Raw genomic sequence first — 431,251 nt, 5'->3', positions numbered from 1 at the left:
TACCTAATACCCTGCTGTAACCCCTTTCTATTGAAACTAGCTAGAGTGAATTCTGTTGTCTGCAACTAAGAACACAGTAATTATCAAAACAATCAATACAGTAACTATCAGAATAATCCTTATTACTATAGTATAAAGATTTCTTTTTTTTTTTTTTTTGAGACAGAATCTTGCTCTGTCACCCAGGCTGGAGTGCAGTGGTGTGATCTTAGCTCACTGCAATCTCTGCTTCCTGGGTTCAAGCAATTCTCCTTCCTCAGCCTCCCGAGTAGCCGGGACTACAGGGGCACACCACCATGCCCGGCTAATTTTTTGTATTTTAGTACAGACGGGGTTTCACCATGTTGCCCAGGCTGGTTGTGGACTCCTGACCTCGTGATCCGCCCACCTCGGCCTCCCAAAGTGTTGAGATGACAGGTGTGAGCCACTGCACTGGTCAAGATTTCTTTATTAGTCATATTCAGGTTACTAAGGGATAAATAAAAATATGTATAAAAACCTTTCCCTTGGCCAGGCGCAGTGGCTCATGCTTGTAATCTCAGCACTTTGGGTGGCTGAGGTGGGCGGATCACGAGGTCAGGAGTTCAAGACTAGCCCGACCAATATGGTGAAACCCTGTCTCTACTAAAAATACAAAAATTAGCCGGGCGTGGTGGTGCGTGCCTGTAGTCCCAGCTACTCTGGAGGCTGAGGCAGGAAAATAGCTTGAACCCGGGAGTCGGAGGTTGCAGTGAGCTAAGATCACACCACTGCACTCCAGCCTGGGTGATAGAGTGAGACTCCGACTCAAAAACAAAACCAAAAACAGAACCAAAAACAAAAAAACTTTGCCCTTGCCTTCAAAATATATTTATCCTAAAATATACCGAATGAGTTGAAACCTGTTTTGTTTTTGTTTTTGTTTTTTAAAAAAAGCTTAATTTTCTTTGGCAGCAGAAAGCCTTTTCTAAGGAACTAGCAGAATGAGCTAATTAAACTTGAAGCTTTACGGAAAAGAATCCTCACTTGGGTCTTTATTGAGGATGACAGGCAAGCCTACCTGGCAGTGTTCTCTAGAAATTATAATGGGAGAGTTGAAAGGTGAGCCAGAAAGCCAGTTTGTGTGTATAAGTACTTGGCTCGGTAGGTTGTATATAGGCACTAATGTACTTACTTATAGGATGGTACCCAGGGGAGTGCTCAATTACAATGAGAAGAATGCCTTGAAAGAAGTAATTAACAAGAGCATTGGGATATCTCTCCAGACAGATTTTGAATTAATGAAAAATTACTGTGTGATGGGTACAGCCCTGGGTGAAGTGTGGTTTCAGTTTTACCAGTGTTCTTATCTGTTTTCATTGTCATTAGTAGTTTTAAAAATATAACATCAAATTCTTTCTCCTTAGAAAGACTGCTCTTTTTTTTGAGACAGGGTCTCACCCTGTCTCCCAGGTTGGAGTGCAATGTTGCAATCTCAGCTCACTGCAACCTCCACCTCCCAGGTTCAAGCGATTCTCCCACCTCAGCCTCCTCAGTAGCTGGAACCACAGGCGTGCAACACCACACCCGGCTAATGTTTTGTATTCTTAGTAGAGATGGGGTTTCACCATGTTGCCCAGGCTTGTCTTGAACTCCTGGCCTCAAGCAATCCACCTGTCTTGGCCTCCCGAAGTGTTGGGATTACAGGTGTCAGCTATGGCACCCAGCCATGGACTGCCGTTACGGTGTGTTTTTTGAGCGACTGTGGCCCCATTGGCCACTCTCTTGTCATTTTTATTCAATGCCTAGTTTCCCATTTTCTCCCTTATATCTTTCTGGCAAAATGTAATAACCTGTTCAAAGCAGATCAGAGAACTTCTCACAATGCTAACAGGCAGAACGGTCAAGTGCTTAAGGTACTTATTGTCTGTCTTCCTCCATAAAAAAGGACAGAAAATGCTGGACCTCTGGCTTAGTCTGTCAGTTGGTATACTAGTTTCCTATGGCTGCTATAACAAAATGCCACAAATTTAGTGGCTTAAAACAACACAAATGTATATCTTATAGTTCCGGAGGTCAGAAGTCCAACATCAGTTTCACTGAGATTTAGCCAAGTGTTTGCAGAAATGGCTCATTCTGGAGGCTTCAGAAGGGAATACATTTCCTTACCTTTCTCAGTTTTGCAGGCTGCCTGCAGTCCTTGCCTCACAGCCCCTGCCTCACATCACTCCAAGCTCCTGTTTCCGTGAGCACATCTCCTACTCATCACTCTGACCCTCCTGCCCCCTCTTATAAGGACCCTTGTGATTACATTGGCCCCACCTGGATAATCCAGGGTTGTCTCTCCATCTCAAGATCCTTCATATAAATCACATTTTCAAAGTCCCTTTGTCATATAAGGTGATATTCACAGATTCTGGGGATTAGGGATTACTCAGCCTACTACAGGTTTCAGGAAAGCAAGTTCTAGCTTTGTCAATCAATGAGGACTCAGAGGTTACATAGAGAAATGATGAGGAGATCAATAAAACCAACAGGCATTTGAGATACAAGGCAAATATCTGGTTATCTTGCTGTCCTCTCAGCACAGGTGCCTTTTGCTGCAGACTCTAGACTTCTACCTTTATTGTGACTGTCTTTACTTCCTCTCTGTCTGACTGATGATTCTAGTATTTCTAGCAGTCAAACTGAGTCAGCCAGAGCCCATCCTGTAGAGGGCGCCCCTTTTCTGCCTGGCTCTTTTACGAGGACATCTCATGGCTGCTGTCTAACCTACAGATGGCAGCTTTTTCATCAGTCACTAATCCTTGGTCCACTCAGCTTCAGCCAGGAAAGCTGGGCCACAAGACACAAAATGTGTACAGGAACCACGGGCCTTTGTCTCTGAAAGGCGCTGGGAAGTTGCAACAATTCAGAGATTGTTAGACTCTTCTCCAAAACACTGTCAGTGACCACAGAGTTTGGGCAAAATTTTTTGCTTCCTGATTTTTGAAACTGGGATGCTTGTAGGTGCTTGTTAAAAATGGATTTTGGTTAATATTTACAAAATATAGTATTCCTAAGAAATCAAATTAGAAGGTCCAAAAATAGAGTGCTTTGGAAAGCAAAGGCTTGTCATGATGGCCTGTAGTCTAATCATAGACTCTAATTACAGGAAAAGATACACATGCAACAAAGGAAGTCTTCTAGGTCAAAGGTCTTTATGGTACTTCAGATTATATAAAGCAACACACTGGAATTCCCAAGCTCTGAGTCATCCATGAAAAAAATATTTCATATGGCTTCCAGGACACTGAGTTGAATTCAGACACCATTTTATAAACGTCTACTCTCTTTGATAGAGGAGATCTAGGAAAGGAGAGAAGTAATCTGGAGCATAGCACAGAATTAAACTGACTTTTCTTTAATGGAGTCATAGAGCCTGTTACACTGTGGATTCTTGGATCGTGTCAGATAATCATAGATTGAGCCACTGGATTAGTCATAGCATGAATTTCATAATCACCATATAATTGACACAGACCTTTAAACAGTCCTTTTTCTCCTGGAAGCCAGTTTTTTGCTGGAATTAAATGAACTGACCCTTTCTGCAGAAAATGGAACCAACTTTTCACTTCGCTCACCTTGGCAGTAATTAGGAGCTTTCTAGGAGTTAGCACTCCTCCTCGCCAAGCTGTCCAAGTGGAAACAATCAGATTATCCTTAAGAATGCAAAGGTTGGGCCGGGCGTGGTGGCTCACACCTGTAATCCCAGCACTTTGGGAGGCTGAGGAGGGTGGATCACGAGGTCAGGAGATAGAAACCATCCTGGCCAACATGGTGAAACCCCGTCTCTACTAAAGTACAAAAAAAAAAAAAAAAAAATTAGCCGGGTGTGGTGGTGCGTGCCTGTAGTCCCAGTTACTCAGGAGGCTGAGGCAGGAGAATCGCTTGGAGGCAGGAGAATCACTTGAACCCAGGAGGCGGAGGTTGCAGTGAGCCGAAATTGTGCCACTGCACTCCAGCCAGGCGACAGAGCGAGACTCCTTCTCAAAGAAAAAGAATGCAAAGATTCTCTCTCCAAGTGGGAGACCAGAGCAAAGGTAAAGGGGAAAATATTTAATGTTCAGGCTGTGAAGAAAACTAATTAACTGATTGTACTATGTGTATTTCCACTTCATAAACACCAACAATTAATTAAGCCATTATACAGCTCAGGCACATCTAACTCTAGCTTGGACTCTGGAACCAGAAGGACCGCTCAAATCCCAGCTTGGCCACTTACTAACAGTGTGATTTTTGGCAGATGGGACCGACAGGGGTGCATGTTCCATGGGAATGTTGTGACAATAGCAGATGAAATTCACATGGCAAATTATGTGAGTGGGAACCCTCACTAAGCCTTACCTACTTTTTGTTAATCACTGTTTACTCTCACCATTCCAAATCTCTAAGCCCTATCCAGAGTCATGTCACAATCAGAAGCCACCTCAAACCACCAGGCTACCCCTCCCTTCTTTGAAACTCAGTTTTGGAATCTTTTTTGTACTTATTTGGGCTTTCCAACCTTCCAGGAACACTTTTTTGTTTTTTTTGGGGGTGGGGGATGGAGTCTCTCTTTGTCGCCCAGGCTGGAGTGCAGTGGCGCGATCTCAGCTCACTGCAAGCTCCACCTCCCAGGTTCACGCCATTCTCCTGCCTCAGCCTCCCAAGTAGCTGGGACTACAGGTGCCCACCACTACGCCCGGCTAATTTTTTGTATTTTTTAGTAGAGACAGGGTTTCACTGTGTTGGCCAGGATGGTCTCGATCTCCTGACCTCATGATCCACCCACCTCGGCCTCCCAGAGTGCTGGGATTACAGGCATGAGCCACCGCACCCGGCCACCTTTCAGGAACATTTTCTAACACTTAAACTTAAGTCTGGAGTTTGGCTTTTGATGATATCTTCTCCTCCCCTATGTTCTAAGCAACTTTCTTTTATTCAAGAGTTTCCTTCATTCTTTCTCTCCAATTTTTCATTCCTGGTCTTCTCTTTCCCCAATTTTCTCTCTCCAAGGCCAGAGATTGAAGAGGAAATTCCCATCAAGTTTAGAAAATGTGAAATGTGTTCAGGCTCGGGGAAGGAGAAAGAGAAGAAATCATACCTTTATGATTCCTTTCTTTTCCCCCAACACATATAAGTTCAGCCCCTGGTAAATAATTCCCTTCCCTTTCCTGGTCTGTAGTTTCTCAACCTTCTTGGAATCTCCTTTGAAAATATAAATATTTCCTTCCATCCCTCACCCCAATTTTATTCAAAACTTCAAAATAAATGTGATATGACTAAAAACATATTAAAACAATGGTCATCTTAGAATATGCCTATCCAGACTACACAAGCACCCTGAGAAATGTGAAATCTCTCCCTTGGCCCCCTCTCCACTCCCAGGCAGTTGCCAATCACCGCCTGGGTTTAATGATCTTCAACAGAATGTGCTCTAAATTGTCGAGTTTCCTGGCCAGAGCTGGCTCTTTGGGTGTAAGCTCCCAAAACTGGTGACCATTTCTATCTAATTCTGTTTGTGTTTCATCCAGAATAGCAGCTTGTCATATAAGCACTTAAGTCTGATTCCTGATACAGATTTCTTGGCAAATATTGGGTATGGTTAAGAGACCTTGTTCTGGAGTCATGCCACACACAGGACAGCTACCTTTCATGGCCTCTGCGGCAATCACATTAGGACCAGGTTGACGTGGTTCTGGCCATTTGACAGGGGTAGATGTGATGTATGTCACTTACAAGCCTGTTCCCAAAGTGTCCCACACTATCTTCCACACTAGTTGGGCAATCACATAGAAAAGATCTAGGAGAGAACTTCAAGAAGGCTCTGGAGGGGGGTTATGGAGCTACAAGATAGAAAGTGCGTGGATCCCTGAGTCACAGCTAGAAGGAGATTGCCCGAGAGGGCTGCCCAACTCACATTCACTGTGAGGTGAGGGAGAAATGAATCCTTATTGCATTAAGCCACACAGATTTGGGGATTCTTTGCTACAGTAGCTAGTGTTAATTAACCTAATACATTTTAAAAGTTCTTAGAATATAATAAGCCTAAGAAAAAGTTAGTTTTTATTAGCTTATTATTTGTTCCATCCACTAACATTTATTGTGTATTGCAGGTAATGCTGCATATGTTTCCCACAACACTTTAGAAGGTGGGTACCCAGGCCTTGCTCTCTCTCACCAGAGGGCCTTTATCTATGTTTTCTCTGGCTTACCTATTCCTTCCTCCCCTCTCCACATAGTCAACCACTACTCATCATTAAGACCAAAGCTCAGGTATGCTCCTACTCATCAAAACCCTCCCTAACTCTCTAGACTAGATCAGTGTTCCCTATTACATGATCTCATAAATCCCTAAACATCTCCTGCAGGGTACTTAAGACAGTTTGTCATTACATGACTATGTAATTCTTTTTTTTTGACACGTAGTCTTGCTCTGTTGCCAGACTGGAGTGCAGTGGCAAAATCTCAGCTCACAGCAACCTCCGGCTCCCTGGTTCAAGCTATTCTTCTGCCTCAGCCTCCTGAGTAGCTGGGATTACAGGCATGCACCACCATGCCCAGCTAATTTTTGTATTTTTATTAGTAGAGACAAGGTTCCACCATGTTGGCCAGGATGATCTCAATCTCCTGACCTCGTGATCTGCCCACCTAGGCCTCCCAAAGTGCTGGGATTACAGGTGTGAGCCACCATGCCCAGCCGACTGTGTAATTATTTGGTAAGCATCTCCCTTCCTCAACACAGAGTAAGCACCAAGACAGCAGGGGCCATCCTAGTTGATTCACTGTGATATTCCCTGTGCTTAGCCTGACGCCAGACACACAAGATGAGCTCAAAAAGTATTTGAGTATATGGTGTATCTGGGCAGGATAGGTTTCACAGGTTTTCTGCTTCTTGGTGAGGTCAACCGTCAGTGTTGGATCTGGTCTTTATCTTTGCAAGTTTAGAAACTTAATTTTTCATGGAAGGCCAGCACCTGGAACAGGATTCCTAATAACTACACTTAGAGGATGTCTACTTCCTGACTGTGAGGTCCCTGGGAAAGTAAATTAGTGAGTATTCAGAAGCCCATTTGATGACAAAAGAAAGAGCTTGGTTTTGAGAGGAATTCACTTCTTTTAGGCTGGAAAATTAACCTTGTTTTCTTTTAGTGCATATTTCTTCTACATACAGCTTTCTTTTCACCATTAGAGACCACTGAAATCATCCTTAGTAAGGTCATGGCATATAATAGGAGCTCAATAAGCATCTGAATACATATCTGTGGGTCTTATTTGTTGAATGACTGACACGTGGCCTTATGCTTTGGCTCTCCATTTCTAGACCCCAATTAGTGATTGCCTTTTGTTACAGCATCAGTTGTCCTTGAATCTCTACCATGGAAGTTTGAAAAGAACTAGTGAATATGAGCCAGACCTACAAGATTATAAATTCCTTGAAGTTAAGAATCATTATCAAGGCCAGGAGCGGTGGCTCACGCCTGTAATCCCAGCACTTTGGGAGGCTGAGGCGGGTGGATCACCTGAGGTCAGGAGTTCAAGACCATTTAGTAACTCCATTTTACAGACGAGGAAATGAAACCCAGCAATGATAAAAGACCAGGTGAAAGGTCACCCAGCTAGTAAGTGGCAGAGGCAAGAGGTGAACTGAAGCCTGTCTCACTACGGAGCCCGTATTCTCATGCGCTGTGTGTAGTGCATTCCAGACTGCATTCATCTTGGTATCCCTACAACACCTAAAAAATCAGCATTATATTATGCCTCCCAAACATGTCTATATAGTCAATTGTTGGTTGCAAGCAGCAGAAAACCACTCCGATTATCGTAAGCAGAAAAGAGACTAAGAGGCCACTTTGAATTAAATAGTTTCAAGTTTCTATGAGGCTTCAAAATATGTAAGAAGCAACAAACATTATTAGAAGGTGAAGAATGACGATAGGGATAAGCTGTACAGTATGGGGACTATGATTGATAATAATGTACTGTATATTTGAAATTTGCCATCAAACACACACACACAGAGAGAGAAAGAGAGAGAGAGAGAGAGAGAGAGAGAGAGAGAGAGAGAGAACTATATGGGCCAAAAACCAATAGAGACAGGGGCCCAAGGAGCAGAATACAAGATAATCATCTTTGAGCAGGAAAAAACCTACCAGCATGCCTTGGCCAGATCCTTCCAATGCACATGGATTCTTTTTTTTTTTTTTTTGAGATGGAGTCTTGCCCTGTCACCCAGGCTGGGGTGCAGTGGCGCAATCTCAGCTCACTGTAGCCTCTGCCTCCTGGGTTCCAGAGATTCTCCTGCCTCAGCCTCCTGGGTAGCTGGGATTACAGGCTCATGCCACCATGCCCAGTTAATTTTTGTATTTTTAGTAGAGACAGGGTTTCACCTTGTTGGCCGGGATGGTCTCGAACTCCTGACCTCAGGTGATCTGCCAGCCTCGGCCTCCCAGAGTGCTGGGATTACAGGCGTGAGCCACCACACCCAGCCAATGCACATGGATTCTAGCTTTCCATTCATCTTTGCCTCACACCACACTTTTATTCACAATATAAAGTCTAGGGTGAGAGCATCTGATTGGCCAGCCTGTCATTGGCCTCTGTGCTAACTAAAAGCGTGCTGGGGAAGAGGTTAGTCTCTAGACCTTCCTACTTCCCTAGAGGGAGGGGTAGCTTGCTGTGACTGACAGAGTGGGAATTTCCCCCAAATAGAGGGAGGGCATGGATGCTAGGCTGCCACAAACATTGACAAATGTCCATCACAACAGGGATGCATTAACTCAGGCCTACAACAATCCCTGAAACACAATTTATGTCACGTTCTAGTCCCCTTACTGATATTAGAGAAACCCCAGAAGCACGATTCCAAGTCATCATTTAGCATAGTTTATGCACATGATTCATTTTCATTTTTATTTTAGAAGGTGGCATTTTCTGACCCCCCCCTTGAAGATGCACCCTCTGAGGAGCCTGCAGCCTCCTGCACCTGATGAAAGTGGCCCACTCATGAAAACGCCCAGGCTCCCAGTTGGGGAGAACCATCTCCACCTGAGGGGGGTCCAGATCCAGTGAGAAGAATTGCTTTTTGATTGTTTTTAGATAAAGTGTCTTCAAATAGTGCAGCACTTGCACTTCCTGCCTCGATGGAATTTCAGCGCACCTGGCCTTCCTGCTGCTCACCTGCCCCATCTGTGTTTATCTTCTGCCTAAATCTTGTGAAGGCCAAATGGGTAACGTGAATGCAGCTGGGCCAGCTGTGGCTGGGGGCAGCAACAGCTCCATGTTTTGAGGCCAGATGGAGGCTGCTGTGGTCTAGGGGATGGAGGGGAGCCAGTGGCTGCTGTAGGCCTCCCTGTGCAGTGTGTGGAGCTGCAAGTAGAAGCAGGGCCCAACTGGGGGCGCCACTGGATGAAGCACACCACCCCATCCAAAAGCCTGCTCCTAATGTCCTCAATGAGCTCTCTTTGTTTCTGTTTCTTCTATATATATACCTATCAAATGTGTGTGTGTTTGTGTGTGTATGAAACAGAAAGAAACAAAGATTTCTTTACTCTTTTATCAAAGATATTCACTTGTCAGAGACACTAGAGCAGTGATTCTCAATCCAGGCTGCATATAAACATCAGCTGGGAAGCTTTTATAAATTAAAGCAACTATAAAATAGTTGCAGAGAGCCATGGAGACCTGTAGTGTAGGTGTCTTACAGGCATTTTCAAGTTTTTCTGAGGCTTCAAAATATTTTATATATATTTTATATAGTTTGAGGCCTCGTAAAAACTTGAAAATGCCTGTAAGACACCTAGACTATACGGGCCTCCATGGCTCCGTGCAAAACATGACCAAGCTCAAAAAGACAAGCAAGGTCAGAAGACACCACAGATTTGGCAACAGCCCGTGATCCTTGGGTTCATCTCTAGTCAGAGTGGCTCCTTAAAGTGACACTGGCACTTTTGTGAAACGCTTTCCTGCAGGTTCCTGAGCACACTAATGGAAGCTCTCTCTGAGAATTATGCACGAGAGTGTCATTGTAGAACTCTTTTTAACACATCCACCACAGGTATAATGAAACACAGGCTACATACTGATAAAATGGAAGGACCAAATGAAACAAGCCTATTCATATGCACTTGTGTGTCTCTTTGCATCTGTGGTTTTCAGACTTTGGTGTGCATCAGAATCTCCTACAGGACTTGTTAAACACAGATTGCTGGGCCACACGCTGAGTTTCAGATTCAGTAGGTCTGAGATGAGGCCCCAGGAGTTGCAGCAAGTACTCAGGTCATGCTACTGTGTCACCTGAGGCCCATTTGTGACAGTCTGTCTGTTCTGTGTAATAAAAAAGTTCACATTTGCCTTTTCTCTATGTCTGATATGAGGCTGGCCTGTCTTACATTGGACATCTCTGGGGAGATACCAGGAAAAGGACAGACAAAGCGGAACTGCCTGAAATGATATTCATTAATCTGGATTCTGAGTAGCTAAACTGAAACTTGATTGTGCTCTTACCCCCAGCTCCTCCTGGGCCTGGAACAAAGACAGGCTACATGTGAGGCAGCAGGCATTGGAAGGAGGAGGACTGGGTTAGGGTTAGTTTTAGGGCAAGTGAGTTACCTCCATCCTCACCACCCAGCTATGTAGTAATGAATTAGCCTCTTCTAGATGGTCTGCAGTCTATTACATTGTTATAAAAGTTTGGCTTATATAAGTGTCTAAAAATGTTTTATCATAAAAAATGTTAAACACCTGGAAACTTAGAAAGAATAGTGCAATGAATACCTATATGTACCCAGGAACAAAATTCAATTATTAAAATTTTACCTGTTTGTTTCCTTTTGAGACAAAGTCACATTTTCACCCAGGCTGAACTGCAGTGGCACAATCTCGGCTCACTGCAACCTCTGCCTCCTGGGTTAAAGCAATTCTCATGCCTCAAACCTCCCGAGTAGCTGGGATTACAGGTGTGCGCCATCATGCCGGGCTAATTTTTGTATTTTTTTTTTTTAGTGCAAACAGGGTTTCTCCATGTTGGCCAGGCTGTTCTCGAACTCATGGCCTCAAGTGATCCACCCACCTCAGCCTCCCAAATTGCTGGGATTACAGGCGGGAGCCATCACCCCCAGCCAGTTTGTTTCATTTACATATCATCTATAAGTTTTGCTGACATCATCTCCAAAAAAGCAAGGACGTCTTCTACACAATCACAATGTCATTATCACCTAAATGTTAACAGTATTCCCCAATGTTGTCTTATACCATTTCTTCCTTTTATCCCCAAAATGTCTTTTATGGCTATTGTTTCTTTGAGTCATATACAGAACTTAAGCAATGTCAGGGCTAGGATGAGATGAGTTAAAAAGGCCCCAGAAAACTCAGTAATCAAGAGTAATAATATTGTAATGCAATATTTCAAAAAGTCAAATGAGCTACCTATGCCTGTAGGCCAGCTGCATGTTTTTGCAGGAAAAGTTTTACGGGGCTGGGATTAGCATGAGATGAATGAGGCAGGGTTGTACAAATGTAGGCTCTTTAAACTTCTGATATTTTGTTCACCATGGGTTTTTATATTAATTTTGATTTTGAAAATATTGCATTAAAATTGTATTGCTCTTGATCAATGAGTTTTTGGGCATTCTCTTAAATTTTGCACTTAAGTGCCTCACTCACCTCACCTTAGTAGTGCCAGCCTGACTCTTAATGCTCCGTTCATCTCCACTTCATTCACAACTTTGACTTTTTCGATTCTTTTATTCAGTATTTATGGAGCACACAGCCAGCCGGACAAAATGCTCTGCAGATTAAATTAGAACCCCTGATATAAGAAGGAAATGTTCTAATATCGAACATGACCATATAATGCACAGAAGAAGCAACAAATGACACAGAACAAGAACAGGGAAAGAAGACAGGGACATTTCCCTCATCCATGCCTGGCTCAGGCTCAGGATCTTACTGATCCCCTGCTGATGAAAGACTGGAAATTAAGAACAGAAAAAAGCCCACCCATGACTCCTCTTAGCTCCTACTTCCTCATTTTTCTGCTCCCTTCATGGCCAAACTTCTCTAAAGAATACAACTTAGACTTGTTTCCAGAGACCACACCAGTTGTCTTCCGGTCTGCCCCAGACTCTGAGCTTGCAGACTTCTCTCCTCATGGTGTCACAAAACTTCTTCGTTGATCTCCTGTATTCCCCCCAAAATGGAACCTAAAGCCTTAATAAGATTCAAGTTAAACATTTTGGGGATGATTACCTTAGAAGTGACATGGTGTGCCTCGTGTTGCATCACCTGGAGAGGTATGTGGTGTGTGATTGTCCTGGATTTGTACAGTTTTAATTCCATCAGTTCTGAGTCTATGTGGCTTGGATTCTGAGAAGGAACATTCTATTGACTGTACTATCAAGGCAGAGGGAACTGAAGACTCAGATGAGAACATCATCATACTGTGGAATTTCTAATAGGTAAGAACATTTTGTTTTGTTTCGTTTTGTTTGTTTTTGTTTTTGAGACGGAGTCTCGCTCCGTTGCCAGGCTGGAGTGCAGTGGCACGATCTCGGCTCACTGCAACCTCTGTCTCCTGGGTTCAAGCAATTCCCCTGCCTCAGCCTCCCCAGTAGCTGGGACTACAGGCACGGCCACCATGCTCAGCTAATTTTTGTATTTTTAGTAGAGAAGAGGTTTCACCATGTTGGCCAGGATGGTCTCCATCTCTTGACCTCGTGATCCACCCACCTCGGCCTCCCAAAGTGTTGGGATCACAGGCGTGAGCCACGGCGCCCGGCTGGTAAGAACATTTCTTATTCATTTTATGGAACAATGTGGACGTCTTCCACAAAATTAGTTTACATGTTGAAAACCCTCACGAATTGAACGTCATTTATAAAAGTTATTTATTAAAATGTTTATAATGTAGTTTCCTTATTAAAATAAACTTTTTATTTTGAAATAATTTTAGATTAACAGAAAAGTTGCATGATAGTAAAGAGTCCCATATATTCATTCAGTTGTGAAGCTGGAGTGCAGTGGCCCGATCGTGGCTCATTGCAACCTTGAACTCCTGGGCTCAAGCCATGCTCCCACCTCAGCCTAGTGAGTAGCTGGGACTACAGGCAAGCGCCACATGCCCAGCCGATTTTTAAACTTTTCTGTAGAGATGAGATCTCACTATGTTGCCCTGGCTGCTCTCAAACTCCTGGCCTCAAGCGATCCTCCTGTCTTGGCCTCCCAAAATGCTAGGATTACAGGCATGAGCCACCACACTCAGCCCCATATACTGTTTTCTTTCTTTTACTTTTCTTTTCTTTTCTTTCTTTTTTTTTTTTTTTTTTGAGGAGGAGTCTCACTCTGTTGCCCAGGATGGTGCAATGGCGCAATCTCTGCTCACTGCAACTTCTGCCTCCTGGGTTCAAGTGATTCTCCTGCCTCAGCCTCCTGAGTAGCTGGGATTACAGGCACGTACCACTGCACACAGCTAATTTTTGTATTTTAGCAGAGATGGGGTTTTACCATGTTCCCCAGGCTGGTTTTGAACTCCTGACCTCAAGCAATCCATCCACCTTGGCCTCCCAAAGTGCTGGGATTACAGGCATGAGCCACCATGCCCAGCCTTTTTTTGTTTTCTTTTTTTTCTTTTTTCTGAGACAGAGTCTTGCTGTGTTCCTCAGGCTGGAGTCTGGTGGCACAATCTCTGCTCACTGCAACCTCTGCCTTCCAGGTTCAAGTGATCCTCCTGCCTCAGCCTCCGAGTAGCTGGGATTACAGGCGTGTACCACCATGCCCAGCTAATTTTTGAATTTTTAGTAGAAACGGGGCTTCACCATGTTGGCCAGGCTGGTCTCGAACTCCTGATCTCAAATGATCTGCCCACCTCAGCCTCCCAAAGTGCTGAGATTACAGGCATGAGCCACCATGCCTGACCCCCTTATACTTTGAACCCAGTTTGCCCTAATGTTAAAAATCTTATATAGCTATGACACATTTATCAAAATTAAGACATTAACATTGGTACAATGATATTAACTAAACTATAGATTGTATTCTTTTCCAGGATACCACATATCATTTAGTAACTTTCTCTCTTTCTTAAGGTTGTTGTGATTTTTCAAATTGTGGTAAAATATACATAACATAAAATTTACCATATTAACCATTTTTAAATGTGTGGTTCAGTGACATTAAGTACACTCACATTGTTGTGTAACCATCACCACCATCCATCTCCAGAACGTTTTTATCGTTCCAAACTGAAACTCTGAAACATTAGACAAGTTTCTTTTTAAGTATTAATTTTCAAACCTCCAGTACATTAAATTGAAATAATTTAGCCTGGGCCTGGCTTGGTGGCTCATGCCTATAATTCCAGCACTTTGGGAGGCTGAGATGGGTGGATCACTTCAGGCCAGGAGTTCGAGACTAGCCTGGCCAACATAGTAAAACCCCGTCACTACTAAAATACAAAACTTAGGTGGATGTGGTGGCACATGCCTGTAATCCCAGCTACTTGAGAGGCTGAGGCAGGAGAATTGCTTGAACCTGGGAGGCAGAGGTTGCAGTGAGCTAAGATCATGCCATTACAATCCAGCCTGGGTGACAGAGCAAGACTCTGTCTCAAAAACAAAAAAAAAAAGAAGAAGAAGAAGAAAGAAAAGAAATAATTTAGTTGAACATTCTTGGAGAAAGACTGCTCTCAGGTTATATCAGCTCCTGCTTTTTTCTGCCCTTATTCACATGCCCAGCTTGTATTACCTGCCTCAGTAGAACCTGGTCAAGCAAAAACAAATGCTGTCAGAGTGCCAGATCTATTTCCCTTTCTCCATGTAGCATTACCTTGATTTTGCTTTAGAGATTGCCCCTTACTTTTTGCTTGAAGCTTTAGGGGAATTGTCAGGCATGATGTCTTGTTCTCTGTGTGCCATGGTATGGCGGGTAACTCGAACTCTAGCTGGGTGTGTGAATAAGGGCAGAAAGGAGTCAGAGCTGAAACATCCTGATAATGACATCCTGAAGAACCAACCTTTAACTTCTGTGACTTCCTTCCCCAGAGCTACCCTGGTTCTCGTCCCTATTATTACAGCATTTTTTTAAAAAGACTCTTTCTCGCTCTGTATCTTTCCAATAAGTTCCACTCCCTACCCCCCTTAAGTTAGTCAGAGTCAGGCACAACCAAGAACCCTATTTGATATAGGAAATTATTTTAACACAAAGACCCTTGGAGTCAAATCAATTCCAGAAAAGCATTTAATAATTTATTCTACTCTGTCAACACCAAACTATTGCACAGTGAGAAAAGGCTGTGGTGGAATGATGTCTGGAAGCAGCCTCTCCACCTGAGGAGGGGTCTCTGAGCTCTGAGATTGATGACATAGGTTCTAGAAAAATACATAAAATTAAAAATAGAGAGAGATTCTGCCACATACATGCTCTCAGGCACTTTAGGAACCATATAAGCTGTTTCCTGCCCTTTTCTGGGTACCTTAGTAGAGGGCTGGGTGCGGTGGCTCACGCCTATAATCCCAGCACTTTAGGAGGCCGAGGCGGGCAGATCACGAGGTCAGGAGATTGAGACCATCCTGGCTAACACGGTGAAACCCCGTCTCTCCTAAAAATACAAAAAATTAGCTGGGCGTGGTGGCGGATGCCTGTAGTCCCAGCTACTCGGGAGGCTGAGGCAGGAGAATGGCATGAACCCGGGAGGTGGAATGTGCAGTGAGCCAAGATTGTGCCACTGCACTCCAGCCTGGGCGACAGAGTGAGACTCCGTCTCAAAAAAAAAAAAAAAAAAAAGTAGAGAGAGACTCTGCCACATACATGCTGTCAGGCATTTTAGGAGCCATGTAAGCTGTTTCCTGCCCTTTTCCGGGTACCTTTTGAAAGCCAACATTAGGATAGAAGCATAGAGGCTGTGCCACTAGAAAGATTCTGGTGAGAATCGTGGCTGCTTGTTGCACACGTAACCTAGGTAAGTTACCTGATCCCTGAACCTCAGTTTCCTCATCAGCAAAATGAAAGATGATGTCTCATAAAGCTGTGAGAGTGGAAGAGATCACGTTTGCTGAGCACCTGGAGTGTTGTAGGCATTCACCCTGGTTGTGCCTATTTTTCTCAGACCATTCTTTGCTACTGAAACGACTTCTGCAAAGAAGTTGGGGTGGCTTAGATATTGAACTGGCTTGTTTGGCAGGTTATGTTTGGTGCCTATGCATGAGAAACTGATTGGCCATTCATAGGACACTGAGCAGTTTGGAGACTCAGGACCTCCTGCATCCTCTGTGCTTGAATGTTTGCATGGTCAACAGTTCAGAAGTATGCACATCCTGCTGAGAGCTCCATAGCTCTGTAAGAAGGAAGGATTGGGTCTCTACACCAAATGCAAAGCCTGGCCTGGCACGGTGGCTATGCCTGTAATCCCAGCACTTTGGGAGGCCATGACAGCAGGGTCGCTTAAAGCCAGGAGTTACAGACTAGCCTGGGCAACATAGTGAGACCCCCCCCCCATTTCTACAAAAATAAAAATAAAAATTAGCTGAGTGTGGTGGTACATGCCTGTAGTCCCAGTTACTCTGGAGGCTGAGGTGGGAGAATAGCTTGAGCCTGGGAGGCCAAGGTTGCAGTGAGCCGTCATTGCACCACTGCCCTCTAGCCTGGGTGACAGAGCAAGACCCTGTCTCAAAAGCAAAACAAACACAAACAAACAAAAAACAAATGCAAAACCCCAGGAGCTCTCCCAAGACACTATCGGTCAGTTCTGTAAACAATCACTGGAGGTGCAGAGGAGCTGCCCATCTTCAAGGAGTTCTGTAGCCTCTGACATGGCTGTATGGGGTCAGTTCCCTGAATATAGGTTGCTTTTTCATATTTCTGCAAAGTAGGCCCCTTCTGCCTGGATACCCTTCCCATCTATAATGGCTTATTGAGTGCAGGGCCAGCATTGGAATTGTGCAATGTACAACCTGCACGACTGTAAATAGCAGCCTTGGGTAAGAGAATGGGCTACACAGTCAGGAAAAGCTGCATCTATTTCTCATTTCTGCTATTCATTCTTAGTGAAGAGGTGAGCAGGTTGACTTTATTTATTTATTTATTTATTATTAGTATTTTTTTGAGACAGTGTGTCACTCTGTCACCCAGGCTGGAGTGCAGTGATGCGAGCTTGGCTTAGTGCAACCTCTGCCTCCTGGGTTCAAGTGACTCTCCTTCTTCAGCCTCCTGAGTATCTGGGACTACAGGCATGTGCCACCATGCCCAGCTAATTTTTGTATTTTTAGTAGAGATGGGGTTTCACCATTTTGGTCAGGATGGTCTTGAATGCCTGACCTCAAGCGATACACCTGCCTTGGCCTCCCAAAGTGCTGGGATTACAGGCCTGAGTCACGTGCCCAGCCTATTTATTTATTTATTTGAGACAGGGTCTCGCTCTGTCACCCAGACTAGAGTGTAATGGCATGATCACAGCTCACTGCAGCCTCAACCTCCCGGGCTCAAGCCATCCTCCCACCTCAGCCTCCCAAGTAGCTAGGTCCACAAGTGCATGCTACCATATCCAGCTATTTTTTTTTCTTTTTGTAGAGACAGAGGACTCACTATGTTGCCCAAGCTGGCCTCAAACCCCTAAACTCAAGTGATCCTCCTGCCTCGGCTTCCCAAATCCTGGGATTATAGGTGTGAGCAGCCATGCCCCACCAAGGCGACCTTGCTAAATCTCACTTTCTTCATTTGTGAAGTTGGAATAATTACAGTAGTGACCTCTTAGAGTTGTGAGGATTAAAATAAAACAATATATATAGGGAGATTTTAGCACAGTGCTTGGCATGTAGAAGACGCTTTAAAAAAGCTGTAATAATGATTATTCTTTCTGGCAAACTTTTACTCTACTTTAAAGCCTTTTCCAATTCTTTCCAAAGCTGAGTCAAATGCCTCTTCTATGTGCTCCCATTCCCCACTAGCGCTGCTGCCAGTACCGCTGGGTTCCTTCCAGAACTGTGACCTCTTGACAGCAGGGATTGTGTCTTTTATACTAGGGTCACCAGTACCAATAACAATGCTGGGAACATAGTAGGAACCCAATAAATGCTAGTTAAAGGAATGAACGCATGAATGAATGTCTACATGTTATCTTTGATGGGACCAAAGGGAAGCTTGCTCTTCTTATTTTCTGTTAGAAGCCGATAATGGGAGAAAGAGGCAGAGAAATGGGAACGGAGAGTACGGACTGGACACTTAGCAAACGCAAGTCACTCTTTCCTGTGGTCATTTTTTGGGTGGAAAGAAAACTGAGTGAAACCTTGTTCTAAGCTGGGTCTGAGAAGATAAACAAGCCAAGAGTTCTACCTAGACAATGGCCTGATTCTCCCTGACGGGGGAAGGTGGGAGCCAGACAAACATCCCCTTCCAATTTCCTTCCGTCTGTGCTCAGCTCCTACAAAGTATCACAGCCCACCCCCCTCACCCCCTGCCAAAGCCTTTCCTTCATAGAAGGTGTCTTCAAATCCAAGCCAGGCTCTTATCCGGTGAGATCTTTGAAGGCTGGAAGGAGCTGCAATGAGTCTGAATCACTCCCAACCACAATGGCCTTAGAATGACAGACGGTTTCTGTTTCCAGGGCGTGTTCTAAATTGGATTCTTTTGGTGGCTCAATTTGCTTCCACAAGGCCCCTGCCAACCAGGAGCTGAGATGAGCAGTTTGCATAGATCAAATTATTGAACTTCAAAACACCCATGAAAAATTGTGAAAACAAAACAACAGCAGAAGTACAAAGTACGAAGAGATGTGGTTTCCCAGGAGCACGTGTGAAAAATGACTTTGCAGTCCAGATGCCTGCAGGCCCAGCATGAGTCAGCTGAAGGATGTGGAGGCCAAAAAACCTCAGACAAGTCTGGACCAAGCAGAGCTTCCAGAAAAAGAAAGGTGACGGCCAACTCCACTCCACACTGGCCGGACCACCCTGGAGGAGGGCTGGCTCCCTCTAGATGCCATCATGTGACAGGAAAGGGTGTGTTCTGAGTGGAGTTACCAAGATTGGGAGGGGTTGGGAGAGGACTCAAAAGTTGGACAAGAGGAGAGGAGATGTGTACCCTGCGGAAGAAAGTGGTTAGTGTCAGGGTGGTCTTCTGCCTGCAGCTTCTGCTTGTTAGTCCTTCCCCTCCTGTCATCCTGGAGAAGGCCTATTCATCCCTTAGGCCTCAGCGCCTGCCACCTGTTCTGAGAAGCCTTCCCTCACCTCTGTAAGCAGAACCAGCCACACCTGCATTTGGACCTCCTTCTCCTGCACTGGGAGTCAGGTCCCTTCATTACAGCACACCTCCTGTGGAAGAATGTTTTGAGTGTATGGCTAGGCAGGGACCTCGTCCTACTTATCTTTGCATGCCTACTGCCTGGTACAGTGATCACTCTTCAAATGTCTGATGAATTAAATTGTTGGCATGAAAACTGGCACCAAACATTTTGACCATGAGGAAGAGAGATTGTATTTTTTCTAGGTGGCCCAAAAAGACGGAACTGGAAGAGAGGGTGGTGATTACAAGAAAGTGGATTTCAGCTCAAAATCAGGAAGTACTTTATAATAGTAATGACAGCAATTTTATTGTGTGTTTTAGTCACCTATTGCTGCATAATAAATTGCTCCAAAATTTGAGGCCTAAAACAACAATAAGTGTTTATGATCTCACACACTGTATATGGGTTAGGAATTCAGGAGCAGCTTAGAAGAGTGGTTCTAGCTTAGGATCTGTCATGAGTTTGTAGTCAAGATACTAACTGGGGCTGTAGTCATCTGAAGGCTTAATTGGGGCTGGAGGATTGGCTGCAAGATGGCTGGATTGGCTGGGCATGGTGGCTAATCCCTGTAATCCCAGCAATTTGGGACTCTGAGGTGGGAGGATCACTTGAGCCCAGGAGTTTGAGACCAGCCTGGACATCATAGGGAGACTCTGTCTCTACAAAAAACACAAAAATCAGCTGGGTGTGGTGGCACATCCTGTAGTCCCAGCTACTCAGGAGGCTGAGGTGGGAGGATCACTTGAGCGAGATTGTGACATAAGATTGCCATGGTAAAATGGAGCAGATCTGGACCCGAGCCAAATAAATGTGGCATAAATAAAGGTGTCATAAAGACAGGGCGGGGCGCACGCTTATAAGGGGCATGAGCATCTCAGGGCTGCCAGAATGGCTCCCAATCAGTGCACGGCACTAGCATGTGTCATGTCCTGGCTGCGTTTCTGGGGCCCGTGGCCCCTCCTTACGTGGCAGCTATTGTGTCTCCTAGTGGCAATTATTGTGTCTACTAGTCAAGGAGGCTCCACATCTGGTGTTGGTCAAGGACCCGCTCCAGCTGACCTCTAACCCCTGGGGTCACCTGAGCCCTGGTCTTCCCGCTCCTCCCATCTCCCATGGGAATCTCCTCATGCACCTGCTCCCCCAGCAGCCCCAGGGGACTTTGATTACCTGGGGCCCTCTGCTTCCTCACAGGTGTCAGCCCTGCCCCAGGAATCAAATGAAAATTTGGTTCCATTCCTGGATACGGATTCAGGTGGAGAGCTGCCCCTGGGGCCAGAGCAGTTCTTGGCTGCACATCAGGATTTAAATGACAAGCGGACTCCACAAGAAAGGCTCCCAGAGGTGGTTCCACTGCTGGACAGGGATCAGAACCAGACCCTAGTTCAGCTTCCTCGCCTCAAAAGTAAGTTTCAAACTGCAGATCTAGATCGGGCTGCAGGTCATCAGGCAGATGAAATACTTGTTCCGCTAGACAGTAAGGTTTCAAAACCAACCAAATTTGTTGTTTTTCCAAAGAACTTGAAGAAAGATCTAGCTGAGCGTTGGAGCCTTGCTAAGATTGTCGGGATTCCACACCAATTATACAAACCTCAGCGTCAGAAACAGACTTTGCAGATGAATATTTGAGTATGGACACACTGTATTCCGGCAGCCTGCCTCCAGAACTCCGGGTGAATGCAGATGAGCCTCCAGGGCCTCCTGAGCAAGTTGGACTTTCTCAATTCCATCTAGAGCCTGAAACTCAAAATCCAGAGACCCTTGAAGACATCCAGTCCTCTTCACTCCAGGAAGAAACCCCAGCACAGCTTCCACTGCTCCCTCAGGAGGTAGAACCTTCAACCCAGCAGGAGGCCCCAGCTCTGCCTCCAGAGTCCTCTATGGAGAGTCTAGCTCAAACTCCACTGAATCATGAAGTGACAGTTCAACCTCCAGGTTGCTCATTACAACTTTCCCAACGTTACAGTCAAACCTGCAGATGTGGAAGTTACCATGACTTCAGAGCCCAAAAATGAGACAGAATCTTCCCAAGCCCAGCAGGAGGCCCCAATTCAGCCTCCAGAGGAGGTGGCACCTTCTGCAACCCAACAGGAGGCCCCAACTGAGCCTCCAGGTCCTCCTATGGAGCCTGAACTTTCCCCCAGTGAACAGGAGCAGCCAGCTCAGCCTTCTGAGTCTTCTGGAGAGGTTGAATCTTCTCCAGCCCAGCACGAGACCCCAGCTCAGCCTCCAGAAGAGATGGAACCATCTGCATTCCAAGAGGAGGCCCCAACTGAGCCTCCACGTCCTCCTATAGAGCCTGAACTTTCCCCCAGTGAGCAGGAGCAGCTAGCTCAGCCTTCTGAGTCTTCTGGGGAGGTTGAATCTTCTCCAACCCAGCAGGAGACCCCAGCTCAGCCCCCAGAACATCATGAAGTCCCAGTTTCACCTTCAGGTTACCATGAAACTCAGCATTCAGATTTTCCCAATGTCTCTGTTAAGCCTCCAGACGTGCAGCTCACTATAGCAACAGAGCCTAGTGCAGAGGTGGAAACTTCTCCAGTCCACCAGGAGGCTACAGCTCAGCTCTCAGGTCCAGGTAATGTAGAACCTCCCGCCATCCAGCACGGGTGCCCACCTCTGCCTCCAGAGTCATCAGAAGAGGCTGGACATTTACAAATTCAACAGGAAACTTCAGTTCAATCTCCAGAACCTATTAATAAAGAGAACACCACTCCAACCCAGCAGGAGGCTGCAGCTGAGCATCCACAGACCGCTGAGGAGGGTGAGTCTTCTCCAATCCAGCAGGAGGCCCCAGCTCAGCCCTTAATGTCCCCTGAGCAGTTTCAACATTTGAAAGACCAGCAAGACATTATAATTCAGCAGCTAAATAGACCTGAAAATTATGAACCTCCTCCAGTCCATAAAGAGCCTACAACTCAGCCTCCAACTCAGCTCTCCTCAGACTTTGTAAGTTCAATGGATGATGAAGCAATAGGTTCACCTCCAGATGTGTCATATCTAGATCTAGATAGGGAGCTTACCAAACCTACAGCAGTCACTATGTGGGTAGAACCTTCTCCAGTCCAGCAGGACAACCCTTCTATTCCCACTGAGCAGGCTGACTTTTCTTTAACCCAGCCTGATCTCCCTTCCCCACCTCTGCATTCTCCTGAGAAGATTGAATCTCCAGTCCACCAAGAGGCCACAGCTCAGACTCCAGATCCCCCTAAGGAGGCAGAACCTTCTCCAGTCCAGCAAGAGTTCCCAGCTGAGCCACCAGAGCCCCCTAAGGAGGTTGAACCATCTGCAACCCAGCAGGAAGCCTCAGGTCATCCTTGGAAGTCCACTGAAGCGGTCAGTCCTCCACCACAGTGGGAGACACCAGCTCAGCCATCAGAGCCACCTGAGAAGGTTGACCCATCTCCAGTCTACAGCAGGCCCCAACTTGGCTTTTAGAGCCACCTAAAGAGGTAGAATCCTCTCCAGTCCAGCAGGCAGTCCCTGCTCAGTCTTCAGACCCCACTATGGTGATAGAACCCTCTCTGACCCAGCAGATGGCCCCATCTTTGCCTCCAGGGTTCCCTCAGGAGGTAGAACCATCTGTAACTCAGCAGGAGGTTCCAGCTCAGATTCCAGAGCCCCCTGTGGAGGCAGAACCTTCTCTGACCCAGCAGGAGGCCACAGTTCAGGCTGCAGAGTCCCCTAGGGAGGTAGAATCTTCAAGGCAGCAAATGGTCCCAGTTCAGCTTCCAGAGCCACCTAAGGAAGTTGCAGCTCAACCTCCAGCTCATTATGAGGTGACAGTCCCAACACTAGGCCAGGATCCAGCTCAGAATTCAACATTGCCCAGTGTCACTGTTCAACCTTTGGACCTGGGACTTACCATCATTCCAGAATCAACGACAGAGGTTGAACTTTCTCCAACCATGCAGGAGACCCCAACTCAGCCTCCTAAGAAAGCTCTACAACAACTTGTACTATATCAAGAGGTAAAAATTCCAACACCAGGTCAGGATCAAGCTCAGCATCCAATGTCACCCAGCATTACAGTTCAACCTTTGGACCTGGGACTTACCATCACTCCAGAACCCACTATGGAGGTTGAACATTCTACACCCCTGAAGAGAACTATAGTTCCTCCAAAGCACCTTAAGGTGATACTTCCACATCCAGACCAGTTTCAGACTCAGCATTCACACCTGACTGAAGCCACAGTTCAACCTTTGGATCTGGAGCTTACCATCACTCCAGAATCCACAACAGAGGTTGAATCTTCTACAGCCCTGACGACTACAGCTCCTCCTCCAGAACACCCTGAGGTGTTCACCTTCAGACAAGGGTCAGGCTCAGCTTTCACACCTGACCGAAGCCACAGTTCAACCTCTGGACCTGGAGCTTAGCATAACTACAGAGCCTACTACAGAGGTTAAACCATCTCCAACCACGGAGGAAACCTCAGCTCAGCCTCTAGACCCGGGGCTTGCCATAACTCCAGAACCTACTACAGAGATTGGACATTCCACAGCCCTGGAGAAGACTAGAGCTCCTCATCCAGACCAGGTTCAGACTCTGCATCGAAGCCTGACTGAAGTCACAGGTCCACCTACAAAGTTAGAATCTTCGCAGGATTCATTGGTGCAGTCTGAAACTGCACCAGAGGAACAGAAGGCCTCCACAGGCACCAACATATGTGAGCTCTGCACCTGCGGAGATGAGACTCTGTCATGTGTTGGTCTCAGCCCAAAGCAGAGGCTCCGCCAAGTGCCTGTGCCAGAGCCCTACACCTACAATGGCATCTTCACCACCTTGTAAGAATCACCTTTCCTCAATCATCCTCTGTGTCTTGCCTGACATGGCAGCCTTTTCCTGGAGGCCTTCCAGGGCCTTCTTTATCTCCCCAAGCCATACTGACAACTGACTTTCTGCTTTCACCTTTGCTTGTCAATTCTCCCTTCTCCTCATTCTCCTTTAATGTTAGACCCATTCTCCAGTCTTTTACTTTTTCTCCAGTCTTTTACTCTTACTCGTTTTCTTATCCATTCTTATTTACCCCATCACATCATTGCTTAACCGCTGCTCTGCTCCTATTTTCGCTTCACCCTCTTTTTTTTTTTTTTTTTTTGAGACAGAGTTTTGCTCTTGTTGCACAGGCTGGAGTGCAATGGCACGGTCTTGGCTCACCGCAACCTCCATCTCCCAGGTTCAAGTGATTCTCCTGCCTCAGCCTCCTGAGTTGCTGGGATTACAGGCATGTGCCACCACACCTGGCAACACACAAAAAACATTCTTTGTATTTTTAGTAGAGACGGGGTTTCTCCATGTTGATCTCCTGACCTCAGGTGATCCACCCACCTTAGCCTCCCAAAGTGCTAGGATTACAGGCGTGAGCCACCGCGCCTGGCCCGCTTCACCTTCTTTACAGCAGCCTGTCACTCTCCCGATCTCAGTGATGATGCTCTAAGTGGTTAAGAATTGATTCTGGAGCCAGGCTGCCTGGGTTTGAACCCAGGTCTGTTTATTAGCTTGGTGATCCAGAGCAAGTTATTCTGCTCTGTGACTCAATTTCCTCCTTTTAAACTGGGGATTATGCTAGTTACCATTTCATAGGATTGTTGTGAAATTTGGGTGAGTGAATATATGAAACACTTCATCAGTGCCTAGCATATGTAGGAGTGTTGGCTGTTAACATGATTACTCTGTCCTTTAGTTATGTCCAGAACTCCTCTTTGTCCCTGGCTTTTTATATGTAGCACTCATTTTGTGACAAACCCAGGACAAAGTATGCTATTGTCCGCAGAACATGAAGATGATAGGAGGGAAGAAAGAGAATAGGCATAAAAAGGGCGGTGTATATAATTAATTCCTGAAAGATAATGCATACCATCGTTGCTAGAATTTACCAGAATCTGTGGTCCTTGAGGTGTGGAGATCAGGGAAAGCTACATGGATAAGCTAAAAGTTTACTTGGGTCTTAAAGAGTACACAATGAGGTATGGAAAGCCATTGAAAGTTTCCAAGCAAGAGAGATTAAATGATTAAAACAGGAAGATTATTTTATTTTATTTTGTTTTTTTTGCTTTATGTTCAAGTATAGACATGCAAAGGATTATTTTAGAATCCATATGTAGAGTGCCCAAAAGGAAAAGCTTATTTCAGGGAGACAAAATAGAAAGGTCTAGCAAAATGTAGGAGTAAAGTGTGAAGGGGCTAAATCAGATCAGTTGTAATAAGAGTGGAAAGAAAAAGCCTAGGATGTTTCAACAGAGGGCAAAGCTTTGGTGTTACCTGGCATAGGGTTTCTTTCTACTTATTTATCGATAAAGATAAGCTTATGCCCATTTTTCTGTTGAATTATTTACCATTTTTGTGTTGATTTGTAGGAGTTTGTTTAGACACATAAGTGCTTTTGGATAAAATACTTACATTCAACGTAATTAACTGGCATCGTCTGTCCAAGAGATGGGATGGATAGGAAGTTAAGCTTCCGGGAGATGCCTCATCATTTGTGCCAGCGGCCCTGCATTATTTCTTGATGAATTGTGCAAACTGGGAAGCTGATAGCTCTGGAAATGAGAAAGCAGGTGTTATTTTCTGTTTCCGAATATCCCCGACAAGGTTGCCATGATTCTTTTATTTATCCTGTTCATTCTTTTCCTGCCTATTCAAGGATATAAACTGTCTTTCTTCACAGAAATTTCCAAGGAAACTATATTTCATACATTGATGGAAATGTATGGAAAGCATACAGTTGGACCGAGAAACTGTGAGTATATTCTCTCCAAATATGACAAAAAACTAACTGCATTATAAGATCCTTCTTGGTCCAGAATTTTGAGGTCTATACCTCTGAGAAAAGATATTTCCCCTCCATACCCGAAATCAACCTCTGTGGATTGCAATCCTATGGTTATTTTAAAATTAAATTTGGGAAGCTCTCTCTAAGAGGCAATTTAAATTTATTTTTTATCATACAAATAATACATGGTTATATTCTTTTTTTTCTCTTTTTTTTTCAGAGACAGGATCTTACTTTGTCCCCTGGGCTGGAGTGCAGTGGCATAATCACATCTCACTGCAGCCTTCACCTCCCAGGCACAAGTGATCCTCCCACCTCAGCCTCCCAAGTAGCTGGGACCACACACAAGTGCATGCCACCACATCCACCTAATTTTGTATTTTTTGTAGAGACGGGTTCTTCCTATGCTGCTTAGGCTGGTCTTGAGCTCCTGGGCTCAAGTGATCCTCCCACCTTGGCCTCCTAAAGTGCTCATATTATAGGCATGAGCCACCACCCCCAGCCCATGATTCTATTTTTAATGTATAAAAATGCAATAACAGGTATAACAAAAACCCTCCTTCTGCCCTACTTTCTCGTCCCTGAGGTAATGCTACTGTGTGTTTAGTATACATGCTTCCAGACTTTTCCCCATTTACCTACATACATATTTACATAAAGCAAAATAGATTTGTTGTGTGGTTTTTAAAATCTTTTTTCTTTTCATAAAGGGTAACATCTTGCAACTTGATTCTTTCACTTCATGGTATCACTTATATGATATTCTTTCACTTCATAATTTCTTTCCTTCCTGGGACTTAGAGGGTCACCCCATTCATTTAAACTCCTGCATAATCCATAGTATGGATGCATCAGAGTTTATTTAATAATTTCCCCATTGATGAATGTTGAGCTTATGCTTAGTGGGCAAGTATTCCTATAGCATAGATATCTAGAAATGGAAGAGTTGGGGTGAAGACTATGTAGATATAAAATTTTAATTGTCCTCAAAAATGTTGTGCCAACTGACTGTATTGTCAGCAGAATGTGACAGCATTCATTTCCCCACACCTTTTCACTGTTGGGTATTCACCAAATTTTTGTTGAAGTTATGGATGAATAAAAGGGATTCCATCCAAATTTGAATTTTTCTGATCACTCATGAATTTAATTAAATATCTTTATATGTTTATTGAACATTTGTGTTTCTCCTCTGAGTTTTCTGTCCTTTGTTCATTTTCCTGTTGAATTGTTTTATCGTTGTCTTCCTGATTTATAGAAGGAATTAGTTGAGACACATAAATGATTTTGGAAAAATGCTTACATTCAAAGTAACATTTTTCACAACAGTTTCTGTCACATCATTAGTTTGACTTATATAGACAAGACATACATGAGTTCTAAATTAAAAATCAAACACATACTAGGTGCGGTGGCTCACAGCTGTAACCCCAGCACCTCGGGAGGTCGAGGCAGGCGGATCACCTGAGGTCAGGAGTTTGAGACCAGCCTGGCCAATATGGCGAAACCCCATCTCTACTGAAAATACAAAAATTAGCCAGGCATGGTGGTGGGTGCCTATAATCCCATCTATTTGGGAAGCTGAGGCAGGAGAATTGCTTTATTTATTTTTTGAGATGGAATTTTGTTCTTGTTGCCCAGGCTGGAGTTCAATGGTGCGATCTTGGCTCACTGCAAGTTCCACCTCCCGGGTTCAAGGGATTCTCCTGCCTCAGCCTCCTGGGTAGCTGGAATTACAGGTGCCCGCCACCATGCCCAGCTAATTTTTCTATTTTTAGTAGAGACAGAGTTTCGCCATGTTGGACAGGCTGGTCTCAAACTCATGACTTCAGGTGATTCATGTGCCTTGGCTTTCCAGAATGATGGGATTACAGGCATGAGCCACCACGCCAGGCCAGGACTACATTTTAAAAGCAAGAAAGTCATTACAAAAGTCAGAGTAGTGGTTACCTACTAGGGTTAGAGAGAGGAATATGGTTGGAAAGGGGCACACTGGGGCTTCTGGGATGCTAGCAATAATCTTTTGTAACAATGTTTACATGGGTATCTGCTTTATAATTATTAAACTGAATATTTGGCCAGGTGAGGTGGCTCATGTCTGCAATCCCAACACTTCGGGAGGCAGAGACAGGAGGATCACTTGAGCCAGGAGTCTGAGACCAGTGTGGGTAACAGAATGAGACCCTGTCTCAGAAATTAAATTAAATTAAGTTAAATTAAATTAAAGATAAACAACATTTATGTTATGTGCACTTTACGCACATTGTAGTTCTCAAATTTTTTTGATGGGGGACAAAAGTCGAATGGCTTCACTTGCAGCCCTGACATGGTCCCATGTGGGGCTTTTGTAATAAGGTTTGGGAAAAGAGAGGAGGAAATGGAGGTTCTGCTGATCTTGGTGCCACCCAGAGTTGGATTCTGAAAGGTATATTATGATCTAGAGAGGAGTCATTAAAGATACAATTTGGTGGGAAGAGTGGAGCAGTGTGCTTGTGTGTGTGTGCTTGCACGTGTGTGTGTGCTTGTGTGTGTGTACTTGTGTGTGTGTGCTTGCATGTGTGTGTGTGCTTGCTTGTGTGTGTGCGTGTGTGTGTGTGCTTGCAAGTGTGTGTGCGTGCTTGCCTGTGTGTGTGTGCTTGTGTGTGTGTGCTTGCATGTGTGTGTGTGCTTGCATATGTGTGTGCTTGCACGTGTGTGTGTGTGCTTGCCTGTGTGTGTGGTGGTGGTGGTGGAGAGGGATGGACACGAAAAGGAAAATGGAAGAAAAGGTTTGAACGAAAGCAGAGCAGATCCCACCATCTTGAAATGACCATGACCCAGCTTTCCTCCACATGCAGGAGATAGTCCTGTGTAGCAAATAGTTGTAGTTTGCATTTTAACCTAGAAATAACTTTTTCATTTTCCAGAATTCTCAGTGAAAATTATTTGACTGAATTACCTAAGGATTCATTTGAAGGCCTGCTATCCCTCCAGTATTTGTAAGTTAGTTAATCATATTTTTGAGTTTTTAGTCATATTATCTTTAAAATGAATAAGAGGTTCAAATTAGATAATCTCTAAGATTTCTTCCAGCAATAAAATTCTGCAATTCTGTAAGTTTGTATAGGGTCTCAGCCCATCTCTAGCATTCGCTATGTCCTATGCATTTTCAGTTTTTAAATTGTATAGACAAAATACTGACAGAAAAAATTTCACATGGTAAGAAGATCTGAGCAGTGACTGACACCCATATGAACCTTGTTTTCTAAGGGTTTACATACCATCTTCTTCTATTCAATCTACAGCCAATAGATCAAATCTAACCTAAGGTCTATTTTTTAATAGCCCATTAAGTTAAGAATGGTTTTTGCATTTTTAAAGGACTGTGAAAGAAAAAAGAAAGAGAAATATGTGAGAGAGATCATATGTGGCCCACAAAGCCTTAAAATATTTACTGTCTGACCTTCACAAAAAAAGATTTGAAACAGTTGGTTTAGTAGGATGAAAGGAATTAAAGTTAACGTCAGATTGTTGCCTAAAGGAGAAGAAAATATAGACCACCTACATTCATTTGAACATCATTAATCCAGAATTTTTTGGTAATTTAATCGGAATTAAATTAACATTTAAATATTTGAAATCAGCTGAATTATAGAAATAATATTATCAAGAATATTAAGCTACCAAGAGAATAGACTAGTATTAAGGATTTCATTTCAGGAATTGTTATATTAAAACAGATGTTTAAAATGATGGTTAAGTGGTAGAGCTAGAAATGTTTACAGTAAGAAGCATATCAGAAATGCCCCTAACTCTTCACTAATTACACAGTAACTATCTCCCCAGCCCTGTTACCAAGAAAGGGATACCTGCATAGTATTTCTGTCTGTTTAGAGACAAGAAGATACTATGTTCAATTGCTATGAAAGCTTGATTCTTATCCTCTGTCCGCAGAGGTGTGTATGTCATTAATCCTTATTAGTGATGCTCTTTTGCAGACAGATTCTTTCAAATGTGAAAGGCTTAAGGAAAGTGGGTGTAAAGACCCTCAAGTGGATGCCAAAGTGCTGCAGAGGCCATGAAGTAATAAAACTACATTTGCTTTAAAATAATCATTTTCCTTCTACTCACTCCCCCAGCTATTTATTTATTTATTTATTTATTTATTTATTTATTTATTTTTGAGATGGAGTCTCGCTCTGTCACTCAGGCTGGAGTGCTGTGGTGCGATTTCGGCTCACCCCAAGCTCTGCCTCCCTGGTTCACTCCATTCTCCTGCCTCAGCCTCCCAAGTAGCTGGAACTACAGGCACACGCCGCCACGCCCAGCTAATTTATTGTATTTTTAGTAGAGACGGGGTTTCGCCTTGTTAGCCAGGATGGTCTCGATATCCTGATCTTGTAATCCACCCGCCTCAGCCTCCCAAAGTGCTGGAATTACAGGCATGAGCCACCGTGCCCGGCCAGCTATTCATTTGTTTTACAAATATTTGAATTTACTATTTCCATGTGTCAGTTTTAAACATGGTGGGCAATGCAGATGAGCAAGACCTAGTCCATGCTTTCAAGGAGTTTATGCTCAGAAAAAATGGGATGAAAAATAACTACATTAATAAGAAGAAATGGATGTGGGCACTAGGAGGGATAAATTGTTTCTGAAGCATAGAAGAGGGGAAAATGACTTCAGTTTGGACCCAGGAAGCTGTTACTAGAACAATCCCATTTGAATAGGACTTTGAAGGGCCATTGTGTAGCATCGGACAGACATCTTGGGGACAATATTCTAAACTTGCAAAAGGGAAATGGGAGAAGGGCAAAACACAGGAAAGTATTCGAGGAATGCCATGAGTACCTGTAGATTACAAGGAGGGAGAGTAGGAAATTGGAGCCAGATCTTCTAGGGCTTTGAATGCCAAGCTGCGGAGCCATCATGGGGAACCATGTTATCACAGCAGTGCTGTAAGATGGATCTGCATCACAATCATTGAGAGGGCACGTTAGAACTCAGTTCTGGACTCCGCCCTCATAGTTATTGGATTCAGTTGGTCTAGAGTGGGACCAAGAATTTGCATCCTCAATAATTTCCCAGGAGGTGCTGGTCTTTGCAAGCCACTTCTGGAGAGTTTATATGATGACTGTGTGGAGGATAGTTTAGGAAGGGAGAGACTAGAGATGGAGACATCAGCCAGACAACGTTACACCATCCAGGTAAAGAGGGAGGGAAAAGCCCCATCTCTGTATAACTGAAGAAATTGCTTTCATGAAATATTAAAGCAATATAAAACCAAAAATGAATTTCTATTAATATGATAGAAATTAATTGTATTAATATGATTTGAATATTAGTTCAAAGTTATGTATTAAGTAAAGGGGTAACTTCCTTTCAAATGCTGTTGAAAGGATGTCTTTTACTTCTTCTGATACTGAACTGGCTTAGGAAAACAAACCTCAACTAGGAAGGTGTATAAATGTGAGGCTATTCGTTTTAATATTAGTAACTATATATACAGATAAAAGCTTTGAGCTCATACTCTAGGATTTGATGAGACTACAAAAGGGCATCTAATCAAGTCTACTGCTCTCAGGAGAAATTAATTCCAAAGTCTATTAAGTTGTATATTTTATTTATTAAAAGTATGAAGGCGAGACTCTAGGAGAGGTACAGGCAGGGTTAGGGGCTCTGGAAAGTTCAACTACAGGTCCAAATGTTTAGAGTCGAGATGAAAAATGTGTATTCAATATTATTCTAAACTCTTGCTATTATTCATACTAGTCAACACTGATAACTTATCAAGGCAATATTTTCCTTTTATTTTTCCTGGAGATTCATCCTGCAATAAAATACGGTATATTGAAAGACAAACATTTGAATCACTACCATTTTTGCAGTATACGTAAGTTACAAATATAACTTTATTACATTTGGAATTTTTATAAAACTTAATTATAAACCTCTTTGCTATTCATTTTGAAATATGATTAAAATTTGACCAGTAGAAAGGTACTAAAATTATATAGCAAGTCCTTTTTGTCTCTAGCAAAGATTAGTGTGAGAATTATTACACAGATCATAGTGAATCATCAGAGAGCAGTGGTTCTCAACTGGTGTGATTTTGTACTCAGGTGACATTTGGTAATGTCCAGAGACAGTTTTGCTTGACAAAACTGTGGTTGTGCTCCTGGCATCTGGTGGGCAGAGGCCAGAGATGCTGCTAAACATCCTGCAGAGTGTAAGACAAACCCCCACGGCAAAGAGTTATATAGTCCAAAATGTCGATGGTACTGAAGTTGTGAAATCCTGTTCTAGAGAAATGAAGATCACTTAACACAGGTATTTACTGAGCGTTCACTGTTTTGTAGCTAATGCACCACATGTGCAATATTAAAGTATAAATCATAAGCCAGTATCTTCCACAGTGAGATTGCCTTAGTGCACAGAGAAAGGATTGAGGTGATGTTCCATCCTATGTAAATTAGACTCACAGCAAATGATAAATGTTCTGAAATAATTTTTTTTTCCTTTGGCTTATGTCTTTTTTTGTAGAAATCTGGGCTGCAATTTAATTACAGAACTGAGCCTTGGAACATTTCAGGCCTGGCACGGAATGCAGTTTTTACACAACTTGTAAGTGAAATAGAAGATGAATACGTGTAAACAACTATTTTGTATAAAAACTCATACAATTATTGGTTAGCTGGGTATAAGCCCATTATGAACTCTGAAAAGTGTGTCTTAAGATCCATTCGTTTTTCTCAAATGGGGAAACTAAGGTACAAAGCAGCCAAGAGACTTACACAGCTTATATATGACCTGCTCTGCTTGTCCTAGTTCTGACCTATGGCATGGGCAAGAAAAGGCATCAAACAAGTGACCCTCAAATTAGCCTTGTTGCTGGGCAGGTGGCTCAGGCCTGTAATCCCAGAACTTTAGGAGCTGAGGGGGGCGGATCACCTGAGGTCAGGAGTTCAACACCAGCTTGGCCAACATAGTGAATCCCCATCCCTACTGAAAATACAAAAAAAATTAGCTGGGCGTAGTGATGCAGTTTTTTGCTCCCTGGAGGACTTTGTGTTAAGCTTTCTTCCTTGCAGCTAAATGTTGCAGACATTTAAGCAGTTTGAAACTCTGCATATGGGCAGGAATCAAAGTTAAATCCAAAGTGTAGGGCTGGGCGTAGTGGCTCATGCCTATAATCCCAGCACCTTGGGAGGATCACTTGAGGTCAGGAGTTTGAGACCAGCCTGGCCAACATGCCGAAACCCCGTCTCTACTAACGATACAAAAATTAGCAGGTCGTGGTGGCAGGCGCCTGTGATCCCAGCTATCGGGAGGCTGAGGGTCGAGAATGGCTTGAACTCCAGAGGTGGAAGTTGCAGTGAGCCGAGATTGTGCCACTGCACTCCAACCTCCCCTCCAGGCTGGTCTCGAACTCCTGTGACCTCAGGTGATCTGCCCACCTTAGCCTCCCAAAGTGCTGGGGTTACAGGCGTGAGCCACCATGCCTGGCCAAAATGGTGTTTATGTTAAGCTATTGTGCAAAAAAAAATTTTGTAAAGAAAATACGTCGCTCTATTTTAATTCCATATACTTTCCTGACTACTCTTCTACCGTAAGTGCAAAAATTCTATGATTTCTCTGTATAACATACCCAGCAAATCAGAGTGGGTATATTCAATGGCCTGAAGGGGACTTTAGACTCAAGGTGAAGATTCTCCTCTACATCTGACTTTAGAAAATACTTTCCACCTTTCCTGTGGTTCAGAAATCTAGTTTCACACAGTTCATTTTGAGGTAGAGGGAGGTGTTCAGGATGTGTCTGGATTAGAGCAGCAGTTTCTGCAGATGCTCCTCTCTGTCTTCATTAATTTGCTGATGCTTAACTTAGGGAAGACACACTGAGGGTCTGTTTTTCTTTTGCCCTCACACCGGAGAACAGGCTCATTAGGTCCCTCCACCAAGAGGTTTGGGTAGCATCAATACAAATGTCTTAAACTCACCACCTTTACTAAGCACTTTAAAACAGTGGGAGTCCCACATAAGAATCTGGCGGCCGGGAGCGGTGGCTCATGCCTGTAATTCCAGCACTTCTGAAGGCTGAGGTGGGTGGATCACCTGAAGTCAGGAGTTCGAGACCAGCCTGCCCAACATGGTGAAACCCCGTCTCTACTAAAAATACAAAAATTAGCTGGGTGTGGTGGTGGGCGTGTGTAGTCCCAGCTACTTGTGAGGCTGAGGCAGAATGGCATGAACCTGGGAGGTGGAGCATGCAGTGAGCCAAGATCGGGCTGCTGCACTCCAGCCTGGGGGACAGAGTGAGACTCTGCCTCAAAAAAAAAAGAAAAAAGAAAAAAAAGAAACTTCCCTGAATATTCCAGCCCTCCTGAGCCTAGTCCCTTTGTGAGATTTGTCCCCATTTCTTGGACACCATATAAGAGACTTCAGAGGCTGAAGTGGGAGGATTGCTTGAGCCTGGGAGGTTGAGGATGCAGCGAGCTGTGGTCATACCACTGCACTCTAGCCTGGGCAACAGAGCGAGACCTTGTCTCAAAAACAGCCACCACCAAAAACTATCTTGGGATTTGAATAGGATTACCTTAAATTTGTAGATTAATTTGAGAATTGACATCTGTACGACATTCTAGAACATGGTATTTCATGTCATGTATTCATTTCTTGTTAATGTCTTTCAGAAGAGTTTTAGGGTTTCCATCATATAGATCTTACACGTCTTTTGTTAGATAACAGATCTTTGTATTTTTGTTCCTAAATACTTCAGACATTTGTATTGCCATTGTAAATGGGATCTTTCTTCCATTTTCTAGTTAGTTATTGGTGGTACATCTGAAAAGCATTTGAGGTTTGTGTGCTGCTCTCTTGATTTTGTTTCTAGCCACCGTACTGAATTCTCATATTACTTCCAGTAAAATCTTAGTTGATTCTCTTAGGCTTCTTTGGCTAACATTTATTATTTTATATGCAAATAATGACAGTTTTGTCTCTTCCTTTTCAATACTTACACTCTTTCCTTCCTTTCCTTTCTTTGTTTTTTCTTTCTCAGGGCCTTGTTGTCACCCAGACTGGAGAGCAATGGTGTGATCTAGCTCACTGTAACCTCAAACTCCTGGGCTTAAGGGATCCTCCTGCCTCAGCTTCCAGAGTGGCTGGGACTACAGGCAGGCAGTGAATTTTAAAACTTTCGTTGTAGAGACAAGATCTCGCTATGTTGCCCAGGCTGGTTTTCCTGCCACTTTAGAGCAGGTTTCCTTTTTTTCATACTTTTTTTTTTTTTTTTTTAGTATTTATTGATCATTCTTGGGTGTTTCTCGGAGAGGGGGATTTGTCAGGGTAATAGGACAACAGTGGAGGGAAGGTCAGCAGATAAACATGTGAACAAAGGTCTCGGTTTTCCTAGACAGAGGACCCTGTGGCCTTCCACAGTGTTTGTGTCCCTGGGTACTTGAGATTAGGGAGTGGTGATGACTCTTTTAACGAGCATGCTGCCTTCAAGCATCTGTTTAACAAAGCACATCTTGCACTTTTTCATACTTTTGGGAGTGGAGTTTTTTATTAGGAATTGTCCATTGAATGTTAGCTAAAACAGTCAATAAAATGCATTAAGTGCCAGCTGCATGCAAGACCCTAAGTTAGATACAATCAGCCCTCTTCATCAGCAGGTCCACATCTTCAGATTCAACTAGATGAGGCTGAATATTTGAAGAAAGAAAAAATAAAAATACAAATAGAAAGTACAGTATAACAACTGTTGCCATTATACAATATCTATACATTTTGTTAGTGATGACTTCAAGTACATGGGACCAGGCACGGTGACTCACACTTGTAATCCCAACACTTTGGGAGGCCAACCTGGGCAGCATAGTGAGACCTTGTCTTTAATAAAAATAAAAATAAAAAAATTAGCCAGGTGTGGTGGTATGCACCTGTAGTCCCAGCTACTCAAGAGGCTGAGGTGGGCAGATCACTGGAGCCCAGGAAGTTGAGGCTGCAGTGAGCTGTGATTGTGACACTGTTCTCCAGCCTGAGTGACAGAGGGTGATCCTGTCTCTAAGTAAGTAAATAAATAAAGTATATGGGGGCGGGGGTGTTGGTTATATGCAAACACTGCACCATTATATTTAAGGGATTGAGCATCCACAGATTCTGGTATGGTGTGGGGGCGATATCCTAGAACCAGTCCTCTGCAAGGTAGCAAGGATGACTGAACTGTGGAAGAATCAAAGTACTGTTAAACAGCATATAATGCCTGTCTTCAAAAAAGTTATCTCATCAGGTAGATGAGACTTAAAATGAATAAAAGGAATGAATACACATTGGAGATAGTGGTTGTTGTGATAGATAACCTTAATTGTGTTTTCTTCCAAAACAGGTGAATTCACAGAAAAGGCATCAGAGGAAGATAAAAGACCCATCAGTATCAGGAGCCTGAGCCCAAGTTAAGGCATCTGGATGGCCTGGAGCCATGTTTTAAATATTTTATTATTAACTCTCGGCCTTAGCGCCATTTTCTTGGAAACCTGCACCATGAGAGCCAAGTGGAGGAAGAAGCGAATGCGCAGGCTGAAGCGCAAAAGAAGAAAGATGAGGTAGAGGTCCAAGTAAACCGCTAGCTTGTTGCACTGTGGAGGCCACAGGAGCAGAAACATGGAATGCCAGATGCTGGGGATGCTGGTACAAGTTGTGGGACTGCATGCTACTGTCTAGAGCTTGTCTCAATGGATCTAGAACTTCATCGCCCTCTGATCGCCGATCACCTCTGAGACCCACCTTGCTCATAAACAAAATGCCCATGTTGGTCCTCTGCCCTGGACCTGTGACATTCTGGACTATTTCTGTGTTTATTTGTGGCCGAGTGTAACAACCATATAATAAATCACCTCTTCCGCTGTTTTAGCTGAAGAAAAAAAAAATTTTATAATTAAATATTGATTTTTACTGGTTAAATCAATGAAAACATTCTTTACTTTGTGGTTGTGTTCCTCAAAATGAGGATTTTTAACAATAATAAAAATAAAGCTTGTTAGATCATTTTTAATGGTAATAAATTGGTTCCTGAAGATTTGACTAAAGAGAAAACTAAGCCAATCTAAGCAGAGTCCAAATTTTTGTAAAAATACAGAAATTAGCTGGGTGTGGTGGCAGGTGCCCGTAATCCCAGCTACTCAGGAGGCTGAAGCAGGAGAATCACTTGACCCAGGAGGTGGAGGTTGCCATGAGTTGGAATCGTGCCACTGCGCTCCAGCCTGAGAGGAGAGGCTGTCCAAAAAAAAAAAAAAAAAAATATATATATATATATATATATATATATATACACACACACACACACACACACACACTATAGATATATATATATACACATATATATATATACGCTTTTCTAGTATTAATAAAATTATTTTATAAAAGAAGTCCATTACTAACACACACTTGCATGCAAAGCACAAGACACATCTAAGGGCCGGGCGTAGTGGCTCATGCCTGTAATCCCAGCACTTTGGGAGGCCGAGGCGGGCAGATCACTTGAGGTCAGGAGTTCAAGACCAGACTGGCCAACACAGTGAAACCCCATCTCTACTAAAAATACAAAAATTAGCCAGGCGTACTGGTGGGCACCTGTACTCCCAGTTGCTCAGGAGGCTGAGGCAGGAGAATCGCTTGAGCCCAGGAGGTGGAGGTTGCAGTGAGCCAAGATCCCACCATTGCACGCCAACCTAGGCGACAGCAAGGCTCCGTCTCAAAAAAAACAAAAATAGGACTAAAATTAAGTTGCCAAGAATTTACATGCAGTCCTTTCTACATATAAGACATAAATACCTGACACTTCATTCATTCCCTTCATTCTCCAGCCAGCCTCCCCCGGACAAGTCTGGCAACGATTCTGACCACTGGGCACAAGAAATTACCTCTTTTCAGTTTATGTTAGGACAACCTACATGGGTTTACATTTGGCTTAATATAATACTACCCTACTTCTCCAATAAGTATTTAAGCATTTATTTAAAAAACAGAAACTTTTCAATTTAACCACTTCTACTACCCTAGTCTCTCTGAAAAAGACATGACATGCCTAACTTCAAGGAAAAAAGGGTCCTTTTTCCTCACAAAGATTTCCTTATAAACTTTGTTTTTTAAATGCTTTTAAAACCAGATTCTAATTTAATTAATATAGATTTGCAAAACTATGAAGAAAAAGCCTTGCCGGTTGTTGCTTCGCTTAATTTCACGATTTAGGAAATTGCAACTACGTATTTAATACAAAGCAGCCTTGGGGAGCGCGGGGGGTGGGGGGCGCGTGGTGGGGTGGTGATTGTGTTTAACAAAATGCATCTCAGCACCAGCCTAGAGAAACTTTTCTGTGTGAAAACAGAAGAGGGGTTACCATGGAGAAATTCATTACGGATTTCGGGAGGGCTTTTTCCTCAGAAATAGAGAGAAAAGTGAAAGTCATTGTGTAAGAAATCTGATACTGATGCTGTGTGACTCAGAAGTTGTCCAAAAGTTCATCTTCGGCAATTATGTCTAGATGATCAACTACACATCTTCTGCAACAGGTGACACGAAACTGCATTTCCCAAGCAAGACAAAGTGATCAAATGAGTTAAGACGCACTTTCCTGCGGTCGTGTACTTGTATTTTTGATTTAACCAAAACAATTTTGAATCGGATGAATTACCAAATTTGGTTGGGTCTTGTTCGGCTTTCTGTGCTTTTTAATCAGCCATTTACCAGCAACTGTTGCACGGGCCCATCAGCACTAGAAGAATAAAAACAAACACACAGGACCAGGTAAGGTTCCCCTACTAACCCAAATGATCCGTTTCCTTAACACAATTTAAAAACCACAGCCAGGGGTGTGAAAACAGGCAAGTTTTTCCGTGTGTCTGTGTGCCACAATCCATCCAAATCCTTAATTCTCTTTTAAGGAACAGATATACAATAAAAATCCGAAAGAAACCTCATTAGAAATGCAAAGAGGTTTGCAAAACAAGAGGCTTCTTTCATTCCAGAAAACCACACCAAAACAAGGGGAGAAAAATGAATGCAATGGATATGTTTGCCAAAGTTTCAATCCTGCCCGGTGCAGACACTGCACTGGCACAAATTTTTTGAAGAGGAAAAAGGGGTTGGTTGGTGGGGGAGAGACAGTGAGCGAGTGTGGCCTGCAAACTGCAACAATGCAATCTCCATTTTGAACAATGCACCTCTTTCCTCTTGTAAATCTAGTATTTTTGCCACCTGATGTGTCCTCGTATTTCCCGTTTCAGGGGTCGGCGGGGTTGGGAGGAGATCGGAGCAGGATGCACAGCACAGGATTGAGCAAGGGGGGAGGACAGAGGAGATAGGGAAGGAATCTGCAGCAACTGGGCTGGGTGGGTACTTGGAGTGCTACTGTAGGCAGATCCCCTGAGGTCAGGAGTTCGAGACCAGCCTGGATAACATGGTGAAACCCCGTCTCTATTAAAAATACAAAAATTAGCTGGGCGTGGTGGCACTTGCCTGTAATCCCAGCTATTCCAGAGGCTGAGGCTGGAGAATCGCTTAAACCAGGGAGACGGAGGTTGCAGTGAGCCAAGATCACGCCACTGCACTCCAGCCTGGGCGACAAGAGTGAAACTCCGTCTAAAAACAAACAAACAAACAAAAAATCAAGATGGTTACCTTCTTTTCTTTTTTTTTTTTTTGAGACGGAGTCTCGCTCTTTCACCAGGCTGGAGTGCAGTGGCGCCATCTCGGCTCACTGCAACCTCTGCCTCCCAGGTTCAAGTGATTCTCCTGCCTCAGCCTCCCAAGTAGCTGGGACTACAGGCACGTGCCACCACACCCGGCTAATTTTTGTATTTTAACTAGAGACTGGGTTTCACCATGTTGGCCAGGATGGTCTTGATCTCTTAACCTCGTGATCCTCCCGCCTCAGCCTCCCAAAGTGCTGGGATTACAGGCCTGAGCCACCATGCCCGGGCAAGGCCGCTACTTTCTATCAACTCTGTATCATAATTCATTTAATGCAAAAGAGGCAAATCACTATAGAAATGTAATAATCTTAATATTTTTACAAAGATATTGGCAGAGGTTGAAGGGCTCTAAAAAAAAAGGAAAATAAAGAGTTGCTAGGGTTTTTTTCCCCATGATTACAATTACAGTACAGTAATGTATGGCAAGTTTAGAACAATAAGTCTTATTACTCCTGGTACTCTCTCAATATTGATTAGTTAATTCATCCTAAATTTCCTTTTTTTTTTTTTTTTTTTCTGAGACAGAGTCTCGCTCTGTCGCCCAGGCTGGAGTGCAGTGGCGCGATCTCGGCTCACTGCAACCTCTGCCTGCCGGTTTCAAACAATGCTCCTTCCTCAGCCTCCCGAGTAGCTGGGACTACAGGCATGCGCCACGATGCCCGGCTAATTTTTTGTATTTTTTTAAGTAGAGACGGGGTTTTACCACGCAGGCTGTTCTCAAACTCCTGACCTCGTGATCCGCCCACCTTGGGCTCCCAAAGTGCTGGGATTACAGGCGTGAGCCACTGCGCCTGGCCCTAAATTTCCTTTTCAAAAATACCATAATCTACCTCACATCTGTAAAAGAGCTAACAGACATATCTGGAAGCTAAAGTGATCTAAAAACAATTATAGTGATTTTTAACAGTTTAAACAAAATGAGTAAATATCATAATAACCTGGGTATAAAATTTTGTATAAAAAATAATTGGAGTTAAAATTTAACCATTTATACACTTAAATGGATGCAATTTATTACATGTAAGTTATATCTCATTGATATTAATTAAAAATACTTTGAATGTTAAAAATAAAATCAGAAAAGAGTCAGAACTAGTATCAAAGAGACCAATGATAAAAATCATGACTTTAGAATCAAGACAGGTTTGTGTGTTTTGGCTCTGCCACTTACTATGTGGCCTTAGGCAAATTACTTAACTTCTGTAACTCTTAGTTTTTGAGGGTAACAATAGTAGTAGCGATAGAAATAATAGTAGCTAATTATTTATGAAGCACTTATTTTATGAAAGACACTGTACTAAAGTGCTTTACCTGAATTATTTCATTTAATCCTCTCAACAGTTTATGGAGTATGTACTATTATCACTCATACTGTTTTGTAAATAAATATAAACCAAAGCCCATGGAAGTTAAATAAATCAAGGTCATAAAGCCAGTACACAGAAGAGTAAAGCTTAGAATTCAGGTGGTCTGATTTCAGTAGCATGGCTATATACTGCCTTCCAATATGCTATGAGAATTAAATGATATGTACGTAAAGTGTTTATAACATTATCTGACATATACATGCTCAATTAAATGTTACTGTTATGTTAATTACTATTACACAAATTATCCATCACATCCCTCTTAAATACAGCAATGTTTCTAATTTAGCACTTGCATGGCCTGTTTTGAATAATCCACCAACTTTTTTTTAACTAGATAATATTTACAAGAGAGTTATATTTGTCAAGAAATTTCATTTGTCTCCTAGTCAAAACTCTTAATAACCAAATTTAACACACCTAATTTATGGCTTATTTTATAAATTTGTTGTGACAGGATCTTCCATCAATTTTACCATTAGAAGGAATACCTACATTCAATATACAGTAAACACCATTTAATACACAATAAACACCAATTTATTTCTAGCCATTTAAGGATATTATCTATATAATTCTCTAATGATTTCAGTGATGTTACCTTACTTGTCTGGTAAATCATTATCAAATAAATGACTGCAGTCCATAACTTGTCTTCCTGTACCAATTTGGTCTCTGGACTGAAGACTTACTATTAAATGATAGAAATATTACTAAGATTCATACAACTAGAAAGAATTATTATAATCAAAAATTTCTATCTTTAGAAGACATCTGGCTTAGCTTATTTTAATACTTTAGAATGACCTCTTTGGTTTCTACTAAAATTTATAATTTCTTTTCCCATAGATTTTTCCCTTTAGGAGTAGTATTAGAATTCTAAAGTTTTCTACACTTCATCATGTTCATGGAAGAAGCCTAATTCCTTCTTTACCATAGTAACAGGGCATAGCAGAGTCACTACTGTACTTAAGAAGAGGCATAACATATTAAGAATATATTCATGTACAAAGGAGTTTGAAAAGTCCACATTAAGTTTAATACTTGATAATCTCACCATCTAAAAAATACACTGGGCCGGGCATGGTGGCTCACGCCTGTAATCCCAGCACTTTGGGAGGCCAAGGTGGGTGGATAACAAGGTCAGGAGATCGAGACCATCCTGGCCAACATGGTGAAACCCCATCTCTGCTAAAATACAAAAAGTAGCCAGGCATGGTAGCCTGTGCCTGTAGTCCAAGCTACTGGGGAGGCTGAGGCAGGGGAATCACCTGAACCTGGGAGGCAGAGGTTGCAGTGAGCTGCAATTGCACCACTGCACTCCGGCCTGGTGAAAGAGCGAGACTCCGTCTCAAAAAAAGAAAAAAAATACACTGTATTCTAGAGCAAGAGGGCCATCCTGGTATTCCAGCAAGAGAGCAATCCTTGGATTCCATGAGTTTTAACAGGACACCATTATCCAGTGTAGTATATAAAACCACCACAAAAAATGAAGAAGCAAGAGATGTGAATTCTAGAGCAAGCTCTAGTAACCAGTTTAGCACTGTAAACTTGAACAAAACACTTAATAAGCAAGGTTTAGATAATCCCCATCTGAATAATGAGAAAGTTAGCTTAATTGATATCACTGAAGTCCTTCTTTGCTGCTCCAGTATTGTTTAATTCTAATTCTAGTAACTCTCCCAAAAGACAGAAAGAAGTACAGTCAAACTTGACTATAATCCAACTTCTTAAATAATAGGTTAGCACAAAAAGTATTATTACATCTAATGACCCTTCATTCAAAGAAGGGTCTCAAAATTCTGAAATCTTCCAGTTCTGTGAACATTTTGAAAGATCAGTTCAACATAGAGCTCCTTTACATTAAGTCCCATTTAGAGGACAGAACACTACAAACACCTACTCAGCAAATGTAAACAAAACATTATTATGAAAACTGTGCTAGACAACTATATCCATCAGTTTTTAAATAGATAAAATAAGTGAAATGCTTATCAAAATACAATCACAGTAGAAACAATGTATTTTCTCGTTAGCTTTGTTTAGAATAATAGTAAGATTCAAAACTAAAGAATTTCATGGGCTTCAATTTACATCTCCAGAATGCTGTGTTAATAGCAGAGCTATTAACTGGTTAAATGAATTACATACCCACCATGGACTACCACACAACATTAAAAATGCTATAGATTTTGCAAGCCTTAATGCAAAGTAGGAAAAAAAAAGGAACAATGCTATAGAAATGTATTTATGGGCCAAAAAAACAAAGATGTTTATGATAAATTTAAACCAGTTTTTAAAAATTCAGTATAATCTCATTTTTTAAAAAAATACATAGAAAAAGTACACATCCAAGTGATAACGATGCCAATACAGTAGATTTCCCGTGCTCAAATGATCCTCCCACCTCAGCCTCCCAATGTAGCTGGGACATCACAGTTTTAAACAAGGAAAAAAGTTTGTACTCCTTGAATCAATTATCTCAACTTGGGAGATTTTTTTTTCATACAGCAATGATTCTAAAAAAGAAAAAAGCAAAGTGTACAAAAATGTTTGCAAGTTTCAATGTTATAATAGCAAAAAAAATTTTTAATTATTAAGTTGTGATATATCTATATACTTCATCCTTTAAAAATCATTAAATATGGCTGGACATGGTGGCTTACACCTGTAATCCCAGCACTTTGGGAGGCTGAGGTGGGCAAATCACCTGAGTTCGGGAGTTGGAGACCAGCCTGACCAACATGGAGAAACCTTGTCTCTACTAAAAATACAAAAAAAAATTAGCCAGGCGTCGGGGCGCATGCCTCTAATCCCATCTACTTGAGAGGCTGAGGCAGGAGAATCTCTGGAACCTGGGAGGTGGAGGTTGCAGTGAGCCAAGATCGCACCATTGTACTCCAGCCTGGGCAACAAGAGTGAAACTCCGTCTCAAAAAAAAAAAAAAAAAAAAAAAAAAAAATATATATATATATATATATATATATATATATCATTAATTACAAAGATTATAAATACTAAAAACGATTATGGTAAGTGAAAGAAAGCAAAGTAGAAATTTAATCTTCACTGGAATTAAAGACATAAATATATACATTTTATATACATATTTATGTATATAAAGACACTAGAGGGGAATATAGTTTTTAAAGTTAGTCCTCTAGTGTTCTTTTCTCCATTTTCCAAAAAGTATATATACCTACTTACAATTATTTGTTAGAGGGCTAATTCTGAAAGAACTGGAACTCATTCTGTTTTTGAATGACAGAACTAAAGAATCATAATGTTTGAGTCCAGCCTCCCTCTCTCTTATTAATGGTCCTATTATGAACAGCAGATTCACACAAGAGCTTTAAATAAATACATATATATACACATATACACATATTTAAGAGTAAAACATTTGTTTTCTATGTAGTATACTCCAGTAGGTATATTTCTTTTTTCTTTTTTTTCTTTTTTTTTTCTGAGATGGAGTTTCACTCTTGTTGCCCAGGCTGGAGTGCAATGGCATGATCTCGGCTCACCGCCACCTCCGCCTCCCAGGTTCAAGTGATTCTTCTGCCTCAGCATCCTGTGTAGCTGGGATTACAGGCATGTGCCACCACGCCCAGTTAATTTTGTATTTTCAGTAGAGATGGGGTTTCTCCATGTTGGTCAAGCTGGTCTTGAACTCCCGACCTCAGGTGATCTACCCACTTTGGCCTCCCAAAGTGCTGGGATTACAGGTGTCAGCCACCGTACCTGACCTCCAGTAGGTATATTTCTAATGTCTAACAAAGTCTGCTATTTATATAAATGCAAATTCACATCTAGTAAAACTATTTTGTTACTACTAGACAGTAGTTGGCAAGCATTATGTAACATAATAAATCAAATACAGAAGGAACACTTATATGTGAAAGTACTGTTATGACTGAATTGATTTTTGAGATTTTTTTTGTTTTTGCTTCCTTCTCAATCTAAGGATGACAGGAATTATCAGTAATGCTGTAGTGTAGATAAGGGATCCCCAACTCCCAGGCCATGGATGGATGGGGTATTGGTCCAGGGTCTGTTAGGAACCAGGCCGCACAGCAGGAGTGAGTAGTGGGTGAGTAAGCATTACCGCCTGAGCTCCGCCTCCTGTCAGATCAGTGGTGACATTAGATTCTCATAGGAGCACAAACCCTACTGTGAACCACACACACAAGGGATCTAGGTTGCCTGCTCCTTATGAGAATCTAATGCCTGATGATCTGTCACTGTCTCCCATCACCCACAGATGGGACCATCTAGTTGCAGGAAAACAAGCTCAGGGCTCCCACTGATTCTACCTTATGGTGAGTTGTATAATTAGTTCATTATATATTACAATGTAATAATAATAAAGTGCACAATAAATGTAATGCATTTGAATCATCCTGAAACCAACTCCACCCCAGCCTGGTCTATGGAAAAACTGTCTTCCGTGAAACCGGTGCCTGGTGCCAAAAAGGTCGGGGAGTGCTGGTGTAGATACTTCCCTAAGATAACCAGAGTAGGGCTTTGCTATGTGGCTACCCTGGTAGTTCTCCATGAACCCAATTCACTGCCTTGTGAAATGAAGTCCTTCAAGTACCTTCGGTAATTAAAACCTCTATGATGGGTTCATAACAAAATAGTCTTATTCTAAGTTCTGCTTCATCATGAAGTGTGACAGTCTTATTGGATTTTTCTTTTTTCTTTTCTTTTTTTTTTTTTTTTTTTTTGAGACAGGGGCTTGCTCTTGTCACCCAGCTGGAGTGCAATGGTGTGATCTCGGCTCACTGCAACCTCCGCCTCCTGGGTTCAAGCGATTCTCCTGCCTCAGCCTCCAGAGTAGCTGGGATTACAGGTACTCATCACTATTCCCAGCAAATTTTTTGTATTTTTAGTAGAGATGGGGTTTCACTATGCTTGCCAGGCTGGTCTCGAACTCCTGACCTCAGGTGATCCACCTGCCTCAGCCTCCCAAAGTGCTGGGATTACAGGCATGAGCCACTGTGCCCGGCAACATTTTTCTTCTTTAATTTAAGAAGCCTCCAAGATGAACAGTGTCCTTCCATACTATGCATCTTGATCAAATCTCTATCAATTCTTAAGAAAGGTCTCAGCAAATTTTATGTGAAGCCTTTCCCTCCAGGTCAATTCAAGACACCTAAATACCATATAAGGCTACTAAGTGCCTCATGAGTAAGGTAACAATTTCTCCCTTTTTCCAGTGTTACACTAACATTGCTCATTCTGTTTTTTTCAATTGGCATAGATTTTAAAGCTGTAAAGCATTAAACATTAAAACAAGTTCAATAGAATGTTGTCTTCTTACTAAAAAAACTAGTTTGAGAATTATTTTCAGTAAACTTTAATAACATCTATAAAGTCTGAACTCAGTGCTCTACTATGTTAGGATACTTTGAAAAAATTATTTCCTAAAGGATCAACAGTTCTTCATGACACTTTTTTTTTACATTAAAGTTTTAAAAATTAAGTTAACCTGGATCCTGGATTCACTGTAACATTTTACCTGATTCATTTAATTCAGGCCAACACTATGAAGCTACAGTTAACATACTTTGATTTAAATGGTATTTAGACTTTAGGTCAGTTTGAATGAAACCAAAATTCATGTAACTTTAAATTCACACTTACTTACCGTCTTCTAACTGTCCTTTGGCCCAGGTTTGCATAAATCCAACCTCTGATCTATTTGAAATCAACAAAGAAAGAAATGAAAACATTAGCTGGTATCAGAGATTCTCATGTCTATAGAGTGACAATAAATTTCCACAATCCATTAGAAATCAAACCTATCATTTAAAGAATTCAGATTTCAAAAACTACGAAACACTGGTGTACTTCATTGCCAACATGCAGTCACTTTCTCTCCAAAACTTTTAGACCACTTTAGTCTGTCTTAATAGTTGTTGGTCTTAAGGAATTTATCCGTGAGCCTTGGTTTTCTCATATATGGCAATATGTGAATCCTCATATTTTTTAAGGATTAAATCAGATAATTATGCAAAACTCACAGCATAGTGCCTGGCACATGAATGGTCAACAAATGTTAGCTGTCATTATTATTTTTTAACTAACCATTTCAAATGACATGCACACAAAAAAGTATTAATAAGAAGCCAAGAATAAACTGTAGAATCTGGGTTTGCATCAGTTCTGCCACTAATTCATTCAGGAGCAACTCATTTATTCTCTCAGATGCCTCATCTGTAAAAGAGATATAACACTGGCCTGACCCTGAAAGTTACAGTAAGGAACAATGTCACCCAAAGCATGCTGGTTTTACTTTGATTACAGTACTTACAGCTGAATAATTTTACAACCGTATGCCATCTGTCTACTTATTTGTGAATTGATAAAAGGAGGAGACCATATCGTAGTCTTTGTATTTTCCACTCCAACCCAGTAGAACATTGCATCAGGTAGGTGCTCAATAAATATTTGATAAATTCAATATTACTGCACATGAAAAAAGTCAAATAAATTAATACAATGAAACAGTCACAAGAAACACAAAGAAAAATCCATGCCCCTAAACTACAGTCCCTGGTTATCCAACCAAAAATACAGACACTTTTCTCTTTGCAAAATAAATGGGTGCTGCTAAGTTGGCTACACAGTGGATTCTGCAGAGCAACTCCTCTCCTATTCAGTCCTTCCCATGCGGCATGCTCCCTTTGCCAGCAGGCCTTTGCCCTTCCTTCTCAGAGGACAGGGTTCATGCCTCTTTCTCCTTTATACAGCCAGGGTTTAGAACAGTAGCACATTAAGTCTTCAATAAACATTGGCTAAATTGAACTAGGGATAATGTCAGACGTTTGACCTATAATTTTTCAGTTTGCTGAGTAAGAAAACAGTTCATTTTTATGTGCAACTTGTTTTTTCCAATCCCACTGTCCTTTCTCTCCTGTTGGTTACCCCGTCAGCCCAGAAATACAAGAACTTCTCAGATGCCTTTAAATACCTTGGACTAAGAACTTCTAGCTCAGTTTTCTGCCTTTTTCTTTTTCACAAGGTCAATATATACCTATGCTGTGGTATCATACTACATTAAAAGAGACAATCTCTTAATATATTTAACATTCAATGCTAAATTTACTCCTTTTCTGTTTATTAATTTCTTTAGCTCTTATGTGAGTTTGTTTAGCATATGCATCTGGGCTAAAATCCCATTACAAAGACTAACAGTATTTTTTACATTATATACACAAGAATTCTATAGAAACAAACACACACACAGAAAACCTGTTGAAAAAGGAATTCCCATTTATGTTCCAATGGAAAGACCCACCCAAAAGACCGTCACCTGGTTATGCTAAGTCACCTTATAAATCCATTATGAAAACCACTTCTAATGTCTTGATCTTGGTCTAATCTTCTAAACGCCCAGGTTGATGATAAACTGAGCTACAGTTAAGTAGTTCATAGAGCCGTCATACACTCAAAATAATGTTTAATCTTTCTTTAACTTTTAATTTTGTCACAGCAGTTTTATATATTATACCATTCTTATCCCTTCGTAATTGCTCTTTAACTGCCACCTTAAAGACCCCAATCACCTAAATAAAAACATGTTGTCCACAAATCCACCACAACCAGAAAAGGGTACTAAGAAATTTTAAAAGGTATGTAAATCCTGACACCTTTTTTTTTTGCCATTCTAGATATCAATCATTTCTTAATACTTTTAAATTAACTGGAAATGAAGCATCAGCTCTCATTTAGCTGTAAGTTTCACATATTTAAAACGTTTCATTTTTTTTAAGTCTACAAAATAAATTTAGACCAGGAATTTTTACCAATGTTTCAGACATACACAAGAAGTTATGTTTGAACCCCTACCAACATACTCAAATATATATATCCTTCATATATATTTGAGAATACATATATACTACATGTATATATGTATATGCACACATACATATACACACACACATATGTATATGCACACATACATACACACACACACACACACACACATATATATATAAAATTTGAAAAGCAGTAGTATCTACTCACAACCAGTGTCTTTGAGGTGGTTGATGGCACTGGAAAAAGATGAACACAACGGAGAAATCCAGCACCTTGTTTCTTATGGATCTTCTTGTGATTCCATACACTGATTGTAACTGAATCAGACTTTTCAATATACCTAAAAATGAAAACGGCTACATGAGTATGTTGGTAGTTATAAGGCAGTGGGCGTAAAATTTTTCTTTTGTTCTTTTTATACCCTAAAGTTAAAATTTGCTTCAGAGCCTGGCTAGATTATGCAAAATACATGACTTAATCCACAGGATTGAATATAAATTTTTTAAAAATCTTGAAAGTAAAATTTTTAAAAACAATTTTAGTATATTTTTATCACATCTGCCACTCTCAAGCTGGGCTATAATTCTAGTTAGTAAAAAGGCTATTTTAGTAGCTAGTGTCTAATAACACTAAGGGAGTTTATTAAATAACTTCTTTCCAAGAAAAAGAATCTTCAAAACTTTTATCACGGCCGGGCACAATGGCTCACGCCTGTAATCCCAGCACTTTGGGAGGCTGAGGCGGGCGGATCACAAGGTCACGAGATCAAGACCATCCTGGCTAACACGGTGAAATCCCGTCTCTACTAAAAAAAAAAAAAAAAAAAAAAAATTAGCCGGGCATGGAGGCGGGCACCTGTTGTCTCAGCTACTCAGAAGGCTGAGGCAGGAGAATGGCGTGAACCCGAGAGGCGGAGCTTGCAGTGAACCGAGATCACGCCACTGTACTCCAGCCTGGGAGACAGAGCAAGACTCCGTCTCAAAAAAAAAAAAAAAAAATTTTACCACAGTCACATTTTAAATACATTTCAATGACATGACCTACTTTTCAACGGATAGTGTCAAGGCTGACAGACCAAAAATCTGACCTGTTATATTTTAAAATGCTGTAGAACAAAAGCTGTTTGTAACGCTTTTCCCCTGCTTCTTTCCTGTATGCAGGCCTTGAGCGAGCAGGACTCTTGCAGATTTCACTTCACCTCCTGCAGACAAGCAGTGCAGGGAAAAGCATTACTGTACTTGTCTGTGGATATACCTGCAAGTACGTAAAGGCTCTACCACAGCCAATTGTTAACATGGCATCAACCCATGCAAAAAGATAATATAATAACATAATCATGTCAGCAGAATCCTAGCTCTATTTCAATGACATTAAGAGGTCAAAGTTTTAGTCTAAAGTATTGCTAATTCAATAAATTAGCAATATCAGAAAAATTCACCTAGTATAGAGAAAAGACTAAACCACTTAAGTAACGACTAAAGCTTTCAAATAAGGAACATGGAAGGTACACTTGAGCCCCGGGATCCAGCTGTGCCTAAAAAATGGCCACCCCTAAGCTTTTCATTATGCAAATCAGTACATTCCCTTTTTAAAAATTAAGCCGATTTGAACTTGGTCTCTGTTGCTTGCAAATGAAAAGATATGAACTGAAATATTGTTCAGTACGCATGTACCAATTTCCAAATACACGTACCCGATCCATCTTGGTATATATCTACTGGCATGTAATTCCAGAGCCAGAATCCAGTATTAAGTAGCTGAATTACCCAAACCAAACATTTTTTTAAAAGTCCATTAAACCAGTTGTCCAACTAGTAAGCCTGGTTTACAGGTATGCTGAAATACATATATTGATTACCTCAGTCCTCAGGGCAATGCACCACTGGCTTAAGCAACTTCACCTGTTTAGTCCAGTGTGCCATAATATTTTTTATGTGTACCATGATATGAAAAGGTTGGGAAGCTCTACATTAAACCGTAATGAGAAATTGCTAATTATGGACCTTCTGGAAGACAGCCTAACTCTGAATTACTCAAAATTATGAAATATATTGTATTACTTAAGTGTACATGTCACAAACATTCTGTCCAAATATTCCTGGGCCAGAAATTAATCAGAAATATTACCTTTTCTTATACACAGAGAAGTACATGCTCTCACTTTAATGAAACCTCATGTAATATAACATAATGGCCACATAAAAGAAAAAGTAAAGACTTTTATAATTGAAAGTTAAACAGAGGGCTCTATCAGCTTCTATTAAAACTTTGACTTCACTAACAAATACATGATTTATAAACAAGTTTCAGGATGTTTTGTTGAGAGGGGTAGATGGTAACCTCTATGGGTGATATAATGTTACCATATAGACAAAAGTATAATATACATACTCAGGATTTGGGGCTAAAATTTAATTATTAGACTTTTGTTTGTACACTTAGCCAATTAAAGGCAAGGATTTTGCAAAACGACCTCAGACACAAGCAAGAGAGAAGCCTCTGGTAGCCAATTAATATTAACTGTAAGATAAAACATAACGAGCACATGCAAAGATGCTCAACATCATTAGTCATGAGGGAAATGCACTTCCAAACCATGACGAGGTACAACTTCATACACACTAGGGGGGCTACAATTTTTTTAAAGGAAAATAACAAGCGACAGACGAATAAAGAAACTTCCAGTGGAAAACAACAGTCATGACAGACCAAAATCAGGATGCCATCAGCAATACTCTGAACCTACACTGTCCAAAATGGTATCCACCAACCACATGGGACCTTTGAGTACTTCAAATGTGGCTAGTCCACATTGAGGCAAGCTGCAAAAGAAACCACTGATTTTTCTTAACATAAAATGAGAAAACCACTGATTTTTCAAAGACATAGTAAATATGTATATATACATAAATAAGTAGCTCAATATTTTTATACTACCATGTTGAAAATATTTTTGATATATTGAATTAAATAACATATATTATGCTTAATTTTCAGCATAATAAATTATGCTTATTATGCATAATATAACTATATTGTATTACGGGTCTTGCTATGTTGCCCAGTGTGGTCACAGACTCCTGGCCTCAAGTTATCCTCCCATCTCAGCCTCCCGAGTAGCTGGATTACAGGTGCAAGCCACCATGCCCAGTTTATTATGCTTAATGTCATCTGTTTCTTTTTACTTATCTTAATGTGGATACTAGGAAATTTAAAATTACAGATGAACTCCCATTTGTGGCTTACATTATATTTCTACTCAACAGTACAAATCTAAACCTAGAAGATAATGGAGCAATGTATTCAACATTTGGAGATAAAGTGCTATTTCATCTAGAAGCCTGTACTCAAACCATACCAACAGATAAGAAACCAAAATATATTTTCTGATAAGATCTCAACTTTCTCCCCATCTTTGTATTATTTCTCAAAATGACAACAGAAGATAGGGTTCACCAAATCAAGAGAGTCACTAAATCTAGAAGAGACAAAGGAAATTGCCAACATAACAATAAAGGCAAGTCCCAGGACAACTGCACAGCAGGTCTTAGAGAACCATCACACCAGACTGAAGAAAGAGAACACAGACCCCCAGGAGGGGTATCTCCAAGAAGAAACAAAGCCAATGGAATACTGACAGAATTGAATATATGGAGAAAAGATCTTTAGTTCTGTAGGAGAGTTTGAGGATTATGACATGTAATTTCTCATTTCTAGCTAGGAGATAAATAGAAAACTAAACAAAAGGGAAAAGTAGCTACTAACTTCAGAAAAAACAAAAGCTGTCAAGAAAGAAAATATAATTCTTGTACCCATGTGACCCAACTATGGATATTTACATAATCATAATAATGTAAACATGGAACAATGGTTTAATCAAAAAGGTTCCTATAATTATATTGGAAGATTAAAGAAAGGAAGGGGCTTGTGAGTGTCATGGGAATGGGGATGACGAATACCAATTTTAAAAGCTGAACCACTGGGCTGGGCATCATACCCCATGCCTGTAATCCAAATACTTTGGGAGGCAAAGGAGGGAGAATCACTTGGGCCCAGGAATTCAAAACCAGACTGGGCAATATAGGAAGACCCCATCTCTACAGAAAATTACCAAAAAAAAAAAAAAAATTAGTTTGGCATGGTGGCATGCACCTGTAGTTACAGCTACTCAGGAGGGTGAGGTGGGAGGATCCGTTGAGTCCAGGAGTTTGAGGCTGCAGTGAGCTATGATTATGCCACTGCACTCCAGCCTGAGCAACAGAGTGAGACTGTCTCTAATTTTAAAAGAATTTTTAATAAAAAATAAAGCTGAATTATCTTCTATGTAGGAAATTCGAAAATATCTAAAACTAGGCTGGGCGCAGTGGCTCACATCTGTAATCCTAGCACTTTCGGAGGCCGAGTCAGGCAGATCACTTGAGGTCAGGGGTTCGAGACGAGCCTAGCCAACATGGTGAAATTCTGTCTCTACTAAAAGTACAAAAATTAGCTGGGCATGGTGGTGGGCACCTGCATTCCCAGCTACTCGGGAGGCTGAGGCAGGAGAATTGCTTGAACCCAAGAGGCAGAGATTGCAGTGAGCCAAGATGGTGCCACTACACTCCAGCCTGGGTGACAGTGCAAGACTCTGTCTCAAAAAAAAAAAAAAAAATTACATAAAACTGAAAAAAGAAAACTGTGATGGTATAAAATAAGGAACATATCTAGAAACAGATGAAAATACCAGAATAAACAGCCAAAGTTATTAGAGCAGTTGCCTTGAGGATGGGAATCAGGAATGAGAAAGGACCAGGGACCTTGCTGTTTTCCATAAAACCTTTATAGTATCATTTGCCTTTTTTAAATGGTGCATATACTCCTATGATTAAAATAAAATTTAAAAGAAAGAAACCCTCTACATAAAGGCAAAAAGAATGCCTATTCAGTGTAATCAAAATTCTGATTTCTGGTTTTATAATTGGTCTAAAGTGGTGAATTAATACCTTTATTTAATTGAAAAAAGTTGGGGGGACTGCTCTACTGTGAGCCAGTTTCATTTTGTTCTTCATAGAATTTTAGGGATACCTCATCTTTCAAAACCTGTCTATAAACCAAAGCACATTCCCACTGGGCTTTTCTTTACACCTTTTGTGAAGACCAAATTATAGCATAGATGAAACTCAGATCATTTCCCACGATTCTTTTCAAAGACTATATCAAGTAATATTAATTATATGTTTCATTTCAAACTAATCGTTTAAACCTACAGGTCATAATGCTGATTCCACTTTGGATCGAGCATATTCTTCACAGTATCTATAGAATGGCATTGCCCAGATCCATCAACCACCACCTTAGCAAATGGATCAGGAAGTCCTGTGAAAAAGATTTTTGAAATTAATAATTTGACATGTGAGATAGATTATACAAACATTCCATTTGCTACAAAAGATTATTCCATTATTTTTAAAAAAGTTTAACAGCTATAAATGAATATTCCATTTTTTTAAAAAAGACTAAAAGTTACTTCTATATAAAACACCAAAACTATACTTGTCTCGTTTCTGCCTCAAAATGTTCCCAGTTTAAACTACCAAAATCTAGAGACTAATTCATAAGGTGGAAGTTTTTGTAAGTTGTTACCAGCCCTCTGACCCCAGGAAGGTGAATTCTTGTAACCATTCATGGCTTTTTCTTTCCAAATGTCTCCCTCAGTAGCTCATTTAAAGGAGAGCTTATTAGAGGTTTTTATACAGGAACACAGGCTACAGAGAAATCAAATTAGAAAATGGGTTTTGCTGAATAACTACCAAGAAAAATGAGACCGAAACAAAAGATGTAACACTCTGGCTTAAAAGAGCTTACTATCTAAGTGGAAAGATTAAAAAATACTATACGCAAAACAAAAACAAAAACCAGAAACAAAAATACCTGAGAATAAACAAGTGCTTAGTGATACTGATTATAATGTAAACGCATATCACTATGTTAGGTACTATTCTAAATACTTTACATTCATCCTTAATCCTTACAATAACCCTCTAAGGTAGATATTATTATTTTCCCTATTTTACTGATGAGGAAACTAAGGCACAAGGGGGTCAATTAAGTAGCCCAAGGTCACACAGTAGTAAGTGGCAGAGCCAGGGTCTAAAGTATAGATGCTAAACCCATCTGGCTCTCGACTTCATGATCTTAACCACTATGCTGGATTTTACCTCTCATTTACTACATGGTTCAACAGTGAGTACAAGTAAGAGCTCAGAAAATCAGGAGAACAACTTGAATCTGAACAGTAAAGAAAGGGCTTTAGGGGAGAGGGGAACTCATCTGGGCTTTAAAGCAGGGGTCTCCAACCCCTGGACCATGGGCCGGTACAAGTTTGTGGCCTGTTACAACCGGGCCACACAGCAGGAGGTGAGCAGCAGGAGAGCAAGCATTATGGCCTGAGCTCCACCTTCTGTCAGATCAGCAGCAGCATTAGATGCTCATAGGAGCTGGAACCCTATTGTGAACTGCGCGTGCAAGGGATCTAGGTTGTGCGCTCCTTACAAGAATCTAATGCCTGATGATCTGAGATGGAACAGTTTCATCCCAACACATCCCCTGCTCCCCACATCCTTGGAAAAACTGTCTTGCACAAAACCAGTCCCTGTGCCAAAAAGGTTGGGGACTGCTGCTTTAAATACATACAGGAAAAGGAGGACTTTCCTAGCAATGGAAGAGCGCCAACGAGGGTATGACAATGTAGTATTTAAAAGACTTTGAAGAGTCTAACCAAAGAGTTTGTGCTAAGGTGTAAAAGTAAATACTGTTGGAAATATGCATGAGCCAGTAAGAGGAGCTTAGAAGTCAGACAATAGGGCTTGGACTGATTGAGGTAGATAACAGGGAGCCATTTCAGGTTCTTGAGCATGGCTGTAATTACAGTCATATTTTCCTATCAGTGGTATTCAGGGCCCACTAGGAGAAAGAAAGATTAGAGGCGACCATATATGAAGCTGTTGTAATCATCCAACAGTAGGATGAAAAGACCCTGAACGAGGAAAGTCATATGGAAAGGGAAAGGAAATGAAAATTAAGAGAGCTATTCTGAAAGATCTAATACAAATCAATAAGAAACTTGTATCAAAGATGACAATACAGTTTTCGGCCCAAAGCCATAATGAAAATGATTTTTTTGACAAAAATTTAAAAGGTGGAACTAAAAATGTTAGACAAAAATGACACTTCACATGTTAGACATATTGGAATACAGTAGATTTCCTGTGGACAGCTGAAAATAGTACAACAAAACAGTGTTAAGTGTTGGTGACTGGAGAAATTTTGCATGTTGGTATCAATGCTAATTTTTTTAAGATACTAATTTGCCAAGGTTCAAGGACAGACAAATCACCTATCAGTTCCCCAATTCTATGATTCTGTGATCTATCACCTTCAAATAATAAAGGAAGACCAAAACTTAAGGGTTATGTTTCAAACAAACTTGGTAAGTTAGGGTATTAAATCTATTTGACTATATTGTTCTTGAAGCTGAGTGTTATGCATAGTATTTCAATAACACCTAACCATTTATAAATGTGTTCAATGGAAGAATGTTTTTACCTCCACCCTCAATTCATGAAGTATTTCCTCCTGGGAAGTATTTACTCCATCTTGTTACTTCCGCTCTACTACTTAAACATATAAATTTATGTTTATAAGCAAAAACAAAAAATCACATTTCTATACTTTCCCTTTGGGTGTTATTAAACTAGTTGAAGAATTAAATCTCTCTGCTGGTTTCTTGCTTTTTTAAAAAATTAAAATAAAAAGAATTAAAAATTAGTCAGGCACAGTGGCTCATGCCTGTAATCCCAGCACTTTGGGAGGCTGAGGCGAAAGGATCACTTGAGCCCAGGAGTTTGAGACCAGCCTGGGCAACACAGTAAGACCCCACCTCTACAAAAAAAATTTAAAAGTTAGCCAAGGGTGGTGGCATACGTCTGTAGTCTCAGCTACTCAGGAGGCTGAGGTGGGAGGATCGCTTGAGCCTGGGAGGCTGAGGCTGCAGTAAGCCACGATCATGCCACTGCACTACATCCTGGTTGACAAAGCAAGACCGTATCTCAGGGGGGAAAAAAAATTAAGGATTAAGAAAAACATCTGACAAAGGACTAATATCCAGAATCTACAAAGTATGCAAACAAATCAGCAAGAAAAAAAAAACAAACAATTCCATCAAAAAGTGGGTTAAAGACATGAATAGACAATTCTCAAAAGAAGATATACCAACCAAGATAGGCCAACAAGCTTATGGAAAAATGCTCAACATCACTAAGTATCAGGGAAATGCAAATCAGAACTACAATGCGATGCCACCTCACTCCTGCAAGAATGGCCATAATCAAAAAATAAAAAACAAACAAACAGATGTTGGCATGGATGCAGTGAAAAGGGAACACTTTTACACTGCTGGTGGTAATGTAAACTAGTACAACCACTACGGAAAACAGTGTGGAGATTCCTTAAAGAACTAAAAGTAGATCTACCATTTGATCCAGCAATCCCACTACTGGGTACCTACCCAGAGGAAAAGAAGTCATTATACAAAAAAGATTCTTGCACACGCATGTTTATAGCAGCACAATTTGCAATTGCAAAAATATGGAACCAGCCCAAATACTTATCAGTCAATGAGTGGATAAAGAAAATGTGGTATGTATACACACACACACAAACATACACACACACATATATACACATATATATACACCATGGAATACTATTCAGCCATAAAAAGAAATAATAGCATTCACAGCAACCTGGATAAAATCGGAGACTATTATTCTAAGTGAAGTAACTCAAGAATGAAAAACCTAACATTGTATGTTCTCAGTCACATGGGGGAGCTAAGCTATGAGGATGCAAAGGCATAAGAATGATACACTGGACTATAGGGACTGTGGGAAAGGGTAGGGGTAGTGAGGGATAAAAGACTACACACTGGGTACTGTGTACACTGCTTGGGTGATGGGTCCACCAAAATCTCAGAAATCACCACTAAAGTACTTATTCACGTAATCAAACACCATCTGTTCCCTCAAAATCTACTGAAATAAAAAAATAAAAGAAAACCTTTTTCCATACAAAATGTGGCTTCCAGATCCTTAATTAAGTAGGAAAGTCACAGCCTTTTATGTTTCCTTTCTGTTAAATAACACAATAAACAAAAATACAAGTTCAATATCTTAATTTAAAAAATAGGTTTCAACTTAACCTGATCATATTATTCTACAAAAATTTAATTGAGAACCAAGTTACTCTAATGTGGCCAAAAGCTATCAGGTTTCCTGAAGTTAGTGAGACATCTAGTGGTAAATACAAAGTGGCTAGAGAACTTTGCATTTAAAAAATTTCTTGGCTGGGTGTGGTGGCTCACGCCTGTAATCCCAGCATTTTGGGAGGCCGAGGCTGGCGGATCACGAGATCAGGAGATAGAGGCCATCCTGGCTAACACGGTGAAACCCCATCTCTACTGAAAATACAAAAAATTAGCCGGGCGTGGCGCCATGCACCTGTAGTACCAGCAACTCGGGAGGCTGAGGCAGGAGAATCGCTAGAACCCAGGAGGCACAGGTTGCAGTGAGCTGAGATCGCCCCATTGCACTCCAGCCAAGAGCGAAACTCCATCTCAAATAAATAAATAAATGTCATTATGGTGTATAGGCATACATAAAAACCTGTGTAATAGAATAAAGCTATCATTTTTAAGGCCTTGAATTAATAAAATATGTAGTGAAACAAGATTAAGACGCTAGCATATCTAAAGGGAAATTTTTAAAGTTAAACTTCCTTACATTATAGACAAGGTTAACCTCCTTATTGCCAAGGGCTTTGAAATTAATAATATGAGAAGCAGCATACAAAAACATTAAATTTATAAAAAGGTCTGAAATAAATGTTCTGGAGGAGTAATCTTATTCTACTTCTCTATACCTAAGAATTTAAAATATTAGAAATTACACTAAACTGCTTTTTGCAGCCTTTGGTTTTCAAAAACAATAATGGTCTAAAAATTACCCTAAAGTTTTTACTGTAAAGAATATTTTTCTATCCAAACCATTGTAAGAAAAGCCTGTATCTGACAGTCATATAGGTATAATATAGAAATTATACACTTTATAATCAATTTGTTCTAGAAATATTAGTTGAAGTTGATGGTGTTACTATACACCCCATTTTAATGATCATATGTTAATGTGTCACAAAGAACAGAAGTAGCTTGATGGATGAAATTGGATTCTAACCCCCAATTGCCTGAGGAATCTAAAATTTGGGATCAAATTATTAAATTAGCCCCACCTTCTTAGCACTGACAAATACCAAACAGTTCACTGATTGTGGTTTTAAGAATAATATGTGGTGGCCAGGCGTGGTGGCTCACGCCTGTAATCCCAGCACTTTGGGAGGCCGAGGTGGGCGGATCACTAGATCGGGAGATGGAGATCACCCTGGCCAACATGGTGAAACCCCATCTCTACTAAAAATACAAAAAAAGCCGGGCATGGTGGCAGGCACCTGTAATCCCATCTACTTGGGAGGCTGAGGCAGGAGAATCGCTTGAACCCGGGAGGCGGAGGTTGCAGTGAGCCAAGATCGTGCCACTGCACTCCAGCCTGGGCAAAAAGAGTGAAACTGTGTCTCAAAAAAAAAAAAAAAAAAAGAATAATATGTGGAAAAGTCTAATATCAATTGTGGGCACTGATCTCATGGTTCAAATATTTCCTCTTCTTCAGAAAGAGAGAGTGTGTATGAGTGTGTGAGAGAGTGTGTGTGTGTGTGTGTGTCACCATGCAAGAAATGTTTATACCTTTCAGTAAAAGGGCAATTCCACAATAAGGTTATTACCAAGTAACTAAAGTTTATACAGCATCTTGAAATCAAAGATACTCTATAAATGTAAAATACTAACATGGTATTAACTTAAAGCAAAGAACAATAATTTTAAAACATCTTATAGCCCAAGTGTATTGTAAACCAAATATAAATTCACTGTGAGATCTGTCTTTTTTTAAGTGATTTTTTTTCCTCTATTAGGGAACCCAGGTCTAAACGAATTGTTAAACACTTAGTCTAAAGGTATGCCAAACATTTCTTAAGGTTTTTACAAAGAATCAACTTTTTTTAAAAAAACAAAATGAGGCCTAGGTTAAATATTTTATTTGGCTTCTCAAGATGGACTGAGAAGTTGGGCACCAGCTCCAGACCAATTCCTGGACGCACATCAAACACAGCCCTGTCATTTATCCTGTCAGTCAAAACAATCTTTTCCATCTAACCTTTAATGTTTATGTCCTAAAAAGCTGCTAATTAAATCCAGCTCTTGAGATCTATTTGCTAAAATATATCCCATCTAATTTGTAAATGATGAACAAAAATGAAAAAAAAAAAGTTCACTTTCCTGGCAAAACAGAAGACTCCACTGTAACCAAAGGAGGAAGGACAATGTTTTTAACATTTGTCAAATTTTAAGAGAAAACTATTCAGAGACAAATAGTTGTAAGAAACTCAGAGTACCTCAAACTGTTTTTACTATTAAGTGGACACAGGGTATTTAAAAAATCCTCAGAAAAACCTGAAACAAAATCACTCTATAAATGTAGTTCAATATTCCCTCTTCCCCTAAAATATAAGCATAATCTTTCCTCTTAACAAACTTTACTTATAAATTTTTATAATGTATCATAGGCAGTACGGAAACCACAGATAAACACTTTAAGATCTACTGAGTCATACTTAAAACCTCAACTCATTTTATCTGCAGAAAATCAAAATCCCTATTTTTTCCCTCATTTTCTCTATGTAGCCTTGAGGGAAGTAAATGGAAACAGCTTATTTCTGATGCTTTCTGCACACCTGGGATCGCATGTTCTTTCGATGATCACTGATTCCAGATAGCAACAGATAAACTCTAAAGCAACAAAGATCCCCTAAAAAGGTTTCCACTGACTTCTCCCAATATAAGGACATTGAATGGGGGGAAGTTGGGGGGAAATACAAGTATCCTCCAATCCAGGTTTTCCATTAAGAACCACTCAGTTAATGATTCCCTGCATTTTTCCTTAGGGAAAGCAAAACTTGTCATGAAGGTCATGTATTATTTAAATCGCAGCCAACAGACATTCAAGCTAAATTCTCAAATACCAAATTCACTGCAAGTTTTCATCTAGCTGTACTGGGATCTGACACACATGCATTCAACTACAAAATTAGCCCAAATAAATCTCAAAGTCTAGTGTGGGCAAACATAATTACAGTTTATTCGTACACGTGCACGCACACACAAATCCTCTACGGAAAATTATCTTTCTCACCACTCATCCGAATATAAACGTGGACAATTTATCAGGGGTAAATGGTGAAGGTAGGATAACGTCGTGATTTCAATTCCTTTTCAAACCAAATACAAGTTTTCCTAAAATGGGGGTGACATGTCCATGTAAGAATACCAAAAATGGCACTGTAAGCAAAAATGTACCTGTAATGTTAAAGATTTCATGCGCCTGGAATCATAAACACTTTGTAAGTGTAGTCTTCTATCTAGCAACCCCTCCGGACATTATTTTCCATTTAGAAAAAGGAAGGGGGAGGGTGGGGAGAGTAAGAGAAAGTTTGCTCTAAAGTTTGTATGAGCACATAGTTAGAAAAGTACCCCCTCCCCACCCCCGCCAAAAAGTGTGTTTTTAAAGCAGGTCTGGAGTTAGAAGTGACACAAGTTCTGCGGCCTACAAGGTACAACCCCAAACATGCCACCCTACAATCAGACACTTCCAAAACACAGTGTACAATGAGCCCGAGCCGTCGGATCAGACAGGCACACGGGAAAAGTCAACCTCAGTCTCCTCTCCTCAGAGAGACGTGAGTTTAAGGTGTGCGGCCCCGGCAGCGGTAGCCGGAGGCGGAGAGTAAGGATTTTGCACGCGGGCATAAGTAGGTGTGCAAGGTAACAACCCGGGAACACACACGCACACACTTCCGTTAAGCGCTCCATCTTTAAGGAGTAAACACTCCTTAAAGTTGCGCGCAGTCAGCAACCGGATTCAATAATCCTCGCCACGAGAGCTCTTCATCCCCTTCACGATCCCACCTGGGCGGTAGCCCAGGGGCTCCTCCCCGAGCCCCGAGAGGCAGCATCGGGCTCCTTGACCAAGACTTTCGGACCTGAAATCCGCCTGCGATGCGAACCGATGTAACCTCCCCTCCACAAAAGACCACCCCCCCTCCCCAAGTCATCCTCGGCTTTTTAAAGAATGTCCAAACCGGAGCGAGTGGTTTTCCAATTACTCTCCCTGAACTAGGCCTTCCCATTCCTCCAACCCCCAACTCACCATTGATCGCGATCCTGGCCCTTCCCAAGTCAACAGGCACCCCCCGCCAGCTCGCCCACCCGGCGGCTGCCCAGCCCGGCCCGGCGCTCCCCCTCACCTGTCAGGTGCAGCTTGACGGGCCCGTTCCTCCGGCTTCCGGGGTTGGACATGTCCCCAGCGGCGGAGGCGGCGGGCAGGACGGGGACAGGGGCGACGGCGAGGCGCGGCGGAGTCACCACAGCGTCAGGGGCTGAGGCCCGAGCTTTTGGCGCTGCAACCGCCACGGCCGGAGGGTCCCGGACGTGCCGAGCGTAGTCGTCCTGAGCCGCGGAGGACGCGGGACGCCGAGCTCCCCGCTCCTCCCACTTCTCTTTCCTTGGTCTGGGCTGCACAACTAGGCGGCAGCCGGCCGCCCGCGCCTCCGCAGCATCCTCGCGGCCTCTGCGGCCTTTCCCTCCTCTCGTCTGGGCTAGGCCCAGTAGTCGACGGCGCTGGTCGGCTGAGGCAGGCGGTGCTCCGGCGGCGCCGGAGCAGGACTCTCGGCTTCTCCTCCTCCACCCGCCCTTTTGTCTGAGGGACCCGGGATTTTGCTTTTCCCTTATAGAAATGGTGGAGTCAGTGAAGAAATTAGCAGGGATGGATGTGGAGCTGACAGCTGAAGAAAGAAACCTCCTATCTGTTACATATAAGAATGTGATTGGAGCTAGAAGAGCCTCCTGGAGAATAATCAGCAGCCTTGAACAGAAAGAAGGAACAAGGGAGGAGAAGACAAGCTAAAAATGATTCGGAAATACCGGCAAATGGTGAGACTGTTGTACAACAGTCCCCCCTTATCCGCAGTTTGAGTTACCAGTGGTACAGTACAATAAGATATTTTTAGAGAAAAGAGACTACGTTCATGTAACTTCTATTAGAGTATGTTATAATTGTTCTGGTATTAATCTTTTTCTGTGCCTAGTTTATAAATTAAACTTTACCATGAGTATGTATGTACAGAACAAAACATAGTATATATAAAGTTTGGTGTTGTCCATGGTTTCAGCGTATCCACTGGGGGGGGTCTCAGAATGGATCCCTCTCAGATAAAAGGGAACTATCGTATTTTCAAGAAAAATGATGATGATGTGTTTTGGGTTAAATTTGTCCCATTCTTCTTTTTATTGAAAGACTAAGGTTTTTTTTTTTTTTTTTCTAATCCAATATCGTTGTTTTTAATCTCTGGGTTTTATACAACAGAAATTATCTGGGGGAAGGAAGCTCTTGTTACCTGAATATGTCCTAATTTTTGTCTCTTATTTTTATGGTTTTAGAAAATGTCTCTGAAAAGGGAGGCTTGTTTCTGTTGAGTGTCTGGCTTAGTTCTCAGGCTTATGTCTGTCAGTAATTTGGCCATAGTTGTTGGCATTCGAGGTCACAGCCTAGTGCTCACATGACTGTATATGTAGTACACATTTTATATCTTGGTAGAGTTGTGTCTTTTGCTCACGTGGATTAGGCTATAGAATATTCCACGGCAGAGGCGAATAACTTTTTCTCCTGGAAGCTGCAGTAGTGGGCAAAAAAGTGAGACCCTGTCCCTAAAAATAAAGTTGTAAAGCTTGGCCGGGTGCAGTGGCTCACGCCTGTAATCCCAGCACTTTGGGAGGCCAAGGCGGGTGGATCACAAGGTCAGGAGATCGAGACCATCCTGGCTAACACGGTGAAACCCCGTCTCCACTAAAAAAAAAAAAAAAAAAAAAAAAAAAAAAATTCTCCAGGCGTGGTGGTGGGCGCCTGTAGTCCCAGCTACTCCGGAGGCTGAGGCAGGAGAATGGCGTGAGCCCGGGAGGCGGAGCTTGCAGTGAGCCGAGATTGCGCCACTGCACTCCAGCCTGGGCAACACAGCGAGACTCCGTCTCAAAATAAATAAATAAATAAAAAAGTTGTAGGCTGGGATTGATGTTACCATTACTATGAAATATGTTGGGTCAAAGAATTTCGATGACCAATAGACAAGTTTTGTGTCCCAGAGGAATGAGGAAGTAAGAAAGTTCAAAGTGCTGAAGAAAGAAGTCCATGAGCTACACTGTGGGACTTGGGCTAGCTAGGAAATGGAAGCAGGAAGCAAAGAGAGCAACTGATAAATTGGGAGAAGATGTGAAAAGTTCAAGTCTGGATGTCTTAGGTGAGATATATGCATAAGAAAGAAAGAAAGAGGAGAGAGAGAGAGAGAGGGAGAGAGAGAGAGAGAAAAGAAGGAAAAGAAAGAGAAAGAAAGAGAAGAAAGGGAAAGAAAGAAAGAGAGGAAAGAAAGAGAAAGAAAGGAAAGAAAGAAAGAAAGAAAGAAAGAAAGAAAGAAAGAAAGAAAGAAAGAAAGAAAGAAAGGGAGAGAGTGTAGATGTCTTGATGAGTCCCTAAGTAGAAACACGAAGAGAAAAGGAACTAAAAGAGGAAGCCACGGCCAAGAGTGGAGCATTACAATGTTAAGACTTCTAGTATGGAGCAGCACAGTTAGGGGTATGGACAAGTGCAAGTCTTGGAGTAGAAAGCAAAGAACTCTGTTGAATGGAACGTGGCCACACCATACCTTGGTGTGATCTCAGGTTTTGGATAGGTTGGCTGTAGATAGTCATTGAATGTGGGAGAACAGCCTAGAGAGCTATTAATGACAGAAACTGACAAATAGAATGTAGAATATTAGCTTGTGAGGAGGAAGGGTTTGGAGTAACAGGAAAGTAGTCATTGAGTATGTGAGGAGCTAGGAGAACATGGAAATCTTTCTTCTCCTACAGCAGTCTCTATCTGAAAAACCATCAGGGAGATAGTTTATTCAGAAAATAGTTTTGCTTAGCTAAGATAAGGATGCAATTTCGGAAGAAAGAATGAAAGAATGTTTTACAGTGGAAAGCAGGTTCCAGGGCCATGAGAGGAACCTCGAAAGGTTCAACAGTAGTGCCATGAGTTCATAGAAAATAGGAAGCAAGCGGCCAGGCACAGTGGGTCACGCCTGTAAATCTCAGCACTATGGGAGGCCGAGGCAGGCGGATCACGGGGACAGGAGATAGTGACCATCCTGGCTAACATGGTGAAACTCTGTCTCTACTAAAAAAAAAAAAAAAAAAATTAGCCGGGCATGGTGGTGGTGCCTATAGTCCCAGCTACTCGGGAAGCTGAGGCAGGAGAATGGCGTGAACCCGGGAGGCGGAGGTTGCAGTGAGCTGAGATTGCGCCATTGCACTCCAGCCTGAGGGACAAAGCAAAACTCCATCTCAAAATAATAATAATAATAACATAAAATAAAATAAAAATAAGGCCAGCACAGTGGCTCACCCCTGTAATCCCAGCACTCTGGGAGGCCAAGGCGGGTGGATCACTTGAGGTCAGGAGTTCAAGACCAGCCTGGCCAACACTGGGAAACCTGGTCTCTACTAAAAATGTAAAAAATTAGCCAGGCATGATGGCACATGCCCATAATCCCAGCTACTCAGGAGGCTGAGGCAGGAGAATCACTTGAACCTGGGAGACGGAGGTTGCAGTGAGCCGAGATTGTGCCACTGCACTCCAGCCTGGGTGATAGAGCGAGACTGTCTCAAAAACAAAACAAAACAAAATAGTATTTGAGAGAGAAGCAAGGGACAGATAGATATAACTATTTTAGAGGTTTCCTCAAGCCTAACAAGATGGTGGCTTCCTGCTTAGCAGGTGGTCTTCCAGGAACCCAAAGCCCCGGACCCAATAGTGGGTTCAACAGAACTATCCAGCAGCTGCTTCACCAGAGTGTGTGAGGTGGAAGAGAAGAGAGAAGGACAGAAGCAGCCCATGGCACTGATGAGAACACTCCATTCTCCTCAACCCCCAGGAAAAAAAAACACTTGAGAGACAAGGCCTGATAGAAAACAAATTTTTGAGAACAATGTCCCCAGATAGCGCAGAAAGCTGCCAAAGGAGTTCCTCGTGCTCTCCTATGAAGCAGTGTGTCTCCGCTATAGACTGAATGTTTGTGTTCTCCCAAAATTCATGTACTGAAATCCTAACTCCCAATATGACAGTCCTGGGAGGTGATTGGGTCATGAAGATAGAGCCTTCATGAATGAGATTAGTGACCTTATAAAAGGGACTGTAATCCTAGCACTTTGGGAGGCTGAGTTGGGTGGATCACCAGAGGTCAGGAGTTCAAGACCAGCCTAGCCTAGCCAACATGGTGAAACCCCGTCTGTACTAATAAATACAAAAATTAGCTGGGTATGGTGGCAGGCACCTATAATCCCAGCTACTCAAGAGGCTGAGGCAGGAAGAATTGCTTGAACCTGGGAGGCAGAGGTTGCAGTGAGCCCAGGTCACACCACTTCACCCCAGCCTGGGTGATAGAGCAAGACTCTGTCTCAAAAAAAAAAAAAAAAAAAAAAAAACGGCGGGGGAACTCCTGAGAGCTCCCTCACTAGACACCAAATCTGCCAGCACCTTGATTTTGGACTTCCCAGCCTCCAGAACTATGAGAAATAAATTTGCTTTCTTTTCTTTTTTCATTTTTTTCCTTTCTTTTTCTTTTCTTTTCTTTTCTCTTTTCCCCCCTGTCTCTCTCTCTCTCTCTCTTGCTCTCTCTCTTCCTCCCTCCTCTCTCTCTCTCTCTCTCTCTTTCTTTTAGATGGCCTTGCTCTGTCACCCAGGCTGGGGTGCAGTGGCATGATCACAGCTCACTGCAGCCTTGACCTCCTGGGCCCATGCAGTCCTCCAGCCTTAGCCTCCAGAGTATCTGGGACTGCAGGCACATGCCATCACACTCAGCTAATATAAAATGTTTTTGTGGAGACGGGATCTCATTTAGTTGTCCAGGCTGGTCTCAAACTCCTGGGCTCAAGTGATCCTCCTGCTTTGGCCTCCCAAAGTGCTGGGATTGCAGGAGTGAGTCGCCATACCCAGCTGAGAAATAAATTTCTGTTTTTTGTAAGCCACCCAGTCTATGGGAGTCTGTTATAGTAGCCCGAATGGACTAAGATAGCCCCAAGGAAAGTCTTTCTGGCTTGGTCCATAGGCAGATGATTTCCTCGCCCCCACAGTGCAGACCCCAGTGAGAGGTCCTTCATCCACTGGCATTTCAGCTTTAGTTATTCTCCTTTGGAGATTTTGTGTTTTGTTTGAAGGAAGGACACTATATTCTACAGTGTCCTGGAAGAGATATGCTGACACAAAGTGCAAGCCAAAAGCAAAGCAATCAAAAGTGATAGCCTTCTTTCCTTTCCTATGTTTCTGATTCTAGTGCTCTGGCTCCAGTCTGGGGACATCATGTGGCAGGCAGATAAAACCAACACTCACAGAGGCCTCATTGCAATACATACTGTCTGAGAGGACAATATTTAACCAAAAAACCTCAAGAGGCTGAAACCCTTCACTCCAAACTCTGAATCTTGGCTCAAAAGGCAAATATCAAATTAACTCTGGGTTAGAAGATAAAAGCTCCATGATGCAGAAAGTGAGGGCCTATAGCTTCTTTTTACTTATTTATTTATTTATTTATTTATTTATTTATTTATTTTTGAGACAGAATCTCGCTCTGTCACCCAGGATGGAGTGCAGTTGCGTGATCTCGGCTCACTGCAACCTCCACTTCCCAGGTTCAAGCGATTCTCCTGCCCCAGCCTCCCAAGTAGCTGGGACTACAGGTGCCCGCCACCATGCCCAGCTAATTTTATTATTTTTAGTAGAGACAGGGTTTCACCATATTGGCCTGGATGGTCTCGAACTCCTTACCTTGTGATCCGCCCGCCTCGGCCTCCCAAAGTGCCGGGATTACAGACATGAGCCACCACGCCTAGCCTTATTTATTTATTTTTGAGACAGAGTCTTGATGTATCACCCAGGCTGGAGTACAGTGGCAAGATCATGGCTCACTGCAACCTCCGCCTCCCAGGCTCAAGTGGTTCTCCTGCCTCAGCCTCCAAATAGCTGGGATTACAGGTGTGTGCTACTACGCCCAGCTAATTTTTATATTTTTAGTAGAGACGAGGTTTCACCATGTTAACTAGGCTGATCTCGAACTCCTGACCTCAGGTGATCTGTCCACCTCAGACTCCATAAGTGCTGAGATTACAGGCGTGAGCCACCACACCCGGCCACCCATAGCTTCTTAGTGGTCACTTGGCACAAACAAGGAAGCCTTGTCACTGCTTAGACAACTCAAGGCCACTTAAGGACAACCACCAAAATCAAAAAGAAAGGGTACCTCATGACTTTAGGGCTAGCTGTGTCCCATCAAAGTGGAAGGCCAGGTCCTGGCCTTAGCATAGGACCTTATCGGAGAGTAACGAGGGGAGAGGCTTCAGAGTGAAAAAACCAGCCAGGCATGGTGGCTCACACCTGTAATCCCAGCACTTTGGGAGGCCGAGGTGGGTGGATCACTTGAGGTCAGGAGTTCAAGACCAGCCTGGACAACATGGTGAAACCCTGTCTCTACTAAAAATACAAAAATTAGCCGAGCATGGGGGTGCACACCTACAATCCCAGCTACTTGGGAGGCTGAGGCACGAGAATCACTTGAACTCTGGAGGCAGAAGTTGCAGTGAGCCAAGATCACACCACTGCACTCCAGCCTGAGTAACAGAGCGAGACTCTGTCTTAAAAAAAAAAAAAAAACAACAACAAACAAAAGTGAGAAAACTGGGCCTGGTTCCAGCTCTGCCATGACTGGCTGATCAACCCCGGACAAACCACCACACCTGTCCCGGCCTCTGCTTCCTTATGCATCAACAGGAAGGTAATAATACCCATCACGCAGGGCAGTGGTGAGGCTCAGAAAGCATATTAGTAGACCACGTGGAAGAATTCTGCTTACCCCTGTTTTGAAGGAGCGATTAATCATGTATAGAAATTAGGTGTGAGTCTCAGGATGTTAGAGGCCAAGGTGGGTGATATTAAGATGTAATTCCATCATTGCTGCTGTGATAATCATCATCCTTGTATTCTTCCGATTTCCTCACCTCCTACTTTATTTAATGGTTTCAGCAAACCTGTGAGGAAGGTAAGGAAGGGCAAATAATAATGATGTCCATTTTAGAGAGGAAAGAAAGGCAAGAAGAGTTTAAATATACTGTCAAACGCTGCCTGGCTGGTTTGCATGACAGGGTTTTCTCTTCAACCTAGTTCAGGAGCTGAACGTCCCCATCTTCAGAATAGGTGCTAGTCAAGACCAGAGTCCTTCTATGGATGAACTGTAAGACAAAAAAAAAAAAAAAGAGAGAGAGAGAGACATGTATATTAGGAGACTAACAGACATTAAATAATGGGCATGAGGGTTCTTTCTGGGGGTGATGACAATATCCTAAAATTAGATTATGGTGATGGTTTTACAACTCTGTAAATATAGTAAAAAACATATATTTGTACACCTTAAGTGAATTTCATAGAATGTAAATTATATGTCAGTCAGGCACAGTGGCTCACGCCTGTAATCCCAGCACTTTGGGAGCCTGAGGTAGGCAGACTGCCTGAGCTCAGGAGTTTGAGACCAGCCTGGGCAACATGGCAAAACCCCATCTCTACTAAAAATGCAAAAATTAGCTGGGTGTGGTGGCTCACACCTGTAATCCCAGCTACTCAGGAGGCTGAGGATCACTTGAACCCGGGAGGCAGAGGTTGCAGTGAGCCAAGATTCATGCCACTTCACTTCAGCTTTGGTGACAATGTGAGAACCTGGCTCCAAAATAAAATAAATAAATAAATAAATAAATAATATTCCCAACAAAGCTGTTAAAGGACATACCATTTTTTTTAATGGGCAAGATGAAACTACTGTGGCTATGGATGCATATTTGAGTGATAAAACTCTAAAGAAATGCAAGGAAGTGTTTGGCGTGAATGTCAAGACTCCTTTCAGGCACAGGGAGGGTTTTGTGATTAGAATGGGGCACAGGAAGGCGCTTCTGGGGTGGGCAGCAGGTGCTATTTCTTGACCTGAATGATAGTTACAAGGGTATTTACCTTATAATAACTCATTAAGCACCACTTGTTTTGTGTAGTTTTCTGTATCTGTTTTCTTATATAATAAAATGGTTGTTAAAAATAGGGGAAATCAAGTATGAAATAACACCTGTGTCAGACATACTGTAGAGTGGCCCCCATTAGCCCCACTTCCTGGCATTCATGTCCTTCTGTAATCCCCTCCCCTTCAGTGTGGGTGGTAACGTGACTTGCTTCTAATCAATAGAAGGCAAAGGCAATGGGATGTACGTGATTACGTGTTTATGTGGTTATGCTATGTAAGATTTTGTGTCAGCCGGGTGCAGTGGCTCATGCCTGTAATCCCAGCACTTTGGGAGGCTGAGGCGGGAGAATCACGAAGTCAGGAGTTCGAGACCAGCTTGGCCAACATGGTGAAACCCCATCTCTACTAAAAATACAAAAAAAAAATTAGCCGGGCGTAGTGGCAGACATCTGTAATCCCAGCTACTCGGGAGGCTGAGGCAGGAGAATTGCTTGAAACTGGAAGGCGGCGGATGCAGTGAGCCCAGATCACACCACTGCACTCCAGCCTGGGCATCAAGAGTGAGACTCCGTCTCAAAAAAAAAAAAAAGATTTTGCGTCATCTGGCTAGGAGACCCTCTCCCTTATTGTCTTTGAGGAAACAAGCAGCTGTGTTGCAAAGGCCTATGGGGTAAGGAACTGAGGGCGGTCTCCAGCCAACAACCAGAAAGAAACTGAGGCCCTCAGTCCGGCAACTCAAGAACTGAAGGCTGCCAATGACCATGTAATTTGGAGGCAGATCCTTCCCCATTGGAGCCTCAGATGACCCTGTGTCCCCAGCTGACATGTTGATTGCAGCTTGTAAAACTCTGATGTAGGAGACTCAGCTAAGCTATGCTCTGACTCCTGACTCACAGAAACTGTGAAATAATATCTATGTGTTATTTTAAACCATTAAATTTGTGGCAATATTCTTACATAGCAACTGATAAGTAGCAAATTATGTTTAGAGATCCTCTGAGACTGCCCTCAGGTTCAGTGATTCACTAGAAGGACTCACAGAACTCAGCAAAGTGTTGCACTCATAGTTACAGTTTATTACAGTGAAAGGATACAGATTAAAATCAGCAATGAAGAAAGGCACATAAGGTAAGGTCCAAGAGAACTTCCAATTATCCTCTCCTGGCAGAGTCTTCAGGATAATGCTTAATTCTCCCAGCAATGATGTGTGGCTACAATGATGTGTGCACAGAGTATTACCAACCAGAGTAGCTCACCCATGCCTAGGTGTCCAGGGCTTTTACTAGGGATTGATCACATTGGCATGCTTCACTGCCCACATGGCTAACTTAGTCTCCTCAGCTTGACCTTGCAAGGTCAAGCTGATACTGCATGGCCCAAGGCCCACAGGTAAACAAAAACACTCTTATCAGGCAAGATATTCTAATGGCTTAGAGGTTATCTCCCAGGAGCCAGGCAGGGGCCTATTCTTTATTTGGAATGTCCAGGGTTCAAACATCCCAAGTTCATCCTGTATCACACAAAAGGATTAACTTCAAAAGTGGTATTCTTGGCCAGGTGTGGTGGCTCACACCTGTAATCCCAGCACCTTGGGAGGCTGAGGTGGGAGGACTGCTTGAGACCAGGAATTCGACACCAGCCTGGGCAACCTAGTGAGATCCCATCTCTATCGTAATTTTTCTAAAAAGTGGTATTCTTAAGTCAAGTTACTACCCTGATTGATGACAGGGAGAGAGACCAGGAAACCACTGTGTTGTAATCCCTTAGGAAACCTTACACCTTTACTTGCTTTATTATCAGGTAATTTCCAGGATGTAAGCCATACAGCCAGAAGGCAGGGTACAAAGGAGAGGAGGCAGAGATGGTACACTCATACAGAAGCTTCTCCTGATTGTCCACTGAATAGAAGGCAAGCTTTCCCTCCTCAAGGTTCAGCCAGATGCCCACCACCCCAGGTCTGTCTGAGCCAAGGACAGTTTCCTTGACCATGTGCCATGCAGAGAGCTGGCTAGTCCCCTTCCATTCCACACAACAAGAGTCCATAGTCCTTCCCAGGACCTGGTCGCGGCTCATCTCCCAGGAAGCCACCCCAACTGCCCAGTGGCTGCAATTCCTAGTGTCCACTTCCCAGTAATGCTTTCCAGAAGACAGGGCCTGGGAACATAAGACCTGGCTGGTAGAAAACCTCTCACAGCTCCAGCGATAGGGTTGTGGGCGGTGAGACACAGTCACTGTACGGGAATCCTTGGACACCTCCAGGCTGCAGGAAAGGCTCTTCAAGTTAAAGGTTGGATGGATGGCCCCTTTGGAAAAAAAAAAAGAACAATAAGAACATGGCCGGTCATCTTTTGATGGTCCATGCTAAGAAGTCTTCAAATAGCAACTTTGTATCTTTTGGTGTGATGTTTCACTCACACTAGCATTAAAATTGCTACATCACCCAACAGGAAGAAATGATAAATGTTTCAGATGATAGATATGCTAACTACCTTGATCGGATCACTATGCACCATATGTATTGAAACATCACTATGTATCCCATAAATATGTACACTTATTATATTTATTTATTTTTAAAATTTATTTAGAAAAGAAGCAGGATTTTGCCATGCTTCCTAGGCTGGTGTCGAACTCCTGAGCTCCAGCAATCCTGCCATCTCAGCCTCCCAAAGTGCTGCAATTACAGGCATGAGCCACTGCACCCAGACTATACAATTATTATATGTCAATTTTAAAAATCAGGCCAGCTCCTTCAGCCAGGTGCACTGGCTTACCCCTGTAATCCCAGCACTTTGGGAGGCTGAGGCAGGTGGAACACTTGAGGCCAGGAGGTCAAGACCAGCCTGGCCATCATGGCCAACTCCTGTCTCTATTAAACATACCAAAATTAGCTGGGCGTAGGCAAGGTGCGGTGGCTCACGCCCGTCTTATGGTGATTTATGACCACAGCTGTTTATACCTTCCCAGTTAAACTGAAACTTCCTGATTGAGGACCATGTCTTACTCACTTTGTATATTTCATTTGGTTTCCTATTGAGTGAATAAATTGCTAACACTTATACAGCATGACTACTCTAGGTGTTTTACTCATACTCACTCACTTAACCCTCATGGCAATCCCGCAAGAGAAGTACTATATTATCTCCATTTTACAGATGAGGAAACCCAGGCTCTAGGAAGCTTAAGTGACTTGCCCAAGATCACACAGCTAGTTAGTGGAGCTGCTGGGAGTCAAACCCAAGCAGTCTGGCTCTGGGATCCATGCTCTTAAGGACTATCCCAGACTGAGATGGCAGAAATACCTCAGCAGGTTTAGGAAGAGGCAGTTGGCTATAGTTGGTGGCCACAGCACAGATGCAGAAATACCTCAGCAGGTTTGGGAACAGGCAGTTGGCTGTAGTTGGTGGCCACAGCAGAGATGCTCAAAGGTTGGCGGGACTCTGAGTGCTCTTGGGTCTAGAGTCTCAACCTGCTTTGCCTTTGCAATCAGCTCCCCCCGTGGAGGGACCTGGAACAAATCCATGTGCAGTAAGCCAAGGAGTGGCCCTAGCAGTAGGGAGATGGATGTAGGATATTCTCGAAGCCCGCTCTGCGGCAAGCCAAACCCATGTTTAAAGTGGACCACATACTTACACTGAGCAAACCGAGAAGCTCTCCTGAGTGCAGGGTGGCTCTGGTCAGGCAATGGGCATGAGGAGGAAGACGGGGCTTCCAGGAGTTCTCCTAAGTAACAAAAAAATTAACAGAGGAAAGTCCCATCAGAAAAAGGCAAACTGAAGGTCTCCAAACATCATGGTCAAGGCACATGGCTGGCTTGTCTTCTTATCATCTACACATTTTTCAGTGTCAGGACTGGATCAGGCAGAGGCAGTGTGCCTGCAGCCCAGGTATGTGCACCTCCATGTTCTCACTGTGGACTTTTCACTCTTTCTTCACTAAGCTCTCAGCTCCTTGCTAGCAAAGATCTTGTTCATCTATATGTTCTAAGCACCAAGCCCCATGCCAGTCCCATAGATAGAAGGTGTTTTATGCACACTCATGAAATAAAATCAACTAATACAGTTCCAGGGGATTGCAGCACCCTAACACCTAGAATATCCAGGACCCCCAAGTCAATGTTTTAAACTGTTGTTACATAAACTGGGTAACATGAGTTGGGGTGAGATTCATCACCATTGCTGACACCTCCTAATTCCCTCTCGATGTGCTAAAGTTTAATTATTAACTTAAAGCAGTCATGTGTGCTAGAGTGCAATGACCACGTCAGGCAGATGATAAGTAAGGGAAGTCCTAGAGTGCAGACTTTGAAGGCAAAATCTTGTCCTACTTGTATCTTGAAGTGACAGCAGCTGCAGTGAATCTAAGACTCCACCTGAGAAGAGATGAAAGACCTTGTCTAGGGTGTGCCTGTGGTAACTTAGGTCATGAGAGCAAGAGAGCTGCCTGTAAAGAGGCCAGTCTCAAAATTCAACTCGGAACTGAAGCAATCCCTGTGTCCAGAGACAGAAAAATGGATAAAGAAATGTGATATATACATACAATGGAATATTATTTAGCCTTAAAAAGTAACGAATACTGCCTGGGCGCAGTGGTTCACACCTGTAATCCCAGCACTTTGGGAGGCCAAGACAGGCAGATCACAAGGTCAGGAGTTCAAGACCAGCCTGGCCAATATGGTGAAACCCCATCTCTACTAAAAATACAAAAATTAGCTGCGTGTGGTGACACATGGCTGTAATCCCAGCTACTTGGGAAGCTGAGGCAGGAGAATCACTTGAACCTGGGAGGCGGAGTTTGCAGTCAGCCGAGATCGCACCACTGACTCCAGCCTGGGAAACAGAGTGAGACTCCATCTCAAAAAAAAAAAAAAAAAAAAGTAATGAATTCTGCCTGGGCGTGGTGGCTCACGCCTGTAATCCCAATACTTTGGGAGGCTGAGGCGGGCGGATCACCTGAGGTCAGGAGTTCGAGACCTGCCTGGCCAACATGGCGAAACCCCATCTCTACTAAAAAATACACACACACACACACACACACAAAACTAGTCAGGGGTGGTAGCACATGCCTGTAATCCCAGCTACTACTAGGGAGGCAGAGGTGGGAGAATTGCTTGAACCCGGGAGGCAGAGGTTGCGGTGAGCCAAGATCGCACCACTGCACTCCAGCCTGGGTGACAGAGCAAGACTCCGTCTCAAAAAAAAAAAAAGTAACAAATTCTGATATATGCTACAACATAGGTGAGCTTGGAGGACATTATGCTAAGTGAAATAAACCTCTCACACACTAATACTGTATGATTCCACTCACATGAGGTATCTAGAATAGTCAAATTCATAGAACAGAAAGTGGAATAGTGGTTGCCAGGTAGGAGGGGGTTGAAGGAATGTGGAATTGTTGCTTAATGGGTATAGAGTTTCAATTCTGCAACATGAAACCAGGCATGGTGGCCCATGCTTATAGTCCCAGCTAGTTAGGAGGCTGAGGCAGCAGGCTCACTTGAGGCCAGGAGGAGTTCCAGACCAGCCTGGGCAACATAATGAGACCCTGTCTCTACAAAACAATTCTTTTTTTTTTTTTGAGACTGAGTCTCGCTCTGTCGCCCAGGCTGGAGTGCGATGGCGCAATCTCAGCTCACTGCAAGCTCCACCTCCCGGGTTCACGCCATTCTCCTGCCTCAGCCTCCTGAGTAGCTGGGACTACAGGCGCCCACCACCACACCCAGCTAATTTTTTTGTATTTTTAGTAGAGACGGGGTTTCACCGTGTTAGCCAGGATGATCTCGATCTCCTGACCTAGTGATCCACCCGCCTCGGCCTCCCAAAGTGCTATGATTACAGGCGTAAGCCACTGTCCCGGCCAAAACAATTCTTTAAATAGCTGAGCATGGTGGTGTGGGCCTATAGTCCTGGCTACTGGGGAGGCTGAAGCAGGAGGATTGAGGTTACAGTGAGCCATAGTTGTGCCACAGTACTCTAGCCTGGGCAACAAAGTAAGACCTGATCCTAAAAAATTAAAATTAAAGTTACAGTCCAGGCGTGGTGGCTCACACCTGTAATCCCAGCACTTTGGGAGGCCGAGACGGGTGGATCACCTGAGGCCAGGAGTTTGAGACCAGCCTGGCCAACATGGTGAAACCCTCGTCTCTACTAAAAATATAAAAAAAATTAGCCAGGTGTGGTGGTGGATGCTTGTAATGCCAGCTACTTGGGAGGCTGAGGCAGGAGAATCGCTTGAACCCAGGAGCCAGAGGTCGCAGTGAGCCGAGATCATGCCATTGCACTCCAGCCTGGGCAACAAGAGTGAAACTCTGTCTCAAAAAAAAAAATAAAATAAAATAAAGTTACAAAAAAGAAAATGATCTGGAGATTGGTTATATGATAATGTAAACATACTTAACAGTACTGAGCTCTGAGCTGCTACTTTTTTTGTTGTTGTTGCCGAGGCTGGAGTGCAGTGGCCTGATTTCGGCTCACTGCAACTTCTGCTTCCCAGGCTCAAGTGATCCTCCCACCTCAGCCTCCCAAGTAGCTGGGACTGGGACTACAGGTGTGTGCCACCATAGCAGGCTAGTTTTTGTATTTTTGGTAGAGAAGTGGGTCTCACTATGTTACCCAGGCTGCTCTTGAACTCCTGGACTCAACTGATCTGCCCACCTCAACCTCCCAAAGTGCTGGGATTACAGGCATGAGCCACTGCACCTGCCTGAGCTGCCTACTTAAAAATAGTTAAGATAGTAAATTTTATGTTGTATGTATTTTCACTACAATTTAGAAAAACACAAAATTCAGATGAATATCACTGTTCTCCTATTTTGCTGATACGATTATTACTTATTGTTAATAGGTTTTTAAAAAATGTTTGGCTGGGCACCGTGGCTCACGCCTGTAATCCAACAACTTTGGGAGGTTGAGGCAGGAGGATCGCTTGAGCCCAAGAGTGGGAGACCAGCCTGGGCAACATGGCAAAACCTCATCTCTACAAAAAGTACAAAAAATTAGCTGAGTGTGGTGGCACATGCCTGTAGTCCCAGCTACTTGGGAGTCTTAGGAAGGAAGATCACCTGAGCCTGAGAGATCGAGGCTGCAGTGATTGTGCCACTGCACTCCAGCCTGGGCAACAGAGAACCTGTGTCAAAATAAAAAAATTAATTAATTAATTAATTCAGCAGAATGCAGATTATAAACAAAAGAAAAAGAAAGGAAAAAAATTTTTTAAAAAGCATTTGCAAAACCTACTGAAGTTATTTACTTTTTTTTTTTAAATTAACACTCCCTAATACTTTTTTTATCTCTATTGATGAGAGAAATAATCTACACTTAACCATGGAAATTTTTTCCAAAGAATCATGGTTCTCCAGTTAAGAGCAACATTTTAAGCAGAGCAATATCATTAAACATGAAAATGCTATGAGATATGTCTCTAAAGTGGCACTACACAAATCTTACTTAAAATTCACTAGGGGCTCGGTATGGTGGCTCATGCCTGTAATCCCAGCACTTTGGGAGCCAAAGCACAAGGATTGCTGGAAGCTAGGAGATCAACACCAGCCTGGGCAATAAAGTGACATCCCTGTCTCTATTTAAAAAATAAATAAGGCCAAGTGCTGTGGCTCATGCCTGTAATCCCAGCACTTTGGGATGCCAAGGCAGGCAAAGGCAGGCAGATCACCTGAGGTCAGGAGTTCAAGACCAGCCCGGCCAACATGGCGAAACCCCATCTCTACTAAAAATACAAAAAGTATCCAGATGTGGTGTCGGGAGCCTATAATCCCAGCTACTCAGGAGGCTGAGGCAGGAGAATTGCTTGAACCCGGGAGGCGGAGGTTGTGGTGAGCCGAGATCGCGCCACTGCACTCCAGCCTGGGCAACAGAGTGAGACTCTGTCTCAAAATTAATAATAATAATAATAATAATAATAATAATAAACAAATAAAACAAAATGCACTAGGATACATGCTGAGATATACTTGAAGTGAGTCAAAGATTTAAATGTAAAACATGAAACCAAAGATTTAAATGTAAACTGTGTAAGTACAAACACACACATATACCTGAGAAAATTCCTTTCTAAACTTCAGGGGGTTGAGTTTTCTAACTAAAACTTAAAATCTACAATGCATAAAAGAAAAAATGAACAAAATTTACTACATGAAAATAGAAGCAAGACCTCTTCTCCACAAAAAAAATAAACAAAAAATTAACTGAGTGTGGTAGCGCCACCTTGCAGTCCCACCTACTCAAGCAGCTAAGGTGAACTAATTGCTGGAGCCCAGGAGTTCCAGGCCAGCCTAGGAAACATAGCAAAACTCTGTCTCTACCCAAAAATACAAGAATTAGCCAGGTGCGGTGACACGCACCTGCAGTCCCAGCTACTCAGGAGGCTAAGGAGGGAGGATCACTTGAGCCTGGGAGGTCAAGGCTGGGGTGAGCCATGATCGCACCACTGCACTCCACCCTGGGAAACAAAGTAAGACCTTGTCTCAAAAAATAAAAAAGAAACATTTAGAGACCAGGAATTGCCACAGCACTCTAGTCAACCAGTCTAGGCAACAGAACAAGACTCTGTCTATTGTCTCTAAAAAAAAAAAAAAAAATTGAGGCCAGACATGGTGGTTCACACCTGTAATCCCAGCAATTTGGCAGGCAGAGACAGAAGGATTGCTTGAGCCTAAGAGTTTGAGACCAGCCTGGGCAAAACAGTGAGATTTCATCTCTATAAAAAATTATGTAAAGGCCGAGCGCAGTGGCTTACTCCTGTGTAATCCCAGCAGATTGGGAAGCCAAGGCAGGTGGATCACCTGAGGTCAAGAGTTTGAGACCAGCCTGACCAACATGGGGAAACCCTGTCTCTGCTAAAAATACAAAAATTAGCCAGGTGTGGTGGCACAGGCTTGTAATCCCAGCTACTTGGGAGGCTGAGGCAGGAGAATCACTTGAACCCAGGAGACAGATATTACAGTGAGCCAGATCACACCTTTGTACTCCAGCCTGGGCAACAAGAACGAAACTGCTTCTCAAAAAAAAAAAAAAATTACATAAATTTAAAAATGTCTATATGGCATTATAAAACCCATAAAAGATAAATAAAAAGACAAATGACATATTAAGGAACAAAATTTGCAATTCATATAACAGACAAAAGTTTAATCTCTTTAATTTACAAAGAGCTCCTAAATGTCAATTTTTAAAAGACCAATAACACAAGATATGAAAGACAATTCATGGAGAAACACAAATTAAAAGTGTAGTATAGGCCGGGCACGGTGGCTCACCCCTGTAATCCCAGCACTTTGGGAGACCGAGGCAAGCAGATCACCTGAGGTCAGGAGTCTGAGACCAGCCTGACCAACATGGTGAAACCCCATCTCTAAAAGTACAAAAATTAGTGAGGCCTGGTGGCAGGTGCCTGTAATCCCAACTACTCAGGAGGCTGAGGCAGGAGAATCACTTGAACCTGGGAGACGGAGATTGCAGTGTGCCGAGATCGGGCCACTGCACTCCAACCTGGACAACAAGAGCGAGACTCAGTCTCAAAAAAAAAAAAAAAGAAAGAGAAAGAGAAAAAAAACGCGCAGTATACTCTCACGTCAATGTATTTTCTTGAGTCAGAGTTTCATTCTTGTTGCCCAGGCTGGAGGACAATGGCACGGTCTTGGCTCACTACAACCTCTGCCTCCCGGGTTCAAGCAATTCACCTGCCTCAACCTCCCACGTAACTGGGATTACGGGCACCCACCACCAAGACTGGCTAATTTCACATCAATATTTTGACCCATGAGATTGGTTTAAAAAAAAAGACAAATGTTTGACAACATACTCAGTTGGCAGGTTGGGGACACACACTTCTTCTGTGGGAGTGAAGACTGGTATAACCCAACTGGAGGGTGATTTGGCAATGTATATCAAAATGACAAATGAATTTACCCTATGACCCAGCAACCTTCACTGGCAATTTGAGCTACAAATATATCTACACCCATATGAAACAATGTACATACACAGTTATTGATTTTAGCATTATTTGTCATTGTAAACAATTGGAAACAATCACGTATTCATCTGCAGAGGATGGAGTAAATAAATGTTGGCATACCCAGATATTGGAATACTGAGCAACTGTAAGAGAAAATGCCCTAGGTACTAACAAAAGCAAGGAAAAATGTCCTAACTACTGTACTATAAAATAAAGATGTATAAAGTAAAAGACAAAAGCAAAATGCAGGACAATGTATATAATGTGCTATCTTTTGTGTATTAAAAAAAGATTGGGAGAAATAAAAATATAAATTCATATTCGCTGACATTTGCATAAATAAATTCTGAACAGACACTCAAAAAAACGGTAATAAAAGTGGTGCACTGAGAAGAGAGAATGGGGCAATTGGCAAGGATGGAAGAGAGACTGGGCAGTATGCCCTTTTTATACTGTTTTTGTTTGTTTGTTTGTTTGTTTTGAGATGGTGTTTCGCTCATCACCCACACTGGAGTGCAGTGGCTCACTGCAACCTCTGCCTCCCGGGTTCAAGCAATTTTCCTGCCTAAGCCTCTGGAGTAGCTGGCACTACTGGAGTGTGCCACCACGCCCGGCTAATTTTTTGTATTTTTAGTAGAGACGGGGTTTCACCATGTTGGCCAGGCTGCTCTCGAACTCCTGACCTCAGGTGATCCACCCTCCTTGGCCTCACAAAGTGCTGGGATTACAGGCATGAGCCACCGCGCCCAGCCCTGTTTTGATTTTTGAATATGAAATTTTAAATTTAACCCCCCAAAATTTAAAAATTGATCTTAAATTTGTATAAATAAAATCACTAAGGAACCCAACCTAAGTTTAGAAGCACACAGAATACAAAGGTGCTTCTTTCTCAGATAATTTTTGGAACAATAAACTGCTCTCTAATTGTTTTCCTAAAGAAACTTTTTCCAAGGAATCATGCTTCTCCACTTACATAAGAAATGATTCTTTTTTTTTTTTTTTTTTTTTGAGACAGAGTTTCACTCTTGTTGCCCAGGCTGGAGTGCAATGGTGCAACCTCTGCTTCCCAGGTTCAAGTGATTCTTGTGCCTCTGCCTCCTGAGTAGCTGGGATTATAGGCACCCACCACCATGCCCAGTTAATTTTTGTGTTTTTAATAGAGACAGGGTTTCGCCAGGTTGACCAGGCTGGTCTTGAACTCTTGACCTCAGGTGATCCACACGCCTCGGCCTCCCAAAGTGCTGGGATTACAGGCATAAGCCACTGCACTGGCCAGAAATGATTTTTTAAGTAGCATAAGATTGTTTAAATATGAAAATATAAAGGATATAAAAGCTATCAGAAGAGGAAAAGCTACAGAAGAAATGCCTCTAAAGCATATGAAGATAGCAGTGGCCAGAGCAGGAGGAAGAACCCTGGGAGACCAGACAGAGCTAACGTCTAATGTCTGACAGGAAGGTGTTAGTTATTTTTCAATAACTCTGGAAGAACAACAGAGAAACTACAGGATCAGGACAGAAAGGTTCTTTTCTATATGGTACTGTTTAATATTAACATTAACACACTCCCCAGAGATTATATTTTAATAGACTGTATCAAGAACTAGTTACAAAGTGGCATGCTGGTTTTGTTTGTAGACAAGATCTCCCTCTGTTGCCCAGGATGCAATGCAGTGGCATGATCACTCAGCCTTGAACCCGTGGCTCAAGTGATCCTCTAGCCTCAGCCTACAGAGTAGCTGGGACTACAGGTGTGCACCACCACATCTGGTTACTTTTTATTTTTTGTAGAGACAGGATCTCTCTCTGTAGTCCAGGCTGGTCTTGAACTCCTGGCCTCAAGAGATCCTCTCACCTCAGCCTCCCAAAGCACTGGGATTACAGGCGTGAGCCACTGCACTTGGCCTATATGCTTTGTTAAGAAAGACATTTACAGCCAGGTGCAGTGGCTCACGCCTGTAATCCCAACACTTTGGGAGGCTGAGGTGAGCCTTGCAGTCAGGAGTTTGAGACCAGTCTGTCCAACATGGTGAAACTCTGTCTCTACTTAAAAAAAAAAAAAAAAAAAAGAAAGAAAGAAAAGAAAAAAAAAACCAACGCAAAAATTAGCCAGGCGTGGTGGCGCACGCCTGTAATTCTGGCCAAGATCGCACCACTGCACTCCAGCCTGGGTGACGGAGTGAGACTCTGTCTCAAAATAAAACAAAAACAAAACAAAATTATTAAAAAAAAAAAAAAGAAGAAGACATTTACTAGTTAAAAATTTAAGGCCAGGCACGGTGGCTCACGCCTGTAATCCCAACACTTTGGGAGGCCAAGGCGGGCAGATCACAAGGTCAGGAGATTGAGACCATCCTCGTTAACATGGTGAAACCCCGTCTCTATCAAAAACACAAAAAATTAGCCAGCATGGTGGCGGGCACCTGTAGTCCCAGCTACTGGGGAGGCTGAGGCAGGAGAATGGCATGAACCCAGGAGGCAGAGCTTGCAGTGAGCCCAGATGGTGCCACTGCACTCCAGCCTGGGCGACAGAGTGAGACTCCATCACAAAAAAAAAAAAAAAAAAAAAAAAAAAAATTAAAAGTGGCCTATTTCAGAATCTCTGCAGTAAGATAACACACTTGATCAGTAAGGACCTGTGTGCATGGATCTTCAAAAATGAGTTTCTATCTATTAAGGACTTGTGATACATCACACCTTCAGTCATTGCCAAAAACATATTCAGCCACAAAATCACTTCAGCCCACCCCTACCTGATTCACGACACCACAGTGGTAATACAGCTGGACTCTGGGATCCTATCCCCAGAGAACAAAGCCATAGAGCACTCTGCTACTCCCCCCAACTTCCATATTTAATCCTCCTCCAATAAATAAGATCAGCTCACCCTGCATTTGTGCTTCAGGAGCCTCTTTCCAGGTGACGCTTTCTTGTAATTTTTCCTGAATTTCTTCTAGGTCATGGAGAATATCTCTGATTTTCCCTGCAGCTGTGTCGGAAGTCACCAGCTTTGGAGAAGCCATGGAAAGATCCACCCCAGAAGAAAAAGCCTATTGATAAACCATTTAAAACTGAATAAATGGAAGTCCCCTATGCAGTCTATCAACTATTATATTCAAGTTTTTCTATTCATCTATAATTTTCTATTTAATTCCCAGCAAGTTTTTAAAAACAAAATTAGGCCCTCAAAAAATATGCCTTGAAAAAAATCTGGAATAATTTGCTGTACATAGTACAGCAAAAATATCAAAGAGTGGTTATTTCTGGGTGATGGAGTTATGGAGCACTTTAATTTGCTTTATTTAATGCTATGTGCTTTCTAATATTTTGCACAATAAACATGGATTTCTTAGGTAATACCAAAAAAGTTTAACATTTCTAGGCGCATCTTATAGGGGCTTTATAAAATAAATACTACAGATAGTTACTGAGATAAACCATGGAGGTCAGAATAACCTTTTCGGCTAGGTGTGGTGGCTCACACCTGTAATCCCAGCACTTTGGAAGGCTGAGGAGGGTAGAACACCTGAAGTCAGGAATCCGAGACCAGCCTGGCCAACATGGTGAAACCCTGTCTGTACTAAAAATACAAAAATTAGCCAGGCATGATGGCAAGTGCCTGTAATCCCAACTACATGGGAGGCTGAGGCAGGACAATCACTTGAACCCGGGAGGTAGAGGTTGTACTGAGCTGAGAAGATCATGCCACTGCACTACAACCTGGGCGACAGAGCAAGACTCCATTTCACAAAAAAAAAAAAAGGAACCTTTTCCCACCTCTATCATTATATCATTTCACTTCGCAAGAGCTCCCTCTCAAATTGCCTGCATCCAGGTCCTGCTTTCTAGGGCCTTCAACACATGCTCCCTGATTTTCTTTAGCCTCAGGTCCTGTTCTTCCCCAATACAGCCCTTTATCTGCTCACCAACTTCAACCCCTTTCCTTCCCACCTTTGCATAATCCACTCCCCATTCTTTCCACCAATCAAAATACGGTAGTATTACACTTATTGAGTGTTTTCTACATGCTAGATATTGCCTTTCTCTCATTTGCATAACAACCTCACAAAGTAGGTTTATCAACCTGTAAAAAATCTCCGTTTTACAAAAGAAGATGAAATTCATGAAGGTTAACTAAATTGCCACAGTTAATTATAACATCCCACATTTTAACATTGCTCAAGCACTTTCTTATACCTCTTTTAATCCTCACAATAAACCAATGATGTGGCAGGCCCTGTATCATTATTTCTATATTACAGATAGGAACCTGAGACGCAGATAGATGAAATGACTTGCCCAAGGTCATAATACTAGTGAGTGACAATGTCAATTCTGAAAGTCAGACTCTCAGCGTTTCTATCCCAACACATCGCATCCCTAAAGATGGATTTATCCATACATTCAGTGGGTATTTGTTGAACCCCTACTGTAAGTGGGTACTTGGGTACTGTGCTAGCGCCTGGGGACACAATGGTGGACAAAAGAACAAAAGCATCAGCCAGGCAATGTGGCGCACGCCTGTAATCCCAGCACTTTGGGAGGCCGAGGCAGGTGGATCACAAGGTCAGGAGTTTGAGGCCAGACTGGCCAGTATGGTGAAACCCCGTCTCTACTAAAAATACAAAAATTAGCCAGGAGTGGTGGCGGACACCTGTAGTCCCAGCTACTCGGCAGGCTGAGGCAGGAGAATCACTTGAACCTAGGAGGCGGAGGTTGCAATGAGCTGAGATCACGCCACTGCACTCCAGCAAGACTCTGTCTCAAAAAAAAAAAAAGCATCAAAAGTCCCTATCCTCCTGAAGTTGAGAGTCCAGTGAAGGAAAAGGGAGGGGGGCAGACATTAATATAGAGTATGGCACAAGACATTACAAAGGTGCAATGGTGATAACCACTACAAATGAAAGGTACATGGAGTCCTCAGAGCCTCTAATGGGGAGATTTGATTTGTTCAAGGAAATCATTGAAGGCTTCTTTCTGAAGAAATGACGTTCTAGCTAGGATCTGAAGGATGAGCAAGTATTACCTAAGTGATGGAGGGAAAGGAGAGCATTCCATGAAGGGTGCCCTGTAGTGGGAAGACGTGAGACACACTAGAGCGACTGTGCGGCCAGTGTAGCTAGAGCGCACAGAGCCAGGCAGCATGAGCAGAGATGAGATTTGAGAGGCAGACAGAGATGGGATCCTACAGGGCTTTGCTGGTCCTGTGAGGATTTGGGTCTTACTCCTGAGCAAACTGATGTAATTTGAATGTTTTAAGCAGATGAGTTACATTTTCAGATTGATGTTTGTGGTAGTCACTGTGATGACCATGAGGAAAACAGACTAGAAGAGGGAGAGTGGAGCATTTGGAAGACTATGACAGCAATCCAGACATGAAATTATCAGAGGCTTGGATTAGAGCAAGTCTCAAAGGAGCTCAAGAATAAGTAAATAGATTTGAGAGGTAATTAGGCAGGTCTTAAAGCTACAATATGCTGCATATTAGGGTAAGGGAGAAGAAGGTAACATGATTTCCAGGTCTCTGGCTTCTGTACTTGGAAAGATAATGGGGCAAGCATTGAGATGAGAAATCCCAGAAGAGGAGCAGTTTAGGACGCATTAAGTGTGATGCTTTGAGATACCCAAGAAGAAAAGATGAGAAGGAAGACATAGCAGCCTAGTGCTCAGAGAAGGCTCCAGCCTGGAGCTATTATTTGTGCATAGAGGTGGTCATTAAAGCCATGGATGCAGGGAAGACTACCTGCAGGGGAAACAAAGGGACCTACAACTCAGCCTTGAGGAACTCCAGCATTTAATTCCTAAGCAGAGGAGAGAGAGCCTGTAAACAGACTGAGAAGGATCAGCCAGAGAGAGGTGGGGGAAAGCCAAAAGATTCCTGTCCCAAAAGCTAAGAATGAAGGTGTGGTCCACAGTGTCAAAGGCTGCTGAAAGGTCAATGAAGACAGGCACCAGAACGCTTATAGAGACAGGCACCAGAACGTTATACACAGAGGTCACTGGTGATCTTAGAGACAGCTTGTTAGGTGGAGTGATCCTAGCCCATCTGAAGCTTCCCAACCTTACCTCAAGCATTCCAAATGTCCAATCATCCATGTCTGGTAGTAAAGAGAACAATAAAAGATTGAGACTTATTGTATCCTTCAGGTTCAAATATGTTCATGTTGTTCCAGTTGAAAGCAATCCCTAGCCCTATTCCCTTCCACATCCTTTCCTCTCCCAGTGGAGCCTACCTTGCCCAGGATGCTCAGTTCGTTGTCTGGTCCAGATTCTGATAGGGGCCTCTGATTCTGCAGGCTTCTGACAATGTCTACAAGATGTTCCACCAGCTCTGTCAGCTCCTGAGCAACTTCTGTGATGCTCTTCTCTACTGCCACCTTCAAAATAGCAAAGTTCAGGTCCTGGGTTCTATAAAACTGGACCCAGGAACCACCACTAGACAGAGGGAATCATAAATACTGTGGTAATGGCATAAAAACAGACATACAGACCGATGGAATACAATAGAGTACCCAGAAATAAACTCTCACATATATAGTTAAATGATTTTTGACGAAGGTGCCAAGACCATTCAATGGAGAAAGGACAGTTTTTTCAACAAATTGTACTGTGAAAACTGGATATCTATATGCAAAAGAATATGGCTGGACCCTTACCTAACATCATATACAAAAACTAACTCAAAATGGATCAAAGACCTAAATGTAAGACCTAAAATAATACAGCTGTTAGAAGAAAACATAGGGCAAAATTTATGACATTGGATTTGGCAATGATTTATTGTATATGTCACTAAAAGCACAGGCAACAAAAGAAAAAAGGAGACAAATTGGACTACATGAAATGTTTAAACATTTGTGCATCAAAAGACACGAACAATAGAGTAAAAAGGCAATCCACAAAAATGGAAGAAAATATTTGCAAGTCATACATCTGATAAGGCATTAATACTGAGAATATACAGAGAATTTCTAAAACTCAACAATAAAAACATATCACTGCCGCTTGTTTGGTTGGTAAAACAAACAAGCAAAAACCCACAAACAACTGAATTTTGAAATGGGCAAAGAACTTGAATAGCTATTTCTCCAAAGAAGATATACAAATCACCAATAAGCACATGAATAGACACTCAAGATCACTAATCACTAGGGAAATGCAAATCAAAACATACAGTGAGATACCACCTCACACTCATTAGGTTGGCTACTATCAAAAAAAAAAAAACCAAAATAACAAATGTTGATGGTGTGGGAAGATTGGAACCCTCTGCACTGTTGGTGGGAATGATATAGCCACTATGGAAGACAGAATGGTGGCTGCTCAAAATATTAAAAATAGGCCAGGCGCAATAGCTCATGGCTGTAATCCCAGCACTTTGGGAGGCCGAGGCGGGTGGATCACCTGAGGTCAAGAGTTCGAGATCATCCTGGCCAACCTGGTGAAACCCCATCTCTACTAAAAATACAAAAATTCACCAGGTGTGGTTGCAGGCACCTATAATCCCAGCTACTTGGGAGGCTGAAGCAAGAAAATCTCTTGAACCCAGGAGATGGAGGTTGCAGTGAGCCAAGATCATGCCACTGCATTCAAGCCTGGGCGACAGGGCCAGACTCCATCTCAAAAAAAAAAAAAAAAAATATATATATATATATATATATATATATATATATGTACATATATGTAATTAGAATTACCATATGATTTAGCAATTCCACTTCCGGATATATAAGAATTGAAAACAGGATCTCAAAGAGATTCATAAACTCATGCCCATAGCAGTATTATTCCCACTAGCTAAAACATGGAAGCAACCCAAGTATCTGCAGACAAATGAATGAATAAGCAAAAAGTGGCATATACATACAATAGAATACTACTCAGCCTTAAAAAGGAAGGGAACTCTGACACATGCTACAACATAAATAACCCTTGAAGACATTATGCTAAGTGAAATAAGCCAGTCACAAAAAGACAGATACTGTATGATTCAACTTATATGAGGTATTTAGAGTAGTCAAAATCAGAGACAGAAATTAGAATGATGGTTGCCAGAGGCTGGGGGAAGAGGAAATGGAGAATTTTAATGTCCTCCTAGAATTCCACTTTTGCGAGTTGAAAAGAGTTATGGTACCCTGAAGAACCAGTCATGTTAATTTAAAATTTTTTAAAGTTATGGAAATGATGGTAGTGATGGTTTCAAAACATTGTGAATGTATTTCATATCACCAAACTGTATACTTAAAAATGGTTTAGGGCCAGAGAGAAGTGGGGGAAAGCCAGAAGACTTAAGGGTGGAGAGGGCAGAGCAAGATAGCCAAATAGAAGGCTCCATTGATCATCCCTCCCACAAGAACACCAAATTTAACAACTACACAAAAAAGCACCTTCATAAGAACCAAAAATCAGGGGTACTTACAGTACCTGGTTTTAACTTTATATTACTGAAACAGGCACTGAAGAGGGTAGGAGAAACAGTCTTGAATTGCCAATGCAACCCATATCCCATGTGTCAGGGGCCACATGCACAGAGAATCTGTGCACTCAGGAAAGGGAGAGCATGGTGATAAAGAGAATAGAAAGACTTTGCCTTGTCGCTTCACAAAGCAAAACTGGGCTGAATTCAGCTGACGCCTACCCACAGAGGGAGCATTTAGATCAGTCCTAGCCAGAGAGGAATCAAATCACCCACCCCAGTTATTGGAACCTGAGTTCTGGCAAGCCTCTCCACTGTGGGCTGAAGTGCTCTGGGGCTCTAAATAAACTTGAAAGGCAGTCTAGGCCACAAGGACTGCAACTCCTAGGCAAGTCCTAGTGCTGAGATGGGTCTCTGGACCGGCCCCGAGCCTGGGTGAATGTGCCACCATGAAGGGAAGGACACAAGCCTGGCTGGCTTTGCCATCTGCTGATTATAGAGCCCTAGGTCCTTGAGTCAATATAGGTGGTAGCCAGATAGTGGTTAACAAGGGGCTTGGGTAAGGCACAGTGCTGTGTTGGCTTTAGGTCTGACCCTGTGCAGTTCTAGTGGTCATGGCCACAAGGTGCTTCTGTCACCCCACCTCCAGCTCCAGGCAGCTCAGCACACAGACAGACTGTTTTGGAGAACGTATGAGAAGAGAACAAGAATCTCTGCCTGGTAATCCAGATAATTCTTCTGGATCTTATACAAGACCACCAAGGTGGTACCTCTAGTAGTCTGCAAGAGTCACAGCTTTACTGGGCTTGGGGTGCCCCCTAATGCAGATACGGCTTAGATCACAACGCCCAAGTCCTTTCAAATTCCTGGAAAGCCTTCCCAAGAAGGACAGGTACAAACAAGCCCAGACTGTGAAGACTACAATAAATAACTAACTCTTCAATGCCCAGGCACTGACAAACATCCACGAGCATCAAGACCATTCAGGAAAACATGACCCCACCAAACTAACTAAATAAGTCACCAAGAGCCAATTCAGGAGAAACAGAAATATGTGACCTTTCAGACAGAGAATTCAAAATAGCTGATTTAAGAAAACTCGGAGACATTCAAGATAACAGAGAAGGAATTCAGAATTCTATCAGGTAAATTTAACAAAATGATTGAAATAATTAAAAATCGGTTAAGAGTCATCACCACGCTCTCCCTCTCCCTCTCCCTCTCCCTCCACGGTCTCCCTCTGATGCTGAGCCAAAGCTGGACGGTACTGCTGCCATCTCGGCTCACTGCAACCTCCCTGCCTGATTCTCCTGCCTCAGCCTGTCGAGTGCCTGCGATTGCAGGCGCGCGCCGCCACGCCTGACTGGTTTTCGTTTTTTTTTGGTGGAGACGGGGTTTCGCTGTGTTGGCCGGGCTGGTCTCCAGCTCCTAACCGCGAGTGATCCGCCAGCCTCGGCCTCCCGAGGTGCCGGGATTGCAGATGGAGTCTCGTTCACTCAGTGCTCAATGGTGCCCAGGCTGGAGTGCAGTGGCGTGATCTCGGCTCGCTACAACCACCTCCCAGCCGCCTGCCTTGGCCTCCCAAAGAGCCGAGATTGCAGCCTCTGCCCGGCCGCCACCCCGTCTGGGAAGTGAGGAGCTTCTCTGCTTGGCCACCCATCGTCTGGGATATGAGGAGCCCCTCTGCCTGGCTGCCCAGTCTGGAAAGTGAGGAGCGTCTCTGCCCGGCCGCCATCCCATCTAGGAAGCGAGGAGCGCCTCTTCCCCGCCACCATCCCATCTAGGAAGTGAGGAGCGTCTCTGCCCGGCCGCCCATCGTCTGAGATGTGGGGAGCACCTCTGCCCCACCGCCCTGTCTGGGATGTGAGGAGCGCCTCTGCTGGGCCGCAACCCTGTCTGGGAGGTGAGGAGCGTCTCTGCCCGGCCGCTCCGTCTGAGAAGTGAGGAAACCCTCTGCCTGGCAACCGCCCCGTCTGAGAAGTGAGGAGCCCCTCCGTCCGGCAACCACCCCGTCTGGGAAGTGAGGAGCGTCTCCGCCCGGCAGCCACCCCGTCCGGGAGGGAGGTGGGGGGGGTCAGCCCCCCGCCCGGCCAGCCGCCCCGTCCGGGAGGTGAGGGGCTCCTCTGCCCGGCCGCCCCTACTGGGAAGTGAGGAGCCCCTCTGCCCGGCCGCCCCTACTGGGAAGTGAGGAGCCCCTCTGCCCGGCCAGCCGCCCCGTCCGGGAGGGAGGTGGGGGGCTCAGCCCCCCGCCCGGCCGGCCGCCCCGTCCGGGAGGTGAGGGGCGCCTCTGCCCGGCCGCCCCTACTGGGAAGTGAGGACCCCTCTGCCCGGCCAGCCGCCCCGTCCGGGAGGGAGGTGGGGGGGTCAGCCCCCCGCCCGGCCAGCCGCCCCATCCGGGAGGTGAGGGGCTCCTCTGCCCAGCCGCCCCTACTGGGAAGTGAGGAGCCCCTCTGCCCGGCCAGTCGCCCCGTCCAGGAGGGAGGTGGGGGAGTCAGCCCCCCGCCTGGCCAGCCGCCCAGTCCGGGAGGGAGGTGGGGGGTCAGCCCCCCGCCCGGCCAGCCGCCCCGTCCGGGAGGGAGGTGGGAGGATCAGCCCCCCGCCTGGCCAGCCGCCCCGTCCGGGAGGTGAGGGGCGCCTCTGCCCGGCCGCCCCTACTGGGAAGTGAGGAGCCCCTCTGCCCGGCCAGCCGCCCCGCCCGGGAGGGAGGTGGGGGGGTCAGCCCCCCCGCCTGGCCAGCCGCCCCATCCGGGAGGGAGGTGGGGGGGTCAGCCCCCCGCCCGGCCAGCCGCCCCGTCCGGGAGGGGGGAGGGGGGTCAGCCCCCTGCCCGGCCAGCCGCCCCGTCCGGGAGGGAGGTGGGGGGGGTCAGCCCCCCGCCCGGCCAGCCGCCCCGTCCGGGAGGGAGGTGGGGGGGATCAGCCCCCCGCCTGGCCAGCCGCCCCGTCCGGGAGGTGAGGGGCGCCTCTGCCCGGCCGCCCCTACTGGGAAGTGAGGAGCCCCTCTGCCGGGCCAGCCGCCCCGTCCGGGAGGGAGGCGGGGGGGGGGGGTCGGCCAGCTGCCCCGTCCGGGAGGGAGGTGGGGGGGGTCAGCCCCCCTTCCGGCCGGCCGCCCCGTCCGGGAGGTGAGGGGCGCCTCTGCCCGGCCGCCCCTACTGGGAAGTGAGGACCCCTCTGCCCGGCCAGCCGCCCCGTCCGGGAGGGAGGTGGGGGGGACAGCCCCCCGCCCGGCCAGCCGCCCTATCCAGGAGGTGAGGGGCGCCTCTGCCCGGCCGCCCCTACTGGGAAGTGAGGAGCCCCTCTGCCTGGCCAGCCGCCCCGTCCGGGAGGGTGGGGGGGGGGGTCAGCCCCCCGCCCGGCCAGCCGCCCCATCCGGGAGGTGAGGGGCGCTTCTGCCCGGCCGCCCCTACTGGGAAGTGAGGAGCCCCTCTGCCCGGCCACGACCCCGTCTGGGAGGTGTGCCCAGCAGCTCATTGGGGATGGGCCATGATGACAATGGCGGTTTTGTGGAATAGAAAGGCGGGAAGGGTGGGGAAAAAATTGAGAAATCGGATGGTTGCCGGGTCTGTGTGGATAGAAGTAGACATGGGAGACTTTTCATTTTGTTCTGTACTAAGAAAAATTCTTCTGCCTTGGGATCCTGTAGATCTGTGACCTTATCCCCAACCCTGTGCTCTCTGAAACATGTGCTGTGTCCACTCAGGGTTAAATGGATTAAGGGCGGTGCAAGATGTGCTTTGTTAAACAGATGCTTGAAGGCAGCATGCTCGTTAAGAGTCATCACCACTCCCTAATCTTAAGTACCCAGGGACACAAACACTGCGGAAGGCCGCAGGGTCCTCTGCCTAGGAAAACCAGAGACCTTTGTTCACTTGTTTATCTGCTGACCTTCCCTCCACTATTGTCCTATGACCCTGCCAAATCCCCCTCTGCGAGAAACACCCAAGAATGATCAATAAAAAAAAAATAAAAAATAAAAAATAAATAAAAAAAAGAAATAATTAAAAATCAAGCAGAAATTCTGGAATCGAAGAATGCATCTGACATACTGAAGAATGCATCAGAGTCTCTCAATAGCAAAATCGATCAAGTATTAGAAAGAATTAGTGAGCCTGAATTCAGCCTATTTGAAAATACACAGTAAGAAGAGACAAAAGAAAAAAGAGAATGAAGCATGCCTACAAGATCTAGAAAATGGCCTCAAAGGGGCAAATCTAAGAATTATTGGCCTTAAGAGGAGGTAGAGAAAGAAATAGTGGTAGAAAGTTTATTCAAAGAAATAATAGCATGGAACTTCCCAAATCTACAGAAAGACATCAATATCTACATACAAGAAGGTTATAAAACACCAAGCAGATTTAACCCAAAGAAGACTATGTGAAGGCATTTATAATAAAACTCCCAAAGGTTAAGGTTAAAGAAAGGATCCTAAAGCAGCAAGAGAAAAGAAATAAATAATATACAAGGGAGTTCCAATACATCTGGCAGCAGACTTTTCAGTGGAAACCTTATAGGCCAGGAGAAAGTGCCATGACATATGTAAAGTGCTGAAGGAAAAAACTTTTACCCTAGAAAACTATAATTTGTGAAAATAGCTTTGAAACATGAAGGAGAAATAGACTCTCCCAGACAAACAAAAGCTAAGGGATTTTATCAACACCAGACCTGTCCTACAAGAAATGCTAAAGGGAATACTTCAATCAAAAAGAAAAGAAGGCCAGGCGCAGTGGCTCATACTTGTAATCCCAGCACTTTGGGAGGCCACGGCGGGTGGATCACCTGAGGTCAGGAGTTCGAGACTAGCCTGGCCAACATGGTGAAACCCCGTCTCTGCTAAAAATACAAAAATTAGCCGGGCGTGGTGGTGGGCGCCTGTAATCCCAGCTACTCCAGAGGCTGCGGCAGGAGAATCGCTTGAACCCAGGAGGTGGCCTGTAATCCCAGCACTTTGGGAGGCTGAGGTGGGCAGATCACTTGAGGTCAGGAGTTCAAGACCAGCCTGGACAACATGATGAAACCCTGTCACTACTAAAAATACAAAAATTAGCTGGGCATGGTGGCGCATGCCTGTAGTCCCAGCTACTCGGGAGGCTGAGACAGGAGAATTTCTTGAACCCAAGAGGTGGAAGTTGCAGTGAGCCGAGATCACGTCACTGCACTCCAACCTGGGCAACAGAGTAAAACTCTGTCTCAAAACAAAACAAAACAAAACAAAAACCTCACTAGTAATAGTAAGGTCACAGAAAACCAATAAAAAATAACTACAACAACTTTCAAACATATAGATAGTATAAGATATACACAGAAATAACAAAAAATTAAATAGCAGGGGATGAATTTGAAGTGTAGAGTTTTTATTAGTTTTCTTTTTGCTTGTTAGGTAGTTCATGCAAGCAGTGTCAAGTTGTTATCAGCTTAAAACAATAGGTTATAAGATACTACTTGCAAGCTCATGGTAACCTCAAATCAAAAATCATATAATGGATACACAAAAAATAAAAAGCAAGAAACTAAATCATAGCACCAGAGAAAATCATCTTCATTTAAAGGAAGACAGAAAAGAAGGAAAGAAGGAAGAGAAGACCACAAAACAAAACAACCAAAGAACAAATAACAAAATGGCAAGAATTACTTATCAATAACATTGAATGTAAATGAACAAAAATCTTCAATCAAAAGACACAGAGTGGTTGACTGGATAAAAAAACAAGACCCAATGATCTATTCCCTACAAGAAACACACTTCATCTATAGGCACATATAGACTGAAAATAAAGGGATGGAAAAATATATCCCATGCCAATGGAAACCAAAAAAGAGCAGGATTAGCTATACATATATCAGACAAATAGATTTCAAAACAAAATCTATAATAAAAGACAAAGTTTATAATGATGGAGTCAATTCAGTAAGAAGATATAACAACTGTAAATATATATGCACCAACACTAAAGCACCCAGACATGTAAAGCAAGTATTATTAGAGCTAAAGAGAAGACAGACTCCAATACAATAACAGCTGGAGACTTCAACAACCCACTTTTGGCATTGAACAAATTATTCAGACAGAAAAGTAACAAGGAAATATTGGACTTAATCTGTACTGTAGATCAAATGGACCTAATGGATATTTATGGAACATTTACATCCACGCTACAGAATACACATGGATCTTTTCCTCAGCACATGATCATTCTCAAGGATAGGTCACAAAACCTAAGACCTAACATATGTCAGGTCACAAAAACAAGTCTTAAAACATTCAAAAAAAATTGAAATAGGCTGGGCGTGGTGGTTCATGCCTGTAATCCCAGCACTTTGGGAGGCCGAGGCGGGTGGATCACGAGGTCAGGAGTTCAAGACCATCCTGGCCAACATGGTGAAACCCCGTCTCTACTAAAAATACAAAAATTAGCCAGGTGTGGTGGCGTGTGCCTGTAATCCCAGCTGCTGGGAAGACTGAGGCAGGAGAATCACTTGAACCAGGGAGGCGGAGGTTGCAGTGAGCAGAGATCACGCCACCGCACTCCAGTCTGGCAACAGAGCGAGACGCCATCTCAAAAAAACAAACAAAAAAAATTTTTTTAGTATTTATTTTTTTTTACATGTGACTTTTTGTATTTATCATCTCTCAACTTTGTAGAGATGAACAGGCAGAAGAGTCAGAATTGAAGCTTGGAGCCCAAACTTGGGATTCCAAAATGGGGTAGAAGCCATATACGTTAGGAGCTTGGCAGCAGCCAAAATGGACTATTCTGTGGCCAACGAAGTCATCTGCAGGGACCTTGATGTTGGGGTACAGGATGAGCTGGAAAGAGGGTACCCGATGACCCATGTACACCAGGCCAATCAGGTGAGCAGTGTTGGGCAATCTGGGTAGTGTGTCTGCATTTCTCAGGCCGACACTGGTGGTGACTCCACCCTCCGGTATTGGCGGTTGTGGAGTTTCTTGTTTTTGCTGAATATGCTTTTATTTGGCTTTCTTGAGTTTTGCTCTGTGGTTCTTGAACCAGACCTGGAGTATTGTTGGGTGTATGTCTATTTTCGAGGCCATTTATTTCTGAGGGCAGGGGTTTGGGTATGGGTTCTCATTGAACAAGATGTTCAGATCTTCCAGTTGCTTCTCAGTGAACACAGTTCATTTCCTGTGTGAATGCATCTGGTCCTTGCCTTTAGGAAGATCCTCTGAGCCTGGCATCTTCTAATCCAGATGTGTGCCTGGGCTCAGGTGCAGGCATAAGTAGCAATATTTTTTTAAGGGGAAACAGGATGTTGCTCTGTTGCCCAGGCTGGAGTGCAGTGACATGAAAACAGCTCACTGCAGCCTCAACCTCCTGGATTCAAGTGTTCTTCGTACCTCAGTCTCGCAAGTAGCTGGGACCACAGCCATGTGTCATCACACCCAGCTTCTTTTTTCTTTTTTTTTTCATTGGGTCTCATAGCTTCTTTTTTCTTTTTTTTTTAATTGGATCTCACCATGCTGCCCAGGCTGGTCTTGAACTCCTGGGCTCAAGCAATCCTCCTGCTTCTGCCTCCCAAAGTGCTAGGATTGTAAGTGTGAGCCATGACAATCTGCCTGAAAAATTTCTTAAAATAAATTATAATGGGCCTGGCACAGTGGCTCATGCCTGTAATCCCAGCACTTTGGGAGGCCGAGGCAGGCAGATCACCTGAGGTCAAGAGTTTGAGACCAGCCTAGCTAACATGGTGAAACCCCATCTCTACAAAAATATAAAAATTAGCCTGGGTGGTGATGGGCACCTGTAACCCCAGCTACTCGGGAGGCTGAGGTAGGAGAATCACTTGAACCCGGGAGATGGAGGTTGCAGTGAGCCAAGATCGTGCCACTGCACTCCAGCCTGTGTGACAGAACAAGACTCTGTCTCAAAAAAAAATAATAATAATAATAATAATAAAAAGGAATAACATAGCTAGGAATAAATTTAATCAAAGAGGTGAAAGACTTATACACTTAAAACTACAAAAAAAAAAATCACTGAAGGAATTATAGACCCAAATAAAAATAAATAAAAAGACATTCTGTGTTTTAGGGAAAGAAGACTTAATATTGTTAAGATGTCAATACTACCCAAAGTGATCTACAGATTCAACATAATCCCTATCAAAATTCCAACAGCCTACTTTGTAGAAATGGAAAAGCCAATTTTCAAATTCAGATGGAATTGCGAGGGGTTCTGAATAACAAAAACAATCTTGGGGAAAAAAAACAAAAAACAAAGTCAAAGAACTCACACTTCTCTATTTATAAATTTACTACAAAGTTATAGTAATCAAAATAGTGTGGTACCAGCATAAGTACAGACATATAGACCAATGGAATAAAATGGAATGTACAGAAATAAAACTATACATTTATTTTGAGACAGAGTCTCACTCCATTACCCAGGCTGGAGTGCAGTGGTACAATCACGGCTCACTGCAACCTCAAACTCCCAGCTCAGGTGATTTCTCCTACCTCAGCCTCCCAAGTACCTGGGACTACAGGCACATGCCACCATGCCCAGCTAATTTTTTGTATTTTTCTAGAGATGGGGTTTCATCTCTAGATGAAACTTTGGCCTCCCAAAGTGCTGGGATTACAGGTGTGAACCACATGCCTGGCCCAGCCAAATGATTGTTGACAAGGATGCCAAGTCTAATCAATGGAGAATAGACTCTTCAACAAATGGTACCAAGACAATTGGATTTCCACATACAAAAGAATGAAGTTGGACCCCTAATTCACACCATATACAAAAATTAACTTAAAATTGACCAATTACCTAAACGTAAGCTAAAACCATAAAACTCTTAGAAGAGGCTGGCACAGTGGCTCATGCCTGTAATCCCAACACTTTGGGAGGCCAAGGTAGGCAGATCACTTGAGGTCAGCAGTTCAAGACCAGCCTGGCCCACAGTGAAACCCCGTCTCTACTAAAAATACAAAAATTATCCAGGTGTGGTGGCAGGCGCCTGTAATCCCAAATACTTTGGAGGCTGAGGCAGGAGAATTGCTTGAACCCGGGAGGTGGAGGCTGCAGTGAGCTGAGATCGTGTCACTGCACTCCATCCCTGGGAAAGGAGCGAGACCTCGTTTCAAAAAAAAAAAAACTCTTAGAAGAAAACATAGGGGTAAATCTTCATGAACTGAGATTTGGCAATGGATTTGTAAATATGACAACAGAAGCACAAGCAACAAAAGAAAACAACAGATAAAAATTAAATTTAAAACTTTTGCACATCAAAGGATACCATCAAGAAAGTGACAACGCTTAGAATGGGAGAATATATATTTTATAATATATCTGTGAGTCATATCTAATTTGATATCCAGAATATAGAAGGAATCTCTAAAACTCAACAACAAAAAGATAAACAACCCAATTTTAAAATGGTCAAAGGACTTGAATAGACATTTCTGCAATGAAGATCTATAAATGACCAACAAGCACAAGAAAAGATGGGCAACATCATTAGTCATTAAGGAAATCCAGATCAAAATCACAGTGAGGCTGGGTGCGGTGGCTCACGCCTGTAATCCCAACACTTCCGGAGGCCGAGGTGGGCAGATCACAAGGTCAAGAGATCGAGACCATCCTGGCCAACATGGTGAAAACCCGTCTCTACTAAAAATACAAAAATTACCTGGGTGTGGTGGTGCATGCCTGTAGTCCCAGCTACTTGGGAGGCTGAGGCAGGAGAATCACTTGAACCCAGGGGGCAGAGGTTGCAGTGAGCCAAGATCATGCCACTACACTCCAGCCTGGCAACAGAGCAAGACTCCATCTCAAAACAAAACAAACAAAAAAAATGTGGCACATCCACCCAATGGAATATCATTCAGCCCCATAAAAGGAATAAAGTTCTGACACATGCTACAACATGAATGAACTTTGAAAACACTATGCTAAGTGAAAGAAACCAGGCACAAAGGGACAAACATTGAACGATTCCAGTTATATGAAATATCTAGAACAGGCAAACTCAGATACAGAAAGTAGCTTAGATGTGAGCAGGGGCTAGAGGGAGGAGAAATGAGGAGTTACTGCTTAATGAGTACAAAGTTTCTGTTTATGATGATGAAACAGTTTTGGAAACAGAAGTGATAGTTGCACAACAGGAAATGTAACTAATTTGTCACTGAATTGTACACTTAAAAATGGTTAAAATAGGCGGGGCGCGGTGGCTCACACCTGTAATCCCAGCACTTTAGGAAGCCGAGGCGGGCAGATCACGAGGTCAGAAGATCGAGACCATCCTGGCTAACAACGGTGAAACCCCGTCCCTATTTTTTAAAAAAAGAAAAAAACATACAAAAAATTAGCCAGGCGTGGTGGCGGGCGCCTGTAGTCCCAGTTACTCGGGAGGCTGAGGCAGGAGAATGGCGTGAACCCGGGAGGCGGAGCTTGCAGTGAGACAAGATGGCGCCACTGCACTCCAGCCTGGGCCACAAAGCAAAACTCCGTCTCAAAAAAATAAAAGGTTAAAATGAGGCCAGGCGCTGTGGCTCATGACTGTAATCCCAGCACTTTGGGAGGCCGAGGCGGACGGATCATCTGTGGTCAAGAGTTTGAGACTAGCCTGGCTAACATGTCGAAACCCCGTCTCTACTAAAAATACCAAAATTAGCCGGGCGTGATGGCGCACGCCTGTAATCCCAGCTACTCTCGAGCCTGAAGCAAGAGAATCACTCGACCCTGGGGGGCGGAGGTTGCAGTGAGCCGAGATCACGCACGCCATTGCACTCCATCCAGCCTGGGCGACAGAGCGAGACTCCGTCTCAAAGAAATAAAGAAAAAGGTTAAAATGGCCAGTTTTAATGTTATATAGATCTTACCACAATTTTACAAGTTTCAGAGAAAGAGACCGAAGATCGATTGGGAAGAAGTTGAAATATGCCAAGCTGTGTAACAGCTAAGTTGACAAGCTTTCGGAAGATGGGGAATTTGTTTTTTTCTACTTCTTCATACTTTTATGAACTTTCCAAAGTGCCTCCGAAGAGCGGAACTCGACTTTTAGACTGAGAAAAGGAACGTAAAAGTAGAACGGCTGAGGAAAGGGGTTCGAGCCACATGGGAAAGGGTCAGGCGGCGGGCAGCCCGGGGGAGCCAGGGGAGCTGCGGGCCCGGCCTCCCTACCCGCTGCAGTTCCGGGCGGCGCCGGGGCCTCGCGGCCGCGCTGGAGAGGGAACTGGAGCCCGGGCAGGGGCAGTGGGCAGGGTCGGAGCCCGCCTGTATCTCGCGTGCGGCGCGGCGGTACTTGTCGGCCAGGTCCTGCAGTAGCGTGTTCTTCCGCAGGTGCGGCTGCTGCGCGGCGCCCTGGCGGCAAGTGGGGCAGGCCCAGCGGCGGGCGTCGCGGGCGCCCCACAGGGCCTCCAGGCAGTGGCGGCAGAAGCTGTGGCCGCAGGGCAGCGTGGCGGGCCAGTCCAGCAGCCCCTGGCAGATGATGCAGCCGAGGTCGTCCTCGGCCAGCCACACGGGAACGGCGGAGCCCAGGCCCAGGCCCGCCATGGCCAACAGGCGGCCGGGGCGCGGACGTCGGGGTTGAGCCGGGCGAGTCTCCTCAGGCTCCTCCCTCGCCCTTCCTCTTCCCCTTGCCCTCCTCCTTTTCTCGGCCGCCTTTTCTCCTCCTTCCTTGGCGCCACCCCGTCTCCTTCCTCCGATCCTGCTGAAAACAGACTTAGAGCCTCCAGTGCCCAGCTGGAAAGACAGAGCTGACCTTCAGTGGCGGCCTCTTGCCCTGGGAAACCAACATGCCGCGAGCTGCTAGAAACCCGCGGAGGTCTCCAAGATTCCCTTTAGCTGGATGTCCCTCCATTAAGATGCAGCACCGTTGGATGTCTTCGTCCGTTGGCTTAAAAAAAAATAAACAACAAAAAAGATGCAACACCGACAACTCTTGGGAGGAGAGGACTCCATTCAGCAGCTTATTTATGAGAATGAGCCCACGAAGTGTCATCCAGCTCCTCTAACAAGTAGCAGGGGATTAAAGATCACCGATGCACAGCCACAGGGAGCGTCCTCAAAAATGCTGATGTTCGGCCCCGCTCGCAGGGAGTCTGATTTCATTGTCTTGGGTGGAGCACGGGTATTTTGTAAAACCTCCCCCAGGTGATTCTGACGCGCATTCAAGGTTGAGTGAGCGAACCCTTGGCTTTTTAACTCGCAGGTATAATGCAGAGTTGTGCGCTGTGTCCTTACCGCCTTCTGCGGGATGTAAGCGCGTTTCCCAACAGACACTCGGACAAAATTCTAGAAAGTGTTTTCCTGAGAAGGCTCACTCACTCACTCACTTCGCATCCCAGTCCTAAACGCATTGCAACCAGAAAATGTTAGAGCTAAAAGAGCACCACGTCCTCCCAGATGACCCAAAGAGGTTAAAAAAAAAAAAAAGAGAAAAAAGAAAAACTTGCAGGCTCTCATGGTAACAATGAAGCGTCAGAGACTAAAACCCACAACTCCCCAATCTGTTGAAATGAACTAACAACGTCTCATGCTTTACTTTATCCTTTCTGGCCTGGGCTCAAAGTAGGTATCAGATAATACAAGTTTGTAGCCGACCTTTGGATCACTTGAAGTCAGGAGTTCAAGACCAGCCTGGCCAACATGGTGAACCCTCATCTCTACTGAAAATACAAAAAGAAAAGAAAAGAAAAGCCAGGCGCCCTGGCGCATGCCTGTAATCCCAGCTACTTGGGAGGCTGAGGCAGGAGAATCTCTTGAACCCGGGAGGCGGAGGTTTCAGTGAGCCAAGACTGCGCCACTGCACTCCAGCCTGGGCGACATAGGGAGACTCCGTCTCAAAAAAAAAAAAAAAAAAAAAAAGAAAAAAAAGAAAGAAAAGAAAGAAAAAAAAGCGTTTGTGGTTATTTCTAATACTGGAAGTGTCATGGAGTAGGCAGCGCTGCTCATCAACGTTTCCAGTGCTTTCCCTTTCTGGGCACATGGTAGGACTGGCACTTCCCTGACCCACTTGAAACACACAGAGGTAATATGTTACTTCCCACCAGCTTTAAAGGCGACTGAGCCGGCCATTGTATCCCTTTCTGCCAGCTGCCCCAATTATGGAGATGAAACCATCATCCGGTGACCTGGGTCACTGAGTGGCTAAGATGAGCAGACTCCCTGCCAACGCACCCTAGGATACGTAGTAAGAGGGAGAAGAAAACTAGGATGTATTCAGCTTACTGAGATTTAGTGGGTGTGTGCTGCTACAGCATAACCTAGCCTATCCTGACTGATGTATTACCTGGATCTTGTTCTAGAATCTCCGCATCGGAGTAAAATCGTAGTTTCTAAGAGCCTCTTTTTTTCTGTAAAACGGGCATGATACTAAACACTTAAACATGCTCAGATCTTCCAACTTAAAAAATGAAATCACTGGCGGGGCGTGGTGGCTTATGCCTGTAATCTCAGCACTTTGGGAGGCTGAGGCAGGTGGATTGCCTGAACTCAGGAGTTCGAGACCTGCCTGAGCAACATGGTGAAACCTTGCCTCTACAAAAAAAATACAAAAACTACCTAGACATGGTAGCGCAGGCCTGTGATCCCAGCTACTCAGGAGACTGAGGTGGGAGGATTGCTTGAGCCAGGGAGGTGGAGGCTGTAATGAGCCATGAGATCTCAGGAGGTCAAGACTGTGGTTAGCTGTGATCACACCACTTCACTCCAGCCTGGGGAAGGAGCTAGACCTAGTCTCAAAAAAATTAAAAATTAAAAAATAAAATAAAATCACCTTTGACCTGAGCCTCCCTGGAACCAGCTCTCCTCTTCTCCATTTCACAGCCAAGTTTCTGGAAAGAGTGAGTTAACCAGTAGTTTTCAAACTTTTTTCTTGGACACGCCCTAAAAGTTTTATGCAAAATCATGCAGTGGTTATAAGAAAGGGGGAAGTGGGGGCCGGGCGCAGTGGCTCACGCCTGTAATCCCAGCACTTTGGGAGGCTGAGGCGGGCGGATCATGAGGTCAGGAGATTGAGACCATTCTGGCTAACACGGTGAAACCCCGTCTCTACTAAAAAATACAAAAAAAATTAGCCGGGCGTGACGGCGGGAGCCTGTAGTCCCAGCTACTCAGGAGGCTGAGGGAGGAGAATGACCTGAACCCAGGAGGCGGAGCTTGCAGTGAGCTGAGTTCGCACCACTGCACTCCAGCCTGGGCGACAGAGCAAGACTCTGTCTCAAAAGAAAAAAAAAAAAGAAAGAAAGAAAGGGGGAAGGGGGAGAGTGGTCAGCTCTGGTAGTAAAAATATATTAGCAAATTCTTCATTTATATCAGATTTTTTTTTTTTTTGAGATGGAGTCTCACTTTGTTGCCCAGGCTGGAGTGGAGTGGAGTGGCACAATCTCGTCTCACTGCAACCTCCACCTCCCGGGTTCAAACCATTCTCCTGCCTCAGCCTCCGGAGTAGCTGAGATTACAGGCGCTCGCCACCATGCCCGGCTAATTTTGTATTTTTAGTAGAGATGGGGTTTCCCCATGTTGACAGGGTTTCTCCATGTTGGCCAGGCTTGTCTCGAACTCCTGACCTCAGGTGATCCGCCCACCTCATCCTCCCAAGTGCTAGGATTACAGAGGTGAGCCACCGCGCTCAGCCTACATCAGACATTTTGTCATTCTTGGCCGAGTGCGGTGGCTCATGCCTGTAATCCCAGGACTTTGGGAGGCCGAGGCAGGCGGATCATGAGGTCAGGAGTTCGAAAAATACAAAAAAAAATTAGCTGGGCGTAGTTGCAGGCACCTGTAATCCCAGCTACTCAGGAGGCTGAGGCAAGAGAATCATTTGAACCCGGGAGGTGAAGGTTGCCATGAGCCAAGATGGCACCATTGCACTCCAGCCTCGGCAACAGGGCAAGACTCCGTCTCAAAAAAAAAAAAAAAGAAATTTTGTCATTCTTTTATCTTTCTGAACTTGTATTTCCATTCCATTTCCTCCACAGAATTACATTCCAAAGCAATATATTTCATGCATGAAAGTCTTTTATCACTTTGTAATACTTCTCTACAACAAAAGTATGTATGTGTATTAAATTTTTAATTCTTCTTAACTTCCTGTGACAAAAAGGCTCTTGGTAAATTTTTTCCCCTGGATTTAATTATCAATATAATTACTATTAGCAGTCAAACAAAAGAAAAGTATGCTGCAATTTATAACTTTTATATAAATAAAATAACTTTTAAAGACAGTAAACATTTTATTGGAATGATAGCTATTAATAAGACAGATGGGCTCATTTCTTTCAAAAATGCATTTATGCCCAGGCACGGTGGCTCACATCTGTAATCCCAGCACTTTGAGAGGCCAAGGTGAGCGGAACACTTGAGGTCAGGAGTTTGAAACCAGCCTGGCCAACCTGGTGAAACCCTGCCTCTACCAAAAAATACAAAAATTAGCTGGGCATGGTGGCCTGAGGTCCCAGCTACTCCAGAGGCCGAGGCAGGAGAATTGCTTGAACTTAGGAGACGGAGGTTGTAGTGAGCTGAAATGGCACCACTGCACTCCAGTCTGGGCAACAGAGCAAGACTCTGTCAAAAAAAGAAGCATTTATCTATGAATGAACATTACTTAATGATAGACAAACTTTTGCAATAAATTCTATTTCTTTTATGTTTTTATGTGTGCCGAGAAATCTTGTTCACATGTATAAATAGATGACAAAATTGTCACTCATTTTGTTGAATACTTTTTGAGATATATGCAAAAAAGTCATATAGTGATAATCTCTCAATTAACAACTTGATTTGATTTTTCTTTAATTTTTGTTGAAAGCAAGAATTTGAGGTCGGGCGCGGTGGCTCACACCTGTAATCCCAGCACTTTGGGAGGCCGAGGCGTGTGGATCACGAGGTCAAGAGATCAAGACCATCCTGGCAAACACGGTGAAACCGCGTCTCTACTAAAAATACAAAAAAAAAAAAAAAATTAGCCAGGCACGGTGGCGGGCGCCTGTAGTCTCAGCTACTCGGGAGGCTGAGGCAGGAGAATGGTGTGAACCCTGGGAGGCAGAGCCTGCAGTGAGCCAAGATCGCGCCACTGCACTCCAGCCTGGGCGACAGCGAGACTCCATCTCAAAAACAAAAAAAAGAATTTGAAACACTTGTGTTACAAAAGTCGTTAGAAGTATTCACTTTAAAAATAAATAAATAAATACATAAAAATAAATAAAAAAATAAAATAAAATAAAAAAATAATAAAATAAAACTTAAAAATTAAATAAATAAATAAATAAAATAAAAATAAATTAAAAAAGATCAAATAAAAAAAGAAGTATTCACTTTCTCATTTTCTGGGTGTTATTGTAACGTGGCTGACTCCATCTTGCTGCTAGCCTCACAGGCTGGCTGTCTTCGCTCATTCCTGGGGTAGGCCAAGCTAACCGTGGAAGGAATTTAGTTTATAGTTTAAATTAGAAGCCAGGATGATAATAGTCCCTCCCTAAAACTAATCCTTTCCTTATTCAGGGGGCTGAAACCACCTTTGTAAAACCATTGAAAGGCCACAAAATTAAGTTTATGGGAGGGGCCTGAATTCTGCTGAGATGTTGACACAATTTCTATAATCCCTTACCTTCAGGAGTTATGTAGCCAGAAGTCACAAGATTTGTGGCTTCTTCAATTGCTCCTATAGATAACATCACTATTGTAGAATCTAAGATTGGTGGAGATGTTTTCCAGACTTACGCCACCAGGACTGGTGACTTGTGACTCAGTTGGCCATGTGGCCTCAACCAGAGGTGGACTCAGTTCATGAGGACGATTTTCCACACCCGTAATGACTGCATCCCCAACCAATCAGCAGCATCCATCCCCTAGTCCCCTGCCCACCAAACTGAAAAACCATAACCTCCAGCCTTTGGGGAGACTGATTTGACTGATAATTCCACTTCTCCCACATGGCCAACCTCACCTTAATGTTAATTAAACTCTTTCTTTACTGTTTTGCCTGTGCAGTGGGCAGGAAGAACCCGTTGGGTGATTACAGTATGCCAAAAAGACTTTGCCAAGGTTTAGCAAATGACTATCAATTAAAAGCAATTACACTTTAACTTAGAGACAGCTTGTTTACTGATATACTCAGAAAGGACTGGGAAAATTAGAATATTGTTTATTTTAATACACCATTGTCAATCTAATATTTTTTGGAAAGGTGCTTTTATGTTATGTATTTGAAATATATATACACACATACATATATGTATACATATATATATACATTTTTGGGTTTTTTTGTTTGTTTGTTTTGTTTTTTGAGACAGGGTCTTTGTTGCCCAGGCTGGAATGCAGTGGTGTGATCTCTGCTCACTGCAGCCTGGAGCTCCCAGGCTCAAGCCATCGCTTCAGTCCCACAAATAGCTGGGACTACAAGCACATGCCACCATGCCCTGTTATTGTATTTTTTATAGAGGCCAGGTTTTACCGTGTTGCCCAGGCTGATCTCAAACTCTCAGACTCAAGCAATTCTCCCATCTCAGCCTCCCAAAGTGCTGGGATTACAGCATGAGTCACCACGTCCAGCCCTGAAATTTTTCTATTCAAGTACATGTGTTAACACCCATCCCTGTGACACTAGGTTCTAATGCTAAATTAGATTTAAAAAATCAGAGCCAGGAGCAATGCCTCATGCTTGTAATCCCAGCATTTTGAGAGGCCGAGGAGGACGGATCACCTGAGGCCAGGAGTTCAAGACCAGCCTGGCCAACATGGTGAAACCTCATCTCTACTAAAAATACAAAAATTAGCCCGGTGCGGTGGCACACACCTGTAATCCCAGCTACTTGGGAGGCTGAGGAGGAGAATGGCTTGAACCTAGGAGGTGGAGGTTGCAGTGAGCCGAGATTGCACCACTGTACTCGAGCCTGGGCAACAGAGCAAGACTCCATCTAAAAAAAAAAAAAAAAGATAAGAAATGATGAGGTGCTTGAGTTTGTGTGCTGGATGAAATAAGGCACACTGCCATTAACATGTTTTTGTTTGTTTGTTTTGAGACAGAGTCTCCCTCTGTTGCCCAGGCTGGAGTGCACTGGCGCAATCTTGCCTCACTGCAAACTCCGCCTCTTGGGTTTAGGCGGTTCTCATGCCTCAGCCTTCCAAAGTGCTGGGATTACAGGCATGAACCACCACGCTCGGCCTAACATGTCCTATCAGTTTCTTTTCTTTGTTTTTACTAAATTCTTTTTTTTTTTTTTTTTTTTTTTTGAGATGAAGTCTCACTCTTGTCCTCCAGGCTGGAGTGCAATGGCACGATCTCGGCTCACTGCAACATTTGCCTCCCGGGTTCAAGCGATTCTCCTGCCTCAGCCTCCCAAGTAGCTGGGATTACAGGTGCATACCACCACGCCCAGCTAATTTTTTGTGTTTTAAGTAGAGACGGGGTTTCACCATGTTGGCCAGGCTGGTCTCAAATTCCTGACCTCAGGTGATCCGCCTGCCTCAGCCTCCCAAAGTGCTAGGATTACAGGCGTGAGCCACCGAGCCCAGCCTGTTTTTGCTAAATTCTTTCAGGGACAAAGCACTTTTTGTCAAGGGACGGAAGAGATCATTAAATTTCCATTATTCTTACTTCCACTCCACTTCATAATAAATGATTCAAATGCCCAAACATAAGCCAAAACACTGCTTAAAAACTTTTTTGGTAGAGAAGATCTTGAACGCTATGCTGTCCAGGCTGGTCTCAAACTCCTGGCCTCAAGTGATCCTCCCTTCTTGGCCTCCAAAGTGCTGGGATTATAGACATGAGCCATCACATCTGGCCTCACCCCATTTTTTTCTCACCCCATTATTAATGCCAAACTTTGTCAGCAACAAAAGTCAGCAAAAAACGAAGAAAGTCATGAACCCTAACCTTAATACCTTGATTAAAGAAGCCTTCACTGACACTCTTACAGAATGAAAAACTATGGACTGGAAGAAAATATTTACAAATCCAAGTCTGTATTCCTAGTATCCAGAATATATGAAGAACTCTCAAAATTCAACAGTAGAAAAAGCAAACCACCCAATTTTTTTTTTCTTGAGACAGAGTCTCACTCTGTCACCCAGGCTGGAGTGTGCAGTGGTGCGATCTCGGCTCACTGCAACCTCCACCTCCCGGGTTCACGCCATTCTCCTGCTTCAGCCTCCCGAGTAGCTGGGACTACAACCACACCCGGCTAATTTGTTGTATTTTTAGTAGAGACAGGGTTTCACCGTGTTAGCCAGGATGGTCTCGATCTCCTGACGTCGTGATCTGCCCACCTCAGCCTCCCAAAGTGCTGGGATTACAGGTGTGAGCCACTGTGCCCAGCCCAAACCACCCAATATTTTAAAAAGGCAAGCAGGGCACTGTGTCACATGCCTGTAGTTCCAGCTACTCAGGAGGCTGAGGCAGAAGGATCTCTTGAGGTGAGGGGTCTGTGGATGTAGTATGCCATGGTCATATCTGTGAATAGCCACTGTGCTCCAACCTGGGCAACATAGCAAGACCAGATCTCAAAAAAAAAAAAAAAAAAAAAAGCTAGGGAATCAAATGGTCACTTCATCAAAGAAGATATAAGATTGGCCAATAAGTACATAATAGGACTTCGACATTGTCAACCGCTAGGGAAATGCGTATTAGAACCATAATAAAATACCACTCCATACCTATCAGAACAGTTAAAATAAAAAATACTGACAACACCAACTGTTGGTGATAGAGTAACTGGAACTCTCATACATCACTAGTGAAATGTCAAGTAGTACAGCCACCGGGAAAGTTTGTTATAAAATTAAGCATATATCTAACCAAATGTTGATGGCTATTGTGATACCCTGGTTCTTGTCTTCTTAGTTTAAAAGAATTTAGGCCGGACACGGTGGCTCATGCCTGTAATCCCAGCACTTTGGGAGGCCCAGGCAGGCAGATCACGAATTCTGGAGATTGAGACCATCCTGGGTAACGTGGTGAAACCCCACCTCTACTAAAAATACAAAAAAGTAGCCGGGCGTGGTAGCAGGCGCCTGTGTCCCAGCTACTCGGGAGGCTGAGGCAGGAGAATGGCATGAACCCAAGAGGCGGAGCTTGCAGTGAGCCGAGATCGTGCCACTGCACTCCAGCCTGGGCAACAGAGCGAGACTCCATCTCAAAAAAAACAAAAATGTAAACAAGAGACACACAGCAAAAGAAGTGCAGCATAGGCCAGGCGCGGTGGCTCATGCCTGTAATCCCAGCACTTTGGGAGGCCGAAGTGGGTGGATCATGAGGTCAAGAATTCAAGACCATCCTGGCCAACATGGTGAAACCTCATATCTACTAAAAATACCAAAAATTAGCTGGATGTGATGGTGCATGCCTGTAATCCCAGCTACTTGGGAGGCAGAGGCAGGAGAATTGCTTGAACCAGGGAGTCAGAGGTTTCAGTGAGCCAAGATCACTCTACTGCACTCCAGCCTGGCGACACAGAGAGACTCCATCTCGGGAAAAAAAAAAAAGTGCAGCATAGAGTTATTTATTGTAAAGGAGAAAGAGGATTTTGAAAATTAAGTGCAGAATGGGCAGCACACTCAGAGAGAGGATTCAGGGTAGGCTGCTCATTTAAGGATGAGACAGCAAAAACTGGCACTAAGGAGACTCCCTTTATGGGAGTCTTATGTGATTATTCATAAGGAAGTGGAAAGAGGAGTTACTAGTAAGCATGTTCTGGGTGGTCTTCTGGGTGCACATGCACAGTAGTTTACATGCTTGTTCATACACCACATGTCTCATTACCATCTTAAATTTCCACCCAGGGGTGTATTTTTTACTATTAAAATAAGCAAAGGGTCAGTTTGAGACCAGGTAAAATCAAAGTGTGCATGCTGTCAGGGCCGGGCGCGGTGGCTCACGCATGTAATCCCAGCATTTTGGGAGGCTGAGGTGGGTGGATCACCTGAGGTCGGGAGTTTGAGAGCAGCCTGGCCAACATAATGAAATCCCATCTCTACAGAAAAATACAAAAATTAGCTGGGCATGGTGGCATGTGCCTGTGGTCCCAGCTACTCAGGAGGCTGAGGCAGAAGAATTGCTTGAACCTGGGAGGCAGAGGTTGTAGTGAGCCGGGATGACACCACTGCACTCCAGCCTGGGTGACAGAGCAAGACTCCATCTCAGAAAAAGGAAAGGACAGGAGAGGAGAGGGGAGAGGAGGGGAGGGGAGGTGAACCGCAAAGTTTGCATGCTGTCTACATGGGAAATTCCCTACTGCAGATAGCTTTGCTTGAATTAGCTCAGTTGCATTGTGAATGCTGAGGCTTATTGTGTTGACTGAATGGTCAGCATGATTGCTGTGTCCTGAGACCCTGGTTACTTCCTTGACTACCTACCCTGCATCAGTATGAACCAGAAGCCCCATACCTGGGGACTGTTGTATGTATGAATAATTTGTTCCTTTTTATTGCTAAGCAGCATTCCACTGGATAAACAAGGTATGGTATAGCCATATAGTGGAATACTTCTTAGCAATAAGGAAAGACATATTGACACATGCAGTGACTTTGATGAATCTCAAAGGTATCATGTGCTGTGAAAGAATCCAGTCTTTAAAAATTACAGGCCTGGCGTGGTGGCTCATGCCTGTAATCCCAGCACTTTGGGAGGCCGAGGCAGGTGGATCACGAGGTTGGGAGATCGAGACCCTCCTGGCTAACATGATGAAACCCTGTCTCTACTAAAAATACAAAAAATTAGCCAGGCATAGTGGCGGGCGCCTGTAGTCCCAGCTACTCGGGAGGCTGAGGCAGGAGAATGGCGTGAACCCGGGAGGCGGAGCTTGCAGCGAGCCGAGATTGCGCCACTGCACTCCAGCCTGGGCGACAGAGCAAGACTCTGTCTCAAAAAAAAAAAAATAAAATAAAATAAATAAAATAAAATAAAATAAAATAAAATAAAAATTACATATTAAATGATTCCATTTATATGGCATTTTTGAAAGTACAATCTATAATGATGAACGGATCAATGGTTGCCACGGGGCAGGGGAAGGGTGTGGCTACAAGGGAGTTTTGGGGTGTGACATAACTGTTCTTTGCTGAAGCAGAGTCTCACTCTGTCACCCAGGCTGGAGTGCAGTGGTGAGACCATAGCTCACTGCAGTCTTGAAATCTCAGGCTTAAGTGGGAGTTCAGCCTTGAGTAGCTGGGACTACAGGCACATGCCACCATGCCTGGCTTTTTTTTTTTTCTTTTTCTTTTTCTTTTTTTGAGACGGAGTCTCACTCTGTCGCCAGGCTGGAGTGCAGTGGCGCAATCTTGGTTCACTGCAACCTCCGCCTGCCGGGTTCAAGCGATTCTCCTGCCTCAGCTTCCTGAGTAGCTGGGACTACAGGCACGTGCCACCACAGTCAGCTAATTTTTGTATTTTTAGTAGAGACGGGGTTTCACCATGTTGGCCAGGATGGTCTTGATCTCCTGACCTCATGATCTGCCTGCCTCGGCCTCCCAAAGTGCTAGGATTATAGGCGTGAGCCACCGTGCCCGGCCAATAAATTTCTTTCTATAGCCATATATATATATATGTATATCATTGGTTCTGTTTCTCTGGAGAACGCTAATACAAGTGAAGTGTGATTCAAATTTTCTTTTCTTTTTCTTTTTTTTTTTTTTGGAGACGGAGTCTCACTCTGTCACCCAGGCTGGAGTGCATAACCCCCCAGGCCCAAGCAAGCCTCCCACCTCTGCCTCCTGAGTAGCTGGGACTACAGGCATGCATTACAGTGCCCATGCCTAGCTATTTTCTTTTTTTAGACGGAGTTTCCCTCTTGTCGCCCAGGCTGCAGTGCAATGGCTGTTCACAGGCATGATCCCTCTACTGACCAGCACGGAAGTGCTTCATTTCTGATCTGGGCCAGTTCACCCCTCCTTAGGCAAACTGGTGATTCCTCACTCCTGGGAGGTCACCATGTTGATGCCAAATTTAGTGTGGACACCCAATTAGCATTGTGCACTAAAGCCCAGAACTCCTGGGCTCAAATGATCTTCCCACCTCACCCTCCCCAGTAGCTAGGACTACAGGCACGTGCACACCTGATATCTCTGAGCCTTTACACATGCTTCTTTCTCTGCCTCCTCCCACCCCAACCCAACTATCTTCTACTCTTTCTTCAGGATTCAGCATAGGTATCATCTCTTTTAGAGAACTTTATCTGTCAGGACTGATTCAAGTAATAGAAACTTCCTTGCACTAACAAGCCAAAAAGGGAAAAAGGGATTTAATATAAGAGTATAGAAGCATACTCTTCCTTGAGGAAGGAATCATCCAAAACCAAGCACTCCATTTCATTAGGACTTTATCTCTTGTGTCTGTTCTTTCCCACCCTTAGAATCCCAGTTGGCCTCTTCAAGTAGCTTTGTTACTGCCTATCTATACTTCTCGTTCTTCTCCTCTAGACCATAAGTTCCTTGAAGGCAAGACTGTACCTTTATTAATTTCCTCATCCCCAGAACTTAGCAGAGTACACCCAACAGAGTTCACAGGTGGTCAAAGAGGCAGACAAGTAAACTGGCCCTTAATGCACAACCCAGCAAGTGTCCTTGAAAATGCACATTTTCAAGGTGCTTCCAGAGCCAGAGGAGATAGAGAGGACTCACCTCCCTATCTGGGCAGTCGAGAAGCTTCAGGAAGGACACAGGCTTACGCATTGCTTATCCTTTGATTGGGGGATCCAAAGGAAAGTCCCATACAATGCATAGATTTTTTTTTTTTTTGAGATAGGGTCTCACTCTGTCACCCAGGCTAAGTAAAGTGGTGCAATGAGGGGTCACTGTAGCCATGACCTCCCTGGCTCAAGTGATCCTCTCACATCAGTGTCCGGAGTAGCTGGGACTACAGGCATTCATTACCATGTCCAGCTAATTTTTTTTTCTTTGTAGAGATGGGGTCTCACTATGTTGCCCAGGCTCTTCTCGAACTCCTGGTCTCAATCCTCCTGCCTCAGCTTCCCAAAGGGCTGGGATTATGGGCATGAGCCATCACACCCAGCCACGGAGAATCAGAGAGTCTCTTAAGAGACCTCCCAGCTCCTTGGGTCTCCATTGAAGCAAAGAGAGAACATCCAGTGTATTTCTGCGTGGTGCTTGAAGACAGAGGAAAGGAACAACGAGTCACAGAGCAGGGGACTTGGTGCTCTGTTTCTCTAACATTTCAGCCATCTGAGATTTCATTCAGTTCCTCTTTTTCTTTCTGATACGGAGTCTCGCTCTGTCACCCAGGCTGGAATGCAATGGCGCAATCTCACTGCGCCCGGCCATTGACTACTTTATCTTTCACTCTTCATTTTTGAAGAGTCTGGGTCAGATGTTTAGCAGAATGCCCCTAATGTGGATTTGTCTGATTATTTCCTCATGGTTAGATTCAGATTAAACTTTTTTTTTTTTTTTACAAGATGCCACTTGCATGATGCTGTGGGTGCCTTTTCATTGCAATGCCTCCATTTCAGATGTGAGAAAGTTCTGGGCCTGTAGGGCATTTCAAGCCTAGGTGTGTATGGGGGAGGAGGGGATAGATGTTCATCTATGCACCAGATCCTCAGATCCCCGAGGTGGGTTGCGGGGAAGGCCCAGGGAGCTGATGGATAAAGCCACAGCTTCAGTCCTGGCAGAGTTCACTGCCAGGAATGGCTGCTGACTGCGGGGCACTGATGGTGGGCAGCCAGGGCCGAGGTGCAAACTTCTTCCCACAAGGAGTTCCAGGTGTTCAGTGGCAGCCAGTTCCTCAGTTAATGGGTCACCTGCTGCTGCGGCCACTCTCTGTTGATGCAGCTGCAAGGGAAATGAAGAGGGCTGAGGGAGGTGGCCATGCCAATGCTGTCCTGTGGAGGAGAGGGACAGCAAAGGGACAGGCGTACAAAGACAGAGGGAGCCATGGCCGGGCACAGTGGCTCATGCCTGTAATCCCAGCACTTTGGGAGGCCGAGGCAGGTGGATCACTTGAGCTCAGGAGTTCGAGACCAGCCTGAGCAACATGGTGAAACTCTGTCTCTACCAAAAATACAAAACAAATTAGCTAGATGTGGTGTCACGAGCCTGTAGTCCCAGCTACTTGGGAGGCTGAGGTGAGAGGATTGCCTGAGCCCAGGAAGAAGAGGTTGCAGTGAGCTGAGATCGCACCACTGCACTCCAGCCTGGGTGACAGTGCAAGACCCCACCTCAAAAAAAGAAAATTAAAAAAAAAAACACAAAGACAGAGGGAGCCAGAATAAAAAACAGAATGAAAGAGTGAGAGCCAGGGCGTCAGAGGGAATGCACACACCAGCAAAGGAGAGAAAAGTGGAGGGACAGAGACAGAGAGAAACCAAGAGATTCATAAATGGCAGCCCACAGAGAAAAGAAAGCACCAGCTGATATGCCTCACTCACAATTTGCAAGTCCCTTTCTGAGGTTCTCTGGCTTTGGCCTTTATGGGACAGTCAAGAGAGTCTGTGTTTATATCAGTCAGACTCAAAGGGCACAAGTGTTTCCCCCAAGGGGCTGTGCGGGGGTCACCTGCTCAGTCTGTACTTTTCCAAACACAGAAATTCTCCTTTGTGCCCCAGAAGCCAGGTCCTGGGCCAGCAGTTTCCTGCCGGAGCTCGGCATGTCTCCCCTTTTTTCACAGGGCTGTCAGCATTGAGGAAGCCCTACTGGTAAAGAGGAGGAACAGGAGAGAGGCAGACAGAAGGGAGGACTCAAAGAAAAGAAGCCACTAGAAATAGCCTTCCCTCTGGAGTGGGGAGGAATCCAAAAATCCCAGGAGCTGCCCAGCGGGTGTGACCTTAGCTAATAATAACAGGCCAGCGTTTTCTCACGAGAAAAAGGATCAGCATAGAGCACGGTGGAGGGAAAGAGAAGCTGCTTAGCCCCCACACCGCAAGGGGTACAGACAGCACCCAGGGGTTCTGCCAGGGCCAAACTCCTCTAAAAGCTCCTGGGGAAGGGCTCGGTTAGGGGAACCCAGAGTGGACAGAGGAGACCTTTTGGCAATAATGGCATGTCTGTGCTTTTCTTTTGCAGGAAGAGAAGACAATGAAAAGAGCATAGTCAGGAATCAGGAATCTTTTGTGGTATCAAAGCTGAACCTAAGTGAAGAAGCAATTTTCTGTCCTCTGCCCTTGTCCAAAAGAACACCCCTCAGTTCCTGCTTCTTACTAAGCCGGTTGAGGGGCGTCAAGGGGCTGGACAGGACACCCCGCAAACTTTCCAGCCATTCCTGCTGTTCCTTCTCACTGGGGCAAGTGAGGACAAATCTCCGCTCTGGGGTGACAATGGTGAGTCCGGCTTTCCAGCGATTTCCTCGGATGCCCTTGGGCAGGTCTTCGTAGGCTTCATATCCCTGCTCCTTGTTCCCAAGAAAAACCTGGCCCTGCTCGAAGGCATCCTGAAAATGGAGAGTACAGGGTCATCAGAGGGTGCCCCCAGGGCAGAGGGGCCCTGCAGCCCTGACAGCCTCCAAGCTTTATTTTGGGAAAGGGGTATGAGGTCCCTGCTGGGATTTCTGCTAAGTGGGACCCAGAATTTGAAAGATCAAAACCCTAAAATAAATCATACACATCATCTATTGAAAAGATACCGAGGGTGGGCCTGGTAGTTCATGCCTGTAATCCTAGCACTTTGGGAAGCCAAGGCAGAGGATTGCCTGAGGCCAGGAATATGAGACCAACCGGGACAACATAGTGAGACCCCTTCTCTACAAAAAAAAATTATTAATTATTATTATGAATTGTTTTTGGAGACAGGGCCTCACTCTGTCACCCAGGCTGGAAGTGCAGTGGCACAATCATGGCTCATCCCAGCCTCAACCTCCCAGGCTCAGGCAATCCTCCCACCTCAGCCTCCCAAGCAGCTAGGACTACAGGCATGCACCACCACACCTGACTAATTTTTAAGTTTCTTTTTTTTTCTTTCTTTTTTTTTTTTTGAGACGGAGTCTCACTCTGCACCCAGGCTGGAGTGCAATGGCATGCACCCTCTGCACCCTCTGCCTCCCGGTTTCAAGCGATTCTCCTGCCTCAGCCTCCTGAGTAGCTGGGCTTACAGGCACGCACCACCACGTCCGGCTAATTTTTGTATTTTTAGTAGAGACAGGGTTTCACCATGTTGGTTAGGCTAGTCTCGAACTCCTGAGCTCGTGATCTGCCCCGCCTCAGCCTTCCAAAATGCTGGGTTTACAGATGTGAGCCACCGTGCCTGGCCTTAAGTTTCTTGTAGAGATGGGATCTCACTATGTTGCACAGGCTGGTCTCGAACTTCTGGGCTCAAGCGATCCTCCTGTCTCAGCCTCCCAAAGTGCTGGGATTACAGACAAAAGGCAGCACATCCAGCCCTAAATTTTTTTTTTTTAATTAGCTGGGCATGGTGATGCATGCCTGTATTCTGAGCTACTTAGGAGGCTGAGGCAGGAAGATAACTTGGGCCCAGAAGTTCAAGGTTGCAATGAGCTGTGATTGTGCCACTGCATTCCAGCCTGGGTGACAGAGAGAGACTCTGTCTCTAAAAAAAAAAAAATAAGTGATACCTAACATTTACGGAGCACTTATTAAAATCAGCATCAGGAATTACAATGCTTTATATATAGTAACTTAAATAACCATCATGGCAACCTCTGGGGAAGGCATTCTTATTAAGCCTGTTTTTCAGAGGAGGAAACCGAGGCACAGAGCACTAAGTACACGGCTCAAGGCAACACTACTACAAGTGGCAGGGCTGAGACCAGAGCCCAGACGGTGGGGTTCTAGAGTCCACCACACTCCTAACTACTACACATCACGGCCTCTTGGTTAGAAGTGAGCCCTGGAGACTAGAGGAAGAGATACACCATATTTAACTACCATGGGCAGCATTTTGGATACTCATAATAGACTTCCTGAAAGCGAGGAGAAGCTTCATGCCATAGGAGATTACTCAAGAGAAACAAAAACAAGGGGTAGAGGTTTTCCTCTCAAGGTTTCTCTAGCTCTGGGGCTCTGGGAGATGTGTTTATCTGTAGCTTTCACATAGTTCCAGACAAGCACCACCCAGCAATGTTTGAGGAAGCCCTGGGGAGGGAGCAGGAGTGGCTCTTACCAGTGGGTTCTTGTAATAGAGCAGCCTCCGCTCATGGCAATCCAGGGCGAACCACCTTTTCTTGAAAGGTTCTTTCTGCTGCAAAAGAGGGAACTTCTTACCACAGATGACCAGGTCAGTTTCTGAGGATAGAGGTCAGGGGCCAGCCCAGCCCAAACCAAAGGAGCTGGCCAGTCCCACTGGTTCTCCAGCCCAGCCTCCTCAGTCAGACATCCTAGTGCTTCTCCCTGGGGCCTGGATAGGAGCCCTCAGGCTCTGAAGGTTCTGCCCATTCCCCTTCCAACCCCACCATACCCTTTGCCAGCTTCACCCTGCTGCCTCAACTTGGAAGAGGCACCTTCCTCTTTTTCAGGCTGTAGACAAAGAAGCCGGAAAGGAAGTTGGAAAAAATCAGAAGTGGCTACTGCTTGGCAAGGCTGAAAGTGCTGGCCTTGGCCAAATTCTAACCTAGGTCAGGGAGAGAAAGCCCAGCAACAAGAACCAGGCGGAGGGGCTGCGCCTCTCTGAAAACAACCCTTTGACTGCTTTTTCCACCTGCCCAAGGCTTGCTTTCATGATTGCCTAACACAGGAATATCCAATCTCTTGCCTTCCCTGGGCCACATTGGAAGAATTGTCTTGGGCCACACATAAAATACACTAACACTAATGATAGCTGATGAGCCAAAAAAAAAAAATCGCAAAAATATCTCATAATGTTTTAAGAAAGTTCACGAATTTGGCTGGGCATGGTGGCTCATGCCTGTAATCCCAGCACTTTGGGAGGCTGAGGTGGGCAGATCGCTTGAGGTCAGGAGTTCGAGACCAGCCTGGCCAACATGGTGAAACCCCATCTCTACTAAAATTACAAAAATTAGCCGGGCATGGTGGTGGGCACCTGTAATCCCAGCTACTCAGGAGTCTGAGGCAGGAGAATCGCTTGAATCTGGGAGGCGGAGGTTGCAGTGAGCCGAGATCACACCACTGTACTCTGGCCTGGGTGACAGAGCAAGACTCTGTCTCAAAAAAATTTAAAAAAGAAAGTTTATGAATTTCTGTTGGGCATCATTCCAAGCCGTCCTGGGTTGCATGTGGCCCATGGGCTGTGGGTTGGACAAGCTTGGCCTAACACCTTTCACTGTCCTCTTAACAATCATCCCATAAACACATGAAACCTTCTATATACATTAAACCATATTAAGTTCCCCAGGGAGTGATAGAAGGTACCTTTGGCCCAGTCTTTTCCATGAAGCCTTGTTTGAGGTAGTTCCTGGTGAGGAATGGCACGAGCTGGGGAAGAGAGACAGACACTGACCCCCAACTCACACCCCAAGGCTCCAGGTTCCCGCCGAGCTTGGCTCCCGACAAAGGGGAAGTTTGAAATGGGGAAGGATGTACGCTCATGGCTCACAGTATTATATTTGGAAAGTGCAATGGTCATAATATTAATATTTCAACAAAGCCAGTCGACAGCACCCCAGATGTTTGCAGAGCTTAGTGGCACGGCCGAGTTTTGGTTTAAGGATTCCTTCAGTAACCCCAGGGTGTGGACATAGGCAAGGCTCTGCAGAGACCCTCTTGGTGTCAGGCAACATGTTCTGAGGGTCCACTTTGCATCAGGCTCCAGGTGCAATTCTCAATCACCCTGCGAGGTGGGTATCACCAGCCTCATTACACATCTGAAGAAACCAGGCCACAGAGAAGGGGCTGGGGATTTTCCCAAAGTCACATCACTGGTAGCACAAAGAGCTGAGATTCAGGCCCAGGGCCAATGACACTAGACTGTACTCCTACCACTACACTAGGTGCTAAAGTATAAATATGCCAGGGCCCTCTGAGCAGGACCTTGGGAAAGGCCTGGTCAGGATTCTGACACCAAGCAACAAGAAAATAATGGCCAGAGGCTGGGTGCAGTGGCTCACACCTGTAATCCCAGCACTTTGGGAGGTCAAGGCAGGCAGATCACTTGAGGCCAGGAGTTTGAGACTAGCCTGGCCAACATGGCGAAACCCCACCTTTACCAAAAATATAAAAATTAGCTGGGCATGGTGGCACGCGCTTGTAATCCCAGCTACTCAGGAGGCTGAGGCAAGAGAATCCCTTGAACTTGGGAGGCAGAGGTTGCAGTGAGCTGAGATAGTGCCACTGCACTCCAGTCTGGGTGACAGAGGGAGACTCCATCTCAAAACAAAACAAAACAAAAAAGAAAAGAAAATGATGCCAGAGTGGACAGAGAAAGTTCTGAAGCAGAAGTCGGGAGACCTGGTTCTAATTCCAGTTCTGGCCTCCATCAGCTGCATTACCTTTGTTAAGACCTTCTGTCTCTCGAGGCCTTATGTCTCCCCTGTGTGATAAACAGCCTGGATCATGTGATCCCCAGCATCCCTTCCAGCCTGGCAGCCTACGCCCAGAGATGTTTCCAGGGGTTGATGATGGCCTCCTATGCTCCTAGGCATCAACCTGGAAAGTCTAGAGCTTCAAATGACAGTCCAGGCTTCAAAGAACAGAGAGGCTTCTCCAGAGCTCCAGGGCCCAGGGCAGAGGCACAGGGGAAGTGAGGTCTGGGGAACAGCTATGGGAAGTTTAAAAGGGGGAAATTTGTGAGCCAAAAATGAAAATATTAGGCCAGGCGCAGTGGCTCACGCCTGTAATCCCAGCACTTTGGGAGGCCGAGGCGTGTGGATCACGAGGTCAGGAGATCGAGACCATCCTGGCTAACACGGTGAAACCCCGTCTCCACTAAAAATACAAAAAAGTAGCCGGGTGCAGTGGCGAGCGCCTGTAGTCCCAGCTACTCGGGAGGCTGAGGCAGGAGAATGGCGTGAACCTGGGAGGCGGAGCTTGCAGTGAGCCAAGATGGCGCCACTGCACTCTGGCCTGGGCGAAAGAGCGAGACTCTGTCTCAAAAAAAAAAAAAAAAAAAGAAAAGAAAAGAAAATATTGGTCAGATGCAGTGGCTCACACCTGTAATCCCAGCACTTTGGGAGGCCGAGGTAGGAGGATTGCTTGAGGCCAGAAGTTCGAGACCAGCCTGGGCAACATAAGTGAGACATCATCTCTATAAAAAATTAAAAAAAAATTTTTAATGTAAGAAACAAGATATAAACTGTACTACTCCCCTTCTCTTAAAATACATTCACTAGGCTTTAATTGTTCCATTTGGAGAAAACAGATGGAGTCCCGAACTGCTCAATATTCGGAATTTGAGCCAGCACAGAGCAAGCAGAGGCCTAGGGAAACCATTGGGAAAAAAAGGAAAGTCACATGGCTGGAGCACTGCTTCCTGTACTTCTGATGCCTTGGCTCGCTGGAGTCTCACAATAGCCCTAGAAAGTAGGTACTATCACCTAGGCAAGTCACCTCACCTCTCTGAGCCTCGATGCACTCATCTGTCACCATGGCGACAAAACCTACTTTCTCTGAAGTCCAAGAGACCATATGCATTTATTACAGGACCACAGACCCCACTGGGATGCCCTGGGTTTCCAACATGTGGACCCCTAAAGCTTGAGCCAGGCCTGGTGATTGCTCAGAACCTCACACCATACACAGACATTAAATGGGAGGAAAGACACGGGATGGATATCAGGTACCGACAGTGGATGAGAGAGGCAGGGGAACATTGAGGATGTTGACCAAAGAGCAATTTCCTTTACACATGTCAGCAAAGATGGGCAGCTTGCCCAGATTAAATAAGGCTGAGCATCTGCACTTTGTCCTCCCTCCTCATAGTCAGCAGTCAGCAGTCTCCACTCCCCGCCCATGGGAGCCAGCATTAACCAGTTCTGGGTGCAAACTCAGCAGACTGACTCAAGGGCTCTGACTCGGGCCTTGCTGGAATTGCTCCCAGAGAGCTGCCATCTCAGCACATCCCTGGGCCTGGAGGGGACCCTATTCCAGACAACTGGCTCCCTACAAACCTTGGAATTAAGGAGCATTTAGGCTTTCAAGGAAACTCTAATGGTTGAGATTAAGAAAATCCCAGCATTAAAATGGTTTTCCAGCCCCATCACTTATAAAATCCTCTTGGAGGGGAGCCTCTTGAAGAGGACCAGAGCATAGAATCTCAGAGGCGGAAGGGACCCTGAAGATGACCTGGACTAACCGCCATCTTACCCATATGGAAATAGAAGCTCAGAGGGGTGCCAGGACCTGCAGGGGTCACACAGCAAGTGAGCAATAGAGCATCCCTGAGAGCCCAGGCTTCCTGGCTCGAGACAGCATCCTCTGCCCTACACCATGCGGGTCTCCCTGGCCCAGCCTGAGATAGGGAGATGAAGGCCCCAGAAGTCTGGAGACAATCAAAATGAAGTTCTCGGCTCCCCATGATGTTGGCCATGAAGGGCATACCTGCTCCTGTTACAACTGTAATGGAGAGGATCCCAGGCTTTCCCAAGCCCAGAGCATCACAGGGCAAAGAGGGGATTTTAGAAAGGGAAGCACACCTTTGGTTATTCACCTGCCCTTCCTGGGACTGTATAACTCATCAGTGAAATGGAAATAATCACCCCTGCCTGGCTGCCATTTCACAAGACAAAATGGGCTCAAAGCACTCTGTAAGCAGTATGTTAGGGATCATTTGTACATTTTAGAGGGAGAAGGGTTCAGAAAGAGATGACCAATTGCTGAGCCCCTTGACACTCTTCTGAAGGGGAGACACTGACCAGCTTTTGGGAGGCCGCCTTGTCGTATGTGAGGCTGTAACCCCCGCAGGCTCCCCTGGAGAATGCCTTGGGCTTCCCTCTGAGCAGCCCAGCCCTCAACCTCGAGGTCTTGCCTGCAAACAAAACTAGTCTGGCTTCTTCTTCTTTTTTTTTTTTTTTTTTTTTGAGACGGAGTCTCACTCTGTCACCCAGGCTGGAGTGCAGCGGCGCCATCTGGGCTCACTGCAAGCTCCGCCTCCCGGGTTAACACCATTCTCCTGCCTCAGCCTCCCAAGTAGCTGGGACTACAGGCGCCTGCCACCACACCTGGCTAATTTTTTTGTATTTTTAGTAGAGACGGGGTTTCACCGTGCTAGCCAGGATGGTCTCGATCTCCTGACCTTGTGATCCGCCCGCCTCAGCCTCCCAAAGTGCTGGGATTACAGGCGTGAGCCACCGCGCCCAGCCCTAGTCTGGCTTCTGAGTGTCTTCGAGGTCAACAGACAGGGAAAGAAGGAGATGGCCAAGAGGAGATTCAGAAATTGGGGTCCGCATTTAGCTCACCTCAGACTCTGGGAGTTCAGGAAAGGCCATTTTTAGGTACTGCAGACGGGCTGCACGGAGGGCATTGAACCAGTCCACTATCTCCTGCGGAGAGAAGTGCACAGGACACACACACAGCAGTGAGATGGGGTGGGTGGGAAGCTACCTCTGGTGGCGGGAAGCTAGCTGGGCATTGGGTGTGGGGCACATATATTCAGCACCTGCACACACCCCACAGCTCGGCTCAGGGGCATCCAGGGAGGATTGTGTCAGAGCCTCGTGGGCTAACCCGGGCAAGCAGGAAGCCTCTGACAGGGATAACCCCAGAGCCCTGGAAAAGGATTGAGTGAACTGCATGGGAGTTCTGCAATGGCCTCGGACAGTGCTTTTCACCTTCTAATGCGTGCAAAATCACCTGAGGCTCTTGTTAAAATGCAGAGGCATATCCAGTAGGTTTGGAATGGGGCCCAAGACTCTGCATTCCTAACACGCTCTCAGGTGATATGATGCTGCTAGTCAGTGGAATGCACTCTAAGGAGCAAGGCTCTAGGAAATCATTGTCCTCAGATGTCAAAGATTGGCATTTGGGTGGGGAGCAGTTATGCCTGGGGATGCTCCTCTAATGAGGATGCTCATGGCAACTTAGGCCAAAGCTGGCTTGGCCCCTTCTGCTGTCACTCTGAGAGAACATGTCCCTCAGCAGCCTGGGCCACCTTCATCTCCCACATAGACAACCATGTATCTAGCTGGCCTTGATCAGCTGCTCTCTGACTGGCCCTCTCATGGCAGCCTGAGTGATTTTCCTTTATTTATTTTTTTTTAGATGGAGTCTCATGCTGTCGCCGAGGCTAGAGTGTGCAGTGGTGCGATCTTGGCTCACTGCAACCTCCGCCTTCTGGGTTCACACCATTCTCCTGCCTCAGCCTCCCGAGTAGCTGGGACTACAGGCGCCCACCACCACACGGCTAATTTTTTTTTTTTTTGTATTTTTAGTAGTGACAGGGTTTCACCACGTTAGCCAGGATGGTCTCGTGATCTGCCCGCCTCGGCCTCCCAAAGTGCTGGGATTACAGGCGTGAGCCACAGCGCCCAGCCTGTAGCCAGAGTGATTTTCTAATTACAAATCTAATCAGTCTGGCTTGGAGTCCTGTCTACTACCCTCAGAAAAAAAAGTCTTAAGTTCTTTACTATGATTTTGCTGTCTGAGCTCCTTCCATGCAAAACTATTTGCAATTCTCCCAACACCTACTGTTCCTTCCTCTCGGGACATTCTGCTTAGCCCGCTCCATCCCACACACACCTTTTACGCAAAACATTCCACTTATCCCGCAGGTTAGTTTTGATGTTGTAATAGATAGATTTTTGGTGCTTGCTCAGCCCAAGCCCTGCTTCTGTGAGAACTACCCCGCCTATCTTCACCCAACCCCAGTTGCAGCCCCATTTACTGCTGTGATCCTGCCCCTGCTTAACCACAGCAACTGGACCAGGCCTGGAGCAACACAGAGGCTGGACTGGGCTTATCAGATTCCTTCTCCCAGGAATTTGGAATTGGGAGGCTAAAGGCTTGTTCAAATAGTGGTAGTTTGTGACTTTGATATAATGTGGTGATTGAGAAAGTCATCTGAATATGGTTTAAAAGGAATGAAACCATTTCTCTTTCTCTCTCATAGGCGAAGCACACAGGCCTAGTATTCCAGGGATCTGTGCTCTCTTGTCCTGGGGTTCATTAAGGACCCTCTGGCCAGGTGCAGTGGCTCACGCCTGTAATCCCAACACTCTGGGAGGCCGAGGCGGGTGGATCACCTGAGGTCAGGAATTTGAGACCAGCCTGACCAACATGGTGAAACCCCATCTCTACTAAAAATACAAAATTAGCCGGGTATGGTGGTACATGCCTGTAATCTCAGCTACTCAAGAGGCTGAGGCTGGAGAATTGCTTTAACCTGGGAGGTGGAGGTTGCAGTGAGCCGAGATTGCACCACTGCACTCCAGTCTGGGTGACAGAGCGAGACTCTGTCTCAAAAAAAAACCTTAGGTCTCAGACACTAAGGGAATGGGGCCAGTCCAGAAAAGACACACCTAGGCCTTCACCTTGGAAGGTCTCTCCAGTCATAATCTGGTGATCCTGGTGCCAAATCCAACCTGCATACATGTCTGTTTGCTCCTAAAGTTTTGTTTGTTTCAATCCTCCATGCAGGTTTTCCTGTTTGCCACAGCCCCCTCCCCATCCCTTATGCCTGTCCATTTAGCTTTTAAATCACCCCCTGACTCCTGCAGGCAGGAATCTGGAGCCCTCATTTATGCCCATCTAACAGACAGGCTGGGGCATCAAGCAAAAGAGAAGAATGGCCAGACCCAGGTTGTCAGATGCACCATACTGGGCAGATAGGAGGGAGCTGGGTATCCTAAGTGCCAGAGACCTTGGGTGCCTCAGTAAAAGTCCTTATGGCAGTGATTGGCATGGAGAGGGGGCTAGGGCCATGGTGCTAGGGGCCCCTTAGGAAGGTCTAGTCCCTGCATCTGGTTCCTGGCTCCTGCTGCCAAGTGTCCTTCCTACAGCAGAGGCACATGGCAGGTAAAGTGGGTGCAGGGCTGTGACCCTGAGCAAGTTACTAACATGTCCGTGACTCAATAATGTGGGGCTTGTTTTCAGGATTAAGAAATGATGGACAGCAATCACCAAAAGCAGTGCCCAGGGGAGTTAATAGATGGTCACAAAATGTCAGCACCCACCTTCATCCACCCCCACTCAGCATCTCTGTCCCCTGCCTAGTTATGTGACCCTGCTCAGGACCTGACCCAGCTTATTCTGTTATATTGGCTTATTCATCTCTGACTGGGCAGATTTCCTGGACTATTAAATAGTGCTTCTCAGCCGGGCGCAGTAGCTCACCCCTGTAATCCCAGCACTTTGGGAGGCCAAGGTGGGCAGATCACTTGAGGTCAGGAATTCAAGACCAGCCTGGCCAACATAGTGAAACTCTGTGTCTACTAAAAATACAAAAAAATTAGCTGGGTGTGATCTCAGCCACTCGGGAGGCTGAGGCAAGAGGATCGCTTGAACCCTGAAGGTGGAGGTTGCAGTGAGCCGAGATCACGCCACTGCACTCCAGTCTGGGCAATAGAGCAAGATTCCATCTCCAAAGGAAAAAAAATAGTGCTTCTCAAACTTTAATGTGCACAAGACTCACCTGGGATCCCGTTACAATGCAGTTTTTTTGTTTTTTTTGTTTTTTTGAGGTGGAGTCTTACTCTGTCACCCAGGCTGGAGTGCAGTGGCGCCATCTCGGCTCACTGCAAGCTCTGCCTCCTGGGTTCACGCCATTCTCCTGCCTCCGCCTCCTGAGTAGCTGGGACTACAGGCACCTGCCACCATGCCCGGCCAATTTTTTTTGTATTTTTAGTAGAGACGGGGTTTCACCGTGTTAGACAGCATGGTCTCGATCTCCTGACCTCGTGATCCGCCTGCCTCGGCCTCCCAAAGTGCTGGGATTACAGGCGTGAGCCACCGCGCCCGGCCTCTTCTTTTTTTTTTTTTTTTTTAATGCAGTTTCTAATTTGGTAGCTCCAGGGTGGGCCTCAGACTCTATTTTTCTTTCTTTCTTTCTGGTTTGTTTTGTTTTGTTTTGTTTTTTGAGACAGGGTCCTGCTCTGTCACCCAGGCTTGGAGTGCAGTGGCATGATCATGGCTCACTGCAGCCTCGACCTCCCAGGCTCAAGCGATCCTCTCACCTCAGCCTCCCAAGTAGTTGGGACTACAGGTGCATGCCACCATGCTTAGCTAATTTTGGAGGTATTTTTGGGTAAAGATGGGGGTCTTACTATGCTACCAGGCTGGTCTCGAACTCCTGGGTTCAAGTGATCCACCTGCCTTGGCTTCCCAAAGTTCTGGGATTACAGGCAGGAGCTACCATGCTCAGCCTTGAGCTCCTGGGTGATGCCAATGCTGTTGGGCCAGGACCACATGTTGAGAAGCAGGGTCCCGGGGTGCACTGCTGCCTGACTGTCCATCAGTTCCTCCCCCGTATTCAGAACCTCTGGCCCTACCTGGCTTTGCATCCCTGGGCATAGTCCCTTCTGTAACTGGACTTTCATTGGTGGCTGTGCACTGTCCAGATATAGCCATGGTACTTGCCAGGTTCCTCTCCCTGATCTCACCCTGCCCTCCTCATATCTTTATCTCAGACTGGGAGGCAATGATAGATTAAGGCAAATGGTAGCAGAAAATCTCAAGAGGCAGCTGAGCACAGCACCAGTGAGCAGGGGAGGTGGTGAGCTGCACCTGCCAAGTCCTGGGGTGCGAGCTGGAGGCGGAGGTGGCAACTCCAGGCATCTCACCTTCCCACTTTCATGATACACAAACAGGTTCCTGGTGTGGCCATCTCTCCTGTAGGTGATCTGCAGCCCATGGGGGTGCCCTATCTTCTCTGTCTGGAAGGTGGCATTCAAGTCCTTAATGCTGATGACAGCTTTGGGGCTTTTACCCTGAAAGAGAGAAAGAGAAAGAAAGACGCTGACAGTCCACAGGGTGACTTCTGGTCAACCTTCACCAAGGCCTTCATGCAAACAAGCATCAATCTGTAAATATATGGGTTTTAAATGTTCTTGCTCTCATATCGAAATTCAGATACTGGCCGGACGCAGTGGCTTACGCCTGTAATCCCAGCACTTTGGGAGGCTGAGGTGGGTGGATCACCTATGGTCAGGAGTTTGAAACCAGCCTGGCCAACTTGGTAAAACCCCGTCTCTACTAAAAATACAAAAATTAGCTGGGCGTGGTGGTAGACACCTGTAATCCCAACAACTCGGAAGACTGAGGCAGGAGAGTGGTTTGAACCTGGGAGGTGGAGGTTGCAGTGAGCTGAGATCGTGCCACTGCACTCTAGCCACCACACCTGGCTAATTTTTGTATTTTTAAGTAGAGACAGAGTTTCGCTATGTTGGCCAGGCTGCTCATGAACTCCTGACCTCAGGTGATCCACCTGCCTTGGCCTACCAAAGTGCTGGGATTATAGGCATGAGCCACTGAGCCCAGCCTATCGTTCCCTTCTTTGTGTCCATGTGTACTCAATGTTTAGCTTCCATTTATATGTTAGAACATTTGGTTTTCTGTTCCTTTGTTAGTTACTTAAGATAATGTTCTCCAGATCAATCCACGTTGCTGAGAGAACATGATCTCATTCTTTTCTTTGTTTTTATTTTTGTTTTGTTTTGCTCTTGCTGCCCAGCTGGAGTGCAACGGCGTGATCTCGGCTCACTGCAAACTCCGCCTCCCAGGTTCAAGCGATTCTCCTGCCTCAGCCTCTCGAGTAGCTGGGATTACAGACGTGTGCCACCACACCCAGCTAATTTTTTGTATTTTTAGTAGAAACGGGGTTTCACCATGTTAGCCGGGCTGGTCTCAAACTCCTGACCTCAGGTGATCTGCCCGCCTCGGCCTCCCAAAGTGCTGGGATTACAGGCATGAGCCACCGCCCCCGGCCAATCTGGTTCTTATTTATTTATTTATTTATTTATTTATTTATTTATTTATTTATTTATTTTTGAGATAGAGTCTTGCTCTGTTGTCCAGGCTGAAGTGCAATGGCGTGATCTGAGGTCACTGCAACCTCTGCCTCCCAGATTCTAACCATTCTCCTGCCTCAGCCTCCTGAGTAGCTGGGATTACAGACACGTGCCGCCATGCCTGGCTAATTTTTGTATTTTTAGTAGAGATGGGGTTTGACCATGTTGGTCAGGCTGTTCTTGAACTCCTGACCTCGTGATCCACCTGCCTCGGCCTCCCAAAGTTCTGGGATTACAAGCATGAGCCACTGTGCCCAGCCAATCTCATTCTTTTTTATGGCTGTGTAGTATTCTATGATGTTTATGTACCACATTTCCATTATCCAGTCCACCATTGATGGGCATCTGGGCCGATTCCATGTTTTTGCTATTGTAAATAGTGCTGCGATGAAAATACATGTACATGTGTCTTTACAGTAGAATTCTTTCTTTTTTCTTTTCTTTCTTTCCTTTTTTTTTTTCAGACTGAGTTTCACTCTTGTTGCCCAGGCTGGAGTACAATGGAGTGATCTCAGCTCACTGCAACCTCCACCTCCTGGGTTCAAGCGATTCTTCTGCCTCAGCCTCCCAAGTTGCTGGGATTACAGGGATACGCCACCACGCCTGGCTAATTTTGTATTTTTAGTAGAGACAGGGTTTCTCCATGTTGGTCAGGCTGATCTCGAACTCCCGACCTCAGGTGATCCGCCGGCCTCTGCCTTCCAAAGTGCTGGGATTACAGGCGTGAGCCACTGCATCCGGCCTATAGTAGAATTATTTCTATTGCTTTGGGTATATACCCAGTAATGGGATTGCTGGGTCAAATGTTAGTTCTGTTTTAAGTTCTTTGAGAAATCTCCAAACTGCTTTCTACCGTGGCTGAACTAATTTACATTCCTGCCACAAGTGTGTAAACATTCCCTTTTCTCCACAACCTCACCAGTATCTGTTACTTTTTTACTTTTTGATAACAGTCATTCTGACTGGTATAGATGGTATCTCATTGTGGTTTTGACTTACATTTCTCTGATTAGTGATGTTGAGCATTTTTTCATTTGCTTGTTGGCCACGTGTATGTCTTCTTTGAGAAGTGTCTGTACACATCTTTTGCCCATTTTAATGAGGTTCTTTTTGCTTTCAACATTATATTTTTGAGGTCTACCCATGCTGAGATACACCAGTCTAGTTTGCTCTTGTAAATGACTATACCAAAAGTTATCAATCTATTTTCTGTTAATAGATTGTTCCGATATATATATTGAGATTGTTCCTGATTTTTTGCTATCATAAGTAATGTTGCAGTCAGTTTGTGCATCTGGTACACATATGTGAGTGCATCTGTAGGTCACAGCGTATGCTTAGAAATGGAATTGCTGGATCACAGTTATATACATCTTCACTTACTAGAGACTGCCAAATTATTCTGCTGAATGGCTCAACAGTGATTGTACCAATATTTACTTCCATCAATGAAATAGAATAGTTCCCCTTTCCCCATATACTCACCAACACTTGACACTACCAGATTACAAAATTTTTGCCAATATGATGGGTATGGAATTGTATCTCATTGTTAATTTTCACTTAATCAACATTTATTGAGGTGTAGTTTAGAAACAATAAAGTGTACCCGTATTAAGTTTGGGCCGGGCACTGTGGCTCACACCTGTTATCCCAGCACTTTGGGAGGCCGAGGCAGGTGGATCACGAGGTTGAGAGATCGAGACCATCCTGGCCAACATGGTGAAATCCTGTCTCTACTAAAAATACAAAAATTAGCTGGGAGTGGTGGTACACACCTGTAGTCCCAGCTACTAGTGAGGGTGAGGAAGGAGAATCGCTTGACCCCAGGAGGCGGAGGCTGCAGTGAGCCAAGATCGCACCACTGCACTCCAGCCTGGTGACAGAGCAAGACTCCATCTCGAAAAAAAAAAAATAGTTTGATTTTTGACAAATGTATATACCCATGTAACCACAACAATCAAGATATAAAACATTACTTATCATCCTAAATGTCACCCCAAAAGACTTCACTCATCCCCCTTCGCAGAATCTCTACCCCATTCCAACACCAGATAACCACTTATTTGTCTTCTATCAGTACAGTTTTGCCTGTTCTAAAATTTCATATAAATGAGATCATATAATACTCTTATACAAGGTGACTTAGAAAAGTTCATGGAAAACACATAGTATGAAAAAGCTATGCATGGATTTCAAATTGTTTTGCACCAAAATAAACTCATACTAACTTGTTATAACATGTCTGAGTGGGATTTTGTTTGAGGCACTAAGAAGGATACGACATCAACTTGAAAACAGCCCCTCTCAGAGCAACATGAATTCTGCTAAAATTGAAGCAAGAACAAACATCAACATTTATGGTGAAGCTTGGATGGAAGAATGGTGAAATCACTGGTGCTTTCAGAAAAGTTTACGGGGACAAATCCCCAACAAAATTAGCAGTTTACAAATGGATAACTTGTTAAGGAGGGACAAGATGATGTTGAAGATGGCGCCTGCAGCAGCAGACCATCTACATCAATTTACAATGAAAAAAATCATCTTGTTCATGCCCTAATTGAAGAGAAGCAATAATTAACAGCACAAACAATAGCTAACACCACAGATACCTCAATTGGTGCAGCTCACACAAATCTGACTGAAAAATTAAAGCTGGGCAAACTTTCCACTCAATGGGTACCAATGCCATTGCACCCAGATCAGTTGCAGACAAGAGCAGAGCTTTCAATGGAAATTTTAAACAAGTGAGATCAAGATCCTGAGGCAGTTCTTTGAAGAACTGTAACAGGAGATGAAACATGGCTTTACCAGTATGATCCTGAAGACAAAGCATAATCAAAGCAATGGCTACCGAGAGGTTGAAGTGGTCCTGTCATAGCAAAAGCAGACCAGTCAAGAACAAAGGCCATGGTAAAGTTTTCTGGGAGATGCTCAAGGTATTTTGCTTGTTGACTTTCTAGAGGGCCAAAGAACAATAACATCTGCTCATTATGAGAGTGTTTTGAGAAAGTTAGCCAAAGCTTCAGCAGAAAAACATCTGAGAAAACTTCACCAGAGAGTCCTTCTCCCCCAGGACAATGCTTCAACTACATTTCTCTCATCAAACAAGGGCAATTTTGTGAGAGTTTCAATGGGAAGTGATTATGCATCATCTTACAGTCCAAATTCGGCTCCTTCTAACTTCTTTTTGTTTTCTAATCTTAAAAAATCTGTAAAGGAGGCCGGGCATGGTGGCTCACGCCTGTAATCCCAGCACTTTCAGAGACCAAGGCGGGCGAATCACTTGAGGTCAGGAGTTCGAGACCAGCCTGGCCAACATGGTGAAACCCCGTCTCTACTAAAAATACAAAAATTAGCCCAGCATGGTGGCCAACGCCTGTAATCCCAGCTCCTGGGGAGGCTGAGGCAGGACAATCACTTGAACCTGGGAGGCGAAGGTTGCAGTGAGCCGAGATCGTGCCACTGTACTCCAGCCTGGGCGATGAAGCGAGACTCCATCTCGAAAAAAAAAAAATCTGTAAAGGGTACCCATCTTTCTTCAGTTAATAGTGTAAAAAAAAAGGCCAGGCGTGGTGACTTATGTCTGTTATCCTAGCACTTTGGGAGACTGAGGCTGGTAGATCGGTTGAGTTCAGGAGTTCAAGACCAACCTGGGCAACATGATGAAATCCTGTCGTTGCCAAAAAATACAAAAATTAGCCAGGCATGGTGGTGTGTGCCTGAAGTCTCAGCTACTCGGGAGGCTGAGGTGGAAGGAGCGCTTGAGCCTGGGAGGTTGTGGCTGCAGTGAGCTAGAATTGCACCACTGTACTCCAGCCTTGGTGAAAGAGCAAGACCCTGTCTCAGAAAACAGCATAAAAAAACAAAATGTAAAAAAGACTGCATTGGCATGGTTAAATTCCCAGGACCCTCAATTGCTAGGGGATGGACTAAATGGCTGGTGTCATCACTTATAAAAGTGTCTTGACCTTGATGGAGCTTATGTTGAGAAATAAAGTTTATATCTTTAATTTTAATCTCATTTGTCCAATACCTTTTTTTTTTTTTTTTTTGGAAATGGAATTTTGCTCTTTCGCCCAGGCTGGAGTGCAGTGGCGCCATCTCGGCTCACTGCAAGCTCCGCCTCCCAGGTTCGGGCCATTCTCCTGCCTCAGCCTCCTGAGTATCTGCGACTACAGGCGCCTGCCACCACGCCCAGCTAAGTTTTTGTATTTTTAGTAGAGACGGGATTTCACCGTGTTAGCCAAGATGGTCTCAATCTCCTGACCTCGTGATCTGCCTGCCTCGGCCTCCCAAAGTGCTGGGATTTCAGGTGTGAGCCTCCGAGCCTGGCCTCCAAGAACTTTTTGAAGTGCTTTGTATAGAGCTTGGGGCTTTTTTTTTTTTTTTTCAGTTTCACTTTCTTTATACTTCATTTCCTTTTTTGTATTACCCAAAAGTTTTACCTAAAAATTAGTTACCTTTATGATTTTAAAATATCCACTTTGGGAAATAAATAAAAAAGAACATAGGGAGCCCATTCTATTTTTGGACTATTCTAGACTGAACTGGCGTAGGACTGAAAAACAGATCAACTTTTTTCAACCAATGATGAGGCCCTGTCCGAGAGACCAACTCGCAGCAGCTGCTGGGGTTTGGTGACCTTTCCTAACTGCAGTAGCGCTTTCTCTTCCGGCCTTTTGTACCATTTCAGCAAAAATGTTGAAAAAGCCACATTTTTCAGTGCTTTACATTGAAGACTGGGAAAAAATTCTTCCTCTAACTTGGAGGGTAAAGATTCTTCATCCCTTAACACTTTTTACTTGGTCCCAGACTGTGGCCACATTGGACAGACCTTTTATATTATTATTTATACAAATTTATGGGGTACATGTGAAATTTCGCTACATGTATATAATGTGTAGTGATCAAGCCAGGATATTTAGGGTGTTGGTCACCAGAGTATTTTTGTTAAGCATAGTTACCCCACTCTGGTATCAAATATTGAATTTATTCCTTGCATCTTACAATGTTTGTACCCTTTAACCCACTTCTCTTCATCCTCCCTTCTCCTCCCCATAGACAGACCTTTTAGCATTGCTCTGGTCTGCCTAGAAAAGCAACAGGGGGAATATATAATAATTCTACATATAGGAAATAGAGTAAGGTGAAGGCTAAAGTGCTCAGAGCTTATCCTTCTCTTACTTTGTTGGCCACAATTTCACATTCTCTTTGCTGAAAACTTCTTATCTTTCTGTCCTTTAAATACTGGAATGCCCCAGGGCTCAATGGGGTAGATGGTCTCCAAAGATGGCGCTCACCCAGTCTTTCCCTCCCAGTGTATACGTGACCCTCTATCCATGAAGAGGTTGAATCTATTTCCCCTCCCCTTGAATCAGGGCTTGTTGCATGACTTGCTTTGACCAACAGAATGCAGCTCCTGGTTAGCCTTCCAGAGGTCTGGTAGCATTTGCTTTTGTTTAGGGAAGTCAGCAGCCAAGCCACAAGAAAGCTTAAGCTAGACTCCTGAATGAGAAAGACAGAGCCCCCATATAGAGTACACCAAGGCACCAGACATGAGTGAAAGCTTCTTTGGGTCTCTGGCCAGCTAAGGGCAGCAGAGTAGCCCAGCTGATGCCACATGGAGTACACCAGAACAGCCGAGGCCTCCTCAAATTCCTGACCCATAGGATTGTGAGAAATAGTAAATTGATATTTTAAGCCATTAAGTTTTAGGATGGTTTGTTACTCAGCAACACATAACCAAAATACTCAGTCCTTGAACACCTTTTTCCTGCTTAGGTGATCCTAGCCAGTCCCATTACTAAACCAGTCTACATGCTGACGACTCCAGTTCCAAACTCTCTCCAAGCCTCCAAATCAGACATCCAACTTCTGCCACTTGGGTTTAGAATTCAGGAAACATACATCCAACTTCTTTCCCCATGTCTCTACTGGATGACTCATAGGCATCTCAAAATAAAAAGGACTTTTGAGCATCCCCTTAGGGGTCTAAGTCTTTGCCACCTTAGTAAATAGCAAATCTATTCTTGTAGTTTTATAGAGCAAAAATCTGGGAATCATCCTTGATTCCTCTTACTCTCACACCCCACATCCAATCCTTCAATAAATTCTATTGCCTCTACTTCCAAAATATATCCAGAATCTGACCACTTCTAACCATCCTGGTCGGATCCACCATTCTTCTTCACTTGGGTTATTGCAACAGCTTCCTGACTAATTTCTCTGCCTCTGCTCTGGCCTCCTTCCTCCCTACTCACCCTAGCAGCAGCCAGCGTGCTGCTTTTTAAAAGCTTAAGTCAGGCTGGGCGCAGTGGCTCATGCCTATAATCCCAGCATTTTGGGAGGCTGAGGTGGGCAGATCACATGAGGTTAGGAGTTCTAAATCAGCCTGGTCAACATGGTGAAACCCTGTCTCTACTAAAAATACAAAAATTAGCCGGGTGTGGTGGTGCACGCCTGTAGTCCCAGCTACTGGGGAGGCTGAGGCAGGGGAATCACTTGAACCCGGGAGGTGGAGGTTGCAGTGAGCCGAGATCACACCATTGCACTTCAACCTGAGCAATAGAGTGAAATCCCATCTCAAAAAATAAATAAATAGGCCGGGCGCGGTGGCTCACGCCTGTAATCCCAGCACTTTGGGAGGGTGAGGTGGGTGGATCACGAGGTCGGAAATTCAAGACCAGCCTGGCCAAGATGGTGGAACCCTGTCTACTAAAAATACAAAAACTAGCCAGGCATGGTGGTGCGCGCCTGTAATCCCAGCTACTCGAGAGACTGAGGCAAAGAATTGCTTGAACCTGGGAGGCAGAGGTTGCAGTGAGCCGAGATCACGCCACTGCACTCCAGCCTAGGTGACAGAGTGAGCCTCCATCTCAAATCAATCAATCAATCAAAAACTTAAGTCAAATAATATCACTTCTCAGCTCAAAATCCTCCAATTTCTTCCCATCTCACTCAGTAAAATCCAAAAGCTCAAATTTTTGCAAATCCTACATGTATAAGTGACTTGTATCTAGAATATATACAGAACTATTACAACTTAATAATAAAAAGACAAATAACCTAATTAAAATATGGGGAAAGTATCTGTGTTAGCCAAGATGGTCTCCATCTCCTGAACTCCTGATCTGCCCACCTCGGCCTCCCAAAGTGCTGGGATTACAGGCGTGAGCCACCGCGCCCGGCCAATATGGGAAAGGATCTGAATAGACATTTCTACAAATAAGATATACAAATGGCCAATAAGCACATTAAAAAGATGCTCAACATCATTTGCCATGTGGGAAACGCCAATCAAAACCACAATGAGATACGACTTCATACCCATGAAGACGGCTATTATAAAAAAGACAGATATGGGCCTGGCGTAGTGGCTCACATCTATAATCCTAGTACTTTGGGAGGCTGAGGCAGAGGATTGCTTGAAGCCAGGAGTTTGAGAACAGCGTAGACAACAAAGCAAAACCCTATCTCTACAAAAATAAATAAGTAAATAAAAATTAGCTGGGTGGAGTGGTATGCATCTGCAATCCCAGTGCTTTGAGAGACCGGAGCAGGAGGAGTGCTTGAGGCCAGTAATTTAAGGTTGCAGTGAGCTATGATTGCACCACTGCACTCCAGCCTGGCCAACAGAGGAAGACTCTGTCTCTAAAAAAATAAATAAGATAAAATAGTAAAATAAAATAAAAATAACCAGATTAGGCAAATCCATAGAGACAGAAAGTAAGTTGTTGGTTGCCTAGGGCTAGTGGTGGGGTGGGGTGGGGGATTACAGCTAAGGGATAAGGTGTTTAAAGTTTTTAACTGAATTGTGGTGATAGTTGTGCTACTCTGTGAATACACTAAAAGCCAATTGACTGCATACTTTTAATGGGTGAATTATATGGTATGTGAATTGTATCTCAATAAACTGTTACCAAAAGAAATCCCAAGTCTTGCTATGACCTACAAGGCCCTCCACCATGTGACTTCATCTCCCTCCACACTTTTCCTTGCTCACTCTGCACAAGTCGCTCTGCCCTCCTTGATGCCCTACACCCACCAAACACACTTCTAGCTCAGGGCCAGGGTTGCAGCTTATGGTTAAGTCGTTTGTGCACTGCATAAAAAGCTCCTAGCTGACTGGTAACTGCAAACCAGGCTTCTGATTTTCGAGACTGGGGCCCAGGGGCTGCACCCTCTTAAAGGGATCATCTTTCTCAAATCGGTACAAAGGTGTATGTGTTTGACCATACCTGTGCTCAGGGCTTCTGCACATACTGTTCCTCCCCTTTCTTCTATTCTTCCCCCCACATAGCCATGTAACTCAGTGCTCACATTTGTTCAGTTATCTGCTCAAATGTCACCAGAGAGGCCTTCCCTGATCACTCTGCAGCAGCACTCCCTGACTCCCTAACACACTCTCATTGTTGTCTATCTTCTCACTCTCCGCTATTTTACTTCTTTTTTTCTTGAGACGGAGTTTCACTCTTGTTGCCCAGGCTGGAGTGCAATGGCACGATCTCAGCTCACCACAACCTCCACCTCCCAGGTTCAAGTGATACTCCTGCCTCAGTCTCCCGAGTAGCTGGGATTACAGGCATGCACCACCACGCCCAGCTAATTTTATATTTTTTTAGTAGAGATGGGGTTTCTCCATGTTGGTCAGGCTGGTCTCAAACTCCCGACCTCAAGTGATCCACCTGCCTTGGCCTCCCAAAGTGCTGGGATTACAGGCATGAGCCACCATGCCCGGTTTTTGTTTTTGTTTTTGTTTTGTTTTGTTTTTTGAGACAGGGTCTCACTCTGTCACCCATGCTAGAGTACAGTGGCACAATCTCGGCTCAATGCAGCCTCGACCTCCCATGCTCAAGCAGTTCTCCCACCTCAGACTCCCTAGTAGCTGGGACTACAGGCATGTGCCACCATACAAAGGTGTATGTGCTTGACCCAGCTAATTTTTGTATTTTTTGTAGAGATGGGGCTTCACCATGTTGCCCAGGCTGATCTCAAACTTCTGAACTCAAGCAATCCCCCTGCCTCAATCTCTTACTAAAGTGCTGGGATTATAGGTGTGAGCTACTGTGCGCAGCCACTTCTATTTTACTTTATAAAACTATTGCCTCCTGGTATATTATATATTGATGTTTTGATTACGGAGCTCTTTCCTTTCACTAGACTGAAAGCTCCCTGAGAACAAGAGTTTTGTTTAGTTCCCTGCTGTATCCTCAGTGCCTGGAATAATGTCTAGCACACAGTAGGTACTCAATAAATGTTTCTTAAGTGAATGAATAAATGAAGCAAAACCAAGTGGTCATCAAAGGCTTAAACATGGACCTATCTAAGCTGATTCTAGGTGGACAGAAAGTATGATTTTTGGTGGACTGGATTTACTGTATAGCCAAGGAAAAGTAGCCAAATGTTGTGCCTAACTCTCAGGGGCTGAGATTATCTACAAGAAAAGGGCACCACTGATTAGAATGTAGACCTTAGTCGGGTGAGAGTGCTCAGGAAGGGACCTGCTCTCATTGGTCTGGCATCTTACCTGTTCCTTTGTGAAGTACTTCAGGAGGCCTTCTCTTGCCAGAAGTACAAACTTCCTTCTCAGAAACTGTGAGTTGTCCCTTCCTCGCTTCCACAGGAATCCTTCTCGGTTACCTTAAGCAGCAAGGATGACAAAGCGTGAACACACGTGACCTTAAGATCACAAGCAGCTCAGGAACCTCTGAGGTTCTCAAGGGTGGAATAAGCCTTCCATCTGCTGCCAAAGTATCTCCACTCAGACTTCCCTATTTCAGCTGCAGAACACAAGGATCCCATCTGTGGCCAACTTTGTGATGTCTTTTCACTTCAGGGGCACTTCCCACTGCCTAAAACCTTTCTTCCTTGACTTTCTGTGTATCAGGCTGTCTCATAAGAAGACCCTTAAGAAGGCAAAGTCCTGAGAAACTGGACTGATTCTGAAAGACACTTAAATACATACTAAATACATATGGTCCTGCCCAACTTCATGCTGACATCAACCTAATGAAACTTTAGAAGTAAGGCAGGGCGCAGTGGCTCACGCCTGTAATCCCAGCACTTTGGGAGGCCGAGGCGGGCAGATCACAAGGTCGGGAGTTCAAGACCAGCCTGACCAACATGGTGAAACCCCGTCTCTACTAAAAATACAAAAATTAGCTGGGCATGGTGGCGCGTGCCTGTAATCCCAGCTACTCAGGAGGCTGAGACAGGAGAATCACTTGAACCCGGGAGGGGGAGGTTGCAGCGAGCCGAGATTGTGCCACTGCACTCCAGCCTGGGTGACACAGTGAGACTCCCTCCGGGCATCTGCTGGTTTGAAGAATAATTTATGGGCTGGGTGCAATGGCTCACACCTGTAATCTTGACACCTTGGGAAGCCAAGGCAGACAGATCACTTGAAGTCAGGAGTTTGAGATCAGCCTGGCCAACATGGCAAAACCCTGACTCTCCTAAAAATATAAACATTAGCCAGGTGTGGTTGTGCATGCCTGTAATCCCAGCTACTCGGGAGACTGAGGCATGAGAATCACTTGAACCTGGGATGTGGAAGTTGCAGTGAGCCGAGTTCACGCCATTGCACTCCAGCCTGGGTAACAGAGTGAGACCCTGACTCAATAAATAAATACATAAATAAATAGAATAATTTGTGGTCCTGGTAGCCAGGATAGCTGAGCACTGCCTCTGGCCCTCTAAGAATGATTTTTTATACTTTACTGTCTGGGTCAGAGTCAGCTTGGACTCAGGACCGTGGGGGTGAAACTGCCACAGGTCCAGGGCCACAGAAGAGGTTGTACCCTGCACAATGGTCGAAAGGGAGGCTGAATTTAAGCCCATCCTCCTCACCAAGTCTTGAGCTGCACCAGGAATAAAGCTCACCAGGAGCAGGGATATCTTTTCCTAATTGGTCTGTCCAGTGGAGGAGTCTTTCTGCAATTTACATTAAGTGTTTGATGCTGGGCGCGGTGGCTCATGCCTGTAGTCCCAGAACTTTGGGAGGCTAAGGTGGGCAGATCATGAGGTCAGGAGTTCGAGACCAGCCTGGCCAACATGGTAAAACCCCGTCTTTACTAAAAATACAAAAATTAGCCAAGCATGATGCTGTAATCCCAGCTACTCAGGAGGCTGAGGCAGGAGAATCGCTGGAACCCAGGAGGCAGAGGCTGCACTGAGCTGAGATCATGCTACTGCACTCCACCCTGGGCAACAAGAGCAAGACTCTGTCTCAAAAAAAAAAAAAAGAAGAAGAAGAAAAAGAAAAAGAGTCTGGCTGGGCACAGTGGCTCATGCCTGTAATCTCAGCACTTTGGGAGGCCAAAGCGAAAGGATCACTTGAGTTCAGGAGTTCAAGACCAGCCTGGGCAACATGGTGAAACCCCATCTCTACAAAAAATAAAAATAAAAAAATAAAAGCCACTAAAATTAGCCAGGTATGGTGGCATGTGCCTGTAGTCCCAGCTAGTTGGGAGGCTGAGGTGGGAGGATCATGTGAGCCCGGGAGATTGAAGCTGCAGTGAGCTGTGATAGTGCCACTGCACTCCAGGCTGGACAACAGAGTAAGACCCTGTCTCAAAAAAAAAAAAAAAAAAAAGAGTCTGTACACACTTGTGACCCTGCAAAGACCTGAGACAAAGACCATAGAAGCTCTGAGCTTCTCTGCTGCTCAGAGCATAAAGCCCCACCAGCTGATGTGTTGTTATTTCAAAGTCAGAAGAACCCACACCTTGGCCTCTGCGGCCACAGTGAGAACAGCAGGCATCTCTTGGATGGATCTTGCTCCTAATATTTAGGCACTTGGTTTTTCTAGAGCTCATTAAAACATAGATTTCAAAAGGTGATGGAAATAACTTTACCTGGGAGCGAGATGGTTTCCCCATCAGCCATAAATTCCCGTCTCTCATACTTAGCTCGAATCCATTGTTCCTTTAAGACCCTAAAAAGAGAGAGCCTGAGGTCAGCTGCGTTTGATGCATTCTCTTTTTTTTTTTTTTTTGAGACAGGGTCTCCCTCTGTTGCCCAGGCTGGAGTGCAGTGGTGTGATCACGTGATCACGGCTCACTGCAGCCTAGACCTCCTAGGCCCAGGCGATCCTCCCATCTCAGCCTCTTAAGTAGCTGGGATCACAGGCAGGCACCACCACACCTGGCTAATTTTTAAATTTTTGTAGAGATGGGGGTCTCCCTATGTTGCCTAAGCTGGTCTTGAACTCCAGGGCTCAAGCGATCCTCCTGCCTCAGCCTCCCAAAGTGCTGGGATTACCACCATGCCTGGACTGATGCATTCTTTTCCAAGACCCTGCAGTTGAGGGTGGGAACATCACAGCAGTGCCTCACTGCCTGCTCCAGCTACCTAGGATTCCTCAGCCTCAGTACTGTTAACATTCGGGGTTGGATAATTCCTTGTTCTGTTGTCTTATGGGTTGTCCCATGCTCCACAGAATGTTTAGCAGCATTTCTGGCCTCTACCCATTAGATGCCAGTAGCACCCCCTCCCCAGTTGTGGCACCCAAAAATGTCTTCAGGCATTGCCAAATGTCCTCTGGGGGAAATATTTCTCCCAGTGGGCTATATGAGAACCACCGAGTTGTTCCAATCCCAGTATCAGCTCTCTAGGTCAATGAGACAGATACTGGCTCCTCTGGACCATCTACACCACCTGCTCCCACTGTGTGTTCATGAGCTTAGGCAGGAGAGTCCAGGAGCCTCTTCCTGTACCTGCCCATGAAGTCTGGGCAGGCTACACTGGACAAAGCAGTCGTCTTAGGATCTGACCACCTGGGACCTGGTCTCACTCTATCATTTATCCACTGTGTGACCATGAGCAAGTTACCCAACTCCTCTGAATTTGGGGAATAGACCTCTATTGTTATACTCACTTAGCCCTCAGGGTTGTTGAGAGGTTTAAATGTATATAAAGGGCCTAGCACCTACTCAGCACATAGTAGGTGTTTAATGTGATCTCAATCAGAGATTGTCATCCGTGAGTCCTGCAGAAAAACCATGCAGCCGAGAGTGGAGTTATTTTAATTGTTTGGTTCCTGCTCACCTTTTCCAGGGAAGTGTTCCAAGGTATATATGACCTTACCCCATAGCCACAGGAATGACCTAGAGCTGGGCATCTGGCCCAACCTGGTCATTCAGAGCTCTTTGCTGCTCTGGGCTGTGTGGACTGAGAGGGTCAAAAGTGAAGGAGAGATTGATGGAGCTTTCTCCAGAGTCACGCTGGAAGGTATAGCCTGGCACCTGCTTGTGGCCTTGCTGCCAGCTGTGTGAAGGAAGCCTGTCTGAGAGAAAGAGGAAAGAGAGCCAGAGAGAGTATGAGAGACCTGATGGTGTGTGAGCTCCTGGCTTGGTCCTTCCTGAGGCCAGCTCCACCACTGTCCTTCAGGTAGTCTGATCCCCAGAACCCATAAAATCCTCTTTTTTTAATGCTGGTTTAAACTGGGCTTCTGGCCAGGCGCAGTGGCTCACACTTGTAATCCTAGCACTTTGGGAGGCCAAGGCAGGCAGATCACTTGAGGTCAGGAGTTCAAGACCAGCCTGGCCAACATAGCAAAACCCCGGCTCTACCAAAAATACAAAAATTAGCTGGGCATGGTGGCACGTGCCTGTAATCCCAGCTACTTGGGAAGCTGAAACAGGAGAATCGCTTGAACCCAGGAGGTGGAGGTTGCAGTCAGCTGAGATTGTGCCACTGCACTCCAGCCTGGGTGAAAGAGCAAGACTCTGTCACAAAAATAAATAAATAAATAAATAAATAAATAAATAAATAAATAAGGTTTCTGTCGCTTACAATCAAGAGTCCAGGCTGGGCATGGTAACTCATGCCTGTAATCCCAGCACTTTGGGAGGCCAACACAGGCAGATGGCTTGAGCTCAGCTCAGGAGTTTGAGACCAGCCTGGGCAACATGATGAAACCTCATCTCTACAAAAATAAAAACAAACAAAAATACAAAAATTAACCAGGCATGGTGGCATGCACCTGTAGTTCCAGCTACTTGGGAGGCTGAGGTGGGAGGATCACTTGAGCCGAGGAGGTTGGGGCTGCAGTGAGCCATGATTGTGCCACTGAACTCTAGCCTGGGCAACAGAGTGAAACCTTGTCTCTATATTTAAAAAAGAAAGAAAGAAAAAAGAGAGAGAGAGTCATTCCTAGTGCACAGCCCACAGATCACTGAGGAGAATCACCTGGCCCACCATGAGGGTGGAAACCCTGGGACACAAGATCAGAGCAGGGAGAAGGAATGGAGACCAAGGGCCACCCATGTTGGTCCTGAAGGTGGCCATTAGTACTCAGACAAAAAGGGTTAAAGTGCAGGGCTGCTGCTGGAGTCATGGTGGGTAATGTCTGTTTAGTGCCGGCAGGAAGCCTAGCACAGCGCACGTGTTCACTGAGCACTTGGAGCAAAGGACAGAGTGGCAGCAGCGAGCCAGGATGAGACAGGCCCTCTCGAGTCAGCACACCCCACAGCTGGCCATGGACAGGTAGCATTCTGAAGCAGACACAGTGAAATGGATTCAAACCCGTGTGTCGGGTGGCATGTGAAAGGTTCTACATAAGTTATCTCATGTAATCTCTACAAGTATGCTATGATGCAGGCATCATTGCCTACATTTCAGAGATGAGGATGTTGACAATCAGAGAGATTTGCTGACTTGCCCACGTCCTCCCAGCTAGGTCACAGTAGAGCTAGGAAACAAAACTGAGGTCTTCCAAGTAGAAAGCTGTGCTTCCCCAGCCACTCCAGAGTACATTACTAGCTCTTAATTGTCTAAGCACTGAGAAATTACAAGACCACTAGGTATGGTTATATAGTCTGTGTACTGCCCAAAAGCACCTTGCTGAGGCTCGGCAGCTGAAATGCAGCTGCTTTCTGTTTGCCAGACATACCCGCTATGAGGCTGGGTCAGCCTAAAGGGATTCCTTCTCCCCATTTACACAAGATACTGTCTAGCAGCCCTGGTGGGGAGTCTAAGTCCCTGGGAAGGAGTCGTAGGCTCAGGCAGTCAGATCTGCAGAGGTCCAGGGCCACTAGGTACCAGTGCCACACTAACCCTCACCTCCAGGGGACCTGAACCCTCCTGCTGCTTCAAAGCCCCCCTCTTATATAAAATTATCCCAATTCCATGAAACAGTCACCCTGGCCCTGGTGTCAGACAGGCTAGACCAGTATTGCCTCCACAAACCTCAGGTTTTTTCATCTATAGCATAGGGATAGTAGCAGTACTTGTAGGGTTGTTGAAAGAATTAAATAAATACATGCACATAAGCATTTTGCACAGGGCGTAGTACTTAAGCAAAGCTCAATAATATTAGTAGCAATTTTTTTTTTGAGACAAAGTCTCACTCTGTTGCCCAAGCTGGAGTGCAGTGGTGCAATCTCTGCAACCTCCACCTCTCGGGTTCAAGCGATTCTCCTCCCTCAGCCTCTCGAGTAGCTGGGACTACAGGCATGTACCACCATGCCCAGCTAATTTTTTAATTTTTAGTAGAGACGGGGTTTCACTATGTTGGCCGGGCTGGTCTTGAACTCCTGGCCTCGAGTGATCCGCCCGCCTCGGCCTCCCAAATTGCTAGGATTACAGGTGTGAGCCGCCACATCCGGCCTTTTTTTTTTTTTTTTTTTTTTTGAGACAGTCTCCTTCTGTTGCCCAGGCTGGAGTGCAGTGGCGTGATCTTGGCTCAATGCACCCTCTGCCTCCGGGTTCAAACAATTCTCATGCCTTAGCCTCCTGAGTAGCTGGGACTACAGGCATGAGCCACCGCATCCAGCCAGTAGCTACTTTTTTTTTTTTTCTAATGCTAGGTCTCACTCTGTCACTCATACTAGAGTGCAGTGACACATGTGATCCTAGCTCACTGCAATCTGGGCTCAAGCAATCCACCCACTTCAGTCTTCCTAGTAGCTCAGACTACAGGCACGTGCTACTATGCCCTGGCTAAGTTCATTTTATTTTATTTTTTGTAGAGACAGGGTCTTGCTATGTTGCTCAGGCTGACATTGAACTCCTATCTTCAAGCGATCCTCCCACCTCAGCCTCCCAAAGTGCTAGGATTACAGGCACTGGCCATTGTGCCTGGCTGTTATTCTTATTTTTATGGTTAGTATTTAGGGATCTGCAGCTCAGGCAAGTTGTTTAGAGCCAGCCCGAGCTTAGGTGGCAGAGCCCTAGACATATTTCTATCTTTTATTTTTTTTTTTTTTTGAGCCGGAGTCTCGCTGTGTTGCCCAGGCTGGAGTGCAGTGGCGCCATCTTGGCTCACTGCAAGCTCTGCCTCCCGGGTTCACACCCTTCTCCTGCCTCAGCCTTCCAAGTAGCTGGGACTCCAGTGCCCGCCACCACGCCCGGCTAAATTTTTTTTGTATTTTTAGTAGAGACAGGCTTTCACCGTGTTAGCCAGAATGGTCTCGATCCCCTGACCTCGTGATCTGCCCGCTTCGGCTTCCCAAAGTGCTGGGATTACAGGCCTGAGCCACCGTGCCTGGCCAGCTCTAGACATATTTCTCTAAAGGAAGTAGCTGAAACACACTTGGTCTAGTAAGATACTAGTGTTTACCCCCTCTTATCAAGTTAGCCACCATCTGTAAGCTACAAGAATGTCACAGGCAGAGATCATAGAGAAAAATCATAGAGATCATACAGAAAAATCCTCCATTTAAGAGCTGTGGAAACTGAGGCCCAGAGAAAGGAAGAGACACGCCCAAGCAACAGAGGCAGAAAGAGGCTTATACCAGTCTTCCCATGTGCTCTCTGTGATGGTATCCAGTGCTTTCCTGGATCCACCTGCGCACCAGGCCCATAGAAGAGACCACCACAGATGAAGACACCAAAGATGGAGAGGGGGAGGAGGTGGAACCAGGACAGACCCCTCACCCAGTCCCTAAGGAATCACCCACTCACAGGCAGTCGTTGGCCTGGGGGATGTAGTAGAAAGCTGGGACTCTGGCTTCGAACTTGGCCTTCACACGGAGGTTTCCATTGTGGATCATAAACTGCAAGACAACAGCAACCTGAGGTAATATTAGAACTTGAAAAAACGTGAAATGAAACTATGAGGCCACTGACTTAGGCTGAGTCAGAAGAAACTGCCTCCAAGAAGGAGATGTCCCACCGGGCTTGGTCATCCATACTGCTGGGAAGCCCCAGCCTGTAACAATCATGGGCAGATATAACCATGCCTCATATGGGCACAGGACTCCACAGTGCTCACACATCAGCTCACTGGGTCCTCTCAGCCATTTTCATATCACTGTACTCATTTTACAGATGAGTCAACTGAGGCTCAGACGGGTTAGGTTACTTGTTCAAGGAAACACAGCTATAAGTGGAGAACTGGGATTTGAACCCAGACCTGACTCCAAAGCTCATATTCTTCCTATCATGCCTTCCACAGATGGCCAGGACCCCTAGCAGCCCTGAAAGTCTGCAGGAGATAAATGTACCTGGAGGATGGAAGAAGTGGGTGCTCGCCTCATGGAGTGCATAGGTCAGGATGATTAGTAGGGCCCTTTGGCACCCAAGAGACCCAGAGGCTGATGCACCAAAAGTGGCCCTGGCAGCAGTGGCATAGCTAGGGTGAGGGCAGAAGTGGGAAGAAACACCAGGTTTTCAATTCACATCGCTTGGGCATCTCCTTTGCAGGAGAGGAGCATTGCTCCTCTTCTCCTCTGCAGGGGCCGCTAGGCTGTGTCGCCAGCTTTGGATCCCAACAGAGCAGGATTCAGATCCTGACTGCCATTTATTTGATGAGTGACCCTTGGAATCTCACCCGTAAAAATGAAGAAAATGGCCAGGCACAGTGGCTCACACCTGTAATCCCAGCACTGTGGGAGGCCAAGGCTGGGGATCACTTGAGGTCAGCAGTTTGAGACCAGCCTGACCAACATGGTGAAACCTTGTCTCTACTAAAAAAATACAAAAATTAGCCAGGACACAGAAAGGTGAGGCAGGATAATTGCTTGAACCCGGGAGGCAGAGGTTGCAGTGAGCCGAGATTTTGCCACTGCCCTCAAGCCTAGGCAATAGAGCAAGACTCTCTCTCAAATAAATAAATAAATTAGCCAGGTATGGTGGTGCACGCCTGTAATCCTAGCTACTCAGGAGGCTGAGGCACAAGAATTGCTTGAACCCAGGAGGAGGAGGTTGCAGTGAGCCAAGATCACACCACTACACTCCAACCTGGGCAACAGAGTGAGTGAGACTCCGTCTCAAAAAAAAAAAAGAAAGAAAGAAAAGAAAAGAAAAGAAAAGAGAAGAAGAAGAAGAAGAAGGAAGAAGGAAGAAGAAGAAGAGGAGGAGGAGGAAGAAGAAGAAGGAAATATAACAGAGGATTGGGCGCTGTAGCTCACACCTGTAATCCCAGCACTTTGGGAGGCTAAGGCAGGTGGATCACCTCAGGTCAGGTGTTCAAGACCAGCCTGGCCAACATGGCGAAACCCCATCTCTACTAAAAATACAAAAAATTAGCCGGGCATGGTGGCGGGCGCCTGTAATCCCAGCTACTCAGGAGACTGAGGCAGGAGAATCGCTTGAATCCAGGAGGTGGAGGTTGCAGTGAGCCGAGATCGTGCCACTCACTGCACTCCAGGCTGGGTGACAGAGTGAGACTGCATCTCAAAAAAAAAAAAAAAAAAAATGCTGGGCACGGTGGCTCACGCCTGTAATCCCAGCACTTTGGGAGGCCGAGGCGGGTGGATCACCTAAGGTCAGGAGTTTGAGACCAGCCTGACCAACAGGGTGAAACCCTGTCTCTAGTAAAAATTCTACTAAAAATACAAAATTAGCCGAGCATGGTGGTGCATGCCTGTAATCCTAGTTACTCAGAAGGCTGAGGCACAAGAATCGCTTGAACCCCAGAGGCAGAGGTTGCAGTGAGCCAAGATCGCATCATTGCACTCCAGCCTGGGCAACAAGAGTGAAACTCCGTCTCAAAAAAAAAAAAAACAAAAAAAACAAAAAAGAAAATATAACATGGGAGTTATAAGGTGCAAATAAAATCCTTCAGGTTTATGTGCTGGTTTACTGGTTTCCAGCCTTTCTCCCACACTAGAATGTAAGCTCTGTATGGCCAGGGACCTTATCTTGTTCATTGTTCTCTCCCAAGACCCAGCACTTAGTAAGGTCACACTAAAGCCTCCAGTCCGGTGCTGTCTAGCACAGTACCTGGCACAGAGTAGGCATTCAGTAAATGTCAGCCTGCTTCCCCAATAGTCCTGGAAACCCTCAGCCAACCCGCACAGTGCAGAACTGCCTGCTCTCTGGAGGTTTTCTGACCAAAATGGAATTACCATGCAGGCTGAGGGTATCCTCCACCCCCAGAGGGCAGGAGAGCAAAGTGGTCCTCTTTCTGCCTAGGGGGAAAGGAGGACTTTAGACCACAAATCAGGTTATTTCCCTTCCCCCAGTCCAAGACTTCACTAATGATAACAGCAACTTTTTTTTTTTTTTTGAGGTAGGGTCTCACTCTCACCCTGGCTGGAGTGCAGTGGTGCGATCTCAGCTCATTGCAGCCACACTCTCACAGGCTCAGGTGATCTTCCCACCCCAGCCCCCGAAGTATCTGGGACGACAGGCGCATGCCATCACACCCAGCTAATTTTTGTATTTTTTGTAAAGACGGGGTTTCACCATGTTGCCCAGGCTGCTCTTGAACTTCTGGGCTCAAGCAATCCACCAGCCTCAGCCCCCCAAAGTGCTGGGATTATAGGTGTGAGCCACCACACCCGTACAACAGCAACTGTTAACTGACAGCTTTCTTTGTGTCTGGACTGAGCCTACAATCATCTTCACAACAGTGCTGTGACATTGGTGGTAGTGGCCAGGCACAGTGGCCCACGCCTGTAATCCCAGCACTTTGGGAGGCCGAGGAGGGTGGATTACCCAAGGTCAGGAGTTCGAGACCAGACTGACCAACATGGCAAAACCCCGTCTCTGCTAAAAATTAATACAAAAATTAGCGGGGCATGGTGGTGGGTGCCTGTAATCCCAGCTACTCAGGAGGCTGAGGCAGGAGAATTGCTTGAACCCAAGAGGCAGAGGTTGCAGTGAGCCGAGATTGGCCGTTGCACTCCAGCCTGGGCGACAAGAGTGAAACTCCGTCTCAAAAAAAAAAAAAAAAAAAAAAAAGGAAGAAAGAAAAAAAGAGAAATGGTGGTGGTATCCCTTGAATACAGATGTGGAAACTGAGGGTCCACAGCTAGGTCAAAGTACCTAGCTCAGGGCCTCCCAGCTTATAGGTAAGCAAATGATGGCCAGGAGCGGTTCAGGATGGTTCAGGCCTGTAATCCCAGCACTTTGGGAGGCTGAGGTGGTGGATCGCCTGAGGTCAGGAGTTCGAGACCAGCGTGACCAACATGGTGAAACCCCGTCTCTACTAAGTACAAAAAAATTAGCCGGGTGTGGTGGCAGGCGCCTGTAATCCCAGCTGCTTGAGAAGCTGAGGCAGGAGAATTACTTGAACCCGGGAGGCAGCGGTTGCAGTGAGCCAAGATTGCTCCACTGCACTCCAGCCTGGACAACACAGCGAGACTCCGTCTCAAAAAAAAAAAAAAAAAAGTAAGCAAATGATAGAGCCAGAATTTGAACTCTCGGCCTCTGTCTAAGCTGCCATCTTATAAGCTGTGTTTCCTCTAGCTAGACTTGCCCCTCTCTGGTTCTCAGTTTCCCCCTCTGTAGAATGGGAGCCCCCTGCCCGCTGCCTCTACTCCAGTCCCGCAGTTCCATGGCTCTCCACGGGCATGCCTTTCTACCTCCACAATACTGTCGTCCCAGAAGTCAAGTCGCACAGATTTAACTCTGCTGATGTCAGGGAAGTTACGGTGGACGCCGCAGCAGTTGAGACAGATGAAGATCCCCAGCTTGTAAGAGGCCCAGTCGGGATCTGCAGGGGATGAGGCAGGAGAGGAGCTGAGCGGAAAGCGCGGTGAAGAAACCAGGGCTGGGCTCGGGGCACTGGGGCAGGTGGGGCGCCCCTTCTCCCACCTAAGGCGAACTAAGCGGCCAGCCTGGCACCTTCTGGTTAGCCCACCGGCCGCTGCGCGGCGACCGGGGTGAAGATCCTGGAGGCAGTTCAGGGCCCGGGGAGAGAGTCTGAGGCTGCGCGACGTGGAAGTGAAGGGACTCAGAAGGAACCGAGAGGAGGGCGCGGGGGGCGCACCGCGGGGCTCGGCGCGGAGCTGCAGGTGGGGAGGCTGAGTTAGGGGGCCCTCGGCGTCCCCGAGGTGGGGCGCTGGGGAGGCCTTCGGGGGGCGTCTGGGAGCGGGCAGGGGGCACAGGACTGTCGGCGGCCTGGGCCCGACGTTTAGCCCTGGCTGGGATGTCTGAGTCCGAGGGCGTGGGGCGCGCCTGGGTGCGCAGACATCGAGAGCCCGGACTCGGGCGGTCGGGTGCCTGGCCAGGGAAGAGAGCGGGACTGGAAGGGCTCTAGGCTGCCGGCTCTCGTGTCCGGGTCCAAGCACGTGGGAAGATGCGCATCTGGTCCCGCGAGGGGAGCAGAGCCTGGGCTCGTAGGGGCCGGGGCAGGGTGTGGTGGAGACGGCCCTCGGGGCTCGGGTGAGAGGTTCACGGTGTGGGTGGGAGGGGTCGGGGCCCGCAGGTGCCACGTCTGGGTCCAGGGGGCCGAGGGCGGGACCCGGTGGGGCCGAGGGGAGGAGTCGGGTGGGCCTGGGGTCCGGCCGGGGGTCTCGCGCTGCCCGCGCCGCCGCGCCCTTACCTGCCGCCCCGCAGTCGGCGCAGTGCGCGTTGCCTGTGTCCGGCGCCCGCAGCAGCTCCAGCAGCCGCTTCTTGTTGCGCTCGCGATCGCCCATGGCCGGCCCGGCGGGCTCAGCGGGGCTCAGCCCATGGCCCGTGCGCTCCGCCCGGCAGGTGGAGAGGGACCCGGCCGCGGCGCCTCAGCCAGGCCTGGGCAGCCGCCAGCCCCGCCCCGCACCGTCAGGACTGTCCGCCCCTCCCTCGGCAGGTCCAGTCCGGCCCCGAGCTCCGCCGACGCGCGGGGAGGGACAGGAGCACGCAAATTGGAGTTTAACACACTGGCCTGAGATCAAATCGTGGCCTGTCACTTGGTAGCTACGAGACTGTGGACAACCTATTCAACCTCTGTGGGTCTCAGTTTCCGCGTCTATGAAAGAGGAACAAGGGCATATGTCTGCATCTCAGCGCTTCTTGGAAAATTAACCAGAATCTAACTTCTGTTAAAGCGTTCTGTTAATGTAAGATCTTACATCTATTTGGAGACGTATTTATATGCAAATGCCACCTCCTCAGGAAGCCCTCTGTGATACCCTGCCTGGAGTAATCTTTCCAGCCTCTGGGTCTCCAAGAATACTCTTGTAGTATCTGTCTATTTGTTTTGGACCTGAGCACTTTCTATCTACCTTGCATCACGGTTATTTATATACTTGTGTTAATTCCACTCTCTGACCGCAGACACATACACATGTCCACACCAGGGAGTTTGACGTCAGCAGTTTTATGTCTGTATTCCATATTGCTCCTATAAATGATACCTGCACATTTTTAGAAGTCCAACTAATAGTTGCATGATTTTGTTCACCAGAAAAGTGTGGTTTCACCAAGGTGGACACAGCCAGGCACTTTAACCTGTGAAGTTCCATCACCGCGAGGTGAAGGCAGGGTATAGGTGGTCTTAAATGTGGGCATTTCATTTCCTCTTTCCCTCTCTCCCATCTTTGTTACTGCTTGACATCATCTTCGTTACTCCTTGACATCATCTGCAATGACTCATGGGCCTCCTGGTGAAATATATACTGTACATACTTGCCATCTTCTATGTAGGTTAATACCTTAATGCACACAGATGCATTAAGCCATATGCATATGATAGACAGGTGTTAACCTTCAGGATAAAATCAGGTTTCCATCCTGGTGAATTGCAGCTGATGTTCTAGCTGACCTGCCCACACTCCCATTCAACATACATGCGGGCGCAAGCACACACGTGCACACACACGCACAGCAATATGGTGTAATGGAATGAATTCAGGAATCCAGAAATTCAGGCTTTAAATGTTGACTCCTTCATTTCCACATTTCCCAACTGTTTGTCTCTGGGCAAGTTCCTTCACTTCTCTGAGCCTCCAAACCCTCAACTGTTAAATGGAGAGCGTAAGATCCACTAATAGGGTCATTGAAATGGCACAAAGAAACCCTCCAAACATGGTGGCCTCCTTGCTTCCCCTGCCCCTATGGTCAGCTTGTGGAATTGTCGCTTGGAATGCTGTGTGTGATTCCCGTCATCCCTGGGGTGGAGGAGGTCAAGCTGCCAGGACTGAGCAGGAAGGGAGGGTGGAGAGTATTACCAAGAATAGCCAGCCATGAGGGGGTCTTGCCTGTGAGGGGGTGAGGCCTAGCCCAGGAGCAGCCACAGAGGAACCAGTGAGAGAGTCAGCTGGGGTCAGGGGGCATGGGGCTGTTTATTAAACCGGCTGAAAGATGATTCATTTCCGTTGCTTTAGATGAAAAAAGGGACAGAAATAAATCTCCCAGGAGAAAGATGGGAAAGTCAACTTAAGGTATGAAGGCAAAGGAAAGAGGGAGAGAGGGAGAAGAGGAGACAAGCTAAGGACATTTCTCCTCTGCCCAACACTGGGACAAAATTGTGATGCTGGGGGTGCTTCCTCGGCACCCGAGCCTTCACCAGTCTGTGCTCCTTTGCTTCTCTGACACCTTAGGTCTCACTGCCACCTCCCTGTAGGTCCCACAAAAGCCAACCCAGTTCTAAGTAGGCTCTGGTTGAATCTCAGAAACTTTAAAAAAAGCCGGGCGCAGTGGCTCACGCCTGTAATCCCAGCACTTTGGGAGGCCGAGGGGGGCGGATCACGAGGTCAGGAGATCGAGACCATCCTGGATAACACGGTGAAACCCCGTCTCTACTAAAAATACAAAAAAATGGCTGGGTGTGGTGGTGGGCGCCTGTAGTCCCAGTTACTTGGGAGGCTGAGGCAGGAGAATGGCATGAACCCAGGAGGCGGAGTTTGCAGTAAGCCGAGATCGCACCACTGCACTCCAGCCTGGGCGACAGAGTGAGACTCTGTCTCAAAAAAAAAAAAAAAAAATTAAAAAAAAAAAGAAAAAGAAAAAGAAAAAAAATAGCCAATCCAAGAGAACATACAGTATCTCATTCATAGTGAGGAGCCAGAGATTGAGAGATTCCTTTAGTTTCCCCTCTTCCCTTCCTTATTTCTGGAGGTTCCCATCAAACAGCCTTAATGTGGCATTTCAGGCATCCTCAGAGCAAAACAATGTACTCTGGTATTTTGTTTATAATGCTTTCTTTTCTTTTCCCTTCTTTTTTCTTTTCTTTGTTTCTTTCTTTTTTTTTTTTTTTTTTTTTTTTTGGTGGTGGTGGTTGTAGGACAATGCTAATGAACAATTACTGAGTGTTTTTTTTACAAGAGCGTCACACATTTGATCATATTTTAGCTTCATGACACCCTCAGAGGGCAGCATCACATCAGGCCACTTTACAGAAGAGAAAGCTGAGCCTCAGAGGATTTAAGTTACCCAAGGTCATGGAGCCAAATAAGAAGCGGAACAGGGCCTAAATCCAGATCTCCTACTGTGGCTCAGTCAGTCCCAGGTGATTTCATGAAACCTCCCTTTAGTGCATTCTGGACTTTTTTTTTTCTTTTTTTACTTAAATTGTGGTTCGGTTAATAAGGTTGCTCCAAAAAAAAAACAAAAAAAAAAAAAAAAAAGAAAAATATATATAAATTAAAAAATTGTGATAAAATCTAAACACAAAATTTGCCATTTTAACCATTTTTTTCTTTAGAGACAAGGGGGTCACTTTGTCACTCAGGCTTGAGTGCAGTGGTACAATCAGAGCTCACTGCAGCCTTGAATGCCTGGGCTCAAGTGATCCTCCTGCTTCAGCCTCCTGAGTAGCTGGGACTATGGGAACGTACTACCAAACCTGGCTAATTTTTTTATTTTTCTATTTTCACAGAGACAGAGGCTTGCTTTGTTGCCCAAGCTGGACTCCAACTTCTGGCTTCAAACAATCCTCCAGCCTCAGTCTCCCAAAGCTTTGTGATTACAGGCATGAGCCACCATGCCCCACCCATCTTAATCATTTCTAAGTGTACAATACTATGTCATCGATTGCATTCAATTATATTCACAATGTTGTGCAATTATCCCCACTATTTTAACAAATATTTAATTGACAAAGAAAGATTGTATATATTCAATGTGTACATGATTTGACATATGTGCACATTGTGTAATGATTCCCACAATCGCATTAATGAACACATCCATCCCCATCCATACTGCACCTTAGATCCCCAGAATTCTTCTTATAATTGAAAGTCTGTACCCTATATTTCCTCCACTATTTATTTCCAAAACTTTTGCATCAACCTAAACAGAAACTGTAGCCCCGGTCTGGGCAACACGGTGAAACCCTGTCTCTACAAAAATTACCAAAATTAGCTGGCTATGGTGGCACATGCCTGTAGTCCCAGCTACTCAGTAGGCTGAGGTGGAACGATCGCTTGGGTCCAGCAGGCAGCGGTTGCAGTGAGCCACAATCACGCCACTGCCCTCCAGCCTGGGCAACAAAGCAAGACTCTGTCTCAAAAATAAAACAAAACTCTGTAGCCCACTCCTGGATACTGGACATTATGAAAATTGAGCTCAGCTTCTGTGCTCAGGACCCAGAAGCTACTTCTAAGTGAAGAGGACCATGCCAAAGGCTGTCATGACCAAGGTGGACACTGAGCACTGTGACCCAGAGTTTGAGGGACAGGATGGGTCAAAGCAGCCTCTCTAAAGGGCTCAGTCAATACAGCAGATGCTGGAGTGAGGGAGCAATTTGGGCTGTGGGACAGAATGTCCTTTGTAAATAAAGCTCCCAGGGTCCCACCAAGAAGAAACATCTAGCCCTGTTCTCAGGTCACTGTGTTTGTCCAGCCAAGCCAAGCTGCAGCAGGGCTGGAAGAAAGCCCTCAACCACATTCCCAGTAACAGCCTCAAGGTCCCCACTCAAGATCTTCAGGGCATAGAACACAATTCCTTTGAAAATTAAATAATTGGCTGGGCACAGTGGTTCACACCTGTAATCCCAGCACTTTGGGAAGCCGAGGCGGGCAGATCACCTGAGGTTAGGAGTTCAATACCAGCATGGCCAACATGGTGAAACCCCGTCTCTACTAAAAATACAAATATCAGCTAGGCGTGGTGGTGGGTGCCTGTAATCCCAGCTACTCGGGAGGCTGAGGCAGGAGAATTGCTTGAACCCAGGAGCTGGAGGTGGCAGTGAACCAAGATTGTGCCACTGCACTCCAGCCTAGGTGACAGGATGAGACTCCATCTCAAAAAACAAAAACAAACAAAAAAATTAAATAATTATGTTTATTAGCTTTAGAATTAAAAAAAGCTATATTACAGGAAATTTGAAAAATACAGTAACTAAAGAAAAAACCACCACCCACAATTATGGCCACCATTTATTCTGGGATTGCAGTGCACCAGACCCCTTACATGCATTATTCCATTTAATCTTAGCCATAACCCTGAGGTACAGACTATGTTTATGCCCATTTTACAGATGAGACTACTGTGGCTCAGAGAGAGGGTAAGTACATTTGTCCAAGGTTACACAACTGAGATGTTGTATACTGAATCATGCATACTGAAGCTGGGATTTGAATTCAAGTCTGCCTTGGACTCTTTTCACCAATATATTAGGTTGAACCACATGAAACTGACTTACAAAAATGGCAATAGCAATGCCATAAAGTTCAACCTAACATTATGCTTCTTTTTTTTTTTTTTGAGACAGCCTCTGTCCGTCTCGCAGGCTGGAGTGCAGTGGTACGATCTTGGTTCACCGCAGCCTCTGCCTCCTAGGTTCAAGCAATTCTTGTTCCTCAGCCTCCCAAGTAGCTGGGATTATAGGCATGTGCCACCACGCCCAGCTAATTTTTGTATTTTTAGTAGAGATGAGGTTTTACCATGTTGGTCAGGCTGGTCTCGAATTCCTGGCCTCAAGTGGTCTGCCTGCCTCAGCCTCCCAAAGTGCTGGGATTACAGGCATAAGTTTGAGGCAGGCAGATCACCTGAGGCCAGGAGTTTGAGATCAGCCTGGCCAACATGGCGAACCCTGGTCTCCACTAAAAAAAAAAAAAATACAAAGAAAATTAGCTGGGCATGGTGGCGTGTGCCTGTAATCCCAGCTACTCGGGAGGCTGAGGCAGGAGAATCGCTTGAACCCAGGAGACAGAGGTTGCAGTGAGCCGAGATCACACCACTGCACTCCAGCCTGGGCAACAGAGTGAGACTTTGTCTCAAAAAACAAAACAGACTAAAACAAAAAACTGTATTTTCAAGCATTATATTCTACTACTCTACTGTAATTGCTTGCTGGTTTACTGGTCTGTCACACTTCTATGCTTCATGAGGACAGGGTCAGTTGTGTTCTCTGTTGTATCCCTAGCACCTGCATGCCACATAGCAGGGTTTCAACAAATGTTTGCTAAATAAACAAAGAAATGAGGATCGGTAAAAAATAATAATCAATAAAGTGAGAGGACTTGGGATCACAAAGTGTTTTCCTTTTTGAAGGAAACAAATAATTCCTTTTGAAGGCAAGTGAAACAGCTGATAAGGAGCCATGCAGAGTAAATAATGTGATTGAGTTGACCAACATATTTGTGTGTTTAATATCACCTTGTCTTCAGCAACTGGAACCACTCAGATCTCAAAGGGACTCCCCACTGCAGTACTGCCTCAGGGTTTGCTCATTCGTTCATTATTTATGGGGCACCTACTATGTGCCAGATACTGTTATGGGTACTGAGATATGGCCACATAGCTGGGGAAATAGCTGCCTTTGTGGAGCTTACCTTCAAGTTAGGGAGACAGGAAATGAACAGAGAAACAAATATACAATATAGTGCAAGAGTGATACGTGCTATAAAGAAAAAGAAACAAGTGAGGGGATAGAGAGGAATGAAAGTTGCTATTTCAATAGAGAGGTCAAGGAAGTCCTCTCTGAGCAGGTAACATTTAAGCTCAGATCTAACATTTAAGATCTGCAGGAAGGGGTCAAGCCAACCAGCAGCAATTTGAGAGAGGAGTGTCCTAGGGGAAGAGAACAACCTGGGCAAAGGCCCTGGGATGTGCTTGGTGTGTGATCTGTCCACATCCTTTGAACACAGAGCTATCCAACTCCATGCCATTGTATCTCGCTCATGCTGCCCCTTCTCCTACCCCAGCTCTCTCCTCTACAACATCATCCAGCCCAGCCTCCATTGGTTGGTGGAGCAAACTCCTGCCTCCATGCCTAAATTCAAGTCTTACTTTTGACCAGGTGCAGTGGCTCACGCCTGTAATCCCAACACTTTGGGAGGCCGAAGTGGGCTGATCACCTGAGGTCAGAAATTCGAGACCAGCCTGGCCAACATTGCAAGACCCTGTCTCTACCAAGAATAGAAAAATTAGCTGGGCATGGTGGCATGTGTCTGTAGTCCCAGCTACTTGGGAGGTTGAGGCATGAGAATCGCTTGAACATGGGAGGTGGATGTTGCAGTGGGCTGAGATTACTTCACTGCACTCCAGTCCGGGAGACAAAGCGAGACTCCTCAAAGAAATCTGACTTCTTCCAGCTCACCCTCATCCCCCTGAACTATGTTCCCAAAATGTTCATATTTCCATTACAATAGTCATCACGTTGGACTATGGTTGTTTTTTTTTAACTTGTTTTGTCCCAGTCAGCGTGATTTGGTTAAGAGCAGATTGTCATATTGATCTTTGTATCCTTGGTGCCTAGCAAATGCTGGGCCTGAAAAATTTTGGTTGATCCAGTTTTATGAAATGTCCAGAACAGACAAATCCATAGAGACAGAAAGCAGATTAGCGGTTGCCAGGAGCTGGAGGGAGTGGGCTTGGGGGCAGAGGGACTGGGAAGAGACAGCTTAATGGGTAAGGTTTCCTTTTAGGGTGTTAAAAATGTTCTGGAACCAGGGCTGGGCGTGGTGGCTCACGCCTGTAATCCCAACACTTTGGGAGGCCGAGGCAGGCAGATTGCTTGAGCTCAGGAGTTTGAGACCAGCCTGGCCAATGTGGTGAAACCCCGTCTCTACTAAAAACACAAAAATTAGCAAGGCATGGTAGCGCACGCCTGTAATCCCAGCTACTCGGGTGGCTGAAGCAGGAGAATCGCTTGTACCCAGGAGGTGGAGGCTAGGAGCCGAGATCGTGCCACTGTACTCCAGCTTGGGCGACTGAGTGAGACCCTGTCTCAAAAAAAAAAAAAAAAAAAGTCTGGAACTAGATAATGGTGATAGGTGCACAACATTGTGAATGTACTAAATGTCACTGAATTGAACCCTAAAATTATGAATTTTTTGTTATGTGGATTTTGCAACAATGTTTTAAAATGGTGGTGAACTGAGTGGAATTGAGACCCCCATTACACAGGTAGTCCAGGAGTTTGTAGGAGTTTGCATTCTGAATAAAATGCAATGATCCAATAGAGATCCAGAGAGATGAAGTATCCATTTGTGAAAACTGAAGAGCCAGAAAAGAGGTCCTAAATAGACCCAAGATAATTGTTTGCATTTTACATCATTACCTGCAACACTAAATGAGAAGTTAGTTATAGAGGTTTAGGCACAACTATAATTGAAGGGGTTAGAGTGACACCTGTTGTAAACTGGATTGGAACACTGGGGTGCTCCTTTATGGAACTTGAGTTTTAAAACTGGGTTTAAAAATCCAAAAGTTTGGCTGGGCATGGTGGCTCATACCTGTAATCTCAGCACTTTGGGAGACCAGGGAGGGAGGACCTCTTGATCCCAGGAGTTCCAGACCAGCCTGGTCAACATGGCAAAACTCTGTTTCTATTAAAAATAAATAAGTAAATAAAAATAAAAACCCAAAATCCAAAAGTTCTATTTTCTTTAGTTATACCTAAAATAAATCATATAAGGGATTGTCTTACCAAGCATCTGGGTATTTTCCTCTTAGACAATCACACCTTTTCTTTTTTTTTTTTTTTTTTTTTAGACAAAGTCTCGCTCTGGGGTCAAGGCTGGAGTGCAATGGCGTGATCTCAGCTCACTGCAACCACCGCCTCCCGGGTTCAAGCAATTCTCCTGCCTCAGCCTCCCAAGTAGCTGGAATTGCAGGAGTGCACCACCATGCCTGGCTTATTTTTGTATTTTTAGTAGAGACAGGGTTTCACCATGTTGGCCAGGCTGGTCTCGAACTCCTGACCTCAGGTGATGCGCACACCTCAGCCTCCCGAAGTACTGGGATTACGGGCATAAACCACCGCACCTGGCCAATCACACCTCATTTTAATATATAGAATCAATTTGCCAATTAACAATATCTCTTGGCCGGGCGCCGTGGCTCATGCTTGTAATCCCAGCACTTTGGGAGGCCGAGGCGGGCGGATCACAAGGTCAGGAGTTCAAGACCAGCCTGGCCAATATTGTAAAACCCCTTCTCTACTAAAAATACAAAAATTAGCCAGGGCACTGTGGCAGGTGCCTGTAGTCCCAGCTACTCGGGAGGCTGAGGCAGGAGAATCGTTTGAACCTGGGAGGCAGAGGTTGCAGTGAGCTGAGATGGCATCACTGCACTCCAGCCTGGGTGACAAGAGCGAGACTCTGTGTCAAAAAAAAAAAAACCTCTCATTGTATAAGACTTTCTATTTTACATCATTTTATTTCAGTAACAACCTTGTAAGAGGGGTACTTTGAATTTTGTCTTGCAAAAGAGAAAACTATTCTTATAGAAATAAACTGAGATACATAGGAAATATGTAGCAATATTGGAGCATGAGCCAAGTTTTCTGATTCTGGGTCTCAAATTGTGAGTGCTGTGTTTTATTTTGATCATTTGCCTAATCATTTTAGTTGTGTATAATACTGAAAAAATAATAATAAAATGTAACATAAAAGCAGGAAAAAAATCCAAAACTTTACCGAGACGAAGATTAGTAGGACAATTATCTTTCCTTTACAAAATATCCCTGAGAGTTGGGGGTGGAGCACTCAGAGAAATACATCACGTGCTCGCTACCCTGAATGATCTATTCAAGGATCAGCAGCCCTTTTCTCGGGAGTCTGTATATAAGGTGATGAATGACTTTGAGGACTAAATAAAGTAGACTATGTCACTAAATAAACATTCAAACCTTATATGATACAAATCTAATTCAAAATAATTTGAAGACTTCAACTTTTTTATTTTTTATTTTATTTTATTTTTATTTTTTTGAGATAGGGTCTTGCTCCGTTGCCCAGGCTGGAGTGCAGTGACGCAGTCTCAGCTCACTACAGCCTCCATCTCCCGGGCTCAAGCAATCCTCCCACCTCAGCCTCCTGAGTAGCTGGGACTACAGGCGAGCACCACCATGCCTGGCTAATTTTTGTATTTTTAGTAGAGACGGGGTTTCGCCATGTTGGCCAGGTTGGTCTCAAACCCTGGCCTCAAATGATCCGCCTGCCTCGGCCTCCCAAAGTGCTGGGATTACAGGCATTACCCTCTGCACCAAGCCCCAGACAACTTTTCTATTTTTTATGTTTGGAAACAGGGTCTCACTCTGTCGCCCAGGCTGGAGTGCAGTGGCATAGTCATGGCTCACTATAACCTCAAATCCTGGGCTTGGCCGGGCGCGGTGGCTCACGCCTGTAATCCCGGCACTTTGGGAGGCCGAGGCGCGCAGATCGCAAGGTCAGGAGATCGAGACCATCCTGGCTAATACGGTGAAACCCCGTCTCTACTAAATACAAAAAAAATTATCCGGGCGTGGTAGCTGGTGCCTGTAGTCCCAGCTACTCGGGAGGCTGAGGCAGGAGAATGGCGTGAACCCGGGAGGCGGAGCTTGCAGTGAGCCGAGTTCGCGCCACTGCACTCCAGCCTGGGCTACAAAGCGAGACTCCGTCTCAAAAAAAAAAAAAAAAAAAATCCTGGGCTTAAGTATCTTCTCACCTCAGCCTCCCTAGTAGGTAGGACTACAGGCATGTGCTACCACACCTGGCTTTCTTTTTTTTTTTTTTTTTTTTTTGAGACGGAGTCTCGCTCTTATCGCCCAGGCTGGAGTACAGTGGCACAATCTCGTTTCACTGAAAGCTCTGCCTCCCCGCTCCACGCCATTCTCCTGCCTCAGCCTCCTGAGTAGCTGGGACTACAGGCGCCTGCCACCACGCCTGGCTAATTTGTTGTATTTTTAATAGAGACGAGGTTTCACCGTGTTAGCCAGGATGGTCTCGATCTCCTGACCTCGCGATCCGCCCGCCTTGGCCTCCCAAAGTGCTGGGATTACAGGTGTGAGCCACCGTGCCCAGCCCACACCTGGCTATTTTTAGATTTTTCCATAGAGACGATGTCTCACAATGTTGCCCAGGCTGGTCTCAAACTCCTGGTCTCAAGCAATTTTCCCACCTCAGCCTCCCAAAGTGTAAGGATTACAGGCGTGAGCCAACATGCCCATCCAAGAATTAAACTTTTAAGTAATATTTTGCTGAAGTATAACAAATACAGAAAAGTGCACAAATCACAAGTATGCAGCTTAATGAATTTTACAAAGTGCACACACGTGTTTAACTAGCATATAGAGCTTTTTTAAAAAAGAGGATAATCAGCATCCCAAAACATTCCCATTCTCTCTTTAGTGACTAGTCCCAAAGGTAATCTCATGTTTATCATGATAGATTAGTTTAGTCTGTTTTTTTTCCCGGAGACAGTCTCACTTTTTTGCCTGGGCTGGAGTGCAGTGGCACGATCTCAATCTCGGCTCACTGCAACCTCCACCTCCTGGGTTCAAGCAATTCTTGTGCCTCAGCCTCCCGAGTAGCTGGGACTACAGGCTCCTGCCACCACACCTGGCTAATTTTTTGTATTTTTAGTAGAGTCCAGGTTTCACCATGTTGCCCAGGCTGATCTTGAACTCCTGAGCTCAGGCAATCTGCCTGCCTTGGCCTCCCAAAGTGCTAGGATTACAGGCGTGAGCCACCGCACCCGGCTTGTTTTTGTACTTTATATATAGCTGTGTGGCTTCTTTCATTCAACATCATATTTGTGGGATTTACCCATGTTACTGGGTGAAACGTTTATTCAATATATACACAATAATCTGCCATTGAGGTTTTGGCTAATACAAATAGTGCTGCTATGAGCATTCTTGTAATCAGGTTTAACCATGTGAAATTGCCATTTTTGCAAATAGACAACTGGCAAATACTGGCAATTTTATACATATAGCTCCATTAGTTGCATGTCCTTTAGTGCACATTTGTTTGCATTCTGTTGGATATACACCCGGGGTTGGACTGCAGGACCATAGGATATACAAATCTTCAGCTTTAGTAGATATTGCCAGCTTTTCAAAGTGATTCAACCAACCCACACTTCCATCAGCAATGTATGAGATTTCCAGTAGGTATTCTCATGGGTGTGTAGTGGTATTGCAATGTGGTGTTTTTTGTTTTTTGGTTTTCTTTGAGACGGAGTCTCTCTCTTATCGCCCAGGCTGGAATGCAGTGGTGCAATCTCGGCTCACTGCAACCTCTGCCTCCAGGTTCAGGCCATTCTCCTGCCTCAGCCTCCCAAGTAGCTGTGATTACAGGCGCCCACCACCACGCCCGGCTAATTTTTGTATTTTCAGTAGAGATGGGGTTTCACCATGTTGGCCAAGCTGGTCTCGAACTTCTGACCTCAGGTGATCTGCCTGCCTTGGCCTCCCAAAGTGCTGGGATTACAGGCGTGAGCCACAGTGCCCAGCCTCCTGTTTCCTTTTAAATGTGAACATTGTTTCTCAATCTTCTTGGGAATCGGAATCCTCTAACCACATCTAATGGTGGTGCTCCCAAGGAGTTCTCTCCTTATCTCACTGTGCTTTTCTCACGCCTACCCCCTCTCCCTGGCTCCTCGTATCTGTTCTCATGAGTAAAGTACCATCTCTACAGGCTGACGGCCTCCAAACATACACCCCAGCTCAGTGCTCCTCCTTAGCTTCAGATGTGCATCTCTATCTATTGGACATCACCCTCTAATGTCCTGCAGGCTTCAAAACAGATTTTAGTTTGTTTTTGTTTTTTTCAATAAACCTTTTGCACTCCTAACTTAAAAAAAAAAGAAGGAAATAGAAAATATCAGGTTGTATCACATGCAAAAATACAATGGTTGTTTTTGTTTTTCATTTAGTCAGGGTCTCACTCTGCCACCCAGGCTTGAGTACAGTGGTGCAATCTCTGCTCACTACGACCTCCACCTCCCAGGCTCAAGGGATTCTCCCACCTCAGCCTCCCAAGTAGCTGGAACTACAGGCGCATACCACTATGCCCAGCTAATTTTTTTTGGTATTTTTGGTAAAGATGGGGTCTTGCCATGTTGCCCAGGCTGGTCGTAAACTCCTGGGCTCAATGAATCTGCCTGCCTTGCTCTCCCAAAGTGCTGGTATTACAAGTGTTGAACCACCACACCTGGCCTTTTTTTTTTTTTAATGAAACTTTTGTATCACACATGTATCCTGGATCAGTCAAAAGTTTTAAAAACACAGAAACTAGATAACAGGCTAGACATAATGATGGAAGGAGTAGAAAGAGCCAGAGACACCTGCATCTGGGTGACAAAAACAGGGAAGTGAGAAGGAGCTAGTTTTTGGGGGAAGACGGTGACTTTCATTTTGGAGGCATCAATTCTGGTTTACAGTAAATCAGGCAATACTTATCTCTTTCCTTTGTATTTCTGGCTCTGGTCAAAGCATATTTCTGAATAAATGCTTTCAGGAAGGAGGGTGATTCCCCTATAGGTCATTCATAATCATTTCTCAGGAAGAGGGGGGATGCTTTACTGGGCAAAACCACATTGATTGAACTCTTATCTTATGCTGGGTTCTTTGCATCCAGTTTCTCATGCATCCTCCAAGCAGCCCTGTGAGGTAGGTACCATTAACTCCGTTTTACAAATGAGGAAGGTGAGGTTCAGAGAGGATAAGAAACTGACTATGGTGATGCAGTTACTAAGTGATAAACTGTGTCTTGCTAGCGAACCAGACCATCTCTGAAAGCAACACCAGGAATCCTTATGGCCTCTTGTATTAGTTTCTTAGGGCTGCTGTAACAAATGACCACAAACTGGTCATTTATTCTCTCCAGTTCAGGAGGCTGGAAGCCCAAAATCAAGGTGTTATCCGGGCTTGTTCCTTCAAAGGGCTCTAAGGGGACTCTGGCCCATGCCTCTCTCCTAGTTTCTAGTGACTATTGGCAACCCTTGGCCTTTCTGGGTTTGTAGAAAGCATCATTCCAATCTCCGCTTCCATCTTCACATGGCATTCACAGAGTCATCTTCTCATAAGAACAGCAGCCATGTTGGATTAGTCCCTGCCCCAGTCCAGCGTGTCCTCATTTTATTTTATTTATTTACTTATTTTTTTGAGACAGAGTCTCGCTCTGTCGCCCAGGCTGGAGTGCAGTGGTGCCATCTCAGCTCGCTGCAAGCTCTGCCTCCCGGGTTCACGCCATTCTCCTACCTCAGCCTCCTGAGTAGCTGGGACTACAGGCGCCCGCCACCACGCCCGGCTAATTTTTTGTATTTTTTAGTAGAGACGGGGTTTCACCGTGTTATCCAGGATGGTCTCGATCTCCTGACCTCGTAATCCCCCCTCCTCGGCCTCCCAAAGCGCTGGGATTACAGGCGTGAGCCACCGTGCCGGCCTTCCTGTCCTCATTTTAATTAGTTACATCTACAATGACCTTATTTGGAAATAATAAGGTACTGGGGGTTAGGACTTCAACAAATCTGTTTTGAGGGATGCAATTCAATCATAACATCTCAGTAAACTGAATAAGCCCTACAGTTGAGGAAATTATTTCCTCCTGATTTGGAGGATTTTGCAGAAAAAAGTTGATGTTATTTCTTGTTAGATTCCTAAGTTCCCCAGAAACTGCCAAGGTTTCTAGACTTCCTATGAGCAATTTTTTTTCTTTTTTTGAGACAAGGTCTGGCTCTGTCCCCCACGCTGGAGTGTGGTGACACGATCTCCACTCACTGCAACCTCTACCTCCCGGGCTCAGGTGATTCTCCCACCTCAGCCTCCTGAGTAGCTGGGATAACAGGCGTGCTCCACCACACCCGGCTAATTTTTTCGTAGAGACGGGGTTTCGCCATGTTGCCCAGGGTGGTCTGGAACTCAAGAGCTCAAGCGATCCGCCCGTCTCGGCCTCCCAAAGTGCTGGAATTACACTTTGGGAGCCACTGCTCCCGACCAGCACATTTTATTAATACTTATGATTCCCCTACATCCCCACTGCCTTCCAGACACAAACAATCAACCCATTGCTGCCTCATAAAAACGCAAACTCATCACCTTTCCCTCCCTCCTGAATTCCCCGTTTTTCACAAAACTGGCTCCCCATCTTCCAGAAATAATTCTTTTCTTTCCACTCTCCTTACATCTCCTAGGTTCAATTCCTTACGGTTGGCCAGGCGCAGTGGCCCACGCCTGTAATCCCAGCACTTTGGGAGGCCGAGTCGGGCGGATCACCTGAGGTCAGGAGTTCGAGACCAGCCTGGCCAACATGGTGACACCTGTCTCTACTAAAAATACAAAAATTAGCCGGGCGTAGTGGCGCTCGCCTGTAATCTCAGCTACTCGGGAGGCTGAGGCACGAGAATCACTTGAAATCGGGAGGCGGAGTTTGCAGTGAGTCCAGATCGCACCACTGCACTCCAACCTGGGCGACAGAGCAAGACTGTTAAAAAAAAAATTCCTTACGCTTGCCTCTCACCTGGGAAGATACACTCTCTTCGCGACTTCTCATTGCTCCCAGGCTCTTCACCTGCAATCCAGCCTCACATTCGCTATACAGTATATGGCCAATTTTCTAGGAACACTCTCCAGTCTGACTGCAAATCATAAACCTCGGGGACTTCAGGCTTCCTATCTGGTGGAGTATTCAACTGCTCCACCCATTATTCAAGGACCAACTAAATTCGGCGCTACATTCATCTCCCTTTATCCCTTCTAAGAGGAATACCGCTCCAGCGCCAACGCAATCTCCTCCTCCCTCGCCTTTACCTAATCCCTTGCCTGCCCTGTTTCCCCGCTGAGCTCCTCAAACACTTCGCATCTCTCCCCGTTATTCCAGTCTACCTGGTGAAAAGGTTATTTGAGGACCTTGTCTACGCTGCCCCTACCTGATCCCGCTCCCGGCGCCACAGGCTGGGCCCCAACAGGAGCTCCTCAATCTAAGTGTCTAGGAGAAACCCAGGGAGTCTCCACGAAGGAGGCACTTTACCCACTACAGACTAAAACTGGCCTCGGAATCGCCTTCCTGGAGATTCGGCCCAGCGGCTCTCAGGAGTCGGTAGGGGCAAGAACGTTTCCCCGGTGCAGTGGAAGAAGACTGCGGGCCAGCCAGGGACTCGGGATCCGGGGACAGGGCCTCGGCAGGCGCCCGCCTGGAAGCCCGCAGCCCAGACGCGGACGACCCACTGCTCAGCGGGACACACCTCGGGCCTTGCCCCGGAACGCCGCTTGGACAACAACCTTTCCGCCGAGTGCAGGCCGAGCGCTTTTGGGCGCAGCACGCAGGAACCGGAAGTCAATGGAGGAAGACTGGACCTACTGATTCAACTTGGAGATGAGCGGGTCTGTCCTCTTCACGGCGGGAGGTAGGGTGCTTGGAACACTGGGGTGATTTCCCGTCTGTCATTAGCCTCTGACCCTAGAGGCTAATGGAATACGGCGGGAGGTAGGGTGCTTGGAACACTGGGGTGATTTCCCGTCTGTCATTAGCCTCTGACCCTAGAGGCTAATGGAATACGGCTGGAGGTATTCTGGAGGAACCTGGAGTGTTTCCTTCCTCATGTCCCTCATGTCCTAGAGTGTTTCCTTCCTCATGTCCCTTGTTCAGGCCCCTCTCTTGGGGCCCCAGCCTAGCTGACGGGGCAGTTTTCGGAACATTTGTGCTTCCCCGGCCTCAGGGTCCACGGGTGGCTCCTCAGAGTGGGCGGATGGTTCACATTCTCACAGCCGCTTGCTTACCTCTGGCCACATTACTTTCCTGTGGCTGCGATGTTAGAGTGACTTCCCACTGGTTTTACAAAGTTATGCATTGTATGGTGTTTCTCATACTTGCAAAAACGTCATGTAGAAGTCTTGAAAAGTGTACGGAAGAAAGTAAAACTGCCCTTAAATCTATCACTTAGCTGAAACATTTCTTATAAACGTACAAAATTTAATTTTATTTAGTTCCACCAGATGAGATACTAAAATGTGAAAATGGAAGTGAAGACAAAACCCTTTTTTTTTTTTTTTTGAGACGGAGTTTCGCTCTTGTTGCCGAGACTGGAGTGCAATGGTGCGATCTCGGCTCACCGCAACCTCCGCCTTCCGGGCTCAAGCGATTCTCCTGCCTCAGCCTCCCGAGTAGCTGGGATTACAGGCATGTGCCACCACGCCCGGCTAATTTTGTATTATTAGTAGAGACAGGGTTTCTCCATGTTGGTCAGGCTGGTCTCGAACTCCCGACCTCAGGTGATCCGCCCACCTCGGCCTCCCAAAGTGCTGGGATTATAAGCGTGAGTCACCGCGCCCGGCCTAAGACAAACCTTAACAGGAAATATTAGTTACAAAAAGATTCCTCTAAATTAAAAATATCAGAAACTTTAAGCAGTTGGAATAATTATTTCAACTACTTGCTTCCTGATGGGTATAAAATACAATTTTCTAGGTAGTAAAACTTCGGACTGATCCATAAATATCGGGAGACATCTCTCGTGACTTGAAAACAACAAAAGCTCTATTTAAAACTCTATATAATATAGTTTAAAAACTAATCCTCTTTTAAAGATGATTCTCGGGCCGGGCACAGTGGCTCACGCCTGTAATCCCAGCACTTTGGGAGGCTGAGGTGGGCGGATCACGAGGTCAGGAGATGGAGACCATCCTGGCTAACACTGTGAAACCCCGTCTCTACTAAATATACAAAAAATTAGCCGGGCGTGGTGGCAGGCGCCTGTAGTCCCAGCCACCTGGGAGGCTGAGGCAGGAGAATGGCGTGAACCTGGGAGGCGGAGCTTGCAGTGAGCCGAGATCGGCCACTGCACTCCAGCCTGGGCAACAGAGCAAGACTCCGTCTCAAAAAAAAAAAAAAAAGATGATTCTCCAAGACAATTTAATATTGTCCTCTATTAGTTCTTAAATTCCAGGAAAGTATTTGTGACTTTGCAAAGGATCTAGTCAAGCTTGCAACTAACCCCAAAGGAAGTAGGACATCCAACTTATATTTTGCTAAATTTTCCTTTTAGAGAGGTGGAGATGCTTTCTGACCCCGTCGAGGTCATCCCTGTACTGGGCCTTACATAATTTCTGCTGTCGGAAAAAATCCACTACACCTAAGAAAATTACTCCCAATGTTACTTTTTGTGATGAAAATGCAAAGGAGCCCGAAAATGCACTTGACAAGCTCTTCTCTTCAGAACAGCAGGCTTCCATCTTGCATGTGTTGAATACAGCATCTACTAAAGAACTTGAAGCTTTCCGATTGCTTCGTGGAAGAAGGTCCATCAATATCGTAGAGCACAGAGAAAACTTTGGGCCATTTCAGAATTTAGAGAGTTTAATGAATGTGCCCTTGTTTAAGTATAAAAGTACAGTTCAAGTTTGTAACTCCATACTTTGTCCAAAGACTGGACGGGAAAAAAGAAAGTCACCGGAAAACCGGTTCCTGAGAAAGCTCCTCAAACCAGACATAGAAAGAGAAAGACTTAAGGTATATTCTTCATGTCTGCTATACTGCCTAATATTTGAGAACCTACTCTAGAAAGCACTCTTCTGGGCATTGGGTTGGGAAGTGGCTAAGACAGGGTTCTTCAGGTTTAGTTGGCAAGTATATGATCACTACCAAATAATGAGATGTACAGATAGTAAATTGGCAGTTGAGAGGAGAGAAAACAATGGGCTGTGACTGTTGTGGAAAGTTTACTGGAAGAACTCAATTTAGGTCTTAAAAGAGAGATCCTTTGGATGGGAGAGGAGGGCATTGTAGGTAGAAAGAACAGTTGATGCTGAGAAGCAGGTCTAGGCAAGGCTTATTTAAGAGGAGTGTCGTTGGAGATACCAGGCTGTGTCTAAGGGTGATGTTAGGATTAATGAGAAATTAAGGAGCAAAGATAGGTTATGGCCAGTGAGTGACTTTAGAACATTATACCAGTCTTTCCGGCAGAATTTAAAATTATTTTCTGTACCTTTTCTCCTTTAAAAAGCATTTTATCTTGAATCATGCAAGTCTATAGGTAAGATTAAAAAAAAAAAAAAAAAGCGGCTGGCTCACACCTGTAATCCCAGCACTTTGGGAGGCCAAAGCGGGCGGATCACAAGGTCAAGAGATCCAGACAATCCTGGCCAATGTGGTGAAAGCCCATCTCTACTAAAAATACAAAATTTAGCTGGGCATGGTGGCGTGGGCCTGTAGTCCCAGCTACTCGGGAGGCTGAGGCAGGAGAATCTCTTGAACCTGGGAGGCAGAGGTTGCAGTGAGCTGACATCACGCCAGTGCACTCCAGCCTGGCTACAGAGCAAGACTCTGTCTCAAAAAAAAAAAAAAAACACCATTCTAAAAGCAATTCTTTTTCTATTGTCTTAAAAAAATAAATACTAGAAATATTTGACACAGCCAATTTTTTTTTTTTTTTTTTTTTTGAGACAGAGTCTTGTGCTGTCGCCAGGCTGGAGTACAGTGGCATGATCTCACAACAACCTCCACCTCCCAGGTTCAAGCGATTCTCCTGCCTCAGCCTCCTGAGTAGCTGAAACTACAGGCACATGCCACCACGCCCAGCTAATTTTTGTATTTTTAGTAGAGATGAGGTTTTACCATGTTGGCGCCAGGATGGTCTTGATCTGTTGACCTCGTGATCCACCTGCCTCGGGCTCCCGAAGTGCTGAGATTACAGGTGTGAGACACTGCGCCCGGCCACAGCACTCAAGTATTAAACTTTAGAGGAACTCATGTCCTGTGTAACATTGCTTGATAATCATTATCTCATAAAAATCATAAGCACCATTTTTTTTCTGGACCAGTGGGTCCGTTTTTTGAGGAATATGGGTACTTTTGAAAACCTGATGAAAGCTGTGGACCCTCTTCCCATAGAAAAAGATATAGCACATATACACAGAATACTACACAGTTTCAGAGGACTGGCAGATTCTGTTAAGTCCACTCATGGACTCCAAGTAGAACTGCTGCAATTGATCTGGAACATATTTTAACCAAATTCTTCAGGGAGGATTCTCATCCAGATTCATGGCCAAAACTATTTATACCCAGATTAGAGTGGAGTTGCATCTTATTTAGGGGGCTGGATTTTAAGTCAGTTTTTATGGAGATATAAGTCATGCAGTAAAATCCTTTAAGAAAAAATCGATTGCCGACGAAGTATTGTGTGTAGTCTGGTTCAGTAATGCTTGTGCACAGTAAAGCTTGAGAGTCACTTAGCTAAAGAAAACCAAAAGGAAGTCTGTATTTTGGGCATCTATACTATTTTGTCTTTAAGATATTTATCCAGTCCTTAGCAATGAAAGGGAGATGGGTATACAACTAATTGTTCCTGTTTATTTGCCTCTGTATCTATAGAACATATTAGTTTGTTAATATAACTAAGTGAGCCATGTTGGGGAAAGGTGATAGCATTGTACTTCATCGTCAGCCCAGACTTGATAGGAAGCAAAATCTAAATATTCAATTACTTATTATATATCTCCTCTTAGAAGCCCTATAGGCAACCCAAACTTAATGCATTAAAAACAAACCAAAACAAAACAAAAAAATTTCTTCCCACCTTCCCTAGGTCATGTGACTCCTATCTTCGTCATCATTAATGATGCCATTCAGTCACTGATATAAAACTGGAATTATTCTAGACTCCTCGTTAAACCTATGTATTAATTCTGCTCCCACTATCTGTTTCTTTTCCTTCTGTCATTGTCTTCAATTCTTAACACTTTCTCATGTTGTAACAGGTACCTAACACAGATCCCTACCTTTAGTTCCCTCCAGCCCATCTTTTACACCATCAGTGATTTTTCTGAAATGTAAATCTTATGTTATTCCTTAAAATTCTGTTTTTTTAGTGGCCCCTGTAGCACTCAGGATAAAGCAAGTTACTTACCTTTATAGACATCTGCCTTGTCCTCTGCCCTTTTCCTATTCAGTCTTTATTCTACTGCCAGAGTGTGAGATGTCAAACAGCCTATCTTTCCAGACATCTGGGTGAAATAACTTCCCATTTACTGTCTCATTCTCCTAGTCCTCCAGTAAACCTTCCCTGACCACTTCTCTCTACAATAGTTTTATGGTGGCATTTCTTATAATGTACAGTTACGTTTGTTGTTTCCTAGTATCTAGTGCAGACCTTGGCTACACTTGAGTTTGAATGCCTACTTTGGGCAAGGTGCTGAGAATGAGTATAGGTCCTTTATCTATAAACTGACTGCTGCTGGTTACCTTTTAATAATAATTACTCCTTGGTGGCTCACACCTGTAATCCCAGCACTTTGGGAGGCAGAGGCAGGTGGATCACTTGAGGTCAGGAGCTCAAGACCAGCCTGGCCAACATGGTGAAACCCTGTCTCTACTAAACATACAAAAATTAGCTGGGTGTGGTGGCAGGTACCTGTAATCCCAGCTACTCAGGAAGCTGAGGCAGAAGGATTGCTTGAATCTGGGAGGTGGATGTTGCAGTGAGCTGATTGCGCCACTGCACTCTAGCCTGGGTGACAGAACGAGACTCCATCTCAAACAAAATAATAATTACTCCTGCATTTCTTTAATAATTCTCAGTTCATAAACTATAAATAAGTTTATATTACATAAACTAGTTAGGCATTCTGAATTTGTAGATTATGTTTGCATCTAAAATATTTACACTTCTGGCCAGGCACGGTGGCTCATGCCTGTAATCCTAGCTCTTTGGGAGGTCAAGGCAGGTGGATCATGAGATCAGGAGATCGAGACTATCCTGGCTAACACAGTAAAACCCCATCTCTACTAAAAAAAAAAATAAAAAAATTAGCCGGGCGTGGTGGCGGGCGCCTGTAGTCCCAGCTAGTCGGGAGGCTGAGGCAGGAGAATGGCATGAACCCAGAAGGTGGAGCTTGTAGTGAGTTGAGATCGCGCCACTGCACTCCAGCCTGGGAGACAGAGCGAGACTCCGTCTCAAAAAAAGAAAAAACTAAAATGTTTATACTTCTAATTAAATCAGTCTTTTCTTTTAGGCAGTTAATAGTATCATATCTATCGTTTTTGGTACTCGAAGAATTGCCTGGGCTCACCTTGATCGTAAGTTGACAGTGCTGGACTGGCAGCAAAGTGACCGTTGGAGTTTAATGAGAGGAATATACTCATCATCAGTCTATTTAGAAGAGGTAAGGCAGTTGCACCTCCAGATTCCTACCTGCTAGAGCTCCTTGTGTAGTTTAATCTTCTGGTCCCAAAAGGAATGTAATAAAATAGTAAAGATGGGTTTTCTTCTGGTACTTGTTACTCACTTATTCCTATTATGTTTTCCATCACCTTTGATTTTTAAAAATTCAACCTTTAGTTAGTTCAAGAAATGCCTTATGCATCGAAGGCAGATACTGAGAAAATCAATGGTATTTCATTCTAAATGTTATAGAACATTATCACTCTTTTATTTATAAAGCTTATTTTTCAAAATGCCATCACATTGTCTCATTTGAGTTTTCAAAACCTTGCGAAATGGTCAGGAATTATCACCTTAATGGTCAGGAATTACCACCTTGATTATACATATGAAATCTGTGGTTCAGTCAAGCATCTGATGTGATTAGTCAGTTGCAGAGGTGATTGATTCTTGCTAGTTATTCTAACCGTATGCTCTATCCCAGAAAATGTTTGAAGGTTTAGTAAAACAGTTTTAAGTTGTCTAACCTTAAAGCCAATACATATTTTAGAAATTATGAAGTCCACTGTACAGATCAAGAAACTGGTACTTAGGAGGACTAAACAGCTTAGCTTAGCTGTTGTTGTGACATAACCATGACCAGAACCAGACTGCTCATAAAATGGCTTTTTCAGTTATTTCAAAATTGTCAATATAGTATAAATTAACTAATTATAATATTTTTAAATAGAAGTGGGACAGAGAGGGGACCAAACATAAAATGTAATGAATTATTTCTGTTCCTTTATTTTGTCTTTTTTTAAAAAGATTTCCTCGATCATTTCAAAGATGCCTAAAGCAGATTTCTATGTTCTGGAAAAAACAGGACTTTCCATTCAGAACTCATCTCTGTTTCCAATACTGTTACATTTTCATATCATGGAAGCCATGCTGTATGCCTTATTAAATAAAACTTTTGCCCAGGATGGGCAGCATCAGGTGCTGAGCATGAATCGAAATGCAGTGGGGAAGCATTTTGAACTGATGATTGGTGACTCCCGGACTAGTGGAAAAGAGCTAGTGAAGCAGTTTCTCTTCGATTCTATACTGAAGGCGGATCCTCGGGTGTTCTTCCCATCAGATAAAATAGTTCACTACAGACAGATGTTTTTATCTACTGAACTACAAAGAGTAGAAGAGCTTTATGATTCATTATTACAAGCTATTGCCTTCTATGAATTAGCAGTGTTTGACTCTCAGCCTTAGAATTCTGAGGTTAACGTGCTAAAGTATAATTATTAGCTCTAACGTAACACCAACTGTTGTGAACATCCATGTTATTGGAAAAGAACACATTTTCAGTGTATTTTAGATGTTTAAATTCTGACTTTTGGCTATTAAATGGTTTACACAATAAGCCAAGACCAAATCAATAAACATTTTATGAGATTCTGTGCCTCTCAGGTTAATGTGTTAAACAGTAACATGGGGCTTGGTGCAGTGGCTTATGCCGATAATCCCAGCACTGTGGGAGGCTGAGGCAGGAGGACTGCTTGTGCCCAGGAGCTCAAGAGCAGCCTGGGCAACATAGCAAGACCACATAATTTTTAAACATTTTTCATTAAAAAAAAGAAACAGTAAGATGCCAAATTGACAAAACAAGAAACAAAGTTATCTCCCTTTAAAAGCAAATACTATCTATACTAAACATTTGCATTATTATCATATTGTTAAAATAGGGAATAATGGTTTTCCTAGGTGGTACTTATTATAAGAATAAAGCTGGCCACGCATGGTGGCTCACGCCTGTAATCCCAGCACTTTGGGAGGCTGAGGCGGGTGGATCACCTGAAGTCAGGAGTTTTGAGACTGGCCTGACCAAAGTGGAGAAACCCTGTCTCTACTAAAAAAAAAATACAGAATTAGCCGGGTGTGGTGGCGCATGCCTGTAGCCCCAGCTACTCAGGAGGCTGAGACAGGAGAATCGCTTGAACTGGGTGGCAGTGAGCCGAGATCGTGCCATTGCACTCCAGCCAGGGCAACAAGAGCAAAACTCCGTCTCAAAAAGAAAGAATAAAGCTAAAGATAACTGATAATACAGCTTATAGAATCGTCCTCTCTTAGAGGACGATTGTGTGTGTAGAATGTGGTTTGCTACACTGCCTCCAAAAGCTGATTTTCTTTTTTTGAGACAGGGTCTCACTCTGTCACACAGGCTAGAGTGCAATGGCACAATCACAGTTCACTGCAGCACCTCCTGGCCTCAAGCAATCCTCCTGCCTCTATCTCTTGAATAGCTAGGACTACAGGCACATGCCACCATACCCGGCTAATTTATTTTTTGTAGAGACAGGGTCTTACCTTGTTGCCCAGGCTGGGCTCAAATTCCTGGCCTCAAGCAATCCTCCTGCCTCAGCCTCCCAAAGTGCTGGGATTACTGGTGTGAGCCACCATACCCAGCCCCAAAAGATGACTTTCATCAGCTCAACTCTTATTACCCAAAAACAAACAAACAAGCTTTGTCTAATAGGCTCTTTTTTTTTTTCTTTTCTTTTTTTTTGGAGACCTAGTCTGGCTCTGTTGCCCAGGCTGGAGTACAGTGGCATGATCTCGGCTCACTACAACCTCTGCCTCCTGGGTTCAAGCAATTCTCCTGTCTCAGCCTCCCAAGTAGCTGGGACTACAGACAGGCATGCACCACCATGCCCGGCTAATTTTTGTATTTTTAGTAGAGACGGGATTTCATTATATTGGCCAGGCTAGTCTCGAACTCCTGACCTTGTGATCCTCCTGCCTCGGCCTCCCAAAGTGTTGGGATTACAGGCATGAGCCACCGTGCCCAGCAGGCTCATTTTTTAACTTTGCAATATTTTAACTTGACAGACCATCGTTTGATGTCCATTTTACCACTGTCTACATTAGTTGAGGTCCTCAATATATCTTCTTTATGAACCTAAGTCTCTTTGATGTCAAAGTATTAAATATCATTGGTGCATGCCTGCCAGCTACTTGGAAGGCTGAGGTGGGAGGATCACTTGAGCCCAGGATTTGAAGCCAGACTGGGCAATGTAGCAAGTCCCCATGTCTTAAAAAAAAAAAGTATTAAATATTTTCTGTAACATAAACATTTTCTATAATCTAAAAGTGAAATATATTTGTTGAAAAAACTTCAAATAATCTGAAACATAAAGCAAGAAATTGAAGCCCTCCCTTCTCTAGCACCTCCAACTCCCTAGAGTTGGTATACACTCTAGACCTGTTGCCACACACAAATAAAGTTTCTACATTTACATATGTCATTGTGTACCTAAACATCTCCACTTTGGAAATATAGATACCTCAAACTATGCATGTCTAAAAAGGAAATCATTCTCTTTCCATCCAAACCATCTCCTTTGCCACTGTTTTCTATTTTAATAGTTTCTCCAACTACCTAGTTGTTCATAACGGAAACATGGCATTATCACAAAAGTGAATCTAAATCTTACAGGAATTTACTATCATCTTTAAGAATGAAAAGGGCTGGGCGCAGTGGCTCACGCTTGTCATCTCAGTACTTTGGGAGGCCAAGGCGGGTGGATCACCTGAGGTCAGAAGTTCAAGACCAACCTGGCCAACATGGACAAGCCCTGTCTCTACTAAAAATACAAAATTAGCTGAGCGTGGTGGCACATGTCTGTAATCTCAGCTATTCAGGAGGCTGAGGCAGGAGAATCGCTTAAACCTGTGAGGTGAAAGTTGCAGTGAGCCGAGATCATGCCACTGCACTCCTGCCTGGACAACAAGAGCGAAACTCAATCTCAAACAAACAAACATAAATGAAAAGGCTGGGTGCAGTGGCTCACACCCGTAATCCCAATGCTTTGGGAGGCCAAGGAAGGAGGATCACTTGAGCTCAGGAGTTTGAGGCTATGGTGAACTATGATTGTGCCATTGCACTCCAACCTGGGCAACAAGAGTGAGATCAAGAGTGAGACCTCTTAAAAAAAAAAAAAAGATAAAGATTTTTTCCCTGAATTATTATAAACCTAAAAATAAATAAAATATTAAATGTGTCCATATTAGGGAGGAAAATACTCCCATTATTTTCTTTTTTTTTTTAAGAGGAGAAAAAAAGAACAGTATTTTAAAAATATTTTTTAAAATACTTCAGGCTGGGCACAGTGGCTTATGCCTGTAATCCCAGCACTTTGGGAGGCCAAGGCAGGCAGATCACCTGAGGTCGGGAGTTGGAGACCAGCCTGACCAACATGGAGAAACCCTGTCTCTACTAAAAATACAAAATTAGCTGGGCATGGTGGCGGGTGCCTGTAATCCCAGCTACTTGGGAGGCTGAGGCAGGAGAATCGCTTGAACCTGGGAGGCGAAGGTTGTGGTAAGCCGAGAGCACATCATTACACTCCAGCCTGGACAATCAGAGTGAAACTCTGTCTCAAAAAAAAAAAAAAAAAAAAACTTCAGAAGATCTTATTCTCTCTTCTGTACAGGGATGAAATCTTTAAGTTATATCCTATATTCAAACCCATACAATATACATATTTATCAAGATGATTACATCTGAACTCTTTTTTAAACATTTCATAAAGCCTTTAGCTTTAACCTTTAATTAGATCAATATACTAATTAATACAAGAAAAAGTAAATTGAACAAATAAGAGGTAAAAATATCTATCTTCATACACATTTGTAAACAGGTATGCATCTATACTGTTCAAAACTGTACAATATAGGCCAGGTGAGGTGGCTCACGCCTGTGATCCCAGCACTTTGGGAGGCCGAGGCAGATGGATCACTTGAGGTCAGGAGTTAAGAGACCAGCCTAACCAACATGGTAAAACCCTGTCTCTTCTAAAAATACAAAAATTAGCTGGGCAAGGTGGCACATGCCTGTAATCCCAGCTATTCAGGAGGCTGAGGCAGGATAATCGCTTGAACCCGGGAGGCAAAAGTTGCACTGAGCCGATACCAGGCCACTGCACTCCAGCCTGGGTGACAGAGCAAGATTCCGTCTCAAAAAAAAAAAAAAAAAGCACACAAAAAAAACTGTACAATATGAGGATCCTTAACTTTTAGGTTAAAAATATAATTCACCAGATAATGTTTTTGTTTTTGTAAAGCCAGTCAAATTTAGCAGTGGGAGATTGTATACCAACTTTAGTGACACTAATGTTAGCAGCCAAGATAATGTATCTGAATATTAAGCTAATATATAATATAAACACTTGAAATAGGGAGTTCATCTTAATGAACTCTACCTTCCAGAAACAGTTCACTCACATACAAAAAATACTCCAACAAAGCTAAATCAGATAATACAAAAAATTCAGAAAAAAAATTACAATCATATATAAAATTTGTAACTCAAATATTTTAAATATTTACCCGCCAATAAAAAAATATACAAATTGTTTGTTTAAAATGTACATCGAGAAATATACTTTTCCATGAAGATCCACATAATATAAAAATGTATCTTAAGGACCACATGATAATCTATACAAAGCATTGTTAGTATGGAACATTAAGGGAAGTCAGCTGCCAAAGTATTCACAGTCTCTTTTGGAATGTCAAGATGAATTCCTTCAAAATAGTGCAGGAATCTGTCAAAATTACAAAGAAAAATACAATTTAATATTAACATTTTCATCTTATGAAAATATGTATTAATCTTGAAAAAGCTATCTAAAATGTTGTTTTTAATAAAGCCTTTACCTTCTTTTACTTTTTCCTTGTTCTTTTAGCTTCTCAGTCTTACAGATGTTTCGAAGGGTTGGCAGGTATTCAATTATACTAGCTTGTCTATTACCCACATAGAGAAGAGATCGACTCGAAAATACACTTTTAATGACTGATATCCTCTTCCAAGCATTGCTGTAAAAGTAATGCATTGTTTTTAATTTTTAATGCCCAAGAAAAATGCAGTAATCCCAATCACAACCAGTTTAGTTTCCTTGCCTCTGGTCTAGACCAGATGACATTTCCAGATTAATTTCCTGTCAACACATCAATCACTCCCATACTGAAAAAATCTCAATAACTATACAGCAAGACCAAACTCCTTCCTGGGTCATTCAAGCATTACCTAAATCCACCCCAATCACTCATTATTTCTCTTCCCAGCGATCAAGCTGGTCTCTTTAGCTATCTCATTAGAAGCTACATTATTAATGTTAAGGGCTTACCATGATCAATAGTACAGCATTTTTAAATTAAGAAAAAACTCTATTGATTTCCCCTTTACGATTTATTACCAAAAAATAAAAAGTAAAGGAAGTAAGACTTACTCTAAATTAGCTGCTGACTGACTAAAGTATACATTATTGCGCTTTTGTGAAACATAAAAAGTAAGATCGTTGGTTGGATCTCTTCCTAATTTCTTGCAAGAATTCAAGGTTTCCAATGCTTTTGAAATAGCAGAAGAACATTTAGTAAAGCTGAGAGCTTCTGCAGCTGCCTTTAATTCTCCAGAGCTTTGAGAAGTCCATCCATCATTACTCTCAAGACTAAACTCATCACAAAGTCCACTTGTAACCTTTCCATTTGTCCAACTAAAGTCATTTCTACCGTATTTGTTTTGTTCCCTTACATCAGTTAAAAGTGCATCTAAGAAGGACATGTTATCCATGAACTCAGAGAGAGAATTTAAACAATGAGAAACAAGGGCAGAACATTTTTTTCCTGCAGTTGTTTTAGGAGGACAAGGAATAGATTTCTTTGTCTCTGGATTGTTTCCTTTGTCTCTGGCTTTGCTTTCTTCGTCTCCGGTTTTGCTTTCTTCTGCATTTGAGGAAGATGATACAGAGGACAGGCTAATAGATTGATCAGGAAAGTCCAAGTCAGTGTCAAATAGATCACTATCATCTAATATTACCAATGTTTTCTTTTGTTTCTTTTTCTGGGACTTTTTCAATGGCTGTTCTCTTTCAGAGTGTTTCCTAGCAAGACAATTCATACTTTTTGTTGCTGCACTGGCATCCACAGTTACTGATGGGCCACAAAAGTTTTTAGTTTCTGGAATGGTATCAACTGGTAATGGTAGAATAAACTCAAGATTACTATATAAAAAATCTACATTCCGCATTTGGAATTCTGTAAGAAGCTGGATGAATTTATGCCATTCTTCCTTCATTGTGATTTTGTGCTGAAAAACAATTTTGAGTAAAGAAATGTTACAGCAGTACATAGTTTGAATACTTTTCTACCTGTATGAATATAGTGTTATCCCTATTCTAAATTCAAAGTACTGAGTCACTACCCCTCATAATTTTATTTATCTATATTTAATATATCAAAATAGTACTATGTCTAAAAATTAAATTTAGACGATTAATTTGGAGAATTAAATTCTCTATGTATTTAGTATATACTCCAATATTATTAGAAGCTCATTTATTTAAAACCACTTTTCTGAAATAGTCTATCTGAAAAATTTTCTAAATGCTATTCTAAATCCTATAATATGCATTCAGAGCAATGCCTATGCACCATTTGTCAAAGTGGTAGGATGTGTTAAAATCAGAGACCTAAGGCTTATACAAATTATAGGCACATTTAAGTTAAACTTAAGATTCAAAAGATAGGAGGCTAATGTTGGGAATATGAAAAGGAATATAAATTCAACATTGCAAAACAGACATTGAAAATACCTTTAAAAATGAAAATAAGTCTTCAGATGGGGAAAAAATGTTCTTAAGGCCAAACAAGGTCTCAGCACAGCCACTGTCACATTTTGGAAGGTCTACACGTTTCTTTTTAGTATTTTTAGGGTAAATTTTGTTATCAAGGCCATGTTCAGAGCAAACTAGTTGTACATTTCTGCTATTTCCACCTACAAAATAAAAGAAAATCTTAGCTCTATATATGTATTAAACAAATTGTATCAAACAATTATTTAAAGCCTGAGATCCTTTGACATCTTCTGGACAAATACCCCCATTTAGTTCTCTACATATGTGTTTAATTCATTAAGAGTACAATATAAGCATTATTCTTTTTTTTTTTTTTTTTTTAAAGACAGAGTATCACTCTATCACCCAGGCTGAATTGCAGTGGTGCAATTTCAGCTCACTGAAACCTCCACCTCCTGGGTTCAAGCGATTTTCCTGCCTCAGCCTCCCGAGTAGCCGGGATTACAGGCACGCGCTACCACACCCGGCTACTTTTTGTATTTTTAGTAGAGACAGGGTTTCACCATGTTGGCCAGGCTGATCTCGAACTCTTGACCTCGAGTGATCCACCCCCCTCGACCTCCCAAAGTGCTGGGATTACATGCGTGAGCCACTGCGCCTGGCCATAAGCATTATTTCTACCAAGAGATAAATTAAGTGAGGTGATGGTGGGGGACTTTCAAAGCCATCCAACAGAAAAAGTGCAAGGACTGTGAGCAGGCAAGTCACAGAAGAAAAATAAATACCTAATATTAATTTCAGGCCAGGTGAGGTGGCTCACGCCTGTAATCCCAGCACTTTGGGAGGCTGAGGCAGGTGGATCACTTGAGTTCAGGAGTTCGAGACCATCCTGGGCAAGTTCGAGACCATCCTGGGCAACATGGTGAAACCTTGTCTCTATTCAAAATACAAAAATTAGCCAGGCGTGGTGACGCATGCCTGTAGCCCCCGCTATTAGGGAGGCTGAAGCAGGAGAATAGCTTGAACCTGGGAGGCGGAGGTTGCAGTGAGCCGAGATCACGCCACTGCACTCCAGCCTCGGCAACAGAGCGAGACTCCAACTCAAAGGGGGAAGAAAAAAGAAACAGTAATTTCAGCCGGGTGCAGTGGCTCACACCTGTAATCCCAGCACTTTGGGAGGCCGAGGCGGGTGGATCACCTGAGGTCAGGAGTTCGAGACCAGCCTGGCCAATATGGCAAAACCCCATCTCTACTAAAAATATAAAAAATTAGCTGGGCATAGTGGTGCGTGCCTGTAATCCCAGCTACTTGGGAGGCTGAGGCAGGAGAATCACTTGAACCCGGGAGGCAGAGGCTGCAGTGAACTAAGATCACGCCACTGTACTCTGGCCTGGGCGACTGAGTGAGGCTCCGTCTCAAATAATAATAATAATTTCAAAGACCTAATAAAAAGATATGCAATTTCACCACTAAGCATGGAAATGTAATTTTAAAATAAGATACTGTACATGTTTCACTTTTTAAATTGGCAAAATTAAAAGAATTATAATGTAGTTCTGTCAGCAGTACACATAAAAAAACCATCATATACTATTCATGGGAGCATAAGTTGGTACAATTATCATCAGAGGGCAGTCTGACAACAACTATCAAAATGTAAAGTATATACACCGTTTGTGACCCAGCAGTCATACTTCTAGAATTCTCTCCATCAATATTACAGACATTTTCAAGGATATATGTATAAAGATATTCACTGTATTTTAATGACAAATTGAAGATAATGTAAATGTCTGTAAGTAACGGTTAAATTACGGTACATCCATTCTATTCTATAGAAAAGCATGCAGCTGTGAAAGACAGTGGGATAGGATCGTATGTGCTAACAATAAACTTAAAAATAACAACATATATAATACTGGTTAATTTTGCTAAATAAGTATGTATCTTTATGTTACATGCATAAAGGTCTAACTGTGGCTACTTTCAAGAAGTAGGGGAATATTGTTTTATGTATCTGTTTTTTTTTTAAGGGCAGGGATGAAATGTATATAAAAAAAGATTTTTAAGAAGAGAAACTGGCCCCAGCCAAGTGCTGTGGCTCATGCCTGTAATCCCAGCACTTTGGGAGGCTGAGGCAGGCGGATCACAAGGTCAGGAGATCGGGACCATCCTGGCTAACTCAGTGAAACCCTGTCTCTACTAAAAATGCAAAAAATTAGCTGGGTGTGGTGGTACACGCCTGTAGACCCAATTACTTGGGAGGCTGAGGCAGGAGAATCCCTTGAACCCAGGAGGCAGAGGTTGCAGCAAACCGAGATCGTGCCACTGCACTCCAGCCTGGGTGACAGAGCCAGATTCCATCTCAAAAAAAAAAAAAAAAAAAAAGAAAAGAAGAGAAATTATGCTGTACTTATTTTGTTATTTTGTGTCTTCTAAAGTTTCTTGCTGTAACAATTTATATCTAGTGGTATATCAAAAAGTTATTAACTAATTTGTTACACCAGGATATTTTCCATGTGTTATGTATTATATTTACTTTTGAGAAATGGTTAAAGCTATGGGCTTACACTGAATAGAATATATAGGCATATCTACTTTGAAAAAGAATAATATGAAGCTGGGTGAGGTGGCTCATGCCTATAATCCCAGCACTTTGGGAGCCCAAGAGGGGCGGATCACTTGAGCCCAGGAGTTCAATACCAGGCTGGGCAACATAGTGAGATCCCCGTCTCTACAAAAAATTAAAAAAGTTAGCTGTGGTGGTGCACGCCTGTGGTTCCAGCTACTCAGGAGGCTCAGGGCGGAAGACGGCTCGAGTCCAGGAGATTAAGCTGGAGTGAGCCATGCTGCACTGCCACTGCACTCCAGCCTGGGCAACAGAATGAGACACTGTCTCAAAAAAAAAAAAAAAAAAAAAGAAAGAAAAGAAAAGAAAAAAGAAAAAGAATACGTTAAAATGTTAAACTCATTAGAAGAAAAAACTGATAAGGATAAATATTACATAATTTCACCTTGGTTTCCTTGAAATATTTGTGTATTTACCAGAATAGGATCTGTAACTACAAAACCGTGACTATGGAGCATGGAAACCAAACTAAAACTTCTTCAGGCAAGGAACCATGTCTTAACCATGTAAACACAAGACCTGGCATGGAGAAGGTACTCACTTGAATTAGGTAACAATGATGACTGAAAAAAAATAAGAAATAAAAGCATTTCTGAAATAATAAAGTATTTAGGAAAGACAGAATTTAAAGACTCCTGAAGCTAAAAGTGATTGTACGTTATAGTTACATAAGAATACTATATACCTATATATATATATACTCATATAGAAAAATTAATGTTTTTAGTAAGTGAAAAAGTTGTTAAATAATAATTATAGTATCATTTGTTTATAAGTACTATGTTATAAGTACTTATATATGTTAATACATGTATAAGTAACAGTTTGAAAATTTAAGAGTCAAATTTCTGGGGAGGAAGCTGAACACAGTGGCCTTCTCAGGAGGCTAGGACAGGAGTATCGCTTGAGCCCAGGAGTTCAGGGCTGTGCATTATGATCCTGCCCATGAAGAGTCACTATACTCCAGCCTGGGCAATATAGCGAGACCCTACCTCAAAAAAAAAAAAAAAAGAAAGAAAAGAAAAACTTTTGAAGAGGAAAGGGGGAACAGGGTGGGAGGTTTTTTGTGTTTGTTTTTTAATTTGTGTGTGTGTTTTTTAATTTTTTTTTTTTTTTTTGAGACAGAGTCTCACTCTGTCGCCCAGGTTGGAATGCAGTGGTGCGATCTTGGCTCACTGCAGCCTCCGCCTCCTGGGTTCAAGCAATTCTCCTGCCTCAGCCTCCCGAGTAGCTACAGGCATGTGCCGCCACACCCGGCTAATGTCTGTATTTTTAGTAGAGATGGGGTTTCACCATGTTGGCCAGGAAGGTCTTGATCTCCTGACCTCATGATCTAACCGCCTCGGCCTTCCAAAGTGCTGGGATTACAGGCGTGAGCCACTGCACCCAGCCTGTGTGTGTTTTTTTAAAATTAAACAATGAGATCATCTTAAAAGCTCAACTACAAAAGAATAAGTAACTTATAGATTAGTTCAGATCTCTCCTTTTTTAGGTGAAAAAACAGGCTCAAAAAGGTAAAGTGAATTTTGGAGCTTATATATTAATTGTAAAGAGTAGCATAGCCAGGAAAAAAATCCAACTTTCTAGATCCAGTTTAATTCTATTTACTCACATTGACTGCAAAAATTTTTTTTTAGTCAGAGTCTCACTCTGTCACCCAGGCTGGAGTGCAGTGGCGTGATCTTGGCTCACTGCAGCCTCGATCTCCCAGATTCTAGTGATCCTCATATCTCTGCCTCCCAAGTAGCTAGGACCACAGACACGCACCACCATGCCCAGCCAATTTTTTGTAGAGATGGGGTTTCGCCATGTTGCCCAGGCTGGTCTCAAACTCCTGAGCTCAAGGAATCCATGCCCCTTGGCCTCCCAAAGTGCTGAGATTACAGTTGTGAGACACTGTGCCAGGCCAAAATGTTTTATGAACAAAGTTGACATGTGCATATTTATTTTGAAGATTAATATAACAAGTTGCTTAAAATTTTTATAATCTTTCAACTATTCTAGCATAGCACAGAGTTTTTTTAATTAAAAAAAATTTTTTTTTGGGCCAAGTACGGTGGCTCACGCCTCTAATCCCAGTACTTTGGGAGGCCGAGGCAAGTGGATCATGAGGTCAGGAGTTCGAGACCAGCCTAGCCAACATAATGAAACCCCATCTCTACTAAAAAGACAAAAAAAATTAGCTGGGCGTGATGGTGGGGGCCTGTAATCCCAGCTACTCGGGAGGCTGAGGCAGGAGAATTGCTTGAACCTGGGAGACAGAGGTTGCAATGAGCCGAGATCGCACCACTGCACTCTAGCCCAGGCAACAGTGCGAGACTCCATCTCAAAAAATATAAATAAATAATTTTTTCTTTTTTTAGAGATAGGGTATTGCTCTATTGTCTGGGCCGGAGTGCAGTGGCATAATCATAGCTCACTGCAGCCTCAAACTCTTCGGGGATCATGTGATCCTCCTACCTCAGCCTCCCGGGTAGCCAGTATTACAGGCACATGCCACCCTGCGCAGCTAATTTTTGCAAATTTTTTTTGTAGAGACAGGGGTCTCGCTTTCTTGCGCAGGCTGGTTTTGAACTCCTGGCTTCAAGTGATCCTCCCACCTTGGCCTCCCATAAATTTTCTTGTAGAGACAGGGGTCTCACTATGTTCAGCAGACTGATCTGGACCTCCTGGCCTCAAGAGATCCTCCCACCTCACTCCCCCAAAGTGCTGGGATTACAGGCATGAGCCACTGCACCCAGCCATAGCACAGATTTTTAAATAGGGTCCCATAATAGAAATTTCTTTAATAACAAATCAACTTACGATAAAGGGTTAATGGTCGTTCTTCTAAAACTCCACCTCCACTTCTAATCCAGAATTGTAAGTAAAGGATACTTTTTCTGATATCACAAGTATTTGCAGTTAACAAGGTTACAAAGTCTTTTACATCAGTTCTAAAATTCTCAGTTAAGCAAATCATTTGTAGGTAGCTGGCAACATTTAGCTTCAAAACAGAGAGAGAAATGTGGTTAACTGCTGAGTTCAAATAGATACAGCAATAATACATACAAATAGTATCTAAAAGTGAGACAAATTTTGCTAAAATTCACATTATCTTAAATGCTCTTCTTGAGGATGAAACTGCTTTAAAAATATAAGGGAATATACCATTAAATTAAAAGCATTTACATGTATTTCTTTTATTAACTGTATATTGTGCAAGACAGCAAGGAAACTTTTATAGGAGATTCTCCAACCTGAACACTGAAGGCAGTTTTATAAACCTTGATAAAACCCCTTAGGATTAAGTAACAGTATAGCTTGATAGAATATCTTACAACAAAATTATAAATATGAATACTATAACACTGAAAAATACACAATTTTTTAAAAACCAGGTTAGAAATTGCACTAATTAGTGCATAAAGCTAATTAATTTTTTTTTTTTTGGTAGAGATCAGGGTCTCACTATATTGCCCAGGCTGGTCTCAAACTCCTGGCATCAAGCAGTCTTCCTGCCTTAGCCTTCCAAAGTGCTAGGATTATAGGCATGACCCACTGTGCCTGGCCAAGAAATTGAGAGAGGCTGAGGCAAGGGGATCACCTGAGGTCAGGAGTTTGAGACCAGCCTGCCCAACATGGTGATACCCCATCTCTAATCCCAGCTACTCGGGAGGCTGAAGCAGGAGAATCGCTTGAACCTGGGAGGTGGAGGTTACAGTGAACCAAGATCACACCATTGCACTCCAGCCTCGGCGATGGAGCAAGACTCTGTCTCGAAAATAAATAAATAAATAAATAAATAAATAAATAAATAAATAAAATAATTCAATTTATCAAAGATTTTCCCACAAAGAAAACTCATAAATTCACTGATGAAGTATATCAAATACCAAAAAATAAAGAATATCAACCCTATACAAACTCTTAGAAAAAAGAGAAGGAAACATTTCTCAACTCTTTTTGAGGGCAGCTTAACCTTAATACTTAAAGCTAACAAAGACAATTCTTAAAAAAAAAAAAGAAAAAAGTTACAAAGTAGTATTCCTCAAGAAAATAAACATATAAATCCTTAATAAATTAATCACAAATCTAATCCATCAATATATAAAGTGGATAATACATCATGACCAAGGGGGGTTTATCATTAGAAAATCAGTCAGTATAATTCACCATAGAGATAGATAAAAGTAGAAAAATATGATTTCAACACATGCAAAAGAAGCTGTTGATAAAATCCAACACCTACTCTTGATAAAAATTCTAAGAAAATTGGAATAGCCTGGGGGCCAAGGCTCACGCATGTAATCCCAGCACTTTGAGAGGGCGAGGCGGGAGTTCAAGACCAGCCTGACCAACATGGCAAAACCCCATCTCTACTAAAAATACAAAAAATTAGCCAGGCATGGTGGCACTTGCCTATAATCCCAGCTACTCGGGAGGCTGAGACAGGAGAATCACTCAAACCCGGGAGGTGGAGGTTGCAGTGAGCCGAAATTGCCCCACTGCACTCCAGCCTGGGCGACAAGAGCGAACTCCATCTCAACCAAAAAAAAAAAAAAAAAAAAAAAAGAAAGTTGGAATAAAAGAAATTTCCTTAATCTGATAAAAAGAAGGTATGAAAAGCCTATAGCTAACTTTGTATTCAACAGTAAAATAGTAAACACTTTCCATCTAAGATCAAGTACAAGCTAAGGATATCCATTGTTACCACTTCTACTTAACATATTGAAGGTCCTACCCAATGAAATAAGGCAACAAAAAGAAATAAAAGGCAGAAAAAACAAAGGAAAGAAAACTATCTCTGTTCGCAGATAACATGATTGAGTACACAGAAAAACCTAAGAAACTGACAGTTGTGGTGGCTCATGCTTGTAATCCCAGCACTTTGGGAGGCCAAGGTTGGGGGATCACCTGAAGCTAGGAGTTTGAAGTTACAGTGAGTTATGATCACACCACTGCCCTCCAACCTAGGTGACAGAGAGACCCTGTTTCTAATAAAAATTTAAAAAATAGAAAAAAAGCAAAGAAAAACCTAAGAAACCAACAAAATAACTACTATAACTAATAAGAGAATTTAGCAACGACAAAGGAAAAGAACATCTAGAATCTACAGCAGTACTGTCCATTAGAAATATAAGGCAAAGGCAGCTGGGCACGGTGGCTCACGCCTGTAATCCCAGCACTCTGGGAGGCAAAGGCGGGTGGATCACAAGGTCAGGAGATCCAGACCATCCTGGCTAACACAGTGAAACCCCGTCTCTACTAAAAATACAAAAAATTAGCCAGGCGTGGTGGTGGGCGCCTGTAGTCCCAGCTACTCGGGAGGCTGAGGCAGGAGAATGGCGTGAACCCAGGAGGCGGAGCTTGCAGTGAGCCGAGATTGCACCACTGCACTCCAGCCTGGGCGACACAGCAAGACTCTGTCTCAAAAAAAAAAAAAAAAGAAAAAGAAATATAAGGAAAGGGGCAGGTGCGGTGGCTCACGTCTGTAATCCCAGCATTTTGGGAGGCCGAGGCGGGCAGATCACTTGAGGTCAGGAGTTCGAGACAAGCCTGGCCAACATGGTGAAACCCCATATCTACTAAAAATACAAAAATTAGCAGGGCATGGTGGCACGTGCCTGTAGTCCCAGCTACTCGGGAGGCTGAGGCAAGAGAATTGCTTGAAACCGGGAGGCAGAGGTTGCAGTGAGCTGAGATCGTGCCACTGCACTCCAGCCCAGGTGACAGAGCAAGACTACATCTCAAAAAAAAAAAAAAAAAAAAAAGAAAAGAAAAGAAATATAATGCAAGTAAAACACTGTAAGCTATATACATACTACGACTTAGATGAACCTTGAGGATGTTATGCTAAGTGAAATAAGCCAGTCACAGCCTGGCGCGATGGCTCATGCCTGTAATCCCAGCACTTTGGGAGGCTGAGGCAGGAGAATTGCTTGAAACCAAAGGCAGAGGTTGCATGACTAAGATCGTGCCACTGCACTCCAGCCTGGCAACAGAGGGAGACTCCATCTCAAAAAAAAAAAAGCCGGTCACAACAAGCCAAATCAGTATGATTCCATTTATATCTAGCATAGTCAAATTCATATAAACAAAGTAGAATGGTAGTTGCCAGCAACTACTGGACAGGAGGAAACAGGGAGTTTCATTTAACAAGCGTAGAATTTCAGTTTTGCAAGAGCAATGTGAATATACTTAACACTATTCAACTGTACACTGTTACGTGTTCTTTACCAAAAGCAAATTTTTTAATACAAAAATTTTAAAAACCAAGCCATATATGTAATTTAAATTGTCTAGGAGTCACATTAAAAAATTAAAGAAACAAGTAAAATTAATTTTAGGGCCAGATGCGGGGGCTCACACCTCTAATCCCAGCACTTTGGGAGGCCGAGACGGGCGGATCACGAGGTCAGGAGATCGAAACCATTCTGGCTAACATGGTGAAACCCCATCTCTACTAAAAAATACAAAAAATATTAGCCGGGCATGGTGGCAGGCGCCTGTAGTCCCAGCTACTCGGGAGGCTGAGGCAGGAGAATAGCATGAACCTGGGAGGTGGAGCTTGCAGTGAGCCAGTGATTGCGCCAGTGCACTCCAGCCTGGGCAACAGAGCGAGACTCCATCTCAAAAAATAATAATAATTAATTTTACTACATTTCTTTTACAACAATATATCCAAATATTGCAAAATGTAACCAATATAAAAATTAGTGAGATGTGTTACATTCCTATTTTTTGCACTGAGTCCTCAAAATCTGGTGTTAGCCAGGCACTGTGGCTCACGCATGTAATACCAGCACTTCGGGAGGCTGAGGCAGGAGTATTACTTGAGCTCAGGAATTCAGGACCAGTCTGGGCAATATAGTGAGACCTCATCTCTACAAAAAAATTTTTTTAATTAGCTGGGCGTGGTGGCACATGCCTATGGTCCTAGCTACTCAGGAGGCTGAGAGGGGAGGACTGCTTGAGCCCAGGAGGTAGAGGTTGCAGTGAGCTGAGACTGAGCCACTACACTCCAGCCTAGGAGATAGAGTGAGACCGTATCTCAAAAAAAAAAAAAAAAAATCTGGTGTTTATATTACACTTTAGCACAAAGTAGAGATGGGGTCTAGCCACATTTTAAAAATAGATAATAAGCCGTATTTAGATATAATTCATATACTATACAATTCACCCACTTAACATGTAAAATTCAATGGTTTTAGTATATTTATAGAGTTTTGCACCCATTACCACTATCTAATTACAGAGCATTTTCATCATCCCCAAAAGAAACCCCAGACCAATCAGCAGTCACTCCCTATTTCTACCTAGCTCCTCTAGCCTTAGGCAGCTATGAATCCACTTTCTGTCTCTATAAATGTGCCTATTCTGGACATTTCATACAATTATTATCATACAAAATGTGATCTTTTATTAACTGTAGACTAGCCACATTTTAAAAGCTCAATAGCTTCATTTGGGTAGTGGAGACCATATTAGCATATAGCTGAAAGCCAACAGTGAAGGTGAAATGAAATAATATACTTGGTTAATCCAAAAGACTGCAGAAAAGGAAGAATGAAGAATTGTCTAGACAAATTGTTTTTTTTTTCTTTTTCTTCCAGAGTCTCACTCTGTTGCCCAAGCTGGAGTGCTGTGGCACAATCTTGGCTTCCTGCAACCTCTGCCTCCCAGGCTCAAGCAATCCTCTTGCCTTAGCCTCCCAAGTAGCTGGGACTACAGGCACATGCCACTGCACCCAGTTAATTTTTTTTCTTTTTACATCCAGCTAATTTTTGTGCTTTTTGTAGAGACAGGATTTCGCCAATGTTGCCCAGGCTGGTCTTGAACTTCTGGGCTCAAGGGATCCACCCACCTTGGCCTCCAAAAGTGCTAGGATTATAGGCATAAGCCACAGCCCCCAGCCTGTTTAGACAATTTTTTTTTTTTTCAGATGGAGTTTCGCTCTTGTTGCCCAGGCTGGAGTGCAATGGCGCGATCTTGGCTCACCACAACCTCTGCCTCCCAGGTTCGAGCAATTCTCCTGCCTCAGCCTCCCGAGTAGCTGGGATTACAGGCATGCACCACCACGCCCAGCTAATTTTGTATTTTTAGTAGACACGGGGTTTCTCAATGTTGAGGCTCATCTCAAACTCCTGACCTCAGGTGATCCGCCCACCTCAGCCTCCCAAAGTGCTGGGATTACAGGCGTGAGCCACTGCGCCCGGCCTAGACAAATTTTTAAAAATATTCAATTATGTGTTATTTAAAAGAAACAATTATTTTTTTGGGGGGGGGACAGGGTCTTGCTCTGTCACCAAGCTGGAGTGCAGTGGTATGATCTTGGCTCACTGCAACCTCTGCCTCCCATACTCAAGTGATCCTCCCACCTCAATCTCCCAAGTAGCTGGGACTACAGGTGTGCGCTACCACATCCAGCTAATTTTTTTAATTTTTTGTAGAGACAGGGTTTCACCACATTTCCCAGGCTGGTCTCAAACTCCTGGACTCAAGTGATCCGCCTGCCTCTGCCTCCCAAAGTGCTGGGATTACAGGTGTGAGCCACTGCCTCCAGCTAAGAAACACAATTTAAAAGTAAGAACAGGGTCGGGCGCGGTGGCTCACGCCTGTAATCCCAGCTCTTTAAGAGGCCAAGGTGGGTGGATTACTTGAGGTCAAGAGTTCAAAGCCAGCCTGGCCAACATGGCGAAATCCCGTCTCTACTAAAAATACAAAAAAAATAAGCCAGGCGTGGTGGTGTGCGTCTCCAATCCCAATTACTAGGGAGGCTGAGGTGGGAGAATTGCTTGAACCCAGGAGTTGGAGGTTGTAGTGAACCAAGATCGTGCCACCGTACTCCAGCCTGGGCAACAGGACAATTGTGCCACTACACTCCAGCTTGGGTAACAGAGTGAGACCTCACCTAAAAAAATAAAATAACCCATACAGTAAAATTGACCTGACCACAATTATCTCACTGCAGCCTGGAACTGTTGGCCTCAAGCAATCCTCTAACCTCAGCCTCCCAAAGTGCTGGGATTACAAGTATGAGCCACCATGCCCAGCAACTCAATGTTAATTTTAAAAACTTTTTTTTTTTAGAAGAATGAAAAAAAAGAAAAAGGAAAAAATAAGAAAAAAAGACATATACACAAAAACACTATCTTTTTAAAGGTTAAAAAAGTGCCTTGTTCATCATCGTAAGAAAAAAAAAAGGTGGCTATTTCTGGTGGAAAAGGGGATTCTTACTAGAAAGGGTCCATGAGAACTTTAGGAGGTAATGGAAATGCTCTATATTCTGATCTGCATAATGATGACACTGATTTTTACATATGTTATATGTACAAAATATATTCATTAAGTTATTCATGTAAGGGCATTTTAACTCCATTTAAATTTTACCTCAGAAAAGCACTTTTACTAGGCAAAAAACCTAGTGAACATTGAAGCCTAGTAAAAATTATTTTAAATTTAAGAAAACACATTTTTAAAGCAAAAAAAAGAGAAATAATCAGAAGTTTCCTAAAACTTAAAAATTTTAACATATTCCTTAGAAACCACATTTAAATTATAGCTCTTTTTTCTTTTTTTTTTTTTTTGAGATGTAGTTTCACTCTTGTTGCCCAGGCTGGAGTGCAATAGCACGATCTAGGCTCACCACAACCTCCATCTCCCAAATTCAAGCGATTCTCCTGCCACAGCCTCCCAAGTAGCTGGGATTACAGGCATGCGCCACCACGCCCAGCTAATTTTGTATTTTTAATAGAGATGGGGTTTTACCATGTTGGTCAGGCTGGTCTCAAACTCCCGACCTCAGGTGACCCACCCTACCTGGCCTCCCAAAGTGCTGGGATTACAGGCGTGAGCCACTACGCCCGGCCAGGTATTTATTTTTTTTGAGACAGAATCTTGCTCTGTCACCCAGGCTGGAATGCAGTGGTACAATCACAGCTCACTGCAGCCATGGCCTCGACCTCCTGGGCTCAAGCAATTGTCCCACCTCAGCCTCCTGAGTAGGTAGGACTACAGGCATGTGCCACCACACCTGGCTAATTTTTTGTATTTTTGTGTAGAGACAGGGTTTTGCCATGTTGCCCAAGCTAGTCTCGAACTCCAGAGCTCAAGCAATCTGCCCTCCTCAGCCTCCCAAAGTGCTGGGATTACAGGCATGAGCAACTGTGCCTGGCCTTATTGATTGATTGATTGACCAGGCTAGAGTACAGTGGCACAATTTCAGCTCACTGTAACCTCCACCTCCTGGGCTCAAGTGATCTTCCTGCCTCAGCCTCCCAAGTAGCTGGGAGTACAGGCGTGATACCACACCTGGCTAAATTATAGCTGTATTGGACCGGGCGCAGTGGCTCACGCCTGTAATCCCAGCACTTTGGGAGGCCGAGGCGGGCAGATCACAAGGTCAGGAAATCAAGACCATCCTGGCTAAAATGGTGAAACTCCGTCTCTACTAAAAATACAAAAAATTAGCCGGGCGTGGTGGCAGGCGCCTGTAGTCCCAGCTACTTCGGAGGCTGAGGCAGGAGAATGGCGTGAACCCGGGAAGCGGAGCTTGCAGTGAGCCAAGATCGCGCCACTGCACTCCAGCCTGGGCGACAGAGCAAGACTCCGTCTCAAAAAAAAAAAAAAATTATAGCTGTATTTAATAATAAACTACTTTTACATGATGGTGATATGTAATTTGTGGCTATCAAAATTTAAAACTTACCAGGGAAGGAGTACTGAACTTGATTTCTTCAAAGCAGCCATCAAACATTAAACTAAATGTTGGGTCTACACACACACACACACACAAAAAAAAAAAATTCTTAAACACTAAGACCAATAAATAACTTTTTCAAGTTATACTTTTCTATGAAAATATTCAGCACCCGCCTCCCCACCACTGCCTAGTGCTGTGGTGCAGTCATAGCTCACTGCAGCCTCAAACTCCTGGGCTCAAGTGATCCTCTGCCTCAGCTTCCCAAGCAGCTAGGATTATAAGCTCAAGCTGCCATGCCCAGATAATTTTTAAGTTTTTTTGTAGAGATGGGGGTCTCACTATAGTGCCCAGGCTGATCTCAAAACTCCCAGGTTCAAGTGCCCACCTTAGCCTCCCAAAGTGCTGGAATTAAAGGCATGAGCCACCACACCTGGCCAACTATGATCTTCTAATAAAACTACCAGCTGGGCACAGTGCCTCATGCCTATGATCCCAGCACTTTGGGAGGCCGAGGCAGGTGGATCACATGAGGTCAGGAGTTCGAGACCAGCCTGACCAATATGGTGAAACCCTGTCTCTACTAAAAATACAAAAATTAGCTGGGCGTGGTGGTGTGTGCCTGTAGTCCCAGCTACTCAGGAGGCTGAGACAGGAGAATCACTTGAACTCAGGAGGCAGAGGTTGCAGTGAGCCAAGATGGTACCATTGCACTCCAGCCTGGGCAACAGAGTGAGACTCTGTCTCCAAAAAAAAAAAAAAAAAAAAAAAAAAAAAACACCACCTAACTTCTGATTAATAAGATTTTTCTCAATATTTTAAGAGTACAATCACTACCAAATGGGCATTAATTTGTAAGTAGAGACTAGCCTCATGAATATTTATAATTGGAAAAATATTAGAAAATTATTATAGTATTTCCAATTTTTTGAAAAAGAAATTGAATGAGTTTTTAAAATGAAACATTCTGTGATAATTCTTTAGAAGATGGATCAATTCTATTAGGCTGATGATAGCTAAATATACAATAATTCATAAGAAAGTGTTATCAGGGGCAAAAGAGTGGCTAAGTTCAGGATTAAGGAACAGCAGAAAGGTTGGGTTCCATAAAAAATCCTGACCACTAAATCAGATTTAGTGATCTGATTATAGGTATGATAAGGACACCAGGAGAAGAATCTAGTATTTTCCCTACCAAAATACCATTACTAGATTTCTTATTTGCATTCTAGAGATTGTTCTCCAATTCCTAAATATCTAATACCCAACATAGTAACCCAAAGTAGTATCAATTTTAAAAAAGTAATTGCTATTTGTGAGTTAATTATAATTACTCCAGTCTGCAGATGAACTACAGATTTGAGTAACTGTTTAACTGAAGTAAAATCATTGTTACCTACCACTTGTAGTAAGGATTACAGGTCGTTTAGTTGTTGCCATGAATGTTTTGATTGCATTCAAAAACCCAGCATCTTCATCAAAAATTACATCAACCTACAGTTTATTAGAATATTAATATATTAATACACTTACTAATATCAGTTATGTATACATAGTAAATATTCTATGTCTGTTAGAGACAAAATTTATGAATTTATGAAGTGTGAATTCAGCTCATGTTGAAAGTTTATGTCATACACTATAATGAATTTTAAAATTATCAACTATCAAATGTTAAAAACAAACGCAGCCACCTATAACTAGACAGATATGGATCAGAATAATTTATACAATCATTTAACAATAATTAGCAGCCGTGAATTACATTAATCATCTTCCTGAAAAATTATTCTAGAGTGGACAGTTTAATTTGCTTTAATTTCAAATAGATACACGTATTCCTGACCTCCTTAGCTATTTTACAATTCTTTATAAGAAAACATACAGTATTCTTTAAAGTAAGTCTTTATCATGAGCTCTCACAAATGTATACTTCTATAAGCCTACCTCCTCAAAAAGAATAAGAGATGTTGCATTTTTTCTGCTGGGTTCTTCAGCTCCAACGTCTTTGACATTTGAATTAGTTGCATTTGTAGATTTAGTCTGAGTAATTTGTTTCTGTTCAAAAGAATTTTTTATTCCTGCATAAATACAATATTAATATTTTAGGTAAAATCAACTTTTGCTAAGACATTGGATATGTCCACAGAATAAGCTCAAACTGAAATCCATTATCAAAACTGAAACAGGACGGGCGCGGTGGCTCATGCCTGTAATCCCAGCACTTTGGGAGGCCGAGGCAAGTGGATCACCTGAGGTCAGGGTTTCGAGACCAACATGGCGAAATCCCAACTCTACTAAAAATACAAAAATTAGCTGGGTGTGGTGGCACACACCTGTAATCTCAGCTACACGGGAGGCTGAGGCAGGAGCATCACTTGAACCCAGGAGGCGGAGGTTGCAGTGAGCCAAGATTGCGCCACTGCATTCCAGCCTGGATGAAAGAGTGAGACTGTCTCAAACAAACAAAAACTGAAACAAGCTGGGCGTGGTGGCTCATATCTGTAATCCCAGCACTTTGGGATGCTAAGGTGGGTGGATCACTTGAGGTCAGGAGTTCAAAACCAGTCTGAACAATATGGCAAAACCCCGTCTCTACTAAAAATACAAAAATTAGCTGGGAGTGGTGGTGTGCACCAGTAATCCCAGCTACTCGGGAGGCTGAGGCAGAAGAATTGCTTGAACCCAGGAGGAAGAGGTTGCAGTGAGCCAAAATTGTGCCACTGCACTCCAGCTTGGCCTGGCAATAGAGCAAGACTCTGTCTCAAAAAAAAAAAAAAAAAAAAAAAAAAAAGGAAACAAAATATTAACACTTCTACATGTAGAACCTTCAGTGTAGCTGAGATTTAATAAATAGCAACAGGAACTCGTAAAATGTGCTCACATTTTTAGGTATAAGGGTCATTATTATTAAAAAATATAAAATTTGTCAATTTAATGTCTTACCTTTATTATTTTCCAGAAGCATTCCTATTTCTTCATTATTTTTAGGTTTGGGAGATACTTTAAAATAATTTGCCAAGGTTTTGGGAGGAAGTGCTCGCTTTGGTCCACTACTTTTTGGTGATGGTGGAGGAACTTTTCTTGGTGATGTAACAACTTTCTTAGGGGAGCTTATTTTTTCTGCCCAAAAACAAATTGCACTTAAAGATAAATATTCTAAAAATCATACAGGTAGCAAGACAGTTAGCCACATTCTGTATTTCTACTCTTAACAGTTAAAAATCAAAGACACAGAAATTTTCTTTCATTCTTAAAAATACTATGTACATCCAAATATTACTATATTTATTTATTCTACCAGTACAGAAGGTTAAGCCAGTCATTTATTTATTTTATTTTATTTTATTTTATTTTTTTGAGACAGGGTCTCGCTCCGTCGCCCAGGCTGGAGTGCAGTGGCATGATCTCGGCTCACTACAAGCTCCACCTCCTGGGTTCACGCCATTCTCCTGCCTCAGCCTCCCGAGTAGCTGGGACTACAGGCACTCGCCACCACGCCCAGCTAATTTTTTGTATATTTAGTAGAGACGGGGTTTCACCGTGTTAGCCAGGATGGTCTCGATCTCCTGACCTCGTGATCTACCCGCCTCGGCCTCCCAAAGTGCTCGGATTACAGGCATGAGCCACCGCACACGGCCAAGCCAGTCATTTAGAAAAGACACTCTACTCCAAAGAAACACACATTTTTTTTTTTTTTTGAGTCAGGGTCTCACTTTGTCACCCAGGCTGGAGTGAAGTGGTATGATCTCAGCTCACTGCAGTTTCCACCTCCCAGGCTCAAGTGATCCTCCTGCCCAGCCCCCCAAGTAGCTGGGACTACAGGAGCACACCACCACGCCTGGCTAATCGTTTGTATTTTTAGTAGAGATGGGTTTTGCCATGTTGTCCAGGCTGGTCTCAAACTCCTGAGCTCAAGCGATCCGCCTGCCTCAGCCTCCTAAAGTGCTAGGATTACAAGCGTGGGCCCCTGTACCCAGCCAGAAATACACATTCTTACAACAAATACTGTTCACAGTACCTCTGTTCATTTTTTTCTACACCTGCTTAAAGAAAGAAGAGGGTGGAGGGAAAATAACAGTATACACTGAGCACATTACAGAACTTTGTTGTTCAACTTTAATTTAGACCTGCAGTAAATTAATATTGCAAGCCAATAAAATGTATTTTTAGAGATGCTTTGGAAGATAGATACGAAGTTAAAAAATAAATAGTTCACCTCTATTCTCCAAAAGCCCCATGGCATTTTTCCACATAATACATCCTCTCTTCCCCTCTAGGTACCTGGATTTAGTCCTTACAAATCCTAATTACTGTATGGCCTCAGAACAGGATCTTCCTCACATACCATCTCATGATCACAGTTCCATATCTGTGTCCTATTCTTTTTTTCTACCCTCTATCTCCATAGATCTTATCATAGCCCTTGTATATTAGAGGTGTTCAATAAGCTTACTGAAAATCTCGAGGTTAAAAAAGCTGTCACAGACATGACCATCATTTCAAAAATATAGAACATTTCAACACCACAGGTAAGAGATGCAATATCTTAAAATATAAAAATATTTGGCAGGGCACAGTGGCTCACGCCTGTAATCTCAGCACTTTGGGGGGCCAAGGCAGGCAGATCACAAGGTCAGAAGTTTGAGACCAGCCTGGCCAACATGGTGAAACCGTGTCTCTACTAAAAATACAAAAATTAGCTGGGGATGGTGGCAGGTGCCTGTAATCCCAGCTACTCGGGAGGCTGAGGCAGGAGAATCACTTGAACCTGGGAGGTGGAGGTTGCAGTGAGCTGAGATCGCTCCACTGCACTGCTGCCTGGGCGACAGACCAAGACTCCATCTCAAATAAATAAATAAATAAATAAATAAATAAATAAATAAATAGTTGAACAGATATCAATTTATAAAAAACACCATTTTTTCCTCTTTTTTTTTTTTTTTTTGTTTCTTTTGAGATGGAGTCTCACTCTGTCACCAGGCTGGAGTGCAGTGACACAATCTCAGCTCACTGCAACCTCTGCCTTCCGGGTTCAAGTAATTCTCCTGCCTCAGCCTCCCGAGTAGCTGGGATTACAAGCACACGCCACCATGCCCAGCTAATTTTTGTATTTTTAGTAGAGACGGGATTTCAACATATTGGCCAGGATGGTCTCAATCTCCTGACCTCGTGATCCGCCCACCTCAGCCTCCCAAAGTGCTGGGATTACAGGCATGAGCCACCGTGCCTGGCCTTTGTCCTTATTTTTCTTATTTTGATATAGACCAAGGACTGCTTGATCATGTATGAATACCAGTCCAAAGACTGGTTTTATTTATTTATTTTTTCTGAGACGGAGTCTCACACTGTCGCCCAGGCTGGAGTGCAGTGGCACAATCTCAGCTCACTGTAACCTCCACCTCCCAAGTTCAAGCAATTCTCCTGCCTCAGTCTCCCAAGTAGCTGGGATTACAGGTGTGCACCACCACACCTGGCTAATTTTTCTATTTTTAGTAGAGATGGCATTTCACCATGTTGGCCAGGCTGGTCTTGAACTCCTGACCTTGTGATCCACCTGCCTCAGCCTCCCATAGTGCTGGGATTACAGGCATGACCCACTGTACCCGGCCCAAAGACTGGTTTTAAAAATACATGCTTAGCCAAGTGCAGTGGCACATACCTGCAATCCCAGCACTCTGGGAGGCTAAAGCAGGAGGATCATCTGAGCCCAGGAGTTCAAGTTTGCAATGAGCTATGATTGCATCACTGCAATCCAACCTTGGCAACAGAGGAAGACCCCGTCTTTTCAAAAAAAAAAAAAAAAAGGCAATTTTTATTTTAAGATACTCTGTGAGTAGCTGGCTAAACTATATCAATATATTCTTTCTAAAAAAATTGGCCAGGCACAGTGGCTCACGCCTGTAATCCCAGCACTTCAAGAATCCAAGGCAGATGGATCACCTGAGGTTAGGAGTTCGAGACCAGCCTAGCCAACATGGTGAAACCGTGTCTCTACTAAAAACACAAATATTAGCCAGGCATGGTGGCGCACACCTGTAGTCTCAGCTACTCAGGAGGCTGAGGCATGAGAATCACTTGAACCTGGGAGACGGAGGTTGCAGTGAGCCAAGATCACACCACTGCACTCCAGCCTCGTGACAGAGCAAGACTCCGTCTCAAAAAAAAAAAAAAAAGAAAAAGAAATTTCACACCAAAAGAACTACCTTCTTGCAGAAACAGCTAACTGTAGGTCTGGGACATCCTGACATGCCAGAAAGCAAGTAAAATATCAACTATTGCTGGGGTAATGTCAAAAGGACACAAACCAATTAAAATAGTTCCTTGCTAGTCAAAGATGGAAAAATATGAGCACCAAAAGAAAATAAGATGGGATTCTGCTTCTAGTCAAGGTATAGAACTGGCACTGGATTTATCCTCCCATCATAAATAAGAACAAGAAAACTGGACATAATATATGAAATAACACTTTTCAAGACTTTTGTCATGATGCAACAATGGACAGTAATCTCTGAGATATAAAAACAAATAAGGTGAACACTAGGATTGCCCAGCCTATTGCCCTGAGAAAATTTCCATAGTGAGGGGAAAGTCAATCCATGTTTTCTGAGTTGAGACTGCACTAGAAACCTGAGGAGGTTGGCTGGGTGCAGTAGCTCATGCCTGTAATCCCAGCACTCTGGGAGACCGAGGCGGGCAGATCACAAGGTCAGGAATTTGAGACCAGCCTGGCCAACATAGTGAAACCCTGTCTCTACTAAAAATACAAAAAAATTAGCTGTGCGTGATGGCGAGCGCCTGTAATCCCAGCTACTTAAGAGGCTGAGGCAGGAAGATCACTTGAACCTGGGAGGCAGAGCTTGCAGTGCACCAAGATCGCACCACTGCACTCTAGCCCAGGCAACAGTGTGAGACTCCGTCTCAAAAAAAGAAAAAAAAAAAGAAAAAAGAAAAAAAAAAAGAAAAAGAAACCTGAGGAGGCCAAGCAGACAGAGATGTGGGGAAGAATACAGAAGAAACAGCTGGGCAAAGCTCTGGAAATTTGCAGAGTCCCTCTCAAGTCTAAAATTGAGTACTCATCAGTGAAAGATCAGAGGAAACAATCTCTGAGGCTCACAGAGAGCTGTGAATGATTCGTCTTCCCATCAGGTAGACTGGCAAACATAACTAATGGAATATTGAAGCACTCAGAAAGGTTTTGCCTAAGGAGTGGGGCAAAATTAGCCCTAGACTAAATGCTGCTACTTTTTTGCCTACTACAGTTTAAAAGACCTGAAAAAGCTGGGCGTGGTGACGGCTCACACTTGTAATCCTAGCACTACGGGAGGCCAAGGCAGGAAGACTGCTGGAGGCCAGGAGTTTGAGACTAGCCTGACAACACAGCAAGACCCCCTCTACAAAAAAAAATTTCTTTTAATTAGCTGAGTGCGGTGGTCTGTAGTCCTAGCTACTCAAAAGGCTAAGGTTGGGGGATTGCCCAAGCCCACTTCGAGGTGGCAGGGAACCATAATCGTGCCACTCCACTCCAGCCTTGGCAACAGATTGAGACTGTCTCAAAAACAAACACATACACAAGACCTGAAGATAAACTTTTCCCAACTAACTTAACCACATCACAGAAGAAAGTTAACGAACAGTTATAGGTACAAAAAGTGCAGGATTGATAAATTTAGAAAAAAAAGAACAGTCAGGAATACATAAATATCCAGCACCCAAGAAGGCAAACTCTACAAAGTCTGACATGCAATCAGAATTATCAGGCATCCAAAGAATCAGAAAAATACAATCCATAATGAAAGAGGGAATAATCAATCAATTGAAAAAACAACTCAGAAATGACACAGATGGGCCAGGCGTGGTGGCTGATGCCTGTAATCTCAGCACTTTGGGAGGCCATGGGGGGTGGATCACCTGAGGTCAGGAGTTTGAGACCAGCCTGGCCAATATGGTCAAACCCTGTCTCTATTAAAAATACAAAAACATTAGCTGGGCGTGGTGGCGGTTGCCTATAATCCCAGCTACTCGGGAGGCTGAGGCAGGAGAATTGCTTGAACCTGGGAGGTGGAGGTTGCAGCGAGCCAAGATTGTGCCACTGCACTCCAGCCTGGGCGACAAGTGCGAGACTCCGTTTCAAAAAAACAAAAATTACACAGATGATAGAATTAATAACCAAGACCATTAAAACAGTTGTTATAACTGTATTCCATATGTTCAAAAACCTACAGGAAAGACTGGGCACATGGTAAGTAGAAACACAGAAGATATAAAAAGGACCCAAATCAAACTTCTAGAAATGAAAACTATACTTATAGCAGTGACAGCATACTAGATACTACAGAAAAGATGTGTAAACTTGAATAGTAATAACAACTAACCAAACTGAAACAAAAAGAGGAAAAAGACTGAAAAATTGAACAAAGCATCAGTGTGCCAGGAGACAATTTCAAGTGGTCTAAAATACCTATAATAATAACTGGAGTTGCCAAAGGAAAAGGGGAGGACAGAAAAAATATTTTAAGAAATACTGGTTGAAATTTTATCAACTTTGATCTTCCCAACTATAAACTCATATATGCAAGAAACTCAACAAATCCCAAGCACAAGAAACATGAAGAGAAGTACACCAAGGCACATCATAATCAAATTACTTAAAACCAGTGAGAAAATCTCCAAAGCAACAAAGAAATAATAAACACAAAGAGGTGAAACATATTATATATATAAAAATCCATGAGTTCATAATAATACTTAAAAAATTAAACTACACAAAAACTCACTGGTCAACTGTCAAGGTTGCTAGGACACCATCACTCTAAGTACTAATAAATAAAGGAATGAATGAAGCATTTCTGGTGCCTATAAACTGTATTCCAAAGCATCCAAAGAGTTGATGAGGAATAGTGCTTCCTTTTAAAATTCTAATAAATGCAAAAAAGAGAATTATAAAATTATCATTTTGTAATCTACAAGGGATAATCTGCTATGATGTCATAGGAAGTACACAGGCCACCTGTATATGTATGCCAGACCCAGAACAGAACCTGAATCTAATAAGGCCCATAGATCTAACTGCCAGTTTACAAGAAATATAGGGAAGAGGACTATACTAACTGACACCATGAGGATATAATCAGCAGACAAATCCAGAATGTGAAGAATTTCATGACAAATGACTCAGATTCTTCAACAAATTAATGACATGAAAAGAAAGGTGAGTGAATTGTTAGCGAGATTAAAAGAAAGTTAAGAGAACTGAATCAAATGTAAGATATGAACCTTGTTTGGATCCAGATTTGAACAAATCATTTGAAACAACAGAAAATTGACATTAGACTGTGTATGAGATTATATGAAGAAATATAGTTAATAGATCTTTTTTTTTGGAGATGGGATCTCACTCTGTCACCCAGGCTGGAGTGCAGTGGCCCAATCACAGCTCACTGCAGCCTCAACCTTCTAGGCTCAAGTGAACCTCCCACATCAACTTCCAGAGTAGCTGGGACTACAGGCATACACCACCACACCTAGCTACTTTTTTTTTTTATTATTTGTAGAGACAAGGTCTCGCTATGCTGCTTAGGCTGGTTGTTAACTCTGTTGGGTCTGATTACGATATTATAGTTATGCTTTTTTAAAAGTCCTTATCAGATAGAGATAAATATTGAAGAAGGTATGGGTGAAATGATATGATGGTCTTCAGATTTGTTTTAAAATAATCTGGCAGGGGTGGGCAGGAAACGTGTACGTGTAGAAGATAAAAAATAAATGGCAAAATGCTGATAATTAACATTACTTTCTTAGATTTTATTTTTTTCAAAACATTATGGCTTAAGGAAAATAGTTTACTTACTTGGTGACTTGCCTATGTAGTAGCTATTAAAAAAACAGGGTTTTTGTGAGTTTACACCTTGTTTGTCTACTTGATGGGACTGAGTAGCTTCCTTCAACTGAGATAGAATTTGTCTACCACTGCGCTGGGAAGAGGCATTCACTTCAAATATCTAAAAGAAGAATATAAGAAAAAACGAAGGGAGAATGGTTTATGTTTCCTTTTAATCCAAGGGTAATTATTACATTAACATTCTCTCATCATAGCTGTTACTAACCTTAAATCCAAGCTCCTGGGCACAAGCATACACTGCAGCAGTTTTTCCCACTCCTGTTGGCCCTGTTATAAGGACAGTATTGCAAAGACGACTCTCTTCTTCATCATCTGAACTGCCTTTAAAGTCTATGCCACCCGAGAAATCTGAAAAATTATTCAAATGCATATAAAATGACAATTGCTGAGGAAGCAATTCTACCTTATGAAACCCAGTGATCAAATCCCACAAACTTCTTGCAATAGATGCTGAAAAATTACTTTATACAGGCCGGACGCAGTGGCACATGCCTGTAATCCCAGCACTTTGGGAAGCTGAGGCGGGCAGATCACAAGGTCAGGAGTTCGAGACCAGCCTGGCCAAACCCCATCTCTACTAAAAATACAAAAATTAGCCAGGTGTGGTGACACATGCCTGTAGTCCCAGGTACTCGGTAGGCTGAGATGGGAGAATCACTTGAACCCAGGAGGTGGAGGTTGCAGTTAGCCGAGATCACACCATTGCACTCCAGCCTGGGTGACAGAGTGAAAAAAAAAAAAAAAAAGTAGAAAATCAAATATAAAATACCAATTAAGAAATTTTATAGGCCAGGTGCAGTGGCTCATGCCACTGCTTAATCCCAGCACTTTGGGAGGCCAAGGTGGGTGGATCACGAGGTCAGGAGTTCAAGACCAGCCTGGCCAAGATGGTGAAACCCCATCTCTACTAAAAATACAAAAATTAGTCGGGCGTGGCGGCAGGCGCCTGTAATCCCAGCTACTCAGGAGGCTGAGGCATGAGAATCACTTGACCCGGGAGGCGGAGGTAGCAGTGAGCCGAGATTGCGCCACTGCACTCCACTATGGGAAACAGAGCAAGACTCTGTCTCCAAAAAAAAAAAAAAATTAAAAAAAAAAGAAATTTTATAGAAAGTTTTAGTTAATGTAACTCTAAAAATGTTCAGTGAAATGGTAAAAAAAAAAAAAAAGACACACAAAATACCTTCATGTTTCTCATCTCTTTTTCCCTTCAGATTCTGCCTTTCTTCCAATTCAGCTCTTCTTTTCCAGTCTTTCAACCAACTGCCACAAGAAAACATAATAAAAATAATTCACAGAATATAGCTATGCCTTAGACTTTATGTTAAAATGATTATCGGGGGAAGTTATGGCATATTGTTAGTTTCTCTGCCACTGGCCATTCAACTGATGAAGGCTTTCTTGTTATTTTTACTAGTACAGCTTTATATGGCATATTGTTAGTTTCTAAACACTCCACAGTGCTTGTGAATCAACTAAAGAGTAAAATAGTTTTACATGGACATGAACATTTTTAAATGAAGTAGTTTCTGCCAAAATATACAAGACTATATGTGTAAGAATATTCACTGTAGCATTGTTCATATTAGCCTCTAACAGGAAAAACATAAAAATACACCATTGGGAAAAATACATTATAGTACACTCACTTAGAAACTGGTATACAGCAATTAAAAAGAACTGAGGTGGCAGGGCAGGCACAGTGGCTCAGGCCTGTAATCCCAGCACTTTGGAAGGCGGAGGCAGGTGAATTGCTTCAGCCCAGGAATTTGCAACCAGCCTGGGCAACACAGCGAAACCTGTCTCTACAAAAAACATTAGCCAGGCATGTTGGTGCACACCTGTAGTCCCAGCGACTTGGGAGGCTCAGGTGGGAGGATGGCTTGAGCCTGAGAGGCGAAGGTTGCAGTGAGCCAAGATTCAACCACTGCACTCCAGCCTGGGCAACAGAGCAAGACCCTGTTTCAAAATAAAAAAAAAGAACTGCGGTATGTTGTGTAATTCCATGAAAGATGCCTAATATACAATGTACAACAGAAAGATTAAGTTCTAGTCTAGAGCTAGAATGCCTGAGTTTAAATCCCAGTTCCATCACTTTCTAGCTGTGTGACTTTGGACAAATAACTCAGCCTCTCTAGGCCTTGGTTTCTTCATCTATGAGATGAGGACAACAGTATTTATGCTCATAGTATTTTTCTTTTTTTGAGACAGTCTTGCTTTGTCACTGGAGTGTAGGGGTGCGATCATAGCTCACTGCAGCCTCGAATCCTTGGACTCATGTGACCCTCCCACCTCAGGCTCCTGAGTGGCTCAGAATCCAAGTGGGCGCCATCATTCCCAGCTATTTTTTTTATTTTTTGTAGAGATGGGGTCTCCCTATTTCACCCAGGCTGCTCTCAAACTCCTGGCCACAAGCAGTCCTTCTGCCTCAGCTTACGAAAGCACTGGGATTACAGGCTTGAGCCACTGTACCCACTGCTCACAGTACCATTCTAAGGATAAAATGAATTAAGAACAGTACAAGTAAAAAAAAAAAAAAGAAAGAAGGAACAATACAAGTACTTAGAACAGTAGTACCAAGTTCACGCTATTAACTGTAATTATGGGTCCGTAAATCCTTATATGAAATCCTTTGGACCAGATTGTTTTAGAATTAATTTTTCAGATACTTAAAAGGTTATTTGGTACATATACTGCATATTACATAATACCCCTAATGGGGTCTAGGCAGTACACCCATAATCATTTAAGTTGGTTTGGTTTGTTTTTTTGCTTTGTTTTGGGACAGAGTCTTACTCTGTTGCCCAGGCTGGAGTGCACTGGCACGACCTCGGCTCGCTGCAATCCTCACCTCCCGGGTTCAGGCGATTCTCATGCCTCAGCCTCTCCAGTAGCCAGGATTACAGGCGTGCATCACCACACCCAGCTAATTTTTGTATTTTTAGTAGAGATGGGGTTTCACCATGTTGGCCAGGCTGGTCTCGAACTCCCAGCCTCAAGTGATCTGCCCGCCTCAGCTTCCCAAAGTGCTGGGATTACAGGTGTGAGCCACTGCACTGGGCCATCACTTAATATTTTTATTAAAAAATATATGAATTCTGGCCAAGTGCAGTGGCTCACACCTGTAATCCCAGCACTTTAGGAGGCCAAGGCGGGTGGACCACCTGAGGTCAGGAGTTTGAGACCAGCCTGGCCAACATGGCGAAACTGTCTCTACCAAAAATACAAAAATTAGCCTGGCATGGCGGTGCACCCCTGTAGTCCCAGCTACTCAGGAGGCTGAGGCAGGAGAATCTGTTGAACCTGGGAGGCAGCGACTGTAGTGAGCCAAGATCGTGCCATTACACTCCAGCCTAGGCAACAGAGTGAGACTCTGTCTTGAAAAAAAAAAAAAAAAAAAAAAAAAAAAATTTGTAAATTCTACTAAGTGTAAAGGTGTAACAAATTTCATGTAATAAAGTCAATAAACTTTCATTATTCAGAATTTTTTGGATGTGAGAATTGAAGATGAAGGACTGGGGACCTGAATTAGTAGTAATGTGATCCCATTTGTTAGAAAGGAAGGAACTAACATATGCATAAAAATATTTTTCTGGAAGCTTTTACAAAAAATTTTCAATGATTATCTCTGAGAAGTAGAAATGTAAGAAAAGAGGGCTACTTTTCACTTAAACTTCTACCAGTTTTTTGAAGATTTTATCATGAGATATATTACTTTGTAACTACAATTTCGAAACAAAAACAGTAAAACTAAGTTTGTAAACTATTTCTCAATTCCTTACACATTTTACCAACCTATGTAACTTTTTTATAGCTAACTCATTTCCTATAAGTTCACTGGCAGTCTGAGGTTGATACTTTTCTGTCCAAAGCATGTCTTCAGTTCCAGAATCTAAAGCAAAAAAAAAAAAAATTAAGGTATTCATTCCTTGACATAAACATATATGAATTATTAGTCATTTACATTATTGTTACAATGTCACAGTAGGTATTTGCAGAAATATTTATATTTACAAAATGCCAGAGGTACTTTTAAAACAACATTACATTTAAAATTCTTCACACCAAACCCTTCCCCCTAAAAAAAAATAACCACCATAATCTTATTAAAATATTAAAGTGTTAGCCAGGCGCGGTGGTTCACGCCTGTAATCCCAGCACTTTGGGAGGCTGAGGTGGGCGGATCACGAGGTCAGGAGATCGATACCATCCTGGCTAACACGGTGAAACCCCGTCTCTACTAAAAGTACAAAAAATTAGCCGGGCGTGGTGGCGGGGGCCTGTAGTCCCAGCTACTCGGGAGGCTGAGGCAGGAGAATGGTGTGAACCCGGGAGGCGGAGCTTGCAATGAGCGGAGATCGCGCCACTGCACTCTAGCCTGGGCGACAGAGCGAGACTCCGTCTCAAAAAAAAAAAAAAAAATTAAAGTGCACACTTAAACATTGGTTTTTTTTTTTTTAGGATTACCATCTGGCCCAGCAATCACATTACTGGGTATATACCCAAAGGAAAATAAACTGTTCTACCAAAAAGACACATGTACTCACATGTTTATATTTAGAACAGCAAAGAGACTGAACCTGGGAGACGGAGGTTGCAGTGAGCCAGGATTGTGCCACTGCACTCCAGCCTGAGCAACAGAGTGACAGTCCATCTCAAAAAAAAAAAAAGCAAAAATGGAATCAACCTAAGTGCCCAAAAATGGTGGATTGGATAAAGAATTTGTAGGACATATATACACCATGGGATAGTATGCAGCCATAAAAAAGAAAAAAATCATATCCTTTGCAGCAACATGGTTGCAGCTGGAGGCTATTATCCTAAGTGAATAAATGCAGAAACAGAAAACCAAATAATGCATGTTCTCCTTTATAAGCTGAACCTAAACACTGGGTACACATGGACATAAAGATGGGAACAAAAGACACTGGAGGCCACATGTGGTGGCTCACACTTATAATCCCAGCACTTTGGAAGGCCAAGGCAGGTAGATCACTTGAACCCAAGAGATCGGGATTGGCCTGGGCAACATAGTGTGACCCTGTCTCTTAACAACAACAAAAAAGACACTGGGGACTACAAAAGGGAGGAGGGAAGAAGTGAGGACAAGGGTTGAAAAACTATCTATTGGGCAGTATGTTCACTATTTGGGTGACAGGTTCAATTGAAGTCCAAATCTCAGCATCATGGAATGTATCCATGTAACAAACCTGCATATGTGCCCCTTGAGTTGAAAATTAAAAATAAATAGTTTTTTTCTTTTTTTAAGAGATGAGGTCTTGCTATGCTGCCCAGGCTGGACTGCAGTGGCTATTCACAAGCACAAACACAGCTCCCTGCATTCCTGAACTTCCAGACTCAAGCTCCCACCTCAGCCTCCTGAGTAGGTGGGACTACAGATGTGAGCCACCACAAACAGCAATATTTAAATTTTTAATAACCACTGAAGAAACATGAATGATGAGAAATAATTTGTGGCATAAAACCAATAATCGGGATGGGTGCAGTGGCTCATGCCTGTAATCCCAGCACTTTGGGAGGCCGAGGCGGGCAGATCACTTGAGATCAGGAGTTCGAGACCAGCCTGGCCAACATGGTGAAACCCCATCTCTACTAAAAATACAAAAAGTAGGCCGGGCTCGGTGGTTCACATCTGTAATCCCAGCACTTTGGGAGGCCGAGGTGGGAGGATCACTTGAGGTCAGGAGTTCGAGACCAGCCTGGCCAACACGGTGAAACCCCGTCACTACTAAAAATATAAAAATTAGCCAGGCGTGGTGGCACACGCCTGTAGTCCCAGCTACTAAAGAGGCTGAGGCAGGAGAATAGCTTGAACCTGGGAGGTGGAGGTTGCAGTGAGCCGAGATTGTGCCACTACACTCCAACCTGGGTGACAGAGCGAGACTTTGTCTCAAAAAAAAAAAAAAAAAAGCCGGACGCGGTGGCTCACGCCTGTAATCCCAGCATTTTCGGAGGCTGAGGAGGGTGGATCACAAGGTCAGGAGATCAAGACCATCCTGGCTAACACGGTGAAACCCCATCTCTACTAAAAATACAAAAAATTAGCCAGGCGTGGCAGCATGTACCTGTAGTCCCAGCTACTCAGGAAGCTGAGGCAGGAGGATGGTACGAACCCAGGAGGCGGAGCTTGCAGTGAGCCGAGATCGCGCCACTGCACTCCAGCATGGGCAACAGAGTGAGACTCTGTCTCAAAAAAAAAAAAAATACATAAAGTAGCCGAGCATGGTGGTGGGCTCCTGTAATCCCAGCTACTCAGGAGGCTGAGGCAGAAGAATCGCTTGAACTCAGGAGGTGGAGGCTGCAGTGAGTCCAGATCATGCTACCACAGTCCAGCCTGGGCATTTTGACTATGACCAGAGGTTAGATGTGGAATTTTCTTTTTTTCTTGAGACAGGGTCTTGCTCTGTTACCCAGCCTGGAGTAGTGGTGCAATCATGGCTCACTGCAGCCTTAACCTCAAGTGATCCTCTCACATCAGCCTCCTGTGGAGCTGAGACTACAGGCATGTGCCACCATGCCTAGCCAATTTTTTTTTCTTTTTTTTTTGGTAAAGGTGTGGTCTCCCTGTGTTGCTCAGCCTGGCCTCAAACTCCTAGGCTCAAGCAATGCTCCCACCTCGGCCTCTCAAAGTGCTGGGATTATAGGGATGAGCCATGGTGCCTGGCCCCAGGTATGGAATTTTCCACTTAGGGCACCATGTCAGCACTCAAAATGTTTTGGATTTTGGAGCATTTCAAATTTCAGATTTTTGGATTAGGGATATTCATCCTGTATAAAGCTATATAAATGAATAAATCAATAGCATACTTTGGAAAAGCTATATATACTGAATGGGGCTGGGCACGGTGGCTCATGCCTGTAATCCCAGCACTTTGGGAGGCCAAGGCGGGTGGATAACCTGAGGTTGGGAGTTCAAAACCAGCCTGACCAACATGGAGAAACCCAGTCTCTACTAAAAATACAGAATTAGCCGGGCGTGGTGGCACATGCCTATAATCCCAGTTACTCGGGAGGCTGAGGCAGGAGAATCGCTTGAATCCGGGAGGCAGAGGTTGCAACAATGAGCCAAGATCATGCCATGGCACTGCAGCCTAAGCAAAAAGAGCAAAACTGTCTCAAAAAAAGTAAATAAATAAACTGAATGAGAACATGTCAGAGATATGTAAAACATGGTGTAAAATAGTATGTATGGGATAAGACCATATTTTTTTTTCAACTTTGTTACCTTTTTTTTTGCCCCCTAGACGGAGTCTTGCTCTGTCTCCTGGGCTGGAGTGCAGTGGCGAGATCTTGGCTCACTGCAGCCTCCGCCTCCCAGGTTCAAGCGATTCTCCTGCCTCGGCCTCCCAAGTAGCTGGGATTACAGGCACGCACCACCACACCTGGTTAATTTTTGTATTTTTAGTAGAGACAGGGTTTTGCCATGTTGGCAGGCTGGTCTCAAACTCCTGACTGCAGGTGATCCACCCACCTCGGCCTCCCAAAGTGCTGGGATTACAGTTATGAGCCACTATGCCCGGACACTGTGTTACTTTTTTTTTTACTTTTTAATTTTAAAATTGTCATCCCTTCACTTGAGGTCAGTTTGAGGCCAGCCTGGCCAACATGGCGAAACCCCATCTCTACTAAAAATACCAAAAAAAAAAAAAAAATTGTCATCTTTGCACAAGGGGCCATGCTAATTTTCTCTGTATCATTCCAATTTTAGTATATGTGCTGCCAAAGCGAGCACAATACCAGATTTTTTTTAAAGCACATATATTGGCCGGGTGCAGTGGCTCATGCCTGTAATCCCAGCACTTTGGGAGGCCAAAGTGGGCAGATCATTTGAGGTCAGGAGTTCAAGACCTGCCCGGACCACACAGTGAAACCCTGTCTCTACTGAAAATACAAAATTTAGCTGGGCGTGGTGGCGTGCGCCTGTAGTCCCAGCTACTGAGGAGGCTGAGGCAGGAGAATCACTTGAACCCGGGAGGCAGAGGTTGCAGTGAGCTGAGATCAGGCAAGCGACGGAGAGAGATGCTGTCTCAAAAAATAAAAAATAAAAAAATAAAAGCACATGTATTTATGGAAGCACAGAAAAATCAAAGACTGAACACCTATCTGTTAATATGGTCATTTGTAAGCCCATAATCCGTGAGGTTCTATTTATTTCAAACACATATTTATTGTTTGAAAGTTGCAATGAGCAAAAGAAAAAAAAAAGAGAGAGAAGGAGAAAGAATGAAAAGTTAAAAAACAAAAAGAGTTCTAGGACTAGAAGGAAAAACTCGAATTTACCAGGAATGGAAGATGTTAATATTTCTGGTGCAGACTGTCATCATCTATTAGAATATCAAAATCTGCACTTTGGGAGGCCAAGGGCGGGGAGGGGGGTGGGGGGTGGATCACCTGAGGTCAGGAGTTTGAGACCAGCCTGGCCAACATGGTAAAACTCTGTCTCTACTAAAAATATAAAAATTACCTGGGCGTGGCCAGGCACGGTGGCTCACACCTGTAATCCCAGCACTTTGGGAGGCCGAGGTGGGTGAATAATGCGGTCAGGAGTTCGAGACCAGCCTGGCCAATTCCGTCTCTACTAAAAATACAAAAAGTTAGCTGGGCATGATGGTGGGCTCCAGCCCGGGCGACCGTGCAAGACTCCATCTCAAAAAAAAAAAAAAATTATCTGGGCGTGCAGGTGGGTGCCTGTAATCCCAGCTACCCGGGAGGCTGAAGCAGGAGAATCACCTGAACCCAGGAGGTGGAGGGACGTTGCAGTGAGCGAAGATCGTGCCATTGCACTCCAGCCTGGGTGACAAGAGAGAAACTGTGTCTCAAAAAAGAAAAAGAAAATCTAAAATTAAAATACAATTGAATTAAAATTTTTTAAAAAGCATATCAAAATCTTCTACTGCTTTGGTTTCCACTTTGCATGTCCTCAAAGCAATCTATTTCTTTTGGGATGTTTTAGAAAATATACCTTTGGAAGAATCTAGCTTTATCCCAGAAGAGTTGTTTCTTTTGCTAAGTTCTTCTGACTTCCTATTGGTCTTCTCCAGATTTTTTGAATACTCATTTGGTTTCTTTCTTTTTGACTTAGAATTTTCTGCTTCTACGAGTTTCCTTTTGGTTTCTTTATGGCTGACATCAGCCTCCAGTTCTGCTTTGGGAATTAAAGAAGTGCATGTGCTTACTAATCAACAAAAACCAGTAATATTAATATCACTTCCAAGTATCCAATAGTCTTGTAACTTTAAAATGCAAAGGCAATCCAGGTGCAGTGGCTCAGGCCTCTAATCCCAGAACTTTGGGAGGTTGAGGTGAGCGGATTGCTTGAGTCTACGCGTTTAAGACCAGCCTCGGTAACATGGGGAAACTCCATCTCTACTAAAGATACAAAAATCAGCCAGGGGTGGTGGCATGCACCTGTAGTCCCAGCTACTTGGGAGGCTGAGGTGGGAGGATCACATGAACCCGGGAGATCGAGGCTGCAGGGAGCCATGAAAACACCACTGTACTCTAGCCTGGGCGACAAAGTGAGACCCTGTCTCTTAAAAAATAAATAAATAGGCCAGGCGCGGTGGCTCACACCTGTAATCCCAGCACTTTGGGAGGCCAAGGTGGGTGGATCACCTGAGGTCAGGAGTTCAAGACCAGCCTGGCCAACATGTTGAAACCCCATCTCTACTAAAAATACAAAAATTAGCCAGGCATGGTGGCGTGTGCCTGTAATCTCAGCTACCTAGGAGGCAGAAGCAGGAGAATCGGTGGAACCTAGAAGGCTGAGGCTGCAGTGAGCCGAGATCACACCACTGCCTGGGCGGCAGAGCAAGACGCCGTCTCAAAAAATAAAAATAAATAAACAAACAAACAAACTGTATTCTAGCCTGGGCAACAAAGTGAGACCGTGTCTCTTAAAAAATAAATAAATAGGCCAGGTATGGTGGCTCATGCCTATAATCCCAGCAATTTGGGAGGCTGAGGCGAGTGAATCACTTGAGGTCAGGAGGTCGAGACCAGCCTGACCAACATGGTGAAACCCCATCTCTACTAAAAAATACAAAAATTAGAAAGGCATGGTGGCAGGTGCCTGCAATCTCAGCTACTAGGCAGGCTGAGACACCAGAATCACTCAAATCTGGGAGGCAGAGGTTGCACTGAGCTGAGATCGCGCCACTGCACTTCAGCCTGGGTGTCAGAGCAAGACTCTGTCTCAAAAAATAAATAAAATAAAATAAAATAAAAAGGCAAGAATCAAATATAACATACTGAAAGCAAGCTGGAGATTTTAATACTTAGACTGTCTTTTATACAAGCTATATAAGCTAAAATTATCTAAGGCATTCCTTAAGTACATAATATTTTAACATAATTAAAGCTATCTTTGAGTTGGCATTTTTGGAAACTGGCGGGGATTAATGTTGCACATTGCATTGTACAAGATACTTTTACTTCAGCTGAACAATTCTCCCTGCCAAGTGTAAGCAATGTTGTCTGTGGTGAACACTTCCAAGTGTCATTGGTTAAGTCTTAGTGTTTTTCAAAACTGACACGTTAGGCTGGGCGTGGTGACTCATGCCTGTAATCCCAGCACTTTGGGAAGCTAAGGCGAAAGGATCACTTGAGCCCAGGAGTTCAAGACCAGCCTGGGCAACATGGCAAGACCTGGTCTCTACCAAAAATACAAAAACTAGCCAGTCTCATAACCCAGTCTCAAGAGAATAAGTAAAAATTAAAAAATAAAATAAGCTAGGTGCAGTGGCGCAAGCCTGTGGTCCCAGCTACTCAGGAGGCTGAGACACAGGAATCACTTGAGCCCGGGAGGCGAAGGTTGCAGTGAGGCAAAGTTGCACCACTGCATTCCAGCCTGGGTGACAGAGCAACACTCTAAAAAAAAAGAAAAAATAGGCCAAGCGCAGTGGCTCATGCCTGTAATCCCAGCATTTTGGGGGGCTGAGGTAGATGGATCACCTGAGATCAAGAGTTCAAGACGAGCCTGGCCAACATGGTGAAACCCCATCTCTACTAAAAATACAAAAATTAGCAGGGCGTCATGGTGGGTGCCTGTAATCCCAGCTACTCAGGAGGCTGAGGCAGGAGAATCACTTGAACCCAGGAAGCAGAGGTTGCAGTGAGCCAGGTTTGTGCCACTGCACTCCAGCCAGGGCGACAAGAGCAAAACTCCGTCTCAGAAATAAAAATAAAATAATAAATAATATAAAAACCCAAAACTGGTATGTTAACATAAATGATAATAATTATCACTAACCTTGTTTACTATGACACTCGGAAGAAAGTACTTGGTGCTCAATTTGTTTTTTTAGGAGTAAGGGAAAATATTTTTTCAATGAAAATTCAGGATTTGACCACCTAATTTCCTCAAGCAAAAGATTTCTTACTTCTTCAGTAAATTCCTTCCTTGTCCTCATGAACTGCAATAAAGAATAAAATGCACAATAACAGACCAACATCATCTATTCATGTTAATTACAATACTACCAACCACTTTCTGTCCATCATAAATCAGTATCAACGTAAGATTAGCTTTAGGCCGGGCGTGGTGGCTCACGCCTATATTCCCAGCACTTTGGGAGGCCAAGAGACAGGTGGATCATCTGAAGTTAGGAGTTTGAGACCAGCCTAGCCAACATGGCAAAACCCCGTGTCTACTAAAAATACAAAAATTTGCTGGGCATGGTGGCGTGTGCCTGTAATTCCAGCTACTAGGGGGAGCTGAGGCAGGAGGATCGCTTGAACCCGGGAGGCAGAGGTTGCAGTGAGCCGAGATCGTGCCACTGTACTCCAGCCTGGGCAACAGGGTGAGACTCCAACTCAAAAAAAAAAAAAAAATAGCTTTAGTCACTAAATATAAAGCTTATGAAGAATTAATTTATTTTTCTCCCTTTGAACTAATTATATCTATTAGATTATATGACCTACTTATAAAGTATCTAAATGTGCTATGTAATCTAACATTCTTTGAGAACTGGCAATCATTAATTCTTAAAATGTTTTTAAAGCTCTATGGGTATTTAAAAGAAATGTGTACTACAATTAGGATTTATTTTTAAATATTAGGCTGGGTACAGTGGCTTACGCCTGTAACCCCAGCACTTTGTGAGGCCGAGGCGGGGGAATCACCTGAAGTAGGGAGTTCAAGACCAGCCTGACCAACATGGAGAAATTCCGTCTCTACTAAAAATACAAAAATTAGCCGGGCATGGTGGTGTGTGCCTGTAGTCCCAGCTACTCGGGAGGCTGAGGCAGAATTGCTTGAACTCGGGAAGCAGAGGTTGCAGTGAGCCAAGATTGCACCACTGCACTCCAGCCTGGGCAACAGAGGGAGACTCTGTCTCAAAAAAAAAAAAAATTAAACTCTAGGACAACACTCGAGGCTATAAGAGTAGATATCCAAAAATGTTTTTCCTCTGCAAGATGTAAGGGAAACACTCTACAATGGATGAACTATTTAATACTTACCACAGCAGCAGAGTTACCGCTTTTCAACTTTGAATTCAATGTTGAAAATTCACCAAGAGCAATACCACATTTTGAGAGATCTATTACTTTAGTGTTCAGTTCTTTAAATTTAGTTAAGAGAGGACAAGAGGGTGGTTTCAAATGCCACAAACAACACCCTAAAGAAAAATAGACAAATATCTTAATAAACCTTATTTATACACTATCCATTTACTGAATGTCAAATACGTAAACATGAAAAGTTGACAACTACATAATTAACACAAACATACCAAAAACCACATGACTATAAAGGGAACAAAATCCTACCCTCCAACAAATAGAATTAATAAAAATCACCTAGACTTCCCTTCCAGTTGTTTAAAACAAACAAATATTAACAAACTTTCCTTTCTTTTCAAATCAACCTTGATACTCAGGTTAAAACTTTTAGGAGGGCCAGGCGTGGTGGCTCACGCCTGTAATTCCAGCACTTTGGGAGGCCAAGGCAGGTGGATCACTTGAGGTCAGGAGTTCGAGACCAGCAATCCCAGCTACTCAGGAGGCTGAGGCAAGAGAATTGCTTGAACCCAGGAGACAGAGGTTGCAGTGAGCTGAGATCTCATCACTGCACTCCAGCCTGGGCAACAAAGCAAGACTCTGTCAAAACAAACAAACAAACAAACAAAAACCTTTTAAGAGGCAGTTAGCAACCTGGTCTAAAGTCTAAACTTTCAAGTTAGACCTGGATTCAAACCCAACCTCTGCCACTTACTAACCTTGTGAGCACTGGCGAGATCCTAAATCTTAGTTTCTTCATCCTTACATTCAAAGTGAGGGTGATAATTATAATACTCAACCTCTTAGAGTTGTTATCAGGATTAAACTAGATATGTATATGAATTGCTCAGCAGAATTCCAGACAATAGTAAGCGTTCAATAATTCTGAAGGTTGTAAGAGAGAGAGGTTCCCTCTGTGCTTGCCTCTCTGCTCATCTACAAATAGATATGCTAAGTTTTATGGCAGCACTCCTGTGAAAATGAGTTTATCAAAATGAGTCAAGAAAAGCATAACTAATTTCTACAGTTGAACATACTATTGGAAAATGCTATATAAAGCTGTACTAGTAAAAATAACAAGAAAGCCTTCATCAACTGAATGGCCAGTGGCAGAGATGGGAAATAAGAAAAAGTAGAATAAATTACTGAAAAGACTAGCTGGGAAATTCCCACGTACAGAAGAAAGGCTAAACTTTTTTTTTTTTTTCTTTTTTTGAGACAGGGTCTCGCTCTGTCACCTAGGCTGGAATGCAGTGGCATGATCATGGCTCACTGCAGCCTTGACCTCCTAGGCTCAAGTGATCCTCCCACCTCAGCCTCCCGAGTAGCTGGGACTACAGGCATACACCGTCATGCCCAGCAAATTTTAATTAATTAATTAATTAAGTTAGTTAGCTAGTTTAGAGACAGGATCTTGCTGTGTTGCCCAGGCTGGTCTCGAACTCCTGGGCTCAAGCTCTTCTCCTGCATTGTCCTCTCAAAGTTCTGGGATTACAGGCATGAGACACCACACCCAGCCTACACCATTTTATACAAGAAACTTGAGCATCCATGAGTGCTAGTATCCACAAGGGGGTCCTGGAATCAAACCCCATGGATAGTGAGAGAAATTGTCCTTAAAATTCCCACTAAAGTCACCATAAGAATGATAATTAAACTTCAGCCTCATCTTTAAGAAACTTACATAGTTTAATGTTCCTGCTAACAGCTGAAGAGTAAATATTCAATAATAAAAAACAAACTTACCATCATCCTTTTGTTGCACATGTACGACTCTCTGGAAACTGGTACTCACTGCATTGTACACATCCAGCGCAGCAGCTTTCTTTGCAATTTGCCGTTTCAACAAATCTGGCAAACCACTCATTAGGAAGTCACGCTTTGCTTTACATTGAACATCACAATCCTGAGATTTTTCAGATGTATCTTGACTTTTAAGAAAATGATTTGAAAAAGAAAAGCTAAGGTTATAAACATTTAAAGGAATAAACTATCTGGAAAATAAACATTTTTAGGGCTGGGCATGGTGGCTCATGCCTGTAATATAAGTACTTTGAGAGGCAGAGGTGGGCGGATCACTTAAGGCAAGGATTTCCAGACCAGCCTGGTCAACGTGGTGAAACCCCATCTCTACTAAAAATACAAAAATTAGCCAGGTGTGGTGGCAAATGCCTGTAATCCAAGCTACTTGGGTGGCTGAGGCACGAGAATCACTTGAGCCTGGAAAGCAGAGGTTGCAGTGAGTCAGGATCGCGCCACTGTACTCTATCTAGCCTTCCAGTCTGGGCAACAGAGTGAGACTGTCTCAAAAAATAACAAAAAACAAAACAAAACAAAACAAAACAAAAACCAGAAAAGAGAAGAAACACCTTTAAATTTAATTTTTAAAAATTAAATAAATTGGCAGGGCATGGTGGCTCACGCCTGTAATCCCAGCACTTTGGGAGGCCGAGGAGGGTGGATCACCTGAGGTCAGGAGTTTGAGACCAGCCTGGCCAACATGACGAAACGCCATCTCTACTAAAAATACAAAAATTAGCCGGGCATGGTGGCGGGTGCCTGTAATCCCACCTACTCAGGATGCTGAGGCAGGAGAATGGCTTAAACCCAGGGGGCAGAGGTTACAGGGAGCCGAGATCATGCCACTTCACTCCAGCCTGGGTGAAAGAGGGAGACTCCATCTCAAAAAAAAAAAAAAAAAAAATTTAAATTAATTTAATAAAATGTATTAAATAAATTCAATAAATTAGTATTTTAGGTAATAAATTTACCTAAATATAAAATATATATTAGGTAATTAATATAAAATGCTTAAATATTAGCTTTATCTATAAAATATAATTATATAATTTATATATAATTATATAAAAATTTTGTTTTAGATTTTATATAAGATATTGACAAATATTAATTTTTAAAATTTATTTAATACATTTAGGTAATAAAATTACCTAAAATATTAGCTGATCAAATTCTTTTTTGCTCATCACAAAAATGAAAGTCTACCCATGTTAAGAAATTAAATAAAAATAAATATGTATAGAAAAAAGTGACTTAAAGGACATCCACCAAAATGTTAACAGGGGCTATCTTTGGGTGGTAGGTGAGTTTTTTCCCTCTTGTCTTTTGTTTTCTTGCTAAACAATCAGAAAAAAAAAAAATCACTGTCATATTTCAAAAAGTTAATACAAGAACTTCTGATGTAATATTGTTCCCAATGTAACAGGAGGAAGAGTAGGGTCCTTATTATTGTCTCAGTTTTGCCCAGTTTATCTTCAGATTGCAAATCATAGGGAGGCTGACTACAGTGGCAGGAGTGGGACAGAGGCAAAAGGGTGGGGAGAATGGGAGGTTGGAGTAGTGGAAGATGGTGTGTCACAGCTTATATGTCCTTCCTAGCCTGCCTGTAGAAAGAACAAGACTCACAATATTCTGTGCAATTAGATATTTGGGCTGGTAATTCAAAAGAGACTACAAAAACTTTTTCTGTATTTCTGTTTTCTTTTCCTCTTTGAGTGAAATGAAGGGAAAATAAGCTATGAAGCCAGATAGATACTAAATGAGATATCTCTTTTCTTTTTTAGAAAAGAAGAAGTGTATTTTTTTTAACTGTTAATTGGCGGGAAGGAGGAAGATGGGTAAAGTTGTAGTTAAATTAGTATGTCTCTATAGCAGAAGGTAGGTGTTAAGGAGAGGGGTACAAGGTACTAATAAAAAATATACATATTATATATAATGTATCATATATTACATATATATTACATGCATATACATATATTACACACATATAAATAGTTTTAAATGTTTGTGTGTACACATATACATACATATATAGCTGGTATGGTTTGGATGTGTGTCCCCTCCAAATTTCATATTGAAATACAGGCCAGGCGCAGTGGCTCATGCCTGTAATCCCAGCACTTTGGGAGGCTGAGATGGACAGATCACCTGAGGTCAGGAGTTCAAGACCAGCCAGGCCAACATGGCGAAACCCCATCTCTACTAAAAATACAAAAATTAGCTGGCTGTGGTGGCAGGCGCCTGTAATCCCAGCTACTCGGGAGGCTGAGGCAGGGAGAATTGCTTTAACCTAGGAGGCGGAAGTTGCAGTGAGTCGAGATCATGCCATTGCACTCCAGCCTGGTCAAGAGAGGGAGATTCTGTCTCAAAAAAAAAAAAAAAGAAAGAAATATAACCTCCAATGTTGGAGGCAGGCCTAGGTGTTTGGGGTCATGGGGGCAGATCCCTCATGAACGGATTGGTGCTGTCCTCACAGTAATGAGTAACTTCTCCATCTATTAGTTCACCCGAGAGATGGTTGTTTAAAAGAGGCTGGTACCTCCTCCTCTCTCTTGCCACTTCTCTCGCCATGTGACAGGCCTGCTCTCCCTTCACCTTCTGCCATGAGTTGAAGATTACTGAGGCCTCACTAACAGCCAAGCCGATGCTGTACAACCATGCTTGTACAATCTACAGAGCTGTGAGCCAAATAAACCTCTTTTTCTCTATAAATTACCGAGTCTTAGGTATTCGTTTATGGGAATGCAAAACAGACAAACACAGTATCCTAACTTTATCTACTGAAAAGGCCTAGAAGCACTGCCACATCAGGAGCAATGAATTTAATGCTAGACCTTCGTCTCTAAATACCATCCTCCACGAAAAGGAACCAGGGGTCCACAGAGAAATGGCTAACTGCAGAGCTGAGACAAGGCAAGTAAAATAGAAGCCTAGAATATCTTCCTGTTCCAGAAATTAAGAAATGCTCCATAAATTATGAGGACATGTCAAAGGGACATAGAAACCAAGCTGAAGAGCTCACACTGGCCAAATTAAAAACAATTTGAGCATCAAAATAACTAATATGAATGGATTACAATCCACTGAATATAATAAAAATGAAGAAATAAGTGAATAAATAGATAAACTGAGGAGACAAAAAAGCTCTTATAGCAGCCAACTAACAAAGAAAGAATGACTGCAATAGAGAATTGCCATTTGGAAACCATCATCATGTGGTTAATTCCATTGGAATTCGTCAATATTAAGGCCCATAATTGCAGGTTTGATGAGAAACAAGATTTTGGCATTTGGCCAGGTGGGTGGCTCACATTTGTAACCCCAGCCAGGAGTTCAAGACCAGCCTGGGCAAAATAGTAAGATCTAGTCTCTATTTTTAAAAAAGCAAAAGAGGCCAGGCAAGATAGCTCATGCCTGTAATCCCAGCACTTTAGAAGGCTGAGGCGAGCAGATAACTTGAGACCAGGAGTTTGAGACAGCCTGGCCAACACGGCAAAACCCCGTCTCTACTAAGAGTACAAAAATTAGCCAGGTGTGGTGGTGCATACCTGTAATCCCAGCTACTTGGGAGGCTAAGGCACGATAATCACTTGAACCCGGGAGGCGGAGGATGCAGTGAGCCAAGATAGTGCCATTGCACTCCAAAGCAGTCCTCCTGTCTTGACCCTTGACCTCCTGCTCTCAAGCAATCTGCCCAACTCGGCCTCCCAGAGTGTTGGGATTACAGGTGTGAGCCACTATGCCTGGCCTACCCTTAGGATTTTTTTTTTTTTTTTTTGAGACAGAGTCTTGCTCTGTTGCCCAGGCTGGAGTGCAGTGGCGGGATCTCGGCTCACTGTAAGCTCCACCTCCCAGGTTCACGCCATTCTCCTGCCTCAGCCTCCCAAGTAGCTGGGACTACAGGCGCCCGCCACCACGCCTGGCTAATTTTTTGTATTTTTAGTAGAGATGGGGTTTCACCATGTTAGCCAGGATGGTCTTGATCTGCTGACCTCGTGATCCACACGCCTTGGCCTCCCAAAGTGCTGGGATTATAGATGTGAGCCACCGCACCCAGCTCAGAATTTTTAAATATATATTTTTAGAGACCGGCACGGTGGCTCACGCCTATAATCCCAGCACTTTGGGAGGCCGAGGCAGGTGGATTACCTGAGGTCAGGAGTTCAAGACCAGCCTGGCCAACATGGTGAAACCCCATCTCTACTAAAAATACAAAAAAAAATTAGCGGGGTGTGGTGGCACACCCCTGTAATCCCAGCTACTCGGGATGCTGAGGCAGGAGAATTGCTTGAGCCTGGGAGGCAGAGGTTGCAGTGAGTCGAGATCGTGCCACTGCACTCCAGCCTGGCTGACAGAGCAAGACTCTATCTCAAAAAAAAAAAAAAAAAAAAAAAAAAAAAAAAATATATATATATATATATATATATATATATATATATAAAAATATATAAATATAAATAATAATTTCTTTAAAATAATGATTTTTTAATATATGATTTGCAAATAAGGATAGTTTTACTTCTCCCCTTCCAAACCTTTATGTCCTTTTATATATTCTTCTTTCCTAATTGAACTATCCAGGACCTCTAGTAAGAGATGTCTTAGAGCTTGGAGGATATTACGTTAAGTGAAATAAGCTGAACACAGAAAGATAAATACCCCATGTTCTCACTCTTATGTGGAGACTAAAAAAGTTAACCTTAGCCTGGGTAACACAGCAACAACTTGTCTCTACCAAAAAAACAATTAGCTGGACATGGTGGTGCACATCTGTGGTTCCAGCTATTTGAGGGGCTGAGATGGCAGGATCACTTGAACCCAGGAGGTTGAGGCTGCAGTGAGCTGTGAGCACACCACTGCACTCCAGCCTGGGCAACAGAGCAAGTTGCTGCCTTTAAAAAAAAAAAAAAAAGAAGTCTCATAGAAGTAGAGAGTAGAATAGTGGTTAATAGAGGTGGGAGAGGGGAGGGGAGAGGGAGACATAGCCAGAGGTTGGTTAACAGATATAAAAGTATAGCTAGATAGGAGGAATAACTTCTAGTGTTCTACAGTACTATATGGTCACCATAATAAACAAAAATTTATTATATATTTTCAAATTTTGAAGAAGAGCAAAAAAAAAATTTTTTTTTAGCGACCGCATCTTGCTCTGTTACCCAAGCTGGAGTGCAGTGGCATGATTACAGCTCACTGCAGCCATGACCTCCCAGGCTCATGTGATCCTCCTGTCTCAGACTCCCAAGTAGCTGGGCCTATAGGCATACACCACCATGCCTGGCTAGTTGTTTACTTTTTTAAAGAGATGGAGTCCCACAGTGGTGCCCAGGCTGGTATTTTTCTGTTCTTATACCAATACAACACACTTCTATTACTGTAGGTTTGTTCAATGTCTTGAAATCAGGTAGTGTAGAGGCCTTCAAATTTTTCTTCTTTTTCAAGATTATCTTGTCTATTCTAGGTTCTTTGTGTCTTTTAAATGTTAGGTTTGTCAAACCCATAAACTGGACGTCATCAAACTTCTGTACTTCAAAAGACACAACAAATAAAAAGGCAAGGTAATATATTTGCAAAACATGTATCTGACAGAGGACATGTAGTCAGAATATATAAAGAATCCTCACAACTCAACAAGAAGAAAGACAAGTCAGTAAGAAAAGGGGCAAAAGATTTCCCTAAGGAAGACATACAAAAGGCCAATAATCACAAGATGTTCACCATCAGTAGACATGAGAAAAATGAAAATTAAAACTATGAGATATGACTACATAGCCATTCAAATATATAAAATTAAAAAGAGAAATGAAGATGTATATCCACACAAAGACTTATACATGAATGTTCATAGCAGCTTTATTCCCAATAGCTTCAAATTGCAAACAGCTGGGTGCAGCGGTGCACGTTTGAGTCCCAGCTGCTCAGGAGACTGAGGAAGGAAGATTGCTTGAGCCCAGGAGTTCAAGGCCAGGCTGAGAAACACAGCAAGACTCCATCTCTTATAGTGGAGGGAAAAGACAAAAGGAAACAATCCAGATGTCCATTAATAGGTGTATGGAGAGACAAAAAGTGGTATATCCATACAATGAATACTACTGAGCAAAAATATAGCCAGGCACGGTGGCTCACACCTGTAATCCTAGCACTTTGGGAGGCCGAGGCAGGCAGATCACTGGAGGTCAGGAATTCGAAATCAGTCTGGCCAACATGGTGAAACCCTGCCTCTACAAAAAATACAAAAATTAGCCGAGCATGGTGGCGTAGGCCTGTCGTCCCAGCTACTCAGGAGGCTGATGCACAAGAATCACTTGAACCCGGAAGGCGGAGACTGCAGTGAGCCAAGATCATGCCACTGTACTCCAGTCTGGGCGACAGAGCGAGACTCTGTCTCAAAACAAAAAAAGAAAAGAAAAAGAAAACTAATGATATATTTGACAACATGAATAAATCTCAAAATCATCATGCCACCTACAAGAAGCCAGACACAAAAGAGCATATACTATATGATTTCATTAATATAAAATTCTAGAAAATATAAATTAGTATAAAGAAAAGAGACTAGCGTTTGCCTGGGTTGGGGCCACTTAGAGAACAGACTACAAAAGAGCATGACAAGTCTGAGGCAGGCAATGGAAATAACTTGGTATCTTGATTATGGTGGTTTCACTGGGTGTACAACTGACAAAGCTCACCAAAATACACACTTTGAATTGATAGAATTGACCTTGCCTTGTGGCTCACGCCTGTAATCCCAACACTTTGGGAGGCCAAGGTGGGTAGATCACCTGAGTCCAAGAGTTTGAGACCAGCCTGGGCAACATGGCAAAACCCTGTCTCTACCAAAGAAAAAAAAATACAAAAAATTAGTGGGGCATGGTGGCACATGCCTGTAGTCCCAGCTACTTGGGAGGCTGAGGTGGGAGGGACGATCACCTGACCCTTGGAGGTCACGGCTACAGTAAGCTGTAATTGCGCCACTATACTCCAGTCTGGGGATGACAGAGTGAGACTCCGTCTCAAAAAAAAAAAAGCCTGATAATGCCAAGTGTTATCAAAGATAGGCAGCTACCAGAACGCTTATACATTGCTGGTGGGAGTGTAAAACCGAACAACAACTTGGGACAACAGTTTGCCAGGTTCTTATAATGTTAAACATGTACCTCCCTAATGACAGAGCAATTCCACTTCTAGGTATTTATTTACCCAAGAAAAATGAGAACACTTGTCCATACATGTGTATAAGAATGTTCATAGCAGTCAGGCGGAGCGCGGTGGCTCGCGCTTGTAATCCCAGCACTTTGGGAGGCCGAGGTGGGTGGATCATGAGGTCAGGAGATCGAGACCATCCTGGCTAACATGGTGAAACCCCATCTCTACTAAAAATACAAAAAAATTAGCCAGGCGTGGTGACAGGCGCCTGCAGTCCCAGCTACTCGGGAGGCTGAGGCAGGAGAATGGCATAAACCCGGGGGGCGGAGGTTACAGTGAGCCTAGACTGTGCCACTGCACTCCAGCCTGGGCGACAGAGTGAGACTCTGTCTCAAAAAAAAAAAAAAAAAAAATGTTCATAGCAGTCTATTTAATAATAGCCAAATACTGAAAATAACCCAAATGCCCATTAATAAAGAATAAATAAAAAATATTGCAGTAGGCCAGGCACAGTGGCTCATGCCTGTAATCTCAGCACTTTGGGAGGCCGAGGCAGGCGGATCACGAGGTCAGGAGTTCAAGACCAGCCTGGCCAACATAGTGAAACCCCGTTTCTACTAAAAATACAAAAAATTAGCCAGGCGTGGTGGCGGATGCCTGTAATCCCAGCTACTCGGGAGTCTGAGGCAGGAGAATCGCTTGAACCCAGGAAGCGGAGGTTACAGTGAGCGGACATCGCGCCACTGCACTCCAGCCTGGGCGACAGTGCAAGACTCCATCTCTCTCTCTCTCTCTCTCTCTCTATATATATATAGCGGCATATTCATATGAGTACTACTTAACTACGAAAAAGAACAGACAACTGATATGCTACCTTGCCAAAGAAACTAGAGACAAAAGTATACCTACTGCAGGATTTCATTTATATGAGAGTCTAGAAAAGGCAAACTAGTCTATACCAACAGAAAGCAGATAAGAGATTGCATGGGATTGGGCAGAAATTAACTGCAATGAGGCACAAGAAGACTTTTTTTTGAGAGTGATGAAAATGTTCTATATTTTTATTGTGGTGGTAATTACAGGTATGTACATTTGTCAAAACTCAAACTGTGGGCCAGGCACGGTGGCTCATACCTGTAATCCCAGCACTATGGGAGGCTGAGGGGGCCAGATCACCTGAGGTCAGGAGTTAGAGACCAGCCCGACCAACATGGAAAAACCCCATCTCTACTAAAATACAAAATTAGCCAGGCGTGGTGGCACATGCCTGTAATCCCAGCTACTCGGGAAGCTGAGGCAGAAGAATCACTTGAACCTGGGAGGTGGAGGTTGCGGTGAGCTGATATCACACCATCGCACTCCAGCCTGGGCAACAAGAGCGAAACTCCGTCTCAAAAAAAAAAAAAAAAGAGAGAAAAATTCAAACTGTTGGCTGGACACGGTGGCTCACGCCTATAATCCCAGCACTTTGGGAGGCCAAGGCAGGCGGATCACAAGGTCAAGAGATCGAGACAATCCTGGCCAACATGGTGAAACCCCATCTCTACTAAAAATACAAAAATTAGCTGGGCATGGTGGTGCGTGCCTGTAGTCCCAGCTACTCAGGAGGCTAAGACAGGAGAATCGCTTGAACCCGGGAGGCAGAGGTTGCAGTGAGCCGAGATCACGCCACTGCACTCCAGCCTAGTGACAGAGTGAGACTCCGTCTAAAAAAAAAAAAGAAAAAAAAAAAAACCTCAAACTCTTTACTTAAAATGGGCACATATTATTATATGGACAATATAACTGAATGAAGTTGATTTAAAAATATGTATGTGTGCATTTGTTTGTGGGCGTGTATACTATGCAAAAGCAGCCAGACACAAAATAATATATATATGAAGTTTATGTGATGTTCTAGAATAGACACAATTAATCTATGGTAATAGAAATCAAACTAATTGATGGAAATAGAAATCGAATATTTTGGTAATCTTGTGGTGATGGTGGTGGTGGGGATAATAGGAAAGAGCACACAAAACCTTTCTGAGCTAAAAAGAAGATTGTTATTTCTTGATAAGATGCACTTGTCAAAACTGCATACTTAAGATATGTGTGCTTAACAATATATAATTACACCTCAGTAAAACTTGAACAGAAAAAAAGATAATCTAAACCCATGTTGCTCCTAGACCTGACCTTCCATCATGCCACCCAGGCGCATAAACTAGAACTTACATGTCATCCTATACCTTCCTCTCCCACACTCTCACTCCCACAAATCTCATTAATCATCGAGGGATTTTTAATTCATCTCCTAAAATCTTTTCATATGTCATTCCCAACAACCTAGTCCTTACCTCCATCATCTCACAATACCTGGACTCCTACATCTACTCTAACCCCTCTTCCATTCCATTCTTTATCCAGCAGGCCAATTAAACTTCTAAAATCCAAATCTGTTTAGGTCTATATTTATGTTTAAAACCCTTTGGCTGCTTCTTATTTGCTCTTAATATAATGATAAAATCCCTTAACATGGCCTCCTAGGTCCTACATTGGCTGGCACCCACCTCTCACCCTTGTTCTCTGTGCTCTAGTCACACTAGCATTCTATCAGTTTTTGGTATTTAGCAAGTTCCTTCCAGCTACAGAGACTTTACATAGACAGTTCTCTCTGGCTGAAACACAGTTCCTCCTCCTGATGAACTCCTGCTCATCCCTCAGATTTCAGTTCAGACATCATTTCCTCATTGAAGTCTTCTTTAATCAGACCAACCCTCCTCAATATGAATTATACCTCTCCTTAGCACAACTGCAATTTTTCATTTGTTGACCCAATGAATGTTTAATCATAGACCATCTTCCATCTCCACTTAAGCCACAGGAGGACAGGGAATGTGTCCTGTCTTATCCCCATAATATCTCTGATACCAAAAACAGTACCTGGTACATACTAGTAGGTATTTAAATATTTACTGAATAAAATTCATTATCAGCTTTTTTGTATTTTTGGTTTGCTTATTTTTCTGTTTTGTCTAGCGATGGCCAAAGCACTTGCAAAAAACCAAGATATTCAAATAGCAGTTGCAGCACTGTCAATATTGTCAACTTTGAAACTGGACTTACTAGAGCTTCAAATGATAATTCACATGCTTTCTCATCAAAGTAAACACATCAATACAAATACATTCTATAAAATATTTTGGCATTTAAAAATTTGTATTGGACTGACCTGCTTTCATCAAAACTAGGGACAGGATCAGCTGCTTTTTGTGCTTTTCTGACAAGAAATAAAGGAGCGACTTTCATTTTTCCTTAGAAAAATAAATACTTGGGTTAGTATCAATGTTTACCATCTCCACCTTCAGCTACTTTCTTTTTTTTTTTTTTTTTTTTTTTTTGAGATGGAGTCTCACTCTGTAGCCCAAGCTGGAGTGCAGTGCCACGATCTTGGCTCACTGCAACCTCCACCTCCAGGGCTCAAGTGATTCTCATGCCTCAGCCTCCCGAGTAGCTGGAACTACGGGTACCTACCACCACACCCAGCTAATTTTTTGTATTTTAGTAGAGCAAGACTCTGTCACAAAAAAAAAAAAAGAAAAACTCTTCACTATACCATAACTTTACTTACTAAAATAGAAATATAATACAGTTAAAATTTTACATAAGATACTAAATTTCAATCATAAGCACGTTCAGAATAATACCCCAAAACACAGGCCGGGTGCAGTGGCTCATGCCTGTAATCCCAGCACTTTGGGAAGCCAAGACAGGCAGATCACAAGGTCAGGAGTTCGAGACCAGCCTGGCTAACATGGTGAAACCCCGTCTCTACTAAAAATACAAAAAATTAGCCGGGCATGGTGGTGGGTGCCTGTAGTCCCAGCTACTCAGGAGGCTGAGGCAGGAGAATCACTTGAACTTAGGAGGTGGAGGCTGCAGTGAGCCGAGATCCCGCCGGCGCTGCACTCCAGCCTGAGTGACAAAGCGAGACTCCGTCTCAAAAATAAATAAATAAATAAATAAATACCCCAGAACACAAAAACAAAACAAAACAAAAACCCCAAAACATTCTAATATACATCATAAATATTATTAACTCTGATTACCAGGTACATTTTTAGTGGATGTGTTAAGTTTTTTTCCTAGCACATCATTCAAACACTGAAGTTTCTTCTGATTTTTCTCTGGATGCTTTAAAGCAGTAGGACTTGAATCTATTATTATAACAGAATCCTAAGACAAAATAAGAGAATAAATTTTAATTAAATCATATAATTAATATCATTGAAATTTCAAAAGAATCACAGTGATAGAAACCACAGAAAACATAATTAGCAGCTCCATACACCTCCCATCAGATATTATCTCATTGAAACAGAAAACACACAATAGAATAGCAGGAGTCCATGCTTACATCAAACAAGTTTATATGATATCAGGGTACGTTTATTATGACCATGGGCTTTCTTTTTTATTTTTATTCTTTTTTTTTTTTTGAAATGGAGTCTCTCTCTGTCGCCCAGGCTGGAGTGCAGTGGTGTACTCTTGGCTCACTGCAACCTCCGCCTCCCGTGTTCAAGTGATTCTCCTGCCTCAGCCTCCCAAGTAGCTGGGATTGGAGGTGCGCGCCACCACGCCCAGCTAATTTTTGTATTTTTAGTAGACATGGGGTTTCGCCATGTTGGCCAGGCTGGTCTCGAACTCCTGACAGGTGATCCGCCTGCCTCAGCCTCTCAAAGTGCGGGGATTACAGGAGTGAGCCACCGCACCTGGCCTCATGTGTTTTTTTAAATTGTGACAGGGTCTCACTCTGCCACCCAAGGTGGAGTGCAGTAACATGATCATGGCTCACTGCAGCCTCAAACTCCCGACCTCAAGCCATCCTCCCACCTCAGCTGCCCAAGAAGCCAGGACTACAGGCGCACACCACCACACCTGGCTAATTTTTGTGTTCTTTGCAGAGCCAGGTTCTCCCTATGTTGACCAGGCTGGTCTCGAACTCCTGGGCTCAGGCAATCCTCCCACCTTGGCCTCCCAAAGTGCTGGGATTACAGGCGTGAGCCACCAGGCCCAAAAAGGCTTTCTTTTTTGAAAAAGCAACTAATGCCGGACGGTGGTTCACGCCTGTAATCTCAGCACTTGGGGAGGCCAAGGCAGGGGGGATTACCTGAGGTCAGGAGTTCAAGACCAGCCTGAGAAACATGGAGAAACCCCGTCTCTACTAAAAATACAAAATTAGCCAGGTGTGATGGTGCATGCCTGTAATCCCAGCTACTCGAGAGGCTGAGGCAGGAGAATCGCTTGAACCCAGGAAGTGGAGGTTTCAGTGAGCTGAGATCGCGCCATTAACTCTAGCCTGGGCAACAAGAGCAAAACTCTGTCTAAAAAATAAAGCAACTAACATATGACCTGGTATTCATATGCAGAAAATTTTTAAAAAGCAACTAACAGACTGTACTCCAAATAAAACAGTCAATATGACCAAGCTATAAAAAGTCTGGTTATAGCCCTGTTGGAACTGTACATCCTAGAAATGTAATGAAGTCTGTGATTTTCCTGTCATCAGCATAGATTTACCGAGCACTTACCATATGTGAAGCAATATAGAAGAAATTGGGAATACACAGACAAAATTCAAGAATTGGCATCAAATGTTACATCTGAATGTAGGGGAGAGAGGGAGAGCTAGCCCATGAGCAGATAGTTTAACTAGTTATAATACAGCATGGTGAGTGCACCATCAACACAAAAAAATATACAAAAGTACATATCAGGAAAGAAAATATTTGTCTTGAAGGCATCAGCAAGCACAGTATTCATTATTTTCACTATTTTATTTTATTTATTATTTATTTATTTATTTATTTATTTATTTTTGAGATGGAGTCTCACTCTGTTACCCAGGCTGGAAGGCAATGGTGTGGTCTCAGCTCACTGCAACCTCCGCCTCCCGGGTTCAAGTGATTCTTCTGCCTCAGCCTCCTGAGTAGCTGAGATTACGGGCTCGCGCCACCATGCCCGGCTAATGTTTGTATTTTTAGTAAAGACGGGGTTTCACCATGTTGGTCAGACTGGTCTCAAACTCCTGACCTCGTGATCCTCCCGCCTCAGCCTCTCAAAGTGCTGGGATTACAGGTGTGAGCCACTGTGCCCATCCCATTATTTTATTTTTTTAATTTGTTTTTATTTTTCTTTTTATATATTCAACCAGAAGAGTCTTGAATACAAGCACAGCTTTGAAGAGGAGGGGGTAAAATGTTCAGAATAGCCAAAAAGTGAAAACAACCCAAATGTCCATCAGGTGATGAATGGGATATTTGGCAACAGAAAGAAAAGAAATACTGAGGCTGTAACATAAATCTTGAAAACACATCCTAAGTAATAGAAGCCAGACACAAAAAACCACATGCTATATGATACCATTGATATGAAATGTCCAGAACAAGCAAATCTACAGAGACAGAAGCAGGTTAGTAGTTAGCTATGGCTGGTGGAATGAGGGGATTGGGGGGTGACAACCAAGAAGAAAAGAGTCTATTTTTGGGGAAATGAAAATGTTCCAAAATTGACTACGGTAATGGATGCACAACTCTTCCAATATACAAAAGTCACTGAATTGTACACTTTAAATGGTGAAATGCATGTATATGAATTATATCTCAAACTATTTTATTAGAAAGAGGTACTGGCAGTTAGCAGGATCTCAAAGTTTAAGTAGGAATTCCTCACATAGAAGAGAGTACTTGGAACGTATATTTCAAGCTGATAACAATAAAACAAATACCGTGAAAACTGCACCATTTAGGGAGAAATGAACAATTCTGTGTGACTAGAGCAAAGAGTCGTTTTGAAGAAAGGCAAGAGGGCTGGCACCCTAGTAGGCCAAGGCAGGTGGATCACCTGAGGTCAGGAGTTCAAAACCAGCCTGGCCAATCACTGTGAAACCCTGTCTCTACCAAAAATACAAAACTGGCCGGGCATGGTGGTACACACTCGTAATCTCAGCTACTTGGGAGGCCGAGGCAGGAGAATCGCTCGAACCCAGGAGGCAGAAGTTGCAGTGAGCCGAGATCCAGCCATTGCACTCTCGCCTGGGCAACAAGAGCGAAACTCTGTCTCAAAAAAAAAAAAGGAAGAGGTAGTTCAGCTTATGAAAGATCTTGAGTGACTTAAGAAGGATTCAAACTGTATTCTGCAGACAAAAAAAAGCAGAAGGCTTTTAAAGCAAAACTGAAAATGATATTCTCTCTACCACTTCAAGCTATCACACAAACCTACCTTATAACTTTATAATGGTTTCCTTCTCCCACTCCAAACAGCAAAATAGGAGAGAATTTATACCAACAGATATTTATAATACTTACTTCTGTTTCTGACAATTTCTTCCTTTCAGGAAGTGTCTGATGTCTAGAGGAGCGCCTTAAGGGTATCGCTATTTCTTCAGTCACCTTTGACCTACTGATGTGTAAAGCTTTTGCTTTTTCAATCAATTGTTTTGCTTTTGATATGTTTTTTGAAGTATTGCTTGCCTAAACAAAAAATTGAAACATTAATTTACATCACAAGAAAATATTTTATATTTAATAATAGAAAAAAATACAATCACAAATCACATTAAATAATCAACAAAGAAATGGTTATTCAAATCTTACCAGGGGCCTTAAATTGAAATGTGTCTAGTTATCATTAGTTTGCCTTTATTTCTTACTTGAAATCATCCAGGTAAATATATTTACATGTGAGCAAAACACCCAAGAGGATGTCTGTAGTATAGACTTGGCAATCTATTTTTTAATTTTAGTCACCAAATTCAGGCAAAGTACTTTCCAAATCCAAACAGTTACCCAGCCTACTATATGAATGGCTCTAGGCTGGATACTATAAAGAAAACAGTATTATAATACATGGACCTTGGCCTCAAGGTTGTTTTTTTTTTTTTTTTTTTTTTTTAACAGAGTCTAGCTCTGCTGCCAAGGCTAGAGTGCAGTGGCATGATCTCGGCTCAGTGCAACCTCTGCCTCCCGAGTTCAAGTGATTCTCCTGCCTCAGCCTCCCAAGTAGCTGGGACTACAGGTGCACACCACCACACCCAGCTAATTTTCGTATTTTTAGTAGAGATGGGGTTCGCCATGTTGGCCAGGCTGGTCTCAAACTCCTGACCTCAGGTGATCTGCCTGCCTTAGCCTCCCAAAGTGCTGGGATTACAGGCGTGAGCCACCACACCCAGCCTCAAGCTTCTTATATATGATAAAGAAGAAAGAGTCTGGACACAGTGGCTCATGCCTCTAATTCCAGCACTTTGGGAGGCCGAGGTGGGTGGATCACCTGAAGTCAGGAGTTCCAGACATCCCTGGGTCAACATGGCGAAACCCCCGTCTCTACTAAAAATAACAAAAATTAGCTGGGCTTGGTGGCGGGCGTCTGTAATCCCAACGACTTGGGGCGGCTGAGGCAGGAGAATCCGCTTGAACCCAGGAAGCCGAGGTTGCAGTGAGCCAAAATCGCGCCATTGCACTCCAGCCTGGGCAACAAGAGGGAAACTCCATCTCAAAAAAAAAAAAAAAAGAAGATGGCCGGGTGCAGTGTCTCACGCCTGTAATCCCAGCACTTTGGGAGGCCGAGGTGGGCAGATCACAAGGTCAGGAGATGGAGACCATCCTGGCTAACACGGTGAAACCCCATCTCTACTAAAAATACAAAAATTAGCTGGGCATGGAGGCGGGTGCCTGTAGTCCCAGCTACTCAGGAGGCTAAGGCAGGAGAATGGCGTGAAGCAGAGTGCAGTGAGCCGAGACCGTGCCACTGCACTCCAGCCTGGGCAACACAGCAAGACTCCGTCTCAAAAAGAAAAAAAAAAAAGATATATCTATTTAAGCAGAGAAAAAATATCTGGAGAGAAAAAAATCTAACTATTAAACTATTATCTGAAAGGATAAACAATAAGCTGTTATGAATATGGGGCTCTTAGGGGAACCAGTTTACTCCTTATTCTCATAGAAACATTAAAAATCTGGCCAGGCACAGTGGCTCATGCCTGAATACCAACCAGCACAGCACTGTGGGAGTCCAAGGCTGGAGGATTGCTTGAGGCTAGCAGTTCGAGACCAGCCTGGGCAAAATAGCAAGACCCTGTCTCTACAAAAATAACAAACGAAAAGAAAAAAGAAATAAAAAAGAAAAATCTCACCCAGAAAATTACTAAGATTTTCTCCTAGAGCTAGTACACAAGGCTGGATAAGTCTTCAGTGAACAACAAGGGCCCTGTGGTAAGAAGTCCATTGACAGAGTATGAGATAAAATAACTGATCTAAGTAAGTTTGGATAAAGGTCCCAATTTGGATACATTTAATTTTGAGACTTCTCTTGCTGGAAAATTTACTATTAAATCCCAATTTTAAGTAGTACATGAGGCAAACCAAGGTATAATTATCTCTAAAAAAATTAAAGTTGAAGCTGTCCTCTAGAATGAAATCAAGAAGAATAAAATATGTGGGACAAAGTTCACCAAAGAGACTTTCAACCTTTAGCTGTAGTACAATCAGCTGGCATCTCGCATGTTTTCCAAAAGACTAAAGACCGTCTTTCTAACTGCTTGTAGTTGTATAACTCTAGGAAAGACACTTCCCAGAATCACAAATAAAAACACGTTTCCTCACCCTATGAACTAACAGCAAGTTTCTTCATCTATAAAAAAGGGTTAAATAATATTTACTTTATGAGATTAATGATGTGAGTACTAAGCACACTGCCTAGAATGTGGTAAGATGCCAAAAAATGACAGCTGTTAAATAAAACCAAAGGAGATACCAATGTAGCAGTGGTTTTCACTCAAGGATTAATTCAGAGTCACCTTGGTGGCTTTTTCGAAATACACATACCTGTACCTACTCCAATTCTGCCATGGTGGGGACAAGGAGCTTATTTTGCCGAAACAACTAAACCATTCTTATGTATCTTACTTCTCCCTTTAGAGCTGTAGTTTTTCAAGTGGAAGTGATTATTTTCCCCTCCGAGGGATATTTAGCAATGTCTGGACACATTTTTGGTTGTCATTATACAGGAGTTAGTTGGGTGCTACTGGCATCTTATGGATAGAGGCCAGAGTGTTGCTAAACATCCTACAATGCACAGGACAGCCCTCCACAGTAAAGAATTATCCAGCCAAAATGTCAATAATAGCAAGGTTGAGAAACTCTGCTTTTCAGTCTCTATAATCTATAGAAATAAATGAAAAATTCAATCATGACCTATAGGCAGTGTTACAGACTGAATACATCCCCTGAAAATTCATATGTTGGAATCCTAACCCACTATGTAATGGTATTAGGAGGTAGGGCCTTTAGGAGGTGATTAGGTCATGAGGGTGGAGACCCCTCTCTCTAGCTGTTCTCTACCATGTGAGAAAACAAGAAGACAGCTTCACCAGACACTGCATAGCTGATGCTTTGATCGTGCATTTCTCAATCCCCATAACTGTGAGAAATATGTTTCTGTTGTTTAAGCCACTCAGTCTATGGTAATTTGCTACAGGAGCCCAAACTAAGATCGGCAGTGTTAGGAAAAATGATCACGATGTAAACTCACTAAGAAAGCTTTTTATAAGTAAATTATACTCTGCCTTTATCAATTGCTTTCACCTCACAATAAGATATCTTAATTAACTAGAGGAACAGGATAATAGTGAAAAATATCATAGGGTTGTAGTTAACCAATTTATGAAATACATGAATTTTATTTTGGCTCATTACTTCCCATAGTAATGTGGGGGTTTTTTGTTTGTTTTTTAAGGAAACAGAATGGCACTTATAGGACTCTCTAATATTTTAATTACCTTTCTAATCTGAGAAGTAAAACCTCCATCAGTTGCTTCAGATTTCTCAGATCTTTTGTTAGATTTTTTCTTAGATTTTTTGGGAGTACTAATTCTGGTGAATTTCATTCTGAAATAAAAATAAGGTATTCAGAAACATTTTCATGATTATAACATACACAAGAATCTCAATTAAATATAGATAAAATAGAGCTGGTGCAGTGGCATCTGCATGTAATCCCAGCTACTCAGGACCCTAATATGGAAGGATTGCTTGACCCCAGGAGTTCAAGACCAGCCTGGGCAACACAGTGAGAACTTGTTTCCAGAGAGATAGATAGAGATGCATAGACAGATAGATAGACAGCAAAGAACCAACTAGGGCTCCAATTTCTGGAATGTTCTGAAACAGGAGGAAAAAAATAATTCCCATCAGTTTCAAACCACTGATTCAAAAGTAATCAAACTTGCCGGGTGTGGTGGCTCACACCTGTAAACCCAGTACTTTGGGAGGCCGAGGCAGGCAGATCACTTGAGGTCAGGAGTTCGAGACTGGCCTGGCCAACATGGTAAAACCCCGTCTCTACTAAAAATACAAAGATCAGCCGGGTATGGTGGCACGCACCTGTAATCCCAGCTACTCAGGAGGCTGAGGCACGAGAATCACTTGAACCCAGAAGGTGGAGGTTGTCGTGAGCTGAGATTGTGCTACTGCACTCCAGACTGGACAACAGTGAGTGAGACTCCATCTCAAAATAAAATAAAATTAAATTAAATTAAAAATTAAAATTAAAAAAAAAATTTAATTACATGTGGCAAACAAAGAAGCATTTTTGAAGCTCTGTTCTTTTTCTTCCAGGCCGGGCGCAGTGGCTCACGACTATAATCCCAGCACTTTGGGAGGCCGGGTGGGTGGATTGCTTGAGGTCAGGGGTTCAAGACCAGCCTGACCAACACGGTGAAACCCCATGTCTACTAAAAATACAAAAATTAGCTGGGCGTGGTGGCGGGTGCCTGTAGTCCCAGCTACTTGGGAGGCTAAGGCAGGAGAATTGCTTGAACCTGGGAGGTGGAGGTTGCAGTGAGCCGAGATTGCCCCACTGCACTCCAGCCTGGGCGACACAGCAAGACTCCATCTCAAAGAAAAAAAAAAAAGAAATCCTGTTCTTTTTCTTTTAAACAGCTGTGTTCTAGAAAAAAAAATACCCTCCAATACTTGAAGCATTTTTGTCCCCAGCTAATAATACATGCAGAATACTAGAACGTTAGAACAAAAACAAACCTTACCTAATAGGGCTCTCTGAATCAAAGGGTACTGTTATTAATTCTGCTGTATATAAGCTGTGCTTTTCCGATAAGTTGGCTGCTTTTTGAGTGGAAGCCTTTAGTTGACTATTATCTTGTACATCGTCAGAATCAATACCTCTAATGGTTTCTGTAGTAGGTGTGCTGCTAATTCTTCCAGATCTTCTAGTTGACTTGGGCGTGGAAACATTTAGCAAGCTGGCTTCAGATTCAGCTTTAGACTGTGTAAGCTTAATATCTTTAACTGGTATGCTGGTTTTTCTTGACAATTTATTATTGTTACACAGAGAGGAAACCTTTAGAAGGTCATCATTTGCTATATCTTCATAAACAAGACTTTCATTGTTAAATAAAGTGCTGCTTTTGAAAAACTCTGTTTTCCTTTGTCTTAAACTCATTCTATTTTGATATTGTTTCTCTTTTAAGAAAAAGGTTGTTTCTTTCTTTTGAGTGTTTCCCTCTCTGTTTTTGCCTGGAATAGCCCCAGTATCTAATGTTTTCTTATTCTTCTTCTTTAGCTTTTTATTTTTCTCCTTCAGAAAACTTCCTTTATCAGTGTGTAACTGTAAATTGCCATTTTTTGAAACCATTTGGATACCAGAATTTTCCATGATTTTTTTAGAATTATCATCTCTTCCTACTTCATATAGACATTTTTCATTAAGGTCTTTCTGCTTATCAGAAGACTTTTTAACTCCATTTTTAAGTGCATCTGATGCTGGCTGCCTAAATGCTTTCATAAATTGCTGTCTTTCTTCTAGAGTGCATTTTGGTTTCACAGCTTCAGAACTTCCAGCTTCCAAAACAGCCAATTCTAATTCTTCCTCCTGTATAACAACATTAGATTTTCTTTTCTGAACTGTCTGTTCATTCTCAGGATCAGATAAACTATTTTCCATTTCAAATTGCTTTTGTTTCAAGAAAATTCGGGGTATTTTCCCTGTCTTTTTGGGCGGAATAGGGTGAACCTGTGCAAGAACAGTAACTGTCTTAAAGCGTACCTGCTGGGAAATTTCGGAGTTTTCTGATTCACTTATATAACCACTTTTGACTATTTCGTCGACAGTTTCAGAAGGAACACAAATTGACATTGTAGAGTCTGGTATCTCTTCCACTTTATTTTCCTTGTGACTTTTTAAAAATTCCTCATATGAGACAGTTATTATACTATCATTTAACTGGGCTGCTTCAGTTACGTTATCTCTAGAGTTTGCATGGCTTGTAGTATTCTCCATCTGTTTAGTATCTTTACCATCTTTTTTAAGCAAATTTAGTTCCTCTGCCAAGGGTAAGCTTTCAGATAGATCTACTACATCTCTGCATTTCCTTTTTCTCAACTTTTTGAAGTCATTTTTTGTGGTCCCTTGTTTAGGATTTACTTTTTTAGAATTTTGCAGGGAGGTCATAGTATTTGGTTGACTTTTTGTATCTTGAATGTTTTCTGCAAGTACCTCTACTTGTTTCTTGTAACGTAAAACAGAAGTACTACTTTCCACAAAATCATTATTTAAACTATAGTCTTCTTTGCTATCGTCGCTACTAATTTCAATTGGAGCTTCATTTTCAGTTTTAATATTATTTAGTTGATGAGATAAATTAACCCTCTTTCTTTTCTTCTTAAACTCTACATTTGAGAACATTTCCAAAGGTGTCGTACAGTCTTTGTTGCTGTCAACAGGTACTGATTCAGGTGACTTTATCTTGCACTCTTTCCCTAATTGTGTCTTCTCATTTGTGGGTGAAGTCTTTCTAAAATAATCCAGAATATTACTAGGTTTTGGTGGAGCAAAAACCCTGTCTCTAGTCTTCCCTAGTGGTGATAAATATTTTGTAATTGTTTTGCAGGTAGATGTGTCATCATCTTTCTTTCGCTTTTTGCATGGCTGGCAATTTAAAAGAGAAAAAGGCACTTATTTCAAGCAATATAATACAAAATATAAATTTTAAACATGGATCTAATAGTTTACATAATAGGATTAAAAAAAGGAAGCCTCCTTTAGGTGAAAAACGTGATATATTAGAAAGAAAATAGGCTTTAAAGTTAAACCAGGCCAGGTGCGGTGGCTCACGCCTGTAATCCCAGTACTTCAGGAGGCCAAGGCGGGTGGATCACTTGAGGTCAGGAATTCGAGACCAGCCTGGCCAACGTGGTGAAACCCTGTCTCTACTAAAAATACAAAAAATTAGCTGAGCATAGTGGTGCACGCCTGTAATCCCAGCTACTCCGGAGGCTGAGGCAGGAGAATCACTTGAACCTGGGAGGCGGAGGTTGCAGTGAGCCAAGATTGTGCCACTGCACTCCAGCCTGGGTGACAGAGCAAGACCTTGTCTCAAAAAACAAAAAGAAACCATACATGTATTAGAAAAACGCCATTCAGTTATTATTTATAAAGCTGCAATTGTATCAAAGGCAACATACATAGGCTCTGGAGTCAGGCAAATCTAAGTTAAATGCTGGCTCTGACATTTACTGGTGTAAAACGTTAAGCAAATTACTTTTAACTTTTCCATTTAATTTTTCAAAAAATTTAACTTACTTTTAGCTACTTTTTACCTTCTTTCATTTGTAGAATACAGACAATAGATCATAGGGTTGCTATTAAGCAAAATAATGTGTTTAAGGTTCTTACCCCTAACATATTAAATGGTAAGTATCATTATTATGAAATAGGGTTTCTTAGCATTAGGGCACCAAAACCAGAAACTGTAACGGAAAGATTGATAAAACAGACCACATAGAAATCAAGAACTGTGTACATCAAGTACCAGAAGACAAGCTGAGTAACTAACTGCCTTGATTTAGCAAAGGAATATCAGCATAACAACTAAGTAGACAAAAAAAAACAAAAACAAAAACTAAGTAGACAAGTCACCAGATTCTGAAAAAAACAACTGGTCGCAGTTAAATGAACATACATACATCTTAACTCTCTTCAAGGACGCCAAGATACATGCTTCAGTTAGAATGCTAGTCTGAGATGAAAAGGTGTAAAATATAACAAGTCTACCTTAAGATGCTAGCCCACTACTTCATGGCATTAGAATCTCTTTATAATGACCGCTTAGTGCCTGTCACTGAAACCTGATAAACCCAAAAGAACATGTTACACTGCGATTCCTAACCGCAGATACTAAGCCATGAGAAACTGTTTTCTTTAAGTACCTTGCTTGATTTCTGTAGTGACATTCTAAAGTGGCATTCCAAGCACAGGTGGATGTATGAACTAGTTTAACTTAAAGATCTTCTTCAGCGCTAAAGTTCAGTGATTCCGTATCACGAACCCAGAACTTGACCCTGGGATCCTCTGTGACATGTCGGAAGTCCAAAACATCACGTTCCACCAACATTTCGGGATCTGGGAACTGGCCGTGTTATCTTAAGTCCCCAATTTACTGTGACCCCGCAAATATCTCAGAATCCAAATGTTTATCAGGACTTGACACGACTCTAAACGACACACTCTGGCAACTGTTGCACACAATGTGTCACAGCTGTGGGTCCTCACAATGTCCCACCTTTCCCCTTACAAAGTCAGGATCACCTTCCGCCAAGACCCACCTTCCAATCCCCCAAAAGATAGAGGAAGGAACTCAACAGATCCTCGACTCAACCTCACCTCAATCTCGCAGTCCTTCACGGGAGGCGGAGCAGCTGCAGCCGCCATGGCCAGGACCCCCACCATACTCCCCGCTTCCCGGAATCCCGTCTCCTAGGACCTCACGCGGTCCAGCCCGGCCTGCCTGGAGGCCATGGAGGCGGCCCGCTCCAGTAGCAGCAAGCTGCTGGGATTCTGCTGAGCCGTTTCGGATTCCCCCGCGCCCACCGACAGAGAGCGGGAGCGGAGGCTGGGCCCAGATCAGCCGAATCGAACACGGAAAGAGGCAATGAGAAAGCGCGGGCAATGAGATCCCTGAGGCGCGGCCAGTGTATGCAGGGTGCCCTCGAAAGCGGCGCTTCAGGCTGAGCGCTCGGGACCGGGCAGGGAAAGCAAGCGGACCGCAGATCGGACCACAGAGCTTCGGAGGGAATTCTTGTCAATTGGGTTTTCGCGCCGTCCTGCGCGCAAGGGGCGGAGTTTACGGCTGCTTCAGGAGGCTGCGCGGACGGTGAGCCGAGAGGGCCAAAATGACTCCCTCGGCGAACCCGCGGGAGGCGGAACCATTGCACCGTGGAATTGAAAGCCAACCCGGGAGTTTGGAAATTTGAATTTCTGTCCTATCAGTTTCACCGTTGAGGACGTGATTTCACTAAGTCACCTAGTCAGTTGTTGACAGAATTAAAATTTAGACTTTTAACGCCCTAGGCTAGCCCCTCTTTAAAGGCGAAATTTGAAAAATGCAGAAAAAGGAAATAATTGATTTACATTGTTACCATGCACAATAAAATGCTAATATTTGGGCGAGCTTTCCACCTCAATATACGTCCTCTCAGGATCCGAAATTCGACTTTTATACCTATAAAAGTCGAAGTACCTATTCGACTAAGAAGGCATTTCTTTCTGTGGATTCCATCCTCTCGAACAGCCGAGTCATTGCTTCATCTGGTTGGCCTGCGTTCAGTCCTCGCAGGGTACCTACCAGTAGTTTGCTGGTTTCTGATCTCATGCATCATTTGCATTGTTTTCATGGGTTTGGTTAGCCTTTACTTTTTCTCTTTTCTTTTTTTTCACTGTCCCAGGTTTATCGAAAATATTACAGCATTACAGAAAGACTCAAACAGCTCCCCGAGGCGTTTTGAAATTCATCTCAACTGTAGGCTGAGTGACCTACAGGTTGGACAGACTGCCGAAGTCCAAAAGTTTCTGCATTTCCTTAGTGTCAGGATTCTACTTCAATGATCTCCTGATCCAGAGCTTAGACCTCGGGAACACAATTGTCTCTCCTTTCTCTCTCCTCCTCCTGCAGCTTCATGGAGATACCTCTCTCTTACTGGCCCCCTCTGAATCCGCTTTATCAGATGCGTGACATAGCCTGCTATCTTGTTGCGGGGCTTCTTGCTGGGAATAATGGCGATTTCCTCGCACACGCGCTTGTTCGTGTGGAAGTCTTTGCCCAGGCGCATGTAGTACTTTTCTATGATGACCCGGGCCGCCTTCTTTACTTCACGGTTTTGGTGCGAACGCGCCCCATGTTGGTGGGTCCTTGGTAAAATAGCTCTTTTTTTTTTACGTTAAAGTTGCAATTACATTAAATACAGCATGTTACATTTGTTTGAGTGCATCGTTTTTGTTGTTGTTGTTTGTTTGTTTGTTTGCTTGAGACGGAGTCTCCCTCTGTTGCACCAGGCTGAAGTGTAGTGGCACGATCTCGAATCACTGCAATCTCCGCCTCCCGGGTTCAAACGATTCTCCTGCCTCAGCCTCGCGAGTAGCTGGGACTACAGGCGCGTGCCACCATGCGGGGCTAATTTTTGTATTGTAGTAGAGACGGGGTTTCGCCATGTTGGCCAGGCTGGTCTCGAACTCCTGACCTCAGGTGATCTGCTCAACTCGGCTCCCCAAAGTGCTGGGATTACAGGCTTGAGCCACTGCGTCCGGCACCGCGCTTTTTTTTTTTTTTTTTTTTTTTTTGAGGTGGAGTCTGGCTCTGTCACCCAGGCTAGAGTGCAGTGGCGCAATCTCTGCTCACTGCAACCTCCACCTCCCCGGTTCAAGCGATTCTCCTGCCTCAGCCTCCTAAGTAGCTGGAACTACAGGTGCGTACCACCATGCCCAGCTAATTGTATTTTTAAGAGACAGGGTTTCAACATCTTGGCCAGGCTAGTCTGGAACTCCTGGCCTCAGGTGATCCACCTGCCTTGGCCTCCCAAAGTGCTGAGATTACAGGAGTGAGCCACTGTGCCCAGCCAATTTGCTTTTTTTCACTCAACTTTTTATTTATTTATTTATTTTTTTTTTTTTGAGACGGAGTCTGGCTCTGTCGCCCAGGCTGGAATGCAATGGCGCGATCTTGGCTCACTGTAATCTCCACCTCTCAGGTTCAAGCGATTCTCCTACCTCAACCTCCTGAGTAGCTGGGATTACAGGCTCGTGCCACCATGCCTGGCTTTTTTTTTTTTTTTTTTTTTTTTTTTGTATTTTTAGTAGAGATGGGTCACCATGTTGGTCAGGCTGGTCTTGAACTCCTGACCTCGTGATCTGCCCGCCTGGGCCTCCCAGAGTGCTGGGATTACAGGCGTGAGACACCACACCAGGCCTCATTCAACACTTTTTTCAAAAGCCATCCATGATACATATAGATTTGATTCATTCCCTTTCTTTCCTGAACATTCTATTTATGCAACTCATTTTATTTATTCATTTCCTTATTATTATCATTTTTATTGTTGTTGTTTTGTTTTTGTGTTTGAGACAGGGTCTCACTATGTCACCAAGCTTGAGTGCAGTGGCATGATCTCTGCTCACTGCAGCCTCAAACTTCTGGGCTCAAGCAATCCTCCCACTTCAGCCTCCCAAGTAGCTGGGACTACAGGAGTGCGCTACCACGCCCGGCTAATTTTTTGTATTTGTAGAGAAGAGGTTTGGCCATGTTGCCCAGGTTGTATTATTATTATTTTTTTGAGACAGGATCTCACTCTGTCACCCAGGCTGGAGTGCAGTAGCGTGATCACTGCTCACTGGAGCCTCCACATCCCTGGCTCAAGAGATCCTCCCACCTCAACTTCCCAATTTGCTGGGACAACACGTTCGCCATAATGCCCGGCTAATTTTTGTATTTTCTGTAGAGACAGGGTTTTGCCATGTTGCCCAGGCTGGTCTGGAACTTCCTGGGCTCAAGCAATCCTCCCTCCTTGGCCTTCCAAAGTGCTGGGACTACAGGTGAGCCACCTGTATCCATTTCCTTACTGATGAATATTTAAATTGTCTCCAATTTTCTGTTATTCAAATGCTGAGGCAATGAACAGTCTTGTCCATGTTTTCTTCAACACGTGTAATGTTTCTCTAGGATTCACATCTAGAAATGGGATTGTTGGGTTATATACGGTGTTCTCTAGTGCTTTTTATTCTTCTGAGTTACAAAGCATTTAAACTGCATTAAGTTGTTAAGCATTTCCACTGAGTAGTTTTAGATACATAGTATTTTACCAACCCTTATTTAGGAGCTCATGGCTTTTATCAATTTTAATCTAAATGAACTCTCACATGGTAAAGCAATTCACAGTTTACAGAGTGCCCATGTCATTTCAGATTATCTTCCCCATGTGTCTAACACCTACTTTTAAAAATCGTTATTGTTGTCTGGGCGGGGTGGCTCACGCCTGTAATCCCAGCACTTTGGGAGGCCAAGGCAGGTGGATCACCTTAGGTCATGAGTTCAAGACCAGCCTGACCAACATAGTGAAAAACTCATCTCTACTAAAAATACAAAATTAGCCGGGTGTGGTGGCGCACGCCTGTAATCCTAGCTACTCAGGAGGCTGAGAATCACTTAAACCCGGGAGACAGAGGTCGCAGTTAGCTGATATCGCGCCACTGCACTCCAGCCTGGATGACATAAGAGTGAGACTCTGTCTCAAAAAAATTAAAGAAAGGAAGAAAATAAAGAAAAAATATGGGTGGGGCATGGTGGCTCAGGCCTGTAATCAGAGCACTTTGGAAGACCAAGGCAGGGAACTGCTTGAGCCCAGGAGTTCTAGATCAGCCTGGGAAACATACAGAGACCCTGCCTCTACAAAAAAAAAAAAAATGTAAGGCTGAGGCCGGGAGCAGTGGCTCACAACTATAATCCCAGCACTTTGGGAGACTGAGGCAGGTGGATCATCTGGAGTCAGGAGTTCAAGATCAGCCTGGCCAACATGGGGAAACCCAGTCGCTACTAAAACTACAAAAATTAACGGGAGTGGTGGCTCACAGCTGTAGTCCTTGCTACTTGGGAGGCTGAGGCAGGAGAATTGCTTGAACCCGGGAGGCGGAGGTTGCAGTGAGCCGAGATCGTGCCACTGTACTCCAGCCTGGTTAGCAGAGCAAGACTCCATCTCAAAAAAAAAAAAAAAAAAAAAATTAAGACTAGGTGCAGTGGCTCACACCTGTAATCCCAACACTTGGAGGCCAAAGTGGATGGATTGCTTGAGGTTAGGAGTTCAAGACCAGCCTGGCCAACTTGGTGAAATCCCATGTCTAATAAAATACAAAAATTAGAGCCAGGTGTGGTGGCTCACGCCCATAATTCCAGCACTTTGGGAGGCTGAGGCCGGCGGATCACAAGGTCAGGAGTTCAAGGCCAGCCTGACCAACATAGTGAAACCCCGTCTCTACTAAAAATACAAAAAATTAGCTGAGCGTGGTGGCCAGTGCCTGTGATCCCAGCTACTCAGGAGAATGGGGCAGGAGAATCGCTTGAACCAGGGAGGCGGAGGTTGCAACGAGCCGAGATCATGTCACTGTACTCCAGGCTGGGTGACAGTGCAGGACTCCATCTCAAAAAAACAAAAACAAAAAAAGAAAACACAAAAATTAGCTGGGTGTGGTAGTGGGCGCCTGTAATCCCAGCTACTCTGGAGGCTGTGGCAGGAGAATTGCTTGAATCCAGGAGGTGGAGGTTGCAGTGAGCCGAGATGGTGCCACTACACTCCAGCCTGGGCGACAGAGGGAGACTCTGTCTCAAACAAACAAAAAAATTAAAGAAGTGTCTGGGTCTACTGGCAGGTGTCTATAATCCTACCTACTAGGCAGACTGAGGTGGGAGAATCGTTTGAGCCCAGGAGATCAAGGGTGCAGTGAGCCCTGATTGTGTCACTGCACTCCAGCCTGTGTGACAGGTGACAGGCAAGCCCCTGTCTCAAAAAAAAAAAGCTGGAATGAAAGGTGGAGTCAGAGAGCAAAAAATTGTCAACTATGTGTCCAGTACAGTTAGGAGCGTTCTTTTTTTTTTTTTTTTTTTTTTTTTTTTTGAGACGTAGTCTTGCTGTGTCGCTCAGACTGGAGTGCAGTGGCACTATCTCAGCTCACTGCAACCTCTGCCTCCTGGGTTCAAGCAATTCTCCTGCCTCAGCCTCCTGAGTAGCTGGGATTACAGGTGCGCGCCACCACCAAGCCCGGCTAATTTTTTGTGTTTTTAGTAGAGATGAGGTTTCACCCTGTTAGTCAGGTTGTTCTTGAACTCCTGACCTCGTGATCCACCCACCTAGGCCTCCCAAAGTGCTGGGATTACAAGCATGAGCCACCACACCCAGCCCAGTTAGGAGCTTTCTGAGAAGAGGTTGGAGACAGGAGAGGGAAAAAGCCTTTGCTGACCAGATGACCAACGTATTCTGATCTGAATCCAACTCTCTGGTTATAACTTGATTTTCCAGCTATTGTGATTTTTTTCAACAATTATATTCCTGTTGTAAATAAATAAATTGGCAAGCTGCTTAGTTTGTTTCTTGTGAGTCTTATTAGCAAGAGTCTGTTCCCTGGAATCCTCTGGGTACACTTGAAAAGTCAGTTCTGGACCAATGTGATGCCATGGAGATATCTCTGTAAAACTCTGTCTGATGGCTAGCTGACATCTACTTCTAAACCAGTTTCCTCGAGAACATTTACTCTTTAGGAATTCATGCTCTAAATTTAAAAACAATGCATCTAAAAATGTCAAGTCTAGGGGTAAGCAGTTTTAGAATATTTCCTTCAATTTTCTTATTTGTTTTGTTTTTGGGTATAGTGTAGATATGTTAGATACACACTTCTTGCCTTCCATCAGACTAAGAAAACAAAGTTGAATGAGACCAAGATTCATGTCCTGGTTTTATGGAAGTTTTCCTTGTAATTTTACTTATTTATTTATTTATTTTTATTTTTATAGACATAGGGTCTTGCTATGTTACCCAGGTTGGTCTCTAACTCCTAGGCTCAAGGAATCCTCCCACCTCAGCCTCCTGAATTGCTGGGACCACAGGAGGGCGCCACCACCCGCGGCTAATTTTTTTTTTAAATCTTTTTGTAGAGAGGAGGTCTCCTCATGTTGCAAAGGCTGGTCTCAAACTCCTGGGCTCAAGCAATCCTCCTGCCTTAGCTTCCCAAGATTACTGGTGTGAGCCACCATGCCCTGCCCATAAGGTTTTATTACATACAGTCACACCTATTGTGACAGATACCTTCCGGTCTGGCAAGCCCAAGCCCAGCTTATTCACTACGGTCCTTACAGATAACACTTGCCAACACCCTTCTTGGACTTGTGCCAGAATTGCTGTCCTGCTGGTCATCTCTTGGGCCTCTCTCTTGGATCCCCCATTCGTCCACGAGCTTCTGGGTGGTGACACCTGGGTTTTGTTGTTGTTTTTTGAGACCGAGTCTCGCTTTGTTGCCCAGGTTGGAGTGCAGTGGCACAATCTTGGCTCACTGCAACCTCTGCCTCCCGGTTCAAGCAATTATCCTGCCTCAGCCCTCGAGTAGCTGGGATTACAGGCGCCCACCACCACACCCGGCTAATTTTTGTATTTTTAGTAGAGATGAGGTTTCACCAGGTTGGCCATGGCTGCTCTTGAACTTCTGACCTCAGTGATCCACCCGTCTCGGCCTCCCAAAGTGCTGGGATTACAGGCGTGAGCCACTGCTCCCCGCTGACACCTGGGTCTTAGTAAATTCCCCTAAGGCCTGCTCTGCTCTTAAGGACCAGGGCTTTTGTCATCAGATCTGGGCTCAAATTCTGCGGCTTGGAAAAGTCGATTCGCTATTTTTTAAAATTTTTAATTTAAAAAAAAGTATTTTTTATTTAGAGACAGGGTCTCGCTCTGTCGCCCAGGCTGGAGTGCAGTGGCTCCATTACAGCTCACTGCAGCCTCGGCCCCCGGGCTCAAGCGATCCACTGGGACCACAGGCGTGCTCCACTACGTGTTGCTAGTAGTAGCAGTAGTAGTAGTAGTAATAGTAATAGTAGTAGTATTTTTGGTGAGAGAGGGTTTCGCCGTGTTGCCCAGGCTGGGTCTCGAACTCCAGAGCTCAAGGGATCCGCCCGCCTCGGCCTCCCAAAGTGCTGGGACTGCAGGCGTGAGCCACCGCGCCCGGCCGATTCCCCCCTTTATCCCTCAATTTCCTCATCTGAGCAATGGAGATACAGGTAGGGCTGAAGGTCAGGCAAGAATGCGATGAGCTGTGAGAAGCACTTGGCAAGGTGCGGGTTATCAACCTTGCCAGGCCTCAGCACGTTTCCCAAGGAGGCCCAACCAGCGGCGCTGTGCCGCAGCACGGAAGAGGCGGGGTGAGCCGCGGGGCGGGCGGCGCTGGGACCCGGACGCCACCCGCGCGAGGCGCCGCCGTGCGCCCGTCAATCAAGGTCGTCGTGGGGCATGGGGCGGCGGGGCTGGGCGGTGCTTCCGCCTGCGCGAGGCCGCGCCGGGCCGCTTGGAGGCGCCCGGTGCAGTCGGGAACCCGCGCTAGGTTTCGCCGGCCGCGCGGCCAGATGAGGGGGGCGATGGAGCTGGAGCCTGAGCTGCTGTTGCAGGAGGCCCGCGAGAACGTGGAGGCAGCGCAGAGCTACCGGCGGGAGCTGGGTCACCGGCTTGAGGGGCTGCGTGAGGCGCGGAGGCAGGTCGGAGGGCCACACCCACAGGGGCGCTGTGGGCCCGGGGGTGGCGCGGATGCCGGGCGAAGGCTGGGAGGGCTTTGAGGGGTGGGACTGTCCGAAAACTCTGGAGTAGGGAAGAGGCATTCATTTGAAAGGAGACCTAATGGAGTCTGGGAACGGGGAAGGTGGGAGTTGGGGAGGTCGTAAGGGGAAGTTTTGGGGGTGGAGGGAGGGTGTGAGGAGCGTTCACTAAACTGTGGGGCAGCGATGGGAGTAGCGGTGGCCTCCGAAGTTTGGGAGAGTGAGGGACCAGAGCAGAATCCGAGGGGGTCATGCGGGTAGTGATGAGTCGGGGGAGGAGGAGACTGGTAAAAAACCTGCGGTGGGTAGGCGGGGAGGCATTGATTTTAGAGAGCCTGAGGAAGAGGTGGGACAGTGACCTGGGAGAGCTGAAAGTGGAGACAAAATGGATATTGGAAGGGGAGGACTAAGGGGCGAGAGTGAGGGAGAGGTAGGGATTGAGAAGCAGTAGCATTTGACAATAAATGCGGTTAATGCCTGAATAATATGTCATACGATCTTGAATGCTTTTTAAAAAATCATTTAGAGTAATCCTGTTCTAGAAGGTTTAAAATTTAAGGTGAAGGTGAAGCTATGTTGGAAGAGCAGAAGGAAAATGATTTCCTTTTCCTTGAGAGAGGGAATACAAAGGTATAGAGAAATGGAAAAATAGATTTTAAGAGAGGAGTGCTGAAAGGAAAAGCTAAATATAATTTCAAGTGGTGCAGTTATCTGTTTCACAGGGCAAGAGTTATCAAAGATACAGGAAAGCCATATGGTTTCTCTATACCCTCGAATATATATAGAAAAAGATATAACCCGCTGCCAATTGGCGATAGGACGGATAATCTTCAGAGTACTATTAACGCAACTGCTTAATAAGTGCTTTTTGAGTGAGTGGGATTCCATCTGAATTTCTCTGGGTCATACTTGATATTAATCTAGTTGGTCGTCTTAGCACTTCCTTGCTGCATATAACCTGAAAATGGTAGAAAAGTGCTGTGCTAACAGTGTCTTTGGATATTCTCATCATTAACGACTCAACATGTTTTGGGTTTTATATATATATATAAAACATATACAAACATATATAAGTATGTATATATATAATCTGTTTTTTTTGAGACGGAGTCTGGCTGTGTCGCTCAGGGTGGAGTGCAGTGGCACTATCTCGGCTCACTGCAACAACCTCCGCCTCCCGGGTTCAAGCGATTCTCCTGCCTCAGCCTCCTGAGTAGCTGGGATTACAAGTCTGCGCCACCACACCCGGCTAATTTTTGTATTTTTAGTAGAGAGGAGGTTTCACCAGGTTGGCCAGGATGATCTTGAACTCCTGACCTCGTGATCCACCTGCCTCAGCCTCCCAAAGTGCTGGGATACAGACGTGAGCCACCGCGCCCGGCCGGGTTTTATATATTTAAAAATATTTGTAAAGCCAGTGTAGGCCAGACATCATTTGCATTTTAGTGGCGAAACCGGAAGCAGAATCTAGATATGATTATGCTGATTTGGTGAATACTTTTCAAGGCCTTTCAATGCACTCATCTCTATTTCTCTTTGAAAATATCTGCATTATTCCTTCTGCTATTTTGAAATAGGGACTCTAGATGTAAGACATTGTATGAAAAGAAAGATATTAAAATACCATCTAACATTTCAGTCAGTTAAGATGTATTCTATATGACCATGATTATTGTTTTTGTATTAGCAATTAAGAATCAGAGTTGACACTAAATGAGTGAGTTTAGCACCTGGGAGTAATTAATTTCTCTTGATATTGGATGCATTAAAAAAAATCGTGATTACACCCTAGATGGTTCAGTATTCAATTTTCAAACCTGTATTTTTTCAATTTTATATCCAACAATTTAAATACAGGACATGCTTTTCTGTGGTTTAGTTTATTATGAGCTTTGTTTTGTTTTGTTTTTGAGGCCCATTGTCTTGGGCTTCAGACAGAAAACACTAAATGAACATCGATCACAATTAGGTTCCTGATGACATTGCCTTCTGACTAGACTGAGTAATAATGTAGTTCTCTTTTGTGAGTGTGAGTCTCTTTTGGGAATGTGTTTTGTGCCAGTGGCAGTTACAACAGCATCTCTCGAAGCTAACTCTAGTGGATTGTGCATGTTTGGGTTTGTGGCATAAGTCCTCTGTCAACTTGCATTTTAAGGAAGGTCTATGGTACAAAAATATTATCAAAGTAAGCAGCTGCTTTTGTTTGGTGGTTTGGATATTTTTAGGGTTCCAGTCATTTTCAGAATAACTGTAAAATATATGGCACTTTAGTCAAGGATTTTGCATGGGAGAAGCATGAGAAGAGCAGAGAGGAAGGGATGCCACCTGTCGTCTGTATTTTTTACTTGCTGATTTTATATCTTTTTGGCAGATGATTTCTTTTCTTTTTTTTTTTTTTTTTTTGGCGGGGGTGCGGACAGGGTTTTGTTACGTTTCCCAGGCTGGTCTCCAACTCCTGGGCTCAAAAGATCCTCCCACCTCTGCCTTCCGGTGATGGAATTACAGGTGTGAGCCACTGTGCTGCCTGGCATGTGACTTTTTTTATTGAGATATAATTCACACACCGTAAAAGTCATGCCTTAAAGTTTACAATTCAGTGGTTTTTAGTATATTCATAGAGTTGTCCAACCATCACCAGTGTCTAATTCAAGTATATATTCATCACCCCCAAAAGAACTCCTTAGCTGTCACTCCCATACCCCCTGGCAACCACAAAACTACTTTGTCTCTATGGATTTGCCTATTCTGGTCATTTCATATAAATGAACTCATACAGTATGTAGCCCCTTGTGACTGACTTCTTTGACTTAGAATAATGTTTCAAGGTTCATTGATGTGGTAGCATGTAACAGTACTTCAAACCTTTTTATGGCTGAATAATTGTTATGTGGATATACCACATTTTATTTATCCATTCATCAATTAATGGACATTTGGATTATTTCCACTTTTGACTATTATGAATAATGCTTCTGTAAAGAATTTGTAGACAACTTTTTGTGTGGACATGTTTTCAGTTGTTTTAGAATATAGCTAGGAATTGGTGGATCACATGGTAACTTTTTGTTTAACCTTTTCAGAAACTCTTGGCATACTTTTTTTCCTTTTTTCTTTTTTTTTTTTTTTGAGAAAGGACCTCACTCTGTCACCCAGGCTGGAGTGCAGTGGCACAATCTCAGCTCACTGCAAGCTCTGCCTCTCAGGCTCAAGTGATCCTCCCATCTCAGTGTGCCGAGTAGCTGGGACTACAGGCACGTGCCATCACCCCTGGCTAATTTTTTGTATTTTTGGTAGAGATGGGGTTTTGCCATGTTGTCCAGCCTCCTGGGCTCAGATGAACACCCACTTTGGCCTCCCAAAGTGTTAGGATTACAGGCTTGAGCCACCGCACCCAGCCTCTTTTTTTTTTTTGAGCCAGAGTCTTGCTCTGTCACCCAAGCTGGAGTGCAGTGGCATGATCAGAACTCACTGCAGCCTCGACTTCCTAGGCTCAAGCCATCCTCCTGTCTCAGATCCCCAAGTAGCTGGGGCTATAGGTACACACCACCACACCTGCCTAATTTTGTTTAATTTTTTTTAGTAGAGATGATGTCTTCCTGTGTTTCCCAGACAGTTTCTTCCTTTTTTTTTTTTTTTTTTTTTGAGAGAGTCTCGCTCTTTTGCCCAGGCTGGAGTGAAGTGGCACAATCTTGGCTCATTGCAACCTTCAGCTCACTGCAACCTTAGGCTCACTGCAACCTCCGCCTCTTGGGTTCAAGAGATTCTCCTGCCTCAGCCTCCCGAATAGCCAGGATTACAGGCGTCTGCCACCATGCCCATCTACTTTTTGTATTTTTACTAGAGACAGGGTTTCACCATGTTGGCCAGGCTGGCCTCGAAGTCCTCACCTCAGGTGATCCTGCCCACCTCAGCCTCCCAAAATGCTGGGATTACCACCGTGCCTGGGTGAGCCACCGTGCCCAGCTGCCAGGCCGATTTCTAACTCCTGAGCTCAAGCAATCCTCTTGCCTCGGCCTCCCAAAGTACTGGTATTACAGGTGTGAGCCACTGCATCTGGCCTACCTTTTGTCTTTGCTTTAGTTTCTTATCCTTTAAACTCTAGCATGAAATTTGTCTCGTATTGAGAAATCATGTTGTATGAACATTTAGAAGGAAGAAGAATAAAAATGTTTTTAAGTTATTCTGTCAAAACTGCCAACATGTAGCAGTTTCTCCTCTTGTGGTTAAGTTTGGGCTCTACCCTCTGTTTTCAGAGAAAAGGAAGTTCTGTGTAGGAATGCAAGGATTGTCTGTTAACTCTTAATGTTTGAATAAGTTAAAGGCTAGAAAGCTGTTCATTGTCTTCAGGAAATCAGATAATGTTTACAGCCAACTTGGCCTAGCTGATGTTGAAATCATTAAGAATAGTTCTCTATAGCTCACTGGAATCCTTGGTACTAAGATGTAAATACCAAAGAAATTAACTCCCACTGTCCTTAAATATTCATTTGTTCATTCACTCAATAAATATTTATTGGGTGCCTACTGTAGGGCTGAGAAACTTCTAGGTCCTAGATTCTGTGTTCAAGGAAATAGATCACTGCCCTCATGGATTTATGCTTTCCTCTTTCCTTTGGTGGCTGATACTTAGGTTACTACCCCTAAAAACAAAACAAGTAAGAAAAATATAAGTTCTATTTGTGTATTCATTTTTATATTTCACTTCTATTATATCTTTCATCACTTGTCCTATTTCTACAGCATTGGCCTTTCTGTTTGTTATAAGTAGAGATCCAGCCTGGCCAATATGGTGAAACCCCGTCTCTACTAAAAAAATACAAATTAGCCAGGTGTGGTAGCGTGCACCTGTAGTCCCAGCTACTCAGGAGGCTGAGCCAGGAGAATTGCTTGAGCCGGGCAGGCGGAGGTTGCAGTGAGCCAAGATCACACCACTGCACTCCAGCCTGGGCGACAGAGCGAGACTCCATCTCAAAAACAAAAACGTAAGTAGAGATAACTGATCAAAATGTCACGTAGTGATGTCAGCTGGCCACTCAGGCCTCACAGAGTGGCACCACCTTGATGACAATGCCAAAGTCAGGGCCTGGTCTTTAATCTTTGTAAGTCCAAAAACTTCATCTTGGTACATTATCAAAGGGGAATTAGTTGAGGTACTGGAGGTGTCTACAGTGAGAAATGCCAGTATTTTAGTCTGTGTGTTGTAGTTCACTCTATAAAATGACTATGTTGGCTTTCATGTACCTTTTGGTATTCTGATTCAGTATTTCTCAGGACACTGACAAAAGCAAGTCTCTGCTCCTTCAAGAGCAAATGGTAAGATCCTGGTACCTAATTAAGATACTAGTTGGTGGCTGGGCTCAGTGGCTCACGCCTGTAATCCCAGCACTTTGGGAGGCCGAGGCGGGTGGATCACATGAGATCAGGAGTTTGAGACCAGCCTTCAACATGGCAAAACTCTGTCTCTACTAAAAATGTAAAAAAAATTAGCCAGGTGTGGTGGAATGCACCTGTAATTCCAGCTACTCTGGAGGCTGAGGCAGGAGAATTGCTTATACCTGGGAGATGGAGGTTGCAGTGAGCCAAGATGGCACCACTGCACTCCAGCCTCAGCAACAGAAGAAGACTGTCTCAAAAAAAAAAAAACACTCAAAAGTTATTTCAAAAAACCAAGACAGGAAGTCTCAGTAGCTTAGCAAAGAAAAGAAAGCTGTTGGCCAGGCGTGGTGGCTCACACCTGTAATCCCAGCATTTTGGGAGGCTGAGGCGGGCGGATCACCTGAGGTCAGGAGTTTGAGACAAGCCTGACCCATACGATGAAAACCTATCTTTACTAAAAATACAAAAATTAGCCGGGTGTGGTGGTGGGCGCCTGTAATCTTAGCTACTCGGGAGGCTGAGGCAAGAGAATTGCTTGAACCCAGGAGACGGAGGTTGCGGTGAGCCGAGATCATGCCACTGCACTCCAGCCTGGGCAACAGGAGTGAAACTGTCTCAAAAAAAAAAAAAAAAGGAAAAGAAAAGAAAGCCATTATTGCTCCTTTTATCTCCCACTTCCCCTTCTGTTACCCATTTTGAAAACACTACAAAAATCTGTGTATAATTTGTTACAGTAGTAGTATTTAAAGTGTCCCTATTATAGTATTCTAAGAAAAGGTTAAATCCAGATACAGGGAAAACCAAGAACAGATGAAATAATTTTTTTTTTTTAATGAAGTTTCGCTCTTGTCGCCCAGGCTGGAGTGCAATGGCTCAATCTTGGCTCACTGCAACCTCCACCTCCCAGGTTCAAGCAATTCTCTTGCCTCAGCCTCCTGAGTACTTGGGATTACAGGTGCCCGCCACCACGCCCAGCTAATTTTTGTATTTTTAGTAGAGACGGGGTTTCACCATGGTGAAGGCTGGTCTCAAACTCCTGACCTCAGGTGATCCGCGCATCTCGGCCTCCCAAAGTGCTGGGATTACAGGCATGAGCCACCACACTCAGCCCAGATGAAATAGTTTTAAAATAACCTACTACTTACAGACAACTGCAGTTAACTTTTTTTTTTTTTTTTTTTTTTTGGGATGGAGTCTCACTCTGTCGCCATGCTGGAGTGCAGTGGCGCCATCTCGGCTCATTGCAACCTCTGCCTCCTGGGTTCAAGCCATTCTCCTGCCTCAGCCTCCTGAGTAGCTGGGACTACAGGCGCCTGCCACCACACCCAGCTAATTTTTGTATTTTTAGTAGAGATGGGGTTTCACCACGTTGGCCAGGATGGTCTCCATCTGTTGACCTCATGATCCACCTTCCTCGGCCTCCCAAAGTGCTGGGATTACAGGCTTGAGCCACCCTGCCTGGCCTGCAGTTAACATTTTGATGTATCTTTCTATACATATTATTCTGCAAAGTTGAGAGACTACTGTATATGCAACTTTGTATCAATTTTTAATTTTTATTAACATTATAAGCATTTTGTTAGCATTATAAGAATTTTGGTAACATCATAAGCATTTACAAGAATATTTTTCCCATGCAAAGCTTTTTTTTTTGAAGACGGTCTCACTTTGTCACCCAGACTGGAGTGCAGTGGCACCACCTTGGTTCACTGCAACCTCCACCTCCCGGGTTCAAGCAATTCTCCTGCCTCAGCCTCCTGAGTAGCTGGGATTATAGGCGCATGCCACCACACCCGGCTCATTTTTTGTATTTTTAGTAGAAGGAGGTTTCACCATATTGCCCATGCTGGTCTTGAACTCCTGAGCTCAGGCTGTCCACCCACCTCGGCCTCAAAAAGTGCTAGGATTACAAGCGTGAGCCACTGTGCCTGTCCCACAGCCTCATTTTTAATACAGAGGTGGAGTCTATTGTAGATATTTAAAGGAACATTTGTTGGTGGTAGGTTGCAATGTATTGATTCTGGTACCCCAAAATACTGGAAGCAAAACTAATTGCAAATAAGGGGGGTAAAAATAAAAGCCACACATATACAGTCAAAACAACAGGGATATATTCTCAGAAATGTGTCATTGGGCGATTTTGTCATTGTACAAACCTAGATGGTATCATCTGCTACACACCTAGGCTATATGGTATATTCTATTGCTCCTAGGGTACAAGTCTGTACAGCATGTTACTATACTGAATACTGTAGATAGTTGTAACATAACTGTAAGTGTGCATCTAACATAGAAAAGGTGCAGTAGGCATGCTGGCTCACACTTGTAGTCCCAGCACTTTGAGAGGCCAAGACGGGAAGATCTCGAGCCCAGAAGTTTGAGACCAGTCTGGGCAATATAGGGAGACCCCCATCTCCACAAAGAAATTAAAAATTAGCCAGGTGTGGTGGTGCATGCCTGTGGTCCCAGCTACTCGGGAGGCAAAGGTGAGAGGATTTATTGAGCCCAGGAGGCTGAGGGTGCAGTAAGCCATGATCACACCACTGTACTCCAGCCTCGACAACAGAACTAGACCCTGTCTAAAAAAAAAAAAAAAAAAAAGAAAGAAAGAAGATACAGTAAAGACATAAAAATATAGTAATATAATGTTATGGGACTACCATTATGTATGTGATTGTCATTGTCCAAAACATCATTATGTGATGCTTGACTGTATTTGTTTGCAAAAGACCACATATTTACATTGGTTTTTGAGTCAGTCTTTTCACCAATAAATCTTTTTACAAGTTGTCTTTTTTTTTTTTTTTTGAGATGGAGTCTTGCTCTGTCACCCACGCTAGAGTGCAGTGGTGCGATCTCGGCTCACTGCAACCTCTGCTTTCCGGGTTCGAGTGATTCTCCCACCTCAGCCTCCCGAGTAGCTGGGACTACAGGTGCATGCCACCATGCCCGGCTAGTTTTTCTATTTTTAGTACAGACGGAGTTTCACCATATTTGCCAGGCTGGTCTCGAACTCCTGACCTCGTGATCTGCCCGCCTTGGCCTCCCAGAGTGTTGGGATTACAGGTGTGAGCCACCATGCCCGGCCTACAAATTGTCTTTTTTTTTTTTTTAACTTTTTATTTCCTGAACAACACCAATGTACAGAAATCATCTTTAAATATGGTACTCTGAAAGCTGCTGGTTGAGTTTAAAACTCCCCAGAAATATAGAAGGAGGTCAAGGAGAATTAAAACAAGCCATTCTGGCCGGGCTCAGTGGCTCACACCTGTAATCCCAGGATTTAGGGAGGCCAAGGCGGGCGGATCACCTGAGGTCAGGAGTTCGAGACCAGCCTGGCCAACATGGTGAAACCCCGTCTCTACTAAAAATACAAAAAAGTTAGGTGGGTGTGGTGGTGCGCCTGTAATGCCAGCTGCTCAGGAGGCTGAGGCAAGAGAATTACTTGAACCTGGGGGTTAGAGGTTGCAGTGAGCCGAGATTGCGCCACTGCACTTCAGCCTGGGCAACAGAGTGGGACTGCATCTCAAAAAAAAAAAAAAAAAAAAGAAGAAACTAGCCATTTTCTGGTCGGGCAGGGTGGTTTACTCCTGTAATACCAGCACTTTGGGATGGCAAGTTGGGTGGATTACCTGAGGTCAGGGTTTCAAGACCAGCCTGGCCAACATGGTGAAACCCCATCTCTACTAAAAATACAAAAAGTTGGCCAGGCGCAATGGCTCACACCTGTAATCCCAGCACTTTGGGAGGCCAAGGCGGGTGGATCACCTGAGGTCAGGAGTTCGAGACCAGCCTGGCCAACATGCTGAAACCCCATCTCTACTAAAAATTCAAAAATTAGCCAGGCTTGGTGGTGGGTGCTTGTAATCCCAGCTACCCGGGAGGCTGAGGCAGGAGAATTGCTTGAACCTGGGAGGCAGAGGTTGCACAGAGCCAAGATTGCGCCACTGCATTCCAGCTTGGGCAATAGTGCAAGACTTCATCTCAAAAAAAAAAAAAAAAAAAGAAAGAAAGAAAAAAGAAAGAAAAAAATGTGTGTGAATGTTATAGAGGTATGTTTTTGTGTGTAGATTTTTTTGTTTTTTAAAGACGGAGTTTCGCACTTGTTGCCCAGGCTGGAGTGCAATGGCGCAATATTGGCTCACGGCAACTTCCGCCTCCCGGGGGTTCAAGTGATTCTCCTCCTTCAGCCTTCCGAGTAGCTGGCATTACAAGCATGTGCCACCACACCCGGCTAATTTTGTATTTTTAGTAGAGATGGGGTTTCACCATGTTGGTCAGGCTGGTCTCAAACTCCCGACCTCAGGTGATCCACCTGCCTCGAGCTCCCAAAGTGCTGGGATTACAGGCATGAGCCACCATGCCCGGCAATTTTGTTTTAGTGTAGATTGTAATGTATATAATTTTGATAGAGAACTATTTTTTTTTTTTTTGAGGTGGAGTCTTGCTCTGTCACCCAGGCTGGAGTGCAGTGGCACGATCTCAGCTCAGCGTAACCTCTGCCTCCCGGGTTCAAGCGATTCTCCTGCCTCAGCCTCCTGAGTAGCTGGGATTACAGGCTCCCACCACCACGCTCGGCTAATTTTTTTGTATTTTTAGTAGAGACAGGGTTTCGCCATACTGGCCAGGCTGGTCTCCCAACTCCTGACCTTAGGTGATCCGCCTGCCTCGGCCTCACAAAGTGCTGGAATTACAGGCATGAGACACTGCTCCTGGCCGATAACTATTCTTATTGCTATAAATCTGGTAAAGAATATGACTAATTTGTCATCTAAAAAGCCAAACAAATATAAGACAGCCTTTTATTGTTATTACTATTATTATTATTTTTTCGAGACGGAGTCTTGCTCTGTCACCCAGGCTGGAGTGCAGTGTCTCAGTCTCGGCTCACTGCAACCTCTGCCTCCTGGATTCAAGCAATTCTTCTGTCTCATCCTCCCGAGTATCTGGGATTACAGGCATGCGCCACCAAGGCCAGCTAATTTTAGTATTTTTAATAGAGACGAGGTTTCACTGTGTTGGCCAGGCTGGTTTTGAACTCCTGGCCTCAAGTGATCTGCCCGCCTTAGCCTCCCAAAGTGCTGGGATTACAAGTGAGAGCCACCACACCCAACCCAGCCTTTTTTTATTATTGAGGGCTATCAGTGAGTCACTAATATTTGCAGCTATTTTAGTTGTTCGTATTAGCTGTGAAAGCTTGAGAAACTAAATTTTCCTAATCTTCAGTTTCCTTCTGTGTAAAATGAGGATAAGGGTAGTATCTGCTTTACCTGGCCATTGTGGGAATTAAAATGAGAAACTTATTTAAAATGCTTAGCACTGGGTGTGGGGAGGGGGGAGGGATAGCATTAGGAGATAGATATACCTAATGTTAAATGACGAGTTAATAGGGGCAGCATACCAACATGGCAGATGTATACATATGTAACAAACCTGCACGTTGTGCACATGTACCCTAAAACTTATAGTTATTAAAAAAAAAACGCTTAGCACAGTGCCTAGGACATAGGAGATTCTTAATTAATGTCAGCCATAATAATACTAAATATTATTGTTATTCAAGGTGACATCCCCTGCTCCTCCAACTGACAACTTATTCTTTAAATGTCTCCTACTCTCTTTCCCATCATAATGCTCTTTTATGCTCTGATGGCAGTTTGTGGCTGCCCCAGATATGTAAGAACATAATTCATTTCATTATAGTTACTTTTGCTTGCCATCCCCCTTACCAGAATGAGAGTTTTTGAGGTGAAGACCATGCTTTATTCATCTTTATAACCCTAATTTCTGACACATACTAGGCCTCAATAAATGTTGAATGAATGCCTTTATGAATGTTGTGGGTGTAATTTGGCAGACATTCTTTTTTCGATTGTCTTGGTCTTGATGATGTGCACTCTATTAGTATAGATAATCAAGAATTAAGCGTGTATTTTTTTATATGATTTGTTTACTGCTACGTAATAAAACTGTGCCAAAGCTTAATGACTTAAAAAGCAACCATTTTATTTGCTTACAATTCTGGAAGTTGACTGGGGCTCAGATAGGTAGTTCTCCTGGTTTTGCTTGGCAACACTCTTGTGGTTGCAGTTGTGGCTGGAATGTCTGACAGAGAACATTCATTTATATTTGGAGACTTAGTATTAGCTAGTCTCAGTTGGAACACTGGCATACCTGGGCTTTGGTGCCAGTCTCTCTCCCTGTCTTCCTCCCTTCCTGCCTTTTCACCTTCCTGTCTCTTTCCCCTTGTCCTCTCCAGAAAGATAGACATACTTCTTTCATGGTGGCCTCCAAAAAGCAGATGTTGACAGGTCTTCTGAAGGATGAGGCCTGGAACTGGCACAGGATCAGTTTCACTCTATTGCTGTGCACGTGTGACTGCATTGCTAGTCACAGGCCCAGCCCAGATTCTAGGGGAGAGGACCACACAAGGCCACGAGTAGTTGGAAATGTGAATTCCTGGTTCATTGGGGGCCACTACTGTAACAGATTACCAAATCATATAATATACGTTTTCTGTTTGAAAGTTCTCAATTAAGCACTTTTTTTTCTAAAAAAGTCTTAAGTGTAAGAGAAACAAGGAGAAACATAGCAGTGCTTACAAGTCCATTCTTGAGTCAGACTGAATTCAAAATCTCTGCCACTTCACTAACTTTGTGATATGGCCAGTTTCATCTCTCTGACTCCCATGTTACTCATCTACACAGGTTCTCTTCACAGGGTTATGGTAGAGTTTAAATGAGACCATAGGTACAGATTTACCTGGCATACAGGTACTCAGTAGATAATAGCTGCTGCTGTATTGTTGCTGTTTCCATTATTACTAATGACTGATGTCTTGGTGTCAGTACAAAGACAAATAGCTAATGTAATATACATTTCACAGAAACTGAGAAAAAATATGTTGATTAGCGTTTTCAATTTCAGTTGACTATTTTTTATCTTTGTCTTTATTTTTATTTTTATTTTTATTTTTTTTTTAGACGGAGTCTCGCTCTGTCGCCCAGGCTGGAGTGCACTGGCGCAATCTCAGCTTGCTGCAAGCTCCGCCTCCCCCGCTCACGCCATTCTCCTGCCTCAGCCTCCCGAGTAGCTGGGACTACAAGTGCCCGCCACCAAGCCCAACTAATTTTTTGTATTTTTAGTAGAGACGGGGTTTCACCATGTTAGCCAGGATGGTCTCGATCTCCTGACCTCATGACCCGCCCGCCTCGGCCTCCCAAAGTGCAAGGGTTACAGGCGTGAGCCACCGCACCTGGCCTTTTTTTTTTTTTTTTTTTTTTTTTGAGACAGAGTCTCGTGCTGTCCCCTGGGCTGGAGTGCAGTGGCACGGCCTCGGCTCACTGCAACCTCCACCTCCCAGGTTCAAGCAATTTTCCTGCCTCAGCCTCCTGAGTAGCTGGGATTACAGGTGCCCGCCACCATGACCAGCTAATTTTTTTGTATTTTTAGTAGAGACGGGGTTTCACCATGTTGGCCAGGCTGGTCTTGAACTCCTGACTCCGTGATTCAACTGCCTCAGCCTCCCAAAGTGCTGGGATTACAGGCATGAGCCGCTGTACCCGGCTGTCTTTTATTTTTGATAAATATGTTTTTCTGTTTTTTTTTGTGGTGTTTTTTGTTTGTTTGTTTGTTCGAGACAGAGTATTGCTCTCTCACCTGGGCTGGAGTACAGTGGCGTGATCTCGGCTCACTGCAACCTCCACCTCCTGAGCTCAAATGATTCTCCTGCCTCAGCCTCCGAGTAGCTGGGATTACGGGCAGGCACCACCAAACCCAGCTAATTTTTGTGTTTTTAGCAGCGACAGGGTTTCACCATGTTGCCCAGGCTGGTCTCAAACTCCTGAGCTCAGGCAATCCACCTGCCTCAGCCTCCCAAAATCCTAGGATTACAGGCGTAAGCCACTGTACCTGGCCAGTTTTTAATCAGTATGTTCTTGTTAGCAAATAGTTTTGTGTTTTATATATGTGGTTTTCTTTTTTGTTTGTTTGGTTATTTTTGAGGCAGGGTCTCACTTTGTCACCCAGGCTGGAGGGCAGTGGTGCAAAAACCACCCACTGAAGCCTCAACCTCTCAGGCTCAAGTGTTCCTGTCACTTTAGCCTCCCAAGCAGCTGGGACTACAAGCCATGCCACCACACACAGCTGATTTTTTGTATTTTTTACTAGAGACAGAGTTTTGCCATGTTGCCCAGGCTGGTCTTGAACTCCTGGACACAAGTGATCCGTCCTTCAAAAGTGCCGGGATTATAGGCATGAGCCACCGCACCTGGCCTCTACATATGTCTTTTTAGTAACTAAACTCTGGAGGAAAATATATCAGTCACTGTTGTTTTGGAGGGTTGTGAAGGAAATACTCCCTAAGCTTTTGGGTGGCTTAGTATTGAAATACAAACTTGATGAATTTTTGGCATTTTGTGAGCTCTTAATCATGTTAAAATTTTAAAACAGTTGCTTTGGGGTTATATTCAGCTGTAGTGGAAACTTTGTAAGTTTTGTTTTTTATTATTTATTTATTATTTTTTTTTGAGGTGGAGTCTTGCTCTATTGCCCAGGCTGGAGTGCGATGGCACTATCTTAGCTCACTGCAACCTCCGCTTCCCGGGTTCAAGTGATTCTCCTGCCTCAGCCCAGTAGCTGGGACTACAGGCGTGCACCACTACGCTTGGGTAATTTTTGCATTTTTAGTAGAGACGGGGTTTCACCATGTTGGCCAGGCTGGTCTCGAACTCCTGACCACCTGATCTTGTGATCCACCTGCCTGGGCCTCCCAAAGTGCTGGGATTACAGGCATGAGCCAATGTGCTCAGGCCAAAACTTTGTAAGTTTTAATGGTCTGTTACATTAAAGGTTTTAGTGGCAGATTATTTCAAAATATTATTGATCAACATAAACAATGTATATTACAGTTTCCTGTTTGAAATCTTGTCTGTCATTTGTATTCTTAAATCTATTTTGTTACAAATCACCACAGTTGTTTTTGCCTTGAATGACTAGGTAGCATTTGAAGCTGATTGGTTGTCCACCACACAATTCTTTACACAGGGACAGGAAATACTACGTGTTATACCAAGAAGTGTCTTTAGCCAATACATAATTTACAGATTTATCTGGGAGCTCTTTTAAAATAGTGTTCTATGGCCGAGCGCGGTGGCTCACACTTGTAATCTCAGCACTTTGAGAGGCCGAGGCAGGAGGATTGCTTGAGTCCAGGAGTTCGAGACCAGCCTGGGCCACATGATGAAAATCCGTCTCGACAAAAAATACAAAATATAGCTGGGTGTAGTGACACATGCCTGTGGTCCCAGCTACCTGGGAGGCTAAGGTGGGAGAATCACCTGAGCCCAGGAGTTCGAGGCCGCAGTGAGTTGTGATTGTACCACTGCTCTCCAGCCTGGACGACCAAGTGAGAACCTGTCTCAAAAAAAAAGTGTCCTGTAAGTACAAAACAGCATGGTGTAATGAAAGAGCATAGTCTTTGGAGTTAGACTGTTTCTGGCACTGCGAAGCCTTGGGTAAGTTGTCTTCTTTCTCTTCTTTGGTCCTCACTTTCTGAAAGTGCATTGTGAAGATTTATTGAGTTAACAGTGAACGCATGGAACCATTGGTACCACATCAAATATGAAGAAATTCACTCAGCAGTGGAGCTGCATTTTTAAATTAGTTTCATAAAGTCAAGCAAATGAACTTGATTAGTTACATGATTGGATTAAAGGTGACTAGGCTTTAAATCATGAAATATTTCAAGGAAAAGAAAATGATCCCATGGTGGTATCAAGTTTCAAATGGCAGTGGTTGGGATTCTATGAGCAAAAGGGACCAAATTTACAATGAGAGTACAGGAGGTGAATTTGGAAATTGAGTCTCATTTTTTTAGCCCTCTGTCTGTTTTGTGTTCACTTACTTCCTTTTTTCTGAGGTTCTGAAACAAAAACAAAACGTAGGCTCTGCAACAGCTGAAGGAGCTTTTGAATTCTTTCTGAAGAGGAAATTGACTTTACCTAACCAATGCACTTCCTGTGTATGCTATATCCGCTAAAGAGCAAGACAGGACCTCAGAGGCACAGTGCTCAACTGCAGAATTTCCTCTTGGCCATTCGAAATGTATTACAGCGTTCTGACACAAGGTCTTCACTTATTCTGGTATCTGTAATATGTATACAAAGCAACTGAGGGTCCTGTTAAAAATACAGATTTGGCCGGGTGCGGTGGCTCATGCCTGTAATCCCAGCACCTTGGGAGGCTGAGGCGGGCAGATCACAAGGTCAGGAGTTCGCGACCAGCCTGGCCAAAATGGTGAAACCCCGTCTCTACTAAAAATACAAAAAAATTAGCTGGGCTTGGTGGCGCATGCCTGTAATCCCAGCTACTAGGGGGGCTGAGGCAGGAGAACTGCTTGAACCTGGGAGGCGGAGGTTGCAGTGAGCCGAGTTGGCGCCACTGCACTCCAGCCTGGGCGACAGAGCAAGACTCAAAAAAAAAATATATATATATACAGGTTTGGCTGGGCGCGTTGGCTCACGCCTGTAATTCCAGCACTTTGGGAGGCTGAGGCAGAAGGATCACCTGAGGTCAGGAGTTCGAGACCAGCCTGACCAATATGATGAAACCCCATCTCTACTAAAAATACAAAAATTAGCCAGGCATGGTGGCATGCGCCTGTAATCCCAGCTACTCAGGAGGCTGAGACAGGAGAATCACTTGAACCCGGGAGGTGGAGGTTGCAGTGAGCCAAGATTGCTCCATTGCACTGCAGCCTGGGTAACAAGAGCAAAACTCCATCTCCAAAAAAAAAAAAAAAAAAAAAAAAAATATAGGTTCTAGGGGAGGAGGAGGAAAGAAAAAAAATTCATGTTCTGATTTAGCAGTTCTGGGTGGGGCCTGAGATTCTGAATTTCTAACAGTATCCCAGGGGTTGTGTTAAAATCATAAGGTATTCTCTCTTTGGTTCTTTTAGAAAGTTCTTTGAAACACACATGATTAACTGCGTTTTCACTCAACAGCATTTGTTTACCAGATGCTATGTAGATGAGGGCCCAGTTTGCAAAGATCTCATAGTTGAATGGTGAGCTGAATCAAGTGCAATTTGGGTTTATGGCCTTTCTTTCTTTTTAAAATTTTTACTTGGATTTATTTCACAGAAATTCTTTGGTAAATACAGAAATTAGTTAACAATTAATTTAGGATTTCTCTTTGTGATTTAAAGAATTATTTTACTAACTGCATAAATATTATTATAACTGCGTTAATGTCAAATGGAGAGAAAAGGGCTGGATGAGGTGGCTCACGCCTTATCCCAGCACTTTGGGAGGCTAAGGTGGGTGGATCACCGGAGATCAGGAGTTCAAGACCAGCTTGGCGAAACTTTGTCTCTACTAAAAATACAAAAATTAGCCAGGCGTGGTGGCATGCGCCTGTAATCTCAGCTACTCAGGAGACTAAGGCAGGAGAATCTCTTGAACCCAGAAGGCAGAGGTTGCAGTGAGCCGAGATTGCGCCACTGCACTCCAGTCTGGGCCACAAGAGTGAAACTCTGTGTCAAAAAAAAAAAAAAAAAAAAAAAAAAAAAAAAGGAAAGAAAATTGTTTCTATGGTCTGCCCACCCAGTAAATGATACTGCTCTTTTTCTGTTTTAGTCCTTGGGCATGGGCATTTTTTGTTTTTACATGGTCGTGAACATTGCTGGGAAACAATATTGTATTCTGCTTTTTAAATTTAGAGAGAATTTAGAGAATAAATAGAAAGTTTTTAAATCTCTATATTAACTGTTGAAATATTGTCCTTTATTCATATTTTGATATGTTCTTTCTTGGTGGATTTTTCTTATACTTTAAACTTTCTTGATAAGAGAAAGTTAACAAAAGGGTTATGGTGGTAAACAATATGTCATATGAAACTAAGATAATAATATCTAGAAAGCAAAGTATGTTTTTGCTTTAACTTATCGGAGTGGCTTATAGTTAGAATTTTCCCATTAAGCGAGAGAAAATGAATTATATGTTACCTGAATTGTTTTTTGAGAAGAGGGCCTTGCTCTGTCGCCCAGGTCAGGTTGCAGTGGTGATCCTCCCACCTTGGCCTCCCAAAGTGCTGGGATTACAGGCATGAGCCACCATGCCTGGCCTGTTATCTGAAGTCTTTAAAATAAAAATCTGGACCAGGTGCAGTGGATCACTCCTGTAATCTCAGCATTTTGGGAGGCCAAGGTGGGAGGATTGCTTGAAGCTGGTTCAAGACCAGCTTGGGCAACATAGCAAGATCTCGTCTCTACAAAAAGTGAAAAATAAAATTAGCCAAGTGTGGTGGCCCGCACCTATAAGCTCAGCTACTCAGGAGACTGAGGCAGGAGGATCACCTGAGCCCAGGAGTTCAAGGCTGCAGTGAGCTAGGATGTGCAACAGAGTGAGACCCTGTCTCTGAAATAAAAGAAGAAAAATCTGGTGTCTGTATAAACAACCTATTTATCTTCATAATATATTTGACATGAAGATTTTCCTGTCATATCCCCTAGAATATGGGTTCTTAATCTGAGATCAGTAGATTTAGGGCAATGTTTCTCAAATTGTGGGCTACAGAATCACAGGTGTGCTTGGAAAAAATGAGAACTCCATCCATACACTCCTTTAGCCCCTCCTGTCATTTTCTGGTTCAGTAGGTCTGGGATGGAACTCTGCAGTCTGAATTATAACAAGTAGCCTACATGATTCTTCTGCAAACGAAGTTTCATAATTACTGCTCCAGGCAAGCCATGGTTTGGCTCTGAGGGAATTTGTAAACTTCTGCAATTGAATAATTTTTTAGGGTATAGATTATGTATTTTTTGGGGAAGAGGCTTTTTCTTCTCTTTCAATAACTTTGAAAGGAAGAGGCTTTATAAACCTCTCATTTAGATTGACAAAGAGCACTATAATTCAAAAAGGATTAAGTCATTGTCCCAGCTCTGCCTCCTACAGGCCTCTTTGGTTTTTAAATAATTTTTGGTTTTCTTTTAGCATAATGAGGGCATTTTATCCATGAGTTTTTTTGTTTGTTTGTTTGTTTGTATTGTGGCTTTTCATTTTTATTTAGAGACAGGGTCTCACTCTGTCACCCAAGCTAGAGTGCAGTGGTGCAGTCACAGCTTACTGCAGTCTCGACCCCCTGGGCTCAGGTGATCCTCCCACCTCAGCCTCCTAAGTAGCTGGGACTACAGGCATGTGCCACCATGCCCGGCTAATTTTTGTATTATTTGTAAAGACAGGATTTCTCCATGTTATCCAAGCTGGTTTCAAACTCTTGGGCTCAAGTGATCCTCCTGCCTCAGCCTCTCAAAGTGCAAGGATCATAGGTGTGAGCCACTGCACCTGACCATGGCTTGCTTTTTTTTTTTTTTTTTTGAGACGGAGTCTCACTCTGTTGCCCAGGCTGGAGTGCAATGGCGCGATCTCAGTTCACTGGAACCTTCGCCTCCCGGGTTCAACCGATTCTCCTGCCTCAGCATCCTAAGTAGCTGGGATTACAGGCATGCACCACCAAACTCAGCTAATTTTTTTGTGTTTTTAGTAGAGATGGAGTTTCACCATGTTGGTCAGGCTGATCTTGAACTCCTGACCTCATGATCCACCCACCTCGGCCTCCCAAGTGCTGGGATTATAGGCATGAGCCTCCATGCCCAGCTGACCATAGCTTTTTAATCTACCACTTCTTTGCTGCTTTTCAGTAAAATGAATTTTAATCCCCTCATAATTAAACAATTTTCAGTATTGAAACGTACACTTTTCAAGAACAACTTTGTATAGATAATAATTTATAACTTTTTTTAGCGAGTATAACAATGTGCCATTTATTTTACCCACTGTAGTACCTAGATTATTTTAATTTATCCTCACAGCAACTCCATGAAGTAACTATTATTTATTTCTCTTTTTTGAAATGGCGTCTCACTCTGTTGCCCAGCTGGAGTGCAGTGGCGCAATCTTGGATCCCTGCAACCTCCATCTCCCAGGTTCAAGCAATTCTCCTGCCTCAGCCTCGCAAGTAGCTGGGATTACAGGCCCGCACTACCACGTCCAGCTAATTTTTGTATTTTTAGTAGATACAGGGTTTCACTACGTTGGCCAGGCTGGTCTTGAACTCCTGACTTCAAATGATCTGCCCTCCTCGGCCTCCCAAAGTGCTGGGATTACAGGCATGAGGCACTGCGCCCGGCTGAAATAACTATTATTATGCTCATTTGACAAATAAGAAAATTGAGGCATAGAATACTTAATTAACTTAACCAAATTGACATAGTTTGTGAATGATGAAACCAAGATTTGGCTTATTCTATCTGACTTGAAGGGCAGTTCTGTGTACTTCTGTCTGTTTGTGCAAATGAATCACATTTGGTTTATCAATGAATGGAAGATGTATATATACAATGGAATGCCATTCAACCTTAAAAGAGAAGGAAATTCTGTCATTTGTGACAGCATGGATGAACCTGAAGGACACTATGCTAAGTGAAATAAGCCAGATACAGAAATAAACATACTGCACGATCTCATATGTAGAATCTAAAAAGGTCGAAGTCATAGAAGCAGAAAGTAGAATGGTGCTTGCCAGGGATGGAGTTGGGGATGGGGAGATGTTGGTCAAAGGGTACAGAGTTTCAGTTATTTAATATGTGTAAATTCTAGAGAGCTCAAGTACAGGATAGGGACAATAGTTAATAATAGTGTAATGTATACTTGGAATGTGTTAGGAGAGATCATAAGTGTTCTCACCACACACAGAGGTAACCATGTGAAGAGATGGACATGTTAATTAGCTTAACTATAGTTAACAGTTCACTATGTATATGTGTATCAAAATATCACACCTTAAATATAATTTCAGTTAATCTTTTTTTTACTAAATTGAAGAAGATGGTTATACAGTGCTTTTAGATTCATGTGAATTATACCTTTGGATTAGCCTTTTTTAAAGATTCTGATTTTGAGTATTTTGTTATTTCTTTTTAGATCAAAGAAAGTGCATCACAGACAAGGGATGTTCTCAAACAGCATTTTAATGATTTAAAGGGAACCCTTGGAAAGCTCCTGGATGAGCGATTGGTGACCCTTTTGCAAGAGGTGGACACCATTGAACAGGAGACCATTAAACCACTAGATGACTGCCAGAAGCTCATAGAACACGGAGTCAACACTGCAGAGGACTTAGTCCGAGAAGGTGGGGGACCAGGGAGCCTGTTGTATTAGTGCATTCGTCCATTTTCACACTGCTGATAAAGACATACCTGAAACTGGGCAATTTACAAAAGAAAGAGGTTTAATGAACTTACAGTTCCATGTGGCTGGGGAGGCCTCACAATCATGGCAGGTGAAAGGCACATCTCACATGGCGGCAGACAAGAGAAGAGAATGAGAGCCAAGCGAAAGGGGTTTCCCCTTAAAATACCATTAGATCTCATGAGAGTTATTCACTACCAAGAACAGTGTGGGAGAAACTGCCCCCATGATTCAATTATCTCCCACCGGGTCCCTCCTGCAACACATGGGAATTATGGGAGTACAATTCGAGATGAGATTTGGGTGGGGACACAGAGCCAAATTATATCACAGGTTAAATGTGGTTCGTTCAGATTGACATTTTGCTGATTTCTCAGGATAGCAGCAGGCTTCTTGCCAGCTGTGGGGTTCTTAGAATGTTCTTACCTAGAGACAGTTTGTAATATAGGATGACAGATATACCGTTAGGTATCGCATGGCAAGTGCAGTTGAAGTGTTAGTTATAATTAGTTATAAAACAAGAAAGAATAAATGATATGGGGCACATTGAGATGTTTTGATACAGGCATGCGGTGTGTAATAATCACATTGTGGAAAATGGGGTATCCATTCTCTCAAGCATTTATCTTCTGTGTTACAGTCAATCAAATTATATATATATATATATTTTTTTTTTGACACAGGGGTTTTGCTCTGTTGCCCAGGCTGGAGTGCAGTGGTGCTGTCAGAGCTCACTGCAGTCTTGACCTCCCTGGCTCAGGTGATCCTCCCACCTCAGCCTCCCAAATAGCTGGGATTACAGGCGCGTCCCACCATGCCTGTAATTTTTTAGTATTTTTAGTAGAGACAGGGTTTCACCATGTTGCCCAGGCTGGTCTCGAATTCCTGGTCTCAAGCAATCTTCTCATCTTGGCCTCCCAAAGTGCTGGGATTACAGGCAAAAGCCACCACAATTACAGTCTCCATTGTTTTATTTAGAAAGTTTAAAAAAATGTGATTGGTGTTTACTCCTATCTTTGCCAATTATTTCCATTGAGTCATGCCCTGCTGCCTTCCTTTCTTCATTATACCACCTTCCTTCAACAGAGATCTTTGTCAGGCACATAACATAAACAAGGGGGCCAGGTGTGGTGGCTCACGCCTGTAATCCCAGCACTTTGGGAGGCTGAAGCAAGTGGATCACTTGAGGTCAGGAGTTTAAGACCAGCCTGGGCAACAGCCTGTCGCTACAAAAAAAAAAAAACTTAGCTGGGCATGGTGGCATGCACCTGGAGTCCCAACTACTTAAGAGGCCGAGGCGGGAGGATCCCTTGAGGCCAGGAGATTGACACTGCAGTGAGCCGTGATTGCACCACTGCACTCCAGCCTGGGTGACAGAGTAAGACCCTGTCTCAAAAAATATAAAATAAGACTAAGAATAAAGGCCGGGCACGGTGGCTCACGCCTGTAATCCCAGCACTTTGGGAGGTGGAGGTGGGCGGATCATCAGGTCAGGAGATCAAGACCATCCTGGCCAACATGGTGAAACCCCGTCCCTACTAAAAATACAAAAATAGCCGGGCGTGGCAGCGCATGCCTGTAGTCCTAGCTACTCGGGAGGCTGAGGCAGGAGAATTGCTTGAACCCGGGAGGCGGAGGTTGCAGTTAGCCGAGATTGCACCACTGCACTCCAGCCTGGGTGACAGAGTGAGACTCCCTCTCAAAAAAAAGAAAAGAATAAAATAGGTGAGAGTTCTTTCCTTTGGGATTCAGAGCCCAGTGAGAGAGAGATACATGCTAAGAGATCAAGACCTTATTGGAGCATAGAGGAGGAAGTTCTTAACTTTGTCTGGAATAGTGTGGGATAGCTTTCTGTAGGAAGAGTTCCACAGAGGCTTGAAGCAATTCATCCAGCAGACATAGGAAAAAGAGGAGGTAACAGCATGATTCCAAGCAGAAGTAACATTATCATAAGTGGAGTGAATGGCATATTCAAGGATTAGTTGAAGCATTTTAAGCAGCAGAGTGACAGGATCAGATGTGCATTTAAAAAAAAAATGACCCTGCCTATTTGGAGACTATGTTAGAGATTGTAAGACTAGAGGGAAAAGAGACTGATTAAAAAGTTATTAGAGGCCGAGGCCAGGCTAACACCTATAACCCCAGCACTTTGGGATGTCAAGATGGGAGGATCACTTGAGGTCAGGAGTTTGAGACTAACCTGGCCAACATGGTAAAACCCCATCTCTACTAAAAATACAAAATTTAGCCAGACGTGGTGGTGGGCACCTGTAATTCCAGTTACTCGGGAGGCTGAGGCAGGAGAATCACTTGAACCTGGGAGACAAAGGTTGCAGTCAGCCAAGATCACAACACTACACTCCAGCCTGGGCAACAGAGTGAGACTCCGTCTCAAAATAAAAAAAAATTATTAGAAACTGGGCACGGTGGTTCATGCTTGTAATCCCAGCACTTTGGGAGGCTGAGGCGGGTGGATCACTTGAGCCCAGGAGTTCAAGACCAGCCTGGGCAAGATAATGAGACCCCATCTCAAAAAAAAAGTTATTAGAAAGTAATCCAGGTAGGAATGGTAAAGGCGGTGGCTGGTAAAGATGAGGCAGGGCTGATTTTAAGAGATTTTGAGCCAGGCACAATGGCTCACACCTGTAATCCCAGCACTTTGGGAGCCTAGACAGGAGAGGAGGATCATTTGAGGTAAGGAGTTCGAGACCAGTCTGGGCAATGTAGTGAGATTGTCTCTAATTTTTTTAAAAAAAAATAGCTAGGCGTGCTGAGCACAGTGGCTCACACCTGTAATCCCAGCACTTTGGGAGGCCGAGGCAGGCATATCACAAGGTCAAGAGATCAAGACCATCCTGGCTAACACAGTGAAACCCCATCTCTACTTAAAATACAAAAAGTTAGCCAGGCATGGTGGCAGGCGCCTGTAGTCCCAGCTACTCGGGAGGCTGAGGCACGATAATGGCGTGAACCCAGGAGGCGGAGCTTGCAGTGAGCCTAGATCGTGCTATGGCACTCCAGCCTGGGCGACAGAGCGAGACTCCGTCTCAAAAAAAAAAAAAAAAAAATTAGCCAGGCATGGTGGCACACACAAGTTGTCCCAACTACTCAGGAGGCTGAGGTGGGAGAGCTTGAGCTATGATTGCAGCACTGCACTCCAGCCTGGGCAACAGAGCAAGACCCTGTCTCTTAAAAATAAAAACAAAAAAACAAGACAGAGTTTTTTTTTTTTTTAAGAAGTAGAATTATTGATGATTTTACTGAGCAGTGACTGTTATCTGTAGATGATTACCTACATATGTGATGGAGGGGAAAGGAAAGGATTTGTGATAACAAAAATCAGCCTACTTTTGGATTCTGAATAAATAGTGGTGCTGTTTTTGACAAAGGAATTGAAGGAGAAGGCGGGTGCTTAGTACGTAGTTAGGCATTTGGCTTGGGCATGGTGAGTTTGAGGTGCTTAAGATGGAAATACGGGTATGATTCTTAGGAGAGAGATCATACCAGGAGATGTCAGTATGGCAGTTAATGGCATATATATCAAATCTGAATCTATTGGAATAAGTACAATCATCAAGGGACACCGTGTAATGTGAGAAGAGCAGATGAAAGAGATTAGAACGCTAAGGGTCACCAACATTTAAAAGTCATTTGAGGAAAAAGGAGCTAGGGAAGGAGACTGAATTCCATCTCTTCTGCAGAATGAGTGCTGGGAGTGGTGTGGGAAAAAGGCGTGGATGATTCACATGGCTGTCACTCCACCTGGAAGTTAATCTTCTTTTGGTCCCACTTAGAATATAGTATGGGTGTTATCTTGACATTGCTGGTTACATTTTTGTCTTGTCTTCAATGAGAAGTGTTTATTTGCCACTGACCATAACAGTACTTTTGAGAAAATTCTAGCAGTACCATGAAATGTCTTTCCTTGGTGGCTTTGCATTTGGAAACAAACCCAGAAGCAGTGCACCACGGGCCAGGAGTGTACACTCATCACCCTGAGGACTGATCATTTGTTTTTATTTTAGAAGATAAATCCTGGCCGGGCGCGGTGGCTCGTGCCTGTAATCACAACACTTTGGGAGGCCGAGGGGGGCGGATCATCTGAGGTCAGGAGTTCAAGACCAGCCTGGCCAACATGGTGAAACCCCGTCTCTACTAAAAATACAAAAATTAGCTGGGCATGGTGGTGGGCACCTGTAATCCTAGCTACTCGGGAGGCTGAGGCAAGAGGTTGCAGTGAGCTGAGATTGCACCATTGCACTCCAGTCTGGGCGACAAGAGCAAGACTCCATCTCAAAAAAAAAAAAAGATAAATCCTGGCTGGGCATAGTGGCACATTCCTGTAGTCCTAGCTACTTGGGAGGCTGAGGCGGGAGGATCCCCTGAGCCCCAGAGTTTGAGGTTGCAGTGAGCTGTGATTATACATCACACTCCAGCCTGGGTGACAGAGTGAGACTCTGTCTCAAAAAGAAAAAATCCCTTTGAGGCAGTGTGAGTGTTACAGCATTTGATACTTGAATATTTTTGTATGTCCAAAATTTAATTTAATTAATTAACTTATTTATTTTTGAGATGGCGTGTTGCACTGTTGCCTGGGCTGGAGTGCAGTGGCACGATCTCAGCTTGCTGCAGCCTACGCCTCGCAGGTTCAAGCGATTTTCCTGCCTCAGCCTCCCGAGTAGCTGGGATTATAGGCGCCCGCCACCACGCCCAGCAAATTTTTTGTATTTTTAATAGAGACAGAGTTTCACCATGTTGGCCAGGCTGGTCTAGCACTCCTGACCTCGTGATTTGCCCACCTCGGCCTCCCAAAGTGCTGGGATTACAGGCGTGAGCCACTGTGCCTGGCCTATGTTTTTTAATTAAAAAAAATTATTATACATCTCAGCAGCAGAAGGAAACTTTAGGAATATTTTTAATGTCAAACTCTTTCCTATTCTCCTGAGGGATAGAAACTTACTTATGGAATTTTGAGGATTTTATTTATTTATTTACTTATTTTTGAGACAGAGTCTCACACTGTTGCCCAGGCTGGAGTGCAGTGGCACGATCTTGGCTCACTGCAACCTCCACCTCTCGGGTTCAAGCGATTCTAGTGCCTCAGCCTCCCTAGTAGCTAGAACTACAGGAGCGTGCCACTATGCCCAGCTACTTTTTGTATTTTTAGTAGAGACGGGGTTTCATCATGTTGGCCAAGCTAGTCTTGAACTCCCAACCCCAGGTGACCCACCAGCCTCAGCCTGCCAAAGTGCTGAGATTATAGGCATGAGCCACAGTACCCGGCCATGTCTCTGTTTTTCTTTTGGTGAAGGAGAAGGTCATATGGTCTCAAAAAACTTGAGTAACTACAGGGCACATTTAGATGGAAAAGAGTTCTGGCAGTGTTCTTCAGGGCTGTGGAAGGACATAGAAGTTGGTCATTTTCATATCATATGCCTCTATGTAACTTTTTTTTTTGGCGGGGGGGACGGAGTCTCGCTCTTTTGCCCAGGCTGGAGTGCAGTGGCGTGATCTCGGCTCACTGCAACCTCCATGTCCCGGATTCAAGTGATTCTCCTGCCTCAGCCTCCCTAGTAGCTGGGAATACAGGCACCTGCCACCACACCCAACTAATTTTTGTATTTTTAGTAGAGACAGGGTTTCACCATGTTGGCCAGGATGGTCTTGATCTCCTGACCTCGTGATCCACCTGCCTCCGCCTCCCAAAGTGCTGGGATTACAGGCGTGAGCTACCGCACCCAGCCTGACATTTTCTTTTTATTGTTCTGTTGAATAATTTGTAATCTGATATATGATACTCTTTTAGGAAAACATAGATGCATCATTTGGCTTTTCAAGCCTTATGCCCAGCCTGGGCAACATAGTGAGACCTCATCTCTACCAAAAAAAAAAAAAAAAAAATAGCTGGGCATGGTGGCGTGCACGTGTGGTCACAGCTACTTGGGAGGCTGAGATGGGAGGATTGCTTGAACCTGGAAGTTCAAGGCTGCAGTGAGTTATGATCCTACCACTGTGCTCCAGCATGAGTGACAGAACAAGACCCAGTCTCAAAAAAAAAAAAAAAAACACCCTATCCCCTGTTGCACCTCTCAGGGCAATATTTTGTACTGGCTCCTATTGAAGTTCATAATGATTCTGTAGGAGAGATGGAAAGAAGTCCCTGGGCTTTCTGCTTTGCCTAAAATTGGTTGATTTCCTTGTATAGAGTAGATAGATTTTTCATCTCTGGCAAAATGTTGCCACTGTATATCCCTTTTCCTCTTGGATTTGATCTTAGAGTCACGTCTAAAATAGTTTCTACTTTAACTTTTTGGGAATTTGACTGTGGCATCACTTAAGAACTTATTTGCAAGAACGCTAGAGACCCACCCAGACATGAGTTGTGTTGATTACTTTATATGTGACCATTTTCATTGTTCTAGTTCTCTTATTCTTGATTGTAGGTGAAATCGCCATGCTTGGTGGTGTGGGAGAAGAGAATGAGAAACTGTGGAGCTTTACCAAAAAGGCCTCGCACATTCAGTTGGACAGGTAAAAGAGTTTGTGCCTTTTTGACTTACTTTTAAGCATTTAAACTATGTCTGCTTTTTTCCTCCCTCTGTTCAAGATTCTCATTAAGGGAGATAGAGAATATATATTTCAAGGTTTTCAGACCATGCGTGGTGGTTTACACCTGTAATCCCAGCACGTTGGGAGGCCAAGGCGGGTGGATTGCTTGAGGCCAGGAGTTTGAGACCAGCCTGGCCAACATGTTGAAACCCTGTCTCTACTAAAAATATAAAAATTAGACGGGCATGGACCTGTAATCCAGCTACTTGGGGAGGCTGAGACAGGAGAATTGCTTGAACCCAGGAGGCAGATGTTGCAGTGAGCCAAGTTTGTACCACTACACTCCAGCCTGGGCAACAGCAAGACTCCATCTCAAAATAAGTATAAAATAAAATAAAAAATTATCCGGGCATGGTGGCGTGCGCCTGTAAGTCCCAGCTACTCGAGAGGCTGAGGCAAGAGAGTCGCTTGAATCGGGGAGGTGGAGGTTGCAGTGAGCTGAGATCGCACCACAGCACTCCAGCCTAGGGGACAGAGTGAGACTCTGTCTGAAAAAAAAAAAAAAAAGCGTTTCACTGCCCATTACCACTGTTACTAATGAAATAGTTGTGATTATAATCCTTGGTATAGTATTACTACACATTTTTTCAATCCAATATATAAAAGAATTGTTAAATTTTAGAAATTATCAATGTATTGTTGAAATGGAGTCATATTCCAGTAAACCAGATCTTTTGGCTTAAACTGGACAGTTATGATCCTACCAATTTTCTGTCTTACTTATATTTATTTGAAAAGAGAATCTTTGTGTAACATCTTGCAAATCCCCTACTGCCATGAGAATTAATTACTGGGGGCTTCAGGATCTTTCAAGCATGTGACTGCTCTAAAATATTTCTTGTATTTTTTAACTCTCAGTTAGAGGTCTCATAACACATGAGCTTTGTTTCCTCAGCTTACCAGAAGTACCTTTACTGGTTGATGTGCCTTGTTTATCTGCTCAGTTGGATGACTCAATTCTTAACATAGTGAAAGACCACATTTTTAAGCATGGAACAGTAGCATCTCGCCCACCAGTACAGATAGAAGAACTAATAGAGAAACCTGGAGGCATCATTGTACGATGGTGTAAGGTATGTAATTCAGAATTCTAGAAATGACTTCCACATTATGGGTTTGCGATTTGGAGGCCTTTCAGATTTTTTCGTTGACTACTTTTAAATACATTCTTTTCTTCTCAAACAAAAATCTCTTTTACTTTACAGTTAAAATGAAGTCACATGGAACACTGAGGTAGCTCTTCCAGTTTTATTTTTATTTTATTTATTTATTTTTTGAGACAGAGTTTTGCTCTTTCACCGAGGCTGGAGTGAAGTGGCGTGATCTCGGCTTACTGCAACCTCCATGCCCTCCCCCGCCTGCCGCTTCCCCCGGGTTCAAGCCATTCTCCTGCTTCGGCCTCCTGAGTAGCTGGGATTATAGGCACCTGCCATCACACCTGCCTAATTTTTGTATTTTTTGTAGAGACGAGGTTTCACCATGTTGGCCAGGCTGTTCTTGAACTCCTGACCTCAGGTGACCCACTCGCCTCGGCCACCCAAAGTGCTGGGATTATAGGTGTGAGCCGCCGTGCCTGGCCTTTTTTTTTTAAATGAAGCCTTGCTGTGTCGCCCAGGCTGGAGTGCAGCGATGCAACCTCCGACCTCAGGTGATCTGCCCACCTTGGCCTCCCAAAGTGCTGGGATTACAGGTGTGAGCCACTCCGCCTGGCTGACATTTTCTTTTTTTTTTTTTTTGAGACAGAGTTTCGTTGTTGTTGTTCAGGCTGGAATACAATGGCACGATCTTGGCTCACCACAACCTCCGTCTCCCGGGTTCAAGCAATCCTCCTGCCTCAGCCTCCCAAGTAGCTGGGATTAAGGCATGCGCCACCACACCTGGCTAAGTTTGTATTTTTAGTATTTTTGTATTTTTAGTAGAGACAGAGTTTCTCCATGTTGGTCAGGTTGGTCTCAAACTCCCGACCTCAGGTGATCTGCCCACCTCGGCCTCCCAAAGTGCTGGGATTACAGGTGTGAGCCACTGTGCCCAGCTGAGATTTTATTAAAAGGAAATTTTTTTTTCTTTTTTTATAAACATGCTGTTGTTATTTTCTAACAGGACTGTCATTCCATTTTTATTATTTTTCCTATCAGTGGACCTAGTTATTTCCAGTTTTTTGCTATAAGTATTTTTACTTGTGTTTCTTTATGGACATATGTGAAGTTTGTAAAATATTAATATTTACCTAGGTGTAAAATTATGAGGTCTTCTTAGAGTATTGGATCCATACGCTGATAGGTAATAACAAACTTTCCACAAGATGATTCTATCAATTTAGCCTTCCAAGGAGTATATGAGTTTCTGTTATTCCATATCTTGACCAATAATTGGCATTGTGAGACTTTATATTTTTGCCTAAATGTACCTTGTTGTGGTTTTATTTATTTGTTTGTTTTTGAGACAGGGTCTCACTCTGTCACCCAGGCTGGAGTACAGTGGCACAATCATGTCTCCAGTCTCAATCTCCTGGGCTCAAGTGATCCTCCCGCCTCAGCCCCCAAGTAATTGGGACTTCAGGCATGTGCTTCCACAGCCAGCTAAGTTTTGTAATTTTTTGTAGAGATGGGGTTTTGCTGTGTTGCCTAGGCTGGCCTCAAATTCCTGGGCTCAAGTGCTCCACCCGCTTCGGCCTCTCAAAGTGTTAGGATTATAGGCATGAGCCATCATGTCTGGCCTTGTTGTGGTTTTAGATCGTATTTGCCATATTACAAATTAGGTACAAATTAGGTTGAATATTCATAATATACATTTTTGGCTATTTATGTTTCTTCTCCTGTAGAACGCTTATTTATGTCTTTTACCCATTTTTCTATTGGGTGGCTAATTAACATACAGAATATATGCAGGACCCCTAAAAATTAATGGGGGTTCTGTATACTGTATGTTAATTATCTCTTGGTTATTATGAATGATGTATGGTTGTGGGAGACTTACTGAATCTTGAATGTTTTATCTTTGGCATTGATTAAAAAACATGCCATTTCTTCAAAGGAGGCAGACTTTTTTATATCAGACTGGGAAATACAGAACACATGGTTCAATAAAGAAAAGAAGGGAGCCCAGGCGCAGTGTCTCACGCCTATAGTCCTAGCACTTTGAGAGGCTGAGACGAGAAGATTGCTTGAGCTCAGGAGTTAAAGATCTGAGATATGGTGAAGCCCAGTCTCTACAAAAAATACAAAAAATTAGCCGGACATGGTGGTGTGCACCTGAAATCCCAGCTACTTGTGGGGTGGAAGGAAGAGGATGGCTTGAACCCGGGGTGTGGAGGCTGCAATAAGCCGAGATCACGCCACTGCACTACAGCCTGGGTGACAAAGTGAGACCCTTTCTCAAAAAAAAAAGAAGGGAGATAATGATGTGATGGCATATTTTCTATGGCCTTCCCAAGAATACCCCATATTCAGCATGTGGGCCTGTCTGCTTGGTCCAAAATGGCTCCGTTCAAAATTTTTAAGCAGTGATGCTGAGAGAAGTCATTTTCTGTTTTTTACCTAACATAAAGCTTTTCTCCCTAGGTGGATGATGACTTTACAGCCCAAGATTACAGGCTCCAGTTTCGTAAATGTACTTCAAATCATTTTGAGGATGTATATGTAGGTTCTGAAACTGAATTCATAGTATTGCACATAGACCCCAACGTTGATTACCAGTTCAGAGTCTGCGCCCGAGGAGATGGCCGACAGGAGTGGAGTCCTTGGAGTGTCCCCCAGATAGGTCATTCCACATTGGTGCCTCATGGTATGCTGCTAACCTTTTCTCTCCTGAAGCCTAACTATATATTAGAATACCTGTATTCTGTGCTAAGGGCAGCACACTGACAACCAGCTATTCTAAGCATAGATCCTGAATTGATAAGAACAACATGCACCATGTCTTTTACTCAGATTACCTCATGTGATTTTTGTTTTCATCAGTTCTTCAGAGTCCAAAAAAAATGCTGGACAAGATTTTTAGCCTCATTGAAAACCAAAGATTGAAAATATTATGTAGGGCACTGATATTCCTTTTTATTCTTTTTTTTATATTTGAATGTTATTTAGTTAGTTTTTTTGAGACAAGGTCTCACTCTGTCGCCCAGGCTGGTGTGTGGTGGTGCAATCATGCAGCCTGACCTCTAGATCCTTCTGCCTCAGTCTCCCAAGTAGCTGGGACCACCTGCATGCACACCACACCTGGCTAATTTTTTATTTTTTTCTAGAGACTGGGTCTTGCTATGTTGCCCAGGCTGGTCTCAAATTCCTGGGCTCAAGCAATCCTCTTGCCTCGGCCTCCCAAAGTGCTGGGATTACAGGCGTGAGCCACCGCGCCTGGCCTATTAATTAGATTTTTATCAGGTTGGAATAAGTTCAAGCAATTATGCTTGTACAATGATTTTATTAGATAAGAGATAACACTTGTGTGATTTATTATGTCAAAATTATGCAGGAATATACTAAAATCTTTTGTAATTTGTGGGACTGATCATGATACCCTGTTAATGGAATCTTTTATTTTATTGAACTTGACCATGGCCCCTAAGAGTAGTCTCCCATTTCCATGTTTTATTTAACGTGTCTGTATTGAAGATATCCCTCAAGAGATTCTAACAGTTTTCAATATCTTTGCTTTGAAAAAGAGTGGACAGCTGGTTTTGAGGGGTACAGTCTGAGCAGTCGAAGAAATATAGCACTTCGGAACGATTCTGAATCATCGGGTGTTCTCTACTCCAGAGCTCCGACTTATTTCTGTGGGCAGACATTAACATTCAGGCAAGTAGATATTAAAACATCTCACCTGCCTCAGGAAGCAGAGTGAAGTGCATAGAGCATACATAAGCTTTGAATTCAAAACATCCTGAGTTTATTCCGTCATTTATAGGCAGTGTTACTGTGGGAAGGCTTCTTTATTTCCTGTAGCTGTAGTTTTCTCATCTGTATTCACAGGGTTATTACGTAGATTAACTGGGAAATGTATATAAAATGCTTGTTATTTAATATGTTTATATCTCTTTTCCTCTTGGTAAGTAGAGGTAAGTAGAGTATCTCTCAAAAGTCAATCTTAGGCTGGGCATAGTGGTTCACACCTGTAACCCCAGCACTTTGGTAGGCCGAGGCAGGTGGATCACCTGAGGTCGGGAGTTCGAGACCAACCTGAGCAACATGGAGAAACCCCATCTCTACTAAAAATACAAAATCAGCCGGGCATGGTGGCACATATGCCTGCAATCCCAGCTACTTGGGAGGCTGAGGCAGGAGAATTGCTTGAACCCAAGAGGCAGAGGTTGCAGTGAGCTGAGATCATGCCATTGCACTCCAGCCTGGGCAACAAGAGCGAAACTGTGTCTCAAACACACACACAAAATTAAAAAGTAAATCTTAAAAATTTAGAGGCCTGGCCAGGCACGGTGGCTCACACTTGTAATCCCAGCACTTTGGGAGGCTGAGGCGGGCGGATCACGAGGTCAGGAGATTGAGAACATCCTGGCTAACATGGTGAAACCCCATCTCTACTATAAATAAAAAAATTAGCCGGACATGGTGGTGGGTGTCTGTGGTCCCAGCTACTCGGGAGGCTGAGGCAGGAGAATGGCGTGAACCCGGGAGGCGGAGCTTGCAGTGAGCCGAGATCACGCCACTGCACTCCAGCCTGGGCGACACAGCAAGACTCCGTTTCAAAAAAAAAAAAAATTTTAGAGGCCAAGAGACTGGACGCAGTGGCTCACACTTGTAATCCCAGCACTTTGGGAGGCCGAGGCGGTTGGATCACTTGTGGTCAGGAGTTCGAGACCAGCCTGGTCAACCTGGTAAAACCCCATCTTTACTAAAAATACAAATATTAGGACAGGCGCAATGGCTCCCGCCTGTAATCCCAGCACTTCGGGAGGCTGAGGTGGGTGGATCACAAGGTTAGGAGATCAAGACACCACCCTGGCCAACATGGTGAAACCCCATCTTTACTAAAAATACAAAAATTAGCTGGATGTGGTAGTGCACACCTGTAATCCCAGCAACTAGGGAGAGTGAGGCAGGAGAATCACTTGAACCCGGGAGGCAAATGTTGCAGTGAGCCATTGCACTTCAGCCTGGCAACAGGGCAAGACCCGTCTCAAAAAGAAAAAAAAAATTAGCAGGGTGTGGTGGCACACACCTATAATCCCAGCCACTCAGGAGGCTGAGGCATGAGAATTGCTTGAGCCTGGGAGGCAGAGGTTACAGTGAGCTGAGATCGCGCCACTGTACTCCAGCCTGGGTGACTGAGCGAGACTCCGTCTCAAAAAAAAGAAAAAAAGCATAGGCCGGGCACTGTGGCTCATGCATATTATCCCAGCACTTTGGGAGGCCGAGGTGGGCAGATCACGAGGTCAGGAGATCGAGACCATCCTGGCCAACATAGTGAAACCTCGTCTCTACTAAAAATACTAAAAATTAGCTGGGTGTGGTGAGGTGCGCCTGTAGTCCCAGCTACTCGGGAGGCTGAAGCAGGAGAATCACTGGAAGCCTGGAGGCGGAGGTTGCAGTGAGCAGAGATCGTGCCACTGCACTCCAGCCTGGGAGACAGTGCAAGATTCCGTCTGGAAAAAAAAAAAAAAAAAAAAAAAAAAAGCAAAAAAATTTACTGGCCAAGAATTTGTTTTGTCCTTTGTGAATCATTAACAGCAAGTCTTTGTAAGAGACAACACTGTAAACATATTATGTATATGCTACTCTCTAAAGTAAAACTGAAAGCAAGCCTCCCCTACCACTAATTAATGTTGTTTCTCTACCCATTTCTTTCTGTAATGGAAAAGTTTCTTTTTTCTTGTTTTCATGTTATCTGAGATGTATTCTTTATAGTCATGTTTCTGAATAGCTCTTCGTAGAAACTAAAGACCAGTTTTGACTTAGAGAAGTAAAGTTTGCCTGATTTTCACCATACTCACCTTAGTGTAACAAGCTCTCCTCTAAGTTTTAAGTCTTGAGATGGGATTTTATTGTGAATGCTTGACCCAAGTTCCTTTTGTTCTCAGGCCCTTATTATTTAAGGCATGGAGAATATCTGAATATTTTATCTAAGCCAGTGTTGCTGTATTCCTCTCCAGCTAAGTAATTTGAATTGTCAGCGGTTGTCAGATTATACTAGTTTGTTTTGTCTAATTTTTGACACCTCACCCCTTAATGAAGAATGACTCAGTAAACAGAAAAATACCAACAAAGAGAGAGAGAGGAAAAAAAAAAACAACTAATACCTAAAATCTATTTAACTATTCCCCAGGTAATCATGAGTTTTCTGTACTTACATACCCCTTCTCTGCTTATGTCCCTTGTTTACAGAAGCACTTCGGTTAGTGACTCTCCTGAGAACAAGGTATTTCTGTGCAATGACAGAGCTTCCTAACTTGATAAATTCAGGCCAGATATCTCAGACTGCAATAATGATGATAATAATAATAATTGCAGTTAATATTTAAACAGTATTTACTATGTGCCATGTACTGTCTTAAGTATTTTACTTGTATTAACTCATTTGATTTTCATGGTAACCCAGTGAGATAGATGGGTTATTTATTTTAGGGATGAGGAAACTGAGGCATAGAGAAGTTATTTACCCAGTGTCACACAGCTAGTAAATGCCAAAACTAGGGTTTAAATCCAGGCAGTTCGACTCCAGACTGGTCTGTATTGCTTCTTTTTCATGGGAGAGTTAACATGATTCTAGTTAGTGTTGAAGTCTACAGTTTCTCTATTACTGTGTCCTTAGCTCTTTAACTTTTACCTCTTATGACCTTTCACCACTTGATCTGATGCTCTCCTGCTTTTTAAATTCTTCCTCCTTGGACACATGGTAATGTCTGATAGATTGCATAGTTAGGTTTATTTCTTAGACCATTCAGTAAATATTTATTAAGACATTGGAAATTATACAAATTGATTTAAATTCACCTCTGCTGACCGTGATGTGAAAGACACATTAGGTCTCAATAAACTGTTGAGTCTCTCTTGCATCTCCTAAAGATGCATCACCAGGCCCCACTTGGCAGGGTGATTAACTGAAATTCAGTTAAACTCAATATAATGGTAGCCAGCCTTTTGCATTTTTGTCATTTTTTTCTTTGTGGAATGAAATGTTTTCTCCCCTTGTTTAAAGGAATTTCAGGCATCAGCAGTGAAGCCAGAGATGTGAATGCAAGGGGGACTCCATGCATAAGGGCATAAGGGAGGAGCAAGTGCGCCTACTTGAATCAAGAGAAACAATATTTAGTTTTTTGAGGGTACTTAAGGGCCTAGTAGTTAGAAGGGAGACTATACTCTTGAAGGCACTACGTTAGCCGGGCACGGTGGCTCACGCCTGTAATCCCAGCACTTTGGGAGGCTGAGGTGGGCAGATCACGAGGTCAGGAGTTCGAGACCAGCCTGGCCAATATGGTGAAACCCCATCTCTACTATAAATACAAAAATTAGCCGGGCGTGGTGGTGTGTGCCTGTAATCCCAGCTACTCAGGAGGCTGAGGCAGGAGAATCGCTTGAACCCAGGAGGCGGAGGTTGCAGTGAGCCGAGATCACGCCACTGTACTCTAGCCGGGGCAACAGAGTGAGATGCTGTCTCAAAAAAAAAAAAAAAAAAAAAAAAAAGAAGGCACTACTTTGTTATTTATCCCAGTCAGTCCCTGCTGAAGCTTCTGGAAGGCTTGGAGCTGCTGAAGCCAGAGAAACCTGTGATACTGGCTGGATTTTAACAGTCTCTAGACCCACTCTCATTAGATGCCCAGGTCTGCTAGCAACCCCCTCCTTCCAGGTCTCCCTCACTTCCTATGTGAACATTCCTGCTCTTTCCTTGCTTCTAAGATTTTCTGATTTTTTTTAAGGTTTCCTTCTTTCTTTTCTTTTCTTTTCTTTTTTTTTTTTTGAGACAAAGTCTCATTCTGTTGCCCAGGCTGGAATGCAATGGCACAATCGGCTCACTGCAACCTCCACCTCTCAGGTTCAAGCGACCCTCTCACCTCAGCCTCCTGAGTAGCTGGGACTACAGGCGCCTGCTACCACGCCCGGCTAATTTATTGTATTTTTAGTAGAGACGGGGTTTCACCGTGTTAGCCAGGATGGTCTCAATCTCCTGACTTTGTGATCCGCCCACCTCGGCCTCCCAAAGTGCTGGGATTACAGGCGTGAGCCACTGCACCCGGCCTATTTTCTTTCTCATTCCCCTCCCCAGCTCTCCCCCTCTTTTTGTTTAAGACAAGGTCTCGCTCTGTCGCCCAGGTTGAAGTGCAGTGGCATGATCTCAGCTCACTGCAATCGCCATCTCACAGGTTCAAGTGACCCTCTCACCTCAGCCTCCTGAGTAGCTAGGATTACAGGAGCCACTACCACACCCAGCTAATTTTTGTATTTTTTGTAGATACGGGGTTTCACCATGTTGCCTAGGGTGGTCTTGGAACTCCTGACCTCAGGTGATCCACCCTCCTTGGCCTCCCAAAGTGCTGGGATTACAGGTGTGAGCCACTATGCCCGGCCCCTCCTCCCCATACTTCTTTAGACTGCTCAGATATGAAATAACTTCAGAAACCTACCCAAATATTATGATCCTGCATGTTTGCTATTTCACAATCAATGACATTTTGAGGCCACATTGACTATAAATAATCACATCTGTCTTTGGAAAAGCCACATTTTGTTTCACACTAATTTTTTTTTTTGTCCTTGCAAAGTTGGCTTTCTGGATGGAGAGAATGATGTGTCTGGCAATAGGGATCTGTACATTTCCTATTTCAAGAGCACACAAAGTACTGACATCTGAAATGAAAACACAAAAGGAAAAGCTTAAACTTGCCACATAGGAAGTTCTTCATGCTTGAATAGTGTCTTCATAACCATAATGGGATTTTTTAGGATTATAATAGTTCTTTTTAAATGCTTTATTTACTTAACAAATAGTAATCAAATCATTGCAAATTCTTATATGGAAGATTTAGGCGCTGGCAGCAATAGTTACATAAATTATAATGTCAACTATGACAAACCTTCTATGTGTCTAGAGCTAGAATATAAAATAGAAGTGTGCCATCATGGCTACAAATGGTTAAGAATATAGATTCTAGGCCGGGCACGGTGGCTCACTCCGTAATCCCAGCACTTTGGGAGGCCAAGGAGGGTGGATCACCTGAGGTCAGGAGTTCCAAGACCAGCCTGAGCAACATGGTGAAACCGTGTCTCTACTACAAATACAAAATTAGGCCAGGTGTGGTGGCTCACGCCTCTAATCCCAGCACTTTGGGAAGCCGAGGCAGGCGGATCACCTGAGGTCAGGAGTTCGAGACCAGCCTGACCAACATGGTGAAACCCCGTCTCTACTAAAAATACAAAACTAGCCGGGCATGGTGGTGCATCCCTGTAATCCCAGCTACTCAGGAGGCTGAGGCAGGAGAATCGCTTGAACCAGGGAGGCAGAGGTTGCAGTGAGCTGAGATCGCGCCATTGCACTCCAGCCTGGGCAACAAGGATGAAACTCCATTTCAAAAAAATAGATAGATAGATTGATTGATTCTAGAGTCAGAATGCCTGTGTTTGAGTCCTGGTTCCACCAGTCATCAGCCAGGTAGTCGGGATCAGGTTATTTAGCTATTTTTAATCTTTTTTTCTTTTCGTGCCTCATTTTCCTCACTTATAAAATGGGTATGTTAAAAATAGCACCTACCGGCTGGACGCAGTGGCTCACGCCTGTAATCCCAGCACTTTGGGAGGCCGAGGTGGGTGGATCACAAGGTCAGGAGTTCAAGACCAGCTTGGCCAAGATGGTGAAACCCCATCTCTATTAAAAATAGAAAACTTAGCCGGGTATGGTGGCGGGCACCTGTAATCCTAGCTACTTGGGACGCTGAAGCAGAGAACTGCTTGAACCCGGGAGGCGGAGGTTGCAGTGAGCCAAGGTCGCACCACCGCACTTCAGCCTGGGTGACAGAGCGAGACTCCGTCTCAACAAAAAAGAAAAAGCACCTACCTCATAGATTGTTGTAAGAATGATAGATAGATATAAAATAATTAGAACAGTGCCTGGAGTATAGCAAGAACTCAATCATGGTTGCTGTACTATTTAGAAAAAAACAATTGTGGTGAGATTGCTCTTTTTAAGCTAGTGGCTGTTAAGTATCATTCATGTTATATTTTTAAAAGTATGAAATGACCTTTCTACTTCATTTACAGAGTTGAAACTGTGGGACAGCCAGACAGAAGAGATAGCATAGGAGTGTGTGCAGAAAAACAGGATGGATATGACTCTCTGCAGCGGGATCAAGCTGTGTGCATTAGTACAAATGGTAAGAGATAAATAACTGTCATTCTCTTGGAAATATATTAATTATTTTAGTAATATGTGAATCTGTTCCAGTTCCATACATTTATAGTAGGAGATGAGAAAATTTAGGTATTTTTCTTTTTCTTTTTTTTTTTTTTTATTATGAAGTCTCACTCCATCACTCAGGCTGGAGTACAGTGGCATGATCGTAGCCCGCTGCAGCCTGAAATTCTTGGGCCCAAGCCATCCTCCCACTTCAGCCTCCTGAGTAGCCGGGACTACAGGTGCATGCCACTGTGACTGGCTAATTTTTTTTATTTTTACTTTTTTGTAAAGATAAGTTGTTGCCCAGGTGAGTCTTGACTCCTGGTTTCCAGCAATCCTCCCACCTTGGTGGCCTCCCAAAGTGCTGGGATTACAGGCGTGAGCCACCGTGGCTGGCTGAAAGTTTTGGTCTTAATGACATAATTTATGTGACTACCATGTACCAGGCATTGTTCTAAATTCTACAAATAATAAATCATTCAGTCTACATCCCTAGTGCTCTTTAAAAATCGCTAGCCAGAGGCCGGGCGCGGTGGATCACGCCTCTAATCCCAGCACTTTGGGAGGCCAAGGCGGGCAAATCACGAGGTCAGGAGTTCAAGACCAGCCCGGCCAACATAGTGAAACCCTGTCTCTACTAAAAATACAGAAAATTAGCCAGGTGTGGTGGCGGGTGCCTGTAATCCTAGCTACTTGGGAGGCTGAGGTAGGAAAATCGCTTGAACCCGGGAGGCGGAGGTTGCAGTGAGCCGAGATCATGCCAGGTAACAGTGTGAGACTCCGTCTCAAAAAAAAAAAAAAAAAAAAAAATTCACTAGCAAGACATGTTAATAATATTTTGTGGTGTTGGCTGGGCACGGTGGCTCACGCCTGTAATCCTAGCACTTTGGGAGGCCAAGGTGGGTGGATCACAAGGTCAAGAGATCGAGACCATCCTGGCCAACATGGTGAAACCCTGTCTCCACTACAAATACAAAAATTAGCTGGGCGTGGTGGTACATACCTGTAATCCGAGAGGCTCAGGCAGGAGAACTGCTTAAACCTGGGAGGTGGAGGTTGCAGTGAGTCCAGATCATGCCACTGCACTCCAGCCTGGGCAACAAGAGTGAAACTCTGTCTCCAAAAAAAAAAAAAAAATTGTGTTGGTGAGTCAAGAATTCGGTAGAACAAGATTCTTTCTTGTTTATTCCATAAGAAATAGTCTTGCTATTTCACAGGAGGTAATTTTGTAACACTGTCAAGTTTCTTTTGATGACACTGATATGGGAAACTCATAGTCTCTGCTGGAAGAGTACAACCCTGGACAGAACTCTAAAATCTATGTCCAGTTGGCATTCCAGATTTTTTAAAATCTGAATTAGGAAATGAGCTGTGTTACCAGTAATCTAGAAACTATTTCAGATCTCTTAGTTATTGCTCACATGTAAATGACTCTTTACCTTAACATTTTAGGTGCAGTTTTTGTCAATGGAAAAGAAATGACAAATCAGTTACCCGCAGTTACTTCTGGGTCCACTGTCACGTTTGACATTGAAGCCGTGACTCTAGGAACCACCAGTAATAATGAAGGTGGACACTTCAAGCTTCGAGTAACTATAAGTTCAAATAATAGAGAAGTGGTTTTTGACTGGTTACTTGATCAGTCTTGTGGTTCTCTTTACTTTGGATGCTCATTTTTCTATCCTGGATGGAAAGTGTTAGTGTTTTAGATGTTTGGGTGCTTGGCTTTGGTTTTCAGGGTCTAACGTAGCTGTCCTCAGCCCAGCGTAGTTGTAATTGCTTTAAAAAAAAAGTTGAATTCATCTCTAACTTAGGCCATTGGAAAGTGTTTACTGGATTCATTTTGTAATATTTTAGCAAAAAGAGACTTCAATGTTGTGGACAAAATCATACAATTCAGTCAATTTTATTTTTAGCATACTGTTAAATATCACATCACAATAAAAATCAAATTGGCATTAAAAGTATAGAAGATATAGGAAGTTCTATACCCTTCCACTGTACTTCTCAAAGTTGGTTATTAGACCAGGAAAACTTAATGTAATATTATTTTTAAAATCATCTTAAAGGATCCAAGTCCATGTAACTCTTTAGAACAAGAGGAATAGGTCAGATAGAAGAAGCTGTGTAATGTATTAATACATCCGTTCATGTGCTGTCCACATGAATGTGTTGACTGTGCTCTCCATGTTCAGGTATTTGTAAGCAGTGTTGACTTTTATCCCCTCTTCAGTAATCTTTAAGTCCCCAAAACATTATAACTTTTTCTTTTTTTGTTGAGACGGAGTCTCACTCTTGTCACTCAGGCTGGAGTGCAGTGGTGTGATCTCAGTTCACTGCAACCTCTGCCTCCCACGTTCAAGCGATCCTCCTGCCTCAGGCTCCTGAGTAGCTGGGATTACAGGCGTCGGCCACCACACCTGGCTAATTTTTGTATTTTTAGTAGAGACAGGGTTTCACCATGTTGGCCAGGCTGGTCTTGAACTCCTGACCTCAGGTGTTCCACCCACCTCAGCCTTCCAAAGTGCTAGGATTACAGGTGTGAGCCACTGCAGTGGACCAATTTTTGTATTTTTTTAAATGCTTGACCAAGTGTCTAAAATAGGCAAGTAGTACCTTTTGTTCTTTCATTGCAATTTGATACAGTATAGGCTACAGTATTTTTACAGGGTAAAACTAGTTATGGCAGTAGTATGCACAGCAGTGTTAGCCATTTCATATGTATGTAATATGCACGTGTGTATCCAATCTGCCTGTGACATGCATTTTACTCTTTGCAGAGAATGAGCTGCAGTCCAGTTTAATGTCAGTTTAATAAGTGGTCTCTTTTTAGCAGAGCAAAAAAATATAGCGTAAATACTTATTTTTTTTAAAAACTTACTTAAATTTGTGTGTAAAATATTTATTTGAAGGACTTTAATATGTAAAAATAATTGTCTTCTATGCCACCCTACAGATTTTATTTTAATGTGAATTATTTTTTTCATTTCATTTTTACCAGTATAGTAAAAAAGTAGAAAAGCAAGTATGATATTTTTGTAAGATAATTTATTTGGGGATTCATGTTCCCTGTTAGACAATCATGACCTTTTCTACTTGTCTTTTTATATATAAGTAGTAGATTTCCACTTGTTTAGGGATTAAGAAGATGTTCTAGAATGTAGATACCTTGTCCAGCCATAGGAATCAAAATAAAAAACTAAAAAAGTTCAGTGTGTGTACTTTTTTCTTCTGTGAGATTTGGTGAATCCAGTTTTAACCTACTTTTCATTTGAAGGGAAAACAGGCTTCTTGTGGCTCCAGGCATTTTAGTAAGATATCACTGTGACTTGTGAAAGGGTATGTGTACCTTCTTGTACTTTCTTTTAAAAACTTTTTTAAAAATATTTTTTGTAGAGAATGAGGGTCTTGCTGTGTTGTCCAGACTGGTCTCAAACTCCTGGCCTCAAGCAGTCCTCCCCAGCCTTGGCCTTCCAAAGTGCTGGGATTATAGGCATGAGTGACCACACCCAGCTGGTTACTTGTACTTTCCTATATTCTGTGTCTGATACTGAGCATCTTGCCTGACACAATGTGTGCAGAATGAATGGTGGATCGAATGAGTCGTTTTCTCCAGATATCTTCATCTCATTCCTTTAATTCATCAAATATTTGTTGAATGTATTTATTTCTTAGCCTCTCTAGGGAAATGACATCTTAATTTATACCTATAGAATCTGCCTGTTCACAGGAGTGCCTTAAACCTAATTTGAGACAGGAGTGGTAATATTTGGAACTCTGAAACTAATTTTTTTTGAGACAGAATCTCACTTTGTTACCCAGGCTGGAGTGCAGTGGTGCAATCTTGGCTCACTGCAACCTCTGTCTCCTGGGTTAAACGGATTTCCCTGCCTCAGTCTCCCAAGTAGCTGGGATTACAGGTGTGCACCACCACACCTGGCTAATTTTTATACTTTTAGTGGAGATGGGGTTTTGCCATGTTGGCCAGGCTGATCTTGAACTCCTGGCCTCAAGTGATCCTCCCACCTTGGCCTCCCAAAGTGCTGGGATTACAGCCGTGAGCCACTGTGTCTGTCCTTGAAACTAATTTAAATACTGACTTTTTTTCTTGAACTGTGAAGATTTTTTTTAAAAAAATGAACTCATTAGCTGGGCGTGATGGCTCACGCCTGTAATCCCAGCACTTTGGGAAGCCAAGGCAGGTGGATCACCTGAGATCAGGAGTTTTGAGACCAGCCTGGCCAACATGGTGAAACCCCGTCTCAACTAAAAATGCAAAAATTAGCTGGGCATGGTGGTAGATGCCTATAATCCCAGCTACACAGGAAGCTGAGGCAGGAGAATCACTTGAACCCTCCGGGAGGTAGAGGTTACAGTGAGCTGAGATCACATGATTACAGTCCAGCCTGGGCAACAAAAGCAAAACTTTGTCTCAAAAAAAAAAAAAAAAAAAAAAAAAAAAATCATTCTGTTCAAGTAAGTAAGGGAACCTAGTACTCCAAACCTATGTGCTAGGAGGGAAGAGTTTGTGTGATGATATGATCACAAGAATTGATTTTTTGGCTGGGCATGGTGGCTTATGCCTAGCCATTTTTTATTCACTTAAAAAAAAAATTTGGCTGGGTGTGGTGGCTCACACCTGTAATCCCAGCACTTTGGGAGGCCTAGGCTGGTGGATCACCTGAAGTCGGGAGTTCGAGACCAGGCTGACCAATATGGTGAAACCCTGTCTCTACTAAAATTACAAAAATTAGCTGGATGTGGTGGCGCACGCTGGTAGTCCCAGCCACATGGGAGGCTGAGGCAGGAGAATTGCTTGAACTCGGGGGGTGGAGGCTGCAGTCAGCCAAGATCTTGGCACTGCACTCCAGCCAGGACAACAGAGCAAGACTCTGTCTCAAAAAAAAAAAAAAAAAAAAAAAAAATTTAGCCAGGTGTTGTGGTGCCCACCAGTAGTTCCAAAGCTACTCAGGAGACTGAGGTGGGAGAATTGCTTGAGCCTGGGAATTCGAGGTTGCAGTGAGCCTAGGCAACATTGGTAGACCCCATCTCTTAATAAATAAACACAAACAAAACAAAGAAATAGAGCAACTAGATAGATAACAAAAGCAAAATCCCCTGGATAATATCTACAGTAAGACTAGGTGACCACTTACCCCCTCAAATCCCAAAATACAAGCTAGTGAAGACGAACTACAAACAGATACAAGACCTGCATGATCTCAGTGTCTGTGCAGGATGAAGAAGGCGCAAAGCCTGACAGATGTGATGACAGGCGAAACCCCATATCATCGACTGGAACTCCTGGAAAGCACCATGGAACAACTGAAAAGTAGCAACTGAAACTCTAGAAATTTGTTTCCCTCCAATACCAGATGAATGCAAGTGGGCCATGCGTGGTAAATGTGTTCAGGGGTGCTTAAGATCACTTTCACTTTCAATTATTTGCCAGGACTCACAGAACTCAGAAAAGCTCAGAACACTCATGGTTACTATTTAGTAAAGCAAAAAGACACAAATTAAAATTAGCAAGTTTGGCCGGGACTGCTGGCTCACACCTGTAATCCCAGTACTTTGGGAGGCCAAGGTGGGAGGATTGCTTGAAGCCAGGAGTTGAAGACCAACCTGGGCAACATGATGAGACCCCCATCTCTACCAAAATAAATTTTTTTTAATTAGCCAGGCATAGTCAGGCATTAGCCAGCTACTCAGGAGGCTAAGGTGGGAGGATCACTTGAGTTCAGGAGCTTGAGGCTACAGCGAGCTGGAGTACAGTGGCAAATGTAGTTCGCTGTAAAAATAAATGGCCAGGCACAGTGGCTCACGCATGTAATCCCAGCACTTTGGGAGGCCGAGGCCGGCAGATTACGAGGTCAGGAGATGGAGACCATCCTGGCTAACACGGTGAAACCCCGTCTCTACTAAAAATACAAAAAAATTAGCCGGGCGTGGTGGCAGGCGCCTGTAATCCCAGCTACTCAGGAGGCTGAGGCAGGAGAATTGCTTGAACTTGAAAGGCAGAGGTTGCAGTGAGCCGAAATTGCACCACTGCACTCCAGCCTGGCGACAGAGCAAGACTCCATCTCAAAAAACTATTTAGACTAGAATGTAGTAAAAGTGTGTTCAGAGACTAGTTTGGACACAGCACTCCACAGGAATTTATCTTATAAAATACTTGATACAGGTTCAAGTATAATCACTATTAACATTTTTGACAAGATTTTAAAAAATCAAATAACCCACTTATCTATTAGACCAGCACTGGTTTAGTCAATTAAGGAACCCAAAAAAACAAAACAAAACAAAAAAACTCAGAACGTTTAAAAAGAAGTAAATCTATATGCTCTGACTTAAAAGGATGCCCATTTTACAGGGTTAAGAGCTTCCAGATAGGCCGGGCACAGTAGCTCACACCTGTAATCCCAGCACTTTGGGACTCCAAGGTGGGTGGAAAACCTGAGGTCAGGAGTTTGAGACCAGCCAAGCCAACATGGTGAAACCCCCAGGCGTGGTGGCGCATGCCAGTAATCTCAACTATTCAGGAGGCTGAGGCAAGAGAATTGCTTGAACCCAGGAGGCAGAGGTTGCAGTGAACCGAGACCGTGCCATTGCACTCCACCTCTGGGTGACAGAGCGAGACTCCATCTCAACAGAAAAAAACAAAAAAAAGGCCAGGCCGGGCACGGCGGCTTATGCCTGTAATCCCAGTACTTTGGGAGGCCGAGGTGGGCGGATCACAAGGTCAGGAGTTCGAGACCAGCCTGGCCAACATGGTGAAACTCCATCTCTACTAAAAATACGAAAATCAGCTGGGCATGGTGGTGCGCGCCTGTGATGCCAGCTACTCAGGAGGCTGAGGCTGGAGAATCGCTTGAACCTGGGAGGCGGAGGTTGCAGTGAGCCAAGATCGTGCCACTGTACTCCAGCCTGGGTGACAGAGTGAAACTCCATCTCAAAAACAAAACAAACAAACAAAAAAATCCAAAAACAACAACAAAACCAACAACAACAAAAACCCTTCATATATATAATCCTTATAGTCTCATGAATAAAAACATACTTTAAAACAAGAAATTTAAAATGAAAAAGATCATAAAGATAAATCCATACAGAAAACCCAAAGAGTATAGATAAAAATTATTTGAAATCTCATCACCTGGAGTTAACCACGATTATAAATTTTAGAAAGAGGGAAAATATATATATATATATATATACACACTTATGTAAAAATTTAATATGGAAATCTTGTCAAACTATCATCCTTTTTAATAGCTTTTTAGATTTAACGTGTTTCTAACGTTTCATTATTTAAAAAATGCTGAGAAAACCTGTTACCTACATCTTTTGTTAACAAGTTACATTGTGACAAAAATATAAAATTTGAATTGTTAAAGACTATATATACAATTTTAACTTTATATATATTGCCAGTCTGCCCTATAGTAAGACTGTATCAACCTTTTTTTTTTTTTTTGAGACAGAGTCTTGCTCTGTCTCCCCGGATAAAGTGAAGTGGCAAAATCTCAGCTCACTGAAACCTCTGCCTCCCAGGTTCAAGTAATACTGCTAAGCCTCCCAAGTACCCAAGTAGCTGGGACTACAAGCACCTGCCACCATGCCTGGCTAATTTTTGTGTTTTTGGTAGAGATGTGGTTTGACATGTTGGCCAGGCTGGTGTCAAACTCATAACCTCAGGTGATCCACCCGCCTTGGCCTCCCAAACTGCTGGGATTACAGGCATGAGCCACTGAGCCCGGCCCCCAACTGTTACATCAAAATATTATTTGAGAGTATATGTGTCCTCACGTCCCTAAAACACTAGAAACTGTCAAACTTTTAATCTTTGTCAAACTCTCAAAAGTAGTATCTCTGCATTTGCATGCCTTTGAGTACTAATAAGGTTGAGTACTGCTTTAAAAGTTTGCTGGCCATCTCTTTGTTTTTTTAAGAACTGCGTGATAGTCCTTCACACATATTTCTTATTAGACTGTGTATCTTTTTGTTTCATAATTCACAATATTATGTATTCATATTAGCATTTTGTGTTACAGATATTTCCCCCATTCCATAATTTGTTTCTAACTTTAGATATTTTGCAGTATAAAAATGACTAATTTTAACCCGACAATTTTTACTTTATGCTTTCTTACTTTTCAATCATCCTTAGAAGGGTCTTCCTCACTGCAATATATTAAATATATTAACATTCACCTATTTTTTTTTCCATGCTTATGAATGTTCATTTTTACATGTTTATGAGCCTTCCAGAATGTATTAGGCCTAAGATTATTTCCAGATGACTGGAGAAGAGTTGTCACAATTAATGAACAGTTTCTCTTTCTCACATAGCTATACCAACACCTTTATCATAAACTATTTCAGGACTATGCCTGAATAGATAAGCATATCTATTCCTATGGTTATACCATAGGGTTTAAGTTCTCTTAACTTTATGGTATGTACAACGGTATATTGTATATCATACTAAAACTGGTAAGTAAAAATTCTCAAAATATTTTTCTAAAATTTCCCTTAGTATTACTAAATACTTATCCTTTTAGATTAACTAGGAACTAATTTTAAGACTTAAAAAAATCCTTATGAGATTTTGCATCGGATGGTACACTGACCTAACATATTTAGAAATAAAAGACATCATTACAGTTTTGAATCTCCCTATTTAAGAAATGTATGGATTCCTCTTTATCTCTTAAGAGTTATTTTAAGTATGCTTAATCTAAATTCTGCAGATTTCTTGATAAATGTATTACTAGTCATCCCTTATTATCTGCCATTACAATGAATAGAATTTAAAATAGCCGTTAACATTTATTGAGCACTTATTGTATGCCAGGCACTGTACTAAATATTTTATTATTTCATCTAATCCATCAATTCTATGTCTCATGTTACAGGTGAAGAAACTGAGACATGGATAAATAACTTGCCAAATGCCACATAGCTAGGAGCAGAGATTTCAATCAGGCAGTCTGGCTCTCAAAGTATGATGCCTTCCGTGTGGCCGGGTGCAGTGGCTCATGCCTGTAATCCCAGCGCTTTGGGAGGTCAAGGTGGGCGGATCACAAGGTCAGGAGTTCCAGACTAGCCCGGCCAACATGGTCAAACCCCGTCTCTACTGAAAATAAAACAAATTAGCCAGGCGTGGTGGCACGCACCTGTAATCACAGCTGCTCGGGAGGCTGAGACAGGAGAATCGCTTGAACCCGGGAGGTGGAAGTTGCAGTGAGCTGAGAGCATGCCACTGCACTCCAGCCTGGGAAACAGAGCAAGACTCCCCCTCAAAAAAAAAAAAAAAAAAGGAATGATACCTTCCGTTAAATGCTCTGACTAGATCATTTACTTGTGTTTTTTAAAGTATAAAAAACAAAGGCCTCTACTTCCAACATGAATTAGCATTTGGGGAAGAAAACATCAATCAAAAATGGGAGTTCATAACTATAATGTGCTCAACCTTCTAAGTAGTCCATAGCTTCCCATCAAGAATAGTCTCCCATGTTGCTCTTTTCTTGCTTATTGGACATTCTTCCATTTCCTGCATGGCTACTTCATATTCCCCATCTAAAAGCTGTAAGCGCCTGTTAGACAAACACATATACTTTAAAGTAACCTGTGTTATTACTATAAGTACACAAATTCTACATCTTTAGATTTATACTAAAACCATTTATTAAATTTATAAACTAGCTTACATACTCAACAAGATTTTAAAAATACAGCTACACTGCAGTCCTGATGAAAGCAATTTTAATGATGTACACTAAAAACTGTATTACTAGGAATTCATTACTGTAGCTACTCAGATATAACTCTAAACATGTAAAGTATAATATGCCTGAGGTCTCAAAACCTGGTACGTTGTCAACATTAAATATAAAGCATAAGTACAGGCTTTATTTATTTATTTATTTGAGATGGAGTCTTGCTCTGTTGCAACCCAGGCTGGAGTGCAGTGGTGCAATCTCCACTCACCATAATCTCTGCTGCCCAGGTTCAAGCGATTCTCCTGCCTCAGCCTCCCGAGTAGCTGGGATTACAGGCGCGTGCCACCATGCCCGGCTAATTTTTGTATTTTTAGTAGAGACGGGTTTCAGCATCTTGGCCAGGCTGGTCTTAAACCCCTTCCCTCGTGATCCACCCACCTCAGCCTCCTAAAGTGCTGGGATTACAGGCATGAACCACCGCGCACAGCCCAGGCTTTATATTTTTAAAAATAGGATAACAGTGTTACAATGCTTGTCTTAGGGAAACACTAAGAATTCTGTTACCTTTAACTACTGTAATTGTTTGAACTAGAATCCTTTACTTGTATACTTGACCAGTAAACTGATTATTATAATGATGAATCTGGTAACTATGGAATTCTGGGGGCACCTGGCACATATAGGTGCTCAATAAATACTTCATGGAATACTAATTGAATCAAATAATTCAAATATATTCACACAATATAGTTTTAAGGTGTGTGTACATATGTGTCTATGTATAACTTATTTTTCCATACTTTAAACACTAGTAACCACTACTAAACACCATTCTTCAACCATACTCAGTAATTAACTGTATATATCAAGCAACTGGCTTCTCTTCATCACTCTTGGAGAAATTCTATTAGGTAAAAACAGCTGACATTTATTGAGTGTTCACTATGTGCCAGGCACTATTATAAACATTTTACATGGTTCATTTAATCTTCCCAGCAATACTATGAACTATGTACTATTACTCCACTGCCAGAAGAGAAAACTGAGGCAAGAAAAGCTTAAATAACTTGCCTTAAAATCAAACCATAAATAGCCAGATCTAGCAAATGAATCCAGGTGTCTGTCTCTAAAGTCTCTTAAAACCAAATGATTGACACTTAAGAATTTTTGTCTTTTCTCTATGCTGTACTACTTAAATTTAGTCAACTTCAATAGTACATCAGCAAAGCCATTCAACTATTTTAAAAACTAATTTATTTATTCAAATAGGTAATAAATTCATATATTTCTAAATCAAAAAGGAGCTTCCTTATGCTTTTACGTAGATACATACTATTCCATTTTGTGGGTGTACATTTGATACCTACAATCCAATGCACCCTCCTATCTGTAATGTATGTGGAGACCTTTCCCCCACAGCCTGATCAAGTGCTTTATCAAGTTTTTTGGTCTCTGTCAATCTGATAAGTGAAAAAACGCATCTCAGTGTACTTTTAATTCAGATGTTTTATCGTTTTAATTGTTTAAGAACCATATATATCTATTTTGGTAAACTTCTTATTGTTTCCTTTGCCCATTCTTCTATTGGGCAACTTTAAAATTAGTATGACCTGTTTACATTCAAGTATGAGACATCTACCTGAAAGACAAGTTGAAAATAATTTCTCCCCATCTTGTCATTTTTGACTTTGGTTATGGTGGCATTTTTGTTTTCTGAAGAAGTTTTTGATTTTTATTTTGTTCAACTTTGCATTCTTTTCCTATATGGCTTTTGAATACTGGTTATTATTTCAAGGAATTAACTGGATTTTTTTTTTTTTTGACAGTCGCTCTGTCACCCAGGCTAGAGTGCAGTGACACAATCATAGCTCACTACAGCCTCAGACTCCTGGGCTCAAGAGATCCTCCCACCTTGGTCTTCCAAAGTACTAAGATTACAAGTGTGAGCCACTGCACTCAGCCCTCTGTGAGATTTTAAAAACAATTTTTACACATCTAACATGCAGATTTTGGCTTAAAAATACTATTCTTCTATAAGGAATCAGGACTCCTTGAAGAAATCACAACTTCAGAGCAGAGGTAAGAGAAGGTTGGCCCGACGCAGTGGCTCATGCCCGTAATCCCCACACTTCGGGAGGCTGAGGTGGGAGGATCACCTGAGGTCGGGAGTTCAAGACCAGCCTGACCAACAGGGAGAAACCTTGTCTCTACTATAAATACAAAATTAGCCGGGCATGGTGGCGCATGCCTATAATCCCAGCTACTCGGGAGGCTGAGGCAGGAGAATCGCTTGAACCCGGGAGGCAGAGGTAGCGGTGAGCTGAGATCGTGCCTTTGCGCTCCAGCCTGGGCAACAAGAGCAAAACTCCGTCTCAAAAAAAAAAAAAAAAAAAAAAAAAAGGAGAAGGTGATTCTGGTATATGTTACTATTCTAGAAAATCAGGAAAAAATAGCAGCAACAAAACAGGACACAGAAGCCTACTTAGAAGGGCTCCTCCTGACAAAATATGAGACAATTTGAGCATTAAAATAACAGTATCAGTAGATTAAAACTAATTGAATAAATAGAATTTGTTAATCCATACTGATTTTAAAATATCAAAGCTGGGGAAAGGAATGCTCTTCTTTTTAAATTTACATGTAACTTTTTCTAAAATTTTTTTTTCTTTTTAGGAACGAGGTCTTGCTATGTTGTCCAAACTGGTCTCAAACTCCTGGGCTCAAAGTCTTCGCACCTTGGACTCCCAAAGTGTTAGGGTTACAGGTATCAGCCACCATGCCTGCCTGTTTCTCTCTCTCTCTCTCTCTCTCTCTCTCTCTATATATATATACACACATATATATATTTTTTTAGGGTTAGTCAAGTGAAGCAGTGGGAGCAGAGAACGAATGCTCTTCTTTATATAAAAATGCAAATAAATGTGGAAGAAATGTTAGAAAATTACCATTTTCCAACTGCCAAAGGAATAATTTATTCAAGCAAAAATAATCAATGCTAAAACTATTGGGTGACAGGCTATGGGAAGAAAATGGATATTTACTCAGCTTCATGTATTAGCATAAGAATTATATGCTGATTTATATAAAAGGGAAAAAAAGTAGTTACAATGGAGAAATATTGTGAACAGCATCTTAACGGAGTGATCAAACCTAACATTACCTTTCGTCTGTGATGTAGTACGTAAAAAACACATCACTCATTAGAATCCCTGCCAAAAATGTTTAACCTGAAGCTAATCAAGAGGAAATCATCACAGATGTCCTAATTGAGATACATTCTGCAAAACTACAGGCCTATACTGGGGGAAAAATGTCACAGAAGGTAGGGAGAAAGGCTAGGGGACTATTCCAAATTGAAGGAGACTGAAGAACTATGACATCTAGCTATGGAATCAGGGTGGGGACAGGACAAATTATAAAGGACATTATTGAGGTCAACTGGGGAGATAGTATTGTATTTGTATTTTAATATTCCTCATAAGTGTATGGTGGTTATACCAGAAAATGTCTTCGTTCTTAGGAGATACATGCAAGAGAGTTTATAAATGAGGAATAAAGCAAACTTTCAAATTGTTCAGCACAAAAATAAAATATATACTCATAAATAAATCAAATGTGGCAAAATGTTAACAACAGATACAATCTAGATGAAGGGTATGTGGATATTAAATGACTTTAGTATTCTTTCAACTTTCCTATAGTTTTGAATTTTTTTTTTTTTTTTTTGAGACAGAGTCTCGCTGTCACCAGGCTGGACTGCAGTGGCACGATCTCAACTCACTGTAACCTCCGCCTCCTGGGTTCAAGCGATTCTCCTGCCTCAGCCTCCCGAGTAGCTGGGACTACAGGCACGCACCACCACACCCAGCTAATTTTTGTATTTTTAGTAGAGATGGGGATTCACCATGTTGGCCAGGACGGTCTCGATCTCTTGACCTCGTGATCCGCCCGCCTCAGCCTCCCAAAGTGCTGGGATTACAGGCGTGAGCCACCATGCCCGGATGAGTATTTTCAAAATAAGCTGCTGTGGGGAAATTCTCCCAGTTTCTTCTTGGCACTTTTTCTTTAAAATAAAAGCATTATCTTTTTCTTACAAGAAATGTGTAAACATATGTGTCAGGTACAGTGATTAAAAAAGAAAACAGAACATACCCCATGCTGCCTAAAATAGAACAATTAACAGCATCGATGAAGTCCAATGCGCCTCATTCTAATTGTTTCCCCCACAGACATGACCACTATTTTCTAGTACATTTATGGTTCTATTGTTTTCCATTTAAATCTTCGATCCACAATAAAATTTCTGACTTTAAAAAGACACTGGCCGGGCACGGTGGCTCACCTGTAATCCCAGCACTTTGGGAGGCTTAGGCAGGTGGATGATGTGAGGTCAGGAGCTCCAGACCAGCCTGGCCAACATGGTGAAACCTCATCTCTCTAAAAACACAAAAATTAGCTGGGCATGGTAGCGGGTGCCTGTAATCCCAGCTATTCAGGAGGCTGAGGCAGGTGAATCGCTTGAACCCAGGAGACAGAGGTTGCAGTGAGCTGAGATCATGCCACTGAACTCCAGCCTGGGTGACACAGCGAGAGTCCGTCTCAAAAATAAACAAATAAATAAATAAAAAATAAACAATAGGAGGAATGGCCTAGTTACTTTCCCTGGTTCTTTGTCCTATACCTGACAATAAACTGTTAACTACCAGCACGCAGCCTGGTACAAGAAATGACGGCATAGGTTTCTTTCTCCAATCCCAAAAAGAAAAAACGCTGGATTTGCTTCCCAGACATTCTTTCACTGGTGATATTTTCACTAAAATATTTCGTTTCCAAAAAGAAATTGCAGAAATTATTGTACGTCTGTGTTTCTTGCCATCCTGTACCAAATGCACAGAGGTACACAATGATTATACATGATTTTCTTTTTTTTTTTTTAAGATAGACTTTTGCTCTGTCACCCAGGATGGAGTGCAGTGGTGTGATCTCGGCTCACTGCAACCTCTGCCTCCCGGGTTCAAGCGATTCTCCTGCCTCAGCCTCCTGAGTAGCTGGGATTACAGGCACACACCACCGTGCCCGGCTAATTTTTGTATTTTTAGTAGAGACAGGGTTTCACCATCTTGGCCAGGCTGGTCTCAAACTCCTGACCTCGTGATCCACCCGCTTCAGCCTCCCAAAGAGCTGAGATTACAGGCGTGAGCCACTGCGCCCGGCCTTCTTTCTTTTTTTAAAAAAGATGGGGTCTCGCCTAGGCATGGTGGCTCACGCCTGCAATCCCAGCACTTTGGGAGGCCAAGGCAGGCGGATCGCGAGGTCAGGAGACCGACACCATTCTGGCTAACACGGTGAAACCCCGTCTCTACTGAAAATACAAAAAATTAGCCGGGCGTGGTGGCACGCACTTGTAGTCCCAGCTACTCCAGAGGCTAAAGCAGGAGACTTGCTCAAACCCAGGTGGCAGAGGGGTTGCAGTGAGCAGAGATTGCGCCACTGCACTCCTGCCTGGGTGACACAGTGAGACTCCAGCCTAAAAAAAAAAAAAAAAAAAAAAGATGGGATCTCACTTTGTCACTCAGGCCAGAGTACAGTGGCATGATCATAGCTCATTGCTGCCTTGAACTCCTGGGCTCAAACAATCCTCCCACCTCAGCCTCCTATGTAGCTGGAACTACAGGTACATACCACCATGACCAGCTCCTCTTCCTTAGTTTTTAATAAACACATAACCCCAAGATTTACGTACGGCCCAGTCCATTTAAGTCTCTTCTCAAATACTACCTCCTCCCAGAGGATATCGCTCTAAAACAGTAACCATTTATTCTCTATTTTTCTTCACAACACTCATCACTAAGTGACATCAGTTGATTTTTTGGGTGGTGGTCTGTTTCCTCCACTAAAAGTTAAGCTCCATGGTGAAGGCAGGGATTTTGTTGCCTTAATGTCCAGAACAGTGTCTGGAAAAGAGCAGACACTCAAAATATTCGCCAAATAAGTAAGTTTAACTGAGCTATCTATGCAAATAGTTCCTTAATTATTGTTTTCTATGAAACAGACAAAAATTCAGTGTTTGCAAATTTGTTTTTTCATCCGTAAGAATAAAAAGAAACAAAGGCAATGAAATAATCAATATAAATAATTATATTCTGCTTCAGAATGAAAACATTTCCAGAACATTGTGGGAGCCTCGCTTGTTCATCAACATTACCTGTTTTTATCAAATACTGTCATTTGTGCAACAAATGTCTTTTCCCCATCCTCACGATTTCATTTTCTTCTGGCTGGAAGCTCTTCACTGACATCTAAATTTAACAAACATTTCTCATAAATCAAATATTAGAACAAAAATGTGTTACGATATATGGTCCCTTAACATAAAACATGCTACATTTATCCCAAATGAGGTAGGAATTACACTAAAGTTGCAATAATATACAGACCACGTTTCCAATTTTGCATTTTTACTATATGTTCTTTTTAACACTCACAACATTAACCCCACATCTTTGCAAATGCTAATGTTTCTGTTTAGAATTATCTTTGCTAGGCAAACTCCTTCTCACTCGTGGTAACTCCCAAAAACTTCAAACAATACTTCAAGAGTCAAAGATTATTTCTTCCAACGTGTTTCTCTGCTGAACTTCACATATACCTGTATTATGCCACTCATCATTTTGCAGCAATGATATATTTCATGTCTATTTCCCTACACTAGGTTGTGAGACTTTGGAGGACAGGACTGAATGCTTTAATCATCTTCGATTAAATTAAATCATCCCCAGCACCTATGTGTTTGTTGAATGAATACCTCAAAGATGAATTCACAATTGTTGGAAGAAAAGAGGGATGGGTAGGGGGATAAATATGCAACAAGTATAATAAAATATTCATTGTTGAATCTAAGAGGTAAGTAGATAAGTGTTCACTATAAAATACTTCTCATTGTCCTTTATGTTTGAAAATTTGCACAACAAAATGTTGAGGTGGAGGTGAATTCACTGTTTGCTTTAAGACTCAGCACCATGACTATCATGAAGGAACACTGGTACAATCATTTTCAATGACCATCTTAATCTCCAGTGATAAAATCTAGTAAAAAAAAAAATTACCAATATTTTCATGGTTTCTCCATTAATCATTCCATTAAACTCTCTTCTTCTTGGACGAGTCACTCTAAATAGCAACGAGTAAGACTTCACCATGTGGCTGTTACTAGGTTCAAATTCATTACTGGAAACTGCAAGGGACGGGAAATTTCCAGGTTTTGTTTGATTGAGGTCAGGATTCAAAGGCACCTGCTTTTTACCTGTGGGAACTTGCCTTATTGGACAACATACATCCTGCAAAGGTAAAGATTATTAATTTATATTTATTTGTATATAAGCAATAAGAATTATAATAAAAATTCTAATCACAGCTATAGGAAACACAGGAGATAGGCCATGATCACCAAATGGAATGTTAAAATTCTAACCATAGTTCTGAAAACTGTGAAGCAAAAATAAACATTTGAAATACCTATATTCCAAATATTAAAGCAATTGAGGTTTTCTCCAACATAATGAAATTATGATACAGTACATCTAATATTTAGCTAACAGTGATCTGAAACAGTTGTATATTAGAAATTTAGAATTAAAAGCATGCTAAATCTCTCTGGTAAGGCTTTTTAGCAACAACAAAAAAACCAGGCTAAAATGTTAAACTCATGTACTTTTATCAAATCTCTTAAATGTTCTATTTTAACATGACAATGACTAATAGGACCATTAGAAATTAAAAAAATGACTAATAATCCCATGGTCAACAACTACATTATGAAACAGTAAATCCATATAGTTAAAATATGTTGTTTAACAGAAAGGATCATCATCCTTAAAAAAACAAAAACAAAACTGGTTTTATCTACCAATGATCATATTCTGAGTAATATTCTGTTATAGTATGATTAGTTACACTGAAAATGCATACTAGAAAAACTGGAAGGATCAGAAGACTTTTATGACAGTATCTTACAGCAGCTACTTCTTTTAAAATAAATAGAATACATACAGTCTAAAAAAATTTCTATTTTATAAGACTATAAAGTGAAAACTATGAATTCTCACCCACCCCCAGGTCTTACGCTCCAGAGATGACTAATACTAGCAGTTGGCTGTGTATATTCTTCCAGGAAAATGATTACCCCGATACATTTTTTTGAACATAAGAATGACTATATTTATATTCATATCTTATTCTAAGTAATGTATCTTGGATTTTCATATCATCACTTGTAATGTGTATGGTGGTTAGGTAGGAGTAAGAAGCGATAAAGGCTGGAGTGCAGTCTTGCGATCTCGGCTCGCTGCAAGCTCCGCCTCCCGGGTTCATACCATTCTCCTGCCTCAGCCTCCTGAGTAGCTGGCACTACAGGCGCCCGTCACCACGCCTGGCTAATTTTTTGTATTTTTAGCAGAGACGAGATTTCAGCATGTTAGCCACTCGATCTCCTGACCTCGTGATCTGCCCACCTTGGCCTCTCAAAGTGCTGGGATTACAGGCGTGAGCCACCAGCACCTGGCAAGGAGTGATATTTCCTAACTTTACATACATTTTTTTTTTTCTTGAGACAGTTTCACTCTGTCGCACAGGCTGGAGCTCAGTGGTGCAATCATGGCTCACTGCAGCCTCGACTTACTGGGCTCAAGCAATCCTCCCAAGTAGCTGGGACTACAGGCACAGGCCATCATGCCTAGCTCATTTTCGTGTTTTTGGTAGAGACAGGGTTTCGCCATGTTGCCCAGGATGCTTAACTCCTGGGTTCAAGCAATCTGCCCACTTCTGCCTCCCAAAGTGCTGGGATTATAGGTGTGAGCTACGGCAACCGGCCTTTACATAAACTTTCAAAAATAAAGTTCCACTGCTGCCTCCATGGTGCCTTAGTCTACTCCCTCCCTGTGACTGAGGCCCTTATGGCCTATGGTCTTGGAAGAATATCAGCACTGGGACCCTGGACCCAGACCAGTTCCTACTCCTCTTGAAACACTCGAGGACTTGAGGCAACTAAAGGTACATATGTTGGCTTTGATCGGTTGACCAGGAAACATCTTAACACTTGTTTCTATGGTGAAATAACTTCACCTTATAAAAATTTGAAGCAATGTACTAATAAGTGAATGGCTAATAACGCTGACAACAAAATTTCTTTGCCTGAGAGCAGTGTTACAAAGGATAATCTTGTGGAAAAAACTCTCTCTTAGCTCTTATCTAAAATGTCAATGGGTACAAATAGCTAAGAAATACGCTAACAGATTGAAATGGTAGAAAAGCAACTGAATTTATGCCAGATGCTAAAACACAGCTTCTCCATTTCCAGACTCCTATGAGAAAAGTTTTGTACAGACACTTATTAAAAGACTAGAAAAACTACACAGATATGCGAGTTGGCAAAAGAGGTTATCAGTTTTATAATTAGGCCATCAACACATTTCTTAAGCTTTCAAAATTTAAAACTCAGCTTTAAAATACAATATATATGCATAAAGATGTCCAATTAAGCAAATTATTCCATTTAATCTACCAATATCATTTTGTTGACATTACCTTTCTTTTTTTGTGGCAAACTTTCACAAGCAGGACTTCCAGGGTAACAGAATTTTGTTCATTTTCTGAGTTTGGTGATGGCTTATCTAAATAGAAAATCAGTATTTTAAAATATATTTTAAAAATATATGAACACGGTATTCATTTTGCTAACAAGTCAGGGAACTTCAAACAGAGATTTCCCATAATAAGACTTCTCAAAAGTTCACTCATTCTTTTTTCCTCAAATCAGTTCCAAACTTACAGCAAACTCTTTAAAAGCCTTTATATATAGTGTAAATAAACCACTCACAAAACAAATATAATTACCGTCCTATATGCTGTAATTTTTTTTTCCATTAGATATAGGTTTTGCTCTGTTGCCCAAGGTACAGTGCAGTGGCACAATCACAGCTCACTGCAATCACAAGCTCCTGGGATCAAGTGATCCTCACACATCAGCACGGCAGCCTCCTGAGTACCTGGGATTACAGGCGTGAGCCACCATGCCCAGGTTGTAAGTATAAAAAATATTCACTGGCCAGGCATAGTGGCTCATGCCTGTAATCCCAACACTTTGGGAGGCCAAGGCAAGAATATCACTTAAGGCCAAGAGTTCAAGACCAGCCTGCACAACACAGAGACCTCGTCTATACAAAATGTCAAAAAATTAGCTGGGTGTGGTGGGTGTCATGTGCCTGTAGTCCTAGCTACCTCAGAGGCTAGGTGGAAGGATCTCTTGAGCCAAGGAGTTCAAGGCTGCAGTGAGCTATGATCCTGTCACTGCCCTCTAGTCTGGGCGAAAGAGTGAGATCCTGTCTCTAAAACACATCTACACATTTCCATTTATATATATATATACTTCCTAATTCCTTTTTTCTTTTCGAGACAGAGACTCGTTCTGTCACCCAGGCTGGAGTGCAGTAGGGCGATCTTGGCTCACTGCAACTTCTGCCTCCCGGGTTAAAGTGATCCTCCTACCTCAGCTTCCCAAGTATCTGGGACTACAGGTGCGCACCACGACACCCAGCTGATTTTTTTAATTTTTAGTAGAGATGGGGTTTCACCATGTTGGCTAGGCTGGTCTTGAACTCCTGACCTCAAGTGATCCACCTGCCTTGGCCTCCCAAAATGCTGGGATTAAAGGTGTGAGCCACCACACCTGGCCATATTTACTGAATATTTCTAATTTGAAGATTTAATATTTTTGTTTGTTTTTCAGACAAGGGTCTGGCTATGTTGCCCAGGCTGGTCTCAAACTTCTGGGCTCAAGTGATTCTCCCATTTTAAGCCTCCTAAGTAGCTGAGACTACAGGCACATGCAACTGGGCCGGCTTGAAGATTCAACATTTATGATAATACACTGCTAGTCAAAAGTAATTTTGACAAATACAGTTAAAGCTTCTTGGCAGAAAGCATAAATGAAAATAGTTGCAGAAGGGCCAGGTGTGGTGGCTCACGCCTGTAATCCCAGCACTTAGGGAGGCCAAGGCAGGTGGATCACCTGAGGCCGGGAGTTCGAGACCAGCCTGACCAACACGGAGAAACCCCGTCTCTACTAAAAATACAACATCAGCCTACAGCTAAAAATACAACAACAGATTACAGGTGGTGCACGCCTGTAATCTCAGCTACTTGGGAGGCTGAGGCAGAACTGCTTGAACCAGGGGTGGGGGGCAGAGGTTGCAGTGAGCCGAGATCACACCATTGCACTCCAGCCTGGGCAACAAGAGCGAAACTCCATCTCCAAAAAAAAAAGTTGCAGGAGACAACCACATTCAAAATAAGCATCTTCAATTTTTTTCTTCTCCTAAAATCTACTAGAAAAATTATTAAGATAACATTTGAATTAAATCAGTTACTATTATACATGTTTCATTATGAATGCATAGAGACAACTAAACTAAAAAGTTCTTGATCTGACCAAGACTTGTGGCCAAAAGGATAAAAAATGGATTTCAAAAAACATTAAACATTATAAAACGTAGAGACAGAGCTATTTTTAGACGCTTTCCCCAGAATTTCTCTACAGTTTAAATGGGATAACAAAAATCAAGATATTATTTACTATCTAGAAGAATATCTTGGCTTACAAAAAATTTAGGGGTGTTAATTTTGAATACCATAGTCTATATTCTCTATGTAAATTAACTAACAAAGGCTTTACAAATTAAGGTTCTAGAGTAGTCCTCCATAACTTTTTTTTAAAGTCCCAAAGGTATTAACAGTTCATAACTGAATATTTAATAAATAATTCATCAAATAGCTTCAATAACATCCAGAACTATTATAATAGATGAATCCATGAACATACAAAAAAAAATTTTTGTTCTAAGGCATTGGGCAACACATTTTTTCTTTCTTTACTTTTTTTTTTTTTTTTTTTTTGAGAGATAGAGTCTTGCTCTGTTGCCCAGGCTAGAGTGCAATGGAATGTTCTTGACTCACTGCAACCTCCGCCTCCTGGGTTAAAGCAGTTCTCCCTGCCTCAGCCTCCCGAGTAGCTGGGACTACAGGCACACGCCACCAAGCCCGGGTAATTTTTTTTTTTTTTCTTGAGTCAGTCTCACTCGGTTGTCCAGGCTGGAATGCAGTGGCACGATCTCGGCTCACTGCAGCCTGCACCTCCCAGGTTCAAGCACTTCTCATGATTCAATCTCCAGAGTAGCTGGGATTACGGGGATGAAACACCATTCCCAGCTAATTTTGTTATTTTCAGTAGAGACGGGGCTTCACCATGTTGGCCAGGCTGGTCTCAAACTCCCTACCTCAGGTGATCTACCTGCCTCGGCCTCCCAAAGTGCTGGGATTACAGGCCTGAGCCATTGCGCCTGGCCGGCAACACTTTTTTTCTACTTAAAAACATTCTTATTGGGGGTGTGTGTGTAAAACACATTTGATCAGTTTCTTCGGAAGTTGCATCCAGGATAAAAACACCTTAATACAGCAAAAAAATAGTCCAATGTCTAAATGCAGTAACAAAAATATTTGCCGAACAATACTCACCATGAAAATAGTACCCAAATAATCTTTGTGTATTCATTCTAAGAAGCAGTTTCAAGTATTAATTGCCAAACAAAAGTTTTCATTTAAAAACAAAAGAGGCCGGATGCAGTGGCTCATGCCTGTAATCCTAGCCCTTTGGGAGGCTGAGGTGAGAGGATCGCTTGAGCCCGGGAGGCTGCAAGGAAGCAAGACTGCTCACTGCACTCCAGCATGGGTGACAGAGCAAGACTCTGTCTAAAAAATAATAGTAAGAAAATAAGAAGAAAAAATCACATTTTAAGAATTAAAAATTTTTTTTCCTTGTTTTGAGAGAGGGTCCCACTATGTTGCCCAGACTCTATTCAAACTCCTGGGCTCAAGCAATCCTCCCAGCTCAGCCTCCTCAGTAGCTGGAAATACAGGCAAGCATCACTGCTGCTGGTACATTTTAGAGAACTTGATGTTGGTTTTCTATCCTGGTTTCTTAAAAATATTATTGAAAACAAAAAAGGTACAAATAAACCTTGGATGGAAAAGAAACACAATATATCTACTTCCAACTTCTACTAGTTTCAAAGTTATAATAGAAATTATTTTCAACATAGGCGTGGTGGCTCACGCCTATAATCCCAGCACTTTGGGAGGCCGAGGTGGGCGAATCACTTGAGGCCAGGAGTTTGAGACCAGACTGGCCAACATGGTGAAATGAAATCCTGTCTCCATTAAAAATACAAAAATTAGGGGCCGGGCTCGGTGGCTCATGCCTATTGAAATCCCAGCACTTTAGGAGGCCGAGGCGGGCAAATCACCTGAGATCGGGAGTTCAAGAGACCAACCTGACCAACATGGAGAAACCCCATCTCTACTAAAAATACAAAAAATTAGCGGGGCATGGTGGCGCATGCCTGTAATACCAGCTACTCTGGAGGCTGAGGCAAGAGAATTGCTTGAACCCAGGAGGTAGAGGTTGTGGTGAGCCGAGATTGCGCCATTGCACTCCAGCCTGGGCAACAAGAGCGAAACTCCGTCTCAGAAAAAGAAAAAAAAAATTAGCTAGTGTGGTGGCACCCGCCTGTAATCCCAGATACTTGGGAGGCTGAGGCATGAGAATTACTTGAACCTGGAGGCAGAGGCTGCAGTGATCTGAGATCAAACCACTACACTCCAGCCTGGGTGACAGAGGAATTATTTTCTGGAAACAGATATCAACAGAGTTCACTATCTCTTTTACTTCAATATCAAGAAAAATAAAAACAAAGTAAATCTGAGCAATTGTTGAACTTTATATATTTTGTCATGTAGATAGGAAAAAAGCTTAATATGACTACTTTCCAAAAAGTTCAGTGATGGATAAACTATGTGTTCTACACAGGTCCCTGAGAACAAAGGGCTAATGAATGTATAAATTTCAAATTATAAGCTTCTGAAGAATTAAAGTCTAGACACGTCAGAAGTACCACAGAAAACAAAATACGATGACTAGAGATAAGGACTCTAAGCAGACCATTACAAATAATTTAAGGAAAACAAAAATCATAATGCTACCCAGGTTACTTCTATATAAAAATAGACCAGATCTAAGGTAAAAACTAGAAGTTACATTAGCTGCTAATACAAATACGAGATTTCAAATTTCTTACATAAAAACCCTAACTAGGGCCAGTCTCAGTGGCTCACACCTGTAATCCCAGCACTTTGGGAGACTGAGGTGACAGGATCACTTGAGACCAGGAGTTTGAGACCAGCCTGGGAAATGTAGTGAGATTCCATCTTAACAAAAAAAATTTTTTTTAATTAGCCAGGCATGGTGGGGACGCCTGTAGTCCCAGCTACTCAGGAGGCTGAGGCAGGAGGATCACTTGAGCCCAGGAGTTGATCACACCACTGCACTCCAGCCTGGGTGACATGAGCAAGACTCTGTCTAAACAAACAAACAACCCCAAAGAGTCATTAAAAAATGGTTATATTAGAGCATTTTGACAACTGGCCAATTGGCAAGGTTGTCTTTTTGTCTTCTTTAGACAGTGTCTCACTCTGTCACTCAGGCTGGAGTACAGTGGTGTGATCTTGGCTCACTGCAGCCTCAACCTCCAAGACTCAAGCAATCCTCCCACCTCAGCCTCCTGAGTAGCTGAGACTACAGAACAGCTGGGACTACAGGCATGTGCCACTGTGCCCAGTTAATCTTTTTTTACCTCTTACAGATAGGTTCTCCCTATGTTGCCCAGGCAAGCCTCAAGCAATTCTTCCATCTCAGACTCCCAAGGTGTTGACATTATAGCTGTGAGCCACCATGCCCAGTCTAATATTTGGGATTTTTTGGAGACAGAGTCTCACTCTGTTGCCCAGCCTGGAGTAGAGTTGTGCAATCATAGGTAACTGTAACCTTGAATTCCTGAGCTTATGCCATCCTGCCATCTTGGACTTCCAAGTACCTAGAACTACAGGACATACCCACCATACCTGGCTAATTTTTGTAGAGATGGGGTCTGTGTTGCCCAAGCTGGTCTTGAACTCCTGGCCTCAAGTCATCTTCCCATCTCAGCCTCCCAAAATGCTGAGATTACAGACATGAGCCACCAAGCCAGGCCTCATTTTCTTTTCTTTTTCTTTTCTTTTTTTTTTTTTTTTTTTAAGAGAGTCTCGCTGTCACCAGGCTGGAGTGCAGTGGGATGATCTTGGCTCACTGCAACCTCCAACTCCCGGGTTCAAGCGATTCCCCTGCCTCAGCCTCTCAAGTAGCTGGGACTACAGGTGTGCACCACCACGCCCAGCTAGTTTTTTTGTATTTTAGTAGAGACGGGGTTTCACCATGTTAGCCAGGATGGTCTCAATCTCCTGACCTTGTGATCCACCCGCTTCGGCCTCCCAAAGTGCTGGGATTACAGGCGTGAGCCACCGTGCCCGGCCCACCAGGACTCATTTTCAATCTTTGTTTCTTACTAAACGATACCAAGACAACCAACCTGGCATGTTTCTAATAATGGTTTTATTCCATTGCATAATAAAAATATATGCCATATACACAGACTTATGATGGATAAGCTGATAAGTAATTTTCCCCCCCTTTTTTTTTCTGAGATGGAGTCTCGCTCTGTCGCCCAGGCTGCAGTGCAGTAACACAATCTCAGCTCACTGCAACCTCTGACTCTCAGGTTCAAGCGATTCTTCTGCCTAAGTCTCCCAAGTAACTGGGACTACAGGCACCCACCACCACGCCCGGCTAATGTTTATATTTTTAGTAGAGATGGGGTTTCACCATATTGGCCAGGCTGGTCCTGAACTCCTGGCCTCATGATACACCCGCCTCAGCCTTCCAAAATGTTGGGATTACAGGCATGAGCCACTGCACCTGGCCGTATTTTTCCATTTTTAAAACAACTCTAATTCTTTCCAGCATGCTTTGAGCTTTTACGGGAGTAATATACTATATAATTTCCTTTGAATAATATTTAAAATATTAATATATGCCATTGGTAATAGTGGTTATTTCAGTTGTTTTACTGTGTTTTTTAAAAACATGATACATTATCAGTAATTCAAAATGTTTATGCATAAAAGGTTCTACTGAGGAGATTCTTTACCTATTGAAGTTCTAAGACAATTTGTTAAAATGTTCATCATTAGCCAGGCGTGGTGGCTCACGCCCCCTTGGGAGGCCAAGGCGGGTAGATCACGAGGTCAGGAGTTCAAGACCAGCCTGGCCAGCATGGTGAGACCCTGTCTCTACTAAAAATACAAAAAATTAGCCAGGCATGGGGCGCGTGCCTGTAATACCAGCTACTCAGGAGGCTGAGGCAGGAGAATTGCTTGAACCCGGGAGACGGAGGCTGCAGTGAGCCAAGATCACAACATTGCACTACAGCCTGGACGACAGAGCAAGAGTCTGCCTCCCCCACCACCCACCCACCAAAAACAAATTTCATCATTAGCCTTCATACCTTAAAGCTCAAAAACATCAGAATCAACATCTTTTCCATTAAACTTAATTTTATAAATTTACACTCAGAAGCCCCACTTTTTTTTTACATTCACAAAGGTATCTTGCTATTAAAATGCCACTTTATTTACTTTTAAGTACATACCATTTTTGTGGAAGAAACCAAAAATGTAAGCTGCAAATGAGCTGACAAGCTAAAAAAAAAAAAGGAAATATTTTATCATTTTAATGCTCTGTAGTAAAATAACCTAGACTTTAAAATATAACATTGAAATCAAAGTTACTTCAACTAATTTATAAATATTTGTACTCAATTGTTATTCAGGCCCATGACTCTATGCTTTCCCTGTTAAATATGACATCCAAAAGTTTGTCTATACACCTAACAAAAAATAAACAACAAAAAATCCCTCACAACTCACAAAAAGTAAGAACAAAACCACAAAAACACCAGAGCAAGGCAGAAAAAATCAGACTACCAAGTTGGAGGCCAGGTAATTTACTGTGTTTTAGTGTTCTACCTATAAAATGACAGCAGGTATGCCTTCCTATCTTTAAAAAGGAATTTTGGAGGGTTTTTGGAATTCTTTTCTTGTTCTGTTTTAATGACGCTTTAGTCAATGACTTCATCAAAAGGAAATTTTGAAAAGGGTAGCTAAATCCATGCAAAAAAATTTGAATATTTTGAAGCTATGGAAATTCAACCTTCCCAATAAATTATACAGAACCATTACTTTATACTTCAAATAGCAATGAAATACACAATTACAAATCTGGTATAGATCTATAATTTACTGTTTCAATATATCATTTTCACTGTTAGTTTTAGAAGCTATGGAAAAGCAAAAGAAAGCATGAACTAGAACTAGTGCTCCTTCTATTTTCACAAACATCTATTAACAATAGAAAAAAACTATAAGGATGGGATAAAACAAACAGAAGCACCAATAAGCTTTTGAAGTACCTTTAAACTGCAAAACAGAATACAGCTGTTGATCAGGAGACATTCATAACTTTCCTGAGCATAGTTTCCATAGTGTGACATGTACAGACACCAGATTATGGAGGGCTATACAGAACAGATGGTGGGGAAAGGAAAGCAGTACTGATCCCTTACATAAGGCATTTACTAATGAAATAGTTGCTGGGCACTAAGGACTAGTAAAGGGCATATATATATATTTTTAAATGATGGTGACAATCTAGGCATTTTTATAGTCAGATGGGAACAGTTACAGAAAGATATTGTGGCAAGAGAGTACTAAGGAGCAAGTAATGACTGGAAATAAGGACATATTATGAAGAGGTTAGCCCTGTAAATTTGACCAGGACTCCTCTTTTTCTTTTTTTTGAGATGAGGTTTCGCTCTTCTCGCCCAGGTTGGAGTGTAATGGCGCAATCTTGGCTCACTGCAACCTCCACCTCCCGAGTTCAAGCGATTCTCCTGTCTCAGCCTCCCAAGTAGCTGGGATTATAGGTGTGAGCCACCGAGCCCGACTGGATTCCTCTTTTTCTAAGATAGAGAAATAAGAGGCAAGTAAGAAAGTCATTTCCATGGAAGATGGGGGGATATCTCCATCTACTTAGTGAAGTAGGCCATGAAACTGTCTGCTAAAAAAACTACAGTGTGGGCCGGGCGCAGTGCCTCACGTCTGTAATCCTGGCACTTTGGGAGGCCGAGGCAGGGGATCACCAGGTCAGGAGTTCGAGACCAGCCTGGCCAATATGGTGAAACCCCGACTCTACTAAAAATACAAAAATTAGCTGGGTATGGTGGCACATGGCTGTAGTCTCAGCTACTCAGGAGGCTGAGGCAGGAGAATCGCTTGAACCTAGGAGGCAGAGGTTACAGTGAGCCGAGACTGCGCCATTGCGCAGTCAGGCTTGCAGAAAGTAATAAAGTATCCAGCAAAATACTCTCTCCCTCTTCTACAAAGACCCTAAACCCAATCAATCAAGAGCTAAATGACCACTTTATCCCTTTACAAGCACTCTTATTTACCACTGTTTAGTCACTATTTTTCCATATACATCTTTTTATTAGTGTCCCTAGCACCTAGCAGTGTCTTACAGAAAATGACCCAACAAATTTTTTTCATAAGATAACGTCCTCCTAGAGTAATACAAATTTAAAGGTCAGGAATGATGGCCCATTACACTGCAGTACTATTAGTATTATTTACATTATTTTTCTGAGAAGTGTGAGGGTAAGCTCCAACTCTGAAATGCCAGAAAGATCTTACATTTATTTACCCCAGAGAATATTTTAAATCAGTATTACTTAAAATGTTGTCTACAAACTGAGGTCATTAGGAAAAATGTTACCATTCTACAACAACTCAAGAACTTGAGAATACTACTAACAACACACTGAAAATTAACAAATAAACAAAATGATCTTTCACCACAGGTGATTTCAGACAGTTTTAAATGGTACATTATACCTTACATAGGATAGCCTGTATAACCAGCTTTGTTTTGTTTTGTTTTTCTTTGAGACGGAGTCTCACTGTAGCCCAGGCTGGAGTGCAGTGGCACGATCTCAGCTCACTGCAACCTCCCACCTGGGTTCAAGTGATTCTCCTGCCTCAGTCTCTGAGTAGCAGGGATTACAGGTGCCCGCCACCATGCCAGGTTAATTTTCCTATTTTTAGTAAAGATGAGGTTTCACCACATTGACCAGGCTGGTCTAGAACTCCTGACCTCAGGTGATCCACCCGCCCTGGCCTCCCAGTGCTGAGATTACAGGTATGAGTAATGGGCCCAGCCAACCAGCCATTATTATACTAGTGTTTCTTTGTGAGAAAGAATTTTTTTTTTTGAGACGGAGTCTCGCTCTGTCACCCAAGCTGGAGTTCAATGGTGTGATCTTGGCTCACTGTAACTTCTGCCTCCCAGGGTTCAAGCCATTCTCCTGCCTCAGCCTCCTGAATAGCTGGGAGTCAGGCACATGCTGCCATGCCCAGTTAATTTTTTGTATTTTTTAGTAGAGAGAGGTTTCGTCGTATTGCCCAGGCTGGTCTCAAACTCCTGAGCTCAGGCAATCCACCTGCCTCAGCCTCCCAACATGCTAGGATTACAGGTCTGAGCCACCATGCCCGGACTTTGAGAAAGAATTCTAAATTTCAATTAACCAATTTTAAAAGGCAACATTGGGGCCAGGCACGGTGATTCACACCTATAATCCCAGCACTTTGGGAAGGAGGCAGGGGGAATCACTTGAGGTCAGGAGTTGGAGACCAGCCTGGCCAACATGGTGAAACCTTGTCTCTACTAAAAATACAAAAAATTAGCCGGGCGTGGTGACACCTGCGTGTAATCCCAGTTACTCAGGAGGCTGAAGCAGAAGAATAGCTTGAACCTGGGAGGCAGACATTGCAGTGAGCCAAGATCACACCACTGCACTCCAGCCTAGGTGACAGAGCAAGTCTCAAAAATAAATAAATAAATAATAAATAAAGGTGACATTGGGAATGTGACTTGCTATGCATGATTTCCCCTTCCTCACCTAAAAGTAAACACTCTGGCTGGGCGCAGTGGCTCACGCCTGTAATCCCAGCACTTTGGGAGGCCGAGGCGGGCAGATCACAAGGTCAGGAGTTCGAGACCAGCCTGACCAACGTGGTGAAACCTCATCTCTACTAAAAACACAAAAATTAGCTGGCCGTGGTGGCAGGCACCTGTAATCCCAGCTACTCAGGAGGCTGAGGCAGGAGAATCGCTTAAACCTGGGAGGCAGAGGTTGCAGTGAGCCGAGATTGCGTCACTGCACTCCAACCTGGGCAACAGAGCGAGACCCCGTCTCAAAAAAAAAAAAAGTAAACGCTCTGATATGTACCTAGAATAAAGTGTACCAATGATCCCTTCCATAGGTGGTTTGTTCCAAGGAAAAGGGCAAAGTTTTCTCTCCCTTCCCTCTCCCCTCTCTTGCAGCTACTTTGTCCACATCTTAATTGGTTAGGCTGGACCAGATGAACGGGAGGAAAAGAAACATGTAAGGTTGGTCAGGACTATTTGGTTTTAGGCCACAACAAAATCTAGTTTACATGACCAGAATAAGATATAAGAGACTTAGTTCATCTATGTCACATGCTCCCTGTATCTTCTCAGGAAGTAAGCCACATGATAACAAGAAATCAGGTAGAGAATTTGAAATTTTGAGACGCAAATTTCAGCATTCCAAGCACAAACATCTGACAGTTCTGATACGGTCTACAGAAAATGATGCTAAGCTAATTCATAAGAGACTAACACTTTGAAATCTAATTCAAGGAAGAGCCTCCCATTTTAAGAACAGCCAGATCCCACAGAGGAAGTAGTTTTTATGACAACAGGAGACCAAGATTAGTGCCTCTAATTTATATACATCAATCTGCTAGCGGCAGGCATAAGGCTTCATTTTAAGGGTATGGCAGTATTACCTCAAAACAGGACAAGTCTGATAATCTACTTGGTTTCTATAGTTACATGTTAGCTATTCAACTTTTGTTATATACATTTGATCCTATGATATGTAAAGCTGAGAAACTCGTGTCTACATCAAGTCCAATATTCTGAAATCCAGGATCTCAAAATATAGGGGTTAGACGCACTTTCTAATGAGAAGATAAAGCTGAATGGTGGATGATGTGTGTGTGTCTATTAATTACAAATGGATCACTCTGCAGAAGTACTGTGAAGAAAACAAAGGAATTACTACAAAACCAAAAAAATTATACAAGGAATATTTTTACAATTTGTTCTTGAATATTCAAATTTTTAAGAATCAGATATGCTCAAATGGCAACTGATGAGGCACCTTCAAGAGTAAGTATGCAAAAAGAAATGTATAGCCAGGTTCTGAAAAAAGAACAAAAACTCAAGACTGAAAAGATGACAATTTGAAAACAACTTCAAAGCTTATAGTCAAGGCAAAGTGTATTAAAAAAAAGAAAGGGAAAACATCAGATCTTATTAATGGTGGGAAAGACACACAACCAACCTAAGATGTAGTCTACAGATTTTATTTATTTATTTATTTTGAGACGGAGTCTCCCTCTGTCACCCAGGCTGGAGTGCAGTGGTGCGGTATCTACTCACTGCAACCTCCGCCTCCTGGGTTCAAGCAATTCTCCTGCCTCAGCCTCCCGAGTAGATGAAATTACAGGTGCACGCCACCATGCCCAGCTAATTTTTTATTTATTTATTTATTTATTTTTGAGACAGAGTTTCACTCTGTAGCCAGGCTGGAGTGCAGCGGTGTAATCTCGGCTCACTGCAACCTCCGCCTCCCAGGTTTAAGCAATTCTCCTGCCTCAGCCTCCCGAGTAGCTAGAAATACAGGCACGTGCCACCACGCCCAGCTAATTTTTGTATTTTTACTAGAGACGGGGTTTCACCATGTTGGCCAGGATAGTCTCAATCTCTTGACTTCATGATCCGCCTGCCTTGACCTCCCAAAGTGCTGGGATTACAGGCATGAGCCACCGCACCTGGCCTAATTTTTTGCATTTTTAGTAGAGATGGGGTTTTCCCATGTTGGTCAAGCTGCTCTCGAACTCTTCACCTCAAGTGAACCGCCTGCCTCGACCTCCCAAAGTGCTGGGATACAGGCGTGAGTCACCATGCCTGGCCAGCCTAAAGATTTTAAAATGCAGCTAAATGTACAAAATAGAAAAGTAGGAAAAAATCATTAATACAATAGTTCTCTTAAAAATAATTTAATAGGTCGGATGCAGTGGCTCACGCCTGTTATCCTAACACTTTAGGAGGACAAAGTGGGCAGATCACTTGAACTCAGTACTTCGAGTCACACTAGGCAATACGGTGAAACCTCATCTCTACAAAAAGTACAAAAGGGGCTGGGCGCGGTGGCTCACGCCTGCAATCCCAGCACTTTGGGAGGCCGAGGTGGGCGGATCATGAGGTCAGGAGATTGAGACATCCTGGCTAACACGGTGAAACCCCATCTCTACTAAAAATACAAAAAAATTAGCCGGGAGTGATGGCAGGCGCCTGTAGTCCCAGCTACTCCAGGAGGCTGAGGCAGGAGAATGGCATGAACCCAGGAGGCAGAACTTTGCAGTGAGCGGAGATTGCGCCACTGCACTCCAGCCTGGGTGACAGAGCAAGACTCCGTCTCAACAACAACAACAAAAAGTACAAAAGGTGATCCAGGGCCAGGTGCAGTGGCTCACACCTGTAATCCAGCACTTTGGGAGGCTGAGGCTGGTGGATAACTTGAGGTCAAGAATTCGAGACCAGCCTGGCCAACATGGTGAAACTCCGTCTCTGCTAAAAATACAAAAACCGGCTGGGGGCAGTGGCTCACGGCTATAATCCCAGCGCTTTGGGAGGCTGAGGCGAGCAGATCACCTGAGGTCAGCAATTCGAGACCAGCCTGCTCTACCTGGTGAAACCCTGTCTCTACTAAAAATGCAAAAGAATTAGCTAGGCGTGGTGGCAGGCACCTGTAATCCCGGCTACTCGGGAGGCTGAGGCAGAAGAATCGCTTGAACCTGGGAGGTGGAAGTTGCAGTGAGCCAAGATCACGCCACTGTACTCCAGCCTGGGCAAGAAGAGAGACACTCTGTATCAAAAAAAAAAATTCAAAAATTATCCGGGGATGGTGGTGCATATCTGTAATCCCAGCTACTCAGGAAGCTGAGACAGGAGAATTACATGAACTCAGGAGGTGGAGGTTGTAGTGAGCAGAGATCACACCACTGCACTACAGCCTGGGCAACAAAGCAAGACTCCATCTGGAAGAGAAAAAAAAAAAAAACAAAAAACATAGCCAGGTAGTCCCAGCTAATCAAGAGGCTGAGGAGAGAGGATCTCTTCATCCCAGGAGGTTGAGACTGCAGTGAGCCATGATCGTGCCACTGCACTCCAGCCCGGGCAATGGAGCAAGACTCTATCTCAAAAATAATAATAGTAATAAAATAAGGCCGGACACGCTGGCACAGGCCTGTAATCCAGCACTTTGGGAGGTCGAGGTGGGTGGATCACTTGAGGTCAGGAATTCAAGACCAGATTGGCTAACACAGTGAAAACTAGTCTCTACTAAAAATACAAACATTAGCTGGGCATGGTGGCACACACCTATAATCCCAGCTACCTGGGAGGCTAAGGCATGAGAATCTCCTGAACCTGGGAGGCAGAGGTTGCAGTGATCCTAGATGGTGACATTGCTGAGCCACAGAATGAGACTGTCTCAAAAAAACAAAAAATATATATATACATATATATACACACATATATATACACACACACGTATATATAGAGAGAAAAAAATAATTTAAGAATTTAATGACTTTTTTACATACCACAATACTAGTCGAGAAGTGCAATAATAGCAGAGGTGGGTAGGGAGGGTTTTCGGTGATATCTCGAGGTTCTGAAGTGACCAAAGAGCAGCATCCTGCTCCTGGAACTCAGATTACAATCCTAACCATCATATGTACTACTGGTCTGATGTTAGAAGAAACAGAACAATGCAGAAACAATAACTATATATATTTAAAAACTGACTGGGTGCGGCGGCTTATGCCTGTAATCCCAGCAGTTTGGGAGGTTGAGGTGGGCCGATCACGAGGTCAGATCAAGACCATCCTGGCCAACATGGTGAAACCCCATCTCTACTAAAATACAAAACATTAGCCAGGCATGGTGGCCATGCCTGTAGTCCCAGCTACTCCAGAGGCTGAGGCAGGAAAATTGCTGGAACCCAGGAGGCAGAGGATGCAGTGAGTCGAGACTGCTGGCAACAGAGTGAGACTCCCTCTCAAAAAAACAGTAATATTGGCTGGGCGCGGTGGCTCACGCCTGTAATCCCAGCACTTTGGGAGGCCAAGGCGGACAGATCACGGGGTCAGGAGATTGAGAACATCCTGGCTAACACGGTGAAACCCCATCTCTACTAAAAAATACAAAAAATTATCCGGGCGTGGTGGCAGGCGCCTATAGTCCTAGCTACTCAGGAGGCTGAGGCAGAAGAATGGGGTGAACCTGGGAAGGCAGAGCTTGCAGTGGGCCGAGATCGCACCACTGCACTCCAGCCTGGGTGACAGAGCGAGACTCCGTCTCAAAAAAAAAAAAATAATAATAATAATAATATACAACTTTTAAAACAACAGGCTGGGTGTTAATGGTTCACACTTGTAATCTCAATGCTTGGAGAGGCTGAGACAGGAGGACTGTTTGAGGCCAGAAGTTTGAGACCATCTTGGGCAACATGACAAGATAATGGATCTCTACTAAAGTTTTTCTGAGATGTAGTCTCGCTCTGTTGCCCACGCTGGAGTGCAATGGCGCGATCTCTCCTCCCTGCAACCTCCATCTCCCAGGTTTAAGCGATTCTCCTGCCTCAGCCTCCTGAATAGCTGGGATTACAGGTGCACGACACTCTGCCCAGCTAATTTTCGTATTTTTAGTAGAGATGGGGTTTTTACCATGTTGGTCAGGCTGTTCTCAATCTCCTGACCTCGTGATCCGCCCACCTCGGCCTCCAAAGTGCTGGGACTACAGGCATGAGTCACCGTGCCCGGCTACAAAATTTTACAAAATCATCCAGGCATGGTATCTTGCGCCTGTGGTCCTAGGCTATTCGGTAGGCTGAGGCAGGAGGATCATTTGAGGCCAGGAGGTCAAGGGTAAAGTGAGTCATGATCGCACAATTGCAATCCAGCCTGGGTGATGAAGTGAGACCCTGTCTCCTAAAAAAACTTTTTTTAATAAAATAAAATAAGTGGGACATGGTAGCATGTGCCTGTAGTCCCAGCTACTCAGGAGGCTAAGGCAGGAGGGTTACTTGAGCCCAGGAGCTCATGGCTGTAGTTGAGCCATGATCACACCACTGTACTGCCGCCTCAGCGACAGGGCAAATCCTCATCTCTAAAAAGTAAAATAAAAAATAAAGTAAGACAACGGAGCCTGGAAGTTCGAGGATGCAGTAAGCTATGAACGTATCAATGCACTCCCGTGTGGGTGACAGAACAAGACCCCACGTCTTAGAGAACAAAAAAAAAAGAACGAACGACTTTCTTAAGACCAACATCCTTAAATTACCTTGAAGACAATGCACTGTCTGGCCCTGGCCATCTGCTCCAGCTTCTTCTCATACCACTCTCAAGGAGACTTGCTCTTTCTACACAGCTACTCTGGCATCAAATGCTGTATATGTAATATTCCCTTTAACTAGAACCACCTATTTGTTCATCCTCCCACCCCATTTTACTTCTGTACACTTCTTTCAAATCTCAGCTTATTTCTTCAGAGATGCCTTTCCTGATCATCATTATTCCCAAATCTAACACCTCAAATGAAAGCTGGTTCTCCTGTTTTATACACTCACAGTTTTCTTATGCTTTTCCTTCCCAGCACTTATTTCATATTTATTAAATGATTATGTCTTTCTCCCCTAAACACTAAGCTCCATAAAGGCAGGGCCTTCATCCATTTTGTTCACCCTTATATACCCGAGGGCTTAGTATAGTGCTTAGGACATTGCACACTACGGAAATGAAACGTGCAACCAAGAATATAGATGCAGGCCTTCTTATTGTAAAAATAAATGCTTAAAAACGGGGAGGTTTAGAAAAGGAAGGTTACTAATTCAAAAGCTTAGGTTGCATCAAAAACAAAAAGTCGGCTGGGCACGGTGGGTCACGCCTGTAATCCCAGCACTTTGGGAGGCCGAGATGGGCAGGACACGAGGTCAGGAGTTCGAGACCAGCCTGACCAACATGGTGAAACCCTGACTCTACTAAAAATACAAAAATTAACCAGGCGTGGTGGTGTGTGCCTGTAATCCCAACTACTCAGGAGGCTGAGGCAGGAGAACAGCTTGAACCCTGGAGGCGGAGGTTGCAGTGAGCCGAGATGGCACCACTGCATTCTTGCCTGGGCAATAAAGCAAGACCCCGTCTCAAAAATAAATAAATAAATAAATAAATAGTCAAAAAAGGCACATTGACTTATCAACCTACTAAAAATAAAAATGAGCCGGGCACGGTGGCTCACACCTGTAATCCCAGCACTTTGGGAGGCTGAGGCAGGTGGATCACAAGGTCAGGAGACCGAGACCATCCTGGCCAACATGGTGAAACCCCTTCTCTACTAAAAATACAAAGATTAGCTGGGCGTGGTACCACGTGCCTATAATCCCCAGCTACTCCGGAGGCTGAGGCAGGAGAATTGCTTGAACCAAGGAGTTAGAGGTTGCAGTGAGCCGAGTTCGCGCCACTGCACTCCAGCCTGGCGACAGGGCGAGACTCAGTCTCAAATAAATAAATAAATAAATAAATAAATAAATAAATAAAAATTCAGGCTGGGCATGGGGGCTCATTCCTGTAATCTCAGCACTTCAAGATGTCGAGGTAGGAGGATCACTTGAGGATAGGAGTTCAAAACTGGCCTGGGCAACATGGTGAGACCCTGACTCTACAAAAATTCAAAAAATTAGTGTGGTGTGACAGTACATGCCTGTAGTCCCAGCTACTCAGGAGGCTGAGGCAGGAGGATCCCTTTAGTCCACGAGTTCAATCCATCAGTGACCTATCATTATGCCACTACACTCCAGCCTCGGTGACAAAGCGAGACCTTGTCTCAAAAAATAAAAATAAGGCCAGGCATGGTGGCTCACACCTGTAATCCCAGCAATTTGGGAGGTCGAGGCGGGTGGATCACCTGAGGTCAGGAGTTTCAGACCAGCCTGGCCAATAGGTGAAACCCTGTCTCTACCGGAAAAAAAAAACCAAAAATTAGCCGGGTGTGGTGGCAGGTGCCTGTAATCCCAGCTACTGGGGAGGCTGAGGCTCAAGAACTGTTTGAACCTGGGAGGCGGAGGTTGCAGTGAGCCAAGATCATGCCACTATATTCCTGCCTGGGTGACAGAGCAAGACTTTGTCTCAAAAAATAAAAATACATGCTTGAAAATAACCCTAATAAAAGTTCTAATTCAGGTATCCTTTGAGGGGATTTTTCTCCAGCTACTAACAGAAGACCAGGAATAGAAGAGGAATAAGGACAAGAGAGAAGTGACATTTTGCTTCGTTTAGCCCTGGTAAACACTCGGAAGCAACTCAGCTTTAAAAATCTTTTCATGATGCATTTTAGTCCATGGAGATGCACTCAGCACTCAAGAGTTGTTACCAGAGAATTCCAACATTGGGGACAGGCACAGTGGCACATGCCTGTAATCCCAGCACTTTGGGAGGCCACGGAAGGTGGATCACTTGAGGTCAGGAGTTCAAGACCAGCCTGACCAACATGGTAAAACCCTGTCTCTATTAAAAATACAGAAAGTAGCTGGGCGTGGTGGCAGATGCCTGTAATCCCAGCTACTCAGGAGGCTGAGGCATGAGAACTGCTTGAACCCGGGAAGAGGAGGTTGCAGTAAGCCGAGATCGCGCTACTGCACTCCAGCCTGAGCGACAAAGCTACATTCCATCTCAAAAAAACAGCAATAAAAAAAAGATAATTCCAAAATTGGTAGGACAGCATAAGAATCGCTAGCATATACAACTACACAAAGGCAAGAGATTTATTCTAATCAGCCATAGTGCCTGGTCAAAATCCAAGAAAAATTCAAAACTGGAGTACCAGAAACAAGAGCTGGAAAGGATGTAAGGCATTATATCAGACCTTCTGTAAAGAAAATAAAGGCCAGGCGTGGTGGCTTACACCTGTAATCCCGGAACTTTGGGAAGCCAATCTGAAAGGATCACTTGAGGCCAGGAGTTTGAGACCAGCCTGGGCAACATAGCAAGATGCTGCCTCTACGAAAATTTAAAAATTAGCCAGGCATGGTGGCATGCACTTGTAGTCCTAGCTATTCAGGAGGCTAAGATGGGAGGATGGTTTGAGGCCAGGAGTTAGAGGCTGTAGTGAGCAGCCACTTGCGCTCCAGCCTGGGCAACAGAGCAAGACCCTGTCTCTTAGAAAAAGAAGGCTGGGCGCAGTGGCTCATGCCTGTAATTGCAACACTTTGAGAGGCCAAGGTGGAAGGATCACTTGAGGTCAGGAGTTTGACACCAGCCTGGCCAACATGGTGAAACCCTGTCTCTACTAAAAATATAAAAATTAGTTGGACGTGGTAGGGCATGCATATAATCCCAGCTACTAGGGAGGCTGCGGCAGGACAATCTCTTGAACCTGGGGGATGGAGGTTGCAGTGAGCCAAGATCGCACCACTACACTCCAGCCTGGGCGACAATGTGAGACTCTGTCTCAAAAAAAAAAAAAAAAAAAGGCTGGGCGCGGTGGCTCACACCTGTAATCCCAGCACTTTGGGAGGCCAAGGCGGGTGGATCACGAGGTCAGGAGATCGAGACCATCCTGGCTAACATGGTGAAACCCCGTCTCTACTAAAAATACAAAAAATTAGCCAGGCGTGGTGGCACGCACCTGTCCCAGCTACTCAGAAGGCTGAGGCAGAATGGCATGAACCCGGGAGGCGGAGCTTGCAGTGAGCTGAGATGGCACCACTGCACTCCAGCCTGGGTGACAGAGCGAGACTCCATCTCAAAAAAGAAAAAAAAGAACTAATAACCATTTAATAGCCCATGTTTTTCTATCAGCTCCTTCCACCAACAAGTTTCTGCAAATGACTTAAGACAACTGTAGGTCTAAAATATAAAAGACCCTGAAACACCAACTTCTTTTGAACAGATTAATGCTCATATCTTGGTTTAGTTTATAAATTACTACAAACGTCATAATAAACTCAGGCATTTATTTGACTGAACTAACTTTTGGGCCATACTACTATGGTATTTTTATCTTGATACCCCTTGAACTTTGAGGAATGAAATATATTGGGCTCAGGAGCAGACATACTATAACTTTGGCAGTGCTAAAAGAACATGAATTCTAGTGGAAGACTCCCAGACTAGACCTGTACAGATCCAGGACCCAGTTAAACTGAAATAGTACAAAGAATATATGCCAGGCGCGGTGGCTCACGCCTGTAATCCCAGCACTTTGGAAGGCCGAGATGGGCGGATCACAAGGTCAGGAGATCGAGACCATCCTGGCTAACACGGTGAAACCCCGTCTCTATTAAAAATACAAAAAATTAGCCGGGCGAGGTGGCGGGCGCCTGTAGTCCCAGCTACTCAGGAGGCTGAGGCAGGAGAATGGCGTGAACCCCAGGGGGCAGAGCCTGCAGTGAGCCGAGATCACGTCACTGCACTCCAGCCTGGGTGACAGAGCGAGACTCCATCTCAAAAAAGAAAAAAAAAAAAAAGAATATAAATGGAGGAGAGATACTTTTGTGTATGATTTAAGATATTAACTTCTACTAACTAATGTTATGGAACAACAAAGATTTATCATCTTTTTTCTTTTTTTGAGACAGAGTCACATCTTGCCCAGGCTGGAGTGCAGCAGCACAATCTTAGCTCATTGCAACCTCTGCCTCCCGGGTTCAAGGGATTCTCCTGCCTCAGTCACCCAAGTAGCTGGAATTACAGGTGTACACCACCTCGCCTGGCTGATTTTTGTGTTTTTTGTAGAGAAAGGGTTTTCCCCTGTTGGCCAGGGCAGTCTCAAATTCCTAGCCTCAAGTGATCCACCCACCTCAGCCACCAAAATGCTGGGATTATAGGTGTGAGCCACTATGCCCGGCCTGTGTTATCTTTTAAGAATTTAACAATAGATTTTAGAAGCAAATATTTATACTGCTGGCATCACATACTGGTGTTTAGGGTCCTTCTTACAACCCTGTGTGATAGGTTTAGGAGAAAAATAAGATTACCTTAATTTGAAATAAGAAATAGATTAAAGGAGGCTGGGCGCAGTGGCTCACGCCTGTAATTCCAGCACTTTGGGAGGCTGAGGTGGGCAGATTACCTGAGGTCAGGAGTTCAAGAAAAAATTAGCTGGGTGTGATGGCGGGCACCTGTAATCCCTGCTACTTGGGAGGCTGAGGCAGGAGAATGCGGGAGGCAGAGGTTGCAGTGAGCAGAGATCACGCCATTGCACTCCAGCCTGCACAACAAGAGCAAACCTCCGTTTCAAAATAAATAAGTAAATAAATAAATACAAAAATTGGCCAGGCTTGGTGGCTCACACCTGTAATCCCAGCACTTCGGGAGGCCAAGGCAGGCGGATCACTTGAGGTCAGAAGTTCAAGACCAGCCTGGCCAACATGGTGAAACTCTGTTTCTACTAAAAACTCAAAATTAGCTGGGTGTGGTGGTGCACGTCTGTATTCCCAGCTCTTCAGGAGGCTGAGACAGGTGAATCGCTTGAGCCCGGGAGGTGGAGGCTATAGAGCCAAGATCGCACCACTGCACTCCAGCCTCAGCAAGAGGGAGACTCGGTCGCCAAAAAAAAAAAAAAAAAAAAAAAAGGCTGGGTGTGATGGCAGGCGCCTGTAATCCTAGGTAATTGGGAGGCTGAGGCAGGATAATTGCTTGAATCCAGGAGGTGGCAGTTGCAGTGAGCTGAGATAGCACCACTGCATGACTCCATCTCAAAAAAAAAAGAAATAGATTAAAGAAAGTTAATAATGTAGGGTCTTAGCAGTAAACTTAAAATGACACACTTTCTTAATTCATCTTAGTGCTTCTGGGAGCAATACTGAGACATTCATAAGAATCTTGAGAGGCTTAAATGGCCAACTCACTGGTCCTAGCTAGACCCTAAAGACTCAAAAAATTCTCTTCCAAAACTACCAGCAGGAATTTATGTAACCCTCTGATTTTAATCTTTGAGTTGCTATTGAACCACTGGGTCAAAAGGAACAAAATTACTGGGGAAACAATTGTTCAGAGAGAATTGAACAGTATGTATCTCCCACACACTCTTACTTAGGGAAGCTCTGTAATTTCAAACCCAATGTCACAATGAGATAGTAATAGGGTTTAGTAGTGAAGGTAAACCTTGATGAGGAAGATGAAGAGAAGGGTCCAGTGTTCTTGTTGTTGGTTCATGCTTCCTTCTCACTTGAACCCTGAAATGACTATAGGGCAAACTTTTAATGTGGTCAGGAGAAAAGAAGCAGGGAGGTCAGACCAGGATCTTACTACAGTCTGTATTTTAAGTAAAAAAGGCCCTGAGGATCCCAAGAGCTCTGTCTAGGGTGGGAGACCAGACAAGAATCTGGAATACAAATTCTAGTAAAGAAAAATGTGTGTGCACTGCGAATATTCTCAGTTCTATCTTATAGGGTCCTCCCTGGGCATTAACAGATGTACCAGGTAACAATTCAGGATCTCAGCTTCTAGAATGGACTATCACAGTTTATTTACAAGTCAGGACTGCCTAGACATGGAAATATAAATTATACTTCAACCCCACAAGATTGCAGGATATAAAATAAAAAATATCATTTTACAATCCAAGTAAAAAAATCACTTAATTCCAAAGCCAAACTTAAAGTAGAAGGAAGCCAAACTGAAAAAAAGGAAGTCTTTTACCAGTTAACAGAACAATGGGAAAACAATGAGATGCATAAATGATGCATCATTAAGTGTGTATCCTATCTAAATTCGTAAGCTGTGATTTAAAACTAGAAGGAAAAGAAAAATGCACTGTGACAAATTTTCCAACTCTATTTTTTTAAGAATCTAATATTTTTAGTTCTGCATTCTCTCTAAAGGTAGTTAATGAATGAACAAACACCACCCAAGCTGCTGTTTCTCCTTAGAATATTCAATTTTCTATCAAAAATATCAAAAAATAAAGTTTACATATCAAAAAATAAATAGAAGCATACTATCTAGAGTAGACAGATATCAGACTAGTCAGAACATTTAGGGATTCGTTCTAGGTATATATTTGCTAATGTACAATAAGTAGATTCTGTCCAAATGTTCAAGTTTCTGAAACTATGTGAGAAACATATTTCAAATATGAAATAAAAGTTATGAATATGTTGCCTGACAGATTTAAATGAGAAGAAAAAGATGGAAAAAAAGAGAACCCCTCTCATATTTGAGAATAACTTACAAGATACGTGATATTGTGAAGTCCCTGCCACAGTACCTAGCACATATACTATAAATGTGAGTATCCCTCTTTAAATGAGGTGGTAGAGTTAAGACCAACGGCAGAAGTCAGAGGTTTCACTCAAAATGGAAGAAACTGGTAATAAAGATAAAGAATAATAAATACAACTACACTGGAGGTATTCAAGCCACAGCTTAAGTATTCTCTGCCAGGAATGCTACAGAAATTAATTTCTGACTTGTGTGTGAGTTTGGACCAAACTGACCTCTAAGATTCCTTCTAACTCCTTATATCAAGGTGATCACTAGGAAAATGATCACTGTAATTTTTCCTCTTTCCTAAAGTATATCACTTAATGTAAACTGATAGGTTATCTTACCTATGAGATTCTTGCTCTCCTTTCATTTTCTCTACTTTTGATAACATATCATCAACTTTAAATGTTTTCCTGGAAGAAACAGATAAACAAAATAATCACTTCTCAACTGGATAAAAGAAACAAATTATACTTTATTGTCACTCTAATAGGCAAGATGGAAATCAGATTTTGATTATTTTTAGTAAGATAAACTATGGATGATTAGCCATAACAATGAATACTATGGAGACGGTGTATAATACAGCACACAAGCCTTCAAGCCCCATCTAAAACGCTAACTTGTTTTCATTAAACCTTTTACCCAATTATTCCCAAACCAGTGATTTCTCCTTACCCATGGTACTTGGTTTATATTTATTTTGACACTTACTTTTCATTCAGTTTCCTACATGTAAAACTCATGTAAATATTTTATTTCTCCTACTAGATTATACACTCCTGAAGGGCAGTAATTGCTCTTCTTCAAGGAAAGCTATGCAGTGCTGGCATAGTGCCTTCTACTTGGTAGGTATTCAAGTATCTGTTGAATTAAGCCAAACAAATATAAATTATGTGTATTCTGAAACACTTAATACGTCTACTAAGCAACACAACAAATATGTACTAGCACCATCACATAAAAAAAGAAATATTCTATAAAATATATTTGAAGTTCATAAGGTATCCTCAAAGATTATCAGCAAAGCCTAAAGCTCAATGATATGTCATATTAAAGAGATGGTTGTTGACATCATGAAAAAATTTTGAAGTTAGGGAATGATCCATCAAATCGCAAAACTATTACCTTTTAACTCGACAAGTTTAAGAGAAAAAATCTATTTCCCAAAAAATTGAAAGTTAAGTATAACTTCTCAAAGCAATTAAAGAATGAATGGATTGTAAAACAAGCTTCATCTTAGTTCTTAAGGTGGTCTATGACATGTTCTAGAGATAGAGTCTAAAAATCTATACCCATATATAATTTAATTAGAAAAAATGTTTCTCTTTATACTCATATAGTCCCTTCCTCTTTAGGACTTGAAAAGCCAAATGTATTCCACATCAATTTGTTACTTTATAATGCTTGAATGCAGACACCAAAAATTACGAATAATCTCATTCGTCAAAAAGAGTTTTTTGTTTGTTTTTTTTGTTTGTTTTGTTTTGTTTTTGAGATGGGAGTGTCACTCTTGTTGCCCAGGCTGGAGTACAATGACGTGATCTCGGCTCACTGCAACCTCCACCTCCCGGGTTCAGACAATTCTCCTGCCTCAGCCTCCCGAGTAGCTGGGATTACAGGTGTGCACCACCATGCCCAGCTAATTTTTGCATTTTTAGTAGAGACAGGGTTTCACCATGTTGGTCAGGCTGGTCTTGAACTCCTGACCTCAGGTGATCTATCCACCCCTGTCTCCCAAAGTGCTAGGATTAAAGGTGTGAGCCACCATGCCTGGCCAAAAAAGAGCTATTTATTGTATTCAACTACTGTAAAAATTATCAGTAGAGAAATGTTAATGTAAATATATTATAGTAAACTACTGATATTAGAGCAGAATTGATGCAATCTATATTTCAAGTGAATGAGAAGAGCCTCCATAGCGAAGCTCTTAAGGGAAAAAAAGCTCTAACTTTAGAGTTACTGAAAACTTCAATATTAAAGTTTCATCCAAGAGTATAGTAAGAAGTGCTTTCTGAAGGATGGCTATATATTTTCAATCTCCACAGATAAGAGAGAAAAAAGAACAAAAATAAAGGACTCTTTTAGGCTAGTTGCAAAGAGCTATTCAGTATAAATACTGAAAGTTACTATTGGGGAGGGCCATGAAATTACTGAAAACTTTTCAGAATAACGTTTATGTAATGATTAAGAAATTCTGTCTGCAGAAAAAGATTGTATGTTCTAAGGTTCATCTCATCTACCTTTATGAAGCTGTATACAGGAGAAGTGAATGGAACTGAATATTAACCATTTGAAACAGATAAAATCACAAAAGCAACCCAGCCTTCCTTAGGAAAAAAACAAAACAAACCTCATAAGCAACTATATAAAAGCCGCTCCTCCCCCAACACCAAGGATTTCTGTTCTTTAGAAAGGTAATGTTACTGTAGGTCAGATTTAAAGAAGGATATAACTATCAAAAGGTCATCGAAAAGGAGCATATTTAAAAATTCAAGAAATTTCAGAAAATTTTCTTGGGAGACTTCAGAAACAGCTCACACGAAATCTAGCAAAATGGATTCAGTAAAAGATGCCCTTCTCGTGACCTATATTTTTACTTTGTTGGGGCAATGTTAGCCTATGGAAGTTGAATACTTCTAAAAAGAGTAAAGCACGAGCTGACTTTAATAAATATACCAGAATTAATATCACGACTGAGAGTATGACTTTAAAGGGAATGATATGCTTATTCCAACAATGGATATTATGTTGTTGTAATAGTAAAAAAGGAGTTCTGAAAACATTTTGAGAAAAGACGACAATCACTGGGCTAAATCTGCCACCTTCCAAAGTCACCAACTACGCTGAAGACAACAGCAAATGAGTTGTGCTTTAATTTCTTAATAATTAGTCCTAATAAGTAATAAGATCAGGCATCTAACAAGATGATTAAATGATTCCCATACTTTTTTTTTTTTTTTTTTTTGAGACATCGTCTCCCTCTACTGCCCAGGCTAGAGTGCACTGGCACATTCATAGCAATCTTCGAACTTCTGGGCTCAGGTGATCCTCCTGCCTCAGCCTCCTGAGTATTTGGGACTACAGTCATGAGCCACGACGCCCAGCTAATTTTTTTAATTTTTTGTAGATATAGGGTCTCGCTATGTTGCCAGTGCTGACCTGTAACTTTTGCCTTTAAATGTAAACTTGTTCACTTGATACGCTCAAATAAATATAATCTTGCACCTAGGACAAAAAACTTGCATTCATAATTACATATGGTTAAGTACTAAATGTTACACAAGCAATCCTCCCAACTCAGTCTCCCAAAATGCTGAAATTACAGGTCTGAAACACCATGCCTAGCCTATTCCTACCCATTTCTGTAGGAACTAAACTAGGTGGGACTTAAATTTGTTTCTTGGCTGGCAGATGGCTTAAAAATTCCCCAAAGACTTTTTTTTTTTTTAACCTAAAGGGCAATAATTAAGAAAATCAGTTTTTACTTAACCAAGCTTTTAAAATTATCTCTACCCATGCAGACAACAGAAACATATCTTGCAATGGGACAAATTAATAAACATGACGGGAAAATGGAACTTAGATTTTAAATGTGTACTTTTTAGCAGGACGTGGTGGTTCACACCTGTAATCCTAGCACTTTGGGATTCTGAGGTGGGCAGATCACCTGAGGTCGGGAGTTCGAGACCAGCCTGACCAACATGGAGAAACTCCATCTCTCCTAAAAATACAAAATTAGCCAGGCATGGTGGCGCATGCCTCTAATCCCAGTTACTCGGGAGGCTGAGGCAGGAGAATCACTTGAACCCAGGAGGTGGAAGTGGCAGTGAGCCAAGATTGCACCATTGCACTCCAGCCTGGGCAACAAGAGCGAAACTCCATCTCAAAAAATTATAATAATAATAAAATAAATGTGTACTTTTTAATCTATGAATGCAAACTTATTTTATAATAATTTAATTACTTTGTAAATTAAGATCAGGTTGCATCCTAGGCAGCAACTCAACTGACCTTCTATATTAAAAATGCTTTGATGGCCAGGGACGGTGGCTCACGACTGTAATCCCAGCACTTTGGGAGGCCAAGGCAGGCGGATCATGAGGTCAGGAGTTTGAGACCAGCCTGACCAACATGGTGAAACCCTGTCTCTACTAAAAATACAAAAATTAGCTGGGCGTAGTGCCACACGCCTGTAATCCCAGCTACTCAGGAGGCTGAGGCAGAATTGCTTGAACTTGGGAGGCGAAGATTGCAGTGAGCCGAAATTGCACCACGGCACTCCAGCCTAGACGACAGAGCAAGACTCTGTCTCAAAAAAAAAAAAAAAAAAAAGCTTTGATGAAACAAAACAGTTAGTCGAATTCTACTAGTTTTATAGAATAAATCAAGGGTGGGGAAAGTATGGACCATGGTCAAATCTGGCCTATCGCCTGTTTTTGTACAGCCTGGAAGGTAAGAATGGTTTTTACAGATAAACATTAGCAATTGATTTGATTATAGAAAACACTAACTCTGAACCCCAATTCAGCTAAGTGTTATCTCCCCTACCCTCACAAAAATAAAATTCTCATTTCTCATTAGTAGGCCTGTATTACAAAATGTTGTATCTTATATTGTTGTATTTTTATCAACAAAAAATTTACAGATTGACATTTTGGACTGAAATTTTAAAAAACTGTAAATTTTTTCTTTCTTTTAATATTAAGTACCTACATAATATCTTCAATTTTGCATCCTGGCCACAAAGCCTAAAATAATTACTATTTACTGGTCCTTTACAGAAAAAGCATGCTGAATGCTGCCAAAAATCAAATAATGGAGTAGACAGGTAAAGGGTGGACAAAACTAATTCTGTAACCTAATTCATCACCTCCTTTTTGGTTACTTAGGTGCTCAGCAATTTTCACCTATTAATTGCAATGCAAACTTGCTCATGCACGCTCTCTATTCAGAAAGATTGCCAAAAGACAAATAATTTTCACAATTCAATCCTTCAAAATACAAGTAGATTTACAAAACTCAACTATGTCTTGCTATAGAAATGTGATACCTACTTAATAAACAGTAGCAGTCCACCAAAGAGCTTAGTTTCAAACTCTATCGAGATAACTTGATGGTTTTACTAAAACTATAATGTCAATACCAAATGCTTAACACAATTCTCGCCTTTAAATGTAAACTTGTTCACCTGATACTCTCAAATAAATATAATCTTGCACCTAGGACAAAAAACTTGCATTGATAATTATGTATGGTTAAGTACTAAATGTTACACAGCAGAAATAAGCTGTCTTCCACCTCCAGACCCCACTTTAAAATCTAATGATTTAAGACTTCATTGTTTTTAAAAAACCTTCATCCTATTGATTTCAAAAAGCGTTTCCCCTTCAATAAGACCACCACCAAGGCCGGGTGCTGTGGCTCAGGTCTGTAATCCCAGCACTTCAGGAGGCCAAGGTGGGTGGATCACCTGAGGTCAGGAGTTCAAGACCAGCCAGCCAAAATGGTAAAACCCCAACTTCATGAAAAATACAAAAAATTAGCCAGGTGTGGTGGTGGGCACCTGTAATCTCAGCTACCTGGGAAGCTGAGACAGGATAATCCCTTGAACCCAGGAGGTGGAGGTTGCAGTGAGCCAAGATTGCGCCATTGCACTCCAGCCTGGGCAACAAGAGTGAAACTCTGTCTCAAAAAAAACCAAAAAAACAAAAAACAAAAAACCAAAGATATAAAATGAGACTTTCTGAACCCAGCATTACAGGAGCTAATTCAAATTACACATAATAATCAAAAGTTAACTTAAATTTTACATAACAAATATAGTTACCCTGAGCCCTTTAGTAAATATTTAAATCCTCAACTTCTATCAAACTTGAAAATAACCAGTGGAGGCCAGGCGCAGTGGCTCACGCCTGTCATCTCAGCACTTTGGGAGGCCAAGGCGGGAAGATCATGAAGTCAGGAGTTTGAGACCAGCTTGGCCAACATAGTGAAACCCCATCTCTACTAAAAATACAAAAAATTAGCTGGGTGTGGTGGCGGGAGCCTACAATTCCAGCTACTTGGGAGGCTGAGGCAGGAGAATTGCCTGAACCCGGGAAGCGGAGGTTGCAGTGAGCCGATATCGCACCACTGCACTCCAGCCTGGGAGACAAGAGCGAAACTCCATCTCAAAAAAAGAAAAAGAAGGCCAGGCTGGGCATGGTGGCTCACTCCTGTAATGCCAGCACTTTGGGAGGCCGAAGCAGGCGGATCCTGACGTCAGGAGATCGAGACCATCCTGGCTAACACAGAGAAATCCCATCTCTACCAAAAATACAAAAAATTAGCCGAGCATGGTGGCACGCGCCTATAGTCCAAGCTACTCGGGAGGCTGAAGCAGGAGAATCTCTTGAATCTGGGAGGCGGAGGTAGCAGTGAGCCGAGGTTGCGCCACTGCACTCCAGCCTGGGAGACAGAGCGAGACTCCCTTTCAAAAAAAAAAAAAAGCCAGGCACGCTCATGCCTGTAATCCTAGCACTTCAGAAGGCCGAGGCGGGTGGATCACCTGAGGTCAGGAGTTCGAGACCAGCCTGGTCAACATGGGGAAACCCTGTCTCTACTAAAAATACAAAACTTAGCCAGGTGTGGTGGCAGGCACCTGTAATCCCAGCTACTTGGGAAGCTGAGGCAGGAGAATTGTTTAAACCCAGGAGACAGAGGTCACAGTGAGCCGAGATTGCACCATTACACTCCAGCCTGGGGGACAAGAGTGAGACTTCTCTCAAGAAAACAAAAACAAAACAACAACAACAGTAAAAAAAAGAAAATGAGGCTGAGGCAGGAGAATGGCATGAACCCAGTAGGCGGAGCTTGCAGTGAGCCGAGATCGTGCCACTGCACTCCAACCTGGACAACAGAGACTCTGTCTCAAAAAAACAAACAAGCCCTCTCCCTCTCCCTCTCCCTCTCTTCTCCCCATGGTCTCCCTCTCCCTCTCTTTCCATGGTCTCCCTCTGATGCCGAGCCGAAGCTGGACTGTACTGCTGCCATCTCGGCTCACTGCAACCTCCCTGGCCTGATTCTCCTGCCTCAGCCTGCCGAGTGCCTGCGATTGCAGGCGTGCGCCGCCACGCCTCACTGGTTTTCGTATTTTTTTGGAGGAGACGGGGATTCACTGTGTTGGCTGGGCTGGTCTCCAGCTCCTAACCGCGAGTGATCCGCCAGCCTTGGCCTCCCGAGGTGCCAGGATTGCAGACGGAGTCTGGTTCACTCAGTGCTCAATGGTGCCCAGGCTGGAGTGCAGTGGTGTGATCTCAGCTCGCTACAACCTCCACCTCCCAGCCGCCTGCCTTGGCCTCCCAAAGTGCCCAGAGTGCAGAGGTGAGGGGCGCCTCCGTCCGGGAGGTGAGGGGCGCCTCTGCCCGGCCGCCCCTACTGGGAAGTGAGGAGCCCCTCTTCCCGGCCACCACCCCATCTGGGAGGTGTACCCAACAGCTCATTGAGAACGGGCCATGATGACAATGGCGGTTTTGTGGAATGGAAAGGGGGGAAAGGTGGGGAAAAGATTGAGAAATCGGATGGTTGCCGTGTCTGTGTAGAAAGAAGTAGACATGGGAGACTTTTCATTTTGTTCTGTACTAAGAAAAATTCTTCTGCCTTGGGATCCTGTAGATCTGTGACCTTACCCCCAACCCTGTGCTCTCTGAAACATGTGCTGTGTCCACTCAGGGTTAAATGGATTAAGGGCGGTGCAAGATGTGCTTTGTTGAACAGATGCTTGAGGGCAGCATGCTCGATAAGAGTCATCACCACTCCTTAATCTCAAGTACCCAGTGACACAGACACTGCGGAGGGCCACAGGGTCCTCTGCCTAGGAAAACCAGAGACCTTTGTTCACTTGTTTATCCGCTGACCTTCCCTCCACTATTGTCCTGTGACCCTGCCAAATCCCCCTCTGCGAGAAACACCCAAGAATGATCAATAAAAACAAAACAAAAAAAAAACCAAACAAACAAAAAGAGAAATAACCCATGGCACAGAGTAAAAATATAATCAGTAAAATCACTTTATTCACTTAACTACTAAAATCAGTTCTTTTTTTTTTTTTTCTTTGAGGTAGAGTCTCGCTCTGTTGCCCAGGCTGAAGTGCAACGGCGCAATCTCGGCTCACTGCAACCTCCACCTCCCGGGCTCAAGCAATTCTCCTGCCTCAGCCTCGCAAGTAACTGGGATTACAGGCACACACCACCACGCCCGGCTAATTTTTGTTTTAGGAGAGATAGGGTTTTGCCATGTTGGCCAAACTGGTCTCAAACTCCTGCCTTCAAGTGATCCGCCCAACTTGGCCTCCCAAAGTGCTGGGATTATAGGCATGAGCCACCACACCCAGCCTCATTTCTATTAGGGGAAAAAAAAAAAAAGCTAATAACAACCTGAGACTTACAAAGATTATACTATTGAAAACCACTGTGCAACCAATTCAACCAGTCACTCTCTCACTTCAGTTTTCATATTAAATCTTTAGTTAGAAATAGTACTTATTTTTGTTCTTTTTTTTAATTTTGAGAAATAGTACTTTAAAATAAAACTAACATGGTTTGATCAGCTTGAAATAAGATTCATAAAATGTACCTTTTGATGTTTGTTCTGGAGTTTCGATGAGACATGTAAGTAAGAGTTCTGTGCAAAAATATTGGCTACAAAAAGAGTTTTAAAAATGTTAAAATTGAATACAGATGCAGTTATAAGAGAGAAATAATATTGATGAATTTTGTTGACTACTTACTGCTATGAGATTCCGAGTTCAAAGAAATCTATAGATCTGTGTTGGCTCTAGGTAATAGGAAACAAAATCCAAACATGATCTAAACTTACTTGTCAGAAAAATATCAACCGAGACCATGTTATAATCAATATAAACTTGTCATCTGCTATGGAAATCACGCACTAAATATTTATATCGCACTAAATATTTACATCAAGAAAGTTAGTATGCACAGTAAGATCAAAAGGTATTCAATCAATGGCATACATTCACAAAGTTCATCTACGCTTTTTATACTGAAGGTTCTTTACAATATTTTTCTTAAGCCTTTCTAAGATAGTTATTGTTACCGAGCAGAACTCAAGAGAAGCAGTTGTACTCATTTAACTTAGCTTAATTTAAACTATTTATAACCGATTTTCTTCCAAAAAGCAGCTGTAATAGGTAGCTGGAGTCAACAAAAGAACTATTGATTGATGCCAAACAAGATGAAAATTTCACTTTTTAAATGGTCACTTAAAAAATTTGTAGTCAGCCGGCCAGGCGCGGTGGCTCACGCCTGTATTCCCAGCACTTTGGGAGGCTGAGGTGGGCAGATCACCTGAGGTCGGGAGTTCGAGACCGGCCTGACCAACATGGAGATACCCTGCCTCCACTAAAAATACAAAAATAGCCAGGCATAGTGGCGCATGCCTGTAATCCCAGCTACCTGGGAGGCTGAGGCAGGAGAATCACTTGAACCTGGGAGGCGGAGGTTGCCGTGAGCCGAGATCGCGTCATTGCACTGCAGCCTGGGCAACAAAGAGCAAAACTCCGTCTCAAAAAAAAAAAAAAAATTGTAGTCAGCCAAAACAGAATCCTAATACATCCTAATACAGATATGATGACATCCTAATACAGATCCAGACATTCCTAATACAGGTATGATGAAAGTCAGTCAAGATTTTTTTTTTCTTTTTTTGAAAAGGGGTCTTGATATGTTGCCCAGGCTGGTCTCAAACTCGTGGGCTCAACAGATCCTCCTGCCTCAGCCTCCAGAGTAGCTAGGATTACAGGTGGGATCCACTGCACTCAAAAGTCAGTCAATGTTGAAATAAATCTCGGACACAAACTGCAGAAAAAATTCTCAATAAATATTCCTAATTATAATTTAAAGTTTTATCTATTTTGTTCAATATAAATATTACCTCAATACATTTTTTACACAATTGACAGATTCACAAAACCGTCTAACGCTTAAAATGAGTTGAATTAAATTTCAAATTAGTTAAAATGTAATTTGTTATACAGGACTTAAGTGGATGAAAAATACATATACTATTATATTAGTTACATTAATGACCTATTAGTATCACGTTGTCATTATACAGCAGTATCAGAATAAACCAAATAGAAATAACTGTGAATAATTACATTCAAGTATTTAAACTTTCCAGTAAACAACTTCAAGTTGTTTTATGACCAGATCTAGCTCTTAATGACACTTGACTTCCCTGAGGTCGACTCATCAGAACGCAAATAGTTAAAACTTTCTTGGAGAATGTGTCTTCTCTTAACATTCAGAAAGAACTTTTAAAATTTCCACCTAAATCTTCAATTGGTTAGTTTTATCTTAAATTAACTAAAGGGAGATGAGATACTTTAGAAGGGGTACAAACAAGTATCATTATTGTCACCACTGCCCTTCAGTTCTCCATCCTATTTCCAATTAAAGCCTCTCTAGATATTTCAAAGTATATTAAGAAATATGTGAATAATGTGAATCTCTCTGAAGCAAGGTCAATATTCGTTTCGATAAAAACTGAAACTCCTTCTATTAAGTTCCAATTAGAATTTCATGAAGCACTAATGAGAGAGAATGAAGGAAGGGTATTAAACAACATAATACGGTCTTTCTAAGCACAGCTGATACCATGCCCTTAATATATGCCACAGTGAAACTGTAAATAAGGACACTGGGCGGTAGAGCCAAGTTTATTCAAGTTTCTGTAAGATTACTTAGCTATTAAAGATCACCCAAATTATAACACACAAAAGCAAAAAAGGAAACCAATCAGGATATAACATTCCTTAAAGAACAATCAGGATTATTCATAGTCACGATGTTTTTAATAAATTCTATTGTTTATTTCCAGACACCTTGCTCTCCTTTCCAAATAAGTCAGTTTCACCTACCAGACAGACCTTAGAAACAGAAATTGACCCAAGAAAATGTCCTGTAAGCCGAGTAGAAAAAGCAGAATTCTGGGGTCGTCTCCAGAGAAGATGCTTGACCACTCTCTGGCTCAGTTTACATATCCACAAAATGGGTGGATAGATTTGAAGGGTTTTAAGCATCCAAAGGTGCCATAGGAACCTGCAGCACCAAGTTAGCGCGAAGGCATTTCAGACTAAGGACACTTTCTTCGGTTCCACTGCACTCATCCCTTCACAGGCTTCATTTTGCCCCTCAAAAGCTACAACCGAAACCCCTGTATTTCTAGAGTCCGAAAGGCATGAAAGAAAACAAGAACCAGTCTCGGGATGTGACTGCGGCTCAGTTCAACTGCTACCTCCTCATCTAAAAGCCGCCTGCTCTGAACGTGGGGCCCCAGTCCCGAGCCTCTTGCGTCAATCTTGGGGGAGTCAAGAACCCGCCCGGACCCTCTTTTCCAGCTCTCCCAAGGCCCTGGACTCCGGATCCCCTGGAGACGTAATCTCCGAAAGGGGGACATCCCCTCAATTCCTCCCTCCACTACCACACAAGTGGACTCCCGAGGAGGAAGGGGGCCCAGCAGAGTGTCCCATCCCCGGTGTTGGCAGAGTGGGTCTTCCTGCCCTCAAAGCCTCGCACGCACTCACTCTCAAAGGCCTGGAGGAAAAGCTCGTGGTCAGCCTGGACGTGCTCCATTTTCGACTTCTTCACCGGTAACGCCGCGGAGGAGGAGGAGGCCGAGTAACTGCCACCGCCTCCACAGCCCCCGCCGCCGGATTTGCCGCTCGAAGCCGTCGCCGCCGAACCCCCGAAGCCGCCTCCCCCGGACCCCGCGCTGGGCCCCGAGCCGCCCCCTCCCCCACCGCCGTGCTTCTGAGGCGCCATCGCGGTTCCTGCCTCCTTCCCCGGCCAGCTACTCGCCGGGCGGCCCCGGAGAGTAAGCGCCTGCAATACCAACCGCTCGCCCCAGCAGGCTCCGGCTGACCGAGGGGAGAAGGAGGAGAGAGGGGAGGAAAGGGGAAGGGAAGGCAGGAGGAGAGGAGGGAAGGAGGGAGGAAGAAAAAGTGTCTCCTCAGAGCCCCGCTCCGCTTCGGAGGCCGCTCACCCTACCCAGGCCTCGCTCCGCCCACTTCCCCCGCCCGGCGCTCTGATTGGCCGGCGGGAGCGCGCACCGCCGGGCCGCCCAGCCCGTTGGCCCGCGGATTCCCCCGTCAGTCACGCGGAGGCGCTTCTCGCGGAGGCGCGGCTTGGTTGGCCGGTGCGCGCTGCCGATCGCGGGCCCGGCCGCCTCTTTGAACTGAATTCGCGGGAAAATTAGGGGTCGGAGCGGCCTTCCTGCTGGCCCCGGTGCATTGTGGGGAGAGAAGGACCCAGCGAGCGGTTTAGAGAGTCTAGATCCTTAGTTTTTTGCCCCCAAACACCGTAAGAGCGGTCAGAGAGGTAAACTGGTTGAGAAGTACTTACATACACTCTTCTCTTCTTGAGGATCTATACCTTTTCAGCTCAGAAAGCTGAGAAGGAATCCGGTGTTTTGCGAGCCTTGCTTTTTTTTTTTTTTTTTTTTTTTTTTGAGACGGAGCCTCCCTCTGTCGCCCAGGCTGGAGTGCCAGTGGCGCGATTTCGTCTCCCTACAACCTGCGCCTCCCGGGTTCAAGCGATTCTCCTGCCTCAGCCTCCAGAGTAGCTGGGATTACAGGCGCTCGCCACCACGCCTGGCTAATTTTTTTGTGTTTTTATTAGAGACAGGGTTTCACCATGTTGGCCAGGCTGGTCTCGATCTCCTGACCTCGTGATCCGCCTGCCTCGGCTTCCCAAAGTGCTGGGATTACAGGCGTGAGCCACTGTGCTGGCCAGAAACACACATTCTCTGAGGCGGGCCCTCCAGCATGGGAACCCCTGCTCTGTCACATCCAGCTGTCATCCCAGCCTGTCCCATCTCAGGCTGTCCTGGGCTCTCAGTACCATCATTGAGCCAGCACTTTCAAATCTCTTATGTCCAGCCTGGAATTTCTCATCAGAGCCCCCATTACCATTTCCCTGCTGAAAACCAAAACCCTTGTAATTGGCCCAGTTAGCTCCCTGACCCCATGTCTGCTCCAGCCACTCCTGCTATTCCTGGACCACAGCAGGCCTTGCCCCAGGGCCTTTGCACCTGTCGCTTCCTCCACCTGTAGCTTCTGCCAACCCACTGTCCACATGGCCGGCTCCTTCAGGCCATTGCTCAGATGGAACTATTCACCTGGTGTATAGAATGTCCTCTTCATGGGGCAGGGATCATTGAACTGTTTTGCTCATGGTGGCCGCATCCCCAAATTTTACTTTTTTTTTTTAGAGATAGGGTCTTGCTCTGTCACTCAGGCTGGAGTGCAGTGGTGAAATCATGGCTCACTGCAGCCTCCACCTCCCAGGCTCAAGCGATCCTCCCGCCTCGGCCTCCCTAGTAGCTGAGACCACAGGTATGCGCCATCACGTCCAGCTAATTTATTTTATTTTGCAAAGATGAGGTCTTGCTATGTTGCCCAGGCTGAACATGAACTTCTGGCCTCAAGAGATCCTCCTGCCTCAACATCCCAAAGTGCTGGGATTACTGCTTGAGGCCATCACCATTGTTGTCTTCATATCCTCAACTTTTAGAATAGGCCTGGCACGCGGCACTGAATTATTTGTTGAATGAATCTCAGATCCCAAAGCTGAGACTCTGCCTTGATTCCTCACCTTCCCTGTCATCCCCCTCACAGAAGCCATCAGCAAGTCCTGTGGGCTCTGCCTCTCAAGTATCTCGCGACCTGCCCACTTCTGGCTCTAAGCACAGCACCCAGGCCCATGCCGCCATCCTATGTCACCTGTATGTTGTCCTGGCCTCCTTGCCCGCCTCCCAATCCGCCCTTCACTCAGAGCTAAGGGACCACATAATGATGTTGATCCGAACATTAACTGACCCCCTGGTCTCTGCTGGGGTCTCATTTCCTCACTAGAGCCCAGAGGCTGTGGGTGAACTGGTGCCACCAAGCTCTCCAAGCCCCATTCTGTCCTCCCTCCTGTTCCTGAAACATTCAACATTCCAGTTCCAGCCCCCAAGCAGGATCCCTGCATGTTGGCTGCGGCTGCTCATTGTTCAGGGCTCAGCCGCAAGGTCACCGCAGCAGAGTGACCTACCCTGGCCCCCTGCAAACAAAACAGTCCTCGCCTGCTGCCCTCACCCGCCATCTTTTCCCTGTTTTTAATTCACAGCTCTCAAGTGAGCACCTGAAATTACCTTTTTATCAACACGAGCTTCTTGAGAGAGGCCCTTAGAAATCAGCACACGGCTGGGCACAGTGGCTCATGCCTGTAATCCCAGCACTTTGGGAAGCCGAGGCGGGTGGATCACCAGAGGTCAGGAGTTCGAGACCACCCTGGCCAACATGGTGAAACCCCGTCTCTACTAAAAATACCAAAAAATTAGCCGGGCGTGGTGGCAGATACCTGTAATCCCAGCTACTCGGGAGGCTGAGGCACAAGAATTGGTTGAACCCGAGAGGTAGAGGTTGCAGTGAGGCTAGATTGTGCCATTGCACTCCAGTCCGGGCAACAGAGCCAGACTGTCTCAAAAATAAATAAATAAAATAAAACAAATAGGCACAGGCCCTCAATAAATAAAGATCCCCACAGGGCAGGACACCTGGTCCAGACCTCAGTCTCCTCACATGGGAAATGGGAGGATAATATCTGCAAGACAGCCCTGAACACCCCCTCTCCAGCCCTGTAGCTCTCTGCCCGCTTCCCCTCTCATGCCCACTCCTGATACCAGCTCCCTCTCCACTGCCCCAGCTTCTTCACTAAATCCCCCGCAGCCACCTCCAGCCCCCATCCGCATCTCCCCCCACATCCCTGACTAGACACGGCTGGTGTCACTTTCAGATCATTTTACAGCGTGTTACTCCCCCAGCCGCCACCAGCCCCCGTCCGCATCTCCCCCCACATCTGTGACTAGACATGGCTGGTGTCACTTTCAGATCATTTTCCAGCATGTTACTTTGGGGATGGGGAGTGGCTTCCTTATTTCAACTTCCTCATTTCTCCAACTGTCCAGCCACAGAAAGGTTCAGTGGAGGCAGTGTCCCCAAGCTGAGGAGTACTCCCCTCCCAGGGTCTCCAAGCGCTTTCTTTCACACTGCAACAGGCATCCTAGCAGAGGAACTGGTTAGGGGAAGTAAAAATGGCTGGATTTGTACGGTGACTCATGCCTGTGATCCCAGTGCTTTGGGAGGCTAAGGTGGGTGGATCACTTCAGCCCAGGAGTTCAAGGCTGCAGTGAGCTATGATCGTGCCACTGCACTCCAGCCTGGGCAACATGTCTCTAGAAATTTGTTTTTTTTTTTGAGACGGAGTCTCACTCTGTCACCAGGCTAGAGTGCAGTGGCACGATCTCGGCTGACTGCAACCTCCGCCTCCTGGGTTCAAGCGATCCTCCTGCCTCAGCCTCCTGAGTAGCTGGGACTACAGGCATGCGCCACCACGCCCAGCTATTTTTTGTATTTTTAGTAGAGACGGGGTTTCACCGTGTTGGCCAGGATGGTCTCGATCTCTTGACCTCGTGATCAGCCCACCTGGGCCTCTCAAAGTGCTGGGATTACAGGCGTGAGCCACAGCGCCCGGCCAAATTTTTTGTTTTTTAATTTGGCGTGGTGGTGCCCAGCTACTTGGGAGGCTGAGGCAAGAGGATCACTTGAGCCCAGGAGTTTGCAAGGCTGCAGTAAGCTATGATCCTGCCACTGCACTCCAGTCTGGGCAACAGAGCAAGACCCTCTCTTAATTAAAAAAAAAAAAAAAGGGCAGGGAAGCCACCCGATGCCAAGTTGTGTGGGCAGCGAATCCACATGGGTCTAGATCCCAATTTTGCCTTATACGTGCCCTGTGTGACCTTGAGCTGGTCTCCTCACCTCCCTGGCCCTGGTTCCCTCTGCGCTGCTATTCTGCAGGGTTCTGGTAAGGAGAGCAGTGCACGTACACGCTGGGCCAACACAGGCCCCATCAGAGGGTGCCATGCACAGCCTGGCGCCAGTCAGGGCACAAAGACACCCACGGAAGAGGCAGTCCCTCTCTTCCTCCCAGGCTGCACCCTAGAATGCTGAGACTCCAGAGTGGAGCCCCCGCTGAGCCATGTATACTTCCACCAGGAACTCCAAGGCATCTTCAGCCCAACCAGACCAATACAAGCCCCTACATCAGTGCACGGTGCCACCATCCTTCCAGGCCCTCCAGCCAGAACCCCAGGAGCTGAAAGCCTTGACTCCTCTTTCTCTCACCCCTAAATCCAGTTCAAGAGTAAGTCTTTGGGCTGTGTATACTTCCAGAACACCCCAGTGTTGGTCCACACATCTGTCTTCAGCATCTGCCCCTCTAGTCCTGGGCCCTGGCCACTCCCCAAGTGCCCTCTGGCCCCTTTGCCTCCGATGTCCAGGCTCTCCTGGCAGCCAGAGGCACCACCTCCTTTTTTTTTTTTTTTTTGAGACGGAGTCTCACTTTGTCACCGGGGCTGGAGTGCAGTGGCACAATCTTGGCTCACTGCAACTTCCACCTCTGGGGTTCAAGCGATTCTCCTGCCTCAGCCTCCTGAGTAGCTGGGATTATAGGCGCCCACCACCATGAGTAGACACGGGGTTTCACCATGTTGGCCAGGCTCGTCTGGAACTCCTGACCTCAAGTGATCCACCCGCCTCGGCCTCCCAACGTGTTGGGATTACAGGCATGAGCCACTGTGTCCAGCCTCCAAAACTTTTTTATCACCCCAAATAGAAACTCCATACCCACTGAACAATAACGCCCACTCCCCTCGTCGCCCAGCCCTGGTAACTTATAGTCTACTTTCTGTCTCCATGGATTTACCTATTCTAGACATTTCATACAAATGGAATCACAGGCTATGTGGCCTCCCCCGCCCCACCAGTTAGATGGGGGTCTCACTCTGTTGCCCAGGCTGGAGTGCCGTGGCCCAATCTCGGCTCACTGTAACCTCCACCTCCCAGGCTCAAGTGATCCTCCCGTCTCAGCCTCCTGAGTAGCTGGGACTATAGTCACATGACCCCTCTAAATTAACTCCTGGCTAATTTTTGTATTTTTTGTAGAGGCAGGATTTCGTCATGTTGCCTAGGCTGGCCTCAAACTCCTGGACTCAAGTGATCTGCCCATCTTGGCCTCGTAAAGTGCTGGGATTACAGGTGTGAGCCACCATTCCTGGCCTTATTTTGTGTCCAGCTTCTCACTCAGCGCCACGTTTCCAAGGCTCACCTACGTTATAGCCTGGATCCGGGCTTCATTCCGTTTTATGGCTGCGTAGTATTCCACTGCATGGGTGGACCATGTTTTCTTTATCCAGTCATCGGTAATGGACATGTGGGCTGTTGCACAGAAGGGTCCTTTTTATTTTCTCCCTAGCTTTACTGAGGCATCACTGACAAATAGAAATTACATATATTTAAGGTTACATGATATTTTGATATCCATTATGTGTTGTGAAATGATTACTACAACCAAGCTAACTAACAACATATCCAACACCTCACCTAGATACCTTTCTGGTGTGTGTGGTGAGAACACTTGAGTCTAATTCCTCAGCAAGTTTCAAGAAAACAGTATGCTATAATAATAATATTATTATTTTGAGACGGAGTCTCGCTCTGTCACCCAGGCTGGAGTGCAGTGGCACAATCTTGGCTCACTGCAACTTCTCCCTCCCAGTTCAAGCAATTCTCGTGCCTCAGCCTCCCAAGTGGCCGGGGCTACAGGTGGGCACCACCGTGCCTGGTTAATTTTTGTATTTTTAGTAGAGATGGGGTCTCATGTTGCCCAGACTGGTCTCAAACTTTTGAGCTCAAGCAATCTGCCTGCCTCGGCCTCCCAAAGTGCTGCGATTATAGGTATGAGCCACCACACCTGGCCTGCTATTATTAATTATAGTCACCATGCTGTACCTTAGGTCTCTGGAAGTTTTTTTTTTTTAGAGATGAGGTCTTGCTCTGTTGCCCAGGCTGGAGTGCAGTGGCACCATCATAGCTCACTGCAGTCTCGAACTCCTGGGCTCAAGAGTTCACCCTCTTGAGCCTTCCGTGTAGCTGGGATTACAGGCGTGTGCCACCATGCTTGGCTGATTTTAAATGTTTTTGTGGAGACAGGGTCTTGCTATGTTGTTCAGGCTGGCCTTGCACTCCTGGCATCAAGCAATGCTCCCGCCTTGGCCTCCCAAAGTGCTGGGATTACAGGCCCAAGCCATTCTGCCTGGTTAAAACGTTTATCTGAAAGCTGAAAGCTTGTACCCTTTGACCTGCATCTCCCGCCTTCCCCTGTGCCCTCACCCCCATAACCACTGCTCTACTCTGCTTCTACGAGTTCAATTCTTTTTTAGATTCCACAGATAAGTGAGGTCACGCACTATCTGTCTTTCTGTGTCTGGCTTATTTCACTTAGCATAATGTCCTCCAGGTTCATCCATTCCAGAGGGGTGTTTTAAAAGACAATCTTGGCCGGGCCAGTAGCTCACACCTGTAATCCCAGCACTTTGGGAGGCCGAGGAGGGCAGATCACCTGAGGTCAAGAGTTCAAGACCAGCCGGCCGGGCGCGGTGGCTCACGCCTGTAATCCCAGCACTTTGGGAGGCAGAGGCGGGCGGATCATGAGGTCAGGAGATCGAGACCATCCTGGCTAACACAGTGAAACCCCGCCTCTACTAAAAATACAAAAAATTAGCCGGGCGTGGTGGCGGGCGCCTGTAGTCCCAGCTACTCGGGAGGCTGAGGCAGGAGAATGGCGTGAACCCAGGAGGCGGAGCTTGCAGTGAGCCGAGATCACGCCACTGCACTCCAGCCTGGGCAACAGGGCGAGACTCCGTCTCAAAAAAAAAAAAAGAAAAAAAAAAAAAGAGTTCAAGACCAGCCTGGCCAATATGGTGAAACCCCATCTCTATTAAAGATACAAAAATTAGCCAGGTGTGATGGTGGGGACCTGTAATCTCAGCTACTCGGAAGGCTGAGGTAGGAGAATTGCTTGAACCTGGGAGGCAGAGGTTGCGGTGAGCCAAGATCACGCCACCGACTCTAGCCTGGCCGACAGAGCAAGACTCCGTCTCAAAACAAAAACAAAAACAAAAGACAATGTTGAGTGGTGGGTCTTCTGCTTTAACCCCTCCAACACCTCTGACTCCCGCCTTGTCTCCCTCCAGCCATGCGGGTTCCCACCCTGCAGCCTCAGCCTGTCCCCATCTGTGTCCCTCAGACTCAGAGGTGTCCTCCCCAGAGACGCAGACATGGGCCTCCGCCACCCTGTATCACAGTGCCCTGCAGTCACCACCTGCCTGTGCATCCCTTGCCATGCTGTGACCTCTTGTGTCTCTGTTTTCTTCTTGGTAAAACGGGGATACCTCAGAGGGCAGCTGTGCAACAGGACAAATTCACACACATGAGACACTCGGGATGCTCCTGGCACATAGACAGGGTGAAGCATCCCTTGTCCCCATTGTCACCTTCTCCATTAGCTCGGGCTGCCATAACAAAGTACCACAGACTGCGCGGCTTACACAGCAGAAATTTACTTCCTCCTAGTTCTGGAGGCCAGAAGGCCAAGATCAAGGTGCCAGCGAATTCAGTTTCTGTGGAAATTCTCTTCCGCCTTCTCACTATAACCTCACAGGGCCTCTTCTCTAGACATGCATAAAGGGAGACAGATCCCTGCTGTCTCTTTTTTTTTTTTTTTTTTTTCTCTGAGACAAGGTCTGTCTCTCTTGCTCAGGCTGGAGTGCAGTGGCACAATCCCGGCTCATTGCAGTCTCAACCTCCCAGGCTCATGCGATCCTCCCGCCTCAGCCTCCTGAGTAGCTGGGGCTACAGGTGCGTGCTCCTGTGCCCAGCTACTTTTTTGATTTTTTTTGTAGAGATGGGGTCTCACTATGTTGCCCAGGCTGGTCTTGAGCTCCTGGCCTCAAGCGATCCTCCTGCCTTGGCCTCCCAAAGTGCTGGGATTACAGGCATGAGCCACAAGCCCCGGCCTCTCTCTTCTTATTGGGATACCAGTCCTCTCAGAGTAGGGGGCCCCACCCTTAAGATCTCATTTAACCTTAATTACCTCCCTCAAGGGCCTACCTCCAAAAACACTCACGCTGGGAGTCAGGGCTTCAACCTCTGCATTTGGGAGGGAGGTGGGAAGATACAATTTAGTCCATAACCTCATCCATCCCATCCCTGCTCTATACTTTTACTTGACCACTCCTAGAGTTCCTTTATTTTATTTTATTTATTTATGTTTTGAGATGGAGACTCACTCTGTCGCTCAGGCTGGAGTGCAGTGGTACGATCTCGGCTCACTGCACCCTCCACCTTCCAGGTTCAAGCAATTCTCCTGCCTCAGCCTCCTGAGTAGCTAGGATTACAGTCACACGCCACCAAGCCTGCCTAATTTTTGTATTTTTAGTAGAGACGACGTTTTGCTCTACTAACAATGTTGGTCAGGCTGGTCTTGAACTCCCAAACTCAGGTGATCTGCCTGCCTTGATCTCCCAAAGTGTTGGGATTACAGGCGTGAGCCACTGCTCCCGGCCTTTTCTTTGTTTTGTTTTGAGACGGAGTCTTGCTCTGTCGCCCAGGCTGGAATGCATTGGCGTGATCTTGGCTCACCGCAACCTCTGCCTCAAGTGATTCAAGAACCTCGAGTGATTCTCCTGCCTCAGCCTCCTGAGTAGCTGAGATTACAGTCACAGGCCACCACACCTGGCTAATTTTTGTATTTTTAGTAGAGAAAGGGTTTTGCCATATTGGTCAGGCTGCTCTCGAACTCCCAACCTCAGGTGATCCACCCGCCTCAGCCTCCCAAAGTGCTGAGATTACAGGCATGAGCCACCGCACCCAGCCTTCTAGATTTTCTTTCTACTCCCAGGAGAATGGAAACTCCTGAGGCTGGAACTTGGTTTCCCTGACTCCTGTCTCCTGGTCCCCTGAACACACAGTGGGTCCCCAAGCAAAAACTTACTTAGTCACAGGGGAGTGACTAAGGATGGCAGTGAGGATAGCTGGAGATGGGGCATCTGCCCTGTGACCTGGCGGGCCACGCCTGACCCCCACAGGCAGGGTGCCATTGCCTTAGGGGTACAGACAGAGTTCCCCAGGAGCACGACGCCCTCTCCCCAGCGTGGCTCCCCTAGGAAGCTCCAGACACCCCCAGGGCCCAGCCTCAGCTTGGCAGGTGGTGGGTGTCCCCTGGGAGACCCAGGCCTGACCATCCCTGAGGCCTCTGGAGGGGGAGGTGTTACGGATTGAATTACAGCCCCCGACCCCCACCGCCAAAGAAAAAAAAAATGTCAGGCTGGGCACAGTGCACAGTGGCTCACACCTACAACCCCAGTACTTTGGGAGGCCAAGGTGGGAGGACCACTTGAGCCTTGGAGTTTGAGACCAGCATGAGCAACATAGTGAGACCCCATCTCTACAAAAAACACAAAAATTAACCGAGCACGGTGGCACGTGCCAGCTACTGGGAAGGCTGAGGTGGGAGGGTTGCTTGAACCCAGGAGGTTGAGGCTGCAGTGAGCTCTGATTGCACCACCGCACTCTAGCCTGGGCAAGAGAGTGGGACCCCATGTCAAAAATACAAAAGATATGTTGAAGTCCCAACTCCTGATAACTCAAATGTGACTGTGTTGGGAACATCTGGAGTCCTTACAGAGATAATCAAGTTAAAATGAGGTCATTAGTGTGGGTCCTAATCCAACAACTGATGCCCTTATACAAAGGAGAAACCTGGACACAGACATGCACAGAAGACCATGTGACCATGAAGGCAGAGATCAGAGTGATGCTTCTAGAAGCCAGGGAAGATTGCCAGTTAATGACCAAAAGAAGCCAGGAGACAGGCCTGCAATGGATTCTCCCTGAAGGCTCCCAGAAGGAACCAACCCTGACGACACCTTGATCTTGGACTTCCAACCTCCAGAGCTGGGAGGCGACACAATTCTGTTGTTGGCTGCAGTGGCTCACGCCTGTAATCCCAGCACTTTGGGAGGCCAAGGCGGGAGAATTGCTTGAGCCCAAGAGTTTGAGACGAGCCTGGGCAACACAGTGAGACCCCAGCTCTATAAACAAATATAAAAAAGTAGCTGGGCATGACGGGATGCACCTGTAGTCCCAGCTGCTCAGGAGGCTGAAGTGGGAGGATCACTTGAGCCCGGGAGGTTGAGGCTGCAGTGACCTGTGATCGCACCACTACACTTCAGCCTGGGCAATAGAGCAAGACCCCATCTCTGAAACATAAACAAAAAAACCAATAAAGTCTCTGTTGCTAAAGCTGTCCCGTCTGTGGTAATTTGTTGTGGGAGCCTAGGAAATTCATATAGGGAGTCAGGACACACAGAGAGTGAGGAGGGAGGCAGAGATGGGGGCAAGGGCCTGAGCCGCAGAACTTTAAAGAAACCATTTACAGGAAACAGCAAACGACAGGGAGGGCATCTAGCTGGGCTCTCCAGCAAGGAATCACCTGAGATGCCTGGGACAGTGGCGGACACCTCCAAGTCCCAGCCCGAACAGCTTCCATGTGTAGCTCATGTAATCCTAATAACCATTTAGGAAGGAGAGATGCTTGTACCCACAGCTTACAGAGGAGGAAAGTGAGGTCCTGTCATTGAAGAGATATACCCAGGGACACCCAACTGGTAAGGGGGCTTGAACCCAGGGAGGGCTGGCTCCCCAGGTTGGGCTTGATGAGCTGTGGGGGTATCCTGGGGGGCCAGAAGAGCCCCCACCCCCGGGCCCACACTGTATTTGAGTGTCTATGCAACCTCAGAGCTGGTCACGCCTGGACGTTCTACATCTGGGAAGCCAGGTGAGCCCACACCTGTGTCTGTCCCCCGCTTGCACCTCAGTAGTCTCCAGTCACCTTATTTGTCTTTCTTTTTTCTTTCCTTCTTTCTTCTCTTTCTCTTTTTTTTTTTTTTTCCTTTGAGACAGTAGGATCTTGCTCTGTTGCCCAGGCTGGAGTGCAATGGTGCACTCTCAGCTCACTGCAGCCTCATCCTCCCAGGCTCAAGTGATCCTCCCAGCTCAGCCTCCTGAGTAGCTGGGACTACAGGCACACAAACCCCCGCCTGGCTAATTTTTGTGTTTTTTGTAGAGATGAGGTTTCACCATGTTGCCCAGGCTGGTCTTGAATTCCTGGGCTCAAGCAATCCTCCCGCCTCAGCCTCTCAAAATGCTGGGATTACAGGTGTACCCAGGAATCCATTGCACCCAGCCATAGGTGACCCTATTTCACCCATGGGAAACGGGGCTGCACACCTGCCTGTATGTTCGCATCTAAGCCCTACGTCTGTCTCAAGTCAAGGGTCGGTGCGGCAGGGTGGGCCACTAAGGCCTAGACTCTGTCCTCGGGTGCCCTGGGATGGAGATGGGGAGAGCGACAGGAGGAGAAGTGGCTGCTGGGGGAGAGGGGGCGCCTCTAGCCTGCCCTAGCCTGCAGTTGCCATGGCAACCCTCTGCGCGCTTGAGGGGGTGGGAGTCTGAGTGCCTTGGGTGGGGTGGCGGGGAACCAAGGTGGGGATCTGGGATCTGAGCCCCCTTCATGGTCTTCTCCCTTCTTGGCAGCAGCCGGCCCCTCCACACACAGCCCTCTGGCTGCATCTCCTGCCTCCTGCCCACTCCCCAAACCCAGCCGCCCATGAGCCCACCTCCTCCAGGAAGCCCTCAGGCATCCGGCAGGTCCATAAGGAAGCTGCAGGCCCCGGGGTGACTATGAAGGACCAGCTGAGAGTCGAAGCTCCTGAATTTCAATCTGCTGTGTAGCTTCAGAGCAAGCACTTGGCCTCTCTGAACCTATTTCCCCATTGCTGCTCAGGGACTAACAGACCTACCTCGCAGAGACAGAGCACGTGCCCAGAGAGGGCCCAGGTACATGGTCCTTGGGCAGGGCAGGGTTGTCGCGGCATCTCCAGTCCCTGCCCCATCCTCCAGCTCAGCGGATGGCAGCCCAGTCCCTCCAGGTGCTCAGGAACCGGACAGTCATCCTGGATCCCTCTCCCCTCACATCACATCCAGCCCCGTCAGGTCCTGTGGCTACTCCTTCAGAGCCCACTCACCTCTCGCCACTCCTCAGCTTCTCTGGTCCAGCCCCATCATCTCCTGGCTGGACCCCACTTCCCCACCTCACTGTCTACACCTCGTCTCCCCATCTATCTGCCACCCCTGTCCCATCCAATCTCTACCCCGAGGTGAGAACAATCTTTGCAAAATGAAACTGTCTACAGTATGTTTCCCCCATGGCCACCAGAGGGCGCTTGTGAGCATCTAAGTCAGCTGCTTCCCTCCTCTGCTCAGAACCCTCCGTGGCTCCCACCTCACTCGACCAAAAGCCAAAGTCTGTATCATACAAAGGCTCTGCACTGGGCCGGATGTGGCGGCGCACACCTGTAATCCCAGCACTTCGGGAGGCTGAAGCGGGCTGATTGCTTGGGCTCAGAAGTTCCAGACCAGCCTGGGCAACATAGTGAAACCCTGTCTCTACCAAAAATACAAAAAGTTAGCCAGGCATGGTGGCACACGCCTGTGGTCCCAGCTCCTCGGGAGGCTTAGGTGGGAGGATCTCTTGAGCCCGGGTGGTGGAGGTTGCAGCGAGCTGAGATTATGCCACTGCACTCTAGCTTGGGCAACAGAGCAAGACCCCATCTCAAAAACAAAAAACAAACAGGCCCTGTACAATGTGAAACACCAGGCACTGTTCTGCCTTAGGGCCTCTTCACGGGCTGTTTCTCTCTTCTCCAGATCCCCTCACAGCTCCTCCTGCATCTTCCTTTTGGTCGTTCCTCAAACATCACTAGCTCGGCAAGGTCCTGCTGGCCCCCGCACTCCTACGCCGTGTCCTGACTTGATTTCTCCATACCTATCACCAGCACGCCATGCGTTTTATTTGCTTATGAACTCTCTGCTACTAGATGCTGGCTCTGCAGGGTGGGGTTTGCATACTACACTCAGCACAGTGCCTGGCACAAGCAGGAAGCTGAAATATAATTGTTCAATGAAGAACCTTTTAAAGGTCACCCTGGAGCTGGGTACAGTGGCTCATACCTGTAATCCTAGCACTTTGGGAGACCAATGCAGAATTGCTTGTGGCCAGGAGTTTGAGACCAGCCTGGGCAACACAGTGAGATCCTCTCTCTACAAAAATTTAAAAATTAGCCAGGCATGGTGGCACACACCTGTGGTCCTGGCTACTTGGGAGGCTGAGGCAGCAGGGTCATTCAAGCCCAAAAAGTCAAGGCTGCAGTGAGCTATGATCATGCCACTGCACTCCAGCCTGGGTGACAAAACAAGACTCCGTCTCTAAATAAAATAAAGGTCACCCCAGCCACCAAGCAGCACTAGACTGCAGAGCGGTAGGGGTCGTTCAAAAAATTCCCTGCACCCCCCCGACACCTTCTCCTTCGTCTCCCCATCTATCTGCTACCCCTGTCCCATCCAGTCTCTACCCTGAGGCCAGAATGATCTTTGCAAAATGGAAATCCAATTACACCCCTCCCTGCCTACAACCCTCCATGGCTCCCTATTGCCTGTGATGCTCTAACATGGCATCTCAGGCCCTGCTGTCCTGCCACCTTCCCATCACTTCTACTCAGCGTCTGTCTCTCTCTCACACACAGTTCCTTATTCTGCTCTCCCTCCAAAGGGCTCTGCCCAGAGGACGGCATTCGTATCTCTCATATCCACTCTCACAGAACACAGGGCCTCTGTGTTTTGCTCCCCTAACTGGACTTGGACTCAGCTGTTTAATGTCTGTCTTCTCCACCATCGAGGGACTCTGAGGGCAAAGTACCATTGCGGGTTGGGCTGGCTCTTGTTGCATACCCAGCCCTGGGCAAGGAGTGGATGCTTGTTCATTTGTTTAATGAATGAAGATGAAATAGACCCAAAAAGCAGATCATCTATTCAGTGGATGTTTACCGAGTTCCCAACTGGTCACAAGTGCAATGGAGGAAGGTGTGCCTGAGAGGGGGTATACGTGTAGGTGCAACTGTAGACAGGGTGGCCAGGAAATACCTCCCCTAAAAAGTGACATTTTGGCAGAGGTCTTGAGGAGGTGAGCCATCTAGGTACCTGTGGAAAGAGCATTCTGGGCAGAGGGAACAGCACGTGCAAAGGTCCTGGGGTAGGAATGTGCTGAGATGTGGCTGGGGCCTTGCAAGCAAGGGAAGAGTGGAAGGAGGTGAGGGCAGCTGGGGAGGGGGGTCACAGAGGCCATGCAGGGCCTTGTGGACCTCAAGGAGGACTTTGGCTTTCTAGAGAGGTGGGAGCCATTGGGAATCCTGAACAAAGGAGGGATGGGATCTGGCTCGGGTGTTCACAGGTGTCCTCTGGCCACAGAGATGGAGATCAGACTGTGTGTGGGGAGGGTTGCTGGGAGTGGAGGGTACTCCCTACCCCACCTGTCCCTTGCCTTTTGTCCACAGGGCTGTCAAAGCCAGAAACCTGAAGCTTCCACCAAGTGCTGGCTGCTTCTGGCCCTCACCTTGCTGGTTGCCTCCTGGCCTCCCTTCTGGCCTCCTGGCCTCCCTTCCTGCCAACTATGGCTCTCTCCCATGTAGCAGCTAGAGGGAGCTCATGCTAAACATTCTCACCCTGACATCTGGATCCTGACATAAACCCCCTACCTCTACCCCCATCCCTGCCACAGGCCCTGGCAGCCCCACGGACAAACCAAACAGACTCACAGTCACAAGGCCAGCCAGCAGCCTCCAGCTTCTCTCCATGTGCAGTTGTGAAACATCTCTCCTTCCTCCCCTTTGAGCCACCACCTTCTGTCTGACCTCAGGGCAGCCCCTCTCTCTCACAGATGCTCTTTCCCCTCCGCCATACCCCTCCTCCCACTCCAGGTTGCAGCTGGGAAGCCCCCGCCTCCGGGAAGCCTTCCCTGACTTGCACCTCTGCTGTGCTCACCATCATGGCAGGTCCTGTGGCCTGTGGCCTGTGGTCTGTTTCCACTCCAAAGTGTTCACTGTCCAGCCCCAAGCTTTGCACTCCGAGCTCAGCAGAGCAGAGCTGAAGAGTTCTAGAAGCTAGGGCCCGAGCAGAGGGCACAGAGGCGGGATCCCCCTGCCTCATCAGATGCCGGCAGTTAAGGGGCAGGGTGAGACCAGGAGACGGGGGCATGGTGCCTAGCAGGGCAGGAGAGAAGAGGCCCCGGGCATAGCGCCCTTAAGTTGCAGGTTCAAATCCAGGCTGTGCGCCGTCATGTCGGCACGACAGGACACCCACATCACTCCTCTCAATTCTGTCTCTCCACGGGGGAGCTGGGGAACGATAGCATCCCAGGGTGGCTGTGGGGGTTAGAAATAATTTTTGGCAATTCCACACATCTTTTTTGGAGCATCTTCTATGTGCCAGACACTGAGGGGCTGGGTACAAAAAAGTCGACTCTGTAGCGTACCAGTGTTGTGAAAGAAGATAAAGCCAGGAAAAGTGGCTATGAGTGTGTGTGGGTTTGGGAGTGTTTTTTTTTTTTTAATCGTATTTTTAAAGACAGGGTCTCGCTCTGTTGCCCAGGGTGGAGTGCAGTGGTGGGATCATGGCTCACCACAGCCTCTGAGCTCAAGGGATCCTCCTGCCTCGGCCTCCCAAGTAGCTGGGACCACAGGGCGTGTGCCATCGTGCCCAGCTAATTTTTAATTTTTTTGTAGAAATGGGGGCCTCGTTATGTTTCCCAGGCTGGTCTCGAACTCAAGCAATCCTCCCACCTCATCCTCCCAAAGTGCTGGGATTACAGGCATGAGCTACTATGCCCGGCTGTTGCAATTTTATTTTCTTTTATTTATTTATTTATTTGAGACAGAGTCTTGCTCTGTCATCCAGGCTGGAGTGCAATGGCATGATCTTGGCTCACTGCAACCTCTGCCTCCCAGGTTCAAGCGATTCTCCTGACTCAGCCTCCTGATTAGCTGGGACTACAGGCACCCACCACCACGCCCAGCTAATTTTTGTATTTTTAGTAGAGACAGGGTTTCACCATGTTGGTCAGGCTGGTCTCGAACTCCTGATCTCAGGTGATCCACCCACCTCGGCCTTCCAAAGTGCTGGGATTACAGGCATGAGCCACTGTGCCCGGCTGTTGCAATTTTCAACAGGATGATCAAGAAAGGTCATCTCCCCTGGAGAAGATGACATTTTAGCAAACCTCTGTGAATTTGAGGGAGGAGCACGCAGGTGATCAGTTCAGGAGAGTTAGAAGAGCGTCCTAGGCAGGGTCACAGCCCGTGCAAAGGCCCTGGGGCTGGACTGTGCCTGTATGTTTGAATAACGGTGGCAGCTGCATCGAGGAAGCGGGTCGTGAGCTGGTGAGGAGAGTGGGAGGAGGTGAGAGCAGGGAGGTGCCGGGAACAGACTGCGCGGGACTCGCCTTGTACTTTAAGCACACAACTGCTCCCCAAATGGGGCCGCCCCTCTGCCCAGCCTTCACTCCCAGAAGCCACTAGGGGGCGTTCTGGGGCAGGGTCGGCCAACCATGGCCAGGCCCCAGCCTGCTTTTGTACAGCTGGTGAGCTAAGAATGGTGTTTACATTTTTAAAGGACTGAAGAGAAGAGAAAAGAGAACAGGCCACAGAACCCGTCTGCGGCCCGCAAAGCTTGCAGGATTTACCATCGGGCTTTCTACAGGAAAGTCAGCCAACCTCTACTCTATTTTATTTATGTATATATTTTTTTGAGACAGGGTCTTGCTCTGTTGCCCAGGCTGGAATGCACTGGCGGGATCACAGCTCACTGCAGCCTTGACCTCCCAGCTCAAGTGATCCTCCTGCCTCAGCCTCCCGAGTAGCTGGGACGACAGGCGTGCAGCACCATGCCCAACGAATTTTTTAATTTTTTATTCTGTAAAGAAGGGGGTCTCGCTTTGTCGCCCAGGCTGGTCTTGAACTCCTGGACTCAAGTGATCCTCCTGCCTCAGCCTCCCAAAGTGCTAGGATTACAGGCGTGGGCCACCTTGCCCCACTGGCAACCTCTACTCTACAGCCATCACTGCCAACCCAGGACAATTCTGCCCCTGATCCCAGTATGTTTAGCAATGTCTGGAGACGTTCCGAGGTGTTACAACTGTGGGGCTGGAGGTGTCACTGACATCCATCGGGAAGAGGCTAGGGTGGCCTCTGAGCATCCTATAGTACAAAGGACAGCCTCCCACAGAGAATGATGCAGTGCCAAAGTCAGGAGTAATGGAAATCATCTGGGAAATCCTGTCTGAGAAAGCCAGCCCCGGACCCCTCACCTCCTCAAGGACAGGAAGGAGAATCCACCTGGCTTCCTGACCTGATCATTTGTGACCTGCAGGGTATTTTTAGCCTCTGAGGGAGGGGCACTGACTATTCTGAGGCTTTTTTTTTTTTTTTTGGCGGGGGGGCAAGGCTATTTTTGGCCTGGGCATCTATTTATTGAATTTTTATCTCCCCCCAAATTTTGGAACAGGAGACAGTGAAGGCAGGGGCCTTTTTTTTTTTTTTTTTTTTTTAAGAGTCAGGATCCTGCTTTGTCGCCCAGGCTGGAGTGCACTCGTGCAATCATAGCTCACTGCAGCCTCAAACTTCTGGGCTCAAGCGATCCTTCCACCTCAGCCTCCTGAGCAGCTGAGACTACAGGTGCATATTCACGATGCCCAACTATTAAAAAAATTTTTTAGAAACGAGTCTTGCTATGTTGCCCAGGCTGATCTCAAATTCTTGTCCTCGAGCAATCTTCCCACCTCGGCTTCCCAACATTCTGGGTTTACAGGTGTGAGTCACCACACCTGGGTCAGGTAAGACTTCTTGAACGCACACTGTGGGCCAGTGATGACTGCTGACACCTGGGATTCCCAAAGCAAAGCAAATCACAACATCCTCGCGCACTTGGATCCTCCTCACAGACACAGACAGTAAACAAACAAGCGCAGAACATCAGGAAATTACAGCCTATGTGAAAAGCCGTCTGCTGTACTGAACATCAGGAGGGGTGTGGGAAGCTGAGACTCTGCAGAAGGTGCCTGGGAGTAAACCTTACTGGGGAGGTGATATTTCAAGAGGGTGGGGGAGAAAAAGCCTCGCAAATATCTGGGGAAGGGTCCTAGATGGCAGAACAGCAGTGCAAACGCCCCGGGGTAGGATCACACTTAGCACACTGGAGGAGCAACGAGGAGGGAGGAGGTGGCCCAGAAAGACCATGAAGGGCCAGACCCCAGGACAGTCCAAGCCTGTGGGCTACTGCAGTCAGAATTTGGGGCTACCCTCGAAAAGGAGACACATGCCTTCTCCCCAACTCGCATGACAGGAGAGTTTTGCTTTTTTGTTTTGGGTTTTTTTTTTTGAGAATGAGTCTTGCTCTGTCGCCCACGCTGGAGTGCAGTGGCACAATCTCGGCTCGCTGCAACCTCCGCCTCCTGAATTCAAGCAATCCTCCTGCCTCAGCCTCCCTGGTAGCTGGGACTACAGGTGCACACCACCATGCCTGCCTAATTTCTGTACTTGTAGTAGAGATGGGGTTTCACCATGTTGGCCAGGCTGGTCTCAAGCTCCTGACCTCAGGTGATCCACCCACCTCAGCCTCCCAAAGTGCTGGGATTACAGGTATGAGCCACCACGCCCAGCTGATAGGAGAGCTTTGATGGAAACCCCATATGTGTTGCTAGAGTGTGAGCTCCATGAGGACAGGACGTGGCCACCAGCCCCCATGGCACCCCCCGCATGGTGCTGGGTGGGGAAGGCACTTGGCAAGTGTGTGCAGATTGCATGACAAGGTGCACCCAGCCTTGCTCCAAGAAATCCTGAGCACACAACTGCAGGTGCACAAAAGATGCAAACAGCTCCATGTGTGCACACAGACAACTACTCCTTCTTGCAGCCCTACCTCCCCCAGCATGACCACCCCCTCTGCAAAACACAAACACCAGCACACAAGGGACCCTTATGAACACCGGATGTGCCTGATGGTCACGTGGCCACATGCACCCTTGGCTAGATCACCATCCAGGCCACACAGGCAGAGGACACCTATGCACAGGTGGAGAGACAGACAGACATCTGGATTCTGGGGACACCGGGACCCCCTCCATGTTTCTACTTGGCCTCCCACCTCACTCCAGGACCCGTCTCTCCCCTTCCATCAGGGTGCCCAATAGCAACCACTTTGCCCCAAACCCAGCCTGGGAGGAGCTGTCTGTCTTGCCATGGCACCTTCAGGGTCACTGGGGTCAGGGTTTCAGACCCAGGGAACCCCCGCCTCGGGAGCCCCTCTCCCTGCCTCCCCACGGAGGGGCTGGAAGAAGGGGAAGTGTCTGGCATGTGGAAATCAGATCCGTGAGAGGAACCCACACAGAACCCAGAGCCTTGTGTGTCCCTGGCCACATGTCTCGCCAGGGAGGAAGGAGGGGGTGGAGGGCAAAGACGATGCTCCAGCGGGGATGGCAGTGCTCCCACTCCTCCTGTTCCTCTTGAGGGGCACCCGCTGCCACCCTCCCCACCGAGATGCCTGCAAGCATCACACAGCCTCACGTGCAGGTGGAGACGCCACCGGCCGGGGGCCCAAACTGCTGGATGCAAACACACTCCCGTGCAGCTGAGGCGCCTGTAGGCTCCTCCCCAACGTGCCCACAGGGTCCTACTAGGCCCCCCAGGAGAAAGGGCTCCCCTGGGCAGGCTGGGAATAGAAGCTGGGCTTCAAGTCCCCCCCTTCCACCCCCTCCCTGCAGGCTCCACAGCCCAGGTGTGCTGGTCCCCAGCTCTCCATCCTCCCCAACCCTGGGCGCCAGCTACACCCCCAAGAGCAGGAATCAGCGTGGGTGATCACGGGGTACGCAAGCTTCCCAGAAGTGGGGATTGAGATGGGCGCCCCTTGGAGAGAAAGAGGGCCTGCAGGGGTGTCCCAGGGCAGGTGCCACACACACATGGGGTGGACCGAGCAAGGCCATGAGGGAGGTCACCAAGCTGGGTAGGAAGATGGTGGCAAGACCAGCAAGAGGGCCGGGACCTACATGTGAGCGCACACGTATGTCGCACATGTATGTGGCTCCGTGCACGGGTGCGATCGCTGCCAGCCATGGAATTAGTTCCCTTTTCCGAATTCCAGATGATTTTTCATCTCTGTAATTAATGGGCAAGTCAGTTCTGAACGGCATGGCAGGCAAATTGCTAGTTAGGAAAATCACGGATAATTTTCTCGATATGATAATGAAGATTGTAAACCTTCTCTTATTCTCCCTGTTTTCATCCTACTTTTAAGTAATAAATTTGGCATTAATGGAAGGGGAGCAGGGAGGAAGGAGAAGTCACCTGCCCCCCAAAGCTGGGGCCTGACAGGGGCCCACGCAGAATCAATCCCCTGCCCCCGGGCCGTGGGGCAGACCGGAGAAGAGAATGAGGGGTGTGGACCCTCCGCGGGGTTGATCAATTCAGGGGGCCAGGCCCTGGAGAGCAGGTGGAGGGCAGGGAGCTTTCAGGCTGTGAGCCAGGGTGAAGGAGTGGGGTCTGGGGTCAGGTTAGGCACATGGCAGCCCTTGGGGTGTTGGAGAGAGAAGCAGAAACCAATGGTCTGTCCCCAAACAGCATGGAGGTCAACGGCCGGGAATATACATTCACCCTCAGGTGTGCCCCACTGGGTCCAACCTCCTCTAAGCAGTGACTCCCTACCAGGATAAGGGAGCCGGGCAAGCAGAGAGGGGAAGAGAGAGAGAGAGATATAGAGAAAGACAGAGAGCGAGAGAGAGACAGCGAGAGAGAGAGCGCGAGACAGCGAGACAGCCATCTTGGCAGCCATTTTGAACCCCTCCCCCTCCTGCCCCCAGGCACACATGTTGGGATGTGGGATGTGGGAAGACAGACCCCAGCTCTGAGTCTAGTGGAAGCCAGGCGGAAGAGGGGGGCCCTGCCTGGAACTGGGATACAGAAACCCCCACGCAGCTGCCATGGCTGGGGGTGGATGGGGGTTGGAACAGGAAGAAAGGGTCCAGGCAGGTACAGTGAGGTGCTGGCCAGGGATGGGGCAGTGTGAGGACCTGGACTGGAAGTGTAGGGACAGGGGTGTGTGTAGCCAGCGGCTGTCTTCAGATGGGGGCCGGGGGTGCACTGGAGAGATACCTGGGAGGGCATTTTCTGGACACGGCTGGAGCAAACACAGCACCCCCCCACCCCACCACTTCAGGCCTGGACTCGGGTCCCAGGACCGTCAGATGGGAGGATGACAACTGAACCCTCGTAGCTCAATCCAATGCGCACCTGGGGTGGGGGTGGGGAGCTGTCCTCAAAGCACGAATAATCCGGGTGGATCAAACCTGCCGGCCTCCCGTGCTTTAACCCGGCACCACGGAGAGAAGGTGCTGCCTGGCTGCACCCCCTCTTCCTGACAGCGGCGCCCCCCGGACTGCGGCCGGCTTGACACCCAGACGGACCCCTCCCCATCCCCCGCGCCACTGCCTCCCAGAGAAAAACAACCCCCTCGCCCAGCATCCTGTGGTGCCAATCCCCGACACGGATCCTCTGGGGCCCGGGGCCGGCGCGCGGCGCGCACACGCACACGCACCCCCTCCGCTCACACCCAGACACCTACACAAACAGGGCGCCAAGGACCCGCGCGCACACGCACCGGGGACACGCAGGCACCGCGGCGCCGCTTCCCCACAAAGGCTGGCGCGCGCGCGGGCACACTCGCTGTCCCCTCCCCCCGCCAGGCACCCTGCGGTCGCCCGTCCGCACCCCCGCGCCCCGGGAGCTCCGTGGGGGCCGCCCCTCCCGGGCCCCTCGCCAGTGGGGGTGAGGTGCGGGCTGCCCCCGACGCCCCTCCCGCTCAGGTGCGGTGCCCCGCGCGGCTCCAGCGTCCCCTCCGCCCTCGCGGCCAGGACAGGCCCCGGCCTCCCATCCTTCCCGCCTCCCCTCTTCCGCGCGCCCCGCACACCTGGCCCAGGTGCGGCTTCGCCCCTCGCCCTGGGCCCGCAGACACTCACCTGTCCAGCGCCGCTCTGGGGTCGGCCCAGCGTGTCTCTCCTGCGGCTCGGCGAACCCGGGCCCCCCGCCCGGCACATCTCCCGGAGCCGGGGCTGGGGGGAAGCTGGTAGGAGGTGGCGGGGCGAGGGCGGCCTCCGTGTCCCTTCCTTCCCCTGGCCCAGCACCGCCGCCACCAACCAAAAATTAGAAAAAAAAAAAAAAAAAAAAAAAGAAAATAGAAAAAAAGAGGCGGATTACACGGATCCAAAGGCGGCCCCCTCGCGGCGGCGGAGGCTCGGGACTGGGGGCGATCGGGTCTGCGCCCCTCCCGGGGAGGGAGGCTGTGGGGCGGGGGCGGCGTCAGAGCGCCGGGGGCTGGGGCGAGGCGGAGCGCCCCGAGGCGGCGCCGGCAGCGGCCCGCATCTCCCCCGCAGCTCCGCGGCCCCAACGGAGGCGGCACGTGTGTGCCCAGGCGACTTCCCAGCCCCCTCCGACGGCGGCGGTGGACGAGGGGTTAACGGGGCAGCGGGGGCGCCCCTGCAGGCCCCCGCCGCTCGGCGGCGCCGCTCCGGGGCCCGCGCGGCCCCCTCAGCCGGGGCCTCCTCGGCAGACGGCGGGGCGGGGGCACCGCAGCGCCGACAGCTCCCGCGCCGACGGCTCGGGCTCCCCGCAGTGGCCGCGGGGAGCTCGGGTTGGGGGCGGGCGGCGCGGAGCTGGCGGAGAGGGGCGGCGCGGCCGGAGGGGGGGGCGCCAGGCCGGGCCCGTGGGCACCGCAGGACGCGCGGACCGAGCCGGAGCCGGGAACCAGCAATGACAAGCCGCCAGCTCTCCCCTCTCCCCGGCGCACCCGCTCCGGGAGGGGGGCGGTGGGCGCGCGCAAAATCCGGCCCGGAGTCGCCGCCCGGGACTGGCCGCCGCAACCCGCTTGAGCGCCCCAGGAGCCGGCCCGAAAACCCGTGCTGGAGTTTCCTTCCTTTCGCCTCCTCTCGCCTCCTCCCTGGAAAAGCAGAGAGAGGGAAAGCGACGTGCTGGACCCCCGCGTTGGAGCGGGGAGTCGGGGAAGGGAGACAGGCGTAAGGAAGACCCGGAGCGGATTTTCCAGTGAAGTAAAAGGAAAGGCGCCGAGCCCGGGGAAGGAGGGCGCAAATGGGGAGATCTGGAAGGGTTGTGCAAAACCCGAGTTGGATTAGATAAAGATGGGAGAAACGGTGTTGGAGCGGGGGGTTGGGGGGTAGATGCGACATGGCCAAACGCACCCGGGGCACGCAAATTTCGGGCCGGATTCTTTCTTGGGAGACGGAGTAATGCGTCAGGCCTAACGCAGTGAAAACAAGCAAGACCCAGCCCGGAACTCCCGGGACCTGGGTTCGCATGGGGGGAGTTCTGGAAGGGGGATGCTTAGTGGCTGAGGCGACTTGGGCTGCCCTCATCTTCCTGGCAGCGACGTGCAAGGGGGAGGGGCAAAAGGAGGGCTGGACTCGGGTACGACGGGATTCGGCGTGCTGGCTGCACCGGAGCGGACAGGTAAAAGCGGTTTCTGGATCCAGGGGCGCTGCGAAGGGAATGCGATGAGGCCGCTACCCTGGGAGACCAGACCTACAATAAAAGGCGAGGGAGGCACGCCAAGCCAGGACTGGAGCGCGGGACGGAATGAGACCCTTAGCAGAAGATCCTGGGCCACCGGGACAGGGGCTTGGAGCTGACCGGGTAGCAGGGGCGGAGGGAAGCGTTAGGGGAAGGTTTGTATCTATAAACGCCTCAAAGTCTTGCTTTTGGGGAGGGGGTGCGAGGAGAAAAATTGAATTTTATGTTCTCTGAAAGAGTAAAAACCCGGCATGGATTTTCAACACCTAACAACTCCATTGCAGCTGGTGGACTCTAAGAAGTAGGGCAAGAAGCAGGCTTGGGTTCCCAGGCATCAGACCAAGTAAGGCGAGGGGCAGGTTTCGGGTTGAGGCTGCAGAGGGAGCCCCCGCACCCCCTCTCTGGGGTGGGGAAGGCTGTTGGACCCGGCTTGGCTGTCTGGAGAGCGAAAGTTGTGACTGCCAAGACCTATAGCTGGGGCTATAAAACTGGGCCCCAAGCCAAAAATAGGCACTTCGGCAGAACAGGCAACTTTGTGCAGGGTGGGGGCTGGAGGGAAATGGAAGTCGGGGGAAGAATCCTGGCGTAGAGGGAACAGGGGGAGGGGGGAGTCCCTGAAGCGGGGCTGCTGGCTCCATTTTATGAAAGATGGGAAGACTGATGGCTGGGGAGGGCTTGGAATCCTCAGGGAAGGGAATCCATTCAAGTGAGGCCCAAATGTTAAAGCAGACAGCTCAAAGTTCAAAGTTGGGCTGCATCTTAGCAGCAGGGCAGACAAACCCTGATCTGAGTTTTAGAGGAGGGGGACGGGCTGAGGATGGGGATGGGGGAAACCCCCATTCCCTACATGTCCAGGGAAGAGAGTGCATTGCTAACCAGGCGCTTTGCAGAATGAATGAGGAAAGGGAAAAGGGTTCCTGAGTAGGAGTGGTAAATCCACAAAACTTGAGGCATATCTGGATGGGAAAAATGAGTATCTAAGAAAGCCTGAATTGATAGGCTGCACGGGAATTAACTTGGCCTCTAAGAATCCCTTCCTAGAAGCACGTCGCTGTGGCTAAACTGGAGGAAGGGCAGGGACACCAGACTTCCAGGCTGCCCAGGTGACCACGCACCACAGCTGTGGCAGCCTGTCACCCTCCACCGCCTTCTATGGACAGCTGTCTTTTCATGACTGGGAAGGGATTCTTGAAAGCCAGAACCTAGGCAAATCTGGCCCCAGAGAACTTCAAAATGGAGGGATGGGTCACTTTCGTTCCTCCTTCATGCCCAGGATTTCATGGCTGCAGAGCTGTCCAGCCTTGAATCTGGGTGGCCAGGCTGGACACCTGGATCTGGGGGACCAAAGGGGTATAAAGTAGGAGTTGGTGAGTGCAAAACAGATCCCATCCATCTGTGGTTGACTGCAGACCCACTGGGTATGGAGGAGGGCATCCCATCTCTCTACGCCTCAATTTCCCAGTTTGAGATACTGACAGTAGCAAGTAAGACCCATGAAGGCTTTGAGATGGAGGGCACTCCAGGCAGCCAGCTTTCTATAAACCTAGCAGTACCGAAAAGGGAACAGAACTTGACGCTCAGGAAAAGCTTGTCACCTCCTTGTTCTCTTGCTCCAGGCCTTTGTCCCCACCCCACCCTCCAGCCCTGAGCAGCCCACCCACTTCCCCCTACAGAGCTAGCCTAGGAGGTGGTTCTAACTTGCACTCTCCAGAGGCTACGAGAAGGAGTGGCCTTTACTTATATGAGGGAAAGCAACGACATTCTTTAAGGCACCCTCAGCTCAGTTTGGAAAACCCCAGCCAGAACCCCCTCACCCTCGCCCCTCACCCCTTTCTAGACCCTCTAAACCCCACTGGTCCCAGCTGGGATCGGCTCTCCAGCCTCCATCTGATCCATGTCTCCTGGACTTGTGAGCGGCGTGCTCAGGAGACAAAGGGTGCGGAGAGGCTGGGGGCCGCGTAAAGAGCCCTGGCGCACCTCAGACCTTCGGCTTCGCAGCCGCAGTGGAGGCCGCGCCAGCAACTGGGCTCCGGGAACCAAGGCGTCCGCGCGCGCACGCAGACTCGCCCGCGCGCCGCGTGCCCCGCGCTGCCCAGATCGGTACCCGCGCTTCGGACACCCTGCTCCCAGGGCGCTCCTCGCTTCCAGCCTCCCACCTTGCGCCTTGGGATTCCCATGAGCCCCGCGCCTGAGACACCCCACGCTCTGTGTATTCCGTCCCACGGGACCTCCACGCCCACGGTGCCACGCGCCTCGAGTACCCCATGTTCTATGAACCCTGCACCTGGACGCCCCATCTTCTGTGCACCCTGTGCTATAGAACCCGCACGCCCAGGGTGCCCTATGCCTAGGGCACCCTGTGTTCTCCTGCGTATCTGGGACCCCACATTTTGTACGCCTAGCACCTCCAGCATCCCAGCGTCAGACACAGCTGGGCTCGCCTATGCCTTGTCTGTCCCCTCTCTGTGCCTTCCATGTATTGCGCCCACTGCCTCGGTTGGGCCCCCAACCTCACAGTCCTGAAGGCTCTGCTTCGCCCCAGTGCTCAGCTTCCCTTTGCCTCAGGCCCAGCGCCCTCGTTCCCGGGTGCCCTGCCTCAGGCTCCTGGACAGGTCAGCGCAACGCCAGACAGCCACTGCCCACCAGGCGCCCCCAGCCCGTGTTTTCCTAGAGCCCACTCGGTATAGGATGCACAACCCTGCTGTTCATTTCACTGCTCCGTGCACGTATTCATTCCTTCCATTTACGCCTCAAACACACAGCACGCACCTTATATGCCCTTACCTGTCAGGTGCAGTGTGATGCATTGAGGATGTGCCTCCAGTGCACAGGGAACAAGGCAGGGAGCCTTCTCTGGGCGCTTCCTTCGTCATGGAGAAGATGGACACAGAATGTGTGATGGAATGAGCCCTGGAAAGTCAGCAGGTGCCAGGGAGTGGAGGATGGACCTATCCAAGCCTTGAGGTGTGGGTGAAGTTTTGTGTGTCCCTGGCCTTTCCAGAGGCTCCCTGTACCCCCATCTTAGGCAACTTCTTTTATTTATTTATTTATATTTTTATTTATTTATTTATTTTGAGGAGTCTCGCTCTGTTGCCCAGGCTGGAGTGCAGTGGCACGATCTCTGCTCACTGCAACCTCCCTCTCCCGGGTTCAAGTGATTTCCGGCTAAGTTTCATATTTTTAGTAGGGACAGGGTTTCACCATGTTGGCTAGGCTGGTCTCGAACTCCTGACCTCAAGTGATCCGCCCACCTCGGCCTCCCAAAATGTTAGGACTACAGGCGTGAGCTACCGCGCCACACTATTTATTTATTTTTGGAGACAGGGTCTCTTTCTGTCGCCCAGGTTGGAGTGCAGTGATGAAATCATAGCTCACTGCAGCTCACTGCACGAGCCACCACACCCAGCTAATTTTTGTATTTTTTTTTTTCATAGCTTGCTATGTTGCCCAGACTGGTCTCAAACTCCCGGACTCAAATGATCCTCCTTCCTAAGTCTCCCAAAGGGCTGGGATTACAGGTGTGAGCCGTGGTGGCAGGCCAACCTTGGGCGATTTCTGAGCTCCATTCAGTTCCACCCCCACTGCCAAGCCAAGTGGAGGGCAAGATGAAGAGGTCCCAGAATTGGGCTAGGAGGATAGGTTGGGGGCAGGGAGTAATTCCAACTGTGTTCTTTTATTTTATTTTATTTTATTTTATTTTTATTTTTTTTTTTTGAGATGGAGTCTCACTCTGTGTCATCCAGGCTGGAGTGCAGTAGCATGATCTCGACTCAGTGCAACCTCTGCCTCCCAGATTCAATTGATTCTCCTACTTCAGCCTCCCAAGTAGCTGGGATTACAGGAATGCGCCTCCATGCCAGGCTAATTTTTGATTTTTTTTTTTTTTTTCAGTAGAAACAGGGTTTCACCATGTTGGCCAGGCCGGTCTTGAACTCCTGACCTCAAATGATCTGCCCGCCTCAGCCTCCCAAAGTGCTGGGATTACAGAAATGAGCCACTGCACCCAGCCAGGTTTTTTTGTTGTTTGTTTTTTGTTTTGTTTTGTTTGAGACGCAGTTTCACTCTTGTTGCCCAGGCTGGAGTGCAATGGTGTGATCTCAGCTTACCACAACCTCCACCTCCCGGGTTCAAGCCATTATCCTGCCTCAGCCTCCGGAGTAGCTGGGATTACAGGCACACACCACCACGCCCAGCTAATTTTGTATTTTTAGTAGAGACGGGGTTTCTCCGTGTTGGTCAGGCTGGTCTTGAACTCCCATCCTCAGATGATCTGCCCACCTCAGTCTCCCAAAGTGCTGGGATTACAGGCGTGAGCCACCGCGCCCGTCCTCAGGGGGTATATTTTGAAGGTGGAGCAGATGGATTGGAAGTGGGATACGAGGGAAAGAGGTAAGTCAAAATTTGTGAGCTGAGTGAGCCCCTGGAAGGATGGAGAGGATGGAGAGGGGGCAGTTTTGTAGGTTAGATCCAAGCCTTTGGTTTGATATGTCCAAGTGGAGGCATGAAGTTGGTGCCCGGGGAGAGGTTCAGGCTGGCCGAGAAATGGCTCAAATGAGCACGAATGCTCTCATTTATACTTTATGGTAACTCTGTGGGTGGGGGACTTTCTCCCCATCTTACAGAAGGGGCAACGAAGGCTCCAGAACATGCCCAAGTAGTTAAAAAATGTAGTTATAGGCCGGGTGCAGTGGCTCACGTCTGTAATCCCATTACTTTGGGAGGCCGAGGTGGGCAGATCACCAGAGGTTGGGAGTTCGAGACCAGCCTGACAAACATGGAGAAACCCTGTCTGTACTAAAAATACAAAATTAGCCAGGCATGGTGGCGCGTGCCTGTAATCCCAGCTACTTGGGAGGCTGAGGCAGGAGAATCACTTGAATCCGGGAGCTGGAGGTTGTGGTGAGCCAAGATCGCACCACTGCAATCCAGCCTGGAGACAGAGCAAGACTCCGTCTAAAAAAAAAAAAGTTAGGTTCCGAGCCGGGTCCCGGATTTGGGCTGGGAGGATAGGGTGGGGAAGGGGAATAATTCCAACTGTGGTCTTTTTCTTTTCTCACTCTGTTGTCCAGGCTGGAGTGTAATGGCTCAATCTCAGCTCACTGCAACCTGTTTCCTATGTTCAAGCAAGTCTCCTGCCTCAGCCTCCTGAGTAGCTGGGACAACAGGCGTATGCCACCATGCCTGGCTAATTTTGTATTTTTGTAGAGACAGAGTTCCACAATGTTGCCCAGGCTGTTCTCAAACTCCCAGGCTCAAGCGATCCTCCCGCCTCGGTCTCCCAAAATGCTGGCATTACAGGTGTGAGCCACTGCGCCTAGCTAGGCAGGACTATTTGAAAGGCACCAGGGCTAGGCTAGCATGGTGGGAGGCCAGGAGAGGGTCTAGATTATATTCCCAGTGATACTAGGAACCCCAAGAGGGCTTTCAGAAGTGGGTGGCATGATCTTATTTGGATGTTTAAAAGATTATAGGGCTGGGCTTGGTGGTGTGATCCTGTATCCTAGCTGAGGCAGGAGGATTCACGCACACAGGCTTGATCCTAGGACTTCCGGGAGGTGGTGTGTGCCATGACCATCAACGTCAATGTGGTGACCCCCCAAGAGCAGGGGACCACCAGGTTGCCTAAGGAAGAGTCAACTGGCCCAGGTTGGAAACACAGCAGGTTAAAACTCCTGTGTTGATCAGTAGTGGAATCACGTCTGTGAATAGCCACTGCACTCCAGCCTGGGCAACAGGGTGAGAAAAGAAAAAGACCACAGTTGGAATTATTCCCCGCCCCCAACCTATCCTCTCTAAAACCCCCCAACCCTGTCTCTAAAACAAAATGTTAAAATAAGAATAAATAAAATAGGCCAGGCACGGTGGCTCACACCTGTAATCCCAGCACTTTGGGAGGCCGAGGCGGGTGGATCACGAGGTCAGGAGATCGAAACCATCCTGGCTAACACAGTGAAACCCCGTCTCTACTAAAAATACAAAAAATTAGCCGGGCGTGGTGGTGGGCACCTGTAGTCCCAGCTACTCGGGAGGCTGAGGCAGGAGAATAGTGTGAACCGAGGAGGCGGAGCTTGCAGTGAGCCAAGATCATGTCACTGCACTCCAGCCTGGGCAACAGAGCCAGACTCTGTCTCAAAAAAACAAATAAATAAAAATAAATAAATAAATAAATAAAATAAAAGATTATATGAGTGCTCCCTCAATAACTATAACACAGAATTACTATATGAGGCAGGGCACGGTGTCTCACGCCTGTAATCCCAGCACTTTGGGAGGCCAAGATGGGAGGTTCGTTTCAGTCCAGGAGTTCAAGACCAGCTTGGGCAACATAGTGAGACACGGTTTCTACAAAATATACAAACATTACCTGGGCAGGGTGGCTTGCACCTATAGTCCCAGCTACTCAGGATCGGGGGCTGAAATGGGAGGATCATTTGAGCCTGGGAGGTCGAGGCTGCAGTGAGCTATGATTGCACCACTGCACTCCAGCCTGGGCGGCAGAGCAAGACCCTGTCTCAAAAAAAAAAAAAATGCTGTATGATTCAGCAATTTCTCTCCTAAGTATAACCGAAAGAATTGAAAACAGCCTCCTAAACAGATACTTGTATGTAGATGTTCCTAGCAGCACTACTCACCATAGTAAAAACGTGAAAACAATCCAAATGTTTATCAGTAGATGAACAGATAAACAAAATGTATATTCATACAATGGAATATTTTCCAACCATTAAAAGGAAAGATGTCCTGGTACACACTACAACAGGGATGAAACTTGAAAACACCATGCTCAAAAGAAGCCAGGCACAAAAGTTCCCATAGTGTACCATTATATGTTCTATTTATATGAAATTTATATGAAATGTCCAGAACAGGCAAATCCAGAGAGACAGAAAGCGGATGAGGGGTGGCCCAGGGCTGGGGGAGGAGGGAATGGGGAGTGACTGCTAACGGGTGTGAGTTTTCTTAAGGGGATGATGAAAAATGTCTTGGAACTAGACATGATGAATGTACTATGACATGACATGACATCGTCCACCTTAAAATGGTTGGTGGTTAATTTTTTGTTGTGGGAATTTTAGCTCAATTAAAAATGGTGGCCGGCAGTCACGGTGGCTCACGCCTGTAATCCCAGTACTTTGGGAGGCCGAGGCGGGTGGATCACAAGGTCAGGAGTTCAAGACCAGCCTGGCCAAGATGCTGAAACACCGTCTCCACTAAAACTACAAAAATCAGCCGGGCGTGTGTGGGGAAAAGCAAGAGAGATCAGATTGTTACTGTGTCTGTGTAGAAAGAAGTAGACATAGGAGACTCCATTTTGTTATGTACTAAGAAAAATTCTTCTGCCTTGAGATTCTGTTAATCTATAACCTTACCCCCAACCCCGTGCTCTCTGAAACGTGTGCTGTGTCAACTCAGAGTTAAATGGATTAAGGGCGGTGCAAGATGTGCTTTGTTAAACAGATGCTTGAAGGCAGCATGCTCCTTAAGAGTCATCACCACTCCCTAATCTCAAGTACCCAGGGACACAAAAACTGCGGAAGGCCGCAGGGACCTCTGCCTAGGAAAGCCAGGTATTGTCCAAGGTTTCTCCCCATGTGATAGTCTGAAATATGGCCTCGTGGGAAGGGAAAGACCTGACCGTCCCCCAGCCCGACACCCGTAAAGGGTCTGTGCTGAGGAGGATTAGTAAAAGAGGAAGGAATGCCTCTTGCAGTCGAGACAAGAGGAAGGCATCTGTCTCCTGCCTGTCCCTGGGCAATGGAATGTCTCGGTATAAAACCCGATTGTATGCTCCATCTACTGAGATAGGGAAAAACCGCCTTAGGGCTGGAGGTGGGACCTGCGGGCAGCAATACTACTTTGTAAAGCATTGAGATGTTTATGTGTATGCATATCTAAAAGCACAGCACTTAATCCTTTACATTGTCTATGATGCAAAGACCTTTGTTCACGTGTTTGTCTGCTGACCCTCTCCCCACAATTGTCTTGTGACCCTGACACATCCCCCTCTTCGAGAAACACCCACAAATGATGAATAAATACTAAGGGAACTCAGAGGCTGGCGGGATCCTCCATATGCTGAACGCTGGTTCCCCGGGTCCCCTTATTTCTTTCTCTATACTTTGTCTCTGTGTCTTTTTCTTTTCCAAATCTCTCGTCCCACCTTACGAGAAACACCCACAGGTGTGGAGGGGCAACCCACCCCTACAGCGTGGTGGCGGGCGCCTGCAATCCCAGCTACTCGGGAGGCTGAGGCAGGAGAATCGCTTGAACCCAGGAAGCAGAGGTTGCAGTGACCCAAGATTGTGCCACTGCACTCCAAACTGGGCAACAGAGTGAGACTGCCTCAAAAAAAAAAAAAATGCTAGGGGCCGGGGCACGGTGTCTTACACCTGTAATCCTGGCACTTTGGGAGATAGAGGCTGGCAAATCATTTGAGGCCAGGAGTTTGAGACCAGCCTGGCCAACACGGAGAAACCCCATCTCTACTAAAAATACAAAAAAAGCCGGGCGTGGTGGCACGTGCCCATAGTCCCAGGTACTCCAGAGGCTGAGGCAGGAGAATCACTTGAACCCAGGGGCAGAGGTTGCAGTGAGCTGAGATCGCACCACTGCAGTCCAGCCTGGGCAATAGAGTGAGATGCCAAAAAAAAAAAAAAAAAAAAGGAAGGAAGGAAGATAAGAAGGAAGGGAGGAAGGAAGGAAAGAAAATGATAGGAATGCTGGTGTGCTCCTGTAATCCCAGTTACCTGGGAGGCTGAAGTGGGAGGATCACTTGAGCCTGGGAGTTAGAGACTGCAGTGAGCTATGACTGCAACACTGCACTCCAGCCTGGGTGACCGAGCGATACTCCTATCTCTTAAAAAATATATATTATTTATAGATTATTATTATTTTTTAATTATACAGGTCAGCCGGGCGCAGTGACTCATGCCTGTAATCCTAGCACTTTGGGAGGTCAAGGCGGGAGGATCGCTTGAGCCCAGGAGTTCGAGACCAGCCTGGGCAGCATAGCGAGACCTGGTCTCTAAATAAATAAATTATATAGTCAATTTGAGAGGGACCCAGGAGATTCGTGAGGTGATCACCACTGTCATGCAGGTGAGAGGCAGGTGATGGAGGCCCAGAACGGGATGCTGGGGGAAAACGTTAGGTTTTCGGCATGTCTTAGGGGCAGAGTCAACAGGACCCCTTACTTTGCACCCTCCTTGAACTCTGCTTATATGTTACCTCCTGACCACTCTATTGAAAATGCAAAACACAGGACCGGGCGCGGTGGCTCACGCCTGTAATCCCAGCACTTTGGGAGGCCGAGGCGGGCAGACCACGAGGTCAGGAGCTCGAGACCATCCTGGCTAACACGGTGAAACCCCGTCTCTACTAAAAATACAAAAAATTAGCCAGGCGTGGTGGTGGGCGCCTGTAGTCCCAGCTACTAGGGAGGCTGAGGCAGGAGAATGGCGTGAACCCGGGAGGTGGAGCTTGCAGTGAGCAGAGATCATGCCACTGCACTCCAGCCTGAGCGACAGAGCGAGACTCCGTCACAAAAAAAAAGAAAAAAGAAAAAAGAAAAGAAAATGCAAAACACAAAAATTAGCTGGGTGTGGTGGCACATGCCTGTAATCCCGGCTACTTAGGAGGCTGAGGCACAAGAGTCGCTCTAACCCGGGAGGTGGAGGTTGCAGTGAGCCGAGATCACACCTCTGCACTCCAGCCTGGGCGACAGAGCAAGACTCTGTCTCAAAAAAAAGAAAAAAGAAAACTGCAAACACCCCCACCCTCCTCACTCCCTTGATCTCCTCTCCCCTTTATCTCTCTCCAGTCCCAGAGACTGGGGGGGGGGGGGTCTCACTATGTTGTCCAGGCTGGTCTCGAACTCCTAGTCCCCACAGCATATCCTGACCTAGTTTCGTTTTCATTCATTTATCTATCTCCCTCACTAGAATACCAACTCCCCAGTCCAGGGATGTTTGTTTCTTGTTCACTGCTGTCTACCCGGAGCCTAGGACAGATCCTGGCACACAGTAGGCGCTCAGGAGAAAGCGGGGGAGTGGAGGAAAGCGAGAATCCCGGAAGCCGCCGGGTTCCAGCCTGAGCAGCAGGCGGGCGTTTAAGTGGAGGCGGATTCCTAGTTAGGCACCAGCTGGAAGGGGAGCCCGGCTGGGCTGCGCTTCCTTCCCCGGCCGCTAGGGGCCGTTTCCCCGCTGCTCTGCGGCCGCCAGGTGAGGGGGCCCCGCCTCTTCTTCCCAGGTGCTCAGGAGGGGCAGCCCGGGGAAGGGAGGGGGGTGAAGAGCGCAGAGCTGGGGGAGTTGGGGTGTGAGGGGACAAAGTGGGGGTGAAGGGAGAGAGCTGAGCGTGTTTGAGATGGGGACTGCTTAAAGGAAGGGAAAAATGCGTAGGGAGGTTGGGAGGTGTGAGAAGGTGAGGAGACAGCCCGGTGTTAGGGAGAGAGGAGCGGAGGGTTGAGGGAGGTGCGGGAAGATGGGTGATAAACTGGGGAGTCCGGGAAAGTCTGGCAGGCGGAAGGCCTTGCCCTGGTGGCTCCACTGGAGGAAATTTGGACCATGCATGGAAAAGACCGGGACGATTGAGGGGTGGGATTGGCCTGTGGGGTTGAGGATCCCAGGGAAGAAGCCCTAAGCTTTGCTGGACTTGGACTTGGCCAGTGTGTTCTGGGGAGGAAGAGGGATTTCTCAGACCCAGATCCCTCGGACCAGCAACGGGGAGGGACTCCCCCTTTGAGGAGTGCGATGTGCCTGGCAAGTTCACCAGCTAGCTTCTGCAGAACGTGTGGCCAGTAAGTGGCTTATTCAACCTGGCACTGACTCTGCCTCTCTCTCCTTCAAGCCTCAGGGCCAGGATTCATTGTGTAATGAATTGAGTGGTAAAACAGCAATGAATGAGACAGATCCAGTCCCGGCACTGGCCAGTCCCGGCACAAAGAAGGCTTCCCAGCCCTGGGGAAGTGACAGGTAAACTGAGGCAGGGACCTGCTGGCTTTAAATAGCAGTCCCCCTCATGGTGATCTGGGCAGAGACGACCACTCATATGGAGGCTCTGAGGCTGTTACCAAGAAAAAAGCCGGCAGTATCCAAGCTGCAATAGTGTGATAGGGAGTGGTGGGGTCTGCGGCAACCCAGAAATGCCTGCCAGCTCTAAAGGGATCCTGTGTTTGGGATTAAGGTGGATGTGGGGGCTTGCAGGCTCTGTGGAATGGAGATAGGTTGGGAAGGGGGTTGGGAATAGGAGTGAGGGGTTATAGGTGGGTCCCAGAGAGGTAGAGGTGATGGCCATGGGAAGGTAGAAGGTGACTCCTAACCTTGCATGAGCTCATTTCAGGGGACACAAAGCCAAATGCTGACCAGGGAATGAAAATGCAGAATTTGGGCAGGTGTGAGGCAGTGGTGAAGGACAGGGTAGCTGAAGTTGCACCACCCCCCCCTTTTCCATGGGCACCCGCTTGCTACCACTCAGCTCCAGCTGTGCGCTACCACGTGGGAACTCAGGCTCAATGTTGCCAGAATAGCTTCTTCAAGAGAAGCCAGAAATCACAGTTGTTGCACAAAATTCCCTGAGCTTTAAATATCCCATGGGGATCTACTAAAGTTAAATTGCTACGACCCAGCAATTCCATTCCTGGGTTGATTCCCAGTGGGAACAGGAGCTTAGGTTCACCTAAAGACACATCCATGGATGTGCCTAGCAGCTTCATTCATGATCGCCAAACACCAGACACCCCTTAAGTTGACCATCGACTGGCAAATGGAAAAGAAATGGGAGGACATTCATATAATGGAATATAACGCAGCAATGAAAAAGAATAAACTACTGATGCATTCACAGCATGGATGAATACCAGAGACATAATGTTCAGTAGGAGAAGCAAGATAACAAAGAGAATACCCTGAGTGATTTCATTCCTGTATTGTTCAAGGCCAGGCAGAAGTAACCTATGAAAAGAGTTGGGGAAGCCCAGGTTTTCCTAACTTCGGCCTCATTGACATTTGTGGCTAAATGATTCTGCTTGATGGGGGCTGTCCTGTGCACTGTAGGATGTTGAGCAGAATCCCTGGCCTCCAACCATTACATACCAGCAGCACCCCCCAGTTGTGACAAATGTCTGTTGTTAGGGGCATAATCACCATCAGATGGGAGCCACTGGTCCAGGCGTGGTGGCTTACACCTGTAATCCCAGCACTTTGGGAGGCCAAGGCAGGTGGATCACTTGAGGCCAGGAGTTCAAGACCAGCCTGGCCAACATGGTGAAACCCTGTCTCTACTAAAAATACAAACAAATTAGCCAGACGTGGTGGTGTGTGCTTATAGTCCCAGCTACGTGGGAGGCTGAGGCAGGAGAATCGCTTGAACCCAGGAGGCAGAGGTTGCAGTGAGCAAACATAGCACCACTGCACTCCAGCCTGGGTAACAGAGCAAGACTACATCTCAAAAAAAAAAAAAAAAAAAAAAGCCACTGGCTTAGTGATGTTTTGAGGCAGCCCACTTCCTGGAAAATAGCCCAGGGAGCCTCCTGGGAGACTGGAATGTTCTTGATCTTGAACTAGGTGACAGTGATAAGGGTGAAATGTATTTCAAAAATCCACAGACCTGTGCCCCTAAGATTTATGTGTTTCACCATAAAGGCATTAACTCTACAACATGGATGACCCTTGAAAACATTTGGAAAAGTGAAAGAAGCCAGACACAGAGGGTCACATAGTATATAATTTCCTTTATATGAAATGCCCAAAACAGATAAACACATAGAGACAGAAACAGATTGGTGATTGCCAGGGGATGGGGGATGGGGAATGGAGATTGACTGCTAGTGGGGATAGGGCTTCTTTTGGGGGTGATGGAAATGTTCTGTAATTAGACGTGATAGTTGCACAACTCTTTTAGTATACAAAAGTCCAGTGAATTGTACATTTTAAAATGTACAATTGGGGCCAGGCACAGTGACTCATGCCTGTAATCCCAGCACTTTGGGAGGCCGAGGCGGGCAGATCACTTGAGGTCAGGAGTTCAAGACCATTCTGGCCAATATGGTGAAACCCTATCTCTACTAAATATACAAAAATTAGCCAGGCATGGTGGTGCACACCTCTAGTCGCAGCTACTCAGAAAGCTGAGGCAAGAGAATCACTTGAACCCAGGAGGCAGAGGTTGCAATGAGCAAATATCACACCACTGCACTCCAGCCTGGGTGTCGCAGCAAGACTCTGTCTCAAAAAACAAAAACAAAAAAATGTACGATTAATCTTGGCTGGGCACAGTGGCTCATGCCTGTAATCCTAACAAACACTTTGAGAAGCAGAGGTGGGAGGATTGCTTGAGCCCAGGAGTTTGAGACCGGCCTGGGCAACATAGCAAGACCCCAGCTCTACAAATTTTTTTTTTTTTTTGAGACAGAGTCTTGCTCTGTTGCCCAGGCTGGAGTGCAGTGGTGCAATCTTGGCTCATTGCAACCTCTGCCTCCCGGGTTCAAGCGATTCTTCTGCCTCAGCCTCCCAAGTAGCTGAGATTACAGGCGCGTGCCACTACACCTGGCTGATTTTTGTATTTTTAGTAGAGACAAGGTTTCACCATGTTGGCCAGGCTGGTCTCGAACTCCTGACCTCAGGTGATCCACCCACCTCAGTCTCCCAAAGTGCTGGGATTACAGGCGTGAGCCACAGTGCCGGGCGAAAATTTTTTTTAATTAGCTGGGCAACGTGGAGCCTGCCTGTAATCCCAGCTACTTGGGAGGCTGAGGTGGGAGGATCGCTTGACCCCAGGAGTTTGAGGTTGCCGTGAGCTATGATTGCACCACTGCACTCCAGCCCGGGGAGACAGAGAGAGATTCTGTTTCTAAAAATAATATACAATAAAATGACGAGTGTTATGTTAACTGAATTTTATTCCAAAAAGGAATTTAAAATTTTTTTTTAATTTTTTTTTAAAAAGGAATTTTTTAAAAACAAGGAGTTAACCATACAGGCCAAACAACACATCTGGGGCCAGTTTGGCCCCAGGGCTGCCGTCATTTGGGAATGGAGGGAAAGGAAGGGGACGGGGTGGAGGGGTGGGAGGGTAATGCACCATCCAGGAGTTGTGGGCGTTCTTGGTGAAGGGTGGGGGATGAAGCAACTTGGAGGCAAAAGAAAGTAAGTCTCGGCTCAGGGGAGCGCTCCCTCTTAACCCAACCTGCCAGCCCTGGAAAGAAATCAGCTACGGGTCGGAGGCCAGCCAGCGAACTGTCAAGGAAGTGCAGAGTTCTGACGGGTTAGAGAGAAATGACAACCGCTCAGCCCCGCCTGACACCCTGGCGGTGGCGTGATGAAGTGGTGCTTGCCGGGTGGGCGGAGGATGCTCTCTGCGAGCTTGCGGGAAAGTGGGGGCGCCCACCCGAGTTCTTCTGCAGTGTGAAGAGAGGTGGGTTCGGCCTCCCTGGTAACAAAGGGCGGACGGGGTGGCATTTGCCCCTACCCATCCCTCCTGGAGGGAGAGCCATTCCCGTGGGTGCAAGGAAGAGAGAAGACAGCGGGCTTCTGGGGGCACAGCTGGGGGTGCAGGGTCTGAGTCTCCATTGGCTTCAAAAAACTGAATGATGGCCGGGCGCAGTGGCTAACGCCTGTAATCCTAGCACTTTGGGAGGCTGAAGCAGGCGAATCACCGGGCGTCAGGAATTTGAGACCAGCCTGGCCAACATAGTGAAACACTGTCCCTACTAAAAATACAAAAATTAGCTGGGTGTGGCGGCAGGTGCCTGTAATCCCAACTACTCGGGATGCTGAGGCAGGAGAATTGCTTGAACCCTGGAGGCAGAGGTTGCAATGACCCAAGATTGTGCCACTGCACTCCAGCCTGGGCGACAGAGCGAGACTCCACTCAAAAAATAATAAAATAAAATAAAAAACTGAATGAGTGAAGAGAGACAGAAAGAAAATTAAGGAGGCGAGGCACGGTGGCTCATGCCTGTAATCCCAGCACTTTAGGAGGCTGAGGCAGGCAGATCACTGGAGGTCAGGAGTTTGAGACCAGCCTGGCCAACATGGTGAAACTCTGCTCTACCAAAAAGTACAAAAATTAGCCAGGCGTGGTGGCGGGCACCTGTAATCCCCGCTACTCGGGAGGCTGAGGCAGGAGAATGGTGTGAACCCGGGAGGCGGAGCTTGCAGTGAGCCAAGATGGCGCCACTGCATTCCAGCCTGGGCAACAGAGCAAGACTCCGTCTCAAAAAAGAAGAAAGTTAAGGCCTCCCGAGTAGCTGGGACCACAGGCACACACCACCACACCCAGCTAACTTTCATATTTTTTGTAGAGATAGGGTTTCGCTATGTTGCCCAAGGTGGTCTTGAACTCCTGGCTCAAGTGATCCTCCTGCCTCAGCCTCACAAAGTGCTGGGATTATAGGCGTGAGCCACCGCACCTGGCCTGCATATAACTTTGGACTTCCCAAAAACTTAACCACTGATAGCCTATGGTTGATCAAAAGCCTTACCAATGACATAAACAATCCATGAACTCGTATTCTGTATGTTCTATATATTACACACAATATTCTTAGAATAAAGTAAGCTAGAGAAAAGAAATGTTATGAAAATCATGAGAAAGAGAAAATGTGTTTACTATTCATGAAGTGGAAGTGGATTATCATAACCGTCTTCATCCACGAGTCTTCCGATGGAATAGGCTGAGGAGGAAGAGGAAGAAGAGGGGCTGTCTCAGGGGTGGCAGAGGCGGAAGAACATCCACTTACAAGGGGACTCAGGCAGTTATGGCTCAAGCCCATGTTGTTCAAAAGTCAACTGTAATAGAATTTTTTCTTTTTCTTTTTTTTTTGAGGCAGAGTCTCACTCTGTCACCCAGGCTGGAGTGCAGTGACGCGATCTTGGCTCGCTGCAACCTCGGTCTCCCGGATTCAAGCAATTCTCCTGTCTCAACCTCCCAAGTAGCTGGGATTATAGGCAACCGCCACCACGCCCAGCTAATTTTTGTACTTTTAGTAGAGACGAGGTTTTGCCATGTTGGCCAGGCTGGTCTGGAACTCCTGACCTCAGGTGATCTGCCCACCTTGGCCTCCCAAAGTGCTGGGATTGCATGTGTGAGCCACTGCACCCAGCCAGTAGAAATGTATTGCTTACAGTTCTGGAGGCCAGGAAGTCCAAGATCAAGGCACCAGCAGATTTGGTGTCTGGTGAGAGCCCACTCCACCCCCCAGGTTCAAGCGATTTTCCTGCCTCAGCCTCCTGAGTAGCTGGGATTACAGGTGTGTGCCACCATGCCTGGCTGACTTTTGTATTTTTAGTAGAGATGGGGTTTTGCCATGTTGGCCAGGCTGTTCTTGAACTCCTGACCTCAGGTGATCCACCCACCTCAGCCTCGCAAAGTGCTGGGATTATAGGTGTGAGCCACCGCACCTGGCCAAGCGAGTTATTTTTATTTTATTTATTTGTTTATTTGAGACAAGATCTGGTTTTATCACCCAGGCTGGAGTGCAGTGGCGCGATCTCGGCTCACTGCAACCTCCACCTCCCAGGCTCAAGCCATTCCCCCACCTCAGCTTCCCAGGGAGCAGCTGGGACTGCAGGTGCGCACCACTACACCCAACTGATTTTTTTTTTTTTTTTTCAGACAGAGCCTCACTCTGTCACCAGGCTGGAATACAGTGGTGTGATTTCAGCTCACTGCAACCTCCACCTCCCAGGTTCAAGCGATTCTCCTGCCTCAGCCTCCCGAGTAGCTGGGATTACAGGCACCTGCCACCATGCCTAGCTAATTTTCTCTATTTTTAATAGAGACAGGGTTTCACCATGTTGGCCAGGATGGTCTTGATCTCCTGACCTCGTGATCCACCCGCCTCGACCTCCCAAAGTGCAGAGATTACAGGCGTGAGCCACCGCACCCAGCCAATTTTTGTATTTTTTGTAGAGATGGGGTTTGTCATGTTGTCCAGGCTGGTATCGAACTAGTGAGCTCAAGTGATCCGTCTGCCTCGGCCTCCCAAATTGCTGGGATTACAGGCGTATGCCACTGTGCCTGGCCTATTTATTTATTTATTTTTCCAATGTTTGTTTTAAGTTCAAGGGGCACATGTCCACGTTTTTTATTTGGGTAAATTACGTGTTGCAGGAGTTTGGTATACAGATAATTTTGTCACCCAGGTAATCACCATAACACCCAACAGGTAGTTTTTCAATCCTGACCCTCCTTTTACCTTCCACCCTCAAACAGACACCAGTGTCTGTTGTTCCCATCTTTTTTTTTTTTTTCTTTTTTTGAGACGGAGTCTTGCTTCGTTGCCCAGGGTAGAGTGCACTGGCATAATTTCGGCTGACTGCAACCTCTGCCTTCCAGGTTCAAGAGATACTCCTGCCTCAGCCTCCCTAGTAGCTGAGATTATAGGCATGTGCCAGCACGCCTGGCTAGTTTTTGTATTTTTAGTGGAAATGGGGTTTCACCATGTTGGCCAGGCTGGTCTCGAACTCCTGACCTCAAGTGATCCACCTGCCTCAGCCTCCCAAAGTGCTAGGATTACAGGCGTGAGCCACCGTGCCTGGCCTGTTGTTCTCACCTTTGTGTCCATGTGTACTCAGTGTTTAGCTACCACTTATAAGTGAAAACATGTGGTATTTGGTTTTCTGTTCCTGCATTAGTTGGCTTAGGAGAATGGCCTCCAGCTCCATCCATATTGCTGCAAAGGATATGATCTCATTCTATTTTTTTTTTTTTGAGACAGTCTCATTCTGTCACCCAGGCTGAAGTGCAGTGTCGTGACCTCGGCTCACTGCAACCTCCGCCTCCCAGGTTCAAGCAATTCTCCTGCCTCAGCCCCTCGAGTAGCTGGGACTACAGGCACCTGCCACCATACCCCGCTAATTTTTGTATTTTTTTGTAGAGATGGGGTTTTGCCATGTTAGCCAGGCTGGTCTCGAACTCCTGGCCTCAAGTGATCCACCCACCTTGGCCTCTGAAAATGCTGGGATTACAGCCATGAGCCACCATGCCCGGCCTCATTCTTTTTTAATGGCTGCATAGTATTCCATGGTGCATATGCACCACATTTTCTTTATCCAATCCTCCATTGACGGGTGCCTAGGCTGATTCCAAGTCTTTGCTATTGTGAATAGTTCTGCGACGAACATACATGTGCATGTGTTTTTATAGTAGAACAATTTATATTCCTTTGAGTATATACCCAGTAATGGGATTGCTGGGTCAAATAAAATAGAAGAATTTTAAATTGTTTGAGAAATCTCCAAACTGTCACACTCAATTATAAGGGCAATAATCTCACCCATGAGAATGGGGCCCTCTTGGCCTAATCACCTCCCAAGAACCCCAACTCTTCCAACATATGGATTTGGAAGGGACACAGACATTCAAACCATAGCGGTGACCTTATTTGGACAAAGCGTTTTTGCAGATGTAATTAAGTTAAGGATTTTGCAATGAGATCATCCTGGATTAGGGTGGCCCGAAATCCAATGATAAATGACCTTAGAAGAGAAGGGGGTTAGACACAGAGAAGAAGGCCAAGTGAAGACAGGCAGGGCTTGCAGCAGTACAGACACAAGCAAGGAACCATCAGAGGCTGGAAGAAGAAAGGACGAATCCTCACCTAGTGCTTTCGGAGGGATTGCAGCCCTGCACCACCCTGATTGCAACCTCTGGCCTCCGGAATGGTGAAATAATAAATTCTTGTTGTTTCCAGCCACCTAGTTTATGGTAATGTATTTCAGCAGCCCCAGGAAATGAACACAGGCCCTGATATCCAATTCCACGAGCACTTGATGAAGCATCTGGAGGGGCCCGCGGTACAGTGGAGGGGGAGGGAAACTCGAAAATGGGGAGTGTTGAGAAACGGATGGGCAGTGAGGTGGAAGACCAGAGAGCCTTTTTTTCTTTCTTTTTTTTTTAGACAGGGCCTCTCTTCGTCACCTAGGCTAGAATGCAGTGGTGCAGTCGACCTCCTGGGTTAAAGCGATCCTCCTGCCTCAGCCTCCCGAGTAGCTGGGACTACAGGCACATGCTACCATGCACAGCTAATTATTTACTTATTTTTTGTAGAGATGGGGTGTCACTATGTTGCCCAGGCTAGTCTTGAGCTCCTGGCTTCAAGCGATCCTCCTGTCTTGGCCTCCCAAAGTGCTGAGATTACAGGCTTGAGCCACTGTGCCCAGACTGGGGAACCTCTTTATAGCAGAGGTGATGACCCAGAACTGAGCTGAAGCATGCCACAAACCTACAGGGACAGACAGTAGGTAATATAAATATGCCAAGCAGCCAAGATAAAAAGACTGACTGCACCAGCAATGGAACAACTTCAGTGTCAGGGACACAGTAAGGAAGGTTGAGACTATGGCAAATAATGATAAGAATGAGTAACATTTATCAGCACTTGCTAAGCCTGTTCCTTATATAGCATGAGCTCATTTAATTCAGTTAATTTGGTTGTTTTGTTTTTTGTTTTTTTTTTTTGAGACGAGTCTTGCTATGTCGCCCAGGTTGGAGTGCAGTAGCACAATCTCGGTTCACTGCAACCTCCGTCTCCCAGGTTCAAGCAATTCTCCTGCCTCAGCTTCCTGAGTAGCTGGGATTACAAGCACGTGCCACCACACCTGGCTAATTTTTGCATTTTTAGTAGAGACAAGGTTTCGCCATGTTGGCCAGGCTGGTCTCGAACTCCTGACCTCAGGTGATCTGCCCATCTAGGCCTCCCAAAGTGCTGGGATTACAGGCATGAGCCACCACGCCCAGACAAGGTTTCGTCTTTAGGAGAAGTCAGGCATCCAGATTTTTATGCAAAAATCACATGAGGTCTGGCACTGGTGGCTCAAGCCTGTAATCCCAGCACTTTGGGAGGCTGAGGGGGGCGAATCACTTGAGTTCAAGAGCTCAAGGCCGCCTGACCAACATGGTGAAACCCTGTCTCTACTAAAAATAGAAAAAAATTAGCTGGGCCTGGTGGCCTTCGCCTGTGATCCCAGCTACTTGGGAGGCTGAGGCAGGAGAATCGCTTGAACCTAGGAGGCGGAGGTTTGCAGTGAGCAGAGATCACACCACTGCACTACAGCCTGGGCGACACAGCGAGACGCCATCTCTAAAACAACAACAACAACAACAACAATGAAAAAGCAGCCTATATTTAAAAGCTAGCAAGTCATGGGCCGGGCACGGTGGCTCACGCCTGTAATCCCAGCACTTTGAGAGGCCGAGGTGGACGGATCACGAGGTCAGTAGATCGAGACCATCCTGGCTAACACGGTGAAACCCCGAATCTACTAAAAATACAAAAAATTAGCCGGGCGTGGTGGCAGGCGCCTGTAGTCCCAGTTACTAGGGAGGCTGAGGCAGGAGAATGGCGTGAACCCGCGAGGCAGAGCTTGCAGTGAACCGAGATCGCGCCACTGCACTCCAGCCTGGGCGACAGAGCGGGACTCCATCTCAAAAATAAATAAATAAATAAATAAATAAATAAATAAATAAATAAATAAGAGCTAGCAAGTCATTACAAAATGTTTTTAAACCCTGCATGGACCAAGCCAATTACATCTGTGGGCTGGATTCAGCTCTGGGGTGGACACAGAGGGAGGGGCGGGGCATTTGGTGAAGGCGATGCAAAGCATCATGGGTGAGTTGGGGACCACATGGGCCAGGGGGTTTGACTAGGTGGTGCCTAGGCGGGTGCCAGCATGTTTGTGGGGGCAGGCGCGGGGCGGGGGTGGGGTGGTTTAAACTGAACAGGTGTTTTGGGTCTAGGTTGGAGCCACGATAACATTTTTCAATTTTGAAGAAGTCAGTGATAGCTTTTAAACAGCTGAATGACTCAGTCATGCCTGTCTGTCCCCATCCCCCAATCCCAACACCCAGAAAGCTGTGAATCAGGCTTTCTTTGGGGGTGGAGGGACAGTAGATCCATCCATGAAGGAAACAAACTAAACAGCCCCCGTCTTCCAGCGCGCTCACAGCCCGCCGGCGAGTGGGGGAAGGTGTCCTTAGTAAGGTTAGGATAGGATGGCAGGCGTGATGGTGGGAATGTGGCAGAGGGTTAGTGGTTGTCTGCAGATATGGGAGCCACTGCTATGTGTTCAATGCACTAAGGATGCAACGACGAACAGGACAGACATGGCCCTGCCTTCAAGGAAAAAGACTGTGAAGGAGGAAGGAAATAAGGAGAGACGGTAATTCCAGGGGGTGATGAGAAAATGTAAAAATTAAAATAGCAGGATGGGGGATGGGGCTCAGATCGGCAGCCTACAGGCCCAGGAGACAGAGCCGGTGGGGAGGAGGATGGAGGATGCGGAGCGGGGGTCCTCAGTGGCTCACAAGCCACCCCTTGCTCCCTGGGACCCAGCAGCCTGGCTGGGCCTCTGTCTCCCCAGAATCACCCTATCACACCAAGAACAAACCCACGGCTGACATAGATTCCTGACTCCGAGCCCAAGCAAGGGGGAGAAAGGGGAGGAAAAAAACACCCATCTGTTCTTCCTCTGATGGAATGTGATTTTTCACCCAGCGCTTAAACCTCGAGCTTCTCCTCCCATTTCCTTTCGGCAGCCGCGGCGACGCGATATAAATCGCTGTGAATGGGTTTTCCCGGCCGGTTGCCGTGTTGTTTTAATAATGGTTCATTTTCTGCCTGGGGGAAAAATAGTTGGTAAAGAAATTGAGGAGGGGGGGTTCATTTTGTGTGTGTCTGTGTGTGATTGTGCCTGTGTGTGTGTGTGTGTGTGTGTGTGTGTGTCCCGTTGCCTCAGAGAAGATTCCCGAATATTCCACTGGGACACCAAGTGACCCGTCCAGTTGGGGAATTGCTGGTCAGAGAACCAGTGCACCCCGCTTGCCTGGACAAAAGGGATTCCTTTTTTTTTTTTTTTTTTTTTTTGAGACTGAGTCTTGCTCTATTGCCCAGGCTGGAGTGCAGTGGTGCAATCCCAGCTCACTGCAATCTCCACATCCCTGGTTCAAGCGATTCTCCTGCCTCAACCTCCTGAGTAGCTGGGATTACAGGCGCCCGCCAGCATGCCCGGCTAAATTTTGTATTTTTAGTAGAGACAGAGTTTCGCCATATTGGCCGGGCTGATCGTGAACTCCTGACCTCAAGTGATCTACCCACCTTGGCCTCCCAAAGTGCTGGGATTACAGGCGTGAGCCACCGTGCCTGGCCGAAAGGGATTCATTTGAAAACCTCCTGGGCACATATATTAAGTACTTACTGTGTGCTATGCCTGACTAGGTGCGTGGGATATGTAAATGAATAAATCTCCCAGGCCCTGACCTCTCTGGGGGCTCACATTCTAGAAGCAGAGAGAGCAACATTAAGACATCACTCTGCCAAACTAGGTAATTACAATTGTGGAAACTGCTCTGAGGAGAGTGTTGAGTGCCATGGGAATGGAAAACGGATCTTGGCAGGGCTAGGCTGAGCATGGTGGCTCACAACTATAATCCCAGCACTTTGGGAGGCTAAGGTAGGAGGATCGCTCGAGGCCAGGAGTTTGGGACCAGCCCGGACAACATAGCAAGACCACCAACTCTAAAAAAAATTTTAAAAATTAGCTGGGCGTGGTGGCACATGCCTTCTAGTCCCAGCTACTTGGGAGGCTGAGGCAAGAGGATCACTTGGACCTAAGAATTTGAGGCTGCAGTGAGCTATGATCATGCCATTGTACTCCAGCCTGGGCCACTGAAAAAGGTCCCATCTCAAAAAGAAAAGAAGGCTGGGCATGGTGTTTCATGCCTGTAATCCCAGCACTTTGGGTGGCCGAAGTGGGTGGATCACTTGAGGCCAGGAGTTCGAGACCAACCTGGCCAACATGGTGAAACCCCGTCTCTACCAAAAATACAAAAATTAGCCGGGTGTGGTGGCTCATGCCTGTAATGCCAGCTACTCAGGAGGAGGCAGGAGAATTCCTTGAACCTGGGAGGCGGGGGTTGGAGTGAGCCAAGATTGTGCCACTGCATTTCAGCCTGAGGGACAGAGTGAGACTCTGTCAGAAGAGAAGGGAAGGAAAGGGGAGGGGAGGGGAGGGGAGGGAAGAGGAGGGGAGGGGAGGGGAAGGAAGAAGAGATCTTGGCATAACCCAAGCCCCCTTCAGAAGGGTCACCCTGGCTGCTACTTTAAGGATAGGCAGACAGAGGGAGTTGTGGGAGGGAAGGCCAATCAGGTAGAGAGACTTCCTTATCAAACTTCTGGAGGTTGAAAGAGTGTGATGCGGGCTCTGACCTGGGAGAACAGTCATGGAGCCAAGGATAGTGGGGGCAGGGGATGCTGGGGTCCTGGGGAATGGCGTGGGGAGTGGCCAGAAACTTGAGGACTTTTGTTCCTGAGCACAGTCTTCCATTCCTCCGGCATTGAGACTTTTTTTTTTCTTTTTTTTTTGAGACAGGGTCTCACTCTGTTGCCCAGGCTGGATTGCAGTGGCGTGATCTCGGCTCACTGCAGCCTCTGCCTCCAGGGTTCAAGTGATTCTCCCGCCTCAACCTCCCTAGTAGATGGGATTAAAGGCATGCACCACCATACCAGTTAATTTTTGTATTTTTAGTAGGGACAGGGTTTCACTATGGGTGAACTGGCTGGTCTCAAACTCCTGGCCTCAGGTAATCTGCCTGCCTTGGCCTCCCAAAGTGCTGGGATTACGGGCATGAGCCACCACGCCCAGCCAGGCTCTCTTTATAGACAAAGATGTTAGCGTTCTCGCCCTCTAATCTCACGGGGCATGAGGTCTCTCTCCAGCCTCTTGTGTAAAGGCACAGGTCCCATTCATGAGGTCTCCACCCTCCTCACCTCCCATAGGCCCCAATTCTTAACACCACGACCTCGGGGGTTAAGATTTCAACACATATTGGCCAGGCATGGTGGTGCACACCTGTAATCTCAGCACTTTAGGAGGCCAAAGTGAGCAGATTGCTTTGAGCTCAGGAGTTTAAGACCAGCCTGGGCAACATGCCAAAAACCCCATCCCTACTAAAAATGCAAAAATCAGCTAGGCATGGTGGTAGGCGCCTGTAATCCCAGCTACTCCGGAGGCTGAGGCTGGAGAATCACTGGAACTCAGGAGATGGAGGTTGCAGTGAGCCGAGATTGCACCACTGCACTCCAGCCTGGGCAACAGGGTGATGAGACTCCATCTTAAAAAAAGAAAAAAGAAAAAAAAGATTTCAACATATAAATTTGGGGGGACACAAACATTCACACCAAAGCACTTGGCTCACCAAGTCACCTCCCCACCCCAGCCCCATCCCTTTCCTCCCTATAGTTGGTTGAATGACAGTCCTCCAAAAATGTACGTTCATATCCTAACCCCCAGAGCCTGTAAGTGTGATCTTATTTGGACAAAGGGTCTTTGAAGTTGTATTTATGTGAAGAATCCTGACATGAGATCATCCTGAATTAGAATGGGCTCTAAATCTATTAACAAGTGTCCTGGCCGGGTGCGGTGGCTCACGCCTATAATCCCAGCACTTTGGGAGGCTGAGGCAGGTGGATCACCGGAGGTCAGGAGTTCAAGACCAGCCTGACCAACGTGGTGAAACCCTGTCTCTACTAAAAATACAAAAATTAGCCGGGTGTGGTGGCGGGCGTCCATAGTCCCAACTACCTGAAAGACTGAGGTGGGAAGATCAGATCACTTGAGTTGGGGAGGCAGAGACTGCAGTGAGCCAAGATCATGCCACTGCATTCCAGCGTTGGTGACAGAGCAAGAGGGGAAAAAAAAAGAAAGAAAGAAAAAATGTCATCAGAAAAGAATAGAGAGGCCACCATGACTCACACCTGTAATCCCAGAGCCTTGGGAGGCTGAGTTGGGAGGATCACTTGAGCCCAGGAGTTTGAGATCAGCCTGAGCAACATAGTGAGACCCCTGTCTTTAGAAAAAAGTTTTTAAAAATTAGTGGGGCTTGGTGGTGTGTGCCTGTAGTCCCAGCTACTCAGGAGGCTGAGGTGGGAGGATCACTTGAGCCTAGGAGGTCGAGGCTGCAGTGAGCCATGATTGCACCGCTTCAGTCTAGGCTGGGTGACAGAGCGAGATTCTGTCTCAAAAAAATTAAAAAAAAAAGGAAAAGAAAAAGAAAAAAAGGGAACCAGACACAGAGACACAGGGAAAAAGTCCATGTGACAATGGTGGCAGAAACTGGAGTGATGCAGCCACAAGCCAAGGAATGTCGGGAGCCACCAGAGGCTCGAAGAGGCAGAAAGGATCCTCCCCTAGAGCCTCCAGAGGGCCACCTTGACTTGGGGCTAATGATACTGATTTGGGACTTAAGGGATCCAGAACTGTAAGAAAATAAATGTCTGTTTTTTGGTTTTTGTTTTGAAATTATATTTTATTGATATATAATAGTTGTATTGTTTTGTTTTCTGCTGTCCTGAAGCCACCCAATTTGTGGGCATTGGTTACAACAGTCACAGGAAATATTATAGTTGGCCCTCCATATCCACGGGTTCCTTATCCAGGATTCAACAAACTGCGAATGGAAAACATTAGGGGAAAAAAAAAACCCAATCCTAGCACTTTGGGAGGGTGAGGCAGGCAGATCACATGAGGTCAGGAGTTCGAGACCAGCCTGGCCAACATAGTGAAACCCTGTCTCTACTGAAAATAGAAAAAAAATTAGCTGGGCGTGGTGGCAGACACCTGTAGTCCCAGCTACTTAGGACGCTGAGGCAGGAGAGTCGCTTGAACCTGGGAGGTGGAGGTTGCAGTGAGCCAAGATCATGCCATTGCACTCCAGCCTGGGCAACAGAGTGAGATCCTGTCTCAAAAAAACAAAAAGAACAACAAAAAACAACAACAATAAACCCTGGCTAGCCATGCTGGCTCATGCCTATAGTCCCAACAATTTGGGAGGCTGAGGTGGGAGGGTTGTTGGAGCCCAGGAGTTGGAGAGCAGCCTGGGCAAAGTAGCAAGACCCCCATCTCTACAAAAAACATTAACAAAATAAGTCCAGTGGGTGGCGCACACCTGTGGTCCCAGCTACTTGAGAGGCCAAGGCAGGAGAATTGCTTCAGCCTGGGAGGTTGAGGTTGCACTGAGTGATGACTGCACCACTGCAATCCAGCCTGGGTGATAAAGCAAGACTCTATCCAAACAAACAAACAAACAAAACCATATTTTATCTATTTATTATTTTTATTATTTTAAATTATTATTATTATTTATTTATTTATTTTTGAGACAGAGTCTCGCTCTGTCGCCCAGGCTGGAGTGCAGTGGTGCGATCTTGGCTCACTGCAAGCTCCGCCTCCCTGGTTCACGCCATTCTCCTGCCTCAGCCTCCTGAGTAGCTGGGACTACAGGCACCCGCCACCACGCCTGGCTAATTTTTTGTATTATTATTATTATTTTTTGTCTATTTTTTTTTAGAAGGAGTCTCGCTCTGTCACCCAGGCTGGAGTGCAATGGCACAATCTCAGCTCACTGCAACCTCCGCCTCCTGGGTTCAAGTGATTCTCCTGCCTCAGCCTCCCGAGTAGCTGGGACTACAGGCATGTGCCACCACGCCCGGCTATTTATTTATTTATTTATTTGTATTTTTAGTACAGATAGGGTTTCACTGTGTTAGCCAGGATGGTCTCGATCTCCTGACCTCGTGATCTGCCTGCCTCAGCCTCCCAAAGTGCTGGGATTACAGGCGTAAGCCACCGCGCCCGGCCAATTTTTTGTATTTTTAGTAGAGACGGGGTTTCACCATGTTAGCCAGAATGGTCTTGATCTCCTGACCTCGTGATCCACTGCCTCGGCCTCCCAAACTGTTGGGATTACAGGCGTGAGCCACCGCGCCCAGCCTATGTTTAATTATTTTATTATTTTAACAATTATCTTTATGGTTAAAAATATCACAACAGTAAAAAAAAAAAAAAAATACATTCTCTGCAGCCCAGATTCAGAAAATGATAAAAATTAAAAAATAAAAATGAGGCAGGCGGATCACTTGTGGCCAGGAGCTCAAGACTAGCTTGGCTAACATGGTGAAACCCCGTCTCTATTAAAAATACAAAAAAATTAGCCAGTCATGGTGGCACGTGCCTGTAATCTTCGCTACTCGGGAGGCTGAGGCTTGAGAATCACTGGAAGCCGGGAGATGGAGGTTGCAGTGAGCCAAGATCGCGCCACTGCACTCTAGCCACACGTATGTATACATATACATATATGTGTATATATACATACATATATACAGCATATATACATATGTATGTATATATACAGCAGGAGGTGCATAGGTGATATGCAAATACTATGCTGTTTTATAAAAGAAACTTGAGCATCTGTGGATTTTGGTATCCAGGGACGTCCTGGAACCAATCCTACAGGATGCAAAGAGAGGACTAGAATACACTCCCTTTCCTAGCAAAACATCCCAAGAGTTATCGCTGGGTCCGGCTGCTCTTCTCTCGTCCTCTCTCTGATCCTCTCCTTTCAGTATTTTGTTCCCACTCAGCCACTAGAAGGGCTCCATCCTGCCCAACCTGATGGTCGTTTCTCAGCCTCTAGGACTGTGCACTCCCAGCTTCCCCTCCCACCTCCAAGGCCACCACTTCTTAGTCTCTTCTGTGATTCCTCTTCATCTCCCAATCTTAGCCTTGAAGAGAAAGCCAAGAGCCGAGATCGCACCATTGCTCGCCAGCCTGGGTGACAGAGCGAGATTCTGTCTCAAGAAAAAAAATGATTAAAATAAAATGAAATAGGCTGGGCACAGTGGCTCACGCCTGTAATCCCAGAACTTTGGAAGGTCGAGGTGGGCAGATCACGAGGTCAGGAGTTCGAGACCAGCCTGGCCAAGATGGCGAAACCCCGTCTCTACTACAAATACAAAAATTTGCCGGGCATGGTGGCGGGCACCTGTAGTCCCAGCTACTCGGGAGGCTGAGGCAGGAGAATGGCGTGAACCCGGCAGGCAAAGCTTGCAGTGAGGCGAGATTGCACCACTGCCCTCCCGCCTGGGCAACAGAGCGAGACTCTGTCTAAAAAGAAAAAAAAAATTAATAAATAAAAAATAAAATAAATGCTGGGCTGAGTGTGGTGGCTCACTGTAATCCCAGCACTTTGGGAGGCCGAGGTTAGGAGTTTGAGACCAGCCTGGCCAACATGGTGAAACCCCATCTCTACTAAAAACACAAAAATTAGCCGGGCATAGTGGCAGGCACCTGTAATCCCAGCTACTCAGGAGGCTGAGGCAGGAGAATCACTTGAAACCGGAAGGTGGAGGTTGCAGTGAGCTGAGATCGCGCCACTGCACTCCAGCCTGGGCAACAAGAGTGAAACTCCATCTCAAAAATAAATAAATAAATAAATAAATGCCACCTACACCCGACAGCTCCCAGTGGCGTCCCCACCTCTCACCTCTCTGCTGACCTTCACCTGCCCCCCAGATGTCTCCGCTGGAAACCCAGTGGGTACACCCAAGTATCACACCGGAAGCAGACTCTTCATCACACTCCAGACCTGTTTCCTCCTCTGTCCTCCCCCTCCGTCCTCCCCACTCCTCTGTCCATCCCCTCCTCTGTCTTCCCCCCTCCTCTGTCCTCCCCGCTCCTCTGTCCTCCCCCCTCTGTCCTCCCCCTCCTCTGTCCTCCCCCCCTCCTTCCTGCTCCTCTGTCCTCCCCCCTCCTCCATCCTCCTCCCTCCTCTGTCCTCCCCCCGTCCTCCCCCCTCCTCTGTCCACCCCCCTCCTCTGTCCTCCTGCCTTCTCTGTCCTCCCCCCTCCTCTGTCCTCCCCCCCTCTGTCCTCCCCATCTGTCCTCCCCCCTCCTCTGTCCTCCCCCCTCTGTCCTCCCCCCATCCTCCCCCTCTGTCCTCACCCCTGTCCTCCCCCCTCCTCTGTCCTCCCCTCTCCTCTGTCCTCCCCCCTCCTCTGTCCTCCCCAACTCAGTTAATGACACATCATCGTCCTCTATTGGTGCAGGAGATGGAATAGTGTCTTCCTCCCCTGACAAAATTCATGTTTACCTGGAGCCTCAGAATGTGACCATATTTGGAAATAGCATCTTTGCAGATGTCATTAGTTAAGTTAAAATAAGATCTTACTAGCCCAGCACTGTGGCTTGAACCTGTATTCCCAGCTATGCAAGAGGCTGAGGTGGGAGGATCACTTGAGGCCAGGGGTTGGACACCAGCCTGGGCAACATGATGAAACCTTGTCTCTATAAAAAGAAAAAAAAATTTTTTTTTTGAGACGGAGTCTCGCTCTGTCGCCCAGGCTGGAGTCCAGTGGTGCAATCTCGGCTCACTGCAAGCTCCACCTTCCAGGTTCACACCATTCTCCTCCCTCAGCCTCCCGAGTAGCTGGGACTACAGGCGCCCGCCACCACACCCGGCTAATGGTTTTTTTTTTTTTTTTTTTTTGTATTTTTAGTAGAGATGGGGTTTCACCATGTTAACCAGGATGGTCTCAATCTCCTGACCTCGTGATCCACCCGCCTCGACCTCCCAAAGTGCTGGGATTACAGGTGTGAGCCACCACACCTGGGCTTTTTGTTTTGTTTTGTTTTTTGAGACAGAGTCTCACTCTGCAGCCCAGGCTAGAGTGCAGTGGCAGGAGCTCTCCTCACTGCAACCTCCACCTCCTGGGTTCAAGTGATTCTCTTGCCTCAGCCTCCCAAGTACCTGGGATTATAGGCATGCACCACCACACCCAGCTAATTTTGTATTTTTAGTAGAGATGAAGTTTCACCATATTGGCCAAGCTGGTCTCTAACTCCTCAGCTCAAATGATCCACTCTCCTCAGCCTCCCAAAATGCTGAGATTACAGTTGTGAGCCACCACACCCAGCCAAAAATTTTTAAAAATTAGCCAGGCATGTGGCACACACTTGTAGTCCCAGCTACTTAGGAGGCCAAGATGGGAGGATTGCTTGAGCCCAAAAATTGGAGGCTGCAGTGAGCCATGATTGTGCCACTGCACTCCAGCCTGAGTGACAGAGTAAGACCCTGTCTCTTAAAAAAAAAAAAAAAAAAAAAAAAAGATGAAGTCTTACTAGACTAGAATGAGCCCTAAATCCAATGACAAGTGTCCATCTAAGAAGAGGAGAGGACCACAGAGACACACAGAGACCATGGAAGCCTCTCCATGGAATGATTGGAATGATGCAGCTTTGAGTTGAGGAACACCAAGGATTACAAGGAGCCACCAAAATCTAGGAGAGAGGCAAGGAAGGATTCTTCCCTAGAGCCTTCAAAGGGAGCCCAGCCCTGCCAACACCTTGACTTTGGACTTTGAGCCTGTAGGACTGTAAGAGAATAACAAACTTATGTTGCTTCAAGCCACCAAGTTTGTGGTAATTTATTGCAGCAGCGCTAGAAAACTAATACAGTTGGGTGCTTCAGAAGTGTACCTGAGACACTCTGATTTGAGTAAAAGTGGTTTACCTGGAAGGTGATTGCAGGGAGTGCTGGCAGGGGATGGAGGAGGTGAGATGCAGAAGGGAGGGCAGCCAGTATGTCATGTGGAAATGAGCAGGTTATCCTGCGATATCTAGGTCTTAACTCATCTTGGACAAACCCCAAGAGTTATCTTATGCAAAGGGTGAGGGAGCTGGGGTATTTATCCTCCAACTCCCAGCCTTTATTAGTTGAGGTATGCTAGCAGAGAAAATGAATTCTCCAGAACTTCTGGCTGCCTGCATGCACTAGAGCAAAGCAGTCAGGCAAAGAGTCACAGGTACGGGTGGTATGAAGCCACTGGATTGACGTGCATGGTGTGGGGACAGCCTCTAAGATGGCCCTCAATGTTCCAGCCCTTGCATTAATGCCCTACCCTTTAGTGTGATTAGACTCTATGACTTGCTTCCTGCCCATAGAATGTGGCAAAATCGATGCAATGTCACTTCTAAAATTAGGTCACAAAAAAGACCATGCCTTTCATCTTGGGTGAGCTCCCTTTTTTTTTTTGGAGATGGAGTCTTGCTCTGTCGTCCAGGCTGGAGTGCAATTATGCAATCTCTGCTCACTGCAACCTCCACCTCCCGGTTCAAGTGATTCTCCTGCCTCAGCCTCCCAAGTAGCTGGGATTACAGGCATGGGCCACTATGCCCAGCTAATTTTTTATTTTTAGTAAAGATGGGGTTTCACCATGTTGGTCAGGCTGGTTTTGGACTCCAGACCTCACCCACCCACCTCAGCCTCCCAAAGTGCTGGGATTACAGGTGTGAACCATTGTGCCCAGCTGGATGCACTCCCTTTCTTGCCCTCTCTTCTGCTCACTCTGAGGGAAGCCACCTGCCAGGCTGTGAGCTGCCCATTGGAGAGGGTCACAAGGCCAGGAACCAGAAGAGGCCTCTGACCAACAGCCAGTGGGCAACTGATCCTGCCAACAACTCATGAGCTTAAAAGTGGATCCTCCCCAGTCGAGCTTTCAGATGAGATCACGGCCTCAGCCACCAACTATTTCTTTTTAATTGAAATGCATCCATGCCCATTTGCTTTTTGTTGTTGTTAATTAATTAATTAATTAATTAATTAATTAAAAAATAGAGATAGGGTCTCACTCTGCTGCCCGGGCTGGAGTGCAGTGGTGCGATCAATAGCTCCCTGCAGTATCGAACTCCTGGGCTCAAGTGATCCTTCTACCTCAGTTTCCCAAGTAGCTGGGACTATAGGTGCATGCCACCACATCTGGCTAATTTTTTGTTTAGTTTAGTTTTGTTTTGAGATGGAGTCTCACTCTGTCACCTAGGCTGGAGTGCAGTGGTGCAATCTCGGCTCACTACAGCCTCTGCCTCCTGAGTTCAAGTGATTCTCCTATTCAGCCTCCTGAGTAGCTGGAACTACAGGCCCATGCCACCATGCCCAGCTAGATTTTGTATTTTTAATAGAGATGGGGTTTCACCATGTTGGCCAGGCTGGTCTCAAACTTCTGGCCTCAAGTGATCCGCCTACTTCAGCCTCCCAAAGTGCTGGGATTATAGAGGTGAGTCACTGCACTGGCCTAAAATTTATTTAATTGACAAATTAAAATTGTACATATTTATGGTGTATGACATGATGTTTTGAAGTTCATATACATTTCAGAATGGCTAAATGGAGTGAATTAACATATATATTACCTCACATGCCTATTTTTGTGTGGGACAAGAACACTTAAAATCTCTCTCAGTGATTTTCAAGTATACAATACATTGTTATTAGCTATAGTCACCATACTGTAGAAGACATCTCTTGACTGTATTCCTCCTGTCTAACTGAAAGTGTATAGCCTTTGACCAACATCTCCCCAGTCCCTCCACTCTAGCCCCTGGTAACCACCATTCACTCTCTGTTCTTTTTTTTTCTTTTTTTGGAGACAGGGACTCACTTTGTCATCCAGGCTGGAGTGCAGTGGCATGATCATGACTCACTGCAGACTCAACCTCCTGGGGTCGGGTGTTCCTCCCACCTCAGCCTCCCAAGTAGCTGGGACTACAGGCACACGCCACCATGCCCATCTAATTTTAGTATTTTTTGTAGAGATCAGGTTTCACCATGTTGCCCAGGCCTGTCTACAACTATTGAGCTCAAGCGATCCACCTCCCTTGGCCCCCCAAAGTGCTAGGATTATAGGGATGAACCATCATGCGCGATCTCGGCTCATTGCAACTTCTGCCTCCCAGGTTCAAGCAATTATCCTGCCTCAGCCTCCTGAGTAGGTGGGATTACAGGTGCGCACCACCATGCCCGGCTCATTTTTGTATTTTTAGTAGAGACGGGGTTTAACCATGTTGGTCAGGCTGGTCTTGAACTCCTGACCTCATGATCTGGCCGCCTCGGCCTCCCAAAGTGCTGAGATTACAGGTGTGAGCGACTGCACCCGGATAGTAACCCATCTCTACCCCATCACTGCAGACTCCCCTTTCTGTCATCCCTCACATCCAATCCATTAGCCAGCCCTGTCCACTCCAACTCCAAAACCCACCCTGAGCCCATAGAGCCTTCCTCACCTGCACTGCCACCAGCCTGGGGCAAGTCATTCTTGTCTGTCATCTGAATTGAAGCAAAGATCTCTCCTCCCTATCAAGCTCTATCCAGGTGGATCTCCTCAGCCAAGGTAGGCTTTTTAATTCTTTATTTTAGAGACAGTGTGTCACTTTGTTGCCCAGAAGGGAGTGAAGTGATGCAATCATAGCTTACTGCAGCCTCAATCTCCTGGGCTTAAATGAGTCTCCTGCCTTAGCCTCCACAGCAGCTGGAACTACAAGTGCATACCACTGTGCTCAGCTAATTTTTTTTTTTTTTAAATGGAGTCTCACTCACTCTGTCGCCCAGGCTGGAGTACAGTGGTGTGATCTTGGCTCACTGTTACCTCCATCTCCCAGGTTCAAGTGATTCTCCTGCTTAGCCTCCCAAGTAGCTGGGATTACAGGTGTGCACCACCCCTCGTGGCTAATTTTTGTATTTTTAGTAGAGATGGGGTTTTGCCATGTTGGCCAGGCTGGTCTCGAACTCCTGGCCTCAAGTGATCTGCTGCCTTGGCTTCCCAAAGTGCTGGGATTACAGGCGTCAGCAACTGTGCCTGGCCTAATTTTAAATTTTTTGTAAAGATGTGGTCTCGAACCCCTAGCCTCAAGCGATCCTCCCACCTCCATCTCCCAAAGTGCTGGGATTACAGGCGTGAGCCACTGCATCCGGCCTCCTGCACTTCTTCCTCAAGCACGTGCTCACCCAGTGCTTCCATTCATGCATGGGACCAACACTCATTAAGCACTTACTGTATTCACCTGACCTCTGAGTAGCCAACAGGCATTTTTCTCATTTAATCCTTGAAATGACCCTATTGTCATTGTACCTATGTTATAGCCAGAGAAACAGAGGCACAGACCAGCAAAACCACTTACCTAAGGTGACTCAGTCAATGCCAGGCAGGGCTGGGATTTGTAGGGTTTTTTTTTTTTTTTGAGACGGAGTCTTGCCCTGTCATCCAGGCCCGAGTGTAGTGGTGCTATCTCAGCTTACTGCAACCTCCACCTCCGGGGTTCAAGTGATTCTCGTGCCCCAGCCTCTCAAGTAGCTGGGATTACAGGTGTGCACCACCATGCCTGGCTAATTTTTTTTTTGTTTCGTTTTCTTTTGTTTTGAATTGGAGTTTCACTCTTGTTGCCCAGGCTGGAGTGCAGTGGCGTGATCTCGGCTCACCGCAACCTCCGCCTTCCGGGTTCATGTGATTCTCCTGCCTCAGCCTCCTGAGTAGCTGGGATTACAGGCATGTGCCAACATGCCCAGCTAATTTTTTATATTTTTAGTAGAGACAGGGTTTCTCCATGTTGGTTAGCCTGGTCTCGAACTCCCGACCTCAGTATATTTGCCCGCCTCGGCCTCCCAAAGTGCTGAGATTACAGGCGTGAACCACCATGCCCGGCTTTTTTTTTTTTTTTTTTTTTGAGATGGAGTTTTACTCTGTCACCAGGCTGGAGTACAGTGGCGCGATCTTGGCTCACTGCAACCTCCGCCTCCTGGGTTCAAGCAATTATCCTGCCTCAGCTTCCGAAGTAGCTGGGACTACAGGCACATGCCACCACACCTGGCTAATTTTTTGTATTTTAGTAGAGACGGGAGTTTCACCGTGTTGGCCAGGATGGTCTCAATCTCCTGACCTTGTGATCTGCCCACCTCGGCCTCCCAAATGATTTTTGTATATTTAGTAGAAACGGGGTTTTGCCATGTTAGCCAGGCTGGTCTTGAACTCCTGACCCCCCAAGTGACTTGCCCGCTTCAGTCTCTTAAAGTCCTGGGATTACAGGCATGAGCCACTGTGCCTGACCCCAGGGCTGGGATTTGAACCCACGCAGTTTCTATACCAGCCCTGGGGTCTTCACTGACATTCAGTTTATGCATCCAGTGTGTTAATCCTCTCACTTCCAAACAGATGGGCGTTTCCAAGTGCCCAGAGACCCCGGCAGGTTTACATCCCTTGGCTTTATCCAGAAGGTGGTTTGGTCTTCAATGCCGGGCGCGGTGGCGCACACCTATAATCCTAGCACTTTGGGAGGCCCAGGTGGGCGGATCACCGGAGGTCAGGAGTTTCAGACAAGCCTGACCAACATGGAGAAACCCCGTTTCTACTAAAAATACAAAATTAGCCGGGCGTGGTGGCACATGCCTGTAATCCCAGCTACTCAGGAGGCTGAAGCAGGAGAATCGCTTGAACCCGGGAGGCGGAGGTTGTGGTGAATCGAGATCGCACCATTGCACTCCGGCCTGGGAAACAAGAGCAAAACTCCGTCTCAAAAAAAAAAAAGAAAAGAAAAGAAAAGAAGAGAACAGAAGGTGGTTTGGTCTTTCTCAGCTGCGCTAATGAACAGGCCCATTTCTTGTCCTCAGAGATAGGGTCTAGCATAGCAGGGGAGACAGGGGAGGTATCACTCAACTGAAATCCACAGGAACTACTCAACCCTGTGTAAGAGCACCTGGGATGTGTTAATTCTGCCTGGGAGAGATTTGGAAAGGCAATAAAATACGATATATTGAAAGACATACATTTGAATCACTACCATTTTTGCAGTATATGTAAGTTACAAATATAACTTTATTACATTTGGAATTTTTATAAAACTTGATTATAAACCTCTTTGCTATTCATTTTGAAATATGATTAAAATTTGACCAGTAGAAAGGTACTAAAATTATATAGCAAGTCCTTTTTGTCTCTAGCAAAGATTAGTGTGAGAATTATTACACAGATCATAGTGAATCATCAGAGAGCAGTGGTTCTCAACTGGTGTGATTTTTGTACTCAGGTGACATTTGGTAATGTCCAGAGACACTTTTGCTTGACAAAACTGTGGTTGTGCTCCTGGCATCTGGTGGGCAGAGGCCAGAGATGCTGCTAAACATCCTGCAAAGTATAAGACAAACCCCCACGGCAAAGAGTTATATAGTCCAAAATGTCGATGGTACTGAAGTTGTGAAATCCTGTTCTAGAGAAATGAAGATCACTTAACACAGGTATTTACTGAGCGTTCACTGTTTTGTAGCTAATGCACCACATGTGCAATATTAAAGTATAAACCATAAGCCAGTATCTTCCACAGTGAGATTGCCTTAGTGCACAGAGAAAGGATTGAGGTGATGCTCCATCCTATGTAAATTAGACTCACAGCAAATGATAAATGTTCTGAAATAATTTTTTTTCCCTTTGGCTTATGTCTTTTTTTATAGAAATCTGGGCTGCAATTTAATTACAGAACTGAGCCTTGGAACATTTCAGGCCTGGCACGGAATGCAGTTTTTACACAACTTGTAAGTGAAATAGAAGATGAATACGTGTAAACAACTATTTTGTATAAAAACTCATACAATTATTGGTTAGCTGGGTATAAGCCCATTATGAACTCTGAAAAGTGTGTCTTAAGATCCATTCGTTTTTCTCAAATGGGGAAACTAAGGTACAAAGCGGCCAAGAGACTTACACAGCTTATATATGACCTGCTCTGCTTGTCCTAGTTCTGACCTATGGCATGGGCAAGAAAAGGCATCAAACAAGTGACCCTCAAATTAGCCTTGTTGCTGGGCGGGTGGCTCAGGCCTGTAATCCCAGAACTTTAGGAGCTGAGTGGGGCGGATCACCTGAGGTCAGGAGTTCAACACCAGCTTGGCCAACATAGTGAATCCCCATCCCTACTGAAAATACAAAAAAATTAGCTGGGCGTAGTGATGCAGTTTTTTGCTCCCTGGAGGACTTTGTGTTAAGCTTTCTTCCTTGCAGCTAAATGTTGCAGACATTTAAGCAGTTTGAAACTCTGCATATGAGCAGGAATCAAAGTTAAATCCAAAGTGTAGGGCTGGGCGTAGTGGCTCATGCCTATAATCCCAGCACCTTGGGAGGATCACTTGAGGTCAGGAGTTTGAGACCAGCCTGGCCAACATGGCGAAACCCTGTCTCTACTAACGATAGAAAAATTAGCAGGTCGTGGTGGCAGGTGCCTGTGATCCCAGCTATCGGGAGGCTGAAGGTCGAGAATGGCTTGAACTCCAGATGTGGAAGTTGCAGTGAGCCGAGATTGTGCCACTGCACTCCAACCTCCCCTCCAGGCTGGTCTCGAACTCCTGTGACCTCAGGTGATCTGCCCACCTTAGCCTCCCAAAGTGCTGGGATTACAGGTGTGAGCCACCGCACCTGGCCTTGTGGATTTTTTTTTTTTAGAGACTACAGGTGTAAGCCATTGTGCCTGGCTTTTTTTTTTTTTTTTTTTTTTGGTAGAGACAGGGTCTTGCTATGTTGCCCAGGCTGGTCTCAAACTCTTGGCCTAAAGGGACCCTCCTACCTTGAGCTCCTGAGTGGCTGCGATTACAGACTCCAGACACTGCACCCGGCTCCAGGTGGGTTTTATTACCATCCTCATTTTATAAATGAGGAAAGGGGCTCGGAGAAGTTAAGGAACATGCCCAATGTCACACAGCTAATAACTGTGAAGCCGGGATTTGAACCCAGGTTCTTGGATTCGAGAGCCTAAGATCCTGAGTTCAGGTAAGTAATACAATGTCAGCTGGCTGTAAGACAGATGATGGTAAATAACAGGGACCACTGGGCTTGGCAAGGTGGCTCACACCTGTAATCCCAGCACTTTGGGAGGCAGAGGTAGGCGGATCACCTGAGGTCAGGAGTTTGAGACTAGCCTGGCCAACATGATGAAACCCTGTCTGTACTAAAAATACAAAAATTAGCCAGGTGTGGTGGCATGTGCCTGTGGTCCCAGCTACTTGGGAGGCTGAGGTGGGAGAAATCGCTTGAACCCAAGAGGCGGAGGTTGCAGTGAGATCACACCACTGTGCTCTAGCCTGGGTGACAGAGCGAGACTCCATCTTAAAAAAAAAAAGAAGGCCGGGGGCGGTGGCTCACGCCTGTAATCCCAGCACTTTGGGAGGCCGAGGTGGGCAGATCACGAGGTCAGGAGATTGAGACCATCCTGGCTAACACAGTGAAACCCTGTCTCTACTAAAAATACAAAAAATTAGCCGGGCATGGTGGCGGGCGCCTGTAGTCCCAGCTACTCAGGAGGCCGAAGCAGGAGAATGCCGTGAACCCGGGAGGCGGAGCTTGCAGTGAGCCGAGATCAGGCCACTGCACTCCAGCCTCGGCGACAGAGCTAGACTCCGTCTCAAAAAAAAAAAAAAAAAAAAAAAAAAAAAAAGGCCGGCGCGGTGGCTCATGCCTGTAGTCCCAGCGCTTTGGGAGACCGAGGCAGGTGGATCACCTGAGGTCAGGAGTTCTAGACCAGCCTGGCCAACATGGTGAAACCCCGTCTCTACTAAAAATACAAAAATTAGCTGGGCGTGGTGGCATGCGCCGGTAATCCCAGCTACTCAGGAAGCTGCTTGAACCCAGGAGGTGGAGGTTGCAGTGAGCCGAGATTGCACCACTGCACTCCAGCCTGGGCTACAGAGCAAGACTCCGCCTCAAAAGAAAAAATACAAATACAAATAAAATAAAGAGAACAGCCAGTGGGAAGTCCCAGAAATGGGCACACACTGGGTGTGTCTGGGGTGCAGTGAGGGGCCCCTATGGCTGAGGCGAAAGTCTAGGGATTATTGCACCCACTTTGCACGTGTGACCTTCCACATTTCTTCACACAGCGACTCCTTCACAACAGTCTCATGACATAGGTTTTTATAATTCTCCTCTCTTGACGGGTGGGGAAACTGAGGCTCAGGGTGGCTAATTGAGCCACAGCCAGAAAGCAATGGAGCTCCAATCTGAATCCAGGCAGCCTGCCCCCACTGCCGAACTCCGAAGGAAACACAGTAGGGAGCCAATGCCAGCAGGCTGGGAGGGCTGCCTGGAGGAGGTGGATGTCACCAGAACCTGTGGGAGGACTCTGAGGAGCAGGGAGGGAGGGAGCTGCTGCTGACCAAGGCACAAAAACATGTTCCTGGGGCAGTTCTTGGAAGGCAGATTTCCAGGCGCCTGCCCCCAATGTGGCCCTGCCTCCCGCTCCCCCAGGCCCCCTCTTCCTAGAGGGAAGGCGGCAAGAGGCGCTTCATTAGCGCCTCTGAGGCCCCAGCAGCCCCGAGGGGATGAAAAGGGCCTAGGAGGGGAGCCGTCCTCATTTTGGCACACCTGGCAGGGGGCCCAGGACCACTGAAAGGGATTCAGCTGGGGCCGGCTGGGCAGGCCCGGTCATTGTTCCGGCTAGATCCGCGGTCAGGGCTTCAAATGCAAAACCGGGCTGGGGATGGGGTGGGGGCGCCGGTGGCCTCTGCTCTTCCTTTAATAGACCAAAGGACTCTGGCGGCTTAGCTCTTTTCCTAATTTAAAGATATTTTCAGGCGTTTGGGAGCTCCCCTAGGCGAAGCAGGAAGGCTGGGAAGTGGGGGGCCTTGAAACTCTCTTCGTGGTTGCCAGCGGAGGATGGAAGAAAAGGCGGGGAGGAGGGGGGCTGAGGTTGGTCTGGGGTCACGGGTGGGGCGCTGCCCCCCCGTGTTGAGTTCTCGGCTGTCCTCTGCCCCAGTTTCCCTCTCTGGAAACTCTGTCTGGTTTCTGGAACCGTCCCCAGCAGGTAGGACGGATGCAGGTGTGCCCAAACGGCAGTTTCTTCCTAAGGAGCTCTTTCGGGTCAACTCTGGAGGCCTTGACTTGGGAGGCAGATGGAGGAGGCTTGATCCCTCTCAGCATGGCAGCCGTGGTGCCAAGGCAGGAAGGAGGGTAGGGAGGCAAGCCAATGGGGTGCAGCGGCCTCCATGCCAGAAAATGGGGGCTCCCTGGATCATCTCCTCGGCGGGAGGGTGTACGGGGACCAAGAGAGAGAACCAAGGGGCCCCGCTGGAGGGGGGCTTGGAGCCTAGGGACAGTTGAGGGGGTACTGTCTTCCCCTCTCTCCTGGTCACGCTGCCCAGTCGGCCTTTTTCTCCCCTTTCCCTCCCCTTTTGCCCCCACCCCCGCCTGCCCCCCTCCAGGCCCCAGCGCCCCCCACTCCCAACCCCCCGGCCTGCTCTCCTGCCTCCCCCGTGCCACCTCCTTGGGCTTCGTTCCTCTTCCCTCCTCCGAGTTCCCAGCCATCCCCTCTCTCCTCCTCCCCAGCCCGCCCTCCTCCCTCTGACTGGCTCCCGCCTCCCCAACGCTCTCTCAGCCTCCCAGCCCCCTCCTCCCTCCCTCTCTCCCTTTCCTTCCTTTATCCCGGCCTCTCTTCCCACCTTCCCCAGCCGGAGAGAGGGGGCCGCGCTCCCCCCAGCCCCTCCCCCTCCCTCCCTGGGGCCGCCGCCATCTTGCAGGATGCTGGGGAGGGAGCCGCGTGCAGGCAATGGGAACAATGCATCTTTTATGAAGCGATCCCCTCTCCTTGCCTGGAAACCTTGCATTAATGCGGCATTGATTTCCCTCGTAATAGAGGGGGGCTCTCCCGCGCCCCCAACCCGAGGGGCGCAAGAAGGGAGGGGGCCAGGTTCGGGGGCGAGGAGGGAAAAGTGGAGGGTGATGGAGTCATCGCTCCGGGCTCCCAGCTCTGCAGCCGGCGCCCTCCCCGCGCCCAGCCTGGAGACCCCCACCCCACCCCGCAGGCGGAGGTTCCCAGAGTGGGGGAGGGGTTCCGGCGCGAGGCCCTCTAGTAACTTCTGGGCTGAGACCCAGCCACAGAGTCCCGGCCGATGGGACCCCCACACCCCTATTCTCAGCCCTGGCATTGGCCAGAAAGGGCGCAGGAGACCCTCGGCTGCCCCTGGGGCCGCTGTCTGCGGCCAGGTCCTCTGGGACACGTGTCCCCCCCTCCCCCCAGAACCCTCAGAGGTTCCCCATCTCCTCCAAGCCCTGTTTCCTTCCCCTCTTCTCTTCCATCTTGCCGCCTCACTCCCATCCTTACAGCTCCTGCCTCCCTCGTCCTCTCCTGGCTCCCCCTTTCCCCTTCCCTGCTGCCTGCCCCCTCCCTCCACACCCCCTTCCCTGCGTGCTAATGGCCCGGTGGCAGGCGGCTCCGTGGCTGTTTCTGGGGGAGGCGGGTTTGCAGCCAGGAGAGATGTTGGAGCGGTTTGGGGAGGGGGAGGAAGAAAAATTATACATACGTAAATCTGGGATAATGACGGTGCTAATGGGGCGGGCGGCGGCAGTCCCCCCAACAAACACACACCCCATCACACACACTCAGGGACCAACCTGGCTTCCTGACGCGTTTGAGGGTCCGTGGGCCCCGATCATCTCCTTGACTGGCCCTGAACCATCCCTGCTGCAGATATGGGGTCCATGCTCATTTGTGACATCAATGAAACATCCCCCTCCAGCCCCACAATTCAATTTGCGGCTTGCCACTTTGCTTGCCCTGTGGCCTAGGGGTGAGTAGTGACCCCAGCAGGACAGGTGTGTTCACTTGGGTCTTTTACCCCACCACCAGCCTGGACCCCCAACTCTTCTAGGTTTTCTGAGGTCACACCACCCACCACATGACATCTTTTGCATAACTGAAGGAAGGTCAGACGGATTTTCTTACCCTTTCTCCATTTCATAGCTGTGTGACCTTAGGCAAGTTAACCTCTCTGAGATTCAGTTCTCTCTACTTGTAAGTTGGGAATAATTATGTTCAAAGAACCTGAGGCTGAGGTGGGAGGATCACATGAGGCAAGGAGTTGGAGACCAGCCTGGGCAACATAGCCAAACCCGTCTCAAATTAAAAAAAAAAAACTTTTTGAAAAAATAAGTCAAGTTAAGGGCCAGGCACAGTGGCTCACACCTGTAATCCCAGCACTTTGGGAGGCTGAGGCGGGCAGATCATTTGAGGTAAGGAGTTCAAGACCAGCCTGGCCAACATGGTGAAACCCTGTCTCTACTAAAAAAAAAAAAGTACAAAAATTAGCCGGTATGGTGGTGCATGCCTGTCATCCCAGCTGCTTGGGAGGCTGACGCACGAGAATCCCTTGAACTGGGAGGCGGAGGTTGCAGTGAGCGGAGGTCGCACCACTGCACTCCAGCCTGGGCAACAGAGCAAGACCCTGTCTCTAAAAAAAAAAAAAGAGAGAGAACGTGAATTCACGTTTGTGCTTCCCAACTCCTTCATCACTTGCCTGGATTTACTGAGGTTGCCTTGGCCACAGCCTCCTGGCTTCTGCCCTGGCCTCCATCATCCGTTTGTTTCGGCCTCAAGTGATCTGTTTGTCTCGGCCTCCCAAAGTGCTGGGATTACAGGTGTGAGCCACCGCGCCTGGCCAAAATTTATAAACCTTGATTCTTATTCTCGGTGTGTCCCACAATACCTGGCACCTACTAGATTTTCAAATATGTGTTGAATGAGTGAATTAAATAAATAATGTTGTGACTATGTAAGGATATAACTGATGTAAAGTTCTTGGCAGGTCGCCAGCATTCAATAAACCAAGATGCTGGGCACAGTGGCTCATGTCTGTAACCCCAGCATGTTGGGAGGCCAAGGCAGGAGGATAGTTTGAACCAGGGGTTCAAGAGCAGCCTGGACAACAAAGCGAGACCCTGTCTCTACAAAAATTACAAAAAAATTAGCTGGGTGTGATAGTGTATACCTGTGGTCCCAGCTATTCGGGAGCCTGGGAGGTTGAGGCTACAGTGAGCCAGGTTCCTGCGATCCAGCCTGAGTTACTGAGTGAGACCCTGTCCACATCCCCACAAGAGGTAAACTTATGTTCATCAAAAGACATGTACAAGGATGTTCATAGCTGCTTTATCTACAATAACCATTCACTGCAAACAACTCAAATATCTATCAGCAGTAAGATAAATACATTGTGATACATCTCCACAATGGAATATTATACAACAAAGAAAAAGAACAGGAAAACAGACATGACAATAGATTCTCACAGATACAATGTTGCATAAAAGCAAGATGCCAAACCATGTATTTCCACTTACACAAAGTTCAGGGGTAGGCAAAACTAATCTATGATGAAAATGTCAAATTGGAGGATATTGACTGAGAAAGAGCATTTGGGAATTTCCTGGAGGGACAAATATGTTCTTCTGGTCTGCATGGTGGATACATGGGTATACATGTGTAGAAATTCACCACGCTGAAATTTATGATTTGTGCACTTTACCATATTCATTAAAAAAAAAAAAAAAGAGGAAGCCAGTCATGATGGCTTGTGCCTGTAATCCAAGCTACTCAGGAGGCTGAGATGGGAGGATCGCTTGAGGCCAGGAGCTCGAGACCAGCCTGGGTAATGTAGTGAGACCCTGTCTTCATTAAAAAAAAAAAAAAAAATTAGGCTGGGTGCAGTGGCTCACGCCTGTAATCCCAGCACTTTGGGAGGCCAAGGTGAGCAGATCACTTGAGGTCATAAGTTCGAGACTTGCCTTGCCAACATGGTGAAGCCCCGTCTCTACTAAAAATATAAAAATTAGCCAGGTTAGGCCAGGGACGGTGGCTTACGCCTGTAATCCCAGCACTTTGGAGGCCGAGGTGGGCGGATTATAAGGTCAGGAGTTTGAGACCAGCCAATATGGTGAAACCCCGTCTCTACTAAAAATACAAAAATTAGTCAGGTGTGGTGGGCGCCTGCCTGTAGTCCCAGCTACTCAGGAAGCTGAGGCAGAAGAATTGCTTGAACCTGGGAAGCAGAGGTTCCAGTGAGCTGAGATCGCGCCATTGCACTCCAGCCTGGGAGACAGAGGAAGACTCCGTCTCAAAAAGAAAAAAAAATTAGCCAGGCATTGTGGAGGGTACCTGTAATCGCACCTCCTCAGGAGGCTGAGGCAGGAGAATCACTTGAACCTGGGAGGTGGAGGTTGCAGTGAGCTGAGGTCACACCACTCCACTACAGCCTGGGTGACAGAGCGAGACTCCATCTCAAAATAATAATCATAATAATAATGAAAAGAAATGATGCTGGATGCAGTGGCTCATGCCTATAATCCCAACACTTTGGGAGGCCAAAGCAGGAGGATCACTTGAAGCCAGGAGTTTGAGACCAGCCTGGGCAATGTAGCAGGACCCTATCTCTACAAAAACATATATATTTTAAAAATTAGCCAGGTGTGGTGGTGCATGTCTGTAGTCCCAGCTACTCACATGGCTGAGGCAGGAGGATCACCTCAGTCCAGTAATTTGAGGCTGCAGTAAGGTGTGATCATGCCACTGGACTCCAGCCTGGGCAATAGAGCAAGACCCTATCTCAAAATAAAACAGAGCAAAGAGAATGTCCCCTAGAGCCATGTGTGATCCATACGCTTTGTGAATCGTGACACCTCCTCTCCTTCGAGGTTGTACAACTGTCTTCCAAAGTTGGAAAAAAAATGTTTAAAGCTGCCCAGATTCAGGAGGGAGGTCCCAGGGGTACCAGTGCCCTCCCCCATTTCCCAAGGATGACAAGGGTTTCCAGCCTCCCTTGGCCTTGGGGTGTGCGCAGCTCGGTGTGAGGGCCAGTGGTTGATCTTGAAGTTTCTTTCCTACTCCCTCATCCCTTTCCTGCCCAAGCTGTGGTCCCAGCTGACTCCCCTATCAGAGGCTGCGAGTGAGTTCGGTTGTTATGGCAACGGGGCTGCAGAGATCCCCGGGAACCTGCTGGTCCGCCTCATTGCCTCACCGTATGGGGAGCTGCTTTTCCCCTTAAAAATGAAACGGGAGTGGGATGGGGGAGGAAACCCCTTCTTCTGCTCTGGAATGAAATGCCTCCCTCACCTGCTTTGTCGCAAACCCCCGGTTTGGAGAGGAGGGTCTGGATGGGACCCAGACTGTGGATAAGGATGGAGGGAGGAGAACTCCTGCTCCCTGGGTTTTAGCAGCCTTCCCAGGTCTCACAGAACACGAGGAACACGGTCTTTCTCCAGCTCCAACTTTTCTCATCTGTTCATTCATTTTTTCCACAGGAGGCATGAGGAGGTGAGAGATGGAAAGAATGCTGTCTGTCATTTGGAGTCAGAAGGAAAAGAAGGTTGAGGGTCTGCCAGCTCTGCTCTAGTGGTTTTTTCCTGTTTCACCTTTTACAAAATCGAGATAATCGTTTCTACTTGGTAGCGATATTGTGAGGTGTAAAATGGATTAATACATGCAAAATGCTTAAAGCAACTTCTGGCATACGGTGATCTCTCAACCAATCCATTGTTATTTTATTATTATTATTTTTGTAAGACAGAGTTTTGCTTTTGTTACCCAGGCTGGAGTGCAATGGTGTGATCTCGGCTCACTGCAACCTCTGTTTCCCGGATTCAAGCGATTTTCCTCCTCCTGAGTAGCTGAGATTACAGGTGCCCACCACCACACCCAGCTAATTTTTTGTTTTGTTTTGTTTTTTGTTTTTTTTGAGATGGAGTCTCGCTCTGTTGCCCAGGCTGGAGTGCAGTGGCACGATCTCGGCTCACTGCAAGCTCTGCCTCCCGGGTTCACACCATTCTCCTGCCTCAGCCTCCCCAGTAGCTGGGACTACAGGTGCCTGCCACCACGCCTGGCTAATTTTTTGTATTTTTAGTAGAGATGGGGTTTCACCGTGTTAGCCAGGATGGTCTCCATCTCCTGACCTCGTGATCCACCCACCTTGGCCTCCCGAAGTGCTGGGATTACAGGCGTGAGCCACCGCGCCTGGCCAATTTTTTGTATTTTTAGTAGAGATGGGGTTTCACCATGTCAGCCAGGCTGGTCTCAAACTCCTGACCTCAGGTGATCCACCCGCCTCAGCCTCCCAAAGTGCTGGAATTACAGGTGTGAACCACCGTGCCCAGCAGGGAGACCCTGTTTCTACAAGAAAAAATGTACTGTGATCCCAGCACATTGGAAGGCCAAGGTGGGAGGATCACTTGAGCCTAGGAGTTCAAGTCCAGCCTGGGCAACATACATAGGGAGAACCCATCTCTTAAAAAAAGAAAAAAAGGAGAAATAATTACATGTAACCCTACCAGCAGTTTTGTGGGATTGCTATGATCATACCCATTTCACAGATTAGGTAACTGAGGTTTTAGTGCCCTGGAGATGAAGGCATTCTCTAGTCTCCCAGAAGCCCTGAACTCTTGAACAACCCCAAATGCTAAACTCAGCAGTAAAATGGCTGGTGGCTCCTACCTGAGGGTTCACAGAGGGGCTGCCTGTGTTTGCCTCCCAGCCCTTTCTTCCTGCATCCCAGCCCTTTCTTCCTGTGTATTAAGAGGGTTGCAGCTACTTCAGGGCCAGTGTCTCCACGAGTCATCATGACGGCTTCCTGATCATGTCTCTCTCTCTCTCTCTTTTTTTTTTTAAGACGAAGTCTCGCTCTGTCGCCCAGGCTGGAGTGCAGTGGCACGATCTCGGCTCACTGCAAGCTCCGCCTCCTGGGTTCACGCCATTCTCCTGCCTCAGCCTCCCTAGTAGCTGGGACTAGAGGCATGCACCACCACGCTCGGCTAATTTTTTTGTATTTTTAGTATAGACGGGGTTTTACTATGTTAGCCAGGATGGTCTCGATCTCCTGATCTCGTGATCAGCCCGCCTCAGCCTCCCAAAATGCTGGGATTACAGACGTGAGCCACCGCACCCGGCCGCCTCTCTCTTTTACTAACCACAGGGATTCAGAAAATTCTTCCTCCCTCGGGGCAAAAAAAAAAAAAAATCATATATTATAGATGAACTGATGTAGTTTGGATCTGTTTCCCTGCCAAATCTCATGTTGAACTGTAATTCCCAATATTGGAGGTGGGGCTTGGTGGGAGGGGATTGGATCATGGGGGCGGATCCCTCATGAATGGCTTAGCGTCATCTCTTTGGTGCTGTCCACACAATTGTGAGTGAGTTCTTTGGAGAATTAGTTGTTTTGTTTGTTTGTTTTTTGAGATGGATTCTCACTCTGTCACCCAGGCTGGAGTGCAATGGTGCAATCTCAGCTCACTGCAACCTCCACCTCCTGGATTCAAGCGATTCTTCTGCCTCAGCCTCCTGAGTAGCCAGGATTATAGGCCTGCGCCACTGCGGCCAGCTAATTTTTTTGTATTTTTAGTAAAGATGGGGTTTCTCTGTGTTGGCCAGGGTGGTCTCGAACTCCTGACCTCAAATGATCCACCTGCCTTGGCCTCCCAAAGTGTTGGGATTACAGGCATGAGCCACTGCGCCTGGCCTGGAGAGCTGGTTGTTTAAGTGTGTGGCACCTCCCCTCCACCCCATTCTCTCTCCTGCTCCTGCTTTTGCCATGTGAAGTTCCTGCTTCACCTTCTGCCATGAGTTAAAGCTCCCTGAGATCTTCCCAGAAGCCAAGCAGGTGCCAGCACTGTGCTTGTACAGCCCGCAGAACTGTGAGTCAATTAAGCCTCTTTTCTTTATAAATTACCCATTCTAGCCAGGTGTGATGGCTCACGTCTGTAATCCCAGCACTTTGGGAGGCCGAGGCAGGCGGATCACTTGAGGTTAGGAGTTTGAGACCAGCCTGGCCAACATGGTGAAACCCCATCTTTACTAAAAATACAAAAATTAGCCCAGTGTGGTGGCACACACTTGTAATCACAGCTACTTGGGAGGCTGAGGCAGGAGAATCGCTTGAACCTGGGAGGAGGAGGTTGCAGTGAGCCAAGATCGTGCCACTGCACTCTAGCCTAGGTAACAGAGTGAGACTCCATCTCCAATAAAGTGAAATAAAGTAAAATAAATAAAATAAAATGTACCCATTCTTTGATATTTCTTTACAGCAAATTTACCCATATAGGCAACGGCCTAATACATGAACCCTCTCAACCCCCATCCCAGTTCCCTCCTTACAGAAGCTACTGCTGTCTGTTTGGAGTGTATCCTTACAGACCTTTTTCTAAATGTTTACATACACCTATACCAGCTATATAAACACACTATTGATTTTGTGGGATATCTTAGTTTGGGTCCTCCCAAAGGCAGAGACCCTGAGACAAAGATTTGCAGGGGTAAGTTGTTGACCTGGGAGCAGATCCCAGGAAATAGCAACAGGGAAGCTGGGAAGTGAGAAAGGAATGACAGGTTGTGATTTGCAAAGATTGTCAGCCCTGGTATTGATCATATTGCATAGGCTCTTCTTACAAAGTGCTGGTACTCCTCTCATGAGAGGCGGGGTGTATTAGTTCCTTCTCACACTGTTATGAAGAAATGCCCAAAACTGGGTAATTTATAAAGAAAAGAGGCTTAATTGGCTCATGGTTCTGTGGGCTGTACAGGAAACATAGCTGGGGAGGCCTCAGAAAACTTACAATCATGGTGGAAGGCCAAGGGGAAACATGGCTGGAGAAGGAGCAAGAGAAAGAGGAGGGAGGTACTATACACTTTTAAACAACCAGATCTTGTGAGAACTCACTCACTATCACAAGAGCAGCAAGGGAGGACTCTGACCCCATGATGCAATCACCTCCCACCTGGCCCTTCCTCCAACACCAGGGATTACAATTCAACATAAGATTTGGGTGGGGGGGGATACAAATGCAAACCATATCACAGGACCTGTGTTCCCACCTCCTAAACCTGGGTGGGACTTGTGACTGCCTGGCAAATTCTAAAGTTTTTTGCAGAGGTGGGGTCTTGCTGTGTTGTCCAGGCTGGTCTCCTTGGCCTCCCAAAGTGCTGGGATTGCAGGTGTGAGCCAACATGCCTGGTCCAATTTAGATTTTTTTTTTAAGATGGAGTCTTGCTGTGTTGCCCAGGCTGGAATATAGTGGCACCATCTCGGCTCACTGCAAGCTCTACCTCCTGGGTTCAAGCAATTATCCCTGCCTCAGCCTCTCAAGTAGCTGGGATTACAGGTGCCTGCCACCATGCCCAGCTAATTTTTGTATTTTTAGTAGAGATGGAGTTTCGCCACATTGGCCAGGCTGGTCTCGAACTCCTGATCTCAGGTGATCCACCCACCTCCGTCTCTTAAAGTGCTGGGATTACAGGCGCGAGCCACTGCACCCGGCCCCAATTTAGATTTTAAAGAAATTACTAAGGCTGCTAAACCTTATGTTGCTCTCAGCCCCAAGGACGCTGAGAGTTGGGTTTTCCCAATCCGAGGCTTCCTGGGTATAGCTCAGACCACCCTTAAGTTTTCCACCCATGCTCCCTCATCCATTCTTTCTTCCCTTCTACAAATTTTCCCCTTCTCTGTTGGCCAGGAACATTTATGCAATAATGTCACACCAGTGACTACCAGAGCTGAATGCCGATAGAGTAACAGAATGCTAAGATGGACATTTCAACCAGGCAGACACAACGACTAGCAATGGAAGCCAGACCACAGTGAAGATCTTTTCTTTTCTCTTTTCTTTCCTTTTCTTTTTTTTCTTTCTCTTTCTTTCTCTCTCTCCCTCCCTCCCTCCCTTTTTCTCTCTCTTTCCTTTCTTTCTTTCTTTTTTTTTTTGAGACAGAGTCTCGCTCTGTTGCCCAGGCTGGAGTGCAGTGGCGCAATCTCGGCTCACTGCAAGCTTGGCTCACTGCAACCTCCGCCTCCCAGGTTCACTCCATTCTCCTGCCTCAGCCTCCCCAGTAGCTGGCACTACAGGCGCCTGCCATCGCGCCCGGCTAATTTTTTGCATTTTTAGTAGAGACGGGGTTTCACCGTGTTAGCCAGGATGGTCTCGATCTCCTGACCTCATGATCTGCTCGCCTCGGCCTCCCAAAGTGCTGGGATTACAGGCGTGAGCCACTGCGCCCAGCCCTTCCTTCCTTCCTTCCTTCCTTCCTTCCTTCCTTCCTTCCTCTTTCTTTCTCCTTCCCTCCCTCCCTCCTTCCTTCCTTCCTTTTCTCTCTTTTTTTTTTTTGAGACAGTCTTGCTCTGTCACTAGGTAATCTTGGCTCACTGCAACCTCTGCCTCCCAGGTTCACGCCATTCTCCTGCCTCAGCCTCCTGAGTAGCTGGGACTACAGGTGCGCACCACCACACCCGGCTAATTTTTGTGTTGTTAGTAGAGATGAGGTGTCACCATGTTGGCCAGGCTGGTCTCAAACTCCTGACCTTGTGATCTGCCCACCTTGGCCTCCCAAAATGCTGGGATTACAGGCGTGAGCCACCGTGCCCAGCCTCTTTCTTTTTTTTTTGACAGAGTCTTGCTCTGTTGCCCAGGCTGGAGTGCAATGGCACAATCTTGGCTCACTGCAACTTCCCCCTCCTGGATTCAAGCGATTCTCCTGCTTCAGGCCCTCAAGTAGCTGGGATTACAGGTGCGTGCCACCACGCCCGGCTAATTTCATATTTTTAGTAGAGTTGGGATTTCACCATGTTAGTCAGGCTGGTCACAAACTCCTGACCTCAAGTGATCCACCTGCCTTGGCCTCCCAAAGTGCTGGGATTACAGGTGTGAGCTACCATATCTGATCCCTAATTTTTATTTTTAATTGACAAGTAATTGCATATGTTTATGGAATATGATATGATGTTTCAATACTGTATATATTATAAAGCAGTCACGCTAATGAACATATCCATCACCTCACATACTTATTTATTTGTACCAAGAACAGTTTGTTTTTTTAGAGACAGGTTCTGTAAAATATTGCCCAGGCTGGTTTTGAACACCTGGGCTGAAGTGATCCTCCCATCTCAGCCTCCCAAAGTGCTGGGATTACACATGTGAGCTACCGCACCAGACCCTATAGTGAGACCATTTAAAATCCACTCATTTCACAAGTTTGAAAATACATTATGGGGCGGGGTGCAGTCACTCACGCCTGTAATCCCAGCACTTTGGGAGGCTGAGGCAGGTGGATCATGAGGTCACGAGTTCAAGACCAGCCTGGCCAAGATGGTGAAACCCCGTCTCTACTAAAAATATAAAAATTAGCCAGGCGTGGTGGCGGGCGCCTGTAGTCCCAGCTCCTCAGGAGGCTGAGGCAGAGAATTGCTTGAACCTGGGAGGTGGAGGTTGCCTTGAGCTGAGATTGTGCCACTGCACTCCAGCCTGGGCAACAGAAAGAGACTCTGTCTCAAAAAAAAAAAAAAGAAAAAGAAAAAAATATACATTATGATTAGCTATAGCCACCTTGCTGTGCAACAGATCACCAGCACTTACTCTTCCTACTGGAAACTTTGTATCCTTTGGGCCACATGTTTTCTGCGACCCCAGACTCTAGTAAGCACTGTTCTACTCTCTACTTCTGTGAATGTGACTTTTTTTTTTTTTTAGATTCTGCATGCAAGTGAGATCATGAACTATTTGTCTTTCTGCGCCAGACTTAGTTCACTTCGCATAATGTCCTCCAGATTCATGCACGTTGTTGCAAATGACAAGATTTCCTTCTTTTATCAGGCTGAACAGTACTCCATTGTGTATATGCACCACATTTTCTTTATCCATTCATTCATTGATGGACACTTAGGTTGCTTCCATATCTTGTTATTGTGAATAGTGCTGCAAAGAACTTGGGAGTGCAGATAGCTCTTCCGAATACTGATTTCCTTTGCACATTACTCGGAAGATAAATTTTTTTCAGATGAAGTCTCACTCTGTCACCCAGGCTGGAGTGCAATGGCGCGAGCTCGGCTCACTGCAAGCTGTGTCTCCCGGGTTCGTGCCATTCTCCTGCCTCAGCCTCTGGAGTAGCTGGGACTACAGGCGCTCACCACCATGCCCGGCAAATTTTTTTTTTTTTTTGTATTTTTAGTAGAGACGGGGTTTTACCATGTTAGCCAGGATGGTCTCAATCTCCTGACCTCGTGATCCACCTGCCTTGGCCTCCCAAAGTGCTGGGATTACAAGTGAGAGCCACCACACCCAACCTAATTTTTGTATTTTTAGTAGAGACGGGGTTTCACTATGTTGGTCAGGCTGGTCTCGAACTCCTGACCTCGTGATCCACCCACCTTGGCCTCCCAAAGTGCTGGGATTACAGTCATGAGCCACTGCACCCAGCCTTTTTTTTTTTTTTTTTTAGACAGGGCCTCACTCTGTTGCCCAGGCTGGAGTGCAGTGGCACAATCTCAGCTCACTGCAACCTCTACATCCTGGGTTCAAGTGATTCTCCCACCTCAGCCTCCGAGTAGCTGGGACTACAGGTGGACACCACCACGCTTGGCTAATTTTTGTGTTTTTTTTTTTTTTTTTTTTTTTTTTTTTTAGTAGAGATGAGGTTTCACTGGTGAGGCTGGTCTTGAACTCCTGACCTCAAGTGATCCACCTGACTTGGCCTGAGACAGGAGAATCGCTGGAACTTGGGAGGCAGAAGTTGCAGTGAGCCGAGATTGCCCCACTACATCATTCCAGCCTGGGTGACAGAGTGAGACCTTGTCTCAAAAAAAAAAAAAAAAAAAAAAGAAAGTGAAAGATTTCATTCTGAACACCACTAGGCCCTGAGAGGCAAGGTTGGCTGACAGCAGACCCAGTGTAATGAGAACCATCTGACCCCCGGATTTGTTTCCTTCCTGTGGCCGCTATAACAGTACCACAAACTGAGTCACTTAAAACAACAGAAACCTATTTTCTCACAGTTCTACAGGCCAGAAGTCTGAAATCAAAGCATCTGCAGGGCCACGCTCCCCACAGAGGATCTAGGGAAGAATCCCTCCTGGCCCCTTCCAGCTTGTGAGGGCTCCAGGCGTTCCTCGGTGGCAACCACAGCCTTCCAACCTCTGCTTCCGTCTTCACGGGTCCTTCTCTACTGTGTCTCCTCTATGTGTCTCTCCTAAGGAGAGTTGTCTGTGGATTTAGGACTACCATGTTTTCCAGGATGATCTCATCTTGAGAATTCTAATATCTGCAATGACCCTTTCAAAATCCCTCCTACAGAGTTGACAAGGATTGCATGCTAGATTCCAGACAGAAATACAGTTACAATGAACCATGAATCAGGCTGCACTAGGGCCCCCTTCCTTGCTGCTAAAAGTCAGGTAGCACTTTTACACCCCATTGTTTCACCGGGCGCAGTGGCTCACGCCTGTAATCCCAGCACTTTGGGAGGCCAAGGCGGGTGGATCACCTGAGGTTGGGAGTTCGAGACCAGCCTGACCAACATGGAGAAACCCCATCTCTACCAAAGATACAAAAATTAGCCAGGCATGGTGGTGCATGCCTGTAAGCCCAGCTACTGGGGAGGCTGAGGCAGGAGAATCGCTTGATCCCAGGAGGCAGAGGTTGCAGTGAGCCGAGATCGTGCCATTGCACTCCAGCCTGGGCATCAAGAGTGAAATTCTGTCTCAAAACAAAACAAAACACAAATACATCCCATTGTTTCTACAGACAGGATCTCTGACATTAGGAGCATATGGCTTTTTTTTTTTTTTTTTTTTTTTTTTTTTTTGAGATGGAGTCTTGCTCTGTCACCCAGGCTGGAGTGCATTGATGTGATCTCAGCTCACTGTAACCGCTGCCTCCCGGGTTCCAGCGATTCTCCTGCCTCAGCCTCCAGAGTAGCCGGGATTACAGGCGTGCACCACCACGCCTGGCTAATTTTTGCATTTTTAGTAAAGAAGGGGTTTTACCATGTTGGCCAGGCTGATCTTGAACTCCTGACCTCAAGTGATCCACCCGCCTCGGCCTCCAAGTGCTGGTGTTACAGGCGTGAGCCACTGCGCCCAGTCAGGATCATATGGCTTTTGCTTAAGGATCACTTCAGATGTTTTTGCAGATCTTGAATTCCAGCAACCAGTCTGAAGAAGACCCCGCATATAGGAATGGGATCAGCATGAGAATACAGCTTCTTCACCCACCCCTTGTCCCTCAACTCCCGCCCAATCCTCTCTCCCAAGACTTCACCTTGCACTCTTTGACCAATCAAAGGATCTCCACACTTGGGCCCACTCCATACCCCTTAAAAACCCCAGCCCCAAATTCCTCGGGGAGATGAATTTTTTTATTTTATTTCATTTTTATTTATAAATTTTTGTTTGTTTGTTTTCTGAGACAGTCTCACTCTGTCACCCAGGCTGGAGTGCAGAGGTGCGATCTTGGCTCACTACAACCTTCATCTCCCAGGTTCAACTGATTCTCCCACTTCAGCCTCCCAAGTAGCTGGGACTACAGGCATGCACCACCACGCCCGGCTAATTTTTGTATTTTTAGTAGAGACAGGGTTTTGCCATGTTGGCCAGGGTGGTCTCAAACTCCTGGCCTCAAGTGATCTGCCCACCTCAGCCTCCTAAAGTGCTGGGATTACAGGTGTGAGCCACCACACCCACCCAGGAGATGGATTTTAGATTTGCTCCCATCTCCTCGATCTGTGGCCCTATGATTAAACCTCCTTCTCTGCTGCAAACTGGTATCTCAGCATGTTGACTTGCCCAGTGCCTCAAACAATGGGCCTATGACAGTTACAGTTTATCCACCTAAGATCACATTCAGGCCAGGCGCAGTGGCTCGCGCCTGTAATCCCAGCACTTTGGGAGTCCGAGGTGGGAGGCTCTCTCGAGGCCAGGACTTTGAGACCAGCCCGGGAAACATAGCAAGAATCTCTCTCTGCAAAAAATACAAAAATTAGCCAGGCATGGTGTTGCATGCCTATGGTCCCAGCTACTTGGAAGGCTGAGGTGGGAAGATCACTTGAGCCTGGGAGGTCGAGGCTGCAGTGAGCCGAAATCATGCCATTGCTCTCTAGCCACCCTGAGTGACAGAGCAAGACTATGTCTTTAAAAAAAAAAATAAGTTGGCCAGGCGTGGTGGCTCATACCTGTAATCCCAGCACTTTGGGAGGCCGAGGCAGGCGGATCATCTGAGATCAGGAGTTTGAGACCAGCCTGGCCAACATGGGGAAAGCCCGTCTCTCCTAAAAACACAAAAATTAGATGGACGTGGTGGCAGGCGCCTGTAATCCCAGCTACTCAGGAGGCTGAGGCAGGAGAATCACTTGAACCTGGGAGGCGGAGGTTGCAGTGAGCCTTGATCGCGCCATTGCACTCCAGTTGGGAGACAAGAGCAAGACTTCATCTCAAAAAAAAAAAAAAAAGTGAATATAATAACATCACATTCACAGGTTGCAGGGGCCAGAATGTGGACACATCCTTTTGGGGGGCCACCATTTGACACACTATATTCCCTCCTGGAGCTGCAGCCCTGGCCGTGAAAGGAAAGGAGAGGAAAGCAAGAAGGAAGGGGCCCCTGCACTACCCAGACCCCCAGAACATGATGCTGGTGGGGATGGAGGAGAGGCAGAAGGAAATAGGATTGAAGTCTAAATCAAGGCCCCAGCTTGGGTCTGGACATTCCTTGTTTTGAATTGAAGCCACGCTGCCCTGTGACTAAGGCAACTCCAGGAACATCTGTTATCTGAGATGAACAGAGAACAAAGTCATAAAGCTAAGATTTTATCAAGGGGATTGTGGGGCAGGGGGGACATGTTTCCCTGTGAAAAGCACATTATAGAGATCATGAGAGATCAGCCCTTGACTGAATTCACACAATGATGGTTCATCACAGGGACCACCTGACCCCCAGGATTGTTCTAGAAGGTCTTTTTCTCTACCATCTCCACACCAATCCCTCTCCACCCGCCGCTCCCACCTTCCACTGGGTCCCCATCCTCCTCTGGGCTGGGGCCCTGCCTGCCTGCCATCCATTCACTCAACAAACACTTATTATTATTTTTTGAAACACAGTCTGGCTTTGATGCCCATGCTGGAGTGCAGTGGCGTGATCACTGCTCACTGCAGCCTCTGCCTCCCAGGTTTAAGCAATTCTCATTTCTCAGCCTCTCGAGTAGTTGGGATTACAGGCATGCATCACCACACCTGGATAATTTTTGTATTTTTAGTAAAGACGGGGTTTTGCCATGTTGGCCAGGCTGGTCTTGAACTCCTGGGCTCAAATCTGTCCGCGCGGCCTCTCAAAGTGCTGGTAGTTACAGGCGTGAGCCACTGCGCCCAGCCTTAACACTTATTGAGCACCTGCTGTATGCCAAGGGCCAGGGAAGGGGGCGGCATACAGAGCCAGAAGGGAACAGTGTGGAGGAACTTCCCTTTTGGAGCTGACTTTCCAGTGGGAGACCTGGGCGATGACAAGATGAACAAGGAGTGAATATTCTGTGGTGTAGCCAAAAGTAGCCAGTGCAATGGAGAAAATACAGCAGCCTCAGGCCTGTAATCCCAGCACTTTGGTAGGCCGAGGCGGGCGGATCACTTGAGGCTAGGAGTTCAAAACTAGCCTGGTCAGCATGGCAAAACCCCGTCTCTACTAAAAATACAAAAATTAGCCAGGTGTCATGGAGCATGCCTGTAATTCCAGCTACTGAGTAGACTGAGGCAGGAGAATTACTTGAACTCGGAGGTGGAGGTTGCAGTGAGCTGAAAGCACACCACTGCACTCCAGCCTGAGCAACACAGCGAGACCCTGTCTCAAAAAAAAAAAAAAAAGCAGCAATAAGAGTCTGTGGATGTTGTAAATTGGGTGTGTGTGCATCAGAGAAGGCTTCCCTGGGGAGGGGCACACGTGAAGGGAGACCTGGAGGAGGTGAGGGAGGAGCCATGTGGATATCTGGGGGAGGATGACTCAGGCAGAGGGAACAGCCTGTGCAAAGGCCCTGAGGCAGGATGTCTTTGGTGAGTTTGGAGAACAGTAAGGAGGCCCATCTGCTTGGAGAAAGCTGGGTTTTCTGGCCTCCGTGAGGACTGGAGTTTTGCTCTGAGTGAGGCAGTTGGTAAGGAGAATAATGCCCTCCTTCCCAACATATCTACTTCCTCATCCTAAACTTTCAAGATCTCGTGGCCTGGGGAGGATAGGAGAAAGGGGCTGGTAACTGCTCCAGTGGGTTGATAAACATGGGTACTTCAGGGAGGCTTCCTGGAGGAGTGTCAAGCATATGACTGGCTTGAATTGCGGGAGAGGCAGGCTGAGCAGGGAGCAGGTGCCCAGGGAGAGGCAGAGGACAGGTGAGACACTTAAAAGTGTCTAAAGGAGAAAGAGTCCTTTGGACACAGCCAGGCCCTGAGAAGCAAGGTTAGTGAATTGCTACCTCATGCAACAAAAGGGACTTTGCTGATTAGGTAATTAAGGACCTTCAGACAGGGAAATGACCTTGGATCATCTAATCACACAAGTCCTTAAAGTGCAAGGCGGCGGCAGAGGGGAGTTGAAGGCTGTCATATGAGAAGGACTTGACTCGTCATTGCTGGCTTTGAAAATGGAGGGAGGGCCCACGAGCCAAGGAATGCACGCAACTTCTAGAAACGGGGAACAGACAACCAGCAAGAAAACAGGGGCCTCAGTTCTACAACCCCGAGGAACTGAATCTTGCACCCCTAAATGAGCAAGAAATAGATCATCCCCTAAAACCTCCAAGAAAGGACTGCAGCCTGCTGACATCTTGGTCTTAGGCAGGTGAGACCCGAACCACATCTCTGACCTCTAGAGCTGTAGGATAATTTGCGTCGTTAAAAAAACGCTAGCTTGTGACGGCAACCATGGGAAATTAACACAAGTTGGGAGCCTTCTGGGTTCTGAGCGGGAGGAGGGGGCGTGGCCTGATCAGGTGTTCGCTCGCGCCCTCTGGAGGCTGCGGAGGGAACAGGCTTCAGGGCCAGGCTGGAGACCTGAGCAAGGGTAGAGGGAACTGCACAGTCCAGGTGAGGGATGCTGGGCTGGACCAGGTGAGGGCCGGGGAGGTGGGGAAGAAATGAAGTCCGAGGTTCGAACGTGGATGGAAAGAGAAAAAAAGAGAGGACTCCAGCGGGGCGCGGTGGCTCACGCCTGTAATCCCAGCACTTTGGGAGGCCAAGGTGGGAGAATCACTTGAGGTCAGGAGTTCGAGACCAGCCTGGCCAACACAGTGAAACCCCGTCTGTACCAAAAATACAAAAAATAGCCAGGCGTGGTGCTGCACACCTGTAGTCCCAGCTACTCGGGAGGCTGAGACTGCAGACTTGCTCGAACCCGGGAGGCGGAGGTTGCAGTGAGCCAAGACTATGCCATTGCACTCTAGCCTGGGAGACAGAGTAAGACTCCATCTAAAAAAAAAAAAAAAGAGAGAGAGGACTCCAGTCAAGGATGACCAGAAGCCTCTGAGCTGGGAACTTGGAGTCTCCCGTTCCCTCCACCCCAACTCCACTAGTCCCTACCTCCCCTTGGCCTCACCTGCCAGCAGTTGTCCCAGGCGGAGGCCACATGCTTCCCTCTCCTCTGAGGCCTTGCCCCTGCCTGTGACCTCTCACTTGTCACATCTGCTGTCTCTGTTCTCAAGACAGGAAGTCAGATGGGAGTTGAAGACGGCTGGGACCTATGAGTCCCCAGGCCCCCAGAGGGATTCCGGATTTGAGAGTCGGCCTCCTCCCTCCCATCCAAGCCCAGCCCAGCCCTGCCAAATCAGCTCCCAGCGCACTCCCTGGTCTGCACTTCTTTCTCTGTCTCTTTCTCTCTCTGGAATTTTCATTCTCTTTTTGGTAACCGAATTATCCCATCTCCGCCTCTCACTGGGGGCCACCCACAGAGGCGTGGGAGAGGAGGGGCCCAGGTCGCAGCGCGAGATATTAAACCATCAATCACCCACCAACGCCGACTCCCCCGCACCAGGACCCTCCGTTGGCTCCACCTGGAAGCAGACCAGCTCCAGTGCAGGCCTGGAGGCCTGGGGACCCCATCAAAATGGGAGGCCTTGGAAGAATCTCACAGGCCCTGCATCCACCTGGGCAGGTGCCTGGGTGCAGATCGGCCTGGCTCAATGCACAGAAAGGTGTCCTGGGTTCAAATCTACAAGCTACTTCTTATCCACACATGGGAGCCACTGCATTGTTCTGTGTCTTGGTTTCTCCACCTGTAAAATGGTGATAACAGCCGGGCACGGTGGCTCACGCCTGTAATCCCAGCACTTTGGGAGGCTGAGGCGGGCAGATCACCTGAGGTCAGGACTTCGAGACCAGCCTGGCCAACATGGCAAAACCCCATCTCTACTAAAAATATAAAAATTAGCCAGGTGTGGTGGCGTGCCCCTGTAATGCCAGCTACTTGGAAGGCTGAAGCAGGAGAATCACTTGAACCCAGGAGTCAGAGGTTGCAGTGAACCAAGATTGTACTAGCGCACTCCAGCCTGGGGGACAGAGCAAGACTCTGTATTAAAAAAAAAAAATGGTGGTAACATTTTCTACATCATTGGGGTTCACTGTCAGGATTAAACCAGTTAAGGCAGATGGCAATATCTGGCTGATAGTAACTCCTGTCTAGGATTTGCTGCTAGAATGATTTTCCTTCAAGATTTGGGGGGGTCATTCACTTGTGAAGGAAATCCAAGATTCTTGGCTTTTGGGGGGACTTAATGGGGTTCATACTTGTGTCACCTCACAGCTGCTGCCTTGTATAGGTTGGAATTGGATTTTTTTTTTCTTTTTTTTTGAGATGGAGTCTCGCTCTGTCGCCCAGGCTAGAGTGCAGTGCACGATCTCGGCTCACTGCAACCTCCGCCTCCCAGGTTCAAGGAATTCTCCTGCCTCAGCCTCCCGAGTAGCTGGGACTACAGGCACATGCCACCACGCCCAGCTAATTTTTTTTTATTTTTAGTAGAGACGGGGTTTCACCATCTTGGCCAGGCTGGTCTCGAACTCCTGACCTTGTGATCCAGCTGCCTCGGCCTCCCAAAGTGCTAGGATTACAGGCATGAGCCACCGCACCTGGCCGGAATTGGATTTTTTTGTTTTTTGTTTTTGAGACAAAGTCTTGCTCTGTCACCCAGGCTGAAGTGCCGTGTGGTATGATCATGGCTCACTGCAGCCTCAACCTTCTGGACTTAAGTGATCCTCCCACCTCAGCCTCTTGAGTAGTTAGGATTACAGGCATGAGCCGCCCCACCCAGGTCTAGGGGAAAAAAAATTAAAGGCTCTTTCAGAACCTTAACTAGGGCCAAGCAACCCATATTTCAAGGTGCTCAATTCACAAAACAAGGTCTCAGTGCTTTGCACAGGCTGTTCCCCCTGCCTAAAATGCTGTTCCCTCAGCCAGCCACATGACTCCTCCTTGCCTGCTTCTGGGTTTGCTGCAATGTCACCTCCTCAGTGAGGTCACTTTGTAAAAATTGCACCCAGGGCCCCTGCCCGCCCCCACCCTTCCCAGCTGTATTTCCCTCCATAGCATGCACCCCATTTTGCATACCGTATGCAGTGCTTGTGGGGTTTGTCTGTTCATCCCACTGGAGTGTTAACCCCAGGGCAAGGTTCATTCATTCACTGCCCAGCACGGCACCTGGCATGAAATAAACACCCAGTAAATACTTGTTGAGTGAAAGCATGAACAAATTCCATTCAGCTGCTCCCAGAGGACCCCACAGGCTGCAGCCAGCTCAAAGCTGCTGTAGCTGGGCCTGTCAGCAATCTTGGGTTTCCTGGAGCGGGGTGGAGGGGGTATCACTGGATGTGTTCAGAGATGCAGCTGGTTCACTGTCAACTTTGTGTGGACTTTTCTCTTTTTTTTTGAGGCTGGATCTCACTCTGTCACACAGGCTGGTGTGCAGTGGCGTGATCACAGCTCACTGCAGCCTCCACTCCAGCGATCCTCCCACCTCAGCCCCCTGAGTAGCTGGGACCACAGTTGTGCGCCACCATGCCTGGGTAATTTTTGTATTTTTCATAGAGACAGGGATTCACCATGTTGCCCAAGCTGGTCTTGAACTCCTGAGCTCAAGCAATCTGCCTGCCTAGGCCTCTCAAAGCAGTGGGATTACAGGCGTGAGCCACAACGCCCGGCCAGGATGTTTATTTTCTCATTATTTATTTATTGTAGAGATGGTGGTCTCCCTATGCTGCTTAGGCTGGTCTTCAGGTCCTGGGCGATCCTTCCGTCTTGGCCTCCCAAAGTGCTGGGATTACAGGCATGAGTCATGGCGCCCGGCCTTGTGTAGATCTTTAAAAGGTACCCCTTCCTTGCTGGGTGCCGTGGCTCATGCCTGTAATCCCACACTTTGGGAGGCTGAGGTGGGCAGCTCACCTGAGGTCAGGAGTTCGAGACCAGCCTGGCCAACATGGTGAAACCTCGTCTCTATTAAAAATACAAAAATTAGCTGGGCGTGGTGGTGGGCGCCTGTAATCTCAGCTACTCGGGAGGCTGAGGCAGGAGAATTGCTGGAACCTGGGAGGCAGAGGTTTCAGTGAGCTGAGATCGTGCCATTGCACTCCAGCCCAGGCAATAACAGTGAGACTCCATCTCAAAAAATAAAATAAATAAAATAAAATAAAATAAATAAAAGGTACCTCTTCCTCTGGGCAGATGCAATGTGTGGTGAGGGGAACAGATGATGTTAGCTTCTGCTCTAGCCTCTGTCTGGCATGCTTGTGCAGTGCGCAACTTGCACAACTGTTCTTGGCAGTACTGCTACTGTCCCCCATCTCTTGAGTAGCTCAGAAGGTGGGGGGCGCTGTGAAGACCAAGTAACCAGAGGCTGGACCTCTACACCCAGGTGTTTAGAGGGCCAAACCCCAACCTCTGTGCCCAGCTCACTGCTGGTGAAAAATCTGCCAAGGAACTGGACTGTTCTGGTGACACCCCAAAGACTCCCCTCCTGGTATCCCCAGCAGTGTCTCCCTTGCTCCTCCGGACTAGTGGTGCCCTCGCCTTCCCCAGCCCCCTCTGCACGTTTCCACCCAGCTAGGAGTCCCACACTTGCCTGCTTCTCCCAACCTTCTCTCTCTCTCTCTCTCCAGCACAGTGGCTATTTTTATTTTTCCTTCTTATTAAATTTCCAACTTCTGCAAACACCATGGCCTCTGCCTCGCCGCGCCCCCCAAATTCCCTTAGGGCGGATTTGATTCACTTGCGTTTTATTAACAGATTAAAAAAAAAACCCGCTGCTGCCACCACAATGTGACTTTCTCCGCTTTCCTGGAGGTTTAGGGAACCGAGGAGAACTGGGCTACAGGATCCCCTCCGGGTTTAAATTTGCCCTCCTCCCCACTCCCAGGGACCTTCCCATCACAGCCTGAGCGGCGAGGTCGGGAAGGGGCTGGGGAGTGAGGTTGGATCTCGTTCTGGGTTTAGGGGGGAATGGGATGGGTGTCAGGCCTGATGCGGTTCCCCCAGCCAGGGACTCGTCCCAAGGCGGAACTGGAAATTAAGAAAAAAAAAAAAAAAAAAAAAAAAAAAAAAAAAAGCAATCCGTTGGGAAGCCCCGCCCCCGCCTCGCCCCCCACCCCAGACCCTGGGTGCTAAACGCTTCGGGTGGGAGGGGCAGCCTCGGGGGTGGGGGCTTAGAGTTGGCGCCTCCCACACAGAGCTGGGGTCGCCCCTACCCTCTCTCTCTTAGGATGGCTGGCAGGGGGCCTTGGGAAGGTTTGCCACCTACCCAAGCCCGGCTCGCTCAGTTTTCTTTCCTTCTTAGGACATTCTGATTCCGGTGCTGACTCCCAGACCTGAGAGCAAATTGCTTCTTCATGCCCCGGGGTGTTTTCCTCCCCTCAAGTCTTTTTTTTTGTCAGTCGCCATGGCAACCAAGAACCCAGCTGCACTATACTTCCCTGGGATACAGGATGGGGGTAGGGGGTGATGGGGAAACTAACTGGGTCGTTTAGGCCAGGACCTTCCTACCCTCCTCTTTGCCCCCTCTCTTAGTCCTTCACCCCTTCCCCACACCACGTGGTCCAGCCTTGATTGACAAGAGGGCAGGTTGTGCCTGTCAGGGTTACCCATCTTGGTGGTTGGGCCACAGCTTCCTTCTGGGTCACTCTGTTCTGGGAAGGTCCTTCATTTGGCCCGAGGGCTAAGGCTCCAGCTGTCAGTGAAATCCCTTTCCCCTTCCTTTCCTCCACTCTTTAGTCCCTCAATCAGGGTGGGCTGGTACGGTTGGGCAGGTTGGACACTGCACAAGGGGACACTGAGTGTGTTCAAACTAAGCTCCCGATTTCCATTGCTCCCTTACTCCATAGCACACTACAGACTAAACTCTCCTCTGCCTTACTGACACCAACTCTCTGTTTGCTATCAGGAGAGCCAATGATTTCAATAAAATACTTCAGTCCTGGTCACACCCCAATGCAGAGCTGAAGAAAGGAAGTCCAGTCGGGAATTTGGGGCCTTGAACAACCCAAGCCACAGCTCCTGTGGGAGCTTAGAGAGAGAGCAAACCTGGGCAGAAAGAACTTCTACAGAGGGCCGGGCGCGGTGGCTCATGCCTGTAATCCAGCACTTTGGGAGACCGAGACGGGCGGATCACGAGGACAGGAGATCGAGACCATCCTGGCTAACGCAGTGAAACCCCGTCTCTACTAAAAATACAAAAAATTAGCCGGGCTTGGTGGCGGGCGCCTGTAGTCCCAGGTGTTCGGGAGACTGAGGCAGGAGAATGGCGTGAACCCGGGAGGAGGAGCTTGCAGTGAGCCGAGATCGCGCCACTGCACTCCAGCCTGGGTGACAAAGCGAGACTCCGTCTCAAAAAAAAAGAACTTCTACAGGGGCCAAAGCTAGGGTCGAGGACCATAGAATGCCTTGGGGTACCCAGGGAGGGGCAGGGAATGATTATCAAAAGCCCCAAAGGAATCATGGGGCTGGTCAAGTTGGCTTCACGGACCCAATTCTACCGCCCACCATCTATACTCTTTGCCTAGGTAGCTCCTCCCACTGGGAGGTGGAGCCTACTTCCACACCCCTTGAATCTGGGTTGGTCTCGTGATCTCCTTTGGCCAATCAATGGATTGCAGCAGAAGTGAAGTCACTTCCCAATCTAGGCCTGAAGAGGTGGTGCATCTTTCTGGTCGACGTCTGGAAACCCTGCCCCTGTCAGGTGACCAAGCCCGAGCTAGCCTGCTGGAGGATGAGGGAAGAATCCTGTTGTCCTAGACCAGCCTATAGCCAGCCGGGCCCAAATATACGAAAAGACCCAGCCTGAATAAATACAGTGTGACTCTTGGACCCATAGACGCTGGTGGGTGAGCCCAGCCAGGAGCAGAAAAACTGCCCTGTAGCCTGCGAAGCCAAAATTAATGCTGATTGTCCTAAGCTGCTGGATTTGGGCGTTGTTAGGCAGCTTTTTTTTTTTTTTTTTTTTTTTTTTTGTCTCAGTCTCACTTTGTGGCCCAGGCTGGAATGCAGTGGTGCAATCTTGGCTCACTGCAACCTCTGCCTCCCTCCCGGGTTCAAGCGATTCTCCTGCCTCGGCCTCCCGAGTAGGTGGGATTACAGACACCCGCCACCACGACTGACTAATTTTTGTATTTTTAGTAGAGACGAGGTTTTGCCATGTTGGCCAGGTTGGTCTCAAACTTGTGGCCTCAAGTGATCCACCTGCCTGGCCTCTCAAAGTGCTGGGATTACAGGCATGAGCCACTGTGCCTGGCCTTTGTTAGACAGCTTAACTGGCAACAGGTAACTGACAAGGAGCCTGGCAGGCACAGGTGTGCATTGGTCAGCACGTCCCCTTGCCCACGAAGGAGCTAGACTCAAATCCCGGGGTCCCTGAAATTGATTGTCAACTCTTTAACTTCCTGAGGAATCCTTCCCCATTTTTCCTTTATTTGTTTCTTTTTTGTTTGTGTTTTGGCATGGCCTTCCAATGAAATTCCCCATTTTTCCTTTTTCTTTCTTTCTTTCTTTTTTCTTTCTTTTTTTTTTTTTTTGAGACGGAGTCTCGCTTTGTTGCCCAGGCTGGATTGCAGTGGCGCGATCTCGGCTCACTGCAGCCTCTGCCTCCCAGGCTCAAGCGTTTCTCCTGCCTCAGCCTCCCGAGTAGCTGGGATTACATGTACCACCATGACCCACTAATTTTTGTATTTTTAATAGAGACGGTGTTCCACCGTGTTGGCCGGGCTGGTCTCTAACTCCTGACCTCGGGTGATCCGCCCGCCTTGGCCTCCCAAAGTGCTGGGATTACAAGCGTGAGCCACCGTGCCCAGCGCCCCATGTTTTCTTTCCTTGGTATATCTCTCATTGCACCTCCTCTCCTCTCTCTCTCACTTCCGTCCAGCCACATCAGCCTCCTAGCTGATCTCTACTTCTCCATGCTAGTTCCCACCCCAGAGTCTTGGCACCCGCTGTTCCTCCTGTCTGGAACCTTCTTCCCCCAGATCTCTATGTGTATCCTCCGCTTTTCCTCCTTCAGGTCTCTGTTCATGTGCCTGATCCTTTGAGGTGCCCTCCTTAACTCAGGGAGATACGTCTCCTTCCAGGCCCTCACCAACCTACTACTACTGCTCCCAATGGGAGCCACATCATGTCCAGCCTAGGACGCTAAATTTGACCCAGGGCTCAGATGGGAGCAGAACAGGCCTCCCCTAAAACATTCCTTTTTTTCCTTTTCTTTTTTTTCTTTTCTTTTTTTTCTTTTTTTTTTTTTTTTTTTGAGACAGAGTCTTGTTCTGTCACCCAGGCTGGAGTGCAGTGGCGCGATCTTGACTCACTGCAACCCCTGCCTCCCAGGTTCCAGCAATTCTCCTGCCTCAGCCTCTCGAGTAGTTGGAATTACAGGCACCTGCCACCACAGCGGGCTAATTTTTGTATTTTTAGTAGAGATGGGGTTTCACCATGTTGGCCAGGCTAGTCTCGAACTCTTGACCTCGGGTGATCCGCCTGCCTGAGCCTCCCAAAGTGCTGGAATTACAGGTGTGAGCCACTGTGCCTGGCCACACAAAACCATTCCTCATCCACCTTTCCCCTAATGATTTTACTATCCATGGCTAATCATGTCCTAGATCCATGATTTCTTTCTTTCTTTTCTTTTTCTTTAAGAGACGGGGTTGCGGGGGGGTCTCATTATGTTTCCCAGACTGATCTCGAACTCCTGGCCTCAAGCGATCCTCCCACCTTGCCCTCCCAAAGTTCTGGGATTACAGGCGTGAGCCGCGGTGCCCGGCCTAGAGCCATGATTTCATTACAAGTTGCAAAATACTGCATTCCCAGTTTATCATGGCATTTTCCCATTTATACATCTGTCGTCTCCAACAATCTGGAAAGCCCTCAACAGCAGAGTCAGAGCCACAGGGTACCAAGGAAACATTTGCTGAAAGAATTTGAATTCAGGAGATGGAGCCTATTGGGGGAAAATCCCAAACCAACAGGTATTCGTTGTTTAGGGCAAAGAAACATGGCACCATTTCTCCTGCTTCTAGGATCAAAGGCTGTTCCACTCCAATCTCCGCTGGATGCCAAGCCTGGCCAAAAGTCCCAGGACATGGCCTGGCCCCCTACCCATCAATGCTGTCCCTCTTCTGACACCCCATGGAGTCACCCTATGGACTCAGGACCAATGGGGTTTTGGGGAGAAGACAGATCGTCTGTCTACAGGTATCAACATTGCTTTCCTTCTCAAAAATTTTTTTTATTTTAAACCTCCCCACAATTCAAACATTTCTCTTATTATCTTCTGCCGAGGGAAAAAAATTAATAACATGGCACAATATAAAATACTAAATTAAAAGGCATTTTGGAACCAGCAGTTATTTCATAAGCTTCTCTTTTATTGCCACGCTAATGTGCCTAATTGCTATCTTAATGAGGACATTAATTTCTGGCTAATGTGATGTTACTATAGAAATTGCAGTCAATCTCTTAAAAGGAGGAAAGTGCTAGAAAGCCGTCCCACGAGGCAGAGGCTTTGGTCACCCTGGGGCTGAGGGGCAAAGGGGAGGGGAGGAGACGGTGCTGGAACCCGGGCCAAGACTGGGGGAAGGATGGGGCTGCTGGGAGCCAGAGAGGGGGAAGGCAGGTGACTTGTGCTGAGACTAAAACCTCCCAGGGAGGCCCTGATCTGAAAGCCAGCTGTTGCCGTGCCCGGGGATCTAGGAGATGAAACTCTGAATAGGGGAAAGTGTTACAGCAATAATAAAACCTGACATCAGTGGCAGGCACGGTTGAGGCATTTTCTATGCTAATCCTTGCAATAGCTCTATAAAATAGATAGTGTCATTTCCCCCATTTTATAGATGGGGGAACAGAGAGGTTGAGTAACTTACCCAAGGTCACACAGCTATTACATGGTAGAGATGGGATTTGAACCCGGACCGTCTGGCTTAACTGCTGAGCTATGCTGCCTTTCAGCCAGCACCGTGACACCATCGAGAATAATAATTTCAAACATTTATTGAAGGCATATTATGCGCCGGCTATGAGTCAAGCCTTTTGCACACAGCATCTCTGGGTGGGCTCCATCTTGGAGAAAGAGGTGCAGCTACAGCCACATCTGAGCACTCCTTAATATACAGGGAGGACGAGGCAAGGCTCAAAGCTCGGGGGCTGGTGTTGCACCTCCCTCCCCACACAGGAACAGGAAATCCATTGTAGGTAGAGAGACATCAGGGCCCAGAGAGGAGGTTATTTACTCTGAGTTGCACCTTATCACAGGTTACTGTGGTGGTCAGGGTAGGTTTTGAAGGCAAATGGTCTGGGTTAGAATTCTAGCTTTTCCCATTTGGCAAGTGGCCGACCCTCTCTGCACCTCAATTTCCTCATTTAAAGATTGGGGCTATGGGAGGCCGAGGTGGGCAGATCATTTGAGGTCAGGAATTCAAAATCAACCTGGCCAACGTGATGAAACCCTGTCTTTACTAAAAATACAAAAAAAAAAAAAAAAAAATGAGCCAGTCATGGTGGCCTGTGCCTGTTATCCCAGCTACTCAGGAGGCAGAGGCAAGAGAATCACTTGAACCCAGGAGGCGAAGGTTGCAGTGAGCTGGGATCATGCCACTGCACTCCAGCCTGGACAACAGAGTGAGACTCCATCTAAATAAATAAGATTGGGGCTAACAATGGAACCTACCTCCGAGGGCTGTTGTAAGAATTAAGCAACTGGTTGGGCGTGGTGGCTCGCACCTATAATCCCAGCACTTTGGGAGGCTGAGACGGGAGGATTGCTTGAGCCCAAGAGTTCGAGACTGGCCTGGGCAATATAGCAAGACTCCATCTCTACAGAAAAAAATATTAAAAATTAGCTGGGTATGGTAGCATGAGCCTGCAGTCCCAGCTACTTGGGAGGCTGAGATGGGAGGATCACATAAGCCCAGAAGTTTGAGACCAGCCTGGGCAACATAGCAAGACCCCATCTCTACATAAACATATAACAAATTAGCTGAGCATGGTGGTGCCCCCACGTCTGTAGACGTGGTTGATCTACGAGCAACCTGTAGATCCCAGTGGCTTAATGCACTAAAGGCTACTTTCTCACTCACATCACACTGCTGCACCTGGGAACCAGACTCCAGCTATATTGTGGCTTCACCTTCTTCCAGTGACTCAGAGGCCCCACAAGACCCTCTTTGTCCAGCCAGAAGATGCAAAGGAAGAATTAGAAGGTGCAGGTGGGAGGTGTTAAAAGCCTGAATGTAGCACACCTCGCTTCCATTCACATCCCACAGAAGCAGATAATGATAAAGGTTAGGAAATAGGTTTGGAGTCTGGGAAACATGGGGAGACCCCATATTTACAAAGAAAAAAACTTTTTTTTAATGAGCTGGTTAATGGTGGCGCAAGCCTGTTGTCCCAGCTACTCAGGAGGCCAAGGTGGGAGTGAGGTAGGAGGCTGGAAGGGACTCTAGAGGTGAAGTTCAGACACTGGACCAAATTCATGGCCAGGTGTGGTGGCTCATACTTCTAATCCCAGCACTTTGGGAGGCTGAGGTGGGTGGATCACCTGAGGTCAGGAGTTTGAGACCAGCCTGGCCAACATGGTGAAACCCCGTCTCTAC

The 431,251-nt window shown here is 45.2% G+C and overlaps 5 protein-coding genes, 1 long non-coding RNA gene and 8 pseudogenes across 43 annotated transcripts, besides 90 other annotated features; 4 read left to right on the top strand and 10 right to left on the bottom strand.

Annotated features, from left to right (window-relative positions):
- Positions 1 to 12,091: 12,091 nt before the first annotated feature.
- On the top strand, positions 12,092 to 36,453 carry LOC646030 (leucine rich repeat containing 37B pseudogene; annotated as a pseudogene). The gene is made up of 7 exons (NR_146737.1): positions 12,092 to 12,437; positions 12,644 to 12,760; positions 25,920 to 25,991; positions 28,931 to 29,002; positions 31,827 to 31,896; positions 32,547 to 32,627; positions 36,391 to 36,453. The product of NR_146737.1 is annotated as a leucine rich repeat containing 37B pseudogene (transcript).
- LOC107984974 (SMAD specific E3 ubiquitin protein ligase 2 (SMURF2) pseudogene) lies at positions 24,369 to 62,622 on the bottom strand (annotated as a pseudogene). Of its 4 annotated transcripts, NR_171382.1 has the most exons (7): positions 62,398 to 62,622; positions 49,159 to 49,291; positions 46,775 to 46,824; positions 39,519 to 39,641; positions 38,695 to 38,775; positions 37,836 to 37,906; positions 35,547 to 37,277 (listed from the first exon to the last, which is right to left on the bottom strand). The product of NR_171382.1 is annotated as an SMAD specific E3 ubiquitin protein ligase 2 (SMURF2) pseudogene, transcript variant 4 (transcript). The 4 variants fall into 4 exon arrangements; NR_171379.1 differs by lacking the exon at positions 37,836 to 37,906; NR_171380.1 differs by lacking the exons at positions 37,836 to 37,906; positions 39,519 to 39,641.
- Positions 25,006 to 25,114: a non allelic homologous recombination region, noted in NCBI's record as "sub-region N2603, recombines with sub-region N2603' within the NF1REPc PRS3 recombination region". NCBI's record gives the evidence for it as "EXISTENCE:nucleotide sequencing assay evidence [ECO:0000219][PMID:22045503]".
- Positions 25,006 to 26,067: a biological region, named in NCBI's record as "NF1-REPb PRS3 recombination region". NCBI's record gives its function as "recombination_partner: LOC108783648".
- Positions 25,116 to 25,657: a non allelic homologous recombination region, noted in NCBI's record as "sub-region D0910711, recombines with sub-region D0910711' within the NF1-REPc PRS3 recombination region". NCBI's record gives the evidence for it as "EXISTENCE:nucleotide sequencing assay evidence [ECO:0000219][PMID:22045503]".
- Positions 25,353 to 25,657: a non allelic homologous recombination region, noted in NCBI's record as "sub-region GUE, recombines with sub-region GUE' within the NF1-REPc PRS3 recombination region". NCBI's record gives the evidence for it as "EXISTENCE:nucleotide sequencing assay evidence [ECO:0000219][PMID:22045503]".
- Positions 25,884 to 25,914: a non allelic homologous recombination region, noted in NCBI's record as "sub-region D0710202, recombines with sub-region D0710202' within the NF1-REPc PRS3 recombination region". NCBI's record gives the evidence for it as "EXISTENCE:nucleotide sequencing assay evidence [ECO:0000219][PMID:22045503]".
- Positions 25,917 to 26,034: a non allelic homologous recombination region, noted in NCBI's record as "sub-region R85918, recombines with sub-region R85918' within the NF1-REPc PRS3 recombination region". NCBI's record gives the evidence for it as "EXISTENCE:nucleotide sequencing assay evidence [ECO:0000219][PMID:22045503]".
- Positions 26,036 to 26,067: a non allelic homologous recombination region, noted in NCBI's record as "sub-region R53520, recombines with sub-region R53520' within the NF1-REPc PRS3 recombination region". NCBI's record gives the evidence for it as "EXISTENCE:nucleotide sequencing assay evidence [ECO:0000219][PMID:22045503]".
- Positions 62,333 to 62,382: a silencer, noted in NCBI's record as "silent region_8407". NCBI's record gives its function as "represses an Ori minimal core promoter by ATAC-STARR-seq in GM12878 lymphoblastoid cells {active_cell/tissue: GM12878}" and the evidence as "EXISTENCE:reporter gene assay evidence [ECO:0000049][PMID:35858748]".
- Positions 62,427 to 62,928: an enhancer, noted in NCBI's record as "H3K27ac hESC enhancer chr17:29335291-29335792 (GRCh37/hg19 assembly coordinates)". NCBI's record gives its function as "activates a minimal SCP1, AML or CMV promoter by ChIP-STARR-seq in primed H9 embryonic stem cells {active_cell/tissue: H9 hESC(primed)}" and the evidence as "EXISTENCE:reporter gene assay evidence [ECO:0000049][PMID:30033119]".
- RNF135 (ring finger protein 135) lies at positions 71,290 to 112,280 on the bottom strand. 6 transcript variants are annotated; one of them, NM_001184992.2, is made up of 6 exons: positions 99,756 to 100,162; positions 86,441 to 86,584; positions 83,095 to 83,257; positions 77,297 to 77,361; positions 73,870 to 73,959; positions 71,290 to 72,539 (listed from the first exon to the last, which is right to left on the bottom strand). In NM_001184992.2, the coding sequence occupies exons 1-6, from the start codon at positions 100,125 to 100,127 to the stop codon at positions 72,513 to 72,515; spliced, it is 861 nt and encodes a 286-aa protein (NP_001171921.1). In that variant the 5' UTR covers positions 100,128 to 100,162; the 3' UTR covers positions 71,290 to 72,512. The 6 variants fall into 6 exon arrangements, with proteins under 6 accessions (NP_001171921.1, XP_047292885.1, XP_024306769.1 ...); XM_047436929.1 differs by lacking the exons at positions 77,297 to 77,361; positions 99,756 to 100,162 and adding an exon at positions 112,197 to 112,280; XM_024451001.2 differs by lacking the exons at positions 77,297 to 77,361; positions 99,756 to 100,162 and adding an exon at positions 102,352 to 102,411.
- Positions 95,197 to 95,866, bottom strand: DPRXP4 (divergent-paired related homeobox pseudogene 4; annotated as a pseudogene). Its single transcript, NR_002221.1, has one exon. The product of NR_002221.1 is annotated as a divergent-paired related homeobox pseudogene 4 (transcript).
- Positions 99,347 to 99,596: an enhancer, noted in NCBI's record as "active region_12007". NCBI's record gives its function as "activates an Ori minimal core promoter by ATAC-STARR-seq in GM12878 lymphoblastoid cells {active_cell/tissue: GM12878}" and the evidence as "EXISTENCE:reporter gene assay evidence [ECO:0000049][PMID:35858748]".
- Positions 99,625 to 100,186: an enhancer, noted in NCBI's record as "H3K27ac hESC enhancer chr17:29298033-29298594 (GRCh37/hg19 assembly coordinates)". NCBI's record gives its function as "activates a minimal SCP1, AML or CMV promoter by ChIP-STARR-seq in primed H9 embryonic stem cells {active_cell/tissue: H9 hESC(primed)}" and the evidence as "EXISTENCE:reporter gene assay evidence [ECO:0000049][PMID:30033119]".
- Positions 99,625 to 100,206: a biological region, named in NCBI's record as "H3K27ac hESC enhancer GRCh37_chr17:29298033-29298594".
- Positions 99,667 to 100,206: a silencer, noted in NCBI's record as "silent region_8406". NCBI's record gives its function as "represses an Ori minimal core promoter by ATAC-STARR-seq in GM12878 lymphoblastoid cells {active_cell/tissue: GM12878}" and the evidence as "EXISTENCE:reporter gene assay evidence [ECO:0000049][PMID:35858748]".
- Positions 100,187 to 100,748: an enhancer, noted in NCBI's record as "H3K27ac hESC enhancer chr17:29297471-29298032 (GRCh37/hg19 assembly coordinates)". NCBI's record gives its function as "activates a minimal SCP1, AML or CMV promoter by ChIP-STARR-seq in primed H9 embryonic stem cells {active_cell/tissue: H9 hESC(primed)}" and the evidence as "EXISTENCE:reporter gene assay evidence [ECO:0000049][PMID:30033119]".
- Positions 100,287 to 100,536: an enhancer, noted in NCBI's record as "active region_12006". NCBI's record gives its function as "activates an Ori minimal core promoter by ATAC-STARR-seq in GM12878 lymphoblastoid cells {active_cell/tissue: GM12878}" and the evidence as "EXISTENCE:reporter gene assay evidence [ECO:0000049][PMID:35858748]".
- Positions 100,817 to 100,876: an enhancer, noted in NCBI's record as "active region_12005". NCBI's record gives its function as "activates an Ori minimal core promoter by ATAC-STARR-seq in GM12878 lymphoblastoid cells {active_cell/tissue: GM12878}" and the evidence as "EXISTENCE:reporter gene assay evidence [ECO:0000049][PMID:35858748]".
- Positions 100,937 to 101,026: an enhancer, noted in NCBI's record as "active region_12004". NCBI's record gives its function as "activates an Ori minimal core promoter by ATAC-STARR-seq in GM12878 lymphoblastoid cells {active_cell/tissue: GM12878}" and the evidence as "EXISTENCE:reporter gene assay evidence [ECO:0000049][PMID:35858748]".
- Positions 110,679 to 110,728: a silencer, noted in NCBI's record as "silent region_8405". NCBI's record gives its function as "represses an Ori minimal core promoter by ATAC-STARR-seq in GM12878 lymphoblastoid cells {active_cell/tissue: GM12878}" and the evidence as "EXISTENCE:reporter gene assay evidence [ECO:0000049][PMID:35858748]".
- On the bottom strand, positions 111,351 to 111,637 carry RN7SL138P (RNA, 7SL, cytoplasmic 138, pseudogene; annotated as a pseudogene).
- On the bottom strand, positions 111,879 to 149,256 carry ADAP2 (ArfGAP with dual PH domains 2). Of its 9 annotated transcripts, none has more exons than NM_001346712.2 (11): positions 149,093 to 149,256; positions 148,131 to 148,261; positions 144,283 to 144,392; positions 139,233 to 139,312; positions 136,904 to 137,016; positions 126,148 to 126,294; positions 121,831 to 121,914; positions 117,851 to 117,913; positions 116,646 to 116,723; positions 114,732 to 114,960; positions 111,879 to 113,366 (listed from the first exon to the last, which is right to left on the bottom strand). In NM_001346712.2, exons 1-11 carry the CDS (start codon positions 149,184 to 149,186, stop codon positions 113,332 to 113,334), a joined length of 1,164 nt encoding a protein of 387 aa, NP_001333641.1. In that variant the 5' UTR covers positions 149,187 to 149,256; the 3' UTR covers positions 111,879 to 113,331. The 9 variants fall into 9 exon arrangements, 8 of the variants coding, with proteins under 8 accessions (NP_001333641.1, XP_024306602.1, XP_024306600.1 ...); XM_024450834.2 differs by having other exon boundaries at positions 114,810 to 114,960; XM_024450832.2 differs by having other exon boundaries at positions 116,646 to 116,720.
- Positions 112,855 to 113,354: an enhancer, noted in NCBI's record as "H3K4me1 hESC enhancer chr17:29284865-29285364 (GRCh37/hg19 assembly coordinates)". NCBI's record gives its function as "activates a minimal SCP1, AML or CMV promoter by ChIP-STARR-seq in naive H9 embryonic stem cells {active_cell/tissue: H9 hESC(naive)}" and the evidence as "EXISTENCE:reporter gene assay evidence [ECO:0000049][PMID:30033119]".
- Positions 113,938 to 113,987: an enhancer, noted in NCBI's record as "active region_12003". NCBI's record gives its function as "activates an Ori minimal core promoter by ATAC-STARR-seq in GM12878 lymphoblastoid cells {active_cell/tissue: GM12878}" and the evidence as "EXISTENCE:reporter gene assay evidence [ECO:0000049][PMID:35858748]".
- Positions 132,719 to 132,919: a silencer, noted in NCBI's record as "peak2796 fragment used in MPRA reporter construct". NCBI's record gives its function as "represses an SCP1 promoter by STARR-seq MPRAs in K562 erythroleukemia cells {active_cell/tissue: K562}" and the evidence as "EXISTENCE:reporter gene assay evidence [ECO:0000049][PMID:32103011]".
- Positions 148,566 to 148,725: a silencer, noted in NCBI's record as "silent region_8404". NCBI's record gives its function as "represses an Ori minimal core promoter by ATAC-STARR-seq in GM12878 lymphoblastoid cells {active_cell/tissue: GM12878}" and the evidence as "EXISTENCE:reporter gene assay evidence [ECO:0000049][PMID:35858748]".
- Positions 148,886 to 148,935: a silencer, noted in NCBI's record as "silent region_8403". NCBI's record gives its function as "represses an Ori minimal core promoter by ATAC-STARR-seq in GM12878 lymphoblastoid cells {active_cell/tissue: GM12878}" and the evidence as "EXISTENCE:reporter gene assay evidence [ECO:0000049][PMID:35858748]".
- Positions 149,076 to 149,515: a silencer, noted in NCBI's record as "silent region_8402". NCBI's record gives its function as "represses an Ori minimal core promoter by ATAC-STARR-seq in GM12878 lymphoblastoid cells {active_cell/tissue: GM12878}" and the evidence as "EXISTENCE:reporter gene assay evidence [ECO:0000049][PMID:35858748]".
- Positions 158,535 to 159,034: an enhancer, noted in NCBI's record as "H3K4me1 hESC enhancer chr17:29239185-29239684 (GRCh37/hg19 assembly coordinates)". NCBI's record gives its function as "activates a minimal SCP1, AML or CMV promoter by ChIP-STARR-seq in naive H9 embryonic stem cells {active_cell/tissue: H9 hESC(naive)}" and the evidence as "EXISTENCE:reporter gene assay evidence [ECO:0000049][PMID:30033119]".
- Positions 163,425 to 164,225: an enhancer, noted in NCBI's record as "H3K27ac-H3K4me1 hESC enhancer chr17:29233994-29234794 (GRCh37/hg19 assembly coordinates)". NCBI's record gives its function as "activates a minimal SCP1, AML or CMV promoter by ChIP-STARR-seq in primed H9 embryonic stem cells {active_cell/tissue: H9 hESC(primed)}" and the evidence as "EXISTENCE:reporter gene assay evidence [ECO:0000049][PMID:30033119]".
- Positions 164,204 to 164,473: an enhancer, noted in NCBI's record as "active region_12002". NCBI's record gives its function as "activates an Ori minimal core promoter by ATAC-STARR-seq in GM12878 lymphoblastoid cells {active_cell/tissue: GM12878}" and the evidence as "EXISTENCE:reporter gene assay evidence [ECO:0000049][PMID:35858748]".
- Positions 164,963 to 172,215, top strand: TEFM (transcription elongation factor, mitochondrial). 2 transcript variants are annotated; one of them, XM_006722084.3, is made up of 4 exons: positions 164,963 to 165,010; positions 166,672 to 167,135; positions 170,639 to 170,788; positions 171,595 to 172,215. In XM_006722084.3, the coding sequence occupies exons 2-4, from the start codon at positions 166,986 to 166,988 to the stop codon at positions 172,030 to 172,032; spliced, it is 738 nt and encodes a 245-aa protein (XP_006722147.1). In that variant the 5' UTR covers positions 164,963 to 165,010; positions 166,672 to 166,985; the 3' UTR covers positions 172,033 to 172,215. The 2 variants fall into 2 exon arrangements, with proteins under 2 accessions (XP_006722147.1, NP_078959.3); NM_024683.4 differs by having other exon boundaries at positions 164,963 to 165,033.
- Positions 168,963 to 169,163: a silencer, noted in NCBI's record as "peak2795 fragment used in MPRA reporter construct". NCBI's record gives its function as "represses an SCP1 promoter by STARR-seq MPRAs in K562 erythroleukemia cells {active_cell/tissue: K562}" and the evidence as "EXISTENCE:reporter gene assay evidence [ECO:0000049][PMID:32103011]".
- Positions 172,216 to 175,331: 3,116 nt separating the features above from the next.
- On the bottom strand, positions 175,332 to 239,235 carry ATAD5 (ATPase family AAA domain containing 5). Of its 11 annotated transcripts, none has more exons than XM_011525269.4 (23): positions 238,788 to 239,235; positions 235,153 to 237,053; positions 233,887 to 233,995; positions 230,420 to 230,584; positions 227,162 to 227,288; positions 226,285 to 226,366; positions 215,874 to 216,058; positions 214,089 to 214,246; positions 212,878 to 213,040; positions 210,589 to 210,771; positions 205,401 to 205,497; positions 202,789 to 202,868; positions 201,811 to 201,953; positions 201,555 to 201,705; positions 194,651 to 194,827; positions 193,652 to 193,785; positions 193,105 to 193,198; positions 191,714 to 191,778; positions 183,829 to 184,009; positions 178,413 to 178,594; positions 177,051 to 177,907; positions 176,479 to 176,637; positions 175,332 to 176,366 (listed from the first exon to the last, which is right to left on the bottom strand). In XM_011525269.4, exons 1-23 carry the CDS (start codon positions 238,851 to 238,853, stop codon positions 176,288 to 176,290), a joined length of 5,538 nt encoding a protein of 1,845 aa, XP_011523571.1. In that variant the 5' UTR covers positions 238,854 to 239,235; the 3' UTR covers positions 175,332 to 176,287. The 11 variants fall into 11 exon arrangements, 9 of the variants coding, with proteins under 9 accessions (XP_011523571.1, NP_079133.3, XP_011523572.1 ...); NM_024857.5 differs by having other exon boundaries at positions 210,589 to 210,768; XM_011525270.4 differs by lacking the exon at positions 194,651 to 194,827.
- On the bottom strand, positions 209,263 to 209,358 carry RNU6-298P (RNA, U6 small nuclear 298, pseudogene; annotated as a pseudogene).
- Positions 238,368 to 239,002: an enhancer, noted in NCBI's record as "NANOG-H3K27ac-H3K4me1 hESC enhancer chr17:29159217-29159851 (GRCh37/hg19 assembly coordinates)". NCBI's record gives its function as "activates a minimal SCP1, AML or CMV promoter by ChIP-STARR-seq in primed H9 embryonic stem cells {active_cell/tissue: H9 hESC(primed)}" and the evidence as "EXISTENCE:reporter gene assay evidence [ECO:0000049][PMID:30033119]".
- Positions 239,003 to 239,639: an enhancer, noted in NCBI's record as "NANOG-H3K27ac-H3K4me1 hESC enhancer chr17:29158580-29159216 (GRCh37/hg19 assembly coordinates)". NCBI's record gives its function as "activates a minimal SCP1, AML or CMV promoter by ChIP-STARR-seq in primed H9 embryonic stem cells {active_cell/tissue: H9 hESC(primed)}" and the evidence as "EXISTENCE:reporter gene assay evidence [ECO:0000049][PMID:30033119]".
- Positions 239,640 to 240,275: an enhancer, noted in NCBI's record as "H3K27ac-H3K4me1 hESC enhancer chr17:29157944-29158579 (GRCh37/hg19 assembly coordinates)". NCBI's record gives its function as "activates a minimal SCP1, AML or CMV promoter by ChIP-STARR-seq in primed H9 embryonic stem cells {active_cell/tissue: H9 hESC(primed)}" and the evidence as "EXISTENCE:reporter gene assay evidence [ECO:0000049][PMID:30033119]".
- RPS17P3 (ribosomal protein S17 pseudogene 3) lies at positions 239,841 to 240,324 on the bottom strand (annotated as a pseudogene).
- Positions 246,216 to 246,510: an enhancer, noted in NCBI's record as "tiled region #4018; HepG2 Activating DNase unmatched - State 1:Tss". NCBI's record gives its function as "activates a minimal TATA promoter and a strong SV40 promoter by Sharpr-MPRA in HepG2 cells {active_cell/tissue: HepG2}" and the evidence as "EXISTENCE:reporter gene assay evidence [ECO:0000049][PMID:27701403]".
- Positions 246,216 to 246,597: a biological region, named in NCBI's record as "Sharpr-MPRA regulatory region 4018".
- Positions 246,218 to 246,597: a silencer, noted in NCBI's record as "silent region_8401". NCBI's record gives its function as "represses an Ori minimal core promoter by ATAC-STARR-seq in GM12878 lymphoblastoid cells {active_cell/tissue: GM12878}" and the evidence as "EXISTENCE:reporter gene assay evidence [ECO:0000049][PMID:35858748]".
- Positions 246,509 to 288,517, top strand: CRLF3 (cytokine receptor like factor 3). 2 transcript variants are annotated; one of them, NM_015986.4, is made up of 8 exons: positions 246,509 to 246,678; positions 267,093 to 267,300; positions 273,803 to 273,890; positions 274,864 to 275,041; positions 277,529 to 277,751; positions 278,629 to 278,761; positions 285,170 to 285,282; positions 286,758 to 288,517. In NM_015986.4, exons 1-8 carry the CDS (start codon positions 246,550 to 246,552, stop codon positions 287,012 to 287,014), a joined length of 1,329 nt encoding a protein of 442 aa, NP_057070.3. In that variant the 5' UTR covers positions 246,509 to 246,549; the 3' UTR covers positions 287,015 to 288,517. The 2 variants fall into 2 exon arrangements, 1 of the variants encoding a protein (NP_057070.3); NR_073118.2 differs by lacking the exon at positions 267,093 to 267,300.
- Positions 278,371 to 361,593, bottom strand: SUZ12P1 (SUZ12 pseudogene 1; annotated as a pseudogene). 4 transcript variants are annotated; one of them, NR_144395.1, is made up of 10 exons: positions 361,390 to 361,593; positions 336,258 to 336,304; positions 336,104 to 336,168; positions 327,832 to 327,900; positions 311,662 to 311,710; positions 304,613 to 304,698; positions 302,137 to 302,367; positions 301,236 to 301,329; positions 286,309 to 286,418; positions 278,371 to 280,563 (listed from the first exon to the last, which is right to left on the bottom strand). The product of NR_144395.1 is annotated as an SUZ12 pseudogene 1, transcript variant 4 (transcript). The 4 variants fall into 4 exon arrangements; NR_144394.1 differs by lacking the exons at positions 336,104 to 336,168; positions 336,258 to 336,304 and adding an exon at positions 283,540 to 283,762; NR_024187.2 differs by lacking the exons at positions 278,371 to 280,563; positions 286,309 to 286,418; positions 327,832 to 327,900 and having other exon boundaries at positions 301,151 to 301,329; positions 302,137 to 302,200; positions 302,334 to 302,367.
- Positions 296,863 to 297,115: a non allelic homologous recombination region, noted in NCBI's record as "sub-region BR6, recombines with sub-region BR6' within the SUZ12 PRS4 recombination region". NCBI's record gives the evidence for it as "EXISTENCE:nucleotide sequencing assay evidence [ECO:0000219][PMID:22837079]".
- Positions 296,863 to 298,729: a biological region, named in NCBI's record as "SUZ12P1 PRS4 recombination region". NCBI's record gives its function as "recombination_partner: LOC108783653".
- Positions 297,454 to 297,678: a non allelic homologous recombination region, noted in NCBI's record as "sub-region BR5, recombines with sub-region BR5' within the SUZ12 PRS4 recombination region". NCBI's record gives the evidence for it as "EXISTENCE:nucleotide sequencing assay evidence [ECO:0000219][PMID:22837079]".
- Positions 298,426 to 298,500: a non allelic homologous recombination region, noted in NCBI's record as "sub-region R53327, recombines with sub-region R53327' within the SUZ12 PRS4 recombination region". NCBI's record gives the evidence for it as "EXISTENCE:nucleotide sequencing assay evidence [ECO:0000219][PMID:22837079]".
- Positions 298,628 to 298,729: a non allelic homologous recombination region, noted in NCBI's record as "sub-region R268011, recombines with sub-region R268011' within the SUZ12 PRS4 recombination region". NCBI's record gives the evidence for it as "EXISTENCE:nucleotide sequencing assay evidence [ECO:0000219][PMID:22837079]".
- Positions 338,982 to 339,602: an enhancer, noted in NCBI's record as "NANOG-H3K27ac-H3K4me1 hESC enhancer chr17:29058617-29059237 (GRCh37/hg19 assembly coordinates)". NCBI's record gives its function as "activates a minimal SCP1, AML or CMV promoter by ChIP-STARR-seq in primed H9 embryonic stem cells {active_cell/tissue: H9 hESC(primed)}" and the evidence as "EXISTENCE:reporter gene assay evidence [ECO:0000049][PMID:30033119]".
- Positions 339,215 to 339,284: a silencer, noted in NCBI's record as "silent region_8400". NCBI's record gives its function as "represses an Ori minimal core promoter by ATAC-STARR-seq in GM12878 lymphoblastoid cells {active_cell/tissue: GM12878}" and the evidence as "EXISTENCE:reporter gene assay evidence [ECO:0000049][PMID:35858748]".
- Positions 351,806 to 351,855: an enhancer, noted in NCBI's record as "active region_12001". NCBI's record gives its function as "activates an Ori minimal core promoter by ATAC-STARR-seq in GM12878 lymphoblastoid cells {active_cell/tissue: GM12878}" and the evidence as "EXISTENCE:reporter gene assay evidence [ECO:0000049][PMID:35858748]".
- Positions 361,501 to 362,177: an enhancer, noted in NCBI's record as "H3K27ac hESC enhancer chr17:29036042-29036718 (GRCh37/hg19 assembly coordinates)". NCBI's record gives its function as "activates a minimal SCP1, AML or CMV promoter by ChIP-STARR-seq in primed H9 embryonic stem cells {active_cell/tissue: H9 hESC(primed)}" and the evidence as "EXISTENCE:reporter gene assay evidence [ECO:0000049][PMID:30033119]".
- Positions 361,501 to 362,297: a biological region, named in NCBI's record as "H3K27ac hESC enhancer GRCh37_chr17:29036042-29036718".
- Positions 362,078 to 362,297: a silencer, noted in NCBI's record as "silent region_8399". NCBI's record gives its function as "represses an Ori minimal core promoter by ATAC-STARR-seq in GM12878 lymphoblastoid cells {active_cell/tissue: GM12878}" and the evidence as "EXISTENCE:reporter gene assay evidence [ECO:0000049][PMID:35858748]".
- Positions 362,558 to 362,607: an enhancer, noted in NCBI's record as "active region_12000". NCBI's record gives its function as "activates an Ori minimal core promoter by ATAC-STARR-seq in GM12878 lymphoblastoid cells {active_cell/tissue: GM12878}" and the evidence as "EXISTENCE:reporter gene assay evidence [ECO:0000049][PMID:35858748]".
- LOC105371723 (uncharacterized) lies at positions 365,736 to 424,157 on the bottom strand. Of its 3 annotated transcripts, XR_001753096.2 has the most exons (4): positions 423,839 to 424,157; positions 422,745 to 422,834; positions 407,476 to 407,640; positions 365,736 to 365,863 (listed from the first exon to the last, which is right to left on the bottom strand). It is a non-coding gene; the product is annotated as an uncharacterized LOC105371723 (long non-coding RNA). The 3 variants fall into 3 exon arrangements; XR_001753095.2 differs by lacking the exon at positions 365,736 to 365,863 and having other exon boundaries at positions 406,913 to 407,640; XR_007065703.1 differs by lacking the exons at positions 365,736 to 365,863; positions 407,476 to 407,640 and adding an exon at positions 416,210 to 416,329.
- RN7SL316P (RNA, 7SL, cytoplasmic 316, pseudogene) lies at positions 368,426 to 368,697 on the top strand (annotated as a pseudogene).
- Positions 369,851 to 370,824: an enhancer, noted in NCBI's record as "OCT4-NANOG-H3K27ac hESC enhancer chr17:29027395-29028368 (GRCh37/hg19 assembly coordinates)". NCBI's record gives its function as "activates a minimal SCP1, AML or CMV promoter by ChIP-STARR-seq in naive H9 embryonic stem cells {active_cell/tissue: H9 hESC(naive)}" and the evidence as "EXISTENCE:reporter gene assay evidence [ECO:0000049][PMID:30033119]".
- Positions 370,825 to 371,798: an enhancer, noted in NCBI's record as "OCT4-NANOG-H3K27ac-H3K4me1 hESC enhancer chr17:29026421-29027394 (GRCh37/hg19 assembly coordinates)". NCBI's record gives its function as "activates a minimal SCP1, AML or CMV promoter by ChIP-STARR-seq in naive H9 embryonic stem cells {active_cell/tissue: H9 hESC(naive)}" and the evidence as "EXISTENCE:reporter gene assay evidence [ECO:0000049][PMID:30033119]".
- Positions 399,058 to 405,373: a non allelic homologous recombination region, noted in NCBI's record as "NF1-REPa PRS2 recombines with NF1-REPc PRS2". NCBI's record gives the evidence for it as "EXISTENCE:nucleotide sequencing assay evidence [ECO:0000219][PMID:15236313]".
- Positions 399,971 to 399,983: a nucleotide motif, noted in NCBI's record as "nucleotide motif; similarity to the predicted 13-mer PRDM9 A binding motif (LD hotspot motif), CCNCCNTNNCCNC".
- Positions 400,882 to 400,907: a non allelic homologous recombination region, noted in NCBI's record as "sub-region SER13, recombines with sub-region SER13' within the NF1-REPc PRS2 recombination region". NCBI's record gives the evidence for it as "EXISTENCE:nucleotide sequencing assay evidence [ECO:0000219][PMID:26614388]".
- Positions 400,907 to 401,296: a non allelic homologous recombination region, noted in NCBI's record as "sub-region SER12, recombines with sub-region SER12' within the NF1-REPc PRS2 recombination regio". NCBI's record gives the evidence for it as "EXISTENCE:nucleotide sequencing assay evidence [ECO:0000219][PMID:26614388]".
- Positions 401,312 to 401,464: a non allelic homologous recombination region, noted in NCBI's record as "sub-region SER11, recombines with sub-region SER11' within the NF1-REPc PRS2 recombination region". NCBI's record gives the evidence for it as "EXISTENCE:nucleotide sequencing assay evidence [ECO:0000219][PMID:26614388]".
- Positions 401,536 to 401,633: a non allelic homologous recombination region, noted in NCBI's record as "sub-region SER10, recombines with sub-region SER10' within the NF1-REPc PRS2 recombination region". NCBI's record gives the evidence for it as "EXISTENCE:nucleotide sequencing assay evidence [ECO:0000219][PMID:26614388]".
- Positions 401,718 to 402,144: a non allelic homologous recombination region, noted in NCBI's record as "sub-region SER9, recombines with sub-region SER9' within the NF1-REPc PRS2 recombination region". NCBI's record gives the evidence for it as "EXISTENCE:nucleotide sequencing assay evidence [ECO:0000219][PMID:26614388]".
- Positions 402,143 to 402,257: a non allelic homologous recombination region, noted in NCBI's record as "sub-region SER8, recombines with sub-region SER8' within the NF1-REPc PRS2 recombination region". NCBI's record gives the evidence for it as "EXISTENCE:nucleotide sequencing assay evidence [ECO:0000219][PMID:26614388]".
- Positions 402,257 to 402,994: a non allelic homologous recombination region, noted in NCBI's record as "sub-region SER7, recombines with sub-region SER7' within the NF1-REPc PRS2 recombination region". NCBI's record gives the evidence for it as "EXISTENCE:nucleotide sequencing assay evidence [ECO:0000219][PMID:26614388]".
- Positions 402,346 to 402,361: a nucleotide motif, noted in NCBI's record as "nucleotide motif; similarity to the predicted 16-mer PRDM9 C-type binding motif, CCNCNNTNNNCNTNNC". NCBI's record gives the evidence for it as "COORDINATES:motif similarity evidence [ECO:0000028][PMID:21750151, PMID:26614388]".
- Positions 402,479 to 402,494: a nucleotide motif, noted in NCBI's record as "nucleotide motif; similarity to the predicted 16-mer PRDM9 C-type binding motif, CCNCNNTNNNCNTNNC". NCBI's record gives the evidence for it as "COORDINATES:motif similarity evidence [ECO:0000028][PMID:21750151, PMID:26614388]".
- Positions 402,542 to 402,554: a nucleotide motif, noted in NCBI's record as "nucleotide motif; similarity to the predicted 13-mer PRDM9 A binding motif (LD hotspot motif), CCNCCNTNNCCNC". NCBI's record gives the evidence for it as "COORDINATES:motif similarity evidence [ECO:0000028][PMID:19165926, PMID:26614388]".
- Positions 402,889 to 403,438: an enhancer, noted in NCBI's record as "NANOG-H3K27ac-H3K4me1 hESC enhancer chr17:28994781-28995330 (GRCh37/hg19 assembly coordinates)". NCBI's record gives its function as "activates a minimal SCP1, AML or CMV promoter by ChIP-STARR-seq in primed H9 embryonic stem cells {active_cell/tissue: H9 hESC(primed)}" and the evidence as "EXISTENCE:reporter gene assay evidence [ECO:0000049][PMID:30033119]".
- Positions 402,902 to 402,917: a nucleotide motif, noted in NCBI's record as "nucleotide motif; similarity to the predicted 16-mer PRDM9 C-type binding motif, CCNCNNTNNNCNTNNC". NCBI's record gives the evidence for it as "COORDINATES:motif similarity evidence [ECO:0000028][PMID:21750151, PMID:26614388]".
- Positions 402,994 to 403,234: a non allelic homologous recombination region, noted in NCBI's record as "sub-region SER6, recombines with sub-region SER6' within the NF1-REPc PRS2 recombination region". NCBI's record gives the evidence for it as "EXISTENCE:nucleotide sequencing assay evidence [ECO:0000219][PMID:26614388]".
- Positions 403,021 to 403,033: a nucleotide motif, noted in NCBI's record as "nucleotide motif; similarity to the predicted 13-mer PRDM9 A binding motif (LD hotspot motif), CCNCCNTNNCCNC". NCBI's record gives the evidence for it as "COORDINATES:motif similarity evidence [ECO:0000028][PMID:19165926, PMID:26614388]".
- Positions 403,234 to 403,563: a non allelic homologous recombination region, noted in NCBI's record as "sub-region SER5, recombines with sub-region SER5' within the NF1-REPc PRS2 recombination region". NCBI's record gives the evidence for it as "EXISTENCE:nucleotide sequencing assay evidence [ECO:0000219][PMID:26614388]".
- Positions 403,439 to 403,987: an enhancer, noted in NCBI's record as "H3K27ac-H3K4me1 hESC enhancer chr17:28994232-28994780 (GRCh37/hg19 assembly coordinates)". NCBI's record gives its function as "activates a minimal SCP1, AML or CMV promoter by ChIP-STARR-seq in naive and primed H9 embryonic stem cells {active_cell/tissue: H9 hESC(naive and primed)}" and the evidence as "EXISTENCE:reporter gene assay evidence [ECO:0000049][PMID:30033119]".
- Positions 403,563 to 404,233: a non allelic homologous recombination region, noted in NCBI's record as "sub-region SER4, recombines with sub-region SER4' within the NF1-REPc PRS2 recombination region". NCBI's record gives the evidence for it as "EXISTENCE:nucleotide sequencing assay evidence [ECO:0000219][PMID:26614388]".
- Positions 403,597 to 403,609: a nucleotide motif, noted in NCBI's record as "nucleotide motif; similarity to the predicted 13-mer PRDM9 A binding motif (LD hotspot motif), CCNCCNTNNCCNC". NCBI's record gives the evidence for it as "COORDINATES:motif similarity evidence [ECO:0000028][PMID:19165926, PMID:26614388]".
- Positions 403,704 to 403,719: a nucleotide motif, noted in NCBI's record as "nucleotide motif; similarity to the predicted 16-mer PRDM9 C-type binding motif, CCNCNNTNNNCNTNNC". NCBI's record gives the evidence for it as "COORDINATES:motif similarity evidence [ECO:0000028][PMID:21750151, PMID:26614388]".
- Positions 403,727 to 403,742: a nucleotide motif, noted in NCBI's record as "nucleotide motif; similarity to the predicted 16-mer PRDM9 C-type binding motif, CCNCNNTNNNCNTNNC". NCBI's record gives the evidence for it as "COORDINATES:motif similarity evidence [ECO:0000028][PMID:21750151, PMID:26614388]".
- Positions 403,988 to 404,537: an enhancer, noted in NCBI's record as "H3K27ac-H3K4me1 hESC enhancer chr17:28993682-28994231 (GRCh37/hg19 assembly coordinates)". NCBI's record gives its function as "activates a minimal SCP1, AML or CMV promoter by ChIP-STARR-seq in primed H9 embryonic stem cells {active_cell/tissue: H9 hESC(primed)}" and the evidence as "EXISTENCE:reporter gene assay evidence [ECO:0000049][PMID:30033119]".
- Positions 404,376 to 404,440: a non allelic homologous recombination region, noted in NCBI's record as "sub-region SER3, recombines with sub-region SER3' within the NF1-REPc PRS2 recombination region". NCBI's record gives the evidence for it as "EXISTENCE:nucleotide sequencing assay evidence [ECO:0000219][PMID:26614388]".
- Positions 404,606 to 404,837: a non allelic homologous recombination region, noted in NCBI's record as "sub-region SER2, recombines with sub-region SER2' within the NF1-REPc PRS2 recombination region". NCBI's record gives the evidence for it as "EXISTENCE:nucleotide sequencing assay evidence [ECO:0000219][PMID:26614388]".
- Positions 404,847 to 404,977: a non allelic homologous recombination region, noted in NCBI's record as "sub-region SER1, recombines with sub-region SER1' within the NF1-REPc PRS2 recombination region". NCBI's record gives the evidence for it as "EXISTENCE:nucleotide sequencing assay evidence [ECO:0000219][PMID:26614388]".
- Positions 419,428 to 419,724: a non allelic homologous recombination region, noted in NCBI's record as "sub-region SER11, recombines with sub-region SER11' within the NF1-REPc PRS1 recombination regi". NCBI's record gives the evidence for it as "EXISTENCE:nucleotide sequencing assay evidence [ECO:0000219][PMID:26614388]".
- Positions 419,428 to 424,629: a biological region, named in NCBI's record as "NF1-REPa PRS1 recombination region". NCBI's record gives its function as "recombination_partner: LOC106113037".
- Positions 419,931 to 420,329: a non allelic homologous recombination region, noted in NCBI's record as "sub-region SER10, recombines with sub-region SER10' within the NF1-REPc PRS1 recombination region". NCBI's record gives the evidence for it as "EXISTENCE:nucleotide sequencing assay evidence [ECO:0000219][PMID:26614388]".
- Positions 420,377 to 420,389: a nucleotide motif, noted in NCBI's record as "nucleotide motif; similarity to the predicted 13-mer PRDM9 A binding motif (LD hotspot motif), CCNCCNTNNCCNC". NCBI's record gives the evidence for it as "COORDINATES:motif similarity evidence [ECO:0000028][PMID:19165926, PMID:26614388]".
- Positions 421,704 to 421,752: a non allelic homologous recombination region, noted in NCBI's record as "sub-region SER9, recombines with sub-region SER9' within the NF1-REPc PRS1 recombination region". NCBI's record gives the evidence for it as "EXISTENCE:nucleotide sequencing assay evidence [ECO:0000219][PMID:26614388]".
- Positions 422,130 to 422,262: a non allelic homologous recombination region, noted in NCBI's record as "sub-region SER8, recombines with sub-region SER8' within the NF1-REPc PRS1 recombination region". NCBI's record gives the evidence for it as "EXISTENCE:nucleotide sequencing assay evidence [ECO:0000219][PMID:26614388]".
- Positions 422,441 to 422,699: a non allelic homologous recombination region, noted in NCBI's record as "sub-region SER7, recombines with sub-region SER7' within the NF1-REPc PRS1 recombination region". NCBI's record gives the evidence for it as "EXISTENCE:nucleotide sequencing assay evidence [ECO:0000219][PMID:26614388]".
- Positions 422,712 to 422,769: a non allelic homologous recombination region, noted in NCBI's record as "sub-region SER6, recombines with sub-region SER6' within the NF1-REPc PRS1 recombination region". NCBI's record gives the evidence for it as "EXISTENCE:nucleotide sequencing assay evidence [ECO:0000219][PMID:26614388]".
- Positions 422,730 to 422,745: a nucleotide motif, noted in NCBI's record as "nucleotide motif; similarity to the predicted 16-mer PRDM9 C-type binding motif, CCNCNNTNNNCNTNNC". NCBI's record gives the evidence for it as "COORDINATES:motif similarity evidence [ECO:0000028][PMID:21750151, PMID:26614388]".
- Positions 422,800 to 423,140: a non allelic homologous recombination region, noted in NCBI's record as "sub-region SER5, recombines with sub-region SER5' within the NF1-REPc PRS1 recombination region". NCBI's record gives the evidence for it as "EXISTENCE:nucleotide sequencing assay evidence [ECO:0000219][PMID:26614388]".
- Positions 423,140 to 423,467: a non allelic homologous recombination region, noted in NCBI's record as "sub-region SER4, recombines with sub-region SER4' within the NF1-REPc PRS1 recombination region". NCBI's record gives the evidence for it as "EXISTENCE:nucleotide sequencing assay evidence [ECO:0000219][PMID:26614388]".
- Positions 423,825 to 424,085: a non allelic homologous recombination region, noted in NCBI's record as "sub-region SER3, recombines with sub-region SER3' within the NF1-REPc PRS1 recombination region". NCBI's record gives the evidence for it as "EXISTENCE:nucleotide sequencing assay evidence [ECO:0000219][PMID:26614388]".
- Positions 424,085 to 424,234: a non allelic homologous recombination region, noted in NCBI's record as "sub-region SER2, recombines with sub-region SER2' within the NF1-REPc PRS1 recombination region". NCBI's record gives the evidence for it as "EXISTENCE:nucleotide sequencing assay evidence [ECO:0000219][PMID:26614388]".
- Positions 424,210 to 424,225: a nucleotide motif, noted in NCBI's record as "nucleotide motif; similarity to the predicted 16-mer PRDM9 C-type binding motif, CCNCNNTNNNCNTNNC". NCBI's record gives the evidence for it as "COORDINATES:motif similarity evidence [ECO:0000028][PMID:21750151, PMID:26614388]".
- Positions 424,479 to 424,629: a non allelic homologous recombination region, noted in NCBI's record as "sub-region SER1, recombines with sub-region SER1' within the NF1-REPc PRS1 recombination region". NCBI's record gives the evidence for it as "EXISTENCE:nucleotide sequencing assay evidence [ECO:0000219][PMID:26614388]".
- Positions 425,056 to 425,350: a silencer, noted in NCBI's record as "tiled region #474; K562 Repressive non-DNase unmatched - State 23:Low". NCBI's record gives its function as "represses a minimal TATA promoter and a strong SV40 promoter by Sharpr-MPRA in K562 cells {active_cell/tissue: K562}" and the evidence as "EXISTENCE:reporter gene assay evidence [ECO:0000049][PMID:27701403]".

This window comes from Homo sapiens, chromosome 17 (genome assembly GCF_000001405.40).
Source record: "Homo sapiens chromosome 17, GRCh38.p14 Primary Assembly".
In the NCBI taxonomy this organism is placed as follows: domain Eukaryota; kingdom Metazoa; phylum Chordata; class Mammalia; order Primates; family Hominidae; genus Homo; species Homo sapiens.
Note: the sequence above shows the minus strand (reverse complement) of the source record. Positions and strands in the feature narration are given on the sequence as shown.

Coding starts and splice junctions, on each gene's coding strand:
- TEFM (NM_024683.4), top strand. CDS start 165,003: ATGAGCGGGTCTGTCCTCTTCACGGCGGGAG. Junction 165,034..166,671: donor TGTCCTCTTCACGGCGGGAG/GTAGGGTGCTTG, acceptor TTTTCCTTTTAG/AGAGGTGGAGATGCTTTCTG. Junction 167,136..170,638: donor TAGAAAGAGAAAGACTTAAG/GTATATTCTTCA, acceptor CTTTTCTTTTAG/GCAGTTAATAGTATCATATC.
- CRLF3 (NM_015986.4), top strand. CDS start 246,550: ATGAGGGGGGCGATGGAGCTGGAGCCTGAGCTGCTGTTGCAGGAGGCC. Junction 267,301..273,802: donor AGAGGACTTAGTCCGAGAAG/GTGGGGGACCAG, acceptor TCTTGATTGTAG/GTGAAATCGCCATGCTTGGT. Junction 285,283..286,757: donor TGTGTGCATTAGTACAAATG/GTAAGAGATAAA, acceptor TTAACATTTTAG/GTGCAGTTTTTGTCAATGGA.
- ATAD5 (XM_011525269.4), bottom strand. CDS start 238,853: ATGGTGGGGGTCCTGGCCATGGCGGCTGCAGCTGCTCCGCCTCCCGTG. Junction 233,996..235,152: donor GATTCAGAGAGCCCTATTAG/GTAAGGTTTGTT, acceptor TTTTTATTTCAG/AATGAAATTCACCAGAATTA. Junction 191,779..193,104: donor TGTAATCCTTACTACAAGTG/GTAGGTAACAAT, acceptor GTGTGTGTGTAG/ACCCAACATTTAGTTTAATG.
- RNF135 (NM_032322.4), bottom strand. CDS start 100,127: ATGGCGGGCCTGGGCCTGGGCTCCGCCGTTCCCGTGTGGCTGGCCGAG. Junction 83,258..86,440: donor AACTGAGCATCCTGGGCAAG/GTAGGCTCCACT, acceptor GTTTATCAATAG/GCTTTTTCTTCTGGGGTGGA. Junction 73,960..83,094: donor TCCTGAAGCACAAATGCAGG/GTGAGCTGATCT, acceptor TTTGTTACTTAG/GAGAACTCCTGGAAGCCCCG.
- ADAP2 (NM_001346712.2), bottom strand. CDS start 149,186: ATGGGCGATCGCGAGCGCAACAAGAAGCGGCTGCTGGAGCTGCTGCGG. Junction 148,262..149,092: donor CGCCGACTGCGGGGCGGCAG/GTAAGGGCGCGG, acceptor CATCCCCTGCAG/ATCCCGACTGGGCCTCTTAC. Junction 116,724..117,850: donor TGGAAAAGACTGGGCCAAAG/GTACCTTCTATC, acceptor CCTCTTTTGCAG/CAGAAAGAACCTTTCAAGAA.